This window comes from Neovison vison, chromosome 13 (genome assembly GCF_020171115.1).
Source record: "Neovison vison isolate M4711 chromosome 13, ASM_NN_V1, whole genome shotgun sequence".
Taxonomy (NCBI): Eukaryota; Metazoa; Chordata; class Mammalia; order Carnivora; family Mustelidae; genus Neogale; species Neogale vison.
In genome coordinates this window covers 2972696-3503897 of record NC_058103.1, presented here as the reverse complement: position 1 = coordinate 3503897, position 531202 = coordinate 2972696, and the positions used below count along the sequence as shown (strand labels likewise).

General features: G+C 51.4%; 6 protein-coding genes and 1 long non-coding RNA gene across 15 annotated transcripts; 6 read left to right on the top strand and 1 right to left on the bottom strand.

Annotated features, from left to right (window-relative positions):
* The first annotated feature begins 54903 nt into the window (after window positions 1-54903).
* RCOR1 (REST corepressor 1) lies at window positions 54904-177569 on the top strand. The gene is made up of 12 exons (XM_044230713.1): window positions 54904-55238; window positions 55312-55371; window positions 131217-131300; window positions 152989-153041; window positions 155151-155312; window positions 156226-156344; window positions 158693-158771; window positions 161620-161814; window positions 168598-168675; window positions 168909-168966; window positions 169680-169909; window positions 173428-177569. The coding sequence occupies exons 1-12, from the start codon at window positions 54932-54934 to the stop codon at window positions 173467-173469; spliced, it is 1467 nt and encodes a 488-aa protein (XP_044086648.1). The 5' UTR covers window positions 54904-54931; the 3' UTR covers window positions 173470-177569.
* Window positions 177570-202060: 24491 nt separating this feature from the next.
* Window positions 202061-203538, top strand: LOC122893324. The gene is made up of 3 exons (XR_006381611.1): window positions 202061-202432; window positions 202527-202675; window positions 203296-203538. It is a non-coding gene; the product is annotated as an uncharacterized LOC122893324 (long non-coding RNA).
* Window positions 203539-219012: 15474 nt separating this feature from the next.
* Window positions 219013-333156, top strand: TRAF3 (TNF receptor associated factor 3). Of its 4 annotated transcripts, none has more exons than XM_044231733.1 (12): window positions 219014-219158; window positions 278644-278769; window positions 300382-300646; window positions 302550-302601; window positions 305123-305227; window positions 306078-306245; window positions 312976-313056; window positions 315735-315809; window positions 317429-317521; window positions 321410-321550; window positions 326192-326366; window positions 327294-333156. In XM_044231733.1, the coding sequence occupies exons 3-12, from the start codon at window positions 300399-300401 to the stop codon at window positions 327863-327865; spliced, it is 1710 nt and encodes a 569-aa protein (XP_044087668.1). In that variant the 5' UTR covers window positions 219014-219158; window positions 278644-278769; window positions 300382-300398; the 3' UTR covers window positions 327866-333156. The 4 variants fall into 4 exon arrangements, with proteins under 4 accessions (XP_044087670.1, XP_044087671.1, XP_044087668.1 ...); XM_044231734.1 differs by lacking the exon at window positions 219014-219158 and adding an exon at window positions 236574-236707; XM_044231735.1 differs by lacking the exon at window positions 278644-278769 and having other exon boundaries at window positions 219013-219158.
* Window positions 333157-339600: 6444 nt separating this feature from the next.
* AMN (amnion associated transmembrane protein) lies at window positions 339601-349634 on the top strand. Its single transcript, XM_044230855.1, has 12 exons — window positions 339601-339675; window positions 340409-340527; window positions 340635-340679; window positions 346717-346804; window positions 346938-347155; window positions 347326-347463; window positions 347598-347706; window positions 347808-347884; window positions 348088-348265; window positions 348341-348527; window positions 348825-348918; window positions 349061-349634. The coding sequence occupies exons 1-12, from the start codon at window positions 339633-339635 to the stop codon at window positions 349148-349150; spliced, it is 1386 nt and encodes a 461-aa protein (XP_044086790.1). The 5' UTR covers window positions 339601-339632; the 3' UTR covers window positions 349151-349634.
* Window positions 349635-365169: 15535 nt separating this feature from the next.
* Window positions 365170-465868, bottom strand: CDC42BPB (CDC42 binding protein kinase beta). Its single transcript, XM_044230778.1, is given in 38 exon segments — window positions 365170-366507; window positions 366509-366535; window positions 371580-371650; window positions 371736-371841; window positions 373121-373238; window positions 373323-373440; window positions 373550-373634; window positions 373720-373817; window positions 376293-376889; window positions 378037-378099; window positions 378291-378507; window positions 379492-379573; window positions 380777-380916; window positions 381445-381581; window positions 382448-382553; window positions 383946-384023; window positions 384364-384453; window positions 388287-388366; window positions 389856-389950; window positions 391235-391383; window positions 392581-392686; window positions 393069-393193; window positions 393634-393739; window positions 393879-394123; window positions 395784-395894; window positions 397106-397348; window positions 397658-397791; window positions 398339-398458; window positions 398543-398709; window positions 400593-400672; window positions 402247-402495; window positions 404114-404314; window positions 405874-405967; window positions 410254-410402; window positions 414671-414766; window positions 417499-417582; window positions 425051-425142; window positions 465503-465868. Coding segments are annotated over 38 exon segments (5214 nt in total). The 5' UTR covers window positions 465678-465868; the 3' UTR covers window positions 365170-366327.
* A 24798-nt stretch (window positions 465869-490666) lies between these two features.
* Window positions 490667-501728, top strand: EXOC3L4 (exocyst complex component 3 like 4). Its single transcript, XM_044230351.1, has 12 exons — window positions 490667-490691; window positions 493893-494329; window positions 494824-495487; window positions 496227-496338; window positions 496607-496729; window positions 497096-497196; window positions 497430-497510; window positions 498402-498516; window positions 499020-499139; window positions 499227-499379; window positions 500017-500138; window positions 501316-501728. Exons 2-12 carry the CDS (start codon window positions 493909-493911, stop codon window positions 501506-501508), a joined length of 2205 nt encoding a protein of 734 aa, XP_044086286.1. The 5' UTR covers window positions 490667-490691; window positions 493893-493908; the 3' UTR covers window positions 501509-501728.
* Window positions 501729-510089: 8361 nt separating this feature from the next.
* On the top strand, window positions 510090-523832 carry TNFAIP2 (TNF alpha induced protein 2). Of its 6 annotated transcripts, none has more exons than XM_044231046.1 (12): window positions 510090-510107; window positions 513942-514302; window positions 514613-515279; window positions 517198-517312; window positions 517475-517597; window positions 517689-517789; window positions 518430-518528; window positions 519057-519180; window positions 520031-520153; window positions 520396-520551; window positions 520708-520829; window positions 522219-523832. In XM_044231046.1, the coding sequence occupies exons 2-12, from the start codon at window positions 513957-513959 to the stop codon at window positions 522358-522360; spliced, it is 2118 nt and encodes a 705-aa protein (XP_044086981.1). In that variant the 5' UTR covers window positions 510090-510107; window positions 513942-513956; the 3' UTR covers window positions 522361-523832. The 6 variants fall into 6 exon arrangements, with proteins under 6 accessions (XP_044086981.1, XP_044086978.1, XP_044086979.1 ...); XM_044231043.1 differs by lacking the exon at window positions 510090-510107 and adding an exon at window positions 510943-510956 and having other exon boundaries at window positions 513547-514302; XM_044231044.1 differs by lacking the exon at window positions 510090-510107 and adding an exon at window positions 510948-510956.
* The last annotated feature ends 7370 nt before the right edge of the window (window positions 523833-531202 follow it).

The following is a 531202-nucleotide window of genomic DNA, read 5'->3' as shown; positions in this document are numbered from 1 at the left end:
CCGGTACCGGGAGCCCCTGCTCTAGGCTGACGTTCCCGGGAGCCGTGAATGAGCGCGTCCCCTGTGCCACTCTCTGTGCTGAACAATTGATTTCATTCTCACAACCGGGAGCGGGGGGAGTTATGACCCCCAATTCACAGGCCAGGAGATGGAGGCTCGCGGGGAGGTGGCCTCCAAGTGAGGAGCAGCCCCAAGGGAAGCCAGGTGCTTCCCCTGCTTTTCTTCAGACGTTCTTGGGGGGGGATCGGACCCCCACCTCTCCACAAAGGGTCCAAGGTTGGGGGTGCCACACATGCAGGCGCCCAAGGTCATGCTGAGACCCCCACCTAGGCGGGGTGTGGTCTCCTAGGCCCGCCCTGAAGCTCTCAGGGGGTCCAGGGCCACCACCAGATTTAAAGGTCACATAGAGGTCATTGTCCCAGGAATCTGGCATCCACCTACCTCACCTCAGCTGTTCCCTGCTGACCTCTCTGGTCCCCCGTTTCCCTGCATTTTGTCCTAGCTTTCCCATTCTGGCATTTCTGAGTATGATGGGGTGGGGAGACACTGTATGGAGAGCCTGGGGTTGACAGGCCCTTTGGAGCACCGCCGCCCCCCACCAGGCCCTGGAGACAAACTAGGAAAGTGGTGCCCCAGGTCAACTATCTGGAGCTCAAGGAAGCTCCTGGCTTCCTCGTCCTCACTTCTAGGGCTGGAGTTTCATCGCCATGACTACTGATGGACTGAGGATGCCAGGGCATGGGCTGCGGTTGCCAGTGTGTGCAAAGGGCCTCACCGCCGGTCTCTCTCTACCTCTCCCTGCCGCCTCGCCTCACCCTTCACCTTGCCCTCCTCACGGGGACTCCTAAAGGCATCTTGCTAGAACTCAGGTTGGATCCCACTTCTCCACCACTTAGAAGCTTCCTGTCCCTGTGGATTAACCAGAAAGACCAGGTGGGGCAGAGGAAAGGCATTCCTGGCTGAGGCACAGCTGGAGCAAAGGTCTAGGAGAGGCAGAGGGAGGCTTCAGAGGTCAGCTGGGAGAGGCCAGGCCTTGGACACTGGGGCAAGGAGCTCGGGTTTGTCCTGAGGATCTGGAAGTGAAGTCGGAAGGGATTTGGAAGTCAGTTGGTTAGTGAAATATTTCAGGCATATAAAAATAATCACAATGAATGCCTGGGAGTCATGGTCCAGTTTCAGAAATAACAGGTGGGTAAAACTGAAGGCCCGTGTGACTGTCCTTCCCCCAGCCCAGCTCTGGGTCTTTCCCGTGGTGGTGGCTAACATTGCAACTCTGTCCATCATGGCACCAATCAGCCCTCCCTTTCAGTGGCTTGCTCTCTTCTCCCAAGGTTGTTTTCAGACTCATCTTCAGGGGTACGTGCCGCTCTGGGCTGGTCTGGGTTGCTGAGGCATCTTCTGCTGGTGGGAGCTGTTCCTCTGTGCCTGAGCACATGTGAGGCCCCCAGCACTGCTAGCCTGTGCCTACTTGGGGGCCACACTGGGGCCCAGACCCAGGGAGGAGGTGCCAGGGTAGGGTGTGACCTCCTGCAGCCCCTTCTTAATGCCAGACTGCTTCAGGAACAGCGTGATCAGGGTGCAAAGGGGCAGCTTCCCTCAGGAAGGGAGGATGGACTTGGGGGGTGAAGGGTGGCGGGGCAGAAGGGAGTGGGGGGGCTGCCTTCTTGGTATGGGCTTTGACTTTTGACCCTGTTATGTTCCCTCTGGAACCCAACCCAAGTCCATTCCCCTCTCTCCTGGGAGAGCTTGTCCCACAGGACACCTGGGTATGCCCAGGCAGGAAGTAGAATCAGGGGCCTGGAGCCCAGTTCAAGGTGTGTGTAACAGGTAGAGGGAGGAGCAGAGGGAGCTTCCTGGGGGAGGAGGCTGGTGCCAAACATGCTGGGATCTAATCAGCTACTCACCAGCTGTGGGGACTTAGGCTCAGTAACTCCACCTGTCTTCAGTCTCTTATCTGTGAAATGCATCAGGTGGATTTTCAGATCTCAAAAGGAAGAGTAGGATTGGCAAGGCCAGATGCAAAATGGCCAGGACCAGGAAAGAGGATGGGGTACCCCCTGCCCCCACCTCACCTCGGTCCTGGACTTCACCTGGCTGTGCTAGGCCAAAGCCCCCTCGGCCTCCAAGGGTCCGTTCCACAGGTGCTCTCTCCTCCCCCTCCAGCTTCTCCCCTTGGATGGCCAGGCTTGTCCCCCCATGCACTCAGGTTCAAGCTGTCCCACAGAACTTTTCACACCATCCAGTTGGTCTTTCAAGGCTCAGCTTGAGATACCAACACAGACTAAAGACAGGATAAAACCAAGGGGAGACAAGTGATATCCTGGGAATCAAAGAGTCCAGCATGCAAAGTGAAGGACTGACAGTCGGAAGGGGTAAGCATCTCCAGTAATCCAGTGAGAAGCACCAACCTAGGAGGAAAATGGGTGAAGGGCATGAACAGGCAACTCCCGCAGTGGACAATAAACACATGAAGGTCTTCAGCTTGGTAAGAAATCAGCAAACATTTAAGAGGGTGAAGAATTAGACCCTCACTCTCAGGCAGACAAGGGGAGGGCACCTCCAGGCACTGACCTCTGCGCTGAGCAGGGGAGATGTTATGCACTTGGGTCCAGCAATTCTGGTGGGGGAGGCATCTCATCCCACAGAAGCACTGGCCCACACACCAGCAGGTTCCATGTCCAACAGTCACTACTGGGGTTCTTGTCCTCTTGCTTACTCCTTTAGAATCTTAAGAAAGAAGTTAGACTTTATTTCATATCTCTGTCTACTTCAGAGTTCAACCTTTGAGGAGAACATAGGTGACTACAAGCAACAGGGAGGTCGTGTGCCTGCTGTGTTTTTAATAGTGACAACCTGGAAACCACGTAGGTGACCGGCCAAAGAGGAAGGTCTAACATAATCACAATTCACCCTTCCCAGCTCTGGTTTTTGCCAAACAGCAGCTGGTCCCTGCTCCTCTCCTGGGCTTGTAGAGCGGGCTGTGGGAGCCTGAAGCCTAGGGACCAGCTCCCTCGTATGGCCGAGACTCCACTCTTGACCCTCACCCCCAGCAAGTTCCCCTGGCATCCCTGGGTCCCTGTAGGGTCTCTGGATCGGGCCTTGCTGCATCTCGGGCTTTCTCATTGAATGAGCTGGTGGATTCTCATTTTGGCGTAGGCCCCCTGGAGGCAGGGCCCACCCCTGGAGAAGCCTGACTTGTGCAAGTATTTACCCGGGACAGTGCCAGTCATGCTGGAATAAATGTGACAGTGTCCCCTTCACTCTCAATGGGTCCTGGTTTAGAAGGTGAGTCATATGGCTGCCTTCTGCCCAACACACACACCAGTATCACGGGGCCACAGGCAAGAACAGAGCGCCTGAGCTGCCCCTTCGTCGTGGGGAAAGGAAGGACCTCTGCCACAGAGAGCCGTCCTGAGGAGACACCAAGCTCTCACAGGACACAGTTATGCCTGGCACAGAGCTAGCCTCGGCATTTTAAAATATTCTAACCTAAAAATGGGGAAAGAAAAGGCATACATGGGACACCTGGGTAGCTCAGTGGGTTTAAGCCTCTGCCTTCGGCTTGGGTCATGATCTCAGGGTCCTGGGATCAAGCCCCACATCGGGCTCTCTGCTCTGTGGGGAGCCTGCTTCCTCCTCTCTCTCTGCCTGCCTCTCTGTCTACCTGTGGTCTCTGTCTGTCAGATGAATAAATAAAGTCTTAAAAAAAAAAAGGCATACATGTAGTTTGAAAAATGCTGGGAGCCACACATGGATCTATCGCCAGCAGAGCCTCCTGGGGAGAGAATCGGCAAAAAGGAGAAAGGGACCCTTTCTGTTTTTCTCTGTACCTTCTTGGTGGTTTGAATCTTTCACAATCTTTCACAAGAGTATGTACAAGGGTACATACTTAGATTTTACTTTTGTAGTTAAGATAATTTTTTTTAAGTAAATTCTACCCCCAACATGGGACTTGAACTCATGACCCTGAGGTCAAGAGTTAGATGCTCGATTGACTGAGCCACAGGGCGCCCCAAGATCAGTGTTTTAAGAGGTAGTTCCCATTGGCAAAATGCGATCTTGCGGCCGTCACGTCACTGACTTGCCCGTAAAGTTGGACTGTCAGCCCGCTTTTCAGGTAGGGAAGCTGAGGCTCAGGGGACAGGGCTTTGCCCACAGAGGTGGAGCTAATAAGCTTCATCTGGACCCAAGAAGGGAAGGCTTTGGTTTCGTGAGTTCCAAGGCGCATTGGGGTTTCAGACTTCTTTGCGAGAGCTGATGAGAGCGGCGGGTCCCCCTAGAAGTCTCTCTCCCTCACAGAAGGGAGGCCTCAGACCCAGGTTGGGGTGTGGGTCAGGGCCCCTCCATCCCGGGCCTGGGGAGTCTGGCAGCCAGCGAGCATTTCTAAGCAGCTTCACTCAGTAACCTTTCCAACGAACAGGCCCTTCGAGCATGTTCTGAGGACTAGAGGTGAGTGGGCACGAGACACTTCCAGGAGGAGGTTACCTGAGATGAGGGGGGAGTCACACGCAGCCTTGTGTCATTCACCAGGTCCCTTGGGCTCTGTGTCCACACACTGACCCACGCGTCTGCACTGCTCCATCCCACCTCCCGGACCCAGTCTGCCCCCCAACTCCTGTGGAGCCATTTTCAGCCCCAGCCTCCTCCAGCCCGAGAGGGATCCTGTCAAAGCCACAACAGGTGGCTCAGAGCCTCTCTGCTTGACGGTGCTGCCCATCTCAGACTAAGACCCCTGCTCTGCCTCAAGGCCAGACCCTCTCACATTCTACCCGAAGCCTTGGCCAGTCATGCTCAGGTCGCCGGGCCCTTGCTCATGCCGTTCCCTCGGGACTGGACGGCCAGTCCCCAGAAGTCTGCATGGCCTCATTTCAGGTGTCACCTGACTAAAGGAGCTCCCCCAGCCTCTCTGGGTCCCTACAGTACTGTCCTGCACCTCTGGGGGGTTCTTCTCTGTCAGACCACAGAGAGGGGGGCCGGCCTGCCCCTGCGGGAGGATACTGGGTGCCACATAAATGCTGATGACTTAGTGGAGAAGGAGTTAGGGGGGGTGCATGGGGTCAGGGCACCGGGGTGGGGGGAGCAGGCAGGGGCGGGAGCCTAGCAGGCCTGGCTGGTTGTGGGGAGTGTGGGCAGGTCCTCATGCCTGAGGTGCCCCAGAGGGTGGGGAGCAGGAAGTACAGGATTCATCCAGGCCCCAGAGCCCTTGCACTAGGAAGCCCCAAGCACAAGGCCAAGACTTCAGCAGAGGCCCAGCACAAGAGCAGACCAGGGGACACAGAGCTGGCTGCTCAGGTGGAGGCCAAGTCCAACTGCCTTGGGGACAGAGGTGGCAGGAGGGGAGCTGGCCAGCAAGGACAGCAGTGGGCAAGGCCGAAGGCTGAGCTTGCTTCCTCCCCCAGCACCCCCACCCAGGGCACAGTACAGCCCCCTGGCTCCATGACCTTGAGAGTGTCGGTGCCCCCTAAGGGCCAAGAGGTACCTGACTAAGCCCTCCAGACTGGGGCAGCAGCTCCTCACTGGGCTGAACCAGGGCCATGGGGACAAGCACGTCCCCCGTTGTCTGAGCCTTCCGCCTTACTTTCCACTAACCGGTCATCGGTAGAGAGCTCTGGCCTGCAGTGAAGTGAGCCAGAGGGGGACGCTGAGGCCGTAGGGCCAGGCCTGGCACAGGTCGCACAGCTCACTCTTAGTAACAGCGACCCTTGTGTGCCTGCTGAGCGTGGGAACACTCCCAAGGCCCCCCAGCCGTGGGCGTTGGGATCCCCGCTTCTGAAGAAACCCTTTCTCTGTAGTGACTAGAGGCGAAACAAGTTTGGGGAGGCGGCGCCACTCAGCAAGGGGCCAAAGCAGGTGCCTGGAGGGGCCGGGACGTTGACTTGGCTTGTGGCACCCATCGGGTGCAGGGCTTGGGAAGTTGGGTCCCTGCCCCGCGACCCTGGGGAGGGGGCCGTCACTAGCCGGAGCCAGTGTGGGTTAGGCTTCAGTTGCCCTATGGGCACAAGGGACCAGAGCAGGCAGGGGTGCGGTCCCGCCCTACCAGTGCCCAGAGCGGGCCGACACCGTCCCCTGGCGGCCGCGCGCGTCTTCGCAGCCTGCAGCCGGTCCCGGGCCCTGCGAGCGTGTGGAGCCAGGTCGCCCGGGGGCAAGGACATCTGCCTGCCCTTACCCGGGCTTGGGTCTCCGCCCCCGACCGCCACTCGCTACGTGGCCCCCGCCAGCCTCTGGGTCTCAGGCTCCGCTGTCAAATAGCCACGATCCTGCCCACTTTATCCCTGCGGCCCTCTGCTGCCCGGCACCAGGTTCGCCCGTCCGCCGGGTCGGCCCCGCCCCGCCCCGGCCCGCCCCGCCCCGTCCGCTCCGCCCCGCCCCTCACCCCCAACCGGCAGCGGCCCCTCCCCGGGGGCGGGGCTCGGGCCCACCGCTGACCTGACCCGCCAATCGGAAGTCCCGGGGTGTAGGGGGCGGAGCGGATTGTTACGCGAGGAGGGGCGAGAAGCCGCGGGCGGGGGGGAACCGGGTTTCCTCTCCCCGCGCCTCCCCCGCTCGGGAGCCCTCGGACCCCGCTTGGGCGCCGCGTGGAGAGGGCGGCTCTCCCGGAGCGGAAGAGGCCGAGGGGCGCTTCGATTTCCGGACCTGGGAAGTGAGGCCGAGCGCTGCTCCCAGCCCCCACCGAGAGTCAGCCTCAAGGCCGCCAGCCCGGCTTCTGCACCCCCCTTGGCCTGCAGGCCGCAGTGACCCCGGGCACAGCCTCCGCTGCCCACCAGGGAACAAACCTTAGCATTAGCTGTTCCCTCCCCCAGGAATGTTGCCCACCCAGCCAGTGGCCTGAATAGCGCGCGCGCGCGCGCGCACACACACACACACACACACACACACACCCGCCCTCCCCTGGGGCTTCCCTGACCCACAACACCGGCCCCTTCCCTCACTCTCCCCAGGTGCATTTTTATGATCCTCTTGAGAGCCAGCCGGGTGGCCACAGGGTGCACAGCTGGGATGTGGCCGGCCAGGACGCCAGCCATCCCTGTAACCCACTGCTGGGCCACCTCTCGTCTTACTGTGTTCCAAGACTGTCCTTTGCTTCCACTGCAGGGACCCCCCTCCCCCAAGGACACGCCTTAGGGATCCTACTGAGGGTCTAGTGCTATCTGGATGGGGAGATGAGGGAACCCCAGGAAGCCTCCCCTTGCCCAGTGAGGAGCTGTGGTCCTTGAGGGTAAGGAAGGCCTTGCCAAGTGTCACTGAAGTCCTGGACTTTTCTTATGTCCACTGTGGAGGGAGAACAGGACAGGTCAGTAAGGCCTGGGAGAGCCTGGGAGGGTGAATTGAGTGAGTTGCCCACCTTCAAGAGGGATGGGCATGGAGTGAGGAGCGGGAACACTGAGTCGCAAAGGACCGCCACGGGTGTATCAGCTGTCTGCTGCTGTGTAACAAACAACCCCACAGCAGGGGCGTGCGACAGCAGTGAGTCCGTATTTCTCACAATTCTCTGCACGGACTAGTGGGTTCTTTTGCTTTCCGTGACATCGGCTGAGCTCATGTATACACCTGCGATGAGCCGGCTGCAGCGAAACACCCTTAGTGCTCTCATGGGGGGCTGGCGTGGGCTGTCGGGCGGCCAGCTCCGGCTGTCGTCCCAGATCCTTTGGCTTTCTTCTCCGGGGCCTCTGCAGGCCTAACTGGACCTTCCTCGCAGCACGTGCACGGGCTTCACTGAGAACAAGCCCGTGTACCAGAGCTTATCAGACCTCTACCTCCATCACAGTTGCTCGCATCTCACTGGCCCAAACAAGGGACATGGCCGAGCCCAGAGTCAGTGTGGAATGAGACTTTCCCAGCGCCAGGACTATCAGGAAGCGTGGTCCCTCGGGCGCCCCCAATGTCACAGCTTGCCGTAGCGGGAAAGAACAGAAGAAGGAGGAGACAATGAACTTCTGAGGGCTGTAAAAACCAAGGAGGGCTCCTGGAGGAGGAGGGCTTTGACCAAAGAGGGGCAGGTGCTCTGTTCTCCTCCCTGCTCCTGTCCTGTGGCCCACGGAGACGGAGGATAACCAACCGCTCTGTAAAGATATGAACTGGGAAATTTTCGGATTGAAGGTGGCGTTCTGTGGACAGTGAAAGTAGGGCGATGCCATGTGTCATGGGACATGGTGATGGGGCAGCTGCTTTAGATGGGGTGGCCGGGGACCACATCTGAGAAGGGGACACTGAGGCTGAGCTCTGATAGACAGGTGTCAGACCTGAGGAATGCAGAGGGAATTCGAGTCCAGGCAGAGGGAACCATTAGAGCCAAGGCCCTGATTTGGGAGTGAGCTTGGCACACCTGAGGACCGGAGAGAAGGCCTGACGGGGTGGGCAAGGGGGCAGGGTGTGCAGGGCCGGATCGTGTCGGGCCTGTAGGCCTTGATCACGCAGCTGGACTTTTCTCCCCAAAGCGATGGAACAATATGACTGAACCCAACAGATAGTTGCTGAGCCCCTACTCGATGCCAGACACTGTCCTGGGCCCTGGGGACTCATCACTGACCAAAACAGAGAAACATCCCTGCCCTCGTGGGTTATGATTTGATTTAAGAATTTAAAAAACAGGGGCGCCAGGGTGGCTCAGTCCGTTCAAGGTCAGACTCTTGCTCTCAGCTCAGGTCTCAATCTCAGGGTTGGGAATTCAAGCCCCGCAGTGGGCTCCACGCTCACAGTTAAACAGTTAAACAGAATAAAACAAAACAGAAACACTGCTAAAGGGGGGGACAAAAGTGGGGAAAGAGGGGGACAAAACTGGGGTGTCTGGTGGGAAAAGAAAAAGCTGAGGAAGTAGAACTGTCAGGCCTAGGAACTGGGAGGGGGTGAGGGAAAATAAAGTAAATTCAAGAAGGAGCTTGGGAGATAATCTTCATGACTTTGGCATTAGACAAAGAGGTCTTAGATTTTTTTTTTCTGTAGGAAAAAAATTGATAAAATGGACCTTATAAAAATTAAAAACATTTGCACTTCAAAAGATACCTTTGGGGCACCGGGGTGGCTCAGTGGGTTGAAGCCTCTGCCTTCGCTCAGGTCGGGATCCCAGAGTCCTGGGATCGAGCCCTGTATTGGGCTCCCCCTTGGCAGGAGGCCTGCTTCCCCCTCTTCCTCCACCTGTTCCACCAATTTGTGCTGTCTCTCCGAAATAAATCTTTAAAAAAAAAAAAAAAAAAAAAAAGGAAATGCAAGTTAAAGCAGAATGAAACACCAGTACACACCTACTGGAACGTCTAACCAGAGACTGAGCACGCCCACTGTTGACAAGGTTGTGGAGGACCGGAACGCTCGCCCCGTGCAGGTGGGAATGTAAACAGTACGGCTGCTTCAGAAAACGGGCAGCTCCTCACCTGTACTGGATGACACAGCAGCCTTACTGCTCTGCAGCTGCCGAGAGAAATGCAAATTGAGACCCACGCACAGATCTGCACGTGGACATCGCTCCTGAGAGCAACGAATGGAAGCCCGCGTTCACACAGAATGGATCAAGAAGGCGTAGTGTATCCACACCACGGAAAATCACCCAGCCGCAGAAAGGGATGAAAACACCTGATACATGCCACGGGGGTAAACCTCAAACACATGATAAGGGCAAAAAGCCGAACGCGCCGTAGAGCCCACGAATGTGCTGTATACTGCAAATTGTGTTAAGAGGGTGGTGGTGTCACAATAAAAGATTCTTAAAAAGTAAGAAACCAAACACAAATATTACACATTGTAGGGTTCTGACCTTGAAGTGTAGGGAAGGGGCGAAGCCAGTTAGAGGTTGCCTGGGGTTGGAGCGGGGAGCAGGGGCTCACTTGGATTGTGCTGAGGACCGTATACACTTCCTGGAAGGCTCTGACCTGCCCTTAAAGCCGGGGGATGTCATAGTGTATAAGTTATGCATCAATAGGGGCTTCATTGGTTAAGTGTCCAGCCCTAGATCTGAGCTCAGGTCTTGAGGTTAGCATGGTGAGTTCAAGCCCTAGGCTGGGCTCCACGCTGGGTGTGGAGCCTGCTAAAAATAATAATTATTATAATATACATACACATATTTTTTTAAAAGATTTTATTTATTTATTTGACAGAGAGAAATCACAAGTAGATGGAGAGGCAGGCAGAGAGAGAGAGGGAAGCAGGCTCCCTGCTGAGCAGAGAGCCCAATGCGGGACTCGATCCCAGGACCCTGAGATCATGACCTGAGCTGAAGGCAGCGGCTTAACCCACTGAGCCACCCAGGCACCCCAACATACACATATTTCTTAAAAAGAGAAAGGATGCAGGCCTAGGCCCAGGGAGTGGCCTGCGGCTCAGCTGAGAGCCGGCCCGCACCCACCCCTGGCTCTGGGGGCAGCCCCAGCCTTCCAAGTCTGCCCAAACCCTTGGGGCCTGGGGATTTTGCAGGGTGCCACCTGCTGTCCCTTAGGTCAGGAGCCCCTGCTGGGTGGGAGGGGTGCCCTCTGAGCTGTTTACAGCAAACCCTCCTTGAGGGAATGAGGCCTGTCTTGAATGATAGATGCTCCAAACCACAATCCCCCCAGTCTGCATTCTCCCAAACTGGGGAAATCTGTTTCCTTCCAATAACAAGCTCAGGGCCTAGGGGAGGCCCCGCCCAGGTGCGCAGGTGAAGCGTGCAATTAGTCCCGAACAATTAGAGACGCTCCTCTGTCGGGGCGGGGCCCAGCCCCTGCTAACACTTAAGGGAGGAAGGATCCCCAGGGAGAAGTCAACAGCGAGACAGCACAGCGTTCCAGGCTACCAGGTGGTGAGGCAGGAACAGCCTCCCCCACCCCAGCCCCGAAGGGGGACAGGGTATGGCTCTCTTGAGCCTGGAGCCCAAGAGCAGGGGTACCCACGGGTCCCTGCGCGCTGCCACTCACTGAAGAGTCAGTGCAGAGACCTAGACCCCAAAGAGGACACCCTAGGACTTGAGGTCGGGTCAAAAAAAGCACAGGAGCTGAAGTTCTCACGGTGGGGGCCCCCTGAGTGAGAAAAGGGGCGCGGGCAGGAGCACAGAGTGCGCTGCCCAGGAGAAGAGCAGCGTCTGGGGAGACCTGGAACACCCCTTCAAAACACACCCCCGCTCCTATCCCTACACCAACTCCCCAGGCGCCAAGACTCAGGTGTCTTGTTAGAAAGGGCACCTGGGAGGCTCAGCCCAGATACACGAATGCTCCCCCAACCACCCTTGGTCATGGTCAAGCTTGGTCAGTTCAGACCTTGACCTTCATCCTCCTGGGGCCCTCAAGGTCCCCCCGACTGGCAGCCCCCATCGCACCGCCAGGGGACGTCAGGTGCACAGGAACAGGCCCCGCGGCTGATCGGACCAGGCATGGACACCTGACCAGGGGCAGCCCATCGGGACTGACCACGACCTGTCAGGAACAGCCTGAGGAGAGCAGAGCCAATCTGATGCCTCCCCGGGACCTGAGTCAAAACAGGACCCGTGGGGTAGGGACAGCTTCTGGCTGTTGTGGGTCCCTTAGGCCAGGGAGGGCGGTCGGGGGGAGGGCCACCAGCAGGGTTGAGGCCAAGGACCCTTGCAGAGGGAGAGGCCAGGAGAGAGGCCTGGGGTAGGCGTTCCCTTGACCCACCTCAGACTTCTCTAACCCAAGCCGAACCCAGGCCCACGCAGCCTTCCCCCATCACCTTGAACTCAACCTTGAAGGTCTGTCCGTGAATCACCCGATTGGCTTCAGATGCCCATGGCCCCTCACGGCCACGCGCAGTGCACCTGTGTGCTCCAGTACGCGGTAGCGTGAAGTCGCCACCACCAAGATGATGCTTCTCGTCCGCGCACCCATGTCCGTGGTGGCGCCACACGCACTCGCCGGCAGGTGGGAGACCCAGGTGACCGTCAGCAGGTGACTGGAGTGGGGCGCCTGGTGGCTGGGTCGGTTAAGTGTCCTTCACCTCAGGTTGTGATCTCAGAGTCATGAGATCGCCCGACTGGGGCTTGTGCACCGGGTGTGGAGCTTAAAAATTAAGGTGCTTGGGGCACGCGTCTGCCTTCACTCAGCTCCTGACCCAGGGTCCAGGGATGGAGCTCCGCATGCGGCTCCCTGCTCAGCGGGGAGTCTGCGCCTCCCTCTCCCTCCACCTCCCTCCACTCGTGCTCTCTGTGTCTCAAATACCTAAAAAAACATTTTTTTTAAATTAAGATTCTCTCTCTCCCTCTGTCTCTCTCCCAGCTTCTCTCTCTCTCAAATAAATAAAAAAAAAAAAACTTAAAAATAAAAATAAAAAAAAACAAAAACAGTTGAGGGGCGCTTGGGTAGCTCAGTTGGTCACGTGTCCGCCTTCAGCTCAGGCCATTGATCCCAGAGGTCCTGGGGCTCCTTGATGGGGGGAAAGCCTGCTTCTCCCTCTCCCCCTGCTTGTGGTCTCTGCCTCTCTCTCTCTGTCAAGTAGATAAATAAAATCTTTAAAAATAATAACAAATTAATAAATTAAAATTTTAAAAACCCAGATGAATGATAAACAAAATGCAGTCCAGCTGTACAATGAAGTATCACTCAGTCGTAAACGGATGCAAATGCTGACCCGGGCTGCGGCGCAGCTGAATGTGGGGCCACAATGCTGAGGGACACAGACCAGTCGCAGAAGCACGAATCCCGCATGATTCCACTCAGATGAGATACACAGAGTCGTGAAATTCAGAGGCAAAAGTAGGTTTCGGGGAGCCAGGGACTGAGGGGAGGGGGGAGGGGAGTTCTTCCTGAACTCGGCCCTGGGTCCTGAGCAGCAGGCTGAGGAGCCTGGACGTTTGGGCACCAGGATGTGGGGAGGGAGGGGACCTGGCCCCGGGAGAAGTCTCCCAATGGCTTCCTGGAGGCTCAGAGAGGTAAGTGACCTGCCCAGGGTCACACAGCTGACAACATGGGGGCCACAAATGGAAACCAGTCACTCTGACCACAGAACTCACGCCCTCCTGCAACGAAAGTTGTTTCTCAACGAGGAGTGCGATGGGGGAGAATCGCCACAGGGCAGACATGGATCTGCTTCCAGAGCATCGGGCTGACTCAGACATTTCGGGTAGGAGGCGGGGAAGCAAGTGAAGGCATAAAGACTCCCTTCTTCATTACCTCAACATCATTGCTTCGTTCCCCTGGTAGAAGGGCAGGCTGCCACCCCCACAGGGATTCTTCAGTCAACCGAGGGATTTCGTGCTGGCAGCAGGTCCCATCTTCTGAGTTCATGGGCCTCCACAATGTAGGAAACATGGTGGGAAAGTTTGAGAAGGTTATGTTCCACCTGCTGCTTCCAGGAGAAAGGACCAGCCTGCCTTGTGACAAGCTTCATGAAGACTCACCAAATGAAAGGGTCAGTCCCCTGCAACAGGAACAGGTCAGCAAGCGGGCCCTTGGTGGCTGCCCTCCCAAACCCCACAGGTCGGCCATAGGAACGCCAGCCTCCTGCTCCAGGGTCCTACTTGTTATCTCTGAGCCACAGCAGTGTGGGAGGGAGGCAGACAAGGCCGAAAGGCAGAACTGAAGCCAGAGAGGCCAGGGGCCTGGAGAGCACAGAAAGGTAGAGGAAGGGGGAGGGAGAGGACACTGACAGGGACCCCCAGAAGACTGGTTTCCTCCTCCCTCTATGCTTACTAGGACCTACACCCCTACTTCACATACCCGCTACAAAACAGATCATGTATGTCTTCCTTAAAAAGGTCAAGGACTTAGCGACTTCTTTGGAATTTTCCAGCAGGACAGATAACATCTAAGGAGTGACCCGCTGGGTCATCCTTTCCAAGACCACTGACTCACCAAGTCCCCTGGCTCCAGGGCATAACCGACTTTGGGAGGACACCCAAACACTTGTCTTTCTGCCTGGATGCCTGAAAAGATGTGTGCATGGACCACGATCCTCATGAATACCCTGGACCCCAAGCAAAGACCAGACGTCCCTCTGCTTTCCACATCTCCCAGACACTCTGTCTCTACCCGCTCTATGTGCCTTCGACAAATTCTGCTCTTGCCTCTGCTGGCTCGCATTTGATTTCCCTCCTGTGAGAAGCCAAGAACCCTCTTGGCTGTAGTGTGTGACGCCCCCTCCACCCCCCAGGTCTTCAGACCCAGCCAGTCTGCATCAAGGAGGCGTGGTGAGGGGACTGTGGCCCTAGGCCCTCGTAGGTGTGGTCATGTGACTGAACTTTGGGTTCCTCTGGGTTTGACCGTGATTCCAGCTTTCCAGCCATCACCAGGCAGTGTCCTGGAGAGAGGACACCTGCTGCTTCTCTCACTTGCCCCAAGGGCCTGGAGAGGGGTGCAGCTACTCCTTAAGCCCTGGAGCCCAGGGGATGACAGGGACCCCTAAGACAGTGAGAAGAGCATTGGACTGAGTCAAACAGATGCAGAAGAAACCCCCAAATGATGGCTTAGACAGGATGAAAGTTTAGTTTTCTTTCTCACGCAAGATGTTTATAGGTGGGGGCGCCGGGGTGGTTCAGTCAGTGAAGTGTCTGCCTTCGGCTCAGGTCACAGTCCCAGGGTCCTGGGATCGAGTTCCGCCTCTGGACATCCTGCTCAGTCTTCCTCTGTGCTGTCTCTTGTATGTATATATATCTCTCTCAAATAAATAAATAGAAGTCTTGGAAAAAAAAAAAGAAAGAAAGATGTTTGTAGGTGGCCAGGGATTCTATGTCAAGCAGTATCATGGTGCCAGGAGCCTGGGCTCCGTCTGTGTGTGGCTGTGCCAGGCAGAGTTTTCATTTCCAAGATCATTTCTCAGTCCAAAATGGCTGCCGAGGCTCCTGCCATTAGATCTGTATTATAGGCAACAGCAGAAGGAAGGGGAGGAGGGTGTGTCCTGCCCTTTAAGAATGCTTCCTAATATCAAACACTGTATTTACATCCAGGCCAAAGTTCAGTCACATGACCACACCTACGCATAATGGAGACCGGGAACTACCTTAATTTTTTTTTTTTTTAAGCAAGGTCTTCTTTCTTTCTTTTTTCTTTTTTCTTTTTTCTTTTTTTTTCAAAGATATTGTTTATTTATTTGACAGACAGAGATCACAAGTGGGCAGAGAGGCAGGCAGAGAGAGAGGGGGAAGCAGGCTCCCCGCTGAGCAGAGAGCCTGATGCTGGGCTCCATCCCAGGACTCTGAGATCATGACCTGAGCCAAAGCCACCCGGGTACCCCTTAATTCGTTTTTAAATAAAGATTTATTTATTTCTTTATTTGAGAGAGAATGGGGGCAGGGCGTGCGGGGCAGTGGGAGAGGGACAAGCGGACGCTGGGCTGAGTGCTGAGCCTGACTGGGGCTCCAGCTCATGACCCTCAGATGATGACCTGAGCTGAAATCAAGAGTTGGAGACTTAACCAACTGAGCCACCCGGGTGCCCACAAGCTTCTTCTTCTTCTCCTCCTCCTCCTTCTTTTTAATTTAAATTCAATTTAGCTAGCATATACTATATTTATTAGTTTCCGGGGTAGAGGTCAATGATTCATCAGTTGCGTGTAACACCCAGGGCTCATGCCATCGTGGGTCCTCCTTCATGCCCGTCACCCAGTTACCCCGTTCCCCATCCCCGCCCCTCCAGGACTTCAGTTTGTCCCTAGAATTAAGAGTCTCTTAGGATTTGTCTCCCTCTCTGTCTTCAGCGTGGGGTGACCCCAGCTGTCAGGTAGCTGGGAAGGGTGTCCCTGTCACAGCCGATTTCTTAGTCGTTTTCCAGGCCTGAGGAAGCACCCAGGAGCACCCGGGTCCACTGAGGGACAGAGTCAGGCGCCCAGGGAGGCAGGAAGGACATTCTCCCGATTTCAAGATGGGTCTCAAGCTGTTTCATACAAAAGTCCTGTGACCTTAGTGATTAAGAACAGGGTTCTGGGCCGGATAACCTTTGTTCAGATCCTGAACATACACGCGTGAGCCGTGCAGCCGCCGCCATCACGGAGCCTCCTCTGCCTCCTCTTCCTCATCTGCAAACCAGGAGCCAGTGAGGTTAAGTGAGATCCTTTCTTTTTTTCACTTTTTCTCCCTTTTCTCCCCCCCCCCCACCCCGCCAGGAGAGGGGTGGGGCACTCAGAGGAGGACCCGGCTGGTGAAGGCTCTGGGGGTCCTCGGATCCCATACACCTCAGCTGCTGTGGAGTAAACAAGGGAACCCCTCAGGGCGCTGGCTGGGGCACGAGCCTCATGGAGGCCCAACACAGTCTGCCCCTCAGGGCGCAAGGCAGGGGACTGCCGTCAGTCAGGCCCCTAGACTAAGACCCTCGGGGGCCTCCATGGTCTCAGTGGGCCCAGGCCCAGGCCCAGCCTGCTCTTTTGGTATCTGAACCCCTCTCTCATGGGTTCCTGACATGAACAACTTCCTTCCTCAGGCAGGAGAGGAAGCAGGACCAGCTCGCCCTCCACCCATGGGGACCTGGCGCTTCTCTGTTCCTCTGTCAGCCTGGCTGTGAGGGCCACAGGGTCTCCCCCTGCATCTTGTCAGGGCCCCTGACAAGATGCAGGGGGAGGCCCAGTGCCCAACACCCACTGACCCCGCTTCAAATCAAGTCTGCCATTTCAGGGCTGTGTGGCTTTAGGCAAGTCACTTAACTCTCTGGGCTCACTTCATTGGTAAAATGAGGATAACGTGGGATTCTTGTGAGGCCGCAAATGGCATCTGTTGACTGGTGTGTTTCTGTACATTCACACTTTCTGGCTTTTCACAAGCACTTGCCGGGAGGCCCTTGGGGACACATCCTCCCAGACGGAGCGAGGGCAGTGAGGGGCGCAAAGGGGCTGCCCTCAGGGGAGTACCTAGCTTGGGGGGGTGGGTAGAGGAGAAGCAAAGGCAGGAGCTGTGAATATTTAGGAGTGGCGGACCGCAGAATGACTGAGCAGTGTGAAGGACCTGGCCTTGGGGGGACAGGGGGGGGTCTGTGTGGGGAGGGAGGTGCTTTCTGCAGAGATGGGCTGTGGGGGCGGGGGGCTGGCCCAGGAGGTCAGGCGGGGGGCAAGGGTGACCTTGGGCGCCCAGGATACCTATGGAGAAACAGGCCACAGGCAGAACCGGTACCTGAGGCCTGCTACAGCCTTCCAGCAGGCCCAGCCTCCCACCACAGTGGACCTGGATTTTGTAGAAGGTTCCAGATGTTTAGGGGCCTGACTCAGCTCCACCCCTTTGAAGTTCTTGGCTCCAGCCAAGTTCTCTGTTCCAGCGTCCCAAGGCCACCTGGTTCATGCAGGGAAGCAGGGCCCAGCAGGCCGTGTGCCAGGCTGGCTCTTCCCTGCCGGGAGTGGGTCCTTGAGATGGAGTTGTTCCCATTCCCCAGGCTGGAGACTGAGCCCCGGTGACCTGTGAAACGCTGGGGCTTTGCTCCGTCCCCCAGAATCTTACGTAGCGTAGACCAACAAGCCCCAGAGTGGGACTCTGCCAGGTGGCCAGCTGGCCGGGCCCACCCCTGAGGGTTCAGATCCCCTCCTCTGGGCCTGGAGCCAGCCCCAGGGTCCAGCTCCGGGGGATCCAGGATCCAATGAGAGTATCACTTCACACTCTAGTCAAGGAAGCTCCTCCCTGGCCTGGGATGGGCCCTGGGCATTGCCACACACTCATGACCATGGCTGTCCTGAGGCCTGGCATGTACCCGTTCCCCAGCGCCCCAAGCAGGGGTGGCCAGGGTGCCTGGCCTGGCTTTTCACATAGCCCCAGAGGGGTAGGAGTGGGGAGGTCTCCTTGCGTGGCCTCTCCTTCCACAGCCCAGCGGCCACCAAGCCTCAGAGGGTGGGAACTGCAGACACGGGGATCCCAGGGCCTGGGCTGTGAAGTCCAGGGTTTTGCAACCCCTCTGCGACCTGGAGAGAAGGTAAAGGTAGTAGCTTTGGGGACAGCCTCCTGAATGCAGTAGACCCCAGTGCCCAGGGGCTCGAGAGGCAGCCGGCAGGCAGGGAGCCAGAAGCCCCTCATTTTATGGCGGTGGAGACCGAGGCCCAGGCCTTGGAGATGGCCAGGGATCTGTCCCAGAGCTCCTCTGGGCCCTGGAGGCTGGCGAGGGGTACACTAGGAGCACCACACCAGAGCCAAGACGACCCCCTCCCCTCCTCCACCCGGGCTTCGCCGGCCTCCTAGGGAGAGGGCGTGGCCTCTCCCAGCTGGGAGGCTGGAGGCCCTTTCTGGGGAGCCTGAGGCGCTCGGCTGGCTCCCTCCCCGCGGCTGCCCCCCCCCCCCAGCCGGCGCTTCCCACCCCCATCCGGCTCCTCCTCCGCCGTCTGGCTCCTGCGAGAACGCCCACGGCCCGCCCGGCCTGGCAGGGAAGCGCCCACGCCCGACCCCACCCCCAGCCTCCACGGTGCCTCTTGGTTCCGGGCCTGTCTTTCTGGAAGAAACTGAGACCCGGAGGCGGTCGGAGCTCCCCCTGCCCCCCCCCGCCCCGCCCCCAGCCTCTGAGGGTCCACGGGAGTTTCCCCGACGCACTTTGGAGGACGCTGCACTTCAGCGAGGTCTCCTGGGCATCTTCTCTGCAGCGCGTACCCTGAAGGGAGGCAGCTGGGGTCGTTGGGGGGCAGGGGCACCCCCATCCACAGCGGGATTCAACCCGCAGGCTGGGAGGGAGCTGGGGCCCAGAGGCGAGCAGGGCTGCCCAGGAGGCCTCTCCACCGCGCGCTCCCAGGCTGCCCTGAGTGGAGGGTCTTGATGGCACTGGGGGCTGCGGGGGGCAGGCCAAGCCCATCTCTTACCAAGGACAGGCTCTGCCTCTCTGGCTTTGTCCCAGGCTGTACAGGCGGGCAGGGCAGCCTCTGTACGAGATCGGAGGAGGCCAGATGGGAGGGGGCTGGAGAATTTCGTCCCCTGCTCTGCGTCTCTGCACAGGTTGCCTGTGTGTCCCCGTGCAGTGTCTAAGCGAATGCCTGCGTGTCTCGTGGAGTGCGCTGGGTGACAGTCGCTGGGGGCGTATTGGTGTGTAAGTGGAACTGCCCCCCCCCCCCCGCAATAAATCTCAGTATTGGGAGACATCCCTAGGAAAGACTTCCTGCTCCCAACACTCCCCTGGCCCTTTCATCAGGCTGTCGAACTCCTCCGAGCATCTTCTGGGTAGAGCAATACATTCCCTGAGAGATACCAGCCGTGCAGAGCAGGTGCTTGGAGACAGCCCCTCGTCCAGCACCGAACCCCTCTAACAGCAGCTTCCTTGCCTGGAAGGCAGGTGAGCGACGTGTCCCCAGGTCACAGAGAAGCACTGAGGCAGGAAAGTGCCCAGCGGCCTGCCCCAGGTGACTGGGCTGTTGACAGGATTTGGGAAGGCCTTGTCCCTTGTCCTGCTCCGCTCCTAACCTGGGAGGCTCGACCTATCACAGAGAACTCCCCGGGTCTCTGTTTCACCAGCTGAGAGTGAGGAAAAAGGTTTCTTCAGCCAGATCTGTCTTTTTCAAAGGTTTCCTTGTATGACTGACTCATTTGGCTCGGTGCCCCCTACTTTCCTTCTACCCCCTTAAAAAAAAAAAAAGATTTATTTATTTATTGGACAGGCAGAGATCACAAGTAGGCAGAGAGAGGGGGAAGCAGGCTCCCTCCTGAGCAGAGAGCCTGATGTGGGGCTCGATCCCAGGACCCAAAGACCATGCCCGGAGCTGAAGGCAAAGGCTTAACCCACTGAGCCACCCAAGCACCCCTCCTTCTGTCCCTTTTAATCCTTTTAAGCTGCTCCTGAGGCCTGGACCTTGTCGGCCTCCCTTATGCTGTGGGTCAAGTGCAGAATGACAATCAGAGATCCCCACATGGACAGTGGATGGAGGAATCGGGAGCCCAGCACCCAGCCTGCATGGCTCCCTGATGCTCGCCGGGTGTATATGACCACACTCCCTGCAGAGGCCAGCAGACGGAGACTCGGGATGTGAAAACCTTGCTCAGGGCCCAGCCCCGGTCCCAGGCTGCATTTGACTTTCATACACCCATGACACTTTACCTGCTGAGGCTCCTGCCTCCATTAAAAATATGAAAGTTTTATTATTGTATTAATTTTTTTTAGAGCGGTAGAGCATTGGGAGGGGCAGAGAGAGAGGGAGAGAGAATCTCAAGGAATTTCCACGCCCAACACAGACTCTGACGTGGGGCTTGATCTCACAACCCTGGCGCCCCTCAAAGTTTTATCTTGTGAGTGCATTGGTGTAGAGATGAATAAAACATTTTCTTCACCCTAAAAGATTTTTTCTTCCTTCCTTCCTTCCTTTCTTTCTGATCTGAAACAAAATGGAAGCATTTCATGGGCCTCTAAAAGTAGGGTGGCCCCTTGGGGCGCCTGGGTGGCTCAGTCATTGCACGTCTGCCTTCGGTTCAGGTCATGGTCCCAGGGTCCTGGGATTGAGCCCTGCATCGCGCTCCCTGGTCAGCGGGAAGTCTGCTTCTCTTTCTTCCAGTCCCCCTGCTTGTGTTCCCTCTCTCTGGCAAAGAAATAAATAAAATCTTAAAAAAGAAAAAAGGTAGGGTGGCGCCAGGCAGTGTCTACTGTGTCTGAGGAGGGAGAGTTGGCCTGGCAGAGCCCTTTCATTGGAGATTCAGCTGATGGGCGGGACCTTGAACCCAGGCTTCCCCTTCTCTCCCTACACTGACTGCCCCTCTAGGGAAGGGTCCAGTGAATTTTTGCTGGTTTTTGACTTTTTTTTTTTAATTTAAAAATTTTTAAAGATTTATTTATTTGACAGAGAGAGGGACAGCAAGAGAGGGAACACAAGCAGGGTGAGGGGGAGAAGCAGACTCTCCCCCCCTCCCCCCGCCGCCCTGCAGAGCAGGGAGCCCAACTTGGGGTTCCATCCCAGGATTCTGGGATCAGAACCGGAGCAAGCAGAAGGCAGACACTTAACTGACTGAGCCACCCAGGTGCCCCTAATTTAAATTTTTTAAGTATTTTATTTATGTATTTGAGAGAGAGAGCAGGAGCAGGGGGCAGGGAGAGGGAGAAACAGGCTCCCCGCTGAACAGGGAGCCTGACTCTGGGGCCAATTCCAGGACCCGGAGATCATGACCTGAACCGAAGGCAGAGGCTTAACCTACTGAGCCACCCAGGTGCCCCAGTTTCTGGAATTTCTTAATAGCTATCCTATGGCTTTGAGCATCTTGTTTCAGAGTGTTTATAACAACAATGATAATAAATAATAATAAGGGCGATGGCAGTCTTTCAAAAGCCTTCCTCTCTCTGATCCCGCCAACAACCCAGGGAGGCACAAGGACAGCCATTGCTGCTGCCTTTTGGTCACTGAGACCAGTAGGACGGGGAGGACTAAGAAGCCCTCTGACGGGTAGAGGCGAGCCCCAGGGAGCCCCAGGCTCTGTGCTTCTCCTCTGTGTGCAGTCCGGGTGAGCAAGGGTCCTGAAAGGAAGCTGGAGGTGGGAGCACTAGGTGAGGTGGGCAGGCTGGAGTCCCGGGGGCAGGAGGGGCTCAGCTGAGGGGAGGAGCAAGGAGGCTTAAAGGGGAAGGGGCTGGAGGAGACCCCTTCTGGCTGCCCAGCAACAGCAGGAAGAGCTCACTTGGTTGCGGTTCTTCCGGAACGCCCTGAATTGGGAAAGGAGGGGGTGGTGGAGAGCTCCTAGGAAGGAGGCAAGGGACCCAGGAGAGTATCTAGGAGGCACAGCCACTGAGACTTGGTGACTGATGGGATCCAGAGGCAAAAGGGGGTGGGGGTGGGGGTTGACAGAGATGGGGTGCTCAGGGCATGGCTATGGGCTCCCCCCAGAACAAGACAGCAAGAGAGAGAGCCCCCCCAGACACAAGACTGTCTTTTTATAACCTAATCTCACAGGGGACAACCCCCTCACTAGACCCCGGCTTCACTTCCCACCCACACTCAGTGGGCCAGGGTTACAGCAGGACCGGAACAGGGGAGCTGGGCAGTGGGGGGCCTTCTTGGAGGCCGCCTGCCACAGTCTCCGGCGACAGCCGGTTGGGCCGGGGAAGGAAAGTGTCCTCTCCTTAGAATCAAGCGCACTCGGAGCTGAACGCTGACTCCGCGCCTGGCACTGTTCCAAGAACTTATACCGACTCCTCAGTACCACGCTAGGAGGTGGGCACTATTATTATCCGCATTTTATGGGGCACATGGAGGGAAGTAGTTTGTTCTCAAATCCCACAGCCGGTAAGAGCTGGAGCTGGCTGGGATTCAGATCCACGTGGTTTGAGCCCAAGGAGGAAGCTGGGTTGGGCATCTGGGTTGGGCATGGTGGGTCACAGGAGCCTTGCAAGAGGTGGGCAGGAAGCCTCCAGACCCCGCCGGCTGTGGGGGCCGAAGTTCGGGAAGCAGAGGGGTCCGAACTGGGCGCTCCGGGTCCCCTTAGCCGGGCCGTGCGGAGGGGACTGATGACTCCCGGGGAGCAGAGCTCACCTCCAGGAAGACCGGACAGAGGAGGGCTCTGTGGCCAAGGGTGGCCGGGGAAGGCTGAGGACGCGGCCACCGTGGCCTCTGCCTTGTTAGGGGCTGAGAAGGGCGGGGGGGGGGGACAGAGTGAAGACGACGCAGCGGGGGACACCGCCGGGGAGCAGCTGGCTGTGGAAAGGCAGAGGGACAGGACAGCCGGTGGCCGGGTCTGACAAAGGCTGGGGACCGGGTTGAGTTCCTGTTTCTGATGGCGGGGTAGGGGTGGCGGGGTAGGGTGGCGGGGTAGGGGTGGGGCCCCGGCCCTGGCCACGCCCCTTGCCCTCTCCGCCGGGCCGGCGCCTCCCCAGGCCCCGCCCAGGCTGACGCCCCGGATGTGGCCTCCCAGGTCACCAGCCCCGAGGCAGCGAGTCGGCAGCGTGGCGAGCTCGCCCCACCCAAAGGCTGTACCCCCTCCTCAGCCGGTCCAACCCGTTTGCCAGGCGCCCTGCGGACGGTCCCAAGTCCTCAGCCCCGCGGTCCGCCCCTCCGCGAGCAGCCCACCCCCTCAGCCCCGCCGGTCGCGCCGCCTCCGCCTCCGCCTCCGCGGGCGGCCCGCCTGGCCTTCCCGCCTGGCCTTCCCGCCATTCCCAGGCCTTGAGGGCGCAGACGAGGGTTTGTGTAGGTAGAGCAGCAAGAATCCAGCCCCTCCGCCCCCATCAAAGCGCAGATATTTACTTTCTTCCCAGCCCTCACTCGGTGCCACAGACCCTGCAAGGCCTGGCCGCCTCCCCGGGGGAGCCCTCCTAGCGCCTCCCAGCCGGCCTTGACAGCTCTCCAGCAGACGCTGGACAACCTCCTCACTGCTCCCCTGGGTTCCGTCTGACCGTCCAGCACCCCCGATGCTCCGCTAAGCCAACGCTGACCCTTGGGCAGATGGACGTGTTTGCCGGGGCCTCGCCCTCTGGCCGGACCCTGCTCACTGCCCGCCGGGCCCCACCCTGCATCCCGGCCCACCTCGCTGCCTTGCCCAAGTCTTTCCGCTGCCTACCAAGCAACCGCCCCTTCCAGACGTCCGGATCTCCCATCTTTCAAGGCTCGGCTCAAAGTCCGCTTGCTGAGCTTGACAAGGCAGCCAAACCTCTCTGGGCCTCAGCTTCCCTGGCTGTAACGGGAAGCATCTCTGTGCTCCTCGCGGGGGCTGGGAGGAGGGCAGAGGCGCGGCCTGTAGGGGGGCCCCCTGAGCCTCGAGGCCCTCCTGGCCCGTCTGCCTGGCCCGCTGCCCCCCTCATCCCGGCTTGGGGGTGCTCGCCTAGCCTTGCCAGGTGCTTACCGCGCCTCGGGCGGCTCATTCCGGCCTTTCCACCCCCCACCCCAGAACCAGCCAGGGACCCCTGAAAGTCGGCCCGGGAGGCCCCGCACGAGGACGCCTTTGCGGAGCTGCGGGAGCTGGGGGGGTGGAAGAAATCGGAAGCTGCCGGGGGCCCTCTGGGGGTCCCCATCCGGCAGCCCGCGCACTGACAGGTGGGCGCAGCGCGTGTCCCCGCGCGTGTCCCCTCGGGAGGTGCCGGCCCCCCCTCGCCGTGAGCCTCCCACGCGGCTGAGACGGGCGGACGGCAGCGCCTCCCCGCGTGTCCCGGTCGCCCGCCTGGCGAGGGCGTTCTGTGGTCCGATTCAACAGCTGCGCGGTCGCAAGGTAAAACTCAGACAACGCAACCAAATGAAACAAAACCCAAAAGATTGCTGTGCCCTGGACTGCACCCCCAGAGCCACTTGGGTGGGCGGGTCGGGGGCAGCAGGTGTCATCATTCCCGGGCTCCTGGAGGGCAGGGCGGCTCAGGGCGGCACAGCGGCCTCCAGGATCTCAGAGCCCAGACCCCGCGGTCCTCGTGGACCCCCCAGCAACGGGTTTTCCTGGGTAGGAACACGCCGCCATCACGCCACCTGCCTCAGCCTGGCCTCGGGGACACTATCACGTGCCCCGCACAACGAGGGACCGGGCAGCCTGTTTCGAACCTCTCCCCCCACCCCGTCTGCAGACTTGGGGCTCGTGCCTCCCGGGACCCCCGGGTGTGCAGGGGTGGGGAGCGGGGTGGGGGGGCGGCCCACCGAGCATGCGCCCCTCCTCCTCCCACCCCAGGAGATTAAGTGGGAACTTTGAACTCTGTCCCAGAACCCTGATGGGAAGGATTAATCCGATTGCTTTTCAAACCCTGGCCTTGCCTTGCAAACTCCTCCCGCAGCCAGGCTGCCTCCGTCCCCCCTCCCAGCCTGACCTCCATCTCTTCCTTACAACTGCCCCGGCCTCGTGGGGAGGAGGAGTGTTGACCCATTCCACAGGCGGCAAACGGGGTCTGGCGGGGCCATGACCAGGAACCTGATTCGTGGTGCTGTTTCATGTGCAAATGGTCCTACCTCATCCCGCCCCCCCCCCGCCCCCAACACGCACACCCTTGGGAGTCCCAGGTCCTGAGGCCCCCTTACCCCCGAAGCGTCCTCCCCACTCAGTGACTCACCATCTAGCCTGGAGTGGGTCCTTTGCTCAGTGCCCTGGGCGCATGGTGGGGAGGGCGTCCCCGTGACGGCTTCTTGCTCCAGCTCCCCACCGTGCTGCCTAGGCTGGTTTCTCCGGGCGTCTAGAGCAAGGCCAGGAGGCACCCTTGATTCCTTCACCTGCACACAGGCTCAGTGACATAGGGGCGCCCTGGCAGGGCTGGACCTCCTGGGCCTGAGGGCTGTTCCCATCCACTGGGTTCACCCTAGAGTGTCGCTCTGCCACCTGCACCCTTCTTCAGATAAGAGCCCCCTGGTTTTCCAGGGGACCCCCACCCCAGCCGCCCTGCAGGCATGATTTGGTGAGTGGCACATTAGTCTCCCAGCTCTGAGCCTGGCAATCAGCCCATTCCCTACTGGTTTGGGGGAAGCACCCAGCCCACCGGTGGGGGGAGGGGTGCTAGTGACTTGGCATTGCTAGGGCCACCTCTGTGGTGGATCTCATCCAAGAGGATGGGCAAGGGAGGGCAGGTGGCAGAGCACGGTCCTGGTGTCACAGGCCCCTAGACAGGTCTGAGGCTGGGTCCCTACCGGACTTTGGCTGTTCAGGGTCTTCAAGTCTTCAGCTGACTTGGTTTATCTATTTACCCTAAACCTGTTCCATTTTCCAGATTCCCTCATTCATTGAGCGCGGGCAGAGCCCTGCCCCCCCACCCCCCCACAGCCTGGGACACACTGAAGAGACAGTCTGGTTCCCAGAGCTAAGGGGCGGGGCACATCACCAGGACTGACCTGAGATTCCCTGATGGGGAGCCCCTGAGAAGCCGGCATGGTGACAGGATCTGTGAAGGGGCCGGGGGTGGAGGGAAGGAAGAGTGCTCCAAGCAGTTAGCCAGGAGACTGGGAGGGGACTCAGGTCCCTTGGAGGAAAAATGACGTGGGGGCAGGGAGCAGGGAGGGGGCAGGGAGCAGAGATCGGGTCCCTCAGAGCCTCAGGGGCAACAGAGGTGTTTGGATATTAGCCCAGCTGCCGTGAGTAGCCATGAATGGGTTTTAAGTGTGGCCATTAGGATGTTAGTGGATCTGTCTGGCCTCGGTGCCTTGGTGGTGGTGGTGGTGGGGTGGTCCAGCTTGGGAAGAAAAGCACTCCTTGCTTTATCATGCAACACGAAAGTGAGGATGCCTTCTCTCCCTGCTGTGGCTTTGGGGAGGTTAGGGGAAACTGGGGAGGGAGCCTGGTGCCACACCCATTTGCAGAAGTTTGTAGACTGCAGTGAGATCCTGGCTGTGATGGCCTGAATGGGCCAACTCTGTCTGTACCACTTACAGAGTGGGAGGGGGTTACAGACTGCAGGGGAGTAGGAATCACCAGGGACACATCCCAGGAGGCAGGGCTGGGGCTGGAGGGGTTTCAGAGAGACAGAGAGAGGGAACAGCATCTGCAAAGGCCCCACCAGGAGAGAGCACAGTGGACCTGGGATACCCCTGACTCAGAACTTGAGTATAAAGAATTTGAAGTCTGCCTGCCCATCTGTCACTGTCCCTTTCTGGGGCTGCTAAGGTGCAGGCGAGAAGCAGAGAGGGGCCCCTGGGTTTGGGCGTACAGGGTGTTTGCAGGAGGCGGGTGGTGGAGGAGGGGCAGGGAAGGCCACATCAAAGCTCAGGCTGTCGGGTGGGGGTGGGGGTTTAGTTGGGGGACCTAGCAGAGAGGTTGAAAATGGAGACTAAACATTGTGCTCATCTCTGCTTCCTCTGGAAACTTCATTACAATGATGGCAAAGAATTTTAAAAAGGCATACGCAAGAGAAGAGATGATCGCGGATGAGTGGTTGAAAACATTTTTGGAGACAGAAACTGGCAGGACTCAGCAGAGGAGAGGAAGGAGAGATGATGGACCCCCCCAGGTGCCTGAGAAAAGCACCCATGTGCTGGCAGAAACTGATGGGGCCTGGGCTGGACACTGTGGAGGCCAGGTAGGGTCAGAAGACAGCCCAGTGATTTCCTGCTCTCTGATGTTCACACACACACACACACACACACACACACACACACACACACACCTGTGAATCCCTTCCCCTGAGTGTAGGCAGGCCCTGTGACTTCCCTCTGACCAGTAGGATGCAGCACAGGTGTTGGGATGTCACACTTCCGTTTAAGACAGGAGTGAGAGATTCCAGGGCCCTCTGTCACAGGGCCACCAGGACATACATCTTGCCCCAGCAACGAAATGAGGTTGGAAGCAGGTTTTTTCCCCCAGCTGACCCTCTGGATGCATGTGTGATGACCCCCTGATTGCAGCCATGTGAAGCCCCGAGTAGAGGACCAGCTCAGTGGGACTTCAAACCTCCAGGAATGGGGAAATGATAAAAGTGTGCTATTTTTAGCTGTCTCATTTGGGGTGATTTGTTATACAGCCTAAAAAACCCATACACTCATGAGTCCCTCGGCTGCTCAGCTGGACAGGTTTATCCACTTCCTGTTTCTACGTATTCTCCTGCAGGAGATGGATGATCTCTAAAGAGAGATTGCAGAATCAGGGCATCAGGTCTGGCAGAGGCAGCGTGGGGCTGGAAAAGGTGCTTGAGTGACCCACCTCTTCCCTGCCTTCCTTCTGGAATGCCGAGAACCACGCATGCGTTCCCAAGCAGAGGACTGGAGGGGTCTTCTATGGAGACCCAATAGGACCATGCCTGGAAGATTCCCGATGAGTCATCGCCCCTGGGTGTAAAGGCCAGGTAACTTCCTTCGGTGAATGAAAATAGAGTGGAAGTGACATGTGGCCCTCCCTTTGCTCTTTCCCCTCTGCCTCAGAAAAGAACGTCCTGGATGGAGGCAGGTCCTCCAGCCCAGGTCCCAGAAGAACAATGACATGGGGCAGAGTTGGAGAGGCCTGCAGATGCCATAGAACATGAGGGAAAAGAAACCTTTGCTGTTGTATGCCCCTGAGATTTGGAGGTCCTTTGTTACTAAGTTATTGCAAAGTAATTTAACAAAGCTGACTGGTACACCACTCAGAAAACCTGCCAGGATGCCTGATAGTCCAACAAGGAATTCTTCTACACCCAGAAATTCCAACTGGCTTGTCCATGCCTCACTCTAGTGTTCCCGGCAGCCGAGGCGCACCAGGATTTAGAGAAAAACCTCCAATGGGAAGGGCAGAGACCAAAACAAAGAAAGAGAGAGGTGGAATGAAAAGAGATGATTCTAGAAGCAGAAGGAAATGTCACGTCAACTCCAGTTCCTCAGAGAAGACATTAAAAGAGAATGATGTTTGTTTTAATGGAGCAAAGAACTTATGGAGTTTAAAAGATGGCAGTTAAAAATAAAGAGTGGGAGGGGGAAAGGGAAATCCCCTGGAGAGTAGACTTCAGTGATAAAGAGATAGAAAATAAGAAAAGAAAAACCAAGCAGGGTAGAAGATGAGCTCAGGAGTGCCATAGCGCAAGCTCAGGGGTCCTGGAAGGACAGGCATGAAGGGCCTTGCACAACCTGAAATTCTATACCTGCCGAAGCCGTCGCCAAACAGGAGGTTGGAGGAGGACCTTTTCAGGCCTGCAAAGATTATACTAATCAATCTCCCATGCACCTTTCTCAGGAAGCTGCTGGAGGGTATTCCCCAGCAAAGTGAAGGAGGAAACCAAGAAAGAGAAAGACATGGGACCCAGGATCCAGGATCCAATGGAGCAGAGAGGCGAAGGAGAGACCCAGATCATCGGGAGCTGTACTGTGGGCCCAGGGAGGAGTCAGCATGGGTTGCTACAGGAGGGGCTCCTGGGAAGGAAGTTGGGGGATAGATTTCAGGATGAGTGGTGGATAGAACTAAGAGATTGCTGGAGTGCTGGAGATCTTAGAGACGGATACGAAGAAAGCTATTAGATATCGACCGCTTCATAAGAAATGGCCACAAATTTATTTTGTGGTTTGCATGGGTCTGGAGTCTGGGTGTGACTTATCTGGGTCCTCTGCTTAGGATCCCACCAGGCTGTGCTCAACGCACCTGCTGGGAGTGCAGTCTTATCTGAGGCTCGACTGGGGAAGGAGCTACATCCAAGCTCACTAAAGTTGTTGCCGGAATTCAGTTCCCTGCTGGTTGGGACTGAGGGCTTCAATTTCTTGCTGACTACTGACCAGTGGTTGCCCCAGGTCCTGGGGACCACGTGTCCTCCTTCAATGCAGGCCTCTCCAAGGAGGCCACCCACAACAGGGCTAAAGAGAGGGCGTGAGCACACAGCGGTGGGGATCCTTGGGAGCCATTTTTTGAAGCAACCAAACAAAGCTAATTATTCACTTGGTGAAAAACTTGACAAAAAACAGAAAGGAAACATAACCACAGTGTGTTATTTGGCTCAGCAGCAAGCAATGTTTATATAATCATTATATGACACAACAGAATATCAGTTCAGCCGAAAATCGTTACATATTGGTAATGAGAGGGGTCACAAGGCAAGCACGCTGCGTGGATGCCTTGAAGGGAGGGGTGTGAGAAAGCCAAGCCTTATCTTCTGCAAAAGGAATTCAGTAGATAATGGCTCAAACTGGGAAATCGAGTAACAGCCACACAAGCGTGTTATTTATAAACATGGAGATAAAATCCAGAAAAAGCCAGAAGAGTTGCATTTGCTTATTCCGAGAGGAGGACTGAAGGTGGGGGCCAGTTCGGGGTGAGGGGGGGCTGCTGATCCTCATTATGGGCCTGTTTATTTTTTCAAGGTCTGTGCATGTCATGTGCATTTACTTTAAACTACTGTATAACTTGAAAAAAAAAACCCACATTAATTAGTTAATAGAGAAAGAGATAAAGGTGGAAGGAAAAAGTCCCCCAAGACTGAACAGTCCCCAGGGATCCTGGGCGCTCAGGAGCCTCTCCCTGCCCTGGGGGAAGGGGCTTGAGGGATCCAGAGACGACCCCTCAGGATGGGCTCAGGATGGGCTCAGGAGGGAAAATGGTAACCTGATCTTCTGAGGGGAGATCACCTGGGGACTGGGCGGCCCAGAGCCAGAGGGGCTGGGAAGATTGGGGAAGACCATGGTGGTGGTGGTGTTGGAGGAGGGGTGGGGAAGGAACCACAGACCCGTGAGAGAAGTGCGCCACCCCAAGGAGTGCCCCTCTCCATAGACATCGCTTGGAGAAACTCTGGAGGCTTCAGTAAGGCTTGGCTTTGTTTTTAATTGGGGAGATTTTGTTTGTTGTGGTTTTTTTTGTTTTTTTTTTTTAAGATTTTGTTTATTTGTTTACTTATTTATTTTAGAGAGAGAGATTGAGAGAGTGTGCAGCTGTAAGCAAGGGGAAGGGGCCGAGGGAGAGGGAGAAGCAGGCTCCCCATGGACCCCGAGATCATGACCAGAGCTGAAACCAAGAGTCAGACACTTAACCGACTGAGCCACCCAGGTGCCCCGAATTCGGGAGATATTTTATAATTTGTTATAACATAAGTATATAAATGCTTTTGGTAAACACATCAGGAGGGGAGATGTCTTGGGAAAGCACCACCCAACACTGGCAAGCCTTGCCAGGCTGTCTGGTTTCTCCAGCGCCCTGTCTTGTCCTTCTAGGTCCTGCTGAGGTCAACCCCTGCCCCTGCCCCCAGGCTCTCTCACACACCGGGTCTCCCACTCCAGGTCCGTGGGCTGCCGCCTGCCGTATTCACCGAGGCATCCGTCTGGGTGCTCTTTCCACCAGCAAGACCCCAGAGAGAGCGGTCTTACTCCTTTCTGGACCCCAGTGCCCAGGCAGCCCCATCGGTGCACCCCGTCCCCAGTGGGACTGTGTGGAGACACATGTCTGTCTGCGCGCCCTGCCAGGCCTTTTCATGTCCCCGTTTAAGGGGAACCTGCCCTAAGGGGAACCTGCCCTGGGGGCCGGGGTCCAGCTCGGAACACCAGGCGCAGGCTGGAGTCCCAGGTCCGGCGGCAGTGTCGGGGCCCCGAGGTTTGAGGAGGGTCCAGTGGTCGGAGGTGAGCGGCAGGCGTGGCGCGGAGGGGTGGGGTTGGAAAGGATCTCTGGGGCTGCTGCAGCGCCCAGAGGCTGGAGGCTGACTCGTTTGATCATTTCCTCCCGCGCAGACTGGAGAGACCCCAGAGCTTGTGCAACCTCCTCATCTATAATGTGGGGCTGACAAGGGCAGGCACACCTGTCCCGGGGAGGGGTAGGAGACAGCCGGCCAGGAAGGGCAGACACAGCAGTTGGGGCCCCTCCTGGAGGAGGGGTAGCTACACCTGGCCAGGGAGGGGAGTCTGTAGCAATGGAACCGGAAGGGGCGTGTGGCCAAATTTGGGTCTGAGCGGCCTACCCCGTGGCTTCAGGCCCTCCCACGCCAGGGCCTGGCCTCCAAGCCTGATTCCTCAACCAGATCATAGGCACGGTGAGCCCCACTTTGGAGGGACCTGGTGCTTTCCTAGTGACTTGACTCCTTCCTGTCTTGCATGCCTGGGAGCTTCATCAGCCCTGGGAGGGGCCCAAGCCATGGGCTCCATTGCCTCTTCCTGGGGGTGGTTCAGCCAGTCTCATCTGCTGTTCTCTTGGAGAGCCAGGATTTGGCACGGGTATGTCTCTGGGGACGACAGAAAGTGAATCGGGGGTTGCCTGGGGCTGGAGACCGGCAGGGAGGAGCCGCAGAGGAACATTCTGGAGGGATGGAAACGTTGTGTATTATGATCCGTGAGCACGTTGGTCAAAATGCACAAACGTTGTATATTATGATCGGTGCGCATGTTGGTCAAAACGTACAGAGCTAGATACTTTATTTTTTTTTTTAAGATTTTATTTATTTATTTGACAGAGATCACAAGCAGGCAGAGAGGCAGGCAGAGGCAGAGGGAGAAGCAGGCTCCCCGCTGAGCAAGGAGCCCGATGTGGGACTCGATCCCAGGACGCTGGGATCATGACCTGAGCCGAAGGCAGCCGCCCAACCAACTGAGCCACCCAGGCGTCCCCAGAGCTAGATACTTTAAATGAGCGCATCGCACTGTGGGATAATTTTGCATAAAAGGAAGAAAATGCTGGTTGTTCCAAAAATTGATTGCATGACCTACTTGACAAATCGGTGGCTGGCCCTCTATTCAGACTGCGCTAACATCTGTGGAGGGGAGGGGCAGGAAAATACAGATGTGTGCAAAGGGGACCCCACCACCACAGCTTTGCCAAAGGAAGTTTGAGGGGGAGCATGGCAGGAGTTTCACAAAAGAGGTGCGAGGGAAGCAGGCAGGAGCATTGCAGGAGCTGAGGTAGCAGGGGGGAGGGTCAGGAGCGCTCAGGGGGACCCCGGGGGGGCGTGTGGCCCGAGGGTGTCTGGAGAAGGTCTCTTTGTCCATCCGTCCTGTTCTGTGATGTAGCTCTGTGTCTGATGCTGGTAGATTTCAGTGAGTGAATGAATGAATGAATGAATGGGAGAAGAATGAATGGAGGGCAGGGAGGGCAGTGTCAGGCGAGGCTGTGAAGGGGGCTCCACTGGCTTTATCCCCGAGTGCTGGGAAAGTGCCCCACAGCAAGCCTGGAAGGAACAGACCCTCCCGGGAGAGCACGGTACACCCCTGTCACTCCTGATCACACCACCATGCTCAGAAATGCTTCACGCGGATCGGCCAAGTCTCATCTGCTATTCTCTTGGAAAGACGATTTTGGTGCAGGTGTGTCTCCAGAGACAAGGAGTGTCTAGGGCCCATCCTGGAGCTGCGGTCACTCCCCCCGCCGTCTCTGCCGCTGTCTTCTCCTGTCCCATGCCCCCTTGAGTGGAGTGGACACCGTGAGATCTTTCACATGCAGAAAGCAGAGTGAAGAAAATAAAACTCGGGCGCCTGGCTTTGAAAAGCCAATGCAGGCTGTGTGACCCCAGCAGCCCCCAGGCCAGTTAGCCCTAAGCTCCCAGTTTTGCTTTCTGGTTCTGCAAGAGGGACCTCTGCTGTTGTGCCCACTGTTCTGCCGCTGACTTGGGCATCTCTGCCGCCGGCTTGGGCGTCAGCCGTTCCCCAGCAGCTTTGCCGGTTAGACCCTGGAGGAGGAGGGGTTAGGGGGATGTTTGCAGGTATCCCCAGTTTTGAAAACTGGGTGTCCATGTGGACCTGACAGTGAGCTTCCTGCGCAGGCACTGTTCTAGGTGAACGTGGAGGAGGAGGGGGGTTAGGAGAGGGGAGAGCCCAACCCCCTCCTGATGGAGGACCTGCCCCTGAGCCACTTCTTGCTTCTTTCCCGGTGTCCCAGCTGAACAAGGGCCACGGCTCCTCTTCCACAAAGGCCGCTCTCCAGAGCTAACAATGGTGACGATGGCACCGTGCAGACGCTTAGCCCCAGGGCTGGGCACAAGAACTCATCTAATCCCCCAAAGTAGCAAGTTCTGGCGGAGCCATCCCCCTTACATCTGAACACGTGCGGTACTGAGGGGTGGCTCCCCAGTCCTGAGCCAGCGCGCGGCAGGCCCAGACTCGCGGCCGGACTGTGTCCCCACTCCGGGCTCCAGCTCTGGGGCGGTCAGGCTTGCACCGTCCATTTGCCACCCAGCTGGTGAGGTCTCGACTGCCCCGTCCAACCCCAGCACTGTCGGCTGCAAACGCTTTGTTGGTTAGAAATGCCATATGATCCAGAAATTCCACTTCTAGATAGACGCTCCAAAGAATGGAAAGCAGGGACACAAAGAGGTATCTGCACACTCACGTTCATAGCAGCACTATACACAACAGCCAAAAGGTGGGCAGGACTCACATCTCCACAGACAGAGGAATGGATCACCATCCCTACAGTGGCATGTATCCAGTCTCAAAAGAGGAAATCCTGGCAGATGGTACCACGCGGATGGACCTTATGGACATTATGCCAAGTGAAACAAGCAGTCACGAAAGGACAAACTAGGTATGATCCCTTTTATGTGAGGTCCTTACTGTAGTCAGATGCTTTGAGACAGAGCGGTGGGTCCCAGGGGGCTGCACGGGAGCAGAAAGGGGGTGCTGGGAAGCTAGTGAAGAGAACAGAGCATCAGTTTCGCAGGATAAAAAGAGTCCGGGGAAGGACAGTGGCAATTGTCACTCAACAATGTGTATGTCTTAATGTCACTGAACTGCACCTTTTTAAAATGATAAATTTTATGTTTTATTTTTTTAAGATTTTATTTATTTATTTGACAGACAAAGATCACAAGTAGGCAGAGAGCAGAGAGCCTGATGTGGGGCTCGATCCCAGGACCCTGGGATCATGACCTGAGCCGAAGGCTGAGGCTTAAAATACTGAACCACCCAGGTACCCCAATTTTATGTGTATTTTTAACACAAAAGAAACAATGAAGAAATTTTATATGTATTTTTTTTAAAGGTTTTATTTATTTATTTGACAGAGAAAGACTACAAGTAGGCAGAGAGGCAGGCAGAGAGAGAGAGGAGGAAGCAGGCTCCCTGCCGAGCAGAGAGCCCGATGCGGGACTCGATCCCAGGACCCCGAGATCATGACCTGAGCCGAAGGCAGCGGCTTAACCCACTGAGCCACCCGGGCGCCCCTATATGTATTTTTTTTTAAGATTATTTTTATTTATTTATTTGACAGACAGAGATCACAAGTAGGCAGAGAGGCAGGCAGAGAGAGAGAGGCGGAAGCAGGCTGCCTGCTGAGCAGAAAGCCCGATGTGGGGTTTGATCCCAGGACCCTGGGACCATGACCTGAGCCAAAGGCAGAGGCTTAACCCACTGAGCCACCCAGGAGCCCCTTTTATGTGTATTTTTAACACAATCAAAAGAAACAATGAAGCAGCACACCGTCCCTTGGCTCTGCGTCACCTCCAGGACAGGACCAGCTACGGAATTTTCGGGGCCCAGCGTAACACGAATCGGCAGGGCCCCTTGTTCAAAAATTAGGAAGTTCTAGTCGGCAACAGCTGAGCATAAAGCAGGGCTCCTCAGGGCAGAGGAGCCATAGGAGGGGGCGGGCAGCCTCTCCCACCTTGGGGCCAGGCTGTGGGGAGCCAGGGAGGGAGTGGTTTGATCTCTCCTGGCTTGGCCCTGCTTCCAGCACCTGCCACAACCCACAGGCCCCGGGCAGGACCAGGAGATAATGTCACGGTGACAGAAGCCCAGCTCCCTCCACTCCCCGCCTGGCGAGACAGCAAGGCCTTGCCTGGCCACACAGTTCCTTCCCAAGAGCCCAGCTCATCTGCACTCACAGGCTGGGGGACGCCGTCATCCCCCTACCACAACAGCAGCCTCAGTTTCCCCATCTGCAAAAGAAGATGAACAGAGGTTTAGACTCCAGCCCTAGGATCTCCAAAACCTGGTTCCAGTCACTGTCGGCTGGGCTGAGGTGCCGGGTGCCCCGAGTCCCTCTGCGCTGTGCCTCGGGCCCTGAAGAAGGTGTGCGGGTAGTAAGTGCTCTCCTGCATGCCCGGCCCCACTGGGCTAGACTTGAAGCCAATGGCCAAGCCACAGTGAGGGGTGGGACCTCAGAAGCCACAGTCCCGGAACCAAGGAAAGGAAGCCAGCTACAGGGTCAACAGGCCCCTCAGTTCCTGGCCTTGACTTTCTCACCTGATGCTCTGGGTGACCCCAGTTCCTCCCAGTGTGCTTGTCAACAAGTTAAAGCACCAGCCGGCACGTGGGGTGCATGCGGAAGGGCAGGGCTGTCGGGGGACAGGAGGGCCCTACCCTATCCTCCAGCCAACCCCCTCCCCAGGTTCAGAGGGTCTTAGCCCCATCTTCTAGGGATGGGGGTTCCCTTGCCCTTGGGGGCAGCCCGGGGCACCCAGGCCCCAGGCACGAGCTGGCTGCCCAGGCCCAGGCTGATATCACCACATGCTCTGGTCCCAGTTGTGAAGACAAAGACCCCACTTTGGCAGCATTGTGGGGCTCAGAGAACACCCACCGCATGGCCTGTCCACCGGGCTCACACTGTGAGGGAGGGCCCAACCCGATCACTTGGGCCGTGGCGGTCAGCGTGGCTCTGTGGTGGGGAGTGGCCTCCACCTGAGCATAAAGCCTCAGCCAAGACAGAAGAAGGAGAGGGAAGGACCTTTAGGCAGGGCACAGCCCCAGCGAAGGCGCCTAGGCCTCTGGCCCGGGAGATGGGCTGCTGGGACTCAGCAGGACAACGGCAGGAGAGGCGGGGACTCTCCAGCAACCCCTTCCTGCTCAGCCATCCCGTCCCAGAATTTGTACATGAGGCCCAAATATGTGCTGGGTTTTCCTTACCCGTGACCTGTGATTTATACCACTCAGCAATTACCAGCAACCTACAGAAAGTCAGAAACGCTCAACTCATAACAATGAGAATAGATAATGTTGCAGAATCAGGATGTGAGGGAGACCTGCGTTTACCCAATTCCCAGGCGCCAAGGATCGGTAATTGTGCATCAAAAGTAGCTGTGAGTTTCCTGGTGGGCAAGGTGTAAAGGGAGAAGGAGATGTAGAAACTTCATCTGACCAAGAGGAGCATGTTAGGCAACCAGGAGACCCATACTTAATTCCCAGAAAGAAGTGCTCTAATGAGTTTATATTTTCAACCCCAGGCAGCAGAGGCTTTCCGCAGAAGGGCCGCTGGGAACAGATGAGAACCAGCTGCCCGGGCACCTGCGGGGTCCTGTGAGCTGTGTGGTCCCAGGCTGACCACTTGGGGCCTCTGGGCCCAGACTACCGCAGCTGTCTCGAGTCTCAGGAGCAACTGGGATCAGATTCCTCTTTCAGGAGCCCCAGGCACACCGGTGGTGGGAGAAGCTGCCAGGGACCAGACCGTGCAGGGTCTCCCGCAGGCTGAGGAAGTGGCTGAGAGTCGATGGAAATTGTGGGTGGAAGTGAACCATGGTCCCATAACTCGGGGGCTGGACTGGGGGGCCTGCTGGCAGGTGCACGCGGGGTTGTCGGGCTGATGCGGGACCGCGCAGAGTGGCCCCTTGGTGAATGAATGAGTGCGTGAATGACAGAAGGAGCCTGTGTTCTGCGGGCTGAAGCCGCTGAGGAGGTGAGGAGCCCCGTGTCCTGGGCGTGCTGCGGCCGCAGTGGGGGTGGGGTGGCTCTGGGTGCTTGGCCCCCTGGGAAATCGGCGGGTTCTGTGGTGGCTGCAAGCAGCTGCCAGGGGCCACAGCTGTCCTCTGGGGTGTGAGGCGCAGAGGGGGCTGCCCGCACACTTGCTCAGGAGCTCTCTCAGAGCACCAGGAACCCACCAAGGGGAGACTGAGGCCAGTGATGAGCTGCGGGGTCCCGGCCAGCACTTCCTCTTTCTGACTTGTATCACACAGCACCGGCTGGGATAGGAGATTGTAACAAACAGGCTCAGAATCTTTGTTTTTAATTGTCACCTACAGATTTTTTTTATTTAACAGTTTTATTGAGATATGCTTTACCTACCATAAAATTCACCTGCTGAAACTGTACGATCCAGGGGTTGTGCTACCATCATTATTCTAGAACATTCTGTCGTCAGAAACAAACCCTGGACTCATTAGAAATCAGTCTCTACCAGTTTCCCTACTCCCCCAGCTCCGGCAACCACTAGTCCTCCTGCGTCTATAGATTTGTCTATTCTGGACATTTCCTATAAATGGAGTTGATTATATGTGGGTTTTTGTGCCTAATTTCTTTCATCGAGTTGACTGTCTTCAAGGCTCATCCACGTGGTGGCCCGAGTCAGTGCTTCCTCTCTCTTCCAGTGGTCGAACGATGTGCTGTCATTCGGATAGACCACATTTTGTTCATCCATTTGTCCGGTGAGGGACGTTAAGTTATTTCTACTTTTTAGCCATTATGAATAATGCTGTTATGACTACTGGGGTGCAAGTTTTTATGTGAACATATATTATCATTTTTCTCTCTCTTTTTAAAATATTTTATTTATTTTCTTGACAGAGAGATCACAAGCAGGGGAGCAGCAGGCAGAGGGAGAAGCAGGCTCCCCGCTGAGCAGGGAATCCAAAGTGAGTCTCAATCCCAGGACCCTGAGATCATGACCTGAGCTGAGGGCAGAGGCTTCACCGACTGAGCCACCCAGGCGCCCTTGTTTTCATTTCTCTTGAGTGTATTCCTAGAAGGAGGATTTCTGGGTCTCATGGTAACTCTCTGTTTAACATCTTTTTAATTCTTTTTAAAAAGTTTTTCTTTATTTATTTGACAGAGAGAGACACAGCAAGAGAGGGAACACAAGCACGGGGAGTGGGAGAGGGAGAAGCAGACTCCCGCTGAGCAGGGAGCCCGATGCAGGGCTCCATCCCAGGACTCTGGGACCATGACCTGAGCTAAAAGGAGATGTTTAACCAACTGAGCCACCCAGGTGTCCCTAGATTTTTATTTTTATTTATTTATTTTTTAAAAAAGACTTTATTTTATTTATTTGAGAGAGAGTGTGTGTGTGAGAGAGAAGGAGAACATGAGAAGAGGAAGGGTCAGAGGGAGAAGCAGGCTCCCCGCCAAGCAGGGAGCCCAATGTGGGACTTGATCCTGGGACTCTAGGATCGAGACCTGAGCCGAAGGCAGTCGCTTAACATGCTGAGCCACCCAGGTGTCCCTAGATTTTTATTTTTAATCCATTTGGACACCCAACATGGTGATCTCACAACCCCAAGATCAAGGGTGGCGTGCTCTACCAGCTGAGCCAGCCACGTGGCCTCCTGCCAATCCTTTTTTAAAGCAGGTTCCGTGCTCAGGGTGGAGCCCGGAGCGGGGCTTTAACTCACAACCCTGAGACTGAGACCTGAACTGAGATCAAGAGTCAGAAACTTAACTGAGTCCCCCAGGTTCACCTCCCACACATTTTTAAAAAAGATTTTATTTATTTATTTTGAGAGGGAGCATGTGTGTAGGAGCGGGTGAGGGGCAGAGGCAGAGGGAGAGAGAGAATCTGAAGTAGACTCCACACTGAGTGTGGACCCTGACTTGGGCTCGATCCCACAGCTGTCTGATCTCCACCTAAGCCAAAACCGAGTCATTCGCTCATCCGACTGAGCCACCCAGGTGGCCTACCGCCACCTTTTTTTTTGGTATTAAGATATAATGTATTATTTGCTCCATCCATTTTTTTTTAAAGATTTTATTTATTTATTTGACAGAGAGAGATCACAAGTAGGCAGAGAGGCAGGCAGAGAGAGAGAGAAGGAAGCAGGCTCCCGGCTGAGCAGAGAGCCTGATGCAGGGCTCAATCCCAGGACCCTGCGATCGTGACCTGAGCCGAAGGCAGCGGCCCAACCCATTGAGCCACCCAGGCGCCCCTCCATCCATTTTTTTAAAAAATATTTTATTTATTTATTTGACAGAAATCACAAGTAGACGGAGAGGCAGGCAGAGAGAGAGAGAAGGAAGCAGGCTCCCTGCTGAGCAGAGAGCCCAATGCGGGACTCGATCCCAGGACCCTGAGATCATGACCTGAGCCGAAGGCAGCGGCTTAACCCACTGAGCCACCCAGGCGCCCTCCATCCATTTTTTTTTTTTTCCCTCCATCCATTTTTTAATGGTGAGACAACAAGGGTCATTTTGTTGCTCTTGCTTTGTGTCCATTACGGCTGGGTGTCTGCTCCTCTCACTCCAAGGTGCAGGCTGATGGAGCTTCCCTCCGTCGTTGTGCAGGGGGGAAGGGAAAGAGGAAGGGTTAAGGCACCCACTGGCTCTTAGAGCTTCTTCCCAGAGACAATACATGTGACTTCCATTCACATTTCAGTGGCAAAGGGAGTCTCCCAGCCATGTCTAACTCCGAGGAGATGTGCCAGCCTTGTATGCCAGGAAGGAGTGGACATGCTTAACAACTCACGGGAGTAAAATAAAGTTCTTTCCTACAGGACTTCTCGGGGCCTTTACTAGGCTATCATTCACTGGCTCCCCTCGGGAGGGAGCGGGATGCAGCAGACCAAGCAGCCCAGGCTTACTCAACTGTGAACTCTTTCCTCTTAGAGCATCTCACAGGCTGAGTGTTCCCTGGAATCTCCTTTGGGAACCGCTGGCTGGGTTGGTGGCCACTTCCCAGAGGAGGGCGGGCAAAGTTTTTGAAAAGCATCCCAGAATGGATACATCGGGGTTTGTGAGCCACATAGACAGGTTACTCAACGTTGCTGTTTTAATGCAAAGACGGTCACATGTAACATGTAAACACATGTCATAACAGGTTATGTGTAGATACTGAAACTTGAATTTCGTGGAATTTTCTTGTGTCACAAAATAGTCTTCTTTTATTGATTTTTTTAAAAAGATTTTATTTATTTATCTGACAGAGAGAGATCACAAGCAGGCAGAGAGGCAGGCAGAGGGAGAGGAGGAAGCAGGCTCCCTGCTGAGCAGAGAGCCCGATGCGGGCCTCGATCCCAGGACCCTGAGATCATGACCTGAGCCGAAGGCAGAGGTTTAACCCGCTGAGCCACCCAGGCGCCCCTTATTGATTTTTTTCAACCATTTAAAAATGGTTGAGGGGGGGGCGCCTGGGTGGCTCAGTGGGTTAAGCTGCTGCCTTTGGCTCAGGTCATGATCCCAGGGTCCTGGGATCGAGCCCCATTTGGGGGCTCCCTGCTCAGCGGGAAGCCTGCTTCTCCCTCTGCTCCTCTCCCTCCTCCTGCTTGTGTGCATGCTCTCTCTCAAATATACAAAATCTTTTAAAAAAAGGAAAAAATACGTAGAACTGTTTTCAGCTCACAGTTGTACAAAAACAGGTGGTGGGCTGGGTTGGCAGTGGTTTGCTCACCCCTGTCCATGAGGCTGAAGCCCGGCCCGACACCGTCACCTGGGATTCCAGCTCCTTCACATTCCTGGGCTCTGGCTGCTCCCACACGTCCACACAGAGCCCGGGAGTGGGCCATGGTGGACCTTTTCCCAGGAACATCTCATTCTTTCACTCTCAAGAGGCCTTTGCACGGGCTGTTCCTCTTACTGGGAATGTCCTTCCAGGGATCTAGATTTGGGAAACTGGAGGTGTCTTGACTGGGTAGTGCTGAGGCAGGACGGGTTTGGAATGTTGGAGGTTCCTGAAGACGAGTCTGTGCAGCTGGGTTGGAGGCTGACACATGTGGGGTTTTGGGGCGATACTAGGAGAGGTTGGTTTGATGCAGTCCAACAGTAGGGGGCCTTGGGGGGTTCTTGAGCAGGGGAGGGGCTTAATGATACTGCTCTTTGGGGTTAGGTCCAGCTTTCAAGGGCCCTTCCTGGCCCTCCTTGGAGGTATCCCCATGAGAGTCCTGAATGAGCTATTGGAAGGCCCAGGTTCAAGTTCTGGTGCTGCCATTCAACTGCCTGTGGGGTCCTGAACAAGTCACTTTTCCTCCTGGGACCTCCATTTCCACATCTGTGAAATGGGAGCAAGAATCCTGGCAGTGGAGTCCTCCTGGGATTGCTCTAAAGGTTCCAAGAGGCTGTGAGGAGCAGACCCACTGGCCTCCCTTTAGTGGGTATTAATGCATGCGGGCACGTGGGGGTGCTGATGGCCGGGAGGGGGAAGCACAGAGCTTGCAGAGAGGTGGCCTGTCCCTGTGTCCCTGGCCCGGGTTCCCTAGGTGTGCGGCCCTGGGTGAAGAGTGCAGGGTAAGGGCACGTGCCTGGCTCAGTCGGTTGGGCGTCTGCCTTTGGCTTGGGTCATGGTCCCAGGTTCTGGGATGGAGCCCCCCCTCATGCTGTCTGTCAGGCTCCCTGATCCGCAGGGAGTCTGTTTGTCCCTCTGCCCCTCCCCCACCTCGTGCTCTCTCTGTCTCCAGATAAATGAAAAGTAAAATCTTTCAAAAGAAGCGCAGGAGGCCTGAGCTGGGTCTGGATGAAAGGGGCTCCGGTCTCTGCGAGGTTGTCCTGAGAGACCCGCATGGAACCACAGCCTGTCTGCACACACCGTGCCCCCCCGCCGCCCCCGTTCTCTAGGAACTGGGCATCGGCTTCCTGTGGCAGAGAACATTTGGACCCGACCCTGAGCCGAAGGTCCCTTCATTTTACAAATGGGGAAACTGAGGCCAGCAAGTGTCAGGGACGGGCTCGGGGGCTCTCAGGCAGTCAGAGGTGAGCCAGTCCTGGCCTAGGCTCGGGGCCCCACTGGACTCTCCTGGAGGGTCCCGCCTGGACCTCCCCCGCTGCGCCCCAGAGGCTTGGCGGCCGTGCCCTGTCCCTGGGAGACACAGATGCCAGGATGTTCGGGGAGTCAGTGCCGCTAATTAGTCACATCATTTTTGGCATCTCACACAGCCTCGGGGAACTGGAGAACGTCATTGTCAAAGTATTTTTGAATATTTGTCTTCTCAGCAAGAAGATGCCGTGAGAACACTCTGTCTTCCGTCCGGGTGGGACCAACGAAATAACAAGCACCACCAGCAAGAAGGGTCTGGGAGCGGGGGAGGGAGGCCCAGGGAGACCTACTGCTGCCGGCCGCGGCTGGGACACTCTGCCCTCTGGGCCTCGTGTCTGCCATAAGACGGCTCATTCATTTCTCGGTATTTGTGGAAAGCCAGTGTGGGCCATGGACTCCTCTAGGCGCTGGAGAAATGACTGCGAGCAAGACAGACAGGAATCCCTGCCCTCGAGGGGCTGCCCTCCTGAAGGGGAGCCAGACGGCACAAATCAGTAAGCTCCAGTAGCTGGTGGCATGTACAAAGGAGAAACCGAACTGTGTTGGGGGGGGGTGGCCTTCTTTAAGAGAGTGCTCAGGGATGACTCCCGGGGAAGCTAAGGTCTGAGTCAGAGTCTGAAGGAGATGAGGAGGGAGCCCAGGAGAGCTCTGGAGAAAAGTATTCGTAGCACAGAGAACAGCACATGCAAAGGCCCTGAGGTCTGGGGATGCTTGGTTTGTCTGAGGATCAGCAGGAAGGCCGGTGGTGCTGGAGCCAGGAGCTGGAGCTGGGCGGTGACTCAGAGAAGGCGAGATGATGAGCCAGTGTTTGGTAGGTCCCGGGGCTGCTGTGGAAGGCCTTGGAAGCCACTGGACGGCCTTTGTTTTCTTTCTTTGTTTTGTTTTGTTTTGTTTTTGGGTTTTTTTGGTGCAAAAATGTGGTTTCATTAAAGCACAGGGACAGGACCCGTGGGCAGAAAGAGCTGCCGAAAGCCTTTGTTTTCATTCGGAGTAAGCTGGGAGCCACGGGGAGGTTTAGAGCACAGGCATGACATGCTTTGTTTTCTGCGTGAACACTCTTCCTCTGGTGCTCCTAGGTCAATGGCAGAGGCAGACAGTCCAGGTGAGAGGTGACGGGGCCGTACCAGGGTGCGAGCGGTGGGGGAAGGAGAAGGGCTGGATTCCACACGCGTCTGGAGGCAGAGTAGAGGCTGGATGTTTAGTCTGAGAGGGAGGAGACAAGATGCCTCCCAGGCTTTGACGTGAGCATGTGGGAGAAGAGGGGACACACCCCTGAGCTGGGGCCCAGGTGGGCTCAGAGTTGAGACGTGTGTGGTGCCCTTTGGTCAGCGCTGGCCTGACTGGAGCAGGTGGCTGGAGTCCAGGCCAGGTCCCGGCTGGAGACACAGATTTGGGAGTTACTGGAATAGAGGTGCTATTTAAAGCAAGGAGCCCGGGGCACCTGGTGGCTCAGTGGGTTAAAGGGAGGAACCCGCCTGAAGTCCCTGAGAGGTGACAAGACCAGAGCCCTGGGGCTTAGAAAATAAAAGCAGTGTCTCTGTCCCTGAATAGGGCAGCACCTGGGGGGTGCTCTGCCCAAATGGTTATTGCACCATCACCACACAAGCCGTGCTGGGGCTCAGGCCCCTCCGGCACAGACCACTGCCTCCTCCAGGACCTGGGGTCACAGCCCGAGAATCCAGGATTCATCCTTTAGACAGGAACGGCGCGTGGGAACACGGAGGGACCAAGTGCAGGGAGCGTGGCTGTGTCTAGACCCAGTGTTGCCCTGAGCCACCCATCACCGCCCAGCATCCCGGTGCAGTGGGTCTGTGCTGAGCAGGCGGGCCGGTCTCCAGCTCCGGTCCCTCAGTTCTCCGCGCGTGTTTGAAACGCACAGGACAAAACCCGTCTGTTTCCCCATTCTGAAATGTACAAGGCAGTGGCTTTAAGGACGCTCACGGCCTTGTGTAATCATATCTGTTATCTGGGTGTAGGACTTCTTCCTCACCGGGGATGAAAGCATATACCCATTAAACAGTCCCCCTATCCCCCCGCCCGTCCCTGAGAGCCTGACAACCACAAAGTTACCTTCTGTCTCTGCGGATTTGCCTGTTCTGGACATTTCCTATAAGTGCAGTCAAACACCCCGTGACCTTCTGGGGCTGGTTTCTTTCCCTTGGTGCAATGCTGTCAAGGTCACCCGTGTTGTAGCTTGTGTCTTTGTGTAGTTGGTTTCCTTCTTTTTTTTTTTTTTTTCCCCTTAAGGTTTTATTTATTTATTTATTTGAGAGAGAGAGAGGGAGAGAGAGCACAAGTGGGGGGTGAGGAGGGGCACAGGGGGAGGCAGCAGCAAACTTCCCACTAAGCAGGGAGCTGGACTCAGGTCTCCTTCCCAGGACCCTGCGATCACGACCTGAGCTGACAGCAGATGCTTAGGGACTGAGCCACCCAGGTGCCCTGTGCACAGTTGATTTCTTCCGAGGGCTGGGTCTCCCATTCTTGGCCAGGTCTGTGACCTCCAGGTACACAGTCCCCAGCCTACTTCAGCTGCCATGAGGACGGTTATGTGCACGGAGAAGAAGTGAGTCCCTGTGTCGGGCCACAGAGGGGCAGGGCTGGCACCCACGGGGCAGACAGGAGTGGTGAGAGGGACGTGTGATTGCGCTGGAGGCGGTCAGTGGTCACCCCTCCGCTTGCTCCCAGCTGTTCAAAGTCATCTGGGCTCTTGGGGTTTATTGTTGGTGTCTGTCCTTCCGTTGTCTTTGTCCCTTTGTTCTCGCTCTGGTTGGCTGGGACCAGCGGTAAATGAATGGGCCCCACTGCCATCTTTCCTTCCTTCTAAGAATTTCTGAGATTTCCGAAGCCTAGGACGGGCTTCACCCCCTCCTCAGAGGGGAAGCAAGGACGGGAAGTCCTCTCAGAGGAGAGGGCCATGGCGGGGGGACCAAGGGGTGCTGGCCCAGGTCTGTGTGTCCCCCACCCCGGCTCTGAAAATGCTGGGCATTTAGTGAAGGAGACCCAGTGTCATTCATGTAGTCCCCCGCTAAAAGGATGCCGCCCTCCTGGACCCCCTTCCAGCAGCCCCCTCTCCTGAGGCCCCTATGTGCCAGGCCAGCCGGGGCAGACACCAGCGAGCCACCCATGAGGGCAGGCAGGGAAGGGGGTGATGTGCTGGGAGGCCTCCTGGGCCGTGACAGAGCTCCCTGCACAGGTGGCCCCGGTGGCCTTCCCCAAGCCTCACCTCCACCTGCATCAGCCCCAACAGCCCCCCCGGCCCCCCAGGGCAGCACCATGAGGAGGCCTAGCTGTAGTCTCTTGCTAGGCCAGGCCTGGCGGGGGGATGAGCAGGACAGATCTGGACAGACAGACAGGCCCCTGCGCCTGAGGGAGTCTACGGAGAGAGTGATAACAGGAACAAAGTGTGCCCTAACTGCCAGGGAGATAAGGCTGAGACAGGCCTCAGCAAGGAGGCGGCAGGGGTGGTGGGGGCGCTGGAGGTGGGGCGCTGGGCCTGGTCTCTGAGGAGGTCCCTGCTGAATAAGGCAGAGGCAGCCTGTGAAAACCCAGGGAAAGGTGTACCAGGCTGAGCAACAGCCCCAGGCCTGTGCAGAGCCCTGGAGGCAGGAGGGGAGGGAGAGGCAGGGATTGGTGGTCACGGAGGGCGGGCGGGAGACTGGCCACATCCTGGGGGGAGGGCAGCAGGAAGCCCCTGGAAGGGCAGAGGGCTGAGACCCAGTCTGTGTTCCCAAGATCGTCTCTGGCTTTCTGGTGACGAGGGAGTGCAGCCCTGCGCGGGAGGGGAGCAGCCTGGCGCCGGCGGAAGGCTCTGCGTGGCTCTCCCTGGCCTGGCCCCCGTGACAGTGGCCTGTTCCCAGGACCATATGTTCACAGACCTCTCAGCACGCCCACCCACCCCTCCACCCGCCAGGGCCACCAGTCTCTGCTGGAAGTCTCCGGGGAATTTAGTGGGTCCGCCTTCTTTCATCCAGTGTCCTGTGGGGGAAGGGGGGGCTGTCACTCCCGCTGTCACTGGTGGATAAGGGGTGGGTCCTCAGAATGGAAACCGCATGCTGGAAGGCAGTTTTCTCTCTGAGAAAAGGAACACTCCTCCCTCTGAGGGTCTCAATGCCGGGAGAGGGGGTCGGCCAGAAGACAGCCCGAGAGCTGGCCTCTGCCAGCCACGGGGCTGCATGGGAAGCTGGAGCTCAGCGTTTCCGTCCCGGCCATATGCTTATGCTCTGACGCGGTTTTGTTCGGGTGTCCCAGGCTGACCCCACAACCAAGTCAGCAGCCACTGCGGCGTGCAAGGCTCCTTGCTGAGCTGGGATCCCAGACACACAGGTGCACAGATGAGACCTCGTGGGACTTATCTTTCAGGGGGAGAGAAAGATAGGTAACGCCACCCATAGGTCCTTATGGTCAGGATTGGTGCCAGGTGGGCTGGGACAGTGGCCTGAGGTGGTCACAGAGGTCAGAAGGGCTCCCAGAGGAGGTGACCTGTGAGGTGAGCATGAAGGACAAGCGGACAGTTTGGGCCACATAAGCTGGTCAAAGGAGCATCCCCAGGGAAGCTAGAGGTCCCCCAAATAGGGGACTCTTGAAGCAGACCAGAGCTGGGAGACTGCGGCCTCCAGTGTAGAGACTTGCCATGGCCACCTCTGAGGCCTGGGGTGGGGGTCTGTCTCTGCCGGTCCTCCCCGTCTGTGTCTGTGGCCCCTTGAGGGAGTTACCCTGGAAGGCCTCACCCTCACAGGCCAGCACCTGTGTCCCAAACCCTCTGGGGAGCTTCTCAGGCAAAGAGTACAGCATCCCGGATGGGATTTAAATGAAGAGTTCGGTGGCCTGAGCCGGAAAGGTCCTTGCTGTACTTCCCTTCCCACACCCTGCCCTATTTGGGTCTCCCCTCCGTAACCGCACAACGGGGACCTGGCCCAACAGGGGTCTGTGGGACCCGAAGCCTCGGGGTGGTCCTCCTGCGGTCACCTAACCAAGTCAGCAGTTCCTGACGATGCTGGTGTGGAGCCAGACGGGAAAATCTCCAGGCCCTGCAGGGAGGCTCTCCCATCCTCCCCCTGCAAATGAGGGAGGCACACCAAACCGAACGTACAGAAATGCCAGGCTCCGTGTCATGTAGCCTGGGTCTCCTTCCTCCTGATTCTTCTTAATCCTTTCCACTTAACCAGCTTTATTGGGATGGAATTTACGTACCCACTTAAACTGTACAATTCAATCGTGCTTGGAATAGTCACAGAGTTGCGCAACCGTCCCCACGATCATTTTTAGAACATTTCTTTTTTTTTTTTTTTAAAGATTTTATTTATTAATTTGACAGAGAGAAATCACAAGTAGACAGAGAGGCAGGCAGAGAGAGAGAGAGGGAAGCAGGCTCCCTGCCGAGCAGAGAGCCCGATGCGGGACTCGATCCCAGGACCCCGAGATCATGACCCGAGCCGAAGGCAGCGGCTCAACCCACTGAGCCACCCAGGCGCCCATTTTTAGAACATTTCATCACCTTAGAAAGAAACCCCGTACCCAGTAGCACTCACGGCCTCTCGTCCTACCCCTCCAGGCCCCTGGCAACCGGTAAGCGACTTTCTGTCTCTCGGCATTTGCCTCTTCTGGACATTTCCTGTCGATGCCGCCGTACGCCATGTGGTCTCGCGCGGCCGTCTTCTTTCACTGAGTGTAAAGTGTTCAGTTCATCCATGAACTGTGTTGCCCGTGTTAGCACTTCTTTCCCGTTATGAGTAATATCCCATCATACGGAGAGATCACATTGTGTCTATCCATTCGTCAGCTGATGGACTTTCTTTCAAAGATTTATTTGCGAGAGAGAGGAGGAGAGAGCGTGCACCCGGGTGGGAGCACACGCATGAGCAGGGGAGGCAGCAGAAGGAGAGGGAGAGAATCTCAAGCAGATTCCACGCCCGGCGCATGAGCCTGGTGTGGGGCTCAATCCCACGACCCTGGGCTCATGACCTGAGCCGAAACTAAGAGCTGGATGCTTAACTAACTGAGCCACCCAGGTGCCCCATCCTTTTTATTTTCTGAAAAGGTTTCATTGCATCAGGAACTTGCTCTGCTCATCTTTTGTCCTCTTGGCACAGACGTGTGTCCCCACACTTTTTGTTTACCTTGAGGGCCCGCTTGTCCTTGGAGACCTTGAGCAGTGTCACGGCGCTGCGCTCACATGCGGTGAAGCCACATGTCTCTTGGATCATGTCCTGCACATACCTGCTGTGTTTGGCTAGGCGTCCGCCGTGGTGGCTGTGTTTCTGCTGGCTTGTGTCCTTGGTCACCTTGTGGCCCTTGTTGAGGCCCACGGCTGCAGGGGAGCGCAGAGCCATGGCTGCTGCCCCTCCCTGGCTGCCAAGCCAGAGGGGCTGGACACTGCTTCTTTTCAGCTCCTGTAATAAGACTATGAACACTCACGTAGGGGTGCGTGCACCGACATACATCTTTGACTCTTTGGGTTAGAGAGTGGGATTGCTGGGTCATATAGTAACTCTCTATTCAACTTTTTTTCCTTCTATTTTTTTCTATATTTAACTTTTTTTTTTTAAGATTTTATTTATTTATTTGACAGAGATCATAAGCAGACAGAGAGGCAGACAGAGAGAGAGGAAGGGAAGCAGGCTCCCCGCTGAGCAGAGAGCCCGATGCGGGAATCGATCCCAGGACCCTGAGATCATGACCTGAGCTGAAGGCAGAGGCTTTAACCCACTGAGCCACCCAGGCACTCCTCTATATTTAACTTTTGAGGAACTGCCAGACTGTTTTCCAAAGTGGCTGCCCTGATTTACCTTCCCAGCAGCGGGGTATGAGGGTTCTGATTTTTCCACATCCTCCGGAACGCTGGCTACTATCTTTTTTTTTATTCTAGCTGTGCTCGTGGGTCTGAAGTGGTATCTCATTGTAGTTCTGACTTGCATTTCCCTGATGGCTGATGTTGACCAGGCACTTACTGGCCACTTGTAGATCTTCTCTGGAGACACGTCTATTCAAACCCTGCACCCGTTTTGAAATGGGATCATTCATCTTTTTATTATTGTGTTGTGAGTGTTCCTTCTAGATTCCAGATAAAGTCTCTTACCAGGCATTGTTCGCAGTGTGGTTTTCCATTGTGCGGAACTGTCTTTCCCCTTTCTTGGTGGGTATCGTTTGCAACACAGAATTTCTGGATTTTGATGAAATCCAATTTATCGGCTTCTTTGTTTTGTTGCTTGTGCTTTGGGAATGTGTTTGAGAAGCCTTCGTCTGACTTGAGGTTGCCAAGACTTACTCCTGGCTTTTCTCTGACGAGGCTTATAGTTTCAGCAGTTTTACAGTTAGGTCTGTGATAGATTTTGAGTTATTTGTTGAGTTATTAACACGCGGAGCGACAAGCCCTGGCAGTGGGTCGAACAGCTCTGTGATTCTGGAGATGAGTGTACGTGCTATTGTGAGATCTTTCCAACAATTGCAGTGTGATGAGACCGTATCATGAATTCTGTGACTGACAGAGTCGCAGCCATTGCTAATACCACCTACATTCATAATTGAAGAAAATCCTGGATTTCAGTGAAAGGTTCATAAAGCTGTAATTACTTCATGGTCCTCCTGAATTCAATCCACAGACTGCAGGTTAAGAACTCCTAGGATGGCTAAAAAGTCCTGCCTAAAGTCTCAGTTTCGGAATAGTCTTGGGGGTTTGAACCCTCCCAGGACCGGCTTCTGGGCTGCTTCCTGTCACTCCAGCCCCTGCTCCCTCCACCCTGTGCCTGGCTGCGGACTTGGGGAAGCTATTCCTTGCCCAGCAGAATTTTCTTTCTTTCTTTTCTTTTTTTTTTTTTTTTAATTTTATTTGACAGACAGAGATCACAAGTAGTCAGAGAGACAGGCATAGAGAGAGAGAGAGGAGGAAGCAGGCTCCCTGCTGAGCAGAGAGCCCGATGTGGGGCTCGATCCCAGGACTCTGGGATCATGTCCTGAGCCGAAGACAGAGGCTTTAACCCACTGAGCCACCCAGGTGCCCCCCAGCAGAATTTTCTAACAACTCGAGGCTGCAGAGCTGTGTGGCTGAGACAGGCAGGCCCCTCCACTGGCCGGATCATTTCATTCTCCAGGTGCCTCTGTTTGCTTACTTACCTGCGAGGCATGGGTGAGCCGTCAAACCTGTGTTCACCCCATGGGATTATTGGGCTGATTCCATCAGCTCAGGATTTCAAGGCTGAGAGCAGAATGGGGCCCACAGGTATACCCAGAAGTTACCAGCTCTTTTCTTTTCTTTTTAAAGAGTTTTATGTATTTATTTGGCAGAGAGAGAGAGCATAAGCAGAGGGAAGGAGTGGGGTGGGGGCAGGGAGAGAGAAGCAGATAACCTGGCTGAGCAGGGAGCCCGACATGGGGCTGGATCCCAGGACCCAGGGATCATGACCTCAGCTGAAGGCAGACGCTTCACCGACTGAGCCACCTAGGAACCCCAGCTATTTTCATGAAGCCTTTCACAGGAGAGGGGAGGGTGTTAGTTCCTCTGCCTACACATTCTTTCCCTTGTTCTGCCCCAGGTTAATGCCTAATTATTTGTAGCAGTCAGAAGCCTTAGCCTTTGAGTTCTTTTTAAGATTTCATTTATTTGAGGGGCGCCTGGGTGGCTCAGGGGGTTAAAGCCTCTGCCTTTGGCTCAGGTCATGATCCTAGGGTCCTGGGATCGAGCCGCGCATTGGGCTCTCTGCTCAGCGGGGAGCCTGCTTCCTCCTCTCTCTCTGCCTGCCTCTCTGCCTGCTTGTGATCTGTCTGTCAAATAAATAAATAAAATCTTAAAAAATTTTTAATTTATTTGAGAGAGAGAGAGAGCACTCGAGTGGTAGGCAGGAGCAAGAGGAGAGGGACAAGCATACTCCCCACTGAGCAGGGAGCCCACTTCAGGGGCTGAATCCTAGGACCCTGGGATCATAACCTGAGCCAAAGGCAGACACTTAACCGCTTAACCAACTGAGCCACCCAGGCTACCCGGGAGTATTTGCGTTCTAACAGAAACTCAAATTGATCCATTCAAAAGGCCAGGATTTCAGGCCTGTTTATAGGGTGTGGAGAGGAGGAAAGTTCCCACCATCCCATCAGGCCTCAGCCCTCCTCTTTCTGCAGGCTGATTGGGTGGGGGTGCTCCCTTGAACAGGGCCTGGACAAATGAGGACCCCTCTCTCAGGTGCTTGGGCCATGGACCAGACCACATGGAGCCTGAGCACAAGCCCCGAGTGCCTGGCCCTGACTTGGAGGCTCCAGGCGTTCCTGGTCCTCAGAGAGAGACTCTTTCCTAAGAGTTTCCCAAAAAGTTCCAGAAAGGGCCTTGATTGACCTGGCTAGGTCATGTGCCAATGCTTGAGCCAGTCACTGCAGCCAGGGGGCTGGGGGCTCTGATTAGCCAGGCAGGTCACTTGCTTGTCAGGCCCCAAGCCAAACTCCTGAAGGAGGATGGTGGGGCGCGGCTTCTTCTGGCGTGATGCTGGGCTGACGAAATTCAAAGATTTCCCCCTCTTGCAGGGCATGGATCGAGTCTTGGTCAGACCTTGCTTGTTTCGGGAATCCTCCTCTCCCTGGAGTTGGCTCCCAGCCTGTATCCCCTACCAGGCAGCTCTCAGGCAACAATTATTTAGTGAGCACCTACTATGCACTGGGTTGAAGAGAGCGGGATGACGGCTGTAAATGGGACAGGGAAGGAGTGGTCTGTGAGGTAGGAGAAGCTGGCATCCTGAGGTCTAGAAACCTCAGGGAGTTTCCAGAAGGCAAAGTGGTGGCCTCAGGTGCTGCGATGAGCTAAGTGAAGCTATTAACTGACCACTGGATTGGGATAGCTGGAGGTTGTGGATGACCTTAGCAAGAATTGAGAGTGGGGACACAGCCTTGCTAGGGTGGCATGAGAAAAGACTAGGAAGGAAGGAAGGGAGTGGAGAAGGCAGGTATAGACACATCTTTGCAGGTTTCTGTGGAGTAGAGAGAGGGAGGGAAGGTGGAGGGGGCTTGGGAGCAAGGGAGAGTTTTCTTCTTTCTTTGGAAAATGCTGACCCAGGGGAAAGAGAGAGGTTGATGGCACAGATCAGCCAAGGGAGGCAGTGGGAGGCAGGTGCCTGAGATCAAGATCAGAGTGGGAGAGCCTGAAGGGGAGGGGAGTGGGTACCAGCCTGGGGCATGTGTCCCTACAGGGCCTGGGAGTTCAGGGGGATCCCGTTTGATGGCTTCAGCTTTTCTCACCCAAGAATGAGAAGGTCACCCAAGGTCATTGGCTGGGAGTGAGGGCAGAAGGGACTGTGGGAGGTGTGAGGAAAGGAGAGAAGGTGGGATATCTTCGTCTCAGAGTGGGAGAGAGTGTCACTGGAAAACGTGGAAGGGCTGCTGACTCTGCGGAGAGCCTGTTTGAAGTCTGAGGTTACAGATTCCCAATCAGAAGTGTTGTGTGTGGACACCCCAGCAGCCCTCCGCTGTCCCAAGCAAAAGGAGGTGGAAGAGGGGGATTTTCCTAAGGTTGAAGGGCTCCCTATGGTGGGCGAAGATTCGGGCTGGGGAGATGGACTATAAAAATTCACTAGGCCAGGAAATGGTGGTTGTCTGTGTTTTACAGATGAGGAAGCCGGGAAGGTCAAGGCCAGAATGGTATCCATGTGGCTTTGGGGTCGGACTAGAAAGGGGCCTCACACATGCCAAAGTAACTTAGGTGTTAATATTTGCTGAAAAAAGTGAATGGTTGGATAGCCCAATGATGTCACCGCAGTCAGAACCCAGTCAGGAAGTAGCCCCAACCTAGGGGTTCGGTGGGTGTTCCTGACCCTGTGTCATGCCATCCCTGCTGCCCTAAAAATTACTCTGTAGCACCTTCCTGCTGTCCTAGGCTAATCATCCCAGGGTCTGGTGGTGGAATTTCACAGACACCCAGTGAGCATCTGGCTAAGCCCCAGAGTACCAACTGTTTCCTTACCCTGGCTTTGCTGTCTGCTCCCTACCCAGGCCAGCTGGTGGTGGTGGTGGTGGTGGGGGTTCCCAAGGGTACACACCTGCACGGCGTGGGGCTCTCCAACAAGAGGGGTGTCTTTTATTTATTTTTTTTAAAAGATTTTATTTATTTATTTGTCAGAGAGAGAGAGAGAGAGGAAGAGAGAGAGAGTGAGCACAGGCAGACAGAATGGCAGGCAGAGGCAGAGGGAGAAGCAGGCTTCCTGCTGAGCAAGGAGCCCGATGCGGGACTCGATTCCAGGACGCTGGGATCATGACCTGAGCTGAAGGCAGCTGCTTAACCAACTGAGCCACCCAGGCTCCCAAGAGGGGTGTCTTTTTAAGGGGAGGTCAGAAGATGCGACCCTGAACTTGGTGGGGGCAGGGGTCCTCCACCGGGAGGGCTCCTAGCCCTGTTACTTAAAGGCCATTTAGGCAGAAGTGAATGTGGTTACTTCACTGAAGTTCATAATGATGGTTCACGCTGCATAAAATGTGGAAGAGAACACTCTGCTTATTTATTCAGGTTTTAAAAACATAAAACTCCAGATTTCTCCCTGTAACTATTTATAGCTAGAGCCGGTGTAAACTGGCCCCCTATAAAGCTCAGGTCTGAAGTAACTTAAAAGAAAAATAGTCACCCGTTGATTAAAAAAAAAAAAAGTCATTTATAGATCTTCTCTTGCCTCCTAATTATGCAGGATCAGCGCGCCGTTTTTGGGGGAGGGCTGGTGGAGGTGGGGCTGATGCGGACCTCCAGGGGAGTCCTCAACCCTCCTAACCGCCCCCCCCCCGCCCCACTCCTCAGCCCCGCGGTCCAGCAGCCCCGAGCCGGCTGGTGACCACACTCCAGGCGGGGAGGTCTCGGGCTGGGTCGTGCTCTCCCTTGCCGGGTGCCCGGTGGGGACTGGGGGAGGCAGGGCAGGCAGCAGATCCGGAAAAGTGGCTCTTGCCTGGGAGGAAGTTGACCCTCCTCCCCTACCAAGGGCTTGGGATGAAAATAGCTTCTTCCTCTTTACCCTTCCTGGCCCCAGCCCATTTCTCTAAGTCCTCCTCCCCATTTCTGCAAGTGTCCCCTCCCGCAGGGACAATTCGGCCCCCTCACTGGCTCCTAAACGGCCATCGGGGATGGCAGGGGACCCCGGCGCCCGGATTCCGCGCCGGGCAGGGGCCGCTCGGGACCCTCCCTCCGGCCCCCGCGGACCCGGCGCGCCCGCAACTCCGGCAATTGCGGCCACGTCCAGCGCCCCCCACCCAAATAGCAGAAGCCTCCACAGACCCTCCGAGCCCGCACACTGCTTCCTTTCCCTCCAGGGGAGCCGGTCACCTGGGAACCCTGTCCCCTGCACCGGGGACCCCCGGCACCGAGGCATCCCCCCACCCCCTTGGGAAAGGTGGGGGCGCAATTAGTTTCTTGCAATTAGTTTCCCCTCTTTGTATCGAACCCATTCAAACTGTGGCTGTAATCCTCCGCGCGAGGGGAAAGTAGTCCCGACCTCGCATTCCATTTCTCTTCTCGCGTCGCGCGTATTTTACTTTCTGAAGCCAGCGGGACTCTCAGTGGGGCCTTTCGCGGAATGCTGGGGCAGAGGCTGCGGGGGGCGAGCGCAGGTGAGGTGGGGGGCCGCGGCGAGGGAGGGGGCGGGGAGGGCAGCTAACTCCTCGCTATTGCCTAGAGAGATGGATCATGGGGCGTAGAGAGATTGCAAACCTCAAACCACGTACAGCGGGCGATACGCGTCAACCGAACCTGACCAACGGAAGCCCGGAGCCTCCCCCTCCCCGCGCTCCCGCCCCCGTCCCTGGGACAGACAGGAGAGCCGAGCCAACCGCGCTGCCGCTCGCCCTCCGAATCCCGCAGAAGCCAATGGGAGCCCGCGGGGGGCGGAGCCAGCCCGCTTCGGGTTGGGCTGCGCGCGGCTCTCCCCCCCCCCCACCGGCTCGCCCCAGGCCCCGCCCCCCCCGCCCGCTCGCGGCTCCCGGAGTAGTTAGTGCCAGTGAAGTGCGGGCGGCGATGAGAGCGAAAGTTGCGCTCGGCTCGGCGCTGGGGGTCTGAAGCGGCACCGCGCTCCGCCCGCCAGGCCACCCCCGGCCTCGACTCGCGCCCGCGGGCTTCCAGCGCGCTCGCCCAGCCCCGCGCCCGCCCGCGCTCCCTCCCCCCACCGCCCCCCCCCCGGCCCGGCGCCCCCTCCTCAGGAGCCGCGGGGCCCCGCCGCTCTCGCCCGGCCCCGGCCCCCGCCGATGCCGGCCATGGTGGAGAAGGGCCCCGAGGTCTCAGGGAAGCGGAGAGGGAGGAACAACGCGGCCAGCGCGGCCGCCTCGGCCGCCGCCGCCTCGGCCGCCTCAGCCTCGGCCGCCTCCGCCGCCGCCGCCTCGGCCGCCGCCTCCGCCTCGACCGCCGCCGCCTCCGCCTCGGCCGCCGCCTCGGCCGCCGCCGCCCCCAGTAATGGGCAGAATAAAAGTTTGGCGGCGGCGGCGCCCAATGGCAACAGCAGCAGCAACTCCTGGGAGGAAGGCAGCTCGGGCTCGTCCAGCGACGAGGAGCACGGTAGGTGGCAGCCGCCCCGCGCCGCCCCCGCGCCGCCCGCCCGCGCTGACCGCCCTGCTCTGCTTCCCCGCAGGTGGCGGCGGCATGCGGGTCGGACCCCAGTACCAGGCGGTGGTGCCCGACTTCGACCCCGGTGAGTAGCGGCCCGGCGCCCCGCGACCCGAGGGGGCGGGGGCCGTCGGGCAACTTTTCTTTTTGTGTGTGTGTCGGCCCTGCCGTCGGCGGGGAGACCGGCGGGGCGAGCGCCGCGAGGGAAGCACGCCGAGCGCGGTCCGCCGGCGCGCCGGGGCGGGAGGCCCGAGCCGCCCCCGGCCGGGTCGCCGCCGCGGGCCCGCTGCGCCCCGGGGGGAACGCGGGCGGCGTCGGCGCGGCCGCCCCCGGCCTGGGGGCTCCGGCGGGCCGCGGGTCCCGGGCCGGGGGTCGGGGTGGCGGCGCCGGAGAGTTCGCGTGTGCGGGTGCCGCGGACCCGGGACGCCCTCGCCGCCGTCCCCGTCCCGCCGGACGTCGCAGCACCGGCCTTTCGCGGCCCCCGCGGCCCCCCGCGCTCCTGCCGCCCGGACTCCCCGCGCGGCCCGCGGGGGACTGGAAGAGCGACCCCCCACGCCAGCTAGGGAGCGTGCTTCCCCGAGGGCGCCTGCCTGGGAACTGCGGCTCGCTCGCGGCCGTCTGCTTTTGGGACCGATTTGTAAATGTCCGTGTTGCCTTTTCTGTTCTGTTTTCCTTGAGGGAGGGGGATTGAGAGGACACAGCCCTCAGGGCGGGCGGCCGGAGGGCCGAGCCGCCTCCGAGAAACCCTCCACCCCAGAGGGGAGCATTTACTTTCCTCGCCGCCCTTCTGCGTGGAAGCCAGTTTAAAGTGGCACCAGAAAAAAATCTAATCAGACAAAGGAATTCGTCAGGTTTTAATGCGTGAGGTTCTAGCCGGTCTCCGCGCGAGACTGCTCTTAGAGATTGTTGGCGCAGAAGACGTTTGGAAGGACGTGGGTTTTATTTCAGAAATAAAATTCGGAGAGAATCCTGCAGAACTGGAGTTGGCAGCTCTCTGGCTGGAGGGCTTGAGAGCCGGAGGGTATCTGTGCGGGGTCTGCCAGTAGTTTCTTTGAGAAAATAAATGCACACACGCTTTTCCTTGGAAACAGGACTGCAGAGAATTGTAAGGATCCAGTCCTTGGAAAAGGAGGTTGCTCTTAAGCTGTTATTAAGGTACTAAACTCTGGGTGTTCTTTGAAGTGAAAACACACAGGCAGCCCTGAGTGAGCTGTTGGGCACTCTGGAAATAAATGACCTTGCCCATATCTGCCTTCTAAATTTTAGTCTGTTGATTGAAATCTCTTAAATTTATTTAGTCTAACACCCAGGTTTGTATTCCCTTTAAATTCGTGTTAGTCTTTTTGATAGTTTCCCCTTCCCCCACATCTTCCTTTTTTGGTAGTGACTTCTCATTTACGAGAGTGACAGGATAGGACTGGGAGACCAGGCTTTTTCTCTTGTAGGCATGCCTTCTCCCTTCCTTGGTTGGCCACCAGGGGAAGCATACTGTTTTTTGGTTACAGTTGACCCTATCTTCATTTTGTAGGTCAAGTCCATCTGTGTTTTAATATACAGGACATAAAGCAAAGGTTGTCACCAAGTTTCCCACACATATTTAAAAAAATCAACTGGCATAGATCTTTTAGTAAGTTGGTGGATTTTTAGTATGTGTCAGTTACATTAGTTTTGAAAGCTTTACTTAAATACTTTGGATGTGACTAAGGAAAAGGGCATATCTGATGGCAGCAACAGGAATTGGTTTTCTGACATTCTTCTGGTTTTTTTTTTTTGTTTGTTTGTTTAAGATTTTTTTTTATTTGACAGAGATCACAAGTAGGCAGAGAGGCAGGCAGAGAGGGGGAGAGGAGGAAGCAGGATCCTCACTGACCAGAGAGAGCCCTATGCCAGGCTCAGGGCCCGATCCTAGGACCCTGGGATCATGACCTGAGCCAAAGGCAGAGGCTCTAATCCACTGAGCCACCCAGGCACCCCTCTGACAGTCTTCTAAATATGGATGTCTACTCTTGAATTGTTAGTACTGATCCTGACTTCTTTGGGTTTGTTCTCTTTGAAATGGCAGATGTAGTAGGATATTTTGAGCTGCCCTTGTATTTTTTTTTTTTTTAAGATTTTATTTATTTATTTGAGAGAGAGACAGTGAGAGAGAGCATGAGCGAGGAGAAGGTCAGAGAGAGAAGCAGACTCCCCATGGAGCTGGGAGCCGATGTGGGACTCGATCCCGGGACTCCGGGATCATGACCTGAGCCGAAGGCAGTCGTCCAACCAACTGAGCCACCCAGGCGTCCCTGCCCTTGTATTTTTGATGGAATAGGTACAACCATAAAAATGCTAGAGACCTGCCATTCTGAAAAGTAAAACATTGTAAATGTTCTGCATAGTCTTACTGCCGGTTGATTGGGGTTTGGTATCAATATTTATAAGTTTTAATCTGGAAAGGAATCTAACTGATAAAAAATTTTAAGCCCTGTTTTGCCAGTCTGAGCATTGGGACATATTCATAGTTATGTTTGGAAATTGTGGGGCCTTATTGTTTCCTAGTGATTTTTTTTTTTTAAGGTATGTTCTTATATAGAATTTAATATCTAAGGAAGGCGAGACTTCCATTTCTGATTAGAAATGGTACACCATGTTTGTTTCATGGCAAAAAAATTTTTTTAGGTCTTTAGGCTGAAAGGTTCTTTCTGTGAGTACAAGCTAGGAATAATGCAGAATTGAGATTGTGATCGATAGTGCTTGTTGTTTCTCCTTGGCTGGGTTTTGAATGCATTTTTTTTTTTTTTTTTTTAACCAGAATTTTGAAGGAGTGTGAAACTCCTCAGGAAGCCTTTTGTTCGTTCTTTCTTTCTTTCTTTCTTTCTTTATTTAAAAAAACCAACTTGGAAAAGATGTGTGAGTGGAAGAAGTTGATTTTAATTTTTTTTAAAGTCCGATTTTATTTATCTGTGGTGTCCCAGCTAGACCCTATTTAAGCTTTAAAAGCAAGTGGTTGAAACTAGGAACACCTGACATTCCCTGTATAGTCCAAGGAAGATCCCCTTCTGTCATTCCTTACGCATAGTAAATGAAATGCGCGGAGCACTGTAGTCCTAAAATGCTGATTCAGTTCTTTGCATCAGATAAGGATGCAGACTAGATTTGTGGACTGTGGTGTAACTTGGCAATTAAAATGATAGAAAAAGTTTCATCAATTAGTTTTAAAAACAAAGACCGTCATGTAGTTCTACATCTTAAACTTAGGCTTTGTTTCCATGTATGGCATCCAGACCGTCTTTCCATACCCCATGCTATAGGGTATGCTGAGTTGTCATTGGTTTCTTTTAGAATTTAGTAATCATATAATAGAGTAAGAGGGAGGAATGTTTATTGTCTTATTTCTGGTTTGTTATTTCCTGCACTTGCAAAGCATAAATTAATTTGAAATGAGTAGTGTTTATCTGTTAAAGATGTGAATGTTTCTATAATCTTACCAGTAAGCATGCAAAGGAAGGAATCTATAGCCCATATATATATGCCTACATAGCGACATACCTCTCTATTTTTATAGCCTGTGTATTTCTGTCATTGTTTGGTGCTTTTCCTCTTTGTTTTCTTCTAGCTGGAGAAACACAGTGACAGGATGTTAAGGTTGACTCAAGTTCTTTGTTTCCTGAAGCATGGGTTACTATATCAACTTTTATCCTGAGTTAGTTTTCAGTATCACAGTTTACTGATATTAAAACTGAGACTTACAGAAGAGGAAATTGTTAATGTAAATACTTTTGAGATAATGGTCCTTTAAAAAAGCAACTTATGTTTGGAACATTGAATCCAGTTTAATGGGATTTGAAAATTTGGGTTGTCATTGGCTTAACTGTCACTTCAGAATTGATTTCTACTAGTAAAATGTGTTCTGCTTTGATGAGGAATAATTTTACTGACCAGAGGGTCTTGATCGGCTTTTCATTTCTTTTTACTGGGGTTCTGTGTTCCTCTTTGAACACATTATTTTCTATACTTCAGTTTTGTTGTAAAGATCAGTTTTTTTTTTTTTTAAGATTTTATTTATTTATTTGACAGAGAGAGATCACAAGTAGGCAGAGAGGAAGGCAGAGAGAGAGGAGCAAGCAGGCTCCTCGCTGAGCAGAGAGCCCCATGCGGGGCTCGATCCCAGGACCCTGGGATCATGACCTGAGCCGAAGGCAGAGGCTTTAACCCGCTGAGCCACCCAGGCACCCCGTAAAAAGCAGTTTTTTAAGTATTCTGAAATTCACAAGTTAGGGTGAATGTTTTGATTTAAACATACTTTGAGGCAGTGTTCACCCAACCCTGAGAGGTTAGCATAAAGATAAATCCTGTGAGATCAGCTTTGTCAGGTCGTGTGGTAAGGACACACCTAGAACTGGTTGTGTGGAGATGGAATGCCCTAGGTCTGTGCCTAAGCAGGTGCCGAAGGTAGAGCTGGTCACATTATCCCCAGGAACCTGTTTCCTCAGTCATAAATCAGGGGTTGTTTGCATCACAGATAGTCCGTGATTATGTCAGTTACAGTCCTCTCTGTAATTTTTTTTTTGAGATTTATTTATTTGAGGGAGAACATGAGTGTGAGAGTGGGGGGAGGGGCAGAAGGAGAGGGAGAGAAGCACACTGCTGGGTGAGCGTGGAGCCCAAAGACCCTGAGATCACTACCTGAGCCAGAACCAAGAGTCAGAGCCTTGACTGACTGTGCCACCCAGGCATAGCCTTCTTTGTAATTTCTTGTTCCTTTCAGAAGCAGTGTAGAATAGATTGAGAGAGCCTGGGCTGTGAGAATCCTCAGACTTGGATTCGGGTCCTGATAGTGCCTCTTGCCACCTGTGTGTGTTGACTTGGGCAATTTACTTCACTTTTGTCTTCATCTGTAAAGCAGGTAATAGAACTTCTTAACTTATACATGTAAAATGCCTAGCACAGTGCCTGGCACACAGAGTGCTAAGTAAACATTTTTTGCTATCCTTATTCTAATTATCATTCATGTAACTTAAGTTGCCAAGTAGTGGTCCTTGCATCACCTGTGTTATTGATAGGGAAGCCTGGGTTATAATGAAGCCATTAATTTGAACATAAGTCATGCATTGAGATATTTGAAGATGATTGCTCTTAAGTCACATAAACTTGATACAGCTTAGTTATATACCCTTTCCTGGAAGACGGAGGAGTCCAAAACATTCATATACCAGAAAAGAATACTGAGGACTAGAGAACATAGGTAAATATCTTCAGATCAAGCTTCTAGATAGTAATAGACAGCTTGAATCCCTCCCTGGGCCAGGGGAAGTACACATTAACTAGGTTTTGAGTCAGGGAGTTTCTGCTCTAAACGTTGAGGTTCTTATCTTGGAGTTAATGCTTTCAAGGTGGAGTTCTACCACAGTACTCCCTTCCACAGATGGTGACTGTGATTCAGAGGTTAGCTGCTTGAGACCGACCAGAACATAGTTCTAAAATCAGTGTTAAGGGGCGCCTGGGTGGCTCATCGGTTAAGTTTCTGACTTTGGCTTGAGTCATGATCTCAGGGTCCTGGGATCAAGTCTCCACAACAGGCTCCCTACTTGTGCTCTTCCTCTCTCAAGTAAATAAAGAAAATCTTAAAACAAACAAACAAAACCAATGTTAACTTGTACTGAAGAAATTCAGGGTTACTTTTAGAAAGTCATTTTCCTTGTCATTATAAGTTTCTGTGGGGCAGTTTAATTGAAAAAATCTTAAGTCTTTGGAGATGAAACATTAAGATTCTATCCAAGTTACTGTATTTTCCCAGGTTGTCTTTTTATATTTTCTTTTTTGCTGCATAGATTTTTGTAATCAGTTTATGGTTTATCTCTCACTTTTCTTCTGAGTCTTTCCTCAGAGTTTCTCTGCATAATGTAAAAAGAAATAGGCTTTGGGGCACCTGGGTGGCTCAGGGAGTTAAGCCTCTGCCTTCGGCTCAGGTCATGGTCTTAGGGTCCTGGGATCGAGCCCCGCATCTGGCTCTCTGCTCAGCAGGGAGCCTGCTTCCTCCTCTCTCTCTGCCTGCCTCTCTGCCTACTTGTGATCTCTCTCTGTCAAATAAATAAATCTTTGAAAAAAAAACGAAATAGGCTTTTATATGTCCCCTACTCTAATGGAAAACAGTGATCTTTGCTAAGGTGTATGTAAGTTTGTATTTGTATTAAAAACAGGACTTGAAATCACTTTCTGGGGGAGGAAATCTCTGTAGTAATGTACTAGAAGTCTGAATAAGGTAGATTGGGGATTGAATGCTGATTCAGTGATTTGGACAGAATTAATTCCTCCCACAGCTTTAAATAGCAATCGTGGAAAGTGTTTGTGACCCTAGAAATGATAGGGTTATAGTTGTAATATAACAGTTTCTTCTGTTCTGTGTTTTGAATGTTTTATTAATACATCTTATCTAATGTCTATTTGAGTTTTATGGTTTCTCTGTTGATTTTTATTATGCATTTTCAAAAAGATTTTATTTTTAAGTAATCTCTATATCTGATGTAGGGCTTGAGTTTACAACACAGAGATCAAGAGTCATGTGCCCCACAGTTGAGCCATCCAGACCCCCCACCTTGATGATTTTTTTTGAATGGAGTATTTTAAAGTTGGTTAAAGGTAGCAAAAAGTGTTCTAAAATGTTTGAGAGAAATATTTTAGAATAACATTAAAATGTCATTTATTTTTAAGATTTTATTTGAGCGAGAAGGAGAGCGCCCACTGGCTGGGGCGTGTGGCAGAGGGAGAACAGACTCCCCGCTGAGCAGAGAACCCAATGTGAAGCTCAATCCTGGGACCCCGAAATCATGACCTGAGCCAAAAACAGATGCTTAATTGACTGAGCCACCCGGACGCCCTCCAGGCTCCCCTTAACATCTCATTTATTTTTTTATTTTTAAAATAAGTCCTTAACTTTATTATTATTATTTTTTAAAGATTTTATTTATTTGACAGATGGAGATCACAGAGAAGCTGGCAGAGAGAGAGGAAGCAGGCTCCCTGCTGAGCAGAGAGCCCAATGCGGGGCTCGATCCCAGGACCCTGGGATCATGACCTGAACCGAAGGCAGAGGCTTTAACCCACTGAGCCACCCAGGCACCCCTTAACATCTCATTTAAATGACATTTTAATGGAGTGCCTGGGTGGCCCCTCCCCCCTGCTTGTGCACACTCTCTCTCAAATAAATAAAATCTTAAAAAAAAAAAAAAATGAGGGATGCCTGAGTGGTTCAGTTGGTAAAGCGTCTGCTTCAGCTCAGGTCATGATCCTGGGGTCCTGGGATCAAGTCCAGCATAGAGCTCCTTGTCAGGAGAGAGCCTGCTTCTCCCTTTCCCTCTGCCTGCTGCTCCCCCTGCTTGTGCTCTTTGTCTCTCTCTCTCTGACAAATGATTAAAAAAGTAAATAAAAATAAATAAAATAAGGTGTTAACAAGATGTTAACAATATGCCCTAAAACTCTTATTTTTCAAATTAGTTACATTCTTTAAAGATGTGGATCTTAATGAAAATTGAACACTAGACATAATTTTTGAAGTTTCTAGATTTTTTTCTCCATCAGAGGAACAAGAGTGAAAATTGTAATGCCCATGTAATCCAACCTTCCTCTGTCCTAGATGAGGAACGTAAGAGCTAGAGAGATCAAATGCCTTATGTTTGCCTCTCTTTCAATATGTAATCATTGAAAGTGTCACAAGGTTGACTTGAGGCCATATGAGGCCAAACTTCAAACTTGGGTTATTTTAGATGATGTAGAGTCTTGTTACTGGGTACAGTAATTAGGAACAATAATATGAGTTCAGAATTTTAGAATGAGACGTAAGAATTTTAAAAGTTTAAAAATTGAAGTAGCTGGGGCGCCTGGGTGGCTCAGTGGGTTAGGCCGCTGCCTTCAGTTCGGGTCGTGATCTCAGGGTCCTGGGATCAAGTCCCACATCGGGCTCTCTGCTCAGCGGGAAGCCTGCTTCCCCCTCTCTGTCTCTGCCTGCCTCTCTGCCTACTTGTAATCTCTCTCTGTCAAATAAATAAATAAAATCTCAAAAAAAAAAAATTGAAGTAGCTGGATAGTTATTATGCATCATTTGAATATCTTTGAGTATTACCATTCGATAGGATAGAATTGTAATGATAGAGTTACTTAAAAAAGTAAACATTCAGATAGAACAGCAAGGAATGTATGTACCCACCACTGTGATTAATACTTAATATTAGGCTGTATTTGTGTCAGACGCAGCTGAAGGCTAATTCTTTCATTTCCTCCATAATCTGAAGTTGATCTATATTTTTCCTGTGATTGTTCATTTGCATCCTCTGAGAAGCAGATGCCAAGACGGGATTAGATGTGCAAGAGATTCATAGCGGTAAATGCCTGTGAAGGATAAAGAGGAGAGGAAGGTTAGGTGGCAAAAGCCTTCAAATGGGTATCAGTGTGACACCCTTGAAGGAAAACAGAAGGCAGGATGATTTGTGGTTGGATCCTAAGGTTGGAGTAAAGCTTGGAGAAAGTCTCAGCCAGAGAAGATTGTTGGTTAGAGGACTCCATAGGGCAGGAGTGGCCCGCTCTAGGATGCTTGCTGTGTTCAGTCACGGGCTTGGCGCTGGTGTGAATGCTGCAGTGGATCCCAAAGGTGCCAGGCGGATGGGGCTGCCAGTTAATTAAACATCTCCCAGCATTTTCTCCCTTGAAGAGAAATCTGAGTACCATGCTCAAGGCCTTCAGAATTCCCATGTATGTTTTTGTATTTTAATACATACTTATGTATGACTAACAATATGTTTTGTTATGTGAGAGTCTTTTCGTAAATGAAATTATTTTGTATATTCGTTTGCTTTGATGCTTCCCAAACAAGTCCATGTCCACTAATGAGGCACAGGAGTTCCGTTTTCACCCAACTAGCACTAGACTGTTAGATTTACTGACTTTTTTGCAGTGCTGTCCTTTTGTGGTTTTATGTTGGCATTTTCATTTCTTTTTTTTTTTTTAAAGATTTTATTTATTTGAGAGAGAGAGAGAGCATGTGAGCATGCAAGTGGGGGGTGGTGGGGCAGAGGGAGAGGGAGAAGCAGACTGCTCGCTGAGCAGGGAGCCCCCATGTGGGGCTTGATCCCAGGACCCTTAGATCATGACCTGAGTCTGAGGCGGACAGTTAATCAACTGAGCCACATGGGCATCTCTTTGTCATTTTTCTAATTACGGGTGAGATTAAACGTCTTTTTATATGTTTTTTGACTGCTTGGATTCCTCCTATGAATATGCCTTTTGCTGTTTTTCTGTAGGGTGTTGGTCTTACTGATTTGTATGAGTTCTTTATTTATTTGGATACTAAATCCTTTGTTAGGCTTGCATATATAGAGTTTTTGTTTTCTCTTTAGCATGTGGGGGTATTAATTGAGTTTTTGTGATTAGGAAGGAATAAAAATAATATCCCTGATGGGACATATTTCTGCTTAAAGCCTGGCCTTGGAATGTAGCCCCTGTAGTATTCATCACTAGGATTCTTGATTTGTGAGACGAATGTTACTGAGAACTGTCATCTTTCTTTTGTTTTGTTTCATTGTCATCTTGGTATACTGAACTATTAGCCCACATTACAGTGCCAGATGACTTGGAAAGCTCTGATTTAATTTCTGTCCAGCATGTAGTTAAAGCTGCAGCATGTTAGAGGTTAAAGTTAATGACTTTAGTTCCTGTAATGGTTGGTTAGTTTCTTACAAATGGTTAAGGTGCTAAAATTCATCTGTCTGATGGATTTGCCCCTACTTATGAGGGAATGGGTGAGTGTGTCGGTGGGGAGGTACAACTTGTCATCATTGAAAACCTTCAAAGGATGGTTCTTTCAGTGCCAGGCCAAGGTGTGCTTACTGTGGTCCAGTCTGGTTTGAATACTTTGTTAAGTAACTTAACACAGTCACAACAATCATATAAAGTTGTTCTCTCCATTTTCTAGATGAGGAAACAAAGGCTTATTGTTCTGGCTTAACCTAATAACTTGCCCAAGGTAGCGCATTCGAAGGTGCCATTAGTCGTAAGATGTGCCGTTATTTTATGTATCACCAAGAAAGGGAAAACTCTAAGACACCATTAACTGTGAAGTTGCAGTTAGATTTCAGCTTAATATACTTCAGGGAGAGTCAGCCAGAAATCCTTTTTAAGACAGACACTTGGGTAGGAGTGTGCTGTGTTGGGTCTGTTGATTAGTTGCTTCCATGTGCTCCAGGTGTTCTGGAGTTTTAGGTTTAGGATTGCCAGAATCCGTTTTATGTCCAGTTACATTCCTCTTTGGTCCGGCAGTGAAGACACAGATTGGTTTGGTCGATTGGCACAAATTGGATGAGTTGCTTTACTCCTGCATGTATGTTGAAATATAGTCATCTTTGGAGCTTAAAATAAAATTGTAGGGTTTTTTTGAGGGGAGTGGTTTCTTATGATTGTATGATTTAAGGTTATAATGGGTGGTGTTATGTTGGCTACCCCTTAGTTTAACAGATAAGAATATAATATTTACGGGCGCCTGGGTGGCTCAGTGGGTTAAAGCCTCTGCCTTCGATCCCAGGGTCCTGGAATCGAGCCCCGCATCTGGCTCTCTGCTTGGCAGGGAGCCTGCTTCCTCCTCTCTCTCTGCCTGCCTCTCTGCCTACTTGTGATCTCTGTCTGTCAAATAAATAAAATCTTTTTAAAAATGTGTAATATTTAAATATTGTTTATCCCATCCTCTTGTCCATTTTTCCACAGGTTCACATTGAACTTGAGCTGTGGAGTGAATTTAAGAACCATGTCTTGGATAGTATGTGAAATGATAAAATATCTGAGAGATTAATTTATTTTAATTAATTAATTAATTATTGAGAGAATATTTTTATTTATTTTAAAGTTTTTTTGTGAAGGTGCTACCATTTTTTAAAAAAAAGATTTTATTTATTTATTTGACAGAGATCACAAGTAGGCAGAGAGGCGGACAGAGAAAGAGAGAGAGAGAGAGAGAAGCAGGCCCCCTGCTGAGCAGAGAGCCTGATGCGGGACTCGATCCCAGGACTCCGGGATCATGACCTGAGCCGAAGGCAGAGGCTTAACCCACTGAGCCACCCAGGCGCCCCTTGAGAGAGTATTTTTAAAAACCTTCGATTTTACCCGTATCAGCTATCTGGTTAGTATTGTTCAGCAACTAATTTCCCTTTCTTGCCTATTATTCCCATCCTCCCTCCCCTACCCCCAACCACCCCCCAACTAAACTAACCCTGCCTCTCATTCCAAAGTATATATTTCTTGGTGTCATTAGTTAATTTGGTTTTATTGTTCAGAGACAGTATAAAGGAAATTGCAATCCTTTTTCTGATCGACTCAAATGCGAGCTGTGTCATGTTTGATTTTATCATAGTGTAATTTAACTCAGGACCAAATTGCCTAAGGACTAATTGTTGTCTGCCGAGAACCTCAAGGATTCCTTTGTATTAAAGTGAAGCTGTTTAAGTAGTCTTTGCTCCTAAAGTTTAGCTGTGATATCTTCTTTTCCAGTTTCATCTGTTGGCCAGGAAACACTACCTGATGGCCTATGTCTGAAAAGATTAATTAAAATTTCGAGGTTAGCTAAACATTAATATTTACCTGGATGTAGGGCATTTCTCTGTTGTTTTACACACACACATGCACTCTCTCACTTCAGGTTACGTTCCTTCTTTACCTCTAGTGGCATGGAAGCTCTTGGACTTGGGGCTTGTTCTGCTTTCAAATTTAGCAGGGACGTAGGGAGACCAGGATAGTAGGGAGTAGAATACGGAGAGTAGAATAAGGAATTAGTGTGGTCTTAATACTGTCCGAGTTTTCTGGGAGCTAGTGGTTCCGTGTACTTCAGCTTTTCTAGAGTGCAGTAGGATAGTTTTTAGAATCACCAGTTCTGGTTTAAATATTTTAAGGCTCATTTGCTAACTTGTCACAGCTGCATGTGGTTCCGAACCATGTGCTTGGTTTGGCTAACTTTCCTTGAATAGGCATTTTGTAATGGACATTTAATAACTAAGCATCAAGTTCAGTTACCGAAGAAGTGAAAACCCAAGGAAAAATGAACTTTTAAATTGATGGTAAAAGCTGACTTCCCTCATTTTCTGTGCTTTTCTTACAGTGAATCTGTATAAATTAGAGGTGTATATCTTGCTTAGAAACGTTAAATTTTTTTTCTCAAGGTGAGATTCATGTGACTAAAATTAGCCATTTTAAAGGGAACAATTTATTGGCATTTCGTACATTCATTAATACATTGTGCAACCACCACCCTGTTTAGTTCCAAAATATTTTTATCTCCCTAAAAGTTGATCTCATCCCCACTAGGTGGTTACTTCTCACTCCCCACAGCCCCCAGTACACTGCTGATAGTATACGGAGAGTATGTATACGGACAGTATTGTGAGACGTGGTGCAGTGGGGTCCCCTCATTCCTCCTGTGGTGGAGGGCAGGGGAATTGAAGGAACCAGGAAGTTTTAGGTGATATGATTCTTTGAGCCAGTCTTTAAAAAATAGTTTTCCAGGGACGCCTGGGTGGCTCAGTTGGTTGGACGACTGCCTTCGGCTCAGGGCGTGATCCTGGAGTCCCGGGATCGAGTCCCACATCAGGCTCCCAGCTCCATGGGGAGTCTGCTTTGCTCTCTGACCTTCTCCCCTCTCATGCTCTCTCTGTCTCTCTCTCTCAAATAAATAAATAAATAAATCTTTAAAAAAAAAAAAAATAGTTTTCCAGGGGCTCCTGACAGGCTCAGTCAGTGGAGCATGTGACTCTGGATCTTGGGGTTGTAAGTTTGAGCCCCACATTGGGCATGGGGCTTAAAAAAATAGCTTTTCACTGTTTATGGTCCTTATTAATTTTAAAGTTAATATTATTTATAAGCTATAAATATTAAAAATTATTTTGAAAGTTCTAATCTTAAAATTTTATCCATATTTTCTTTTTATCTTGAGCTGTGTTGTCCACTACTCTATAAAATAATATAACCACTATATAATATAATCACTACTCTGCAAATATATTTAAATTTAAATTTATTAAAATTAAATAACTTTAAATTTATTAAAATTAAAAATTAATTAAAATTAAATTAATTAAAATTAAATAATAAAATCAAATAAATTTAAATAAATTAAATTATTAAAGTTGCATACTGGCCAGTTCAGTCAGTAAAGCATGTGACTCTTGATCTCGGGGTCATGAGTTCCAACCCTCGGGCATATAGCTTTATTTAAAACAAAACTAAACTAAACTAAACAAAAAATTCAGTTCTGTCACGCTAGCCACATTTCAAGTGCTCTGTAGCCCTGTGTAGTTACTGGTTACCATATTGAACAGTACAGAATAGAATGTTTCTGTTGTCCCAGAAAGTTCTGTGAGATAGCAGTGACCTAGAGATTGTGATGACTTGAAAGTGTTCTTGTTTTCAATTTTTACAATTAGTTCAGAAGTTTTGCCTCTTTAATGAAAGTATGTGGTGAAATGGGATTTTGGTGCAACTGTTTAATATTATGATGGTTGTGTTCTGAAGTCTTATAGTGGGGTATTTGTTTAAACAGTGTTATTAAGTAATTCGTAATGAGGTTTCTTGAAAGCAAGTAAAAATGGAAAGCTTAGGAGAGCTTTGTTTTCCAAGGTGGTTATTTAGTACCTAATTAAACCAGAATGATGATTAAGATGTATGGCTATGTTGAAGATAATGTAGGACTTAAAAAATCGGCAGTATGAAGTCTTAGCCTGTCTTCAAAGATTAGGTTTCTAAAAAACAGCCTTATTGAGGTATCATTGACAAACTGTAGATATTTAAAATGTACAGTTAGACATATGATAGGCTTATTGAAGTCCCACTGCTTACTGATGCTATGATCAGTCTTTTTTTTTGTTTTGTTTTCATTTTGAATACTTTCCATTGCTCTATCTTTAAGTTTATTATTCATTTGCAGTGTCTAATCTGCCCTCAATCCCATTTTTCATCTCAGACCTTATGGGTTTCATACCTAGACTTTTGATTTGGGTCTTTTGAAAAAAATATACATTTCATTGGGGCGCCTGGGTGGCTCAGTTGGTTGAGTGTCCTACACTTGATTTTGGCTGAGGTTGGTCATTGTCTCAGGGTTGTAGGATTGAGCCCTGTGTCAGGCTCCTTATGCAGCATGGAGTCTGCTTGTCCCTTTTCTTTGCTCCTCCCCCTGCTTGCACTCTCTGGGGAGCCTGGGTGCCTCAGTGGGTTGGACCTCTGCCTTCGGCTCAGGTCATGATCTCAGGGTCCTGGAATTGAGCCCCGCATCGGGCTCTCTGCTCAGCAGGAAGCCTGCTTCCGCCCCGACCCCTGCCTGCTTCTCTGCCTACTTGTGATCTCTCTGTCAGATAAATAAATAAAATCTTTTTTAAAAAATGAGTAGGGGTGCCTGGGTGGCTCAGTGGGTTAAAGCCTCTGCCTTCAGCTCAGGTCATGATCCCAGGATCCTGGGATCGAGTCCAGCATCGGGCTCTCTGCTCAGCAGGGAGCCTGCTTCCCTTCCTCTCTCTCTGCCTACCTCTCTGCCTACTTGTGATCTCTGTCTCTCAAATAAATAAAAACCTTAAAAAAAATTAAAAAAAGTAAGTAAAATCTTAAAAAGTGTATAAAATTATATATTTCTTTTTTTTTTTTTTTAAAGATTTTGAGAGAGGGAGAGCTGGGGGGAGGGGCAGAGGGAGGAGGAGAGAGAGAATCTCAAGTAGACTCTGCACTGAGTGTGGGGCTGATGTGAGGCTTGATCTCAGAATCTTGAGATCATGACCTGAGTCAAAATCAAGAGGACACTTAACTGAGTCATCCAGGTGTTCCCGTGTGTGTGTGTGTGTGTGTGTGTGTGTGTGTACTTTTTTTTGGTTTCTGCTTAGCATAGTCAGTCTTTCCTTTAATACCTTAGACACATTGAAATACAGTTATAGTTGTTTTAATGCCTTTGTCTACTAATTCTATCATCTGTGTCATTTCTGGGTTGGTTTTGATTGATTTTTCTCCTCATTATGGGTTGCCTTTTCCTGCTTCTTTGCTTGTCTGGTAGTTTTTGTTTGGATGCCAGACATTATGAATTTTACTTTGATGGATGCTGGATATTTTTGTATTCCTATAAATATTCTTGAGCTTTTTTCTGGGACATGGTTAAGTTCCTTAGAAATAGCCTGTTCATTTCAGATCATTTGAATTTTAAGCTTTGGTAGGCAGCATCAGAGTAGCATTTCATCTAGGGCTGATGATTTCCCACAACTGAGTCAAGACTCTGCTGAGTACCCAGTAGTCCATGAATTCTGAGGTTTTCTACTTTGGCTTTTGGGAACAAGAAGTCTTCTTGGCCCTGTGTGAGCTTCATGGATTGTTCCTTTTTATTGTTTTGGGTGGTTCTCCGTTCAGAAACCTTAAGTGTTTTCCTTGTAGGGATGTGCTAATGTGCTCCCCAGTACCCTTCTGAATATCTGAGGGGACGCTTTGCAGGTCTCTGGCATCCCAGGTCTGTGCAGCCGTCTCTTTCTTTTGATACTCTTCCCTGCAGATTGCCTTGTTCCTTCAACCCAGAAAGATTGTTTCCCTGAGTCCCCATCCCCATGCTGTCAGTCGGAAACTCTCTTCAGGCAATAACCTGGGGCAGTTGTAGGATTTACTTCGTTTCTCATATGTCTCAGGGCTCACTGTACTTTGTTGCCTGCTGTCCAGTGTCTTGGTTGCTTCATACAGTTGTCCAGGTTTTAGTTGTTCATTATAACAGGGTAAATCTGGTTCATGCCACTCTATCTTGGCTAAAAGCAAAAGGCTAGACTTTAAAAATTTTCCTTTTTTTTTTTTTTTAGATTTATTTACTTATTTTCTTAAAGCTAGGCAGAGGGGCACCTGGCTGGCCCAGTCCAAGGAGCCTACAACTCTTGGTCTCCAGCTTGTGAGTTCAAACCCCACTTTGGGTGTAGAGATTGCTTAAGTAAATAAACTTAAAAAAGGTAAGCAGAGGAATTAAGTAAATAAAATTCAAAAGGTAAGCAGGGGAATTACACTCCCCCCTCCCTTTTTAAAAAAGTTTTATTTATTTAATCTCTATACTCAGTGTGGGGCTCAAACTTATGACTCAGAGCCAGGTGGGCACCCTGTTACATTTCCTTTTTGTTGGAAAATATTAATACTTGGTTTTTTTTTTTTTTTAAAGATTTTATTTATTTACTTGACAGAGATCACAAGTAGGCAGAGAGAGAGGAAGGGAAGCAGGCCCCCCGCTGAGCAGAGAGCCCAATGTGGGACTCAATCCCAGGACCCTGAGATCACGACCCGAGCCGAAGGCAGCAGCCCAACCCACTGAGCCACCCAGGTGTCCCAGTACTTGTTTTATATATTGTCTTCTGCCCCTAACCTATGGTTTCTTCTTAAAGTTGTTATGGCTTTTAAATTTTCAAATATGGATTTTATGTTCATGAAAACATTCTGTAAATAGCATAATAATGCTTTTAGAAACCATAATGCCAAATTTTGTGTTTTTATATGGCCACTCTTTGTTTCAGTATTTGTTTGTTTTTGTTTTTTTTTTTTTAAAGATTTTATTTATTTATTTGACAGAGAGAGATCACAAGTAGGCAGAGAGGCAGGCAGAGAGAGAGAGGAGGAAGCAGGCTCCCTGCTGAGCAGAGAGCCCGATGCAGGACTCGATCCCAGGATCCTGAGATCATGACCTGAGCCGAAGGCAGCGGCTTAACCCACTGAGCCACCCAGGCGCCCCTGTTTCAGTATTTGTAATAAAGGGCTTCTTCTGATATACCTGCTCATTGAAGCTTGATGATTCTAGCCCACAATTTCCCCAAAGAAGATAGTTTTTTAAAATTCACCATTCTTTAGGAAGTAAATTATTTAAAACTTACTACTTCTAATGTATTTTTAAGAAAAGTATTTAGGAAATATCTCATTCTTAGACTGTCTTGGACCTCCCTCTTGCTGGAATGTAGTAAAATGAGTATTTATGTGTATTCCTTTTGAAACACAGAATTTTTATTGTTTTCTAGTCATTTTCAGCCAGGTGTCTTCGAGTTTTTTGAACATCTGGCGCATTCAAATGCCATATATTAATGCTAAACTAAATTAGAGTTTTATGGATCAGCTCATGAACTATCATCTTGAGTGGCCACTTGGTGTTCTGCCTGCTTGGAAGCAGGTCAGTTGCCATGGCATGGCCGTTTTGGTACAGCATTGTTAATGGTGCCGAGAAGTTGGGGGGTGGGGATGCAGGCCCCTTACTCGGCTAAAGTAGCTTATAAACGGGGATAGCTGAACTTCTGTTTAGCTTTGCATAGTAAGTTTCTAAGGAATGTTTAAAGAGTTCTATTGCTATAAAATCTTTTAAAATCACACTTCCTGCTTTATTAAGAACAAGTAGCAATAGCAAAGCAGAAGTGTTGATACCAGTGATTTGAAGTGTAGGTTCTACAAACTTTCATGTAGTTGAGACAAAGCCAATAATCATTAGGCATTCTAAAAGCATTCAGCTTTTACCTCAGACTTACTCATTGGTTGGCTGTGTTTAATTGTGAAGGGAAAAAACCAAGAACATGTACAAAATTGGAATTACACTGTGGGAAAGTAAGATGAGATGTGTTCAGGTGGTTTGTTTGTTTTTATCTTTTTAGGAACATGGCTGTGACCCTTTGGACATGTCTGTTGCCTTGCTTTCACACATTCCACTTTTGTACAAGTTTTTAGGAATTCATCATGTGAGAATGTGATGGACTCCTTATACTTTTGCTGACCTAAAAACACTAAATTTTTTCTGTGAGAGGATATTATATGTAGAGTTTCCCTAAATATTAGTAACTTTGCTTTTTCTTTTGGCCGATGAAAATTTGAACATGGAGAAAAAATAGAATATTAATGAATCCTGTATGTTTAGCAACCATTTAATAAGTGATTTTGTCATATTTTGTTAATTAAAGAGAGTTTTTATGGCTTAAGTTTAGTAAATTTGCTTTTAAGTTGTATTTGCACATTACAGAAAATAAAGTTTTATATTAGACCTAATTATTTATTGAATGTTTACTATTTTCCATGGTCATAAAATGTCCAGTCTGGTATGATAAATGCCGTGTTATAGGGGCATACCTGTGCTCTGAGAGCCTGTGGGTCGGTGTGACTAGGTGACCTGGTTGAAATGGGGTGTGGAAGGGGAGGCTTTCCTGCAGTGACCCTTCAGGTGGGTCTGGAAGGGCAGCTGAAGAAGCCATGCGCCAGGCTGAGGGAGGCATGTATTTACATAGAGTCCGATGGGTAGGGAGAACTTGACTCTTTCTTTCTTCTTTTTTTTTTTTTCTTTCCTAAGATTTTATTTATTTATTTGACAGAGAAAGACATAGCAAGAGAGGGATCACAGGCTGGGGGAGTGGGAGAGGGGAGAAGCAGGCTTCCCGCAGAGCAGGAAGCCGGATGCGGGACTTGATCCCAGGACTCTGGGATCATGATCTGAGCCCAAGGCAGACCCTTGGCAACTGAGCCACCCCCGGCGCCCCAGGGCTTGACACGTTCAAGGAATCATGAGTAGTTTGATATAATTAAAACTCAGGTAGGTAACCCGTGTTGGAAGGTGAGACAGGAGAGGTAGGTACATACTAATCACAAGGGCCTTTGTGCCAAGCTGAGGAATTTATTTCATTTTTAAATAATAGCTTTATTAAGATGTAATTCACGTAACTTTTTTTTTTTAAGATTTTATTTATTTGACAGAGAGAGAGATCACAAGTAGGCAAAGAGGCAGGCAGAGAGAGAGAGAGAGAGAGGAGGAAGCAGGCTCCCCGATGAGCAGGGAGCCCGATATGGGGCTCGATCCCAGGACCCCGAGATCATGACCTGAGCCGAAGGCAGAGTCTTTAACCCACTGAGCCACCCAGCTGCCCCTAATTCATGTAACTTTTAAACTGTGCAATTTAGTGGGTTTTCATAGAGTTGTGCAACCATTACCCCTATCTTAATTTCATTTTCATTACTCCAAAAGAAATCCTGTGCTTAATAGCAGTCATTCCCTATTTGGAATTTAAGTGTTGTTTAAATGATTTTCAACAGTCATTAAAGAGTAAGTCTCTTTGATATGCATAAAAATTATACACTTCCCTTCATGTTTATATTATGGAAGCAGTGATATAATATTTTTGTGAAATAATGCATATTGTATTGACCATGTGTCTTATTTTTTATTTTATTTATTTTTAGAGTGGGAGGTGGGAAGGGGCAAAGCGAGGGGGAAAGAATATATATATATTTTTAAAGATTTTATTTATTTATTTGACGGACAGAGATCACAAGCAGGCAGAGAGGCAGGCAGAGAGAGAGGAGGAAGCAGGCTCCCTGCTTGAGCAGAGAGCCCGATGCGGGGCTCCATCCCAGGACCCTGGGATCATGACCTGAGCTGAAGGCATAGGCTTTAACCCACTTAGCCACCCAGGGGCCCTGGGGGGGAAAGAATCTTAAGCAGACTCTGTTCTCAGCACAGAGCCTGGTTTGGGTCTTGATCCCACAACTATGAGATCTTGACCTGAGCCGAAGTCAAGTGTCTGACTCTTAACTGACTGAGCCACCCAGGCACCCTGACCATACATTTTAAAACCACACTACTGTGTTTTGGAGGATCATTGTTCTTCAGTGAGTACCACTGGAGAATTTTAAGCCAGAGGGTGGTGTGAATGTGAGTGCAGTTTGGAAAGATCATTGGTTGTTGTGTTGAAGAGAGCTTGTATAAGAATGGAATTAGTGAAGATAGAGAATGCTAGTCATTCATTCAGAAACTTTTAAGTGAGCATCTACTATTTTTTTTCCAGACACTGTTCTAGGCTCTCTGAACAAACTAGATATTCTCAACTCTCATGGAATTAAGTTTTAGTGAGGGGAAAGAAATGAGGATGGATTTGAAGCTCTTAAGCTGTTAGAATAGACTTTGATGGTAGGTTAGATGTGGGGTGCAGGGAGGCCACAGTGACTTCTGGATTTCTGGCTTAGGTGACTGGTTAACTGTTGATGCTGTTCACTGAAATCAGAGCTGTAAGAGTTTTGAGATTGAGATGCCTGCACATAATAATTCAGGCAGTATTTATTGGACTGTCATGGACTCGTCTCCTGTCTAAGTTAGGTCTACCTTGTGTATCTTCTGTGTGTACACCTTGTTACTTAGCTTTATTATGGCACTTCTCCATCTTTAGTTGCTGGCTTTTACGTCTTTTCTGCTGCTTGTTGAATGTGGGAACTGTGCGTATCATTTTTGGATCCCTCCTGCAGACCATTTATACTAGCATGCTTTATGTAATTCTTATTGCCTCCACTGCTACTGTCCTCTTGTAAGCCATCATCATCTGAAACTCCAATCTCTGCAGTAGCCTTTGGTAAGTCTCCTGCTTCTGTGTATTAAAATGTAAGTCAGTATGTTTCTCTGCCATTTAAAACCTCACAGTGGCCCACATTTGACAGTGGCCTTATAAGACCTACTTAGTCTGGTCTTGCACTACTACTCTGACTCCACCTCCTTCCCTTGTTTCAGATCTTTGCTCAGATGTTGCAGTCTCAATGACACCATCTTGACCTACCTAGCAATCCATCTAGAAGCATATTATCTCTAAAATATGGCTTTCAGACAGTCTAGCTACCTATTGTATGATTCCACCTATAAGACAGTTCTGGAAAAGGCAAAACTATGGTGTGTTTTGTAAAAAGATCAGTGGTTTCTAAGGGGTTAGAGTAGAAACAGGGAAGATTAAGCAAAGCACAGAAGGTTTTTAGGGCAGTGAGACCACTCTGTATGATACAGTGGTGATGGGTGCATATCATTATATATCTAAACCCACAGAATGCACACCAAAAGTGAACCCTAAGGTACCCTGTAAAGTTGGTTTGATTATGATGTGTCAATGTAGGATCATCTGTCAGTGTCCCACTTGGTGTGTGAGGAGGATGTTGATAATGGGGGCAGCTCTGCATGTGTGGGAGCAGGCATATGTGGGAAGTCTCTGTACTTTTTCCTCAATTCTGGTTGTAAACCTAAACCTGCTCTATAAAAAAATAGTCTTTATAAAAACAGCAACAACATAAAATCTAACTGCGAATACCAGCATTAAATAAAATTAATATTTATTCTTTAGAGTTAAACCTCCAGTAAACTATTTTAATTTTTAAATTTTTATTTATTTTATTTTTTTTAAGATCTATTCATTTATTTGCGAGAGAACACACACATGCAAGTGGGGAAAGGGACAGAAGGAGAGAATCTCAAGCAGACTCCCTGCTGAGCGTGGAGCCCAATATGGAGCTTGAGTCCATGACCCATGAGATCAGGACAAGATCATGACGTGAGCTGACACCAGGAGTCAGATGCTTAACCAGCTGAGTCACCCAGGTGCCCCTCCAGTAAACTGTTTTTAAACAGTTGGGTTTTTTTGAATCAGGATTCAGGCATGAGCCACATGTTGCATGTTTTAAAAATGGCTTTGTATAATTGACATTCAATAAACCCATGTTTAAAGTATACGGTTTGATTAGTTTTGACATATATGTACACCTGTAAAGTCATCACCACAAAACATACTGATTATGTCTGTCATTTCCAAAACGCCACTTTGTAATCCTCTTACCTGCCACTCTTTCAAGCAACCATTGATCCTCTGTCATTATTGATCAGTTTGCGTTTTCTAGAGTTTTACAGAAATGCAATCTTTTTTTTTTTTTTTTTTTAAGATTTTTATTTATTTATTTGAGAGAGAGACAGTGAGAGAGAGCACGAGAGGCGAGAAGGTCAGAGGGAGAAGCAGACTCCCCATGGAGCTGGGAGCCCCATGCGGGACTCGATCCCGTACTCCGGGACCGTGACCTGAGCCGAAGGCGGCCGCTTAACCAACTGAGCCACCCAGGCGCCCCCAGAAATGCAATCTTAAATTATGCACTAGTTTGTCTGATATATTACGCTGTATAAATATTTAATCATTCACCTTTGATGCACATGTGGGTCATTTCCATTGTTTGGCTATGATAAAACTGCTATGAATATTCGTGTACAAGTCTTGTTTGAGTATATATTCCCTTTTCTCCTGGGTAAAGTACTCAGGAACAGAATCATATAGTAGTTGTGTGTTTATCAGTTTTTTAAGAAACTGCAAAATTTTTCCAAGTGGTTTTACCATTTTATATCCCACCAACAGTGTCTAAGAGTTCTAGTTGTTCTGCAATCTTGCTGACACTTGACGTGGTCAGTTCTTTTTAATTTTAGACATTCTGACGTGTGTGTAGTGGTATCTGGCTTTACTTCTATTTTTCTAGTGACAAATGATACTGAGTTTTGTTTTTTTATATGCTTATTTGCCATCCCCATATCTTCTTTGGTGAAATAACTTCACTTCCCTTTCTTAGCTCCATGGCCTGGAAATTAAAGCAGTTAGTTGGGACAGTTGGAAGGCTTATCTTGTTTCCCGTCTTCAGGGTTCGCTGTCCTTTGTCACTTGTGTGTGTTGTGTGGAAGACCGTTGTTTCATACATTTTGTTTGTTCTTTAGGATGTTTCAAGGGTGTGGGTTAGTCTGGTCTCTGTTACTCCATCTTGGTCACAACGTATACACACTGAATTTTAATATATAGATTTTCTCCTTCTTTTGTTTTTCTGTGTAAGTTAGTGGTGGAAAACCACCGGATTGGCTGGATGAGTCTCCCTCGTGCTGGATCTGCTGATTGTACCCCCTCGCCGTTTTCATCATGTTCTTTGTCCTCTGTATCTTCTGTAAACTTGTAGTTAGATTTAGAAGGGTGATTGATTTTTTGATTAAAATTTATTTTTGTCAGGAATAATTCACAGGAGCTATTTTGACCATCCTATTTAAAATGGGAACTTCCACTGTTCCCGTTGGAACGGTGGAGTACTTCCGCTGTACTCCAGGCTGCCTCATCTTGCCCTACTATTTCTAATTTTCATAGTTTCTTCCAACATGCCATAAGTGTACTTATTTGTTTAATGTCCATTCTAAAATATAAACTCCACAGGGCACCTGGGTGGCTCAGTCGGTTAAGCCTCTGCCTTCAGCTCAGGTCATGATCCTGGAGTCTTAGGATCAAGTCCCGCATCAGGCTCCCTGCTCAACAGGGAGTCTGCTTCTCCCTCTGACACTCCCCTATCTTGTGCTTTCTCTCTCTCAAATAAATGAATAAAATCTTAAAAAATATATCAACTCCATAAAGGCATGGGTCTTTGTTTTATAATACCCATGTTTTATATCTAGATTCCTGTATCTTCAGAGTTTAGAACATTGTTTAGCACATAGTTAGTACAAAATAAAATCTGTTGAGTAAGTCCATGAAATCAACTGCCTAGCCTTCACTACTATCACAGAAAAGTAACGTTTTCTTTTGTTAGATTAATTGTGCTTAGCAACATTATTGAAAGTCCTACAAAATCCTCGGGAACTGGGGAAGTTAGAAACTGCAGAGATGGATTCTGGAGGAGGGCTGTGTCACCAGCTCGGCTCTTCCTCTGAGAACAAGCCCCTTTCTGGTAGCCACGAGAGGCTGACTGGCCCTGCGCGATCCCCGGCCAGACCCGGCTGCCGAAGAGCCGTGCTTCGAGGGAGACTGCCTTGTGCCAGCAACACGTCTGGGTTCCCCGGACGTCCGGAGGCAGCCCAGGAACGTGGCTATTCCCGGGGAACCCTCACGCACCCCTTCCCTTCCCTCAGCACACCTGACTTCTCCGACACGTTCTTGCCTTGGGAACAGCAGTGTTAATCTCATGACGTGCTGCTTTGTTTTAAAAGCGATTTCGCCCAGCAGAGGCCAGAATTACTGGGTCATCCTCCCAGTACGTAGACTCGAATCCCCAAGATTCTAGCTACACTGTTTTTTTCTGATTCCGTCTCCTACCTCTGACCTTCTCTTGAAGTCTTTACACTGAGCCTTCGGAAGCTGAGTGCATCAGCGGAGTCCCCAGTCGTCCGTTGGGTGAATTTTCCTCACCTTCTTGTTCTGACGGAACGTTGATTGTCTTCCCTGTGGCACTCTCAAGTAGTACTTGCTTCCCTACATTTCTCGTGTCACTGGCCTGGAAGTGGGATGTCCTCCTTGTTCTTTACTGTTGGTTCCAGTCCATTCTTTTCCTGAAAACATCCCGCTATGAATATGATGTCATCAGAGGACACCATTTACTACTGCGTTTTGCTGTCATCTGCCTTTCCACAGCCTGCCGGAGGAGTGAACCTTTGTCGTATGGGGGGTCCTTTTTATCTCTAGCAACAGCTCCTTAATGCCTGCTTTGTGTAAAACCAGCACAGCTGGGTCGTCCCTTTCGTTAGTGTTTGACCCACTTGTTCTGTGTTTCTGTTTTGTTCCTTTGACCTTCTTTTGCTTTATTTTAATGTTTATTTTTATTATTCTGTCCCCTCTCCTTAGATTTTTAAAAATACTGTTCTCCTAATGTTATTCTAGGGGTTATAGGTGTTTCTAGTTTTGTTTTCCAGTTTAAAAAAAAAATTGTGATAGGGCGCCTGGGTGGCTCGGTGGGTTAAGCTGCTGCCTTCGGCTCAGGTCATGGTCTCAGGGTCCTGGGGTCGAGTCCCACGTCGGCTCTCTGCTCAGCAGGGAGCCTGCTTCCTTCTCTCTCTCTTTGCCTGCCTCTCTGCCTACTTGTGATCTCTCTCTGTCAAATAAATAAATAAAATCTTTTAAAAAATTGTGATAAAATAAACAATATAAAATTTGTCATATTTAACCATTTTAAGTGTACAGTTTGGAGGTATTAAATATGTTCATAATGGGCTATACAGTCATCCTTATCTTTCCTCTTCAGATCTCTTCATCTTACAAAACTGAAACTCTGTTCCTATTGAAGAGTAACTCTCCATGCACCCCTCCTCCCAACACCTGTCAACCACCATTTGACTTTCTATCTCTATGATTTTGACTACTCTAAATATCTTTTATAAGTGGAGTCACACAGAATTTGTTTTTGGTGACTGGTTTATTTTACTTGGCATAATGTCCTCCAGATTCATCCATGTTGTAGCCTGTGTCAGAATTCCCTTCCTTTTCAAGTCTGTTTGAAGGACAGTTTTGCATGATATAGGTTTCTTGATTGACAGTTTTTTCTTTTGGTACTTTGAATGTATTGGTCCCTTGTCTTCTGGCCTCAGAAATCTGCCAGCTAACTTACTGGGAATCCTTTGTATGTGTTGAGTCATCTCTCTTGCTGCTTTCAGGATTCTGTCTTTGTCCTTGACTTTGGAACGTTTGATTATAAGGTGCTTTGGTGTAGTTCTCTGATCTTACTTGGGGTTTGTTGAGTTTCTTAGATATTTACATTCATGTCTTTCATCAAATTTGAGAGACTTTTAGCCATTATTTCTTAAGATATTCTCTCTGCCCCTCTCCTTTTTTCTGGGATGCCCGTGATTCATTTGTCGGTCTGTTGGATGGTATTCCTTAGGTCCCCTATGCTCTCTGTTTGCTTTTCTTCAATCTTTTCTTTCTATTCCTCAGATGTGACAATTTCCATTTCCTATCTTCAAGTTCTCTGGCTGATTCTTTTGCTTGCTTATATCTCCCCTTGAGTATCTATAGTAAGTTACTCATTTCAGTTATTGTACTTTTCAGCTCCAGAATTTTTTTGATTTCTTTTCAGGTTTTTTCTCTCTCTTTCTCTCTCTTTTTAAAAGATTTAAGAACGTGTGCGCATGCAGGAGTGAGAGGTGGGGCAGAGGGAGTGAGAGAAAAGTAGACTCCCTGCCAGAGAGAGCCCAGCAAGGGGCTCGATCCCAAACTCTGGGATCACGACCTGACCTGAAGGCAGATGTTTAACCAGCTGAGCCACTGAGACATCCCCAATCTTTTTTTGTTGTTGTTAAAGATTTTATTTATTTATTTGAGAGAGAGAGAGAGAGAGAATGCATAAGCAGTGGGGAGGGGCAGAGGGAAAGGGAGAAGCAGACTCCTTGCCGAGCAGGGAGCCTGACACAGGGTTCAGTCCCAGGACCCTGAGATCACGACCCTAGCCAAAGGCAGGTAGTTAACCAACTGAGCCACCCAGGCACCCCAGGTTTTCTATCTCTTGTTTTTTCCATTGTATTTATACATTGTTTTCTTGACTTTCTCTACATCTTCCTTTAGTTCTTTGAGTATCTTTAATAACAGTGTTTTTTTTGTTTGTTTGTTTGTTTTTAAAGATTTTATTTATTTATTTGACAGACAGAGATCACAAGCAGGCAGAGAGGCAGGCAGAGAGAGAGGAGGAAGCAGGCTCCCTGCGGAGCAGAGAGCCCGATGCGGGGCTCGATCCCAGGACCCTGGGATCATGACCTGAGCCAAAGGCAGAGGCTTTAACCCACTGAGCCACCCAGGTGCCCCTGTTTTTTTTTTTTTTTTTAATTTAAAGATTTTATTTATTTATTTGACGGAGAGAGATCACAAGTAGACAGAGAGGCAGGCAGAGAGAGAGATAGAGGGAAGCAGGCTCCCTGCTGAGCAGAGAGCCCGATGCGGGACTCAATCCCAGGACCCTGAGATCACGACCTGAGCCGAAGGCAGTGGCTTAACCCACTGAGCCACCCAGGCACTCCTAATGACAGTGTTTTAAAGTCTTTGTCTAGTTGGTCTGCTATCAGGTCTTTTTTTTTTTTTTTAAGATTTTTTTAATTTATTTGATAGAGATCTCAAGTAGACAGAGAGACAGGCAGAGAGAGAGGAGGAAGCAGACTCCCCGCTGGGCAGAGAGCCCGATGCAGGGCTTGAGACCATGACCTGAGCCAAAGGCAGAGGCTTAACCCACTGAGCCACCCAGACGCCCCTGCCATCAGGTCTTTTAAAGGGATAGTTTCTATTGAAATTTTTTTTTCCCTCTGAACGAATATACTTTCCTGTTTCTTTGTATGCCTTGTGATTATTTTATTGTTGAAAAATGAACATGTGAAGCTGATAATGTGGTTGGTTAGCTCTGGAAATCAGATTCTCCCTCTTCCCCAGGTTTGCTGTTTTTGTTATTTATTCATTGATTCATCTACCCTCCCTCCCTCCCTCCCTTCCTTCCCTCTTCTGGTAGACAGTTTCTGTGCCAAGGATCATCCTGAGGTGTAAATTTAAGGCCTTTCTCAGATCTTTTCAGAGACTTTGCCTTTCTCTGTGCATGGGTGGTCACTTTTTATTTTTTTCTGTATAATACATGCATTTGATTAAAAAAAAATTTTTTTTTTTTAAACTAATGTCTAGGGATGCCTGTGTGGCTCAGGTGGCAAAGCATCTGCCTTGACCTCAGGTCATGATCCTGGGGTCCTAGAATTGAGCTCCGGGTTAGGCTCCTTGCTCAGCGGGGAGTCTTCTTTTCCCTCTCTCTCTGCCCTTCCTCCTGCTCGTGCGTGCATGTGCGAGCGTGCTCTTGCTCTCTCTCTCTCGTATAAATAAATAAATAAATAAAAGTTTTAACAACAAAAATCATAATCTCTATACCCAACATGTGGCTTGAATTCACAACCCTGAGATGAAGAGTTGCAGTGCTCTAGTGACTGAGCCAGCTCGGTGCCCCTCTCTGCATTTGCTTTTGTATGGGCTAATCATCAGTGTCTGCGTCCCAGAAGGGGAAAATGAGAAAAATGAAGGGTGTGTGTGTTTGAGCGCTCACATGTGTGAGCGCCTGTGAGGGTGCAAGCCTGTTAAATCCCCCGACTTCAGCTAGAGGTTGAGGAGCTTGCTATAGTGAGGGCAGGTGCAGCAACAGTGACTTCCTGCCTCTTGTCTGTACCTCTGTTTCCAGAAGCAGCATTTGGTGATCTGAGCACAAATTTCCATTATTTGAAAGACAGACTCCTTTCTGCACCTGGTGGCCCCTCCATGCTGTATACAGGCTGCTCCAGGAACACGTGAAAGGTTGCCCTTCTCATGTCGGGGGGCAGGGATGAGTGGCTGCGCTGTGCTCAGAGCTGAGACTGACCGCAGTCCACGGCAACGTACCATGCGAGCCTTTCTCTGAAGTTGCAAGCCTTCAGTGGACTCCAGAGTTCCAAAAGAGTTACATCAGACAGATTCTGCCACTGTAGTTGTCTAGGTGGAAAGACAGATTAGTGGTGCTTCTTACTCTGCCATTTTCCCAGAATCCTTTACCCTAGATATTACAATTTATATCCTTGATTTATCAATCTAATGTAAACTGGGCACTTTTACAGTTTTTTAAAAAAAGATTTTATTTAATTGACAAAGATCACAAGTAGGCAGAGAAGCAGGCAGAGAGAGAGGAGGAAGCAGGCTCCCTGCTGAGCAGAGATCTGGATGCGGGGCTCGATCCCAGGACCCTGAGATCATGACCTGAGCTGAAGGCAGCTTAACCCACTGAGCCACCCAGGTGCCCTCCCCAGGCTGTTCTTATTGGTTTTTCTTTTTGTTTCTTTCCTCTATTTTGTTGGTTACTGATGTTCCTAAGTATGAAGTTTTTCTTGGTTTCTTTTCTTTTTTTTTTTTTTAAGATTTTGTTTATTTATTTGACCCAGAGAAATCACAAGGACCCAGGACCCTGAGATCATGACCTGAGCTGAAGGCAGAGGCTTAACCCACTGAGCCACCCAGGCGCCCCAGTTTTTCTTCGTTTCTTAATGTTTAGTCTGTTTAGGATTCTTAGTGGTTCTTGAAGCTGTGACTTGCTGTATTTTGTTAATTTTGACAGTTCTCAGTCACTCTTTAAGTTACTGTGTCTGTTCCGATCTCTTTCTCCTTTCTTTCTGGAATTTCGCTTATCATGTATGTTCTGTGTCTCTGTCTCTTAGCGTTTAGTCTGTGTTTCCCAAATTGTTGTATCTAGTACTTACTTTAAAATATGTATTTATTTAATTAAAAAGATTATTTATTCATATGAGAGAGCATGTGTGTGCAGAGTGAGCGAGGACATGAGTGGGGGGGCGGGAGAAGCAGGCTCCACACTGAGCAGGGAGCCCAGCATGGGCCTTGATTCCAGGACCCTGGATCATTGTCTGAGCAGAAGGTAGACGCTTAACCAGCTGAGCCACCCAGCCGCCCCAACTTCAGGTTTTTTTTTTTTTTTTTAAGATGTTATTTATTTGAGAGAGAGAGAGAGAGAGAGAGTGCGTGAGCTTGAGCACAAGTGAGGGAGGAGCGGAGGGAGAGGGAGAAGCAGACTTTCCTTTGAGTGGGGAGCCCAGTCATGACTCAACTCAAGCCAAAGGCAGATGCTTAACTGACTGAGCCACCCAGGTGCTGCCCCCCAACTTCAGTTTTATTCTTAACTTCTAGGGTATGGCCTTTTGGAGTCCCAACTCAAAGAAATGGTAATTTACTGGCTGCTACTCTCTCTCCCTCTCCCCATTGGCAGTACTTGAAGTCAGAGCTTATTACCCAAAACCGTGAGCCTCTCAGATGCATTATTTAGTTTCTCAGCCTCTCAGTGCTTACCTCTGGAATTGGCCAATAACCTCTGGAAGGAAAGTGACCCCAAGAGCTATACTTCCCTTCCAAAGCTTCAGTCTTTGCCTGTTTTTGTTAGTTCTCTGGTTCCTTCAAGCAGATTGTTATTTTGTTCAGATTGTCCTCAGTGGGAGGGGTCTAAGTTACTTAGTTTATTACTAGAATAAAAGTAGCTTCTACTTTTCTCACTTGGCTACAGTACAGTGTCTTTAGTCTTTTATGATTTCAGTATCCCTGGAAATAATTCATCCCAGAGTAACTGTGAATGGCTGGACAGCTATTGAACAGCTGTGACCTTCATTTTCAAATACTTTAGCTTCTTAGTTCTTTGACCTCTCCAGCTAGCGTGTTCTCTGCCCTACCTTGGCTGCCCAGTCCCTTGAATTACTGATATGTGAAAAAACTCTGCCACCCCATTTGCAAACTTAGCACTCTGACTACCTTTTCCAGACCTTATAGCTCATGCCTTCTACCGTCCCATTTCCTGCAGTCTTCAACCCATGGTAAATTTCAGTTCATCATTCCTGCCACCTTTCCTGTCACTCTCATGTCTTTGTTGACCTAAATTCCATAGTCATTACAGTATCTCCTCTACTCATACTCTCTTGTTTTTCCTCTCATTTCATCTATAATGTTGGCTAAGACACAGTATGTGTCTTAGCTTGAATTCCCTGGAAGAGAGGGCATGAGCGTATGTGCTGATGCTTTATTTATAGTTAGAATGAGGAGGGGAAAACAGAGGAGGAGAGAGAACAAATACAAAGTGGTATGTTACCAAGCCATCACAGCTTCACGAGAACCTTAGTGGCTGACTGCTGGGCTATGCTGGGACTCTTTAGAGAGTGAGTCATGGCGCCTCTCAGAGCACTCCCAGGGGATGGGGAGCAGGCAGGTGTGTGGAGAGGACAGCTGAGAAATTTGTTGGCCCTTTCCCATTTCCTGTCTCTTAATGGTCGGAGTTGCCCCATAGTGTTTTAACTATTCTCTGCTTTCAGGCTTGTAACTTGGCCTCTCCAGGGAACTCCTGGAGAAGCAGCTGAATTTGGGTGTTAGAGCTGCTGGGGCTTGGGTCACCGTGCACATGGTGAAGGCTGTGGTGTTCACTTTACCCTGGGGGAGTTAGAGACAGCTGGTGGTGTTAGGAGAGAAGACATGGGCAGTGGGCTGAGGCTTTATGGTTGCCTGAAGCTTGCAGGTTTTGCCAGGCCTGGTGGGGCTGCTGCACCTGGGAAGTAGAGCAGCAGGAAGGCAGAGTGGATTTGGGGGAGGGTGCATGAACTGCATCTGTTCAGGCTTGTTTAATCCAGCCTTTTGCTTATTTTTTATTTTCTTGCTTGTATTCAGACAGGTGAACGTGACTGAAGAAACCATGCTCACTAATCTCACTTAACGTCGGGAGCACCACAATCACTTAGGCCCATTATAGGTTCTGTTCTGTTTTCCTACTCTAGTTACTCTTCTAGATAGTATTTGAATATCTCACTTTAAATCTTCCATTTTTCTTTCCTCTTTTTTCCTTTATTTAACTGGGAGCAAAAATGGAAGCAGTTGGAAGAGAACTCCCACAAGTTCCCATTGCTGTGTGTGCCACCTTTCTACATCAGTGCCTAGTCCTCCACCTTGTCTGTTCCCAGCCAGGACCACCTCTGTATGTGCGTTAGACCTCGTCACCTTCGATACCACGCCAGTGATTTACCTTTTATTTGCATCATAAACTTGTCCTCTCTGTTGTATATGTAGCAGGGCTGTTGTGGCTCCCTTGTTTAAACAAGGTTTTTTTGATAACTGTCTGTATTCTGTTTTCCATTCTTTTCTCATATTCTCCTCTTAAACACTTTTTTTTTTTCAGACTCTTTCTCCCACTGCTTCTCCAGAATTGCTCATGATGTCACTAGTGTCCTCGGTGTTGCAAACTCCAGTGTCAACTTTCAGTCCTCACCTTACTTATCCCAGGACCCAAGTAGATCATTCCTCTTTGAAACCTGATCGTTAGGGTTCTCCAGAGAAACAGAACTAATAGGATGTATATGTTAAAGAGATTTGTTACAAGGAGTTGGCTTATATGACTGCGGAGGCTGAGAAGTTCAAGATCTGCCAGTCAGCAAGCTAGAGGCACAGGAGAGGTTCTCATAGTAGGTGTGGTCTGAGTCCAAATGCTTGAGAGAGAACTTGTGTCCCATCTCAAGCCGTGAGGCTGCCGAGGGGCCTTCTTACTCCGCCTTTTTGTTTAAATTCAGGCCTTTACCTGATTGGTTGACAGCCACCCACATTACGGAGGCCAGTCTGCTTCACTCACTTTACCAGTTCAAATGTTAATCTCGTCCAAAGATACTCTCACAGATGCACCAGAATAATGTTTGACCAGTATCTGGGCACCCTATAGCCTGGTCAAGTTAAATTAACCATCACAAAACCCTTTCTCCCCCAAGACATCTAGAACAAGATGTCAGTTTATTCTGGGGGAGATCTAGTCCCTATCACTGCGGACCTCAGCTCCTGGCACTCCTTTCTTTCCCTGCTCTAGTCACAGGTGCCTACCTGTTCTTTTTTCACCATTGCCAGATGTGTTCCTGTCTTAGGGTCTCTGCACTCATTTTTCTTCTGCCTCCAGTGCTTTTTCCTCGCCTCTCTACCTCTCCCCTTACCCTTAATCCGGATAGCTCATGGTCTTACTTCTTTCCTCCTGCTTTGAAATGTCATACTCTCACCGAGGCTCTTCCTGGTCAGTGTCTCTAAAAATTTCAGCTGGGTCCCTGGTGTTTCCTGTTCTCCTTACTTGCTTTATTTTTTCTCATTCAGTCTTATTATTATCCACATACTTCCTTATTTACCTCATTTCTTGCCTGACTCCTCCAACCAGAAGGTAAGCTCTGTGAGGTAAGGGCCCGGCTTCTAGAATAGCGGCTGGTGCAAGTGTCTCCGAGTAACAACTTTCTGTTTGTTTAAAAACATGGACAGCAACTCTTTCCAGTAAGTTTACAAAACAGAGGTTTTTAGCCTGAGTTCTCAGCAGTGAGTACCTTTAGTGGCTCATAGATGCTTTTTTCATATGTCTTTTATAGATATGCCTTTTATAGCCTAACTGGATGAGTTGATGTAATTCTGAAGGCACCTTGCCATCCTTTTCAACTCCTGTCCTTCTAGCTGTGTAAGAACCAGCACTGTGCTGGAGAACTTTACAAATAAGATCTTATTTAATTCTGGGAACAGTCCTACCATACAAGTGGTAGCATCCCCATTGTGCAGACAATGAAACAGATTTAGAAAGCTTCAACAACTTGCCTGGGGTCTCCACTGGTAAGTGGGAGAACCCAACTTGATCTAGATCTATATTCTTGACTGTTCTTACATGAGATCCGACGTAGATGTTTTGTGTCCTGTGGGAACTTAGGAATGTTGGGCATGCTATTTAACCCCTTATGCCATAATAGGGTTAAATATCCAAAGTGTCTGCTCCATTTATACTTGGCACAAAGAACCATTCAAAGTTGAGAATTCTCTCTCAGAACAGTACAAAAATAACTCAACTTGCAGCCTTTCTCGCTTTAGCCTTCCCACATCTTCTAGGCTCAGTCTTCCTGTTAGGTTTCTGGATCAGAGGCACATACCTGGTCTAGAAGATTAGAAGGGCAGTGGTGACTGCCATTGTGAAGGGTCTTGCCTTGCCCTTCCTGGCCTAAGTTATTCGTCAGCCCCGTCCACCTCTGAGGTAGTCCTTGAGGAATTACAGGGGTCCCCTTTCCCCATCAGGAAAGTGTAATAAACCACTCACATTTCATTGTCTGAAATAACTATTATTTTATGATTCTTGCTTAGTTGGAAGGCAGCTATGCTCACCACTATACCACCAACGCCCGCTTGATTCTTGCTTAGTTGGACAGTTGTTTTGCTGGGTTTGCTTGGAGTGTCTCCTCCGGTTGCTTTGTGGGGTTGGTGTCATTGGGTGGCTTCGTTGAGATGTTGGGACAGCTGGACCTATTTTTGTGTCCCTCTTCCAGTGGGAGAGGTCTCTAGTGGGGTAGTCAGATTTCTTACCTAGTGACTCAGGGCTCCCCAAAGCAAGCATTTCAAGGAGGAGGAGGCAGAAATTGCTAGTCCTTTGGAAGTGGTAGGCCCAGAACTGGCACATTATCACTTCTGCCACACTTCCTTGGTTAACGTGAGTCATGGCCCAGCTTGCATTCGTTGTGAGAGTTGACTACACAGGGCGTGGGAGTAGGTTTACTGGGAGTAGACTAGCCCAATCTACTTTTACTTATTTATTTATTTACTTTTAAAGATTTTAAAAAATTTATTTGACAGAGAGCACAAGCAGGGGGAGCAGAGGGAGAGGAAGAAGCAGACTCCCTGCTGAGCAGGGGAAGTATCCCAGGACCCTGGGATCATGACCCAAGCCAAAGGCAGACATTTAACCTACTGAGCCTCCCAGGCGCCCCTAGCCCGGACTACTTTTGAGGGTGCACAAGGGCATGTTAATAATTATGCCCGGTTGACAGGTGTAATCTGGAGCCTGCCAGAGCTTAGGGACTCACGGTCTTCATAGTCCCACTCGTGCCCTGGAGGAAGCGAGAGAGAGCTGTTACCCTGAATCTTTCTGTATGATCTTCCTAGTGTGAAAATAGGACCAGGTTCAGTATGCTGCTTATGGGGTTTTTTGTTTTTTAAGATTTTATTTATTTATTTGTCAGAGAGTGCATGTGAGAGCATAAGCAGTGGGAGCTGCAGGGACAGGGAGAAGCAGACTCCCCGCCGAGCAGCTCGATCCCAGGTCCCCAGCTGGGATCATGACCTGAGCTGAGGGCAGACACTTTACTGACTGAGCCACACAGACATCCCAGGCTGCTCGTGTTTTAAATTGAACATGACTTCTAAACACAACCCAGCAACTTTGGTAAGGTGCTCAATGACTATAGAAGGAATCACTTCCTCTAATAGTGGAGGGGGAAACTGACTTTGAACTTACTGAGATGATTTTGTTGCTCTCTAGTGGATGGCTTTCCTGAGGTATTTTTCAAAACTAATTTTGACCATGTGCTATTTTCCCATTATATAATTTGGAATTCTCTCCTAAGGTCTAGCTGCGTTCTGCAGTTAATCAGTTCTCAGGTCTCAGAGGTCTCTTCCAGATCTAAAATTCTGTCCTATTATGTAGGAAGTTGGTACAAGTATCCAAACGACAATTGGAGAACAGTAATCAAGGCTTTCTTACTTTGGATGTGATCTGGAGCCAGGTGGGAATCCAGAAAACCATATGTGGTAAAGTTGCTTTACTCTACACTGTGAAAAAAGTTAGTTTGCTATCCAGTTGAGTCTTAAAGATGGGCTGTAAAGGATAATTCTAAAATTAAGAATCTCACTTTTCTATACAATAGATGCTAGATTTCCGAGGCGGCCCTTTAAGATCCCATTTTGAAGTGAGGTGCTTCCAGAAGGTCTCATGCTGGTGCACCCACACATGACTGCGCTTCAGGATGGTAGTGCATTGTCTTTCCTGACGTTGTGCACTGGGGGAGAGGGGGTCATTCCTATGGAGTGCTTACCTGATGCAATTCTGTGTCTTTCTCTGGTTGGGGAAGGGTTGGTGAAAATTCTTACATGAATGCAGTGTAATAGTCTCCTCATTAATCCCGATTCCAGTAGAAGAAACCAAACACCTCTCCAAACCAGGTTCTGCGGATTTGAATAGTTGTGACATCTTTTTGGCTGAACAAATCACTAGTATACCTATAGCCACGTGACTTTCTGCCATCATGTTTTTCTCCCACTGCATGTTTTATAGTACATCTTTTAATGACACAGCCGCTCTAAAACTGGTGACGTTTGTAATAAGGAAGCCTAACCTCATATATTGCTTTTGGTTTATCTCTAGGGTAGGGGAGGAAGGTGGGTTGGTAAATCAGGATGACAGGTAAACTTTTCTTTAGAGTTATTTAAGGGCATTTATACTAAGATTCAGGGAAAACATTTACTTTTTTATTTAATTTTTTTTTAACATATAATGTATGGGAAAAATTTACTTTTAGGATGACTTTGACACAGGTAAGGTTTATTTAAGAACTATTAGATAGGGAAAGGATTACCATTTATAGGGTATCTTTCATGTGTACTCATTTTCAGCTGTCTTGTGAAGAAGAACATGCTGTTTTATACATGAGGGAATGAAGATTGACTTACCCAGGGTTGTATGTGATCTAGCTAGTAATTGTCAGACCTTGGATTTGATCTCAAATTTGTTTGGCTTTAAAATGCTTGTGGTCTGTCCCTTCCTTTCCTTTCCCCCATTTTGATAGTTCCCAGCTACTCTGTCTTTACTATATCTTCCACCAGTTACACAGATCCAGCCTCCCTGGGAAAACTGTTACAACTGGCTCTATTGCCTTCATATTTTTCATATCCTATTTCTTACGTTGTTATAAACATTCAGAATACTGGGTTTTTTACCCTGGGACCTATGAACCCTTGGAAGTTGTTTGCAAACCATTATATGTGCATTTTTTGGGAAAACGAGATCCATAGCTTTCATAAAATTCTCAATGGTTTCTGACTCAAAAAAAACAAAAAACCCCACAAAAACCTAGCCTTAGGAGCCTCTGCTTTATGCCATTAGTATTTTCCAACACTATTATTAAGTGGATTAATATACTTAAAGTGCCTAGAATAGGGTCTGACATGACTTAGTTCACTAGTAGTATTGTTATTAACATTATCGTTTCCTATGTGCATGTTCTTCAGAACTTTTTAATAATTGGATAGTAGTCCCTGGAGTAGAATATTACCAGGCATACCGGCTCCTTATTGATGTCCGTGTTTGGGTTCAAAATTTATTTTTCTTAGGGGGTTGGTCAAAATGGAGGAAGGGGAGTGGGCGGTATAGGCTTTCGGCTACAGAATGAGGAGGTAGTGGGGAATGAAAGGTACAGCGTAGGGAGCACAGTCAGTGGTGCTGTAGGTGTGGTGACAGGTGGACGCTACACTTGCGGGCACCGCAGAACGAACAGCGCATAGTTGTTGTCCTCCTGAAACTAACGTAGTGTGTGGCAGTGGTGCTTCAATGCAAAAAACCTTCCTCTTTACCGGATCATTTTCAAAAGATTTTTGGGGGGCGGGCAGCAAAGCAAAGCTTCTTGAGCGATAGCAAAGTGACAGTACAAAGCTCCTGAGGAGGGAGGGGACCCTAGAGGGTTGCTCAAAAAGTGTTAGTTTGTTTTGTTTTTTTTTTCCATTTTATAAGCAACCTGAGATGAATCTTCACGTAGTTATAACAGTTCCCTATATTTTGGATTATTTCTGTGTATTCCCCGAAGTGAATTTTACCAGGTCAAAGTGTCTGAACATTTTGTAGATTTTAGACCTTGCCAGATTGCTTTCCAGAAGGTGTACCCCAATGTATGCCAGCAGTACACTGCAGTCTGTGGTGCTGTATAGCCTAGCTTGCAGTAAACAGACGGATAGTTTAACAAGCAGAAGATTGCCATGTTTAATAAGTATTCTCCAGTTTCCAGACAGGTGGAGCATTTCCTGTGTTCTTTTGTGAATTGTCCTTATGTCTTTTTCCCATTAAACAGGGTTTTTATGGTTTTATTAGTTTGAGATACTAGTCACTGGCTACAACTATGTTATTCTGAGAATGCTTGTTTTTTGTTGTTTGTTTATTTGTTTATTTGACAGAGTGTGAGAACACAAGCAAGGGAGTGGCAGGCAGAGGGAGAGGGAGAAGCAAGCAGACTTCCTGCTGAGCAGGGAAGCAGGGCTCAATCCCAGGACCCTGGGATCATGACCCGTACTGAAGCCAGATGTTTAACTGACTGAGCCACCCTGGTGCCCCTGCTTGCCTTTCTTTTCTTCTTTCTTTCTTTCTTTCTTTTTTTTTTTCCTTTGGTGAAGATTTTTCTTTATTTTACAGAGATCACAAGTAGGCAGAGAGGCAGGCAGAGAGAGATGGGGAAGCAGGCTCCCCGCTGAACAGAGAGCCTGATGCATGGCTCCATCCCAGGACCCTGAGATTATGACCTGAGCCAAAGGCAGAGACAACCTACTGAGCAACCCAGGCACCCCACTGCTTGCCTTTCTTAAAAAGTAATGTCTCAGTCCAACATGGGGCTCAAACTCAGGACCCCAAGATCGAAGAGTTGCATGTTCTGCTTAATAAGCCAGGTATCCCAGTGCTTGTCTTTTAAATACTTTCAGGTTTTTAAAGTCAAATCTGTGGTTTATTTTGCATGTGCTTCTAAGTCTTCCGTCCTTGTCCATTTCTCTTAGTTTTTCTCATGTGGGTTGTAGATTTTTATTTCATGCATGTTTCTAAAATCTCCTAACACAAAAAATAATGGAAATAATTTATGTTTATTAAAATGTATATATACATATACTAGAATGAGCTAAAGACAGCTATATTTCTTCATAATAAGTATGTAGAGTGTTTGTATGGATTTAATCATAATTTAACCCAAATGATGGACACTTTCTTGTTTCTTATATTTTCTATTATAACTAATTCTGCATGATTGTCTTTCTAGTGTAATCTCTGCTCACTGAGATTAACATTTCTGTGGAGTGGATTCCTAGAAATGGAATAGTTGGATCAAAATTTAAATATCAACTACCAAATTGCCTTCTACAGGGGCTGCTTTTCATTCAGTGCATATTTTAAAAAGTGTCCTTACTCAAAGAGTAGTTGTCAGTGCTTTTAACTAGTGAACTTAAGCATCTTATCTGTTCATATATTTGTGGACCGTTTTTTTTTTCTTACTGTGTACTGCTTATCTGTGACCTTTGCCCATTTCATGTTTTTACTGATTTATGGAAACTCTTTGTGTATATATATATATTCTTAATGTTTTTAAAGATTTTATTTATTTATTTGACAGACAGAGATCACAAGCAGGCAGAGAGAGGAGAAAGCAGGCTCCCCGTGGAGCAGAGAGCCCAATGCGGGGCTCGATCCCAGGACCCTGGGATCATGACCTGAGCCAAAGACAGAGGCTTTAACCTACTGAGCCACCCAGGCGCCCTGAAACTCTTTGTATATTAAAGGGATGAGTTCTTTGATAGAAGTTTTGTAAATGTTTTCTTTCTGGGATGTATGGATAATTTGTAGGATAGTTTTAAATTTTATGTAGTAAGATTTATCATTTTATTTATGAATTCGTGATTGTTAATCTCATTTTTGACAGACTGCTAGGAGAAAGATGGTTTAAAAACATATATGTCTTTTTTTGTGCTGTTAGAAGTTTTATAATTTAGGAAAAAGTATTTGAACAAAGGAAGAGTGTCTTTAAATTGCACTGTGGGAGCATTCCTTTATTTTCTCTAGTTGCAGTGTGTCTAAATTTAGTTTTTTATGGTTCTTAAAGTGTTTCAACCCTGGAAATAAATATCCATCCAAGTTGTCTTACAAAATAATACATATTAGTTAGAATATAAAGTAATTGTCTTCTTCACAATTTGGATCATATATTTCTTCTAGTTCAAATGTCAGTACTTAAAAAATGTTTTAGAAAACCAATAAATGCTTAATTTCCCCCAGATTACGGGTTTAAAATGTAGAATGGGCTCCTGCCTTGTGTTCAGGCGGATGTGATGAATGTGCTCCATCAGAAGGAGCGGTGTACAGTCCCGGGAGGAGCACACACACACACAGCCCGGAGTCGCTATGAACTGATGCGGAGGGGGTTGCTAAAGCCTTATTGACAGTTGTGTTCGGGAATCCTGGGTGCGAGCAGGTTTAAGGAGGGAATTTCTAAGTGGAAGGCTGCTTGGGACTTGTAGGGAAGGGAGAAATGGGGGTTTTTGTTTTTTGTAAGTACTGTCTCCACCCAGTGTGGTGCTTGAACTCATGACCTCAGGATCAAGAGTTGCATGCCAGGCACCCCTGGAGAGGTGGATTTGAATGGGAAGGGTGCTGGATGTTATTCCTGTCTTCATAGTGTTGTTTTCTGTCCATGTTTTAAATACAGTTCTCTTGGGATTCTTTTCTTGATTTGTACAGCTGCCACTGTACTGTTCATGACTGTATCCATGGGAACACAAGTAGGATGACATGAGTTTATAACTTGTTGCTAAGCACATCTAGCTTGGAACGTATTAAAATTTTCTCATTAGAAGGTGTTTGGATGTTTTATCTTCTGTGGGGGAAGGTAACCAAACAGGGTAGTTCGGAATTACAACTGTGAAATTGTGTGAACCCTTTTAGTAGAAAGGACTGGTTCTGTTTTTAATTAATTTAACGTTTGAAAGGGAAGAGAGTTAGTTGAAATAACTCATTGTGTTCTGTAAATTTGGCCTCTTAAGCTTAAAAGGTTAGTGTTCAGATGTGCATGAACTCCGTGTGAACAGCTGGTGGGCCCTCGAGTGTGTGTAACATTCCAGAGGGAGGACAGATATTTTAGGTGTCCTTCTGACTCCAAAAGACTCGGGGAGTCTGACCATGGAAGCCATCTGGAGATTGAGATACTGGACTCTTATTTTGGTTGACATTTAAATTTTTTTAATTAAAAAAAAAATTAGGAGCACCTGGGTGGCTCAGTGGGTTAAAGCCTCTGCTTTCAGCTCAGGTCATGATCATGGGGTTCTGGGATCGAGCCCTGCATCGGGCTCTCTGCTCCACGGGGAGCCTGCTTCCTCCTCTCTCTCTACCTGCCTCTCTGCCCACTTGTGATATCTGTTTGTCAAATAAATAAATAAAATCTAAAAAAAAAAAAAATAGGTAGTGTGTCATTTGTATAAAACAATGAAATCTCAAAAAGATACCGGTAACACAATTGGTCTCTTACCTGTGTTACCGGTTCCCCAGAGGCTATCATGCGTATTACCTCCTTACCTGATTATAACTTAAAGAATTATTTGAATAGTTATTTAATAATAATGGGTAATATTTATGCATTTCTATGTGCCAGCCACTGTGATAGCACCTTACGGGACAATTTTAGGAAGTAGTCAATTTTATTTTATTTTATTTTATTTTATTTATTTTTTTTTTTTAAAGATTTTATTTATTTATTTGAGAGAGAGAGACAGTGAGAGAGAGCATGAGCGAGGAGAAGGTCAGAGAGCGAAGCAGACTCCCCATGGAGCTGGGAGCCTGATGTGGGACTCGATCCCGGGACTCCAGGATCACGCCCTGAGCCGAAGGCAGTCGTCCAACCAACTGAGCCACCCAGGCGTCCCAGGAAGTAGTCAATTTTAACTCAGTTAAACTCCGTTAACTCAGTTTTCCTGATAAGGAAACCAAAGCTTAGAGAAGTTAAGTCATTTGCACAAGATTTAATATTTCCTGCTCACTAGATTGTATGCTCCAAGAAAGGAGGGTCCATACTTTATTTCTGCTTCATTCCCTGTATATAGCACAGTTCCAATGGGGCTTGCGTGGTCTGTCAAGTATAGTATGAAGGCTGGTTTTTTACAAAGATGGTTTTATCGTCATTAATTAGCTTTGTACTGGTATAGCAGTGACTCCGATTCCTCTTCATAGAGAAATCACATTCAGTTTGGAGTAGCATTGACTCTGCATGTTTATCAAGGTAACCTTCCATTTTTGGATTTCGTGTTGGGAACATTGGAGAGAAATCTTTCATCATTTGAGAAAGTCCAGTGTTTGGAGATGAGTGTGGTTAATGTAGGGTTTGAGATAGTTGTGAATTCAATCCTTTTGGGTGTGTTTAGTTTTTCTCCCTTTCCCTCTGCTCCCACCCCAGCTGTATCTGGATTGGCCCCATGTCTTTGCAGGCTCTTGATTCAGGGGAGGGAGTTAAGTAGGAATTGAAGGGCTCAAATAAAAGAAACAAACTCCAGTGCTAAATGTCAATACTAACAAGTGTCTGTGGTCTTGAAAATCTGTGTTTAGTATTAGTTGCTTTTAGTGCCTCTAGTTTCTTACTTCTAAATAATAGAAAATAAAAATTTACAGCTTGATAGGATTATGGAGATTATTTGGCAAGAGGACAATGAGGGACAGTTCAATTCCATAGACAATTGTTAAATTATTTTCTTCATTTGTTAAGTGGGCTTAATATCTATCTCACAGGGTTGATGTAGAGGATTAAGAGATCATCTTTATAGAACTCTTGGGGTGGGGCACCTGGGTGGCTCAGGCATTAAGGGTCCTGGGATCCAGCCCCACATCAGGCTTCCTGATCCTCTCCCGCTTCCCCTGCTTCTGTTCCCTCTCTCGCTGTGTCGTCTCTCTCTGTCAAATAAATGAATAAAATCTTTAAATTAAAAAAAAAACCTCTTGGGTTATATATATATAATATATATAAATATATGTAATATTTTCTATATAAATAATATATATAAAACATATAAATATATTTTTATATTTAAAAATATTTTTTTAAAAATATTTTATTTATTTGCCAGAGAGAGAGAGGATGCTTGCAAGTGCGCCACAAACAGAGGGCTCAGCAGGCAAGTGGGGAGAAGCAGGTTGCCTGCTGAGCAAGGATGGGCTGATGATTTAATAGTGATACTAATGGTTAAACTTGCTGGGCATTAAGTATGTGCTAGCATACTATGGGGAGAAAAGTATTCTGAGACATACTAGGTGGGCTTGGAGTAGGGGAGAACGGAGTCAGGAATGCCATTTTAAACACGTTATAGTATCCTGAACTAGAGGGTGAAGGCTCAGAGCCTTAGAAACGGAACAGAGTGAGAGGATGTAAACAAACCACACTGGGCTGGCAGGAAGGGAAGTAAAAAGTGCGAGTTTTGGTGCTTTGAGTAATGGAATTCTCCAAAGAGTGGAGCAGTCTGGAGATGTCACTCATGTTTTGGAAACTGAAAAAAAAAACCAAAAAAATACAATAAACAACAGGTTAATGTAGAGTAATTACTTTGGCAGAACTGAGAAAGCTGAAACCAGGAGAGGTAGCGACATGGGTAATAAGCAGATCGCTGCTGCAGAACCTCAGAAAGGCCTGGGAAGTGGAAGTGCCACGTGCCTCCCAAGGCCTCCTGTGCTGTGGACGAGGGACTCGGCAGGGCTGACACAGCCTCTGTGGAAAGTGAAGTCCCTAGATTCAGGCTTCACTCCTGCAGCCTGGCAACTGCCTGTTTCCTGTCCCAGCAGCGGGACAGATGGACTCTTGGTCGAGTTGTAACCAGAGAGATACCAGATTTAAAGAGGGCAGGATGGATGGGGCTGGCCATGGGAGTATGGGAAGGTGCAGAGATTCAGCGAAAGCTTGCGTGTTGAAGGGTGAGGACCCCAGAACATGCCCCAAATTCTTGCAGCCTGGCTTATGCCCTTTAAGCAGCAGATAGAAGATTCTTCTTTGGGAGAAAAGTGGCCCAGATGTAAATGTTAACAGCTTTAGAAAACAGTCTACCATGACTCTTAGAGAAACACATCCCGGGTTGGTCACCCCGCTGACAAGCCTTGCTACTTAATAAGCTCCATCTGTGCGTATGAACTTCAAGCCTGCTTTTTAAATATTTTTTTTAAAAAGATTTTTTTCTATGTGTTTGACAGAGAGAGAGAGAGAGATCACAAGTAGGCAGAGAGTCAGGCAGAGAGAGGGAAGCAAACTCCCCGCTGAGCAGAGAACCCGATGCGGGGCTCGATCCCAGGACCCTGAGATCATGACCTGAGCTGAAGGTAGAGGCTTAACCCACTGAGCCACCCAGGTGCCCCTCAAGCCTGCTTTTTATGTAGTACTTCCTTCTTAACTATGACTGAGCAAGGATCATCATACACATGAAGAAAGCTTCTAACAGTCTAACAAAAACAGATAAAAGACACTCAAGAAAGAGGAAATGCAGGTTGCAGAAGGAAAGTTCAAACTTCAAAAAAGAGGCTTAAAGAGCTAAAAGGAAGGCGTTACATTCATGACACAAAAATAGATTGGGGTAAAATAGGCAACCATTCAGAAAATAAGAAGAAACTCTTGGAAAATAGAACAGCAGAGAAAATTTTTAATAGAAAATGGAGGAAATCGGGCGCCTGGGTGGCTCAGTGGATTAAGCCGCTGCCTTCGGCTCAGGTCATGATCTCAGGGTCCTGGGATCGAGTCCCGCATCGGGCTCTGCTCAGCGGGGAGCCTGCTTCCTCCTCCCTCTCTCTCTCTGTGCCTGCCTCTCTGCCTACCTGTGATCTCTCTCTGTCAAATAAATAAATAAAATCTTAAAAAAAAAAAAAGAAAAAATGGAGGAAATCATCCAGAAAGTAGTAGGCAAAGACCAATGAAAAAGAGACTGGATAACACCTGGGCCTTGATTGGGTCCTTGATTGACAGATACCATTTAAGGTGGAGGAGGAAGTGTGGAAATGTGAATATGGACTGTGTATTAAGTGATAATGAATTAATGTTAATTTTTCCAAAGTGTGATAATGGTGCTGTGCTCATGTAGCAGAATGTCCTTATTCCTAGAAGATACATACTGAAGGAGCTGAGCGTTACGGTGCCTGCCTTCTTCAGATGGTTATGTGTATGTGTATGCGTGGGGGGAGAGAGGGTGGGCGCAAGAGAGATGATTAAAGCTATTATGGCATAACGTTAATAATTAATGATGAGTACAAAACAGAAGAGAGTTTATCAGTTAATGGATCAGTTTGGGAGGTCCAACTTCCGAATTACTAGTGGGGGGATTAAGATGGAACAGTGATTAAATTAATACTTAAACATTTTCTAGGACTAACGGTCATTTCTCCACATTGAACAGACCTACTGAATGCCCAGCACACTGAAAAAGAGAAAATATATCCTAGTATATCCTAGTGAGATTTCAGACCAGTGAGAAGGGAGAGGATCCCCAAAATCTTCCAAAGGCCACGGATCAAGTTATAACAGTGGCCTGAGGGTCTGCATGACACTGGAATGTGGGCGACAGTGAAACAGTGCCTTCAGACGCCGTGTTTCTCCCAGTGTAGGCTTTGTGTCAAACTGTGGATGTCCAGTGTAGAAACAAAGACATTTTTAAGACAAGGTCCCAAGGGTGGGGGTTTACCCTCCCCATCACTATATGAGCTGCCTTTTTGGGACTCTGAGTTTAAGGTGCAGATGTGATACTTTATTTTTGTTCTCTGAGGTTTGTTTGTTTTGTTTTAAAGTAGGCTCTCTGCCCAGTGTGGGGCTTGAACTCATGATCCTGAGATCGGGAGTTGCATCGTTACTGAGCCAGCCAGGTGCCCCAGAGGGATTTTTTTTTTTTTTTTAAAGTAACAGCTTTATTGAAATATAATTTACCCATTTGAAATATACAGTTAAGTGATTTTAGCCCATTTCCAGAGTTGTACATCCATCACTACAGCTGTTTTAGAACATTTTCATCATCCTAAAAGAAACCCCATACATACTAGCTGTCACTACCCATTTCCCCCAACAACTCAGGCCTAGGCAACCACCAGTCTACTTCCTGTCTCTGGATTTGCCTGTTCTGGACATTACATATAAGAGGTTCATATCATACGTGATCCTTTGCCACCGGCTGCTTTCATTTGGCACGGTACTTTTCAGGTTCATCCGTGTTATTGCATGTATCAGTCCTTTGCTCCTCTTTATTGGTGAATAGTACTCTATTATATGGATATACCACGTTTATCCACTCCTCCGTTGATGGGCATTTGTGTTGTTTCTACTTTAAAAAAATGTTTTTTTAATTTATTTTTTTAGCAAACTCTACCCCCAACAAGGTAGTTGAACTCATTACCCCTAGATCGGACGTCTCATGCTCTACTGACTGAGCCAGCCAGGCGCCCCTGTTGTTTCTGCTCTTTAATTCTTATGAATAAGGCTGCTGCGAACATTTGCGTACAAATTTTTGTGCAGAAGTAGTGTTCATTTCTCTTGGAAATACCCAGGAGTAGAATTGCTGCGTCATATGTTAACTCTGTATTTAACCTTTGAGGAGCTGCCAAGCTGTTCTCCAAAGTGCCTGCACCGTTTTTCCTTCCCACAAGCAGTGTAGGGGAGGACTCCAGTTTCTCCACATCTTTTTTTATTTTTTTTTTAAGATTTTAATTATTTATTTGACACAGAGACAGAGCATGAGCTCATAAGCAGGGGGAGCAGCAAAGGGAGAGGGAGAAGCAGGCTCCCTGCTGAGCAGAGAGCCCTGTGTGGGGCTTGATCCCAGAACCCTGAGATCATGACTTGAGCCAAAGGCAGAGGCTTAAACCACTGAGCCACCCAGGTGTCCCTCACTGTGTATTTCTTATTAATAAGGGTGTTCACCTTTATAACCACAGTGTAACTGTCAAAATGAACAAATTGGAATATTGATACAGCGATACTGCTAATACACAAACCCATTTAAATTCCATCATTTGTCCCAGTAATGATCTTTAAAGGCCCCAAATCCAATCCTGGATTATGTGTGGTATGTAGTTGTCATGTCTCTTTTCGTTTCCTTCCATCTGCAATTGTTCCTTTGCCTTTCCTTGTCTCTTACGACCTTGATATTTCTTTTTTTTTTTTTTAAGATTTTATTTATTTATTTGAGACAGAGAGAGTGTGAGAGAGAGCATGAGCGAGGAGAAGGTCAGAGAGCGAAGCAGACTCCCCATGGAGCTGGGAGCCTGATGTGGGACTCGATCCCGGGACTCCAGGATCACGCCCTGAGCCGAAGGCAGTCGTCCAACCAACTGCGCCACCCAGGCGTCCCACGACCTTGATATTTCTGAAGAATACAACTAGTTACTTTATAGAATGTACAGAGAATTGAGTTTGTCTGATGTTTTCTCATGATTACATTTAAATTTTGTGTTTTGGGGCGGAGATAGTGCTGAAGAGATACTATGCTCTTCTTAGTACATCATAGCAGGAGATAACATGATACAGGTTTGGCCTGTTATTGGCCATACTAAGCTTTATTTCTTGATTTTTAATTGGTGTCTTCCAGAATTCTTCACTGTAGAATTATTTAAGAAATATTTTTAGGGGCATCTGGGTGGCTCAGTGGGTTAAGCCTCTGCTTTCAGCTCAGGTCATGATCTCAGTGTTCTGAGATCGAGCCCCGCATCGTGGGGAGCCTGCTTTCCCCCGCCCCCTGCCTACTTGTAATCTCTCTCTCTGTCAAATAAATAAATAAAATCTTTAAAAAAAATTAAAAAAAAGAAAAAATATTTTAATACTAATTCATTTGTGTTATTTTGTGATGAAATAGTATGTAGCTTCTAATTCTCAGCCACATGTTTCTTTCTTTCTTTATATCTGTGTAGACTCATGATTTTCCATTTTACTCAGAGGATTACAATTCATAACTATTATTTATTTGATGCTCAAATTATTCCAGCTTTGTCCAGTGAAAGCCCCTTTAAGCTGGCTTCTTTGTCCTCTTGACAGATTTCGACCATTCTTTGAATACTTTTTGCTTGCTGATGTATCAAAATATTCCAAGTTCATCTTGTATTTTTCCTGCCTCATGCTGTAGTCAGCTGTTTCTTTAAAGAGGACTGATTGCTTTTAGTGGAGGGAGTAGTACTATAGAAACCAAGATTGGGACATTGAATGTGCTCATTGCTGCCAGAGTATTGTGGCTTCTAAGCTGCTCAGTGGGCAGAGCTAGGAAAGACATTTATGTATGTACATACATTCCTCTATTACCTATTTCGGTACCTGCCCATTTGTATGTATTAGATGCCTGGATTCATGCCAGTGCCACCATTTTTGATGTGGCCCCACAGAGTTCATTCTGGCCTTCCTCTTTCTTTTTCTTTACTCCCTTTGACACCGAGAGTCTTGCTTTTCATTATCACCAGTTTATTTAACATTTGCCTTTTCTTGCTGAAAGCTTGGCTCAGACATGGGATCCAGGAAATGGGGAACTCAAGAAAGGGGTAAGGTAAAGGAAATTCTTGGGGAGAAATCTTGGGATGGCAGCTCTACGGGCATTAACCAACCATCCAGACTGGCAAGTGAAGACAGGGCTCTTCCCCTGAAAAAAGGGGTATTTTCAGGAAATAAACAGCTGAATCTGCACTTCTAGTGGAAGTTTGCAGGGGGTGAATTAGTGTTGAGTACACAGAAAACCAGGCAGGCAAAAAAAGATAATTATTAATTCCAGATTAGACATAACTGTGTAAAAAATGGACCTATAATAATAATATGCAAGGTGACTCAGCTGTGGATAGCATTTACATAGTCACAAACAAGTAAAATATTAATTTAATCAAAACATGTTAAGCATATTGTGGGATGACTGGAGAAAGGGAGAGTTTGGTTGAATAAGAAAGCCAGATCCTGTTCTTCTTTATAAGGTAGTGAGTAGATGATGTTGAACCTGGGGAAGAAATCAAGAGCAGTATAAGCATGTTGTTTAGAAATGGCTAATAGAGGTGAAAATTATTCCACTCTGTAGAGCAAGGAGAGAGAGAGAGAGAGAGCCCTAACACAGAGCTTCAGAGAACACACTGAGAGAAAACTAGGCATGGGCCTTAGGACGGAGCAGGTGGTCTGGCGTCACTCGTGGGTACTGTGCAGTTTGGGCGCTAGTGCCTTTTGAACACTCTAATCTTTGGTGGGGTGTTTCCCACTTGATTAATCCTAAAGTGGGAGCTATTAATATGCTCTCCTTCCCATTCTTCTTCGTAGTTACTGACAGACATGTAACTTTTGTCCTGTGGACCCAGGGCAAGACCGAGGGTGGGAAGCAAGTGGTGTAAAGTAGGCCCAGCATCAGTAGGCCGAGGGCATCCTGATTCCAGGGGCAGCAGGTCCTAGTGGTCGTGCCCACTGGCCAGTGCCCTTGTGTGCAGCAAGCAGCTCAAGTGGTACGGGGGGATCATTCTGCTCTTGTCCTGACAGTGTGGCTGCTAAGCCTGATTCTCCTATCTTCCTAGACGTTTTGGGAGCCACTTAGTTACTTCTAGTAGCAGAATGGGTTCCGTTGATAGTAAAGAATCTGATTGATGAAGAAATCGGCGCTAAGAGTAGTGATCTCTGTGGAAACAGATTGGCTGTCTGGCCTGGTTGTGTGTGAGGGCAGTGAAGAGAGAAAGGAGAGAGAGCTTGAAGAATTCTAGTAATCAGCAGTGTTTAGTGACTGAGATTAGTCTATTTTTTGGTCATTGTATTAAGTTTCAGGGAGTAGTGAATGAAAAAAATACCCCAGAAGTTCTACAACCCACTCATAACACAAAAGAGGATTTCCTTGGTTAGTGGGAAATGGAGATCAGACCTCAAAGCATGGTGGACAGGATTATGTCTTTTCATTTGTTTATAAAGGGACTCTAGAGGTCAAGTCCAGTTCTCTAATTTTACTTATGGGGGAACTGAGTCCTGGGTACTTTTTAAAAATTTCTCTATTTCTGCAAGCGATTGGTTCTTCTGTTGCTGTTACATAGGAAGGAATAGTCCTGGGGTGACTGGGCTCCATTTGTTCTCATTGACATTGTGGGTTCCTTACAGCCAAGTGTGCAGTGGGTCTCCTGAGATGTTTAAGCAATATAGGCCTCATTTCAGAATTGTCAGTCCTAGTCACTAGATGTGGGGTGGTTTGCCCTTGTACTGAATAGTTCAGTTTTCTTCTCAGTAGCAGTTGCTGGATTAGACATTGAGACTCGGACTCATACTAGAATCCAGATATTTTAATGAGAATGTTCTGATTTTTAAAGCGAACTCGTAACTTACTAGCAGCCGATGGAGCTGTCATTGTTGCACAGTGAATTGCTGACTGCGGTTGGCTAGAATAATCTGACAGTAAATTTTGAATATTGACATGAACGAGGGGAGACTGGAGTAGGAGTGGGTGATAAGAGTAAGTGTACTTGTGGGATAGATGGGTTTCCTTATTATTGAGGTAGCTGCACATATCTGATTTCTTGTGGCTGAGTGTTGACTCAGTAGACCTTTTAAATGAAAGGAAACTGACACTGGAGAGCTTTATGCTGAGTTGGCTGGGATAAGTAGGAATTGCTAGATCTGCTTTAGATGAGAGCATTGTAACCGGGTCTCTTAAAAACATCCTTGTGATTGAATCTATTTTCATGTCTGGATCGATTATTTTAAGCTCCCAATATGTAGCAGAATCTTTGCTACTTGTTTTAAAATGCTATTTTATTTCATCTCTGTGGGGAAAGAATTCTGTCCTCCATCTTTATGGAAGAGAATACTGAGGGGTGGAGAGAGCGATTACGCTCCTTTGATCTCGGCAGAGCTGGGACCGCATTCAGTGACACTAGACTGACACACTGATCCCGATAAATGCTGGCTGCATTAAAGAATGGCCGACGTGAATACCTTGAGCCTCCAGTGTCCATTTACCTGGATGGAGGAAGGAGTGCGGAGAAGTGAGTTACAGGCTCCCTCTCCCCTCTTCTGCCTTCTTCGGCAGTGTCCACATTTCTCAGACCTTTGCCCGAGTGTTTTATGTGATTGCGTTATGTCTGTTTCTCTTACATATTAAGCGTGCCTATCTGTATGCTCCTCTGAACAGTTCCTTCAAGTGTTGTACCATTCCTCCACGTCTGTATTGAAATATTTTGTGTTTAAGTATGTTGTGTCCTTTCATTGAGACCCTAATTTGGGTGAAAATTCTCCAAACTGCTGGTGTATTCTGTTTGTATTACCTGGAACCAGCTTCCCAGTCAAGACTTTTTTCATGGATCTATAGCAACCACCTACTTTTAACATTTCCTGTCCTCCAGTTGGCAAAAATATATTATTAAGGGTTTATTTATTTGAGAGGCAGTGCGCCTGCATGCACAAGTGGGAGGAGTAGAGAAGAGGGAGAATCTCAAGCCGACTCCCCACTGACCATGAAGCCAGATGCAGGGCTCTGCCTCACGACCATGAGATCATGACCTGAGCTGAAACCAAGAGTCTGACGCTTAACCATTTGTGCCACCCAGGCACTCCAGACAAAAATATTATTATTGATAAGTAATGAAAGTACTTAGAATGTATAACTGTGCACATAAAATGGGAAGGCTGGGTGTCTGCATGATTTCATGGAAACATGGGAAAAAGCTCTTAGAAAATAACTAGAATTTTATAGTGTTATTCCTTAGTAATTCTTAGAAGACTCATTTTACATGTTTATAACCATCATGTACAATATGGCTTCCATTTTGAGTTGGGCACTTGGGTAAAGAGTAAGTAAAGATGAGATTTAGTTCTCATTTGAGCTAGTCGTTTAGTCTTTGAGTAATGCCTTCGGGTGGCTCTGGGTGCTGACAGCACACCTCCTTCTGTGATTTGGGAGGCCTAGAGAGAGGGTGTTTTGGAACCAGTGTTCCCTGGCAGAGGGAGGCAATCAAGACTGATCTGTGTGATTTATAATTGTTGGTCTTCGTCACACCTCTTTGCCTGTGGTTGACTTAAAGAAAATTTTTTTTTATTGAATATTTGAATAGGTAATACTGGCATGTGGTACAGAATTAAAAGATGCAGAAGGGTATGTCCAATAAAAAGGAGACTTCTGCATTCTTAGCCTTCCATTTTCCCTTCGCTGGAGACAACCGATTTTGCTAGTTTCTTCTGTATGGGTTGACACTGGCTTCCAAAGGAGTGTCTTAGCTGTTGCGCTTTAGAATGGCAGGAAGCTGAATGACTCACATTCAGACATTTTTTTCCTTTCGTGAAACTCATTGGTATTCCTTCTTCTCAGTATCTTTCCTGTGGCAAATTTTATCATGACATTTTCCTGTGTTTTTATGATATTCCGCTTTTTAAGAACTGGCTTTGGTATCTCTTTCAGAAAATTGCGATGATTATAAGCTAAGGTTTGTGAAAGTTCCTGGCACATAATAGTTGATTGATAGTTATTTTGTTTTTTTCCGTTTTTCCCTCCCACTGGTGGTATGTATAAAAGAAAAAGCAAGATGAGGGGCGCTTGGGTGGCTCAGTTGGTTAATTGTCTGCCTTTGTCTCAGGTGGTGATCCCAGAGTGTCGGGTTAGAGCCCCGCATCAGGCTTCCTGCTCAGCAGGAAGTCTGCTTCTCCCACTCCCTCTGTTCGTTTCCTGCTCATGTTCTCCTCTCTCTCTCTCTCTTGCTCACTCTTTCGAATAAGGAATTAAAAATCTTAAAAAAAAAAAAGAAAAAATATTTGTGAACCAGACAGTGCAGTAGATTCCAAAATTAAGGTTAAGCTCGTGTGAATTGTTCCTTGAACTCATTTGAGTGGAAACAAATTATTTTCATTTTTTGAATTCACTTTGCTCAGATTATTAAAAAAAAAAATTCGTCAAGTCTAGTTCATCCCTTATGTAATTTCTTTACATTGACTGTAACCCAAACACATAGGGGACAGAGACCCGTGAATAAGATTTTTGAAGATACCTTTGCACAGTGTGTCTCATCACAGTGATGAATGCTGACGTGTGCCGAGGGTCTGGATTTAGTTTCCCACTGGTATTGTTCTTATGGCGGGTCCTCTTAAGGTGACTTCATGTCCTCAGGTTTATTTATTTTTTTAAAAAGATTTCATTTTATTTCATTTTTGAGAGAGAGAGGGTGAGAGTGTGCATGAGCCAGCAGGGGTGGGGGCGAGAGGGAGAAGCCGACTCCCTGATGAGCAGGGAGCCGGACGTGGGACTCAGTTCCAGGACCCTGGGATCATGACTCGAGCTGAAGGCAGACGCTTAACCCACTGAGCCACCCAGGTGCCCTGTCCCCTCAGGTTTAAAACATACAGCCATACCGGCTTATGGGTAGGTGCGTTAAAACCGAAGTATTTTCAGGGCGCCTGGGTGGCTCAGTCAGTTGAGTGTCCGATTCTTGACTTCGGCTCGGGTCATGATCTCAGCAGGGAGTCTGCTTGGGATTCTTTCTCTCCTTCTCCCCCTACCTTGCACATGCGTGTGCATTCTCTCTCTTGCTCTCACGCTCTCTAAAATAAATAAATCTTTTTTAAAAAACCTACAAGTATTTTGGGGTGCATGGCTGGCTCAGTCAGAGGAACATGCAACTCCTGATCTTGGGGTTGTGGGTTCAAGCCCTATGCTGGGCGTAGAGATCACACACACACACACACACACACACAAACACAAAACCAACCTACCAACCCACCTGCCCACCCAAGTATTTTCATCCTAATACTAGACTCTTTCCACGGAAAGCTAATTTATATTAACCTTTCCAGTGAAGTTGTCTTCAAGTCCCAAGGAAGATAGATACAGCAGAGAGATGTTCCGAGGATTAATTAGTTAATGGCTTTTTTTTTTTTTAAAAGATTTTATTTATTTATTTGACAGAGAGAAATCACAAGTAGATGGAGAGGCAGGCAGAGAGAGAGAGGGAAGCAGGCTCCCTGCTGAGCAGAGAGCCGGATGTGGGACTCGATCCCAGGACCCTGAGATCATGACCTGAGCCGAAGGCAGTGGCTTAACCCACTGAGCCACCCAGGCGCCCCTAGTTAATGGCTTTTGAAGTTAAAGAGAACTTCTTAATTAGTGTGTAATTAGAATGTCATCACACTGGAAAACTACCTGGAGTATAAAATATAACTTTCTTTTCTTTTTTTTTTTTTAAAGATTTTATTATTTATTTGACAGAGAGAGATCACAAATAGGCAGAGAGGCAGGCAGAGAGAGAGAGAGGAGGAAGCAGGCTCCCTGCTGAGCAGAGAGCCTGATGCGGGACTCGATCCCAGGACCTGAGATATGACCTGAGCCGAAGGCAGCGGCTTAACCCACTGAGCCACCCAGGCGCCCTAAAATATAACTTTCAATCTTATCGATACATTCTTTCTGGAATTGGAAATTTTATTTATCTAATGCTATTTTATTTTTCTATTTTTTTTAAAGATTTATTTATTTGAGAGAGAGAGGACACATGAGTGATTGGGTTGGGGGGGTGGGAGGGCAGAGAGAAGATCCTCAAGCAGATTCCCCGTTGATTGAGGAGCCCCACGTGGGACTTGGTCTCATGGCCCTGAGATCATAACCTGAGCCAAAATCAAGACTTGGTTGCTTAACCCACTGAGCCACCCAGGTGCCCCTGAATGATCTTTTGTTTAAAAAATGAGCTACAGGGCACTTGGGTGGCTCAATGGGTTAAGATCTGACTTCGGCTCAGGTCATGAGCTCAGATCATCCCAGGGGATGGAACCCTGTGTCTAGCACTGGGCTCAGCAGGGAGTCTGCTCGTCTGTTTGTCCCTGTCCCTCTCCTTCTGGACCGCCCCCCCCCCCAAATTGTGCTCTTTTTCTCTTAAATAAATAAAATCTTAAAAAATTAGCTACAAGCTATATAGTGTTGGGTGTTTTTTTTGTTTTTTTGTTTTTTTTTTTTAAAGATTTATTTATTTGACAGAAATTGCAAGTAGGCAAAGAGGCAAGCTGGGGTGGGGGCAGTGGAAAGCAGGTTCCCTGGGCTCTATCCCAGGACCCTGGGATCATGACCTGAGCCGAAGGCAGAGGCTTAACCCACTGAGCCACCCAGGCGCCCCTCAGACTGTAGTGTTTTGATGTTTTTCATATGTTTATGGCTCTAATTCTGAGAGGTTTGGGAGTGTTACTCGGTCAGCAAGGGAGTGGCTACCAGTCCTCCCACATTTCCTGGATATGGTTGATTATCAGACCTTCACCCAGTTTCTCCAAGTGTTAACATCTTACGTCACTGTTACATTGCATTATGAAAACTAAGAAGCCAGCATTGGTACATTACTATTGCTTACCAAGCTCCAGACTTTATTCATATTTTGCAAGTTTTACCCTTAATATGTGTTTTCTTTTTTTTTTTTTAAAGATTTTATTTATTTATTTGACAGAGAGAAATCACAAGTAGATAGAGAGGCAGGCAGAGAGAGAGGGAAGCAGGCTCCCTGCTGAGCAGCGAGCCCGATGCGGGACTCGATCCCAGGACCCTGAGATCATGACCTGAGCTGAAGGCAGCGGCTTAACCCACTGAGCCACCCAGGCGCCCCTTAATATGTGTTTTCTGCTCCGGAATCCAGTCCAGGGTACCACAAGTTAATTGTTCTGCCTTCCCAGTCTCTGGTCTGTGACAGTTTCTGAGTCTTTACTTGTTATTCATGATCTTTTGAGATTTTTGAGGAGTTCTAGTGAGGTTTAGGTATTGTGCAGAATATCCCTCAGTTTATCTGACCTTTTTCTTGGGATTAGACATGGGTTTGGGGAGGAACCTGCAGAGGTCAAGTGCCCTTCACAGTTCATCGAATTGGGAGTTGGAGGGCAGTGTACGTGCTGTAATCATGACTTCTTACTGGCTGTGTTAACTTTGATTACCTGGGCCAGGTAATGTTTGCTAGGTTTCTCTGCTTTAAGTTTATCCTGACCCCCTTTCACATTCTGTTCTTTGAAATCAAGTTCCTGAGTACAGACCACACATGAGGGAATTAATCTCCACCTCCTGTAGGAAGGGAGTATTTATGTAGATTATTTGAAATTCTTCAGAGAAGCTGCTTTTTCTAGGAAATCTCTTCTTTGCCCATTTTTCTGTTGGCTTATTGGGTTTTTTATTTGGTTTTAAAAAGTGCCTTACTTAGGATCTCCATAAATTTTTGGATAAATTACTTAACTACCTACTTGCTTTTGAGTAGGTAAGTTATGAGATCTGTACTGTCAGACAGCTATCTCATCAGCATTTATAAATAGCTGAGTACCAGAATCATTAGGGCCCATAAGTCATCCATTTTTATATTGGCTATTCTGGTGCCAGATACCATAATATTATCAATAACAGAGAAACTCACCTTGTTTTACCAGAAATTCCTGTGAAGTGCCGCAGAGAACAGGACAAGGAATTATGCTTATTTCTTAAACAAGAAGTAGAGTAGTTCTTGAATTCTCTTGACTGAATTCTCAAGTGTGGCTGAGAGAACCCCAGACTGGAATTGGGATGGGAACCTGCATTGAAAACAACTTTGATGCCATATCACCTCCAGAGTGTGGTTTCCTCACAAATTAAGCAGACTCTGTCTGTGATATTCTTTATAGCTTTAGTATTCTGAGTCAGTTTCTGAGATTGCCTGAATTTTGGAGACATTCTTGCAAGGTAATGTGAGGTGGCATATGGAAAGTACAAGGGAGATACTTTGTGTATGGAATAAATTTGGATTTGGAAGCAAGGAGAAGCTAAAAATTTGGTAAGGATGTTAAGGGCCTAAGACCAGCTTTGGAGATGTAGGAGAAGATAGCCACAACCAAGATGGAGGAGGGAGGTTATGTTCAGTTATTTTTATGTTTGTTGTTTTATCCTTGCTTGTCTTACTCCCAACACTTTAATAATAAGAATAATCAATTATTTGGTACGTAGAGTATTCAAGGTGAGCCAGGGCATTTAGTCAAGTACCTTAACATGTATTGTTTCATTTAAATCTTTGGCTGTGAAGTAGAGATTCCTTTTTAACTGCCTTTTCCAGATAAGAAGGTAAAGGCCTCATTCTAAGAAACTGCCCGTGTCTTCAGCTGTGTAAGTACAACTGGAACTCGAACCTGGGGTTGTTTCTGACTCTCGGTGCTTTGAGCTCTGAGCTCCTCTGTTTAAACGGTTCCTTTTAGTAGGTTCTCTGTAGATGTGAGCCAAAGTTAGTGTGGTTTGTATGGTCTGCTAAATATGAACATTTTGCTGCTTTTTAATAAAATAGCTTTAAAATTTTGACGTACAAGGTTAAGTGATATTTGTTGTGATTTGTGATTTTTTAACAAATATGGAAATTTGAATAGATACTTTTGCATAGGTTACTTTTGGGGCATAAATTAAGTTTCTTTCATATCTTGTGTAATAAAATTAACTTTTCAACCTGTTCTAAATTAAGAGGAAAAGAGATGTACCTTTTCTGTGACTAGTAGTAAGAAATTGAGGGCATCTAGGTTTTTGCTGTTGTTAAAACGGGTTATTACCAGATTAGTATGCTAATGAAGAAATTGTATGGCAGTTTTCATCTTCAGGTATAATGTTAAGGATAGAAGTTTCAGGGTGTCTGGGTGGTTTAGTTGGTTAAGTGTCTGCCTTTAACTCAGGTCATAATTCCAGGGTCCTGGGATCTAGCCCCACACTGGGCTCCCTGCTTAGCGGGGAGCCTGCTTCTCCCTCTCCCTCTCTACCTGCTTGTGTGCCCATGCGTGTTCTCTCTCTCTCTCTCTCTCTCTCTGTGAAATAAGTAAAATCTTAAAAAAAAAAAAAGATAGAAATTTCCTTAATATGGTTTAACTTGCATAAATTGCAGTTTTATAAGTTGGCTCAGATTTGTTTTTAAAAGAGAACAACCAGTAAAATTGTATATTGTGATACTGCTGAGTTCTGGGGTATAATGTTTATTTTTGTATAGGTGTTACTATTTAAATTAGAAGAGTAATAGTTGTAGCTTCACACTATATATACAATATAAAAGCATTGCTTATAATAGGGAAATGGTATCCCCCCCAAAAAGTCCATTATGAAATTGTGTATGTCAAAAAGGGAGGAATTCCCTACTTCCTATTTAAAAACACAACAAAGGGGCACCTGGGTGGCTCAGTGAGTTAAAGCCTCTGCTCAGGTCATGGTCTCGGGGTGCTGGGATCAAGCCCCGCAGGGTTCTCTGCTTAACGGGGAGCCTGCTTCTCCTCTCTCTCTGCCTGCCTCTCTGCTTACTTGTGATCTCTCTCTGTCAAATAAATAAATAAAATCTTAAAAAAAAGAACACAACGAAAAGTCTTATTTTTAATTTGGTTCTGTGCTTTCTGGAGCCCAGCTTGTTTGAACACTGCTCTTGGGTCTGATTGGGTTGATGTCATTATATTCAGAAATTATGCCTACTTTACATTGTCTTGCTTCTAACAGGACATTTTAGACTGTGTGGGACCAGAAATGCTCAACAGTTTTTTAGAGGGATAAGGCACTGTAAGGAGAGACTGTGGAAGCTGGAATCTAATAAAATCCTCACAAATCTGGATTAATTGTAGAAAAGTCAGTAATAATTATGTAAGTTAAAAAAAACCCTGACCCGTAGTGCTATTTTTTATTGCACCAAAAGATTGGATATCCATTCCTTCTTTCATTAAACGGTATCAGCGGCTTTCTACTCTCCGTCTCTCCTAACCTTGTGAGACTGAAGAGGGAAGAAAACAGTTTGTTCTTAAAAATTCCATCATCAGTATAATTTATACCTGTTGAGTGTTGAGCTTTGGGACAAGCACTGGCAGAGAGCAGCTCCATGGGCAGTAGCTGCTCTCGTGAGGGGTGAGCACAGGGGTTGCTGGAGCCCCGGGAGGCCCCTCTAAGGGATGCAGTTCTGTTTATGGAAACATTTCAGTCAGATGTGAGTTGTTGTATCAGGTGATTCTGTGAGGCGGTTCTTCCTCGTCTGCTCTTCTCACTGTCACGCGGGTGTCTCTGTGACCTTACATAGCCGCACCAAACTGTAAGTCTCTGTTGTTGGACAGTTGAGCTATTTATTGCCAATTTATTTATTTTTTTTAAAGATTTTTTTAAAGATTTTTCTTATTTGTCAGAGGGAAGAGAGAGAATAGAAGCAGATGGCACGGCAGAGGGAGAGGGAGAAGCAGGCTCCTTGCTGGGTGAGGAGCCTGACGTGGGGCTGGATCCCGGGACTGTGGGATCATGAGCCGAAGGCAGACGCTTAACCGACTGAGCCAGCCAGGTGTCCCGAGCTGTTGCCAAAGTATTGCCATTTTCCACAGCACTTGATGAATAATGTTGTAGATGGATCTTTTGGTTTTAGTATAAATTACTAGAGCCTTTGGTAAACATTGACACACTGCCCTTCAGAGAGCCTAAACTAATTGACAGCACACATCTGGCAACATTTTGCGTGGCTACTTTTCTGTACCAGTTTCTAACATCCTGCTCTGCCAAACTTTGGGAAAGAATTCTGTGTTCTCTTTTTCCTAACTCAGCTCTTCATAAGGAAGCTCTTAGAACATGTGTATAATTCAAAAGATATGTCCTCAGCTGGCAGTTCAAGTAGTTGACGTTTTTGCTGGACTGTGGGGGAGTAGTGAGGATATTGGGAATGTTGTGTTATGGGGTGACCCTCCCAAGCCCCTGTATTTCTTAAGATGAGGGTACATCACCATTAATCAGACTGTGCCTTGAGGGTTGTTTCCCCTCCTGGAGCCTATTCTGATTAGTGTGTTTTTGTTACACTACTGGTGGCATAGTGTTAAAAGCACTGGGAGAAAGCATATGAAATTAACAGCGTGCCACCAGTAGTGTCTCTGAAGTATTTTGTCTGGTTTTGTTTTGGTTTATGGTTTATATGTGGTGGTGTAACATTGGTGTTAAATGTTGAGGCAGTTAAAATGATAGCATTGAAGAAACCATATTTGTATTTTCCCTAGAGAAGACTGAGTCTGAGGCCAAGGTCAGGGTAATGAGAAAAAAATAAACCGAGTCCAGAAATCCAGTTGCTAGTGTAGACAGAGTTTATGGCGTTTGTTTAAAATCCAGCTTCCTTCTTGGGAATCAGGAAAGGGACATGGATGAGGCATTGGCTGGACTCAGGTTACTGGACACTGATACAACTAGGTCTGATGAGTTCAGCTTGGAGTTTTGTGAATTTTGGGGTCTTTGAAATAGACTGTCTTTGGGATTAGAGTCGATGCCCGTAGAAGGTAGAGCACTATTACCCAGAGAGGAGCAGGAAGTGAGTGTGAGGGTTGCATTCTAGAGGTCCGGCTGCGGGAGCTGCTGCTCAGCCTCTTGGCTCCCACCCTTGTCAGTGAGGACTGCTGTGGTGATCCGGCTTGGGCATGTGCTGCTCCCTTTCTAACGCTTTCCATGAGGTGGCCACCTACCTTGTGACTTCATGCATTTTAACTTCCTCAGCTTTTGTGAAGCACCTTGAATGTGTCAGACAGTGAAGATACACAGGGGTCTCGAGGACCTCAGTCTAATAGGGGAGACGGAAGAGGACAATGGTAGGTACCAGGTACTTTCTAATATGTGCCCCTTTTAATGCTCATAGAAACCTGGACACAGGGAAGGCATTCTTCATTTTTTCAGCAGGGGTCCACTAAACTGTTCCTTACCACTCAGGGACAAGGTGGCTAAGATGAGATTCAGATCCAGCATGGGATTTAGTTTCAGATGGTGAGCTCAGATCTGGGCCAATGTTGTGCTCGAGTGTGTCGCTTAACCCCACTTTTCAAACATAGAGTAGAACAACAGTGTTCTCTCTCTCTCTCTCTCCAGGATTTTTATTTGTTTGTTTGACAGAGAGGCAGTGAGAAAGGGAACTCAAGCAGGGCCAGTAGGAGAGGGAGAAGCAGGCTTCCCCCTGAGCAGGGAGCCTGATGTGGGGCTCTATCCCAGGACTCTGGGATTATGAACTGCGCTGAAGGCAGACGCTTACAAGTGACTGAGCTACCCAGGTGCCCGTGCCCCAAGGAGAACAGTTCTTATCTCAGTTGTTTTGCACATCTTATGATGCAGATGTGTATAGTGCTTTAGCTCAGTTACTGGCACATAGTAAGAGTTAATGAGATCTTAATTATCCCAAAGTTCACTCATAATAATCACTAGCAATAATAATTGTCTTAACTTACTGAGACCCTTTTCTTTGCCCAGCAGCAGTGTGTCTTTGTTTTTCTTCTTCTTTTTCTTTGAAGATTTTTTTTTTTTTAACTTTAAAGGAATCTCTGTACCCAGCATGGGGTTCAGACTTACAACCCCAAGATCAAGACTCATATGCTCCACTGATTGAGCCATTAGGTGCCTGCGGTATGCAGACCGTGAATGATTAGACTCTGAGCTATGAGACTGTCATGGGAGTATACAGGGTCGGGGAAATGCTCACCTGGCTTGGAAGAGTTAGAGCAGACTTTCCAAAGATGCTAATCCTTGGGCTATCTTGAAAGATTAATGAGAGTCATCTGATGGGAAAAGATAGTGAGGGATATTGCTCAGTGAGAAGGAAATTTAAGAGGAAAGATGTGGGGAACTAAAAAGGCACAGCAATAGAATTACCATGTGTGGGCTGATGAGTTGTGAGAAAGGGACATAGGTTAGAAAGGCTGGCCAGATCGTGCAGGGCCTTAGAATGTTATGGTTTTATCCCCAAGACAATGGGGAAGCTGTGGGAGGACTTGTTTAAAAAGTAAACTTATTTTAGAATAGTTTCAGATTTACAGAAGAGAATTCTGGTATATGCCACTCTGTTTCCCCTATTGTTAATATTAATATCTTACATTAGTATGTTTGTTATAATTAATGAATTCATATAATTATTGATTCATATTATTATCCAAAATTATAATTTATTAACATTGCCTTGGTTTTTACCTAATGCCCTTTTCCTGGTCCAGGATCCTCTCCAGGACACGACATTCCATTTAGTTGCCATGGTTCCTTTGGCTTTCTTGGCTGTGACAGTGTCTTAAGGACTCCTTATGTTTGATGACTGGCAGTTTTGAGGAATACTACTAGTCAGGAATCTTTAAAAAATGTTCTTCGGTTGGGATTTGTCTGATGGTCTTCTAATGGTTAGACCAAAGGTATTGGGAGGAAGAAGTAATGTGCCATTCTTATCACATACCAGGGGCACATACTACTATAACATGACTTAGTCTCTGTCGATGTTGGCTTTCATCGCCTGGCTGAGGTTGTTATTTGTCAGGTTATCTCCACCATGAGGTTAATCATTCCCTTCCCCCTCCCCACCCTCCCTTCCATAACATTCTTTTGAAAAAGGTACTATGTGCAGTCTACACTTACGGAGAGGAGGGTTAGGATCTCTGTGGAAGGATTTTAAACATCAGAAGTGATTTGATCAGAACTGTGATTCAGAAAGATTGCTCTAGCTGGAGTGGAGAGACTCTGACTTTGAGGATAGGTCCATGTTTGTGGTCTTGGTTAGCCTGGAGAGTTCCAGACAAGGTGAAAAAAGATGAAGACCTCAAAGTAAGACAGTGGCAGTGGGGTTGGAGAGAGAGTGATTTAAAAAGAGTTGAGAAGTATGATTGAGGGGTTCAGTGGGTTGGGGTTAGGGACCTGGCAGGAAGTAGAGGAGGAGGGGTTCAAGATTTCGTGCAGGTGCATACTCTCAGCCCGACTTAACTAGCTGTTGACGTGGACTTTCATCACCTGGCAGAAATGGGGTTTGGCAGGGTTCTCATCAAATTCGGGAGCACTTGGATGAAGTTTGAGGTATTTTTTGTTTCGTTTTGTTTGTTTTTTGTTTTTTTAAAAGATTTTACATATTTATTTGGCAGAGGCAGAGAGAGCGCTCATGCTCACAAGAAGGGAGTTCTGGAGAGGGAGCAGCAGGCTCCCTGCCACGCAGGGGAGCCCTGTGCGGAGCTCGATGCCGGGCTCCATGTCGGGACCCTGGGATCATGACCGGAGCCAAAAGCAGATGCTTAACCTGCTTAACCAACTGAGCCACCTGGGTACTCCCAAGTTTGAGTTTTTAAGAGCTTTATAATACTTCTGTGTTTACTGTAGACTTTAATTTCAGAGAGCTCATGATAAAAAATTATGCATTATTTATTCCAACTCAAACTTTTAGCATTTAAAAAAGAAGAGCTTGGAAGAGAACCGGACAAAGACCTGTATAATTTTTTTTTTTTTTTTTTTTAAAGATTTCATTTATTGGGCGCCTGGGTGGCTCACTGGGTTAAAGCCGCTTCCTTCGGCTCAGGTCATGATCTCAGGGTCCTGGGATCGAGTCCCGCATCGGGCTCTCTGCTCAGCGGGGAGCCTGCTTCCTCCTCTCTCTCTCTGCCTGCCTCTCTGCCTGCTTGTGATCTCTCTCTGTCGAATAAATAAAATCTTAAAAAAAAAAAAAGATTTCATTTATTTATTGGTCAGAGAGAGAGCGAGCACACAAGCAGGGGAGTGGCAGGCAAAGAGAAACAGGCTCCTAACTGAGCAAGGAGCCTGATGTGGAACTAGATCCCAGGACTCTAGGATCCTGACCTGAGCCAAAGGCAGATGCTTAACTGTCTGAGCCACCCAGGCGTCCCAGACATGTATAATTTGATTGTAGGAAGATACAAGTATTTAGGTAACAAATTGATTCTTTTATTTGAGAATAAAATTTGAGAATTCTTAAATGTTAAGATAATTAATGAAATAATACTATGAGGCAGAAAAGTGTACTTTATATTCTAGCTTTTGATCTCTTTATACTTCTGATAACTTACTGTGTCTCTAAAATGTGGGCCTTGTATATAACAGTTAACGTAATAGGTTCTGGAATCTGCTGCACATGGGTGAGATCTTGGACATGTGACTCCATTCTCTCTGTGCCTCAATTTTTCAGTCTGTAGAATGGGGATAGTGATAATACCTGCTTCAGAGGGTTGTTAGGAAGATTAAGTGAGCTAACAGGTGAAAGTGCGTAGCACCTGCTACATAGTAAATACAAATGTTAATTATAACAGTAGTAATAATATTATACTACTAATGCTGTTTAGATTGATTTACATTTCCTTCTGAATGCCCAAAATAAGAAGGCAAAAATTTGGAGTTACAAAATGATTTTTTATTTGTAACCTAAATTTAACACAAAGGTTAAGTTTATGGATACATAGCTTCACAGGATATAGTGAAAGTATGGATGGCCAGTTGGTACATTTAAGAATAAGAATTTACGGCGGCACCTTGGCGGCTCAGTTGGTTAAGCCCTGCCTTCGGCTCAGTTCATGATCCCAGGGTCCTGGCATCAAGCATCATATTGGACTCCCTGCTCAGTGGGGAACCTGCTCTTTCTCTCTCTCTCAAATAAATAAATAAATAAAATCTTAAAGAATAATCTACCAATTTTATTTATTTGTCAAGAAGATTTTATTTGAGAGAGAGGGGGAGAGAGAAAGCACAAGCAGGGGGAGCAGCAAAGGGAGCCTGACATGGAGCTCGATCCCAGGATTTTGTGATCATGACCTGGGCTGAAGGGAGATGTTTAACCAACTGAGCCACGCAGGTCCTCCTGGATCTACTAATTTTTTAAAAGAAGATTTTATTTATTTTAGGCGATCGAGACAGAGCCCTTGAGTGGGGTTGGGGTGGGGAGCAGAGGGAGAGGGACAAAGAGACTCCACTGAATGCAGACCCTCAGCGCAAGGCTCAATTTCACGATCCTGAGGTCATGACCTGAGCAGAAATTAAGAGTCTATTCCTAACCAGCAGTGCCACAGGCGCCTCAAGAATTCCCTCCCTCCCTCCCTTCTTCCCTTCCTTCCCTCCTATTTGTCAGAGAGAGAGAAAGAGAGAGAGTGCAAGCGAACATAAGCAGGGGGAGCCTCCAGCAGGCAAAGGGAGAGGGGCACCCCTAGCGTAGTGCCTTTTTAACAGTTTCTCCTAGTCCTACAGCCCCTACCAGAAAAAAGAGGATAACGTGTATGTAACATCGCACGAAAACAGCCCTTTTGCCTTAGTTCTCAAGTTTGGGCAGTGTTGCTTGTAATTTTTTTCCTTAATTTCTGGTGTATTTGGATATATATGTCCACTTTTTTGATTACTCTTTTTGGTAAGTCACTTCTTCCATTGGTTCTCCTAAGTTTGTAGTGTTCTGTTGTTCAGTTTTAAGTGATTTTAATTTTTTTGGTCAAGATTTCTTTGATCCGGGATTGTGTAAGAGTATTTTGTCATTTCTGAATATATGAAGATTTTTGGATTATCTTGTAATTATTGGCTTTTAATTGTATTGTGGTTTCTACACAATAATGTAGAATGTAGAATATAATGTCTATGCAACCTATTCTTTGAAATGTGTTTAGAGATGCTTTTTGGTCTTGTAGATGGTCATTTTTGTAAATATTTTGTTAATTTGCTTGAGGTTAGGTGCAACTTCAAAGTATGTCCAGTAAGTGAAAATTGTTCAGTGTGTTTAGGTCTTATGTATCTTTTAATTTTTGTTTGGACTGTCAACAAATAATTTCTCAGTCTGGTGATGTATTTGTCAACTTCCTGTTTTTCCATCAGCTTTTGCCATGTTTATTTTGATGCTGCTTTATTAGGGGCATATAAAATTATAATTTTCATGTCATTTTTTTTGTCCCGCTCTTAAGTTTTATTTTGTTAAGGAGTCTTCCATTTTTCTGCCTTCTGATTGTTTAGAAGTTTATATATACTAACTTCTAATAACTCTTGAAGTTTTACTGTGCAGACTTAATTTAACATGTAGAGTTAATCTTTCTTTCTTTCTTTTTTTTTTTTTTTAAAGATTTATTTGTTTGAGGGACGCCTGGGTGTCTCAGTTAAATGTCTGACTTCAGCTCAGGTCATGATCCCAGGGTCTTGGGATAGAGCCCCACATAGGGCTCCCTACTCAGTGGGGAGCCTGCTTCTCCCTCTGTCTCTCCCCCGGCTTGTGTTTGCTCTCTTACTGTGTATCTCTCTGTCAAATAAATAAAATCTTTTTTTTTTTTTAAAGATTTTATTTATTTATTTGACAGACAGAGATCACAAGTAGGCAGAGAGGCAGGCAGAGAGAGAGGAGGAAGCAGGCTCCCTGCAGAGCAGAGAGCCCAGTGCGGGGCTCGATCCCAGGACCCTGGGATCATGACCTGAGCCGAAGGCAGAGGCTTTAACCCACTGAGCCACCCAGGCGCCCCCCCCCTTTTAAAACAAAGAGAGAATCAGGCAGACTCCCTGCTGAGCGTAGAGTCTGATGTGGGACCTGATCACATAACCCTGAGTTTGTGACCTGAGGTAGAATCAAGCTTTGGATGCCCAACGGACTGAGCCGCCCCTCACGCCCACAACCTGTAAAGTTAATCTTTGATCTTTAGAATGGGTCAGCTATGAGTCACTACCCCTGAGTTCAATGTTGTGAATCTCCAGAATTGTAGTTCTGGTCTTTTTCAAAACTCCTTAAATTGGACATGATTTTTATTTTTTATAGGCAGTATTTACAAAACCTTATTTACTTCCCATTTCTTTTTTGAATATCAGTCTTTCAAGATTTTTTTTCCTGCGCAAATTCTTTAGGCAAAAATCTCCCAAAGTTGTTCTTGTAATTTGCCCATTTTCTGAGAATTTTGCAGGATGCATTCTTAGTATTTCCCCTGAGCACTTTCAGGGTATTTTTCTATATCTGGCCGCTGGTGCTTTTGGGAATTTACTGTCCGTCATTGTATTTGTAGGTGATCTTATTCTCTCAGGATTTTGACATTTTTCCCAACCTTTGTGAAAGTCCTTTGTGGTTTAAGGTATAACTGACACACAGCACAGTGCATGGCTCTTTAGCGTTAGCGAGGTTGAACAATCATATGTTCTACGGGGTCTGACACCTCGCACATCCCCAGCACCCCGCATAGCTCCCTCGTACCCCTTTCCGGGTACCACCCCTCCTCTACCATGCACTCTCTTTTCCGCCATCACGTAGCGGGTCTTACTGTGCGTGGATTTCGTGTTAATACGTTCTGCGGCTTATGTTCTTCATGATGGGGGTTTTTTGCTCTTCGTGTTCTTTTGTTTCTGAGGCTGATCCACGTGGTCGCTTGCAGCCCCGGTTCGTTCCTTTGTGTCTGTGGCGTTGCTCTGCGTGCTGGCCCTGCTGTTCTGCTCTCAGTCTGTTGATGACGCTTGGCTTGTTTCTAGTTTTAGGCTGTTATTCATAAGGCTGCTCTTACTCTTTTTGTGGATGAGTATTTCTCTGGAGCATACGTCCAGGTATTGAATTGCTAGCTAATAAAGTGGTTTTAAGCCCAACTTTAAAGGAGTTGTCTCAGACAGTTTGTAAGATTTCTCCTTTGTCTGTGGAATATCTCCGTTTCACCATAATGGGGCCTCGGTATGATTTTCTTTTTAATTCATCCTGCTCACTGGACATACTGGATTCATGTCTTCATCACAATAGTCTGTAAAATTATCAAGTTTTTTGCCTCAAATACTGCCTCCTCAAATCTGTTTTCTTTTTTCTGGGACCTTTATTATATACAGGTTAATCTTTTTCTATCCTCCACTACTCTTAACCTGTCTTTCATATTTATCGTCTTATCTCTATTTTGTATTATGAATAATATTTTAGATTTTGTTGCTTTTCAGCTGCATCTACCCTGCTATATTTTATTGAGATTTTCTTTGGAAGATTTTTCTTTTTCTTTTTTTTAAGTACTAGCTGGTTCTTTTTCAAATCTTTCTGGTAATTTTTGGTAATGGTTTGTTGCTTATTCATTCCAACTCCTCTTTCTTTAAGCATTTTGTATGTATTTATAATTCTGTATTTGTTAATTATAATATCTCCAAACTCTTACACTAATAGTATTTTTTCCCCTCATATTTGTCATCTTTGAATTTGAGATCATCTTCGTTGATCCTGTCATGGAGATCTGAGTGCTTAATCCTCCCGCCACTCCTTCTGCTAGGCCAAGAAGAGGAAAAAGGGGATAGTCTTGGTTTATAGTTACAGGTTTTCAAAGTTCATTGCTGCCCACCTGTTTTTAGGCTTTAGGTCTGTGGTAATAATATGTCTCGCTATACACTGTAAAATAGTAAAAGCAAGATCAAATTCACTGAAACTAAAAAAACAAACAACAAAGAAAACAAAAGCAAAAAACCCCCAAAACAACTTAATTTTTTTTTTTTTTTTTACTAAAACTGAGTGATAATGCTTTCTTTTACTTTATTTCCATTATAGTGGATGTCGCTGTTGGAGTTTAGAGTTCTTTAATTCTGAAGGTGTGTTTAGTTTACTTTTGTAAGTAATCTGTACAGTTTTTCTCATTTTTACGACAAGAGGAACATAGGAATTAAAATTATTATGAAATGATTGTTCACAGATTTTAGATGAGTTTCCTTAATGCTTTTCTTTAAAAAAAAATGTAATTGCAGACATACTATTGGAATGCATTTATGTAATAAAAAATCCAAACAAAAAGGAACTATATGATACAGCAAAACACAAATTCCATGTTTCCTCCCAGTCTAGTGCACACTTCTTTCTTAGATTATCCACTATTTAAGTTCATAAGGTGATTTGTCCTATCTACAGTTCATATTTTTGCTTTTTAATTATTTTTTAAAGATTTATTTATATGAGGGGGAGAGAGTATGCAAGTAGGAGGAGGGTTGGGGAAGAGGGAGAGAGACTCCCAAGCAGACCCTGAGCTTAGCACAGGGCCTGATGCATGACTCAGTCCCAGGGACCCTGAGGTCATGACCTGAGCTGAAACCAAGAGTTGGATCCTTAACTGACTGAGCCACCTAGGTTCCCCCATTTTTAGTTCATTTATTCACAAAGAAATACATATGCTAAAAGCAATTAAAGCAAGTATTCTCACTTGCTTTTTATAACAGTTTTTTAAAAAAAAGATTTTATTTATTTATTTGACAGATCACAAGTAGGCAGAGAGGCAGGCAGAGAGAGAGAGGGAAGCAGACTCCCTGCTTGTTACAGGTACCCCTATAACAGCTTTTTTGAGATATAATTCACAAAATGTATAATTTATAATTCACTTGTTTAAAATGTATTATGCAGGGAACCTGGGTGGCTCAGTCCGTTAAGTGTCTGCCTTTGGCTCATATCAGGATCCCAGTGTCCTGGGACTAAGTCCCTCATTGGGCTCCAGGCTCAGCAGGGAGTCTGCTTCTCCCTCTTCCCTTGCTCCTCTGCCCTACTCATGTTCTCTCTCTGTCAAATAAATAAGTGAAATCTTTTAAAAAATAAATAAAATATACAATTTGGTAGTTTTCAATATATATTTACAGAGTTGTGCAACATTGCTAAAGTCCATTTTAGACCAGTCTCTACATCCCACAAAGAAACCCTGTACCCATTAGCAGTTACTGGTCTGTAGAGTTGCCTATTCTGGACATTTCGTATGAGTAGAATTATGCAGTATGTGTTTTTTTGGTGACTGGCTGTTCTCACTTAGCATAATGCTTTCAGGTTTCCCCCATACTGAGCATGGGTTAATACCAAATTCTTTTTTTTTATGGCAGCACAATAGTCCATCATATGCATACATTCCGTATGCCGAGCACTTGACTCTGTAACAGTACTGTTCGTGTTCACTTGTATGAGGGTTTTTTACAGTACTGTAAATATATTTCCCTTATGATTTTCTTTTTTTTCTTCTAAGATTTTTAATTTATTTATTAAAGAGAGGTAACATGAGTTGAGGGGGGTGGAGCAGAGGCAGAGGGAGAAGCAGATTCCCCACTGAGCAGGGAGCCCATCTCGGGGCTCAGTCCCAGGACCCTGGGATCATGACCTGAGCCGAAGGCAGACGCTTAACTGATTGGGCCACCCAGATGTCCCTCCCTTAATGATTTTTTTCGCGGTTTTTTTCTCTAGCTTACATTATTGTCAGAATATAGTATATAATACACACAACATACAGACTGTGTGGTAATTGACTGTTAATGTTATCAGTAAGGCTTCCAGACAACAGTGGACTATTAGTAGGTAAGTTGGGGGAGTCAGAAGTTATAGGCGAATTTTTTTTTTAATTTTTTTTTTTTAAGATTTTATTTATTTATTTGACAGAGAGATCACAAGTAGGCAGAGAGGCAGGCAGAGAGACAGGGGGAAGCAGGCTCCCCGTTGAGCAGAGAGCCCGATGCGGGGCTCAATCCCAGGACCCTGAGATCATGACCTGAGCCAAAGGCAGAGGCCCAACCCTCTGAGCCACCCAGGTGCCCCTATAGGCGAATTTTTGACTGTGCAGGAGATTGGCATCCCCAGCTTCAACATGTTTCAGGGGTCAGCTGTGTATTCATTCACTGGTTGATGGGCATCGTTACCACCTTTTGGCTGTTACAAACAATGGTGCTGTGAAGATTTGTATGCCAGTTCTCATGTGGATATATGTTTTCATTTCTCTGGGCTGTATCTCTAAGTATGGAGTGGCCAGGTTTCATGGTAACTATATTTAACCTTTTAAAGAACTGCTAGTCTGTTTCTCAAAGTGGCTGTAGTGTTTTACATTCACATTATTCTAGACAAATAATCCTGTTAACAAATGGGCAAAGGATCTGGGTGAACATTTCTCCAAGATCTACACACAAGTGATGAGTAAGCATGTTAAAAATGCTCAGTATCACTAGTCATAGAGAAATGGAGATCAAAACCACAGTGACACAGTTTCATACTCATGGGTAGAGCCAGAAAGTCCGATAAAAACAAGTATTGGAGAAGATGTGGAGAAATTGAAACCGTAGTATACTGCTGGTGGAGTGTAAAATGTAATTGTAAGCTGACACTCTGGTTCCAGGTAACAAATACAGTAAGCCTTGGAGAACGAGAACTAATTCAGGGTTTCCGAGCAGAACAGAAAATATGCTGAGTATTTCCCTTAACCTGGAACAAGATGATTCTCCGCTGGCACACAGGAGCGGTGTTGGGTAACATCAGATCACACAGTGAAGGCTTTAAAAAAAATAAAAAAACACCCTTCCAAAAAAGCAAAAAACAAAACAAAAAAGAAACCCTTCCAGGGGCGCATGGGTGGCTTAGAGGGTTAAGCCTCAGCCTTCGGCTCAGGTCATGATCCCAGGGTCCTGGGATCAAGCCCTGCATTGGGCTCTCTGCTCAGCGGGGAGCCTGTCCCCCCCCCACCCCCCCGCGCCTGCTGCTCTGCCTATTTGTGATCTCTCTCAAATAAATAAATAAGAATCTTAAAAAAAAACAAACCAAAACCCTTCCAAAAAATGTTTCAAAATTTTATAACATAGAATTTACCAGAAAATATTTACCTACCTACCACTCAGATTTGCAGAAAGCACTGAAGCATTACAGGTAACAGGCCAAGCAAGATCATCTGCTCTTCGAGTGGCCGTTTCTGGAGTTTTTAATGTTTTTGTCATGCACATTTTATACTATAAATGTGTGTACCATTGGGGTGCCTGGGTGGCTCAGTTTGTTAATCGACTGCCTTCAGCTCATGGAATGATCCCAGGGTCCTGGGATCGAGTTCTGCATTGGGTTCCCTGCTCCGAGGAGAACCTCTTCTCCCCCTGCCTCTGCCACTCGCCCTGCTTGCGTTCTCTCTCTCTCTCTCTGTCTCTCTATATATATGTGTGCGCGTGTGTGTCTGTCTGTCTCAAATAAATAAAATCTTTTATTTTATTTATTTTTTAATATTTTATTTATTTATTTGACAGATAGATCACAAGTAGGCAGAGGGGCAGGCAGAGAGAGGGGTGGAAGCTGAGTAGGGAGCGCCATGTGGGGCTCGATCCCACGACTCTGAGATCATGACCTGAGCTGAAGGAAAGGCTGTAACCCCCTGAGCCACCCAGGTGCTCCAAAATAAAATCTTAAAAAAAAAAAAAAAAAAATGTATGTAGCCCTAATAACATGTAGCATCAGTTTTATATATTTATGAATATATATATATATATTCATATATATATATTTTTTTACGACTCTATTTATTTGACAGAAAGAGAGAGATCACAAGTAGGCAGAGAGGCAGGCAAAGGGGGAGGGGGAAGAAGGCTCCCCGCTGAGCAGAGAGCCGGACACGGGACTCTATCCCAGGACCCCGAGCCAAAGGCAGAGGCCTAACCCACTGAGCCACCCAGACGCCCTATATTTTTAATATTTACATTATAGTATTATATATTTCCTTTGACTTTTTGGAATCAAAATTGTTGATACCTGCACATCTGATGAATTTTATATTCTGTATTTAATTCCTTTGACTGCATATGCTATGGTTTAGCCAATTCCCATTGATAAGACTTTTACATTTTTCCTGTATTTTAGAACCACAAACAAGCCTCTGGTAACAATCATGTCAGTCAGTCAGAGTTTTCCAGAGAACCAAACTAGTAGAGAGAGAGAGTGTGTGTGTGTGTGTGTGTGTGTGTAAGAAATCTTAACTAATAGCTTATATACATACTTAAGCAATGTGCTGATGCTTTGTATTCTTAATTTTAAAAAAATGCTGATTAGGGACCAGTGAATTAACTTCATAGGTCTGACCTATAATTCGACAAACATTGCTGTTTTATGTATTTTATATCTAGAGATGGATTGCTGGTTTGCTGGGTATCCATACTTCATCATACGACGCCAACTTTCTAAAGTAGTTGTGTGAAGGTGCATTCTCACTAGTGCGTTCTCTTTCTTCTCCCCGGTCACGGAAGCTGGTGATTTTAGTTTCCTTGAAATCCTTCTACTTCAGGTCTGGGCTTATTTTTTAAGGTTTTTAAAACGTGGCAGTTGACCTTAAACAAAGAGAGCAGCTTCACAGTTAGCACCCTCAGAAGGCATGAGTACCAATCCAGAAATTAATGACACTGCTTTGGGTTCTTTTGCCTTTTTTTTTTTTTTTTTTAAGATTTTATTTAGTCATCTGACAGAGATCACAAGTAGGCAGAGAGGCAGGCTCCCTGTCGAGCAGAGAGCCCGATGGGGGGCTCCATCCCAGGACCCTGAGATCATGACCTGAGCCGAAGGCAGAGGCTTAACCCACTGAGCCCCCAGGCGCCCTACACTGTTTTGTTTTCATCATATTTGTATTCTTCAGTTTACACACCGTCTAAATTGGTGTACTTATTGTGAATGTTGAAATAAGCATAGTTGATACAACCATCATCACAGTTGGGGTACAGAATAGTTAAATCTCTTCAAAACATTATCTTGTACAGTTCTTAGCCTTCCTCCTACTTCTAACCCTTGGCACATTGATCTTTTTCCTAACATTATAGTTTCACCTTTCCCAGAATGTCGTACAAATGGAATCGTAGAATATGTAACCTTTGGAGACTTGCTTCTTTCACTGGGTGTGACGTGTGGGAGATACGGCCGTGTATCAGGAGTGTGTTTGTTTTTATTGTTCTGTAGTATTCCAGTGTAGGAATGCCCATTTTGAATAAAATTTTTATAAGGTGTGAAGTGTAGGTCTAGCGTTCACTTTTCTTTTCTTTTCTTCTTCTTTTTTTGCATACAGAGATCCAGTTGTGAAAATCCCCTGTGTTGAACGGGTGTTGAACTGAATCGTCTCTGCATTGAATTGCTTTTGCACCTCTGTCACAAAGTGTTTGACCGTATTTATTTATATGAGTCTGTTTCTGAACTGCCTCCTGTGCCACTGATCTGTGTATCTGTTTTTTTTTTTGTTTTGTTTTGTTTGTTTTTTTGCCAACAGCACACTTTTCCTTTCTACAGTAAGACAGCGGTGTGCAGCTTCCAACTTTGACATCACTGTTCTGGTCTCCCCTTTTACTCAACCTGTCTGTCCTTTTGTTTTCTATCAGTGTGGACTCACAGATTGTTATTTTATTGCTGTCATTTAAGTTTTTGCTTAAGTTCTAGATTTGCCCTGGGGGAAACAGAGCCCATCATTCTTTGAACTTTTTCTTACCTTTTGGCATAACAGGATATTCTAGGGTCATCTTATCCATTTCCTGTCATAGTCCTGGAATCACCCATTTCTCCAAGGAGACCTGGTTTCTTTTATAAGTGAATGGTAATTAGAATCGAGATACGGGAGCTGGATGTGCTCATTATTGCTGGATTGCAGCAAGGCCCTCTCAGTGGACACCGAAAACTAGGAATTCATACTGTTAACCATCAAGTCCTGTCCAGCACTACAGAATTCTTTCTACCCCCCTCCACCTTTATTTGTAATCACTCAATACTTTGAGATTCATTTGTATGTTTAAATAGTTCCTTTTTTTTTTTTCTAAAGAGAAGTTGCCAAGAAAAATTATTCCATTGAGTAGTATGTGACAATTTTAGGAGATTGCCACACTTTCCCCCTACTAGATGTTCTGTTCCTCCACATTATTGCCAAACCTTGATACTGTTTGTCTGTCTCAGTTTTATACTCTTAATAGGTTTGTTTTGAAATTGTGAATGGTTTTAATTTGCCTTTCTTTAGTGACTAATTTGTATATTTTCTATTCCATGTGCTTATTTGCCGTCCTTACGCCTTCTTTGGAGGCATATTGGAGGTTTATTCAAAATTTTTTTGCCCATTTTTGTTCTTTAACAATATCATTTTTAATGTTGAATTTTGAGGGCTCTTTATAGATTCTGGATACAAGGCTTTATCGGATACATGATTTGTAATTTCTCAGTCTTTGGCTTGACTTTTCGTTTCCTTAAAAGGGTCACTTGAGGAGCAGAAGTTCTTACTTTAGATGAAGCCCCAATTTTTTTTTCTTTTATGGATTGTGCTCTTGGTGTTTTATCTAAGATCTTCTCCAACCTCAGCTCAGAAGGCTTTTTTTTTTTTTTTTAAAGATTTGTTTATTTATATTAGAGAGCACATGGGTGGGAGCAAGGGGAGGGGCAGAGGAGAGAGAATCTCAAGCAGGTGAGATTCTCACCTGAGTCCTGAGCCCCACACAGGGCTTGATTTCACAACCCTGAGATTGTGACCTGAATAGAAATCGAGAATTGGACGCTTAACCAACTGAACTACCCACGCACCCCAAGAAGGTTTTTTCATGTTTTCCTCTAGCAGTTTTATAACTTCCGGTTTACATGTAGTTGTATCATCAATTTTGAGTTAATTTTTGTGTATTTGTATATGTAAAGTATGGACCCATGTTAATTTTTTGAAATATGAGTATCCATTGTTCTAGCATCATTTGTTAAAAAGATTATTTTTCTCCATTGGATTTTGCCTTTGCGCTTCTGTGGATAATTGTTGACCCTGTATGTATGGTTCTGTTTCCGGACTCCATTACATTAGTTCACTTCCCTGTGCGCTGCGGCAGCACTGTCCACATTACTGAATCTTAACTAGCTTTGATCCATTGGGCCTTCCAGCTGGCTCTGCTCAAAGCTGCTCTGGCTCTTTTAGGTACCTTGTGCTCCTGTATGACTTTTAGGATGTTTTTCAGTTCCTACAAAAACATGTGCTGGGATTTTTGCCTGGGATTGCAGTACATTTGTAGAGCAATTTGGAGAGAATGTTAATATTGTGTCTTTTGATCCATTTACATGGTATGTCTTCCCATTTGCTTAGATCTTTTTTAGTTTCTCTCAGAAATGTTTTACAGTTTTCAGTGTTTAGTTGTATCAGTTCCCTAAGGAGGAGTAGGGATGAAAGGGATATTCTTCAGTTTTGATTTTTATTAACTTTTATTAACTCCTGAAAGAGGTATTCTTTAATTTTGATTTTTATTAACTATTTTGATTTTTATTTTCTAAAAAATTATTGATCTTGTTTCCTGCAACATTGCTAAACTCATTTGTTCTAGTAACTTTTTGTAGATTCTACACAGATGATCATGTTGTCTGTGAGTAAGACATTTTTAATTCTGCCTTTTCAATGTGGATTCCCTGTTCCCACCTTGCCTGATTCATAGTGTCCACACTTTGGGTCTTTCCCTTCCACCATCCCATTGTTTTTCCTTAATGTAACGGCCCCCTAGATTTTGCCAAAAATCTCTTTCTTTTTAAAACCTAGAACACACTAATAGATAAAATCAAAGGTTAGAGATCTGGCACTTTCATAGAAAACGGGAATTCTTAAATCAGGCTTTGTGAGCCTTTAATGGGCATGCCCTTTCTCTCTCTCTTTCTCTCTCTCTCAAATAAAATCTTTAAAAAAGGAAAAAGAAAAAAACAAAGGTAAGAATACTTTTGGAATGAATGAGTTTGGGCCTAACCAGTGTAAAATGCTTGTTAGTGAGCCTCTTAATGTCTCTACTCCTCTGTACCTTTTGAAGATCAGACTGTTGCTTGTGGTTAATCCAGTTATACATGTGAGCTCAACACCTGCCACTTTTAAACCTTTGGTCTACTATTTTGTATCATAGATATTCAAGAATTTGAGTACATTTAAGAAGTTTGCTTTCAGGGGCACCTGGGTGGCTCAGTTTGTTGAACATCTAACTCTTGGTTTTGTTTCAGGTCATGATCCCAGAGTCCTGAGATTGAGCCTTTTGTTGGGCTCTGTGCCAGTGGGGAGTCTGCTTCTCCCTCTACCTGCTCTCCTGCCTGTGCTCTCTCTCACTCTCATAAGTAAAATCTTTTAAAATATAAAGGAAGCTTGCTTTAAGATGAAGTATTTTTAATGGTTATTCTTTAATAAAGTTGTCAAAAGAAGCTTTGGATTCTTCTTGTCAAGGCCCTAAAAAGTTACTCTGGCAGAGAAGGATAAAGGTCCTGAAAGCACACATGAAGTATACACTTTTTATTTTTATTTTTTTAAAGATTTTATTTATGTGTATAGCAGAGAGATCACAAGTAGGCAGAGAGGCAGTGGTGGGGGCGGTGGAGTGGGGGTAGCAGGCTCCCTGCTAAGCAGAGGACCTGATGATGCTGGGCTCAATCCCAGGACCATGAGATCATGACCTGAGCCAAAGGCAGAGGCTTAACCCACTGAGCCACCTAGGCACCCCGAAGTATACATATTTTAAAAGGATCTTTGAGGCTTCCCTTTTGGATGTCCCATGTCTGCAAGCAGAGTGTCTTTGTATATAATGCCTTAAACGCCTGGCCAATGTAGCTGTTGTGCCTGAGTTCAGTCCTGACTACCACCTTCTACTAAATGACCTGTTTCATTTCTTCACCTTGCAAATGAGAATAATAAATCTGTTTGTTAATAGTAGAGGGCTTAGAAGTAAATACGTGTTGGCAGACTTGAGGGCCACGCTCACCCCGTGATGGTAAGGGCAGGTTCCATCGGGGCAGATTTCAGTAAAAGCTGGGTGGTGTCAACATGTTCCAAGGATTAAAAGACCAGAACGGTGCTGTTAATCATTGCTTATTATGTCTGTTAAATTATAATAAGAATTTTCTTTCTTTATTTCTCCCAAGCCAAACTAGCAAGACGCAGTCAAGAACGAGACAATCTTGGCATGCTGGTCTGGTCACCTAATCAGAATCTATCAGAAGCAAAACGTAAGTTTTAAAGGGCTTTTATTTTCCCTCTTCTTATTTAATGCAAAGTTTTAAAGTCAGTTTTATAGCTAAAAGTTCCTACACACATTATAGTTTTCTTACATCTAAGTTTGAAAGTGTGCATTTCTTTACTGTGTCTTGTCATAAGGACTTAAAGATTCTTAACCAGTGGTTTCATAATATTCTTTTTTTTCAAAATGCTGTATAGGCTAATTCTGGAGTAACTAGGAGGAAAAGCTTAGAGTGGAAAGAAAATTATAATGCAGTGTAAAGCTCCCTCAGCTGGGAATTTACAGTTTTATAAATTTCTAATTGAAGGGTTACAAAGGGCAAGATGCATGTTATTGGAAACAGGCTTTATTTATACTGTAAGACTTCAGCCTAGCTAGAAGGAGACCTGTTGAACTGATTCTGTTTTATGAGTTTAAAATTATATTAGGATGAATACCCTGAGTTAATTTGAATATTATTTTGGGGGGGGGATAAGGGTCCTATAGCTATTAGTAATATTAATTATATATTCAGAATTTAATTTTTCACCTTTTCTCTCCCCTCTGCTCAAATGATACCAGCAAAATTAATTTTGTATCAGATATATTACCATAAGTCTGGCATTTTCAAAGTTTTAATTTGCTTTGTAACTTAGAGAAGAAAAACTAAATTCCCTTTCAGAAAATTTTTCAGTGGAGGTTCATGGATGGAATTTATGGGGATTTGTGAACTTAGAAATCCCATGCAAGGTTTTTTGGGTGTATGTTTGTTTTTCTGGATTTTCAAAGGAGTCTTTGACAAAAATAGGTTAAGAATGAATGCTCTAAAATAAGGGTCAGGCTTGGAAAGCCACCAGTGGTAAATGTTATCAGGAAACTGTTCAATTGTGAGTAAAGGCTCAGATTTTTAGGCTTTGATCAGGATTTCCCAAAGTGTGTTTTCTAGTATTAAAATAGATGTTGACCGGTTTCCACTGTCAAATAAGTATGAGAGAGGATATGTATTAAATATTCTCCTCTTGTATATTCAGTATCCATGTTAGCACATTTAAGGTGCAAAGAGCTCATATGGTAAAGAAACAGTTTTAATTCTGACCAGAAACGATTATTTTTTGTACAGTCCCCTCCATGGAATACAAGAAATTCATCTACTCTTAATAATGCTGAATTTAGCAGTAATAAAATAATCTTAGTCTAATCTGATTTTAAGAATATCTTAATTTTGGGGCGCCTGGGTGGCTCAGTGGGTTAAGCCGCTGCCTTCGGCTCGGGTCCTGGGATCGAGTCCCGCCATCTCAGGGTCCTGGGATCGAGTCCCGCATCGGGCTCTCTGCTCAGCAGGGAGCCTGCTTCCCTCTCTCTCTCTGCCTGCCTCTCTGCCTGCTTGTGATCTCTCTGTCAAATAAATAAATAAAATCTTTAAAAAAAAAAAAGAATATCTTAATTTTGCCTCTATCAGGCTGCTGCTTAATGAGTTCATAATGAAGAACAAAATAGCGAAAGGAAGCGTGTTGGCACGGCTGGTGTCTTTCCTGTGCTGGGGAAGACCTTTGAAGGACTTCCTGTGTGTGTTTCCCCTTTGAGGACTCGCACTAACTTAGAGACGCAATCTGTTCCTTTTTTGAACATACTCTCTTTGACAGAAAGCTGAAAATGTGCCTCTCTGTAATTTTTAAGCCTTTACTTTTCTGAACTCTGCTAAATAGGCCTGCTTTCTGACGAGTCTTTCAGATGTCCCGTCGCCCCACCGCCTTGACCATTGCGGTCCAGGTGAAACCAGCCCGGTTGTTTCAGGTGTTTTTCAGATGGTTTGATTTTCGGGTCTCGCTTTTGCACTACTGGTTGGTTCCATCCAGTTGGTCATAGTCCCCATATGAAACGATGGTACCCAGAACCGAATATCCAGAATCATGAGCATTCAGTTAAGCTTTGTGGCAAGCACGGCACTGAAATGCAGTCACTCTTCACAGCAGCCCAAGAGGACATTTCTTTTTTCTTTTTTCTTTTTTTTTTTAGATTTTATTTATTTATTTATGTATCAGAGAGAGAGGGCGAGAGAGCGAGCACAGGCAGACAGAGTGGCAGGCAGAGGCAGAGGGAGAAGCAGGCTCCCTGCAGAGCAAGGAGCCCGATGCGGGACTCGATCCCAGGAGCTGGGATCATGACCTGAGCCGAAGGCAGCTGCTTAACCAACCGAGCCACCCAGGTGTCCCCCAAGAGGAAATTTCTGTCCCCATTTTGCAGATGGCATTCCACAGTCAAAGGGGTTATGAGTGGTGAAGCCGGCAGCAGTATCCAGGTGTGCTGATTTCACCCTGGTCCGCGCTCTGAGTGCCTCTCTGTGGGAGAGCTCGTAACCTCGCGGTGTTCTGGGTCTCTGCCACGCTCCTTCTGGTCCTGCAGTTCACAGTCCATCAGTGCCCTTTGTGGTTGTGTTACCTGTTGACATCTGTGGAGTCGGAATGTCATTTTGATATTCTCTTATTTTTCCTAGACCTGGAAGAAAAGAGCAGAATGTGAAAAGTTAGTTGATTTTTAAACAGTGGTATTGCCTAAAATAAGTTCGCAGTTTTAATGGAAGCCTTTAAAACTTGAAACTTTTAAAGCCAATATGCAAGTAACATTTCTATATTGTTGAGAGTTTAGAAGATACAGGAAATTATAAAGAAGGACACACATTATTCCATTACCCAGAGATAACTGTTGTAAACGTTTTGGGATTTTTCCCAGTCCTCTTTTTTCTCTCTTGTGTGCATACTTATATAATTGAGATGATGTGGGTGTGTATATGTCTGTGTATTGTTTTCCTGATACTGACCTAAGCATTTCCCACATGGGTTGTTAAATTACCATGTCCATCATATGGGTAGATGGATGTATTTATTAATCTCCTTCTCTTGAAAATTTACATTGTTTCTGAGTTGTTGGCTGTTATAAAAGAAAGCTGTAGTGAAATGAAACAAGATGAAACCAGAGAGAGACAAGCCATAAGAGACACTTAATCTCAGGAAACAAACTGAGGATTGCTGGAGGTAGAGAGGGGGTAGGAAGGATGGGGTAGCTGCGGGGTGGACACTGGGGAGGGCATGTGCTATGGTGAGTGCTGTGAATTGTGTTAGGACTGATGATTCACAGACCTGTACCCCTGGGGTAAATAATACATTATATCTTAACAACAACAAAAAATTAAAAAAAGAAAGCTATAGTGAAAAACTGACTCCTAGAACTTTTCCTCTTTCATTTTTTGTTTTTGTTGTGTTCTTAGTCTTTTCTTAGGATGCGCTCTAGGAATGGAGCGTGGGGTTATCGGGAACTTGCCCAGCCGCTTCAGGATGAGGATGTAAACACGATGTGGTATCCTGACGTGACTTAGGTTCCGCTTAGTAGGCTCCTGTTTGTGGAGCTTTGGGAATCCTCCAGTCCTTGTCTGGTAGTCTAATCCCCATTAGGCCTTACAGTGTGATTGTAGTGTGAATGTGGGCAGGGGTACAATTTTTTCCATTTGCACACCTATGATTTCCCCTCAGCTCCCTGCCCTACCATATATGGGCAAAAAAGAAGCCTTTTCTTTTTGACGTTCTTCATTTTCAAAGAATATGTAAGTCTTGATGTCCAGCATTGGTTCTCACTCTGCGTAGGAACAGGAGATTTGGAACATGTTTAGATTGCTGGCAGATACCCCTCATGTTAAGAGACCTGTAGATCTTTGGTTTTTCTTGCGTTGGTTTCTTTCTTCTCAAGTAGCTGTTTTAGAGCTATGCTTCTTAGTGTTACTGCAAGTTTGCAAAATTATTTTGTGGTTATTAAAATGAATGCTATTGTAGAAATTTCATACAACACAGAATATATAATGTAGACAATCATCCTCATAGTCACTGTGTAAAATATATGTACTTCCTTTTTTTTTTTTTTTTAAAGATTATTTATTTATTTATTTATTTATTTATTTGAGAATGGAGTAGAGAAAGAAAGAACTTGAGTTGGGGGGAAGAGGCAGAGGGAGAGGGAGAAGCAGACTATCCACTGAGCAGGGACCCTGATGTGATTGGGGGGTGGGGGACTCACTCCATCCCAGGACCCTAATCATGACCTAAGCCAAAGGCAGACGGTCAATTGACTGAGTCACCCAGGCGCCCTCCCCAATATTTTTATACATATTAATATGTAAATTTTTTAATCACGAAGTATGAGCTTTTCAGCAGTTTGTTCTTAACAATCTATCTGGAACTCTGTTCTGCCTCAGTACATTTACAGTTACCTAGTTTTTAAATAACAAGTAATGAGTGTCCCGTAATTTAATAATTTTTACAAAATTGAAGTATAGTTGACACACAATGTTATGTTACTCCCAGATGTACAATGTAGTGATTAAAGAAGTCTGTGTACATTACGCTGTGCTCACACACGTGTGGCTCCTATCTGTCACCGTGAAATACTGTTCTAGTGCCACCGGCTGCATGCCTTCGGCTGTGCCTTTTATTCCCGTTACTTATTCATTCTGTAACTGGATATTTGAAGTCTTTCAGTTCTTCTTTCTTGTTTAAACTTACTTGTTGGTTTTTTTTTTAAGATTTTTTTTTCCAATTTATTTATTTTCAGAAAAACAGTATTCATTATTTTTGCACCACACCCAGTGCTCCATGCAAGCCGTGCCCTCTCTAATACCCACCACCCGGTACCCCGACCTCCCATAAACTTACTTGTTTTAAGTTTTCATTTTGATCACCTGGTGCTCATCGTCCCAAGGTGTCCATCACCTGTTTTCTTGCATCATATGCTCCCGACCCCCACTCTGGTAGTCATCAGTGCTCTATAATTAAGAGTCTTTTTTTCCTTGGTTTTTAAACTAAAAAGCTGTAGGGATGATAAATCTGTAGAAATAGAGTTCCTAGGCCAAGGGACAAATACATTATTTCTTTTTTCTTTTTTCATTTTTAAGAATAGATTTAATTTCTAGAGTAGTTTTAGGTTCACAGCCAAATTGAGTAGAAAGTACAGAGATTCCCCAGATATTTTGCCCCACACATGCACAACCCCCTCCGCCCCACTGTGGACCTCTCCTACCAGAATGGTCAACGTGTTACCAGTGAACCTACATTGATACATCATTGTTACCCAAGTTTCCTAGGTTACATTAAGGTTCGTTCTTGTGTTGTACATTCTGGAGGTTTGGACAGAAGTATAAGGACGTGTATTCGCTGTTGTAATTTCGTACTGCATAGTTTTCCTGCCCTAGAAATTCTCTGTGGTCTATCTGCCTGTGCATTTCTCCCAGCCCTGTAACTCTTGGCAAACACTGATCGTTTTACTGCCTCCATAGTTTTATCTTTTCCAGAACTGACATTTACCTGGAAGGAAGTAGTATGTAGCCTTTTCAGATTGGCTCTTTTAATTAATAATAATATACATTTGAGCTTCCATGTCCTGATGGCTCGTTTTCTCTTTGGTGCTGAACAGCATTCCATTATCTGGATGGACCACAGTGTGTTCACCCGTTCACCTACTGAAGCACATCTGGTAGCTTCCAAGTTTTGGCAGTTATGAATGTAATATAATTTATTGCTGCTATAGACATGTATATGCAGCTTTTAGTTTGGACATAAGTTTTCAGCTCTTTTGGGTAAATACCAGGGAGCAGGATTGCTGGATTATATGTTAAGAATACTTTTTAATTTTGTAAGAAATTGCAAGACTGTCTCATTTGATTTGATTTGATTTGAGAGAGAGAGAGAGAGAGAACAAGCATTGGGGAGGGGCAGAGGGAGAGGGACCCTAGGATCAAGACAGAGGTGAAGGCAGATGCTCAACTGACTGAGCCAACCAGGTTTCTGCACCCCTTTTAAAATTTTATTTATTTATTTGAGAGAGACCAAGACTGTCTTCTGAAGTGGCTGTGTCATTTTACACTCCTGCCAGCAGTGAATGAGAGTTCCTGTTGCTCTGGGGCCTGTCAGTACTTGCTGTTATCGGTATTTTGGATTTTGGCCACTCTAAATAAGTATATATTTTGTTTTCTTTTAAATAAAAAAAATAATACATGCACAGAACTTAAAAATATTCTACATCTGTCAAGTTAATCAGTGTTATGTTAATATGCTGGGCATCTTTTAGTCCCTATACACTTTTTTTAAAAAAATATTTTATTTATTTATTTGACAGAGCGAGAGAGAGAGAGAGAGAGAGAGAGCGAGCGCACAAGTAGGCAGAGAGAGAGGGGGAAGCAGGCTCCCTGCTGAGCAGAGAGCCCAATGCAGGGCTTGATCCCAGGACCCTGGGATCATGACCTGAGCCGAAGGCAGAGGCTTTAACCCCCTGAGCCACCCGGGTGCCCCTACACTTACTTTTTTTTAAGGTCATATAATATGGGTGTTTCATAGTTAAGCATGTGTAAGCAGTGCTGCTGTGAATATCATTGAAATGGGGTTGCTGGGTCCAATGGTGTGTACATTTTACATTTATAGATATTTTCCATGTGTCATCTGAAGCATTAAAGGAGTGTGCTGCTTTTCCAGAATGTCCCTATTATTGGGTATATTAATTTTTTTTCTTAAAACTTTTTTAAAAATTATTTTTAATTATGGTAAAATACAGTGTAAAATTTACCGTATTAGCCATTTCATTAATTCCAAGTAAATTTTATTGTGAAATTATAACAGCAAATGAAATATGTTGATTTATATTTCGATCTTAACCATTTTTAAGTGTGTAAGGGTATTAAGTACATTCGTATTGTTGTGCACCCAACCCCTAGAGCTTCTTTCCCCCCAAATATTTTATTTATTTATCAGAGTGGGCGGGGAGTGAGCGCACAAGCAGGGAGAGCAGCAGGCGGAGGAGAAGCATGTGCTGAGCAGGGAGCCCGGTGCAGGTCTTGATCCCAGGAGCCCGGGATTGTGACCTGAGCCAAGGGCAGACTCTTAACTGAGTCACCCAGGCTTCCCTCCAGAACTCCTTTCATCTGAAAAACTGAAACCGCGTACTCATTAAAGAACCCCAGTCTGCATTTTCCCTCCCCCCAGCACGTGGCAACCACCGTTCTACTCTATGACTCAATGAATTTGACCACTCGGGGTATTTCGTAGAAGTGGAAGTGTACTGTTTTGGTGACTGGCTTATTTTACTCGGCATAGTGGCCTCACGTTTCATCCCCATTGTTGCCTGTGTCAGTTTCCTTCGTTTTTATGACTGGACAGTATTCCACTGCACTCCTGGATAGACCGCCTTTGTCTCCATGATCTGTTGATGGGCACCTGACCTGGGTCGTTTCTGGGTTCTGGTTCCCAGGAATGCTGCTGCTGGGACTATGGTGCGCAAAGGCCTCTTTGGGGACCTGCTTCCGTTTCTTTTGGTATATACTCAGAAGTGGAATTGCTGGATTTGATCTTTTTTTTTTTTTTTTTTTTTTAATTTTTGGGGGACACCACCATCCTATTTTCCGCAGAGGCTGTTACCGTTTTCCACTCCTACCAACAGTGCATGGGCTCCAGTATCTCCACAGACTCATCAGAACTGTGATTTTCTGTTTGTTTGTTTGTTTGTTTGTTTGTTTTTTAATAGCATCTATCTTAATGGGTATGAGGTGGTGTCTCACTGTATGGGAATATTAATTGTTTCTTAAATTTTGCTGAATGGGTAGAAGAGGATTCCATTGCTTATTACTGAGGATTGAGTGTCTTCATATTTTGACCTTTTAATTCTTCTCTAAATAGCAGTTAAATCTTACTTATTTTTTAATTTGTGTTTTAGAATTATATATACTTAAATTTATTAACCTTGTTTGTGGCTTGTAGTATACCGTCAAACTGAAAAAGCCCCCCCCGCTCCATGTTGCAGACATAGATACCGACGTGTCTTCCCCTCCTCCTCCCTTCTCATTATGCTGTTCTAATCTGGACCTATTTAATTCTTTCCCCTTTCACTTATATTAAACTTATATGTCTACTTTGTTCTATATCTGGACTCTTGATTTTGTTTCATTGATTTGTTTCCTGATTTGTACCATTTTTATTCTTTTTGGTGTTTCTGGCTCATGAATTTATTTTTCTAGGTGAGATTTAGACTCATAGTTTCACATTCTTTCCAAAAGTATCTCGATTGGGTTCATACTGAATGGAGCAGCTTTGTGTGCTTGGTACTGTAGCAGGAGTAGGGGGTTTAGGAAGCTTATACTCTAATGCAGAAAGAAGGAACATATAAACAAGTAATTATATGTATTTCCTTTAGTCCAGTTCTTTTTTGGATGCCAAAAGCTGAGGTCTAGAGAAGTTAAATCAAATGCTTAAGATCCCACAGCTAATTAGTAGCCAAGTTTGGGCTAAACCTCTGCTCTCCAGATGGCATTTATTACACACATCTGCCTTCATATGCTGCTTCATTTAATAAACTATAATTACATTCTTAAAGCATTAGTGATGTTACATGAATTGCTTTGGGCTGTGTCTAAGTAAAACTGTGGTGAGGGATCCAGTCTTTGGGGTATGCCTGGAAATGTGCCTTATAAAGATACTTTTCTTGTGGAAGAAATGTAAATAATTTCAAGTAGCATAGATGAGAACAATGTGATTAAATAGTTTATATTAAATAATTCTGGAAAATTACTTGCTGAAACAATGGCTTGAGATTTAGGGGACAAAGGAGTGAGTAAAGGTTGAAAAAGTGGTAGAATCTGGAGGTTGGGCAGATGGTGAGAGAAATTGAAAGATGTTCACTAATTGGAGATGAGGACAGTTAAGTTGTAATTTTAGCATCAGGCATCTCCTGTGTACTGTTAGTGCTCGGATGCCCCCCAGGGGGAGCTGGCAGAAGGCGCTCCCTTTTCCTGGGCAGAAACCGGGGGAGCACTGGAGCCAGCTGACTGTCGGGGCGAACGGGGAGGGGGTGAGAGTTGCTGGCGGGACAGGTGCCGCGGCGCTGCAGACTTGGGGGAAGACGCGTTTGCGTCCAGGCCGGCCTGAGGATGTGGGGACAGGATGCAGCGCTTTGTTGTGGAGACCTGCCGGCTGTGACACAGGTTGTCCTCGGGGAGGTGAGAAGCAGGGAAACTCCAGACGGCCTTGTGGCTTAGTGAGGAGCCGGGACCAGAGGCCGTGAGTTGGTGTTGACCCGGCTGAGAGAGCCGAGGCCCGCACCGGGCCACTGCTGTTCAGGAGAGGTCTGATCGGACTGGCGGCGACAGGGCTGTGGGAACTTGCTCAGAGGAGAGGGAGATCTTCGGAATGTGGGGTGGGGTGGGTGTCAGGTGGCCTTTAGCAGACCCTTATTGTTACTCTCTTTAATAGTCTACTTTCTTTTCCAGGTCGAAAAGTAGTAGTATCTATTATTTGATGGTTATTAAAACCCACCCGTGATAAAAAAGTTCTTGGTTCCAACTTCATTTTCTACCAAATTTTCATTGTTGCTTTTTAAAAATTTTTTTTTTCAATTCAGTCAATTAACATATAATGTATTACTGGTTTCAGAGGCAGAGGTCGGCGATTCATCGGTCTTCCATACCACTCAGTGCTCATCACTTCATGTGCCCTCCTTAATGTCCGTCCCCTGGTTACCCCAGCCTCCCAGCCCCCCAGCCCCTCCCCAGCAGGCCTTTAAGCAAGCAGAATACTGCCCTGTCTACGTGTGCCTACACGACTCCGCCAGTCCTTGCACACATTTTTATCGACACCTGCAAGGCACCTGTGATACACCATCATTTCGCTGGTCCCCGCGGGGACGGGGACGGGTGCCCCCTCGCCTCCCACCTGTCAGCACCCGCCCCGCTCCCACTTCAGGCTGCCCTTCCCTGGGGACTCCCTCCTCATCCCACTTGGTCTACACCCTAGATGCCTACCTTGCTTGTCCAAACCCAAGGGCTTTAGGACAGCCTTCTCTCTGAGGGGCTCCTGCTGCTTTGAGCGTAGTACGTGGAACTCTCTCCATTCCCCTGGTGACCCTGCCTTACATGTTGACCTACCGAAGGCCCAGACTGTAGAGAAGCATCAGAACATTTAGCAGAACAAAGTGGACACGTTAGTAGCAAGAAATCTCTGAAAGTGTTTTTTACTGGATAGTCTTGTCTTCTTTGAAATGTATATAGTTAGGCCAGATCTTATTCCCAGTCTGGTTCACTTTATTGCTCTAATGAAAAAAAAAAATGTTTACCAAAGCAAGTGCGGTCAAATGTAATACAAGACTGTGGCCTGACAGAGCTCTGAGAAGGCAGTTTCCGGAGAGAGGCTAGGTTTGGAAAGCGGATAATCCGAGGATGACTTCTGTGGTTGGACTCGCCTGTAAGAGGTGAGTCGGAGCAGCCGTGCCCATCATGGGTCGCTTCCTGAGGAAGCAGGTTTCCTAGACTCCGCTGTACTTCCCTTGGGTGTGGCCCTTTGCAAGGTGACTCTGGCTGCTGGGAATCCGTGAAACAGATGGTCCTGCTCATTTATGCATCATGTACGTTCTAAGTTATATATAATCAGTACTTCTGCAGTTAGTTAAGGTTTAATTCCATCTTATTTTCATTATATAAAAACGAGAAACTGGTACAGTGGTAAGCACGCATCTTAGTGTTAAAATGGACATGGAGGGAAATCATTAGCCATGGCACAGACCGTCAAGCTGGGTGATTTTTTTTTAAAGCTAATTATAAAAAAAAATTTAACATATATACAATATGTTAGACATGTAGAATTGAAAGAGGTTTCAAAAGGCAAACTCAAATTAGAGATTTTAAAACAAGTTGTAGCTTTCTTGGAACGAGACTCTTCTTAGACCTACCGCATACACAAATGTTTCTGTGTCAGGGTATTTGACTTCAGAACACATTTTCAAAATTATATTGTATGCAGAAGTTTCATAGATGATGTAGTGAATTTTTTAACATTCATATAAATGCATAGTACATGTCAAGAATCTCTGAGACATTCCAGTGCCTCTCCAGTTCAGTATAAAAATCAGAATACCCGGCAGCTGGCCATAAGGCCCTACATAGCCTGACCCCACTTCAGCCCTTCGGAATCCATGCGCAGCGTCTCCCCAGAGCGTTTCTGTCCCTTTGTGGGGAGCGCTCTTCTCCCAGACGTCTGCATGGCTCCCGCAGGTCCTCCTGGTCGTGGGTTTTGGTCAGTGAGAGCGTGGCTTTCCTTGACCACTCGCTGTGGTCAGTCGCTGTGAAACCGGTCACGGCCGCCCTGCTCTGCTCCATCGCCTGCGTTCCCTCTGTCGGCACCCGGCGGAGTATTGTGTACTTGTGTCCCGCTGCTAAAAACCGGTGGTAAGCTTGGTATGTCTGCTCCGCTCTTGTCAGCCCTCTCAGCACCTGGTGATACAGTGAATGCTTGTCCATTGAATGAGAAGGTGACGGGGCTGTGGACAGTCTCTGTGGGGAGATTTGCAAATACAGGCTTTCAGCTCTTCGTTCTGCACGTTGGGTCATCTGGAATCCTCCAGCATTTTCTTTTTTGCCACTCGCCTGACGACCATTTACTCCATAAATATGTGAGTGATACGTATGTGCCAGGCACTGGGGGAGTATAAGAACGGACGGTCTGACAAGTCCCTGTCCAAGTGTACCTTACAGTCTGATGGGAGCCTGCCCTGGTCATTGACAGGAGGGAGAAGTGGACTTAAATTCTTAACCTGCTAGTTCTTTGATTGGCATGTGTGCAGGGTAAGGATAGGATAAGCTAATGCTGGCTTTGATTTTCAGCTTTTTGTAAGTAAGTGGCTTTCAGAGACCTTGATACTTGTGACTGAAGTGATGGTTCTTAGGACGCCTGGGTGGCTCAGTTGGTTGAGCATCTGCCTTCGGCTCGGGTCATGATCCCAGGGTCCTGGGATTGAGTCCCTCATCGGGCTCCTTGCTGAGCCAGGGAGCCTGCTTCACCCTCTCCCTCTGCTGCCCCCGCCTTCCTCAAATAAATAAATAAAATCTTTTTTTAAAAAAAAGTGTATTTTGTTTTTTGGTTTTTGGGGTTTTTTTTAGTGCGTAAAAATTATTTTTATCATTTTTATTCATAAGTGTTTGGGAGTTGGGTCAGTGTTCAGATTCTACTAGAAAAGGCAGAGCTGGATTTACAGTCTGTGTTCGAAGCCTCCACTAAAATTCAAGGGTTACCTTCCCCTGTCATGCCAATGTGTCTGATCCTCATCCTTTTATACTTAAAGAATTTCATCTTGTTATTTTATAATTTATTTATCCTTTCTGTTTTGCTTCCAGTTTTTTATTTCTATAACTGTTACTACTGGCAACTTACTGTGACTTAGTTCTTGATATCCATCTGGAATGTAGATATTCAGTTGTGAGAGATCAATGCCAAATTATTTTCCAAAGTGGTCAGACTGGTTCATGCTGCTACCAGTAAAATGCGAAATTCATGTGCTCCGTGCTCTTGCCAGTAATTGCTGTTGTTGCACTCACACATTTTAGATAGCCCAGTGACTGTAACACTGTTTCTCATATCAAAGAATTTTGCTATTTTTGTTAGGTGTGATAATGCTATTGTGGTTCTATTAAAAAATATATGTCCACTTTTTTGGTCCACATTTTAAAAAATATGTGTATTGGTTATATATATGTAGGGATGAGATAACTGGTATTTACTTTGAAATTTTTGAGCACAATGTGCTCTACTTTGGGGTCTATTGGTCAGATTGGAATACAGACCCAGATTATTGCTTAAATGTTGAATTTACTGTTCTGTGGTTATGTAAGAGAACATACCTACTCTTAGAAACGTGCTGAGTATTTCAGAACAAGGCATAATTATGATAGTCTCAAATAGCTCAGGAAAGAAATTACATATATACATACAAGCTTGTTTATATTATTAAAAATAGCCTAAACCCTCACCTTCTCAGGTGGTATAGCCACTGTTGAAGTTTTGCTTTCATGTCTTTCTGTGCACTTCTGTGCACTCTGAATTTAAGCACGAATGGGTCATACTGTAAATAACAGTTTTTCAACTTTAATTTTCCTAGAATTAAACATTAAACTGAGTTTTGATCACTGACTCGCATCATATAGCTTAATTTATTTAACCATGTCCCCATTCTTGAATATTTCTATTTTTTTCAGTTTTTCCCTACTAAAAATAACAAATGAGTAAGCAGGAATTTATAATGTCCTTTTCCAGTAGAACAGAGCGCCTCCCTTGATTCTGCAGATCAGGTTTCCCAGCTCAGGACATTCATAGTTCTTTTGTGACACTTAGGACAACTGGAGTTAATTATTTGTGTAATTATTTCTCTCCAGCCAGATGGAATTCTGTGAAAGCGTCCTGTTTCAGATTTTACTTATTTATTTGACAGAGAGAGAGAGCGCGTGCACAAGCAGGGGGAATGGCAGACAGAGGGAGAGGGAGAAGCAGCCTCTCCATACAGCCCCATGTGGGAGTTGAACCCAGGACCCCAGGATCATGATCTGAGCCGAAGGCTCTAAGTTAGTTGCTTAACTAACTGAGCCACCCAGGCACCCAAGGCGGGCTGTTTTAATCATGGCTGTATAAGCAGCACTAGGCACACAGTGGGCCTCAAAGATCTGTGGAATCAGTGGAGAATGGTCAAATATAAAGTATAGTAATTATAAATGTCACCTTTCTGCCACTTGCTTCAAAAGGTTGGGTTTCTTTACTGGATGAAGAGACCCCCACCCTCACCCCCATGAGATTTAAGCATTGAAAGTGGGTAGGACTTAGAGTGGGAAAACCTGCCCCCTCCCAACAGGCGTGTCATTGTCTCTCTCCCCCATTTTCACAATGCCACTGTGCAGTTGACCTTCCATTTTCAGAGCTCGAGGAAGCAGGCCCCACAGAGGGGAAGTGACCTTGCATCAAGTCTCCTGTGGGCACAGCCTTGTGTTCCTGTGCCCTTGCTAGAACCCAGCCTCCCTTTGTGCTTCCCTTGGCTATTGTAGTTTCACTTAGGGATCCCTTTTTCTTGCATCCTTGTACATGATGGGTTGTACTAAGGGAAGAACCGTGGTCTATACAGGGTGGCAGAGGCAGGGTTAAAAGACAAATGTCCCTATACTTCAAGTTTGTAGACCAGTTTGTGAGGAGTCGCTAGGACTCGTAGCCTTGTAAATCCTTCTGACCACCTCCTCCGCTGCAGGATGGGAGCTTGAAGTTGGTGATTTATTTAACTTACTTATACTTAAAGATTTTATTTATTGAGAGAGAGCAAGAACAGGGGGGAGGGGCAGAGGAAGAGGAACAAGCAGACTTCCTGCGGAGTTGGAGCCTGATGCTGGTCTGGATCCCAGCACCCCGAGATCATGACCCAAGCTGAAGTCAGACACTTAACCGGCTGAGCCACCCAGGTGCCCCTGAAGTCCGTAATTTAAAAGAGCGCTTCTGTGCAGTCACTGAAAGGAAATTTTTTTTGCATGATTGAAATTCACAAACCTCCTTTTATATAGTTGTAACATAAAAGGCACATTTCTTTTGTGGTCCTCATAGTGTCTAATCTTTTTAATATAAACTTCAGAATTTTGTGCTTGTTGAGGTGCTTTTTATCACATTGAAATGGGGAATGTTATCAAACTCATATAATATTATGCTCTAATTCATGATTCTCAGAATCACCTGTGGGCATTGAAAGTAAACCAAAACGTCTTGAGTGTAGTCAGTTCTTTCCTTGATCCAGGTGTGTTCATTTTCTGAAAAGTCACCAAACCGGGCCTTTATGTGTGTGCTTTTCTCTGTGCCCATCCTGTGTGATAAAAATTGCACACACACGTCTCTGCACATAGACACACGTGAACTTACATGCGTGTATACGCACGGGTGTAGACGAAGGAGGGGGGCGCCCAAGAGTCAGGATTTCAGAGTTCACCAGCTGGTTTTCCCTGTTTAGGATTGGGAACTTCCGGACTGCGGCACAGCCCTCCTGGGATTCCAGGGCTGGGTTTCTCTGGATAAGCTAATTCTGTGGTAGGGAAGTGCACCCCACCCCATCTCTAACTGAGTCTCACACGTTTATGGAGGAACTGATTTATTTAAGACTTAACATTTGTATATCTTGACTGCTTTACTACTTTGTGTAAAGAATTTGAGCAGGATATATGATCTCATTCTTGTCAAATAGGTGAGGAAATGGATTTAGCTCCCAGGTTCCTGATAGAAGCCAAAGATGCAGGGCTATTTACAGTGCTGCCTGCTAGGGTCTGCGTCAGGGGTGTTGCCTTCCGTTCAGGGAGATACAGACCTGTTTGGAGTGTGTTTCCTTCAGCTCGTGCTGTAAACGAAAAACACGCATGAGAGCAAATGAAATTATTTTGAGGACACAGTTGCCTGCTCAGGGACTTAGTGTGAGAGGTGTAAGGGGATAGTGTGTCACTATGCTCATCCGTTCTTTGCCATAGGCTTTGCGCATTTTTAAGAGAAAGGTGGTTTTGATTACAACTAAATGTCATTCTAGTGATGATCAGTTTGTAAAATACGGGATATCCTACCTGTGCCTTTCTGAGCAGCTCACAGGTGTATGAGGACTGGAGTGAAGGTGGATTGTTTATCCATTTTTAGAGAGCGCATGCACCTGAGTTGGGGGACGGGCATGGGGAGGGAGTTGGTTTTTTTTTAAGATTTTATTTATTTGAGAGAGATGGAGATAGCAACAGAGAGCATGAGTGGAGGAGGACGAGAAGCAGGCTCCCCCAAAGTGCAGGGAGCCCGATGCGGGGCTGCACCCCAGGATTCTGGGATCATGACCTGAGCTGAAGACAGATGCTTAATGACTGAGCCACCCAGGCGCCCTGAAAAATTTTTTTAAGATTGATTTTATTAGTGCATGCACATGCATATATGTGGGGGGGGTAAGAGGAGGAGCACAGGGATAGGGAGAATCTCTAGCAGATTCTCTGCTGAGTGTGGAGCCTGATGCAAAGCTCAATCTCATGATCCTGAGAGCCCTACCAAGTTTTGTTTTTTTGTTTTTGTTTTTTGTTTTTAATAGAAAGTGCTGTGGTTGTTTTTGTTTTTGTTTTAAGATTATTTATTTATTTATTTGACACAGAGAGAGAGAGAGATCACAAGTAGGCAGAGAAGCAGGCAGAGAGAGAAGGGGAAGCAGGCTCCCCGCCGAGCAGAGAGCCTGATGTGGGACTCGATCCCAGGACCCTGAGATCATGACCTGAGCCGAAGGCAGAAGCTTTAACCCACTGAGCCACCCAGGTGCCCCCCTACCAAGTTTTTTAGTTACTCGTGAAATGTTAGCCCTGGAACCACTTTTAAGATCATAATGGTCAATTCAGTCTTCTGCTGATGAGGAAAGGAGGCACAGGGAGGCAGGGCTAGAACTTAGAGTCATACCAGTGGATACGGAAAGGAGGGGGAATACAAGAGTGCAGATTAGGTGAGAATGGATGCCAGAAGCTGAATTTAAGTACAGGTGGCGTGGGAAGGTGTTTGTATTTCTTATTTCCACATGATCAGACTGTCTATGAGACTGAGTTGGATTTTGTAGTATTTACTGGAGTGCCCAGGGGCGCTTTTTCTGTAAAGTGGGATTTTAACAAAACTATATTGAGACACAGGATTTTCATAAAGTGCATTTTATTACTGACTAGAATGGACTGGTTCATTATATTGTATTCTTGCAGAGTCTCTGTGGCTTATCTTGTTTCTTATGCCCCCACACCCCCCAAGATGCTCAGAGGGATCGTTGAAATGTCACCTGTAGTAATATCTGTGCCCACCAGATGGCAGAATTGCTTTACTTAAATGATTTAAGCTCAATTCCATTCTCAGTGAGTTACAATGATAACTCATTTCTTATTTTAATAATAAAAAAAGATGCCACGATATTTATCAAATTCCTGAAGAAAATTTTGGTATGCTCAGTTTGAGTTACGAGAGAGAAATTGGTACCACGTTTCCTTTGTAGTACTAATGCTGCTGCTGCAATTGTTAGGATAATAATTTTTTTTTTAACTGTATTGAGGTTATAGCTTTGTCCTCAACCTACCTTATGGTGTCAGCCTCTTGCTCTGAATAGAATATGCAAGATCACAAGGTGTCCTGAGTCCCTGCAGTGTCTAGAGGAGGGAGGAGTGGGTGAGCTCAGGTTACTGTGGCAACTTTCAGCTCGATTTTTCCCTTTTTCACAGTTGAGTTTGAGACTCTGACTAGTGATACTTGGGACATTTAGTCCATCGGATGGGAACAAGAATATAGAAGCAAATGATGCCTTTGGCAAGGCATCCATTCGCCTGTTACCCTTGCTTTCCATCACTTCCTTCATCAACCCCAGTTTTATTTTCTTTATTCAAGCGACATAGACGATGTTGGCCTGCCTTCCTTGCTTAGTTCTCTGTGCTGTGTGGACGGTTCTTTTTTTTTTTTTTTTTTTTTTAAGATTTTATTTATTTATTTGACAGAGAGAGATCACAAGTAGGCAGAGAGGCAGGCAGAGAGAGAGAGGAAAGCAGGCTTTCCGCTCAGCGGAGAGTCCGATGTGGGACTCGATCCCAGGACCCTGGGATCATGACCTGAGCTGAAGGCAGCGGCTTAACCCTTTGAGCCACCCAGGCGCCCCCTGTGCCGACGGTTCTTATCTGAGCCATTCTCCCTCTGTGTGTCCTTTGCTCAAGAGATCGGATAGCAGACAGCGGTTCAATATCACAGTCCTGGGGTGAGCTACTCTGCGCATCTGTAAGCCCTGTTGCTGCTGTTTACCGGCTGTGTCACTCAGCCAGATTTCTTCTCTGGGCCTCAGTTCGTTTATGAATGGGAGTGATAATAGAATTATTGGAGAGGATTAAAAAGATAATCCTTGCAAAGAGCTAGGAATGGTGGCTGGCACATAGTAAATTCTCAAATATTAGCTATTGTTATTACTCAGTCAATATAGCTGTTGAAACTTCAGGAAGCTTATCTTAACATCATTACCGTCATTATTTACTGGTTATTTTGGATTCATGCTGTACTGTCATATTATGTATTATTTTATGTATTTCTGTTTTCTGTTACTTGTGTGTTGCTTCAAGCTGATTGAGGAAATCAGTTTGTTTTTCCTCTGTATTTTGGCCTGCTATTAGTAGAGTGTTTTGTACACGGTAAGAGTAGTTCCATAAATGTCTAAGCTTTAGGAATTTTGTAAATTTCCTTGATGAGTCCCATGCACATTCTACCTTTTTAAGTGATGTTACCCGAAACATAACTCATTTACTTGTGCTTTCCGTAACGCTAAGTTCTTGCCAAAAAAGCCTGTGGTTTGTACAGTCTGTGTACTTCTTAAAGAATTGGAGTGATACGTAACTTTATCCATCATAATTTAAGATCAGATAATTCTCCTTGGTTGTTTCCATAGGACATTCGAGTTTTTAAAAATAATTGTGTTAGATAATGATGGAATTTTTACAATTTTTTGAAAAAAGATTTTATTCATATCAAAAAGCATGTGGAGTGGGTGAAGGGACAGAGGGAGAGGGGAAAACAGAATCTTTTTCTTTTCTTTCTTTTTATTTTTATTTTTATTTTTAAAGATTTTCTTTAGGGGTGCCTGGGTGGCTCAGTCCTTAAGTGTCTGCCTTTGGTGGCTCAGGTGATGATCCCAGTGTCCCGGGATCAAGCCCCACATCCATTTCCCTGCTCAGTGGGGAGCCTCTTTCTCCCTCTCCTGCTCCCCCAGCTAGTGCTCTTTCTCTGTCAAATAAAGAAATAAAATCTTTTTAAAAAATAAGTAAAGACTTTATTTCTTTGACAGGTAGAGAGCATAAGTAGGCAGAGCAGCAGGCAGTGGGAGTGGGAGAAGCAGGCTCCCCGAGGAGCAGGGAGCCCAACTTGGAACTCAACCCCAGGACTCTGGGACCACGACCTGAGCCTAAGGCAGCCGCTTATCTGACTGAGCCGCCCCGGCGCCCTGGGTGGGCTGCCCTGAGACAGAATCTTAAGCAGGCTCCCTGCTGAGCACAGAGCCCCATGCAGGGCTCCGTCTCGGGACCCTAAGATCCTGACCTGAGCTGAAATCAAGAGTTGGATACTTAACTGCCTGGCCACCCAGCTGCCCTAGACTTGTTTTTAAAGGAGAGCCTACTTAGTGACTGGCCTCTCTGCTTCTGACTAACAGATGAGAACGTCCGCTCAGCTGCTTCCTGCACCCACTGACTGCCTGGTTCTGTCCCCTGTGCCCAGTTTGGGAAAGGCTGGTGGATATAAATGACTGGGCCCGTGGAAATGTCCTGGCATTTCCTTAAGCCGTGTGGACTTTGTGCATCGTCCTAACGGCAGCGGCAGCGGACTTAGTGACTCTCGGCCTGCGGTGACTCCTCAGCCCCGAACTGCGACAGACTCCGGTTAACCTTTAATCTCTTGGAGAGGAAATCAAGATCCCTGTTGTCAGAGATGAGAAGGTTCTGGGAAACTCCCCAAGGAACCCGTGTTCTTTGTTCTAGAGCACTTGGTCTCAAGCAGCTTGTATCTCTCTGGCTTCCTTCCTGTTTCCTCTTTCATCCACCGCCTGACGTGTCTGGTCATCCTTTGCTTTTATGAAGGCACGTGGGAGTGGATTTTATTGTCTTAGGTTGGAAGCTTATTTTTGCTCAAGGAAGGCACGTGGGAGGTTTCGAAAGCGCAGACGTTCGCTCTTCACCCTGCCCTGCTGCAGCCGCTGGCTTGTGCGCCGCCGGGGAGGGCCGGGGGTGTCGGGAGACGGGTCTGCAGGCTGTGGCCGGCAGCTTTGGCCCTCTGATTGTGAGAGGGAGCGAGAGCCGAGGACCCTCTGCATGCAGTAGGGAGGCAGGCAGAGAGCAGGCTGTGAGCGGCATCCTTTGTGCCAGCGCCTGGCTCGGTTTCTGAACTCACTGGCGCCGAGAACGTGGCGGGCGGACTTCTGCGCTGTAGATGGCGGCCGGGTGAGGACGGAGCTTCACTGGGGAGAGGCCTTCCGGGGAAGGTCGGGAAAGTTGCTCAAGGTAACACAGTCCAGACGGTAGTGTTTTCTCTACGTGAGGCCCCACTGCCTGCGAACCCATCTTGTGTCGAGACGGAGCCAGGGTTGGATCTCCGTCTGTCTTCACTACATACCTGCGCTGTGCTGCCTTTTACCTTGCTAGAAAGGAGCCTTTCTTCTTTGTGACACTGTACACACCACAGCACCCACCGCATTCATTTAGCAAATTGTTTAACCCCTTTTGACATTGGGGTTGGTGAAAAGAATGAAAAATTGTATTTTTGCCGGAGGGCGTCAGATGGTAGTTCTTTGGCAAGTTGCAGGCCTTCCCGTGTATGAGCTTTCTGGGGTGGAGATACCAGGTGACTTCTGATGGAATTCTTTCTTCCTTTGCTTTAGATTTGATTCATCAGGCTACTCTCCAAAAAAATCTAAAAACGAGGTGTGATTTGTAAAGGTTATGAGTAAGAATGCCTTGATATTTACAACATGGAAAATGTTCTGTCCAAACTTAGCTGCAGTACTGGGGATCCACTGTTTAGTCCGTTTTACTGTTCCTACCACAGCTAATCTTTGTTAGAAAGCAAAGGAGATGAAAATACAGTAGCATCCAAAGAATGCTTTGGTTTAAAATGTGATTTTTTTTTTTTAAGATTTTATTTATTTATTTGACAGAGAGAGAGGATCACAAGCTGGCAGAGGCCCGCAGAGAGAGAGGAGGAAGTAGGCTCCCTGCTGAGCAGAGAGCCTGATGCGGGGCTCGATCCCAGGACCCTGAGATCATGACCTGAGCTGAAGGCAGAGACTTAACCCACTGAGCCACCCAAGGACCCGTGAATTCTTTTCAAAATTGATTTCTTCTTCCTAAATTGGTTGTCAGTTGTGCCCCAGTCGGGTGAGATGCTCATGGTGACTTGAACAGCAAGGACACTGAGCCTGAGGAACTTCGATGGGGCCACTTCTGTCAGCTGCCTGTGTAAGGGCAGCAGGTGACTGAACCTCGTCGAGCCTGTTGTCATGTCTTGAATTTGGTCATTGCACCTGGAGAGTGAGGAAATGCAGCTCTCTGTTTGAGACAGTTCTGTGCTCTTCGGGTTTTGGGGGGTTTTGTTGTCGTTGTTGTTGTTTTGGGTGGGGTTTTTTGGTTTTGTTTGCTTTTGGAGCCTGTGTTATTTTTGTAATTTATCAAAATAAAAAGTTATATAGGAATATAATGAAGTGTTGCTATTGATTAGTAGTCTCTTCGTTCCTGGGAGAAAGATTAGGAAACTTGGAGAGGAAATAACTTTGAGGGGTGCTGACTTCTCCAGGAGATTAAGTCCATCTTCCTTGGTGCTCCCTTAGTGCTTGAAAGTCGACCCTGGTCACCCTGCAGTGGAGTTTGAAAGCAAACACCAGACACTGGTTCGTGGAATTCATCTCTCTAAGATTTTTTTAATATAAAGATAAGTGACTTGTTTTTCAGCTTTGGCTAAGACTAAAATCAAACCCCCAATTATAATACTTGTTTTTATTTCTTTTAATTATCTTTCAAAGTATCAAAATAACATTTATCATAGGAAATTTATGTAGAACCAAGTTTTATAAAAAATAATCACAGTCTTCTCATCCAGAGCCAAGTCCTGTTAATCCTTGAGTGTATTTTGAGCCATTCCTCCGTGGGATTCATATATGTAAGATCCATAATGGAATCCTGTATGGTTCTGTTCTGTTACTGTCTGTTCTTCCTTTTTATTGCCGTGCATGGCAGAGCTGAAACATCCATCCGGCTCCGGCGCTCCTACACTGTTGTTTCGGGCCCCTCCGTTGGTTTACTGGTCTCTTATCTTGTTTTTCAGTAGATGAATACATTGCCATCGCTAAAGAGAAACACGGGTACAACATGGAACAGGTATGACGCGGTTTTCTTTGGTCGTTCAAGATGGGTTTTTTTTTTTTTTTTTAAAGGGGGGCGGTTTGTAGCTAACCTGTTAAATTGTTTGTGTTCTGTGTGTTGAGTAGCAGTGTGAATTTTTGGTGGTCACTGGCAAATGCAGGTTCCAGTCCCCTTTTTCTGCTGGTGAGGAGCATGAGAGGACACTTTGATTGGAAAAGCATCTGTGTGTTTCTGCAGGTCTGTAGTGTTTGTGGCACCTGTAGCTCCAGGGTCGCTCCGAGGTGCCAGATGCTTGGCATAATGCTTCCCTGTCTGAATGTGCGGTTTGTTTGCCAATCGTGAGTCTGTGTGCAGGTTTTTTCCTGACCCCATCACGCTCAGACCCACAGTGTTTCATATTAATTGTTTTGAATCACCTTCAGGTTGTAAAATTTGACCAATTTAATTTTTCTTAAAATTATTGGAACCTATTAATGAGAAATATATGAAATTAATTTTGCTCCACAAGTGTGATGATAATCTTAATTTAGTCTTATTTCTAATTATTGTTTTAAAAATAAGTATATTAAGTTAGGTTAGCACTTTGGCATTCATCTAGGTATTACAGCCTGTACGTTGCTAGCATTTATCCTCATGACTGAGGGTTACCACCAAGTTACTTTAGGTAGAATTGGACTCTTTTTTGGGATGCCTGGATGGCTCAGTTGTTAAGCGTCTGCCTTTGGTTCAGGTCATGATTCCCGGGTCCTGGGATAGATCCCACATCAGGCTCCCTGCTCAGTGGGGAGCCTGCTTCTCCCTCTCCCACTCCTCCTGCTTGTTTGTGTTCCCCTTCTTGCTGTCTCTCTCTCTCTGTCAAATAAATAAAATCTTAAAAAAGAAAAAATCAGACTCTTTCTTTTAGCCCTGGCCTTACTTTTAATTGTTCTACCCTGGTAGAATTTGTTGGAAAAGCCAATTACAATGAGATAGTTCCAGAAGCTTTCAAAGCAAAAGATGTATGCTTTCTCTTTTTCCACGCCCTACTCATGAACTTCACGAAGTTGCTCAGAAGATCACTTTTTTTTTTTTTAAGTATTTTATTTTTATGTAATCTCTATAGCCAGTGGGGGACTCAAACTCACAACCTCCTAGATCAAGAGCTGCATGCATGCTTCACTAACTGAGCCAGCCGGGCACCCTGAACATCACCAATTTTAAATTCTATTTAGAAAGTGTAAAAATTACTGGGCGATTGGGGCATCTGGGTGGCCCAGTCGAAAGGGCATGGGACTCTCAATCTCAGGGTTGTGAATTTGACCCCCCACATTGGGTGTAAAGATTACTTAAAAATAAAATCTTACAAATAAAATTGGTGATTGCTAAATACATACTTGTATGAATTTTTAAGGATTCTGGTCTTCAAAATTTTGATTCTCACTTTGGAGTTACAGGAAGTTTTCTCAGGAAAAAGTTGCTGAATTATCTCTCTTATTTTCAATTTGTCCCTCACCCATTTGAATATTTTCTCCCTTCTGAGCTACCAAATAAAACAAAACAAACAAACAAAAAAACAACCCAAAACTGTTTTTGAGTTTTTTCGGCAAAAGAATAAAGAATGATTACATTTTTAAAACTTTTTTAGATTTATTTGTTTTGGAGAGAGAGCGAGGTGGGGGGCTGCAGAGGGAGAGAGACTCTTAAGCAGACTCCATGCTGAGCACAGAGCCTGACAGGGAGCTTGATTCATGGCCTTGAGACGGCAACCTGAGCCCAACCCAAGAGTCAGAGCTTAACCAGCCCAGGCACCCCCAGTTAAGTGCTTTCGGAAGTTACTTTGTCCTGTTGTCTGTGGGGGCCTCTCAAGGGTACAGATTCTGGAGCCCCACTGCCGTGGTCATCTCCCACACCAGCCCGTTTGCAAGGACATAGTTTCTCAGGGTCACTGCACTGTGATCGGAGAAGTGAGCGCGGGGGAACGTGTCTCGCGGGAGTCCGCCCGCAGGGGGCGTCGGTCGCCGTCAGTCCCCTCGCGGTGCTGCCTGGTTGCCCAGCAGCATAGGCTCCTCTTCTGCTAATCTCATTTCCATTTTAGTGTTTCCCTCCTGTCTTTGGTCTAAAATTTCACTGATACTGTTTTTCTAGGCTCTTGGGATGCTCTTTTGGCATAAGCATAATATTGAAAAGTCATTGGCTGATTTGCCCAACTTTACCCCCTTCCCAGATGAATGGACTGTGGAAGATAAAGTCTTGTTTGAACAAGCCTTTAGTTTTCATGGGAAAACTTTTCATAGAATCCAACAAATGGTAAGTAAATGAGAGCACTGTATTTTCTCTTCTCCTCAGTCTCTCTTCACTGCAGCGTATCTGAAGGGAAGAGATAGCATCCGCAAGCATGAACGTTCTCTTGTTCAATAGAACTCTCTTTAGATCGTTGGTACTTGCTGCGGGGTGGATAAGAGGCTTTACATTACAAGAGCGAAGCGTTTTCTAGCACTTCCCAGCTGGGTAGCAGCTGTAACAGAAGGCCTCTGTCACCCCCCATCCCTGTCTCTCTTGTCGGGACTCCCCAGATGAGTCCGATAGCATCTCTGATGGTTGTTGCAGGAGGGGGAGCATCATGGAATCCTATCAGCCTGGGGGAGGTTTGCTTATCTCTTCTATTGTAGAAGGCTATTTGGTGGAGTCCTACCAGGAAAGCTTATTGGTAGTTACATGAGTGCTAAAGTGAAGTTTTTAAAAATAACCCGAATGTTAGGCTAGAAACTTTAGGTAAACATTTGGATTCATCTCAGACTGCTCTAGCAATCTTTTTCCTAGGCTGAGTGTCACTTCCAGTCACACTGCAGTAGTTTGGAATGTATTTTTTTTTTTTTAAAGATTTTATTTATTTATTTGACAAGGAGACACAGCGAGAGAGGAAACACGAGCAGGGGGAGTGGGAGAGGGAGAAGCAGGCTTCCCACTGAGCAGGGAGCCCAGTGCAGGGCTCGATCCCAGGGCCCTGGGATCATGACCTGAGCCAAAGGCAGACACTTAACGACTGAGCCACCCAGGTGCCCCAGTAGTTTGGAATGTATTGAATTTCCTTCTCAGAGAAAAGGGCCCTGACAGTACATTTCTGGGTATGTGAGACAACCCTTATTAACTGTACCTAATAAGCACACTTGATTTGGGAAGATTAGCTCTAAATCGAAACCAACTCAGTTTTTATGTTTAGCTTCCTGATAAATCTATAGCAAGTCTGGTGAAATTTTACTACTCTTGGAAGAAGACGAGGACTAAAACCAGCGTGATGGACCGCCACGCTCGGAAACAGAAGCGGGAGCGGGAAGAGAGGTCAGTGCCTGTCCGGAGGTGATGTCTCCCCACGTGGGGATCTCTTGGGTCAGTAGAATTTCTAAGAGCTGGTAGACACACAGAGGAAAGGTCCAGCGGTGGGTTCCCCTAGGGCCTTCCTGCTAGAGCCACACGTACACAGATACTCTCCTTTGATGCTCAGGAGCTGTGTTAAGACGTGTTCTTTTCTGCGGGTGTTTCCTCCTTACAGCTCTCTTCCTGCGTTCAGTAAGTTTCCATTCCGAAAGAGCAAACTTGCCCACATTGTCTTTCCTGCCCCTGAAGGTGTTTCCTTTTAATAAGAAGGAATCCATTATTTCCTAGGTTGAATTTCCTTTCTTATATGCAGGATTTGTGGGACGTGCTTTAATGTCTAATGTGTTAGGAGGTGACTGTGCAGTGTAGATCTCCTCCATCCCTTTCTTCACCACCTGTTTTGTGTATGGGGGCAGAGAGAGAGAGATTTCATGATTTCTCCTTAAGGATCTAGTTTTAAGGATAGCTTAGCGTGCTACATCTTACTCAGCACTTGTGTGGACTTCTGAGTGGCGCAGAGTAGCGGGAATAGCCCTGTGCTCACACACAGGGCCGGGTCCGAGTGCGCACTCCATGGGCTCTCGGCTTGCGCGCCCCCCGGCCACGCCTCCCCACTCGGGCCTGCCCCAGTCATCACTTCCTCGACTCTAAAATGGAGAAGCTTCAAGTCCAGAAGGCAGCACATACACGTACTGGTTTTTGTGTTAGGTCAGTGGGACTGTAAGTGGCTTTTTAAAATTATGTCTTCCGCATTTCCTGTAATGTTATTTTTAAAAACTCAAAGTACAAATAAAGTGAAGAAAGTGAGACTGTATGATCTCCATGGCCCCATTGCAGGAGAGTGTTTTATGATTTTAAATAGAATAACATGTGGGAACAAGTTAGAAGTTTGACTTTTGGAGAATTCGGATCTGTGGGCTCAGCTTTAAAATGGGGGCAGTGGTGGGAACATCTGCAAAGCTCTCACGTCCGGCTTCAAGAGCCTGTGACACTGTTGACCTTGATCCGTCTGCCGCTTAGATACTAGTGCGCCTGTTTTTGGATTGTTACTCTTGGTAATCAGAAGCGGCAAACACTACTGAATTTGTTTTTAGTTTTCCAATAACGTTTGATTAAACGTTTTTATATCCATTATATGTTTGGTCTCGTTTACTTTTTATAAATTGAACATCTTTTTATAAATTGAATTACTACAGATAGGTATGCTCAGCTGAAGTCAGAGTTAAAAAGTAAGTGGGATTCGTTGTCCTTGTGTGACATGGAAAGAGCATCGGCTGACACCTGCGTACTCCCTTCCCTGGTCATCAGCACCAAGGGGAGGGAGACCGGCTGTGCTCCCACCTGCTGTGCGGACGCAGACCAACAAGGGCACGCCACGAGGCAGTGGCACCGGAGAAACTGTTGGCAGTCATGGCAGGGCCTGGGGAAGAATTTTCCTCAGCCCCGGGCTCTTTCTCCTTTCAGACACTCTCTCCTCAGGCAGGGTGGGTGGGGAGAAGGGTAGCAGAGCCCCCCAGGATGGCTTCTTGGGACGGTGGGGACACTGACATTGGAGCAGCTGCTGGTTTGGCTGCCATGACTGCTGAGCTGGTGGAAGCCGCAGGCAAACTGAGGCCGGCGGCGTGGCTTGTGTCAGCCTTGTTTTCTTATTTTGTTAAAACAGAGGTCCTAACTACTACAGAGGGCTTTAAAAACGGATACATGGAAGGCTCTAAAGAAGAGCGTTGGAAGTACCCTGTCAAAATGAATGTGCTTTTTAAAATTAACCTAATCTGAAGTACCAGCCTCTGCGGGCCGCCAAGAAGCCTCTCCCTCCCTCACACTGTGTTGAGTTGTGAGCGTCTGTCTGCTCCTGGGGCTTGAAACGGAGTTTGACTTGTCGGGGAGTTTGTTCCCCGCGCAGTAGGACTCGATTCTTGAGTGACCTCCCATTACGGCCCAGGATCGTGTCCCAGCCCGCCACAAGCTAATTACGGGGCAATTGCATAAACGTCTCAAATTTGACATTTTCAGTGGAGAGTTGAGAAGAAGCATTTTGCAAATATAAAGCAATAGTGTTCTAGACCTGATTCGGAAGTTAGGACCCATTTTAATAGTTGCTGTTTTGTTTTTTTTTTTAATTATGTAGACCAAGGGAACTATGAAGTTGGATATGATTTTATTTGAATCAAAAAAACTTTTTTAATCTCAGCAATCTGAAAACACACTAATTTTGTATTAAATCTGTCATTAAATCAATTTATTGCTTATATTTGTATATTAAATAGAATTAGTACCAAATAATCTTTCAGTAACTTGTTCTTGTCTTCCAGTGAGGATGAACTGGAAGAAACAAATGGAAATAACCCGATTGACATTGAGATTGATCAAAACAAGGAAAGCAAAAAGGAGGTATTTTTTTTTCCTTAGTATTGTTTAGGCAAATAAATTTTATTACTCATTCCATAAGTAAAACATTCCTCTTAACCTATTTAATATATTAAATGCTATGTACAAGGCATCATGGTAAGACTTTTTAAACAATACTAACTTTGCTTTATACACCTTAGAATTTTGTTTGCCAAGAAACAGTAATAAAAAGGAAGCCCTAAAGGAAGTGAGAGCGTTATTGAGTAAGGATTTTCCCCCCACTGGGCACCCGTCCGCACTGCCTTCTTCCCTCCATCAGCTGCGGTGGGGTGATATTGGTGAGGAGCCGGTGAGGGCTTGGTTCCTCCTCTCCGCCCTTGGGGTCTCCTTCCTCGTTGACGGCCAGCCCCAGGGGTGGTGGTGGTGAGGTTGGCGGTGGTGAGGTTGGCGGTGAGCCTCACACATGGTGAATTTTTAATCTTTCACATCTTAAAATCGTTGTGTCAGAGGATTCAAGAGACCCAAGAATTCCTACAATTGTAAATGCCTTTTGTTTTGTATATTTATAACATAACATTTCTTTATTGTAAACTGTCCACTGAGAATGATGGAGTATCTAGATGATCTTAGTAACCTTTCGAAATGGGTTGTGGTCTAAGGTTATTTTGCGCATTCATAAAAGTGGAATAAAGCGTATGTGGGATGCCTGGGGGACCTCCGTCAAACCCAAGGCTCCTTGCACAGATCGGGAACCCCGAACAACACAGCATTATCTGTGGCAGGCCCCTGGTGGGCTCGTGATACAGTCCCTGGAGGAAAGGGCCTCATTGTCCATTGGTGCCCATCAGCCCTTTGGTTCAGGCTGGAGTGTTGCATCTCAGTGTGGGACATAACTTTCATATATTCATACAAGTGTTCTTCTGACGACAGAGTCTGTATCTGTAGTTTCCGTAAAACCTCATAGAGTTCTCTGTCAGAAGATTCTAAAGTGTGAGAACAGCTGTTTTAGTCTATACTAGGGAAAAGAAAAAGGTCTGGACATACCTGAAATTAAAAATCACACCAGTAACAATGTGTTTTCCCGAGGCAAAGTAGGAGATCCAGCTAAACAAAAAAGGGAAAATGAAGATGATTCACACCCTTAATGATTATCACCCTTGACCACCGTTACATTTGGGTGTCTTCTTCCAGATGACTTCCTGTGAACTGAATATGTCTACTTCTGTAATTCTGAATCTGTACTCAATTTTTTAAAAATACAAAATGGGATTTTAATATATAATTTTTAATAACCTCGTACATTTACACTTTCTTGAACATGTTTTCATATCAAATATATTTGTATACATAGTTGTTTGCTAGTTTATCATACACACATAATTCAGCCAAGTAATCTTAAGGGTTTTTATCAAGGCCCCCCCCCCCCCGCTTTCTGCTATTATAAACAATGCTGAAGTGATCTTACGATTAAATATTAGTACACTGAATTTTTTTCCATTGGAACAAATTTCTGGAAGTTGAATTGTTGGGTTGGTGTCTTCTAGTTACATTTTTAAGGCTTCTTTTGGTGTGCTGCTACATACTGCCAAACTGAAAATGGGTTAATTCTTTATTGTGAGCGCTCAAGCCAGGGATTTACATGAATGCCCAAATAATAAGACCATTTTAACAGTTGGCTAAATTAGATCGTTCAGGAAGTCAGATTGTACCTGCAGTTTTTAGTTTTTAGGAAGCTTTGTTTTGATGCATTGTTCTGTATTAGGCTCTTCAGTGGGACATTTTTAAATGAAAGAGGAAGGTCTTGATTTTACATTAATTTCTGTAATTCTTATTTATATAGCATAATTTCTGATTAAAAGAGAAAATGACTTATTTCTTACAATCTGTATGCACTAAAATGTTGTTAAAACAGGTACATGGTCCATCAGTGATCTTTATTGAACAGCATAGCTATTCCAGACATGGGCTATTGCCTACTGTAGGTTATTGTAGGTTATTGTAGGTTACAGTAGGTTATTGCCTACTAATGTTTTTATGTAGTGCTTATGACCACTTGTTCAAGACCTCACTGGCACCAGCATAATTTACAGAGTCTGCTTGTCTCAGTGTTTCAGATATGAAGCAAAAAACCTTGTGTATTCTCCACTTCATCAACAAATGTTAATATGCTAACAAGATAAAATTATGAACAATTACAGAAATTTCTTCTTAAAATTATTATAAGGAAGGCAGTATCCTTTCCTTGCCAAGATTTTATTACATTTCATTTCCAAAGATTTCAGTTTTAGAGAAAGCACTTAAAAAAATTAGTAGCAGTTGTACATTGTGAAATGACAGCATATATTTTTGAGGCAAATTACACAGTTGCCCTGAAAGTTAAGTGTCATCTAAAAAAAGGTACATAAAAAAGTCATACAGTTTTGTATAGAAATTTATATTTTAATAAACTTCTATATAGATTTAAAGAATTTAAATGGGTTTTTATATATGTGCTAAGTCTTTTTTTTCCTCTTTCCTTTCTGTGTTCCCAAATCCATCTCTTGCTAAGAACTGTTAGGATAAAATAGCTCCCCCTTCATATATACACAGCACACAGATGAGAAGGCAGATCTGTTCTCTTCCTGTGTTACTACAGGGAACTGAGCGTGCTTATTGCTGGAGGCTTAGAGTGATAGAGGAAGGTTGTGTATACAGGAGGCAGGGGCTTCTGCTTGATGTGTTAGCCAGTGTTTCTGTTAACTGCCTGTTAGGGTTTCTAGGTGGTACTTGGGCTATGGCATGGCATTTGTCTCTGATTGTTTAGAGCCATGTTAAGAAAATATGCTTATTACTGTCCCTTTGGCATTTTAATGTTTCAGAGTCTCATTTATCAAATATGTGTATCATGCAGGTGCCCCCTACGGAGACAGTTCCTCAGATCAAGAAAGAAAAACATAGTACACAAGCTAAAAATAGAGCAAAAAGGAAACCTCCCAAAGGAATGTTTCTGTCTCAAGAAGACGTGGAGGCTGTTTCTGCCAACGCCACGGCCGCCACCACGGTGCTCAGGCAGCTAGACATGGAACTGGTCTCAATCAAGCGGCAGGTACCGCGGGGCCGGTGCTGGGCACGAGGGCTGACGGTGCTCCAGAGGCCTTGGTGTGTTTCATGCGCGTAGCTGTGCTCTTCACAGATCTCTAAAGGGCGTTTTGTTTCTTAGGAATTGGACAGAAGATCTTAGGTACTGATCTGTTGATGTTTCTTAAATTAACTTTGAAATTGAAGATTTGTGTGTGTGTGTGTGTGTGTGTGTGTGTGTGTGTGTGTGTGTATGTGTGAGGTTTTCACAGTGTGAGCACAGCCACCCTCTTGATCGAGAGAAGAGCGCTGCCTCCTGAGCCCGTTCATTTCCCCTGTAATCCCTGCCCTTCGGGGACTCGGCGTGCCCTCCAGCACCTCACTAATGCCCCTCACTCGTTACCCACCTTCTTTCAGTAGCTGACTGCTGGTCGGACTTTTTAGTATGTGCTGCCGAAGCGAGCACTGGTCGGACTTTTTAAACCACACATTATCTATATCCGTTTTTAGATTTTACATAAACAAAATCATATGTGTGGTTTCTTTTATTTCCTGTGTTCATTCGGCACGTGAGGTCCATCCAGGTGGCCCAGAGCCATAGACGTTCTCTCTCATTACTGTGTAAATAGCCTATGACTTACCCTTTGTACTACTGGCCGATACTTTAGGCCATTAACAGATTGTACTGATGTGGTTTTATATGACTCTTGGTGTGTATTGTATGCATCTTTGTTGGATACATACCTAAGTAGAATTGCTGAGTTATAGAGTATAAATATGACCAACATTTTATTTTATTTCATTTTCCCCCTCCCCTCCCGTCCCCTCCTCTCCCCTTCCCTTCTTTCGAAGGCAGGGGGTTGTGCAGAGGGAGCAGGAAAGAGAATCTCAAGCAGGCTCCCAGTGCAGAGCCTGACACAGGGCTCGATCTCACCGCTCTGAGATCATGACCTGAGCTGAAACCAAGAGTCAGCCCCTGTCCAGCATTTTCAAAAACAGTGCCGAACAGTTTTCTTGGGTGCTCATGTCCGTGTCTGTGAGTTTGCTTCTACTGCACTAGGGCTTACTAAATGCAGCACTATTGACATTTGGGGCTGGATAATAACTTGTTCTGAGGAGCTGTCCTGTGCCTTGTAGGATGTTCAGCAGCATCTCTGGCCTTTACCCACTAGATGCCAGTAGCACCTTGCCCCCATCAGTTGTGCCAACAGAAATGTCCTCAGGCCTTGCCTAATTACCCCCCTCCCCCAGCCCTGGGTGTGGGGGCAGAATGACTTCCTCCTTCCCATTCTGAAGCTTGCTTGCCTTTTCACTGTTAATAGTTTATCTTTTGGGGCGCCTGGGTGGCTCAGTGGGTTAAGCCGCTGCCTTCGGCTCAGGTCATGATCTCAGGGTCCTGGGATCGAGCCCCGCATCAGGCTCTCTGCTCAGCGGGGAGCCTGCTTCCTCCGCTCTCTCTGCCTGCCTCTCTGCCTACTTGTGATCTCTGTCTGTGAAATAAATAATAAAAAATCTTTTAAAAAAATAGTTTATCTTTTGATGAAATTTTTAATTATAATGTAGTCCAGTTTCTCATTCTTACCTTTTATGGTTAGTGCTCTTACGTTTTGTTCAGAATCTTTCCTAAGGTTATCAAGATACTCTCCCATGCTATCTTCAGAGTGTTGTTCTGCCCTTCACATTGTGGTCTTCAGTCTGTCCAGAAATACTGTTCCGTGTGTGCTGTTACATGTAGGGTTGACGGACGGGAGGTAACAGTGATTGAAGACTATCCTTTTCTTACCTCAGTGCATTAGGACCTTTGTTTTATTTATTTATTTATTTATTTAAATTTTTTTTTTTTTTTAAAAGATTTTACTATTTATTTGACAGAGAGAGATCACAAATAGGCAGAGCGGCAGGCAGAGAGAGAGAGGAGGAGGAAGCAGGCTCCCCGCGGAGCAGAAAGCCCGATGCGGGACTCGATCCCAGGACCCTGAGATCATGACCTGAGCCGAAGGCAGCGGCTTAACCCACTGAGCCACCCAGGCGCCCCAGGACCTTTGTTTTAGATCCTATGTCCATATATGCATGATCTGCTTTAGGGTTTTCTGTTACTAACTCTGGTCTGTGTGTTCGTTCTTCACTGATCCTGTCTTGCCTTAATTATACCTCCCTTACAAAGCTGAACATCGGGTCTAGATCATAAGTTCTCCAAGATTGTCTATCCTGGCCCTTTGTGTTTCCATATAAAATTTAGATTCACCTTCTCAGTTTCCAGAAGAGCAATTCTTCTAGAATTTTTATTGGGATTGTATCGAAGGTATAGATCAAAATAGAGACTTAGCATTAAACTGGAGAACTAGCCTGGATTCACGAACATAACCTGCCCCCACCAGCGCAGATCTGGAAGTTCTTGGTGTTGGGCCATTTCTGTGTCCAGGGCTTTGTCAGAGTTACCCTAGATGTTTGGTACGTTATGATACGCCTGTAAAGGATACTGTTTTTAAGACTAATCTTTCCCTAATTATTTGTGTCTCATATGAGGAATGGCTCATCATTTGAATCTGATTTTACACGGTCCATTTAAACTGCAGATTGAACTGAATAGCCTCATGTTGTCCTTTTGCTAGTGTTCTGCCCCTCCCCCATCCTTCTCTCTGGAATTCAGGCAAATTGTGGTGGACTGATGGCTTACTTTTATTTTTTGCTGCTTTTGACTCGTTGATCTTGATAGTTCCGTGGAAGGTTAAATAGGAGGCCCGCCATCACGTCACAGGTGCGAGGAGGGGGTCTGTGGGCCAGGTCTGTCATCTCGTGTCCGATGGCAGCGCAGAGCAGGACCCAGTGTTCCCTGTGCAGTCAGAGGATTGGCTTCCAGCCGTGGCTGCTGGCACAGCTGTACCCTAATCTTAGGAGAATCACTTAATCTTTCTGGGCCTCTTTTCAAATGAGGAGATTAATCCTTCCTGCCTGATCTTCCAGGCTATCTGAGGGCTGCTGCAGGAGAGAGCGTTTTAAGCTCTCTCTCCTGTCGGCTGTGGAAGCTCTCCGACGGGGCTGTGAGCGCCCACATGCATTTTCATCTTCCTATGCACGGGGGCTCGTCTCCCCTCTGCCGAGTGCATCCCTAACGCCGTTGGGCGGTCCTACACGGAGGAAGGAAAGTGAGACCCCCTCTTCCATGGAGGCACGACTGACACTGCAGTCAGCTCTAACGGCCTTCGGTTCACGGCCAAGGTCAGGAGCGGGAGTTTGTGATTGAAGGAAGCTGCTTCGGGTTCACTCGGAATAGAGGGGGTCACGTGTGCGGAGAGGAGACGGCTTGTCCAGCCCCCACAGCCTGTCGGGGCTGCTGCCAGACGTGCGTGCCCACCCTCGGGGGCGGCCGGCCCACGCTGGACGTTCTCTGGATGCCTCCAGGGGTGGTGGGCATCAGCGAAGGGCTCGCGTGGACGTAGCGGAAAAACTAACCAACAGCAGCTCAAACAGTTCAGAATTTATGCTTCTCAAATAGCAAGAAGTCCCAGCACCAGCGGTTCCTGGCATCAGCCCGCCTGTTCACTGGTATTGTCGAGGACCCAGATTCTCCCACATTTTCTCCTCTGCCACTCTCAGTGTCCTGGCCTCTCGCCCTGCTGTCCTGTCACACTGGGAGCTCCGGAAGCCCATTTCGTAGGCCTCACGCCTGCGTTCAGGCAGAGAGGAGGGGTCGGGGGCGGAGCCAACCCGGCTGTCCTTTGAGCAGGAAGAGCTTTTACCTTCCCAGGAACTCCTGTCCTTTCTGCATGCCAGAGCTTTGTAGAAGGGCTGCTCCTAGCTCCGGGGAAGACCACCAGCCTCTGCGGAAGATGCCTGTGAGAAGGGGGCTGGGAAACACGCGTCTGTTAGATGAGCCAGCGGCCAGGGCCTGCCACATTCGGTCTTCCCGAGTGGAGAGTGAGGCAGTGACACAGTTAAGTAGACCAGTCGCGTTCAGCGGGGAGGGGTGGGTAAGGCGCCAGGCCAAGTCCACTGCTTTTTTGTCTCTTCTTTAAATGCTGCTGACTCTCATGTCCCATTTCTTACGCAGCTTGTTGCCACTCTGGCTTTCTTTCCTGCTGGTATGATATCGGCAGCTAAACCCTATTCTTCTTATTCTGGTAGTAAACACTGAGTGTTTCTAACAAGGAAAACACATTAGAAAAAAAAAAGAAACACATTAGAAAGAGAGATGAAGGTTAATGAGAATTTAGAGCTAACTTTTAGTTCAGAATTTGTGGATGTTTTGCCGTGTAGTCACTTACTGTGCTGCTTTATTGATTTTGAAGAGAAAATGCACGTGGTAAATAGATTGGTCTCCTTAGGAAAGGTACGTTACTTAATCACAACGCAGTATATCCCAGGGTTCATACGTATGTGAACAACACGCTGGAGCGAATAGAAGAATGTATTTACCCGGACCGCTCGGTGGCATGGAGTGTTCTAGATTGCTGACTTTTGAAAGTTCACTAGTTCCCTGTCACAGGTTTCTAGGTCTAGCGTTTAGCCCAAGGAGAGTTCAGTGAACATAATCTTGAATGTCCTGCAACGCTTTTTGGGTAGATGGTGCCTGAGCGCTCTGACCCGGAGCCTGAGATCCTGCTGTCTGAGCAGGTAGCCAGGAGACACACGTGGTCATTTAAATTCAGGTTTAGGTTAAAGCAGAAGACTTGAAAAATTTGATTCCTTAGTTGCATAAGCTGCATTTCAGGTGCTTAGCGGCGGCATGGGGCTGAGGGCTCCCGTGAGCTTTCTCTGAGGTGATGCCGCCCTGAGAGCTCCGCGTCACGGTCCCAGCAGCCCGCGGGCGTCAGTTTCTGGTCCTGGTTTATTTTATTTGACTTGTACCTTTTTAAAAGTGAACTAAAGCAAATTTCAGTAAATCAGGGTCCTCAGTTTTGGTTTTAGTGTTTATATTTCCTGTATTTTCCTTTTCAGTTGTTTCTGTGTTCTGATTTGACATTAATACAAAAAGGTTTGGCGTGGGCCTCCTTCTGCTTGGAGGCCCTTGCAAGGGGCAGACAGGCTCACTTTCTGGCCCCTGAACGCGCTGATATTACTTGCTGGGTCACTAGCCCCCTGTATATCTCCACCCCCCCTTTTTTTAATTAATTAATTTATTTATTTGACAAGACAGAGATCACAAGTAGGCAGAGAGAGGAGGGGAAGCAGGCTCCCCGCTGAGCAGAGAGCCTGATGTGGGGCTCAATCCCAGGAGCCTGGGATCATGACCTGAACTGAAGGCAGAGGGTTTAGCCCACTGAGCCACCCAGGTACCCCTCCACTCCCTTTTAAACCTTTTAGAAGAAGTAAAATATAGGAAAGGAAGTGCTAAACTAGAATTCTGTAAAGCATAAGTACTTGAAAATGAAATTTTCGTCTAAGTATAAAAAGCTATGTAGAGAAGAGAATTATTGAAGTGTCCCTGAGACCGTGTCCTTCACAACCGCCCCCTCTAGACTCCCATCCTGTGGACTACCTCTCGAAGTCCTGCTTTTGTCTTAAGGTTTCTGCTTTTTTTTTTTTTTAAAGATTTTATTTTATTTATTTGACAGACAGAGATCACAAGTAGGCAGAGAGACAGGCAGAGAGAGAGAGGGAAGCAGGCTCCCCGCTGAGCAGAGAGCCCGATGCGGGCTCGATCCCAGGACCTCAGGACCCGAGCTGAAGGCAGCGGCTTAACCCACTGAGCCACCCAGGCGCCCCAAGGTTTCTGCTTTTGAGGACACCGTCTGCTCATGAGTGTCTCTGAGGTTTTATTTGGGAAAATGAATTTGTTTTTCTCCTTGCTTGCTTTTTTTTGCCACTGGGATTATTCAGAAAGGAAAAACTCTAGGGTCAGAGTCCTCCTGGTGCTCAGCCCAGAAATGCCTCTGCACATAGGGCTGAGCGGGAAAGGCCCATTCCCAGGACCCAGCTCATTCAGGAGTCCATGTGGAAGTCAGGAGGAGCCATGGATTGATTCCGTGGTTGGTGTTATTTGTGTCTTTCCTTTGATGAGGGAGGGGCCATGAAAGATTAGGTGCATCGCATCCAAACAATAATGTGGAAAAGACAGTCTGATAAAGTGAGGACTGCCGTTGATCACAAGTAGGCTTGTGGGAAACTGACAGATTGCTTTCTTTTTTCTTCTCATTAAAGAAGGCTACAGCGTGGGCTTTTGCCTTGTGTGGTGTGGTGTGTGTGCCTGGACAGACAGTGCTCAGGGCTCTGGGAGGCTGCCCTTGCAGTCCTGCTCTTCTCTTTGGCCTTGACTCTGCGGGCTCTGCTACTTGAGCTCAGTTCTGTGTGGCAGGAAGCCCAGGCATTGCCTGTCTTTTGTATCAGACTCCAGAAATGCTACTCAGGGGATGAACTGTTGGGAAATGATGGGTTAACACTGTGCACGCAGGAGCCCCCCCTGTCCCTTGTCTGCTGCTCTGAGCAAGTCAAAGCATCTAGTTAAATGCTCTGAAGGGATACTGTAGGGACCCTTGGCTACCATACAGATTAAGTACTTCTTTGATCTTGGGTTTTTTTCTTTTACTTTTTTTTAGTTCCGTTTTCATTTCATATCTTGATAAAAGTTTTTCATTTTTTGGGGGCGCCTGGGTGGCTCAGTGGGTTGAGCCGCTGCCTTCGGCTCGGGTCATGATCTCAGGGTCCTGGGATCGAGCCCCGCGTCGGGCTCTCTGCTCTGCAGGGAGCCTGCTTCCTCCTCTCTCTCTGCCTGCCTCTCTGCCTACTTGTGACCTCTCTCTGTCAAATAAATAAAATCTTAAAAAAAAAGTTTTTCATTTTTAAAATTAAAATATTTTCTTCTTTCTCTTAGATTCAGAATATTAAACAGACAAACAGCGCTCTAAAGGAAAAACTCGACGGTGGGATAGAACCGTACCGGCTTCCAGAGGTAGGTTCTGTTGACCTCCTCTTAAAATTTATAACCTCGTTTTCTGGGCTTAAGGATTGAACGCCTGTGTAATACATCTCCAGTATACCTCCCATAGGAAGGTACAGACACGATTTTGAGAACTTAGTTGATGTTGAAATTCTCATAGGAGAAAAAATAAGATTCATTAATTCTCGTAAGGACGGACGCACCTATAAATGCATTTTGCTCACGTGACTCCTCTGAATGTGCAGGCCGTGCAGAAGTGCAATGCTCGGTGGACCACGGAAGAGCAGCTCCTCGCCGTGCAAGGTAGGGGGAGTCCTCTTGTGGGCTTGGGGCTGCGGCCGCCTTTAGGAAAAGTCATTCCTCGCCCCACTCCCATCCCACCCCTTGTGGAGTAGCATGTTGGGTTCTGAATGGTCAGAAAGTACAAAACCCCAAAGCAGCAGATTGTCAGAATTTTACCGTTGGAGGTGTTCTAGTCCTGGGGAGCCTGAAAAGAAGAATGCAGAGTGCCTGTAGCCACAGGACGGGGGCTGGCTGGCTTCAGGTATCTTGGGAGAGGTGGTAGAAGGTGCCGGTTTCTGGATGACAGGGTCCTGCTGGACTTCTTGGATCAGTCATCTACGAAATGGATCATTGCTGCTTTTTCCTCACCGGTGTAATACATTAAGATAGTGCCTGCTGATGGGATCTCGGGGGAGACAAACCATAAGAGACTCTTAATCTCAGGAAACAAACTGAGGGTTGCTGGGGTGGGAGGGGCGGCGGGGTGATAGACGCTGGGGAGGGCACGTGCTATGGTGAGCACTGTGGAATGTGTAGGACGGATGATTCACAGACCTGTACCCCCGGGGCAAATAATACATTATATGTTAATAATAATAAAAAAAGATAGTGCCTACTATTAGAAGCCCCCTGTGTTTTCTTATCTAGATAAAGGAAGGGGTAAGTCTCAGTTGTGTGGGTTTTTCAGTTGTTTTTCCCCTATATTAAAAAGCAATGCTCTCTTACATCCTTAGCCATCAGGAAGTACGGCCGGGATTTTCAGGCAATCTCAGATGTGATTGGGAACAAATCAGTGGTACAAGTGAAAAACTTTTTTGTAAATTATCGACGCCGCTTCAACATAGATGAAGTTTTACAAGAATGGGAGGCAGAGCATGGTAAAGAAGAGACCAACGGGCCCAGTAGCCAGAAACCTATCAAGTCCCCAGATAATTCTATCAAGATGCCTGAAGAGGAAGACGAGGTAAATCTGAAACAGTAGGATCGCTGCCAGCTTCATGCTCGGGATGCAGTTTCTTCTTTGATGGCCTTTCTCAGCTCTGGAAATATTTTTAGCTCTCCGCTCTGTCAGTGACTTGACTTTTACCTATAAATACCATAGTAGTTGGTGCCAGTCAGTTTTTGGTCACTAGGTATATTATTCACATTTTAATTCCTGTACAAATTCTTCCTTCCATCCTGGTTCCTCCAGCCACAGAACATTCCACATTACCAACTTCTCTTAGATCGCGTAAGAACTCAGTCATAAAGCAGTAAATTGTAAGTGCCTTGAGCGTGTTAGTCAAGCTCAGTCCTGTGAAATGGGTCGTCCTCCCAATGGAAGGTTCATGAACTTGCTGGTGACTCGGCCCGGCCGGTGACTCGGCCCCGCTAGCCAGCCAGGAGCTCCGAGGTCTGTCCGTTGTCCCAGACCACCCAGCCTTTGTTGGATGTTTGGGGCCAGTGGGTTTACATGCTGACGGGGACAATTCCAGGTTGTGTGGTTGGCTGGACCTTCCGGGCCGGTGGCTGACACTCTGGCAGTCTTCCTGGATAGCTGCACCGATGTCATCGCCGACTCCGCCCAGCTTGGGCTGCCGGATTACTGAGACTGCGCAGCCCCTCTGCTGTCACCCCGCGTCCTGGGAAGTGGGTGCTGGTCATTTCTCCGGCTTGTCTGGCGAGCCCTGCTGCATATGTTTACCCCTGCTCCCACAGAGGAGCAAAGTGGGGCTGGGCAGAGGGGAGAGTTTGCTGTCAGCCACTTGACACTTCAGTTTGTTTACGGACACAGATTAAGGGTTAATTGAGCTTTACAGGAAAAGTCACTTTCTCATCAAAGCCTCTCTCAGACCATGCAGGAATTATTTGAAATGATACATTCTCTATTGTCTGTGCTCCCCCTTTACTCTAAGAGGCTGGTTATAAAAGCAGCCAGAGTCCCCCCCACCCTGACCTGAACACACAGAGTGCCTCACCAGGGACATCCCCCACCCAGCACACCGTAGATGGCGCTCCCCGTGCCTCTGCGCCGACGCGAACAGCCACAGGCACGTAGGTCTGTCCAAAGGGCATCAGAACATCCCCACTCTGTTAGACTCTTTAAAGCTTCCTACCAGACAACCTTTGTAGTAAGTGTACAGAATTATTGTTGATAACAGTGTGAGTGTTCCCCCCCAGCCACGCACATGTGTGGCTCAGCCCGAGACCCTGGGACGGAGCAGCATGTGAGCAGGGAGAAGGGGTTTGCAGCTTTTAGCAGTAATTATTGTCTCAGTGCTGACTACCACTTTAGCAGCAAATTAACTTCACGTCCTGGACTCAAGAAGCATTGAAAGATGAGAACTACCAGGGAAGGATCATTAGAATTTGCGAGAATGACAGCCTCCATGTGTTTTTCAGCTTTAGTCCCAGGAAGCAGAAATAATAGGAAGCTTTGGCTCTCTTCCTTCTTAAAATTTAATCAGAGTGGGTGTTGGCAGGGTTAGCCTAAAAAATGTGGTCGTAAATTTGGGACCAAGGGCTGTCACCAATGGGATGGGATGTGAGTTCTTTCCCATATACTTTCCTCCCTTTTCTTAAGCCTGGTTCACTCACTGACAGTTAACATTTCTTTCTTTGTGGTCCAGAAGGGCCATTCTTCATGGTCCACTCACCATGTTGATTGCACATCAAAATACCCGCATAATTCTCTTCCCAGACTCTGGGAGCATTGGATCACCCGTGACCACATTTCCCACCAAGCGGCATGTCTTCATTTCTCTCTAGTGGTTGGTTTTCCATGTATCTGTTTGCCCAACCTTCTCTTCAAAACCAGCACTTCTCCTGTACGTATGATTTTCAGTTGTCTACAAACATCTCCACCCCTGCAGTCATTCAAGTCCCCGCCACCACACACATCGTTTCCTTTTATGTGGTCCGTCCGTCCCTCCCTCCCTCCCTCCCTTTCTAAAAAACATTTATTCGAGAGAGAGCGAGAGCAAGAGTGATCACAGTGGGAGAGGGAGTGGGCTCCCCGCTGAGCAGGGAGCCCAGTGCAGGACTGGATCCCAGGACCCCAGGACCATGACCTGAGCCAATGGCAGACGCTTAACCCTCGAGCCAGCCAGGTGCTGCCATCGCTTTCTCCTTGTGCTCCTCGCTGTGCCAGCCTTCCCGCTTCACCACCCTGCTTTTCTCTTCTCCGTATGGCAGTTTGCAAAAGGAAATCAGTCTGTAAGGACCAGCTACTTCTCTGTGTCCATGAGGGGCCTGAGGGAACTCTTTAGAATGCTGGTTAATGGTCTGTCTAGTCAGTGCCCAGAACTGGGTGCCCCTGTAATTTCTCATTCTTATGTAGCCTGTGGAATCTAGCAACTGAGAAAGAGGTCTGCTGCTGTCCTGCCCGCCCCTTCCCCCTGCAGATCTTATGTGTTAAATGTAGCACAGACAGGGAGGAGGACATCAGAATTGCCAGAAGTTCCAGTAACATAATGGCCTGTTAGCTGTAGGCTTTTTTCCTTCAGGGCTGAAAAGGGAAGGCAGCCTATGGGTTTTGAGCTTTTGAGGTTTAGAATTCTCTGAAGTGGACCGAGATGCAGTCCAGAGCAGGGTGTGTGATGTGGCCAGAGTGGGTGAGGGGCTGCTGGGCAGGCCTGGCTCAGAGCTGGTCTCCCTTCAAGTTGCAGAATGACGTATGTTCCTCATGAGGAGAAATCTGCTGCCGTAACAGCTGTTCTCATAAATTGTGATGTTGACCGAAGAAAATGCTGTTTTCAGATCCGGGGTTCATAGCCCAGTGGTTTCCCTAGGAATAAGAGAGACATCATGAGGGTAGCAATGAGCACGAAGACAACTTGTAACCTTCTGGTTTGGGTCTGGGAGTCCGTTTTAGTTAAGAAATGCTTTTGAGGGGTGCCTGGGTGGCTCAGTGGGTTAAAGCCTCTGCCTTCGGCTCAGGTCATGATCCCAGGGTCTTGGGATCAAGCCCCGCATCGGGCTCTCTGCCCAAAAAAAAAGAAAAGAAAAGAAATGCTTTTGAGCCTTTTCAAGAAGATCCTGTGATCTTAGCTCTTGTGTGTGCCCCCGTGTCCCAGCACAGGCCGGGGGCTGTTGGCTGAGTGGGTTAGGCCTCCCTCCAGCCAGTGCCGACAGGCCCGAGAGCTGCCTTGGCCGTGCGCTGTGCTGACATGCCCTCTCCAGCGATTTTATCTGCTCCTGTGAATAGACGTCAGGATTGTGTTTGTCCGGCAAATGAAGCAACAGCAACTGGAGAAGAAATCACTCATCCAAGGATCCACTCCTAGAACGTGGCAGAGCCAGGATTCGAGCCTGAGACAGCTGGCCGTGCAGGCCGCCCTGGTACCCTGCCTGCCGTGCCCAGGCCCTGCCCTTCGGGACACACGTGTGTGCAGGGTAGGCGGGCAGCCCGCAGCCTCTCGTCCTGGCTCACCACGCCGGAGGTAGCGGTTCGTGGTGTGGACCTGCTCTTTGATTCTTTTCTTCTCCCCCTTCTCTCCTCAGGCTGCTTCTGTTCTTGACGTCAGATACGCATCTGCTTCATGAGAAACTCTGGTAGCTTTGAGCACTTGGTATGGACGACTGCGCTACCCAGGATATCAGGTATTCCAAGACATCACCTAGCCATCGGCATCACATCTCTGTGGACAAGCAGCTATTACCAAAAAAGGCGTACACTTCAGTCCTGTGCTCCACCTGCCTTAATCCTGTGCTCGCTCCGTGTTGGCGCCACCCCCCGGAGAGCCCCTTGCATCTCTCACACTCTGCCTAAGTGCTGGGGAGTCTCGTGGCCTGCACGCCTCCTGTGACTCTGGGGACCCCTCCCCAGGCGAAGCTCCTGAGCCCCACCGATGGCAGCTCTGCCCGGTCAGCAGCAGCTTCAAGCAGGTAGTCTGCTTGGAAGGCACGACTCTGTTCCTGCATGGCCACTTCTGCTTTGTGCATCATGTAATTTTCAGAGTGACTGTGACCCTGTTGGCCTTTTAGAAAGTTTCTCTTGTTTTCTGAGGCAAACACCTAAGTGATACCGTGCTTCGTTGGAAATCACGGCGTACTGGCGGACTGCGTTAGAACCTCCGCTGTGCCAAACACCCGCAGTCAGCTCACCCTTCCCCCAGACGCTGGGTGTAATTATGGTTTGTAGATTTTGCTGGCTTGAATCTCACCCTTCTCCCTTCCTAAGTGGTAGAAAAGCTCATTCGCAGCAACTGTCCTCGGACACTCGCTTAAAGAGAACGTGGACCTCAACACTTTCTGCCTTCAGCTTTCAGCATTGTGATCGCAGGACGGGGGCCGCCCTGTCTTTTCTGGATCCCCCTCACCCCACCGTCCAGCTCCAAGAGCTGCGGTCCACAGCCCACACCACCGTACCTGGTGCTTGTGCATTGGAATTGGTGCCTTCTCCTTTTGGCAACCATGTTATCAACCCTTTTTCTGTTTTAGTGTCTTATTTCTTCTTTAAAGTTTATTGCTTGCCAAAGATAACATCACCGAGATTAGGAGACAGGGGAGAAACGGCTGCAGATCCTGACAGTGCAGATTGTAAATGTCAGGTTAGCTCACTAAAGGGTATAGAATGGCTGGGGAAGGTTTTAGAAAAGCTCCATGTTGTTTGTTGCCCGCTCTGTTGGTATGCCTGGCCTTCTACACGTCGTCCACGGAGCTTTCTTGGTCCTTCATATACCGGTGTGATGACAAAAACACCGTCCTTTCTCTCTGAATATGACCGTACAGGACAGAGAAGTGACCAGTTTATTGGCTCTAGTAAGACCAAGACGAAAAGAAACAATGTTCAAAGTGGTCTGTAATGCCTTTTGGTTGGACTGGGAACAAGTAAATGTTTCTAATAAATGTTCTGAGATTTCCAGAATCACTTATTCTCGTACCAGACTGTGGACCCACTGTGGGGCTGAGGCACAGACTGTGCGACCGCGTTCTCATGTAACCTTTGCCCCGGCCACGGTCAGTCCAGCCTGCACTAAATATGTTGAAGGAGCTTTTGTTGCTGTTGTTTTTGCATCATTTAAATATTTTTCCTGCTTTCAATACCAAAAAGAAAAAAAAATGCAGATGCTTTAAGGCACAAACAGAATTCTTAAGAATTTAAAATATGCAATTAAAATTTGATGTGTTTTGACTCCCAAGCACCTTGCTCCCCCCCCCCCCACACACACTTTTTCAAGTCCGCTGATTGTCTCTTTAGGAAGAGGGTCAGCTCGAAACCCAGACTGTTTGGAATCGTCTGTTTTTAGCTATCTGGAGAAAGGTCATTCACAAGGGGCTCTTTCCTGACTTTCCTGACTTTCGTCATCTTGTGCCCTCACGGGGTGTTTGTGGGTCAGGTAGGAGCGTGTGAAGAGCAGCATCCGAGGAGGCAGAGGGCGGCCACAGCTCGCTGCCCCCACCTGGACGGGGGAGCATCAGAACACTCGTCGTGCGGTCGGGTTTGTCTGGGCTCCTATCCTAAGCCTGTCGTGTCATTGGAAAAGGGCAGGCGAACCGTGGAGAGGAGGTGGTGGGAGTTTTGCACATCGCTTAAAGGGGACACTAGGCAAGGAGCGAGGCTGTGGGTTCTCCTCGCTTCTTCTCAAGGCCTCCTTCCTCTTCATGGAAGCAGCAGGTAGTTGGCTGCTGTGGGTCTCGTTCTGCCGGTAGATCTGTTCTCTCCGCGTGCCTGGGCTATTTTCCTTCTGGCAATGCGTGAAAGGCCCATGTTCTCAGCGAGTGGGGCGGGCAACGCGCCTGCACTGCCTCCCGCACCGTCCGCTCACGGGCTAGCCCGGCGCCAAGGAGTCCCCGCACCAGTGCGCTTGGCCGCCCCCAGCAGCCCGGTTCTGGCTTTCTGTCCGCGGGAAGTGGGCATCGTTGTTTTCTTTTGCCAGAAGGAAGAGAGATGGTTCTCTTTGCCTGACTCCTTCCTTGTAGTTTCAAGCATAACGTAGCACTGTGTTTTAAACTGTTCCATTACACTGTCTTTGCAATGATGTTGTAAATGCAAGAAATCACTTCGCTTGAAAAGCTAAGTGATGGATCTTATTTATGTGAAGCCCCTTTTTTAACATATCAAGATTTCGGTGCATCAGCAGGTCGTATTTGGATGTGGAAGGGTCCACGGTGACAACTGCTTCGGATGCAATGTTCACTTAAGCTTTGTCTTCTTAAAAATTGATCAATGTGAATGTCATAATTATATATATTTTTTTGTGGAAAATTTCTCCTAAGTATAAGTTATTGTGCAAACTATAGTACCATTGAAGCAAATGATAGTTTAACTTTTAGTTTAGAAATCCTAAAAGATAAAAATTGTATTGCATATGCATTAAAAGTTTTTTTTTATTTAATTTTATGTAGGTGTGTAAAGTGTTAGGTAAAAATTGTTTTCACTTATCCATTTAAACACCTTGTTACTTGAATACTGTGTTGACTGGTCTGAAACAGCGATCGATCCTGTAACATAGCTCTTCTAGCCGGGATGGCCGTGCCTCAGTTGTGCTGATCTTGCCGGGGCGCACAGTCCGGCGCCGCTGTCCGCAGGCACCCGCAGTTAGTGTGACACACCTGCTGCGTTCTCTTGGTGTGTTCGTGCCCACCAGGACACCAGTTCCTCAGAGTGGTTTTTGATCGTTTTCAACCTATAAAGACCCTTTGATGACCACCAACCTCTCTAATCAAAAAATGAAAATGAAAAAATTGTTGAGTTTTCCAAGCTTACGGTGGTGGACTAATTAAGCAGTTGTTTTCTGTGTGTAAAAGTTCCCGCAGATACCACACACCCCTCTAAGTGTGCTCGTTGTCACTTTAAATCTCAGCTATGCCCTATTTTTGTCTTTCTGAATATCAGATGTACTATTGGTAAAATTGTGCACCAAAAATAAGCCAAACAGTGCATTACACTAACTGGATCCCTGCTTAACAGAGCAAAGGAAAGACGGAGCCAGCTCAAACGAGAGCCTCGTTTCCTCTCGTCCGGCCTGTGTCTAAGCCCAGTGACCCAGGATCCAGGCTTTCAGTATCAAGTGAAACTTGGCTTCACGTTGACTCAAGGTAGTTAGCTAATCGGAACCTAGTGATCTTGTGCAATGCTCAAACCAGTCCTTCCCCGCCCCTCCCCGGGCCCTTGCCGCTCTTCCTCCTTACCCAGAAGCACAATTGCAGCAATGTTACGATTCAGAAGAAGGAAGGTCAGTAGAGTCTATGCATGTCGTGTGATCATGAGTGTTTACAGTCACCTTCTCCGAAAACTAAAATTTATACTGGAGTGGATAGTATTCCATTACGTAGACCTATCAACTTTGCTAAGTGCTTTTTAGATTGCTTAAAAATTTTTCAAGATTTTAAAAGATGTATAAGGTTAAGTTTGCAAATATAATGGAAATGCTGTATATCTTTTGAAGTGATAAAATCCACGTTGGAATTTTAAAGAAAATATGTTGTAATAATGCTGTTGTAAGTACTATTTTAATGTCTCTTTCTGCCTGTTTTCTATATCAGCACACTCGTGGTGAATGTTCATAGCATTATAATTGCTTAGCCATTGAATGATAACATTTGTTAGTGGAGATCGAAAAATTTATTTGTGAAATTCTGCAGAATTCATTTTTCTATTTCTAATACTTGCTGAAGTTAAATAAAAAATTTTCAAGCCATTGATGTAATAAAATATGAGGCAAAACGTTTTCTGCACCCTCCCCTTTGCATCAAAGCAGTGGCCGTGCCAGCGCGTGGTGGGGTTTTGCGATGGGCATTGCGGTTTCAGAGTGAAGGACCCCCCAGAATTATACCCTTGGAAGCAGCCACGGATGCCTTCTGTGTTTAGCCTATGGCGCTCCTTGAACTGCATTTTTTAAAAAATTCTTATGTACGATGATCTTACGGTTGGGACCAGGTCGAGACACACGAATTCCTAACAGTTGGCAGCTGTTGAGGGCTTACCTGTTAAGGCTCAGTGAGAGGACATTTTTTTTCCCCATTAGTAGTTTTTCTCTTTTCAGCGTGGCCAGGCTTGCCACCTGGATGCTGGCCTCTGCACGGCCCCGGACTGTGGCAGTGAAGAGGCCGACCGCCGCCTTGTCGCCCCTGGTCTGCTAAGCGTGGACGCAGCTCTGCCTTCAGCACCGCCAAGTGGTACGAAGAGCGTTCCAGCACCGCGGCCGCCTCTGCCGTCTCCTCTCGTGGCCGGAGTGGGGTCTGGCTGGGGGACCTCCGGAAGAACCTGACCTCCCCCCCAGCGCTGCTTTGGGCAGCATTGAAGATCCGCAGACGGGGCCCCTCTCTGTGTGTGACTCGGCAGAGGGTGCGACGGGGTTTGTGGGACACCGGTGAGAGTTCCCTGCCGTCCCCACACTGTCAGCGTCACAGGACAGGACGCCGGGTGCTGCCAGAGGGTCTTCCCGGGTGACAGCTGGGGCAGCACCCAGGAGGGACAGAGGCTCAGGCTGTCACGTGTGACTTGTGGAGGTGCCTCGTGGTACCAAAAGCGCCCTGCACTGTCCCGCCAGGAGGTGGAAGGGAAACGAAGGGGGAGTGCAGGCGCAGGGGGAGAGGAGAGGGGGTGGCCCACTGTCAGCAGTGCTGGACGCCTGCCAGGATGGGAGCCAAACGGGCTGCTTGGGCTTGGCCGCCATCACTTTAGAAGGGTGACCTGCACTAAGGGGAGGAGGTGGAGGGAGTTAGGGCAGTGCTGAGGGGGAGGTGGCTTCCAGAGGCTGGCCTCGACGGCCACCCCTGTGCGGGACCTCAGGCAACAGACCTGTCATGGGTTCTGACATCAAGGGTGCTTGAGGGAGCCCAGGCCCCCCTCGTCTCTCGGGCCCCATCGCCCTGGTCTCTGCCGGCGCTGCCGCAGGTGCAGCTGCTCGCTGTCCTGAGTGGGAGGTAGTGGGGGCTGGGCCGGAGAGCAGGAGGAAATTGGGGTGCCAGAGGGCAACCCCCGAGGGCCACGGAAGTGACTGCCTGGAAACGGTCCCTGTCACTCCCCGTTCCCTGGGCTCCCGTTCAGAACAGAGCCCTCGTGACCTGCGTTGCTCTCTGGTGCGCTCGGGGCCAAGGCCACTGGGAGGCGGCAAGTCTCCCTCTGACCGCAGGTGTGTCCTGGGCTGGATCACTTCTGTAGAAGGGAGAGGCCTCGAGAGCACTTGGCAGCCTGTATTTGGGGAACGGGCGCAGCAGCACCCCTCCAGGGCTCCCGGCTGCGTCCTGCTGCCCGCAGCGGCCTCGGCATCCTGGGCGGCCCGAGCGCCGCAGCCTCCTTCCTTCTCGGCAGTGGGGAGCGCACTTGCTCCCTGTGGCGGCTGGGTGGCCCCGAGGGGACCTGTCCGCCACGCAGCCTCCCAGGTATGTGGCCCTGGGGCCACCGCTGGCCTCCCCCACCCCCAGCTCTCCTTCCCTGGCTGCGCCCCCGCGGGATCCCCTTCGCCCCCCGGGGCCTGAGCGTGCTGGCGCCAAGCTCCGCTCCTGGGTCCGTCCGTCCGTCCGTCCCTTGGAGCAGCCCGTCCAGAACATGTTTCCCCTGCTTCTCCTTTTAAGTTCTTGGTGTATGCTCGGCTGCGTGTCTGTCACCTACCTCCGAGTCCCCCTGGGGACTCCCCGCCCCAGTCCTCCTGCCAGCGACAGCTCCAGCCCTTCCCGGGCCACCCGTCTCGCCCCTCCCCTCCTCCTTCCTTCTCTCGCCGGCCCCTCATCCCTCATCCCCCAGCCCTCATCAGGGCTCTTTCCTGCTTAGAATGGTTTGTCTGTCTTCTAGAGAAATCCAGCCCTGCGTCCATGGGCAGCGTGACCTTCCTGCCTTGGGGACGTTCTGTGCTGTCTCGGCCGTGCCAACCCCGCCGCCCGGCCCTGCCCCCACCATGTCCTCCGGTCCGCACGTACCTCTTTCCCGGACTAGAAAGAAATGGCTTAAATGTTGCTTATCCTTTGAAGCAGGTAAGCGGCCCCCAGGCTACGGAAATCCTGGCGAGGAACGTGGTCCCCGCCCTCCACCCCTCCGGCTGCGCGGTCCGTGGGCGCACAGCCCCCGAGCACGCGGGCGAAGAACCGACTTCTGTGCGAGGAGCAGCCGCCGCGTGCTGCCGCGTGTGCGCCCGTGTTCACCTGACACGCCGGCGGCGTCTTCTTTGGACACATACGTGTCCTGTTCCTCTGGGCTCTGCTGGCTCCGTGGCCGTCTGGTTCCGGTCCTCGGGGTAGGACTGCGATGCTTGCTTTGTACTGTCGTCGGGTGCTGGGCGGGGTGCTCCCGGGGAGGGGCCCGTGCGATTGCGCCCACCCGCCGGCGTCGCTGTAGGATAAACCGCGAGGACCGGAGCTTCGGGTCCAGAGACCTGGTGGTGCCCGCACCTGACCCAGACCTGCCCGTCGTCCAGGGACAAGCCGGCAGCTTCTCCTTGCACTTCTGTGGCCCTCGTGTCCTTCCCGCGGCCGGCTTGGGCTGAGGTGTTTGCTGACCTCTTCAGGGCACAGGGTGGTCCGAGATCCGGCCCCAGGTCTGGGCAGGCGCTGGTGTCCCCTGACCTCTCGCTCACTTTGGGCTCAAGGAGATGCTTCCCTGAGGGGTCTGCACGTTCTCCTGTGGGGAAGGCCCAGGAACGCGTTACTGGTGTGTGGTGGCTCACGGTGCTTAATCGATGGAAGGTAAGTGTGGCAACAGTTAAGTCTTACATAGTGGATAATTGTGTGTAGCGAATTATTTGTGGGTTTTAGTCATAGCTGCTTTATTTATTGAAGGTGGCCTTGCCACCCGAGGACAAAATAAGCTTTATTTGATGTAATGCTCATAGCAGCCTTCGGGTGGGGACCGTCCTCCCCGTTGTACGGAAGGAGAGCCTGAGTCTGACAAGAATGCCTTGCCCAACCCTTGGACAACCCCAAAATGGCAGAGTCGGGCCAGGGTATCTCTGTGTAGACTCCAGCATCCTGGTTCCTGTCCTCGCTCTGTGGTGGCATCTGTCACAATGTCAGTCACTCCCGCAGCTCCGCGGGCCGGGGCCTCACCTGTGAAGCCCGGGGACACCCTTTAAAGGGTGGCGAGGGGAGCCAAGGTCGTGTGCAAAAACACTTCCGTCTCGCCCGGTTGCTTGCGGGAAGAGACACCAGCTCCACGGCTCGTCCTCTGACTCTGTCAAGCCCTGTCTTCGTGGTTTGGCCGCGGCTGTTCCCTCCTGTGGTGCAGAGGGCAAGGTCGGGGCTGCTCGGGCCGGTGGCCACACCCAGAACTCCCTTCTGTCCACAGATTCCTGCTGCCAGTCCTTCCGCAGGCCCATGGTGACCACGTGGCTTTGGCGGCGAACCCGGACCACGCATCTGCGGTGCCGTTCGTGCACTGAGCACGTCCCACGCTAGTGCCACCAGCCCCCAGTGCCCCGCCCGCCATTCCAGACAGCCGACTTCGACGGACCGTCCCCAGCCAGCCTGTCCTGGGGTGTGGGCTAACTGCTGTCCCACAGGTGGGCCCCCACTCTGGCGAGGAGGGGACTGAGGCCAGAGGGGTGAAGTGACTTCTTCCGGTCACTCAGCTAGTGGGTGGTGGGTGGCCCGAGACCGAGCTCTTCACGGGTCCCCGCCACCCCGGCTGTTGCTGAATGGGCTGAGCTAGGGCCGAGAGGTCTGGGGGCAGCCTCTTCGCTTGGCGACAGCCCTCGCCAGGCCATCCTGAGCCTCCCTGCTGCCCCCAAGTTGGTCCCGGATTACAGGCCCAAGCCCCACCGCTGGAATGTCCTTCCCCCTGTCCTCCCGCAGAGGACAACCGGCACCATAGGGACGGCTCCTCTCCCCAGCTTGGGGCCACAGCACCTGCCCCCAGACGTGCGTGGTGTCCGTGCTGAGAGCCTGGCATCCAGCCCTCCTCCTGTAGCCCTGGGTGGTCCGAGAGGACTCGCTGCCACCGCGTCACCCCGTCCTCATCCAGGCCCTTGCCGAAATGCTGCCCCCAGTGCCTTCAGCGGAGTCACCCGTGCTGGCCTGCAGCCCTGGGGTACGAGCCCGGGCCCGAGTGGGTGCCCAGCCTGCCACCGGATGGCCTCCCAGCCGAGCCAGTGCACATTTCGGCCTCGGCGTGGCCCTGATGACGCCTGCTTAGGGAGCACTGCCAGAGCGACATCCTCGGAGTGTCCACGCCTCGTGAGGTCACTCAGCCTCACCCCGGGCTCTCTCCACCCCTCACCTTCTCCAGTGGACCCTTAGCAAGCGCACCAGGAGCGGAAGCGACGGCCTCTAGCTGCTGGCAGCTCTGCCACCCTGTGAGGAACTTTGGGGTGATCACAGGACAATCGTGTGGAGGCAGGTGGCCCAGTGGACCCGGGAATGAGGCCTGGAACCCTGGGGGAGTTGCCAGGGGACCCCATGAGTGAGCCAAGGCCAGGAGAGGAAGTCTCCAGATGAAGCCCACCCAACTTCTGTCCCCCAGGACAGTGGGCACAGACCGTGTCCCCCAGGACAGCGGGCCACTGATTTGGGAGTGGCTTGCGGCCAGCAGCAGCCACTCCTGAGCTGCTCCTGAGCTAGGGGCACGGGTGGGGCCAGGGCTGTCCAGAAGGCTCAGGCTGCAGAAAAGGGCCAGGCTTTTGGTGCCTGGGGCGCTGCTCAGATGCCCAGCTCTGCGAGGCAGGGTCACAGGTCCCTTCCGGGAGGAAGCCACAGGCTGCTGGATCCTGCCCCAGAGAGACACTTCGCCGTCGGGAGGTGTGGCGGCCCCTCGGTGCTGTTCCTCCGAGACCCTGGAGCCAGGCCCCGGCCCGCAGCGCACCGAGCGTATTTACTGTGGAGGTGGCTTTCTTGGCAGTTGCTGTCAGCAGCCTTCCAGGCTGGTAAGTCTGGGTCCTACTGGCTGATCGCCTTCTTGAAGGAGATTCAGGACTGAAATGCTTTCCGTACTGCCCTCTGCCCTCGTTCCCTCTACCCCATCCTCCTTGCCTTCCTGCTCTAGCCTGGGTTTGACTGGAGCCTCTTCCAGCTTTGAAGCCAAATCGTGCCCGGCTAGAAACTGGGGGCTCGGATCCTGTCCCCGAAATCACTGAGACCAGAAGAGGGGTGGATTTCCTCTTTCTTTGGGTGACATGGTGGGAAGGTGGCCACCCCGCTCCCGCCCCGACTCAATGGCAGGAATTTCCCTGTGAACCTGGGTAGGTCTGCAGGACGGAATGAGGCTGGGGAGTCTCCGTCTTTCTGGGAGCAGCCAGTAGGACTGATGTCCGTACGGGCCTGTTCAAGCAAAGTGCCAAGGTCAGCGTGCTCGACACAGCCTTGAGGCACCCTTGGGACCCAGCAGCAGGATGGGGAGCGGAGCTGGGCCTTGGACGCAACCAGCCTGGAGCCTGAGGTCCAGGCCCTGCTCTGCTGCATGGGGCCGGGGAGTCGTTCAGTTGCTGGGGATCATGGTAGAAGGAAACGGTGCCTTGGGTTCATTTGGTTGTCAGCAAGTAGTTCCTGGTCCCCGCTGGGCGGCCCTCGGAGAGTGACTGAGCAAGACAGGTGAGGTCTGTGTCCTCAAGAAGCACACTGTCGGGGAGACCAGGAGGTGGGAACTGCGACATAACCAAGATAACCACAGGCTTCCTGCGGGTAGACTGGTTGGCTAGAGGGTCACCACTGGTCTCGCCCCATCTCCGCCCAGAGCCTCCTTCCCTGTGGGGCATCTGGGAAGGCCTTGTCGGCGGCTTTGGTTTGACTTCAGGAGATGGAGCCCGTCCTGCCAGGAGCATAAGCTACCCACTGACCGGGGTTCAGTACGTAACAGAGGTAGCTCCTGAATGGGTCCAAGGCTCTGAGCTCTAGGGAGGCAGCCCCGGATGTGAGGCATAAGGCAGAGGCAGGCAGGTCCCTGGCCGGTGCAGACGGACCTAGGCTAGGATGTGGAGCCGCCCGTGCTTCCGTCCCCGCCTCCAAGCCTGGCTCGTGGGCTCTGAATGCCATTTCCCAGTGAAAGGAACCAGGCAGCTTTGGAGAAGTGGCTGGTTTCAGATATGGCAGGTAGGGTACAAGGAGAGCCTGGGAGTCTTGTGTCACGTCCCAAAGAAGCACCCAGAAAACAATGGGGTTATATCTACAGGGCAGGGAAGCCAACGTAAAATGGGCCTCCCACTGGCCTAACACGGACCAGTTTGCCAACAAAGGCAGAATGACTGATGGAAACGCAGTCAACAGGAGAATCCAAACTTCATAATGATGATACAACACCCAGTGATCACGCTTGGACCCCCAAGGATTTCACACGTATTCAACTTCCCTACCCAAACTTTTCAGGATGCTGCAATCACCAGGAGCAAACGTTCTTTACAGAATTCCGGCTAATACGTGCAGGACAGGAGAACGACAGTTGGCAGCCTGCTGTGAAATCGCAGTAGGCCCAGAGCGGCAGCGGCTGCTGAAGTAACAGGTTGCCGGAGAACCCGGTCCCAGATCAGGCTGAGCCGGAACCGACCAACACCCGCAGCAGTCCTCAGAGAGGACTCGGAGACGGCAGCCGAGTGGAAACAGCAGGGATCTGCGTCTCTACCTAGATAGCCGTTGTACCAGCAGCAACTGCCCGACGTCTTTATTCTGGAAATCTGGAGGCCGAAGCCTCGCAGCTTCCCGGGCAGGTCTTGGACAGTAAACGACAGCGGTCCGGCAGTCCCAGCTCTGGCTGTTTAGCAGATCCCCGGCCCCGTGGCAGGCAGCCATGTGCCCGTTCCCGGAGCCGCCCGTGAGAGCAGGAGTCCTGTCTGTCCTCCACGTATCCCGAGCTGTGTTCTGACCGCGGAGGAGCAGACGCAGGGGCCGGAGGGGGACTCACGGGGCCCCCACCTTTTTTACTCACCCTTCATCTGCGTTTTCCTCTCTTTCCCCTCTGGGATTCAGACACTGAAGACTAGGACGTTCAAAACCAACTGCAACTACGGAGGAGATTAGAAAGTCACTGCACCTGCCCAGGGAAAGATGCAGGCTCAGGAAACGTGCAAGGAAGCCTTAAGGTTGTGCCCCGGCCCCATCCCCGGCATGGGGTAGCCTCCCACAGTAACAGAACGACAGCAGTGGCGAAGGTTGCGGAAGGCGAGGCTGTCATCACCAGCGTGAGCACGGCACTAGACGCAGCTGTCCGCTTTTCCGCAACGACAGAAACACACGGCCCACAAAGAAGTGGTCCATACAAAACACAAGCCGCAGAAACCGCCCCTGAGGAGGACCGGACAGCAGGCCGATGAGACCGAGTTTAAAACAGCGGTCTTAAAGATGCCCAGGGAGCTAAAGGAACATGCGGGGGAGAGTGCAGAAAACAGTGTATTCATAAAATGGAATCACAATCCAGAGATCAAAAACTTAGAGGGAAATCAAAATTATTCCAAAGCTGAAAGTGCAGCCCTGGAAATGAGTGCTTTACTGGAGGGGTTCGACAGCAGATTCAACAGGCAGAAGAACCAGCAGTTTATAAAAATCAGATCATTGAAATGGTCCAGTCTGAGGTCGGAGAGAATCAAGACTGATGAAAAGTGAACAGAACCTAAGGGGCCACCGGATAAACTCCTGTACGGGCTGTGGGAGTCTCAGGAGGAAGAAGGCAGTGAGAGATTATTTGAGGAAATAACAGCCAGAGACTTCCCAGATTTTATGAGATGCAAATATAAACACCCAGGAGGCCAACAAACCCCAAGTAGGATGAACTCAGACTCCCACCGAGACACATTACAACCAAACTGTCCAAAGCCAAACCCAGAGAGTCTTGAAAGCAACAAGAAATAAGCAAGTCACCACATAGGAGGGGCCCTCTGTGAGATCATGAGTTTCTCCTCACAAACACTGAGGCCAGAGGGCACGGGGCCAATACATCAAATGGCTAAAAGCATCCTACATCTAGCAAAACCGTCCTTCAAAAGTGAGGGAGAAATTAAGACCAGATAACCGGAAGCTGAAGGAGTCTGTCACCACTAGACCTTCCCTGCAAGAAATCCTCAAGGGACCCCTGCAGGTCCGAACAGAGGGACACTGGACGGTAAGTGGAGGCTCTGGGAAGAGCTTATGGCCTCCGTAAAGGTAAGTACACAGGCAGTTATACAAGCCACTGTTGTAATGACGGTTTGTGACGCCACTTTCTGTCCTCTGCATGACTTAAGAACTAGCTTTTAAAAAATTAAAAGCTAGTATTATTGAAGTGTCACTTTGTAACTTCAGTTTTTTCTAAATAATTTATAACACAAATGCATTAAACAAAAAACAGTTACTAGCTTAAGCTGTTGGATACACGTAAAGTTGTAGATACGACACTGAGAACTGAAGGGGTAGGGACAGCTATAAAGGAGCAGAGTTCCTGTATGTTACTGAAGCTAAGTTGGTATAAATCCAAATTAGGGTTTTATAATCTCAGGATGTTAAATAGAATCCTCATGGTAGCCACAAAGAAAAAAGTGACGGAATATATATTAAGAAATGAGAGGCGAATATATTGCACCACAAAAAATCAAGTAAATGCAAAAGAAGACAGTAACACAGGAAATGAAGGACAAAAACCTGTAAGAAATAGAGAAAAAAAATTAGCAAGATGACAGAAGTAAGTCCTTCCTTAGCAGTATTTAAATGGAAATGGATTAAACTCTCCAGTCAAAAGGCAGAAATTGGCAGGATAGATTTTATTTATCTCTCTTTTTTTTTTAAAGATTTTATTTATTTATTTGACAGAGAGAGAGCTCACAAGTAGGCAGAGAGGCAGAGAGAGAGGAGGAAGCAGGCTCCCTGCTGAGCAGAGAGCCCGATGTGGGCCTCGACCCCAGGACCCTGGGACCATGACCTGAGCTGAAGGCAGAGGCCTTAACCCACTGAGCCACCCAGGCGCCCCTATTTATTTCTTTTTTTTAAGATTGATTTATTTATTTTGAGAGAGAGAGAGAGAGTGTGTGAGCCTGTATACTTGTGCATGCTGGGACAGAGGGAGAGAATCTTTAAGCAGACTCCCTGCTGAGCACAGCCCCACTCGGGCTTCGATCCCACCACCAATGACATCATGACCTAAGGGGAAACCAAGAGTCAGACACTTAACCGCTGAGGTACCCACATGCCCCTGGCAGAATAGATTTTTATAAAAAGATGCACTAAATGCTGTCTATAAGAGACTCAGCTGAGGTTCAAAGACACAAACGGGTTGAAAGTGAAGGGATAAAAAAGGTTAGTCCATGCAAATAGTAACCAAAACAGAGCAGAGTGGCTATACTCAGAAAAATACTTTCAAAAAATTTTGTTAAAGATCTTATTTTTAAGTGCAGGGTGCAGATTCACAGCCCCAAGATCGAGAGTCAACACTCCATCAACTGACCCAGCCAGGCACAACTGAACAGCCCACTTTTATTTTTATTTCATTTTATTTATTTATATTACCATATAATGTATTATTTGCTTCAGGGGTACAGGTCTGTGAATCATCCGTCTCACACAATTCACAGCACTCACCATAGCACATGCCCTCCCCGCCGTCCATCACCCAGCCACCCTCTCCCTCCCCGCCACCTCCCAGCAACCCTCAGTTTGTTTTCTGAGATTAAGATTCTCTTATGGTTTATCTCCCTCCCTGGTCCCATCTTGTTTCATTTTTTCCCTCCCTGCCCTCCAAACCCCCCAACCCTGCCTCTCAAATTCCTCATATCAGATATCCTATGATAATTGTCCTTCTCTGACTGACTTCTTTCTTTTTTTTTTTAATTTTTTTTTAAAGATTTTATTTATTTATTTATTTGACAGAGAAAGATCACAAGTAGGCAGAGAAGCAGGCAGAGAGAGACAGGTGCGGTGGGGGGGAAGCAGGCTCCCTGCTGAGCAGAGAGCCCGATGTGGGGCTCGATCCCAGGACCCTGAGATCATGACCTGAGCCGAAGGCAGCAGCTTAACCCACTGAGCCACCCAGGCGCCCCTGATTGACTTATTTCACTTAGCATAATACTCTCTAGTTCCATCCATGTCATAGCAAATGGCAGGATTTGGGAGGTTTTTGATAGCTGTGTAGTATTCCATTGTATATATATACACCACATCTTCTTTATCCATTCATCTGTTGATGGACATCTAGGTTCTTTCCATAGTTTGTGAACAGCCCACTTTTAAATAATCAACAATCAAAGAAGAAATCACAAGGGAAATTGGAACATACTCAGAAATAGATGAAAATGAAAACACAACACACCAAAACTACGGGACACAGTGAAAACTGTGCTAAGAAGAAAGTTTATAAATGCTTACTTTAAAAAAGATAAACAACAAAAAACATGCAGATTTCAAACAGACAAAACCAAAGATCTCAAATCAACAAGCTAACTTTACAACTTGAGGAACTAGAAAGAGAAACTCAAAGCCAGCAGAAGGAAGGAAATAATAGAGCAGAGGTAAATCAAATAAAAAAAAAAAAAACAGTGAGAAAATCAATGAACCCAAGAGTTGGTTCTTTGAAAAGTTCAACAAAATTGACAAACCTTTAGCTGGACTAAGAAAAAAAAGCCTTCAACTTCCTAAAATCAGAAATGAAATTATGGGCATTACTACTGATTCTTCAGAAATAAAAAACGATTATAAGCAGGGCGCCTGGGTGGTTCAGTTGGTTAAGCGACTGCCTTTGACTTGGCTCATGATCCCAGGGTCCTGGGATTGAGCCCCGCATTGAGCTCCCTACTCGGTGGGAAACCTGCTTATCCCTCTCCCACTCCCCCTGCTTGTGTTCCCTCTCTTACTGTGTCTCTCTCAAATAAATAAATAAAATCTTTTTTAAAAAAAAAGGATTATAAGAGAGTAGTATGAACAGCTGTATCCCAACAAACTGGATAACCTAAATAAAATGGAAAAATTCCTATCAACACAAAACCTACCAACACTAAATAATGAAGAAATAGAAAATCTGAATAGAGCTATAAAAAGTAAGGAGATTAAATCAGTAAAAAGAAAAATGTCCCAACAAAGAAAAAGCCTTGGCTCTAATGGCTTCACTAACAACTTCTACCAAACATTTAAAGACCTGCCACCAATACTTCTCAAACTGTTCCCAAAAAATTGAGAGAACACTCTCTGTCTCATTTTATGGGACCAGCATTACCCTAATACCAAAGCTAGAGAAAGACACTACAAGAGAAGATACCAACTGGGCAATATATCTTATAAACATTGATGCAAAATTCCTCAACAAAAGATCAGCAAACTGAATTCAGCAGCCTAGTAAAAGGATCATACACCATGACCAAGTGGGATTTATTCCTGGAATGTAAGGATGGTTCAACATATGAAAATCAGTCACTGTAATTCATCACATTAGAATGAAAGAAAGGAACACCTGGTTGGCTCAGTTGGTTGACCATCTGACTCTAGATCTTGGGGTTGTGAGATCAAGCCCTGCACTGGGCTCCACACTGTGCATGGATCCTACTTTTAAAAAAAAAAAAAAAAAAAAAAAGAAGAGGAGGAGGAAACATGACAGATGAAGATGTTGGAGTGGATGGGGCCCTGGATGTCTCAGTCAGTTAAGCATCTGACACTTTTTTTTTTTTTAAGATTTTATTTATTTGAGAGAGAGCAAGAGAGCACAAGTAGGGGGAGTAGCAGAGAGAGGGAGAAGCAGGCTCCCTGCTAAGCAGGAAGCCCAATGTAGGGCTCAGTCCCAGGACCCTGGAATCATGACTGCAGCCAAAGGAAGATGCTTAACTGACTGAACCACCCAAGCACCCTCACATCTGACTTTTGATTTCAGCTCAGATCATGATCTCATGGTTGTGAGATCAAGCCCCACATCAGGCTCCACACTGGGTATGGAACTTGCTTAAGATTCTCTCTCTCCCTCTCCCGGTGCCCCTCTCCCATCTAAAAAAAGAATGAAAGGACAAAAACACATGATCATCTTAGTTAACACAGAGAAACCATTTGACAAAATTCAACATCTTTCCATGACAAAAAACACCCAACAAACTAGGCATAGAAGGAATCTGAATCAACATTATGGAAGCCGTACGTGCAAATCCCACAGCGACACGCTCGCTGACGGCAGACTGAAAGCCTTTCTATAAAATCAGGGAGAAGGTAAGGACGCAAGCTTTCACCACTGCTGTTCAACATAGTACTGGATGTCCTAGCCAGAGCAATTTAGGCGAGAAAAGGATATTTCCTTTTCCAAATTCGAAAAGAAGTAAAATCATCTTTGGTCACGGATGATACGATCTTATATGTGGAAAGTCCTAAAGATTCCACAAAGAAACTGTTAGAACAAATAAGTCTGCAAAGTAGCAGGAAACAAAGTCAACACACAAAAATCAGTTGCACTTCCTACACAAACAACAAACAATCTGAAAAGGAAATTAAGAAAACAATTTGCAGGGGCGCCTGGGTGGCTCAGTGGGTTAAAGCCTCTGCCTTCAGCTCAGGTCATGATCCCAGGGTCTGGGGATCAAGCCCCCGCATCAGGCTTTCTGTTCAGCGGGGACCCTGCTTCCCCCTCTCTCTGCCTGCCTCTCTGCCTACTTGTGATTTCTCTTTGTCAAATAAATAAGCAAAATCTTAAAAAAAAAAAAAAAAAGGAGTAAAATACTTAGGAAAAAAATTAGCCAAGGAGGGAATAAATAGACTTGTATACTAAAAACAACAAAAATTACTGCAAGAAGTTAAAGAAGACAGATAAATGGAACATCCCATGTTCATGGATTGGAAGGGTTAGTATTATTAAGATTTTAGTACTAACCAAGACGCTATGCGCTGGAATGGAGAGGCTCTCTGTGTCCCGGTTTCAAGTGTGCAACATAGTATGGGTGACACAGTTGCCATGTTGTACGTTAGATCCCCAGAACATGTTAACCTTCTAACTGTAAGTTTGTAGACTTTGGCCAACAGCCTGCCATTATCCACCCACACGAGACTCACCCCCCCACACAGCCCCACCCACTCGCCCTGCTCTCTGGTCCTTGCAGCCTTGCATTGCCTTGTCCTGTTCCTGTGCTTGTACTCGAGGACACACTCCCGTGGTGCTTTGTACCACACCCACACTCTGTACCTTCTCTCTGGCCCAGGGGCTACCCTGTAGCTGCTGAAGCCCAGCACAGAGGAGGGGCTTCTCAGCACTCACCACTGTGCAACCTGCACCTGTGACAGGTGTCCCTGCCCTCCAGGAAGTCCAGCCGAGAGGGGAGGAAAGTCATCCTGTTCATTCTCTTCCTTCACCCTGGACTCTCGGGAGGGATGTAGCTGCTTCTCCCTCTACCCCTCTCCCCTGCTTGTGATCTCTCGCTCTCAAATAAATAAAGATTTGAAGTTTTTTTATTTATTCAAGAGAGCATGAGTAGGGGGAGGGGAAGAAGCAGAGGGAAAAGCAGACTCCCCACTGAGCAGGGAGACTCCATCCCAGACCCGATGCGAGACTCCATCCCAGGACCGTGAGATCATGACCTGAGCCGAAGGCAGACCCTTAACCAACTGAGCTGCCCAAGCACCCAATAAATAAAATCTTTTTAGGAAAAAAATAAAATAAAAACAAACACATTCCAACTATTTAAAAGCTCTGCAAACACCTAGAAGCAGAGAGAAACTAGTGGAGTATTCTTCCTAAAAACCTGCTACCCAGTGGGGTAGGAATTAAGAGTTTATGTTTCTCTTTCCCTGAGAACGCTGCCTCATGCCCATTGCCAGAGTGGAGGAGAAGAGCAGGGGCCACCACAACCCTTTCACCTTGAAGGAACCGCGAACCGAGATCAGAGCTGGAAGACCGTGAGGGCCTCTGGATGTGAGAACCACAGAGAGGATGAGCCCCCACATCCGAGTGTAAATTGCGCTCACCTCCCTGGCTGACCACGAGTCTGTGCACAAGCTGCGGACACCAGGGTAACAAGCAGAATGGAGAGGGATCTAGAAAGGCAGCTAGCTGAGATCTGTAAGTTCACTGCTTTTGAACTGCCTGCGTTCCCCAAATAAGTATCACTGGGTGGGGGTGGGGGGGCAGGTAGAAAGCTGAAGCTTTACTGCCTTGACGGACCAGTGGACATAACCTGGTGCTGGCGAAGAAGCTGTGAATATAGGAGGGAATCCTCAGAAACAAGGGAGCCACCAGGATAACGAGCTTCTAGGAACACACTATACTGAAATCCTTGACTGACTGCCGGACTGCGCAGGCACAGGGGACTTCCCCCAGGGAGCAGGGTAACAAAGCCGGAGCTAGAAGCAGAAGAGAATGAGCAGAGATATTGGCTACTTGTATAGGGACGTAGGCATATTACTCGCCCTCTTAAGCAGTAACAATGACAACATGATCAGCATAAGAGCATATCAGAATCCGGAGTCACTACAATGTATGACCCCAAATGTCCAATTTTCAACCGAAGATTCATAGACATAACAAAGAATCAGGAAGATATGATTCACAATCAGGAAAAACACAGTCGATAGAAATTGACTCCCAAGTGGACTTAGATGTTGGATTTAGCAGACAAAAATTTCAAAACATCTATTGTAGGTATCTATCAGTCATTAGGAGTGATTTTTAATGAGTGAACAGATAGGGAAACTCAGAAGAGTTTTTTAAAAATATTAAAAATGGAATTTCCAAGGGTGCCTAGGGGGCTCAGTCGGTTAAACATCTGCCTGCAGCTCAGGTCATGATCCCAGGGTCCTGGGATTGAGCCCCGCATCAGGCCCCCTGCTCAGCGCAGAGGGAGTCTGCGTCTCCCTCTACCTGCAGCTCCCCTTGCTTGTGCTCTCTCTCCCTGTGTCAAATAAATAAAATCTTTAAAAAATATATGTAAAACAAAAAAAGTGGAATTTTTAGAGCTGTACAGTATGAGAACTGAAAGGAAAATTTTGTGGGTCTTTTAAATGATCTGATTAGCAGATTAGAAATGACAGAAGAGGTCACCTGGGTGGTTCAGTCAGTTAAGCGTCTGCCTTTGGCTCAGGTCATGATCCCGGGGTCCTGGGATCGAGGCCCGCATGGGGCTCCCTGCTCAGCGGCGGGCCTGCTTCTCCCTCTACCCCCTGTTCATGCTGTCTCTTAGGTACGTGCTCTCTCTCTCTCTCTCAAATATATATTTTTTTAAATCAGAAAAGAAAAAAAGAAATTAAACAATCCAAAAAATGGAGAATAAAAGATTGAAAGAAAAGTGAACAGATCATCAGATATATGTGGCACCATATGAAGCAGCTAACTTGTGTCTGAGTCCGAAAGTGAGGACATGGAGAAGGGACAGGGAACGTATTTGAAGAAATAATAGAAAAACGGCCCCAATTCTGTGGAAAGCATTAAAATTATAGATTCAAGAGTCTGCATGAGCCTAAAGGTGGATGAGAACAATGGAATCTACCCCTTGGAATACCACAGTCCACCAGCTAAAAGCCAAAGAGTGAGACCATCTCGAAAGCCGCCGGAGAAGAAGGGTTGTATAGCCGGGGAACGGTTCTGGAATCAGCAGCCGGTTTCTCAGCAGAGGACTGGAATGTCGCGCTCAGAGCGCTCGGGTGAGAAACCGGCAGACAGCTCTACCTCCGCAACACCTTCACAAGGAAGACAAAAGAAGGAAATTTTCTAGAAACAAAGATTGAATTTGTTCCAAGCAGGTCTTCCCTGTAAGAAATGCTGAAGGAAGATGTTGAGGGTGGACGGAGCTCACGTCGAAGACGCTCAGGACGGTAGGAGCGGCCGCCCGTGGGACGGGGCGGGATGGATGGTTCCAGTTCCAGCCAGAAGACAGAAGCCGCTCGAATTCAGAGACGTTTTAGCAAAGAATTATAATTTGGGAAGAGATGGTTAACTCCCCAAAAGGACAAAGAAGAGAACTTTAGGGACTACAGCAATAGCAAAAGCAGGAAAGAGCTGCTCCGGCCGGTGCGCAGGGAGAGTAAGAGCCTAGAAGAGGGACGTCTGTCCCACGAGGCTGAGACTCGGAGCTCCAGGGGACGTGCACCCCAGCAGCGGCAGAAACAGGACAGAAGGAGCTGGCCGGGGCTGGTTCACGGGACGTGACCCACTGGTTGGCCAAGAAGCTCAGTGGCGAGAGCCCGGTGGGCCTCCCGCGGGCTGCTGACCACAGGCGGACAAACAGCCCGGGAACAGGAAGAGAGGCTGCGGGTTGGCCGTGGCCTTGCAGCAGCCCTCTGGTGCCCTCTGTTGGCAAAGCCCAGCATTGCTCTGCAGCCGAAGGACTGTCCACAGGGTCCGGCTCCCGGTTCAGAGCGCAGGGCAAGGAAGGGCCCATTTGGAGAGGAGAGGCCACGAGCTGATCTCACCGGCGAGCGATGTATCTACTTCTACTGTTAAAAACCCTCTTTAAAAGACATTACTGCGGGACGCCTGGGTGGTTCAGCTGGTTGAGCAGCTGCCTTCAGCTCGGGTCATGTTCCCCGCGTCCTGGGACCAAGTCCCACGTCGGGCTCCTTGCTTGGTGGGGAGCCTGCTTCTCCCTCTGCCTCTGCCTGCCTCTCTGTCTGCCTGTGCTCGCTCGCTCTTCCTCTCTCTCTGACAAATAAGTAAATAAAGTCTTAAAAAAAAGAAGACATTACTGCTTAAAGCAGAAGTAATAGTTTTCAATTTCTTTAAAGGCATTATTGAAAGCCAAAGTAGTAACACTGTACTTGCTGTGTTTACAACACATGTGCTACAGGCGAAGATACAGGGGCATGTCCTTCCAGCCCTGTTTTAGCTGAAGTCATCCAGAACGAATTCGGCCATGTGTTAAGATGCGTATTTGGATCTCTGGAGCCCCCTCTGCAAACACAATATATGCAAAGACATAGTGCTGGAAATCCAATAGGAAAATTATAAAACACTAAACAATACTGTAGTAACGTCAAAGGAGGCAGGAAAAGAGGAACAGCAAAGCCAACAGAGAGGAGACAGCAAAACGGTAGCTCTAAAGGTACCTGAGCTGTAATCACAAGTCATGCAGGTGGAAAAAACAGCCCAGAGCAAAGGCAAACATTGTCAGACTGGACAAAAAGCAAGGTCTGACTCCAAGCTGTGTCCTTGCATGCAAAGGTCAGATAGGTTGCAAGTAAAAGTTTGGAAAAAGCTCTCCCCGGCAAAGACTAAGCCTAGGGAAAGTTGGGGGTTACACTAATACCAGGGTCCACAGAGCCCCTCCCTGCACTGACTTTAAGGGGAAGCATATTATGAGAGACAAAGAGGGGCGTTCATCATGCTGAAAGGGCCAGCTGAGCAGGAAGACCCAGCAGTTGTAGACAGGTATGCACCTCCTAACAGGGCCTCACAACTCAGGAGGAAGATCTGACACAATAAGGGAGGAGACAAGTCTGAAACTGTGCCTGGGGATTTCAGCTCTCACAGTACTGAGCAGACAGCACGGTGAGCCTCTGACCCCGGGGAGTGGGAAGCCCGCAGAATTCTGGAGCCACAGGAACCAGGCTGAGGCCCTGCTGCCAGGAACTGGCCCCAGATCGCAACATCGAAGCACTTCCACGAGGACCCCGAAGGCGGCACACCCCTGGCACGGAGGCCAGACACCGGACCTTCCCCAGCACGCTCGCCCAGTCTCCGGCTCTGCCCCTCGCCTGCTCCGTTTCCCGAGCTCTCCCGAGTCTGCACGGGCCTCGCACCAGCCACCCCGTGGACTGTCATCTTCCCACAGTGGCTGTTTTTCCATTTGCTGATGAGACGGATTTGGAGAATTTAAGGGCTCGCCCCCAATTCCGCAGCAAGGAAGGGATGCAGGCCAGATTTCAGCCTTGTGATCCAGAGGCCTCCCTCCCCACTACCGAGCATGTCAGGACGGGCCTGTCTCTGGACCTCTGAGCCCATCTCTGGAACCGTCAGAAGGAGTCCCCAGCCGGCCGGCGGGCTGCAGCCTGGATGCGGCAGAGCCCGCTGGCTCTCCGAGGCTGGTCAGGGTCGGAGGGGGAAGCCCCTGGGGGAAGGAAGGGCAGTAGCCGGGGCACCTGGGCCACCTTCCAGCCATCACGGGAAGAGCCCAGCCGGGACGCCAGGTGGGCAGGATGAGGTGCTGCTGCCCTTTGCCTCACACGCCCGCATCCAGGTCGGCGAAGCTGCTGGCTCTGGAAGAACCACACCCCCCCCCACCGGTGCTTGGGCGACAGTGACCCGCCCAGGAATCCTGCAGTTTGTAGCACGAGATGCCCGTCCCCACCCCATTCTTCGGGCTGTCTTTTGAGGGGCTCCTGGGGGAAGTGGAGGGCACACAGGTAACACGGGCCCCTCAGGAGCCGCCTGGGGGTGGTGAGCCCAAGGAGACCTGGGCTCCAGGAACTACTGGAAGCAACTTGTGGGGGTATCAAGGGCCTGTGTGCATGTGGGGGTGTGGAAGGGGAGCCCAGTGACTTCAGGGTCCTTAAAGCAGAAGTAATAGTTTTAAATTTACTGTTCCCAGGACTTCCTGACAGGTTTGGGATAGAGTTTGGGGATCCCCGAGCCCTCCAGCTTTACCCAGGTGAAGCCCAGAGGCACATCCCAGTCCTGGGCTTCAGTCCACTCCCAGGGAACATCAGCTGGGGGTGACAGTCCCTGGACGCTGAGGAGAAGCCCCACTGGTGAGACTCAGGCTGCCCCCGAACCCCGAGCTCTGGGGTCCCCCTTCCAGTGACCGCTGTGCTCAGCATGCCCCCAGAGTCCTTCTGTCTGCATTTGCAGTCTGCGTCCGGGGCGTGCGGAGAATGACTCATGCTGGGGTCTGGGTCCCCCAGGTGAGGCTTCTGTGGAAGCCGGGGGCGGGACACAGGGGACCACTTCAGAGGCTCACCTCCCTCCCAGACATCTGGGAAGCAGGTGAACTCGGGAAGCCAGTGGGCATGAGATGCCCCCACCCCTATGGAGGGAGGATGTCCTGAGGCTGGAGAGGGGCCGGGTGTGGCTCCTCAGAACATTCTGAGGGGGCAGAAACCCTGGAGGCCGCCCAGGGCCTGTCCATACCTTCCTACCTGTGTCCTTGGGCCACTGGGACAGCCAGGGTCAACTCTGCGGGGGGGAGAGAGGGAGAGAGGGAGAGAGCAGGGTCCCATGAGGCTGGCCCGACCCCTGCAGGGTGAGGCTCTCCGCTGCAACCAGCACAGCCCGTTTGCGCTTCGTGTGCACTTCGTGAGCCATCAGGGGACGGTAACAGCGATCCGGAGCCCGGGGTCCCCGAACAGAAGGGGTGCCTGCCTGTTTCGTAGCCCTCTGCCCCAAACAGACACTACGACAGCAACAAAGGCCCCTGCTTCCCCAGGGTCTGCTCCGTGGCAGGGCAGGCGAGCTGGGGAAGGGCTGCTGGCTTGGCCCACGCCGCCCGGCCTGGGCGGAGAGAGGCCCGTGGGGCTGTGGGGGCCACGGTCTCGGGGGCCCAGCCCTGCCCCCCATCAGGATGCCCTGCGAGGGGAGCCCGCATGCGACGGTGGGCAGGCAGGTGCTGGCTCTGCACCCCCACACACCCGGGTCTCCTGTCCAGCCAGGCCCTGGAGCAGAGGGAGTGCCGGGGCCGTGCTCCCACCACAGGCAGCTTTGTGGGTGCGGGTGCGGCTGCAGGGAGCTGCTCCTCCGCCGGGCCTGGGGTGTGTGATGTGCACCGGGGCTACGCCCTGGAGGAGGAAGGCGGCCTCGAGGACGGAGCTGGGCTGTGATCACTGTCTCCAGACCCCAAGTGAGCCTTGCGAGTCCTCCTCTCAGGTCTCCGAGGGGCTCTCCTGCCCCCAAGTCTGCACCTGTGGGGCTGCGTGCGACTCCGGTTCAGGCCCCCCCGTGCCCGATCCCCGGGTGCCGGTGGCCGCGGTGCTCTGCCCCCAGGCCCAGGGACCGGCTGCCGGCACATAAATGACAACAGAAGCCCAGCACTAAACCCCCATGGCCTTCAGGCCACGCTGGGAACAGTCACGAGGTGGGATATTTTGAAAACATGAGGTCGATGGCAAAGAGTGTCGCTCGGCCCTCCACCCAGACCTCTGGCGCCCTGGCAGCCGTACTGTGGTGACCGAACCTTTTCAGCCTGCGGAGCACGTCGCTTCCCGGAAGGTTTGGACTGAAAAGCCATCAGGCAGCAGCCTATTCTTATCAGCTGTGCAGGGGCCCTCGGCCTGCTGGGGGGCTGGAAGCAGGGACCCGGTAGCTGCTCCCTCTGGGCCTCGGGACTGAAATGCGTATACCCAGACTCACCCCTTCGTGTGGTGCAGCTCACATCCTCCGCCTCCGATCTTCTGGAAATATCGACTGCCACGTATGGGTCCTCCATTGACCCCAAGCTGGGCACCGGTCCCAGCTGCCCATGCTCTGGGGGCCCCCATGCCTGTCACCCTGGGAGGTCAGACTCACAGTGCCTGGAGTGCAGGCGAGGAGGATGTTCCCCGAGAGTTAACAGGGTTACAGAGCTGATGTGCAGCCCAGGAGCCCCTGCTCTGGTTCTCAAGTCCAGGGTACTGCTTTCGGGCTTCAGGAACTGTGGTTGGCCCTCAAAATGGTGGGGCCTGTCTCTTCATCGTCCTGGGCCTGCTTCCCAGCCCTGAGCAGGGTAGGGGTCCCCCAGGGTGGTCAGATCCGACCTGTCCTCATTCCCCTGCAGCTCAGCCCAAGGATCCAGGGTCCCACAGCCTGGCTCATCCCCCAGCGGGGTCGAGGCTCCCCATGCCTGCAGGCTGGGGTCTGGTTGCCTATTCCTGTCCCACCACCTGCCGGGTGACCAGGCGGAGGGGGTACAGGGGGCAAGGCCCCAGCTATTTTTAGTGCCTTCGGCTCCAAAGCTGCTGTAAACACCATGTCCCAGCCTCTCTCCGTCTAGAGACATCCCCTCCCCGTTGCATGGCCAGGACTGTGCCTGTCACATGTCCCTGTGAGACCTGGAGGAGATTCTGTGACATTTCCTGTAGACGGTCCTCCTGCCGCAGAAATCCACGCTGTGTCCCCAGCTCCCTGACTAAATGAGATCGCCCCAGAGCTGGGTGTCTGGACCAGGCCACACTCAGGGGTGGCAGTGCAACACGGCCCAACCCCAGGCCCTGTGCATAAGCCATGTACATCCCCAAGCTGCCACCCCTGCCACCAACAGCTGCTCCACGCAGTGCCCAGTGGCGAGCCCGGGGACAGCGCTTGATGGCACCTATTTTGCATGTGTACCTTATTGCACTAGCATTTCAGGATTTAGCTAAACAGCCCAGGCAACATCCTGCAGCGCGCGTCCCAGGGGCTGGGGGCGGGGGGCACTCTGGTGTGTGGCTGGCTGTCAGCTCCTCTCCTTAAAGCCTCAGTGGCGCCTGCGTGGGGAGGCACCCCCGCATCGTGCTCTGGCTTCCTGCGTGGTCAGGGCTGGCCGGGGCTGATCTCTGTGCCATGCTCACCGCCCACCCATCGAAGTCTTTCTGGCTAATCATTCTGTTTTCCCAGAGCAGGTGGGGGCAGGGCCTCTCGCTATCCATTATCTGGCAACGGCAAGACACAGAGCATCCAGGCAGAACATTCCGGGTTTTGCTTGAATTAGCCAGGAAGCAGCAGGGAATGTTTGAGATATGTGAATATTTGTGGCTGTGCAAACCCAGAATCAACAAACAATCACCAGCAAATCAACAAAAATTATACCAACAATCAACAAGTAATAATACACCGGGAATCCGTCGGTAACAGGAGCAGGCCTGAGCGTTCTGGTGCCTCCCGGCTCCTTCACGGCTCTCCCTCAGCCTGCTGGGCACCACCACGAGCCCAGCCCGGGCCCCTCAAACCTCCTGCCCTATTCCTGGTGCTCTTTCCAGGGGAGGAAGTCAGAGCTCGGACCGGTCACAGGGCCCACACAAGGGCCTGGAAAAGAGAGGGACAGCGAGGACCTGGGCACTGGCAGCTCAACTGGGCAAAGGTCCAGAGAAGCAGGAAGGAGACCCAGACAGGGCTGAGCCGGTCACTGCTGCAGACTCTCCGGGCTCCGCCGTGAGGACTCCGAGGAATCATCTAGCATGCACCTCAGGGCAGCTGAGCAGAAGGCAGGAGGCTGAGTATTTACCCAGAGACTCTGAGCCAGCTGGCTGAGGATTGCTCCGGCCCCGTCTGCAGGCGGCTGGCCTGGTGGCTTTCCCGGCGCCAGAGAGGCCATGGCCCCAGAGGCTGGGATGACTCTTTCAGCTGGCACGGCCTGACACAGGACTTCTGCCCATCCGGTACCGCCCCCATGGCTATGCAGAAATCGGGCCAGGGACACCCCCACAGCCTGGCCCAGGTGACTTCTTCAGACCACATGACCTTGGAAGAGGTGACACAATGTCAGGGTCTGTTTCTACAAAACGCCCCAGAGGGTTCGAGGTCAACACAAGCCTCTGCTTTTCAACCACAGCAGTGTACCCCAGGACCTCCCAGAAGGGCCCTGTAGGGAGCCTCCTGCCTAGAGCTCAGTGACCCTGACACCGGGTCTCCTGTGGTCAGGAATGAAGATGTGGTCACAAAGTAAGGCGCCCCGACTTGGGCAAAGCCGGATGGATGGATGGATGGATGGGAACAGACATCCTAGGGCAGGTCCATCAGGGCCCAGATCGGGGAGAAGAATCCAGGGTTTAGGGGGTCAGGGCTCAAAGCGGGTTCTTGAGAGCAGTCACTGGGGTCACAGGTCAGAGGTCGAGAATGCAGTCACGTCCACCTGCGTTTCATGCTGTGTGTGCTTGCTGAGCTGTGGGCCTGTCTTACAACTGGCCCGCGGTGGCGGAACGCGGGGGCGGGAGCTGCAGGTGCTGGGGTCGGCGCAGCTGCACTTCGCGCCCACCTGCACTGCTCTGGAGTTGTGAGCCCTGCGAGTTACTTCCCTCCTCTGGGCTTCACAGAGGATGGACGCTCCTCACCGGGGCAGTGGTCAGTGAGACAATGGGGGGTCCACCCAGGGCACAGGGGAGAGGAAGCAGCAGGGTGCGGGGGCTTCTATCACTGTCATAACTGCCACTAGAAGCAGTAGCAGCGTGGCTGGACACACGGCCCTTTCTTCTCAAGATGCTGTGTGTGGCTTCTCTCCCGACCTGTGTTCGGGGCCACAGCTGATCAGCTCCTGTGTCCCCTCCTGGCCTCTAGCCACCCTCCCCGCTTCCTTCTCCGTCATGGTTTGAATCCTGGGAAGGGCCAGCTAAGCACAACCAAGTGCCAGGCCCTCCTTGCGGAGGCTGGGGACAGGTCTGGAGAGGAACATCTGACCTTGTATAATGCACGACTTGTGCAACTTCACAGGGCTGCCCGCGAACAGCTCTTCCTTGGAGCTAGCTAACGTCGCTGCTCTTTTAACTGCGCTTGGAACCACGTCAGGCCCTGATGGGGTTTCTTCGGGTACCTCTAGATTCCTGTCCCCGTCCTTTAGGCGCCCCCCTCCCCCCGCCCCACCTGCTTTCTCCCGGATTTCCTCCATGAGGCTGTGGGCATTTGCTGTGGGCAGTGGGGCGAGGCTCTCCCGCCTGCTGGTGCCACTGAGTCGTGTGTGCTGAGCGCCAGCGTGGCCCCACCTGCTCAAGGCCTGTCCGCAGGAGGACCAGGAGGACCGGGGCGGGAATGTCTGAATGAGTAACCACGGTCTCCTCGAAAATCGCCTCTCCGCCATTTCCACACCTGCTCCTGCCTGGCCCATCTCCCAACCCTCCGTGGTGGCACGGTCATCCACCCTGCCACCCAGTCTCAGTCCTGAGCCTCACCTGGTGGGCCACCCCTCTGCCTGGTGCCCAGGCCACCAGAGCTGTTTCTGCCGCCTCTAGCCGTGTCCCATAGCCAAGCCTCCTGCTTGGTGTCTCACACGGCTCGCCCAGCTCGGGCCCTCGGCTCCTGGCCTGGGAGCCTGCCTCCCCACTCCACTCCTGCTCACGAGACTGTCCTCCACATGGGCCAGCAGGGGGTCCATCCAAAACGCACATCTGACCAGGTACCCCTCTTCCATGGCTCCCCTGGGCCCTAAGGAAGTGTCCCCTTCCGCGGCTTCCCAGGCCTTCAGCACCCCGGCCCCTGCCAGCCGGGGGCAGGTCCCTTCCTGGGCGGTGTGTGAACGAGGCCCTCGGGAAGAACGTTCAGGACTCAAGAGAACCAGGAGGGTGCATGGGTGGGGCGGGGGGACAAGCACCTGGGCCCCAGACATGCAGAGAATGAACGTCCGATCAGTACAGCTGGCTCGGCTGTCTTGCCTTCCCTCTGCTGTCTGTCACCATCACAACGGCCTCAGTCCAAGGCCTCCACTCCTGTCATGAGGGACCCATGGCCCAGAGAGGCTGGTGGGAGAACCGACAGATGCCGGCCAAGTCCCGGGAGGTGATGAGCTCACCGTCCAGCAAGGCTGATTTTCATCTCCTAAGTATAGACAAAATTGCATTCTTGGAATATACATAAATCCTTATTTTGGGGTTGGCCGATTTGTGCCGACATCTGATGTTGACATGGGTTTTTTTTTTGTTTTGTTTTTTTGCCTGTCTGTGTAGCTTCGGGATGGCGGTAGATCGGGAAGGCCGGTCACTTGGCCAATGTCAACATGAACAACGCTGGCCTGAGAGAAGGAGAGGGTGGGCTTGGAAAGTCCAGGATCTGGGAGTCGACGCCTCCAGCCAGAGCTCACGGAAAAGAGCGGGTAGCCCTGAGGAGTCACTGGAGGACACCCGCCTTTTCATGTACTTTGTAGGTGGGATTTAGTTTTAATTATTTAAGAGAATACTTCATGAGATATTTTCAAAAAGAAATGAGATCTTAATAATCTCCGCTCTCATTACAGCCCTCAGCTATTAAATCTTCATAAATTTCTGCTGGAAGCTCAAGAGGAGGCTGGTGTGCAGGACTATGGACTCGGCACAAGCAAGTGGAAAGCGGCGGGCTCCAACAAGGCTGAGGCTTCATTTCCCCATCTGGGCCTTAAGTGCAAGGGTGAGGGCTGCTCCCCAGGGTGAAACTATGGGAGGGAGCAACTCTGACAACCACTGAGAGCGGGGAAACTGAGGCAGGGCTGGAACCAGCTGCTGGAATCCATGAAGCCAGTGATTTCCAAGGAGCCCTGCAAACAGCCTTGCACGGAGCTGGCTTACTCTCACTCTTGCTAAAGTTAACCTCACTCTAAACCTGGGGAGTTTTAGAACCTCAGGGGCGAGGCGGGGTGAGTTTACTACCCCAAGCTAAACCACGCGTGTCCACCGCTTTCACTCCCCTGATTCTCACCTCCCTCCTCCGGGGCGCTCTGGCTCGCAGGTCATGGGCCCTGACCCAGCAGGCCTTCGACCACGGTGCTGCTGCCTGCTAAGAAATGCCCGAGGAGGGCCCACAGGTGGACCCCTTTTCTCTCCAGATCCCCTGTCCTCACCTCAGAGGCTCCCATTCCCGACCTCCACCACCGCCCCAGCTCCCTTGGCTCTCCCCAAGACGTGCCACGGGAGCCTCACCTGCGCACGTCCGAGCTCATCACAGCCAGACCCACTGTCCTCACGCCTCCTGCCCAGTGCCCAAGTGAAGCCTCAGGCTTCCCTGCAGCTTCTCTCTCCTCTAATATGCAGCTGGTCATCAGACCTGATGGTCATCAACTCCCGACCAGAGCCTCAGCGCACCTCAGATCCACGCCAGCCTCCCCGATGCCGGATGGAAGCTGGGCCTCTGCTTGCACCTGGGCATCACTGCCCTTGGACCCATGACCGCCTGGGTCCACACTCCACGTGGCGTTCCTTTCCTGAGCGTGTCCGAGCGTCCTGTCACCCCTCCGTCACCCACGTCTGCCTGGAGTCCAAAGACAGGATTCAGACCTCCCGACCTCCCGGCTGCCCCCCCTGTGGCCGAGGGCACGACATCCCGGGGTAGCCCTGCCTCCGCCCATCTCGGGTTCATGCCCAAAGACAGCGGCTCCCCTGAGCCGGGAAGCCCGGCTGGTCTCGGGAGGCAGGTCAACGCCGGCGTCCTTGCAGACTTTCGGAGCGCCGTGGGAGGAGTGAAGGGACGAATGCATGAATTCTCCCGAAGGGGGACAAGTGGCCCCCGCTCTGGTACCTGCCAGCGTCAGGGTGCGGTCACCGCGCGGGGGGGAGGAGGCACGTGGACACCATCCGGGCCTCGCCACTGACAAGGGGAAACGGAGGCAGCGGTGGGCACTGCGGCGCACAGCCCTCCTGCGCGCTCAGGGAGAAGGACGTGGCGGGCGTCCGGCCCCGGGAGTCCGCGTGAGAAGAGCCCGAGCGCCCCGACGTCGCGTCCCGCTCGCCGTCAAGGGTAGAGCACACGAGAGGCTGACCCAAGCTCCCGCGCCAGCTCCCGCTCCCGCTTCCCGGCGGCCACCCCGGAGCCCAGCGCGCGTGCGGCTCCCGGACGCCACGGACCGAGGCCGGAGGCTGCGGCGGAGAGGCCGCGAGCTCGGCCTGGAAGCCGCCGTGTGGAAGCCGCCTGCGCCGTCCTCGGGCACCCCGCACCCGCGACCGCCCTCCCGCGCAGCCCGGGCTCCCCCTCCCCCCAGGAGCGCGCGCACGCGGCCTGTCCCAGGGCCCTCGGCTCCCCACCGGGGGCCGCTCTCCCACCCCTCTGCCCTGCCACGCGCTCGGCGTCCCCACACTGCGGCGAGGTGACTGCGCAGGCGCTGGCGGCCACCCGCAGAACCGGCCGTCAGCGTGCCCCCGGCGCCTCAAGCGAGGGCTTGCCCAGCATGCCTCGGTAGCCAGCTGCGCACATCTGATTGGCTCGGACTGGGGCACATGGCCTTGCGAAGCCAATCATTGGCTAGAAGGGCCATCGACTCAGCCAATCAGAGTTTGTCCCCAAGTCACATGGTGGAGCCTGGCCGGCCTCTTCCGCGCGAAGGCTCAGACGCGGGAGCACCACGCGTGTACTGGCTCCGGTTTGGGGACCCAGGGAGCGGCTCCTGGGGTCCTGGCGGCAGTTCCGCGGCGGCCGCCGGGCCGGAGTCGGGGAACCCGGAAGACAGGGCCGAGGGAGGTCCCCCAGAGGCTCACAGCTCGCAAGTGGGGGAGCTGAGATTCGAACCCGGAGCTTCGCTGGCCCCACGCCTGCCCAGGAGTCATTGGCACCGTACGCGGTAGCGCTTGTGTGAAGTGTGCCGGGCGCTGGTTGTTGGTACGTTCACGAGGTGGTGCCGCCGTCGCCGCAGTCCGTTTCAGAACCAGTTCGTTGCCCCAAAAAGAAACCGCTGGTCCGGCAGTGGTCACCTTCCCCCCGTGTCTCTCCCTCCAGCCCGAGGTCACCACTAACCTGGCTTCTGGCTCTGGCTTTGCCTGTTTGGGACATTTGACCTAACAGGTTCCCACCGAGTGTGGCCTTTGTGTCTGGCTTCTTCCAGGGATCGTGGCCGTTCCAGGGTCCACCGTGCTGCGTCTGTTAGGACATGATAGGAGGCTTCCCGCTGGGTGCGGTCACTCCTCGGCCGAGGGGCGGGGCTGTTCCCCCCTTGGGGCCTCAGGACTCGGGCTGCTGCGAACATTCCTAGCAGGTTTTAGGGACAGATGTCTCCGTTCCTCTAGAGTAGGTACCTGGGAATGAAGTTGTGGGGAGAAGGCTTTCCTAGGAGGTGAAAGCACAGACACGTTTAAGGGGTAAGTGGGTCGGGTTAGTGTTCTGAGCGCCGCAGAGGGACTTAGGAGGCTGGGGTCCCGGCTCTTCTGTCTGGCGACTGCAGGGCCTTGGCCAGAGGTCTTCTCTGGTGCATCTCCGGGTCTCGGGTGCGGGAGTAGCGGAGCCCAGCCCGGAGAGGGCACCTGCATACCCACTTCCTTCCTGGGGAAGGAGCCATGGCTTCCTGTACTGGCAAGGGGTGGTGGTGTCCCTCCACAGAGGACAGAGAGGCCACGGACGTGGGCATCTGCCCTGGCCTTGGCTCTCTGACCAGCCCCTTTGATCCTCAGAGACAGAGAGGCCCAGCCCTGCTGCTGGAACCAGCCCCTATTTGTCATTTGCGCTGTAACGTCTGCCCGGCTTTACTCCACCGTATCCACTTGGACTTGAAAGTGAATCTTAGTTAATTCGGATAAAATAGCCATGTAAAGCTCAGCCAGAAATTTAATTGTATTTACTAAACAGCTAATAAATATTTACTACAAATCTCATTGCTCCATAAAATTGAAGACAGTACCTTCTTCTTGGCTTGGTTTCTTGGCTTCGAGGCAGGGCTGAGGGAGAGAGGGAGGCAGCGGGGAAGGGGAGAGGGAGGGTCCAGCCTGTTTCCCTGTGACCATGTAAACGTGGTCCCTGGATTGTGTTTTTTGTAATGAGACTGGATCACTCACCAGTTGCTTTGTTTTCGGCTCGATCATTTTACTCAGAAAGTGAGCTCTTACCACGGTTCATTTCCGTTGCGATTCCAAACCCGATCTCTGTGATTATGTGTGGGAAGCTTACAGAATTTTCCACTGAGATGATTTTTGAATTAACTGAAAATTTAACAGTTTCATAATTTCTGAATTGTAGATTTTCACCTCCCCTTTTGGTCTCCTAAGTCCATCGCTGTGTCTTTTTAAATCTGAAATTTGCCATAGGCTGAGTCCTCGAAGAAAGATATATGCCCTTGACATTTAAAAAAAAATTAATGGAAAAGCACTAAATCCCTTCAAATGCTACACTGAAATGTAGTTACAGCTCTTTCTTCATGCCCGGTGAGAATTTAATCATAGCAAAATCTTAACGTTTAATATTGAAATCTTTATCCAAGAGACCCAAAAAGTGTTTTGCAAGGAGCAGCTTGGTATTTCCTAAACCTGCTGACACAGTTCCCTGACTCTAATGTGATAACTGGAAAGATGACTCTGTGACCCTGACTTTTGCCCAAACCCAAAGTTTGGGGTCCCAGAGTCAGAGCCCTAAGGGCAAAAATCATGGACTGAGGCAAGGGGCACTGCTCTGGGAAGTCCTCAAGGGCTGGTTCTCATTTGCCTCCAGGAACCTCAGGAGGCCCAGAGCTTCTGATTGGGTCAAAGATCTCATTTATGGGGTGAGGGCCTCTGGCTATTTACTCTTGGTTGATGGCCCTGCAGGTCAGTGTGAGCGGCATACCAGAGGGTCAGGGCCAAGGCCAGACCCAGGAGGAAGTCCCCCTTCTTCTCCATCCATACAAGTACAGAGGGTTAGCAGGCCTTTGGGACTGTTAGCTTTCCGTAGCGGGAACTATCAGTGCTTGTATTAGGTAGACTTGCTGTATAACAAACAACCCTGAAACTGAGTGACTTAAAATAATCATCGTTTGTTGGTCTTTGATTCTGTGAGTTGGCAGTTTGGGCTGGGCTCAGCCCCGTGGGTCTCGCTGGGGCTCGCTTCCGCGGCTGTTCTGGGGCTGATGTTTTTGGGTGGTCAGGTAAACATTGCGGGCAGATGCCGGCTATGGACCGGGTGCCTCGGCTGTCTTCCACGCGGCCCCTTTGGAAGTTGGCTTGAGCTCGTTTCCATGGTCTCAGTGCTGTACGAGAGCATAAACTCCAAAGAAAAGCAGTTTTCAAGCCTTTGCATGGGTCGTGTTTGCTGATGTCCCTTCGGCCAAGGCCAGGGCTGTAGCCAAGCCGAGGCTTAAGGAGTGAGGAACAGACGCCTCCTGATGGAGGGCGTAACAGGGCCACACGAACAAATGCAGCTTGCACTCTTTGTCTCTGCCGGGGGTCCTCACAGCCGACGGCTGACGGCTGACGTGTTCAAAGCTCCAGAGAGGCCGCCCACTTTCTTCAGGGCAGGGCCAGCTGTGCCGTGGCTTGTGGTCCTGAGCCACTGAGCTCCAGAGAGGGCTTGGCTTTATTGGGCACTGCTGCCCCCTGCTTGGCCCTTTCCCCTCCCTGCCCCACTGCCTCCCCCTCTCCCTGACAGGCTGTCAAGAGCGGGCCCTCGGCAGACTGCCTGTCCCCAAACCCCTCACGGGCCTTTGTCCGGGAACTCAGCTGTGGAGATCGTGTTCTCTCAGGACGGTGCAGTGATATTTTCTATTCCACTCGTGTCTCTGGAGGGTCCCCTGGACACTCCCTGCTTGTAACCAAGAGGGCTGGTGGGCTGGTGAAAGCAACACTGCGGGACTTCCCGTGGAAGGTCATACAGCTCCTACCTTGTCGACGGGAAGCTCTAGAAGCCTCGAGCCTGACGGACTGCCTGAGGCTGCCGTGTGGTGAGAAAGCTCAAACAGCTCCGCAGCCCCACACCGAGCAGACACCGAGCAGACGTCTCGCGCGCTGATGGCCCCCGCTGGAGAGACCCTCCCCAGCCACAGCTTTCCCGAATTCCTGACCCCAGAAGCCTTGAGAGATACTAAATGCTTGTTGTTGTCTAAGCCACTAAGTGTCGGTCTCATTGGTGGGGCAGTAATTGGGACCGTGCACGGATCTTAGACAATGTCCATCTTCCCGTTACCATGGAGAATGGAAGAAGGAGCTTCCTGAGGACTCGAAACCCTCTGCAAACCGCTGGCCTCTGTTCTGTGTGCACGTGTTAAATGTGTGTGTGTGTGTGTGTGCGCACACACAAACCCACACCTGCCTCCTTAGTCCCATCTCTCTTTCCACTCCCAGAGCCTCTCCAAGTGCCTGGCTCACAGCGGTATCATGTTAGCGGAAGTTCTGATACACTGGGACCCTCGTGTTTGCAGCCAGACAGATCTTCCTTGTTCTCCAGCAAGCCATCCTGCCCCTCTAACCTCCCTCCCAGTAGAGAGTCCAGGAGAGAAGCTTCCAGAACAGTGAGTCTCTTTGTGGTTGCCTAGTCGGAGGGCCAGTGGCAGGCCGGTTAAAGGTCTTTCTTCTTTGCTGGGAACTCTGGAAGTGTGCGCCTTTTCAAAGGAACCAAACTCTGTCTGGGCTTCCTCTCAGACTTCGCTCTGCATCTCCAGCCTTTTGGAACAAGTCCCCAGTCTCAGGAATGCGGTTCTGCAAGAAGAGCTGGCGTTTTCGAGGACCGGAGAGCGGGAGAAGGCCAGGAAGGAGGGGATTCCTGGAGGCAGAGCTCTGGGATTTAAGACACAGTTTAGAGGTGTTGGCGTTGATCTCCAGCTCATGAAGGTTGCCCACTTACCAGACTTTGCTTAGCAGCTGGGGCGCTAGAGGACGAGCAGAGGGAGTGCGACACGCTCCCTCCCCAGGAGGCTGAGGGTGGTAGGCAGGGGAGTGATGGGGGGATGGGGAGTGGCAGGCATGGGGGGGGACACATGAGTGGGTACAGGGGCACGTAAGGGAACTGGGGAGGGCACGGTGGGAAGAGAGTCGTGGCAGGGGAAGGCAGAGAGGATGGTGACAGGAACGGTGGGAGGGAACGGTGGGTGGCAAGGAACGGCTTGGGGGGAATGACAGCATTTGTTAAAGGATCCTGACTTTGACGCACAGAACTGGATGATGCAATGGGATTTTGCCTGATGATAAAAGGTATTAGGAGCTGTATGTTAGGCTATCTCAGCGCTCTTTCTGCGTTGTTAGTTCACTATTGCATTCTTAGGTCTTTCCGTATATTGCCTAGGAATGCGATAATCATTGCACTATTAGGTCTTTCGACAACCCAGTGGTAGCTGGGCCCTTGTCCAGGGCCAAAAGTCCTGAAGAGCGATTTTAGCAAGTTCATATTTACCCCTCCTTGCGGTCAGCCATCCAGGGGAGCCCTGAAGCTTGGGCAGAGGGGAGTGAAGAGGAGGACGTGGGGAAGAGGGGGGAAGATGCGGTCTCTGCCTACCCACCACCACCCTGGGCAGAGCGGCTTTTTGGGATTTACAAGCAGAACAGACTCAGAGTGGGTCCCATACCTCCCATGTCCAGTGGGCACTGTGAGTGTGGGAATGAATGAATGTTTCAAAGATACATAGGTGGGTTTTATTTTTGGCCAATCCTGGGCGCAAAATCAACCTTATTTATCCCTAAAAATGATGGGAAAAAATGGAATCAAAGTTCTAGACAAGCTGGGGGACTTCTCCTGATCCTTTCCTTTTTCTTTCTTTTTTTCTTTTTTAGATTTTATTTATTTGACAGAGAGAGACAGCAAGAGAGGGAACACAAGCAGTGGGAGAGGGAGAAGCAGGCTTCCCGCCGAGCAGAGATCCTAATGTGGGGCTCGATCCCAGGACGCTATGGTCATGACCTGAGACTTAACCACTGACCCACCCTGGTGCCCTCCTTGATCCTTTTCTAACATTTTTTTTTTTTCTTTTCAGAATCAAGAGACCTCACATCCACCTAAATCAAAGCATGGAAGGAACATCCAAGTCCTACTTTTTTTTTTTTTTTTTTAAGATTTTACTTATTTATTTGACAGACTGAGACCACAAGTAGGCAGAGAGGCAGGCAGAGACAAAGGAAGGGAAGCAGACTTCCTGCGGAGCAGAGAGCCTGATGAGGGACTCAATCCCAGGACCCTGGGATCCTGACCTGAGCTGAAGGCAGAGGCTTAACCCGCTGAGCCACCCAGGTGCCCACCCCCTACTTTTTTAAAAAATTAATTTCATTTATTCATTTGAGAGACAGCACATGCAGGGAGAGGGGCAGAGGGCAGGGGATAAGCAGACTCCCCACGGAGCAGGGAACCCGACACGGGGCTCTATCCTAGGACCCTGGGAGCATGACCTGAACCAAAGGCCAACTCCCAATGGACGGAGCCACCCAGGTGCCCCCCAAGTCCCCCTTCTTGACCTCCCAGGCAGCTTCAGACAGGCCTGTGTTTATTCAAATTGTTTCCTTGCAGAGGACCAAGTCCACGGGGTCCCAGGCCAGTGGTGTTCTTTCCAGGGATGGCCTGGAAGCGGCTGCTCAGTAGAGCCTCGTGCCGGGCCCAGCCGCTCAGTTTCCGCATTCGGACTCGCAGAATGAAGCAGCCCATCAGAGGAGCAAAACCCCCAAACTGAAGTTGGAGTGTCCGACCTTGGTTCCTTCACCATCTGTGGGGGAATTTTCTAGCCTGCCTCATACTCAAAAAGAAACAGCAAGGGAGGAAAGGCCATTTCCTGTGACAGCCATCAGGGGTAGCCAGCCCAGGCTGCATCCTGAGTGCCTGAGTGCCTGAGTGCCCACCCCACAAGGCCTCCCCCTGCCCCCCGGCTGGGGCCTCGTGGGCAGCATCACAGGACAGCGTCAGGGACCCCTGCCCCAGTGACTCTTAAATCCCCCGCAAGAGGGGAAGTATGCCGCTGGAGAGGCGCAGAGCCTGCTCAGGACCCGTGGGCTGGGGGCCGCAGTGTCCACAGAGACCCCTGGTGGATGCGCACTCCAGTCCTTGGTCCCTCCAATTGTGTCCTCGAGGCCTGTTGGCCAGCTCCGGGCCCCCTGGCTGTAGGAAGTACAATACAGCTGGTGTTTAGCGAACTCTTGTTAGGCTGATGAAGCAGAGCTATTTAGGTGCCTTGCTAATTACAGAGCAGTCATCAGTGACTTAAGCCCTATGACCGTCATTTCAGGTTTCAGCACGTAGCAAGGTTAGCTCTTCCTGTGAAATGAGCTTATTTGGGTCCATGTTAAAAAATAGTAGAGGGAAATTCAAATGTGGTCGTTCTGAAATCTCATCTACATTGCAAATCGCTCATGGAAATGAGCGTCTCAGAGCCATTGATTAGCTCGAGGTGTAATGAGAGCCTGAGTTTGTGCATCTGCTGTGTTCGTGCTCCACTACCTGGGACAGACGACAGAGGTGATCTGGCAACTACAGGGCTCTGGAGATCCTTTTTGGCCCCCAGACTGGAAACCACACCTCAGCTGCCTTCCCCAAGAACCGCTCGTAGCCACCCCTTCACGAACGACGGCCAGACTGGATTCCTTTGTACCAGCTCACCCAGCACTGGCTTCAGCTTACTCTGGAGGCCTCGAAATGCCCCAGAGTTTGGGCATCCTTGTTGTAATTGATTCGATTAATCCTGGTTCGCAAGGTTTGGGTGAATAGCAAGACACCAGCCCACTTCGGCTGCCCCAAATGCAACCGGCCAGAAAGAACGACGTCAGAGGCAGCTACGGTAGCGAGATGTTTGGTGTTCTGGAGTATGTCCTTGATCGGCCTGGGGTCTGGGGGGCGGAGAGCAGGCCTAGGGTTTCTTCTGTGTCTGTGCAGAAGTGGACACAGTGGTGAGGCCGAGGGGCGGGCAGAGACCCCCAGTCCCCCACAGCTCCCCAAATCCACCTCAAATCCACCATGCAATAAAGGAATCCCACTGTTAACGGTCCTTCGGACACCCTTCCGGACGGACGATCCCATCAGGAACCTCACAGAGACTCTGGAGCTGACCGGTGCTTTGAGCCCCGTCCTGGATCAGAGTCCTCTGTGGGGAGCTGCTTGTTGATGACGTTCGCCAGCGTGAGACTGGATGAGGGAGTTTGGCTCAGGGCAGGTGGTTCACTCCTACGTTCATTGACTCGCTCGCTCACTCACACATTCCTTTGCTGAGCCAGATACTTGAACGGCTGCCTGGGGCCTTCCACCAGGGAGAATGGCAGTGACTTCTGTGGCAGCGCTGGAGAGAGGGGCCGCTGACCCCGCAGACCGAAGCCTTCAGCCAGCCGGGGGCCGGGAGAGCCCAGGCCCCAGCGTTGTCCTCGTGGAACCGCTCAGGGAGGGTAGGAGGCCTGCGAGCCGAGCCCCATCTTCATGGTTTTCTATTTTAATATAACAAGCCTCATGAATTCAGACTCTGCTAATCTTGAGTGTTTCATCCCAGAGTGGGTGGGACTTGCATTTCCGCGGCACACAAAGAGGTGCCAGCAGAAGTGAGGACAAGAGCTTCCGCGCGACCCTACAAATGACCCGGAACTGCATCTCCTCGAGGCTGGTGGCTCTGGGGACTTCTTCACCGGGACCCACGGTGAGAAAGACCTTTTACCTGAAGACCCACAGGCAGAACTGGCCAGGCAGAACCAGAGCAAGAGTCTCACACAGTAATACCCCCACCCCCTCGGTGTGATGCCTTCTGCTATTTTCTGTTTTGTTCTATTTCATTTTTTGAAAACAGGCTGCTCACTCCCGCTCCACGAGATTTGTGATGGGGATCGCTGGCTGTGGGTTGAAGGACCCTGCAGCCCCGGTGCTGGGGCGGCCACGACTCTTCCTGTCGAGGCTGTGGGGGCCCAAGGACCAGCTCCTCAGAAAGTGCTTCTCAGTGAATGGATAATGAGGTCTGTCAACTTCCCGTTGCACAGGGCTGGCACCCCTGGAGGTCCTAGGTTAGGTGACATCCCCTCCCCCCCAAAATACTGGGGCAGATGTGATTTTGACCCATGGCAATCGATGACGAATACCTGAAATTCCAACACTCCCTCGTACTCTGGGAAAGGTGGGCAGGTCCTTTATACACAGTGATGACAAGGGCTGAAATACAGCCCAATGCCTTCTGGGCCTCGGGACACCTCTGGGGGACAGGGTGGCCGCATGGCCCCCACTGGCACCATCCTCCTTCACAGCCCCTTGGGGGAGAGCAGGCAGTCTATTTCTGCTCTACAAAAGGGGAAACCCAGGGCCAGGGAGGTAAGGTGCCTTCCCAAAATGATACAGTTAGTCATGAGTTGAGTTCTGCTTTTTCGATTCCTGGTCTAGCATTCTCCTATTCTAGTGAATTCCTCATTGGTTCACCTTCCCTAGGGAACTCATCACCACAATATTTTGGGGGACACTTTGGCAAGAAGAGCTGGGTGCCTGACCTGTGACATCCTTCCTGCTGGGGTGTGAAGGCCCTATGTCGGGCCAAGGACCCATGTGGAGGTGGATAGGTTAAATCCTGGAAATGCATGTTTTATTTGGAACTGCTCCAAATATGGCCCACGGGAAGAGAGAGTGAAGCATTCAGAGACGGGGAGGAAGAGTGTTCTGCAGAGGGAACGGCATGTGCAAAGGCTCTGAGGACTGAGTTTGCCTGAGTCACAGAGGCTCCCTGGAGGCCAGTGTGAAGCAAGTGAGTGCGGGGAACCTTAGTGTGTTGAGTTTCCTGGGGACTAGGCCAGCGAGAGCAGCGTGGTGGAGGCTGCTGTTTGGGGACTGAACTGCTGAGGTCAGAACTGCTCGGCCTACAGGCCACGTCTGTGGGTTCTCACTCCCGTGGGGCTCCAAGCATCCACGAGGTTTAGAAAATCTCCATGACGACCACCAGCTAAGGGTTATGCTCATTCCGTTTCTTCAGTTTCGAATGGGGGGCTACCTAGTGGTTTTCCGGTATTTGATGTTATTTCTTTGGAAGAGTCCCAGACGTGGGGTCACTGGGCCAAGAAAGAGGCACGTTTTTCCTTGGTTTGGTTTGGTTTAAACTTAGGAGGTTTATGTTTCTAGCTGCTGGCCCACACCGAGCTTCATCGCCAGTGACCTCATTCACCCCGTAACAAGAAAACGTCCCGCTGAGTTCAGACTTGCCTGGTTCTCGGGATATGATTATTGGCTGAAGGACAATGAAGGAAGATCAAATGTAGGGTTAGTTTGGATAGAATATAAGCTGCCAATCAGACTTCACAGGGGACCCCATCTCAGAGTTAAAAGCAAAGCGCTCTTGATGACCTGAAAGGCCCGGTGTCTCTTGCTCCCCTGAGCCCGAGTCCCCCCCCTCACCTTCCTCCTCTCTGAGTTTCTCTGGTTCCTTGGCTCCAGCCACAATGGCCTCCTGAATGTTCACTGACCTCAGGGCCTTTGCCCATGCTCTTCCCTCTTCCTGGGTGCTTTTCCTACTGATAAGCACATGGTACCCTCCTCTTTTCTTTTAGGTCTACTGGAAGTGGTGTCTTATCCAGCACTTTACCTGCCTCCTTCCCTGACCATTCACTCCAGGCCTTCCTCTTCCTCTTCTCTGCTCTGGCTTGCTCCAGAGCTCTTGTTATAAACTCACTTGCAATTTATTTTGTTTTCACCTGCTAGAAGGTAAGCTCCAAAAGGGCAAGCATTTAATTGGTTCTGTGCTGGGAGAGAGCTGGTGGGTCTGGACTACAAGCAGGTCTTGACCGAAGGCTCTAATGAACAAGGGGACAGTGGAATAAGTGGCTTTGATCTGGGATCATACGACATTTCAGGCGTGTTGCCACCAGCTTTGAGAGCTGGGGAAGGGCACCCCATTTGCCTTTCTTCACAGTGAGATGTCTCACTGCAGTTTTGATGAATTAGAACAATTCTTGTACTTTTCAAACATTTTATCTCATTAATCTGAGACTTAATTTGGACCCAATAACCTTCTCCCTCCTCATTTCTAACAAGCAGGGAGGAGGAGAGCCCATTTCCTGGGAGTCTGCTGGGCTAGCATGACTGGCCGTAGGTTTCCAGCAGCCACTGGGTGGTTCAAGGAGTGGAGGGTGCCGGCTGAGGCAGGAGCTGGATTCCGGGGAAGGGGGTGAAGGAAAAGGGCTGCGATGACCCCGCAGATTGAGGGAGAAGGTCAGTGATCACACAGAGGAGCATTTGTGAGTTTGCTGTGTGGTTCTTTTTTTTTTTTTTTTTTTTTAAAGATTTTGTTTATTTATTTGATAGAGATCACAAGTAGTCAGAGAGGCAGGCAGGGAGAGAGGAGGAAGCCAGCTCCCCGCTGAGCAGAGAGCCCAACACGGGGCTCGATCCCAGGACCCTGAGACCATGACCTGAGCCGAAGGCAGAGGCCCTAACCCACTGAGCCACCCATGCGCCCCTGCTGTGTGGTTCTTGAGGCAAACGCTCTTCCCTGTCTCCAGTGAGGTCTGCAGAAAAATACCCCTTTTTCTTGGTGAGACAATCTATTTTTCAGAAGGTGTTCAAGGTCAGGGTGGGTGTGGGGCTCCAGTCAAGGCACCTGTGGGAGGCTGGCCACGCCCCGTGCTCAGGTTCTCCTGAAGGATTGGGGGGAAAGTACCAAAGACGGTGTGTGCACTCACACATGTGTGCAAATCCCAGATTGGGTGTTCCCTAAACGAGGATAACTTCATCTCCCTGAGTGGCCCACAGAAATGAGAGAAAAATAAAACTTCATGTGGCCAGTTCCCCAAATCTTCTACCTTCCCTGCCCTTGTCTGTCACTTGCCCAAGACGCCCAGCAAAGTTTGAACAACTTAGCCATCCTATGCCTCTCCGTGCCCCAGTTCTTTTGCACTTGCTTTCTGCTGCCCCGTCCAGACAAGGACGCAGGCACCCTGCATCTTTGCTGGTGCACCTCTGCCCTTAGCCAGGCGGCGGGGCTGCCAGTGTTGGTTTCCCAGCTCAGTTAGCCCTACATGGACAGGAGTGGGGAGGAGTGATTTCACACGCGAACCACCCCACACACTTGGGGTGAGGGCCTAGTCCACCATCTTCAGCCCTTCCTCCAGTCCAAGATAGTGTTTTCAAGGGTTTTTTTTTTTTAAGATTTTATTAATTTATTTGACAGAGAGAGACACAGCAAGAGAGGGAACACAGCAGGGGGAGTGGGAGAGGGAGAAGCAGGCTTCCTGTTGAGGGGGGGAGCCTGATATGGGGCTCAATCCCAGGACCCCAGGATCATGACCTGAGGCAAAGGCAGACGCTTAATGACTGAGCCACTCAGTCCCAAGGTAGTGTTTCCAAACCAGGTTACGAACAAACGGAGTGGAGAGGGTCACAACAACAGTATTTACAAATAGATAGAGCATATCACAGGTTTGAGGCGGAGTGCTGTCATATGCTGTGTGTGTACGTGCACACATGATACACGGCTGGGTTGTGCTGTAAAATTCACAAAGCTTGGAGGCCGCTTGTCCGGACAGTTGGTTTAACAGGTTTTATTCTGCTGAGAGTCCCGGTCCCTCCTAAGGTTGATGTTTCAGTGGGAGAAATTGCCAGGGCCCTGCAGGCAAGTTAGATCTCCCAAGGGGGCCCATGGTCTTTGTGTGGGTGTCACTTGAAGGCCTGATGAGACCCCATTCACTGGCCTGAAGTCCCCCCACTACTATTGCGACCACTTTTCCCCCTTCTCTGGAAAACAACAGGACTGGCTTCTGAGCTGGGGCTCTGATATCTGCGTGCGCGTCTCCCAGGAACGCAGCAAACAGAACCTATAATGCTACAAGTCCCTGGGAGAAATTTCTTTGTCCAGAAAGGGTGTCCGCTTGTTGTTCCACGTTGCCATAGGGAACCGAAGGGGCTGCCCCCGAAAGGCAGAGGAGAGCTGTGATTGGCTCTCCTTGCTGCCCATCACTGCTGCCCCGCCGACTGACACTGCAGAGGCCAGAGGCCCCGCCCCCCAGAGCGGTGGCCCTGTTTGGGGCAAAATTATTCGTGCCGTCCCCTCGAGCTGGGGTTCTAGAAGTGCGCGGACAGCTGGAGACGAGAAAGGAGGGGGGCAGGGAAGAGGAGCAGGAGCAGGTCTCACCAGCAGGGGGCCCTCCCGGGGGGTCCTGAAGCCCGTCCGTCTCCCCATTCCCAGGGTTGCTTCCCAGCGCCCTGGGAGCACGTGGAGTCCCAGAAAACCCCTCGGAGGGATCTCGAAAACGGCTACCTTGTTGCTTATTTCTAAAAACCCCAAATAGCCCAGCCTGGAGCTTTTGGGTCAATCTTATTTTGGCAAAGCCTTAAGAAGATCCCTTGCCCTATAGCGTGAGGCAGTAAGGGGGGTGAGCTCCTGGCCCAGAGGGTCCGGGACGGTGGTCTGAGGTGCTCTGGGGGCCCGGGAGGAGTCGGGCCAGGAGAAGCAGCCAGGACCCGACCCTTCCGGGTGGGCGGGAAAGGACTCCCAGGGCTCCGGAGGGGAGCCCTCCATGAGGGGACCTCGGCGGCTGGCTGTCTCCGGCCTGTCACCCCGATGTGGTTGCGGGGGTCCTCTGCTCTGAACTCGGGGCGCTGTGCCCTTCGGGGGCCCAAGCGGGGCGCCACCGCAACCTGGGTCTGGGGCGGAGGTCCCCTACCCCTACCCCGCTGCCGTGGCTGGGGACAGACACCTGCTGGGCCGATGGAGCCGGTCCCCGTGGCTGCCCCGGCCTGTGCAGACTGTCCAGGGTTCCGGAACCTTCCAAGGGGAAGCTGCAGGAGGAGATGCTGGACTTCCTGCCTCTCACATGAGTCATTGGAGAAATACAGAAGGCTAACCCTGGTCTCAGCTCTGGTCAGGGACCTTCAGAAGCCTTGGTGGCAAGACAAAAACGAAGAGCCCTTTCGGTCGCCCCGGGGTTGACTTGTAAACGTGGGGAGAGTTGGCCTGGAGGCTCCCCGAGAGCGGCTCAGCCAGGTGGGGCTCGGAGGACCAGGGGACCCACGGAGGACTTGGGGGGTCGCGGCCTGGAGAGGCGGGCGTCCCTGGCCCTGGAGGCCGCCTCCACCGCACAGGCCGGAGCTGGACGGAGGAGAGCAGCGCGCGGCCACTGGGGTCCCCGTCCACTCGGGACGCCGGGCCCTCGGGCCCACCGGCCACCGCGTCCCCACTTGAGTGAGCGCGGCTTCCTGGGTGTGGGAGGAGCCCAGGGAGGAAGGAGAGGAAACGCCCGCCGACGGGCGCTCAGACGGCCCCTCTCAGGAGGAGCAGGCAGAGGCCCAGATGGCCCGAGTCACCTTCAGCCCCACCCACCTGCGCGCGCGCGGTGTGTGTGTGTGTGTGTGTGTGTGTGTGTGAGAGGCACGCGAGTGTGAGCGCCCGTGTGCGGCGTGCGCGGGGCTGCTGGCCGCTGTGTGAATGAGTGTGTGGTGCGAGGGCGCGCGAGCGTGTCTGTGCCCAGGTGAGCGGGAGCGTGCTTGTGTGAGGGCCCCGTGTTCAGGAATGCGTGTGTGGGAGCCCGCGTCGGCCAGGGTGCGGATGCGTGTGCTGATGGGGAGCGTGTGTCTAGGGGCGCAGCCTGTGGGAGTGCGCGTGGCTGCGCGGGTGAAGACGGTGACGCCATCGCTCCCGGCCGCCACCGAACCTGCACCTCTGGGGCCCACACGCGGCTGCGTGGCAGCTTTTTGTTTTTTGTTTTTTGTTTTTTTTTTTTAACCCGGAAAGGGGGGGTACCGCGGGGCCGCGCGGCAGCCGGGGGCCGCGGGCCGCGCAGAGCGAGGGGGCGGGCGGCGCTGGGGGCGTCGGGGGCCGCCCCGGCTCGCTCCGCCGCCGCGCCGTTGCTAAGGCCGGCGGGCGGGCGCCGGGCGGGCGGGCCTTAGCAACGGGCGGCGGGCGCGTGCGCGCGCGAGGCGGGGGTTGGGGGGGGAGCGGGGCCGCGCGGGCCGCGGGCGCGTGGGGCCCGGCCGGCTCGCCGGCTCCTGCGCTCCCACGCGCGCGCGGGCGGCGGGGGCGGGGCGGGCGCGCGCCAGGGCGCGCGCCGGCGGCCGGCGGGGATTTCCAGCGCGCGAGAGGAAGTGCTGTGAGAGGGTGCGTGAGGGCGCGAGGGAGCGCGGCGCGGCGCGGCCGCCGCGTGCGCGAGCTGGGGTTGCAGCCCAGCAGGGACTTTCCAGCCGGCGGCGGCGGCGGCGGCCGCCGGCCCTTCCCCGCCCCCCGACATGGGGCTGCCCGGGGAGCAGGACGCTGCGGACCGCGGCGGAGGACGCGCCCGGCGCCCCTGAGCCGGCCGAGCGGGGCGGACCGCGGGTAAGGGGCCGTGGCGGCGGCGGGCGTGCGGCGTGCGGGCGGGCGGGCGGCTCCATCCCCGGCGGCTCCTTCCCGCGCCAGCGGCGGTGGCGGCGGCGGCGGTGACGGTGGCGCCGGCGGGCCCGGGGCCGGAGCGGGGCCGGGGCGGAGCAGGCCCGGAGCCCGGCGGCGAGTGCCCGGTGCGGCGCCGCCTCGCCCCCGCCCCCGCCCAGGCCCGCCTGCCCCCCGAGCGCCTCAACTTCGGAAAACTTTGTCCTCGAGGCTGGGCCCGGGGCCCGCGGGCCGGGACGCCCGCAGCTTTTCAGGAAACGGGGCGCCGAGGCCTCTTGGAAGCGTGAGTCCCGCGGGGTGTGGGGAGAGCCGGCATCGCCCGCGGGGCGGGGTGTGCGCGCCGAGGGAGGGCGCGGGCCCGGGGGTCCGCAGGCGCGGACGTGCGCCCGGGGGCGGGCGGCGGGTGGGTTTCTTCCAGCCGTTATTTAAAAGTTTATACTGAGTCATTGCTCTGCAGACGGACCTCTGACGGATTCCCGAGCGGGCAGCTGCAGTGGCCTCGAAGGCAGGGCGCCCTGGGCTCCCGTTCGGGGCAACAGGCTCCCATCCCACCCCTGATTAGTAGGAAAGGTCGGGCTGGGCTCCGGTGGGGGGCGGAAGATGGGCATGGCCCGTGCCACGGTCTTTTAAAATTTCCTATCGAGGCGCCGGGCTCTCGCTCACGTACGCTTTGCCACGTTTTCACAGTCACCCCGTCTGGGGACGTGTGTTTAATACCTGGATCTTTAGGGAGGGTTGCGTGTGGCACCTTCTCTGCCCTCGGTCTGAAACGCAGCCTCAACATGGAAGTGGACGGCCGGCCGTGGACGTGCCTGGAAATTCAAGAGCCCTCCGGATCGTGGGCCGTTGAGGGAAACGGTTGTGTTTCACGTTTTTCCTATTAAGCGCTGAATCAGATTTCGGACGGAGATGCGGGTGTGTGTGTGTGCGCGCGCGCGTGTGCGTGTGCGGTCATTTATTTTTGTGGAGTCATAAAGGCAGTGCTGAGTAGCGTTACCTTACTGCTTCTTCATTTACATTCACAGCATACAACCGAGGAGGAGCCCTAATTTTTTTTCTTTCCCCCCCCCCCCTGGCATTTGTCGTGAATACACACACTGCTGAAGCTTTGGGAAACGTATTCCGTAATCTTCTCGGTTTCTGTAAAACCTTTATTTAGACAGATGACGTGGTGGACCGTCTGTCGGTGCTAAAATCTTCGCGTGTCTTTCCCATCCTTGAAAATGGCCTGTTAAAAAGACTGCATCATATGTAGGGTGTCTGGCGGAATAGTGCACCGCCGTTCGATTTTCACGTGAAAGGGGGATATGTGCCTTTTCACCCTGTTGGGACTGCAGCGATGCATATTTAGGATTAGTCTAAAGATGAAAAAATTCTTCAACCAAGCAAAATAAGCGTTATTGGTGTGGAAGCTGGGAAATATATAAGATCGGTAATTCTTGGGAGTAGATGCTCATGACGGCGGACATCCGGACAGACCTGGGATTCCAGCATCCCTACTTAAATCAGCCCCTGTCATGCATGAGGTTTAAGACGTTAAGGTGTCTCACCCAGACGCCATCTGTTCCAGCTGTCACAATGCAGAAGCCAGGAGAGCAGAGAGAACTGACAGGGAGAAGTCCAGCAATTTTTTTTTTTTTAAAGACCTGTGAATTTGTCTGTGAGGGGAAAGAAGACCGATTATTTTCCTTGGATTCTATTCATGCATTTTGGACTCTCTAAGATGGCCTCACTTAGTAGGACAGTGTAAAGATATTTTACAGTGATCTGTTGTTTCTGTTAATACCATCAAAATATTCCTGCTCTGGTTCATGTCTGGAAGAAAGTCCTTCATTTAACTAAAACATCTGGGCTGCCTGTTGCTCTTTCCCCCTGTGTTTGGGATTTTGATTCTGTAAACACTCTGGCTAGAATCCCTTTATTATTTATTTATTTATTACCGTGTAAAGCTGAGAGAGGCCTTTCTGGGGTATTGTCAGGATATGCTAATGAACTGAGGATGAGCATGATGTTAAAGCTGTACTTCAAGAAAGATAAAACCGGCACTGTGGTGTTGCAAGTCTGGGCTGGCTTGAGCAAACAAAGGAAATTGCATTAATTTTGCCCATCTCTATTTTCTCATCTTCATATAGCAGGACTCTCCAAACAGCAAGTGACCTGAACTATCAAGTATTATGCAACAGCTGAGTTTCGTGCCATGGTCAGTTTAAGATCTGTTTATTTGGTAGAGGAGACATCTGGGGACCAAGGTCCCTGTGCTGATTCCAGAGTCAGGACCCCTTGTGTGCTTTTTTCCAGGTGTTTGTAGAGGAAGAAATAATATTTTTTTGGGTGAGGGGGGAGAGTCATAATATTGACTTCACATATGGACAGAAACTGGAAAGAGTTACTGAGTGAGAAAGAAGGAAGTGAGGCCAGTGGGTCTGGAAGGTGACCCGAGAGAGGGAGTTGAGGCCTAACTGGAGGTGATGCTTAGGTTTGTTTTGAGTGGGAGGAGTAGAGCCTGAGGGAGCAGCCGGATGCCCAAGGGCAGGGGGGCAGTAGAGAGGTGAACGGGGTGAGGTCGCTTGCATCATAGCTGGAGGCTTTGGGTCCAAAGGAGTCAATGGACCTAAAAGAAAATGTAATTTTGAAAAGAAAGGAAAAATGTAAGAAAATTATGTGTGCTTGAGTAGAATCTATGATTCATAATTAACTAAAAAAATACAAACGGCTTTCCCATTTTAAAGAGCCTTTATTGATTGGCTGGGTTTTGAACAACAATAATCTAGAAGAGTAGGGGGTGGGGGACTGACCAACCTAGGAAGAAGAGGTGAGGTTTTTATCATTAAGCAGTAAAATTTCTTTTGGCTAAAATTTGTTGTCTCGCTGTGCAGACACCTTGGGCTGAGGCTGGCAGGTAGTAAGATGTCATAAATGTAGGTGACTGTGGGTTTCTCACAGCTCCAAAAGTCAGGTGGGAATCTCTTGCTGAATTCTATATTCCTCGAGATAAGTGGATCATTAACTGGGAGTTGGGAATCTTTTTCTCATCTAACTTAATGTTCACTTAATGTGCCTCAGGTTCCTATAATATTCTTGTTAACAGAGCTAGGATGAGTGAGATACAGCACCTGCCTTTAACGGCATGGTCTGCAGAAGTCTGCCCCTGTGCGCCAGGAAGGGCGATGCCCAAAACCACGGGTATTGGACCGAGACAGCACCAGGACTGAAGCTTGTGGGCAGAAGAGTGGGGAAAGTGGAAATTTACCACCTTGCCCTGGAGGGAACTGACCCTCAGCTGGAGAGGGAGGACCCACAGGAAGAAACTGAGTAGTCGTCGGCTAAAGTGAATTAGTGGATTGCATGGAAGACTGGAAGTATGGTGGGAATTCAGCAAAGGGGAACAAGCTTCTGGCTGGCTGGGGGTAGTTGGGGAAGGCACTGGGCGGCTGTTGGGCCTCTTGCAGGACCCTTAGAGATGTAGAGAGAGAATGTCTCCCTACCCACCCTGTGTTTTGGTAAGATGAGATCTGACAGTTTGCTGCCGTTTTTCATTTCTCGCCAGTTAGACACAGTGCTGGTGATGCCGCTGGGCAGTGGATTTCCAGTTGCGATGTTTTGTGTGCTGTTCTCTAGAGCTTAACCAGGAGCTCAAGTGGGCTAAGCGTATGCCGCTGCCAGGAGGCCAGCCTGCACCGGGGAGCAGAGCAGCGGGCTGACGGCACACCGCTGTGTCTACTGTTCCATCGTAGGCAGGGAGTCTCCAGGAGTGGTGGTCAGGGAGGGGTGTAAATGTGAATAAAAAGCATCGTTCCTCCGGACCCTCCCCCCAACGTCCGCCAACCTACTCCCCCATCATCTGTGCTGAAAGACCTAAATCTCTTTAATTCTCAAGAAATAAAAAAAACGGGTCCTACAATTTCATTTCATGATTTACGTTTTTCTAGGGCTTGTTCTGTGCTGATTTAAACTTTGTTTTTTTTTTTAATGGAGGTAATTGGATAACTTTTTATGAGGCTGTTCTCCCAAGGTTATCAGACGTGCTGTTCTGATACTGTGATTTCCAATGTAAACGCTGACTCTATAGCAAAACCCAAAAGCATGTTTATTGAAAGCTTGGTTCCTTAAGTGGAGAGAAAAGCTAAATTGATTAACCAAGTAGGATAATAAAATCTGAGGACAATAGTACTATTAGAGTGGTAAAACATGAATCTTCAGGACTCATGATGGTTATAGTGAAGGTTTTCAGAGACTGGCTTTGTACTCTGGAAGGTTAATGCCCAGTAGGAGGCCTGCATACACCGGAGGTAATGAGGTACCCATTAGGCCTCTCCTGTCAGTGTTTGTCCAGAGCTGCAAGTGTGGGAGAGTCAAGAGACACACCAGATGCCCACACAGTAATTCCATGTGGTTTGGCTGCTAACATCTGCATTCGGGTGTGCCTTGTAGCTGCCTTCCTTGACTGTGCCCACCGGTGCGCACCCCACCCCCCTTCCGGCAGGCTTAGCTCCCTGGTTTGTTGCATTAAGAGGCCGTATGATGGGAGACTTCATTTGACATTGTACCGTCCCTAGGTGCTTTTAATGACTTAGAAAGGAAGAATGGGGATACTAGTTCTTGGCTTTCTCTGCTCAGTAATGCCCTTAAGTCACAACTTTATTGTAGAAATTAAATTCTATCCTTTTTGGATTAATACAGCCTGATGTTTGAGGCATTATTATAGGGCAAATTAAGTGTTCAGATTTCAGATGGCGTTTCTCTGTGAGAAAGGGCATGGCATGGCTTTAGCGTAGTATGTCTCAGGCCCTTAATGGGAGTCTAGGCCTGTTAAGTTTAGCTTTAATTTTTTAAAAAGGTTTATCTTTTATTTTTTAAGTCATCTCTACACCCACCGTGGGGCTTCAACTCATGGCCCTGAGCTTAAGAGTCACATATTTGGTAACTGACCCAGCAGGGCACCCCTTTATCGTAAGTTTTAATACAGATTTTATGCTGTACCCAATAATATGTCTCGTTTTTAAAAAATATAAACACACTTTGTCTCCCAAATTTTTGAGTACTATTGATTCTCCAAAAACTGCATTTTGTTTGTCCTTAGCTTCCCTAAGATCCCTGAGGGCTCCCCTGTCACCCTACCATATGTCCCTGGAGCTGTCCATTCCCCAGCTTGAGAAGGGGAGGATCTGAATGCCAGTCCCACCCTCTGTACTTGGGCAGGCTGTTGGTTCTCTCTGCATAGGTTTCTCCATCTGTAAAAGGGAGTAGAAAGCATCATGCACATCATATGCTTGCTATTAGTGAAAAGGACAATAAAGCATTCTACTGATGTTAATTTTTTTTTTTTTTTTTTAGAGAGGGAGGGGGAGAGAGAGAAGAGAGAGATTCTTCAGCAGGCTTCCCCCCCGCCCCCACCGCCACCCCTGTGCAGAGCCTGATGCAGGGCTTGATCTCCTGACCCTGAGATCACGACCTGAGGTGAAATCAAGAGTTGTACTTAACTGAGCCACCCAGGTGCCCCTGATGTTAATTTTCATAACAATAACTACTAATTCATAGGTAATTAAGATGTAGTAAAATAAAAATGTTAAGATCTTAAAATATGAACATAATATGTCCTTGCCTATGGTAGGGACCATAGAGACTTTCTAATTGAATTCCGTCTTTTTATATGGGAGGCTTGGAGTTTTGGGGTTAGTAACTGTTCCAAGTCAGGCAAAACATGGCAAAGCATGGACTGTTCACTCAGACTGAGTTTTTTCTTTACATTCTTCATTTGTCAAGATTTGCCCCAGGGAAGCTGCTTGGCCTCTACCCCAATTTAGGAGAGTTGGCAATTATTTGATCAATACACATTTTTTGAGAGCTTAGTCAGGAGCTGTGCTAGATGTCAAAGGCGAACAGTCGGGTTGCTGTGTGATGGCCATCCTCAAGGAGCTTCTGGAAGGTGACGAGCCAGAAAGCCTGTGGGTTATGGCACGGTGTGGTAGGTGCTGTGAGGGTAGACCAGAGGTTCTGAGGAAGCATGGGGTGCCGTGTAACTTGGACTGGGGGATTCAGAGGTATTTTCTGGGGAGGACAAGCATGAGCTAAAGCTTGCAGAAGAGGAGAAGCATTGGCTGGAAGAGTTGCATGTCAGAAGGGCCCATCAGTCTGAAGCTGTGCCCCATGGCTGTGCTTCAGGGATGCTCGGGAACAGGGAAGTGGCTGCCGTGGGGGCCGCCTCTGTGCCAGCCTGACTTTTGAAGTAAGAACCATTCCCATTTTATAGATGAGAAAAATGAAGGGCAGTAGGCCCACTGGATTCGAGAGTTTGTGTTTTCATTACTGTGCTATGTGGTTAGTTTAAACTGAATTATAATCCAGTTTTGGATTTTGTTCGCATTCTAGACTTTTTGATTTTTTTTGATTCTGGTGTTTTAGTCTTGCTGCTATGTAGTGCTTTTTAAAGAAATTGTGTATTTCTTCAGCATATGTTTTTCACGTGCAGCCTTTACTTTCCTTTAACATCTGTTCTCCTTGTATCGACTTATTTTTCTAGCCGGTATTCCCTCCATTCCTTCTTTCTGTTCTGAGTTTTTTCCTTACAGCATTTCCTTTCCAACATTGCATTCAACATCGTTTAACAAATTCAGTTAAGACGTTCTTTACCCTTGTGGTTCAGATGTTGTTTACATCTTGCTGAGTAGCAATCCCAAACCTGATTTACTAATGTGTTTTCTTTCCCCTTTCCCTCTCTTAATTTACATTTAAACTGGTAGTCTAGTAATAATGATAGTATTTAGTCGTTATCTCTTTATACAGTTTCACAAACATTAGCTTGTTAGCAGTGAACAAGTCCCCGAGGCCTGGTCACTCTGTAGAGAGCTTAATGGTCGCAGCCCAGCACCGTCGCATTTCTGCATCTGGAATGTAATTATAGCTACAAATGACTTATGGGAATATAAGTTAAAGGCAAGGACGCCTTCTCCAGATTTAGCAAGGAAATGATGTTGTTGAGCATTTTGGAGAAGGTTTTATGTGGCTTTTCTGCTAGAACTGCTGTGCAGTTTTGAATACAGAACTGTGGGTGGGGAGCGGCAGATGGTGATGGCCGGATTGAGGGGAGGAGGCTTGTTGCATAGCCATCGGTAGCTCCAGGAAGGGTTGTGAATCCTGGCACGTGGCTGGACTCCGAGGCTGCAAGTCAGGTTTGGAGTGGTAGAGGGTAGGTTCCTTACTTCTTCTTCTTCTTCTTCTTTTTTTTTTTTTAAAGATTTTATTTATTTATTTGACAGAGAGAGATCACAAGTAGGCAGAGAGGCAGGTGGAGAGAAAGGAGGAAGCAGGCTCCCCGCCGAGCAGAGAGCCCGATGTGGGGCTTGATCCCAAGACCCCGAGATCATGACCTGAGCCGAAGGCAGAGGCTTTAACTCACTGAGCCACCCAGGTGCCCCGGATTCCTTACTTCTTAACCCGAGTTGGACTTTGTGGGTACATGCCATGGCATTGGAGAGCAAAGACCTCATGATTCTGGAGCCTGCTCTGCCTTCTTTAGACCAAGGAATGTTCTGGTACATCTTGGATGGGTCTCTAGTGTTGAGATTACAAGCTTCTCAAAGACACGGCACGTCATCATATTTTCAGTTTGGCCTAAGATGTGCTCAGTAAAAACGAGACAAAAAAAAATTTTTTTTAAAGATTTCATTTATTTATTTGACAGAGATCACAAGTAGACAGAGGCAAGCAGCAAGAGAGAGGGGAGCAGGCTCCCTGCCGAGCAGAAAGCCCGATGCAAGCCAGGCGCAGGGCTCGATCCCAGGACCCTGAGACCATGACCCGAGCCGAAGGCAGAGGTTTAACCCTCTGAGCCACCCAGGTGCCCCAAAATGAGACAAATTTATGTATGAAATGAGTATGGGTTTGAAATCAGACCCTATTTAAATTCTGGTCCTTCCTTTAGCTAACTATGATGGTATGTTACTTACCCTTTCTGAACCTCAATTTTTCTCATTGATGAAAAGGTAGTTGTGAGGAATAAAAGTGAAAATATGAGTGAATGTGAGAACCTAGCATATTATAAGTGGTAATTCCTCTCCCTGTTTTCTTCCTGAGTGATTTCCTAAAAGGAAAACATGCCTTGTTAGCAAGGTGAATGACAGGCTCTCTTGGGAGTATGGCTTGGTCCTGAGAGCTGTCCTGCAAGGAAACTGTAGAAGCAGCATATATATATATATATATATTCCAATGACTATAAAAAATTATTTGTAATAAAGAGTAAAATTATTTTTAAAGATTTTTAAAAATTTATTTATTTCACAGATCACAAGTAGGCAGAGAAGCAGGCAGAGAGCCCGATGGGGGGCTCGATCCCAGGACCCTGACGAAGGCAGAGGCTTTAACCCACCAAGCCACCCAGGCGCCCCAAGAGTAAAATTATTTTTAGAAAAAGAATTTTTGCATGTGATGATTTTGATAATATTTGTATTTTAGTATATTATTATTTAGCAGAATAACATTGTTCAGTTCATTCTAGTCTCTGTTCAAATGAACACTTCTTCCAGGAGGTCTTCTCTTAACAGAGTTAAAATAGTCCAAGCTGTCACTCTCTAGTCTCTTACCTTACTTTTTAAATTCATAGAAAAGGGCCCCTGGGTGACTTAGTCGTTGGGTGTTTGCCTTTGGCTATGGTCATGGTGCCAGGGTCCTGGACTGAGGCCCACATCAGGCTCCCTGGTTGGCGGGGAGCCTGCTTCTGTCTCTCCCACTCCCTCTGCTTGTGCTCCCTCTCTAACTTGTCTCTCCCTATCAAATAAATACATAAAGGCTTTAAAAAATAAATTTTTAGCACAAAATTTTTGTTTACCATCTTAACCCACGTACTCGGAAAGTGCCTGGTGTGTGGTAGGTGTTCAAGTATTTGTATGGATGAATCAATATACTATAGTCTAACTACATTTTCTTTCATTGAGTTTTTCACATTATTCACATAACATGCAATTAACCAGTTAAGCGTGCAGTTCAGTAGTAGTTAGTGTATTCACGGTGATGTGCAACCACCAGCTTGCTTTAGTTTCAGCACTTTCCATCACCCCGTAAACAGTCCTTATGCTCACTAAGTAATCATTCCCCATGCTCTTTTCCTCCCAACCCCTGGTAACCTCTAATCTGCTTTCCGTCTGTCTCTATGGATTTGCCTTTTCTGGACATTTCGTATAAAAGGGATCATACAACATGTGATCTTTTATGTCTAGTTTCTTTCAGTTAGTGTCATGTTTTTGAGGTACAGCTAAATTGTAGCATGTATAAGTATTTTGTTCCTTTTTATGGCTGAATAATATTCTATTGTGCATGTGCATACCACAAATAATTTATCCATTCATCCACTGATGGCCGTTTGGGTTGCTTTCCCCACTTAGCTATTAGGAATAATGTGTTCAGGTTTCTGTGTAGACATGTAGTTTCATTTCTCTTGCATAAAAAACCTAGGAAATGGGATTCCTGGGTCATACGGTAACTCTGTGTTTATCTTATTCCTGCAAGCAATGTACTAGGTTCCAATTTCTGTATATCTTTGCCAACATTTATGTATGAATATATGCATGTATGTATGTGCATATATATGTACATAAGCTATTCTAGTGGTTGCAAAGTGGTATTTTCATTATAATTTTGTGTTTCCTTAATGGCCAGTGATAATTGAACATCTTGTGATTGTGTGTCTCTTTTGGAATCATGTCCATTCAAACCCTCTTCCCATGTTTTAGTTGGGTTGTTTATCTTTTTGTTGTTGGATGAATTCTTTATATATTTTAGATACTAAATCCTTATTAAGTATGTGGTCAACAAATATTTTCTTCCATTCTGTAGGTTTTTTTTTCACATGCTTAATAAATGCCCTTTGATGCACAAAAGTTCTTAATTCTGATAAAGTCCAATTTATTATTATTTTTTCTTTTTGTTGCTTGTGCTTTTGGTATCAAATCTGAGAATCTGTTCCAAATCTGAAGTGATGAAGATTTATCCCTGTATTTTATAGGTTTAGCTCTTACATTTAGGTCTTTGATCCATTTTGAGTTAATTTTTTTTAAGGTTTTATTTATTTCTTTGTCAGCGCAAGTAGGCAGAGAGGCAGGCAGAGAGAGAGAGGGAAAGCACACTTACTGCCGAGCAGAGAGCCCAATGCAGGGCTCAATTCCAGGACCCTGGGATCACGACCCAAGGCAAAGGCGGAGGCTTTAACCCACTGAGTCACACAGGAGCCCCTTGAGTTAATTTTTATATATGGGGTGAGCTAGGAGGCCCACTTCATTCTTTTGGATGTGGTTATACACTTGTCCCAGCACCATTTGTTGAAGGGACTGTTCTTTTCTCCATTGGATGGTCATGGCACCCTTGTTGGAAATCAGTTGGCCATAGATCTTTGAATTTATTTTTTGTGCTCTCAATTCTGCTGTCTTGATCTGTATGACTGTTCCTGTGCCAATGGCACACTTTTTGAATTACTGTAGCTTTGTAGAAACTTTTGAGGTAGTATGAGAAGTATGAGTCTTTCCACTTTATTTTTCTTTTTCAATATTGTTTTGACTTCTTGGGACCTCTTGTAGCTTCATATTAATTTGAGGATCAGTTTTTCTCTTTCTGCAAAAAAAGATCACTAGAATTTTGATCAGGATTGAATTGAATCTGCTTTGTAACAATAACTAAGCCTCCAGATCCATGACCGTGGAGTATCTTTCCATTTATTTACATTTTTTTAAAGATTTTACTTATTTATTTGACAGACAGAGATCACAAGTAGGCAGAGAGGCGGGGGGCGGGGAGCAGGCTCCCCACTGAGCAGAGAGCCCGATGCGGCTCGATCCTAAGACCCCAGGACCATGACCTGAGCCAAAGGCAGAGGCTTTAACCCACTGAGCAACCCAGGTGCCCCAGCCACTTATTTACATTCTTAATTTCTTTTAGCAAGATTTTGTAATGTCAATGTACGAATCTTTGACCTCCTTGGTTAAAGTTATTCCTAAATATTTTGTTCTTTTGGATATTTTTTACATGGAGTTGTTCCTTAGTCTTCTTTCAGATTATTCATTGCTAATGTATAAAAACACAAGTGATTTTTGTGTGGTGATCATACACCCAGACTTTGCTGAATTTGGTTATTACCTCTGGCAGTTTTCTGGGATTTTCTATATATAGAATCATGTCATGTGCAAATAGGGATAGTTTATCTTTCTTTCCAATTTGAATTTTTTTTTTCTTTTTCTTGACTAATTGCTCTGGCTACTCCTTCTATAGTGTTGAATAGTAGAAGTGAAAGCAGATACCTCTGTCTTGTTCCTGGTCTTAGGGGAAAGTTGGCAGTCTTTCATCATTGATTTTGAAGTTAGGTGTGGGTTTTTTCTTTCTTTCTTTTTTTAATAAATGCCCTTTATCATGTTAAGGAAGTTCCCTTCAATTCCTGCTTGTCTGAGTGTTTTACCATGAAAGAATGTTGAGTTTTGTCAGATGCTTTCTGTGATTATGTGGTTCCCCTCCTTATTCTAGGAGTGTGGTGTATTTACATTAATTTATTTTGGTATGTTGAACCGCCTTTGCTTTCCTGGGATAAATCTCGTTTTTCCAGGGTGTATCATCCTTTTAATGTCTTGTTGGATTTGATTTGCTAATATATATTTTTTAAAGATTTTATTTATTTATTTGACAGAGATCACAGGTAGGCAGAGAGGGGAGGAAGCAGGCTCCCCGCCGAGCAGAGAGCCAGACGCAGGGCTTTATCCCAGGACCCTGAGATCATGGCCTGAGCCGAAGGCAGAGGCTTTAACCCACTGAGCCACCCAGGCGCCCCGATTTGCTAATATTTTGTTGAGATTTTTACATCCAAGTCATAAGGGATATGGGTTTTTAGTTTTCTTGTATCTTTGTCTGGCTTTTGTATCAGGGTACCAACTGCATTTTAATTGGACATCTGTTTCTTCCTCAGAAGTGTGTGGAAAATTCTAGAAGGGTTTTGAAGCAGACAGGATGATGATCATGCCATATACCTCCCTGCTTCCCAATGCACGGCTGCCCTTCATGGCCTATCCTTGGGAAAATCCTGGCTGACAAACTACCGTAACTCTCTGTCTACCAGAGGATAATGGAGGAGGGACACTATTCTCAATACCAGGACAGGAGAGAGACGTGCTTGCCATTTTCTGAAAAAGCTACAGATTGGGGCGCCTGGGTGGCTCAGTGCGTTAAAGCCTCTGCCTTCGGCTCAGGTCATGATCCTGGGGTCCTGGGATCAAACCCTGCATCGGGCTCTCTGCTCAGCGGAGAGCCTGCTTCCTCCTCTCTCTCTGCCCACCTTTCTGCCTACTTGTGATCTCTGTCAAATAAATAAATAAAATCTTAAAAAAAAAAAGCTACAGATTGTCCCAGGTAATGATTGCTGAGTAACACTGTCCTAAGCATCAGTGACCTAACACAGCAGTAATCTATTTTTAGATCTCATGGTCCTGTGAGTTGATCAGGCAGGGTTCAGCGGGGTGATTTTTCTGCTCTGTGTGGCAGTGACCGAGGTCACTCACTGGTATTTATCTGGCATCCAACATGGCTGGATGGTTGGAAGGCCTGGCTTAGTGGTTCTTCCCTTTCCAGGTACCCTCAGGGCCTCGTTGGCCCCTGTGCTGGGGTGGGTGGACTTCCTACCGGGCAGCCCGGGACTCCTACACTGGGGATTTTCGGAGAGGAAGCAGAAGCGGCTGACGGATGGGTCCAGTGTGATTCCGGCTGTGTTCTATGGTCCAAGAATCCGCAAGGCGCTAGTTGTGGGGAGAGGGGACACATTGTCTAGCTCTTGTTGCAAGGAGTGTCAAAGAACTTGTGGCTCTCTTTAACCCGCTGTGTTGTGTATGGTGGTTCGATTCCCGTGCTGTCGGCAGCGTGTTGTATACACTTCGGAAGACAGGCTCTTGTGGGTTAAAATGGAAACTCCGGCTGTTGTGTGTTTTCTGTCTTCTGTGAGAAAATGCATTCTGTGTTCTCAGCCAGGAATTCATGAATAAAATTTTGGAATGCACCCATTCATAAAATGGTAATTCATAAAATGGTAATAAAATGTATGTTTTATTTACTTAATCAGCAGGCATCCTTGATCATCTGTTTGTCAGGAGTTTTTCAAGTACAACTTTGGTTGGGTCTATAAATTCTCCCTTCCTGTTAGTTCATTTTTTATTTAATATATATATTTTTATTTTAAATAGGCTTCATGCCCAGCGTGGAGCCCAACATGGAGCTTGATCTCATGACCCTGAGATTAAGACTTGAGCCGAGATCAAGAGTCTGATGCTTAACTGACTGAGCCACCGAGGGGCCCCTCCTATTAGTTCATTTTAAAAATTACTTGAAAATTCACTTTCATTTTGCAGAGTGTTGTGAAATTGAAGCTTGTATTTCTCTGTTCTTTTTTTTTCCTCTCTCTCTCTGTTCTTAAAAAGAGCTTCATCGAGAAAAAATTAGCCTACATATCCTAAATTTCCTGTGTTCACCCTAGATCATTCTAGTAAATCCCCTAGAGACTTATTAGAATTAAGTTATGGCTGTTTATGTAGAAAAGTGTGGGATAATTTGACAGCATGTGAAGAGGTGTGTATGCATTAGTTGTAACACGGAAATCACATTTTCTGTAAACCCTGCTTTCTCAGCCTTTCTCCGCTGATTGTTGCAACACTATTTGAGCAAGCGAATGTGATGAGGTCATAGAGGAGTGAGAAAGTGGATTTAAATAACGAAACAAGAAATCTGCATCTGTATGGGGAGTGATGGGTGTGGAGAGGCTATGCGTGGTGTCTGTGTTCCCTGTGTGCCCTTCGTCTGCACCTGCTAGGAGAGCCGGAGAATGGGGGAGGGGGGGGACATGACACACAGCGGATACAGTGCTGCTGTGCCGCCAGCATCCCTGGCCAGGAGGCTGGCCGCCATATGAGCTGTCCGGTCCTCTGTTTCCCAAGCAGACTATGCCTTTGTTCCCTAATACCCACCACTCCTGGGCATCTAACCTCCTCTTCAAAGTAAGCATGATTGAAGAGAATCAGCCTCTTTAGTTTGGTGATACACCAGAGTGCCTGACTCGTGCATGCAATTTCAGGGAGTCGTGGGAGTTCCTGAATCCTCTCCTGTCATGCCCGAGGTCAAGAGCCTGTGGTCTAGACGGTCTGAGGATTTTTACAGCAGTGAAGTTTCATGCACACACATGCCCATTTCTCGTTCAGCCCTTTTACTGATTCCGTAAGCCTGCTGACCTTTGGCATATCATCAAGGAGAAAATAATTGCTCTGTGCAGGTCTTTGGGGCACTGCTTTTGATACTACTTGCCTTTTTCACTCACCATCACCTTCAAGATTCTCTACACCATAATGTGGTGGCTGTGGCCTAGAGGTGACCCGCATCGGGGCTGAGGAAGGGTAATGAAACTGCAGGACTGGGAAGGGCGGTAACCCAGGCAGGAGGATGGGGGCAGGAGGGCGGCGGCATTTCCCAGAGCCAGTCATGTGCCCTGGCTCCTCTGCTCTGGTTCATATGAACAAGGAGTTTCCTTATGTTAAGATGCTTGCTTTTCGTTTTGTTTTAGGGTTGTTGGGAACTGCATCGGATTTTAGTCACTTTTGCTTGGAGTGGAATATATAAGGTATAGTTTAACCTGAAACAGCTGTCTGTGAGGCCTGCCCACTGAGGTCCCAATTCTGCATGTGATAAAAGGCTCTTAAAGCATTAATAGTCTTTTTTTTTTTTCTTTAAGATTTTTATTTATTAGAGAGAGAAAGCACAGAGGGAGAAATAGGCTCCCCACAGAGCAGGGAGCCTGATAACAGGGCTCCATCCCAGGACCGGGAGATCAGGACTTGAGCTGGAGGCAGATGCTTCACGGGCTGAGCACCCAGGGACCCAGAGCTTTGACATTCTATTCTTCTAAGTCTAACACTATGCATGTAAAAGTTTCTAGAATATATAGAATGGTGGAAAGTGTGGAAGAGTGTTTGGTGCCGGAGAGGTTGTGTGAAGGAGCTGGGAGTCTTGCCGTGGTGGAGGGACGAGATCTGAGTGGGATTCAGGATCCCACAGGCTAGGCCCCACCATCTTCGTGCTCCTGGCAAGCTGTTCAGCCTTTGAAACATCTACCGTATGCTTTCACGGTAGATGGGGACAGTGGTGCCGTGGTCGTTGTGAAAATAAAATAACAAGCTTTTAAAAATTCACCAGAAAAAAAAAGGTATTTAAACTTTAAGGAACTTGCATTTTTTCAGCCTGGAAAAGAGAAGATAGAGACTGTGTCCACCAAACATTCAGTGTTTTAGCATGTATTTATCTACTGTGTGCCTGGCTAGGTTTGGGTGGTCAGTGTACTTCAGCGTGCTTCTGTTAAGTATATAAGGAAAAACAACATTTAAATGAAAACTGATCAAATTCGGTTTAATGGCATAAACTTTTATAGAGACTTCACAGGTGCTGGTCATGTTATGTATATATGCATGTGGAATACTAAGTGAGACACTGTGTGTTTTCAAGAAATTAAGGCTGCCCACTTCAATCTAGAACATTATGCTTTATGAAAGAGGCTTGTGTTGACCAGCACAGGCTGTCCTCTGACAAAATACCAGGGGCCGGGGGCTTGCACAACAGGAGTTTATTCCTCACTGTTCTGGAGGCTCAAGGCCTAAGAGTGAGGTGCCGGCCCAGTCAGTTACTGGTTGCCGGCTCTGCTCCTGGCTGGCAGATGGCCCCCGTCTGACTGTGTCCTCACGTGGTGGGGAGAGACGGGAAGCAAGCTCTCCTCTATCTCTTCTCATCAGAGCCCTTAATTACCTGTCCGATGCCATCACAGCAGGAGTTAGAGCGCCACTGTGTAAATTCTGAGGGGCCGCACACAGTACGTACATAGTAGTCTGCCTGCAATCCCCCCAAATTCATGTCCTCCTCACATGCAAAATACATTCATTCTATCCCAGCAGCCCCCGAAACCTTAACATAACCTCTGAAATCCAAAGTCTCATAAATCTCATCTAAATCAGTTGTGCGTGAGCTTCGAGGTATGTCTGGTCTTGAGGCAGAATTCCTCTCCAGCTGTGAACCTGTGAAACCAGTGAGTTAGGAGCGTCTACAGTGTAATGGGGCAGGCACAGGAGAGCCGTTCCCTTGCTGAACAGGAGCAATAGGAGAGACAAGAGGGTGGCTGGTCCCAAGCATGTCCACACTTAGCCAGGCCAGTTCTGTTAGATCTTCAGGCTTGAGAAAAACTTCTTCGGTTTGATTCTCTGCTTCCTTGACCCTTTGGGGTGGAGGTCTCACCTCTTCTGGGTTGGGGGTTGTAGCCTTAAGGCTCTAGGAGGCTACTGGCTGGCCTGTTGAAATCTACGCGATGACCATCCACCTTGGAAACTGAGTTAGCAAGCTAGCATACAGGTCCGAATGGGACTCTTGGATTTCCATGAGGACTGTTACCAAATGAGCCTCTGCAGAGAATTGACAGTAGGGATTTGCTGGGCTGGAGCACATACGTGTCATTCCAGAAGTGACCCGAGACTGGGTGTGGAAGAGGTTGGCTAATTCAGAATTTTGGAAGCAAAATTTGAGTTCAGGTGGCGTTAGGGGCAGATTTGCATTGTGGACGGCCTGTTCCCAGTCTTCTTTGCATGCGTGTGTTCAGTAGAAGTGCAGACCCCTGTGGGGGAGCAAGCTGCTGACCACTAATGCCCCTTTCAGTCTTAGGACTCAGTGAGCGTAATTTAAAATCCACAACTTGATTTGTGTGTGCAGATCCCACTCTCTTCACGGGTTGATACCACAGTGTACCTCCGCATAAGAACGAGAAGTTCCTTTGCATAGTCTTCTGCTGAATACTTGTCTCTGTGAGCTGGCAGGCAGCAGTCCCTCCGAGTTTTGCACTTTTGTGGTTGTCCTGTAAGACTTTGCCTTTAGTGTGCTTTGTCTAAGATTTCAGTGGTTTCAAGGGAGGAGAAAAATGCTTATGACCGCGGAGCCTGGGATAGCTGGGGTATTCCGTCCGTGAGGGATTTAGTAACAGTTCCTGGTCAGGACTGAAAGCCTCCCGGACTCCTCTGGGGAACACAGGGCCTCTGGTGGAAGTCCTGACCGGGCTCGCAGGCTACCTTCGCAAGAGTCTTAGTTTATCAGTGATTTCTTTTTCCTAAAGGTTTCATGTCAGTGATTCTGAATCCTGGCTGGACATTAGAATTATTAGAAAGAACCACAAAAGCTGGGGGCCCCACTTCAGATGATTTCAATCAGTTAAGACCTCAGAAATCAGATTTAATGGCTATCTTTGAGAAGTCCGGAGGGGATGCAGACACTGAGCCGGGCCTGAGAGCCTGTGGTTGAGTCGAAGGAACACATTTCTTTCTCCCACAGGGGGTGAGCCATCAGCAGCACCTTTCCAGGTGCCTCGGAAATGCAGGACACCCCGTCCCGCCCCTCCAGAACTGCTGGTTCCCAGTCTGTGCCCTGATGGAGTTTCCAGGGTTTCCTGATGGCCATGCTCACAGGTATGAAGTCCTGAACAGGCTTTGGTCCAGAGAAGCAGGGTCCCAACCCTGCCTCTCCTCCTCAGTTTGTGTCAACTTGAGCAAGTTACTAGACCTTCCTGAGCCTCAGGTCCCTGTGTATGAGATGAGGACAGTAAGGCAGGCCTCAGTTCCCTGGCCATAGCCTCTGGAATGGAATGACACTGTCATGTATTTGGTGCCAAGCCTGAGCTGAGCTGAAGTGAGGTTACATATAATCTCCGTTCCACTTACTCTGAATATTCCTGTATCTTACTGCAGACTGTTGGAATTAATGGGTTTTCTGTGGGCACTGTCCCGGATGTCACTGGCGGCGTCATGTAAGTTATAATATACACACATAGGGTTTCCTTTCTAAAACCCAAAAAATATCTATACTCTGAAGCACCTCTGGCTTTGGTTTTGGGTGAGAAACTGTGGAGCTGAGGAGGTTCAGCTGATAGGTGGTCGCAGGGGGTGAGTGTGAATCGTATTAGCATGTCTGTCCCTACACCGAACTCTGGCAGTAACAGGTGTCCGACGAACGCAGCTATTAATGCTCCTTTACTTCCTCCGTTCGTGTGTTTATGCTTTCCCCATCTGGTTTCTTTATTTTCCAGTACCTTTATATTTGGCATGCCAGACTTTATTCTTCAGATAATTCAATATTTTCCATAAATCGTAAGTAAATTGAATCTGCAGGTGGGTGTCCGTCATCCACTCCGCATGTGTCTGGGCTGGACGTCGTGGCAGTGTGTGTATGACATGGTCCCTGCTGACCAAGAGCTTAGAAATTAGTCCTAGAAAGGGAAAATGTGGAAGGCTTTTTTTTTTTTTTTAATGATTTTATTTATTTATTTGACAGAGACACAGCGAGAGAGGGATCACAAGCAGGGGCAGTGGGAGTGGGAGAGAGAGAAGCAAGCTTCCTGCTGAGCAGGGAGCCCGACTCTGGGCTCGATTCCAGGACCCTGGGATCATGACCTGAGCTGAAGGCAGACGCTTAATGACTGAGCCCCCCAGGCATCCTGAAAGGTTCTTAAAAAATAATATTCAGTAACATTGCAGGCCAAGAGGCCTGGCCTCCTGGCAAGCTTCCACAAAGGAGGTGGGATTCGTGAGGGCTTAAAGGACCCTTATGCCTTAGAGTGAAAGGCGCTCGGAAGGGTAGCGCTTCTCCTTTCAGCCCGTCGGCACAGCCTCGGGGCAGTGCGGTGTGGTGGCTGAGGGTGTGGGCCCCACAGGCTAGCTCTGGCCCTCTCACAGCCTTGTGGCTCAGGGCAGTCTCTGACCTCTGTCAGCCTCTCTTCTGACACTTCTAAGTGTGTGATGACCACTATGTGTATGGAAGAAACGTGCACAGATGGCATTCTTTTTTTTTTTTAATTTTTAAAATTTTTTAATAAACATATAATGTATTTTTATCCTCAGGGGTACAGGTCTGTGAATCGCCAGGTTTACACACTTCACAGCACTCACCATAGCACATACCCTCCCCAATGTCCATAACCCCACCCCCCTCTTGACCCCCCTCCCCGCAGCAACCCCCCAGTTTTGTGAGATTAAGAGTCTCTTATGGTTTGTCTCCCTCCCGATCCCAACTTGTTTCATTTATTCTTTTCCTACCCCCCAAATCCCCCACATTGCATCTCCACTTCCTTGTATCAAGGAGATCATATAATTGTCTTTCTCCGATTGACTTATTTCGCTAAGCTTAATACCCTCTAGTTCCATCCACATCATCACACATAGCAAGATTTCATTTCTTTTGATGGCTGCATAGTATTCCGTTGTGTATATATACCACACCTTCTTTATCCATTCATCTGTTGATGGACATCTAGGTTCTCTCCATAGTTGGCTATTGTGGACATTGCTGCTATAAACATTCGGGTGCACGTGCCCCTTTGGAGCACGAGGTTTGTAACACAGATAGCATTCTTGACTTGGAGGAGTGACCCTATGAAGTCGGCTAAACATTTGGACATTTTTACTTACGTACCTTTATAAACAGCTCCCACTCCCCCTTCTCTTGTACTTACTTTACTCTGTGGAGACCTAGAATCTTGGGTTCTCTGCTCTTCTTTGGTGCACAGTAGTGGACAGTCCTCAGCAGTCCCCAGCTTCCCGCTGGGAGGCCCCCTAGTGACGGAAGAGTGGTCGTGTGACTTGTACCCTCTGCAGGGCCGGGGTGTAGCATTCTGAAGCAGCCTGTTCGTAACACATGGTTTCTGTAGTCCGTTTTATCTGAAATTGGTAAAAATTTTACATTCTGTTATATAATACATGTTCTAATGTTACAAACCTCTGAACGTCCTTGTTTATCAAAAGTGACCTTCGGGCTGAGATAATGTGCCACTTGTTCACTTGCTGTCCTGGCGCCCGTGCATGCTCCGACACTCTGAGAAGCCCGAGAAGGGATCCGGAGCAGAGTCCACATGGAAACCCATGTCTTGAACACCTCCATGGCTTGTCTGCGGAGCTAGTTCTGGCCCGCAGAGTTCATTTGCTCCCCATGTACGTTTGGTGCCTTTTGGTTTAGATCATTTTGGTAATTGGCACTAGTTTTGATCTTACTTTCAAACATTTTGATCTGGAGCCCGTCGCTGCTGGTCCCATCGAGGGGCCCTGGAGGGCTGGGACTCGTGGGATGCTTGCTCCGGGTGTGAGTGCTCTGCCCCGGGAGGAAACAGTGACGACCTCCAAAGCTCTGTGGTGCAGGGATGAGGGAATCTGACACTACACATGTCTCACGCCAGACTCGCTAGCTTGCTTGCAGACAGCGGTGTGACAGAAGCAGCGACAGGAGAGAATGCCGGGATGAGGCCAGACCGCTCCCAGTCCCTGTGTTCTAGGGTGCTGGAAGCCTGCACCTTTGAACAGGGGTTTGGCCCTGGACAGCAGACAGGCCCTCCTCAGGGACATTTTGGGGCCTGCAGCTATGACTGCCAGAGGTTTCTGTCGGCCCCTCCCCCAGCTAGCGTGCAGGGGTGCTGAGGACGCACCAGGGTGCACGCGACCACCCCCGTGATGACACCCAGTCTCACACGTGTTAGAGCAGCTCTGCCAGGCCGTGTTTCCCGTGTGTCTTGAGGGGCTCTGGTCAGTACAAGCATTTTACTTGGCGGATCTTCATCCTGTGGAGGTGGGTAGGCTTGGTAATGAGTTCCCCCACGCAGTCAGGCATCACAAGTAGACAGGCCTCGGAGTGGGGGGGAGGTGGGAAGCAGACTCCCTGCCGAGCAGAGAGCCCGATGTGGGGCTCCATCCCAGGACCCTGAGACCATGACTCAAGCTGAAGGTAGAGGCTTAACCCACTGAGCCACCCAGGCACCCCAAGATTCTCACATTTAAACTTAGACTCTTGCTAAAGGAAATGTTAGCATTTCTTGATATCATGGTTCAAAACCCTGCCAGGATGGGGTGTGTGTGTGTGTAAGTACCTGTTTTGCTTTCGGTTTCACTAGGGGATGTTATTTGGGCCAGTTGTTTTTAAGTGAGCATTTCAAACTTAGAATTTGATCCCTGTTTCCTTGGCTGTATTAATAATAGGAAAAGAACACTTGGTCATAGATAATTGTTCTCCCAAGGGACATGTCTAGAAACTTGTTTGTGGGAGTGGAAATGGGGGGGGCTACTGGTATCTGGGGAGAGCAGGCCAGGGATGCTGTAACGTCCTGCAGTTTCCCCCGTGACAAAGAATTACTGGCCCAACAGGGCAGTACTGCTGAGGTTGAGAAACCTGGTGTAGACGGTCAGAGACGTTCTTTCCTTGATTTCCAGGAGATATATGATGATTAAGATTCAATATTTTTGCAAGGTAAGGTGCTTTCTACAAAAATTCAATCTTTAGTCATTACATGAAATCTTAAGGAGTCAAAAAAAATCTTTTAACGTAGTGAGCATGTACTCGAAGTATGTATTACAGTCAGCCGAGGGAACTGGGAGGTCAGAGTGCCCTCAGTGGAAGCCCAGATGTCCGTTAGTCTGTTTGGATAAACTCCCCCTGAGATACCGTAATTTACATTGAAACTTTAGTTAGCAGGATGGGAATTTTTGAGAAGGTACCATTAGAAAAATAAAAGAATTTTCCAGCTGTGGTTCCCAAGTTCCCCAGACTTGTCTTTAACCCATAGCTCTCTTTGAGCTTTAGCCCATGTATTTACTTAAAAGCTGTTGACGAGTCCTCAGTGTGTGCCAGACACCATGCTAAGTGCCAGGGACACAGCAAGAAATGACGTAGGCAGCTTCTCGTCCTCATGAAGCTCATGGAGCCTGTGTGGTTCGGCAGGGCTCGAGGACAGATCGGGATATCCAGGCGCTGCTTCCAGAATAGAGCAGGGTTGGTGGGTAGGGGGTGAATTGAGAGCGGGGCACTTGCGGTGGCTGGTCTTGGAGCTTGCTGGTGAGAGCCTTGCAGGAGGGCGTTTTGTCTACGAACCCCAAGCAGGAGTGACCAGATGCGACTTAGGCTACTTGTTGTTTTCACTTAGATGGCGCCTAACCTGTCCCCAGTGAACTCTGAACCCTGATCCTTTCTACCCATACCCAGTCACTTCAGTGAGAACACTGGGGAGTGCTCCTGGATCCCTGTCCTTGTTTCCCATTCTGTCTGTGGCACTCAGGCCCGTGTCCTGCTTTTCCCCACCTCCCTGGTTCCCAGCCAGGTCCAGGCCTCTTGCCCGTGTCCGTGGCCCCTGACTGGTCTCTCCACTTGTCCCGGGTTACTTCAGGCCTTTCCCCACATAGCTGCCACTGAGATCTTTTAGGAACGTAGGTTCCCCCTGTCCTTCACTGAAAACCCTTTAGTGGCTTCCCACGGCGCTCAGAAAATACAGCATCCCTCCTCTCTAGGCCCTGGACAGCCTTTCCTGACCGAGCTCCAGATGATCTAGCCTCTCTGTGGGCTGCTTCCCAAAAGAACCTGCCTGCTCAAAGGTTGTGTCCACCCTCCTCTGGACTACCCTGGCCTGCCCTGCCTGGGTGTTCATCCCTCTTCCTCTGTGGTGGGGGCGGGGCCGGGGGGAGCTGGAACCTGTCTTCCTGCCCCTGCATGCTGGATTCCCATTGCCCTGTTTCCTGCAGGTGCCCTCAGATGTCCACGCAGTGCCGAACCCTCTTCTGTTGGCCATCTTTAGTTGAGAGATCACTCACCTGGCCGCATGTCACATGGAGGAGGAGTGGGTGATTCACAGGGACCCACCCTCCTTCCCGCAGAGTTGGGGTTTTTGCATAGGGGATTTTTCTGTCAGTTATTTTTTCCTCACCTTTTGGAGTATTAAAAAAGCAGAGGCTGTCGGGTGTGTGTGCGGAGGGGGCAGTGACCACACGTCCCGGGAGTTCTCTGATCCCTGCGGCTGGCTCATACTCCTCCCTGTTTTCAGTACAGAAAGATCGCTAAGTCCTGATTCTGTCAGTAAGCTTTTAAAGTAAAGCACGATGAGCTACTCGGTCTTTCTTACTACAAAACAGGAAATGGACAACCAGTTCCCCAGTCTGGCACAATCACTCCAGCAGGCATGCTGGTGTGCAAGGAAGTCAGGGTGGTACACCTCTGTGCCGGGCTGGGTCTTTAGACAGGCCCTGGGTAAAGTTCAGGTGGACACGGAAGAACACGCACCCCAGGGACTGCCGTGGAATGATAATGTGTTCGTTCAGCTCTATCTTTTGGATGAGCAGGATGTAGGAAGTAGACACAAAGAATCTGTTTGGCCTTGTTCCGTCTTTGCCACAGGCTGACACTGGAGAATTCTTAAGTTTCCACATAGAAAATGAATATGAAAGAAGGCCCATACCAGTCAGGAGTTAGAGGGGTTCCCAGGAGGCTTCTGAGAGAAGGAAGTGCCTACGAAGTTATTTAAGATGATTGGTGGCAGAGAAACTTCTGAATTTGTCTGGCAGGTGGATCCCAGACATAGAGCCATTTTACAAGAAGTAATAAGCTGGAAGCACTGAAAATACATTTTCCTAACAAGGGAAAACACATCCTCATAACAGCTGATTGAAGTTTCTAGAAAAATTTGAGTCCTGGTCTCAATTTTGATTGTTTAGAGCTTGCTGATAAGGTTGTGTGGGTTTTTGTTTTTTTTTGTTTTTGTTTTTGTTTTTTTAAGCTTACATTTCTCCTGGAAATTGAATCTAAACCATGTAAGGATTACTTTTAGGTTCCGTAATAAAATTTTTCACATCATAGAATTTTAAAGACCTGGCCAGGAACAGGTCTTTGAATGAAAACCTCAGTTTGGGGGCACATGGGTGGCTCAGTGGGTTAAAGCCTCTGCCTTCGGCTCAGGTCGTGATCTCAGGGTCCTGGGATCGAGCCCCGCATCGGGTTCTCTGCTAGGCAGGGAGCCTGCTTCCCCCTCTCTCGCTGCCTGCCTCTCTGCCTACTTGTGATCTCTCTCTGTCAAATAAATAAATAAAATCCTAAAAAAGAAAAAGAAAAACAAAATTCAGTTTGGCTTGAAAAGTTCATCTAATAGAAAATAAACCAAGGAGGTTCACCCATTTAACTCCAGTCTTCACGTGTTCAGGAAGCTCCTCAGAAATCTGCTTTACCAAAAACAAATTCTTAGCAACTTGTGATAGAAAATGCTTAAATAAGCAATTTTAAATTTAACATACTGTACTTAAATCAGTTTAAAAGATTCATGGACAAAGCACTTTATATGTATTAGTGTTATATAGTAGGTGACATAGGGCTGAAAGAGATTTTTCTTGCCTGCAGAGAACATGCAGTCTGAGGACGGGCCGGCGTGACGGTGTGAGCCGTCAGGCAAGGAAGAATAGTGCAGAAGGTATCACAGAGGAATGGTATTAGTAGCCACAGTGGAAATAGTGGCAGAAACGTCAGAGAACGGGCTATCAGAAAACAGTGTGGGAGTAATGGTCTCTAAAGCAGAGGTTGGCAAACTACAGGTCTAAAAATGTTTTTTATGTTTTTAATGGATTGTAAAAATAAGCAAAGAAGAAAGTGGAACAGAGACCATCTGGCCCTTTATAGAAGAAAGTTGGCTGACTCTTGGGTTAAGGGGTCAAGAAGTGCTTTACAAAAACTAAAATTTGAAGGGCACCTGGGTGGCTCAGTGGGTTAAAGCCTCTGCCTTCCGCTCAGGTCATGATCCCATGGTCCTGGGATTGAGCCCCACATCGGGCTCCCTGCTCAGCGGGGAGCCTCTCTACTTACTTGTGATCTCTGTCTGTCAAATAAATAAAAATAAAATCCTGGGAAAAAAACCCTAAAATTTGAGGTGGTATATATATATATATTTAAGATATCACCTATTTATTTGACACAGCAAGAGATAGATCACAAGTAGGCAGAGCAGCAGGTAGAGGGAGAGGGAGAAGCACTTAGGTAGCCGAAGGCAGAGGCTTTAACCCACTGAGCTCCCCAGGTGCCCCTTGAGCTGGTATTTTATGGGATAAAAATAACATTTTGATTTTCAGGGCAGCGGGTTGAGGGTGGAGGTATTGCTGCGGGAGGGCCAAAGTGAGGAAGGGCCTGGTGGGGGTGCAAGAGTACTGCCGCGGGGGAGGCTGCGGTGCTCGAGTTTCCTGCAGATGGGATGACAGTCACAGCTCCTCTCTCTCTTTTTGAAAGAATTTATCCGAGAGCACAAGCAGGAGGAGTGGCAGAGAGAGAGGGAGAGGCAGCCCCCCCTTGAGCAGGGAGCCCGGTGCGCAGGGCTCTATCCCAGGACCCTGGGATCATGACCTGAGCTGAAGGCAGGTGCTTAACAACTGAGCCAGTCAGGCGCCCCCATTACAGTCCTCTTAAGTGATCATTCTCAAGTGAGGTGTGAACCATCAAAAACTTCTGAGTTGGAGAATGTCAGTGCCGTAATTAGAGTTGGTGGTGAGACAAGGAGGTAAGTATTCCATTTTTTCTGGGATACGCTCTCCTGAACGATTCTCTACAAGTGGTTGGGTCACTTAACCGGCCACTGCCTCTATGGTACTTGTGTACATGGGTCCAGAATTCCCAGTTTAAGGCTGAAGATTGGTTGATGTGCTTCTCATGCTTATTTACATTTTCTGGGCAGCAGAGAACAGTTGTGAAGTCTCTGTGATCCCGTGAATTGAGGACCTTGAGGGAATCTCTAAAAAGGTAGAAAAATTCTTGCTGAAGTCAGTAATTGTATTTAAGCTGTGAATTTTTGCAGAGAGAGTTTAAAATTCATATACTTTTTCAAAATCAGCCTACCTAGGTGTGGTTATATTCTTTGAGAGGCGAAATGTGGGAAGGGTGCCCTGAAGCCAGTAGACATTCTGGATTCCCAAGAATCGGCACTGACAGAATGTCTCTGAAGACAGAACCTTTACAGTAACCTGTTTCCGAGAAGCGGGTCTCCCAGGAGAACGCTGAGTAACAGTATCCTAAGGATACAGGAGAATGGGTGAAGACAAAGAAAATAAACTCTATTAGCCCCTCACTGTTAACATTGAGTAGTTTTTTAGTCTTTTTTCAGTATATATGTGCTTAGGTCATTTTGTGAGAATCAAGTCCTGTACGATACACACTTTGTCCCTTGTGGTAGGATGAGTTGTGGCCGGTAGTTGAGGAGGACACTGAGAAACTGCGTTCTCAGTGAGAAACTGTGGCCTCCTCGCTCTCATACTGGTTCTTTTCTGAGCAAATGAGGGACACTGTAGTGACCCAGAGTCTCACCAACAGAAAACAAAAACTACTTTTTGCAGAAGTCAGACCCTAGTCTCAGAGTGTGAGGGTGCTGAAGGCCTTCATTCAAACTTCTTGATTCGATTATTGGCATCATCCAAAGTTGTTCAGATGGACTAAGATTGTGAAGAGGGCACTGTTCCGGCCAATAGCAGTTGCCTTTATGAACCGAGTCCTTCCGGAAGGCCCTCTTTGCAGCAGGGTCATCCCTGAGGATTCCTGACCAGTCCCGGGAGGTCAGAGTCTACCCCCCGCCCCAAACCCCTGCCTGGGCCTGTCCATCCAGTCTCCGTCCCCACCTTCCCTGTGAGGGTTGCCATGGTCTCTGGGCACAAGCACACTCTCAGAGGGGCCCTAGTGACTTCCCTTTCCCTGGAGTAGCAGATTGGCCCCCTTGGTATTAGCAAAAACCATGTGGGTCCCTGGGGACTTCACTTCAGAGGACAGTCACCCGCATGACCAGCCCTTGCTTACATTTACCCTCTGGTGATGAGCTTCCCAAGAGCCAGACTGTCGCCGTGCCAGAATTTTAGTGTCCTGGAAGGAGGGGAGAGAGAGTATGTATGTCTTTCATTTGTTTTAAGGGAAAAGCCAATGTGTTTGAATATAGAAATATAGAATATAAAAATATGGAATATAGAGAATGCAAATATTTCCCATTGCTTCACCACTGTTGATATTTTGGTATATATAGTTCTTTAAAATACAAAGACAAAAAAAATAAAAAAAAATAAAATACAAAGACACACCCCTCCTTATTAAAAAAGGAATGCCCATTTGTAACAGGAAAATTGTATTAATAGGCAGAGCCAAAGAGGAGAAATACATAGGAACAAGACAAGGATGCTCATTTTTGCCACTTTTACTGAGCATAGTATTTGAAATCCAAGCCAAATAATAGGCAAGAAAAAGAAAGAAAATGTATCTAGACTGGAAAGGAAGAAGTAAAGCACAGTATCTGCTGACATAAAAATAGAGAAACATAGAAAACCCTATAGAATCCCGTCGAAAGAGTATCAGGACTAATAAACGAATTCAGTAAAGTTGCCTGATAGAAAATCAATGCACAAATTCTGTTGTGTTTCTAGACACTAATAACAAACTCAGAGGAATAAAGAAAATGATGCCATTTGCAGTTGCAACAAAAAGAATGAAATACCTGCAAATGTGTGTTTTTTTAAAGATTTGTTTACTTCTTTTAGAGTGAGAACACGTGAGCATGCGTGCTTGAGAGTGGTGGGGAGGGGCAGTGGGAGACGAAAGAGAATCTTCAGCAGGTTCCACAGCCAGTGCAGAGCCTGACATGGGGCTCCATCTCCAGACCCTGAGATCATGACCTGAGCCAGAATCAAGAGCTGGTGCTTAACTGACAGTGCCCCCAAGGTGGTCCAATACCTAGGAATGTTTAACCAAGAAGGTGGAAAACCTGCATGCTGAAAACTACAAGAGATTTATGAAAGAACTGAAGATGACACAAGTAGAAAGATTAGCATAAATATTGCTAAAATGTCCATAGTATTCAAAGCAATCTGCAGATTTAGTGCATTTCCTATCAAAATTCCAATGACATTTTTCTTCCCTTTTTTTTTTTTAAAGATTTTATTTATTTAACACAGACACAGCGAGAAAGAGAACATAAGCAGGGAGAGTGGGAGAGGGGGAAGCACGCTCCCCACTGAGCATGGAGCCTCACATGGGGCTCTGTCCCAGAACCCTGGGATCACAACCTGAGCCAAAGGCAGTTGCTCAACCAACTGACCCACCAAGCTGCCCCCAATGACATTTTTCAAAGAAATAGCTCAAGTAATTATAAAATTTGCATGGAATTAAAAAAAAAAAAAACCACTGAATAGCCAAAGCAATCTTGAGAAAGAACAAAGCTAGAGGCACTGTGCTCCTTGACGTCAAACTATACTACAAAGCTGTGTTAATTAAAACAATGTGATAACAGTATCAGAAAAGGACACACAGATCATTGGAACAGAAGAGGGAGCCCAGAAGTAAACCCATGCATATATGGTTGGTTAATTTACCACAGGGGAGCCAAGAGCATACTATGGGCCAAGGACAGTCTTCTCAGTAAATGTACCAGGAAAACTGGACCTCTATCTCACACCATACACAAAACTAAAAATGGATTAAAGATTTGAACATAAGACCTGAAACCATAAAACTAGAAGAAAACACAGGCAGTGATAAACTCCTTGACATTGGTCTTGGTGATGAGTTTTTAATCTGACACCAAAGTCAAAGCAACAAAAGCAGAAGTGAATAAGTGGGTCTACATCACATTAAAAAGCTCCTGCACAGGGGCCTCCTGTGTGGCTCAGTCGGTTGAGTGTCTGCCTTCAGCTTAGGTCATGATCCCTGGGTCCTGGGATGGAGCCCCATGTCCAGCTCCCTACTGGGCAGGGAATCAATCTCCCTCTTCCTGTGTCCCTAACCCCTGCTGTACTCTCTCTCTCTCTCAAATAAATAAATAAAATCTTTTTTTTTTTTTTAATCTTCTGACAGCAAAGGAGAAACCATCAACAAAATGAAAAGGCAACCTACTGAATGGGAGAAATATTTGCAAGTCATGTATCTGAAAAGGGACTAGTAACCAAAATATGTAACTAACTCCTACAACTCAGTAGCAAATAAAAAAAAATTAAACTCAAATAATCAAAAAAACTGGGCAGAGGATCTGAATAAATATTTTTTTCCAAAGAAGACATATGGATGGCCAATAGGTACATGAAAAGATGTTCGGTCTCATTAATCATCAGGGAAATGCAAATCAAAACTACAATGAGATATAACCTCACACTTGATAGAGTGGTTATTGTCCAAAAGACAAGAAATCCCAAGTATTGACAAGGATGTGGAGAAAAGAGAACCCTCATCCACTGTCCAGTGGGCATGGAAATTGTTACAGCTGCTATGGAAGACAGCACAGATGCTCCTCAACTAGAACAACCATATGACCCAGCAGTTCCACATACACTGGAGTATTATTTCTCAGCCATAAAAAAGAATGAAATCTTGCCATTTGCAAAAACGTGGATGGTCCTTGAGGGCATTATGCTATGAGAATCAACCAGACAGAGAAGGGCAAATACTGTATGATCTCTCTTATATGTGGAATATTTAAAAAAACCAGTTTATTAGATACTGAGAACAGATGGGTGGAAGTATAGTGCATTATTGAATGACACCTGAAAATACCTTACTGTTTAGTAGTTTGTGACCACCTCCTATAAAAAAAAAATCAAGAAAGATGAAAAATAGAAATAAGACCCTGCTCTGTATGCTCTTCTAAGCCATTTTGGGGGCATATGCATATTTTCTTTTTATAAAAGTAGGCTTATTTTAAATAATACCATTTTATAATTTGCTTTTTAAAATAATAGCTTATTGAGATGTAATTCAGATAAAATATTCGCCATTTTAAAACATACAATCCAGTCATTTTTATTTATTTTTTTAAAGATTTTATTTATTTATTTGACAGAGAGAGATCACAAGTAGGCAGAGAGGCAGGCAGAGAGAAGGGGAAGCAGGCTCCCCGTTGTGGAGAGAGCCCGATGTGGGGCTCGATCCCAGGACCCCAAGATCATGACCTGAGCCAAAGGCAGAGGCTTAACCCACTGAGCCACCCAGGCGCCCCCAATCCAGTCATTTTTAGTGTATTATAGAATTTTGAAGTTTCTGCCACTTTGTAATTTTAGAACATTTTCATCATCCCAGAAAGAAACCTTATACCCATTAGCTGTCACTTCCCATTCTTCCCTACTTCCAACCCTACAGTCATTAATTTATTCTCTGTTTCTGTTGATTGCCGTTTCTGGAAATTCATAAAATGGACTCATACAATGTATAGTTTTTTGCAAGTGATTTCATTCACATAGTATAATGTTTTCAAGGTTCATTCACATAGCCTGTATCAGTAATTTCTTTTTATAGGGAAATAATATTCTGTTGAATGGATAGACTACATTTTGTTTATATGTTCATCACGTGATGGACATTGGGTTGTTTAGTGTTGTGAAAAGTCCTGTACAAGTTTTTGTGAGAACCTTTTTTTTAATCTGTTGTGCAGAGAGCTGGTCATATGGTAATGCTGTGTTTAATATTCTGAGATACTCCACACTATCAAAGCAGCTGGGACAATTTTGCATTCCTGTCAGCAGTGTGTGAGAGTTCCAGTTTCTCCACATCGTCACCAACACTTGTTACGTCCATCGTTTTTATTCCAGCTGTCCTAGTGGGTGTAAAGTGGTTTCTAATGTGGTTTTGATTTGTATTTCCATGGTGACTAGCGATGTGGAGCATCGTTTTATGTGCTTATTGACCATTTTGGTATCTTCCTTGGAAAAATGTCTGTTCATAGCCTTTGCCCGTTTTTAAAGTTGGGTCATCTTTTTGTTACTGAGTTATAAGAGTTCTTTACATACATACAGTTTCTTTATCACTATATGACTTGTAAATATTTTCTTATATTCTTTGGGTTATCTTTTCACTTTCCTGATGGTCACCCTTGATGCAGAGAATTTTCTAACGTTGGTGAAGTCCACTCTGTCCATTTTTTTCTTTGGTTCCTTTTGCTTTCCATGTCATCTGAGAAACCACTGCCTAATTGAGGATCATGAAGATACGCACCTGCTCACATCTAAGAGTTTTATAGTTTTAGCTCTTCCCTTTAGCCTGTGATTCATTTTTGGTTAAACTTCGTGTATGGTTTGGGATCGTGGTCTAGTTTCACTGTTTTGCCTGTGGATACCCCATTGCCCATTAGCTAAAAAGACTGCTCTTTCCCCCATTGAATGGTCCTGATATTCTTGTCACAAATAATTCACCACAAATGGAAGGGTTTATTTCTGGACCCTAAATTCTATTCTGTTGATCTGTATGTCTATCCTTATTATATCGGTACTGTCTTGATTACTTAGCCTGGTAATAAATTTTGAAATTGGGAATTGTGAATCCTCCAAATTTATTCTTCTTCTGCAAGATTGTTTTGTCTATTCTGAGTCTCTTGCATCCCCTTGTGCATTTAAGGATCAATTTGTCAGTTTTTGCAAACTACGACTTTTATTATATCATCAACATTTTCTTTTTCTTAGTCTGTAATTGTGCTCTTCAGTCTCAAGCCATGAGCTCCGTGACTAGTGAGCGTGTGAAATGGGGCCACATGGAAAAAAAGAACACAAACTATCTCATGGACAATTTTTTATGTTGATTACATATTAAAATGATATAATTTTATATTGGGTTAAATAATGTACATAAGTACACCTCGTTATCTTATTAACATGGCTACCAGAAGATTTCAAATTACGGAATTCTCGTATTTGTGTTAAACAGAAGTATTTTTTAATAGCATGGCATAAAGTTTCTTGATTCACTTCTTGAGATTGTTTCCAGTGTTCTCTATCTTATATCGTGCTCTAATGAGTGACCTAGTAGCCAGGTCCTTGTGCACTCCTGTGACGCTGCTGGCACCAAGTTCGAGTTCGGGAGGGCTTAGGAAATAATGTGTGTGCTGCTTCCAAGTCTAGGGCATACATGCAAACTCTCCTGTTAGAGAGTTGAGTAAGGGAATAAATGTTTCCATATTTTAAAAAATAATCGTGTTTAAAGTAAGGCTGTAAACAGACTCAGCCAATACTGACGGAACCTCTCTCCCACTGTGTCAGGTTCTGCTCTAAAGTCGGGGAGCACAACTTGAGTCCAAATTTTAGCCCCTCAGCCGGCCTTTATTTAATAGGGGGAGAGGGATAGGCCATAAACCAATAACCGTGTCCGTTAATACTGAAGAGCCGTGTCGGGAAGGACAAGGAGACAGGCTTGTGGGCTATAGTGTGGTGGGAAAGCTGTCCTGACAGGCAGCAGGGAGGCGTTCTGAGTGCATCGCATTTGAGCAGCCCCTGTAAGAAGTGTCTGCGAGAAGAATGTATTTAGGTAGAGGGTCGGGAAGTACAGAGACCTTGGTATGGGAATATGTTTGGTGTGTTTTATTGGAAACAGCAAGGAGGCCAGTGTAGTTAGAGTGTGGTGAGAAGTAGTTGGATTTGGAATACATTTTTTAAAGATTTTAGTTATTTATTCGACAGAAAGCGTGAGCAGGCAGAGGGGCAGGCAGAAGAAGAGGGAGAAGCAGACTCCCCGATAAGCAGAGAGCCCAATGTGGGCCTCGATCCCAGGACCCTGGGATCATGACCTGAGCCGAAGGCAGACGCTTAATGACTAAGCCACCCAGGTGCCTCTGGAATACATTTTGAAGATGGAACTGATGGTCTCTTCTGGTGGATTGGGTGTGGGGCTCGTGAGGAAGGAGAGAACTTCATGACTTGAACAAGTGTGGTACCATTTACTGAGCCAGGGACTGCCAAGCTGGATTAGAGAGGGAGGGGGACCCAGAGTTCAATGTTAGATCTGTTTAGTTTGAAATGCCTTTTAAGTGCTCAAGGGGAGATGTTGAGTTGATAACTATGATACACCCCTCTGGAAGTCAGGTGGGGCTAGCGATGAATATTTGGAGTTAAAGAAAAGCTACCTGAACAGCAAGCAGATGGAGTGAGAATTCATGATTGCATTTGGGAACGTGGAGGTCTTTGGAGACTTTGGTAAGAGGTGTCAGTAGGCTGTGCTGGCGTGGTGGGTGGAATTGCCAGGGGAGAATGGGGTGTGTGCATTGACAGCTTCTTGAGTTTGCTCTCACTTGGACAGAATGAAGAGGGATGGCTGAGCTGGGGACAGATTGCCCTTTCCCTATACACTGGTGGGAGTGTCCTGGAGAGAGGCTGAGGGGGGAGAGGCTGGGACCCTGCCCCAGAGTGGAGGTGGGCGTCTCTGCTAGGATCAGGAGAGAAGGCACCGTGGACTGGCAGGATCTCCATTCAGCAGTGAGAGGCTGAGAAAATTTCGGATCATGGTTTCCAGAGAAACAGAGAGTGACAAGATGGGAAGGGCTGTTGTAGGATTTGTTACAGAGTTAAATGTAAAATTTGCATGGATTTTTAATATCAAACCTAAGACTTCATATAAATTGAGTTACTTCAAACTGCTTACCCTTGGGGTTCTCTCTCCCGTGCCTTTGGGGGTATTTTGGTGGAAAAGTTTGAGAAGCCACTTCATTATTGTATTCTATTATTATGTTGTTAAATCTCACCCAAGTGAGTATTTAACCTTAAAGAGTTTGAGATTCACTTACCCATTTTGTTATCCTTAATAGGGCCTTCGCAGCTGCTCCAAATATCCCTCCGTTTGTGCGTCTTAATTGTTGCTTGGCAAGCCCGTTCGCTCTGCACCAGGGAGGGCCTGGCGCCGTGGGCCGCGCGGCGCGGTCGGTGGAAGGGCCTCGTTCCCACCCTTCCCCGGCCGGAGAAGCGGGTGCGGCAGAACGCAGGGCCGCCGAGGGGCAGCGCCCTCCAAGAAGAGTTTAGCAAACCTTTCCTGTCGTCTCCGAACACTTAACAAACGCACCATCCGTCTTCTGATTCTGATAGGCTGGTTGAGCGAGCTGGGTGTGGTGGTATTGGCCCGGCTTTTAGGACCCTTAACAATCAGGAGCGATTAAAAGTTACTTGGCAGGGGGCGACTGGGTGGCTCAGTGGGTTCAGCCTCTGCCTTGGGCTCAGGTCTGCCTCACCTCAGCAGGGAGCCTGCTTCTCCGTCTCCCTCTCCCACCCTTGTGCTCTCTCTCTTCGTTAAATAAATAAAATCTTAAAAGAAAAAAAGTTATTCGGCTTCTTTCCTGTTTGTTGCATTTGCCTGCTTTCTTCGCATACAATTTTAGTACGATTAATACCCACTGCCCCCCACTTAGGTTCTTCAGTCTTTTTTTTTTTTTTTAATAAAAGATGATCTTTTTATCTTATTTTTTAGGTGGGGAGAGAGAGAAAGGGGGAGGGGTAGAGGGAGAGGGGGAGAGAGAATCTTAAGCAGACTCCCCGCTGAGCTCAGAGCCTGGGGGGGGGGGCGCTCAGTCTCAGGACTCCGAGATCATGACCTGAGCCCAAGTCAAGAGTCGGATGCTTAACTGACTGAGCCACCCAGGCGCCCCAGTTCTTCAGCCTTCTTAGTGAGAGCTCTATGAACGGTTTGAATTACCCCACAGTCAGTTTGTGGGATGGGAGTGTGTGAAAAATCAGAGGTCGGTCCTTTCTGATGTTGACACTTGAAATGGCTAGGGCCTGGGGCAGCTTGGTCTGTAATGGGTGGTTTGTTTGCGTGACTGCATACCCCTGGCTTTCCAGTTCTCCCACCACCTTATGGGCCCACCTGCATGGTATGGCTCTGCTCCTTCCCTCATCCTGTCCTGACTCCCGAGAGCAGAGTAAACCTGCTTTTGCCTGTGGCACTCTCCATTCCTAAAGGCTGGCTTCCTCAGGCCACTGGGCAGGCTGCCTTCCCGGACCACGCTCCGCATGGCCCCTCTTTGGGTCCCTGCCCAGGCACCTTCCTTGCCTTCATCCCTCCACCAGGTGTGGCGGGAGCACTCCTTTATTACTTCCTGGCCTTCCCGCCAGTCTTTGGGCTCCACGAGGGCAAGAACCATGGTCGTGTTTTGAGCCTCCTGTGTCTGGCACCCGGAGAGGGTATGGACACTCGTGCTCAGAAAGTAGAGTGAACATACACATGAATGTAGACTTGCGGTCCAGATTGTCATTAAAGGGGCTCATGGGTCACTGTTTCAGCTGGGCTTGACCTGTTGTCATTGGGCAATCCTCCACCATTCTTGGTGCCGGGGCTGTTGTGGAGCTCGGCATTTGTGAGACTTTATAATGGAATTAGTGAATATACCATGTATTGTGGAACATCCTGAGCAACATCCTGTAACCAAACAGGTTTTTGCAGCCAAGTGCGTGACTGTTTGCACTAAGTGGCACGCGCAGAGACTGGACAGCCTCACTGGCATCAGGGCGTGCTGCCCAATGACTGACAGTCATGTTTCCAGAGCTTTTGGGGTTTCAGAACCACAGATAAGGGAATGTGGGCCTGTTTTAGTGAACGTCTGTAGTGCGTTATGCCGTGTGCTATAAATGCAGAGGCAGAAAACAGTTGCCTTCCTGTGGGGTGGGGGGCGACCACCATAATGTGGCGTGTCGAGTGCGCGCACGCGTGCGCGCGCGCACACACACACACACACACACACGGAAGGCACTGCTCCGGGCCGGGCATTTCTGTCACCCCCACTGGCTTTGGGGAAGTGTGCTCTGTGGGTGCTGAATGCTTGAGGTGTGCCGCATGGGGCGCTGAAGAGGGGGCAGTTGTAGGAAGGGGCTGTTCGGGGTCATCCTGGATCAGGTTCCCTTGGATCTGGCCACAGGGATTCAAGGAGTAGAGGGCGAGCTGCAGCCAAGGCCTTGAGGAGGACGCCCTGCATTCCTTGTCTCCTTCGCTGGCGGGGGAGTGGAGCGTAGAGCAGAGGCTGAGCCAGGGCAGGTCAGACTTCTCTGTGGTCCGACACTTAGCCCTCTCAACTGAATCAGGAGTTTTCAACATTAGATGGATTTAATGTAATGGCTCCTGACTTTTAAAATATGAGTATAACTTTAATGTTTATTTTAAGATGCATTTTTAAAAAGATTTTATTTATTTATTTGACAGACAAGAGATCACAAGTAGGCAGAAAGACAGGCAGAGAGAGGAGGAAGAAGGCTCCCTGCTGAGCAGAGAGCCTGATGGGAGGCTTGATCCCAGGACACTGGGATCATGACCTGAGCTGAAGGCATAAGCTTTAACCCACTGAGCCACCCAGGCGCCCCTTAAGATGCATTTTTGATGTAGAGAGAAATCTTCAAAAAGATCTACCTGCCTTCTGAAATGGTACTTGAATTTTGAAATAAATGTTCAATTGCCAGGCTGCAGGATGCCAGCTCTGTTTTATTCAAAAATGAGGAGCCAATACGCAAATATTTCAAGCATTTAAAAGGATGGAGGGTGAAGTAGTTGGTTCCTGGAGCAGGTGCCACACTTAGTATTATTTCTAGTTTTCCTACAGTATTTGATAAATTATGTAGAATGTGTTAGCTCTCATCTGAGCATGTACATTGATGTTGATACATCAGTGCATTACATTGATAGTTCTTTCAGTTTAGAATTATTTTTGTCCAAGGTACTTGACTTAGGATTTAATGAGCCATGGCACTGAATTAGAGACACACTTTCAGTCTTTTCTGTGTTTATAAGAGATTACTACTTTTCGAAAAGGACTTGTGAGAATGTCATTTGCAGTGTATTTTGAGGTCATCAAGCATAGAGTTTGTATTGTGAAAACTTGCTGCAAGACACAGCCCGGGGTTTTATGCGTGAGTAAGGGTGACAGGCCAGGCTGGTGTCATTCACGTGGTTGTGGTTATTCTTTGCAAACAGTTTACTTAACAGGGTTTGAAAGAGACTCACTCTTGTATTTTATAATTACCCTTTCCTGGGGACCAACTGATAATGTAAAAAATATCTGGTGGTTTTATTTCTTAGAGCAAGTGTGTTGGTTTAAAATGTTCGCGTCTGTATGGCCTGCCTGAATGTGCCGGTTTCCAAGTGTAGCCTCTACAGTACTGTGGAAGAGTGGGGTTGTTTTTGGAAGGTCATAAGAGAAGAATTTAATGTGTCTTAATTGCTTAAATATTTTCTTTCACCAGGATTATTAAGAAAAACACAGAATGTAACATGGGAAAATGAGAAATGGATGCAAACACTATAAAATTTTCCATAGACGCTTTTTATTCACAGTGAGGCGCATGGGAAGGCTCCATGAACACTCTAGATGGTATCATAGTTTTGGAAAAACCATTTCACCATAGGGGTGTTTACAAAACCTGAAGCCATCCCTATCAGCCAGGCTCTGACGTCTGTCTAGCTCTGTAGGTAGCAAGGGATGCAGTGTCAAAACCAATTTAAAGTTACCTGTGTTGTCAACATGCAGATTTTCTTTATTCAGTACTTAAACTACAAATTTGTCAGTCTGAGTAATTTGAAATACAGTAGCATAAAGAGAATTAGAGATGCCAAACCGAAAATGTGTGCATATCTAAAGTAGTTTCTTTTCTTGATTTTGGTTAACAGAAGTATCTTCACATCTGTAATTTCTGGTAACCTAATGAGAACACACTGAACTTTGGGGGCACGATAAATTTTCCCATTATGTAAAATATTTTACACACTGGTTGACTCACTGTAAGTTGTGAGTAGACATGATTCTCTTCCTGCGGAAAATAGAAACACATTATTTTAATGACAGTGTTAGCCAGTGACAAAGTCATGCTGAGGTACCGCCTTGCTTTCCTGTGGTTGGGTTGTCAAGAACCAAGGGAGAACCGAGGTGAACACACAGCAAGCAGAACGAGCTGGGTGCTCTTTTGTTAGGTCTGAGGATGTAGTTTTCTTTAAATCAGTGAGTTGTTTATTTTATACAAAGGCTTATTTTCATTTTTGTGAGTTTTATGTTGTTAATGTGTTTTCTTTGTATTACTTCAAGTCTTGTAAATATTTCCTGGTCTTAAAAACCCAAGTGCTCTTACTTATTTCATGGTAGAAGGAACTCAGAAATTGAGTACTTTTTGGTGGTGATGGTGAGGCTGATAATTTCCCTAGTGATACTCCCTGTTCATGTTTAAAAGTGCCATGTATTTATATATGTGTAATTTATATTTTGCATTAAAGTTAAAATCGAATTTTTTTTCTTGAATAATTGTTGAACGCTGAGATTTGGGGGAGAAAAGTTACTCAAAATAGTTAGCTGTTTTGAACAGCAAGAAGCTTATTTGAAATTATTTGGAAGGACCATCCCCAAAACAATGCGTTTTTAGGAGCATAATGAAGACTTGTAGTAACATTTTCCTTTTGTTTGTTTCTTTAATTGAGATGGTGAGCTATGTCTCATTAAGGGATGTTAACTATCTGATGTCTGGCCTTTGGTACGGTTACATCAGCTTTTAAAAAAAGTATGTGTGTGAGTTGTCGTATAACATATGATTCACCTATTGTGAGCATCTAATTCGGTGTTTTTTAGTATAGTCACAGTTTTGTGCAGTCAGTGCCTGTTTTGGACATTTCGTGTAAATGGAGTCATATAGTATGTGGTGTTTGGGTCGGGTTCTTTCACTGAGCACCATGTTCTTTTTTTTTTTTTTTTTAAAGATTTTATTTATTTATTTGACAGAGAGAGATCACAAGTAGGCAGAGAGGCAGGCAGAGAGAGAGAGGAGGAAGCAGGCTCCCTGCTGAGCAGAGAGACTGATGTGGGACTCGATCCCAGGACCCTGAGATCATGACGTGAGCCGAAGGCAGCGGCTTAACCCACTGAGCCACCCAGGCGCCCTGAGCACCATGTTCTTAAGATGTGTCCGTGTGTGAGCACAGATCACTAACGCCTTCCCTTTTGTTGCTAAATAAGTTCATCATATGGATGTACTTTTTAAAAACGATTTATTTTTATTTATTTATGTGACAGAAATAACAAGAGAGAGGCAGGCAGAGGGAGAGGGAGGAGCAGACCCCCCTGGGGAGCAGGGGTCCCGCCGAGGGGCTCCACCCCCGAGGCTGAGTGGAAGGCAGACACTGACCCTACCGAGCCACCCAGGCGCCCCTGGGTGTGCCACTTCCTGTCTACCCACCAACCCCCGGGAGACGTCTGGGCTGTGTCCTCTTTTGGGCTCTTAGGAATGGTGCTGCTTGGAGCCTGCAGTGCTGGTTCTTGTGAGCGCCTGCGTTTCCGTTTCTCTTGGGTGCTTTGCATCTTTGATCTGCTGTTGGGGTTCTCATTTGTGTTTGTAAAGAGGCTTGGCTACTTGGGGCTGGGCTTCTTAAGACCTTTGTTGGTGACCTGGTGACTCCTGTTTCAGGCGGGGCGTCCCATGGCCCCATGTTGCCGGGAGAAACAGCCAGAGGTACAGTACCCTGCTTTCCTAAGACGAGATCATAGCTGATGGTCGCCACAGGGTCTTAGCAGATGACCGTCCTTTTAGCCGGACAGATAGGTTAGTCTTCTTTATCCAAGCCAACGAAATCTGTCTGCATTTTATATTTTCCTTGTGTTCTCTCTGCTTCTGCTCGGGGACACCCTTTGTTCTTTTACTCCACCAGCACAGGGAGGGACAATGAATGATTTGTGTGTGTTCCCTTCAGGCTGTGTGCCACTCATTCCTTTCTTTTTCTTTTCTTCTTTTTTTTTCCATGGTAATTCTGGTTAGTGGGTTGCCTGCTTTTGAAGTAATAGGCAACTTAAGGTAGTAGCTGTACTCTAGAGCCTGTTGTTTGGTGTGCAAGTGAGACCTGTAGGAATGTTTCCATAATTTGTATCAAATTCAGGCAAATGTACATTACCAATAATAGTTGATGGCCTGGGTTAGGTTATGAATTTCATTACTGCTCTTTAAAATAGGAGCAGGTTCTGCCATGGTCATTCCATTAGTGGTGACGACCCTTTCGGCATCTTGTCATGTATTTAAACTGAGTTAAGCTTGGAAAATTATTGAGTGCATTGAAGATACTGGCTATATTTTGTAACAGTTGTGCCTTACATTTTGAGAAGCTTGAACTTTAGGAAGCTTTCACACGTATCCTATCAATTTGAAATTAAATCCACCCCACAAAGTCCTGTGGACCAGGACTCCTAGATCGAGCAGGAGTGAGCGGGGAGCGGTTGGCGTGGGAGACAGAGTGCCCTTTTCACTCGGCTCCACGCCGTGAGCGGAGAGGAGGCAGGGTGTGGGGAGGCCGGGTCATGCCTGGGCCAGGAGGGCTATGCCAGGTCCAAAGCAACCAGACAGCTAACAGCCAAGCAGCACTATTTTAACACCTAATGGTGCACTTACAGAGATTTCTCCCGTCTGTGTCTCGCCGCCTCCTCATCCCTAAAGTGGAGCTAAGAGGAGGCCACGCTATGGGCAGGTGGGGTCTGTGGTCTTTTAGTCCCTGCACCTGCTTTCCACGCCCTGAGCAACTTGCTGCCCTTCGTTTCCAGACGGTCGGCCTGGACGGTAGTGTGAATGGTCCTGTCCGCACTCCTTTCATCACCCCTTCCTCTGCCGCAGCTGCTGGCCCTAGAGTGGGCCTCGCTGCCCAGCGCACACTGCCCCAAAAGTAGTTACCATTGCTGGCGCGTGGGCCAGGGTCTCAGCCCTGGGCCAGCGTTGGCTCCCTCCCTCCCCCCAGGCATCGTCGGTTCCAAGAGACGCCAGAGTCCTGATGTAAGAACCCTGCTGGTTCCTCCACACCTTCCTGGGACAGCCCACTTGGGCCGGAACACACGATGCCTGCTTGCCAGGCACGGGGTCCCTGGACTGGCAGGTCGGTAGGGGACCAGCCCTGTCACAGCACAGCAGCTGTCAGGCTGCTGGGGGTGCGCCTGCCACTGAGGACCAGCCTCGACCCCCGATTTGAAAGGCACAGTTCTCCAGATCGTCTTCTGTGGGGGCGTGCCCAGACTGGCACCAAGTTCCCAAGGGCTGTTAAATCACTCTACAAAGCTCAGTAAGGGCGAAAAGAAGCTTCCTCACACACGGCCTCCTGCCTTCCCCTCTGATGCTCTCCCTCATGCTGTGAGATTACCCCGCCAGGCAGGAGCTGACGCAGGAGGCGCGCCTGCTTTGGCTGGAAATAGTCATTCATTCATATCACACCTTTTTGGGGAGAGATCAGGGAAGGAAGGGGGCAGCATTTCCATAAATCTGATCTCCCACTCCCGTGAGTAAAGGCCGCGCTAGTGAGCTTTGGCTGGGTGCCTGGAAAAGCGGCCTCCCGGGCAGGTAGGCGTGGGCTGGGAGCCGGGGTCCTGGGTTTGGATCCTGCCTCTCCCCGTGCCCCAGGCTCCACAGTGGCTGGATGGACAGGGCGCTGGTGGTGGCCTCACAGAGGGACTGAGTCCTTCCCATGGGGCGGTGGCGGCGGACTTTGGCGGGGCCTCTTGAGACTGCGGCAGCCACACGGGTGATGGCTTCACCCTCTGTGCCGTGTGCTGACCGAGACGGAGGACAGGAGCCCAGACGAGGGGTCCTTGCTGCCGGGGGCGGGAAGGGGGTCGGGAAGACTACTTGGGGGAGAAGAAGTGTGAAGCCGAGGTCAAGTGAACAGGGGGAAGGCGAAGCGGAGGACTGTCACCACCAGAGGAAGCCGCGTGTTGGCCGGGGTGCGGCGGCTCATGTCTGTTACCAGGGCGACGGGTGACCAGCAGGTCCCTTGCTCCGTGTGTTCCTCCACGCCCACGCGGTCCTTCAGCGAGCGCTGTTTGGTGTCCGGCTGGGCCCTCTACTCCGGGCCGAGCGGAACACAGCCGGCGAGGTTCCTCGTGGCTCCCGGCAGGAGGCGGCTCCGCTGCCTGGCGCTGTGTGGAGATGCCGCGCCTGCCGGCAGGCTGCACACCAGGACCTCCACTCGGCCGCCATGTGCCTGGGGCATGCTTTCGCCTCAGGTTCGAGACACTCAGCTGTCTGTCAGTCGTGCCGGTGGCCGGGGCTGCTGGGGGGGTCTGACGGGCTCCAGAGCCCGGCCTCGCTGCGGACGCGCTGGCACATGGTGACGCCGTGTGTACCCTTGGAGGGTGCTTTCCCCTCTTTTCTCCCTTTTTCCAGCAAAGTGCCCGTCCTCCGGCTCCTGGGAAATACTCCTTCCGCGTGGAGCTTGCCCCGGATCCCCAGACCAGCTCCAGGTCGACCCCCTTGCGCGCTGGGCCCCTCCGTCACGCCAGTCCTCGTGCTCAGAGCGACTGGCTCGCTGGTGGCCGTGCCCGCTGGAACGCGTGTAAGCCCCGGGGCGGGGCGCTCCGCCTTGCCCGTGGCTTCTGCTCCCGGCGAGTGGTGGCGGTGCACGCTCCGCCCGCGGGCTGGATGAATGAGAAGGAAAGGTCACTTAGTAATCATGCTGCTATTTTAAGTCTTTTTCTGAATTTGGTTGTTTGGTTAATGGTTCAGTATTTCAAGGGCTTGGATCACATAATGGTTCTACTGGGCAGCGAAGGTGGTACGAGGCGTTCGAGGTGATCGCTGCCCACAGAGGAACTCGGACTTCTTCCCGCACTCGCGTTTTCCGGAATGGACGTCCAGGTTCATTCCCGGCGGCTTCTCTGCAGAGCTCTGAAGCTGGTGTGAAGCGTCCGATGTGCGGGCTTCTCGCGGGCCGCGCCGGCGCGGAGGGCAGTGTGTCGCCTCCACGTCCCTGCTTTCCGTGGGCCCCCCGGCGCGGCAGACGGTCAGAGCCGCAGGCCAGTCAGCCTTTAGGACACAGGCTGGAAATGTACAAATGCCGCCCCCACCGAGGCATTCGCCACAGTTTTTAAAAGATCCGTATAAAGTCTCTGATTCAAAAGGCAGCTTCCTGTGCCAGGGGCGTCTCTCTCCAGCCTCCTGCTTCGGAGGCTGGTCGCTTGGGAAAGACTGCAATGCAGCCCTCACGGAGTCGCCGTTAACGTGGAAACCTCTGGCGGGGAGGTCTTTCCCTCCCTTTCACAGGCGCTCGCTGTGGCCTGCAGTCTGGAGGCGGGCGGAGCGCAGGCTCCACTCCCCGGGACTTAGCTGTTTCGGGCAAGAGCGGGAGTGATTTCTGCAGGCGCCGTGGCTCGTGCAGGCGTGTCCTGCTGCAGCTCCGGGGAGTTGCTGGCGCACTGGGCTTCCCGGGCCGTCTGGGCGCCGTAGCTCTCTGTTCTTCTCTGGGTTCAGATGGTGGAGGATGAGAAGGTAAGACTTTAGAAATCACGCATTAACATGTATTCTGAATGTTGATGAGTATCCCTGGTGAAGGTGAAGACTTAAGATTGATCGCTTTCTTCTGAACCAAAGAAACAAAACTCGGATTCCTTATTACAGGACAGTTTGAACATTTGACCAGTCTTCTTGTTTAGAGCTGACGAATGCCATCTACATAAATTATCGAAGATGTTCTTTAAAGAGATCTGCTTGTTCTTGGACTCACTGAATGGGCTTGAGTTCCAGAGGTGTAGACGTGCATAGAATGCACTTGCTTCTTTGACTTGAGCAATGACGGTGTCATTAATCTGGCACAGAACATTCTGTTTCACAAAATCAACCATATGGCCATGGATGAGGAAATGTAGTTTCCTTCGTTCTTATTTGCCTTCAGATGAGCGTTTTCAGATGTGCAGAGCCCTGTGCTTGTCCCAGGGTGAGTCGGATGCTACCTCCTGCTGCTCCTCTTTGTTTATCTAAGAGGGAGGCTGAGAGTCAGAACTCAGGTTTATTTATTGGTCCATGAATTGGTCGCCCCAAAACTGTATTAAATGCATTATGGGTGGTAATTTATGCGTTTGGTGCCAAGAAATATGCTTTCAGGGTTACCATGGCAACCGCGTGCATTCTGGAAAGCTTGTGAATGAGTACTGAACCTTCTGGCGTTTTAAGTGAGATGTTCCAGCTCAGAGCCTGCATTCTTGATTAGTGTAAATAAATTCAGCTTTCTGTGTGTATCACATCCTTTTCCTTCATTTACCACTTGTCCGTTCAGCTCCGTTCTTCCTCTGCTAGCATCTGCCATGGTCTCTTGGCTCCTGGCAACAGACTACAGTTAAGACGTGGTTCTCAACTTCAGGCAGGGTGTGCGTGTCCCGACACCTCAGCCTGTGGGGGGTGTAGAATGGGCCGGCACACCCGCGCCTCTGGAGGCTGGAAATCCTCGAGAGCCCTGGAGCAGAGCGGGTAGCCTGTGTGCTGGTGTGGTTCTGGCAGAGCTCTCCTTCGGTCTGGAGAGCGTCTTTCCAGTAACAGCCCACGGCTCTGAGCGAGCCTGACTTCTAGGGAAGCAGCCTCACCTGATTTATATTTCCAGGATACCTTGAAGGTTGGTTTTGGAGAGGGAGGCCCAGGTTGGAAAGACCTGCGTTCAAAATGCCAAACTTGTGAAACTAATACACAAAGGCCTGTTCTCTTCGTTACCAGAGGATTGTTTGCTGTTGCTCAGAAATGTCTGTAGCATAGCTTCTTTGAAGATGAGCTCCCCTTGTGCATGTAAACCACACTGATGCCTTGACGGCTGGCACTAGAGCATCTGTCTGCAAAGCGCACTGCACAGCTTCCCTGGGACATCCAAGGCAGCCCTGGGGACAGTGGTGGCAGCTGAGGCCTGGGGAGGACACTCACGCTCCTGTGGGGCCCAGGCTCTGGGTTAAGGATGATTCCGATCATATGGCTCAGATTTTTTTTTAAATTTTTATAAAGATTTTATTTATTTGACAGAGATCACAAGTAGGCAGAGAGGCAGGCAGAGAGGGTGGGGAAGCAGGCTCCCTGCTGAGCAGAGAGCCCGATGCGGGCCTCGATCCCAGGACCCTGGGATCATGACCTGAGCTGAAGGCAGAGGCTTAACCCACTGAGCCACCCAGGTGCCCCACGGCTCAGATTTTAAACCTGAAGGTAAAGTCGGCTTTGCAGACTCCCATCTTTGGGCATGTGTGGCGCTCACCTGCGGGCCTTCCTTAAGGATCTTCGGTTCATTCAGTCCCTGTGTTTCCCAGGTGAGGAAACTGAGACCCAAAGAAGATGTTTTCGCTTGGTTACGGTCCCACAGCAGGTCAGAACCAGACCTAGGGTTAGAGACCTGGCTCCTGGCTCTCTGTTTTCCTAAGGATTGCTTTCCTGACACACGAGTTTTGCTCCCAGTAACTGTTTTTTGCTTTTCTTTTTAGGAAAAAAAAAAGGGGGGGGGCGGGGGCTATGTAATAACAGGACTAGAACTCTCTAATTATAGAAGTTCCTCCTTTCCCTTTCTTCTTTACTCCATCCTTCTTGGAGCTTCTACTCAGTGTGCAGGAGACTCGAGGGGTGCATCCTCTGCCCTCCAGGCCACGCACCCCCCCACCCCCGCCCTGAGCTCCGCCTGCTCACGGGGTTGGGTCCTGCCGTCTGTGGTGTTCCTCGGGGAGGCTGGTGCCCGGCGGTCTCAGGGCAGGCGGGGAACAGAGTCACTAGCTCTTAAATCAAGGGCACCGTGCTGGGCTCGCTGAGGCAAACGACGTCGTGGTATTAGGTGCGGCTTACGCATTACACCTGACTTACTACGAATTATAAGAGGTTTGGCTTCTAAGGCTGCTTGTACTCGGGTTCCAAGCAGCTAGGGTGTCCCAGGACTCCGTTCCTGTAAGTGCCCCACCCCGCCCCCTGCCCTCCATGTGTGACACTGAGCGCTGTAGGTCGGAGGCTCCCAGGCTCTGTTCGCAACAGAAGCCCGTCAGCTGTCTGGATAGCTTGGGAGCCCCTGAAAACCGCAGAGCGGCTGCAGATTAGGGGGCAGTGGGCAGAGGGGGCAGAGAAGGCATAAGGCCCGCTGCGGGCTCGGCAGCATCCGGGGCCTGTTGCTCAGGAGGCACACGGTCAAGCAGGGGACGGCCCGCGGACACGCTGAACGTGCCGTCTGCAGAGGCTTCCCTGTGGTGATGCATGAGGAGCCCAGGACCCGTGTGTTGCTGCCCTCGGGTGAGGAGAAATCGGTGACCTCGCTCATGAGAGAGCTGCACCAAGAGCCCAAGATGTAACCTTTCAGGGGGAGACAGGTTCCCGCTCTCAGTTGGTGGGACACCGATTTTCCTTGCTGTGAGGAATCCCGCAACCACACACCCCGCCCACGAGTGTGCCTTCCTCGGGTCTCTAGGGAAGGTGCCCCCCAGACAGCCTGGCTGCGGCCCGGGCAGTGGAGATGCGGTAGGGCCCAGGGAGGCCGGCGCGCTCCTCCACCAAACGCCGCGAGCCGCCCCAGGCGGAGCGCGCTACCCGCGCCGAGGGAGCCGGCGCCGCTGCTGGAAGCCTGAGGTGCTCCAGAAATGAGGCCAGCGGTAAAGTCAAAATCGTTCCTCAGTAGAAGAAAAGAAGTTTATTTTAATTGAAGGAGAACTGTATCTTGACTTGTCAAAAAAAAGGACATTCAATTAAAAATGACAGATTTTCACACTTAGAGAAGCTATGCATATGTTACAAAGTGGCTTTTTTAGGTTGCCTGGGTGGCTCAGTCGGTGAAGCTTCTGCCTTCGGCTCAGGTCACGATCCCAGGGTCCTGGGATCGAGCCCCGCATCAGGGCTCCCTGCTCAGCGGGAAGCCTGCCTCCTCCTCTCTCTCTGCCGCTGCCCTCGCTGTGTTCTTTGTCTTTCTCTCATATAAGTAAAATCTTTTTTTAAAAATGGCATCTCTCAGGCACGTTCATGAGTGAGGTTTATTTTGCAGGGGTCTTCAGACCCTCAGGTTGGAGGTTGTGCTCAGCGGAAAGACGTCCGTGTCGTCTGGGTCCCTCCGTGTTGCACTGAAACTGTCTCTGTAGTAGCCAGTGGGGCTGCGAGGGAGGGTCTGGACAGGGCTCAGGCCTGCCGTCTGTCTGTCCATGTCTGAGACTGTCCAAGTCCAGACTGCGAAGTTTCCCGCCTCCAGACGGAATCTCATTCAGTCCCTCCTCACCGCCCAGCCCGTCCTTGGAAACGCAGCCCCAGGGCTCAGAGGACAGGGTCAGAGCCCAGGTGGACGGGTTCCTGCCCGGCTCCGCCTTCCTCCAGCCCCGGCCTGGGTCTGGTTGCCCAGACTTCTCGGCCTACAGCCTCACCGCCCAGCCTGCGGCTCTTAGCACGTCGCTTCCCTTTTCATTCTGCCTGGGATTTTGACAATGTCTAGTAGTGCCAGATGGTTTTATCATTCACCATTAAGGGTGGTTTTGTTTATTGCAACCTGCAGCTACAAATCTGGTAAATTCATTTCCTACGTTCAGGTTGTGCTCATCTAAAAATTGTGTTTATAACATTAATTCAGAAGAAGGCTTCAGTTAGGAGTTGTTGAGAAACAGCTCTGTACCCCTTTTAATAAAGGTATTTTTGAAATATAATTTAATGCCTGTAAGTAAATTGCTTGGACGTTTAGCTCCTTACTTGCAAAGAAGTGTGACCAGAAAAGTATTATGTTAACCCGGTTTCTGAGCTCTGACCAGAAACCCTTCATTCAGTTCATACTTGCCAGTCACTCATATTTATCAATATACTGTGATTATATTTATGTTATATATACTTACATCTTTGTGTTTGACTTATAGTAGTGTGTGTGTGTGTGTGTACATATGCATTTATATGTACTAGTTAATACTAATTAATATCAAGCAGAAGTACAGCAAAAAGGTTGGTACCGTCGAATTATAAGGTGATTTTTTTCCTGTGTAACCTGTAGAATGAGGTATTGAATTGATACTCAGTACTGAGCCGCTTCTTACACACTTGATTTTTCTTACTGTGTTTATCTATGTTTATATTTTTTAAATTGGAGAATTATGGAGATAGTTAATTTCTACGGATCCTTCAGATTATGGCTTAGATGTCCCCTCCCCAGGGAGGGCTTCCCTTTACCCACTTAAATGAGTGTCGCTGGTGTGCTCACCATGTGCTCCCTGGGTTGTTTTCCTGTCACACCCATGCACACACAGTTACGTGTACCGGGTCTCCTTCCTTGTAGACAGCCTTCAGGGCCCCGTCTTCCGTGTCCCGTCCTGCACGGATTGTGCTGACCTGGGCACGGGAGTGTGTATCGAAGGAACACAGGACACTGGAGGCCCCTCTGAGGTGGCTGTGGTGCTCTGTGTCCTTTCCAGGGCTGTCTTGGAAGTTTTCAACTATTGTCTTGATTCAACCAAGGAATCTTTTTTCCATGACTAATTTAGTATCTTTCCAAATTGTTGAATACTTGTGTTTTCCCCTCCACCACGGAGCTGGAGACAGCCAAGAGTAGAGGACTCTTTCTGTCCTGAATGGCCCCTTCCTCTTTCGCTCTCCATGTTTTTCTTGTAAGGGAGCAGTACACTGGGAGGCTAGCAGACTTTAACACATCCTTTGAATTAAGTGTAGAGATTTTTGAGGAAAATGAGGTAGTTTTGAGAAACTAGTAAAGCCAGCCCCAGTGCTTTTGATGTTCTAATTTATAGGAAGAGCTCTTTCATTTTCCTCATGACAGTGCCAGACTGGGGAAGGGTGCTGTTACTAAGAATTATTTATGGACACTTGTGAGAGTGCAGATGGGGACCTGGCAAGACAGGCTTTGGTTCCAACCACTGGACCATTTGGGACGGCCCCAGGGGCTTGTGTGAGATGTGGTGCTTGGGGCCTCAGTGTGGCCAGGAGCTCCCTGCCCTCCGGGACTTTTGGCTACTGAGTCAGTCTTGGAGTTTTTCAGCAGCACTGATCTAGCCTACAAATTTAGATTTATTTTCTTATTATTCCAGTAGAAAATTTTATTAATGTGGCTTTTTCTTTTTTGCATAAAAATTGTTGACAGAATATTTTATTTTCAAAATACTGATTAATTTTGGGGGAAACTCAAAGAGATTTGACGTTGCATAACAAATCTGTTAAATTCATCAAATAAAGTGCAGTGAATCATAACCATATTAATTAAGCAAAAGTGAACATTGCAGAATAGGGTTTATTTGAAAGACTGATCAGGACTTGAAAGGTGTCCCACTTTCATACAACCTTATGTTAAACAGTGCGATCAGTTGGATGTCACGTAGGAAACTTTGTACTGGCGGGTCCAGCAATTTTAGCAAATGGGATCACCTTTGAGTAGGAAGTCAATTTATTTTAGAGGGTTTATGTGGCATGAGAATATTAGATTCAAAAAGATCCTAGAAATATTATACTAGACATCTCAAATTTTCTTTTTTTTTTTTAAGATTTTATTTATTTATGATAGAGATAGCAAGAGAGAGAGAGAACAGAAGCATGGGGGAGCTGGAGAAGTAGGCTTCCCACTGAGCAGGAAGCCCAATATGGGGCTGGATATGGGGCTTGATCCCAGGACACTGGGACATGACCTGAGCCAAAGGCAGACGCTCAACAACTGAGCCACCCAGGTGCCTGGCATCTCAAGTTTTCAACATGACTCTATCTGTACAAATATATGTGACATTTCGTATTTTAGCACTAAAGTAAGTATGCAAGTGGTAATGAATATTCAACCATGATTTCAGGTGGACAAGACTTCAGAGAAACCTATCATATTGCCAAAAACAAAACCAAACTCACCACTGCATTATAGCTCCAAAAGAGTCGGTGAGCGTGCCTTTGTTGATGCAGTTAACAGATGTTACAGATGTGACTCAAGAGGCAGACCACTCTGTTGCTTGCTAATGTGTCATGTTGGGAAACTGCTGAATCTTTCTATTCCAGTTTCCTCATCTCTGTAATGTAGGGGTGGGGTGGGGAAGGAGAGTATTTACAGAGTTGTGAAGAGTAAATGAGTAATTACAGGAACAATGTAATAACTACTAATATATATTGAATGTGTACTGTGTGGTAGATAATTTCTGAGTGCTGAGGATACAAACCTAAGAAAAGCACTTTCCTGTCTTCAGAAAGCTCACCGTCAGGTGGGAGAGAGAGAAGGAAGCAGAGCCAGTGTAGACTTGTGTTATGATGAGTTCTTACAGTATAGATCAGGGCTTGAGGAAGGTCACTTCCACCAGGAAGGGAAGGTTCTCGAAAGATAGTTAGAGACGTTTAGCCCCATAGAAAGCAGGTGCCTGCCGAGTGTGCCTGGCATCTTGCTAGGTGCTGGGGCTGGAGGGAGGCAACAGATACAAAGTTAGCATCCCTCTGCCCTAAAGTTTCATGACAAACTGTGAGTTGAGTGTATAGGGTAGGTGTCAAGACACTCAAATGGAGTCTTGAGGATCAAGTGTCTGGCAGGACATGAAGAGAGTGAGAGGGAAGCAGCCAAGGCACAGGAGAAATGGGACAGGAGAGCACATGTGTGAGTCCACCCCGTGACGCAGAGGCAGGGTTCTTGGCTGGGGAGGGCAGGCATTTGGTGCCGGGCTGCGTGGGGCTGACTCGCACCCAAAGCCAAGTCAGAAGGAGCAGATGCAAGAGGGAATTGAGGGTGGGGAGATGCTTCGTGAACTCGAACAGTGTCTGATTGTTAAATTAATTAGTTTCGTGAGTTTTGACTATCCATAAAAATTATGATTTTTAATTTTCTTCCTCCACTAAATACCATAAAATTTTTAATTAAGGGAAAAGCTTTCTTTGGTCATTATATTTGAAAACATTTTCCTGCACTTGTGCTTTTAGAAAATGAAGTAAACGCAGAATACATAGAAGTTGGCTCATGGTGGAACTTTAATTCTCGCAGCCACGAGAGGCCTTCTGCTTGCCCCGGCCTAGGGCTTTCCTGCTGCGCGTACTAGAGAGGAGCACCAGCGGGGCAGCAATCCTGTGGAACCTCAGTGGTCATCTGTGGCTTGATTTCTTTTAATTGAATTGATGTGGTGAGAACGTTGGCTCCTACTTCACCACTTAGTAAACTGACTTGGTAGCAGGTGCTGCTCTTGGCTGTTTTTGTATACTCCATAATATAAATGTATCACCCCGACATTGTATAATTATTGTATTGTTTTCCAGTTACAAGGTCTTTGTGTACATGTGTTTATTTAGTAATTATAGGAAAGATTTTATTTTTTAAATTAATTTATTTTGGGGGTGCCTGGGTGGCTTAGTCATTGAGCATCTGCCTTCAGTTCAGGTCATGGTTCCCAGGGTCCTGGATTGGGCCCCTGCATCGGACTCCCTGCTCAGTGGGGAGTCTGCTTCTTTCTCTCCCACTTCCCCTGCTTATGTTATGTCCCTTGTTGTCTCTCTCTGTCAAATAAATAAATAAAATCATTTTAAAAATTAATTTATTTTTTCAATTTCTTGGAAGTAGGCTCCACACCCAACATGTGGCTTGAACTCACAACCCTGAGATTAAGAGCCTCGTGCCCTACCAGCTGAGCCAGCCAGGCGCCCCAACTATAGGAAAACTTTTATATTCTTGTAGAATTTCTCTGCCTACAAGATGGATATGTGTGGGAATATGCACACATAAGACTTTAGTTGCAAATTGGGGCATCTGGGTGGCTCAGTTGTTAAGCATCTACCTTGGGCTCAGGTCGTGAACCCAGGGTCCTGGGATGGAGCCCCCCATGGGGCTCTTTGCTCAGTGGGGAGCCTGCTTCACCCTCTCTCCTCTCCCCCGCTTATGTTCCCTCTCTTGCTATGTCTCTCTCTGTCAAATAAATAAATAAAATCTCAAAATAAATGAATAATAAAGACTTTAGTTGCAAATAGAAGGAAATTGAGCATCACATTTCATACTGAAGCATTTTCTGTTTTAAGGTATCTCTCAGGAAGAAAACATTCAATTTTTCAGTTCTGATAAAGTCTGTAGTTATATTAGTGTAGTGTGCTCAGTAAGAAATTTAGTCCTGAGTCTTGCATTTCTGCCATGACTGAATTACAAGGACCAGACTTACTCTCCACCAGGACCAGGTGAGGCAAGTGAGGCACTTGACTCGGGTGTAGAACTGAAGGGGGCACCAAAAAGCTTAATAATTGAGATTAATATTTTAGGGGCACCTCACTGGCACAGTCAGTAGAGCATAGAACTCTTGATCTTGGGGATTTTAAGTTTGAGCACCATGTTGAGCACCAAGAGATTACTTAAAAATAAAATTAAAAAATTTAAAAAAATAAAAAATTTTTTTAAAACTTATTTGACGTTTTAGTGGGGGGAGAGGTAGAGAGAATCCTCAAACAGACTCCCTGCTGAGTGCGAGCTTAAAATGGGACTCTATCTCATAACCCTGAGATCATGACCTGAGCCAAAATCAAGAGTCAGAAGCCCAACTGAGCCACCCAGGTGCCCCTAAAATAAACATTTTAATACAGTGCTTTGAGAAAGTCCAATGTGATACAAACAGATCCATAATGAAAAAAAATCAAAATTTAAATATAGACAGGATCAGAATTAATGATTTTTCCTTTTGCCTCACCTCCGACATGGCTCAGTTCAGCCGTGTTACCAGTACTATCTTAGTTTAAAATTTTAATGTTTTTGTTTCTCATGGATTTTTTTCATTAGTTTTGGCTTTTTATCTCTGTTACTGAGTTTTTTGTTCCTCCCTAAAATTTGTACCTGAGCCAGGGGCCTCACTCACCTGACCCCAGTCCCAAACCTGACTGCCATCTTAAACAACTTGAAAACCAGACAAAATAGATGAAGCAACAGCTTTAGACATTGGTCAGCAGACAGATTAGGACTGTGTTCCTGGAAATAAAAGAAATGAACTCTACAGTTATTCCAGCCTTTTCTCTAGAGCAGGATCCATGAAATTTTGCTGTAAATGGACAAACAGTAAATATCTCCGACTTTCCGGATCTCAGTCACAGCTCCATACTTACTCAGCTCTGTGTCTGCTTTCATACTCAGTATGTGAATGAATGGGTATGGACGTAGTCCCATAAAACTTTACTTAAAAAAACTGGTAGTAGATTAGATTTGGCCCCAGGTCATAGTTTGTAAATTCTAGCGTAGAGACAGTTTCCACACTGCAGGGCAGGGAGAGAGAAGCCAGAGCCCACTGGCCTTACTGAAGTGACAAACCCTCAGTGTTTGGGAAGACAAAGCAGCTAGAATTTAGGTGGGGGGTAAAGCCCAGGAGAGGAAGGGGGCTCCTTACAACTCCAGAGATCTGTCAGAGGACCCCCTGGAGATTCTGACTGAGTACTGATCCACATATACATGAGGAGAAACATCTCAAAGCCAGGAAAAGAACCACCAGAAAGGAGCAGACTGGATAATTTCTGGTATCACACAGGGTTGAGATAGTTGGGTCCTTTCAAGGCTGTTTTTAAGTCTTTGTTCGGGTGGGTTCAGAGCAGCTTTTCCAGTTAGGGCATCAGGTAGACTCCCCTCACCTCAGCAGTGGGGCTGGATTAGCTCTAGACTAGAAGGGCTGCTGCGGACCTGCCCAGCCAGTTCCACGTAATAGTTCTCAGAACTAAGTCCCACCTATATTTATTTATTTATTTGACGAAGTGAGAGAGAGAGAGAGCATTGGCATGGGAGGAGTGGCAGAGGATGAAGGAGAGAGAATTTTTTTTTTTTTTTAAGATTTTATTGTTTATTTGACAGAGACACACAGTGAGAGAGGGAATACAGCAGGGGGAGTGGGAGAGGATAGAAGCAGGCTTCCCTCCAAGCAGGGAGCCCAGTGTAGGGCTCGATCCCAGGACCCTGATATCAGGACCTGAGCTGAAGGCAACGCTTAAGGACTGAGCCACCCAGGTGCCGCAGGAGAGAGAGAAGCTTAAGCAGACTCCTTACCAAGTGCGGAGCCCGATGCCAGGCTTGATCCCAAGACCCTGAAATCATCACCTGGTTCAAAATCAAGTCAGCCACTTAACTGACTGAGCCACCCAGGTGCCCCAATTCCTAATTACATTTAAAAGGATATGATAACATCCAGTTCCCAACGGCATAAAAAAAGTGTCCAGCATCTTATGAAAATTACCAGACATACAAAGAAGCAAGAAAATATATTAACCAGGAGAAAAATTAACCACTAGAAACAGATGCAAAATAATAAAGTACATTAAAATAACTGCTATAAAATAAGTTGCACATGTTTAAGAATATAGAGAAAAATGGGGCGCCTGGGTGGCTCAGTGGGTTGAGCCGCTGCCTTCGGCTCAGGTCATGATCTCAGGGTCCTGGGATCGAGTCCTGCATCGGGCTCTCTGCTCAGCAGGGAGCCTGCTTCCCTCTCTCTCTCTCTGCCTGCCTCCGTCTACTTGTGATTTCTCTCTGTCAAATAAATAAATAAAATATTAAAAAAAAAAGAATATAGAGAAAAATGAACATAATTAGCAAAATGAAAAATACAGAAAACTGAAGTAAAACTTCTAGATGAAAAATAAAATTTCTGAAATGAAAAGTGTAACAGAGATTAGTAACAGGTTGGTACTACAGAAGAATATGTCCGTGAACTTCAAGACATGGCAAAGAAATGGTCCAGGACACAACAAACAGAATAGAGAAGACTGGAGAGACTAACAGAGCATTTAGGAACCTGTGAGACAAAATCAGCTGTTTTCAGATACATGTAACTAGAGTTCCAAAAGAGGAGGGAATGCAAATAGCATTTGGAGAAATAATGGCTGAAAAAAATATCCAAATTTGATGAAAATTACAAACCACAGAGCTCAAAAATCCCAAACGGAATAAACAAAACCATACCAATGTGTACCGCATAACAATATTGCTGAAAAACCAGTGCCAAAGAGGGGGAAAAAAGTAAGAAGAAAAGACATTACAGAAAAACAAAACCAGAAATGACAGCTGACATCTGGTCTGAGCTTGTGCTAGCCAGAAGACAACACAGTGACATGTTTAAAGCACCGAAAGAAAAATCTGTTAGTTTAGAATTTTGTACCCAGAGAAAATATCTTTCAGAAATAAAAGTGAAATCACAATTTCTAGGCCAAGAAAAGCTGACAGAATTTATTGCCAGCAGACCTGCACTACGTGAAATTTTTAAAGGAAGTTTAGTTAGAAGGAAATTATATCAGATGGGAATTTTTTTTTAAGATTTTATTTATTTATTTGACAGACAGTGATCACAAGTAGGCAGAGAGGCAGGCGGAGAGAGAGAGAAGGAAGCAGGCTCCCTGCCGATCATGACCTGAGCCGGAGTCAGAGGCTTAACCCACTGAGCCACCTAGGCCCCACCAGATGGAAATTTTTACACAGAGGAGTAAAAATAATAACCTGAAATGGTCAATAGATTGATAAATATCCTCACTTTTAATTGCCTTTTTTTTAAAATTTGCTATTTAGGGGCGCCTGGGTGGCTCAGTTGTTAAGTATCCACCTTCCTCTCAGGGAATGATCCCAGTGTCTTTGGATAGAGCCCTGCATCAGGTAGGGAGCCTGCTTCTTCCTCTCCCACTCCCGGTTCTTGTGTTCCCTCTCTCAGTGTCTCTCTGTCAAATGAATAAATAAATATCTTTTTTTTTTTTTTTTTTTTTTTTTTAAAAGGCTGTTGGGGCCCCTGGGTGGCTCTGTGGGTTAAGCCTCTGCCTTTAGCTCAGGTCATGATCTCAGGGTCCTGGGATCGAGCCCTGCATCGGGCTCCCTGCTCAGCGGGAGGCCTGCTTCTCCCTCTATGCCTGCTGCTCTGCCTACTTGTGATCTCTCTCTCTGTCAAATAAATAGGTGAAATCTTAAAAAAAAAAAAAAAAAATAAGGCAGGGGCGCCTGGGTGGCTCAGTGGGGTAAAGCCTCTGCCTTCGGCTCGGGTCATGATCCCAGGGTCCTGGGATCGAGCCCCGCATCTGGCTCTCTGCAGCGGGGAGCCTGCTTCCCCCTCTCTCTGCCTGCCTCTCTGCCTACTTGTGATCTCTGTCTGTCAAATAAATATTAAAATAAAATCTTTAAAAAAAAAAGGCAAAAGTAACAATATATGATGGGTCTTATAATACTTGTAGAGGTAAATAAATGAAAACAGTAGCACAAAGGATGGAGGAGAGAAATGGAAATATGTTATCCCTGTACTTAAAGTAGCATAATAGAATTTGCAGGTAAACTATGATAAGTTAAAGATCGCTGTCATATCCACAAATATCTATCATGGGTAGGAGAAGAAGGAAACATTAATGCCAATATGAGGGATGTAAAAAAGGGTACCACTACAGACCCTAAAGACATTGAAAGGGTAGTAAGAGTAAAATTGTGAATAATTTTATACCAATAAATGACTTTTTTTTTTTTTTAATTTGTTTGACAGAGACACAGTGAGAGAGGGAACACGAGCAGGGAGAGCAGGAGAGGGAAAAGCAGGCTTCCCGCCAAGCAAGGAGCCCAATGTGGGACTTGATCCCAACACCCTGGGATCACTGAGCTGAAAGCAGACACTTAAAAGACTGAGTCACCCAGGTGCCCCTAAATTTGACAACTTAAAAACATTTTTTGAAAAACACAAACCATCAAAGCTAACTCAAGAAGAAATTTGTAACTTTCATTATTCTGTATTTACTAAAGAAATTGAATTGGTAACGAAAATCCTTTGGGGCGCCTGAGTGGCTCAGTCAGTTAAATGTCTGCCTTTGGCTCCATTCATGATCTCAGGGTTCTGAAAATGAGGAGGGAATGTTTCCTGTCTCATTCTGTGAGCCAGCGCTGGACTGAAAGGAAGACAAGACAAAAACATTACAGTAAAGCAAAGCCACCAAGTGCATTAGTCTTACACACATCTTCCATACATGGTAGCAGATAGAATCCATATAGAAACATATAAAAAGGATATTACATAATGATCAAGTGAGGTTTATCTCAGGAGTGAAAAATTGGCTTAACACTGGAAAATCAATCCCTGTAATCCACCAGCGTAACATATCAAACACAGAAAAACGAGAAGCACAGAGATGGAAATGTGGGAAGCACAAAGGGAAGGCAGGAGACACAGGAAGTAGGGACCGAGGCTCATATAATTGGCTCTAGAAGGAGAGGTGAGGGCCAGGGCAGCAGCAGTGCTTAAAAAGATAATGGCTGAAATCGCTCCAGAAAGTTGAAATGCGGCAAACCACAATGGTAAGACGTTCAACAAATGACTGACAAGATATCCTAAGTAAAAAGAAATCCACACGCAAACACAGGGCCGCGAAGCACATGATTACACAGAGGAACAGCAGCTGGTTTCCTGACACCGGCCCTGAGAGCCACACGGCACTTGGAGTGAGAAGTCAGTAGGAGAAAGGAAGGGATTCTCTCTCTAACCACAACGATTGAAGGTTATGTAAAATGTTAACGGGGACAAAGTAGTGAACCTGTGTAAACACGCAGTGGTGGGACATAGGCTGGACGTGCGTTGGGTGGAGTTAACACTTTCAAGTCCTTGCTGCCTGGGCGAAGGGTCAGGATAGGGCCGTGAGAAGAAGCCGCACATTGTAATTTCTAAAGTAATCATTAAAAGAGCGAAAACAGAACCCGTAGCTTCTAGATTACAGAGAAGAGGAGTTAGGATAACATTCCTAAAGCAGGCGGATAGCCCCTGGTAAAATAGCAGAAGCAAATCTACATCTGCGGGTTGGCTTCCAGGGTAAATAGAGTAAATTTCCATTTAAAGGCAAAGATACCAAGATTTTTAAAAATATTTTTTAAAAATCCAACTATATACTGTTTACAAGAGATTCATTTAAAGGAATTCAGAAATGTTGAAAGTAAAATGATGACAAAAATAAACCATGCAAACACTGAGAACAAGAATGTGTAGTATTAGACAAAATATATTTTAAGGCAAAAAGCAGGACCAGAGTATCGTTTCACAGTGGGCCACTGTAGGTCCTGTGACAAAATAAATAGCTTATCATAAACAGGTTCTTTTCTTGCTCACACAAAGTCCAGGATAGGTAGTCCTAGTTGGCAGATGGCTTTCCACATGATTGAGTTCTTTGGGAAAGAGAATCTTGTAGTCCCAGAGGAGGAAGAAAAGACTTCATTAATTTGACTCCGTGTGTTCACAGAAACCAGCTCTGGCCAGGGTGTAAGGAAGGAGGCTCGCAATGGCCAGGCCTGACCGGCACACGTCTGCCTGTGCCTGGGGGTCGGAGTCCGTGTCTCTGGAAGCTGGTGGACTGAGATGAGGGAGTTCATTAAGCCTGATGAGAAGTGGTAGCCCAGTAGCTGCTGGAGAGATGAACAGGAAGGAGCTTGTTGCAAAATTAAAAGTGCATTGTGGCAGGGGTGTCTGACTCTTGACCTCAGCGCTGGTGTTGATTCAGGGCCCTGAGTCCCAGCCCTATGCTGGGCTCCACGCCGGCCTTGGAGCCTACTTTAAAAAAAAAAAAAATTGCATTGGAGCAATTGTCAGATGTAAAATTTTTACAAATGTAAGAAATGTAAATGTTAAAAAAAAAAATTTTAAGAGCTAAAGAAAGAGAGAGTAGGGGAGGGGCAGGGGGAGGGAGAGCGAGAATCTTGAGCAGGCCACACACCCTGCACACAGCCCAAAGCAGAGCTCGACTGTACGATTATAACTTGAACCAAAATCAAGAATCAGACGCTTAATGGACTGAGCCACCCAGGCGCCCCTATTCAAAATAATTTTAAAATTCGACGTAGTGAAGAATTCTTAGGGTACCACTATACAGCCATTCAGTTAGCAAGAATTAAAAAACTGGACAAGTCTTGTTGAAGTAGTTGAGCACCAGAAACACTCTCATACACTTCTGATGGGGGTATAAATTGTTACAACTGCTTTGGGAAATAGTTTGGCTTTATGTAGCAAAGGTGTATCCCATTTCTAGGTCTGTACACCAGAGAAATACATGCTCACTGTGCTTAAAATGGCTGTGCCACGGAGATCTCTTCAAAGTGTCTTTGCTCCAAGGCAGAAACTACCCAAGGGACAGGGGAATGGATAAGTAAATTAGTGTATTTTTACACAATGGTGTGCTACACGGCAATGAAAATAAATACCAGGTACAGCCCCAGAGGTGGAGTGGAAAAAAAAAAAAAAAAGAAAGAGTATATACAATATAATTCTGTGTATATAAATTACAAATTTTGGCAAAAATATTCTGTATCAGTGTGGCGTGCCTAGATGCTGCATCTAAAGGAAGGTAAGAAAGCGATAACCATAAAGGTTATACTTGCTGCTCACGGCAGAAGGTGGGGGTGGGGGTGAGGGGGTCAGAGAGAGGTACCCTGCCGTTTCGGGGTTTCAGCAGTGTTTGTTCCATCCTTGGCCTGGATGGTTGTTGGACTAGTGTTTGTGTACCGAACATAGGTGTTGACCGTGCTTTGTGTGTGTGTGTGCAGTACTTCATGATAAAAGTTATTTTAAAATTAAAATAGTCTGAAGATATCCAGACTTTGTAATTTGTGTCCACATAAACCGTAATGTGGAAAATCCAAAACACATGTTTCTATAGAGTGGTTAAAATGGTTTCTTTTCTTTCCTTTTTTTTTTTTTTTTTTAAAGATTTTATTTATTTATTTGACAGACAGAGATCACAAGCAGGCAGAGAGGCAGGCAGAGAGAGGGGGAAGCAGGCTCCCTGCTGAGCAGAGAGCCCGATGCGGGACTCGATCCCAGGACCCTGAGATCATGACCCGAGCTGAAGGCAGAGGCTTTAACCCACTGAGCCACCCAGGCGCCCCAAAAAGTTTTCTTTAAACTTCTTTTCTTTTTTTTTTTTTTTTTTAAAGATTTTTAAAAATTTTTATTTGAGAAAGAGAGTGAGAGAGCACGAGAGGAGAAGGTCAGAGGGAGAAGCAGACTCCCCATAGAGCCGGGAGCCCGATGCAGGACTCGATCCCGGAGTTCCGGGATCATGACCCAAACTGAAGGCAGTCGTCCAACCAACTGAGCCACCACCTAAACTTCTTTCTTGATCATTTTTTTTAATTTACATTTTTGAAATTCTATTTTTAAAACATTTAAAAATGTTCCCAATGGAGTTGACCCAGTATTATTATTACTCCCCAGGTAAGAGACCCCACCACGCTCCTCGAAGAAGGGTAAGATCGGCACTGCTTTGCTTCTTTCTTTACCGAAGTCTCTTCCTCCCAGACCGCACTTTGCTGTATCTTCCTCACAGCATATGACACACAGGTACGTCTCTGGAAAATTTTAATTTATATAGATTTCTTTTTGCAGCTGGAACTTGTTTGCTTTTTCTTAAAAATAAAGTGATTGAAACATCCTGAACTTACTCATTTTTGGCTTTAGCAGTTTCCTCTGTGACAGGCCTATTTGAGTAACTGCCGCACACATGGCACCGTATTTCGGTGTGTCTCTAACCTTATTTTTATTTCTCATTTTTTTAAACAGGCATTACACTTTGAGAATAATCCTCATTACACCTGATGGCCCAGTAATGATGAATGTGTTTGAAACCCGGGGCAGGGCTAGGGGTTTCTGCCTTATAGGCCTGCCCTCCGCAGCAGGACGTTTACCGAGGGCAGGGAGGCCTTCCCAGCTCAGATTGCAGCTTTTTAAAAAAATTTTTTTCGGGGCGCCTGGGTGGCTCAGTGCCGCTGCCTTCAGCTCGGGTCATGATCTCAGGGGCCTGGGATCGAGTCCCACATCGGGCTCTCTGCTCCGCAGGGAGACTGCTTCCTCCTCTCTCTCTCTGCCTGCCTCTCTGCCTACTTGTAATCTCTCTCTGTCAAATAAATAAATAAAATCTTTAAAAAAAAATTTTTTTTTTTCTAATTTTATTTGACAGAGAGAGAAATCACAAGTAGGCAGAGAGAAAGCCGGAGAGAGAGGGTAGCAGGCTCCCTGCTGAGCAGAGAGCCTGATGCAGGCTTGATCCCAGGACCCTGAGACCGTGACCTTGAGCCGAAAGCAGAGGCTTAACCCACTGAGCCACCCTGGCGCCCCAGATTGCAGCTTTTGATGCTTGAACTGTTTGCTCCCTAACCATTGTTCTCTAGGAGTTTGAAAGGAAACAAAGTACTCTGTTTTGGTCTCTAATTTGTGATTGAGTAGCACTTTATACTTGAAATTAAGAACTCTTTACTATGTTAGAACAGTAAAATGAATATAAAATGGGTTTGAAATAGTTGCATCCAAAGTGAGTTTTAATATATAGCTATTTCTTTCTTTCTTTCTTTTTTTTTTTTTTTTAAATTTGACAGACAGAGATCACAAGTAGGCAGAGAGGCAGGCGGGGGTGGGGGGAGGCAGGCTCCCTGCTGAGCAGAAAGCCTGACACGGGGCTTGACCCCAGGATCCTGGGATCATGACCTGAGCCAAAGTCTGAGGCTTTAACCCACTGAGCCACCCAGGCGCCCCTATATATAACTATTTCTGATAAATTCTAAGTATAAAGAAAACTATTTTAAAAATCACTCATAACCGCAGGCCCACTCAGTTTTGCTCTGCTGTCTGAGTTTTTTAGTTTGTGTGGAGCGGGGTTCGAGCAGTGATGGCAGCAAGCCGTGTGCCCCTTGGGCCTCTTCTATCCCCCGACGGCCCCTCCCCGTCCCTTTTCTTCCGTGCGTTTTCTCAGTTGCGTGTTCGTAGGCCGAGGTTTCCCCGTGTTGACTTTTGCGCTCTCTACTGAGCGTGGTCTTCTGTCCTCTGCATCTCCTGTGACGTGGCAGGTGGATCCGTGGCTGTGGCCCGCCCCAGCCTGGGACCGCACGTCCTTCAGTGGAGCCCTCAGCGTGTCGTCGTGGCTCGGGGCCAGCGCTGCTCAGTGCCTGGCTGCAGTCCCCGGAGGTCATGAAATGACGCTGTTCACGCTTGGTCATTCGCTTGGCCTTGAGTAGCTGAAATATTTGGATAGATAGAAACTTACCGTCGGTGAGTATTTGGTTACCCTAAGGGACAGTTCAAATAGGAAGGGAGGGTCGATGCCGTTCTTTCGCTTTATCAGGTCTCCAGACAATGAGATGGTTCTGCGGCCACTCCCAGAGTGACCCTTGACTGTTTGCAGTAGCGTGCCAAAGTCAGGAACGTAGATCTCTGGGCTCCGTTTAAATCCTTTGCAGTTAGGATTCTCACGGATGCTCACGTCGAGCCGCCGTGGCCAGTTGCGCCTCGCTGAGTACGCTCCTCTGTCCTTTCGTGGGCCCCGCACTCTTCCTTCCCTTGCTTTCGCTGCTGCGCTAACGCGTTCCAGATTCCTGCTAAACACATTTTTGCCTCACACCTGGCATTGCCTCTTTCTCCGAACAGCTCTGGTTCCCTTTTGTAGGGCTGGTTATTGTTTCCAGGTCTTTTGGAAGGACAGCCTGGCAAATGTGCTTTTTAAGTGCAAATAACATGAGTTCATACTGATGTTTATTTCAAATTTAGTATTATTTGGTTTTTACTTCTTTGTGTTTATATTGATGTATCTTTTCTCTAATACTGAAAACCTTGGTTCCTAATAGCATCAGCATCATTACTTGTTTTATCCTATAAAATCTACGTGATAGTTTTAGAATAACAGTACCAATGTATTACCAATAGTATGATTCCTGAAAACAGTTTGGAGTTTTCTGTAGTTTTTTTTTTTTTTTTATCCTTAGAGCCTATATCCCTAGAGATGTATACCTAATTTGCCAAATTAAGTTTTAAGGCCACCAAGCCAGCCCCTTAGTGTGCCAGCAATTTGTTTAGACAGTCATATTTGTATTTTTTTTTTGAAGTTGAAGGAATAGCTTCTTTTAAAATTTTGTTGTAAGTTATAAAACATTTTCATTTTTCCAAATCAAAATTAAATATTTTAATTTAATAATTAATTTAAATATTTACAGAAGTCAGGCTTCCATTCCTAATCCTTATACCTTGTTTGTTCTTTACTCTGTAGGTCACATACTGATTTTTCGTGTAAGTATGTGTGTGCACACAGTCCTCTTTCTTAGAGATTGGTAGCATATGGTACAGCTTTCCTCCATGTTGTTTCCTGAGCAGAAACAGCAGGTGGTGAGGCCCACACGGGAGTGTACAGGGCTCTTCCTCACTCCTTTCTGCGCAGCTGTATAGTACTCCATCGCGTTGGATGTAGGACGGAGAAAAGCTCATTCTTCAAAATATGTTGGCTTTAGTCTATATGTTTCTCCTGTGTATGAATGTCATCAATTTTGCTCTTTAATCAGCTGCCGATTTCTTAGTATTTGGGGACCTTGCAAGCACACTGCGTGTCTGTGCCTGGTTTTCCTGATGTGTGCAATTTGAGGTTTGGACTAGAAGCTTGAGGTGGGTTATTTTAGCTGAAAGACTACAGATAAGTAAACTGAATCTGAGAGCATCTCCCTAGCAACAGAGCGCGCACCCAGGGCGCCTGGCTGGCTCGCGCGGGAGCATGCGACACTTGATCGTGAGCCCCGTGTTGGTGTGGAGATTACTTAAAAAAAAAAATAGAATCTTAAAAAACAAGTGTGCACCCTGTATCCACAGAAGTGGTGCTGACGGGGCGTGAGCTCAGGAGTGCTGGAGCCCGCAGGTCTCAGTCAGAATGAGGAGGCAGATACGGTTCTGCTGGGGCGACCCCTGAGGTGGGAGCAGGTTGTTGGGGCGGACGCATGGATGTGTTGGATAGGAACGGGAAGCACCGAGAAGGGCAGAGTCCATGTTGGCTGCATTAAATACAAGGGCCCGTGTAGCAGGGCAGACAGAGCCAGGTGGTCTGGCAGCTCAGAGAGGAGGCTTGTGGACGGGTCTGCTGGGTGAGGCCTTTGCGATCGGTCAGCATGAGTGTGCGGGGGGCGTGGTGGGGAGGGGTCCACGTCAGCACCCGAACAGCGCCTGCCTTTAAACCCTAGGCAGAACTGGGGGCTCTGCCCGAGAGATTAGTTGGGGGGCAGCATTGCCGTAAGAGCCAGTGCTTGTAAAATCTCATGCTTTATTCTCAAGGTTGACTTAAATATTGTAACCCAGTCCTTCATATGGCCATGTTTTATGTTCTTCACTCATATTTTCAAGTAAAGTTGATGCTCCAAGGAAATGAACCTTATCACACGTGTGCAGCTGCCTCGGCCTCCTGTCCGGGCCCAGCCGCAGGGCCGTGTCCGCCTGGACTTGGCTCTTTCTGGCTTGTCGGATGCCCTGGCCCTCAGCCCGTCTCCCTCCCAGATGGCAGGACTCTGGCCCTGGGCCCGGAGAGGCGCGGCTTAGGCGCTGCTTCTTCGCACAGTCGGGGTTGAATCAGTGCTTTAAAAAGGATCCCTAAATCAAGGGATACTGGCTGTGCTGGGCCTCACATAGCTCTGTTTTCCCAAGGGATTTAAGAGCAAGTTTTATGCTGTGGTTTAATCTGGTTCTTTCCCAGCTGTGAGCCCGTGGCTGGCTGGCTGGCCTCATCGCCACCCCCCCCACCCCCTGTCTGTCTCTCTGAAGTGGGGCTTTTCATACATGGTCATGATCTGCCTGTTTGTTTGGAGAAGAATCAAGTCTTCTCGATTCTCCTGTCTTCTTTACTTGGCCCGTGTGTCAGCTCCAGGCCCTCTCCCCCAGCAGAGCATTTGGCATCAGGTATGGTGAAAAGAGCCTGTGCTGAAATGTTGGCATAAACACGGTTCCCAGAAAACTTTTTTTTTTTTAAATCAGCAGGGCACACCTGTCTGTTTTTGGTTTTCTCTCTTCTCTTTTTATTGGCATTACTTAGATGATACTTTTCATTGCCCTGCTGGGCTTGATGTCGAGCTCATTGTCCTGCATGCACGTTGTGAGAAGTACTGGCGTGCTGGCAGGAACCATTTTCTCTGTTTATCTGATGCTTCCCTTTTTTGGTTTTCCCCGGGCTTTCCAGTACTTGGAACACCCTTTTGTCAGCAGATGTGCTTTGGTTTCCAATTTCCAATCTCCGAGTAGGAAGTAGCTCAACTGAAGTCGCAAGTAGGGAAGAGAAGTCGTTAGGAGCAATGAAGGCGTAGAGGAAAGGCAGAGGAATCCAGTCCGGCTCTTTGCTGTGCCCCCAAGTCTGGGGATGGCTCAGCTGTGCGAGGGGCTTCCTGCCGAGCTGACTGCAGACCCACATTCTGTGAAAAGGACGGTTTTTCTGAGTAGAGATTGTTGCGTTTGAATAAACATATGGCCTCAAAATACAATAAATTCATGCCTAAACATGCAGCAAAAGTAAATAATGTAATAGTAGAGTAATGGTTCCGCTCAGAGGACATGGCGGAGTGGGAGTTCTGGGGTAAGAAGGCCAGGCGCCCGGCCAGGCCCCGCTGCTTGGAGCCGGCCCTGGCCAACACCTCCAGAGTGGCTGCTTCCCGGTGGCTTCTACTCTTGGCTTCTCTTCTGCTCCCAGAGAATCCGGACTCCCCTGGCACCATTTCTTAGTCACATCCCTTCCCTACCTTATAGTCTCTGTTGTGCTCTCTTTTCTTCGTGTATCTGTTGTTTCTGTTCAGCAGAACATTTTTCCTGACGTGTTTGGAAGCAGACCTCCTCTTCCCACACTTGATGATGAAGAGATGAGGTGCTGGCGGTAGCATCAGGTTCTCATCACTGGCGTGGCCCGGCGTGCTGACCAGAGGCACGTGTGTCCGCTCCAGAGGTGGGAAGCCCCAGGCTGCTTCCCCAGACTGGCCTGTCAGACGTTAGTCCGCTTGTGCCCAAGTCAGCCTTCCTCCACCACCTCTAATGTATCGGACTGAGTTTGCATTATTTTTCAACACAATTATTGTAAATATTACAGGATTTAATTAACCTGTAATTGTCACATCTAAATTTTAGAATTAAGGTAGAATTTAACTATTTTTATACCCATATATAAGCAAATGAAATAAAGATATATTTAAATCAAGAAACCTAATCAGAGGCTTTCACCATCACATATTTTGGAAAGTTCCAAAGATGTGACTTTCCTAACATTGTTGCTTCTGGTGCTCAGCTACATGTGGAGCCCGCAGTGGGAGGCTTGGCCTGTCTGTAGCCTGGTGTGGATGTCCCGATGCAGCTGCAGGTTAGAAAGTGCCATCGTGGAAAAAAATTAGCATTTTTAGTAAATGTGTTTGTAGGAACTTTCTTTTTACAGTGGTTTTTCATTTGGGGCCTTTGAACATGGTATCAGCTTTTGTAACTGTACTCACACCAGATACTGCTGTTCCTGTCTGGCCGGCCCCAGTGGATGCCCACGTGCCATGTGCACGGGCGCTCTGCAGGGTGTGGCATGTTGACGTTGGCACTCATCCTTTGGCCAGTTGTTTCCCCTTATTTCTCTATTTGATTTAAAACATTATTAGCTCAAGTTAGTTTTTTGGTGTCTTTTAGTATCTTTACCACTCTCAACTTTTAATTTTTTTTTTAAAGATTTTATTTATTTATTTGACAGAGCGAGATCACAATAGGCAGAGAGGCAGGCAGAGAGAGAGAGAGGGAAGCAGGCTCCCTGCTGAGCAGAGAGCCCGATGTGGGACTTGATCCCAGGACCCTGAGATCATGACCTGAGCCGAAGGCAGTGGCTTAACCCACTGAGCCACCCAGGCTCCCTCAACTTTTAATTTTTTTTTAAGTTTTATTTGGAAGAGAGAGAGGGAGCACACATGAGCCGGGGAGGGGCAGAGGGAGAGAGTCTCAAGCAGGCTCTGCGCCAAATGCAGGGTCTAACATAGGGCTTGATCCCAGGATCCTGAGGTCATGACCCGAACTGAAAATCAGGAGTCAGACGCTTAAGTGACTGAGCCACCCAGGGGCCCCTCAACTTAAAACTTTTTAAAAATACAGGCAGAGATGAGAGGCAGGCAGAGAGAGAGAGAGAGAGAGGAGGAAGCAAGCTCCCCGCTGAGCAGAGAGCCCAATGTGGGGCTCTATCCCAGGACCCCGGGATCATGACCTAAGTCAAAGGCAGTGGCTTTAACCCACTGAACCACCCAGGCGCCCCTAACTTTTTTTTTTTTTTTTTAGTAAAGATTTTATTTATTTTATTTATTTGACACATAGAGACAGTAAGAGAGGGAATACAAGCAGGGGGAGTGAGAGAGGGAGAAGCAGGCTTCCCGCTGATCAGGGTGCCCGATGCCAGGATGGATCCCAGGACCCTGGGATTACAACCTGAGCTGAAGGCAGATGCTTAATGACTGAGCCACCCAGAGGCCCCACAACTTCTAATTTTTTTATTAAGATACATACAATGATATGAAATTCTTTGGCTCTAAGTATGGATAGAATTCTATTATATCAGGTTCAAATGTGCTAGCCTTTTTTTTTTACATTGTTACTGCTGTTATTATTTTTAAACTTGAAGTTGTTGAGTGGGTTATTACATTATACTATATTGTGTTTTTTAGCAAGAAAAAATTACTTAAACCATTTGAAGTATAGTTCATTGGTTTTTAGTATATTCACAATGTTTTAAAATATCAGCACTATCTAATTCCACAATATTTTCATTCATCCCCAAAAGAAACTCTGTAACCCCTAATCTCCCCTCTGTCTCTGGATTTGCCTATTCTGGATATTTCATGTAAATGGAATTATGTGGCATGTGGCCTTCTGTTTCTGCCTTCTTATTTAGCACAATGTTTTTAAGGTTCATTCATGTGGTAGCATGTCTCAGTATTTCATTCGTTTTTATAGTGAAATAATAGTATATTGTGTGAATAGACCACATTTATTTATCTGGTTATCTCTTTCTGTGCCCCCCCCGGGGCTATTAATACTTTTTGTTTATTATAAATATTGCTGCTTTGAGCATCCACATTCAAGTCTTTGTGCAAACATGTGTTTTTGATTCTCTTGGATATAGACATAGGAATAAAATTTCTGGGTCAACTGGTAACTGTTTAACTGTTTGAGGAACTGACAAACTGTTTGCTACTGTGCCAGCACCATTTTGCATTCTCTCCAGTCATGTAGGAAGGTTCCAGTTTCTTTTCTGTCCTCACCAACACTTTGGAATTTTCCATTTTCTTTTATTATAGTCATCCTAGTGGCTGTGAAGTAATATCTCATGATGGTCAGGTTTTTTTTTTAAACATTATTTTTTTAAATTGACATAAAATTCACACAACATAAAACTAACCATTTTAAAATGAACAATTCATGCCATTTAGTACATTCACAGTGTTATATAACCACAACCTATGTGTGGTTCCAAAACATTGTCATTCCCCCAAAAGGAAACCCCATACCCATGAAGCAGTTAGTCCTCATTGCTTTTTCCATCAACCCCTGGCAGCGACCAGTCTGCTTTGTGTCTCTCTCTGTTTACCTATATGTTTCTCACACATGGGTCACACAGTATGTGTTCTTTTGCTTCTGTTCTTTTTCGTTGAACATAATGCTTTCCTGGTTCATCCACGGTTTCGCCTGTATCATCGCTTCATTTCTTTTTATGGCTGAATAATGTCCTGGTGTGCGGAGATCGCACGTTATGTTTACCCATTCCTCTGTCGACAGACACTTTGGTTGTTTCCACCTTACGGGTATTGTGAAAAGTGCTGCTATGAGCATCTCTGTACGTGTGTTTGAGTTTTCGGTTCTTTTGGGTGTGTGTGCCCAGGACCCAGAGATCATGACCTGAGCCAAAGGCAGGTGTTTGGCCGACTAAGCCCCCCAGGCGCCCATCACTTCATATTCTTGATGGCAGCCTTCTGTGCACGGAGGAGTTTTAATTTCGTAGAGTCCAGTTTATCTATTTTTTCTTTTGTTGCTTGTGCTTTTGGTGTCATATCTAAGAATTCTTTGCCAAACCCAAGGTTATGAATATTTGCCCCAGTGTTTTCTTTTTTTCTCTTACATTTCAGTTGGTAATCCCATTTGATCCTAGTTTGTACGTAGAGAGTGATATTAAGGCTCCCGGTTCATCTTCTGCCTGTGCTTCCCAGTGTCCCAGAGACCGTTTTGGTTTTTTCCCCCCGCCATTAAATGGTTTGGTATCCTTATGAAAAATCATTTAACCATAGATGTGTGGGTTTATTTCTGGACTCTCAGTTGTATTTCGTTGGTCTGTATGTCTGTCCTTATGCCCAGTATTACACTGTTATGATTACTGTAGTTTCGAAGTAGTAAGTTTGAGAAGTGTGAGTCTTCCAACTTCATTGTTTTTCAATGTTGTCTTGGCTCTTTGCGGTCCCTTGCAATTCCGTATGAATTCAAGGATCAGATTTTTCATTTCTGTCAAAGAAAGGTCATTAGAGCTTTGATAGGGATTGCATTGCATCGGTGGATCACTTTGGGTAGAGTATTAGGGTTCTCCAGAGGAACAAAACCTGTGTGTGCGCGTGTGCACATGCGTGTGTAAAAAGCTATGTTTATTATAAGGAATTAGCTCTTACTGGTATGGAGGCAAGCAAGGCCCAAGATCTGCGGGTCATTTGGCTGGCTGGAGAACCAGGAGAGCCAATGGCTTCGTTCCAGCCTGAATCTGAAGGCCTGAAACCTTAAGAGCCAATGGTGTAGTTCCTGTCCAGAGGCGGGCAGGCTCAAAATCCAGAAGAGCCGATATTTCAGTTCAAATCCAGAGGGAGGAGAAAGGCCAATGTCTCAGTTTGAAGTCAGTCAGATAGAATCCTCCTTGCTTGGAGGTGAGTCCACCTTTTTGTTCCGTTCTGGCCTCTGGCTGATTGGCTGATGCCCACCATACTGGGGGGGGACAGCGTGCTTTACTCAGCCTGCCAATTTGTATGTCAGTGTCGTCCAGCACCCTTACAGAAGCGCCTAGAAATAATGTTTGACCAAATATCTAGGCACCCCATGGTCCAGTCACGTTAACACATAAATTAACCAACAGGTAATTTTGCCATTATAACAATATCAAGTCGCTAATCCATGTACACAGACTTGTTTGGAGCTAACAAATGTCTTGCTGTTTAATTGTGTCTTCTTTAATCTCACCAACTGTTTTGTAGTTTTCAGTGGACAAATCTTTTACCTCCTTGGTTAAATTTACTCCTGGGTATTTTATTCTTTTGAGTGCTGTTGTAAATGGAATTGCTTTTTTAATTTCCTTTTTAGATTGTTTATTACTATTGTGTAGATACACAACTGATGTTTCTGTGTTAATCCCGTGCCCTGAAACTTTGATAAATTCCTTTATTAGCTCTAGTTTTTCTTGTGAATTCTTTGGGATTTTCTCTATGTAGGACTGTGTCATCTGTAAATGGAAATAATTTTACTTCTTTCTTATTTGGATGCTTTGTACTTCTTTCTCTTGCGCTGGCTAAAGCTTCCAGTATAACGGTGACTAGCAGTGGTGAAAGCGTACATCCTTCCCTTTCTTGCTGATTTTAGGGCGAAAGCTTTCAGTCTTTTGCCATTAAGTGTGAGTTTTTCATAGATATCCTTTATCTTGTTGAGGTAGTTCCCTTTTATTCCTCGTTCTCTGAGGATATTTATAATGAACGGGTGTTAGATTTTGTCAACTATTTTTTTTCTACATCAGTTGAGATAATTGTATCTTTTTCTCCCTGTTCTATTATTGTGGTATGTTACATTGATTGATTTTCTTAAACTGAACCACTCTCGCCTTCCTGGGATAAATCCCACTAGGTCATGGTATGTAATACCTTTAATATACTGTTGGATTCAGTTTTCTATTTTTTTTTTAAAGATTTTATTTGTTTATTTGACAGAGATCACAAGTAGGCAGAGAGGCAGGCAGGCAGGAGGTGGGGTGGGGGCGGAGCAGGCTCCCTGCAGACCCTGGGATCATGACCTGAGCTGAAGGCAGAGCCACCCAGGTGCCCCAGTTTTCTATTTTTTTTTTTTTGTTGAGAGTCTTGTTCATTTTTGAAGATCAGTTTTGCTAGATGTAGGAGTCTTTTGAACATGTCACGTCATTGTCTTCTGTCCTTCATGACTTCTTTTTGTTGTTGTTGTTGAATTTAATTTTTTTCAGTGTTCCGAGATTCATTGTGTATGCACCATACCCAGTTCCTCCATGACTTCTGATGAGATGCCAACTTTACACTTATTAAGGAAATCCTTGTATATGTGGAGTAGCTTCTCTCTTGCTGCTTTCAGAATTTTCTCTTTGTTTTTCCACAGTTTGATTATAATGTACATTACTGTGGATTTCTTTGAGTTCAGCCTATATACTGTTGAGCTTCCTGGATGTGCAGATTAATTAATCAACCAATTAATTATTTTTCAGCAACTGTGGGAAGTTTTTTGTCCTGTTTCTTCAATTATTCTTTCCAATCCTTTCTCTCCCTCCTCTCCTTTCTGGAACTCCCCTAACGTATATGTTGGTGTGATCGATCCCCATTGGTCTTTGAGGCTCTGTTCATTTTTCTTTGTTGTATTTTCCCTTCTGTAACTTAGACTAGATGAACTTAGTTCAGTCACCTTCAGGTTCTCCAGTTCTTTCTTCAGCCTGCTAAGTTCTGCTATTTAGCCCCTGTTGTGAGTTTTTCCATTTCAGTTTTGTGCTTTCCAGCTCCAAAGTTTCTATTTTTTTCCTTTAAAAAATTTATCTTTATTGATATTCTGTTTTTTGGGCCATTGTTCTGATGGTTTCTTTTATTCTTTAGTTATGGCTTCCTTATACATGTAAAATAGCTGATTTAAAGTGTTTATAAGTCCAGTGTCTAGGTTTCCTCCTGGACAGTTTCTATTTCTTGCTTTTTTCCCTGTGTATGGGCCATACTTCTTTGTTTCTTTGCATGCTTTGTAATTTTTTTAAAAATTTGACATTTTTAATATTATAATGTGGCAAGTCTGTAAATGAGATTCTCTCTCATCCCCAGGATTTGTTGTTATAATTGTTGTTTGTATAATGAATTATTGAACTAAGATTGTCAAGTTTATATTCTTTATCATGTGTAGTCATTGAAGTTCCTCTTCCATTAGCGTACTATTCAGCTCATGATTGGACACAGATTTCCTTAAGTGCCTACAATCAAAATTGTCTCTGTGTCTTTTCAGATGGAGTCTTTGTGAGTGTTTTCAACACACAGCCAGGCAGTCGACAACTCTTCCTTACCATTCTCTTTCTCTGTGCAGAACCTGAAGGTCAGCCAGAGGCTTAAGGTCTTCTCAGGGCTTTCCTGAGCATGCACGCAACCCTGGGCATTTGTGTGGCCTCGTAGATTCCCAGAAACACATTGGAGCTAGTCAGAGTCCTTTATCCCAGCTTTTCTTCTTGATGTGTTGGTTAATCTGTTGTTTCCCTCAGTTGTTGCTGATTACTCCAGGCAGTGGTGATTAATAAATTTTCCCCTTAATGTTTTCAGTAACCACCCCCCACCCTTACCACCACCACCAGTAGCCACCTAAGCATTGGGAGAATTCTGAGTTAATTGAGGTAAAGCCAAGTACTTTGAGTTGGTCTTCTAGATAAGTCAAAGCAAACCACTGAAATTCTTTGCAAATGAGGTCTGTTCTTCTCCCACTACCCCTCCATCTCCTGCCAGACGCCTGTCCTGGGATCACAGATTGTTATCCTCCAGGCCACCATCCTGGCTCCTGGGTTCAGGATTGGGTAAAATGCCATTGAGCTTACTCTTCTTAGCAAGATTCAGCTAGTTTCTCGTGATTAAGTGTTCCTCTGATTGCTGCAAGCTTTTAGTTAGTTTCCAAGGTCCCAGGGAAGTTGTGTTTGATGGGTTTTGCCAGGTTTTTTCCCCGTGCTTTTATTGAAAGATAGACTTTTGGAGTTTCTTACTCAGCCATTTTCACTGATCCCACTCATTAGTCTGGTTTTAATGCTGTTACCAACTTTGAGTTTGCCTAATTTATGTATACCTGATTTCAGAAAGGATTTAAGGTGGCTTAGGGAGGTAAAAAAGATCAAAGGTAAATTATTTTTCATATTTGTTTTGTACCTGTTGGTTAGAGGGCATTCTGGTAAAATTGTGCTCTCCCATGTTGTTACTGAGAACTTGGTCCTGCAGATGGCAGTTTGGGTTCCTTTGGTGATCTTGAGGTTTCTACCCGCCCCTTACATAGATGGAAGAGAACCTGAAGCAGATTCACTCCATGGTTTCTCCATCTGCATGACTTTATAGATAGCCTCAAAGTGATCACCACATTACTATCCAGCTTTAGGAAAGCCCCTGATTATCAGCCTCTGAACTGATTATGAAGATTTTGCCTCCAATGGTGGTTTTTCCAAATCCAACTCCCTTTTCCTTAGGACACAATAGGTGAATAGTTGTCTTATTTTAAGACTTAAAGACGTCATTCCTATTGTCCTAGTTTTAAGAAGTGGTTAGATGATTCTCACTTTAAATCAGAACTAACTTTTCATAGTGACAATGGATGGCTGGTAGAATCTGGGATCATCAGTAAACCTGAGAGTATTCATCTGTCCACCAATCCTGGCACCCGCTGAGGTGTCTAGTTCCTGCTTTCCCTGCGAAAGCTGCGGCCCATTTCGGCCATCTCACTGATGCAGAAGGTCATGGGCTGACCCATAGGCCCCACTCAGGGTTCATGTCACGTCTGGGTTCTGACTCGAAGAGCTCTTACTTAGGAAGAATGTTTCCCTTGAGCACTGTGAGTCTGTTTGACATAGTGACTTATTTGTTAGTTTTGTTTCAACATAATTCTCTTTTTTTGAAAACAATTTTGTAATAGAGTTAGAGCTGCTTTCTAGTTTGGTTTCATATATGCTGTTGTCCCTTTTTCATCAGCACCACCTGTAAGATAATATGAATCTTTATAAAATGCCAAGATATGGATGAATTTGACTACATTAAAATTAAGAACTTTTCTTCTTTAAAGGACATAAATAAAGTTAAAGCCATCCACAGACTGGAGGAAGACATAGACAGGTGTAGGTTGAACAGTCAATATGTAGGTAACCCCCACGAATCAGTATTGTAAGAGATCATAGCCCAATTAAAACATGGCAGAGAGACACAATCAGGCATTTCACGGAAGGAAAAGCATAAGTGGCCCGTGAGCCTATGAATGTATGAAAAGATGCAAAAGCTTTTTAATTATCAGAGTAAGAAAACAGACCATTGTACCTGCTAGGTTGGCAGAACCTAAGTGTTGGTGAAGATGTGGATTAACAGAAACATTCATGCTGCTTTGCTTTTGAGAGCAGTTTGGCCCTCGCTTGTAAGTTGGCTATGCGTACAACCTCTGCAGTCCCTCTGGCGGTAGGTGCAGGGTGCCCGGCGGGGACTGGCAGGCACTTTCTGTAAAAGGCAAGATGGTAAATATTCTAGGCTTTATGACCTTGTCATACAGTTGCCTTTGTTTCATTTGTTTGTTCAACCCTTTAAAAATCTAAAATGCATTCTTGGCTCAATGAAGTAGACAATAGGTAGCCATAACCCAGTAGAAGTCGGCTGCTGGCTAGATCTGACCACAGACTTCACAGTTTTCTGTGATCTAGAGCACAGACCCTAGAGAGACTTAAACGAGGGCCCCAGAACAGATGTGCCGGAATGTTCAGAGCATGCTTTCTGTAACAGCAAGGGTGGGCAACTGTGATCAGAAAATGGCTAGGTCACCTGTGGACTATCACACAGCAGTGAGAATGAATGAAGCGTAACTACCACACACAGCAGCCACGGGTGAGAGCATACAGTGCTGACGGCAGAGGGTACATTGGGTATGATAGCATTCTGGGAGACCGAAAACAGGCAAAAGCATATTGTTTAAGAAGAAAAATATATATGATAGCAAAAGAGCCATAGGTGCGAACTTCAGGCTGACTTCCAGAGAGCGGCAGGACAATGGCTAAGGAAGCACATGGGGAGATTGTGGCTGTTAGGTATGTTGTGGATTCTGGGACCTTTTTGGTTGTTGTATTCTCTCCTGGGTCTTGTACATAGTATTTATTTTATTTTTTTAGGGAGGCTCCACACCCAACTTGGGGTTTGAACTCACAAAGTTGAGATTAAGAGTCATGTGTACTACTGACTGAGCCAGCCCGGTGCCCCATGCACACAGTCATTTTGTTTATGTGTCACCTAATACATTTTTTTGAAGGAAGGAGGGATACCAGCCAGGGAGGTCTTAGAGCCCACCCAGCTGTCCTCCCTGAAACAATACTTTGTGTGCCAGAGCTATGCTGCGTGGCTCCCCTGGGAGGGAAGGACGTGGTTATCTAAGCAGTGGTAGCCACCAGTGCAGCCCTTGAGCTGCAAAGAGAGCGTCCAGGAAGAGGCCTTCTTTGTTCCGTGATGACAGTGAGTTTGCTGGCACTGAGCGCACGCTGTTCCTTCCCCATTGAGAAGACTGTGGCATTCGTGTTGGAAATCACTTGACCATAAACAAGAGGGATCGTTTCTGGACTGTCAGTTCTCATTCATTGATCTGTATGTCTAACACCAGTACCATAGTGTCCTGACTAATTTGTAGTGAGTTGTTGAACAATGAGGTGTGAGTCTTCCAGCTCTGTTCTTTGTTGAAATTGTTTTCTCTATTCTGGGTCCCCTGAATTGCCATCTGACTTTTAGGTTCTGCTTCTTAATTTCTGCAGAAAGAACCAGCCAGGACTGTAATAGGGGTTGAGATGCATCTGATCGGTTTGAGTAGCGTGGCTGTCTCATCAGGTGTTGTGTCTTCCAGCCTGTGAGCATGGGCTGGCCTCCCATTTATGGATATCTTTGATGTCTTTCAACAATGTTTTGTAATGTTCAATACACATATATTGCCCCCCTTTGGTTACCTGTAACTCCTGGATATTTTATTCTTTTTGATGCTATTATAAATGGATCATTTGGGGCACCTGGGTGGCTCAGTGGGTAAAGCCTCTACCTTTGGCTCAGGTCATGATCTCCGGGTCCTGGGATCGAGCCCAGCATCAGGCTCTCTGCTCGGCGGGGAGCCTGCTTCCGCCTCTCTCTCTGTCTGCCTATCTGCCTATTTGTGATCTCTCTCTCTTTCAAATAAATAAGTAAAATCTTTTTTAAAAAAATAAATAAATGGATCATTTTCTTTTATTTTTTAAAATTTTATTTATTTATTTGACAGACAGAGATCACAAGTAGGCAGAGAGGCAGGCAAAGAGAGAGAGGAGGAAGCAGGCTCCCCGCCGAGCAGAGAGCCCGATGCGGGGCTCGATCCCAGGACCCTGGGATCATGACCCAAGCCGAAAGCAGCGGCTTAACCACTGAGCCACCCAGGCGCCCCCATGGATCATTTTCTTAATTTCATTTTTGGGTTGCTCATTGCTAATATATAAAAACACAATTGACTTTTATATATCAATCTCTTATTCTGCAACTTTGCTGAATAAGTTTATTAGTTCAACTCGTTTTTAGTTGATTCCTGAGTTGTATATGCAGGATGATGTCATCTGAAAATAGAAATAGTTTTATTTCTTCCTTTCTGATCTTGATGCCTTTTATTTCTTTTTCTTATCATATTGCTGAGAAGGGGCTTTTAAAACAAGGCTTAGGGGGCACCTGGGTGGCTTAGTGGGTTAAGCCTCTGCCTTCGGCTCGGGTCATGGTCCTGGTGTCCTGGGATGGAGCCCCGCATTGGGCTCTCTGCTTGGTGGGGAGCCTGCTTATCCTCCCCCCGCGCCTGCCTCTCTGCCTACTTGTGATCTCTGTCTGTCAAGTAAATAAAATCTTTTAAAAAAATAAAAATAAATAAAACAAGGCTTGGGGGTGTCTAAGTAAGATGGGGAAACAACCCAGTCCTTGTCAGGCTGCCTGGCCGCCATTGGCGGGAGGATGTATCTTCTCTGTACACAGTGCAGCAGAGTCTACAGACTCAACATAAAATATTACAGTGATGCCTGATAGTGCTAGGACCCTTAGGGCTAGTACTGCTTTTCAGGTAAAGAGAAGTGAGACCCTGAGGATCAGTGCTGTCCCCAAGGATCCACCTGAGGGAAGACCCTGAAGCAGTCTTACCACCCAGGCCGCTCAGTGCCAGATGTCTTGCCTGGCTGGTTCCTCCCCCAGAACCCCTAACACCAGGTTCCCCTCCATGACTGCCTAACAGGGCTGTGTCTGCTGCTGCTCCTTCTGGTCCTCCTCTGTTGGAACTGAACTGATACCTCCAGTCCGACTCCCGAAGCCCCGACCTCCCCAAAACCTATGTGACATCTTTCTCTTTGGAAGATCTGCACCTGGGCCCTTTGTACCTGCCGCGCTCACGTCCTGTGCTTATTCAGCCGGAGTGCTCCCCTCCTCGCGACTCCCTCAGAGCTCTCTAAGGATGGGCACAGTCTCCTTCATCCCGGTGTCCCCGATGTGTGAGGCACAGCGTTGTGTATGTTGTATGTGCCCCGTTGTATTTGTTGAAGTAAAATGTGGTTGGTTTGGCAGACGTTTGCCGAGTTGCTCTCCTAGAAAAAGGTTCTCCCACCCATGTAGGAAGGTAGTGGGCCTGCCGCCCACCCCCGCGACACTGCCGTTCCCAGGCTGAGGGGCCTGATGTTCGTACAGCCGTGTAGCCGGCAGCAGTCATCAGGAAAGTCGAGGCTGAAGTAAAGTGGGAACTGTCAGTATTTGAGTGAAATGGGCTGTTCTCTAAAATATTTGTTTAACAGTTTAGTAAATGTTGGGAGGAAATATGTAATGTACAACCTTTTGGAAGTGTTTGGCAGTGATTACAGTACCACAAATTGCACATCGCCTTTGACCCAGTAGTTCTGTTGCTGTATGGTTGCCTGTGTTCAGGAATGTTCACTGCAGGTTGTTCATAATAGCAAAACATCAGGAGCGCCTGGGCGGCTCAGTCAGTTGAGCATCTGACTCGATTTCCGTTCAGGTCATGATTTGTGCTCCGCAGGGAGTCTACTTGGGATTCTCCCTCTCCCTCTGCCCCTCCCCCATTCATGCTCACACGCTCTCACTTGCTATCTCTTAAAAAAAAAAATCTTTTTTAAAAATAGCAATATATCAAACAAGCCTAAGTCTGTCCATTAGTGGAACTGGTTATATAAAGTAAGGTAAACCAACCATTGGAGTGCCATATGCAGCCTTCAGAATAATAAAGTGGATCTGTATATGACCGTGTTTATCTGACGGAGACAGAGCGAGAGAGAGGGAACGTAAGCAGGGGGGGCCGGAGTGGGAGAAGCAGGCTTCCCGCTGAGCAGGGAGCCCGATGCAGGGCTCGATCCCAGGACCCTGGGACCATGACCTGAGCTGAAGGCAGACCCTTAACTGAGCCACCCAGACGCCCCCAAGATGAAGCTGTTGATTCATTTCCATGTGTGACACGGTTTGTGTGGAGGGAGAAGACATGTTTCTTTACATGCATTTGCCATTTCTGGATGTCTCTACGCTCTCACAGAGCTCCAGAAGAGAGCGTCTGCCTCTGGGTATTTGCAGTCAGAGGATCTGGTCCTTATTCTTTGCACTTTAAAGCCCCGTGTTTTAGTTGTTTGTTGTCTTCTCTGAGGGCACCTGCTGTTATAATATGGAAAGGGGCACCTGGGTGGCTCAGTCACTTGGGTGCCTGCCTTCGGCTCGGGTCACGATCCCAGAGTCCTGGGATCGAGCCCCATGTCAAGCTCCCAGCTTCACAGGAAGCCTGTTTCTCCCTCTCCCACTCTCCCTGCTGTGTTCCCTCTCGCTCACTCTCTCTCCCTCTCTCTCTGTGTCAAATAAATAAATAAAGTCTGCTATAATATGGATGAAAGTCTTTCTCTGCTCCCCCACATGTCTGCCACTGACCACAGCATTGGGCAGGTATAGTTTAGTGTTAGAGTCTTATACTTTAGAGCATGTGCCACTATATATAAATGTCACAAATTAACCAAATCCAAATGGAACCATTTTGAACAGTTTTTTAAAAATTAAATTTATTTTTTTATAAGCATATAATGTATTTTTAGCCCCAGGGGTACAGGTCTGTGAATCGCCAGGTTTATACACTTCACAGCACTGACCATAGCACATACCCTCCCCAATGTCCATAACCCCACCACCCTCTCCCTAAACCCCTACCCCCAGTTGAACAGTTATTTTATATTACTTTTTGTTTAGATTTTAAATTGAGATATGATTCTCGTCCTATAAAATTCATCTCCTTCAAGTGTCTGGTTCAGCAGTGGGTTGTAGGTTATGCACCCGCCCCCTTTATCCAGTCCCCAAACACCTCCATGCCCTCAGCAGGAGACCCCATGCACATTAGTACACGTTCCCCTTCCCCCGGCCTGGCAGCCATGAATCTGCTTTCTGTTGCTATAGATTTGCCCCTTCTGGACATTTCATGTTCAGACCATCTGCTTCTGCTGCTTTGTCCTCCGCTGTGAATATAAGGTAGAGGAGGTCTGGCGTATGGTTCCTGCAGCCCAAGCACTGCAGGCCGTCTTTCCCTCCTTCCCTGAAGGCTCATTCTTCAGCCTGCAGCCTAGATGGGGAATGGGCCATGCGTGCGACGAGATGCAGGGATGCTGGGTAGGATTGTCAGAGGCCCTCAGTGGCCCACCGCAGAGGCGGCCACGTCGGCACCTGCCTCACGGGGAAGTCCGGACAGACCTGCTGGCCATGGGCTGCCCTCTGCCCGTCAGCACAGGGCTGCTCTGATGTTTTCTCTGAGGTACCTGGATAGAAGTTGCATCTGTTCACTTGTCTTAAGTAACGTATAAGAACAAAAGATCCCAAGCTGTATTCTTTACTTTTATATAGAGTATGGCATGTTATAGGTAAATAAATATTTATTATTTATCATTAGTTTGATCCAAAGTTGATTGTCTGTCAGGTTTATAATAGGAATTTACCTTTAAAGAATCAAATATTTCTCTTTTGGGGGGAAGGTTTTATTTATTTGAGAGAGACTGAGAGCGAGGGAGCACAAGTGGTAGGGAGAGGCAGAGGGAGAAGCAGACTCCCCACTGACCAGGGAGCCTGACGTGGGGCTTGATCCTGAGACTGTGCGATCATGATCTGAGCTGAAGGCAGATGCTTAACTGAGCCACCCAGGCGCCCCAGGAATCAGATATTTCTCATTAAAAACTGTTTATTGAACACATAGCTTCCTTCACACTATTGGCTAAGATACTAAACCAAAGTCATAAGTAGCTTATAATCTAAGAAGAGATTTTCAAGGCTGGAGGCTCCAAGACCAGATCTACAAGCTAAAGAGTGTTCCTGTCATAGAGACGCAGCTTGGTACTAGTGGCTCGGACGTCACCCTTCCCTCCATTAGCTCAGCAAATGTGCACTGGGGACCTTCTGCACACTGGGCGCTATTCTGGGTACCTGGGGCTTGTCTGTCAACAAAACCCATGTCTCCAAGGAGCTTATGTTCTGCCTGAGGAGAGAGACAATTAACAAGAAGCTGTAGAGTTAGAGGGTGCGAAGTGCCATAGAGAAAACACAGCAGGGCAAAGCAGGCCTGGTGAGTGGGGTTGGCCAGGGTGAGCCTCCTTGACAAGGGGGCGGTGAACCCAGAGCATCTGCAGAAGGTAAGACAGGCAGATAGACAAGGTAGGCAGCAGGCACCTCGCCGCTTGGCGTCTTAATGAATAAGATTCTGGTCGGCAAATTGGTGCGCAAAGGGCTGTAGCCTTCTGAGGCCATTTTGGAAGCTTTGTTTGTTTTCATAAATGGATTTTGCAGGAAGCTCCCACTCTTTGCCACACTGATGTTCTATTTTATTAAAACCAGCCCGAGAGTGGCTAGAACACCAGTTCATTTATTTTTCAGATGTTGAGCTGCTGGCATTCTGTGCAGCCCTAGTCAGGAGACATTCATTCCTGCAGTCTCATAAAGAGGCAGAACAAGGCCCTAGAGGGTGGGCTCTGCACCCAGCACACCGTGGCCTGGGGTGAGGGTCTGCCTCGCCCCCGCTGGTCAGTCCGAAGGCACCGGCCAGGCCCCAGACCAGCCCACGGCAGCCTTGCACTGGGAAGAGAAGGGAACAGAATGAGGCACAGACACTCGCGGCCTTGTGAGAAGAAGGAATTTGGTCCTTATTTTTGTAATTAGCAGAAATAAATGGATTGAGCAAAAAACACTGTAGTTTTGAGAGACCTGGTGAGCTCTGAGAGAAATTCCTCTGCAGGTTCGCCAGATGTGCTGCTGTGCACGTCAGCTGGAGGCCCGCGCAGGCTGCGGTCGCTCTGGCTCCTGTCTAGGAGCTGCTCATTGGGCCTGTTGCTGGGAACTTGCAGGTGGGACCCAGCCGTCTGCGCACTTGTCACCATGTGCAGGAGGATGGCTGCCTGTGTGGGCACAGGGGACCTGTTCAGTCCCGGCGTGTCCCCTCCCAACTCCATCCGGGGCACAGGAGGGGCCTGCCTGCTGTAGACACCAGCGGGTGCACCCTGAGGCCCTGTGGTGCGCAGCGTGGGGTCCTGCGGTGGCGGTGGGGGGGTGGGGGGCAAGGTGGGGTCAGGCTGGCCGCAGGCGCCAAGAGCAGGTGCCAATCACAGCGCACCCAGACTGGAGTGTCGTGGGCACTCTTGGGGTCTTGGTGGGGGCAGGAATCACATGAGTCCGCAGACACCATCCAAACGTGCCTGCTGTGGTTGGAGTGAGTGACACCGTGGGGCAGGCCACCCGTGAGTCACATCATGGGGCTGTTATTGGCAGTGAGGAGAACCAAGAAATAAAACTGGCTGAGAACGACTGTTGCTTTGCCCAAAATATCAGAATGATGCGCAGAACTTTTAAGTTACAGCCAGGTATTACCTGTACTGCAAGGAACCTTAATGACACAACCAGTACCTTTTAGAGGTTTTTCGCCCAGTAACGTCAACAGTAGCGTTCGGCCGATGTCGAAAGGGGAGAAGCACATTTGCTCATGTCTTGTTGCCATCAGGCAGTGAGGTCAGGAGGGATCTCGCGCATTACTTAAACTGGAAAACCCCACGGTGCTCCGGCACTTTCCCATCCCGAAAGCTGTGTTTCTTCTCCTTGCACAGGATGACGGGTTAGCGTTTCACTCAGGACCGTTGTTTTCCCTCCACAGAATTTCTCTTTCCTAAAATGGAGCCGAGTAAGAAGCTGGACCCCCCCGGCACCCTGCCGCCCAACCCCCCGCTGAAGCTGCACCCCGACCGCGGCGCCGCCAGCACGTCCGTCTTCGTCCCCGAGCAAGGAGGCTACAAAGAGAGGTTTGTGAAGACCGTGGAGGACAAGTACAAGTGTGAGAAGTGCCGCCTGGTGCTGTGTAACCCGAAGCAGACCGAGTGCGGACACCGGTTCTGCGAGACCTGCATGGCTGCCTTGCTGAGGTAGGCCCGCGGCCCGCGGCTTCCCCGCCTCCCGCCCGCCGCCGCGTCTCTAAGCAGTGCCCTCTAAAGCTTAAACGTCTCCAGACGCTCAGATCAAATTCTCGGAGCCTCGCCTGTGAATCGTTTAGGGAAACTCAGTCGAACCTCATCCCTGAGTTGTCCAGGGTTCTGGGACTCGCAGACTGGCCTACCCAGCCCCATCCCACAGATTTCTGTCTCCTCCCCGCCAAGCGTCTCCCGATGTGCTCGCCGAGCACCCGGTCCTGTGCCACAGTGTCCCCTCTCCGTGCAGGTGGTGGGGAGCCCTGAAAGTGCAGGTGCTCCTGGGGGGCAGAGGCTGAGTAGGGCAGGTCAGCAGGAGGACAGGACAGGTCCCCACCTGGGTAGGAATCTGGTGTGTGCGCGCTTACTCAGCAGTCAGGAGAGCAGACGCCGGTGCCTTGGAAGCCCTTGTTGGCTAAGCATCGGTGCCACCTTAGAGTCACAGAGGGTGTTGAGGAGGCAGGCCGGAGTTTGGTGGCACAAACAGCATCGTCCAAGAAAGCGTCTTAGTTCCTCCCCAGGTGTTTTCTGGGCATGGTGCTGGGCACTGGGAGTCATGGCAGGATGCTGTCAGACTTGGTCCCCAGGGTCAGGCACAGGGGCCTGGGAAGGCTGCCCACTTCTCCTGACTCACCGCTGAGGGCATGGCCCTTGATAATGGCACTGCAGGCGTCCTCCCCCAGGTCCTTCCGGCTGTAGTCTTATCCACTTATCCAAACAGTGAGCTCAGCTTTCCCTGCCTTGTGGCTAAAATGACTTTTGAGTCAAGCTTAGTGATGGCCGAGCCGACTCAGAGCACCTGCGGTTTCCTACGGGCAAACCCGGACTGTGTGCTGGGCTGGGGGAGGCCTGCTGGCCACGGGGCTGGGCTGGGGCTGGTACCCAGAGCTCCTCTGATTTCCCTCCTTGTTCTGCACTTGGCTCTCCTCCTGCTCCGTGTTTTTGCAGGCATCCGGGGATCCCATCCAAATGCCACTCACCCCTAGGGTCTAAGGATGTAAAGAGAGTTAAGGCAGTTTAGCACAAGCTTCATATTATAGTCTAAGTGAAAGCTTTTATTTAGAAACACATTAATTTTGTCTCCCATCAGCCCTTAGTTCTTCTGCCCAGCTTCCCAGGCCTGTGAAGCCTCCCCAGTCTGCCCAGGGCTCCGGTGGACACGTGTCCAACCCCGTGTTCACCTCCCCAAAGCCTCCACCAGCCTTCCTGTCCTGGACTCCTGGAGCCCTTGGCTGTCTAGGGCAGGGGCCGTGGAAGTAGAGAGGACTCAAACTTCGTTTTATTTTTAATCTCTAGGAGGTGATTTCCAGCACAAGATGGGGTTAGAATCAAGTCCAAAAAAGGACAGCTTGGGAGCAGGGGCTCTTGTCCTGTGTTTGGGGGCAAGAATGATGTGGTGGACAGTGGCTTCCTTAGATGGGGCCAGTGAGCCGTGGAATTGCATTGGCTTTTCAGGATATTGTGACAGAAAATAACTTCTGGAGAAAGTACTAGCTGTTTTTAGAAAACAAGACCGCCTCTAGGCCCTCCTAATCAGCCGGGGACGCTCACACCACAGAGCCACTCACGGAGGGCTAGGCTAGTTTTGGTTTCTGAAATAAAATCTCACTTTTAATGGAAAGGGACTTTCCAAGTGGGACTGATGTCAGCTGTGCTGCTTAAAAACTTCCTTGGGAAAAATTACCATTTAAAAAATTGAGCTCTTTTCTCCTGTGGCTTCATATTTGAAACCCAGTTCGCCGTGGCATCCCGGACCTCTGGTTGCGGCTGTGAACTTCGCACACCAGGTTGACCATAAAGGTTCAAGTGAGAACAGAACTTCTGCTCTATCTAATGTCTTCATGGTGTGTTTTCCCCTCAGCTCCTCAAGCCCAAAATGTACTGCGTGTCAAGAAGGCATCATTAAAGATAAGGTATTTTTGGGATTTTAATAAATGACCTTTTCAAACGCTTCAGTCCTGCTTGGCCCATGGTTTGCACCTGGTGCTCTCGGCACGCTCTGGTTTTGTCTCGGGGCTTGACCGCGGGTGCTGCAGGGTTGAGGCAGGACAGCTGCCCAGCTGGGTGACCCTGGCCAGGACCTTCAGCCTCTGAACCTGTGTCCTTGCCTGTGACAATAGCAGTCCCACCTCGGGAGGGCTGTGGGGGTGAAATGTGGAGGTACAGGCCCTCCTCTCAGGCTTCTCCCCCAGACAGCTGGCATCCGGCCAGTCTCAGGAGTTCAGCAGGATTGGCTTTCTGTCTGCCCCCGTGCAGCACCTCCCACTCATTAGACAGATGTGGGGTTTCCACCCTCCCCCCTGCCACGTGATTATGTGTACCCGTGAGAGCTCTCTGGCAGGGCAGAGTCTCAGAGGGGGCCTCAGGGGGCCATCCACCAGCTTCCGTCCTGGGGCTCTGATCCGCACACCCCACCTCCCCTCCCCGCACTGTAACAGCACCTCTGGTCATCTACGCGTTGGCAGACCCCCTAGGCATGCTTTGAGTCTGAAATGAGTCATTCTTAAAGTATCAGTAAAAATGTGTGGTACCAATATTTTGGTTGATGAACAGAACAATTTTTTAAATGTAGGTCATTAACTTGTACAATAAAATTCCTGCTCTGTGTTTTTGTGTCCAGAGCACTTTTCAGGTTGGGTTTGCGGTCAGGGCAGTGCAGGCAAGTGCAGGGATTTGGGGGTCCCGGCAGAGGAGGGCCCCTCTGCTGCCGGAACAAGGGCGCCTCGTGTAACTCCTCTGGGCAGCGTAGAGCTAGAGCTGGCACCACGCACGTCCCTTGTCTTCCCGGGGTTTATTGCTGCTGCAGGCGGCACTCTGTCAAAGGGAGGGGCTTGTTTCTAAGAAAACAGTCACCCAGCTACCCCTGATCTTAGCATGGCCACTAACTTATTAATGTGTTTCTGACCCCTGTGATCGAGGTAGAGGTTCAAACAACGGACCTGGTCTGTCTCACTGTTCAGAATTATAATCCCTATTTTTCAATGGCATTAGTAAGTGGAGAAGAATTACTAGTTTTGTTGGAGCACCGTGAATGACAGCGACTAATGCCTTGGATCCTCATGGGAAAGGGGGCTTGAGACTGAGATCGTCTGCTGGTCGCTGTCAGGCCTCAGGCTCCTCATCTATGTAATGGGACAGATGTAGTAAATCATCTCAGCTCTAGATTCTGTACTTTAACTGTTTTGACATTGCCAATCTTTGTTTTGTATCCATAAAGTTAAACTCAAATGACTTAAGAAACTTAATGCCACAAAAAAGAAATTTATTTCCCACTGGCTAAAAATACCTGTTTGGTGACTTTAGTGTGTTTTTAAAAAGGTCATGTTTATGAAGGATTAGATTTGACTCCAAATTACTTTATTTTTAACTCTTAGCAGCTGTTGATTCTATTTCTTTGCCTCTGGAGTTGAGAAAGGCATATTAAGATCCTGTCTATTTTTTCACTATTACAGAGTGTTAACATAGGAGTTTCTTAGAAATGCCTGAAGACGAAGACGGTCTAGATTGTGTTGCTGGAAAGGATGAACCTCCTTGTTTTCTAAGGGGAAAATATAAAGAAAGGAAGAAAGGTTTTCATTTTCAAAGGGAAACTTTTTTTTTTTTTAACTTTTAAAGATTTTATTTGAGTAGTGGGAGGGACAGAGGGACAAGCAGGCTCCCCACCAAGCAGGGAGCCCAACGCAGGGCATAATCATAGGACCATAGGATCATGACCTGAGCCAAAGGCAGACACTTAACAGACTGAGCCACCCAGTCACCCCCAAAGGGAAAGATTTTCATTATTGGATTAACTTCAGTCACTACACTATTTATTTAAAAGAGGGCAGTTTTTTTTAGTAGCAGGCTAATACTGCCTCCTTTTTGGTGAAAATGATTTATGAGGGATATAACCTCAGAATAAAGGACTAAAATGTTTTACAAAACGTCTGCAAGATACGATCTTCTACAGTAGTTTTGTATTTCTTTACCAAGTGACCTACACAGGCATTGAGTGATAGTGGGCTCTGCCCTTGTCCCTTGGTCGGTGTGGTCCATGCATGGCTGCCCCCGCAGAGCTGGCTCCTGGAAGTCCCCAGAGTCCAAATACGAACCTGGTCCTGGTGCATCCTCACCTTGAGATCACGTCAGAGTTGACCCAGAGTATTTGGATGCTCCAAAGTGATCTTTAATTATTTCGTGTAACTTGTTTTCATTTGGCTTATCTAATAAAAGATGGTAGTTAAGGTTGTATTATTTAAATTGTGACTCTTAGTGGGAACATCTCCTTCATTCTACTTTAGAAATTAGAAATTAAGATGGTCCTTAATGCCTTCTGAGGTCCACTTAAGGGATGCTCTCCTGATTTTTTTAAAGTGGTTTTGCCTTCTCTGAAGTAGCAGCATGTGGAGATAAAGCAATATTAATCCTCTGAAATAACCGTCTTCCCCGTTTCAGGTGTTTAAGGATAATTGCTGCAAGAGAGAGATTCTCGCTCTTCAGATCTACTGCAGGAATGAAGGTGAAGGCTGCACAGAGCAGTTGACGCTGGGACACCTGCTGGTAAGTCCTGGAGGTTGTGCTTGGTGCTTCCATTAAGAAATAGAACTCCTTGGGGCGCCTGGGTGTCTCAGTCGGGTTCGCATCAGACTCCTGATTGCAGCTCAGGTCACGGCCTCAGGGTGGTGAGATGGAGCAACCGCCCCCCACTTGGCTTCGTGCTTAGCGGGGAATCTGCTTGAGATTCTCTTTCTCCCTCAGCTCCTCCCCCGATGTGCACACACTCATGCTTTCTCTCTCTGAAATAAATAAATCTTTAAAAAAAAAAAAAAGGAGATATAACAGCCTGATCAGCATGATGTGGTACCCTAAGACCATGGTTACGCTGATTTTCAAAACACAACCAAACATGAAAGCATTCCAAGCCACTGAGGTATGAAATATTATTTTTATGACATCATTGGCAGAATTGCCAACTGGTTTTTAAACACCCCCACCCTATTTAGGATGGAAAGAAATCTGAACCGGTTTTTAATTTTGGAAGGCCCAGTAAAACCTTCTGGTTTTTTTTTTTTTTTTAAACCATGAAATTCCACATAACTTTTATGGCTTTTTTTTTTTTTTTTAATTAGCATCTTATTTTATCCTGGAAGGGCACTCAAACTGGAGTAAAACAAATTCCTTAGCCGATAACCTGATACCCAGGAAGGAGAGTTGGCTTACTCCTTCAAAAGCAGTATAGTTTGGGTCATCACTAAATAGAACACAAAACTCATTGTCTCTCAATACATTTGTCACTCTTCTCTGTGAAAAACTGGTCTAGCGGCAAGCGGAAATGTTTCTGGAGGCTAGAATCCGTATTTCAGATTGAATTTCTTTGCCAGTTAAGAACCTTGAAATGTTTGTTTTACAGGTGCATTTAAAGAACGATTGCCAGTTTGAAGAGCTTTCGTGCATTCGTGCTGACTGCAAAGAAAAAGTGTTGAGAAGAGATCTGCGTGACCACGTGGAAAAGGCCTGCAAGTACCGGGAGGCCACGTGCGGCCACTGCAAGAGTCAGGTTCCGCTGATCACCCTACAGGTGCGCCGCCCCTCCGCCTGCAGCTCCGGCCAAGTGTAATTGTGTCACAGAATAGCATTTTAAAGCACTATTCTAACAGGAATAAAGAGAAAACAGGAGGAAATGGCAGTTTTCATCTGGCTTTAATTCAGAGTTAAGCTTTATTTGTTTTGCCCATTTTGATTTGTATAATTAACATTTTCCCATTCCCTTGATTGACTATCATTTGGAATGCCAAAAAAAAAAAAAAATGAAGACTAATTATCAAAAAAGGTAGAATTTTTCTCTTGTCCCAGGGAATGTCCTCAAAATCTTGTTGGATTGCTTGATCGTTTAAGCAGCTCTGGGACATAATCATCACTTCAACAGGGTAATTCATCCTGCAGCATCGAAGTGCAGCTGTCTGTCTTGGAGAGAGATAAGAATTTCACATTTTTCATGCCTTGATTATTTTGGCACGGTTCTATATTGTGTGTGTGTGTTAGAGATCAGATCCCTTATCTGTAAGTTAGAGATGTTGGGGGTGGAGGACAGACTTTAAAAACCAATCAATATCACAGTAACCCCCAAATATTTGTCCATTTCTTGCACAAATATTCACTGAGTACCTACTGTGTGCTGGGCACTGTTCTGGGAGCTGTGGGTTCAGTGGTGATGCTCAGCTTCTAGTGGGAAGAAGTAATTAACAGGCAAATGTAATGTGGGGTAGTGATTTGTACTATGAAGAAAAATGCACTAGCATCATGGAAAAAGAGGTGGTCGGGGCTGGCCTCTCCAAGGCAGTCAGGGCCCAGTGTGGGACGAGTGCCCAGAGCGGAGAGAACAGCTAGGAGTGCACAGGCTCTGAGATGGGACTGACTTGGCAGGTGGATTTCAGGAACTGTGAGAGGCGGTGCAGAGGTGATGGGTAGCAGGGGAGAGGGTGGGGCTAGGCACTGGGCAGCTTGAGCAAGGGGTTGATGTCACAGTTCCCCATCAGGTGCAGCACTCTGGCAGGTGCGACACGTAGGCATGGGGTAAGAGGAGAATATAGAGGCAAGGCAGTGTTGGTCTGTGCAGGAAGGGGGCAGGAGGACCAGGTACACTGGGACACATTGGGAAGGTAGAGGCAGTGGGATTAGCCCACGGCTTAAATACGGAGTATGTGTTAAGGACGACGCCCGGGGTCTGTAGCTCGATCAGCTGGATGAACTCTGGAGCTGGGGCTTACTGGAGCATAGCAGCTTGAGGGGAGAATAGGGCAGTGGTCTGGGCTACTGGTGCATCTTAGGTGGTCCCTGTAGCCTTGGGGACAGAGGCTTGGGGCACACTAATGCTTACAGACTGCAGAGTGAGGTCGTCTAGCAGTGGCCAGTGTGGAAGGGTCAGCAGAGTGGAGCTCCAGCGCCAGCAGGAGCTGGAGAGGGTTTATGTGTGGGCAGGAGAGGCAGACGTTGCTGAGAGGCTGGGGGGCCGCTGGGGATGACATCTGCACTTGGCAGGACCGTCATTAATGGGACCAAGACGGGAGAGGACCAGAGACATGCGGCCAGGCTGTCTGGCCAGGCAGTTCCTGGTGGATGTTCTACCGCATTTATTGACCAAAATTTAGGACAGTTTTTGTTTTTTTTTTTTTATGAAATGAAAAGTCCTCTGCTTCATTTTTTAATTTTTAAATTTTTATTCTTTTTTGAGATTTTATTTATTTATTTGACAGACAGATCACAAGTAGGCAGAGAGGCAGGCAGAGAGAGAGGAGGAAGCAGGCTCCCCAAGGAGCAGAGAGCCTGATGTGGGGCTCGATCCCAGGACCCTGGGATCATGACCTGAGCCGAAGGTAGAGGCTTTAACCCAGGCACCCCAAGTCCTCTGCTTCATAATCTACATGTTTATTACCCTTGTGCAACTTCCCTGTGCCTGCGATTTTCTTCTCTTGTAAAGTCTTCTTCCTGTATGATTTCTGTAGACGTTCCCAGCTATTAAGGACTTTCAGGAACCATGGAAAATAGAAACAGGGTTTGGCCTAATAATAATTATATGAATATATGAATTATATGAATTATGTGAATAATTCCTTCAGTGAGTCAGTTCAGATGAATGAGACGTGTACTTAATGAGTAACGCGGTAACACTTACACACGTTGGTATGTTGCTGTCAAAGTTATACTTCGCTTCTTGCAAAAACCAGTTATTTTTATTTGCAGAATAGAATCCAGAAATTAATTTCATTCAAGAAAGACTTGTGAGTGTGTCAGTTAGACACTGTGTAAGTAACTGACTCTGAACACCAGACTAGGCTGTAAAGAGACTGGTTTTATTATTATATTTTTATTTTTTAAAAGATTTTAGTTATTTATTTGACAGAGACACTGTGAGAGAGGGAATACAAGCAGGGGGAGTGGGAGAGGGGGAAGCAGGCTTCCCGCTGAGCATGGAGCACGATGCAGGGCTCAATCCCAGGACCCTGGCATCAAGACCTGAGCCGAAGGCAAAGGCTTAACAACTGAGCCACCCAGGTGCCCCTAGAGACTGGTTTTAAAGTAACAAGTATGAACTCTGAAAAACAGTCTGAGGGTTTTGAAGGAGCAGGGGGTGGGAGGTTGTGGGAGCCAGGTGGTGGGTATGAAGGAGGGCACAGATTGCATGGAGCACTGGGTGTGGTGCAAAAACAATGAGTTCTGTTATGCTGAAAAGAAATTTAAAAAAAAAGTAACAAGTAGGGGTTCACCTGCCCCAGGTCACCGTGGTGACCCCTTCCTGACAGCAGGACAGCAGGCCTGGGATGGGGCTCCTGAGTCTCTTCCTGTTGGCTAGGAACGCACTCAGTCTCACCCCTGTCCTGCCGTGGGCTTCTTTTTAGGAAGAGCGAGCAACTCAGAGGCATGTCTACAGCCCAGTCCCCCTGACATCCCCACGTTTCCGTGTCTTATGAAGGGCGTCAATACTCTGGGTGTTGATGAGATCCAGGATGATGAAGCATCAAGCACTTGGCCCGTTACAGCTCGTAGGAGAATTTCTTTCCTACGTTTAAACCAGGCTATTGATGTGACATCAGCTGTTTTCAAGTTGTTTTATCTTAATCTGTAAATCGTTAGCATAATTTAAAGTGCCAGGAAAGAATCCCCACTATCACTATCACACCTAGTCTGGAAACGATCGAATGTGGTGGTCTCTTTTTTTTTTTTTTTTTTTTTTGAAGATTTTATTTATTTATTTGACAGAGATCACATGTAGGCAGAGGGGCGAGGTGGAGGGTAGGCTCCCTGCTGAGCAGAGAGCCCGACGTGGGGCTCAATCCCAAGACCCTGGAATCATGACCTAAGCTGAAGGCAGAGGCTTTAACCCACCGAGCCACCCAGGCGCCCCATGAATGTGGTCTCTTTAAACAGTTCTGTTAATTTGTGGAGAGTCAGAATTCTAGCAATCTCCTTTTCTGGGAAAATGTGTGGCCTTGTAATGGGAATTTATCGTGTAGGCGCAGCCACGGCGGAGGACAGTTCGGCGATGTGTTACTAGGTTGAACATTCCTGTACTCAGCTCGTTAGCAGTCCCTCCGGTGGCTGTGTGAGAGAGACTGTCGCCCGTACGCAGCAGCAGACAGGGCCCAGCGAACCCGAGCCGCGGAGCTCTGGGGGCAGCCCCACATGTCCGTCAGTGGGGCGGGGCCTAGTCGGTGGTGGCGGACTCAGCACACTTCAGGCGACGAGGCAGGGAAATTCCAGGACAACGTTCCTGTCGGGCAGTGCAGACTGAGCACCCCCCGCTACACCACCGCACAAGCGTTAGCCTGAGAAGCGCGACTCTCCGCCCGCTCTCGGGAGATTCACAAGGTAGAGTTCCGTTTTAGTAAAATTCGAAACAGTATTTTGTCTGGCTCACACTGATGTGTAACGTAACTTTTTTAAGCAAAGGAAGTAGAAACACAAAATTCGGATATTCGGGCGAGGGGTTCCTCCCTGGGGGAAGGTGAGGGGGCACGAGAGAAGGACACACAGGCAAACGGAATATCGGTTACATTCTAATCTTGGCGGGTGTCCCCCGTGTGGTTCTGCTTTATGACTCCCACACGGGTCACATCTATTCTGTGCCTGTCAGAGTAACGATTAATTTGGTAGACAGGACAACTTATTAGTATGGAGTTAATTCTTATGTATGAGTAGGTTATCTGGTTTTTTAAATAGGCGTGTTGTTTTCCTGGGGCTGCCATAACAACGCGCCACGGAGCTGGTGGCTTAGAACACAGCAGTGTGCTCCGTCGCAGTGCTGGAGGCCAGAAAGCCAGACCCAAGGTCCTGCCGGGGCCATGCTCCTTCTGAGGGCTCCAGGAAAGGCCCCTTCCCGCCTCTGCCAGCTTCTGGAGGCTGTGGTCCTCGGCGTTCCTTGGCTGGCAGCCGTCTGCCTCCCTGCTCAGATGCCACCTTCTGGGGCATGTCCTCTCCTCTCATGAGGGCACCCATGGTTGGAGTCAGGGTCCACCCTAATCCTAACCACCCCCTGCCCTGGGGCCTCATCTTCACTGATTACATCTGCAAAGACCTGATTTCCGATTTGCCCACTACCGTGGGCAAAAGCCATGAAGCAGCGATTCACAGAAGCTATATATGATTAATAAATATCAAAATATACTTACTGGGACATTATTAAGTAATTGCAGATCGCAGTCACCGCCTTTTCCACCTGTCATGTCAAAGACTGAAACGTCCGATGGAGCCGACAAGGGTGTAGGAGCGCGTGTTCCTGTGACGGCGGGCGCGTGTTTGTGTGTGGAGAGCGGTTTGGCAATATCGACCAAAATCCATTTAAAATACCTGTACCCTTTGACAGCCAACCAAGCCTACTTCTAGAAATGTATTCTTCTGGTATGCTTGCGTGTCCGCAGAGACCCTGGCGTGAGGGTACTGAAGGATCTGGCCCCAGCCTCTCCTCCCAGCATCCCCTGCCCCACTGTCCTGGAACACGGCCCCCACCTGCTGCCACGTCCTCCTCAGAGCCCCCCTCCGGGAGCTCCCCCACCGTGTTCCTGCCCGGTCTCCGTCCCCCACTGGTGCCCACCTGTGTGCCGGCTGTCCTCCTTGGGCGTCTGCAGCAGCGGGCCAGCACCTGGCACGTGCCTGGCCTGGGGAATGGAGGTGGCCTCAAGGGGAGGGAGGCCCCAGGGGAGGTGTGGCCTCTGCGGAACGTTGAGCCTGTTACCTCTCCAGGCCTGTGACTGATCAGGGAGGGAGGTTCAGCCACTCTGCCGACTTACAGATGAGGCAGGGAGGTGAGGCCATTTGCCCAGGGTTTTCCACGGAAAGACAAAGCCCTGGGATGCCTGGGTGGCTCAGTCCTTAAAGCGTCTGTCCCGCTCCCTGCTTGGCAGGAAGCCTGTTTCTTCCTCTGCCACGCCCTTGCCTGTGTTCCCTCTCTCGTGGTGTCTCTCTTTTTTGTTTATTTAAATAAATAAAATCTTTAAAAAAAAAAAAGGGAAGAAAGACAGACAAAGCCTAGACTTGGTGGCACCTGGGAACTTGGGGTTTCTGAGCCAGGCAGAATAGAAAGCCAGTGCCGCTGCCCCTGTCCCCCCTGCGCCAAACATGGTGTCTCTTTTGGGTGGCCTGCTGGTAGGCTCAGTCCAGTCAGGTACTTTCTACTGAGCTCCGAGCAGTTGTGGACTTGCCCTCTGAGGGCTCTGCGGGCCTCTGAGGCCCAAGACCAGGAACAGAGCCATCTCTGGACTACATACCCCACCCGAACTTCAGAACACACCAAAGAAAGCTGAGTACGTGCCTGGTGTCTCACTGGGCCCCCGTTGCCCTTGGCCCACACTGTGCCTGCCTAGTCGGACTGAGACTCTCGGCTGTGTCCCCCACTTTCTCACACCCCCATCATTCAACGTCACAGCAGCATGACTGTGGAGGCCCTAATCTGAAAAACCCAGATGAGAATCAGAAGTATCCCAGGGTCATAAGGAAAACAGCACCAAGCTCATTCTTGCTCGGTGATGTGGCCTCCAGGAGCCTGTCCCACAAGTTGTGTTGCGTGGCCTGCAGTTACAGGCCTGTCTTGTGGCCCTTTGTCATGTGTCTGGTGATGCTCTCCAGGGCTCTTGGATTGGATGTCCTGGTGACCAGCTCTCCCTGTAACTGCTACTGAACAGATATCCGTCCAGCAGGTACCTGCGGCATGGGCTGGACGGTTGTCATCGTCCAGGCTCTGCAGAGTTGAAATGTATACCATCCAAAGAAGGGCTATACCAGAATTTGTCCCTAGTTTCCATGCATTATAGACAACCTAGTAAAATTCCAGGGCAGTAATGTAAATACCCAGTGGCTCGTGCTGTTTGCAGGTGTTGGAAAAGCATCATTTCCAGATCCAAACCTGAGAAGCCAAAGGAAAACCACCCGTTTCTCCAGCAAACAGAGTCTGGACCCTGGGCTGCTGTGCGAGCGGCCACAGGGCCAAGTCTGCCGGTGCCCATGGCCCAGGGTGGCGTCCACACAGACGGGCGCTTCCTGGTGGACGCCGCTCCGGGCTCCCTTCCCCCACACCACTGTGCCCCCTCCCGTGGCCCTCACCTGTCAGACTGGGGTGGATCTCCCGAGATGCCTTGTGTTTTGGCTCTCAGACTTCAAGCGTGAGGACTCCCCGAATGCGTCAGGAACCAGGGAAACCGGGCCAGGGAGCGGAGTGCCCTGTGGTTCTTCGTGGTGACGTTGCAGATACCAGTGGCATCTGAGGGAAGGCAGGTGGTGTGTCTCAAAGTTAACGACGCTTTCTTTTTTTCCTCCAGAAACATGAAGACACGGAGTGTCCCTGTGTGGTGGTGTCCTGCCCCCATAAGTGCAGTGTCCAGACCCTGCTGAGGAGTGAGGTAAGGGGCGTGGCCAGGCCTGCGCAGGAGCCGGCGACAGCCTCAGGACTAGCAGCCCGACGCTCTGTCCTTCCCCGTAGCTGAAGTCGAAGGTTTCATGGAGCACGAGAGTGATATGTAGAAAGACAACAGAGAACCTCATGCTCTTTGGGGGCATTAAAAATTTCAGAAGCAAGCAAATAAATGCTACAGAGTGGTTAAATTCAGAGCAAAATATGGTTAAGAACTGAGAAAATGCAAGTACAATGCAAGCAAAGGTCCTAACCTTGTAGGTTCTAAAAAAATCCATTTTATAATCTGTAAAATAGGAATTCCTATAAGATTATCTCAAAATAAATGATGTTACAGACACTGCTGACCCGCTTGGCTGTGTATGCTGTGCAGGGTTGGTGCTGGGGAGCAGGTGGGCCTGGAGGCAGCCCCCACATTTCAGGGACCAGCGAGCAGGGCCTAGTGTAGCCTCCCCAGAGGTCATGTGTCTCACGCTGCCCTTGGGCATGCTTTCTTTAAGGCAGGTAGATGTACATGAATTTAATTTGATCCGGATATATCCGGATGGAGAAGTTCCAAGGTTTCTTAAATGGTTTGCCACCTGGTCCTGATCTGGAGCCCCTTCGATTGCTGTTTGGGGAGCACCTGGGGCTCCTGTGCCCCTTGGTCCCCCCACAGGTCCCTCAGGCCCAGGTGCTCATATCTAAGGAGGCTGCTCCCCTCAGCCTTTGCAACAGCCTGGAGTTTTACCCCTGAACATTGGCGAGGTGAGGGTTGGTGTCTTATATCCCCACTGAGCAAGAGGACCTCTCTGGGCCTGGAGCCAGGGACACAGGGTACAGAGAGGACCCCCAGAACCCCTCTCGGCCAGAGCACGTCCTCCCGGGAAGGTACTCTGCTAGGCCAGGGCAGGGTCTTCCTGGGCGGTCATGGCCCCAGACCTGTAGTGTGCCTCTGGGAGTGGCAGGGAGACATGTATGGATTTCCACAACTAGGAAATCCCTCTGCTGAAGCAAATGGGTGACATGTCTACAGTATTGAAGGGATCACCAGGGTTTTATACGCTTTCCAGAATTTTCAGTCAGGGCTACCTGAATTAGGGACAGAAGCTAACTCCATTTGCCTCTAAGTTATTTTTCTTTTAAAAATCTTTAAACCTGCATTTATCTTGGGTTTCTGGTAAATGATGCTACTGGTCTATAAATTATCCTTGCCTCTTTTCCTAAGCTCCTGTGAGGGAGCATGATAAAGGCTCTGAGAGGAATGATAATGAGCCAGTTTAGGAGAAAGCGTGACCCTGAATTAACAGTGGCCCAATGAAAATGACATCAGACCCCTGTGTCCCTGATTTTAATACCAGAGGCGCTGGCTGGATAGATTCATGATCATAGCACTGGCCTGAAAAAGTAGATCTTAAAACTTCGAAGGTGACATTACTACGCATGGTCTCATGCTGTGTCTCTCTGCCAGTCACCTGGGCTCTCCCTTTTGGGCGCATTCCTCCAGGTGCCGGCCAGAGCTTCGTGGCCAGTGTGCTGGTCTGCTAGAATTGTGACCACCATGGTCTGCTGCGGCTCAGAGACCTTCCACAGAGCTTGACCCATAGGCCCCCCGGGACTGTGGCCCTTCTCTGCAGCCCTCGCCACAGGCCTACTCTCCTCCCTGTCCTAAGTACTGACCTAAAGGGGAAAGACTCAAGAGCCTTTTGTGCTGGTGTATAGTGGCCAGGCCCAGGAGCCTCTGGGAATGTGTGTGTACTCAGAAAAACGCGCGCCCAGCTCTGCAGTGCGCTTAGACACCCCCTCTCCTAATTCAGGGTCTTGTTCTCTATAAAGAAGATCTATCCTTAGAGTTTCCTGATGAGAATTTCTTCAATAAAAGAAGAAGCTGTCCTTAAATCGTATCAGCCTAATGAGTAGTACTATGTCTTTAAAATGTAGATGTTTCAATTCCCTTTTCTCTGGAGGGGGTATCATAAGTGGTTTTTATTTGACAGTTTGCCAATATTTAAGCTGAACAAAGGGGTTTTTCCTTGTACAAGGAGTTATCCTCTCCCGATCTCTCTTAATTTGCTTCTACCAATTAGAGGTGACAATGCTAAGATTGTTAGAATGACCTTAGCAATCTGTGAAAGGCTACATGGGTTTATGGGCACTCAGAGGGAAAAAAAGTCTTTCTAGAAGAAGGAAAAACTCATCTTGTTATCTTGAGTATTGAGAGTAATGGTACATCGTGTAAGCTTGCTTCCCAAATATATTTATTTTTGTGTACCGTATATTAGGTGTGTGACCCAGTTACATCCTGAATGCTTTCTCTTTTTTGTGTTTCATGCAACTTTTGTTTATAGTCTTTAAATGTTCATTTCAGTTTACGTTTCTCCCTTTCTTTTTAAAATGCTGGCGCTGCAGACGGCATGTCACATTTTGAATAATTTGTTCTAAAGAAACTGTAGGTTTAAGAAATGTTACAGTAACCGTATTTCTGTATATTGGCGTATATATGTGTATACCCGTGACAGTAGTGTGAATTTACTGCCTTGAGCCCAGGAAGCAGGTGGCGTACACACACCTGTAGCTGATAAGCCCCCTTCGGGACAGTACAAACCAGATGCTCTCTGTGCCCTTAATGTGTTTGAACATTTTCATGCAGACGCTTGTGCCACAACTCACGTCTCTTTCCCGTTGCAGTTGAGTGCACACTTGTCAGAGTGTGTCAATGCCCCCAGCACCTGTAGTTTTAAGCGCTATGGCTGCGTTTTTCAGGTCAGTATCCACCATTTGTCCTTCCCGGTCACTGACATTCTGCCATGAGAGAAAGTTACTATCTTAACATCTTAACATGCAAGTTCTGGACCTGTAGGCTTTGTCATGGAGCCGGGTCACCGTGCTGCATGGGTGGCGAAAGCCACATGCAGCCACCGTGGGTGCTCGTGCTCCATGCCCGTGGTGTTCTGAGACCTGAGGAGGACCCCGGTGCCGAGAAGGAAGTCAGGGCATTAGCAGAACGACTCCATCTGAAACCGGCTAGGCAGTGGGACAAACAGGACTGACAGTCACGGGGGGGGGGGGGGGGTTCTGGAGAGATGGCTGTGGAATTGGAGCGAGTACTTGAATGTAAGTGCATGTCAAGCCAGACACGGTTGGGCGGCGTGTGCATCAGTACACAGCTGTGAGGACCGCGCTCGTGTGTCCTGTGGCATCTCCGCCACCCCTCGCAGAGCAGCCGTGTGGAGAGGGCGTCTCTGTCACCACCACACTCAGGCTGCAAGAAACCTGTGTCTGGGGTTTTTTTGTTTTTTAACACGTCTGAGATTGCTAGTGAATTTGAACTGAGTTTCGTTGAAACGTGTGTCTCAATTTTAAAACTGATCAGAGGGCAGTATCTATTACAATTAAAGTATTTTATATTTAATTTTGTGTATTACCAATACATTGTTATGAAATCAGTACAGAGATACTGGCAACTCAGTATTTTCTTAGACAGTAAAGAGCCCTAAGAGAAAGAGTGACTGTAGCCCTCCCCTTGTCTCCGTCTCTTAACGAGTCGGAGCGCTCGCCACTGTTATGTCGTATGTAGTTCCATTCATTCTGTGTATGTGTATATATATGTTTATATAGAGCGGTACTTATATCAACATATATATATGAATATTCTATGTACAGAGTATGTGTTTTGGAGATCATTAAAATGCTGTTTGTGGCTTCTTAATTTTCTTATCCCAAAACAAATTATATTTCCATATGGATTATTTCCTTGCATATACAAAGTACTATTTCATGTGCTTATTACTGACTCTGATGTGGTCTCCATCTTATGTACTCTGTAGATTGTTTATGTTTTGTATGTAACTTTCCAAGTATACTTAGAACAGTGAGGAGCAATACATTTTCTAATACAGTATTTTTCCCTGATAAGTTAATATTCTAGAAGATTATTTAGAATGCCACTTTGACTACATGTTCGCTCACTAGATTATTGTAGCACTGCCGAGCTGTAACTGCAGGTGTCTGCACATTTCCCATTTGTAGCTTTAAGGAAACATTTATAAAAGAACAAAAGTGAGAGGTCTAAGATTTAATTTCTGGGCATTACAAATATGAAATGCAGATGAGAAGGCGCTTGGTGAGAGGTTGGAGGAGTAAAGAGCATGAGCTTGAGCTCGCTGTAGACTGGCAGGCTGTCTGTGTCTCCAGCCTCCCCACCTGCACTCGGCAGAGCGGGCGCCGCCAAGCGCGGCCCCTCGGAGGCGTGGAGACCGCCCGCTAGCCGTGCAAGAGCAGGGCTCCCCTCCGTGTGTAGCGCTGGGGTTAGGTCATGTGTTAGGCTTGCTGCGCTCCGTGACGGAGTGATGGCTTAATGCACTGCGTCTCTGTTCTCGCAGGGGACAAACCAGCAGATTAAGGCCCACGAGGCCAGCTCCGCGGTGCAGCACGTCAACTTACTGAAAGAGTGGAGTAACTCTCTAGAGAAAAAGGTAACGCCAGACTGCTTCTCGCTTTGGTTGGCTTTAATCATTTCTTCACGTTATTTAAAGAAGAAAATCTTTTTTATAGTTACTAATGGTTTTGGATAAAAGAAACAGTATCAAGAGAACGTCCAAAAAGTAAATTTCTTTTCACATGACCTTGAGCTCATAAATGAAGGCATTTGTGTGTGTGTGTTCTTTGTTTGTTGATTGCCAAGCAAGCATGCAGTGCCCACCCTCCGCCTTTTTTTTCCTAAATCACATTGTGGTTAACTTAGCACTGACCTAGAATGGGGATTCTCAGACTGCCAAACCCCCCCACCCCCGTCTCTCCCCATCAGCCTCGTCTTTCTGTGAGTGCGGCTGTACTCATTCACTTCCCTGTCGTCCACGGCTGCTTTTGCAGAGTTTAGGAGTGAGGCAGAAACTGTACGGACCTCACGGCCCAAAATGGTTGCCCTCTGGCCCTTTGCAGAAAAAGTCTGCCGACTCCCAGTCTGGAAGGTGACCCGGGTTACACGCTTCACCGTTCTTTGTCTTTTCTGAGCGATGCTGCCCCCCACGGGTGTTACTGTGGACCTCCTCACCGGATGCTTTGTGGATGCCGGGTGCAGGGGCACTTGTCCTCCAGCTGGGCTGCTTCTCGGGGCCTGTGTGGTGGGGGCTGCCGCCTCCTTAGCGGGCGCCTCCCCCATGTAGTACTTCTTCCCCGGGAGTTCCCTCCGCGGTGCTCCCCTAGGCCAGGCCTCTGTTCGTGAGGAAAACGTGAAAACCTCGGAGAACTGATAGAGAAGAAGTTGTGACAGGATCTCTCACTGTGGCTTCTGTACAAAACCAGAAACACTTGAGTATTCAGGAAGCATTGGTGGAGAGTTTGCAGCGGGAGGGCACGAGGTGAATTAGAGCGGCCCGTAGGACTGATGTTTATCTTCTAAAGATTTGCAGAGATTTGAATACCTTGTTTCTGGCATGAAATCCAACCAATTTAGAAAGAGAATGTCTTTGAACAAGTCCAAAATTGTTAATCAGAAGACTTGTGTGAACGCTGACATAAAGTAGCTCTTTCAGTACGAATGTTGATGCTGAAGGTGAGAAGCGACGGAAGGGCTGGTCACACGTGCGAGTGCAGGTGCGGCAGCGGGAGGGTCCCCTTCACTGGGGACACAAACTGTGTGTGTGAGGAGTCGTTGGTGACTTCCGCAGGGACACACAGTCCTCGCTCTGAGCTAACGATGGTTTACGAAAGTCTTCCCCTCTGTTTGAAGAATGTGTCGTTTCTGCTTTTTAAAAATGGTAGGCATCGACGGCAGGGTTCTCTGCCTCTCGCGGACTCGGCTTCTCTCTCGTTGAAGATGCGCTGATTGCGCCCCAGTGCGCGTGCGCGGTTGTGAGGCGGGGCCGCCCGCGGGCCGGTCGGGGAAGGTGCCCGCGAGTCTGTCCCCGGAGCCCAGGCTGCCTCCCGAGCCGAGCCCCGGGGTGCGGGTGCAGGGTGACCCCGGCAGTAGCGATGCGCCCCCACCCCCCGCGGCGGTGGCCTCGCTCCCCGGCACGGCGGCGTGTGCGCCCCTGGAGGTGCCCGGCCCCGCGGCTTCCCGGCCCGCGAACACCCCGTGCGGACGCGGCCTGTCACCTGCGAGGGCGGGATGCGCTGCCACGCGCTGCAGCTGGCGCACTCGACGTCTCTGCCCGTCTCTGCCCGGCAGAGTGACCCCGCGCGCCGTTAGGTCCGCGAGCCGGGCCGTGCCTGGTGTTTGCGCTCAGCGGAGGGGCCTGTGTCTTCACTGGGCCCAGAGGCGAAGACCAGACAAAGACCGGAGATACTCATCTCTTCCGAACATGGGGATCTATTTTTCGTTACAGAATTACTCAGTTGGAATCTCTTAGGTTATTTGTTCATGTGTAGTGGAAAACAGCATGTTTGAGTTGGTTCAGAACCCCGACCCATCACATTCATGTCAAATTAAGGAAAAGCTGTTTTGTAAAATGTGGACTTGAGAACACCCATCTTCCGTGTTAGGGAAGCCTACAGGGAAATACCGAGTGCCCCACCAAAATAGGCTGCGGTAAATGTTGTTCTCAGTGAGGAGAGCCTTGGGGAAGGACGGGGGACTCCTGCGTTCATCTGCCTTGGGAACGTTCTGCTGTCTTCTTGGAAACACACCTGCCAGGTAGACTTGCCCATACACGTCGTGTCTACGTGGTGGCCGGGTGGGAGCTGGGTTCCGCAGGGCCCAGGAGTTGGATTCTTTGACTAAGAGAAATAAGTAAATAAGTAAATTTTTACATTAGGGAGGTCCCTAAATTAAGAAGTTAGGCGTTTAATATGACGTGACATGTGCTCACTCATGTGAGGTGCTTCTGTGCATCCTCAGGTCGCTTGTTTTGTTGTAGGGGAAAAATGGCCATTGTTTCTGGAAATATTACCGAGATTTTTAATCAAAATCACTGGCATGCATGCAGGCTATTTCTTTTTTCTGGATATGAGACTAAAGAGTCTGGGAATCGTGTCCAGCTTGAGAGATGGGAATGAGTGAGCCATAGCTTTGGGAAAGGCAGACCCGCCTGCAGGAATGACCTGTGGCATGTCTGTATTGCCTGTAGGAGTCCAGGGGCGGAAGCGTGTATTTCAGAGGAAAGTCCACGGGTGCTGAGTGACATGCTAGGCAAGTGACAAGTTCTTTTGCCTGTGAGACATCGCAGATTTCGTGTTCCTCAGTAAATACGCATTTGTTCTAAAGTGAAGCAGACTGTGTCCTGGGCGCTTCCTGGTTGCCTGTGTTTAGGCAGGTTCTTCGCAGGGACGTCAGGAATCGGTGCTTTACCACACCCAGGTCTGTCCGGGGATGGCTTTGGGCCATCGCGTCAGGTGTTGGCTGGTATTCGGGGGGCACATCTGAGTGGAGGTGTCACAGCATTCCCCAGGGAGCCTGCCGTCTTCGGGGGCCACAGCCCAGTCCGCGCATAGGCGCATCTGTTGGGAGAGAGACCTTTCCGAGGGCCAGAGAGCCCCATGCAGAAGTCTGGTGAGAAGGTGGCCTTGTCAGACTTGCGCGCCAACTCCTCACCCGGGGGCTTTTAAAACCAGGTTAAGTGGGTTCTTGGGAGCTAGTTATTTCCTGGAAAGAGATTTTGAAAAGGTCCGTGGTGGGTTTAGAACTGCTCCCCCAGCAGGCCCTTCCTGGGCTGACATGGTGTTGCCTGTCTTTATATACTGGGTTTCCTGGAAGGTCTTCTTGGGCCACAGGCCGGGCACACGGGCTCCGCAGCTCCGGGTCTCTGCTGCAGGGCTCGTTGTCAGCCTGAAGGAGTAAGTGAGGCACAAACGTAGCTTTGTTATTCTCTCTGTGCTTTCCCCTTGTGTTGGGAGAGCTTTCCAAAGTTCAGGAGAAGGCCCACTGGTGGAAGTGAGATAATTCACTGGGCTGCAACTGGTACTTTTTAAAGTAAAATAGAATAAAAGAGAAAGTACCAGGACACATGGAAAGGACTAGGGCGAGGATGGTTTTGGGATACCCGTTTCTTGGGTACACACAAACACACACACATCTGTGTACGCGGGGTGAGAGGTGAGAACATGTCTCCTGGTCAGTTTGAAAGCCACTCTGGTAGAAGGTTTATTTTTCAGCAAAAACTTTGGAAAGCGTGTCCCATTCGTTCCGAAAGGCGGCTACTGCTGTGCTTTGCCTCACCATAGTTCATTACCGGGGGGCAGAGTGTAGGGTTTCCTGTTAGTTACCAGGACTTCCGTTTCCTGTGGGAAGGGATTTTTGTCCCCTGGAGCTTCCTCCAGGGAGCTAGTAGAGGGCCTATATTGTGAAAATGCAAGTACTGTCATTGTAATTGTCATTAATCAATAAAACCACTTTTTGTTCCTTAATTCAAGAATTTCTTTTTCAGGTTTCCTTGCTACAGAATGAAAGTGTAGAGAAAAACAAGAGCATACAAAGTTTGCACAATCAGATATGTAGCTTTGAAATTGAAATTGAGAGACAAAAGGAAATGCTCCGAAATAATGAATCCAAAATACTTCATTTACAGGTAAGAAGTTTAAGATGGTGGCTGGATCAAAGGGTGAGGAACATGTCTGTGTTCTCCTTCCAGACTTTCTCAGTGAGCCGTTTGAGCTGTTAAACAGACGGCCTGTTTCTCTGGAGTGTAGACTGAGGACCTGGGCCGCTGTTTCTTCCCCACTTTTCCCTGAAGAGCAAGCCCATTGGCTCTCTTCTGTGCCTTTGATTCGCTCTTGGTGAAGACTTAAAGCCTGCGTTTTAAAAAACTAGCTGTTTCTATTATTGTTTAAGATTACATATTGTTCAAGAGTAGTTATGTGTCAAGTTTCACTTCCTAAAGTGAAGCGGAGCCGATCTGTTTTGTTCTGAGTGTTCTGGAGACACGCAGCCCACTTTATCTCAGCACAGTGATTCAGATGTCCCTCAGAGCAGACGCGCAGACCTTTGCTGCTCTGAGAAAAGGTGATCGGGTAAAGAGGCTTCGTTAGAATGTTGCTTCTCCTTTGTTATCAGCACCGGTGCTTGTCAGTACCTTGTTCCTGTAGACCTTACCCGCACACTAGTGTCCTCGCGCCGTACGTCTGTTACACTGATTCCCACGTGTATCACACACCCCCACAGAAAAGTCACTACTGTGTTTCCAAGATGGCTTTTTAGTGCTTTTACTTAGGTGTGTTTCCTTAAATTATCTGGAAGATAAATTATTTCCAAGAGCTCAGAGTCACGGAGTCTTTGAGAATATCTTTCCTTGCATTTTACCATCAGAGATTACTCATAGTGGCTCGAATGGCATAGCGATTTATTAAATTAATTTCATCTGTGTTAAAACCTTGTGGTTGTCCAGAGACGAGGAAAAACACAATGAAATAATAGATTGTGTTAGGAAAGGTAAAGTCACTGGTATTGAATCAAGCCAGAACAAGTATGTCATGTGAAACAGCAGCAGGCCTCCTACCGGCGAGTGCCCGTGGGAGTGTGGTTCGGGAGGCCCCACTCAGCTCCGAGCTACTGGCAGCCTAACTGCGGGCCCGGGGCTCTGGGACGTGCGTGGAAAGGACACTGAAGTTGAAGCTATACTGGAAAACCACCTTAACAATAGCAACAGAAGGAAGAGTAAGTAGTAGGTTCATTTGTACAGCATCATTTATAACCAGAAAGGTGAGGGTCTCCGTAATGAGGTCATCGGGGCATTTGTTGGAACCTCTGATAGCGCTACCTGCATCCTCCATTTACCCCTCTCCCGGGGTCAAAAATTTGAACTTACTTTAATTTACTTTTTAGTAGAGCTTAATCATTCTACCGTGTGTGATGTATATTTGAACACTTTGGTGATGGAATAAACTGCTGAGATCTAGGAAAGGAAGGGGGAAAGCAGGTCGCTGGTGCCCAGAGCGTGGGGGCTGAGCAGCCGGCCAGTCTGTGCCCCTGATGGGTCCTAAGTAGGAGGACGGCCACTCGCCACTGCTCTTCTCCACAGAGAGGAAGGCATGGAGGGAAACAGACTGGGTGGGGAGAAGGGCACGCAGATCAGCCTGCACCTGCCACGCCTGATCTTACGAAGTGCGTTGGGACAGCGCTCCCCCCTCCGCCAGCGGCTTCTGAAGATTGAACCCCTCTGGGTGACGGTGCGATGGCAGACGTGGCAGCCTGTGCTTCGCTCTGGGGCTGGCCCTGCGCGCAGAGTCGGGGCTCTTTGTCTTTAGGCAATGTGGGTGGATGACCTCCGTGGCTGGCCCCCCGAGGCACTGGCTGTCTGTGAAGCACGCTCAGCCTGGGGGCACTTCGCCGCCGTCCCTCCAGAGCCTTCACCGCTCCACCCTGAGCCTGGCTCTTGGTGCCCCGCGGTCTTCCTTCCTCATCCCAAAGCCTTCCTGTCGCCTTCTCCTCCCTTGCCCTCCTCCCTGCTCCCTCAGCCCTGCGCATTGGACCACCACAGTGACCCCAGACTTGTTACCTCCCTTGTTGGACTCTCCAGGACACCCCAAGACCCTGGGGACGGTGGCAGCACATACGGATTGCAGAATTCCTGAGGGCCCGGGGTACACACAGGGACAGGGATGTGATCAGAGCTGGCCAGCGGGAGTGGAGTTCAAGAGTGTGTTTGCTTTTGCTGGCCCAAGAAGGGCAGTTTCTTAATATTTTTCTTTTTAAAGAACGTGTTTAAGACCACCTAGATGTCCGCTTACTTTGTGTGTCCCTGTTGTTGGCAGAGGTTAGAGGAGCTGGTCGTTCTGTAGTCCCGGTTGTGGGACTGAAGGCACGAGGTGCACTGTCCCTCCCCAGCCTCCCCCCGCCCCCCCCGCATGGTCCCCTTGGCGCAGTATTTGGTACAGAGGACCCAGTGACTGAGCGGTGCAAGGGGCAGGGAGAGGGACGGTGGCGGAGCCCCCGGGTGCACCCTGCGCGGGCTGACGCGCTGATGCTCTGGCAGCGAGCCTTTTGATTAGGATTTATTTACTTTGCCTGCAGTTGGTTCCATCTCTCAGCGCCTGGCTTCTTTTTCTCACGCAGCCTACACCTGCATTTAAGGTCTATTTTTATAGAAAGATGACAGCAGCTGCGTGTAGACCACTCGGGAGGAATGAGATCGTGTTTGCTGCATTCTGCAGAGAAAGTGATCGGTGGCGTGTTCTGCTTGACTCGCCAGCACGTACACAAAGGAGAGGAGTTTAGAACCACCACATCGTCTCTTGCTGGGCGAGGGGGGCCGGTGCTCCTTTAAAGTGAGCACCCTTGGTAGAGCCTTGTCTGTGTGCACACCATGTGCAAGTGTGCATGCGCGTCCCCCTGCCCCCAGCCCCATGTGCCGACTCTGTGTCACTGAGCTGGCGCCCGGGGCCCCTGCGGCAGCCCTGCCCTCTTTTCACACCCACGGTTCTGGCCCTGAGGTCACCACGTGCCTTTGCAGCCACTGCCCCGTGCACAGCAGTCAGGTGCTGGGGAGGAGGCCCCTCTGTGTCACCCCCATTTTATCCCACGGGCATGAAGCTGAGGGGCGATGCTGGCTTGTCCCAGGCCGGCGTGCAGTTCACTCAACGAGGACCAGGCCACAGAATGGCATCCCTGAGAGCCACCACTGATGACAAGGGTTTCCGTTGACCTCCCTTGTAAACACACCAGTATCCCCAGTACCTCGACTGGTGGCGATGACGGGTAGGGTTGGGGGAGCCCTGCAGGGGCTTGTCAGAAGTACATCATGGCTCAGGGGGCGGGGGGCGGGGGTGTTGGTAGTGCTGCCCCCAGAGCCCAGACTTCATGAACTAATTAAAGATGCCTCCAGACACATGGATTTAAACAAAATGATGTCAGTGCGGGAAGAGGTGTTCTTTACAGAAAGCATTTTTCTTTTTCAGTGTTAGCTAATATCAGGTTTTCTTGGAAAGAAGAGGAAGAAGGACCCTGTACTTCTACCCCAGAAAAGTAACCCAAGCCTATCGTGTTTGTTCCTTGGTGGTTATTAACAGCCAGCAAAGCTGCTGAAACTAAATATTTAAAAATAGACTTCCGAAAGGAGAAGTGAGCTCAGCAGCCCCCAGGGCGCTCCCCCGTCCGGCCCTGCAGTTTTAGAGGTGGCCCAGTTACTCACTGGCCCTCACTGGGGGCCAGACCACCCAGCCTTCATGGGCTACACTTCAAAAAATGCGAATCCTTTTTAGAAGTGAAACCCTGGGGGCACCTGGGAAGCTCAGTCAGTTAAGCGTCTGCCTTCAGTTCCCATCATGATCCTGGGGTCCTGGGCTCGAACCCCTGGTCAGGCTTCCCTGCTCGGCCGGAAGCCAGCTTATCCCTCTGCCTCTGCCCTTCCCCCACCTCAAGTAAATGAATAAAATCCTTAAAAAGAGTCAAAACCCTTTAGGTCCCAGCTTTACCCACCATGTGGGTACGCTAGTCCTTCAAAACTGCCGGAATGTGAGTCTTATGCCTCCGCTTGTTGCTGTACATGTTCTGTGTGTTTCTGCTGAAAAAGGGTTGCTGAATTATTTAAATTAAGATAGGGTGAAATGCAGCCTCGCCATCTGCAGCCGTGTGCTCGTCCGTCATACTTCTGGGCCCAGCGGGCACCGGACCTGAGCGCCGTGCCGGTGGGGGAAGCCAGCTCTGCTCCTCGGCATCGGCTCTCCATTTCAGCCAGGTTCTGCAGAGCCCCCATCAAGCTCTGCCTGTGGCCAGCCATGTGCGGGTGCCAGGGTGGTGGCTGCTCTCTCTCGGGACCCAGCAGGACTCCAGGGCACTCCTGCAGCCACAGAGACAAGGCGACCCCTCCAGCCCTGGGTCAGGCAGCCTCATGGGAGACGCACGTTGTTCGGCCCCTGTAGATGGCTCGGCCCCTGTAGATGGCTGGGCCCTTGAGGAAACAGACCTCCAGAAGGCCCCTGGGTGTGGCTCCAGGGTCCTGCACCCGAGACTCTAGGACAGAGTGGTGTAGGGCCCCGTGCCAGGCAGCTGGCGGGTGAGACTTCTCTGTGCCTTGGTCCCCTCCTCTGGGATAGGGACCTGTGGCCCCTGCGTCCCCTGAGATGCGTTTGGGCCACCAGGGAGATATGGGCGTGGGGCGGGCTCTTGGCAGGGGCTGGCTGCCGGCGCTTGCTGGCTGCTGTGTGACGGGAGAAGCTCGGCGTCTGCAGGCTTCTAACTGTGTTTTACCTTTCCGGTGCCTTCTATCTGGAAGCGAGTGATAGACAGCCAGGCGGAGAAACTGAAGGAGCTGGACAAGGAGATCCGCCCCTTCCGGCAGAGCTGGGAGGAAGCAGACAGCGTGAAGAGCAGCGTGGAGTCCCTGCAGAACCGGGTGACGGAGCTGGAGAGCGTGGACAAGAGCGCGGGGCAGGCGGCTCGGAACACAGGTGGGGGCCGCAGGGGAGGGTGGGGAGGGGTCTGGGGCGGGCAGCGTGCATCCTGGTCTGTTCTTGGGAGCCTGGGCAGCCCGGCCAGGTGGGGGGCTTGAGATGGTGGGTGGGTGCCACACGGGGCACACACCCCCTAGAGCAGTGGTTTCCAGAGAGACGTCAGCGTGCAGAGGTGTGAGGACTTTCCAGCCAGAGAGGCCTTTGTGAGGGACAGAAACGTCTCCCACCGAGACACCCCCTCCATGGGACGCCGGCCTGCTGGAGAGGAGGTGCGGGGTGGACGCCGGGCCGAGGACAGGGCTTGCTGGTTGGAGGCGGTGGGCTGCAGGGTGGGGAGGTGAGGGAGAGGTTCCCGGCCATGCTCGTGAAAGCCTCCGAGGGACGAGGGACGGAAGGGAGCCGCAGTGAGACAAGACCCCGCAGTGTGCTCAGCCGGCGCGTCTGATTCCTCGACTCTGCTTCGGGGACTAAGTGAATAGTCTGAATTTTTTGCGTGACAAGGATTAATGGTGCAGAGGGACTGGGGTTACGGCAACCCCCCCAACACTGGGTTAAGCCGAGGACGGGAATGACATGGTGAGAGGCCACACCGGGCGCAGGTGACTCTGAGCGTCAGGCTGGAAGGCAGGGGGAGGTGAGCAAGAGGGTGGCCTTTCCCTGCCCCCAGTGGGAGGGAGGGCCCTGCTGTGATGTGCTCTGGGACACACAGGCCTGTGTCCCCCCAGGTGTTGCCTCCCAGCAGGCCGCGGCCGTGGGTGTGGGGGCCCAATGAGGCAGGGATCTGAGCCCTGTGCTTCAGGACACGTAGAGGTGTTTGTCTTCCACCCAGAAGCCTGCTCGTGCGGGTGTTGGCGGGAGCAGGCTCCTCCCGCCTTCCTGGCACTCATGGGCCTCCTTCGCCCCATCTCTCCTCACCCACGGCAGGCTTGCTGGAATCCCAGCTGAGCCGGCACGACCAGATGCTGAGCGTCCACGACATCCGCCTGGCCGACATGGACCTGCGCTTCCAGGTCCTGGAGACCGCCAGCTACAATGGTGTGCTGATTTGGAAGATCCGAGATTATAAGCGGCGGAAGCAGGAAGCCGTCATGGGGAAGACCCTGTCTCTTTACAGCCAGCCCTTCTACACGGGCTATTTTGGCTATAAGATGTGTGCCAGGGTCTACTTGAACGGGGATGGCATGGGGAAGGGGACGCATTTGTCGCTGTTTTTTGTCATCATGCGCGGAGAGTACGATGCCCTGCTCCCTTGGCCGTTCAAGCAGAAAGTGACGCTCATGCTGATGGATCAGGGGTCCTCTCGGCGTCACCTGGGGGATGCCTTCAAGCCGGACCCCAACAGCAGCAGCTTCAAGAAGCCCACCGGGGAGATGAATATTGCCTCTGGCTGCCCAGTGTTTGTGGCCCAAACTGTGCTAGAAAATGGGACTTATATTAAAGATGATACCATTTTTATTAAAGTCATAGTGGATACTTCGGATCTGCCCGACCCCTGACAGGTCACTGGGGGGGTGGATTGAGCAGAAGGCAACTCCTCGGGGGTTTGAACCGGCTGTCTCCACCGAGGTCCTCGCGCTCAGAAAAGGACCTTGTGGAACGGAGGAAGCAGCAGAAGGTGGCCGCGGGCCGGCGGGAGGAGCCGCGCGTGAGGACACACCCAACATGTTTTCTAATAGACTAGCAACACTCCGCTCTGAAGAATTATTTATCCTTCGACGTGATAAATACTGCTGTCAGAGAAGGTTTTCATTTTCATTTTTAAAGATCTAGTTAATTAAGGTGGAAAACATATATGCTGAACAAAAGAACCATGATCTTTCTTCCTTAAACTTGAACACCAAAAACCACACAGACACATGCACACACATGCACACCTGGGGACAGCTGGACATGTCAGCATGTTAAGTAAAAGAAGAATTTATGAAATAATAATGCAATTCTGATATATTCTAAAATTCAAGAGTGCAATCTTGTTTCAAATATAGTATATTGTCTATTTTTAAGGCCTCACCTGGTCTCTGTTTTAATAATTTGTTTGTCAGAAGACCCTGAAGTACACCTAGGTCTTTTCTGAAAGTCTCAATTCAGAATCATTTTTTAATTTAAAGTTCTAAGATAATTGTTATTGCAAACATTTTATTTGAAAACGTTGATAGACTGATATTTCTTGGAAGAAAATGTAAACTATCCAACACTGGTTATCACTTGTGATAGGACAGAAACTACTCACTCTGCCGTTATTTCTCGTTAGAAATGTGAGCCTCACTACCTGTCGTAGTCCATGACACTACTTCACAGTCGCTATGAAGGGGACCTGCTCATCGATGCTGTGCATCATTCTCAGACTTATAATCGTTTTCACCCTAAAATAGGGCGTTCGTTGAACTTTGGAGTTCTAAACAAAATCCTGTAGGCTTCTAAGATTCTGCCCCGTGTTCAGACACGCGCTCCCTTGCTGACCGCTCTGACCGTCGGCGTCCGGCGCCCGGGCTGGGCAGGTGGCGGGGGCCGGAGGAGGTCGCAGCGGGTGTGTTTCTGCGTTCTGTCACGTCACTGCGTCGCGTTGCCGATCTCCGGAGGCGGCGTCTTTGCGTGGAGGTGGTGGCATACAGTCCATGTGCCTTAGACGTGCCCTGCTGCTTCTCGCCCCGGCTCTGTGTTCGCTGTAACTCTGAAAGGTGTTCGCTTCCCCCGACTCTCCTCCCGACCGCGAGGTCTCTGCCTCTTGGGAGGCCCTCAGACAGCCCCGTCCCTGCGGAGGAAGCCGGGCTCCTCTTCAGCTTCCGGAGCCTCCGCTGCTCCGTGGTCACAGGTTCCCAATCTCTGGGCCCCGAAAGTGAGCCGCCCAGTCCCTGCGCCGGCGTGCTGGTCCCGCCCCCGGGCCAGGAGGGGAGCAGCCACAGCGCCCCTCCGGGTCCCCACCTGGGTCAGGGGAGTCCGCCCACCCCCCCCACCCCCGTGCAGCAGAACCCTCTGAGCATTCCAGAGACCGCCGCTCTGGGGGGCCCGCCCAGGCTCGGTGACAGGGCCCCGGGACCACTGTTCTCTTGGGAAGGGTGGGCTGGGACCGGCCGGCCTGCGCCCGCCCAGAGGGCGTCTTCTCCACTCACTGTTTACCTTCTCTCAATGGTCCAACTGTGATTAGAAGCCGGAGCCCTGCCTCCCCGTGCCCCTCTGCTATGCACCGCGCTCCATGGGTGCTCTTACCACTGATGGGTGCTACACGTGACGGGTGCTTCTTAGGCAAAACCAGTGTGTGTGAACCACCGCATCTGTGCCGCTCATGCAAAAGACGCGCCCGCGACTGGCCAGCTGGGCCGCGCGCCTCAGACTGCCTGCCTCTGGGCTCCCCCGTGGTCGTGCGGGGACGGTTGGGCTGGTGCCGGTGGCCCGCCGTGTCTCTGGTGCTGCCATCCGCCCTGGGCGTGCCTCCGCCCCAGTGCCTGCTGGAAGTGCCCTCCTGGCGCACCGTCCCCTGCCCTGGATGACCTCGGCTCCCGGCACCTGCCATGCCTTCGCAGTCCAGCGCCCGTCGTAGCCATCTGCTTTATTTTCTCCACCCTGCCCCCCCCCACCCCCTCCATGGCTTTGAGGGCCGGTCTGTGTTCTCAGTCCTGGCCGTGAGGAGTTGTGTGTCCCCGTTCATAGAGGAAGGACGTCCTGCAGGTGCTGCGGGAGCCCTGTTCCCTTGAAGGCATCCCCGACCTCCCTCAGACCCTGCCCTGATTCTACCCTGGACACCCAGCGGAGAGAGGATGCCAGGCGGTCCCTGCCCAGCCTCAGGTGGCTTTCCTGAGGACGGGAGTTACCAGCAGGGACATACCTGAAACCTCCTCCCCCTTCCCTAAACATATGGACAATGTTAACAAATCTGAGATAAGCAACATCTCAGTCTAGTAAACAAACAAACAGTACTTTGCCTCTCCTGGTTGGAATTCTTCTGGGGGTGGGTCACCTGGGGGCACTTCTGGAAGCCTCTGTCCCTTGGTGGGGGCACTTTCCCAGCAGCCCCTCCTAGACACGCTCCTGGTGGGAGATGATGGGCCCTTTTGGCCTCCTCCCGGGAGCCCATAGGACATGGCATCGGACCGGCACCTCCCTGGGATGAGCTTGGGCCACAGCGGAAGCTTCATGCTGTGGCTTGACAATATTTGATGATGGGGGGGGTGGTCTTTTGGTCTTTCGGCCACAGTGTACCTCTTCCCTCTTGTGTGCTTGGGACTTTCTAGAACGTGGCCTCCTGAAGGACCTGAGCGTGGGGTGCTGCCCTGATGGGTGCCTCTGGCGTGGCTTCCGCCCAGACTCCTCCAGGCCCTGGTCCGGTGCTTGTCGCCTGGGGCCGGCCTCGGGCTGTGGCCCCAGGAGGCCGGCCCTCCTGGCTTCACGGGGTCCCGGCCACCCACGGAACATGTCGCATGCAGTGCGTATCCGCACACTTTTCCTATTTCCCAAAAGTGACAAAACTCCCCGACAGGACAAAACCGTTCCAATGCTTTAGAGAAACCCACACCAAGTCTCGCGTGTGAATTGAGCTCGCCGGCTTCCCTGTCCGCCGCGTACACGACACAAAGACCGCCCCAGCCGTGCTTGCCCCGTGGGGTGCTCCGGGCCGTGCCCTGGCTCAGCTTCCGCAGAGGCTGTGGGGCTGGGGGGCGCCCGGGGCTCGTCCGTGGTGAGTGGGCACCAGCTCGAGTCCCCGGTGGGGTCGGCGCGAGCGAGGGTCTGTTCCCGAGACGCGGGGAGTCTTGGTGAAACCCGCTGGCCCGGGCCTCTGAGAAGTCGGGGTTTCTGGTGTCCCGGCCCCGCGGGTGGCACAGAGGAGACCGTGAGAATTCCCGCTGCCGTTCTAAGGCCTGTCCGGCAGGAGGAAGGCGCTGCCCCTCTGGGGATGACCGGCCGCGCAGGTGGACGGGGAGGCGCCGTGAGGGCCGCGGCCCCGGCCCCGGTTCGCAGCCTGTTGCCGGAGCAGCGTCTGCGAGGCCGCAGGTTGAGCGCGGGAGCTCTTGGCCAAGATATGCTTTTCCTTTCCTGCCGCTGTGGTTTTTCCTTGCCTTGTGACCCCACAGGGCCGTGGAGCCCAGGAAAGCCTGTCCCCGTGGCGGCTGCCACCTCCGGGCCCTTTGCATGCCCACCGGACTCCAGGGGGCTCTCTGGCACCGCGAGTGCCCCTGCGGCTTCCCTGTACCACTGTGGCCCGCTAGGCGAGGCAGGGGCCTCGTGTCCCTCACCACGTGTCCCAGGCGGGGCCTGCCGCTGTCAGCAGCGGGCGGTGTCGTGGCAAACAGGAGGCTGAGGAAAGGGTATCCGGACAGACCCTTCGGCCCGGCAGGGTCCCGCCGTGGGTCCTTTCCTTGTCAGCCCAAGGGAGGTGGGCAGAGTGGCAGGACCCCTCTGCAGCTCGCACCCTGGGGGTGGCGTGCACACCTCCTCCTCACCCTACGCGACGGAGGGCCACCACCACTGTCACCGGCCCCCTGGCGTCTCCGCTGGTCTTCGCGGGCAGGCCGGGCGGGAGGTCACAGTCCTCCCCGTGCCCTGGGCCAAACCTCAGCCCTCTGACGCGAGTCCCTCTGCTGTAGGGAGTCGGCAGAGCTGTGAAATACTGTTCTCTTCCTTCCGGTCCAGATCTTTCTCAGACTGCGGCGGAGAGCTCGGAGGCGCTCCAGGAGCTCCTCTGCACTTGTGAGCGTTTGAGGGGTGAACGAGGGGTCTGTCACCCAAATCTGCTTCTCAGCCCAACACCACGCTTCCATCTTCAGTTTTGCAGATCTCGACAGTTTGATTTTCTGCAAAGTAGAACGTGTCCACGGGGGTCTAAGTAAGATGAGGTCCATGTGTGGTTCCCGCGCGGGCAGGTGACCTGTCATCTTGGCCGTCAGCCGCGGGTGGGGCTGGCTGTCCCTGGGGAGCCAGGGCCCGCGGGGGAAGGGAGCGCCCCGGGGTGTGTCCCCAGTGGAGACTCTCAGTCTGGTCAGAGGAGGCGCCAGTGGCAGGAGCAGTGCTTGCCTTTCCCTTCTCCTGCCGCTGCTGCGTCTCGAGTCTGTCCTGAACTCGCGCGTTGAGAAGAGGTTCAAGTCCAGGAAGGCTGTACCACTCCTGCCGTTAGTGGCAATTGGTTTTTATAACTCCGTCCCCTGGTAGGCAAGTCACATAACCTCCAACAGCAAACTGAATGAGTTAATTGGTAAACACAAAAGCCGCCATTATGTCCAAGGGTTTCTGCAGTTACCCCTCTAGAATAACACCTGTGGTCCAGGAAGTGTGTGAGCCCGTGTAGACAGTTGTGTCAGGTTTTTAGAACTGCATTCTTTCTCTGATGGCACACCTCTCCGTTCGGTTCTGTTACCCAAAAACAAAGACCAAAGAAGGCCAGTCTCTCGTTTGAGTCTGTCTTCTCAATCTGCCCGCTTTACAAGTTGCCGTCCGTAGTAGCCGCTCGCTGTGAGGACCCATCCTGACCCTCCAAGTGATTGTGACCAGTGATTCACGTCGTGTGCGTCTCCAGTCTTCTAAGAAAAAACAACAAAACGAGAGTATAAGTTATTGCTCAGCAATAACCATGTTGTGAACGTGAGTCAACAACATGGCTGATTTTCTGATAGCATTATTATGTTTTATATTTTTGTTTACTGTAGATTGTGTGTGGTTTTATTTGGTATTTATTTGTTTGAGGTCTTGCGATGTTTTTGTGTTTCTGATGCTAATAACTAAAGTTTGTAAGAGTGTAGAATGCAAAACTTTGAAATGCTAAACTGTCTGATTAGAGGAAAATAAATCTGACTAAGGAGTCTGCGTTTCTTTTGCCGCCGTCTCGCACGGGAACCTGGCCGTGTGCCCTGGCCTTTCCCTCCCGCGGGTCCTCCCCGCCTCTCCTCTCAGAAGTGGCCTCCTTGGCAGCCTCCGTGGCCACACGGCCCCATGCTCATAAGGGCCCACGCTTGGCTTCATGCTCTGCTGTCCCAGTCTTAGAACTCTGGATGTTTGAGAAAGGGGTCCTATGTGCTGGGTTTGCACGAGACCCAGCAGGCCACACGGCCTCCCCTGCAGGTGGAGCTCTGACCTCGGCGGGTCCAGGAGGCCGGGGCGCCCAGCAGCAGTGCTCCCAAGTCTGCGGCTTGGTCCAGAGCAGACAAGTTGGCCCTCGCCCTCCTGCCAGGTCCATGCCCGGGCATCCGGCCTGGTGGAAGGACCCCCGACCCGGCACCCGCCCGATTCCCCTCCTGCACCCGCCATGGGGGCTGTGGGCTCTTGGAGCCTCAGTTACTTATCTGTCATATGGAAGAACCGCATCTCTCTCCGTTCTGAAATGCGGTTATTAAAAAGCCGTACCAGGGCATGTGGCTGGCTGAGTTGGTCGAGCGGCTGACTCTTGATGTTGGCCCAGTTTGTGATCTTAGGGTCCTGGGAACAGCGGGAAGTCTGCCTGCGATTCAGCCTCTCCTCCCTCTACCCCCGCCTCCCACAGAATCTCAGGCAAACTGTGCGCTCAGCGCGGAGCCCAATGCAGGGCCCGATCTCACGACCCTGTGAGCATGACCTGAACCGAAACCAAGAGTTGAACCCTTAACCAACTGTGCCACCAGGCGCCTCTAAATAAATAAATCTTTAAAAAAAAAGGCCACCCCAGTATTGACCATGCAGGTGCTTGTGAAGGCTCCAGGCAACCAGGTTTTTAAAAAACATTTATTTCAGTAATCTCCACACCTAGCACGGGCTCGAAGGCAGGACCCTGAGATCAAGAGTTGCATACTCTTCTGACTGAGCCAGCCAGGGCCCCCCACGCAAACCAGTTTGGTGTGTCGGTGGTGAGAGAGCCCGCAGGACCCCTCCCAGCTCAGCACTTCTCTGGGTGGTTATAAGGACCAGGCCCAGGGGCAGGAAGCCCTCGAGGGCACCCCAAATTATCCAGTGAGGAGCCTTCTTTCCAGCGCGGGTGCAAAGACCATGCGAACTGCCCAGCCTCCCCCACAGCCCTGCCCCTGCCAGGGTCCGCACCGCAGCCCCGCTGGGCCGCCGGAGCAACAGGAAGGGGCCTTAGGGCCCTGCCCCCAGGTGCACACTCGTTCTCAGGTCACACTGGTCCTGCCTTCCGGTGCTGGGGGGCCTGCCAGAGAGTCCTGCCCCACCCCATGGCCTCAGCCCTGCAGTGGCGCACACAGTGGGGAGCCCAGGGCCCCCCAGCTCTTCCGAATGCAGGCTCCCACACCCAGAACCCAGAGAAGGGCACCATCTCCCTCGGCCTAGAGGCTCCCAAGTCTGCCCGCCCTTGTAGCGAGAGGCTTGCGTGCCACCGTCTCTCTGACACTCAGGTCTGGGCTCCCACTGTGGCCTCAACCACACCAGGGACCCTGAGCGACGCTGCCGGTGCCCACCCCCCCATGGAAGCTAGACCCCCTGAGGACAGCCCAGACCAACAGCATGGATGGCTCTGTGGGCAGGGCAGGCACGGAGCCACATGGACTCGGGGTTTTCCTGCTCCTTCGGAGGAGCTGCACTCAGCCAGAATTCCAGAAACTGGACACTTTTCTTTCAGCCTTTCGGAGTTTTTTTCTGAGTTGTGCAGAAAGGGAAGTGAGCCGTACACCTGGGAAGAAGAGCGCCCCCTGCTGGTTGCACTGAGCCAGAGGCGCCCGTGGGGACCCCAGGTGGAGGCTGCGGTGGATCCGGCGCCATCCAGCAGCAGAGAGCACAGCAGTGACAGCTGGGGGGCTCGGAGCAGCTCCCCCACCGGAGCCCGGACTGCTCCCAGGACTGAGTGTGGCAGCACAGCCTTGGCCTGGGTCCCCGGAGTCAGCACTGGGGGCAGCCCGGCTCTCCTGGTGAGTTGGGAGCAGAGAGGGCGCCTGGCAGAGCACTGGGAGCCCTGAGACCCTGGGGGACGGCGTGGGGCCCCTGTGTCCCAAACCCTTCCAACCAGGACTTCCGAGGACGAGCTGGAACTCACTGGGCACGGAGGTGTGGGAGCGCACGGAGGCCCACCATGCTGCTGGCCTGTGGTCACTCCACACGGCCGCAGGACCGTCCCACACAGGCCGAGGACCAAACCCGGAAAAATGCCCGAGGCCGCTGCATGACTGCGCTTGGTCAGAGATGCCTGGTCTCCGGGGTTGCTTTCAAGTGAGAACATGGAGTTCGGGGGAGGGGGGTGGCGCCCCCAGGAGAACCTCCTTGCGCTCTGCTGGTCTCCCAGGACTGCAGTTCACCCTGTAGGACGCTCCCGGCACCCCAGATGGGTGAAGACCTAGAGATGGGGTCGCTCGGTGTAAAGTGCGGGTTTCCTGCAAGTGGACACGAACGTAATCTAAGTCCTGACCCGGAGGGATCTGTGACCAATGCCACCGTGGCGACGAGGCCAACGGAAGGTCCGCAGAGGAGGTCTGCGCCTTGACCCCCAGGGCTGGCCTTGGAGGAAGGCAGAACTCAGAGGCCCACACCAGGACTCCCCTCCCCCGGGCTGCAGGGCAGGGGTGGGCAGGGCAGGCGGCTGGCGGTGGGGCTAGGCATGTTTGGCCTTCGGGTGGCACGGGTGGCGCGAGGCCCGGGGAAAAGCGCTCTTGGGGCTCGGAGGACGTGGTCTCAGCCACTGTGGCCACTGGCCTGGCGGTGGACACTGTGCTGCCTTGGCCTGCTGGGTCCTCCCAGGCAGTGGAAGTGCAGGGGGGCGGGTATCACACGCTGTCTGCAGTGGCACCTCCTCCCAGAGGCCCGCCCCAGCCACCTGGCCCTAGTGGCTCCCTCCTGGTCACCACGCGCTCTGGCTCCCCCGATCCGTGCTCCTTCCGAGCCCTCCCTCAGCACGGTGTGGCGCGTACATCTCCCAACCCCCAGCCCACAGCAGGTCCAGGGTGCCGCCTCCCGGCCCTCCACGCCCAGCCCCAAGACTGCGCACAGAGGAGAGGCCAGGTCAGGGGCGGGGACTATTCTGAGACCCCCAGGCCCTGCAGGTGACAGCCCGGCCTCTGGGGAATGCCAGCCATCCCTTCCTCGCATACATATTTGTGGGGCAGCCCCTGTGCTCCAGGAAGTACCTAGTCGGCCCCAGGACAGAGGATGATGACAGTGGGGGGGGGGGGGTCCAGGATGGCCTTTCTGGAGAGGTGACTTCATGCAGAGACCGGAGTCTTGAAGGGGAAATCCTGCCAAGAGGGGCTCCACCCCCATCGTCCCATGGCCCCCACCTCACCCCTCTTTTCCCTGTGCAGGAAGAGAATCGTGCTCACTGGAGAGAGACATGAAGGCCCAGAGATGTGCAGGAGACTTCGCAAGGTCACACAGCAGATCAGGGACAAAGCTAGGGGTGAAAGAGCCGCTGACTGTTCTTGGGGCGGGATCCATTTCCACAGCTGTAGAGAAGGGAGGGGGAGGAGGAGTAGGAAGGCGGTGATTCCCATGGCTCTGCAAGTCTGGGTGGGGACCCCCGGGGCGGCACACCCTCACACTAGAGGAGGGCTGAGGTGGCCCGCCAGAGCTCCGCAACCCTGCGCCATGGTGTTGGTGCTGCCTTGGAAACAGGAACCGATTAGAGGCCTCGCTGAGACCATGCACAGCGGCCTAGTCAGGGAGGTGTGGGGTCCAGTTTTCCCAGGCCATCTTTCCTGCCACCTGGAGGGGGTTGTGCACAGAGCGGAACCAATCCAGCGAGGGCAGTCAAGCCAAGTCAGAGTGAGACTGAGACACAGACCCAGAGACCAAGAGCTTGGCTGGTCCCTGGATCCAGCCTTGCCTGAAGCAGATGCTTCATGGTATTTCCTGGTTACTGGAACAAACTCACCTTGGGACTTTGCATTTCTGCTACTTCCAGTTGAGGTCTCGACCAATTCCAAAGTGTGTGCCCATGTGCATACCTGGGTACCCAGGGCACGTGTGCGTGCAGTTTGGGGCCTTCTGTGTGCACAGGGCACCTGCAGCACAGTCCAGCCATGCCCTGCATCGTGTCTTTACTCCTGAGGTGTCCCAGAGGCTCTTGGGCAGGTCTGGACCAGGACTGCTGCCTGTCTCCTACCTCAGCATGGGCTCCATTCTGGGCCACCCTCTGATAGCTGGACACATCTGGGCCCATGTCCAGCTGCTGCTCAAGGACGCCCCCTTCAGGCTGGGGAGATGGATGCCACTATCTCATGGCCCGCGGGCCCCAACTCCTCCTGTTCTGCCACCTTCCTTCCGTCCACCACCCACACTGGGGGCTACAGCTGTGACCGCCTCTGTGTCCTGGCTTCACCACCACCGCTTCCAGGGCAGTCTTGCTGCCCTGTTCAGACAGCACCGTCTCTCCGGGAATGGCCTGTACAGCTGGAGCGGGAGGGGTCCGAAAATTCCATTTCCCCACGGTCCAGCCACCTCACCCTCTAGAGCCTCTTTTGGACCTTGGCCTCAGTGCCATCCACTTTCTGAGTTGGGAGAAAGGAGCCTTGGAAAGACCTGCCTGGCCTTCCAGGCTCGGCTACGGTGCTCTGGGCCCTGGGAGTGAAGCTTGCTGAGCCTCCTGGCTCTCCGGCTTGAACAAAGTCACAAGTAGGGTAGTGGGAGGAGGTGAGGGGAGCAGAGCCAGACACCCTAGTGGAGTCCCAAGAAGGCCCAGTCCACAGACCTGCCTACTTCCCAGAGAAAAGCAAGACAAGGGGGCAAAACAGACGTGACCCCAAAGAGCCCCTCTATTCCTGATCGAGGCTTCCTCGGAGGAGGGAGCTTCCCATCAGCCCGAAAGGCAGACAAGGCCAAACTCCAGGGCCAGGAAGACCCCCGAGAGCAGGTGCCCACACCCTCCTGGGCTGAGGGGTGGTACAAGCTTGTGTCCTCCCTCCTCAGTCCCAGTCAGAGAAGTCCTGCCCCTTCCCAGGGGCAGGTCCCACCCTCCTTGGAAGAAATATCAGCTGCGGGGGAGATGCAAAGACCAGCCCCAGCGATGGGTCTAATTCCAGGGGTCTGCAGGGGAGGGGCAGGGACATAGGAGAGGGCAGGGTAACCAGGAGAAAGGAAGCTGCCAGGGAGCCCGAAGGCTAAGTCGTGGCCCTCCCATGGGTAGTACCCATAGTCGTCCACGTCCACACGCGTGCCCATCCCCCGTCCCGCAGTCGCTCTCCCCTGACCAGCTCGTCCTGGACGCAGGGGCCCACTCCGCCCCTTGCCATCAGCCAGGACCAGGAAGACGCCATCTGCCCACCCCGTCACCCACAGGTCACCCTCTCCCCGCGCATCCATTCACTACGCCCCACCCGTATCCCCGTCCATCCCCGGGTTTGCTGTGCGAGTCTGGGCACCCACCCGCCTGCCCTCCGCCGGCCGGTCCCTCACCAAGCCGTCCTCCCTGCCTCACCACCACCCACCCAGCCCCATGCCCCCGGCACCCCCTGCACCGGCGGGCCACCTGTCCATCTGTCCATCCATCGATCCAGCCAGGCTCCCGTCCACGCACCAGCCATCCCGCCACTAACCTGCTACCCAGTTCATCGAAATCCTGTTCACCCACGGGTCCACCCTGCAGCCTCCTCTAGGGGCCACTCATCAGCCAGAATCCACCCCCTTTTCTCCCCGCCACCCGCTCAACAAAACCCACCGGACACCTACCAGCAACCGCCCATTTATCCGAGCACCATGGTTTTTCCGCCTTCCACGCTTTCCGACACGCTTCCCCCCCACCCGCTCTCCCCCCTCCCCCGTCCGTCCCCATCCGTCCCCACCGTCCCCACCGTCCCCACCACCCTCGCAGCACCTGCCCCGCCCCGCCCTCCTCCTCCCTCCATCCCTCAGCTCGCGGGCGTTCCTGTGTTCGGTCTCCAGCCCCCAAACTCCTGCTCCTCCCGCGCTGACAGGTGCGCGCCCCCCGCCACTCACCCCGCGCCGCTGGCAGCCGCTGGGCCTGTGTCCATCCACGGGGCTCGCGCCGCGCAACCCGTCCGCCACCGTCCGCGGCGCAGGCAGGAGGGCGGGCACCGGGCCCCGGCCGCACGGGGTCAGGACGGCAGCGAAGCCGGAGGATGGTCACCACCCCGCCCCCACCACACCCTCGTCCCGGAGCCGGGGGTCGCGACAAGCTCCTCTTCCGGGGCGCCCAAGGTCCTCAGGTCCCGGAGGGCTGAGCGTGCTGGGCGGGAGCGAGTCCGGCGGGCGCCTGGGGGGCGCGGGGGGGGGAGGGGGCGTAAATGTGTAACCGCCCGGCCGCCCCGCCCCGCCCCGCCCCGCCCCGCCCCGCCCCGCCCCGCCCCGCCGGGTCAGGTGGGCCCCGCGGGGCAAAGTCTCCGGGAGGCGACGCGGGAGCGCGGCGGGATGGGCGCGCTGGGCCGGGCCCTCCTGGGGCTGCAGCTGCTGGGTAAGCGGGGGGCGCCCCGGCGGGGCCCCGAGGCGGCGGGAGGGCCTCGGCTCGCCCCGGGCGGGCGGCGGGAGCTGGAGAGGCTCCCGGGCCTGGGGGAGGCGAAGACCCCCGGCCAGACCCCACCCCCATCCGGGCTCGGCCCTGCCCTCGGGCGCCGGGGTCGGTTCGAGGTGCGCAGCGTCCCCCGTTCCTGGCTACCGCAGCGACTGCGCGCGGGAGGGCGCGGGCTCCAAAGCTGACTCGGTTTCCCCGTCCCCGACGGCGCGCGGATCCTCGCCCTCGGCACCGCGGCCGACGCGCGTCCTCGGTGCTCGCCCCCGAGGCCCGGGAGCTTGAAAACTGCAACCCCGCCCTTGCCCCTCTCTTAGCCCCTCGCGGTTCCCTCGGGACACAGCTCCCAACCAGAGACCCCCTCCGGCCCCTTCTGCCGGGCCGAGGCCTCCGCTACCCCCTTCACCTCCGTCCCTCTGTCGTCCCTGCCCTTGCCCCCTGCTCCAGCGACGGGCAAACTGGGGGCGGGGCGAGGAGGCGATGGGGCGGGCGTCCTGGAGGGGGCACGCGGGGGCGGGCGCCGCAGGTCGGGTAGGAGTTCGTCAGCACCGAGGCGGGGCTCCTGCAGGGTCTGGGCCGCCCTGGCGACCCCACGGGCGCGGGCTCCGGGCCCAATCTTCCCTCTGCCCGGGGGGTGGGCGCGTCGGAGGCGAGAGCACTCAGTCCTGCCCGTCCCCAGCGCTGACCCAGGCCGCCTACAAACTCTGGATTCCCAGTACGGACTTTGAAGCCGCCGCCAACTGGAGCCAGAACAGAACCCCGTGCGCGGGCGCCGCCGTCGAGTTCCCCGCAAACAAGGTTCCTTCCCCACACGCCTCCCTGGGGGGCTCGGGATGGGGACTCACGTGGCCGGGGTTTCGGGACAGGCAAAGGGGGGCCGCTAGCCAACCCACTTCTTCCTGCAGCTGGTGTCAGTCCTGGTGCGAGAAGGTCACAGCATCTCGGACATGGTGAGGGGGGCTGTGGCTGAGACCCGGGTGGGAGGGGGCTGGTGGTCCCTCCTGGTCGTCTGGAAGCCCCTTTCTTGCCTTGAGATCGGCCCCAACCTGCCTGGGAAACCGTGAAGACCTTGAGCCTTTGTCCTCTGGAGGGGCTTCTGGGAGGTTCGGGCAAATTCGGAGGCAGACACCTTGGTCCCAGCTCAGGCTGTGCCCCAGCCTTGGAAAGAGGTTCAGAGGCTTCTCCTCTCCCCGATTCCCTCTGTTTCTGGCCTCCAGCCCCCAGAAGTCAGTCTTCTCTAAGTTTCGCTCCAGGAAAAACCCTTCCCCCACTCTACTTCCCAAACCCTTTCTGTGTCCTGGTACCTAAAACCCCCCATCAGAAATCTCAAGGGTCTTTCTCTCAAACTGCTTCAGGGGACACTGGTGTTTCAGAGAATGGTGGGAATTAGAAGGTAAAAGAGGCTCCAAGACCAACAAATCTGGGCAAATCTGGGAGAAGCCACCTACTTGCCTGGAGCTTTCAGGCTGTGTTAAAGGCTCTGAAAAGGACTGGGTCTTTTTTCCCATGATCTGTGAAAGGGGGGGTCAGCAGGCTACTTACTGGCCTAATGCAGCTGCATGGCCAGAGCTAGGAATAGCTGCTTTTTTCTTTTTTTAAAGATTTTATTTATTTATTTGACAGAGAGAGAGAGATCACAGGTAGGCAGAGATGCAGGCAGAGAGAGGGGGAAGCAGTCTCCCTGCTGAGCAGAGAGCCCGATGCAGGACTCGATCCCAGAACCCTGGGATCATGACCTGAGCCAAAGGCAGAGGCTTAACCCACTGAGCCACCCAGGTGCCCCCAGGAATGGTTTTGAAACTTTTAAATGGTTGGAGGAAAAAAGCCAAAAGATGAATACTTTCATGGCCTAGGAAATATAGAATTCAAACTTCAATGTCCATAAATAAAGTTTTATTAGCACACAGCTCCCCTCCCCATTCAGTCACTAGCATCTATGGCCGCTGTCATGCTACAAAGCACAGTTCAGTGGCCATGAGGGAGTCTGTGTGGCCCTCAGAGCCTAATGGATTTACTGCCTAGGCCTTTGCAGAAAGGCTCACCACTCCCTGATTTAAAGTGTCATTTTCCGGGACCCCAGGGTCTCCGAGTCCTCTCCTAGTTAAGTGCCAACATAGCGCCCACTGTCCTCTGGGTTGACCATTGTCCTGTCAACAGCGGACCTGACAGCACGGTGTGACTGATGTGAGGGTTGCTGGTCCGAGCAGGGTGGAGCTGGGGGCAGGGGCTCTGGGTGTGGGTGCCAGGGTTGAGGTCCTCAACTAGCGGCCACTGGACCTTGTGTGGGTGGGCATGATGTGGGGAGGCATCCAGTGGCCCCAGTACCATCCAAGGTCTTCCCAGATGCGGGATCTGGGGACCCCAGGTCTTATTTCCACTCCCCAAGGTATCTTGGTTAGTGGATGGTTTCCAAAAGCGCCAATAATGGTGGGACCTGGACACTCATGGGGCAGGACAAGTCAGTGCAAGGGACCCCTGCCCCTCCCTGAGAGCCAGAGCAGTCTGCCTTGGCAGGGGGCATTAGGCAGATCCTGGGGGTCCCGATCCTGGCAGATCCGGGGTATAGATGCCCTTTCTGTCCAACACAGAGACTAAGGTACGGAAGGGAGCAGCAGCTAGGTGAAGGAGCCCAGGGAGGCATAGGGGGGCAGCTGGGTCCAGGGCCCACTCCCCCTGCCCCTGCCTAACTGTGGCAACCAGGCAGGCAGCAGCCCAGAACAGGAAGGGGGGCATCCAGAGCAGGTGTGGACCCTTGAGCGGGGAGTCAGTTGGGGTGGGGGCCTGGGGCCCTTCTCTGCTGACTGTTACTTTCATGGTCTCCTTCCGAAGAGCTTGAGGCTATTAAAGGAGTCATTCATTCATTCATTCATTTCCTGACAGGTCCCTCTATCTGGCCCTTCTTTCCATCCCCCGCTGTCCAAATGCGAGTCTCATTATAATCTGTGATGCAAAGTCAGCTGCCTTATAGGGGTGTTTGTGGTGTTTTGAGAATCCCTTCGCTGCTGCTGAGTCACAGTCATAGCCGAGCATATGTCTAATAAGTGATTATGTCACAGTTCTGCCATCGGGGCACATGCTTGTGTGGGACACTAGCTAGAGAACCGGCTTTATTCTTCTCCTTAGAATAAGCCCAGTTTCTGATGTCTTCCTCCAAGCCACCAGCCTCGCCCCTTGGCTGCGGCTCAGCCGTCCCGGGTGTCCCTTTGCCTGTTCCTGCAGTCACCAAGCGGTCCTCACCCCCTGGGGCAACTCTCCCGTCTGCTCTTCACTCCAAGGCCAACTAGTTCTTTGCAGATCGGACTGTCGTGGAGAAACTGGAGGGTACTTTTGTCAGGAAATAGCCGCAATGAAACCCTGGAGTTTTGTTTGGGAATGAACACTCGCTTTATACCATCAGGCTGTGAATTTCTCGGCAAATGTTTCATACTATCCATCATAAAAGTCGAAACTAGAGTTTTCTTTCTTTTTTTTTTTTTAAGAGTATTTATTTATTTATTTATTTGACAGACAGAGATCACAAGGAGGCAGAGAGGCAGGCAGAGAGAGAGGAGGAAGCAGGCTTCCCGCTGAGCAGAGAGCCTGATGCACGGCTTGATCCCAGGACCCTGGGATCAGGACCTGAGCCGAAGGCAGAGGCTTCACCCCACTGAGCCACCCAGGCGCCCAAAACTAGAGCTTTCGAGTGGTCACCGTACAGGTCTTACACAGCTCGGGCCACTCATTAACACTTTGTAATGTGGTTTCTATTGTGAACGGTACAATGTTTTTACAAAATCATGTGTTTGTTCTAGTTATTTATTTTTATGAATGATGAGAGTTGTTCCTCCTTCCTTCCAGTCCTAACTCCTTTAATTTCTTTTTCTTTCCAAAGAGCATTGTCCAGGGGGTGCCTGGGCGGTGTAGTTGGTTAAGCGTCAGACTCTTGGTTTTGGCTCAGGTCATGATCTCAGGGTCATGGGATCGAGCCCTGTGTCAGGCTCCACGCCCAGCGGGGAGTCTGCTTGGGATTCTCTCTCCCCTCTTCCACTACCCCTCCCTTCCCACTCTCTTTATAAAATAAAGAAATCTTTAAAAATATATAACATTGTCCAGGATCCCTCCCCCTAGGTTGAACAAAAGTGATAAAAGGGGCATCTGTATCTTGTTCCAACGTGGAAGAGAACGCGGGTTATGTTTCTCCATTGAGTGTAATGATTGCTGCAGGGTTTTGGTACAAAAACTTTATTAAATTTTGGAAATTCTATTACTAGCCTGCTAGCAGCTTCTTTATTTTTATTATTTTTTTAAAGATTTTTTTAAAAGATTTTATTTATTTATTTGACAGACAGATCACAAGTAGGCAGAGAGAGAGAGAGAGTGAAGCAGGCTCCCCGCTGAGCAGAGAGCCCGACGCGGGGCTTGATCCCAGGACCCCAGGATCGTGACCTGAGCCGAAGGCAGCGGCTTTAACTCACTGAGCCACCCAGGCACCCCTGCTAGCAGCTTCTTTAAAAAAATTATAAATAGGTTTGTTGGACTTCTCTGGTGTTTTTTGTTTGTTTTACATCAAGTGAGATACGATTGTCCCCCTCCCTCCTTTTAGCCTTTTAGTGAGGTTTTCTGAGGTTGAATTGTCCTTGTGACCACTGTCCTGGGACCTTCCTGTAGGTGCAGGTCCGAGCAGGGCCCCCTCTGCAAGACACCTGACTTCCCTCTGCCCTAGGACGCTGATCATGTGGGCACGGGACTCCTCGCTGCCATCTGCTGGGACATCATCATACGTACCACTAGGAAGTAGGGTGGGGAGCAGTCCTTGGACGGGAACCCCATGATCACCTGCATTTGTAAAATACACTAGTGGATCTAGTCAGTTTATATATATTTTTAAAGATTTATTTTTTTAAATTTAGATTTATTTCTTTATTTTAGAGAGAGAATGCGTGAGTGCGTGGGGCAGAAGGGGAGGGAGAATCCCAAGCAGACTCCCTGCTGATCGTGCGGGACTCGATCCCACGACCCTGAGATCACGGCCTGAGTGAAAGCCAAGATTGGGACCCTCAACTGACTGCGCCACCCAGGTGCCCCTGATCAGCAAATATTTTATTGGGGATTTTTTTTTTTTTTTGCATCTCCATTTATAAGTAGAACGAACACACAGTTTTTCTTCATCTGCTTTTGGAATCAAGATCACCGCAGGCCTCATGAAATGGCCTGGGCAATCTTCACTCTCTTTCTGTTTCCCAGAACAACTTCTGTGAGAAGAAATCAGTTGTTCCCTGAGAGCGCAGTGTGCTTCGCGTGTACCAGCATTGCTGCCGGAAGCCCACGGACGCTGTGACTTCGTTAGTGCTTGCTGGTCTATTTAAATTCTCTGCTTCTTGTGTCGATTTTGACATTTTGAATTTTTCTAGAAATTGGTATATTTCAAGTCTGGCAGTCCTTTTCATTTTTTTTAAAAAGATTTTATTTATTTATTTGACAGATAGAGATCACAAGTAGGCAGAGAGGCAGACAGAGAGAGAGAGAGGGAAGCAGGCTCCCCGCTGAGCAGAGAGCCCGATGCGGGACTCGATCCCAGGACCCTGAGATCATGACCTGAGCCGAAGGGAGCGGCTTAATCCACTGAGCCACTCAGGCGCCCCATCCTTTTAATTTCTTAAGCTTCTCAGTGTCCGTGTCTTCCCACAAACAAGTAGGTCCTTCAGGTGTGTCTCTTTCCCATTTCTTTCCTTCTTCCTCCAAGCATGTTTGCAGGGCAGGTCTCTGCCGCCGTCTGCGGTCTTTCCTTGTGCTCCCGCATTTGAATGGACTTTTGGCCAGATATAAAATTCCTGATAGGCCCTTCTTCTCCTTTAATACATGAAATAATCATCACACCGTCTTGTGCATCCGTTGTTCTTGCTGAGAAACCTGTCCTCTGAGGTTTTTTTCTTTCCTGGGTGATCTGTGCGTTCTCTCTGAAGCTTGTACAATGTTCTTCGTGTCGCTGGTGTTCCTAAGCACACTGCCCGCCTTCTGGGTGTGATTCTTCTTGCTGCCCACGCTGCGGGGCGCCTTTCCATTTGGGGTTTCTCAGCTTTCTTCACACCTGTAAAATGCATCCTCCTTGATGCTTCAAATACCCCCCCCACATTTGTATCTGCATTTTGGAACCCTGGGGTCTGCACTCTCTCCTGCTCTGCCCTGCAGAGTCCCTCCCTCCGCGGGGACCCGTGAGTCAGTGGGTGTTCTCCAGCTGGACCAGTCCACATGTTTATCTCACCTAGTGTGCTCTTCCTTTCAATTATTCCCCGTTCTGTAATTTATTTATATTTTCCCCCTTTGGTTCTTTTTATTATTAAATTTTCATTTTTTAAAAAAGATTTTTATTTGCTTGTCAGAAAGAGCAGGAGCAGGGGAAGCGACAGGCAGAGGGAGAAACAGACTCCCCCACGGAGCAGGGACCCCCATGCAGGACTTGATCCCAGGACCCCGGGATCAGAACCCCAGCCGGGGGCAGACACCTAACCGGCTGAGCCACCCAGGCATCCCTAAGTTTTCATTTTAATTCCAGTATAGTTAACATACAGTGCTACATCACTTGAGGGTGCAGTATAGTGATTCACCCCCTTTGGTTCTTTTCCAAAAACGAGTTCTTGTTCAGGCTTTGCCCTGTGCGTCCAGGCCCCAGTTCCTGCGGTGCCTCTGTCTGTCTCCAGGGCTCCCTTGCGCCTGTGGGTGGGGCTGTCTTGCTGTCACAGCCCTGCTCCCTGCCCCTGCCCCCTCTCCCTCACACAGTTCAGGGCCACCTTCACACTCCTCCGAGGCTGGGGTTCCTGGTTTGTAGTTTCTCGGGGGTGATGGAGAGGGCAGTGGCCCTAGTGTCACCCTGCGCCAAACTCTTCAGGCCCCCAGGGCCAGGCGCCCCCAGACCCTGAGCTCCCCTCCCCGGGAACACGGGGGCCGGCGCGGGACCCTGTGGCACCTTGGGTCACCGCGAGGCGCAGCCTCCGCCTGTGCTTCCCGCAGCTCCTGCCCCGGGACGGGGAATTCGTCCTGGCCTCGGGGGCTGGCTTCAGCGCCCAGGACGCCAGCAGGGACCAGGGCTGTGGCACAGGTGAGGCGCCCCGGGGCGGGGTCTTGGGGGGGCGGGGAAGGTGACCGGGGCGGGGCCTGCCCGGGGGCGTGTCTGGGCGGGGCCCGGTTGGGGGCGGCCCTTCCGCGGAGCTCAGGGACGCGCGCCCACCCAGGCGCCCCCGCGCGCTTCCTCGACCCCGACCGCTTCTCCTGGCACGACCCCCGCCTGTGGCGCTCCGGGGACGCGGCGCGCGGCCTGTTCTCCGTGGACGCCGAGCGCGTGCCCTGCCGCCACGACGACGTCGTCTTTCCGTCCGACGCCTCCTTCCGAGTGGGCCTCGGCGCGATCCCCGGCCCCGCGCGCGTCCGCAGCGTCCGGGCTCTGGGCCAGGTGAGCTGGCGCGCGCGGGGCCGGGGCTTGGGTCTCCCCTCCGCGCCTCGGCCCGGGCACTGCCCCTCCCGGCGCGCCGCCGCCCCTGCCGGGCCCCGCACGTGAGTTCCGAGCGCTCAAAGGCTGCCCTCCCCCCACGCCGGCGCCGCTCGTGACCCGGCCACCCGCAGACGTTCACGCGCGACGAGGACCTGGGGCCGTTCCTGGCGTCCCGCGCCGGCCGCCTGCGCTTCCACGGGCCGGGCGCTCTGAGCGTGGGCTCCGAGGCCTGCGCCGAGCGGTCGGGCTGCGTCTGCGGCAACGCGGAGGTGAGTGGGGCCCGCAGCGCCTGGCGGGGGCCCGATCGGGGCGGGGGTCCGCTCGGGGCGGGGGCCCGGCGTCCGGCCTCTGCCGCTGCGGTCTGGCCCTTCCCGCCTCCGTGCTGACCGACGCCCTCCTCCAGCTGCAGCCCTGGATCTGCGCCGCCCTGCTCCAGCCCCTGGGCGGTCGCTGCCCCCCGACCGCCTGCCGTGACGCCCTCCGGCCCGAGGGCCAGTGCTGCGACCTCTGCGGTGAGCGCCCCCTCCCGGCACGTGTTTGCTGAGACGGCCTAGCTACCGTGGCTCGCCCCCAGCCTCAGTTTCCCTGATGGTGCTGTGCCCTCCCGTCGCAGGAGCCATCGTGTCGCTGACCCACGGGCCCACCTTTGACCTGGAGCAGTACCGGGAGCGGCTGCTGCAAACCTTCCTGGTAATGGGGCCGCGCCCCCCACCTTCGCCCTGCCACCCGCCGCCGCCCCCGCCCGGGACCTCTCCCCGCAGGGACCCCGGGGCCCCACTTTGCCTCACTGACGCGATCACTCTCTGCGCACCCGGCCACCATTCGTCCCTGTCGCCGCGGCCCCCGCAGGTCCGAGGGCGAAGTCCCTGGGACAACCCTGTCTCCGTCCCCAGCCGCAGTACCAGGGGGTGCAAGTGGCCGTGTCCAAGGTGCCGCGCCCGGCCCGACCGCGCGACACCGCAGGCGCCGAGGAGGACGCGGAGATCCAGGTGGTGCTGGCGGAGACCCGGCCGGAGATGGGCACGGCGCGACGGCTGGCCCGCGCCCTCCTGGCGGACGTCGCCGAGCACGGTAACCGCGGTGCGTTTTCCCGGTCCCTGGCCCGCCCCGGCGTGGCGGAGACTGAGCCGGCGCCGTCCGTTGCAGGCGAAGCCCTTGGGATCCTGTCGGCGACAGCTCGGGAGTCGGGCGCGCCTGTCGGGGACAGCTCGGCGGAGGGGCTGGACGGTGCGGGTTTGCGCGCGGAGCTGGCCGGCGGAGTGACGGCCGCGCTGCTCCTGCTGCTGGCGCTGGCGGCGGGCGCGCTGCTGCTGCGCCGCGCTCGGAGGCTCAGGTGCGCCGGCGGGGCTGCGGGCGCGGGGGCCGGCGGCGGCGGTGGGCTCTCGGGCTGCCGCGCGGACCGGCAGGGGGGCGGTGGCTCAGGGGCCGCGGGGCGGGGCGGATCCGCCGCGGGCGGAGGCTCAGGTCGCGGGGGCGGGGCCTCGGAAATGGGGGCCGCGGGGCGGGGTCTCAGGGCGGGTGCGCTGGGGTCCTGAGGCCCAGGGGGCCCGCGAGGCGGAGGGGGCGGAGGGTCAGGTAGCGGGAGTGGGGGCCGAGCCGCCGAGGGCTCACGTGCGTCCCTCTTCCCCAGGTGGAGTGGGCGCGACCGAGCGGCCCCCGGGCCGGGGCTGGCGCCCCTGGGCTTCTCCAACCCGGCGTTCGGCGCTGCGGGCTCCGCGGAGCCGGTAAGGGGGCGGGAGGGGGAGCCGGTGAGGGGGCGGGAGGGGGAGCCGGTGAGGGGGCGGGAGGGGGACCGGTTCTCCCCGCGGCCGCGCTGGGCGCCCACGCCCCTGACTGCGCCCGCCCCTTGATTCTCCGCACCCGCAGCACCCGCAGCCTCCCGCGCCGAAGCTGGAAAACAGCAGCACCAGCCGCAGCTACTTCGTTAACCCGCTTTTCGCAGAGGCAGAGGCCTGAGCGGCCGCGAGCCGAGTCCACCCTCGCTTCTGCCCTGCGCCACCCCCGTGAAATGTCCGGGACCCTGACCTTGCGGGATCCCCGCCCCCTTCTCCACGCTCCTTGTCCCCGGCAGGCCAGGGTAGGGTGGCCTAGGACCCTGAGACCAGGACCTGAGCCAGAACCAAGAATCAGACGCTCCGCCCAGCTGAGCCGCCCAGGCGCCCCGGGGTCAGTCTTTCCTAATAGGACTTGCTACAACGGAAAGCCTCGGTCCAGCGAGAAAACATACAAGCCCCGACTAAATCAGATTCTAGTCATGAGATGGGGGGAGCTGGATAAAATACCAAACCGCAGATGGTCCATTGTGCACTTCAAATGCCTGAGGGCGAAAGCGAGAGGGAAGTAAACCATCAGAAACTCCTAGCAATTGGGCGCCTGGGTGGCTCAGTGGGTTAAGCCTCTGCCTTCGGCTCAGGTAATGATCTCAGGGTCCTGGGATCGAGTCCCACATCGGGCTCTCTGCTCAGCGGGGGGCCTGCCTCCCTCTCTCTCTCTTTTTCTCTGCCTACTTGTGATCTCTCTCTGTCAAATAAATAAATAAAAATATTTAAAAGAAAAAAAGAAACTCCTAGCGATGGAGAACAGACAGGGATGATGGGGAGAGCTGGGTGGGGGCTGGGCCAGTGGGGGATGGGTATCGAGGGCACCGGTTGGGATGAGCACCAGGTGTTGTGTGTAAGTGGTGAATCACTAAATTCTACTCCTGAAACCAATTTTACCAAATATGGTAACTAGAATTTAAATAAAAACTTGAGGGAAAAGATGCCCCAAATGCCCAAAAAATGCATCGACGGGTTTCCCAGGCTTCTGTCTGGGGCAGGTGGGACAAGAAAGGTGGCCTTACTGGTATTTCCCTTCAGTACTGGTTCACAGAGCTACCGACCTCTCAGCAGACGGGTGACTGAATGCGTGCCCAGCCGTGGGCGATCGGCGTTTTAGGGTCAGGCAGGGCCGGATTATTTGGTCCCAGGCAGAATTGTTTTCACTGAACCGAGAATTCCATTTCCAATATTGTTTTCCCCTCTCTGGGGCTCGTTGATCGATTTTTCTAGATCATTCTTTGGGGGAGCATCTCTTTGGACCACGACTGAGGTTTGGTTGTTGGTTTCTTTGAGGGCAGGGTTCCTGGTAGGAACATCGAGGCTGTTCCCCTTGCATCCAGGGGGTCGAGACGCGCGACCTTAATCAGCAGCTGGCGAAGCATGGCATCGAATACATTTGGGGCACAAGGGCCATTTAAAATTTTATTCCCATTAGAGGTAAGGCGACGTTGCTGTTGCCCCGACATCCCAAAGTCCTGGGCTACCCCGAGGCGTCCTGGCGGTAGGTATCAGTGTCTGTGGTCTGGCCCTTGGCCCGAGAGAGCGCCTCGCTCAGCCTCGTGGGCTGAAGCAGGCCCCGATGTGGCGGCCGCGGACAGTCTGGTCGCCCTCAGTCACCATCCACAGTGTGGCCGTGCCGTGGACTCTCCTCCCTGTGCGCTCGCTACAGCCCCGTCTTAGTTTACTTTACAGCTGGAAGATGGTACCTCCCTCCCCTCCCCTGCGGCACCCCTCGCCGCCTCCCTCCCGGCGGCCGCGCGCTCTGCACCTGGAGCCACTTCGGTTCTGTTTGCTTTTTAGATCCCACGTGCGAGTCGGGCACGCGGCGTTTGTTTCTTCTCTGACTTCGTTCACGTTGCGTGATGCCCTCTAGGTCCGTCCACGTAGTTGGAGTTCTAGTATTCCTGTGTGTGTGTGTGTGTGTGTGAGAGAGAGAGAGAGAGAGAGAGAGAGAGAAGGAAGGAAGGGGGTCAGCCTGCTGCTGCCTCTGTGACTAGAAAGCGTCTAGTCAGGTTTTCTGCCCATTTTTTTTTAAAAGATTCTATTTATTTGACAGAGAGAGATCACAAGTAGGCAGAGAGGCAGGCAGAGACAGAGAGGAAAGCAGGCTCTCCGCTCAGCGGAGAGTCCGATGTGGGACTCGATCCCAGGACCCTGAGATCATGACCTGAGCCGAAGGCAGAGGCTTAACCCACTGAGCCACCCAGGCGCCTTCCTCTTTCCTTTTGCTATGGGGACAATTCAGTATCATTCTGGCCTGGGGGCTACTCTTCTGTCTCTCTCTTTTTTTTTAATATTTTATTTATTTATTTGACAGATCGAGATCACAGGCAGGCAGAGGGAGAGGAGGAAGCAGACTCCCCGCTGAGCAGAGAGCCTGATGCGGGACTTGATCCCAGGACCCTGAGATCATGACCCGAGCCGAAGGCAGAGGCTTAACCCACTGAGCCACGCAGGCGCCCCCCATTAAAAAAAAATATTTTATTTATTTGACAGAGAGACAGCGAGAGACGGAACACAAGCAGGAGGAGAGGGAGAGGGAGAAGCAGGCTTCCCTCGGAGCAGGGAGCCTGATGCGGGGCTCGATCCCAGATCCCTGGATCATGACCTGAGCCAAAGGCAGACACCCAACGACTGAGCCACCCAGGCGCCCTGCTTTCTGCCCATTTTTAAAAATGGGATAGTTTTTTAAATACCGCGTTACAGGAGTTCTTTATATATTTTGTATGCTTGTGTCTTACCAGATATATTCTTTGCGAAGAGCTTCTCCCCAGTGCGTTGCCGTTTTCGTGTCGTGGATGGTTTACTTTGCGGCGCAGGAGCTGTCTGGCTGGACGCGGCTCCCTTGGACCATTTTGGCTTCCCTTGCCCTTGCCCGAGGAAGTGTTGCTCAAGCCAGTATCAGAGCGCTTGCCGCCTGGGTTTTCTTCTAGGATTTTTCTGGTTTGGGGTGTTACCGTTGAGTGTTTAATCCCCCTCGAGCTCGCTCCGGAGTGCGGCGCTCTTCGCCAGCAGCTGATTCCCCTGGCACCGGGTCCTGCAGAGACTGTCCTTTCCCTGCCGTAGGCTCCTGCCTCCTTTGTGCAGTGAGACGACTGTGCAAGTGTGGGGTTTCTTTCCGGGCTCACTGCTCTGTCCCACTGGTCTCGGTGTCTTCCTGTGCCACCAAACGGCACGGACTACTCCAGCTGTGTCGTGTAAATGTGCAAGCGGGATTTGCTTCCTTCTTTTCAAGATTGCTTTGGCTATTCGTGGTCTTCTGTGGTTTCTTATAAATACGGGATTATATATTCTAACTCTGTGACATGCCATTAATATTTTGACAGATTGCTTGGACATTGTTTTTAAAAAATTATTTAGGTTTTATTTATTTATTTGAGATCACAAGCAGGCAGAGAGGCAGGCAGAGACAAGAGAGGGGAAAGCAGGCTCTCAGCTGAGCAGAGAGCTGGATGCGGGGCTTGATCCCAGGACCCTGAGATCATGACCTTTGCTAAAGGCGGAGGCTTAACCCACTGAGCCACCCAGGTGCCCCTATAATTGGAATTTTTTTAAGATTTTATTTTTTAAGTAATCTCTATACCCAACATGGGGCTCGAACTCACAACCCAGAGATCAAGAATCAGATGTTCTACCGACTGAGCCAGGTGGGCGCCCCTAGTATTTGGAAGTTGTCCCTTTAGTCCCCTTCACCCATTTCATCCACCCCACTTCTCCCCTCCCCTCTGGCAAACCCCCAGTTTGTCCTTTGTATCTGGGACTCTGTTTTTGTTTGTATGTTTGTTCTTTTTTTTTTTTTTTGACTTTTAGATTCTAGATATACGTGAAATCCTATAGTATTTGTCTTCCTCTGACTTATTTCTCATGGCATAATACCCTCTAGTTCCATCCATGTTGCAAGTGGCAAGATTTCATTCTTTTTTCTGCCTGAGTAATCTCCCATTATTTATACACAGCACATTGTCTTCATCCATCCATCTGTGGACGCAGATACCCTGGCTATTGTAAATAATGCTGCAACAAACAGAGGAGCATAGATTTTTATTTTAAAGAGTTTATTTATTCAACACAGAGACACAGTGAGAGAGGGAACACAGCACGGGGAGTGGCAGAGGGAGAACCAGGCCTGGTTCTCTCTGGACTCTGGGACCACGACCACCACCACCACCTGAGCTGAAGGCAGCTCACTTAACAACTGAGCCACCCAGGTGCCCCGAGGAGCGTAGATCTTTTCAAATTAATATTTTCATTTTCTCTGAGTAAATACCCAGAAGTGGGATCAGTAGGTTATATGGTAGTTCTATATATTTTTTATTTTTTTGGAAAAGCCTGCCTGCTGTTTTCCACAGTGGCTGTACCAGCTTGCATTTCTACCAACAGTGCCCAAGGGTTCTCTTTTTTCCACATCTACACCAACACTTGTTGTTTCTTGTCTTTTTCATACTAGCCATTCTGATAGGTAGGGAGTGATGATCTCACTGTGGTTCGGATCGGCATTTCCCGGATGCTTAGTGGTGTTGAGCATCTCTTCATATATCTCTTGGCCATCTGTATGTCTTTATGGAAAAATTTTTACTTAGGTCCTCTGCCCATTTTTTAATTGGATTGTATGTATGTATACATACATATTGTATATGAGTATTGTATATGTGTATATTGTGTGTGATATACATGCAAATGTATACAGACACATACGTGCACACACACTGAGTTGTAGGAGGGCTTTATGTATTTTGGATGCTAGTCCTTTATCAGATCTATTTGCAAATAGCCTCTCCCATATAGTAGTTGCCTTTGCGTTTTGTTGCTGGTTTACTTGGCTGTGCAAAAACTTTTTAGTGTGATGTAGTGTCAAATGTCCATTTTTGCTCTTGTTTCCGTTGCTTGGGAAGAGATCCAGAAAAATATTGCCAAGAGTGATGTCCAAGAGTTTACGGCCCATTTTCTTCTTGGATTCCTATGGTTTTAGGTCTCACATTTAGGTCTCTAATCCATTTTGAGTTCAATTTTGTGAATGGTGTAAAGTGTTCTAGTTTCGTTCTTTTTTGCATGTTGCTTTCCAGATGTCCCAGCACAGGATTTCCCTATCGTATATTCCTGCCTCCTTGGTCATAGATTAACTGACCACAGGCACACGGGCTGAGTTTTGGTCCCGTGATCACGTTCCATCAATCTGTCGGGGTGTGTTTTGTTTCTGTTTTTGTTTTTGTTTTTTTGCCAGGACCATTCTGTTTTGGTTACTGCAGCTCTGTGATAATAGTCTGAAATCTGGAATTGTGATACATCCAGCTTATTCTTTCTCAAGATTATTCTGGCTAGTTGGGGTCTTGTGGTTCCGTACAAATTTTGGGATTATCTGTTCTAGTTCCCTGAAAATACTTTTGGTGTTTTCATAGGGATGATTGCACTGATTCTGTAGACTGCTTTGGGTAATAGGGACATTCTAACAATAGAATTTTTTCCAATCCACAGGTATGGTGTATCTTTCCATTTATTTGTGTTGTCTTCAGTTTGTTTTTTCAATGTTGTATTGTTTTCAGAGTACAGTTATTTCACCTCTTTGGTTAAATGTCTTCCTGGCTATTTTATTCTTCAGTTTTGAATGGGATTGTTTTCTTTTTTTCTTAAAGATTTCATTTATTTATTTGACAGAGAGAAATCACAAGTAGATGGAGAGGCAGGCAGAGAGAGAGAGGGAAGCAGGCTCCCCGCCGAGCAGAGAGCCCGATGCGGGACTCGATCCCAGGACTCTGAGATCATGACCCGAGCGGCTTAACCCACTGAGCCACCCAGGCGCCCCGGGATTGTTTTCTTAATTTCTCTTTCTACTAGTTTGTTATTAGCATATAAAAACAGATTTCTTTTCTTTTTTTTTTTTTAATTTGTCAGAGAGAGAGAGGGAGAGAGCAGGCACAGGCAGACAGAGTGGCAGGCAGAGGCAGAGGGAGAAGCAGGCTCCTGGCTGAGCAAGGAGCCCAATGTGGGACTCGATCCCAGGGCGCTGGGATCATGACCTGAGCCGAAGGCAGCCGCTTAACCAACTGAGCCACCCTGGCGTCCCTAAAAACAGATTTCTTTATATTAATTGTGTATCCTGCAACTTGACTGACTTCATCCTGCAACTTGACTGAATTTATTCGAATAATATTTTGGTGGAGTCTTTACAGTTTCTGTATATATTACATGTTTTCTCTCTATACTCTTATGTCCTCTAATAACAATAGTGATCTTTCATTTCTTTATCATTTTGGATGCACTTTATTCCCTTTTCTTGTTTGATTGCTGTGTCTAGGACTTCCAGTACTATGTTGAGTAGAAATGGTGAGTTGATATTTTTGTTTTGCTCCTGATCTTAGAGGAAAAACTTTGAGCTTTTCATCAGTTTTATGTTAGATGTGGGTTTTTCAGATAAAGCCTTTATTAGGTTAAGGTACGTTCCTTCTATTACCTACTTTGTTGAGAGTTTTATCCTGAATAGATGTTGAATTTTGTCAAATGCTTTCACGGCATCTATTGAGATGATCGTATGACTTTTATCCTTAATTCTGTTACTATGGTATAGCGTATCGATTGTGTAGATTTTGAATCCTCTTAGCATCCCTGGTATAAATCCTACTTGATTGTGGTGAATGATACTTTTGATGTATCATTGAATTCAGTTTGCTGATATTTTGTCAAGGATTTTTGTATCTATGTTCATGAGAGTTGTCGACCTGTAATTTTGCTTTATTTGTAATATCTTTGCCTGGTTTGGTACCAGGGCAATGGTGGCTATTTTTTGGGAACAGTTTGAGAAAAATAGGAATTAGCTCTTTCACTTGTTTGGTGGCATTCATCTCTGAAGCCATCTGGTCCTAGACTTTGTTTTGGGGATTTTTACTGTTATTATGAATTCAATTTCATTACTTAGTAATCAGTCTGTTCAGATTTTCTCTTTCTTCCTGATTCAGTCTTAGAAGACTGTATGTTTCTAGGAATTTATCCATTTCTTCTAGGTTGTTCAGTTTGTTGGTGTGTAACTTTTCATGGTAGTCTCCTGTAATTCTTTATAGTTCTGTGGTGATGGTTGTAACTTCTTTCATTTGCAATTATATTTATTTGTTATCTTTTTTTTTCCTTGATGAGTTGTGCTAATAGCTGATCAATTCTGTTTTTTTCAAAGAACCAGCTCTTAGTTTCATTAATCTTTTCCGTTGTTAAAACCTCTATGTCACTAATTTTTCCTCTGATGTTTATTATTTCCTTCCTTCTACGACCTTTGGGCTTAGTCTGTTCTTTTTCCAGTTCCTGTAAGTGTACAGGTATAGTGTCCCCATCTCTGGAGGTAGGCCAGCAGTGCTAGAAACTTAACCTGTTAGAGCTGCTTTTGTTCTTTCCTGTAGATTTGGAGCTTTGTGTCTTCATTTTCATTTTTCTTCAAAGCATTTTAAAATTTCCTCTGATTTCTTCATTGACCCATTGGTTGTTCAATAGCACATTGTTTATTCTCTACATATTTTTAAGTTTTCTTGTTACTGATTTCTAGTTTCCCACCATTGTGGTTAGAAAAGATGGTTGGTATGATTTTAACCTTAAATGTATTGAGACTTGTTTTGTGGGCTACCATGTGGTCTATTCTGGGGGACAGGCCATGTGCACTTGAAAAATGTGTATCCTGCTGTTTTTGGATGGAATGTTCTGTATATATCTGTTAAGTCCATCTGGTCTAATGTGTGACTGCAGGTTAATGTCTCCTTGTTGATTTTCTGTCTGGATGATCTATCCATTGATGTAAGTCCGGTGTTAAAGTGCCCTACTCTTATACTGCTGTCAGTTTCAGCCTTTGTGTGTGTTAATATTAACTTCATGCTTTTAGGTGCTCCTGTGTTGGGTGCACAAATATTTACAAGCACTTTTCCCTTCTGCTGGGTGGATCCCTTTATCCTCCATCTACTTTGTCTGATGGAATATTGTCACCCCAGCTGTTTGTTCCTGTTTGGATGCAGCGTCTTTTTCTATCCCTTCCCTTTCAGTCTGTGTGTGTCTTAAGTCTGAAGTGAGTTTCCTGTAGACAGCATTTGGGTGGGTCCTTTTTTTTTTATTTTAATCCTTTCTGCTTCCCCATGTATTTTGATTGGAGCATTTACATTTAAAGTAATTATTGATAGGTATGTACTTCCTGCCATTTTGTTAATTGTTTCCTGGTTGTTTTTGTAGTTCTTCTCTGGCTCTCTTCCCTTGTGATTTGATGATTTTCTTTAGTGTTTAGATTAATTTCTATGTTTCGTATATCTATTATTTATTTATTTTTATTGATTACTTATTTACATCTACTTTTGTATATATATTATAGGTTCTTTGGTCTGGGATTACATGAGGCTCATATTTAACAATCTGTGTCTATGGCATTGTGTTTTTTTTTTTTTAATTTAAAGATTTTCTTTATTTATTTGTCAGAGAGAGAGGGAGAGCGAGCGAGCACAGGCAGACAGAGAGGCAGGCAGAGGCAGAGGGAGAAGCAGGCTCCCTGCCGAGCAAGGAGCCCGATGTGGGACTCGATCCCAGGACGCTGGGATCATGACCTGAGCCGCAGGCAGCCGCTTAACCAACTGAGCCACCCAGGCATCCCTGGCATTGTGTTTTAAGTAGGTGGTTGTTTAGGTTCAAATCCATTCTCAAAGCACTACATTTCATCTACCGTTTTATGTTTTTGACATCCTATTATGTCTTTTTATTTAGTGCATACCTTAAGTGATTATTGCAGAATTTAGTTGACTTTACTACCTTTTTTCTTAACCCTCATACTGACTTTTTAAAAGTTTTATTTATTTGAATAATCTCTTCACCCAACATGGGGCTTGAACTCATAACTAAGACTCACATGCTCTATGGAATGAGCCAACCAGCTGCTCCTGAATGCCTTTCATTTTGCTTTTTTGGGAAACTCTTTATCTCTCCTTCAATCCTGAATGTTAACTTTGTCAAAGAGTATCCTTGGTTATGTTTTTTTCTTTCAGCACTTTGAGTATATCATGGCACTGACTCTGGCCAGCAAAGTTTCTGCTGAAAATCAACGGATAGTCTTTTTTTTTTTTTTTTAAGATTTTATTTATTTATTTATTTGACAGAGAGAGACCACAGTAGACAGAGAGGCAGGCAGAGAGAAAGAGAGGGAAGCAGACTCCCCGCTGAGCAGAGAGCCCGATGCGGGACTCGATCCCAGGACCCTGAGATCATGACCTGAGCCGAAGGCAGCGGCTTAACCCACTGAGCCACCCAGGCGCCCCTCAACGGATAGTCTTAAAAGAGTTCCCTTATACATAACTAGTTGCCTTTTTTTTAATGCTTCGTATTCTCTATATCTTTAATTTTTGACATTTTAATTATAATATGCCTTGGTGTGGATCTCTTTGGATTCATCTTCTTTGGAGCTCTATGTGCTTCTTAGATCTTGGTCTGTTTCCTTCCCCAGGTTAAGTTATTATTTCTTGAAATAAGTTTTCTGCCCCTTTCTCTCACTTCTTCTGCGATCTCTGTAATATGAATGTTAGTATACAGTATACTGGATGTTGTCCCAGAGGTTCCTTAAACTCTTATTTCTTTTCATTCTTTTTTCTTTTTGTTCTTCATTTTGGGTGATTTCCATTACCTTGTCTTTCTCATCTCTGATTCATTCTTCTGTATCCTCAAATCTGTTGCTAATTCCCTCTAGTGTATCTTCCATTTCTGTTTTCATATTCTTAAATTCTGACTGGCACTTTCTCATATTTTCTATCTCTCTTTTTAAAAGATCTTCTTTATTTCAGATACAGAAAGGGAGAGAGGGTGTGTGAGCACAAGCATGAGAGAGGGGAAGGGCAGAGGGAGAAGCAGACACCTCACTGAGCAGGGGGCCTGACGTGGGGCTTGATCCCAAGAACTGGGATCATGATCTGAGCCGAGGCAGACACTTAATCAGCTGAGCCACCCAGGCGCCCCATATTTTCTGTCTCTTGGTTGAAGTCTGCACTCTTGTTTCATTTAGTTATTTTTCTCAGGTTTTGTCTTGTTATTTTGTCTGAAACATTCTCCTATGTCTGTTCATTTTGCCTGACTCTGTTTCTGTGTATTAGGTAGTTCAGTTACTTCTCCCAGTGTTCAAGGTTTATGTAGCAAATGTCCTGTGTGGCCGAGAAGTGCAGTCCCTCCTGGCCACCAGTGCCAACGGCTCCAGGGGTGTCCCTTACATGGACGGCATGTACCCTTGTGTTGTTGTGGAGCTGTGACTGCTGTGGGTGTGCCCGTGGGCAGGGGTGACACCTGGTCTGGCAGGCCGGGCCTCCCTGCTGTGACTGCCGTGGTGCACTGGCAGCCTGGGTTATAATGCTCTCAGCTGTGGCCTCAACAAAACACAGGGTTGTGTGGGATCTTCGGGGGTGTACACCCTGTTGTTAACCATCTAGAGGGAGAATTTCATTTTTTAAAAGATTTTATTTGACAGAGAGGCACAGTGAGAGAGGGAACACAAACAGGGGAAGTGGGAGAGGGAGAAGCAGGCTTCCCACTGAGCAGGGAGCCCGAAGTGGGGCTCAATTCCAGGACTCTGGGATCATGACCTGAGCCGAAGGCAGACGCTTAACTGACTGAGCCACCCAGGTGCCCCTAGAGGGAGGATTTCAAAATGGCACTTGCCATCACTGGAGTCTACACAGAATGGGCTAGGAAAAATGGCTGCTCCCAGTGTCTCCATCCTGGGGAGATGCCCAGTTATTTCTGCCCTCTCTGGCAGGCACTCCAAGATTTTATTTTTTTCTAATTTTTTTAATTCTAGTAATGAAACCATTATTATGCCTATGGTATGTACATGTTTTATATGGTATTTTCTTACTGATTTTTGAGTCAAAGCTAGTCTGTGCATTAACCCTTTAAGGGCAGGCTTTCCTTTTCCTATAGTTCCACTGTTTTCTTGGACAGGACTCCCTGGTAGTTTGGGAATCCAGGTGTTTTGTGAGCTCCTCTGGATCTGGGCTGCCTGATGTGGAGCTCAAACCTCTCTCTCCTCAGGGAGAACGTCTGTACCTGTGAGATCTCTCCACTGTGGAGTACTGCCTCTGTGGGAGTGTGTGTTTTCCTTAGGCTGTGTTTCTGCCTTTTCTACCGCTCTCCTTGCTGTGCCTTGTTGTGTAGGCTCTGTTCACCCAGGGTCTGGGTCCCCATTACTGGCGATTATTCCACATACAGTTGTAGATTGTTGTGTTCATGGGATGAGGTGAGCTCAGGACAGTACTATGCTGCCATCTTGAACTTTCTTCTTTTGATATTTGTCATTTGGACCCTTCAAACGACCTTCATTTAACCATGAGAAACCTGCATTGGTTAGAGGAGTTTCCTGTAAATTATCAGAGTCAGAGGTGTCCTATCTGCAGTGATGAGGGGTGTTGTCCAAGAGGGAGGGAGCAGGGTGTCCGGGAGTAGGTGACTGCAGTGAGGAGTTCTGGGAGGAGTGGTTAGGAAGAAGACTTCACAGGACTGGGATGATGGGCCGGAAGGTGGTGGGTGTTCAGGAGAGCCTCTACACAGGGCATGGGGATGGCTATGGGGGTCCCGGGACTGTCTCCTTGCTGCCCTTAGCCAAAGGCATGGTGGCGGGAATGGCTCATTTTGGGGTGGTACTTGAAGGCCCTTCCTCCTTACATATTAAAAAGAAAAATGGGAGCTAATAATTAGGATGTCCAAGGGCAGGAGGCATCATTAAGCTTTTCTTTAAGGTCTCAAAGGTTACGTCATCTTGATTTTTCCTAAATAATAGGGTCAGATTTGTTGATTTCTTTAGAAAACATACAAAGTTGGGTCCTAAGAGAGAAAGTTCAAAATCCAATTCCACAGCAAGCCAGTCTGAGAAAAACTTGTAATTGGTGCTCGGTTTTAGGTTTGGGATGTGCAGGATACTACAAAAGCACATGAGCTTCTACATGAGCCCTTGTTCCAAGACCAGTGCCCTAAATACTGAATCTGAGTTTGAGCAAACTGCCATTTTTTCTGGAAGACTTTCTGTTCTTTTAAGGCTAACAGTTTCAACAGGAGGCTGCTGTCCTCTTCCTGTGGGGAGACTTGGGAAAGGGGCAGAGAAGCAAGTGCTGGACGCATGGTACCAGTGGGAAGCCTCCAGAAAACCTTGTGTCACTAAGTCCTTTTGTAAGGTGCGTGAGCCCCCGGGGTTGTGACTGCCTGAGGGTCCTGCCGAGGGAAGCAGGGATCCCTGCTGGCCACAGCCACGGAAATGCTGACACAGGCACTGGGTACGCTCATTATGGCCAGACCCCGGCTGTCGGTTGAGATGAAGGCAGACAAGGACAGGGTGGCGAGGGTCACAATGTTATTTTGTGGCTTGGAGCTCCCAGACAAACCTCCCTGCTCAGCGGCTGGGTTTTCTCACAGGTAGGATCAGGGTGTTGCAGGAGCTAGTGCAGGGGCAGTGAGGCCAGGGGCCTCTAGCCTTCTGTTATCCTGGTGCCCTGCAGGGTCTATTTATAGGGTATTGGTTTGTTCTGGGGAGAGGCTTTGCAGGGTCTGCGTGGATCTCAGTGGGAGGTGTGCTGTGGATTCTGTGGGGGTCCATTGAGGGTTTTGCCCATAATGGGCTGGTAGTTGATCCAAGTGGTCTTGGACTTGGCGGCAGGGATGGAGGAGACACAGCAAGGACATGAAAGGGTCATGTGACCCACCTAGTTGGCTATCTAGATTGCTGCTGTCAAATTCCAGAATTACTTCCTCTTTCGGGAGAAATTCCAGCAATTTCTTGAAGAAATTTGGGCCCGGTAAGGGAATGGGGCCAAGGAACTAAGAAGAAAGTGTGAATATCTCCTAGGGGGCCCAAGCAAGAGAGAAGAGGTTCACGACAGGACCTTGTTGAGGTTTGCTAGGGACCCCCATTATCTGAACGGATTTGGCTCTCCGAGGCGGAGCTCTTGGCGGTAGTGGGGCTGAGCACTGAGTGTCGCTCTCATGTCAGATGGGACAGAGACTCATTCCCAGTGTGCAGGGTGGTAGAGAGGGACAGGAAGAGCCTCTGTAGTTCCTGGGAGTCCCGGCACAAGGGGTGGGAGGGACTAGAAAAGCCCGGTCAGAGAGCCGAAGGGGGCTGGGGCTCTTCTTCCATGTCCAACAGTCTTTTTTGCAGTGGCCTGGCCTCTTACAGTAATGGTGAAGGTCAGGAGGGTTTCGGTTCTGTTTAGGGGCCTCCGTTTGTCAGAGTTGGAAATTATGGGTCTTAGAAGTCCTGGTTTTATTTGAGGCGTCCAGGGTACAGGTGAGCGGGCTTGCTACATCAACTAGATCCACAGTGGACAAGTTTCCCATTTCGTCCTGGTCCTTTTAACTGAAACATCCGCCCAGTAATGAACACGGAGCTCAAGGCCACCTGGCTGGGGCGCGCGCGTCCAGAGCAGACGAAGCAACCTGCAGGCGTCAGAACGGCTGGGGCAGGCTCACAGGTGTTGAGCGTCAAGCCTGAACGTGGAGCCACCAGCAGGCTTGGGAACAGCTTCAGTAATTGTTCTGCAAGTTTTTTAGGGATTTTCCAGGCTTTCTGGTCTGTCCCTCTGAATCCCTTCCAGGGTCTTCCTGTGGGCCCGACCCTCCCCAACAAGCGTGTGAGCACCTGAGTGACCCGCGTCCGAGAGACTGGGTTCAGAAGACTGAGTGACCGTGTTCCGAGCGTGCTCGAGTCTGCGAGGATCCCGAGTCCTTCCTCAGCTTTGGCTCCGGGGACGCGAGAGATTCGGGGCTTAGCTTTCAAGGGGCAGGTTCTGACGGGGGTGGGAGCGCTGGGGCAGAAGAGTTCATTCAGAGAGCCCTGGAACGAGGGGCCGGGGATGGCCCTGGAGGCAGGCAAGGCGGCTGGGAGGGGACACGGAGGCCTCAGAAGCCCTCGGAGGTCACGCCGCTGTCTTCCACCGCGGTTGACTGAGGACCGGGTTTCGTCCGCTGCTGGGCGCGCTGGTGCTCCGGGGGGCTCTTCCCCTCGCGCTGTGTAAATCTGGAGCCACCGTCTCCTCCGATTCCGAGGTTTCCCGAGTGACCACTGCGGCTCTCAACGGTCTCTGCTCGTCTGCCTCTGAAACACCCGCCTGAGGCGGAGTCGCGGGTCTGAAGCAGGACGCTGGGGGCTCGGGGAGGCGCGCAGCTGGAGGCCTGCACCCACCGCCCCGAGCGCGGCTGGCCCGCGGGGCCGCCCGCCCGCCCACTCCGGGGCCGGGGCACCCCTGCTCCCCAGCCTCACAGGCTGTTGCGGGGCGGGGGGCGGTGGGTCTTCTCTGGAGCCTGCATTTGACACCACGTGCCAGGGACCTGGCAGAAGGACGGGTTTCTTCTGGGACGGCAGGGGAAGGGCATGGCGGGCAGTTCAGACTCGGCAAACCCACGGGGAGGCGAGTCTGGAGCCCAAAGGAGAGGAGCAGGGTGACCGCGGAAGGAGGGACATGGGAGAGGCGGCCTGGATTCAAAGTCCGGGGTGGGGACGGGGGGGAATTCAGGGTGTGCGGGTCGCTGGCCGGCTGTTCCAGAACCACCTCCAATGCCTCGGGCTTCTTCAGGAGGGACGAGACCAGGCGCGCGGGGGCTGCCGGGGCCGCGCGGGGGCTGCCGGGGGCTCTGGGACCGCAGCCTCTGCGCTGGTTCCCACTGCCAAGGCTGGAGCTGAGCACCTGCGCTGCCGCAAAGACCCGGATGCCGCGTCTCTAGCCAGACACACACAGACACGCGCACACACACACACACCCGGGGCCCACGGGGTGTCCTTCTGGGCGGGGGCAGGTAGAGCCTCTGGCGTCCATCGCTGTCAGGCCCGGTGCTTGGGGGGGAGCGGCGGCGTGGGTGTCCCGGTGGCAGCAGCGAGAAGGCGAGTCACACGGCGTGTGTGACAGCGGCCCCCACACCCAGGGCTGGGACCCCGAGGGCGTCTGGGCAGTGGGGGGGCTGGGGCGTGCCGGCTGTCCGCCTCCGTGGGCAGCAACTGAACACGGTGGGGACCCATCACTCCGGGGCCCGTGTGGCACTCGGCGGTGTGAACCCCACCTGCTTCTGCGCCACCCGCTCTGCCGCTGCTGTAGGACACGCCGGCGCCCGCCACTGGGATCTGCTGCCTGCACGGTGTGGCCGCGGCGGGGACCCTCGGCGATCGCATGCTGGTCCCACGTGGCGCCGGTCTCTGCGGAACCCTGCTTCTCTTCCACGCCTCTGTCGTTTCCAGCTGGTGGCTTTCACCTGGGTTTCTGAAAGGCTCCACCTGTGCCTGGCGTCGTCCCTGCTGCCCGGACACTCTGGTCCTTTCAAGGACAGCAGAGAGGGCTGCCACCTGTGCCCGGTGTCGGGGTGGTGGGACGTGCAAAGCAAGGGGAACAGATGGGAAGGCAGAGCCAGCGGCCCAGGGGCTGGTCCCTGAACATCCCTGTCACAGGGTGGGCGAGCTGCTCTCTGGACTTTGTTGTGGCCTCACAGCCCCCCGGAAGGCAAGGCTGTCACTGGCCGCGCCTTACCAAGAACACCGGAGCTCTCAGAACGACTACAACCCAACCCACTGCACTGGGTCATTGGGGGGGGGGGGGGCGGCTGCCCACTGCTGCCAGAGTTCCGCAGCGTTGGGGTGACTCCAACCTGCCCCAGCCCATCCTCTAGGGCTGCTGAGGGGGCCAGCGTGCTTGTGTGTGGCCGGGGTCCCCCTGCTGCTCCAGGTGGCCCCACAGACTGGAGCCTCTCCCGCATGACTGCGCTTGCCGGACTCTTGCTCTGCCTTGCAGTGTCTCACAGATGCCCCCCACCCCCTGCCCTGCCCCTGGCCCCTGGCCCCTGGCCCCTGGCGGCTTCTACTTCTCTCAGGCTGAAACCCTAACCCAATTCTGGTGTCTGGGTACCGCGAGACCCGGCAGGAGCACCTAACCAGGGGACCCCTTTCTGCCCGCAGTGGCCAAGCCTGTCCCTGCCTCCCATGTCCAGGTGCCCCCCACCAGGAGCCCCATCACAGCCCTGGAGGGCCAGAGTCCCACTGGAAACCAGCTCCTGCCACATGTAGACAGGTGCTTTTTGCAGGACCCCGCAGAGCAAATGAGCAAGAATGGCATCTGCAGGCAGGGGTTTCCAGCACCGGGTCCCCACTGGGACACAAGCAGGGAGACAAGTCATCACACTCAGACAAGCCACTGAGAACTTTAAAACTGCTGTCTTCTGCTTTATTGGCAGCTAAATTGTTCAAAAATGTTCTCACGATTCAATAATTACAAAGACTCAGACTTACATTAAAAAAGTAAAAACCAGAACCCCCAGCAGGTGCCAGACCCAGCAGAAGCCCCGGGGGCGGTGGACAGCAGGTGCCGGGTGTACGACACGCACAGGCAGGCCGTGGTGCCCACATCACTCAGTGCCGACTCAAGGGAAGTGCGCGTCTTCCACAGCGTCGTCAGAACGCGGACCAGCGGGAGAGCAGGGCAGAGCCCGTCCTGGGCCAGAGACCAGCGCTGCCGTCCGGCCAGTTAATCTAAGCCTTTCACAGGACAGGGCACAAACCTGATTACTCAACACAGCAGCAAGGAAGGGGGAGAGTAAATCCACGGGCAGAGCCAATGTGCAGGAGTGTCGGGCGAGTCTATGTGATGCATACGGGCACTAACCACAGGGCTCCATGCAGGGGCAGGGCGGTGGGGGGGGGTGTCTGGTGCCCGCAGCGGGGCTCCGGGGGCGCTGGCCTCCTCTTGCCCAGTGGCAGCTCGCCACGCCCACCTTCACGGTGAGGCAGCAGCCGTGCAAGCGCAGGGACTTCACAGTAGTGACACAGGTGACACTTGACAGCTGTGACCAGGAGTGGACACACACACACACACACACACACACACACACACACGGGGCCCAGGGCAGGCGTGGCTCCGGGGGCCTCTGGCCATGGCTACACCGTCGGCAGAAGGTCTGCGGCTGACTGTAATGGCTAAGTGAAGACGAAGGCCACCGACTAACCTCCGCTTTCCTGTCTTCAAGATTCTAGGGACACGGGGACCGAAACACAATTTCCTACGATTCTCTAAGGTCCTAGGGGGCAGGGAACAGGCTCGTCACAGAGGCTGCGCAGGGCCTGCCGGCTCACCATGCGGGAGGCCGGCATCCGCAGCTGGTTCCAGGCGGGGGAGGCGAGGTGCTGGTCCTTCCTGTGCAAACGGAATGGTGCTGTCCCACCGTGGTGTGGGTCAGTGGGTCGGGCCCACCACCACCAACCATGTGGCAGAAAACTGATCATTATTATAATAAAGATTTTTCTTTATCTCCGTATCTACATATTGAGTCTACGTTTCCTTGGACAACACTGGAGGGTCAGCTCAGTCTTGGCACGGGCACCGGAGGCCGGGCACCCCCGCTCTCTGGCCCCGTGGCGGCGAGGCCAGCGGCTTCAGGCGTCGTAGGCCGGCTGCTCCAGGCCTTCGAGGGGGAGCTGGCTCCTGTGCGGGGAGTTGGGGCTTGGGGGGCCGCTGGGGTTGGAGCTGTTCGACGGAGTCGAGTGTTTGGTCGAGTCGGAGTCAGGCTGTTAACACAAGGAGGGGGAGAGCGTAAGGACAACCGCCCCGGGCCTGTGGAGGCTGGGCGCAGCCCTCCAGACACGGGCACTGGTCGGGGAAAGTCGGTCCCGCTGCTGCCTCCAGTCTGGTTACGAGAACACCCGACGAGCACTTCACAGCGTCCTTCAGTGTGCCGGTGAAGCGATCGCAAACCAAAGCCCAACCGGAAACCCACAAATAACTCAGCAATTACAGTTCCAAAGAGGAATGAGCAACTCTATGGCGAAGAAACCAGACAGACCGAAGTGAGAGAAGGCGCTCGTTCATGGTAAACTTTCTCAGCGAGATCAAAGGCCCACAGCTCGCTTCACACTGAGTGGCGAAGTCACAACTTTCCCACTAGCACGAGGCAAAACGAGATGGCCGCTCTCACCAGCGCTGTTCAACTCCAGCATAAACTTAACCAAAGAGGTGAGACATCTGACCACTGAAAGTAGAGAACGCTGCGGCAGAAACCGGCCCGAGCCATCTCACGTCCGTCCGGAAGACCGAGCACTGTGAGGACGGCGGTGCGCCCCCGGAGCAGTCCACGGCCTCAGCGCCGTCCCTACTGAAGTTCCGACAGCTCTTTTTCCAGAAATGGGAAATGGCTGTCCTGTCCTCAAATTCATACGGAATTGCAAGGGGCCCAGAGCAGCCAAAACAATCCTCTGAAAAAACTGGGAGGAACCACACTTCCCAAACTTACTCCTCCAAATGCATTAAGAAGCAACAGTACCCCAAACGGTGTGGTGTCGCATCGGCACAGAGAGCAGCAGAACAGAACCGAGTCCAGAAATAAATCTGTGTTACCACGGTCCACTGGCTTTTGGCAAGGGCGCCAAGGCACTTCGACGAGGGAAGGTGGCGCTGGATCTCCACCTTACGACGTAAGGGAAAAGAACTCCCAGTAGAGCAATGACCTGAATATGAAGGCTAAAACCGTAACACCCAGAAGAAAATAAGAATAAATCTCCATGACTTTGGATTCAGCAATGAATTCTTAGTTATAACCTCAAGAGCACAATCAACAGAAGAAAAACGGTTGGGTATCCCCCGAATTAGAAGCATCAGAGAACAGGATCAAGGGGAGAAGACGACCCACAGGAAGGGAGAAAACACCTGCACCGCACGTCAGGGCCAAGTGTCCCGATAACACAACGGGCTGTTCAACCCCATAACAAAAGACAACTCAATTTACAAGAACGGGTAAACAACCAGATGTTTCTCCGAAGGTACAGAAGCTGCCAGCAAGCGCAGGAAAACAAGGCTGGACATCAGCAGTCATTAGGGAGATGCGAATCAAACCACAATGAGGTTGGTAACTTCACACCCACCAGGATGGCTATTAAAAAAAGAAGAAAAAAAGGAAAGGAAGGGTAAGCACTGACAAGGACGCGGAGAAATCGTCCCCTTCACACTTTGCTGGCAGGAGTGTGCAATGGCACAGCTGTCGTGGGAAACACTGACGGCTCTTCGGAAAGTGAACCGTCCCCCGCGGCCGGATGCGCAGGCGTGAGGACGCGCCCCCACGACGGTGGGTCTGCACGTGGTCTCCTCCGTGCTACTCACAGCAGCCAGAGCTGGGTCCAGCCCACGTGTCCACCCGGGGACAAGGAGGATGTAAAATGGGGGACATCGGACGCCTGCTGCAAGGTCAGTGAACCTTGAGGCCTTTACGCTAAGTGAAGGAGGCCAGACTCAGAAGGCGGCGCAGATGTCCGTGACGGGCACACCGCAGAGACAGAACAAAGATGTGTCACTGCCATGGGCAGCAGAAGGGAGGAATGGGAGAAAACGCTGGGTTGGGGTGGGGTGGGTTTTGGGGCAGTGGAAATCCTGTGGTCTTTAGCTGGTGGTTGTACAACTGTGAATTTACTGAACAGCCACGGAATTGTTCACTTTAGAGCGGCACGAACGCCACCACATTCCTCCCAGAGTGTGAACACACGAGAGCAGCGCGGGACCAACGGGTGCTCTGTGCCTGGGGGTGCACTAGCCCCCTCGGGGGGTCCCCTGTCCACTGTGTGGCAGGCTGGCCTGGGACTTCTAACCTGAACCCTGAGAGGAGGCAACGTTGGAAAGATGGAGGACCAGCTCCAGGGTCAAGGGGACCGAAGCAACGTGGTGAGACCGGGGGCTGGGGAAGCGGAAAGAAAGGGCCCAGTGCACCCCCGACCGACGGTTCAGCAGAAGCGTGCGAGTGCACGCACAGGCACATGCTTACACACTCTCCTCTGCCAGCCCCTGCGGAGAACGCTATGGGACCTGCTCACTGTTCTCCAAGATCTCATTCTGCACGAGAGCCGTACTTTCCATAAATTCAACGGCATGAGAGAGAAAGGCTGCACTCAGACGAGAGGCAGGACGACAGAACCCACAGGTGCTCCTTAACTGGACTCTGGGTTTCAGCGTGGCCAGGCCCTGGGCGTGAACAGTCCCCGGGAGACACCGAGGTGCGAGGCGAGCCCCGCCGGGGAGGAGGGGGGCTGCACCCTCAGGAGACGGCGCAGAACCAGGCTGGGGCTCCGGTGAGACCGCACCTTCCTTTCTGCTGGGTGTTCCCCCACAGACCCAACCGGGGGACGCAGGTCACGTAAAGCTCACGTGGGATGCTTACTCTGGTGTTCGTGCAACTCTTCTGAAGGTTCAAAACTTTCAAAATACACAGCTGAGGGGAAAAAAAGTAAAATAAGAGGAAAAAACCAAGACCTACCTCTAGAGGCAGCAGTGTTCGGCAGTTCTGAGGGTGTTCTACGAAACCTTCCCGGAAAGAAAACGGGTACGTTATGGCTACTAAGCGCTGAGTCAGAGCTGAGCTCAGTACAGCTCTGAGGACAAAGGCGGCCGAGGTCAGCCCAGGGCACGAGGCTGATGAACACTGTCAACCGAAGGACCCCAGACCGTCTCTACTCCAAGAAACTACACATCGCGACCAGGGAGGACTGACTCTCCGGACGCAAGGCTGCCCCTGTCCGACACAAACAGGCTGGAAGGTGGGGTTTCAGAGGGAAACCTTTGATGAAAGCGCCTGACCGACACCCACCACCCCTGCCTCAGCCTGGTGAGACGCTGGCCAGAAAGGACGGGAGGCGTGTGTCTTCCTGGAGCCTGGTGGGGGCACGGAGCCCGCGGCGTCAGCGGGCCGAACCTCTGCTCTCAGGAGGCCCCCCAGTGTGTGAGTGAGGACACACCACCTCTGCCCACCCCCCCCCAGGCTCCAAGAGACACAACTCCAAGGCCATCAACCAAACACAAGTGCCAATCAGAACTCATAAAGGTAGGGGGACACTGAAGGGCCCAAAGTCGCCAGCTTGTACGGACCCCAGCCAGAACCACCAGGTCCGCGGCGGAAGACGGCAGTCCGTTCGCGATGGCAACAAAACCCTCCAACTTCGTAAGAATCACTACCACAAACCTGCGCTACCTGCAGGAGGGAAACCAGCAACCGGAGAGACACTCTGTTCCCACACAGAAAGGTCAAGATAGCGGGCATCCCCCAAATTAATCTATGAATCAATATACTCAACACAATTTTTACTTTTTTTTTTTTACCGTGAAGCCAACAAACTGCTTTTAAAATGTGGAGTGTGGGTGCCGGGCTGGCTCGGCCGACGGGCACGGGACTCCTGATCCCAAGGTCATGCTCTCGAGCCCCACGCTGGGTGTAGATGTTACTTACTAAATACACTTAAAAGCAATAAAATTTATTTGCATAAAATAAAAACAGCTAAGAAACTGTTATAAAGGAGGAAGAGAGATTTCTTTGCCTGATCTCCCACAGGCGGCGCGGACAGAGGAAAAGAATCCGTCCACTGGTGGGCAGACTATCCAGAAACACATCAACAAAGGGGTTTAACATACTAAAAAGACAACATTTCAAGCTGGAGGGAAAGAAATGGCATAGGACCAGGGCACCATCTGCTTTTGAAGTAAGTCAGCTTAGGTCTTTGCCTGCAAACATACTCTCAGAGTCGGGAGGCTCTCTCACAAACGTACATCACGACGGTACGACGCACCCAAGGAAACCTCGCGGACTCAAGAGATGCGAGAACGTCTGTTCACCTCAGCCGATGAGACAGACGGGCCCGCGTGGGAACTAGCGGCCGCAACAGACCACGTTCACAGTGAGAAAAGAGCTTCCAGGAATGAGGGAGGGGGCGAAGAGGGGACGTTGGGCCTGGAGGAAGAACGGCCGGCCCACGCCCGCACTGACCGTGGACCTCAGAGAGTCAGCAGCCCGGCAGGAGGACCAGCATCGGCCTCACCTGTTCTGCCCCGGTGGGGCTCCCGGGGAGCCACCGGGCAGGGTGTGGGGCTGCCTAGTGCGCGGAGGCTGGTGAGCACGGGCTCCCGCACCGTCCCTCCCCCCAGCAAGCGTGAGGCCACAGCCACCGTGGCACAGTCCGCGGTGCCCAAGGAGCAGCAGAGCCCCGCAGGCCCCACAGGCCCCAATCCTGAACAGCCGCCAGAGACCGGGCGGACAGGCCGGCACGGGAGCCTCTCGCAGACGCGCCAGGCCACCCGCACACCGACCGAACGCAGCTACCAGCAGTTACACAGGAGCGCGCAGGAGGACAGAGACGGTCTAGAAGGGAGAAGCTGGCTGGGCTTTTCTCGGAAAGGCATTTGTTTCTGTCATTCGGCAGGGAGGCCCCTACTTGTCAGTGCCCGGGAGGCTTCTGGGGCTCCCCTAAGCCCCCAACTGGGGCAGAGCCCGGAACGGGGCCTGGTTCCAGAGGCCTTGGTCTGACTGAGGAACGTGCTGGTCAGGTCATTACCTTCTCCCACCAGGCTCCCGGTCACGGAGCCCGTGCCGTCCCGCCCTCCAGCGGCGCTGGGGAGTAGCGCCAGGGCGGCCTGTCACCAGGCTGCTCTTCCTCCTGCGGCAGCGACCAGGCTGCACCCCGGCCCCGCCGGGCCCCACAAGGCTGGTCCAGGCGGGGTGAAGCTGCTGTCACCACTCGGATTCTCCCCCACGCGAGGAGCTGCAGACGCTCAGTGGCGCCCCTGGAACAAGGTAAGTCTTACCTCTTTGTCGAAGTCCTGGTCAGGATCGGACATACTCCTAAGAGGCACAGCCACTCCGGGCTCTGACCCCCCTGTGGAACAAGGACAGCTGCCATCTTAGGGAAAAGATTCCAGAGCCCCAGCAGTCCAGGCCCCCACTCTCGGACACCCTGGTACCTGATGAGGGCCATGAGATGTACGGCTTGTTCCTGGATGGAGGCTGCCGAGACAGGCTGGGGGGAGCAGGGCCAGGCCTTTCCTCTTGGGAGGGGGGTACAGCACTCTGGGTGGAGAGGAAGGTAGTGAGCAGGCTTGGGGCGCCCAGGCAGACGGCAGGGCAGACGCACGTCTGGGCCCTGGCCCAACTGCAAGCCAGGCCCCACAGACCACAGCCGGGGTCCCGAGACCTCGCTCCATGGACAGTGGCACCAGACTAATTTTGAGCTAAGAATTGAGAAGAATGATTTTTGGCAAAATTGAATCTTAGCTCATGTCTGATTTTTAAAAATTAACATACAATGTATTATTTGCCCCAGGGGTGCAGCTCTGTGAATCACCAGGCTTAGAGCATTCACAGTGCTCACTGGAGCACACACCGTCCCTAGTGTCCGTCCCCCAGCCACCCCATACCTCCTACCCTGCCCCTCCAGCAACCCTCAGTTTGTTCTCTGAGATTAAGAGTCTCTTAAGGTTTGCCTCCCTCTCTGGTTTCACTTTTTTCCCTCCCTTCCCTTATGATCCTGTCTTATTTCTCAAATTCCTCGCATCAGTGAAATCATATGGTAACTGTCTCAGACTGACTGACTTGGCTCAGCCTAATACCCTTTGTTCCACTCACGTCAGTGCAAATGGCAAGATTTTGCGGTCTTTTTATGGCTGCATAGCAGTCCGTGGTGTGTGTGTGTCTGTGTGTGTCCCACAGCATTTTTATCCATTCATCTGCCGATGGACATCTGGGCTCCTTCCACCGTTTAGCTATTGTGGATGTTGCTGGTATGAACACGGGGGTGCATGTGCCCCTTCGGGTCACTACATCTGTATCTCTGGGGTAGATATCCACTAGTGCAACTGCAGGGTCACAAGGTCTAGCTCACGTTTTTAAGTGAAAAGCTCTGCTACCTGCTTGTAGGAAAATGTTCCTGAGAAGTCTTTTTTTTTTTAAATTTTTTTTTCCTTAAGATTTGTTTGACAGATCGCAAGTAGGCAGAGAGGCAGGCGGGGGGGGGGGGGAAGCAGCTCCCCGCTGAGCAGAGAGCCCGATATGGGACTCGATCCCAGGACCCTAAGCTCATGACCCGAGCTGAAGGCAGAGGCTTAACCCACTGAGCCGCCCAGGCGCCCCCGAGAAGTCATTTTTGACAGCTAGTTTCCCCACAAAACACTAACAGCCTGAAAAGGTGACGGGCACCAGCCGAGGTTAGAGACCCGCAGATGAACCAGCCAGCTCCGCAGTGAGGCGCCGCGGGATTCTGCCCGATGCGGTGGGGCAGCCGGTAGCCTAGGCCGGTGGACCGCAGGGCCTGCAGCCCCGCCCCCGCCCCTCCCCTCCCCGCCCCGCTCACCAGAGGCAAGTCCATGAGCACCTGCATGCCGTCCCCAGGGCCCATGTGGGCCACGTGGTTGAAGTTGGTGGGGTTGGATATCATTTTGGATCTCAACTCCGGGTCTCTGAGCATCTCTCTGCGGAGAAGTGGAGCGTGTTGCCCGCGTTGCCGACCCGAAAACGCTGCGGGCCCCGCCCGCCCCGCCCCGCCCGGCGCTCACCGCCGCTGCTGCAGCCGCTCCTCCTCCGGCACCTTGAACACGAAGCGCCTCTTGCTCCTGGTCCGCAGCATCTGCTTCTTGCTGTTATCAGACGTGTCGGGCACGTTGAGGGCCGTTCCTGCGGGAGGGGGACGAGCCCTGCGGTTCCGTGCGGCCCTCGGGCGGTGACCCGCAGGCCCCACGGCCGCCCCCGCCCCGCGCCCCCCGCCCCGCGGGCAGAGCCTCACCCGCGAACTTGCTCTTGAAGTAGATCAGGCGGGGAGGCTCGCAGCTGAGGAGGTTGAGGGCGCCGTCGGAGCTCAGCGGCCGTATCTGCGCGCAAAAGCAGAGGGAGGGGAGCGGCGTGCAGGGCTGCGGCGCGCGGGAGGGGGCCGACCCGAGCCGCCCGGGGCCTTACCCTCCGCAGGCCGATGGTCTGGACCCACTCCATGGTGCGCACGTCGAACACGTCCACGCCGTACTCGCTGTACACCGTGACGTGGGAGGGGCTGCAACCTGGCGCGGAGGGGGCAGGCGCGTGAGTGAGCCGCGGCCCCCGGCCCCGCGCCCCCGGCGCCCCCTCCCCTCGGGCCGCGCCGCCCTCAGCTCGGGGGCGCAACCCGCTGGAAGGCAGGAACTCCACGCTCCGGCCCTAGAAGGACCCTTCGCTCCCAAGGTCCCCGAACACAGGGCCCGCCTGTGCCCGCGCAGCGCCTTCCACACAGGGCGCAGGGGTGAGCAGCCGTGCGGGGAGCCGGCTGCCCCTTCGCTTCCTCCCGCAACCACTGCGGAAACCGGCGCTTTAGGCTCAACATGCCTGGAACTGAGGTGGGGGCGAGCGCTGTTTGGAGGCAAATTCCTTTAAGAGATGCAGAAAGTCCGATTTCTCAGGAAACCCTTAAAATCTCCAAACAAGACTGCTGCTCGGCTCTGGGGCAACCACCCGCCCTGCCTCGGCCCCAGCTAACCCACGGGCTCGCTCTCTCGGGGACTGGTCCTTCCAGGTGTGTGGTGGCCTCTGGTGCTCTGGTCTCAACACATCCAGGACCAGCTTCCTGTGAGAAGCCCCGGGGGGTGGGGTGGGGGAATGACATTCCTCCCTCGTCCGGAGTGATGGGACACTGCCGGGTAGGGGACAGGAACACACCAAGGACCATGGGCCCATCTGGCATTTGAGGCTTGAGGGGACAGTCCCCACCTTTAGAATCGCACTAAGACTGAACCTCTGGGGAAGGAGAGCAGGGAGAGGGCCCGCCCAGGAGGGCGAGGCAAGGGCGAGGCCGGCCGTGGGGTCCCCAGTGCCCTCCGGCCCTTCTGCCTTCCAGGCTGAAGCTACTCCCTTGTGTCACGCGTCACTGACTGAAGATGAACCTTTGAAAGGCTTCTCCTGCTGCGCTGCCGTCACAGTCCCCGTGTGCGGTCAGCCCCTCTCTCCAACACAAACGGGGAGATGAAGGAGCCTTTAGGAAGCAGCCGAGAGGCTGGAACTAGCCAGCGCCCGCCACAGAGGGGACATGCAGCAAAACTCCCTGTGGGAACTCTCAGAGGACCGTCCTCCACACGGAGGCCCAGGAGAGGCCGTGTAGCTTGCTGATAAACTGAGGCATCGTTGTTTAAAGGAAACTGTAAATGAAAACAACACCGGTGGCGAGAGGACGGGCCGGGGAGCCTGACGGATGTGCGTCCGAGCCCGGCTCCACCGTGTGGCCCACGTGGGACCGCCCATGCCTCCCTACGTTACTGGGATGGGCGAGGACACACGCGAATGCGCAGCGCGGGCACGGAACAAGGAGGCAACAGAGTTTCCGTTCTCCAGCCCGAACTTAGCGAGTTGTTTCTCGCCCGCTCACAAACGGATGTGGGGTGTGTGGTGTGCACGCAGGGGGAGTGGGAACCCGGAGCGGCAACACAGGAGCATGAGGTGCGCGGGCCAGCCACACAGCCAGGATGCCAAAACATCACACGCAGTGACCTTTCCACAGTAAACTTCTCCAAACTTAGGGTTCAGGAGAAGACCCTGACAGGCAGGGCTGCCGCGTGGCTGAGGCCGCTCCTGTCCAGGCTGCCCATGAGGACGATAGGGTGCGGCAAGGAAGGGACCCGGCCAGCCATCACCTGCCTGCCTGTCTGCCGCCCTGGCCGGGGACTGACTGAGCTGGGGAATGTGCAGAGGCCCGGAGAGCCGAAGGCTGGTGGATCATCTCAGTGGCCCGGTGTCCCATGTCCAACACCTCTGGGGACTCTGCCAGCTTGGCGAGGCCGGCCATGAGGCACACAGGTTATCCTTTTAGGTAATTAAGGAAAAACAGGACCCCCATCCCCCACCCTGTCCCCATCCGCTCAACATCAGCATGTGCCCTGTGACCCGTCTCCTCACTCCCTGCTCTCCGCCCGACCTGCTGCTTCTCGGACTTCGGCTACACGGAGCACGTGATCTGAGGCGCAGTCTGCTGAGAGAGCCCAGACAGCAGGCCGCGTGGGACGTGTCCCCACAGAGCCAACTCGGGGCCCCGACTCAATGGGCTCGGGCCTTAGAGACTCCTGTCTGGGGACCCCATCCCGCAGGCCACTGAAAGTGGCAAACAAGGGGCCACGGCTCCCAGCAGTTCCGCGGGCACCTCTGTCCCAGCAGGAGCTAACCTGCACTCTGGAGCTGCGGTGTCTCCTGGTACCCAAACCCTCGAGCTTGAGTTTATAAATCCTGCCCATCCGCGTTCTTCAGCGGAGGGGCCCCTGCGAAGCCCTGGTGCTCCGGGGGAGACAGGCGCCGCCGGCAGGAGGTTGGCGCGAGAGGGACCCCCCCACCTCCCACTGCAGTCAGGAGCACCCCTTCTCCTGAAGATACGCAGGGGCCCGCCACCCCCACCCCGGGGCCCCTCTAACTGCTCAGCTGAGGGACCAAGACACAAACCAAAGCGAACTAGAACGCATGCTGACTGTCGAGGTGACGAGCGGCAACAGGGATATGGCAACAGAAAAACATATACATACTACAGGCAACAGGCGCCGCAGGCCACATGAGCTCCTGCATGCGTGACCTCCGACCTTGTGGGTCCACGTACAGTCCCATGTGGCTGAAGCAAAGCAGGTACTCCTCGCTTTTGAGCTCCACAGCACAAAGGGCATCAAAAGACTGCTGTGAGAGGAACGTAAGCGAGGGGTCATTGGGATTTACCAGGGTTAGAGCCTGCCCGTCCCCCTGGGGGCTCAGCAGAGAGAACCCAGACGGGTAGCCAACACACAGCTTGTCCTTGAGCGCGGCCATCCACTGCACAGTGCCGGGGGCCACGATTTCATTGACCTTCCTGTGGAAAGGCCTAGTTCTCTGGACCTCATAGCAAAGGACCAGGCGCTTCACAGCCGCGAACAGGCAGGTGGAGGAGCTCCTCCTCAGCGTCGCGGCTGCGATGAGCTGGCAGCCTTTTGTTTCTGGAAGCTTGACGTCGGCGCTGCTTTCTGCCCCATCGAAAGCAGACCACGGACAGAGATGGACGTGGTGGTTCCGGCCGCAGAGGAGGACGGCAACTTTCTCTTTGGGAGCAAGCTCGATCTGGTAGACTTTCTTGTAGTCAGCAACGCGGACGATCACTGCGGGAATGGAAGAACGGAATCACAGCGGCTCAGGAGCGCCAGGAACCTCGCCGTCGGCTCCCTGCCCTGCCAACCAGCTCTAGAACACGCTCGAGAACGTGCCTCCAACCCTGCCAACCTCAGGGTCGTGCAGATGCCAGGGCAGCACCCTCCTTCAGGAGCCCCCAGGGGCCACCCCAATCTCACACTCGCCTGTCTCCATGGTACCAGCACCCCAACCCCCCGCCGCCCGGGCTGGGAGATGCCAAGCACGCCGCAGCCTCGGGGGGTGGATGTGGATCTCCCGGTTCATCCCCGAAGGTAAGAACCCTCGGTCGCACATGGGGAGCAAAGGTCTGTCTCCAACCTCACTGGACCCTCAGATAAACTGTCTGAAAGCAGCCACCCCCAAATTAACCCACTATCCCCAACACCCTAACTGGTATAGGACCTGCATTAAGGGCTCTCTGAGCAGAGCCTTTGGTCTGGAACCTGAGGGACCAACAGCCCTGGGCGCGGGCCGGCAGGAGCCACCGCTGGTGACACGTGTTCCCACCAGGCTCAGCAGGAAGGGAACGCTGGCCACCACGGAGCAGCTCCTCATTTCTGGGGGATGTGCCCTGAGCCCGGCCCAGGGGCCAGGCCAGTTCTAATCCGCCTGCGTTTCTCTCCTGAGACACGGGGTAGTGAAGAGCGGAGAGGGGGCTACTTTGCATTTTCTTGCCGGAGAGAAGGAAATAGCCCGCTTTGAAGCAGAGGAAGGAAAGTTTCAGGAAGTCATCAGCACACTGAGGAGTTCAGTGAATCATCTTCCTTTTAGGAGGCTCTCCCCGTCCCCATCTCCCCCCTCAGTCCTGTCCTCCACGAGCTCAGTGGGCGCAGGAAGCACTTGCCACCCCACCCGTGATGCCGGTGGGTCTCCGTGCTCTGCTGAACCTGCAGGTAGAGCCTAGCCCCGACTCCGAGGCACCAGGGCATGTGCCACACACATCTGCTGAACATCTGTCTTATCTGCCGCAGGTGACGTTTCTCAGCTGTTCACCCTTCCCTTTGTTTACGGAATCCTCACGTCACAAAGACGTCTTTGCTCCCGGGGTTCCTGCTCCTCCTCCCGCACCCGTGCGTGCGAACCAGGGAGGGCAGACAGCGGCTCCTGGGCACTCACCATCGCGGGTCACCTCTATGACGTACAGTCCTTCTTCTAGGCCGACCACGATCCTGTCCCCATCTGTCACGGCAGGAGGAGTAAGAACACCACACAGACGTCAGTACCACTGACACACACCGTTCGCTTCTCAGAGCAGACACGGGCACTCAGTTCCCGCAGACACCACGCAGATCGGGCCCCACAGGCACCGCAGACACGCTCCACTGTCCCCCGCATCACGGGCATAACCCCGTGCGGCACCAGGCACGCACCAATGACGGCGGCGCTCAGGACAGCCTTGATGAGAGGCAGCGTGCTGTCGTAGGCCTCCTGCGGGACGTGCACGACCTGGTTCTTCAAGCGGTTCTTGTGAAGGATGGACTGCAGTCCTTCCAGAATCCCAACCCACTTCCTCTTCTCGTTCTCATTTTCTGTCAGAATGAGCAGTGAGCTGGTCTTAGAAGGTGTCCCTAAAAGAGAAGCTGTCACCTTCGTGACAAAGAAAAGAGCCGTAAGACAACCAAAGCACGGCACACAGATGCCCACAGCCTGGCCCTGACGCCCTGCGCTCGAGGCCTCGCTGCCCTGTACTGACAAGGGTGTCGGCGGAGTCCCGGTTCCAGGTGCCCATGGACACTGTGAGGGGCTCTGCTGCCACGAACAGGTGCCCCGCACCCCTTCCTTTCAGACTGTGCTTTTGCCAACACTGATGGGGAGTAAGTCCACTTCAAAACGATTTCCTGAATGATTTTCCCATACTTAACAGAACGGGAAAGACAGACTTGCCCACACATGCTGGGACTGTCCCCCGAGCCTGTCCAGGAGCCTGGGCGTCATGGGCTGCTGCTGCAGGTCAGCTTTAAGCACACGGGGATGGCAGTTCTCTATACTGCACGGGGGGCAGTTTCTAGGTAGGTAGGTGAGTTCCGTTAAGAGGATTCTTGGACTTCATTTTGCGGGCAGTGAAAATTCTCCTGTGTTTATGAAAAGTCCCAGTGGAGGGGTGGGGGTGATTCTTTCCTTAACCCACAATGGCTCAGAGGCTTCCTAATGCCACACCACCTAACAGGAACTCTGTGGGGGGAACGCTCCACCTCGGCCAACAAACGTGCTGCCGGGAGACACCCACGGATTCCTGCTGTTTGCTCCCGCTGAGGACCAGTAAGTCCCAGGGAGGGGAGCTGTGCGGGCACATCCCGCTCATACAGGACCACGAGGTGGCTCCCAGCATCAGGCACGCCGTGACTGCACAGACAGACCAGGCGGGGTGCGGGCGGGAAGGCAGAGCGGGTGCCATGGGGGAGACGGGGCCCTGGGCAGGAGGGACCCCAACACAAGGGACGGCATCTGCAGCTAGATATCTGCCGGGCTCTTGCTGCGGCGTACGGAAATGCTCCGAGGAATGGTTCCACCTTAAGCAGGGGATTCCTTTGTTAGGGTTAACGAGACTTCTCTAAGGAACGGAAAACATACCCTGAATATACACGGGATATCTCGGCGGGAAGCGTGTATGACGTCTGAGGCCAGGACCGAGCTCACCGAGAACTCCTCATCTCTGGTGAGAAACAGAACACTCGGAACATCAGAGAGAAACACACAGCCAGGCCTGACCCCACCCCGCTGTGCTACAAATCTCCCGAGGGAGGACACTTCCACGGCTCGACATCTACCGTCGGCCCCTCGCTTCCAGCGTGGTGAGGAAGCACTTCTGCTGACAAAGCCACAGACCGGAGGACCCCGTAGGTGTTCTAGTAACAAGGGGCCTGTGAGAGTAAAAACCCTTTCGTTCCCTGAGCCACATGGTTCTAGTCTGTGCCGGATGCTTCCAGCCACAGACACATCGCTGATTTAGCCCAGACCTGGCTACAATCAAGTGGCCGCTTGGTGCCGGCTTCTAAGGGAAGGGATGCAACCCGTGGCAAGAGCCGTGCGAGCCCCATGCTGACTGAATCCCGGGCTCCGCCTGCCACCACACCCGCGGCCGCCAGCCCGTGGGCTCTTGTCCACCAGGCCAGGGCCTACCTGTGCCCAGTGACGGACAGGCAGGATCGCCTGGGGATGTGGAGGTGACCCAGCCACATAGCTGTCCCTGGAGCCGTTGTTGGGGGGCACCTGCCCCAGCTAGGGCCACCCAAGCCCCGGGGCGGAGACTGAGGCGCCGGGCTCTTGCTCAGGGCAGCTGCCGACAGGCAGACGAGAACCCTAACCCCATGCTGAGCGTGTGCCTTCTAGAACTACTCTGTCCTCACAACCTCTCCGACCTGATCATGCAGTCATGCCCGCTTTACAAGTGGGGAAACGCAGAGCTGGACGCTACCCCTAAGAGAAGCCAGGAGGGAGCGAGGGAGGGCACTCTGCTGCCCGGTCTGTTGGACGCCAGAAGGCAGGTGGGGAGAAATGCCATGGTTGAGGGAGGGGGTCACGCGGCAGAGCCCTGGGCTCCAGATTTCTGTCACTGAGAGAACGTGCAGGTGCCGATGCCTTGGGCTGGGCAACGTGTTTCTGGGGAATCTCCTAGTTGTTCTTGGGGGCAGATGCTCTTCTTACGTTAAATACCTATGTGCCAAATTGTTGAGTGCAAAAATACCCACAGGGAAGTTTCTAGCATGCGGGTCAAGCACCTGTTTACAGAAGTGTATGATGACCAAGGCTGTGAAAGTGTAAGTGAGGTCAGAGACTACCCGGCAACAAACGCCCATCCTGGGCAACATGAAGTCAGCCGGAGCTCGCGGGACAAGACAGAACGCACAGAACAGACCTGAGGTCCAGGACCTGGCTGGCGACAACACCAGGCTGGGTGGACTTTCCCTCGGGCAGGTCGTAGAGAAAGAGCTTGCAGTCACAGACCACTGCGTAAGCCCGCTGCCATCCCTTCTTCACCCCGGTGGGCTTCGGGACCTATGGGCAACAGTGAGAACATTCCACCGGGTCGGAAAGGCCAGGCCCGGGCCCCAGGAGCCTCCTTGCCAAGGCTTCCCGTCCAGCTGCTGCGTGGTTGGCCTACTTCTCCAGGAACAGCTGCCCCCATGACTCAGGGCATGACTAGGGAGGGGTCCACGCAGGATAAAAGGTGATGCAGGGGACCAAGTGGGGAACTCGGCAAACAGGTGTGTCCACACCACACACAGAGATCATCTTGGAATGCTGTAGCTCTGAGGCCGTCTGGACCCAGCACTCAGCTCTGGAACCCTGTCTTTAAGTGACTGAACGATGGGGACAAGGGTCTCTCCTGACTGAGGATGTTCTGGGGTCCTCAGAACCCAGGCCTGAATGCCAGAGGGGAGGCCTCCCAGGACCAGCACTGAGACTTCACAAAGCAACGAAGGTCGTCCGGAGAGCGCTGTGGCGGACGGTGGGCCATCACGCCCAAGACAGGGACAGCGGAACTGACGCACGCACCCTCTCCCCGCTCTCCCCCTGTCCTACCTTGACGTAGCCCTTGTAGGCTGTTCCTATGCCCCTCTGCACATCCACGCCCAGAGGCCGCTTGGACTGCTCAGGAGGGATGGGGCACACCTGGGGCGCGCTCTCTCTGCAGGATACGTGGCACGCGAATGAGCACACTGGGAAAACGAAGGTGCATTGCCGTCAGAACCTGCTTCCTCCACGCAGAAGCCACAGGAGGGCGTGTGCCGCACATGGGGCCATGCGGTAATCCCATGTGTCATGGGAACGGCCTGGACCCCCCCAGCAGAGCGACCGGTTTCTGGAACAGAAGCCCTGGGACTCCGGCACCAAGCGGCCCCGCGCATGCACGTGGGAGTCCTGACAGGGCGTGAGGGCCAGCGCGGACGGGCGGCCGCAGAGCTGTGACGCTGCTCCCTCAGGCAGCTGGGCCTCAGTCCCCACAGCTCCGTCCCCAGATCACCTGCAGAGGAAGCCACCTGCGGGTGTGTGACAGAACAGTGGCTTCAAGGATAGACAGGGGGTCCTGGCAGCCGATCTGAAGGCCTGCCATGAACAAAGGAGGTGGCTTCTGCGGCCAGGTAGAAGCATAAAAAGCTGCTTTTGCAGAGCAGCGGCTAGGACTTCAGCGGGCTGCTTGTCGGTGACACGGGCCGTCCCACTGCCCCGAGGCGGCCACGCTGAGTGAGGTACGCGGCACCCAGGCACCAAGGCCAACCACGATGCCAGGAGAGACAGAACACACCCGCCTACCCTCAGTGACAGGACGGGAGGAGAGTGAGGTTGTTTGGTCTCTGCTCTTCCTGACGTTCCGGAAGGCCCGCAGACATTTCATTTCACAGCAGACAACAGCCCACAGGCAACCTGGGTCCCTGTGGCCCTGTGGTCTCCCGAAGTTCAACTAAGCATTTATATAACTAGAGAGAGCATCTGCCCTGGCCGGCTCACCACTGGCCCGTGTACACTGCTCCCCGACCCAACAGTGCGCCCAGGCCCGCTCAGGCACCCCGCGGCCGCCACTCACCCTCGCAGGCGTAGCCCTGCCGGATCAGGCCCACCATCAGGGACGTGCAGTGGCTGCACTGTGTGGGGCTGGAGAAGGATTTGATGCTGAACTGGTGAGCTTTTGGCTGGAGGAAGAACATCAAGAAGGTGAGACCCAGGCTGTGAGCAGGGACCAGTCTGCTGCGATCACAATGATAGCCTTGGGCATGACCCTGAGAAGCTGAGAATGCGCAGTTTCACTCCGACGTGTACATGTGCCTTCCTGGTGTTAAACGAAGAGCAGAGCCGACCACCCGCCTCCCAAGCTCGAGCCAGAACAGAAGTCAGCACACGCCTCCCCTGGGGCGCGGCCCTGCTCCCAGAAACAGCAGAGGGGCTCGGCAGGGGTGCGCTGACACCGCGCCCGGCCTCCTGGGGGCCGCCACCCAGGGCTGCACATGCGTGCGAGACCCAGTCGTGCAAGAAACCCACAGCAGCCCTGTTCCCGAGAGCAGGGGCGTGGACAGACAGCCGGCCCTTGTCAGGGGGGCAGGTGCACCACAGGATCCGCCACGGGGGACGGAGCGTGAGGCCGAACAGAGGAGCAAGCTGGAAGCCCGCAGAACTGAGAGTGTGTAAAGCTCCAGAAGAAAGGATTATTACTTGGGGACACAAATGCCACAGGACCACGGGTAAGAAGCAAGGGAGTGGGCAACACAAAATCCAGAGGCCAGTGCCCCCGACTCTACAGGCATCTAAACCCAAAGCCTAACAAAACCAAGTCTCTAGCTGGCCCACTGTCTTCGGCTGAGGCCGTGCCTTGCTCGAGGAGAATGAAGCGTCTGAGGGCATCGGGCCACGTGCTTGCTAAGCCGGACACTTCGGGCCTCCTCACGAGAGCCCGGAGCCGCGCGGGCCTCCACACACACTCCGGGGAAGGACGAGGTACCGAACTGCGCGCTGGGCGCTCTTCTGCTTACTCTGGGGAAAACACCCTTCCACGAACCACACGGTTCTCTCCCGTTCCGAGTGCAGACAGACGGATGGATGTCAGCCGGAAGGAGCGTGGCGGACACGTGACCAGAGCGGTCACTGCTGGAGAAGGAACTGTGCTCTGGGCGATGAGGAGACGGATTCTGAAATTGCCCAGTTAACACGCAACCCTGTGTCACTCACTGGTTGAATTAAGGAGACATAGTGTCGGGCGCCTGGCTGGCTCAGTTGGTTAAGTGTCTGCCTTTGCCTCAGGACATGATCTCAGGTCCTGGGATTGAGTCCTGCTTCAGGCTCCCGGCTCGGTGGGGAGCCTGCTTCCCCCTCTACCCCTCCATTGCTTGTGCTCTCTCATATACTCTCTCAAGATAATAAATTCTTAAAAACTGAGAGGTAAGGTCCCGATACTTCGTGGACCACACACTGCTCACGGCAAGCCATTACTAGACACCAGGGTCTCACTGCGCACACAGAAACAGTCTTATTTATACAAAGTTATCTCCTAAAACTGAGAAGGAGGCACAGGTGCAAAGCCAGGCCCCTACCTTTGGTCCGGCCAGAGCGAGGGGCTGCGTGGTGGGCAGCGGCACGGCGGGTGGCCTCTGTGTGGCCCGAGCCATGTCCTGGGGACAAGCAGGGACAGGTGAGCATCCTCTGAGCTCGCTACTGCTCTTACATGTCACACCCTGCTTGGGATTCGTTTCTCTCTAGAACTGATTAATAATGAACAGCATTTCTCATCCCCTACATTGTTGAGACATCTGTCAGAGCAGGCCTCATCCGGCGGGTAATCTGACGATGACGGAGACCCGAGCTGGGCTCGACAGCTGGCAGAGGGTCCTGCTACAGGCTGAGGGGCAGGCCTGGGGGCCACCCTGGCGTGAGCACGGCCCTGCCTATCAAGGACACAGGTGAGGAGGGGACCCCAGGGCTCGCAGGGGGTAACAGGGTAACACTGCTTACTTCCTGCTGTTCTGTGCTTGCGGCCACGGAAACTGATGGGGACACCTCTGGCTTTGGAGCCTGTGTCTCTTGCTCCCCAGCTGAGCCGCCCTGCAAAGACAAAGGCAGAGACACAGTGGGAAAGAAAGAACTTCCGCAGACGTCAGACTCTGACTGCTGGGTCTGTCCCCCTGGAGACCCAAAGTCCCACCTAGGCCCAGACGCCGGTCATGTCCCATCAGAGCCCACTTCACTCACAGCTGTGCTGCCTTCCCCGAGGACCGCTGCCCTTGGCACTCTGTGACCAGAGCGGCGACCGGGGGGCGGCGTGGTCTGACAAGTCAAGGTCATCCCCAAAGCCAGAGGCCACATTCCTCACTCCACCCGCAGCCCCGACCACCTGTTCTCCCTGCCACCCTCCATTTAAGGGGCAGGAGCTGGACACCGCCGACCCCCTCTTCTCGTTCAGAAGTGACTTTATCTATACCTGGTATCGTTAAGCTAAAGGAGTCCAGTGCTTTTTAACCTAATTTCGGGGGCCAAGAAGAAATTACGATGTCAATAAGGGTCTGGGGCCTACGACCCAGAAGTAAGAATTTCCTTGAAAGTTTTACAACACGGGAAGGCAAGGTTTTGTTCTAAGAACTCAAGACTCCCAAGTTAATTTCCCAAGAAGCTAAAGCTTTGAATCTAATTTGAAGCTCTTTTTAAATCCACCAAAAAAGGACCTCATTTTGAGTGTTCCTGAAATTGCTTCCTCACGAAGGGCTGTGACTATCTGCATAGACATGCGTAAAGCACGTACATGCGCTCCATAAGCATGAGCACTGTGGCGTGGAGGTGGCTGCTGGGTCCTTATGGGAGCAGGTTATAGCTTTATCTAGCGTTCCACACTGAAATCCCAGTGACGCAAACCAGGAAACACTTCCTAAAAGTTGGAATGAGCAAGGTTCCTGTATAAGGAGCTGAATTCAGACAGGAAGGTATGTGAGCTCATGAACACACACGACCATGCACCGCACTATTTAAACCTGTTAGGAAATTCAGGAGGGAAATGTTCTGTGAATTAGCTAAACATCAAAGTACAAACTCAGTGGGGTGCCTGGGTGCCTCAGTGGGTTAAAGCATCTGCCTTCGGCTCAGGTCATGATCCCAGGGTCCTGGGATCGAGTCCCGCATCGGGCTCTCTGCTCAGTGGGGAGCCTATTTCCCCCTCTCTCGCCTGCCTCTCTGCTTACTTGTGATCTCTCTGTCAAATAAATAAATAAAATCTTTAAAAAAAAAAATACAAACTAAGCAAATTTCTCCCATAAATGAGGTGTGGTACACGCATTAGAGTTCCGTATCTAGACAAACAAAGTAAAAGGGCACAAGGTAACTGAATTTCAGCCACATGATGGCCTGGCTAGTCTCCCTTGGTTGGGGAGTCCAAAAATGGGAATGAGGGATGAGGAGCCGTCCACATCTGAGGGCAGATGGGGACACAGGGAGGGCAGTGGGGGGCCAGCACGGGCAGTGGCTTACTTCTTCCTGAGAGGCTGGCAGAAGATGTGGGGAGGAGGCAGAGTCATTGGTTGCGACAGATGGCAGGGTGGGGGGGAACGGGAAACATCAAAATACACTGACTCTGTCACTGCTGTAACCAACACTATAGTATTTAACGATGTATTTGTACAGAGAAAGCAAGGTAGGAACTTCTAGAAGATGGTTCTCAGGTCTGGAAACACCTGACAAACCCAGACTCTGACCAAAGATTTTTTCTTTCCATCAATGAGTGTCCTTCGTCCTCAAATCACAGAGGGAAGGAGGGGCTAAGGCCAAACATGGAGATGGCAGGAGTTCCGGCTGCTGGATACAAAGGCCTCTGTCCAGGTCCGCGATGGGACCACCTCCCCAAGGACCACTCCTCTTGCCCCAATCCTGCAGAAAAGCCTCGGTTCTCCAGGCCACCTCCACCCGGTGGGGACGGCAGGCCTTGGTCTCTGGGGATGTGCCTGGCATTCCCGCGATGGGAGACACATGGGCCTCACGAGGCTGCAGGTTTCTGAAGGAACAAGCTTGTAGCGACCAGATAAAGCTATCTGCTTCTTAACACTGAGGACTTCAGGGAAAAGACAAACATCAACAGTTTGGTAAGAAATCATTCTCTCTTTTTTTTTTAAAGATTTATTTATTTCACAGTGATCACAAGCAGGCGCGGGGGGTGGGGGGGAGGTAGTCTCCCTGAGCAGAGACCCTGATGCAGGACTCGATCCCAGGACCCTGGGATCATGACCTGGGCTGAAGGCAGAGGTTTAACCCACTGAGCCCCCCAGGCGCCCCTCTAAGAAACCATTCTGACAGGTGAACAGAAGCAGGTATGAGCCAGGGTGGCAGGAGTAATACAAACCTGTAGGATTTGGTCATAACCAACCCCAGGTAAGGACTGCCACCAGACACCAGTCTGCTGGCGCACAGCCGGCCAGCGGCCATCCCGAAGGCCCGGTGCAGACGAAGGTGGGGTGGGCTCTGGCAGATACCACCTCACCCTGATGACGAGGCCTGGCATCACCAACCCTACACGGGAAGTACCCCAGCATCACCAGTACACACAGGGGAAGTACCCAACGTCTCCTGGGCAGAATCCGTGTCCAAATGTGCAACCCCCCTCCAATCGTGAGGGCATTCTGCAGGGCAGCTGGTATGGTTACTACAGAAATGCCAATGTTATAAAGCTGGGGTGGGGGAGGAGTGGGGGCTGCTGTTCCAGATCCAAGACCCATGTGTCCTATGGGCTTTGGCTGGATCCTGACCAGGGGAGGCCAGGCAGCGGTAAAGGACTCTGCTGGGGCAACAAGGGAAATGTATGTGCGTGCTCTGCTCTGGCATCAGCGTGAAACGTCCTCTGCCTGCTAGCAACGGGGTGCTTATGTGACAACACCCCTGATCTCCAGCCGCCGCCGTGTCCGGGGATGTGTCTGTACACACAGATGGGGTCATCCAGCTGAGAGACATCCGTATGCTTACTGTACTCCTCTTTCAAATTTCCTGAAGGCTTATAATTTTCCAAATATAAAGGTGGAAATCAGCAAAAACAATGACACTTTGTCAGAAGTCCCATTAAGGTGACCTGCTTTCATTATCTTAATTTCTGGCTTGTTTTAAGGGTTGCTTGACCCTAGTAAGGGTCCACCTCTAGCATTCTGGAAAAAGAAGGGAAAGGCTGTGCTAGGCCCACTAACAGCACACCCAGGGACGAAGGCGGGCTCACACACCCCGACAGCGGTTTCCTTGGGCGGCCCCGACCTGCTCCCGCGGGGGTCACTCCCAGAGCAGAGGCAGCAGGTCGGTGACAGGGCCCCTGGGGCTGGACTCCTCTCATAAACCACCTTTCCTCTACCTGTCCCCAGCCAGTACAGGAGTCACTGAAAGGATAATGACACTGGCTTATTCTTCATCAGCTGCAATATGAGAATCTGTATTTTGAAAACTGCCCTGGGCGTCTGGGGGGGCTCAGTGGATTAAGAGTCTGCCTTCAGCTCAGGTCATGATCCCAGTGTCCTGGGATCGAGCCCCACGTCAGGGGGGGTCAGCGGGGAGCCTGCTTCTCCCTCTGTCTGCCACTCTCCCTGCTTGTGTGCTCTCTAACAAATAAATAAAAAACAAAACACAAAACTGCCTGAAATACTCAGCACACAGCCAGAGGCCAATGTAGATTTTCTTCCCCAAAGACGCAGAACACTTTCTTAATCAACTTCCATTTAGCCTGAGGACACTTCTCTGGAAACCCTGCGAACACCTCAGATGCCTCTAACTGCACACACTGAACACCTGTGTCAGTGACGGGTCCGTGCGAGGCAGAAAACTGATCTATGCTGTGGGTGGCCCTGGGTGGGGTCACAGCATGTCATACTAGTTCCAACTTAACATCAATTCATTGATCACTTTGAAAAATAACCACTTACTCTAAATGTCAAATCGTGTGCAAGAGGCGCAGTGTTGAAATACTCAAAAATGGAATCCTGAAAATCTGGAAGTTTGAGTCCTGTAAAAAAGAAACAAAGACCAGTCAAAGCAGGTTTAAAAGACAGTCTGTTATGTTTAGATGGGAAGATGTGACGGCATCGAGACGTCAATCCCCCATATGCCAACTGGTAAATCTGATGCGAGTCTAGTCACGTTCTAGTCGTGGTCCGGAGACTCACTGAGGAAGACGGTCTCAGGAATCCTTACAAAAGGGGGTTGGAAGAGAAGAACTACAGATACTAAAACAGGTCCCCCAAAGCCTCTTTAATCAAGATCAAGTCAACAAGGAACAAGGAGGAAAATCGCGAGGTAGACTCCGGTGCTCCAGGGACTCATGTGGGAAGAGTCACATACGAAATCAGTACAGAGAGGAACTTTCTAGTCACCGCTTTGAGACAACCGACTAGCCCCAGAAAAAAACAAAACTAGATCCGTTCCTCAAGCTGTACATCACAGTCCGTCCAACTGAATGAGCACTCCCGAGGTAACCGATGAAACCAGCACTGGACAGTACGAGCCACTCACGTGGAACACCTGGGGACTGGGGAGTACTTCCCTATGACTCGAGGAAAGGGAGGAGACTGATGAATTTACTGCACAAAAACTAAAAACAAAGAGCACTGAAAAACATTATGCTCGGTAAAAAACAGAACAGACTCCCCAAAACCCAGAAAACCAAACATAAACAAAGTAAAGAAGACAAAACAGAAATGAGGCAAAACATCTGCAACTTCCATCACAAACAGAAGGCTCTAATCCTCAATATACGAACCGCTTCTAGAAGAAAACCTGAGGTTTTAGAAGTGGGCAAAAGATATAAACACATAAAAATTATAGAGTAAGAAATATGAGTAACCCTTAAACATACAAAAGGTGCTCGGTCCTGCTCGTGATAAAGGACGTGCAAGTGACTAAGCTGATGCTCCTCTTGCCTCTGAGCGCCCAGAGCGGCCCGTGGCGCAGGCAGGGACGCCCATGCTTGAGCCCCTGGGGCGGCGGAGTGGACCCAGCAGGAGGGGATGGAAGCTCACTCTCTAACTGGCAACCCCAAAGAAACGGGAAGAGTCCTACTCATACGGCTGTCCTCTGACAGCGAGAGCAGAGCCCAGCACCGTCTGAGCCCCCAGCACAGCGTGGGGCGGTGTGGCCGTGAGCTGGGACCACCTCGCATGCTGTGGCCCCATCCACGCACAGAACAGAGCCCCGAGCAGGTGCCTTGCGTCACCAGGGGGATACGGATGCGCATGCGCGCCTTTACACACGCGTATTTGCTGTGTATTCCGAAGTCCAACCGCAAGACTAAACCAAAACCCGTGCTTACCTATGGGGAAGGTTATCTTTGAACATACCCTATTTTGGCTTTGAAATTAGTGGTTTGAACATACCCTATTTCAGCTTTGAAGTAAGTGGTTTCTTTACGTAACCAAAAAAAACCAAACCAAAACAAAACCATGTTCTTTAAAAAAACCCGTATGTAAGTCCTTCAGAAGCTTATGATTTCAATTTACCGGTATCTGCTCTAAATTTTTCTTCCATCTTTTTCTTCAGAATTTCCATTTCTTCTAATAATTCTCTATTTTTGGCTTCGGAATCCTTTAGTTTACTAAAACAAAAAATAACAAATAAACGGCTTTAAGCACACTGAGAACAGGTCATCCACACGCTGACTCAGCAAGTGTCAGGATGCGAGGGCAGGGGCTCATCTCCAGTGGCTCGGAAAGTGCCGGAACACCGCAGGCTCCCCGCTGAACGAACGTGCAGACCCACTCTCGGCCTGGGCGAGCCTATTGGACATGTTATGGAGAGTATGGCACTTCTGAATCATAAACTGACACAGATTTTAAAAATCATGGTTAATGCAGGTGTGTCGCGAGGCTGCCATGCAGTTTCCCACACTCCTACTCTCTTTCCAGAGTCCTCTGCCCTCTGAGCGTCCTTCCCACAGCTGGCAAGATGGTGGGCTGCCCCTGAGACCATGACCACTGCCCGAGCACCGGGGCTCCTGGGGCTCCCACGCGGTCACACGGCCAGAGTCAGGCCGTGGCAGCTCACATCTGGCCCGCAGCCGAGCAGGGGCTGCTGTGCTGAACTCGCCGGGGCGCTGGCTGGCCCACCGCGCCTCTGCCTGTCTGTCTCACCATCTGCGAAATACGGCTGCAGGACCCGCTGGGAGGGTCACGTCATTAACAGAACAAAACTCTTACGGGAGCATATTCAAGTGGTAGCCATTATTCCTCTTTTAGCCCAAACCAAGGAAATGTGTGACTCTGTAATCCCGTCAGTGACGTCCTTGCTGGCACCCAGGGCCCTGCCCCCTCAGGGAGGGGCTCCTGCCACCTGCCACACCCGCAGCTGCCACTCCGAGCAGGGAGGCCCAGTGTCTATGAAGCAGCGAGTTGGTCATTACTGAGTCCTGAGCGTGTCAGGCCGTGTCTGCAGACGGCGGCCTCTCGTCCCGCCCTGGCTGGATTTACTGGTGGCCATGAAGGCTCTCCTAAGGCTGCATGAAGCTGGGAAAGTGTTTTCAAATGGGCACCGTCTCCAACCTGTATTTTCAAGTTTCAGGTTAAAGGAAAAACTTGAAGCTGATGAACTGAACGGCACCGCGGTGGACATTCGAAGCCCAGAGTGGCCGCGTCCTGTCGCCCAGCGGGAAAACAAGCCCGGCCCTTGACACGCACACACAGAACTACAGACTCACCCCTCTCACTACTCCCCGGAAACCCGAGCGGAACCCTCCAGCAGGTGAAGGGCATACTCATACCCAGTCCATTCTTCCTGAGCACCTACCAGGTGCCCGAGACGACCCCCTGCTCAAAGCTCCTCCCGTTAGCTGCTGCCCAAGGTCACATGGCCCCCTGCATGGACGGACCACAGGACCAGGTACCTTTCAAAAGACAGATTCGTGTCTTTGACTTTCCTCAACTCCTCCTGAACCAGCTGCTTGGCCCGGATCTCTGCCTCGAGGGCGGACTGCAGCTCCAGCCGCGCGGACATGTCCAGCTTCTGACTCCGGCGGACTTTCCAAAGGGGATCCTGCAGATGCAATGGTGCAGGCGCGTCGTTAAGCTGTTTATCTGTTAAACAAAATGCTGGCAAACATGTTCTTTTCTCTAAAACTTGTATTATCACATTTAATAAGGAGTTAATTTAAACATTAACTTGATACTACCAGATATTATCAAAGTCCACACGATCCGATTTCAGTTCGGGCATTTTGTGATGTTTATTTTCACTTAGAGATTGTCTAAAGAATGAGCTGTACCTTTTCTTATTTTTTAAAAGAATAAAACTGAAACCCTAGTGTAACTTCTACTTGAGCTCACCAGACTCTCTCATGCGCCAAGATCTATCGTGAGATCTCAGCGGCCTTACTGTTCCTTCATCCTGAGACGTTCTGCTGTCTCGCTCAGAGACTGTGTCCATACGCATCAGTCAGTCCTGCCCAGGATGAAGGACCACAGTAACCGGGAAGGAGGAAGGACAGAGGAACTGTGAGCGGAGCCAGCCTGATGCCAGGGTCCTGCTCCTGCCGAGCCCGATGTGGTCCGTCCACTTTCAAGAGGGCTCGAAGTCTGGGGACGCCACTCTGATACACCTTTTTCAAGTATTCCCTAAACACTGGGTTTTCGTTTTCTGCGCACAGAGTAAGGAGAAGATAACGTGCTGTGGGGGCACAGGGATGGGGAGGGGCGCTTCAGCGGGACGCTAATGCTAACGACTGCGCTGAAATCTGGCAAACGAGAGAAAAGTCAGCGAGTCTTCCGATGCCTGAGTCCCACACGGATTTCCTCAATCAACAGGTGAAAACACACTTCTCGGGACAGAAAGGAAAGACACTTTCATCCGGCGAGCCTCCGATACTAGTCTTCTGCAGCAAGAACCTCGTCAACCGCTTTTGCTAAAAGCACCTACGACCGCATTCTCTCATCTTCTAGATGGTTTGTGCACTCGGTGTTATCTCCGCGAGGGCAGCGGCCCGTCCTGCCGAGGCTTCCCCCACCCCCGAGCCTGGAGCTCAGTGACTACTTGCTGTGAGGGTGCGCGCTCGGGAGAGCCCGTGATCTCAGGTAACTCACAGACCCTGAGCTCCTCGTGCCAGGGCTCTCACTGGCCACGCGAAGTCCCACGTGACCGGTGTGACCCGCCCGGCACGAGCTGCACTCACGCTCAGCAGAAAGCCATTAACGAAGTCCGTTGCCATAGAAATGCAGAGTTCAGAACGAGGCCTACCAGTGCTCTGGACCCCAGACTGGAGCTCCTCAGGGCCTCGAGCTCTTCGGTCATCTTGGAGGCCAGAGCCTGAAGATAACCTCGGGCATCTTTCTCGTCGCTGACCCTAGAGGAGGACCACACCCTGTGAGCAAGAGGAGCCGAAAACGAGACCAGGTTCCTGCCTCCCACACACAGGACAGAGTGACACTGTGTCCTATCAGGCAGAACAGTCGCCCACAACGGACGAATGCCCGCGGGCAAGGGCTGGCCCAGGCCCTTTCTGCTGTGCTATGTGGAGGCCCGGCCTCCTGCTCCCCAAACCCGGGGGGCGTGCAAAGCCTGACCCACACCGTCAGTGACTTGGGGAGGTTTCTCCACCTTTGGTCCAACGTGATGACCGCCACACAGAACCGTGGCCCCAGACGTTAGCGACTCAAGGAAGAGCCGCGAGGTCTGCGCTGAGGAAGCGCGTCGGTGAGGAGAGCCCGCCGGGCCCAGGCACGTACCACTGAATGATCTCTGCGATCTGGGCTTCCCAGTGGGCCACCGACTCCTTCTTGGCTGCCAGACCCTGCAGCTCGTCCTCCAGCTGTCTATTTTGGGCTGTGAGTTTATCCACAAAGGAACAAAGCTGAAATTAAACAATCATACCGCATGACTTGTTATTGGTGCCTTTTAACTTTTAAACTTTTTTTTTTTTTTTAAAGATTTTAAACTTTTGTTTGCTCTGGGAATCTCTGTGGGAAGCTAGAAGCTAACACAGCGCCCTTCAAAGGTGACGTTGGTGCTGTTCTAGCCCAAGTTCTCCTGAAGAGCCCGAAAGCGCTCCTCGTTACAAAATACTGTCCCAACTTGGTCTTCAATGTAGGCTTTTTGAGTGCATCTAACTTTGTACATCTCAATACAAATCTTAACACACAAGAGGTAAGAGCTGGTGGTTTGGGGTCATCAGCAGCTTTTAACCCAGTGAAACACCCAATTCAGAAGACCGAGCCTAGGACGCCCATAAGCACGAAGCTCCCAGGACCCACGACCGGGAACATGGCGGCCACGCGCAGGGACGCAGATTACCCTCTCGTTCTCGGCCGTGAGCTTCTTGTTCTCCTCCAGCAGCAAGGCTCTCTCGCGCTCGTACTTCTCTCTTACTGTGCCTACTGCCTCCTCCATTTCTGTGTGCCTGGAAAGGAACGAGAGAGCGAGAGAGAGAGAGAGAGAGAGAGAGAGAGAGAGAGAGGAGTTAAGATGCCGTGAGGCAGCGCCCCGGGGCAGGCACACCAGCCCGCACCCACGACACTGCAGAGTGCATGGACACGTACCGCTCTCGCTTGGACTTCTCCAATTTGTCTTTTAACATGAGAACTTCCTTCTGCAGGGCCAGCTGGTGGCTCTCCGAATCGTGCACCTCCTTCTTCACGTTTTTGACCTCCAGCACATGGGAGGCCTCACGCCTGACCAACTCCTCTTCATAAAACAGGACTTTCTTCTCGAGCTCAGATTTGATCTTGGAAATCTCCTGCTGGTGTTCTAAGGTGGCACCTGGTCCCCGGCCTCCTTGCTTCATCTGAAGAGAAAGGTGACATAAAGCAAATTACAGAGCTCTGTGTCCTCCTGAGGGCCATGCGGCCTATCGCCCGCCCACCCAGCGACAGGCGCTGCCCCGGATGCATCTGGCTCCAGGGGCTGACAGGACCTGCCCTGCTGAAGGGACGTGCTCAGACCTTCCCCGGGACCCCAGAGGCTCTGTCTACACGCGGACGTGAACGGTCTTCAAAGCCTCCTCCCACTGCTTGTTCATCACGCAACACTAGTCCTTTGAGGGTCGACTACGTGTCAGATGCCTCCGTGGTAACCGGGCTGTACCGAGCTCTCTGCTCTTGCGGGGCAGAGGGGAGAGCCCAACCAACCAGTAACTAAGCAACGAGAAGCTAACATCAGGAGGCTAACACAGGGCAGCGGGATGAAGACTGGGGGTGGCTCAAAGCAGACAACTAGGGAAGGCAGCACGGACACACGAAGCCCCAGGTCAGGTGATGAGCAGCAAGTCAGGCGCTGAGCTGGGAGTGAGCCATGTGCGCAACAGGAGGGCGTCGGGGTGGCTGCGGTCAGCAGGAAGGGAAGTGGCGGGAGGGGCGCCCTCAGGGTAGAGTCACTCTGAAAGTGACTGCTGGGCACCGAAGACAGGATGCGCTCTGGCTGCCACGTGGAGCACACACAGACTGCCACTCTGGACAGCGACAAGCGCTCGGGCACAAGGGAGCAGAAGTCAAGGCCCACAGAGCAGTAAGGACGATGGAGAGAAACAGGCACCTCTGAGATGTGTACGGGGAGAGGGGAGGCCCACCGTCTCTACTTCACAGACAAGGAAACCAAGGCTCAGAATGGGGACTTGCACACTCGACATCACACTAGGCTAACAATGAAACCTGCCAGGTCCTCACTCCTGTTCCCTCCGCTAGTGCCTTTTTTTTTTCTTTAATATTTTATTAATTTATTGGACAGAGATCACAAGCAGGCAGAGAGAGAGGAGGAAGCAGGCTTCCTGCTGAGCAGAGAGCCCGATGAGGGACTCGATCCCAGGACCCTGAGATCCTGACCTGAGCCGAAGGCAGCGGCTTAATCCACTGAGCCACCCCGGCATCCCACGAGTGCCTTTCAACTCGCTCCCTCCTTCCCTCCCTCCCTAGGTGCCTGGCTTCCCCACCCGGCCACCAGCCTGCCTCTTCAACTTCAGCAGCAGGATGCGGGCTTTTCCAGAAAAGGACTCCACTAAATTTAGAAGCACGAGATAAGGAAGCCTGGTTAAGTGTCTGCCTTTGGCTCAGGTCATGATCCCAGGGTCCTGGGATTGAGACCTGTGTGGGGCTCAGTGCCCGGTGGGGAGCCTCCTCCTCCCTCCTCCTCTGTCCCACCCCCTCCCTCCGTGTGCCCAAGCCTCAGCACATTCTCTCTCCCTCCCAAATATATAAAATCTTAATTAAAAAGAATTTCGAGACAAATGGCAGTAATCAGGTGTTAGTTTACCAGGGCTTCCTATAAATCGCCTGAGACTTTTTTTAGAAAGGAAAGAAATGGAGGAACTTGGGTTTTAAAAGTGAAAAGCTGCCATAACGGCATATTCTCCACGGCCCGCGTCTTGTCCACGACCGCCTGCCCCCCCCCGCCCCGGCAAGCCCGCCACGACCCTTGGTGAGGGGCACAGTCTGGCCTCCAGCAGGCACTACCTTGAGGGCCTCGAGCTCACTCTCCACTTGCTTGGAGAAGTTCTCGCTGTGCTCACGGAGCTTGCGCTCCCTGGAGGCCTCGGCGACCGCGTCCTCCAGCCGCGCTTCCAGCTGCAAGAGGAGCGCCCGCGGCTTACTGGCACAGAGTCCGCCCCCCGACGGGGGCCCTCGGCCAGCGCAGTCCCGAGGGCCTCAGAAGCCTCCCCTCCTCGTCAGACTTCATCCCCAGGGCTGAGAAACACACTCGAGACTTAACTGGAGCGGCTGGTCGGTAACAAACAAGCTTAGGTTCTAATGTAAGTCAGAACTCGGCATTCGGTTTCAAGCAAGGATGCTGAGTTGTGACACAAGTACTTGGCTGTCTGGAGAACAGGAAGGCACCCACCGCCAGGCGTCACGCGTGCGCGGGCTGGGGGGCAGTGGAAGGACTGGGCCTCGGAGTCGCTACCCCCCCCCCCCGCAGCACCTCCTGCAGGGCGGGGCTGGTAACGCTCCGCTGGGGGAACCCGCTGTCCACAGCTCCTGCTGCAACTACTGGGTTGTGAACTAAACCCAGAGGAAAACAAAGATGCTCTCTGAGACCCAGCGACTAAGCGCAAAAGGCCCTTCTTTGCCTAATTACCTGGGTTTTCTTCAAGTACTTTATCCAAAACAGTGTAACACGGTGGACCCAATGCAAAAACAGGTATGACAACCTACATGTTTACTAAGGCAGTTATTAAAGAAAAGCAAGAAAATGTAAGAATGCCACACGGGGGAGGCAGTTAGTTTTCATAAAAGAATGTTACCTACGTTAACACGCAATGGGTTTAGTGTTACACTGAAGACAGTGTCTTAATTTCTAACATGGTAGATACGAAAGGCTATATCCGACACAAACAAGAGCTCTCTGGGGGTCTCGACAATGTCGAAGAGCAAACAGCCATCCGGAAAGCAGTTTCCGAGCCTCTGGGCTGACGTGCGCTGTGCCCGGTGGCGCCCGGTCCTCCCGCGCCTCCCCACCCCCCACGGACGTGTGGCTCACGCACACGTACATACCCTGTGCTGTACTGATCGCTCATGATATGTTTTGATTACATCTGTTAGTTCGCTTTCAAACAGAATTTTTAAAAATCAGCACCCTAAGACATCTCTTAGTGATTTCACAGACACACAGGAAGACCTGAGAAACACAAACTAAAAACCGGACAGACCAACTTGATTTCGCCTAAAATTTAAGATTTTTAAGTAATTTGTGTAATCCAGCCCAAGATCTCAAGATGGTTTATGAAGATTGTAGAAAGGTCCAAACAGTACAATCCCTGAAACAGCCGAAAAGCTACCTCTTTCCTGAGCTTCTCGGACTTGCGCATCTCCTGCCGCATGGAGTCCATCTTCTGCATGGCCGCCTCCACCTCCTCCTCTTTGTCGCGGAGCTGCCGGGACACCTTCTGCTTCTGGGAGCGGAGCTCGGCCATGCGCTCGTTGAGCTCCGAGAACTCCTGCAAGGCCAGCTTTCGCTGCTGGTGGGCGTCTTTGAGTTCTCTGGCCTGGGATTTCAATCGCTCCGAAGCCTCCACCAATTGCTGAACAGAAAAAACAAGAGACGTTTCACGTTTGCTTGACCAAGACGTGGATGGCCGGAAGCTCAGTGATCCCCGGCGATGCCAGCTGCAGACCACGGACAAGATCCAAGAGCTCACCTTCTTGGAAAAAGCCCTTTGCTCAGCCCCAGTACAGCCAAGAGCTGCCAGGAAGCAGCCCACCCGAGCCGAGGCGCTACGCACCATCCTCCCTCCGGAGAAGACCCCCCACGACATGGCGACCCGCAGCCCAAGCCCACAACTTGCAAAACCATTCACGCCTCTCCCACGTCAGATCACTCCCTTGACTACCTTGTGAAAATCCTCCTTCTCCTGCCGCACCACACGGTACTGCTTTTCCAGGCCTTTCAGCCGATGTGTGGAGTCCTCATGCTCTTGGCGAAGGGTCACCGTGTCCTCCAGCTGCCGCTCGAGCCTGTTTGAATCTGAGCCAAAGAGAAAACCAACCATCCAGAGAGCGCATGACTTAGTAACTCCTCACGCTCTCGATCATCCAGGAGCTTTCTGACTTTCTCACACACAGCAGTTTGGAGACAGGTCACCTGCCAGGCTGACCCTGTGTCAGGTGGAGGGCTGAGACTCAGAAGGGACATGAGTCTTTAGGAAGCTCTGATAATCGAGGAACCACAGAAGACTGGGGCAGGAGGCTGGCCCAGCACCTAAACGACCGAGGAAAGCCTCAGGAAGAAATCAGCTGTGGCAATGCTGTCTCCGGGCTACAAAGAGGGGAATTAAGACAGAGAACCGTAAAACGTTCCGAGAGTTTGTGGATGAAAGACTGAGACACATTCTGGCTTCAACTACAAAATCCTATTATTTGAGCTGTGCCGAGGTGGAAAATCCTCTCCAGTGAGCTGACGAAACAGACGTTTAAACAGGTTCACCGAAGCCGAGTTTTTCCCTCCTTCTCGGCCTCACGAAAGGACCGAATGTTCTCTGAAGGGAGGACCGCCTGAGACACAGACCACCCACCTGCTATTTTACTCTTCAGACGCTCGATCTCTTCGTTGAGCTTTTTGATTTCCTTCTCCCGCGCCGAGCCGCCCAGCGCCCGCGTGGAGCCGTGCAGGGACTGCACTGTCTGCGTGGACTCTGGGGGAGGGACATGGGCCGTGAGGGCCGGCTGGCGCCCAGGGTGGCGGGCCGAGGCCGCGGAGGGCCAGGCTCTGCCCTCACCTTGCAGCTTCCTGCTCAGCTCCAGCTTCTCCTGCTCCAGCCTCCGGATGCGCCGCTCGTAGGCCTCCGCCTGCAGGCTGTTCTCCAGGTCCCGCTGCACGCCCTCGTCTCTGGTCAGGGTGCTGGACTGCATGATGCTCTTCAGAGAGCCGCGGTCAGAGAAACAGCTGCAAGGAAAGCCATGGGGTTTTCTCGTCTGAGAAGTCACGGTGAGCTCGTCGGCGTTCTACAGCTTCCTGGGGCCAAACACGCGTCTTCCAGGCAGGCCACCAAAACCGCCTGCGAGAAGACTCGTGTTTACAGAGCCAGAGTTTAGCCCAGGGCCCTCGTTAGGGCTAACGGTTGGACGACAGGGCGTGACCAACAAGGATGTGCCCTCCACGGGGGTCAGAGAACGAAACCCCTACGGCCCCGCTTCCGCTCAGCCAGAATGCTACAGGAGCCGGTGTCCTGCGGGCACCTGGGCGTGGGGACCTGGTGCAGGCCACGGGGATGGCCCCGGACACCCAGGCCACCAAGGGCTTTCTCTTCCTCCTGCCACTGACTGGCCGGGGAGTTCTGGGGATGGGCCGCTCCACCTCCAAGGCCCATCCTCCCCCACAGACTGAACCCGCAAGGCTCTCTTCTGCACGGCGGACAGCCCAGCTACCCACCGGCGACGGGCCCGCAGCGCACGCCACATGCACAGATTAAAGCCCGTGGCGCTGCTGTCACTCAGAGCTTAATTCTCGAGTTGGTTCACAATTGAGTTCTTTTGCTTTTAACGTGACAATGAGGCCAGGGGGACTCCTGAGTCCCGCTATACGGAGGGCGGCGAAGTCACCAGCACACACACGCTTACGGGAAGGGCCGGGCCAGGGTCTCTCAAAGGTGGCCTGGGAATGCCGCGCTCGCCAGCACCACGGGCTCGGTTCTGGGAGGAGGGCCCTGGGCCCGACCTGCCAAACGCTGGTGGGCCCAGAACCCCCGGGTTTAACAAGCGCCCGCGGAGCGAGAACAGATCAGGAAGTGGGGAAGCCCTACATGAGGGATTAAGAGGTCACTAGGTCTACGGCACCTCAGGCCACTTCGTGGGGACTACAGGGCGTCCGCGGTGACTCTGGCTCCTCACCCCAAGGGGGTGTCTAAGAGCTCAAGCAGAAACAACCCACTCCTGAAGGAATTCTCATCAATCTGGCTACGAGCTGCTAGCGAGTGCCAGGAGTCAGGCTGTGCTGGCCTCCGTCAGGCGCCGTGGGGCTCCGTCTGCTCCATGTGGCCTGCCTGTCCTCTGGCCCGGTTTCCTCTGAAAGCCGGTCAGAGCCTGGCGAAGAGGCCCATGTGGGAGAGGCTGATAGGAACAGTCACCTCATGCGCGGGGCCTGCAGCGGCACACGGGGCTTCTGCTCCCGCCCTCCAGTTTCTCCCGCATCTGCGACCGCGCTCCGGCCCGCGGTGGAAGCTACAAAGCTGCAGCTAAAATCCGCACAAAAGCTGGCACGACTGGGACGGGGTCACCGGCCATGGCCAGGAACAAATCTCGCCAAAGCTGACAGGCTGTGAGTCAGAAGTCAGCCAACTACCTCCCATGAGCCAAGGATAGGTTTCCCATTTTTGGAGGTTCTGTTAACGAATAAGACTATATAAACGAGACCACCCCTTGTGGAAGAAGTCTGCTGAGCCTGCGACAGGTCACCATGTGTCGTCACCAGGGGACCCTTCTTTTTTTTTTTTTTTTAAAGATTTTATTTATTTATTTGACAGAGAGAGATCACAAGTAGGCAGAGAGAGAGAGAGAGGAGGAAGCAGGCTCCCTGCTGAGCAGAGAGCCCGATGTGGGACTCGATCCCAGGACCCTGGGATCATAACCTGAGCCGAAGGCAGCGGCTTAACCCACTGAGCCACCCAGGCGCCCACCAGGGGACCCTTCTGAAGGACAGGCCTGTCCATGCTCCCTGAGCACGGTCCCCCCAACGCTGACGCAGGCACGCACCCGTCCAGGAGCAGCCCCCAGACTGCACACCGAGCCCGAGGGGAGGCTCTGCCGGGGGAACAACACAGCAAGACCCACCTTTCCGTTGTGAACGTAAAACCGATGAAGGGCAAGTGGAGCCCAGAGAAGCCCGTGTGAGAACCTGGAGGCAGGATCTCCTGCAGAAGAACACACGACAGAGTGAAATCCGCGTTCCAACAAAGGAAAAGGAGGAGGAAAGAATGCTACCCATGGGTGAGATCAGGGGCGTGTGAGAGAGAGTGGCCTTCTGGGACATGGAGGACACCGTTCCCTGCCAGGGAGCACAGCCCGGGCCGACTTGCAGCTCTCAGGCCCGGCTGCGCCTGCTGCACGCACAATGCAGCGAGAGGACAGACGTGCCGCTGCAGGTGAGGATGGCATCACAGGACACCTGCACCACACCCGCCCCTGCTCCACGTGGCCCCCAGCAGAGGCAAGCAGAAGGGCACAGACACAGCCCCCGGAGGGCGCAGGGCAGAGGCTGGGGTGTCCAGGTTCTCGGTAGCAACAGAGGCCAGAGGCAGAAGGGAGGCCTGGAAGCCAAGCTAGGATATTTTAGGTAAATAGATGACCTATTCTATTTTTCAGTTTCAGGGTCCTTCTTTATCAAACGTGAAACCGAAGTTACAGTTCACGTGGGAAATGTCAGTGTGGAAGTAGTTTCTTTGGAGTCTGGGAAGACCCTTCCCACAGTGACACTACTGTTCTCTGTGTGGTCTACAGTGAAGGGCTTATTTGAGTAAGAGGAATTCTCTAGGGAGCCGTCAAGAAGATCCTTCCTCTACCTGGCTGAACCCCAGTAACTCTATCCCCAAACCAGGTCACACGTACAGACTGAAGAAGGCTGGGTTCAGCCTCAGAGCCAATGTCTCTGGATCTAAAGGTGACGACTCGTGTACCAGAGGCCCTGTCGGACCAGCCAAACACGGCGCGGGCCCAGAGCCAGGACCCAATCTGGAGGACCCACGACATTGGTGGGAGGACTCAGAACACACACATGGTCACTGCTGCTCCCCAAACCCCTGCCAGAAAAACACCAGTGAGCTCAGGCACACCTCGGGAGAAATTTTGGGTTCGGTTCCGGATCACCAGAGAGGGAGTATCCCAAGAAAGTGAGTCAACTGTATTGTTCAGTTTCCCGCGCATGTGAAAGCTGCGATCACACCACCGGGAGGTCTGTTAAATGTGTGACAGTGTATCCCATCAGGATAAAGCAAACCCCTTAATTTAAAACTACTCTAGTGCTACGAAACAGGGACCGTCACCTGAGCTCTTGGCAAGTCGCAAGCCTTGATCACACATCACCTAACAATACAGAATTGTTACTATACAGTAAGAACGAAAAGGTCTGAGACATGGCAAGAGCCAGCAGAATGTGACCCAGAGACACGAAGTGAGCAAATGTGGTCGGAATAATGGTGCCATAGCCATGCTGGAGGCAGGGGTGCCATGAACCTTTTGTCTGTAAAAACCCAGTATCTGCAAAGCACAGAAAAATGAGATTTGCCTGTGACCCTTACTTTCTCAAAGGGACATTAAGGACCAAGCTGAAGGTTGAAATAAAGGTGCGTTTCTTAAAACAGCTACCAGATTTTTGAAAAACCAACACAGTCCGAAGATGTATCATATTGGAGAGCAACCCCGGACACACACTGCCAAGACTCGGACCCATAGGGCCGTCACGTTGGGACCAGACTGCATCGATACTTACGATGTTTCTCAGCACGTCGTCATCCACGTCGAAGTTGGAAGTGTCGGAAGGACTGCTCACATCGGGAATATAAGGGGCCTCCAGGTTCCGAATGTTCTCCCAATTCAGACCTTCAAAGAACGCGTGCTTCTTGAAGTCCTCTATCCCATTCTGGCCCAGCCGGCGCTCCCTGCTGCAGATGAGTCTCTGAATGAGGTCTTTGGCTTCTTCGGACACGTCGGTGACGTGGGATGGAAACTGAAATCGCTCCTGGGGGTGGGGGACATGGGATGAAAACACACTTGGAAAAATCGAAGGTACACAGATGCTACAGGAAACAAGAGAGGCTACCGCTCCAAAGCAACAGTCCTAATTCCACGGTGACTGTAAGTTCCACGGTAAAACGTGAGCCACAGCTAACAAAACTGAATTCCAGAAAAAGGCAAACGAGAGAATCACCAGTCCTGCTTTTGCGTGCAGCGGACTTGGTAGCACGTGCCACGTAAATGACGAGGGACTGGTTCGTCACCCATCAAAGCGGCCAAGGACGCAGACCGCGCGCTGCGGTGGGACAGGCCCACATGGCTCTGCAGAGGGCGTTTTGCCAGGAGCTATGGCAGACCCCCTCCGGAAACCGTGCTCTACGGAAACAGTCACGAAGAGAACGCCCACCGTGTTCACAGGGCACGACATTCTGACCTGGTAAACTGCAGATTACCTACATGCCCAAAAGGAAACTTGTTAAAAAAAAAAAAAAACAGGGCGCACACACGCCAACAGAATGGTCTACTTCTATGCACTGGACAGACAGATGACAAACACACAGACAAAACCACCTGGTTCTATGTGATACGATGCCGTTCATTCCAACACCCCCCCACTCCCCGGCGCAGGCCCACCTCTGTGATCCAGAACCAGGGACGGCAGCACCACGTCCCAGGGTGGCGGTGAAGCTCAGGGGAGAGCGCACGGTGAGCCCGGCTGGGCCCCACCGGGAGCGCGGGAGCAGCAGGCTCCGTAGCAGTCCCGGAGCCCAGCCCGCACCTTCAGAGTGCTTATCGCCGAGAAGGGGTGGGGTGATTCCCACCATCTACACTCTGCCTCTCTGTGTTGTCTGATGTTTTTATGTTTTTACGGTAACTATGTATTAATTTACACATGAAGACATTTATTTCTACTTTGGGAAAAGTGTTTTTTACAAGTACGGCCTGCTCTGGTCTGCAGTTAAACGGAAGACCAGCCACCACTTCCGTGTGCACCTGCTCCCCGCGCGAGCCGTTAGTGAGGGACGGGGCCGAGGACAGGTCAGCGCTGAGGTCGCCCTTAGGGAGGCGAGAGGACGCCAAGAGCACCCTGGCGGCGGGGGAGCGGCCTAGGGAAGGCCTCCGTGACTGCGGGGGGCAGGCGCCAGGAGCATGAGGAGGAGGATCAAGTGGTAAAGCAAAGGAGAAACGGAGGCGAGGCAGAGGGGAGGCGAGGCCGGGGTGGAAAATGCACCGCCGGGAAGGGAAAAGGAACAGGATCCGGGAGGCAGGAGGACGCCGCTGTGGAGAGGCGCATGGCGCAGTCACGACCGCCGGCGAGGCCCGCCCCTCCAGCGACGTGCGCGGTGGCTCCTCGGCCCCTACTGTCCCGAGGCCGTGCCCGCTCCGCAGCTCCTCCTGGGCCCGGAGCCAGCGGCTCTCCTCCGCTCATGCCCACACCTCCCTTGCCGGCCGCGGGTGTGAACTCTACCACCCACTCTCTCCGTTCCCGCCTGGCGGCCAGCAGCTGCTCCGGCCCTATGGCCTCTTCCCCAAAGACGCTCACAGCTTCCGAGCAGCCCTCCCGCCTCCGGGCCTGCACCTCAGGACTCGAACCAATGGGACATGGGAATGCTGTGCCTTACCTCGTGGTTCATGATCTTTCCATAGGTCTCCACGAGCGACTCTGCGTAGAAGGGCGTTTCTCCGTACAGCATCTCGTACATGCAGACGCCCAGCGACCACCAGTCACACTCGGGGCCGTACTTGCCCATGCCGTCCTCCATCGCCTGCAGGATCTCGGGCGAGATGTAGTCAGGGGTGCCCACGGCCACGGAGGACTGGACCTTAGGGAAGAGGGTGGTGTTGGAAGGGAAACCCCAGGGCAGCTCTCATGCCACGTTCCTAACTACCGCCTCTGAAAGAGGGACGACAAATAAGGAAACCATCAGGAGATAAAAGTGGCCTATGATCAGGATTAAAAACTGTAATTCAAAATTCAACGCGTAACTGCTCTCCTGTGGCACCACGCCCTGGGCAGTTTCCAGAACGCACAACGCTCTCTCTCACACCTGCTCTCTCTGGGCCCAAAGGCCCACCTCAGCCCCCAATGGCCCTGCAGTCCCTCAAGGGTGGCATGTCCCACTCCCACAGGCTCCGTCACGGCCCAAGCTGGGGTCCTGTGGCCACGTGTGTTCAGGCCAACCCTTTGCCACACCCATGTGCACACAGGCCACCTAGGTTCTTGTGGAACGAATTCTAGGGTGGGGCCCAGACACCGGACTCCCAGGATGCCCCCAGGGATGCTACGGTAGCTCACCGAGAGGCTACCCCAGCCTCCCAGAGGGAACATCAGGAAGGGGGTGCAGGCACTAGGTGGGCGCTCAGGAACTCCCCGGTGGGGAAACAGGAGACTAAGGGCCCTAAAGGGGAAAGAATATTCCCTCGGCTACCGACATCAGCAGAACAGGCCTGTGACCTCTCTCCTCAAATCTGTGGCCCGAGAGGGCAGCAGTCATCACAGAGAGTGAGAGGAGGCCAGTCAGCTGAGAATCAAACCGGTCTCGGAGGACGCAGAGAACAGAGACTGCAAGACTGAGAGAAACCATCACAGAAGGCCTGACTGACTCTGCCCTGGTTACGTCTGAAGAGAGGGCCATGGGGTGAAGCCGCACCCCGGGTCAGACCGAATCAGCAGGGAGCGCTGCCTCCGTCACGTGACCAGATCACGGCTGGGCGGCGCGGCTGCAGCTCCGAGGCGGGCCGGGGAAGACCGGGGCATGAGGTGGCGGCACGGGATACGCCACGCGTGCAGGGGGGAAAGCTGAGCCGCGCACTAGCTCAGTCGTAGGCCGCCGTTCATTCCGTCAGAAGACTGGATTTGAGGACAGCACCCACCTATCAACTCATCAAGACGCGGAGAAACGAGAGACCGGCTCGTTGGAAAGAGAAAAGTCTAGCATCAAGGACCCCTGCTTCTAGATCTGCAACACCCACAGAGCGAAAAGCCCTCACTGACGGGAAGTTAGCTGCCCAGACAGAACGAGGAGGGTAGTTATAGCGAACGTCTGTGCGCCTGAGCGTCCCGCACAGGGCGTTTCCAGAAGGGACACAAGCGCCGTCTGCCGTCCACTGCAGCCCTGACGTGACTTTAGCCACCTAGCCACGTCTGGAAACCCAACCCCCGGCTGAGAAGACACATGCGTGACTTTCGTAAACACAGAAAGCAAAAAAGAGCTTTCAAACTTAAGTAGAACGTTTCAACTGTCTCCTTAACAGATTTATCTTTTTAATTTACATTCATAAACTTGCTTTCTTAACTGGATCTCAAATCACAATTTTAAGCCCCTTCTAATTACAAGCAAAACCCCAAATCAAATGGAAAATCTCCCAACAAAATACCTACAGTTCCATCGTCATTCATCTTCAAGCATGATCCAAAGTCAGCCAGGCGGATATGACCATTCACGTCCAAAAGGACATTGTCAGGTTTGATGTCTCTGTTAGTGAAATAAATAAATGAGTTCACCATTTCCATGCTGTGCATTTGGGAGGTCAAGCCCTTACCTTGCAGCATATCAGTGACAAGCCTGGGAGAATGTCTCCCATGCACTTTACGTGGGTATGTGGCGGTGCTCACTGGTGCAGTGTCCCCGGTCCGCTGGGGGACATGCCACTCCTGTTCCCACCACACAGCCGACAAGGTCTCCTGAGCGTCTCCTTTGTGCCAGGCGCTGTGCTCGACCCCAGGTCTACAACAGTGACAGACCCCACAGCCCCGCCTTCACGAAGCCTCCCCGCGCTGAGGTGGCAGGAAACGAGCAAGGGAGCACAACACGTGTGGTAAGCGCTGTGAGGAAATGTGAGAAGTAAAAAGTGCAGCCGAGGCTGGCCGGGCAGAGCCTGGATGAGAGCAGGAGGCAGGTGAAGCTGGGCAGGAGCCCAGCAGACCAAGGGCGCGCAGCACACCGCACACTGCATGTGACGGACGGTGACCTGGGGCCGGAGACCCGTGAGCAGCACGTGCGCGGCAGCAAGGGGAGCCCGTGGCCGCGCGTGCTGTTCTAGGTCCCGGCAAACGTGGGTCCCGTAGGGGGTGGCGCTCTAAAACACAAACCCTCCTTCCTGGCAAAAGAAGCGGACAACAGGCGGGCGGGCGCGCACTTAGAGCGCAGCTGTGCCGACTCGGTGTGAAGCCTCCGGGAAAGCAGACGCGCGCCCCCGCTACTCCCAACGTCTGGGACGAGTCCCACGAAGTAAGCAGAACAAGACATTTCTTACCCACAGGAAGACCCACGAAGCAAAAGAAAGCTAGCACAGCACTCCGAACTGGGCAGCACACAGGGAAGAGGAGAAAACAAACCCTCAACGAGTCAGGAAAATACAAACAAGGAGCAGAACCAGACAAAACAAGGAGAAATGAAGAGAGTTGATTTAACTCAGGAAGAACCAGAAGAAAAAGACAAAAATCATCTCAGAAATAGGGACTCGATTATATGGTACCCAAAGGAGAACAAATTAAAATAAAGATCTGATGAAAGGCAGTGAAGCAAGGGAGGAAAAGTCCTAGAAGAATAGAAAGTGAGACAAAGCAGAGAGAAGGGTCAGAGAGAGAACAGGTGGAGTGAAGCAGAAGACAGGCTAAGACGACCCAGAACACGCATCATGGGAGTCCCCAAAGAAACCCAAACAGTGAAACGTAACTAATACTTGAAAACACAGAAGTAAAAAAAGGACCTGAACTGACAAACTGCGGGGCCCATCAGTGAACACTTTCCAATGTCCTGTTTTTTGGAGTCAGAGAAGTCGATGCGGAAGGTCACAGGCATTGGTGACGGTGAAGACAGCCGGAAGAGCCGTGAAGACAAAGCAAGGGGCCTTATGCGGCGACCAGGCCGCCATGGGCTCAGCCCCCACGATTCAAGCAGCAGCCCTGGCGCGGAGAGACAGAGACGGCAGCACGGGACGGAATTTCCAAAACCAGACCAGCCGCACGAGGAGCGCGGACGTGCGGAGGGTGTCCTCGCAGTCCGCTGGCGCAGGGGAACCCGCGAGTGAGTAAGCGGCTCATGGCACGACAGGAGGGCCTCTTCGGGATGACGCAGGAGCCCCTACCTCAACGGCGCACCCCCAGCTCTCGGTCTGGGCCGCGCCCCCCCGCGCGATCCCGCATCTCTTCCACACACGCAGCTCCTTGCTCGAGCTCTTCCTTTGCCGAGACCGGGTTTGTTCTCTGCAATTCCGTCTCCCAACACCGCCCCGTCTTTCATCCCTCAGCCGCACTCCCTGTTCTTTCTGGGAAGGTGACGTCCTCCGCCGGCAAGCCCGCGTCAACCTGAGAGTCTTCGTTCCCACCTCTGCTGGGATCTGGGGCCGACCTCTCAGCAGCACGGCGCTGCGCTCCCCGCCCCCCGGCCACCCCCTGCCGCGGAAGCCCCGCCGTGGGGCGGCGGGCACTACCAGTAGTCACCGCAGGCCCACAGCCAGCCACAGGAGCCGGGTGCAGGCCGGGGCACAGCGTCCAGGCCGTGCGTGCTGAAGCGGGCAGTGCCGCTGCCCGTGCGGGCAGAACACGCTTCTCTCCCGCCGCACCAGATGTGGTTTGGGGCTACTCACACCGTGTCCTCCTCCACCGGAGGCTCGGGAGCACTGACCGACTTCCCACAAAACCCGACTTTGCGAACTTTCTACCAAAAATGCGAAGCTTGCTGTTTTTAGACGGGGTCGTTCAAGTGCTAAGTGTGAATCCTGAGTTGATGGCGCTGCTAATTACATATTTAATTCTCGTACTATGCCTGCAGGTCAGACAACAGAGTGAAGCTTCTATAGAGCCAATTAAGAAAATACGAAGAAAGCTTTCTAATTAGGGAAAATAGGGAAAGAATAAACTGTTAATAAGGGGGTCAGGTTAATTTCCCTGGAGATCAGTGACAAAGGCAAAGACATTCACGTCTGGTATGAATCAGGCACAGTCTGTCAGAAAGGTAAAACATAAAACTGAAGGTTGAAAACAACTACAACGAACCGTTACAAAAGCAGACACAATGACGTTAAGGAACCCATGAAAAAGGGAAAATGCACTGCTCCAAACCCCATTGCCCTAAACGAAGTGACAGTTGTTTGGGGCAGCTCCCCCTGCTTACTCTGTGACACGCGGACCTGTACCACTGTGCCCTGGGCAGGACATGCGGCCAGAGGCGAGCTGTCCCAAGGCCTGGTGCCTCGGTTTCCCTGCTAAGCACTGACGTGACACTCATGGCCAGACCTGAAGGGCATTTCTCTTCGCACTGGGTACCGTGGCTACACTTGGGACAGGAGCTGCGTCTGCTGAGTCGGGCCCCAAGCGGGGCAGGAGCCAAGCAGCAGCAATGCCAGGGGATGGCGGCAGCCCCCAGCCCCCAAACACGGCACAGTGACGCCTTCACAGTCCTAAGAGAAAGGTGACTTCCAATCGAGAACCCTGCACTGGTTCATCCCTCAGTCATACACCTGGATGGAATTAAGATGCTGATCTCAAATCAATCAATGAATCAATAAATCTCAGGAGCCTCCTTTTCCAGAATTTACAGAGTGTGTGCTACCAAATCGAAAGCATGAACTGAGAAAGAAGAAGATGTGTGACTCAGAAAACAAGGGCTCCAGTCCCAGGGCGGTGGGGAGGGAGCCTGTCTGGGGAAGAGCTCCCGGGAGGAGGCCGAAGCAGGAGGCTCAGAGAGCACCGGGGCGGAGGGGAATGGGGAGGAAGGGGCAGCGCCAAGAAAAGTCAGACCAAGGCACACACAGGCTTTGTAACTCGGTGGCAGTGTTAGGGGATAATCAGCGATGGCCACCAAGGAAAAGCAGACTCACGAACAAACGGGACCGCTACCAACCCCGGAGGAGACAGGTTATACGACAAGTGTAAATACTGTGCGTGCAAGGCTCACCTGTCGTATCTACACGGGCGCCGTGTTATGAACACCAAACACAGATTTAACCAAACGTTATCATTCACGGATTGCAATGGTGCGGGAGTGGGGATGGAAAGCGTGTGCGGGGGGAGGGCCGCAAGAGAGACCTCTGTAGAGGGTAAATCTCCATTTTAACAGATGTAGTCTAATTCTCCCTTCTCCACACACCAAAAAAGAGAAGAGCAAGAGAAGCCTGTTATTTAGAAATATGAGGTAAATACCAGAAGAAACATTAAGAAAGCGACAAGCCACCTGCGGCCAGTGGAATCAGGCAGGAAACTCACAGACAGTTATGTGACTTTGACAAAGAAACAAACCCACTCCTGGACCAATTTGCTGTCTTAAACGGCAGGAAGAGATGGATGCAGTCCCTCGCACCAGAGAGCGCGAGCCCGGCAAAGGGCCCCCGGCACAGCGGGAGGACACCAGCCACACGGACACCAGCGCCCCCCCGCCGAGAGCCAGTCATACTGCGGGCAGCTGGGGTGTGAGCCCCTCTCCGCAGCCTCTCCTTCCTGCATTTTGCTGCAGGCCGTGGAACAGGGAAAGCCGCGCTGACAAGCTAGGGGGTGGGTGTCCTGGGGAGGAGGGTCAGCAGGGGAGAGGGAAGCTGCTGTTAGGTGGCCTCGGGTGACCGGGTGACTGGAGCTCCAGCATCAAGGCTGTCACAGTGACGCTGGGACCCCCCCGTGCCAGGCGGTGGGGCGGCTCAGTGAGAGGCTGCTAAGTGCATGAGCTCCCGGGGGGGCCTGGAGCCTGAGGCCTGTGACACAGAGAGCTCTGAGGGCCCTTTAACACATTCCACGCAGCCTCTGTAAAACCCAAGAGGTGGTTACCTGTGCACATAGTGCAGCTGATGGATGGAGTCGATGGCCAATACCATTTCACCAATGTAGAATCTTGCCATATCTTCCGGAAGCTTGTCTTCAAATTTACTGAGCAGGGTCAGCAAATCACCACCCACATAGTAGTCCATGACCAAGTACTACAAATTGGGGTGAGATGGGGGAGAAGAGAGTACAGTCAGCATCAAGCCTGACAACTGAAGGCCAAACCCCCACCGGGAAGTTCTCCAGCTCTTCAAGTTGGCACCGACGGCTTGCCCCCACGTCATCCAGGATGCCCCCCGTTTGTTGGACCCTGCCACTCCCAGTCAGGCATCTGGCAGAGAACAACTTGAACAGGTAATACATTTAACCTCCGGAGAAAGTTACTGAAGAGTCTGATGCAGGAGAAGGCACAACAGAAGCTGGAGACCCAAAGCGGAAACACGATTCGCGATCTATCAGGTTCTCCTGGGTCTGTAGAATTCTCCCGGCCCTTCCATCACAGGAAGAGGACACTGGACCAGAGGAAGAAGGTGAGTTACCTAAAATCACATGAAACTGGCAGCTCTTACTAGAAAGGCGATCCCACAAACAAGCTAGAAGGCAGGAACCTCTGCGTAAAGCTCCAGGTAATATCAGACCCTTTACTGCTTATGCAGAAATTAAAGCCACGACAGAAGAGCGTCCAAGTGCCGGGTGTCCTGAGAACGGGACTGAGGGGGCCTCCCCTCGAGCAGGGCAGCCTTCTCTCTGACAACAGCCTCTCGGTGCAGCACCCTGAACGCTCTGACGTCTGATGGGGCATCGCACAGGTCAGGGAGGCTCAGGACAGGTAAGACTGTCACAGCCAGAGTCAGGGTGGCTACTGCTTGGGGACTGCTGGGGAAGCAGTGGGCCCCGCCCCAGAGCAATCACCTCCCTGGAAGCCAGTTTCCGTTGACGAGATGGACGTGCTGGTCCAGGAGTTGCCAACAGTTGCCAACAGAGGGAAACGCCAGCACCCGGTTACTGAGCCAGAGAAACGACCACAGCAGACTGACTGGGATCCGAACAGCGGTCAGAGCGCAGCTGCCGGGCTCTGTGCGCTCCGGCCCCGGCTCGTGCCCGTCCCCTGTGGCAACGCCCGCAGCAGCCCCCGCCGCAGGCACGGGCACAATCCCATTCTGCGGCCGAGGAAGTGCAGCCGGAGGCCCAAAGTGCCCCAGCCAACAAGTGACGGAGCAAGGATCCGAACACAGGCAATCGGACCCAGGCCCAGAACGGCAAACACGGCCCTCGGTGCCTCATGCAGGAGGAGAGCAGCCACCATGCTATGGGGCTCGTGTGAGGAGGGGGACGGTCACTCAGGCCCCTGCTCTCCAGAGCACCCGTACCGACAACCCTCCCACCCGGCCTCACGAACCGCTCCCCTCGGCCTGATCTCCTGGCGCTGAGGCACGGCAGCCCACCCATCCAAGGGGGGGTCCTGGGTGATCGGTTCCCCCCTCTCCCGCACCCACAACAACTCCTGTTTCATGGAAGGCCCTCAACGGCGCCCGCTCAGCTCACGCCCTCCCTTGTTCACTCACTCGTTCTCGGCCAGGAGCCCCTGGCACCCCCGAGACAACGGGCGCTGTCCACAGAGCTGCCGCTGAGGGGAGGGCCAGAGACCGCACGTAAGTGTGCAGACGGCCCAGCACTTTCAGAGCGCGCTAGGCACGGAAGAAAACGAAAGCACGCGGCCTGCAGAGCACCAGGCCGCGGGGACCGCCAGGCGGACGTCTGGGGCCTGCATGGCAGGCAGAAGCCGGCCTTGGCATGGGTTGGGGGTCACGTTCCAGACAAAGGGATGTGTGCAAAGGGAAGGATATGGCCAGCTGGGGGAATGGACAACGGTGACTACGGCTGGAGTGTGAGCAGGGGTGGGAGCAAAGCCGGGCCCCACGGGCCACAGCCGGGACCGCATGCCCCACTCTGAGCGCCGGGGAAGCTGCTGGGAGGTCCTGGGCTAGACCGCTGCGATCGGCCGCACTTTATGAGCCTTCTCTGCCTGCCCAGGAAGAAGAGACTAGAGGACGAGGGCCAGGAGCAGGGCAGGAGAGGAACTGGGAGGCTGTGACGCAGCTGGTCCAGGCAGGAGGTGAGGGTGACAGGCGCTGGGGGCAGGGGGGACAGAGAGGCTGGATCAGGAATCGTGGGTATCTGGAGGCGAAGCCCAGAGCACCCGTGGACAGACGCACCCGGGGAGAGGGGGCAGGGGAACAAACACCCAGGCTGTGCAGACCCTAAAGAAAACGTGAAGCAGCATATCTGGCCAAATGTCAGGGCTTTCCAGGTCTGCCGGAAAACATAAAAAGAAAACAAGGATGCAGTACAGCAGGGCTAAACAGGACGGACAGGCTCTCGCAAAACTACACTGTAAGAAAAGTCAACTGTAAGAGCTTCTAAGGTGGACACGCAGAACCTGATTTTTGGAGTAAGAACCAGACTGATTACTTTCTCTGTCATGTAACACAGGATTCTAAGTCAGTAAAGGGCAACGCCCTTTTGGTTACTGATGTAACAGGTTTAATTTTTATGATAGGCCGAGTTTAGACGCCTACAGCAGAAATTATAACATGAACCGGCTCGGTAGGGCAGCCAAGGAACCCACAGTTTGAGGGAGGCCTGACCCAGCCCGGCCCACCCCATGAGGGTGCGGACTGCCACTGTCCCAGCGAGCAGGAACCTGCTGGAAAGTACCACTCGGGGGCAGCAGAGACAGCGGCCAGACCCTGGTCCACCGCCCCAACAAGAGGACCCAGGAAAGGCCCAGAGTCCTGCTCTCCTTCTCCCTGTCTCTGGACTTCTGTTTGTGCAACTCCACACACTCCAAAAGATGGCTTCTTGGCTGGGATTCCTAGCAGACTGCCCGCGGTCAAAATAAGCCCAGACTGCGACACCCCGCACTGACCTCGGGGAGAGGTGCTGCCCAGACCGCTCAGAGGCTTCACCACGTCGGAAACGGGCTGGAGCCGGTCCCCTCCCAGCGGCGGCCTATGTGCAGAGGACTCCAGGGCATCAGAACTCTGCGGTCTGTGGGGAAGGGCCCTGAACACCACTTCCTGCCACAGGCCCGGGCTGCGGTCCCTGCTCAGCCCCCTCATCTGAGCAACAACTCTGGGCACATGACTTCATCCCTTCCTGCTCCCGACACCCGATTTAAAAAGTGATGACAACCCTGAATGCCTAAGCCATGGGGTCCTTGGAAGGACATACGGAGGTGACCCACACGCCTCTGCTCAGTAAACACAATGGACCCCTCTGTAGAAGCAAGTGTATACATTTTAAATTCTTTTAGAGACAGAGCACAAGCATGTGAGTGAGCAGAGGGGACGGGCGGGGGAGGGGCAGAGGGAGAGGGAGAAAATCCCAAGCGGGGCCAGACATGGGGCTCCATCTCCCGACCCCGAGATCATGACCCGAGCTGAAACCTAGAGGCGGATGCTCAACTGACTGACCCACCCAGGTGCCCCTATTTTAAATTCTGAATGAAGAGCATAATAAACCCTTTTACCTAATTCGGACTGTTCAAATCTAAGGGAGTTCTCTGATGTCTGAAAGAGGCGGTTCTCTGATGAACCAGCTTGCTCTAGGGAACGGAGCACGCTAGCAGGGACGCGCTCAGGGAGACAGAGGTCTCTGCCCTGGGGCTGTGCTGACCCCTGAAGGCCCCTAGGCCATCGCCGGAGCTGCGCGGGCCAGAGGAGCGAGGCAGAGATCAGCTTCTCCGAGGTCTGTCCTCACCCAACACCCGGAGCTCCATATACAGACTTTGGCTTTCGGCGAACCTGAGTCCCTCTTGGAGTTCACAGCGCCTGAGACCCTGGGTTTGGTTTCCCTCCACTCTGAGCCGCTGTGTCTGCGTCCCCACGTGTTCACGACCAGGCACATGTGTGAACCACGCGGCAGACTGGTCACCACTGAAAGTAAGCCCAGCTCAGGGCAGAGGAAACGGATGCCACAAGCCCCCCAAGCCCATGTCAGAAAGCCTCGGAGCGCCCAGCTCAGAGTCCTGGACCTGCCACCAAGCAGCAGAGGCAGCAGCAGCCGCTCGGCACCCAGGGCTGAGCCCTGCAACTCGCTCCCGTCCTCACACGTAACTCCAGACACTCAAGATGGAAAACGCTGGACACCCCCAGCTTATTTAAATGGAACAGCGCCAGTGACCAAACTAATCAGGTTAGCTAATGATCAGGAAAACAAAATATACAAGCTCACTAGCCTATTTTAAAAAATGCCCCGATTACTACATTACAACAAACCCCTAAGTCTTCTCTGGTCCAATATGCGGTGAAACAGCGTCCATTCCACGCCGTGGGACCCCTTTTTCAGTCCCAGCACGAAGGACTCCACAAGCCGCAGCCACGCGCCATGTGAGCGCCTCGGCCCCGGGACCCACACGTACCAGGTAATTCTCGTCCTGGAAGGCGTAGTGCAGCGTCGTGATCCACTGGCAGTCCCCGTTCACCAGCACGTCCCGTTCTTCTCGGAAACAGGCCGTCTGTAAGCAATCGGGGACAGTCGGTCTCTGTGCATCTGAGCGGCACAGTCCCCAGCAGAGGGGACCCTGCCGGGGCCCGGCTCTGGAGACGGTGCAGGACGCCGGGCCCCCCCCTCACCCGGAAACTCCCCGAGGCAGCTCCCACCGACTCCTCCGCCCCACGGCCGAGAGCCCGATCGGCTCCAGGCTCTTCCCTGCTCCTGCCCACACGGGCACCGAGGACCGGTGAGAACTCCTTCCTCACGATGGGCCTGTGCCCTCCCTTCCCCCCATGGGCTCAATGCTCCAGCCAGCACGGGACAGTCCACTGGGCTCGAGGGTGGACGCTGGCCCGTCCCACGCAGCAAGGCCTGACCTCTCCTGACCAGGCCAGCTTCGCCCTGATGGCCTACGGTGCGGCCACCCCGGGTGTGACTCTGTCACAGACCGCACGGATGGCAGGAAAGGGCACACACTTGCTTCCTGACCGGAGCCGTGCAAGGGGATTCACTTCTTGCACGCTGGTGCACACGACCGTCACAGGACGCTCTGAGCACGGAACATTTCGACTCCTTCTATTTGAACTTGCAAAGCTTCACAAAAATGAGAGTGGCACCAACAGGGGCCCTGCTCTGGCAGGCACTGGGGAATTCTACCCGTTCTCTCCGGAGACTCACAGTGGCCTGGAAAACTTTCCTCCTACAAGATTTCTGCTCTAAAGTTGTTTTCTAAAGTTTTTCTTTCAAGAAGAAATGACTGAAGTAGATGTGCCTCAATTCTACTAATTAAAAGCAGTGAAAGTAACTTCAGTGGGGCAGTGGTCAGCTTACAGTGTCCAGATGTGCAGAGACCAGAGGTCCCAGAGCCCCTGTGGCTGTTTGGCCGGCGGCCACCGAGACTACCGGGCCCGGTATGGGCACCACAAGACGCTCCGTGGTCCCGAGCACCTGCCCACCCACATTTAGAAAGAAAGCCGTCCTGACGCCGCAGACCAGCACCGGCACCCGCAGTCAGGAAAGACACGCATTGTTCAGCAGTTTTGTTTTTCTTGAGCGAAAACGTTCAGAACTTCTGTTTTATGAGCTGAAGGCCCAGCACGATTCACAAGTCATGAATTAACGCAGTTTTGCAGCTTCTCCACTGCCTCCTCTTGCCGACTCCCCACTTTTAAAGATTTTTACAAGTTAATATAAAATTTAATGTTCAAAATAAGATTACGAAGAATGAAAAGATAAATTACGTCAACCCGCATTTTGTATCAATATTATGTTTTTATACGTATCTCACACACCCCCCATGACATATATGCTGAGATAATCGTCAAAATTATCATCATAAATCATATATAATCATAATTCTGGGACTTTTCAGAGTATGCCAATTAGATAGTATCTCTGTAACCAGATTTAAATTTCAAAATGCCATAATTTTAAAATGTACTCACCGTGACATTTGGGTAAATACTAACTCTTATGATAAGGTGAGAATCCCCTCTCCCTAATCTTGAGACCTCTCACTCTTATCAAAATATAAACTCGAATGAACTTGCTACTAGCATTTATTCCCCCAAACACTCATTCTTTCCCCAGACTTCTACATAACACAAGCCGCTCGCGCCTCCCAAAGAGTCATGTCAGCAACAGCCCTGGGACGACCAGAGGACAAGCGGCACCGCGGAGAGAGCTGCTGGGGCCCAGGACGAGGAAGACGCCTGGAGCTCAGGGATCCGCGCCAACGGTGATGCGTCCAGCAACCAACGTGCGTTCACCGAGCAGCCCAGGGTGTGAAGCCTCGTGCCGGGCGCGTGGCAGGAAGCAGGGCAAGCCGTAAAGGACAGACACGATGAACTTGGACGCCATGTGAGAAGGCCCACCCACCGAGTTCATGACAGCTGGAGCTCAGGAGAGCGATCCCACCAGAACAAACATTGGTGCTGCCATCTGCCCAAAGGGGCAGCATCACCCCAGGTAGGAACTGCAGAACAGAGGAGGAAGGGCCATCTAGAATTACGAGGGTTCAGAGTGACAGGATGAGGGAGGCCAGAAACTAGGAAAGGAGTTTCCGGAGGCGGCGGCGGCCAATCCTAGGGGTGTGCAGTCCTGGAGTGACCTTGCTTCACAGCTGGGGCACAGCAGGGGTGGCGCAGATGGTGGGTGGGGGGCAGGCGAGGCAGACCCCAGCCCCAGGCACGCCGAGGGCACTGGGCCTGGACAGTCCAGCGACAGGACACAGGGTAAGGATGCTCAGGTCCCAAAGCGCAGCGGAGGAGCAGAGGAGGGCCGGGGAAGGCAGCCCGGGGGCACGTCTGGACGGCACCAGAGGAATCTGTCGGGGCCGGGAGCGTGAAACAGGCACCCCAGACAGGACGCCGAACTCAGGAAAAATACATCGGAAACTGCCAAGCGCTCACCATCCACTTCTACTTGTGATCTCGTCCTCCTTCTAGGAGAAAGTATTAAAGACATCTCTGTCCTGATGTAGGCTCCGAATTCAATAATGCCTTTTGTGCAGGAAGCACACCTGGGATAAATGCCTACAGTTCCCTCGAAGGCTTTAATCCGCCCTCTCCGAGACCAGACCTGCGGGGGAGGAGCCCTGCAGGGCAGCGGACAGCAGGGCAGGACAGAGCACGCGCCAGGACGTGGCTGGCCTTGCGGCGACAAAAAGCAGTTCGCTGGGACTGAGGGGGGAAGCCCGGACCCGGGAGGGCACAGAAACCCGTCCGCCTGCGCACGGGTCACCACCGCACTCACCTCCGCCCTTTTTAGCATCTCCCACTTGTTGAGGATTTTCATGGCGTAGATCCGCTCAGTGTTCTTCATCCTGACAACGGCGACCTGGAACATGAGCAGGCGTGTGACAAAAATGTAGTTAAGGGAACAAAAGCCAGCACATTTTCACGTAACTACAGTGTAATCTTCATTGCCTAGGGGAAATGAAACACTGGAGAATGAGCTGCTGAGGAAGAGGAGTTTTTTACGTAAACAAAGATTTGCCCTTTTAACCATCAAGACCTGATCTCAGCACCTGGCACCCCACGCGCTCGGCTCACAACCCTCCCACAGCAAGCAATGGGCACACGGAGTGGGGGGCGGCGGGTGGAGGGCTCACTGTCCTCTTTGGCGCATGCCTGGGATTTTCATCAGAAAAACCTTTTTTTTTTTTTTTTTTAAGATTTTATTTATTTATTTGCCAGAGAGAGAGAGCGAGCGAGCGAGCGAGAGCAGGCACAGGCAGGCCGAGTGGCAGCAGAGGCAGAGGGAGAAGCAGGCTCCCCGCTGAGCAGGGAGCCCGATGTGGGACTCAATCCCAGGATGCTGGGATCATGACCTGAGCTGAAGGCAGACGCCTAACCAACTGAGCCACCCAGGCGCCCCTCATCAGAAAATTTTAAAAATCTACTCGCCGCTCCCCAGCCTTGTTCCCTGTATCTGAGGGCTCCGTCCCCACAGCCTCCCCACCTGCCCCGCGGGGGGCTACCCTCTACCTCTCACTCCTGCCACAGCCTCTGCCACATGCCAGCTCTTGCCCCCGAGACCCTAAGATGGGAGGTGCGCCTGCTTGAACTCTGGACTGTGACCTGGACAAATTCTTCCCTTCGGGTTTCTACAGCAAGCAAAGTGGTCACAGCAGTGCTGGCCTGAGACCGCGGTGGGGATCAAAGAAGCCAGCGTGCCCGCACGTACTCAGATGGTGTTACACACACAGCATGTCGGCTGTCAGCCACCTTCTTCAAGGTACAACTCAAATGCCACCTCTTCCAAGAAGTCCTACTGGATTTCCTGACCCCACCAAATTTCAGACGAGCTCTCGCATCAGTCCCAATACCAGATTGACGTCTGTGCGCACATTCTACCCTGTAAAAGCATTCACTGGCCTAAGCGCCCCCTACAGACCATGTGCTACATGCCTACCAGCTTGAGGGCAGGTAGCCTACTCCTTGGTTTTCTAAACAAAAACGTTAAACTAATCCCACAAGCTCCATGCCCTGTGCCTTTCCCCTAAACCATCTCAGCTGACCCTAACCACGACCCTCACCACGACCTTCCTCAGCAGCGGCTGTGTTTACAGCCCCACTTACAGATTCGGAATCTGAGGCCGGGAGGTTCAAGCAACATGCTGGCAAGGGGCAGAGGCTCTTCCTCAAATGCTTGCATGTGAGCAGCTACCACACAGTCACAGCTGAATGTTGTCTTCCACGGGACTGATGACGGGGCGGGGGACGGGGGGTCCACAAGGAGCACAGCCTGACAGAACCCCACAGCACACCGAGGGCCAAAAGCACCTCCCAAACCATGTGACTTGCCGACACACTCCCGCTGCCCACCATGTGGACCATGTGGAATGACATGGTCCTCTGTCACCTCCCTAGGTCACCCTGTCACTGCCAGCCTGGCGCTCACGGTGGTGGCCCCACTCAACACACCACACCTGTTCTGTGTCTGCTGTGTCTCAGCCATGGCCTTAGAACGACAGACCAAGCTCACAGCTCTGCACAGTTCTGAACAGAAAGAGTCTGTGAGTTCCCCGACACGTCTAAGAACAGCGACTTTGGGCACACAGTCTGTCATTACGTCAGGAGTGTCAATTTCTTCCTTGGAACCAGCTACAATCCATAGGGAAAATATCAGTGTGAAAAAAAATACTACTACCATGTAAACCCTATCAAAATATCAATGGCATTTTCACATGATCAGAATAAACAGTCCTAAAATTTGTATGGAATCCCAAAGACCCCTGAGAGCCAAAGCCACCTTGAGAAAGAACAGAGCTAGAGGCATCACGTGCCGCCCTCTCACACTATTCCTGCGGAGCTGTAGCGGCCAAGACACCGCGTCCTGGCCCAGAGACAGACACACAGACAAAGGAGCAAAGCAGAGTCCAGAGATGAGCTGGTGGTGTGCGGTCAGGCTTCGACAAAGAAGGCGATAACAAGCAACCTGGACAAGACTGTCTCGCCAACAAACCCACTGGGAAAACTGGACGGCCACACGCAAGAGCATAAAACCAGACCATTTCCTTACACTGCACACAAACACAAAAATAAACTCAAAATGGATTAAAAATTTAAAATATAGCACCTGAAACCATAAAAATCCTAAAAGAAAACATAGCCAATAATCTCTCAGACATCAGTCTTCACAATATTTTTCTGGATCTCTCCCCCGACGCAAGGGAAAAGCAAAAATCAACTATTAAGACTACATCAAACCATAAAGCTTCTGCCCAGTGAAGGAAGCCATCAACAAAGCAAAGAGACAGCCTACTGAATGGGAGAAGGGATCTGCAAATGATACATCCCGTAAGGGGTCAATACCTAAAATACGTAAGAAACATACACAACTTGATAGAAAAAAATGAAACAATCCAATTTAAAGAATAGGCAGAAAACTTGGGGAATTCTCCAAGGAAGACATCCAGACGGCCAAGAGACACACCACAAGACACCCTGTGTCATGCATCATCAGGGAAGTGCCAATCGGAACCACACTGAGATACCACCTCCCACCTGTCAGAACACTACTACCAAAAAGACAAGAAAAAATAAGTGCCAGCGAAGATGCGGAGAAACGGAAGCCTCGAGCACTGTTCGTGGGAACACAAACTGCCGTATCCACTCTGGAAAACAGTCTGGAGGTTCCTCAAAACAAAAAAATTAAAAAAGAACTACCATTCGATCCAGGGGTTCCACTTCCAGGTATTTATCCAGAGGAAACAAAAACACGGATTCTGAGAGACAGAAGCACTCCCACGTCTACGGTAGCATTGGTTTCAACAGCCAAGATCTGGAAACAACTGAAGCGTCCGACGACAGATGGACAGATGGATGGAGAAGGGACGGCACACACACACCGGAATATCACTCAGGCAGAAAAAATACAAAATCCTGCATTTGCAACAACACGGATGGGGCCGGGAGTACTATGGTAAGTGCGGTCAGTCAGTCAGACAAGTACCGCGTGACTCCCCTTATGTGTAGAGCCTCAAAAACAGAAACAGACTCACAGATGCAGAGAACGATCTGGTGGCGGCCAGATGGGTGAACCGGGGAAAAAACACGCCACAGTATTTACTACAGAAGTGGTCTAACTCGGAAAAACGGTGGAGTTGATAACGTCTGAGGGAAGTAATGAAATTCTCAAGATTACAAGCCTCAGGAACAATCCAGATCCTGCTGAAGAGGAGATGCAGGACACTCTGAACTCTCACTAGACGCTTTTTCTGTAAAAGAGGTCATCGGGGCACAGGCTCTGGCCAGGAAACACACCGATGCCTCTGATAAATACCCAAATAAACAGTTTGTAAAAATCCCGTTTAGGGGCGCCTGGGTGGCTCAGTGGGTTAAGCCGCTGCCTTCGGCTCGGGTCAGGATCTCGGGGTCCTGAGATCGAGTCCCGCATCGGGCTCTCTGCTCAGCGGGGAGCCTGCTTCCTCCTCTCTCTCTCTGCTTGCCTCTCTGCCTACTTGTGATCTCTGTCAAATAAATAAATAAAATCTTTAAAAAAAAAAAAAAGAAAATCCCGTTTAGTTTACCCGAAGCTGCTTCGTGGCCCAAAACTCAGTGTTAATTGCGTCAACGAGGTGATGATGATGCTACACGCAGCTCCAAAGTCAGACACTTCCGGGAGGAAATACTAACAGAAGTGACTTACCGAAACCCTGAAAAATGATCCGGGGACATGACAGGCAAGTGAGGCCTGCGGCCAGCCCAGGCCCAATCTGGAGGGACCAGAAAGAATGCCAGGAAGGTCCTGGTGTGAGACAGCAGGTCAGACAAAAAGTACTCTGACTGAAAATCCACATTTATGAACCGTGACTTTCTGAAAGACTGTCTCCAATGAGAAAATGGTCTCTGAAGCATCAGGGGAAAGCACCTTGCTTGACACAGGCAACCCCTTCTCAGTCCTTCAGGAAAAATCACACACAAACAGACGCATGGGAGGGCGGGGAGGGGATGAGCTATAACTGACAAAAGACACCTGGGGAAAGGGGCCGGGTGACTGAGCTCGGACCCATTTTATTCATGCACCTGTTCTGTTAGTTTGAAACTGTTTCTAAACAAAGCTAAAGCTTTCTTTCTTTCTTTTTTAAAGATTATTTATTTATTTATTTGACAGACAGAGATCACAAGTAGGCAGAGAGGCAGGCAGAGAGAGAGGAGGAAGCAGGCTCCCTGCAGAGCAGAGAGCCCGATGCAGGGCTTGATCCCAGGACCCCGGGACCATGACCTGAGGCAAAGGCAGAGGCTTTAACTCACTGAGCCACCCAGGCGCCCCTAAAGCTTTGTTTCCTTTTTAAAAAGTCATTCCGGGAGTAAGAGACAGCAGGGCCGAGTGGTTGGGCCTGGGGCTTTGAGTCAGGCAGGCAGGACTCAAGTCCGGCTCCAGCACAAGCCATCCTGGGCCCATGGGCCTCGATCTGTCATCTTCCTGAGGGGGTGGTGGGCAGGCGGGGTCTAGAAGGGGTCAGTGTTCCCACACTGATGAAAGCACTTCCCAGACCAGCCATCTCCATGATCCCGAAAGTGTTTCCAAAGGTACTGTGCTTAAGAAAAAGGGCAATGCCCCAAATATTCCCAATCTTATTTACAGAATCATCCAGAAGTGTTCCCCTCAACTCAGTGTGTGTGGGGGGGGAGTCGTGTGTGCATGCAATTCTGAGCTGTGATTTTCATACACTCCTGCGAAGGGGTGTAGAGTTCTGGACTTTCCATGTTCTCTCTGGGAGGGGGCTCCGGGGTGGCACGTCCCAAGGCCTCAGTGCTACAGGTCTTTATACCTGGGCTCCAATGCAGACCCCCACAGACACTTCACCCTCCCCTGGCATGTCATGAGGAAAAAATAATTCATTTAGAACCATGTTTCTCTGTGTGTGTTCTTCATACAGACAATCCCAACACTGACAGAGACCTCATTTCTGGGATCTGCTCAGTGCCATCACTGAAATCGGGCACACACTTCAGGTACGTGATGACACGATTATCTCAGGCAGGCAACGGCAATGATGCCTCGCTACCACAGAGGGCCATGTAATGGCAGGACTGTTAAGAATCCAAACTTCTGGGGGCGCCTGGGTGGCTCAGAGGGTTAAAGCCTCTGCCTTCGGCTTAGGTCATGGTCCTAGGGTCCTGGGATCGAGCCCCGCCATCGGGCTCACTCCTTGGCGGGGAGCCTGCTTCCCTTCCTGTCTCTCTGCCTGCCCCTCTGCCTACTTGTGATCTCTCTCTGCCAAATAAATACATAAAATCTTAAAAAAAAAAAAAAAAAAAAAAAGAATCCAAACTTCTAGTCATGGCAGGGGAGGGAGGACCGGCAAACGTGTGCAGGGAGCCTGGACGGGACGCAGAATGGCTAGGTGGCTGGCGAAGTCGGACGAGGGAGCCAGTGTGGACAGCCCAGGCCACAGGGCCTGGGGAGGGATGGTGGGGCACAGGGGTTGGGGAGGGCCTCACAGGCTGCTAAAGCCTGGACACGGAGCCAAAGGAAGGCAGAGAACCCGAGGACTTCTGCCAAGGCCCAGACAAGGATGGGTTTCTCTTAATTTAGGAGGAACTTAAAAAGTGATCCAGGCCACATTCTCTGAAACTCCGAAAGCTGAGTTTTGCATTAAGTTCTCTGGCAGCGGAGAGCACTTGCGCTAAATGTAACCTGCTCGGGCACAAGGCTGCTGTCTCCCATCCTTTCATCCTGCCTCTCGGCCCTGAGGCATCTTCTTGACCGTCCAGATCCCTCCGCTAGGCCCGTAACCACAGATCTCTGGGAGGGCCTGGGCCTTGCTCATATCTGCGCCCAGAGCCTGGCGCAGGTCCTGGTACAAGCAAGTCCATCAGCAAAAGTATGCGCTGCCCCAAGCCAGGTCCAGAAGGTCCTCTCCCTGTCCCCACAGATCAGCCGCCCGACCAGACCTCACAGCATCTCATAACCCACACAGCTCAGAGATGTATTATTTCTTCCAAAATTTTTTTTTTAAAGATTTTATGTTTTTATTTGACAGAGACCATGAGAAAGGGAACACAAGCAGGGGTAGTGGGAGAGGGAGAAGCAGGTTCCCCACTGAGCAGGGACCCAAAGTGTGACCTGATCCCAAGACCCTGGGATCGTGACCTGAGCCAAAGTCAGACCCCTGACAAGTGAGCCACCCAGGCACCCCTGTGTTATTTCTGAGAAGAACTCTCTCTTTTCCCTGTGGCACTGCTGCCTCTCTGCCCACCCCCAGCTCCGTGAGACACCCTCCGAGGGACGGGCCCAGGCGGGGCGACACAGAGAAAGGTGTGAGGACTTGGGGCTGGGGTCCGAACTGAGGCCAGAGCAGGGTCCAAGGGAGAAGCCAGGGCACGGCACCCAGTTGTCCACACTCGCTGGGGCAGGCCAGGCTTTCTCCTGGACTCTCTGTGAAGCATTTCTGGAGGAGTACCGCCTTTCTCTATGTTCTACCGAAGCAGACACGGGAGGGGTACCATCGCCCACTTGCAGGAGAATCGTCAGAAACACCGACATGTGTTCTAAGACAGAGGACTGGCCTTGTCTCAACTCAGCAGGCAGAGGAGAAACATCCGAGCCCAGGGGCCACCTAGTGAATGCACAGCTTTGCTCTCGTCCTCGGTGCCCAGCGGAAAACGCAGGCCGGGCACAACCAAGCCCACGTCGCGCTGACGGCACCGAGGAGTCACGGCAGGGCTCGTGGTCAGGCCGAGCACGTCTGCTGCAGTGGGACAGCGTGTCACCGCTGGCTTTCTCCTCAGAACTGCGCACCCCCCCAGCCCCGGCTTCCCCAGCCCCGGAGGGCTAAAGGCAGAGTCTGAGCGGGGGGGGGGGGTCCGTTCATTTCCGTGTTTAAGAGGTGCACGGGCTGTAAAACCAACTGACCCTGGTCTACAGCAGAGACCTGAGCCTCAGGCCCAGCGGGGGCCCGACGCCAAGGAGGGTGCCCGGGGCAGAGGCCAGCACTCCTGAGGGGAGCGGAGACTGGCAGGGCCCTGTGGCAGACCCCCTCCCCAGCACAGGGGGCCCCAGCACCCACGGCAGGCGAGCCACCGGCGAGAACGGCTGTGGTTCTGCCCTCCCTGCACTCTGCGGAAAAATTTTCAATTAACAAATGGATTTTTAATAGACTTGTCTCAAAGCAGCAAGATTCGGGGCAACTCACCTCACGGGGTTCCGCTGCTCTTCCTCGTTGCATTAAGTGCTCTCCCAAATCCCAGCAGTGACCCCCCCCAAGCCCCAGTCAGCGCGCTGGATCCCAAAACTGCTGGATGGGGCCTGCTTTGACAATGAGGCAAAGCCAGCACAGTAAAGCTTATCTTACCTCTCCAAAAGCCCCTCTTCCGATCACTTTAATGATTTCGAAGTCTTCTCGATGAAGCTGCATCTCCTTCACCAGTTGCGTAAATGGTTTAGCTACAAATTTAAAAAAGCGAAATCAACAATTTACTCTCAGGAGTTGAGACTACATAAAAATTCAGCTGACTGAGGCGTTCTACTAAATTATACAGCTTTCTTAGGAAAAACGTTTATTTTTTAGATGTTTAATAGCTGGCAAGTTTCGGGAAGCCCGTGTTTATGCTCAATGTGGGTGCACTTTCCGCTCTGTTGTAACGAAAAGCACCGCTAAAGCTGGGACCAACCTCGCTGGGCAAGCAACTGGTGGGCACGCTCCCAGCCGGCCGGCAGCGAGAGCACGCCACGCCACACGGAACCAGCCAACCTCCAGGTAAGCGAGCGCCACGCTCCACCTGTCAGCTCCGTGGGGCCACGGGGCCGCTGTGGGGGCAAGAGACATTCTCCAAGAATGGCAGCGACCCTTCCAGTGCAGGCAGTGCTCCTGGACATCATGACCATCCTCATTAATCACAAGGAGCCTTAAACAGTGACCTTGGTAAGAAATGGGGAGAAGCAGCTTCCCCGGCACCCAAGTGCTCCGCATTCCAGGGAGGAGAAAGCTGAGCAAGGTTTCTGCAGACGCTGCACTGGGCTGAACAGTGTCGTGTCTCCCCCAGCCCTGCTCCGCCCAATCCAGAGTGTCCACCCAGAACCTAGGAATGTGGCCTTATTTGGAAATGGGGTGTTTGCACATTAAGGTGTGGTCACAAACAGGAAATGAGATGGGCCCTAAATCCAACAGGACTGAGTCCTCACTAAAGAGAGGCAACGCGGACGCAGAGGGAAAAAGCCACAAGAAGACAGAGGCATGGACTGGCGCAATCAGTTGCGAGCCACGGAACGCAGCCTCCACCAGAAGCTGGAAGGGAAGGGGCGTCTTCCCTGCGGCCTCCAGTAGGAACAGAGACCTGCTCACACCCTGACTTTGGACTTCTGGCCTCCGAAACTGTGAGAAGAGATGTCTCCGTAGTGTCAGGCTGTCCCAGCTCGTGGGGACCACTGCACGCCGCATGGGTCGTCATCTTCAGGAACAGCACAAGCCGCAGCGCCCAGGACAGAGGTCGCACCGTTCACTCCAGAGGCAGTGCCCTCCCCACCGCCACCGGGCCTGCCCCTGGTCGGACACCCATTCAGTCGGTCGCATCTCTCACACCTGTTCTGATCCTCACCTCCAGGCCCAAGTCCCTGTTTCAGGCTAACCTGTATTCTACACATTTCTTTTCTCAAATTCCCACTACTGGTTTTGTGAAACATTTCCACTGGGGGGGACCAGGCGCCGTGCACAAGGGCTCTTTCTGTATTATTTCTGGCAAATACACCTGCGTCTACCGTTATCTCCAAAACCAGCCAAAACGAAACCTGCAATCTGACTTTTTCTGGGCTTCTAACTGAGCTCCATATTATTAATCTAATTCTACCGTTTTTCTCTTTAACTAGATGTTTAATAAACAGCACTAAGGTTTGATCACCCTGGGTCACTGACCACAGTAAGAACAGCCAGAGTGCCAGAAGGTTCTCGGGGCCCATGGAGCGCAAACTGTGACCACTATTGGTGCAGATCCCCATTGGCACAGACATTAGGGAAGAGAACATAGAGGGCCTGATTTAAATTAACAAAATGAGAAAAAAAAAAGCCCAGGCTAAAAAAAACCTTGAGCTACAACTTGAAAGGTTGTCTATGGCTCGCTCTTATATTTCTTTCAAATTTTTATTTTTTACATTTATTTTATATATATTTCTTATATTTCTTTCAAATATCTCCCAAAATAATCATCCCCACAACTCCTAATGGAAATCTGTACCACAAACAGCCACCGAAAACCTGGACCTCTGTTGGTATCGTCTCGGGAACCGCACGGCACTGCTCTTTCTACAGCGACGAAGGACGATCCCAGCACGTCGGACCTGTTCTGTTTTACACCACAAGAGAGCACGCAGGAAGGACCGCTCGCTCACCAGCACGGCCGAGCGCGCCGCGCAAACATCCACTCTGGCAGGGCGCAGCGCAATGTTCTGGACCCTTCCACAGATACCCCAATGACTCCCCAAAGGTGGTAGCCGCTGCTGTAATGCACAGACCAGTCAGCAAAGGCAAAGAAAATTCCGCCAGAATCGTGCCACAAGTCAACTGAACTTGTCCATGTGCCCATGCCGTCTTGGTCGCAGGCAGAGTCCGTGTTTCCTATCTTCTCTACTCCTTTGTCTTCTTGGACATTCCATGCCTCTGCACTCAGTTATCACTTTAACAGGTGCATACTCGTTCACTAAGCTGACACACCAACAACTATAAACGCTGCGTCTGCTGAACAGACAGGTCAGACCTTTTTTCTTTTCTTTTTTTTTTAAAGATTTATGTATTTGGGTGGGGAGGAGCGGCAGAAGGAGAGAGAATGTAAAGCCCACTCCCTGTGGAGCACGGAGCTTGAGGCGGGGCTCAATCCCATGACCCTGAGGTCCTGACCTGAGTTGAAACCAAGAACTGGACACTTAACCAACTGTGCCTCATTATTTTAAAAAAAGATCTGGGCACCTGGGTGGCTCAGTGGGTTAAGTCTCTCTGCCTTCAGCTCAGGTCATGATCTCAGGGTCCTGGGATCGAGCCCCACATCGGGCTCCCTGCTCAGCAGGGAGCCTGCTTCCTCCTCTCTCTCTCTCTGCCTGCCTCTCTGCCTACTTGTGATCGCTGTCTGTCAAATAAATAAATAATAAAATAAAATAAAAAATAAAAGACTTATTTATTGATTTGGGAGAGAGCATGTGTGTACAAGCATGAGAGGGGGAGGGGCAGAGGGAGATGCAGACTCAGTGCTGAGCACGGGGCCCAAGGACGTGGGGCTCGATCCCAGGACCCTGAGATCACAACCCAAGCCACAGTCGGACGCTCTACTAACCGAGGTGCCACACAGGTGCCTAAACATTTCATTTTAAACCATTCTCTTCTCAGGGCGCCCGGCTGGCTCAGCGTCTGCCTTCCGCTCAGGTCATGGTCCCAGGGTCCTGGAAATGAGTCCTGCACCCAGGTCCCTGCTCGGTGGGGGTCTGCTTCTCTTTCTGCCCTCCACTCCCCCGCTTGTGCGCACGCACGCTCTCTCTCTCTCAGGCAAATAAACATAAAAAATATTTTTTAAAATTTTCTGAAAAAAGTAGCTTCTGTAAAAAAATAACACAATGAAGATGAAAACTGGGAGCATAACGGAGGTGTGGGGTTTACAGGTACGATGTGTGACAGAGTAAAGCACTTGCGCAGTTGGTTACACAGGATTGGGGAGCAAATGGGGGGGGTGAGTGGGTAATCCGCATTACAGGGCATACAGCCGGCGTCACTGGGCCTCAGGAAACTGCCAGTTTCAAAGGCAGGTGAGACATCCATGTCCGGTGTTGGGATGAGGAGTGGGGACCCAGGAGGTAGGAGCTGCAGAATTAGGAGCTGCAGAAAATGGCAGTGTCCTTTGGAGAGTCCTGGAATTTCATCCTAGAATTATTTTAAAATAGTAAAAAATCTGGTGTGCATGAAAATGTTCAGTTCTTATAGTAACAGTAAGAATATAGTAGGGTCTTTTTTTTTTTTTTTTAAAGATTTTATTAATTTATTTGTCATAGAGAGAGACAGAGAGAGACAAGCAGGGGGAGCAGCAGAGAGAGAGAAGCAGGCTTCCCACCGAGCAAGGAGCCCAGATGCGAGCCTCAGGGGTCATGACCCAGTGAGCCCCCGGGCGCCCCTCTCCCACTCTTTGATCGAAGCACTTGTGTTGTTTTGCCGGTACACAGATCTGCACAAACTTCCCTGAAACGGACGGACAGGGGTTCATCAGGGCCCGTCAGCCCAACAGGGAAAAGCCACAGAAACGGAGATGAACACTTGAAACGATATCCAACGGTTCTGAGGAGAGAGTAAAAGTACGTACAGGCGTGTAGAAATGATCAAGACTGCATTAGAAAACCAGACCGGGGTGCCTGGGTGGCTCAGTGGGTTAAAGCCTCTGCCTTCAGCTCAGGTCATGATCCCAGGGTCCTGGGATCGAGTCCCGCATCGGGCTCTCTGCTCAGCGGGGAGCCTGCTTCCCTCTCTCTCTCTGCCTGCCTCTCTGCCTACTTGTGATCTCTGTCTGTCAAATAAATGAATTAAAAGAAAAGAAAACCAGACCAGAGAATTACACCTCAGCAGTGGGCCACCCTGCTAACCACACAGGTCTAAGGGGCCATGAAATCACACTGATGGGACAGGACTTAACAGACGAAAAGCAGAAAGAGTGACGTTTCAAATGGGCTCTCAATCAGTATCAATACAAAAAACGAGGTGACCCCACCATGCAGACTGGGTCAAGTTAAGAGACAGAAAAACACCAGTTACATGAGGAAGAAAATCTCACCTAAAATCTAACATAAAACTGTTAACGAGGTAACTAAAGAGTCGGAAGGAACTTCCCACAGGGACAGCAGACACAGGAAGCAGCTCTACTACCCACAGGATCAGGGGAAGCAAAGGAAGACGCTAGAATTTTTGAAACCTAGAAAAAGGGCTCCGGTGAGCGGAGGGTGGGCCGCTGCTGCTGGGGTCTCTGAGCTGGGATTCCGTGGGCTGGGAGCCAGGGAGCTGGGAGGGAGCAGAGGCCGGCTGATGCTGAGCGGCTCTGCCAGTGGGGAGAACGGCCGACTGGGACCAGGGGGCTACTGCTAGCAGGTGCTTTGGCCGGGAGGAGGAAGAAGGGTTACTAAGGGCATCACTCGGGGAAGAGGAGCCGGCAGGAAGTCCCTGTCCCTCTGCCTCCTCTGTCCCTCTGCCTCCTCCTCCTGCTAGTCTCTGACTAGCGCCCTTGAGGCAGAGCCCAACAGAGAGCAGGGGTCAGAGGCCAAGAGGGGAGATGCTGGGGTCAGGAGGAGGTCCCTGCAGGGAAACGGAACAGGGCGAACAGGGAGGGGAGACCTGCTACATCCAGGAGCACTGATCAGGCAAGGAAACAGAATCAGGAGAAGGGGAGTCCGGCTCCTCACAGTCAGAGAAGGGAGTTAACGAGTAAGTCACAAATCCCACAGTACTGGATTAGAATCGGAGGCGCCGGCGGGACCTCACGGTTTTCAACGGACAGAGACACCAAGACACAGACATAAACGGCTGCGTCCGTCCCCACAGTACTTGCTCACCCACGGACAGGGCCTGGGGGCAGCAACAAGACACCAAAGGGCTGGTCTTGGGTTCTCCGGACCATCCTCCCACAGGGGAACTGGGGCTCCCTGGGCCCGCCAGAGCCCACGCTCAAACAGTCTGTGCCAGAAAGGAGAGACATGCTCGAAGAATAATGGTCAAAGTAAATACTGATAATCAGAGATTACATAAGTAAGAAATCAGAAGCCCATACGGATACTCCTAAATTTTAATAAAAATCTGATGAGAAATGAGATACTTATATACTTTCAAAGCACATCCCCAAGAAACAGTTCTCAATGACAAAGGGAAGTAGCCACTTCATGGGGACATCTGGCAGACACTGCTACCTAAATCAGAGGGAACACTATCACCAGTTACGTGACGAAATGAAACTGCTGTCCCCCAAGAAGATACAGTGAGGAAAGGCACTGTGGCTTCTGTATTTTTCTGCCCAAGTTACAGAACCGGAATTGAATCAGGAGGAAACAGAAGGAAACCCTAAACTGAAGGAACATTCTACAAAGTAACTGGCGAGCAATGTCCAAAACTTTTAAGGTCAGTAAAGTGAAGACAAGACCGAGGAACTGTTCACACGGCAGGGAACGGACCGTCCGGGCCAAGGAGGAGCCATGTGTGGCCCTGCGTGCGCCCGGGTGCCACGGAGCGGAATGTCAGTGGGCTGGTGGCCCTTCCGGGGCTTTGAAGAGCGTCTCACTCTCAAACAGTTGAGGGCAAATAATTGCTTGTTATTTGCAACTTCTCTCTGAGTTGGAACATGTTTCAAAAAAATTTTTAACCATCTTTTTAAAGATTCTATCTGGAAACAGGCTGTTGGGGGCAGGAGTGGAAGCAGAGAGAGCAGAGGGTGCCGCCTCCCCACGAGAGAGAGCAATGGAGACCCACGAGGACAGCGGCAATGCTGCCGGCCGGGCCGGGCCGGGAGGAGGAAGAGGCTAGGCTCTGGCAGGGCGGTGGTCTGCGCTGTGGACCCGCGCCAGCGACTCACGGCGACACCCAGGACGAGCAGGTTTGGGTGGGGGAGGAGCCACGGCGGAGACACGGAGTCCAAGCATTCTGGTCTCCCCGCGGAGCCCAAGATAGCGAAGAGACCAATCTTGTCCCGTCCCACGGCTGCTCCATCCTTTCGGAAAAGCCTCACTTCAGAAGCACCAGCTGCCACGGGGGCGGAGGAGCGCGGCGGCCGGGAGGGGAGAGCGGCAGGAACCGGGAGACCGGCTCGCGGAGAGGAAGGAGCCTCCGCTCCGTCCCCCGGGGCTGCCCGCGGACCTGACGAGCGCCTGCGGCGCTCTCGGAGCTCGGACGTGACAGGTGAATTGTATGAGCCCACCGGGTGGGAGCCGGCTTGTCACACGCCCTCAGCATATCCAGGTGCAAAGCAAAGCCATTCGGGAGTCCGGAGTCTCATTTGTACTCGGGGTCTCCCAGCAGACAGACACCTCACGTAACGCGAACAGATGAGCCGCGCTCCTCGGAATGTTTGAATGTCACGGAGAGCGTGAACTTGGAGCTTCTGAAGACGAGAAAACTGGTATGAATTCTGGGAAGGTGACGTAGCTCGCCTTCACATTCCATGAACAAACACCGAAAGGCACCAACTCAGCAGGTCCTCCCCAGGCACCTCCGACGTGCCAGCACGAGGACGCCCTGCCAACGGACAGGCTCCAGCGCCCGCCGCGCGGGACAGTGTGGGGGTCCAGGACCCGCCCCACATCATGGACCCCACACACTGTCCCCTGCTGCTGCACCTGTGCACCGTCTCAACAAGTCCCCCCCATCCCCAAGCCCCTGGTCAGTCACACGGCCTCCCTCTCCCGTCCCTCTGATGCAGACTCTCTTGCTCACTGGCCGGTGCCCCGTGTGCGTCCTCCCCAGCCCCTCCCGCTCCAGTCCCACAGGCCATGGCACCATCGCCACAGGGGCCAGGGGACCACATCACTGCCCCGCTCCAGACTCCTCCACGGCTTCCCGCGGCTCCTGGCAAGACCGCGCGTGCTCCCAGAGCTGGCTGCGTGCGCAGGGGCCCCTGCCTCCCCCGATGCCCACTCCATGCCTCGCCCAACTTCACCCCCGTGCTCCCCGCGATCCTGCCACACCCGGGCTGTTACTCAGGCCCTCAGTCAACCCTGGGTCTTCCCAAGCAGACCCTTCAGCCCAGGACAGCCTCTCAACCCTGCCAGCTCCCGTGCACCCTGGGGATCCCTGCGGCAGGAGGGGACCCGCAGCTCTGACCAAGTGACCAGGTCAGGAGCCTGGCAGTCCGCACAAGGTAGGCCTCAGAGCTGTGCCTGCTCACTGCCATCTTCCCCAGTGGACCGGAAGGCAGGGCTACCTCCACGCCCCTGGCGCAACAACGCAGCTGACTGAGTGACGTCACCATGCGCCATCAGGAAAGGTTACTTCCTTTACAGGATGGGCGGCAGAGTTCCTAAGGGAAAAGTATTTAATGACCTGATATTAAAAGACTGAATAAAGCTTGAGCCCTTGGAAAGCCGAATGTTTATTAGATTTTCTTCCCCTACTCTCTTCATTCTTCCACAACCCAAGACTGTCCCCAGGAGAACTTCTCTTGATGCCCTGAATTAAGCCATGAATTAATCGTGGGCAGCCACTGGCCAACAGGAGGTCCCAACTGCAAGGAAAAACTGGGGTCCAGTGTTCCCTTTCAACAGGAAAACACTTGCCAGGAAGAGCTGGGGGCGGAGGGAGGCCCCTTTGCTGAAACGGACAGAAAATCACTGTGAAATGAGAAGCTGAGGCCCCCCTCGCTCCTCGTTGGTGTGTTTGTCCAGGGAGGAAATAAGATCAGAGTGGCTGGAAGGAGTGCCCAGGGAGGGACAGCTGGAGGAAAGAAGACTATGTCACAGGGCAGCAGGCCACGGGAAGGCAGACGGGAAGTCCCACTCTGTCCCTTCCAGCACGCACCCTGGCCTCCCGCTGGACTTGACTGGCCCTGTGCCCTCGTCACCCGCTCTCTCTGCTGTTCCAGCCACAGCCACTCACTGGCCATGTACTTAGAAGTGGAAATGGCCTTATAAATCATTCAGCCCAAATAACACATTAACTACTTAAGAAACAGGAGCCCCAAAGGCCAAGGGACTGACTGTCAGCTCCGCTCTGTGGTGCGGTGCTCCACTCCTAGGAAGTCCTCCCTGGCAGCTACCAGCTGCTGCTCTGGTCCCATCCAGAGACCACAGGACAGAGCAGCAGCCCCACAGCTGGCTGGGTGCAGGGGAAGAACCCAGAGGGCAGCCCCGAGGCGACAGGCCAAGACATACCGGTGCCCCGGGGCCGGGCTTCTCCTAGGGGAGAAGCAGCCAGGGCAGCAGCCCAGGACGACCACCAGGGGCAGGGCCTGACTCTGACTGTGATGAACACACTCTGAGAACTAGAGAGCAGGGCAGGACTGAGAAAAGGCCGGTGGTCAGCTAGCGGGTGGCAGAAAAAGCAGACACTTCCCTACAAGGACCAGCTTCAAGTTCCAGTTCCCAAACTGCTTCAATTTATTCTCACCGTCAGACCATGGTTCAACCTACAGAAGACACATCCCTATCATGAAGTCTTCGAAAAACGTGCTTAACTTATAGCAAATGGGATTTGCTTTAATACTAACTTCGTGAGAGGACCACGGGGAGTGGGGTCACAAAGCTGTCTTGTTACAAACCACCGGTTCGGACTCTTCAGAGAAGCCCTGTTCGGTCCCAGATAAAGCTCTCTAAATGTGGGCCCTCCCACCCAGGCTGGTAATCAGGAACTCTACTGGGATAAAGTGAACAGACATTACTTTGTAACGCAATTTCGGGTTTTAGAGAACCGAAAGGGAAGCCCTTTCACACCGCTCTGACCCAGAAGGCAAGGCAGGCACAGACGGAGGCAGAGAAAACCCGAGGGGCGAGGCTGAGGGTAGGGGAGGCTGCACTGAGTCAACGTGAACCCGGAAAGGTCTCCCTCCCACCGCCTGCCGCCACCCGGGGACGGCGCGCCCACCTCGGCTAACCTTGCTCAGACCTGGGTTCAGGACACACCCGGGGCTCAGCCATGCCTTCCTTCCTCTTTGTGGCCACTCGGTCGCTGCCTGATTGCTTTTCTCAATTGGCTGTTTGCCTCACTGGGTCTGTGTCGCTCTGTGAGTGACTAGAGTGAAGCCACACCGTGTCATTGCCGCACATCACTTAGGGGTGTCTGTCTCTTTCACGGCCCGCTGGGGGCCTGCGAAGGAGGCCACGCCTCCAAGACAGGGAGCCTCACCGCCAAGTGCAGGGCACCGTCCTCTAGGATTCCTCTGTCATAGCAAAGAGCCCACGTCGTGGGAGAAGAGATCTTCACCACGTACGTCTGTCTTGTAAAGCCAACCTCCCGCTGAGGTGAACACAGATAAATGTTTAACTTCAAAAAATCCGAGTGTGCAACGCAACGCAACGAAACACGGCCAACCGAGGCACATACACAAGTCACGTGAACGCACCAAAGGCGCCAAGAGAAGGCAGCACGACGCCCCGGGGCTTTCCCGGTGAGAAAGCCGGCTGCAGGCCACTTCTCCCGCGGCAGGCCGTGCGTGCTCCTTCTCCATTGAAGACACAGGAGCATCTACAGGACAGAGCACGTGCTGGCTGTCAGATGGCGGGGGGCAGGGGCGGGGAGAACCTCCCCCGAGAGCACCACTTCCTCACCAAGGGGCAGGCACAGGACCCCGGGGCCGGGCGTCACACCCCAACGGCGCTGGGCCCCGCGCCAACCCCGCAGGCTGCCTGGGCTCTCCCGGGGCTGCCTCCTCCCCGGCTGAGAAGGGCGCTCACCCAGATGAGGGCCGGGAGAGCTGCACGCCACCCGCACGCCGGCCCCAGCACGGAGCACACGGTTCCCCGAAGAGCAGCACCGGCTACTGGTGGCGGGCTCTCTCCTCGACGGCAACAGTGTTACTCAGATGTCACATCAGACAGTATGTAAACCAGCTCCGCCACCAGAATCACCCGGGAACCCAGCTGAACTACCCACCAGCAAGATGCACCTGTCACCAACACGTTTTACCGGGCAGAGTCACCACGGACAACACCCAGCTGGCACTCAGCAGTTGCCACCAAGAGGGAAGCCCACGTGCACACCTTCCACGTCAGGGTGCCGCGGGCGGTGGCTCCCGGACCTGTCTACTGGGGAGACAAGGAGAATTTCACCTGCTGAGACCAACCCACCCAACAGCCTCCCTCTTCTCCGATCCCTGATATCTGCCGCATGTCTGCAGTGGGCCCGCCCACCTTGGGGACTTGCAGGACTACTGGGGTGACTCTGATCACTCAGTGACCCTCCCACTTCGATCTGACCTGCATGGCTACTTTTCTTCAGTGACACCCCATTTGAGAATTTCTTTCCTTTTTAAAAGATTTTATTTATTTGACAGAGATCACAAGTAGGCAGAGAGGCAGGCAAAGAGAGAGAAGGGAGCAGGCTCCCTGCTCAGGAGAGAGCCCGAAGTGGGGCTCGATCCCAGGACCCTGAGATCATGATTTGAGCCGAAGGCAGAGGCTTAACCCACTAAGCCACCCAGGCACCGCAATAACTTCTTTATAAACGTAAGATACGAAGGGACAACCAAAGGGACCATCAGGCCTCAGGCACTCAACAGACTGCTGCCTGGTAGGACGGAGCGGCTCACACCCTCGTTCAAAGGCTCCGCAGACCTCCCGCACTGCAGTCGGCGGTGCACAGGACTGACTTCCGATGGCGGGTCAGGGGTGCTGCTACCCCGCTGCCGTGGGGGAGACCCACACGACTTCCTGCAGTAACCGGAGGTTTCACACAAGAGTCCTGGTTTTCTCGCTGTTTTGTCTGTCTGGGCTCGAGGTACCGGCCATGGTCTCTGCAGGTGGAACGGTCACCCAGGAATGGAGGGCATGTCTGCCGCACCTGCTACTGATACCACCTGCGGCATCAGCGCGGCCACGAGTCTGCCAGGAGCGCCTGCCCGCGGCCCACACGCTGGCTACCCTCTGCGGCTGGCCCCGAGGACCCCGGGATTCTGTACCCAAGGACATGATGTCAGTGACGTCTATGTTGACTGAGTAAATGATTACAAGAGACAATACATGACAGCACCTTGAGGAGCCTGGGGGGGCTCTCAGTGGGTTAAGCCTCTGCCTTCGAGACTCAGGTCATGATCCCGGGGACCTGGGATCAAGCCCCACATCAGGCTCCCTGCTCGGTGGAGAGCCTGCTTCCCCCTCTCCCCTTGCTCATGCTCTCACTGTCTCTGTCATTATCTCCATCTCTCTCTCTCAAATATACAAATAAAATCTTAAAAGCATTTTGTAAACTACAATATTGCACAAAAATGCTTATAGTCCCTGATGAGTGACAACTACCTCACCCATAAATACTCAAAAGGTTTTATTTACAGTCCTAAAATCTGTCAGAATCATTCAACAGCTGCTGTTTGCCAGGCAGTGTGGGCAGCTCTGAGCCAACCCCACCTTCGCATCCACGGGAGGAGCAAGTCCGCTCTACAGAAGAAACTCAATCTTCAGATAAAAGCAAAAAGGCAGGGAAGCCGGGAAGCCGGGAATGCTGCGGAGTAAGGGAGGCGAGCCGCTTCCCTAGGGCCGGCGGTCTGGACGGAAGCCGGCCAAGCGGTGGGGTCGGGGTCTGAGTGTATCTGAAGGGAGAGCGCACAGCGTTTCCTGCAGGACCGGCTCGCGGTGCGGGAATCACCCAGGTGCGAGCCGACCTGCCCGGGAGGACGGAGCCGTGGGGGAGGCAGCGGATCCTGGAGCCTGCGCTCCCGTGAATGTGGGTCCTCGGTATCCAGCTGGCGTCAGAGTCCCCGGCGCGGGTGAGATCCCCAGGGGTTAGCAGAGATAGAAGAGGGCCCGGGGCTGGCCCTCTGGCTATCGGAAGGCTGAGGGAAGAGAAGGAACCAGCCAGAGCCTGGAGGAGCAGCCGGCTCGATGCATGGGAACCGGGCCCTCTGCACGAAGGCAGCGGGGCTGACGATCAGCCACCGGTGTTCGCCACGGAGAGACCACAGCGGCCCTGACGCAGAAGTGGCTTTCGGGGAGCAGTGAGGGACACAAGTCGAGGGAGTCTGAGGATGGGAGAAGGGGTCGTGAACACAGGGAGAGCAGATCCCTCTGAAGAGCTCTGCTGCTGAACAAAGAGCTCATTAGAGGCCTGAAGTCCTTTCCACCAAACGTTTTTGTGAACACGAGAACGAAACCCATGCATCCTGGAACGGAGGTTAAAGGCGATCCGTTCCAAAACCAAGCTCACGTCCCTCTGATCAACTGACCTAAGCAAGCGGGGGCCGGGATGGGAAGGCTCTGTGACAGACCCAAGTCTGATAAGCAAAAAGGTCATCTCCTCCAGCACAGATGCCACCAGTGAGCCCCAACTCCAGGCTTCCCAACCCACATCTGAGCTTCAGGAAGCAACCCACGGAACACAGCCCCTTCCGTGCAGTGTTTCTGTGGCGCTGCCCGGACCTCGGTGGTGTCTGCTGGGCTGGGCCTGCACTAGGCTCCAAACACAAAGGCCACACCAGCTCTTGGTATTTTGTTTTGGGTTTTTTGGGTAGAAAGTAATGATTTTACTCACTGGCTTTTCTTTAGCTTTTCCTGATCTTTCTCCACTGAATTGTGAGTAAAAAGGTTTTATTTTGATAAAATTATTTATGAACACATATTGCTTTATGGACTCAACTGCTGGGATCACACACACACACACACACACACTTTTTTCTTTCTTTGGATCGCACACAGATTCCACAACACAGATTCGCACCACACGGAGGGATGTCAGAGACTAGCAGAGTGCGGCCTCCTCGTCCAGCAACACGGTATCACGCCCCCCTCGAGTGGTTTGGTAATTCCAAGTCTTACTGTGTTAACTAGATAACCAGGAATCCCAGTAAGGGACACAGCTTACCTTTAATAAACATTCTATGTAGTTAAAGACAAAACGCAGGCCACCAGCACACAGTGCCCGGCGTCCTCTGGCTACAAAGGGTGCCCCCAGGTCAGCTGGGGAAGAGCCCGCATACCCAGCACGAAGACCAGGCCACACTGGGAGTGCTTAGCCCACCCTCGGGCGGACCGTGGGAAACCGTCTCTGGCGGCAGGACGGCAAGTCAAGGGTGGCCTCCTCGCCCTGCCCAGCACGAAGCCAGAGCTGTCCCGAACAGACACGACATGGCTTCTGCACACCGGGCAGTGTGACCAGTGGGGCAGGAAGCACGGCAGGATGATAGCAAGGCCGGGGACTGTCTGCCTCTCTTCCTCCCAGGATGCTGCGTGACACAATGCCTCTGTGCCCAAGGCTGGAGCCCTGGGGCAGAGTGAGTCCGAACCCGCTCCCCCGGCTCCGACTGTCCGGTCGGCCCGCACGGGAGAAGGGAGCAGGAGAAAGTAAAATCAGAAGGTAGGAAGTCTGCAAAGCCTCCATCGGCAAATCAACACATGAAAAAAAAGGTGACTGAATTTCAGTAATCAGTAATTTGGGGGAACTTTCAGCAACCAAATAATATCCACCAACCTTCAGTTACAATCGATCAGTTTACACCGCGGTCCTGTTTAAGAGGCGTGAGAAGGCAGGACCTGGCCGAATACCTGACATCTGTATCTGTCTTCTCGCTTCCACCCCCAATGTCTGATAAAATAGTAAATCCACCCCATTGCTAACGGCAGCTACCACCTTCCAAAGGTCTTTATACGGGTCAGGAATGTCACAAAACAATCTCTAAACCCTGCAGGACAGAGATTACCACCTGCTTTTGACAGATAAGTAAACTAAGAGAACACAAAGTTCATGTTCATGTAAGTGGCTGGTATTTTAATTCTTTTTTCTTTATTTCTCACAATATATAAATTATTTATAATTCCTTAACATTAAAAACTTCCAATTTTAAAATGAGAGGAAAAACTAACTGCCCTTGTTTTTCTTGTTGCTCATTCCGTCGGCCGAGAGCAATGGCAGTTTCTGCGGGTGCCCCTGCTGCACATGTGGCGCGGCGCGGGCTGCGCTCTGCGCAGGCGATCACAGCTGCTTCTGCTTTCGTGATCAGTCACCTTCTGCGGAACCACGAGTCAGTGGAAGCCAGGACTGTTTAGGTTACAGGAAGTGTATCGCCCAAATTCTTTAAAATCTGGAACAAAAGCAATTCTTTCATGCTCCTCTAAACAGATTCTTCAACACCCTACTCGTGTTTATATCTCCTAAGACATAAGCGCACCCTGACGCCCCAGCCACGTCTACCAAAGACACGAGAGTGTTCGGCAGCTTTTGTGAAGCCGTCACAAACCGGTAACCACGCAAACGCACACCAACAGGAGAGCGCACGCACGACGTGCAGCGTGTGTGCAGCGGCACACCACACATCAGAAGAACGAACAACCGCCACGTCCAACGCTGATTAATCCCAAGGGCACAGTATGACGCGTGATTCCACTGTCTTAAGTTCAGAAACAGACAGCTCCAGGAGAGCGCAATGAGGAAGGAAGGTCTGTCAGTGTTAAGACAACCGAACACCCATACCCAAAAGAATAAATAGGAGCCCCTACCTCACACCAAATACAAAAAGTAACTCAGAAATGATCAAAGACCTGGGGCGCCTGGGTGGCTCAGTCAGTTGAGCATCTGCCTTCAGCTCAGGTCATGATCCCAGGGTCCTGGGATCGAGTCCCGAATCCAGCTCTCTGCTCAGTGGGGAGCCTGCTTCTCCCTCTGCCTGCTGGTCCCCCTGCTTGTGCTCTCAGTGAAATAAATAAAATACTTAAAAAAAAAAATCAAAGACCTAAAAGTAAGAGGTAAAACTATAAAACTCTAAGAAGAAAGAGTGGGTAAAAATCTTTGTGACCCTGGATTAGGCAACAGTTTTTTAAATACGAAACCAAAAACATAAGCAAGAATAATTTTTAAAAATAAACTGGACTTCATCAAAACTAAAAATATTTGGACTTCCAATGACACCAATGAAAATAAAATGACAAACTACAGAATGGAGAAAATACGTGCAAATCTGCAATTAGGCACAAATTCATATACCTGATAAGGAACTTGTATCCAAAATATACCAAAATACTGATATACCCAAAATATACCAAAACATAAATCACTAATACCTGCTTTTTATTTGTTAAGATTTATTTGTTAAGCGTGCACACACATGTGTAACCACAAGCAGACGGAGGGGCAACGCGAGAAGAGGGACAAACAGACGTCCCACCAAGTGGGGAGCCCAGTGATCCCAGGACCCTGAGATCATGACTTGAGCTGAAGGCAGACGCTTAACTGAGCCATCCAGCCCCTCCATGTACAACTCACTAATAAGGCAAATCAGGGCTCAGTTGGTTAACCGTTCGATGGACTTCAGCTCAGGTCATGACAAATCATCCGTTTATTTTATTATTGTTTTTAATCATCTAATTTAAAGATGGCCAAAGGATGTGAGCAGACATTTCTCTGAAGAAGACACACGGGTGGCCGACGGACAGGAGAGAGGGTGCTCAGCATCCGGGAACTGCACATCGAAACCTCAGTGCGCTGCCACTTCACACGCGCCAGGATGGTTAGAATGAAAAAAGACCCATCGTAGGAAGCGCTGGCGATGGGGACCGGACCTCACACACGGCGAGCGGCGCTGGACAACGAGGAGGCACTTTGGAAAACAGTCCAGTCACTCCTCAAAATGCTAGACATGGAGTCACCCCAAAACTCAGCAATTCCACTATGTCCATGAAGACCCTGTACACAAATATTCACGGCATCACCAGAGTAGCCAAAGACAAGCCACGACCCACGGTCCATCACCTGATGCACGGATGCACGGATGCACAAAATGTTGTCTATCCACACGACGGCGCATTCTTCAGTCATAAAAGGAAAATGTGCTCCCACCGCACGGATGAGGCTTACGAACACTGTAAGGGAAGGAGCCAGTCATATCGGATCCGTCCTTTATAGGAAATGTCCAGAACAGGCAAATCCACAGAGACAGAGCAGGAGGCCAGAGGTGGGGGGAGGGGAGAGGGTAACCACTAATGGGCACAGGGTTTCTTTTAGGGGTGGCGAAAATGTCCTAGAACTAGACAGAGGTAACTGTACAATTCTGTGACATTAAGATCACTCCATCATACACTTAAAAAATAATAAACGTGAAAAGGAGGCATAACTAATCTATGCTATGGGTCGCAAAGGTGCTTACTCCTGGAAGAAGGGGCTCCACACTGTGGGGGAGGGGCCGCACGGAGCCCGCAAGGGTCCGTGATTCATTCGGTTATTCAGAAGGTACTAGAATATTGGAAGAAATGACGGAGAGAAGCAGCGGACACACCGGCTGAGAGCAGACCCGAGCTGGACGCGGCCGCGCCGCTGGTACACGAGCTACCGCACCTGAGCTCCAGACTCCTCTGCGGTCAAGCCGGGGCAAGCGGGGCTCAGGGTTACTGGGAGGTTACGTGAGACCGTGCACACAAACACCGAGGAAGCACAGGGCTCGCTCCTCCGATGCACAGGGCCCCCTGACCGCATCCTGATCACCTGCTCAGCACAGAAGACTCCCGCTCCCCCCTCCCCACCCCCCTGCTCCTCACTGGGGCACACAGCACCTGCCCCCTCATCCCACACCTCTGGCGCTCCCCTGGGACGCAAGCCTTCCCTCCCTGGTCGCCCTGAGCCGGAGACCACCGCTCCCTCCCGCACGGCGGCGGCGGCTCCAGTCCCCTCCACCATCTTCATCCTCCCTTTCCACTGGCCTGGCGCAGGGCTCCTCCCTGCCAGGCCCTCAGGACAGAGGAGGGGCCCCTGACATCGCCGACCGCCCTCTTTGGTGTCGGCTCAGCCCTTCACGGTCCTGCTTACTCAGGACCTTCACACACGGAGCACCTTTGATCTGAACACAAGTGCACGGATTCTCGAATAAAAGGACTGTTATTTAACTCACTCAACTGTAAAATACTAGAAAAACAAATTTATGCCAGAGATATAAAAAACTACTCTAGCACACATCCTGAGACCAGCAGAATCCTATTTAAACCTTCCATACAGAGCTCCTGGGTGGCTCAGTCAGTGAAGCGTCTGCCTTCGGCTCTGGTCGTGATCTCAGGGTCCTGGGATCCAGCCCCATGTCAGGCTCCTTGCTCACTGAAAGCCTGCTCCTCCCTCTCCCTCTGCCTGAAGCTCCCCCAGCTTGTGTTCTCTGTCAAATAAATAAAATCTTTAAAAAAGTAAAAAACAAAAAAACAAAAAAAAACACTTCCATACAAAACCCAGCTTTATCAATGTTCATAATAACTGCCCAGAGCTAAGTATTTAGGGACCTGAGTCCAGTCTCACACTCTCTCTGCACTGGATGGTCAGTCCCCTAGGAACACTGTGGTGGGAAAGGGGAAGAAGAAGGGTCTTATGGGTGATGCCCCCTTTACCTAAAATCCATTCCGGCTTTCATTTTATTTTGTGATGAGCTCTACACTTCTGCATGAGGAATACACATCTCCGTGAGGCATAAAACCGTTTCTACAAAAATTACAAGAATCTTCTAGAACCCAGTCCTCTGCCAGACACCTGAGGCTACAAAGGGATGCTAGCCTGCAGCCCCCAGCAGCCAGACGGGAAAGCAAGCAGGAAAGGAAGATTCAAAAGGGCAGCCCTTGCAGCCTCCACCACCAGCAGGTGTCTGATGTTTGAGCCCCAGGAAGCAGCCGAGCAGGCTGCCCTCCCGCGATCCACTCCCCCTCCTCCCTGGGCCGGCCTCTGCCCCCTAACAGCTTCAGGGCCAGGCCCCTTCCACCAGCCTCAACCACCTCTGGGGGCTGCCAGGGCTAAGGTGGAGACAGTGCCTTATTAGGACGCTTCTAAACATGGAAAAGGATCTAGTTTTCTTTCTCCTAAGAAGAGGCTTTTAAAAATTGTTTGAGCAGCAGTAATATTTTAGATGTGATAAAAACAGTTTCACTCATTTGAAATATGCATCGATTCAAGGTCAACGATTAAATCTGTCCACTGTCCACATTAAATGGTACGTCCTATTATCCAATTGAACCTACATACTTGTAAGGTATGTTTTTAAGAAAATAAACCCTCTGTGATTGATAGTTTTTCAGTAATATAAAAACAACAGCATAAAAAAAAAAACCCACAAAGGAAAATAACCGAGACACTTAGGAGAGAAAAAAGGTACATGTCCTCCTGAATCTTTTCTCCTTAACCCCCTGTCGTGATAATAGGTTGATTAACAGGGAGGAAGGAAGCTAAATTTTTCTTTTTTTTTTTTTTTTAAAGATTTTATTTATTTATTTGACAGAGAGAGATCACAAGTAGGCAGAGAGGCAGGCAGAGAGAGAGAGAGAGAGAGGAGGAAGCAGGCTCCCCGCTGAGCAGAGAGCCCGATGCGGGACTCGATCCCAGGACCCTGAGATCATGACCCGAGCCGAAGGCAGAGGCCTTAACCCACTGAGCCACCCAGGCGCCCCGGAAGCTAAATTTATCTAAGACTTTTTAAACCATTACTCTGGCTTCATCTAGCCAAGGGCAAGCTGGTCCTCTTCCCAGTGGGTGGCTAGAGACGGGACACACTAAGGAGATGGCAAACGACAGGCGCTTTCCGTAAATCAACAGGATTTTATTGGAAGGCTGGCAAATGTTTAACTTCAGAAAAAGACCTGGAGCTTTGCGCAGGCTGCATCTGCAGGAGAGAAGGTCTGTCAAAACTGCTTTCTCCTTAGACCAGTCCTTCGGTAAAAATGAATTCTATTACAATATGATCACCAAAACCCCACACTTTTCCAGAATCTCTGGCACTTCTGAGTGAACTGAGGATTTACACACACCCGCACTCAGCTCGGCTTGGCCTTCTTGCTCGCAGTGACCGCTGCCTCCCCGCCAACCCTTCAAAAGCACAGCCTTGCCCCTGGCCTCCCTGGCAGGACGGCCCCCCCACCCCGACCTTTCCGAGCTGGGTTACAGGAACCAAGTGGGAACCTGCAGGCACCGGAGAGCACAGCCTCAGGCACAGACGCGCACGAGGACACCTAACTTTTGGTCAGCTCGACAACCGGCCCAAAAGGCTTCCAGGGCCGGTTCAGGCCCCTCACTCCCTCCGACCCCCACTGGCAGACCCCCCCCCCCCCCCCCGGGCATCCGCCGAGGCCTCCTCCACACACCCTGTCCTGCAGGGTCCCTGCGTGCCCTGAGTCACCGGGGCTGGGCCTCTGGCCTCTCCCTGCCCCTGGGGCCTGCGTGGACCTCTGCCCTACAGGGCACCTGGCAACCCCAGCGAGGGAGGGAGGGAGGGAGGGAGCCTCGTGCTCCCGTGACTGCTCACACATCCGGACACAACGAACACCAAAGGTCCCGCTTCACAACCTCGGGCCACGGGCCACGCAGTATCTTCCCTGTCTCTCCGGCTCCTGGAAGCTGGCGACAGAGACTCCCTATCCACCATCCAGGCCAGAAAGGGGGGGGGGGCGGACATGCAGAACAGGAAGGGGGGGACCACCAGGCACAGAACGGGGGAGGGAGAGACAGCCAGCACAGGAAGGGGGGACATCCGCCAGAAAGGAGGACCGCACCTGAGAGCTCAGACCCGGCACCTTGGATTTCAACTACGGTCTTAAACTCAGAACAAAATACCACCAATGCTGACAAGAGACAAAGAAAAACACATATAAAAAGGGGGTTAATTTCCCTAATACAGAGTGCTAAGAAACTGATAGGAAAAAGCTGAACAAGCCAACGGAAAGTAATGAGGAGGAGGGAAAGGTTTTAGCTAAACATTAATCAACTCTTTAAAAGTTCTCCGAGTTCATGATGATGCCCTGGGGGAAACCATGGGGGAGGTGAATCAGACTTGTGGGCTAGGGGAGGAAAGGCGGGTCCCCAGGCCCACGCTGGGGAGACAGCCGGTCACAAGACCATGGAGAAGGGAGGCAGTAAACGCCGCCCCCCCATCCCCACCTGGAACGTTAACCACCGACCTCCGGCACGGCTGACCCCACACCCGGCCCACACTCAGGATCTCAAGCCAAGTCAGCCACTGAGGAAAAACACACCTCCTAACAGTAAAAACGTGTGCACACACCCACAACAGCAAAAACATTTCAAATAAAGGAAATATCTCAATTTTTACAACAATTGGTAACCCCCAAATAACTCTATTTCCCACAAAATATACTAGATCAACAGTGAGGAATGACTTGCCACCAGCCTTGTCTCGCTAGGAAAACACTAAAAAGAAGTTAAAATGGCACAAGCAGGATGGGGCAAAGGGCCTGGTTTCTTCAACAGAAGAACTGAAAATGGGGGGCCAGGCGGGGTGGGGGGTGCGAGGGTGTGGGGGAGGGAGCCTGTAGGTCAAGAGATTCAGGAGGTGCGCGTACAAATGCCGTGTGCAGACTTCGTGCTCCTAAGGACCAAACCGACTGAAAACAGCAACCACAAGGAAATCCACACCATGACGGAGTTTCTGATTATGCTATAAAAGCTGCTTTCATTTTTTAAAAAGATTTTATTTATTTATTGCTTTTGGGTTTTCAGTATCATAATGTCACTATAGCTATGTTTTTAAAAAATATATTATTATTATTATTAAGATTTTATTTATTTATTTGTCAGGGAGCCAGAGAGAGCACATGCAGGCAGAGTGGTAGGCAGAGGCAGAGAGAGAAGCAGGCTCCCTGCTAAGCAAGGAGCCCGATGGGGGCCTCGATCCCAGGACTCTGGGATCATGACCTGAGCGGAAGGCAGCAGCTTAACCGACTAAGCCACCCAGGCGTCCCTTATTATTATTTTTAGAGATTGTACTTATTTATCTGAGAGTAAGAAAGCACAAAGCAAGGGGATCGGCAGAGGGAGAGGGAGAAGAAGGATTTCCGCTGAGCGGGGAGCCCGATATGGTGCTGGATCCCAGGACCCTGAGATCATGACCTGAGCCAAAGGCAGAGGCTTAGCCCACTGAGCCACCCAGATGCCCCCTACCACTGTGTTATTTTGTTTTTATTTTTTTTTAGATTTTATTTGGTTATTTGACAGACAGAGATCACAAGTAGACAGAGAGGCAGGCAGAGAGAGAGAGGGAAACAGGCTCCCTGCTGAGCAGAGAGCCCGATGCGGGACTCGATCCCAGGACCCTGAGATCATGACCTGAGCCGAAGGCAGCGGCTTAACCCACTGAGCCACCCAGGCGCCCACCACTGTGTTTTTAAAGAAAGCCCTTACCTTCTTAAACTGTATACTGAGATATTTACAAATGAGACCACAAATGTCTTGGATTTGCCTCAAAATAATCCTTTTTGGAGAACAGGCGGGATAAAAAGAAGGAGACTGACCACGATCTGACAAGAGTCGAATATGGGCATCATTCCACTCTCTGCTTCTTAATATCTGAAATGTCCTACAATAAAAGAGATCTAAATTTGCAATGGGAAATATTTCCAATTGCTACCATTTTTATTAATACTACTTATGAAAATAAAGAATATCAACACATGAAAAATTCAAGCCACTCCAAAACAGAAGTGACTTTTTCATACCGGGGGTCATCGCTATTTCTGACCTAAACAGAGGACAGCTGAAGGCGGGACGTGGGAAGCCCGGCGAGACAGCTTTGAAAACGGGTCTCCTTGTACACACTGGGCACTGTACACACTGTACACACTGTACACACTCCAAACCAGAAAGACTGACTGCAAACCAGGACCAGCGGTCGCTGCAGCGACACGGGAGTCTTCCTCACTGGCAGCACCTCCGGATGCAAACATCAGCTACCCGCCCAGTTTGGTAGGACGTCGTTTGGTTTATTGCCAGCGTTCCTTCTGGTCATAAAACAGTTTTACGAGCGGGTAAAAAACCTGTACACACTCTGCTGAGCTGATGTGACTAATGGTTTCAGTCCTCAGCGTCACAGACGTACACACGCTGGCACAGCCGCACCTCGGCCTGCTGAGATCCTTCTACTGCTAAGGGCTCACCCACAGGCGCCCCTTCAACTTAGGAGCCAGGGAACGCTTCGTGAAAAGTGAACAAGTTACACTTCTCCACGCCAATCTTTATTTTACCAGTAAGGTTCATTACTGGAAAATATTTTTCTTAGATGATAAATGTAGTATTTTAAGCATCGCTAGATGTACAGTACAATCAACAAGAATTACTAGAGCAGGAAAAATAAACCATAAGAAACCAGACATGGGTGGTATAAAAATGACAGTAACTGAGAATGACACAGATTTTTAAAGTTTCTAGTCTTAGTAGTAAATGAAGTTTTATTGATATTACAAACCAATTGTGATGAAAATGCTACTGAAGAAGAAAAAATAAAAAATCTGATCAATGAAAGCATCTGGCAATACTCGAAAATATCACCATTCATTAGGAACTAGTAATTGTATATTATTTTAGCAACTTCCCAAGTAATCCGTGACAAATGGAAATCCAAGGAGTACCTGTATTTGAAGGAAAAATCACTGGAAGGAAAAGTTCCAAGGTGAACAAAGAACTGATCCCAAAAGAAGCAGGTAAATCGAAGAAAATGTTAAAACACTCTCATGAGTATCCACCACACATCACCTCACCATGATCACGAAGCAGAAACTTCAGGAGGGAGACACCGTGAACCTGGAAATCACACTCCGTCAAGCAAACTACCAAGACAGAGAGGGACAGTACAGCATTTTTAGACATTCAGTGGCTTGGAAAGATTACTACCCTTGATCTCTACAAGGGGAAAAATGTTACATACACACACATATCTGTGTTTATGTAACATATATATCCTCTCCTCACTGTGAAAATTTTGACTCTAGCAAATCACCAGCCTCCCCCCCCCCCCCGGAATCCACGGACTAGTGATGTGAAGGTAAGAAACCATGGCGGCTGGACAGGACCCAGGAGCAGCACAGAAAGTGAGAAAGAAATTACAGGGGACTCTTCGGTGCTGACATCTGGAGGATTCTCCTACTCAAGGCACAAGACAGGCCCATTCTCTCCGGGCCAGTCACACAACTGGGTTTCACAGTGAAGACAAGTTACAGAATCCCAGGCGGGCCTCGGAGACACCGCAGGTTCGCTTCCAGACTCACAGTAACCCGAGGGTCACAGCAAAGCCAGTCTCACGAGCTTCTCGGTCTCCCAGCACACGCCAGCCATACGCTCAGGCCATACTGAGTCTATTACGTGTGCGACAGCATTAGGTCTAAAAAGGCAATATTCCTGCCTTAATTAAAAATACTTCAGTGAGGGGCACCTGGATGGCTCAGTCAGTTAAGTGTCTGCCTTCGACTCAGGTCATGATCCCGGAGCCTGGGAGGGAGCACCGGCTCAGGCTCCCTGCTCAGCGGGGAGCCTGCTTCTCCCTCTCCTTCTGCTGCTCCCCTCCCCCATATGCTCTTTCTCTCTCAATAAATAAATAAATAAAATCTTAAAAAAACAAAAACAAAAACAAAACCTCCTCCTTGCTAACCACGCGCACGGCCGTCTGGGCTCCCAGCCCGGCCCCGTCTTCGCCGGAGGAGGGTCCGGCCCCCGCGGCGCCGGCAGCTGACCGGTGGCGGGAGCTGGAGGCGGGGGCGCCCCCGGCAATTTCTTAAAACGAGACAGGAAGGACGTTTGTGGCACCGACGGGCTCTTCCTTGCACGAACGATTTCTCTGTAGCAGGGGACGCTGCTGGACAGCATCCGACCCACGGGAGAACTTCTTCCAAAACGGGAGTCGGTCCTCCCCAAGCCTGCCGCTGCTTTGTGACTCGGTGTGCGGGACAGTCTAGGTCCCCTGCTGTCCTCTCAGCCACCCGCACAGCCTCCCCCCGGGAGCAGCCTCCGTGTCAGGAACGCACCTTCTCTGCTCCCCCACAAGAAGCCTCGCTGCCTTTCAAGATTGATCGTGGACTGCAGAACTCAAATATAATAATAATGAAAAAGCTTGAAATAGTGCAAGAATTAGCAAAATGGGACACAGACACAAAGTGAGCAAATGCTGTAGGAAAAATGGTACTGACAGGGGCGCCTGGGTGGCTCAGTGGGTTAAGCCTCTGCCTTCGGCTCAGGTCATGATCTCAGGGTCCTGGGATCGAGCCCCACATCGGGCTCTCTGCTCAGCAGGGAGCCCGCTTCCCCCTCTCTCTCTGCCTGCCTCTCCACCTACTTGTGATCTCTCTCTCTATTAAATAAATGAATAAAATCTTTAAAAAAAAAAAAAAGGTGCTGACAGAGCTGTGTGACGGAGGATCACAACAAACCCTCAGTCTGTGAAGGACGCCGTGCTGCGACGCGGGACAGCGCGAGGCCCGCCGGTTCTGCACGCTGCGTGCCAGCGGCCGATCCTCACAGCGACTCGGACAAAACAAGGAAGACTTCATTACAGTCACAGAACATAAGTGCTATAAGCTTTGACAACACAAAGCTAGTAACTCTCTGAATTAACTTTTTAAAAACCATTTAAAAATTTTTATTTCTTAAAAAAAAAAAATTTATTTCTTTAGAGAGAGTGTGTGCACACGAGGGCGTGGGGGAGGAAGAGAAAGGGAGAAGGAATCTCAAGCAGACTCCGTGCTGACCGTGGAGCCCGACCTGGGGCTTGATCTCACCACCCTGAGACCGTACCTGGGCTGAAACCAAGAGTCAGACGCCCAACTGACTGAGCACCGGGCGCCCCCTAATTAACTCTTCAGTGAAGGTTAATTTGACAATTATGTCACAGAGGAAAGGAAATTAAAGTAATTAAATGATTTTATATATAAGTCCACTAACTACAGCACCCCCCCACTGGGAATATAAATTAAAAATTAATAAACAAAACAGAATACAAGAGGCTCAACTGTGCAGTTTGAGACAAACAATGCCATGGCTAAGTGTGCCCACCTGGGAATGCATGAATGATTCACTAGCATTATGTATGTCGATATACATATGCATAACAAAAAATTAAAAGTTTATCAAAGGCAAAAATTACAGCCCTCTTGATACATGCAATAACCATATTTCAACATAAACTTCTCATGAAAATTTTAAAACTATGAATAAGAATATATTTTTATATTTAGAAGCCTTTCAAATTAATATTCAATTTTAATGAGAAGTCTACAGTGTGTTCTAAAATTAAAAAAGAAATAAAAAGTTACATACAATTACTGGGAAAAAGACTTTCACTTTCTAAGGCATAACTTTCTGCATTGTTCAAGTTATTAGACCACACTGTTATTTTTATAATTTTAAAACTATTTAAAATAAAAATAGCACTGGCCTACTACAAGTTTTGTGATTTATGTTCTGATATTATTTAATACTCAGTACCTGGGGCAATCCCAAATCACAGAGAACTGTAACTTGGACCATCCACGACCATCCCCACAACTACTACAGGACTCAGAGTTATGGGAGAGTAACTCAAGAAACATCTAGAAAGGAATTCTTAAAGAAAAACCAACGATGATATGGTAGACACACTGCAGTCAAAGAAAGTCTCTCTGGAGAATTATTTTAAAAAAATTTAAAACCAAACCAATTCATGTTAGAACTCTTCATTAATAGCCCCAAAACCAGCCGCCGTAGACATCTGTGCAGAGTGAACGCACAGACACACAAACACCGTACAGTGAGCAGAAAAAACAAACAGCAGTTGTTGACAGCATAGATGGAGATCAGGGACTTTCACTTCCAGTTACTTTTTACTGTGGTAAAACCTAGAACGTGCCGTTTTACGGCAACCCATTTTTAAGGTTGGCCAAGGGAGCAAAAAAAAAAAAGAGGCGACTAAAATTGTTAAAACTGAAATGAAAGAAGAGACATTCCCACAGAGCTTACAGAAATAAAAGGATTAAGAAAAACTATGAACAGACTCTATGCCAAAAAATTAATCTAGATGAAATGGACAAATTCTTTTTTTTTTTAATGGACAAATTCTTAAAAAAGATAAAAATTACCAAACTGACTCAAGAAGAAAGAGAAAATGTGAATAAATGTCCAATAAGTACAGGGGTTGAATTAGTAATCCAAAAACTAACCAAAGAAAAGCCCAGATAGCTTCCCAGGTGAACTGAGAATCTGGAAGTTCTTCAAAATCAAACATTTAAAGAATACAAAATTTTCACAAACTCTCAAAAGGAAAAAAAAGGGGAGAGAAAACACCTTCTAACTCATTTTGTAAGACCAGTATTAACCCTGATATCAAAACCAAAGACAGACATTTAAGGAAAGAAAAAAACACATACCAGTATCTCTTACAAATATTGATATAAAAATCCACCACAAAGTACTAGCAAACCAAATCCAGCCAACACAGAAGAATTGTACACCATGACCAAGTGGGATTTATCCCAGGAATTCAAGGTTGGTTCAATATACAACAATTAATGCCATATAACAGAATCAACAGACTGAAAAACAAAAGCAACATGATTGGGGCGCTTGGGTGGCTCATTGGGTCAAGCCTCTGCCTTTGGCTCAGGTCATGATCTCAGGGTCCTGGATCAAGACCCGCATCAGGCTCTCTGCTCAGCGGGGAGTCTGCTTCACCCTCTCTCTGCCTGCCTCTCTGCCTACTTGTGATCTCTCTCTCTGTCAAATAAATAAATTAAATCTTTAAAAAAAAAAAACAACACATGATTATCTCAAGGGACCCAGACAAAGTAGTTGACAAAACTCAATACCGTTTTAGGAAAAAACTCAACAAACTAGGAAAAGAAGGAAACTTCCGCTATCTGATAAAGGACAGCTACGAAAACTCACAGCTGTGAGCATACTTACTGGTGAAAGACTTCCATGCTCTGTCCCTAGGATCTGGAATAAGACCAGAACGAGCACTCCTCCACTTCCATCGTGCACTGTGCTGGAGGATCTAGCCAGGGCAGTTAGACGACAGAAAGAACGAACACCCAGCCCGGAAAGGAAGAACCAAACTATCTCTATTCACAAGTGACATGATCTTACATACAAAAATCCTAAGGAATCCACTAAAAACTAACAGAACTAATAAATGAGTTCAGCAATTCTGCAGGACATAGGATCACTATTAAAAAAAATCAATTTTTATTTGTATACATTTGCAATGAATAATCTGAAAGTGTGATTCAGAAAACAATTTCATTTACAATAGCATTTAAAAAAACCTTAGGAATAATTTAGTAATTGCAAATCTTATACTGTTTTGTGAATGTAATTAATGTAACCAAATAAACACACTTTTAATGGTAATGACAAATTTTATACCACATGTTTTGCAATTAAAAAAAAACATATTAAACTCTGAAAACTACCAAATATTTTTGAAAAACAATTTAGACCTAAATAAGTGGAAAGACATTATGTTCATAGACAGAAGACCTAATATTGTTAAAATGGCAATACTCCCCAAATTCATCTACAGATTCAATGCAACCTCTATCCGAATCTCAGATGGCTTCTTTTTGGAAACTGACAAGCTGATCCTAAAACTCATATGGAAATTCAAGAAACTCAAAACAGCCAAAACAATTTTGAAAAAGAACAAAGTCGGAGAATTCACACTACCTTAATTCAAAACTTACTAAAAAGCAAGAGTAATCAAGACAACGTTGGTACTGGCATTTAAGATTGGCAAAACTCTCAACAGAACACAACTGAGAGCCCAGAATGAAACCTATACACAGGACCGCTCAGTGGGGGAAAGAAGAGTGTCTTCGACAGTTGCTGCTGGGGTAAGAGGATACCTATACGCAAAAGAGATAAAAGAATGAGGTTCCCTGTCTCACAGCATACACAAAAATTGACTCAAAATGGATCAAAGACCTACATGTAAGATCTGAAACTATAAAACCTTTAGAAGAAAACAAAGATATAAATCTTTGGATTTGGCAATGGATTCTTTTTTTTTTTTAATTAACTTATTTATTTGAGAGAGAGAGAGAGAGAGAAAGCATGAGCAGGGGGAGGGGAAGAGACAAGCAGACTCCTCACTAAGCAGGGAGCCCTCCCTGGGGTTCAATCCCAGCTCTCTGAGATCATGACCTGAACTTAAGCAACTGAGCCACCCTGGTGCCCTTGGCAACAGATTCTTAGATATGACACCAGAAATCAACAAAAAAAATTTTTTTAAAGATTTTTATTTATTTATTTGACAGAGAAAGATCACAAGTAGGCTGAGAGGTAGGCGGGGGGTGGGGTGGGGAGCAGACTCCCTGCTGAGGAGAGAGCCCGATGTGGGGCTTGATCCCAGGACCCTGAGATCATGACCTGAGCCAAAAGCAGGGGCTTAACCCACTTAGCCATCCAGGCACCCCAACGAAATTTAATTAAATTTCATCAAAACTTCAAACTTTTGTGCTTCGAAGGAAACCATCAAGAATGTGAAATGACAACCCACAGTACAGAGGAAAATATTTGCAAATCACACATTTGCTAAAGGTTTAATACCCAGAATATGTAAGGAACCCTTACAATTCAACAACAGAAAGACAACACAATTTAAAAATGGGAAAAGAACAGACATTTCTCCAGAGAAGATATACAAATGGCCAATAAACACAAGAAAGGATGTTCAACACTGGTAGACCTTAGAGAAAAGTAAATCAAAACTAAAATGAGACACCATTCACTGGGATGGCAAGAATAAAAGACAATAGCAAGTCTTGGTGAGGATAAGGAGAAATAGGAAGTCTTATATGCTGCTAGTGGGAATGTGTACCGGGACAGCTGCTATGGAAAACCATCTGGCAGTTCCCCAAAATGCTAAGCATAAAGTCACTGAGTGACCCAGCAATTCCAGCCGCGGGGATATGCCCAAGAGCAATGAAAACGTATGTCCACACCAAAACTGGTACATTAATGACCACAGCGGCATTCTTCCTAACAGCCAGAAGGAAGAAACAACCCAAGTGTCCACCAGCTGATGGACAGATACAGTGGGGACTGTCTGTGCGATACACATGATCTGGAACCGAAAGGATGAAATACAGAGACGTCCTTGAAGTCATGATGCTAAGTGGAAGGAGCCAGTCCCCAAAGACCAGAGGAAACATCCAGAAGAGGCAAATACATGATGAGATGAGATCAGTGGCTGCTTAGGGCTGACAGCGAAAGGGTACAAGGTTTCTTTCAAAGGTGACCAAAAAGTCTGTGATTCAGTAGTGGAGACGGCTGGACAACTCCAGGAAAGATGCAAAGCTACTGGGCCGTGTCATCTGAACAGGTAAACTGTGTGCGAGTTACAACTCAGTAACGCTGCTACCAAGGAGAGAAAGAGAGAAAAAAAAGAGAGAGAAAGAAAGAGTAAATAAACCATCTGGTAACTGTAAATGCCAGAGAAATCTTTCTTTTCCACTAAAACAAACTTAATCATTCGTGCAATCTAAGTTTCTCTCATCTTGCTGATCAACATCGCTTTTTGTCCCAGTAACCCTCTCCACGTGTTATTTCACAAGGATTATCAAAAGTCCATAAAGGCAAACCTTGCTTTTTAAAAAAATAATCAAATATTTGTAAAAGGAAATATACCCAGGCTTATCACTTTGGTTACATAAAGCCATGATGACGTTTTCGGAAACATTTCTTGTCCTGAGACAGTCTAATATAAATGCCGTTCTTGACACATAATTAACTGGTGAAACTGGGAACAGAGCGCTCCCAGTAACTTCCCAACTTGCTGCGAGACAATACAGTCCACATATTTGAAAGCAGTGCTTTACTGACATTTTCCCAGATCAGTTTTAAAGGTACATCAGAAGGGTGGCTTGTTAACACACTTAAAACATTTTTCAACACTCTGAACTCAAATACTTGCAGTTAAAAAAGAAGTCCACTTGCGACAGAGCTGCAAAAAAAAAATTTTTTTTAAGATTTTATTTATTTATTTGACAGAGAGATCACAGGTAGGCAGAGAAGCAGGCAGAGAGAGAGAGAGAAGCAGGCTCCCTGCTGAGCAGAGAGTCCGATGGGGGACCCAATCCCAGGGCCCTGGGATCATGACCTGAGCTGAAGGCAGAGGCTTAACCCACTGAGCCACTCAGGCGCCCTGCAAAATTATTTTTAAAAGATTACTGTATTCCCAAGAATTATGAAATCAAATCTTTCTCAATAGTGAAGAAAAAAAATGCTACTTCTAGGGGCCCCTGGCTGTCTCAGTGCAAAAGCCTGTTAACTCTTGATCTCAGGGTCATGAGCTCAAGCCCAACACTGGGTGTGGAGCCTACTTTAAAGAAAAAATTAAACTAAAAAATAAATTTTAAAAAGTAGCATTTCCAGTTAAAAATAACATATAAGTTAAAAAAAATAAATTCAGGGGCACCTGGGTGGCTCAGTGGGTTAAGCCTCTCCCTTTGGCTCAGGTCATGATCTCAGGGTCCTGGAATCGAGCCCCACATCGGGCTCTCTGCTCAGCGGGGAGCCTGCTTCCTCCTCTCTCTCTCTGCCTGCCTCTCTGCCTACTTGTGATCTCTGTCTGTCAAATGAATAAATAAAATCTTTAAAAAAATAAAATAAATTCAGTTCCTGTTTTTAATTTTTTAAACAAAATGAGAAAAATGCAACAATTTCTGTTCAATTCTTTCACATGAAAGGAGAAAAGTAAAAAAGCAACAGCTTTAAAATTTAATTTGGGTGTCATGGTAAAGGAGGTCTATTTACCTTTGGATTTCATTTCTGTTACTTGTTTTTAGAAAATATGAGTGGCAAGAACATTTCTTCTGCTGCTCTTGATTTTAAACTGGTGATACCTGGGGCACCTGGGCAGCTCAGTTAGTTAAGTGTCTGCCTCTGGCTTAGATCATGCTCTGCAGGTCCTGGGATGGAGCCCTGGGATGGAACCCCGGGTCAGAGCCCCTGCTCAGTGGGGCGTCTGCTTCTCCCTCAGCCCCTCCCTCCACTTCGTGCCCTCATGCACTTGCTAGGGCGCAGGCACACATGAGCTCAGTCTCGAATAAATTAATAATATCTAAATAAATAAATAAATAGACCTTAAACAGAATCAGCTCCATGTCAGTTTAAGAAAGATCAAAGCTTATACACATGGTCCCTGGGTCACATACCCCCCAACTGCAAACATCCCCACACTGCGAACCCTACTGTGCCCCCAGCCCATCCTAGAGTGGCTACTCCCCAGCCATCCGAAGAAGCACTTCCCACTTTTCCTCTCAGTGTACCCACCCTGTAACTCTCCCTTCTTCACATCCCTTTCCTATCCCTTCCTTCTACTTACAGGAGAAGCTTTCTAATAAGGGAATAAGCACAGGAGCAGAAATGCCAATACATCCAAGTCACAGAAAATAGAAACGATCCCTCTGACTTGACACAGCGATGAAAACTAGACTGCCTGTCAGCACACCCACTTTGGCCTTACACTATCTGAAAAAGCTCCTAAAACAATAGCTTGTGATTACCAAGGGAAGCAGCCTCATGGATCACACGCGCCCCGGGAGGGGAGGGGTTCTGTTCATCACCGCAGGGCCTGGTACTTTTAAGTCCTTAAAAAATACTTGGTGGGTGAGTGATAGGAGAGGACAGCAGCCTAGAAGCGTTAGCACACTTTGGCACAGTGGGAAAAGCCAACGGACAAGTGATGACTAATTCAGCCAAGCTAGAAAACCCCAAGTTACTGCATGTGAGGTAGGAGTAAGGCGGCTTAGGAATGATCCACAGCCCCAGGAGCTCTGCGGGTCTAAATGCTAACAGAGAGGAAATGAGACCAGCTTCAAATCTCTGGGAGAAGCAGTGACACCCCAGAACTCCTTCTGCTTCCTCCCCCTTCCTTCAACTCTCCACCTTACCCCACCTTCCCAAAAAGCCAGCATATCCCACACTACTCCCCACTACCCAGGCAGGACACCAGAAACCCCTCTCTGGGGAAACTGACAGGCCCGAAGAAACAACTGCTTTAGCAACTTCTGGTAGTGTTCATCCATCAGCAGGCCCGTCCCATTTCCTAACAGTAGGGACGCCTGGGTGGCTCAGTTGGTTAAGCAGCTGCCTTCGGCTCAGGTCATGATCCCAGCGTCCTGGGATGGAGTCCCACATTGGGCTCCTTGCTCGGCAGGGAGCCTGCTTCTCCCTCTGCCTCTGCCTGCCTCTCTGTCTGCCTGTGCTCGCTCTCTCTCCCTCTCTCTCTGACAAATAAATAAAATCTTTAAAAAAAAAAAACTCAACACTCTAAAAAAGGTTTGTCCATGCACACGGAGAGTTTCCAATCAGCCCACTCACAATTATAAAAAGAGAGCCAATAATCGGCAGAAATTTGGAGAAAAGCTTCTGACATCAAAGACAAAGACCAAAGAAGGAAAGAGGAGAACAGGACTCAGAAGGGTGAGACAGCACAGGAAACAAAAGAAAATGTCTACATCACATAAATGCATACGTGTAAATCAATTTTTAAAAAACCTTTTAAAAAATACACTGTGAGGGGCGCCTGGGTGGCTCAGTGGGTTAAGCCTCTGCCTTCAGCTCAGGTCATGATCTGAGGGTCCTGGGATCGAGTCCCGCATCGGGCTCTCTGCTCAGCAGGGGGCCTGCTTCCTCCTCTCTCTCTGCCTGCTTCTCTGCCTACTTATGATTTCTCTCTCTGTCAAATAAATAAATAAAATCTTAAAAAAACAAAAAATACACTGCAAGGGGGCCTGGGTGGCTCAGTCAGTTGAACATCTGCCTTGGGCTCAGGCTGTGATCCTGGGGTCCTGGGACAGAGCCTCATGTCAGGCTCCAGCAGGCTCCCAGCTCAGTGGGGAGTCTGCTTCTCCCTCTGCCCCTTCTCCAGCTTGTGTGCAGGTACGTGCTCTTGCTCTCAAATAAATAAATGAAATCTTTTTTTTAAAAAGTGCATTGCCGGGTGCCTGGGTGGCTCAGTGGGTTAAGCCGCTGCCTTCATCTCAGGTCATGATCTCAGGGTCCTGGGATCGAGTCCCGCATCGGGCTCTCTGCTCAGCAGGGGGCCTGCTTCCCTCTCTGTCTCTCTCTCTGCCTGCCTCTCCGTCTACTTGTGAGCTCTCTCTGTCAAATAAATAAATAAAATCTTTTTTTTAAAAAAAGTGCATTGCCTTCGTGAAATGAAAATAGGATTTTATAAAAAGGAATGCTGAGAGCAAAAACACTTAGTAATGAAAGATGATGGCAGAAATAAAAATCCAATATAAGGACTAGAAGATACAATTGAGGAACTCTTCCAGAAAAACCAGAAGAAGCAGATAAGTGAACAGGAAAAAGTAGGAAAAGGGAATTAGCAGAACACTCCAGAAGGTCCAACAACCGAATAATAGATCAAGAAGGCTACAGCAGCAAACTCAGGGATGAGATCATCAAGAGACAACACGGAAAAGTTTCCAGAGGCGATGGACTCAGTGTCCCCACCAGAAAGACCCACCAAGAATGCTGGGGGTGGAGAGAAGACCCCGAGAGTCCCCTGGTAAGTCCCACAAAGTCCTGGGGTCACTCTGGGGTGAGGCTGCTGACCACGGAAGGTGGGCAGTAATGGACTGACACTTTCAAACTTCTGAGGAACAATTCCTTCCAACCTAGAACTCAGTGCCCACGCAGTCTGCCACTTAAGAGTGCGGGAAGAACAGGCATTTTCAGACAGGGCAGGTCTCAAAAACGGATCTCTGATGAACCCTTTATCCTAGAAGACACACTGTACCTAAATGAAAAAGACAGGAAATCCAGAAAAGGGAATTCAAAAGACAGACACCAAAAAAATTCCCATAAGGAATAAAGAGAAATGCTAGGAGTCCTGCTAAGCCCTGGGCCTAGAACACAAACGTCTCAATAAGAACAGGAAAAGGAAAGGCTTTGAGGGGTGGAAGGTGATGGGCTGGGTGGGGCAGTGTGAGATGTCCCAGCTACAAAACCCAGACTCTACTTAGCTGTATGCTGGCTTCTAAGCTAAAGGGAAGCAGCCTACCTCATTCTAGTAAACACAGAAAGAATTCCGACTCAGTAAAGACAGGGAACTAACTGCATGCTATGTGCCTTATTAAGTTGTTTACCTAGTGAGAACACACAAACACTACCAATTTAAACAAAACATATTTAGAAAAAGGGAGAGACAGGACAGGTGGGCAGAGAAGGTACATGAAAGTTCTGTAACCTTCCCTTCTGCGGGTAAGAAGTCAACAGATAACATCTGAAACAGAAACACCGGAAGTCAGCGGCACAAGACTCACAGAGACCTGGAATCTGAGGCAGGAACTGCTGAACAGCCACAAGCCCCCAGACCCGTGCCCTCGTCCTTTACCTGCCTCCTTCACCTGCCGCCTGGAATGCAGACGGTAAGACGGCCACCATCGGATGCTGCACTGAGAGCGGGAAAGGGCCCTGGTCCCTAAAGAGCTGCTGGAATGAGCTGTTTGCCAGGCCTGCCCTCCGCACACCCCAATTCCACATGAGACAGAAGTCGCCTGGATTCGGGGGGAGTGGCTGTTAGCCGGCTGTGTTACCGGCAGCTGAACGCAACCCTGAGACAGATGATTATCAAACAGCAACAGCGGGGTTAGAAGTGGCCGCTTATGAAAGTTAAAACCCAGTGTTACTAACTAAATGCGTTACTTTAATAAAGGTAAAATTATATTTGAAGAAAATCATGGGGTATGGTCAGAACTGCTGTTAATCTCAACTTCTAAAACTAAGATTATATGGTCTTTTTAGGTCCGTTTTACCTGATTGATTAAAGGCAACAGAATATGAAGTATTTAAAAGGGGAGGGATGAAAGGAACAGCAGTCTCTGAGGCCAACTGGGCGGAGGCATTTAAGTCCGAAAGTGAGACAGGCATTCGTTGAGGTGCGTGAGCTGGAGAGCTTCAGCAAGGCCAGTGATGACGGGAATGGAAGGAAACGGCTACAACAAAACAGGTATTTCAAAGCAGGTGCCTGCACGGCAGACCAATGTTGATCACGGTCCGGTGAACAGGAGAACCCCCCACTAGAAGGCTGCTGGGTCCGAAATGATCAGGGAAAATGTCCTGAGCCTGGTTCACCGAAGGGAGAGCGGGGTCGGGGTGGAGGCCAGACCACACGGTCACTCCAATTCCTAAGCGAGTTCACACTTAGGACTCTGGAGGCTGGAGAAGTCGCTGCAGGCCCCCTAACATCTGGAGTCACCTTCGGCCAGTTCCACAGGTCGCCACAGCAGCTCCAATAGAAGGACAGAAATGGACCGAAACGTGATCCAACTCAAATTCTCTCTGAATTTCTAATTCTCACCTAAAGATAACAAAACCCAAAGTTCTCCCATCATCTAACTGATCCTCTTTACAAAGTTTTCATCTAAAACCAATTTTGTTGTCAGTAACCTACCAGTCAATGAAACTGACCAAAAACCTACCATGCGACACCGATCTTTCAGATCCTGCCGCACGACCTTCATTGTCAGTATCTGTCTTTAAAAAACAGTGGTCTCTGGAAGATTTTTAAGTCTGTACGTAGTTCAGATTCTCAAAACACGTCTGGTTTCAAATCTAAGATCTAAATCCTTATTAAGAGAGCATTTGTGTGAGCTTTTCACACAAATTTAAGATAAGCCCAACACACTGTCATTCTGGACCATTCCAAGAAGCTAAGAACCAAACTTAAACTTGGGACAGGGACTAAAAGGTGTTATCTTATGGGGACTAGCTAGGGTGATGTGATTACAGGGTTTTCATGAGTTCAAAAAAAAAAAAAAAAAAAAAACAAAAAACCTACAAACTCTTTCAAAAGAGTTTCAAACTCTTTCTTTCTTCCTTCAATTTTATCTTCTTTGGGATTTTAAAAAAAAAAAAAAAAGGTAAAAAATCTCTATTTGGTTTCTTCCAGCAAGATCCTTTTACTTTATCAGTCTCAAAAAATATTTTTTGTCTCTTTACCAAGAAAAGCACTTGATAGTTTCACCATACTTAATACAGTTTGGAATTAACAGTCCCATTTGCTCCCGTGTTTACCCAGCATCACAGACGTCAGACAGACAGACTTCTAAGGGCCCTGCACCAGAGGCAGGGCAAGGGCAGCAGAGGCCGCCTCTGTCCACCCAGGCAGTCTGCTACACAGCATCAACCTTCTCTAGGGCCTCCCACAGTGGCATCCTGTTTGAAACCCGTTCACTCCAATGCCAACCTTAGTTACTTGAAGTCTAGATTTAACACACACACTGTGTCACACACAGAGATACTGCTGTTCACTCCGACATCCGAATGTCAACGGACCAGGTTCTAGGAGAGAAGAAGTAAAGGCTGGCGTGTTAGGTTTAATGGTTTCAACTGTCCCATCCCATGCATGTAGTCAATGTCACCAGGCATTTCAAATAGCTACTTACAAGTCTAAATTATGTTAACTTAATTTTTATTAAGCAATCCCAATATCTCCCCCAAATTTAGATCTTATTCAAAACATCTGTTTAATAAGTCATTCCCATGTTACACAAACATTCCATGTGGAAGAGCCATTATGTAGCAAACCAAAATGGATGTTGAGATGTTCGGCCCCACTAGTTCGGCCTGAGCATATTAAATTCGTTCGGTAGAGTCCTCCTCACTCACACCTCGGGCCGAGGATCCCTGTGCCAACTGCTATGGGAATTCATGTGGATGAAGGTAATGCTGCCTTCCTAATGAGAAAAATCACGAATGAGGAGAGTCAAGAGGGCTAGAAAGGATGAATCCTCTTCCTTATATAGGAAGTACAGTGGCAGGGTAAAGGAAGGTGCCCTGGACTGCAAACTGGGAAACCCACACCGAGGTCCGTGTCCCGGAGGCGTGCCTACACCAGCTGCAAGATCCAGGCTTCCCACCTGGTTGCCAGGCCATGTGGGGTCAGAGCACAGAGCCACCATGGTCCACCCACTGCCAACAGGCTGGGACTTCCAACATCAGCTCCATCCAACTGAAACACTAGCCATTATATTTAAGCCATTAAAAAAATATTTTATGCATGTAAAAGTATTTTTATGTAACAAAGATAAGAGATAGCAAATTCATCTCATTTACTTGTATTTGTAGAAATTTCAAAGTGCTTCATGTGTTCTATTTAATTTGCATTAAAATACAGCTTAAAGAGATACAGATGCAAAGCGGGGTATTTCCAACTTTAAATTGAAGTCCAGGATTTCATAGAGGAAACTAATCAAACTATAAACATAATCAAGGGAAAATTAAAGACCTACAGTGAAGGTCTTTACTCTTGTCCCACGCAACTACTACGGCAAAAAGGAAATAAGAGCCAGAAGCTCTTCTTCTAAAGCTTAAAAAGAGGGCACCTGGGCAACCCAGTCAGTTAAGTGCCTGACTCTTGATTTTAGTTCCGGTCATGATCTCAGAGTCGAGAGGTCAGGCTCTGCACTGGGCGTGGAGCCTGCTTGAGCTTCTCTTTCCCACTCCCTCTCCCTCTGCACCCATGCACTACCTCTCTAAAAAACTGAAATTAACTTAAAATAAAACTTCAGAGAAAGACAAATGCCATGATTTCACTTGTATGTGGAATACTTTTTCACTCATATGTGGCAGATTTTATTTATTCGACAGAGAGAGATCACAAGTAGGCAGAGGCAGAGCTCTTCCCCGCTGAGCAGAGAGCCTGATGAGGGGCTCAATTCCAGGACCCTGGGATCATGACCTGGGCCGAAGGCAGAGGCTTAACCCACTGAGCCACCCAGGCACCCCTCATATGTGGAATTTAAGAAACAAAGTAGAAGGAACATAAGGGAAGGGAAGGACAAATAAAATAAGATGAAAGCAGAGAGGGAAGCAAACCGTAAGAGACTCTTAATCATAAGGAACAAACTGAGGGTTGTGGGAGGGGAGGGGGTAACTGGATGACGGCATTAAGGAGGGCAAGTGATGGAATGAGCACTGGGTGTTATATGCAACTGACGAATCACTGGATTCTACCCCTGAAACTAATAAAAAATCCATTATCACCTGTTATAATAAAACAATTTTTTAAAATAAAAAAACCTTAAAAAACCTTTATTACTTATACATTCCAAATTTCCTCAAAGATTCCTCAGTAACTCTCAAAATCTGAACTGAATAGCTGTATTTCTTCATTAAGTTTCAAGATTTCTACGTACTTGTCATTAGACACCTACCAAGACTTGGAAGATGGGGAGAGGCTGGCCCTCTGCGTGTCAGGATCCACACATTGGAGGTTTCAAACACCACACAAAGTGTGAATCCAAAGACAGCAACCCCAGGTTGCCGGCTTACGTCTCTGTTTCCAGAGCAGAAGTAATTCTACTCGGAAGTCAGGACACCTGATAACACTCCACAATTCCACTCGACGGCCCAATTCTTCACCTTCCAGTTGTAATACACACGCATGCGAAGGAACACTACCTAATGACCGTACACACATCTTCATTAGTAACGCACCCCTGCGAGTTACAAGTGTACATGCTAACATGCAGGAGATTAAATACTGTTTCCTATTTTACTAGTATTTAGAAGTAGTATTAAAATTTAATTAAAATGCCCCCTTAAACCTCAGTCCATTTTTCTTCCCTGCAAGTCAAGGTTTACAGTTCCCTGCAAACGGAGTGGTTAGGACAGTGTAACTCCTTTGTAATCATAAGTTCCAAAACGCCAGAATACAGTTTCAAAAATATTTCAAAAATATTATAGCACACATCTTCTGTTTCCATTTGGAAAGGTCAAATCTCACAAAATAAGACCTCCACCCACACTGAGAAGAGCCTGCTCGGGTGACGCCCACCAGGTCACAGAGCGTCCGGCACAGTCTGGCAGGGAGGGGGCTACACAGGAACCAGGCGGGCACAGAGTGTCCGGTTGTCAGACTTCAGCCTACAGAGGCCACACCTCACCACTACAGCAACCCTCCCTCCGCTTCTCCTTTCGGTCACACTCCTACCCAGACACTGTGCACAGAGGTGAACCTGACTGTGGAGCCGTCTGGATTTCAACATCAATGCTCAGCAAGGAAAGGCAAATACAATATCCAGAAGGCTCAGATGTAACAAGCACCGAAGACCTCGCTTTCTGCAACTGCAAAACTGAGTTAATTATTTGGTTGAGAATCACATCCGGTAAAGGATCCCAGAAAGAGAAGGCCCTCATTTCATAGATACCACATACGACCAAGCACAGTGGTCCCTACCGAAATAAAGCATAAAGGGCTGTCTGGGCTCTGAGTTGCCTTTCTCCTGCTGCTCGTACAAAACACCTCACTAGAGAGCAAAAAGCAAACCCTCTCAACTTAAGTTTTAATTAGTAAACAGAATCTCAAATTCCAGTTACCATTTTGGCCGAGTAGGAGGCCTCACCTCAGGATACATTTGCTTCTCCACGTAAATATCAGCTTTATCAGTCCCAAAGGTTAGAAATCACTGGTTCAAACTGCACAGCCCTAGCCCAATGACGCAACCACCCCAGGATAAGATTTTCTTAGGTCTGCCTGACCATAAGCATTGCATTTTCCTACTAAGTCGTTCAGTGAGTCTGAGGGTCTGGACAGGACGCCCGTGTTAGTTAGAGAGGAATGGAAAGGGTCTCCCTTTACACCTGTAGCTGTCTCCGGGATTCTAATGATCATCGAATGGCTTAATCAGACTTTAGTCCTCATAAAGCAAAACAGGTCAGCGGATCAATGCTTGGAGAGCTACAGAATAAACCAGAGCAAGGATCAGATGAACGAAGTTTCTAAACGACTCCCACATACTGACAGTCCAGCCGCCCCCACCTATTACAAGAGAGCAGCGCAATTACGAAGAAACCCAATTTGTTCTTGCAAAACAAGGCTTTTCGCCGGAAAACTCCCTTGGAGGTGCGACAGTAAAGGGCGCTGAAGCCCTGGACGTCCAGGGAATGCCGAAGGCCGTCACCTAGGAGGGTCCGAAAGAACCGGGCTCCCCAGAAATGCGCACGCAGATAGGGGGCGGGGGGGGGGCGCCGATGTAAAAACCACACGCGGCAGCCCTCACAGGCCAGCAGGGCGTGTGGGGGGGCCTCGACTCTGGACCCCGGAGCGAGGGGCGGGGGCGGATTTCCCGGGGAGTGCTGCAGGAAATGATATCCAGACTCGGGAGGGTGGATCTAGGAAGCGGCCCGGGCTCGGCCGGCGGCGGGGAGCGAGTGGGGGTGGGAACGGAGGATGTGGCTCCCAGGGGCAGGATGAGGGGGCGGGACGGCCGAACGCGGACGCGCCAGGGCCGAGGCGGAGGGCAGGGAGGGCCGAGAGCCGCGAAGGGACGGGCGCGAGGACCGGCCCGAAGGGAAGCGGGCGGCGGGCCGGGGGCTCGGGGAGGCCGGGGAGCGGGCGAGGCCCGGGGGCGGAGGCCAGGCCGGCGCCGCGCGCGCACTTACCCCACTCGAGGAACTCGGCCACATACTTGTCGCGCCGCAGGGCCGAGTGGCTGCACTCGGTGTACAGGCAGACGAGCACGTCGAGCAGCGTCTCCACGCTCAGGGCGCTCTCGTTGCGCCACGGCCCGTCCAGGAGCAGCTGCTCCAGCTTCTTGAGCCGCACCTTGGCCGACATGGTGCCGCGCGGCCCGCTCCCAACGCGCCGGACTCTCGCCGCCCGCTCAGCCAGTCCGTCAGGGCGAGCCCTCGGGGGCCCGGCGGCCGCGAGCCCCGGCAGCTGCGGCGCCTCGTCGCCGCCCCGTCCGCGTCGTCGCGCCCCGGCCTAGGCCGACATCTTGGGCTCGGTCCCGGCGGCGCAGCGTCTGGGGCGCCGGGCCCCGCGGGTCCATGGGCCGGTCTCCTCCCCTCGGCGCCGCCGCCCGCCCCGCCCGGCGCGGCCCGCCCTCGCCTCGCCTCGCCTCGCCCCGCCGCGCGCCCTTCAGCCCCGCCCGCGGCCGCGCCCTCCCCGCCTTCGCCGCCAGCAGCCGACCCGGAGCGGCGCGGACCGAGCGCAGCGAAAGCCCGGCCGGCGCCCGAGCCCCGACCCCAGCCCCGACCCGGCGGCCCAGCCCCGCGGCCCGCAGCCAACCAGGGCGCGGCCAGCGCGGGCGCAGCCAACCACCGCGGGGCCGGCCGCCGCCGCGCTGACCTCAGCGCGCCGCCCCGCCCCTGCGCTCCCGGCTCCCGGCTCCCGGAGGGATGGGACCTCGCCGCTTGCCGTAGGGAGTCCGGGATGCTGGGAAGGCCGGGAGGAGGGGGCGGGGCGAGCGCGCGGCCAGTGCGCCGCCGAGATTGCGCGCCCGCGCGTGCGCAAAGGGCGCCCGGGCGGCGTGCGCAACGCTTCGCAGACCGGGCCCGGGGGTGCGGGGCCCGAAGGGAACCCGGTGCTTGCGGGGAGGCGGGGGGGGGATGCTTCGGCGGCGTGACCTGCTGGTTTAAAACCGTGGCGCGTCGGAGCTGGGAGCAGCCTTGGAAAGCGGGACCCTGCCGGGCTTGCACGGGAGCCCGAGGCCCGGACTGGCCGCAGCAGCTGCAGAGCGGCGACCCCAGGGGCCACCCAGCCCCTCGTGAATTCGGGGTGCCCCGCAGTGGCTACTTCAGACTCGCTGTGCAGCTCTCTTCCACTGCAAGCAAATGTTTTCGGGTGGGAGTTTGGTGGACAGCGGCCGGCTGTCTCCAGGCCGGGTTTGCCGAGCGAGTCGCTGCGTCAGTGAGATTGTTGGTTTATTTGGGTGGCGGGGTGAGGAGGGTGAGGGAGGACACCCCCACCCGAACAGACCCTTGGCGGCAGGACAGCGGGGCCGCCTGGAGCTCACGGGATGTCACTGAGGCCACGGGGTGGCTGAGAGCCGGGCGGAAGGGTGCAAGGCCTTGGGAAGCCTAACCCTAGGAAGGGGGTAGGGTGAGGGGCTTCAGCAGATCCGGGGCAAGGAGGTAGAACGGATAGAGATGTGTAGACGGAAAACCGAAGGAGCCTGTGGCAAAACTAACGTATGGAGATAGGAATCAGAATAGGAGCTACCTCTTGGAGGAAGGAGTGGCTGGAAACGGGTAGGAGGGAGTTTCCTGGCGGCTGGAAGTATTGTATAATTTTATGTAGGTGGTGGTTATGCAGGAGTAGGTATAGGTAACGTTCTTCAAACTGTACTCTGTATATGTTACACCTTAATCTTTATAGAAGGCAGGCAGAAACGATCTTGGTGTTAGAGATCAGAGTAGATGTTACTAGGGGTGGATTATGAACTGGGGGCTAGAAGCATCTTGATCAGACCGCCTGGGGCCGGATCTGTGCATACTTATTTTTTTAAATCTGAACTGTACTCTAAATATTTATTCATTTTGTATGTATGATACCTCAACTTTAATTGGGAGGAGGTAGGGGTGACCAGACCACGTGGCTGCAAACCAGAGACTTCCCACTGGTTTTAGGATAAACACCAAAAATTTGTAAAAAGGTTTTATTTATTTACTTGACAGAGAGAGATCACAAGCAGGCAGAGAGGCAGGCAGAGAGAGAGGGGGAAGCAGGCTCCCCGCTGAGCAGAGAGCCGGATTCGGGGCTCGATCCCAGGACCCTGGGATCATGACCTGAGCCGAAGACAGGCTTTAACCCACTGAGCCACCCAGGCGCCCCTAAACACCAAACTCTTTACCTTTGCTTTTAAGTAGGGTGATGGGATGCCAGAGTTTTTCCAGGACGGTCCCCATTCTTTGTCCCAGCGGAAGTGTAACAGTGTCTGTCCCCCCACTGCCCCCCTTTGGACGACATACTCTCTCATCTTCAGACCCAGCAGGCTTAGCCTGTCTTGCTCCACTCTCCCGCCCTGACCTTCCTCTCTTCCGTCTCTGACCTCAGTGTCACTCATCTCCTTGCCACTCCCACTGTTTCTGCTCCCTCCTGCCGCTGCCTTTGCACTTGCCAAGACCTCCCGCTTCGAGTCCCCTCCCTGACCACCGTCATTTTGTCTGCTTAACCCGAAGCTGTTAGAGCACTGCCTTTCAGCCCAGCCTTGCCTCACTCGCTGGCTTGAGTCAGATCGCAGTTCACCCTATACTCTCTGTCAGCTTTTGGCACTGTGGGTACCAATAGGTCTTTCCCACTACGCTGAAGACCAGAAATCTCTGCCTCAGTCTCAGGAAGAGAACAACTGTTAAGACCTACCCTGTATGTCAGTGAGTTTCTGAAAGTACTAAATGAGTGAACAGTCACTGAGCACTTTGAACGGTTCTAGGCTCTTAGTAAATGCTCACACTGGTAACTGGAATGCATTACAATTACTATCTCAGAGACTAGGGACTCTGTGACCAGCTGATGGATAGAGCGGTCTTGGGTCCTCCAGACCAGAGAATCCCAGTGTCTTCAGACACCCACGAAGTTCCCCTGTATATGTCTTAATAACTTCAGGCCACGATAACAAAATTCCATAGACTGAGTGGCTTATAGACAGAAATCTATTTCTCACAGGTCTGGGGGAGAGAAGTCCAACATCAGGGTGCCATCATGGTCACGTTGGAGTGAGGGCCCCATTCCTATTTATAGAAGGCTGTCTTGCCATATTCTCTTGTGGTGGAAAGAGAGATTCATCCTTTGATGGGGAAGTAATCCCATTAATGACCTCCCTAAGTCCTCACCTCCTAATATACCACATTGGGGGTTAGGATTTCAGCATATGAGTTCTGGGGACATCCTCAGTCCATAGCAGTATCCTTACAATAAGCTCCTACTTGGGCTCCCCTGGGTTTCTGGTCTGTGCAGCATGGCAAGTTCGGCTAAACCCAGCATTGTCCCCAACACCCTGCAAAGTACACAACTTAACGGTAAGTTCAAGCTGCAGCATCTCAGTTCAGGAATCAGAATGCCCAGGCTTGCAGAGTGACACCTCAGAACTTGATTTAACTCAACATCTTCCCCTTGCATACTGCTTGGGGGGCAGGAGATATGCACTGGGGACAGGGGCTGTGCTTGGCGCCTGCCTTGCTCCTTCCTGAGCCTCTGCTAGCCTGGCCCTGCTTCCACCCACCCGCAGCTACTACCAGGGCAGAGGGAGGCTACAGTCCCACCTCTGGTCTGGCAGGGTGTAAGCCCACCCCTTTGTGCCTGGGGATATTCACAGGCTCCTGCTTCTCCCTCTCTTGAGCAATATGTCATCACTTTTCTGGGTGGGTGTTACTTCATGGCTGCAGGGGACCCTCTGTCCCTCAATGGGGACCACTAGACAGAACCTAAGATGACCCATCCCCGTGACTCCTATCTGTCCCCAGGAAACACTCTTGCATCCTTTGCTGTACAAATGCTCAGAGCAGGCAGATCCTAGCACGAAAGCATACTCTACCTCCAAAGCAGCTCATGAGCCCTCCCTCCCTGCCTGGGAGTCCATTCCCAGACCATGATGTCCCCAAGGGAGGGCCACATCTTAAGTTCTCTGAGCAATCCCTAGGAAGCCATAGGTTTCAGGTAAAGGAAGGCGTGCCCCTTGCTCCACACCCCAGCAGGACCATGTCATCAGACACACCTTTTATTCCAGAGTGTGGGACAGGTTTTCATGCATTTCTTTTGACAGCCTACATATGGTAATCCTACACCTCCTTTGAGAATTCTACATTTGTTGTTTCTTGATGCCCCCACCCCAATTTCAGTTCTGATAAATTTATTACATGTACACTGGACAAAGGTCACTGTCCTTGCCGGGAAATTCTTGTGTTTCTCTGCCTGCCATCTGCTCTAAACCTGAACCTTGCACAGAGAAAGAACCCTGAAGATCTGCAGGGGATCCCCCTGGAGTGAGTATCCAGCAATTTTTCAGCTAGCACTAGTGTGGGGGAGGGGAGAACTTCCAAAGGCTACAGAAAGAACCATTCAAGAAGATTAGAGAAAACAGCACCTGGTACTCACACAGATTGGAAATAGTGTTGTTTTCCACCAGCCAGACTGGAAAAATTCATAATTCAACAGCACTGGGTAGAATCCTTAAGAGGGTTGTGCCTTGGAGATGGGAATTATCTCTAGACTGAGCACTGCTCCAGACCCACCTAACATCCTATTAAAAAAAAAAAAAAAGTGTTTTGAAGCAATTTAACCACATCCCAGAACAAAGTGCAACAAATTTTTATAGGAACACAAAAATAGCCAGCACTCAAAAAGAGATAATCACACTATCTGGCATCTAATCAAAGATGACCGGACATTCAAAGAAGCAAGAAAACACAACTCATAGCAAGGAGAGTAGTCAGTTTAATAAACCAACCCAGAACTTACACAATGTTAGAATTAGCACAGAAGTTACTATAACCATACTCTGTATGTTAAAAAATAAATAGAATCACAAAAGGCATTTTTTTAAAACCCTAATAGAACTTTTAGGGATGAAAACTACAATTCCTTGAAAACCTATGGTATGGGATTAATGGCAAATTAGACATTACATAGGAAAAGTTTAGTGAATGTAAACACATAGCAATAGAACCTACTTAAAACTGTGAGAAGAAAGAACCCAGAAAAACGAACAGCATGTGTGAATTGTGGGACAATATCAAGTGGCCCAACGTATGGATAATTGGGGTCCTGAAGGAGAAGAACAAGAAAGGGAAGGGACCCAAAAAAATATTTGGAAAAAATAATGGCTTAAAATTTTCCAAGTTCGATGAAAACTGTAAACTCATAAATCCAAGAATTTCAATAAACCCCAACCACAAGAAACATGGGGGAAAAACTAAGGTCACATCATAATTGAATTCCTCAAACCCAGTTAAAAAAAAAAAAAGGAAAAAACAAGCAGAAGAACAAAATAAAGATGACATCAAGTTTCTCGTTTTTTAAATATGTATGTATTTATTTACTTGAGAGACATACAGAGGAAGAGGGAGAGGCAGAGGGAGCGGGAGGGAGAAACTCAAGCAGACTCAGTGCTTAGCAGAACCTGATATGGGGCTTGACCTCCCAACCCTGAGATCAGAGCCCAGGCTGAAACCCAGACTCAGACGCCCAAGAGCTGTGCCACCCAGGCTCTCCAGATGTCATCAAGTTTCCCATTGGAAATTATGTAAATGATAAGATATTGGAACAGCATCTTTAAAAAAGTATTGAAAGGAAAAAAAGAAACCCAGCCTAGAATTCTATACCCAGCAAAAATAACTTTCAAGAAAGGAAGGTGAAAATAGACTTTTCAGACATAGGAATGCCCACCATGAAGAGCCCAGCACAGCACCTAATTGTCCCTGTTGGGTTGTGTAGACACATTTATGGCTTCGGCGAGTTTCTCCAACTCATTGCTGGGTACCCTCCAAAACTGCCATTTTTTAATGGAACCCAGAGCACAAATGAGCTTTCCAGCAGCTCCAGGCTTTGGTGCAAGCTACCCTGCCACCTGACCCCTAAGGCCCAGCAGACCCTCTGTGGTGAGAGTGAGTGGCAGAGACTCTTGGTAGGGCAAGTCCTAAGAAGAAAATCCCTGTGTATACACACACGGTTTTAGAGCAAGGCCATGCCAGCTTCCACCGAAAGCTCTTCTCTGGTTCAAAGACAGCTCCTGGCTTGCTGCTGGACCTTAGCAGGAACTTAACACCAAAAAACTATGCAACCCAAGCTGTCCATTACAAAACAGTGTCTTATCCCCTAAATCATAAAGCTGTATGTGCATGAGGCAGGGCATTATAAGCTGAGACTGAGCCCAGGTAGACCTGGGAGGAACAAGTAAACTTCATGAGAAAGTGGGTGGCTTAGCCTCCACAGTATCTGCTCCTACGGTTTTGCCAACTCTTCTGAACCCACAGCTACCCCTTCATGGGAAGGGACATGACCAATCAAAAAAGGATTGAAACAGTGTGGACCTGGGGCACCTGGGTGGCTCAGTGGGTTAAAGCCTCTGCCTTCGGCTCGGGTCATGATCCTGGGGTCCTGGGGTAGAGCCCCGCATCGGGCTCTCTGCTCAGCAGGGAGCCTGCTTCCCCCTCTCTCTGCCTGCCTCTCTGCCTACTTGTGACACATCTCTCTCTCTCTCTCTTTCTCTCTCTCTCTCTCTCTGTCAAATAAATAAAAAATATCTAAAAAACAACAAAAAATGTGTGGACCTGATTTAAAGGTTGGTCTGCCCAGGTCTAGCCAGAGGATAGATGGTTGCTGCTTTACAAACACACTCAGGAGAAACCCTGAAAGCCAGTGGCGAAGACAGATTCTCCCAGGAGACAAAACTTCTGTGTTTGTCCACGGGCAGCAGCTAATGGGTTGGCCTGCCAATCAGAGACTTGAAAAAATGAACTTTTTCTGCTTGGAGGGGAAACGCAAGTGGATGTGTTGCTCGGGATGGGCACAAAGGTCATGGAACAGATTCCACTTGGAGGAGGCTCTTGTGGGTCAGGTGGACAAGGTGACCCATTCTGAGGACATCGGCCTCTTTCCTCCCCCGTCCCAGGGCTTTCTCATTGGACCTGTGTACAAGTGACTGACTGGGAGGCTGGGAAGGCGACTACACGGGGGCTCAGCCACACCGGGGCTGCCCTCACCAAGGCTGACGTGGCTTCCATGACAGCTGAGTGCCCACCTTGGCAACGTCAGGGCCCTACAGTGAGTTCCTAATAGGGTGCCATTCCCCTGGGGGACGGGTGGTTGCCTAGTGGACTGCTGCCATCATAAAAAGGGCAGCGGCTGGCTCTTGCATACTCCGGCTCAGTACTTGCCTTTCCAGCCACATCGCTTCTGCCCGCACCACCATTTGTAGACTTGGAGAATGTCGTATTTATCCATCACCATGGCAATGCAAGCAACACCACCTTAGACTGAAGGCCTCATTTTCTGGTGGAGGAAGCCCAGCAGACAGACAGCCCATGGCCGTGAAATTCCCCGGGCTTACCCTATGCCCTGACACCCCAAAGGAACCGGCTTCAGAGAGTGGCAGAGTGGTCTGCAGAAGGCTAGTTCTGGCGCTGGAGGAGAGTCAACACCCCGGACCCCGCGGTCTGGATTGTGGTGTGTGCCCCGACCTAGAAAGCACCATCCAGCACCATCCCTCCACAGCCCGACTGCGCGGGTCCAGGAGCCATGCAGGGGAGGCGGGAGCGTCCCCTCTCACCGTAACGCCAAACAACACGCTGGAAGAATTTCTGCTTTCCTTCCTGTGACCTTGGGCTGGTGTCCAAGAGAGGAATGCTTTCATCAGGAAACAGCCATGCTTCCAGTGAATGGAGCTGAGCTGCCCCCTGGCCCCCACCGGCTATTTCTAGTCCCTCATGCCATGGAACCAGCAGGCAGAGGAGCGGCAGAGGAGTGGGTCTGGGACATCGAACCCAAGTGTCAGAGAGAATCTGAATGGGTTCTACGCATTGGGCCAGGGCGTGGGATGTCCTTGATTTCCCCGTGTGCTGGGACTCTGACGGAGGCAGTCATATGTACAGTAATATTCGTTATCAGTTACCTGCAGTTAAGTCAGAAAAACCTGAACTTCCAACCCGAGACACACAGATCAATAATGGTCCCTGCACTCATTGAAAAATTCGAGATCCATTCACTCAACCAAGCCAAAGCTGCCGACGGCCCGCCACGCGCCAGCACAGCCCTAGATATGGAGGGTGCAGCAGTGGCCCAGACGGGTGCCCGGGCGTCCACTCTTGTCCGGGGGCAGACCACAGACTGGGGTGCAGCGGGGTAGGAAGAGAGAATTTCGGAGAGTGGCCAGGGCTTTGAGGAAAGCAGACACGGCAACATGATGGAGAAGGAGAGGGTGCCTGCCTTACAGAAATGGGGGACCCAGGGAGGCCTCTGCCCCTCGGGGCTACAGTAGCTAAGATGTGAGCAGGAAGGAGGCAGCCAGGTGAGGCTTTATAGGCACAGAATGGGAACCGGAGGTGACCAGTGTGAGACAGCAGGGAGGGGTCAGGCCCGGACTTGCACGGGCAGGCCCTGACCACAACCTTCGGGAGCAGCTCCACTGTCCCTACCTGTTGCCACCTGGGTCCTGAAGTCACAGTGATCCCGGTGGTGGCTCCTGAGGTTTCCTGCCACCCATGTCTCTGGGCCAGGGCTCTTCCGGAAGCGTTTGTCTTCTTCCTGCTCAGCCTCCCAGCTGACAACGTGGAGGACTTTGAAGGTCAGGGGCATAAGCCGGTACCTGCCAGGATCAGACACAAAGAAAGTAGCCACGGAGACGTGTGTGCATGAAGGAAGCAGGCTGGGAGCCCAGAGAGGGTGGCAGGGAAGGAGTGGGGGAAGGCTGGACAGTCATCTCTCGAGTGGACTGCTTCTTATCTCCTTGGCATCTTGACATAGACCGGACTGTGAGATTGCAAGCCTTGCCCTCCTAATCCCCCCATGCATGGCCTTGCCTGAGATGCCCCATTGCCCCCAGGAATGTTCCCAGCATCCCAGAGCACTGAAACCAGCAGTGCCCAGCAACTCTCTATGCAGGCTGGGTGAGAGGACCCGACCAGAAGCAGCAGGCTGACTCTGTGACCCCGAGCTCCTCATCTGAAAGGGACGTGGAGTCCCTGCATTGCAGAGGCTGTAAAGCATCAGGGGTCATGACCAAAGCCTGCAGTCCCACTGGGCACCTTCTACGCAGAAGTCCCGCTGTGTTTACTTACAGAGAGTAGCTGCTGCCGGTGACGATGCTGGAAGGTGAGACGAGGTGGTGATCGAAACAGCCCATGCCGCCTCCTCCCGCCCTGCCGGCCCCCTGCCTGGCGGTCTTCCCCAAGCACCTTCCCAAAGGCTGGCTCTGACCACATCTCTCCTGCTCAGAAGCCTTCCGTGACTCCTCACTCCCGAAGTGGGGTAATTGCAAGAATTAGGGCTAGAATTACGTTAAGTCAAGTCGCTCCAGAGCACCCCTGCACTAGGCAAACGTCTGTGTGCATTAAAGGGGCACCTACTCCAAACTTCATACGGGTTACACAAAGGTGGCTCATGGCGAGCACTGCTCATTTACCAAGGCTTCCTGGAGAAGGATCTGTCACCACCTTTGTGAACAGGAGCTGCGGCTTGGTGGGTCCTGGGATCTCCCAGGATGGCCAGCTGGGTCCTACCCCTTTCCCCTGGCAGTGGGTAGACCTCTGAAGGCCCTAATATATGAGAACCCCACCCCCACCCCACCCCCAGGTATCCTGCCCAGCCTCGGCTTCTGGGAATGGGTTGGGGTGAAGAAGCTGGAGGGCTGGTGACAGCGCTGTCCCCAGGGGTGGGTGGGCCCAGAGTGGGATGGGGCCAGCGCTCTGCTGGCAGGACACAGGTTGCAGGCGGGGTGACATCCGCCCTAGCGGCCTTTGTGAGCGGCACAACCTTGGACAGCTCTCTTCCTTCCCTGTGGTCTGGGTCGACTCTGCCCTGGGACCAGCCTCAAGTTCGCGGGCAGCCCCACCTTCGCCTGCCCTAGCACTAGTCCCCACACTTGGGCTGCCTCTCTCCAGGGTCACCTGTCCTTCAGGCCGGAAACCAGGCCTCCTCTCAGGCCACCCCTACAGACCTTGATGGGTCCGTGGAGTCCCCCAGACCTGGTGGGGCTGAACCTGAGCCCCCCTGCTCCTTTTGCCTGTGAGTGGCGTTCCCTGTGTGGGGGACCAGCGGGGGCCCTAGCCTGTGGAATGGGGAACAAACCCCTCCCTCCACCAGTGCGCAGGGTGCCTGCTTTGGGGGACAGCTTCGCCTCCCATTCTCCCGCCGACCCACTCTTTGGAGCCCCAGTTTGTCCCCCATGTGCCGGGATAGCCACTGCGGGTCGAGGTGCTGAGTGGGGAAGGAACATCAACCTGATCTCCTCAGGCTCCCGAGACCTAGAATCTGTACCCACCCCCGCAGGGAGGAAGGGAGGGCGTGAGGCTTGGAGAAACTGAGACCAGGAGACAGACTCTGAGCCACCTGGTCTGAGCGGAGAGCAGGGCATCCGGCAGCGCCCGTCCGAGGGGAGCGAGGCCCCCAAGGGGACCATCCGTACGCTGTCTTTCCCTCATTCGTGAGGAGTGGGACGTGGGGAATGGGGCATAGGGATGGGCGCCCCCAGGCTCTCAGTCCGTGCATGGCTGCCCCCTTACCCACCACTCCGGGGGTCCCTGAACACTCAGTGGTCTGTCTCCCAGGCTGGGAAGGGTGCTGGAATGAAGCCTCGTGGCCTGCCAGGAATGCCCAGCCCAGACCCCTGGAGCCCCGCAGCGATGAGCCTGGCGTCCCTTGGGACATCCTGCCTCATTCACCCCGACCCCCTCATATGCCCCCTGTCAGTCCTGCACAGTACTGGTTAAGGGAGGGCAGTTCAGATCCAGAGGACAGGCCCGGGTCCTCCTCCGGTCCCTACTCCAGCCTCCCAGAGAGGACAGATTTTTCCCACCCCCGGGGATCGCCACCCCACCCTTGTCCAAGGGCACACCACAGGCCTGTGGTGGTGGCTGATGGCAATGCTGGGGCCTCTTGGGTCCCACAGACCCTGGGAAGGGTGCTTTGGACTGTGCCCACACACCTGCTCACCCTCGCTCCCTGGGACTGTCTCTGTTGGTGTGATTCTCTTATCATAGCATTTTAAAAACCCTGACATCTGGGGTACCTGGGTGGCTCAGTCGTTAAGCATCTGCCTTCGGCTCAGGTCGAGACCCCAGGGTCTTGGTATCAAGCCCCGCCTTGGGCTCCCTGCTCAGTGGGAAGCCTGCTTTTCCCTCTCCCACTCCCCCTGCTTGTTTTTCCTGCTCCATCAAATAAATAAATAAAATCTTAAAAAAGTAAAACTCTGAAGTCTGAGTATTTGCATTAGAGAGAAACATCCTGAAGGAAGACTGAAGATTTAGTGTTGGTGCCGGATGGGGGGAAGTTTTATTGAGAAGAGACAGTCAGTAGAGACAGCTGGAGGTTTTCTCCAGCCAGACCTTTCCTCAACCATCTGTGCATTCATCCCTTAGCCGGTGCTCTCCTCGCCTGGGGTAATTTAGTTAGGACCCTTAGGACCAAGGGCACAGAGGCTCAGTCCCGGACCTGCTCTCACAGAGGGTCCGCCGCCCGGCGTCTGGGGCGTTTTACCCGAGAATGGCCGCAAGAGGGCGCCCAGAGCAACCCTTCCTGGACCAGAACCAGGATTCCGCCCACCCTGAGGACCTCCGGCCGGCAGCGGCCCTCACCCCCGCTCAGGCTCGGGAGGGTGTGTGTGGTAAGCGGGTGGCTAAAGGGATAATTCCAGTCTCGCCGCGGCCATCAGCGCTGGCACATGAGAGACGGTTGGTCCTTACCTCTTCACCTAGTCCGCTCTCTCCTCCGGGGACGTGGGGAGGGACTACAGGTCCGGGAAGGGGCAGAGGCTGGGGTGGCCAGATGCAAAGCTTCCTGTGCCTCCAGATCTGTCCCTCTCCTGTGGGGCCGGTCCGTGGTGGAGGCCAGGCAGGAGCGGGGAGAAGGACCAGGCTGGAGGAGAAGATGGGCCCCAAGACTGACACTGCGGGTCCGACATGGGCCTCCCGCCCTGTCTTTAAAGATACTCCCTGTCCCCAGCCTGCTGCCACCCCCCCCAAGGCCTTTGCCTCAAGGGCCTCGAGCCCTCCCAGAGAAGCCTGTTAGCAGCGATCCCCAGGAGCCGCGAGGCCCTTGTCAGCTGACACCTTGGCTGATAACCAACGCCCTAGGTGACATCTAGCACCCTCATTAACACGTAGGAAGAGCAATTCCTGCCCCACGTGGAAAGTGGCCTTTGGGGGGTTGGGTGGTGTTCTCGACTCAAGGGTGTCTGGGCAGAGGGGCGGCCCGCTTGCAGCCACAGCATCGCGCTGGTGTTGCCGGGTGACTCTACGGCAGGCCTCCGCGCTTCTGGTCCCTGGTTCAGGTGCTCTTCCGCGGAGAAGTACTTGTGTAACTTGCTTAGAACTTAGCTGACAGGGTACTTACCCACCTCAAACCCTCCCAGAGCCCCCTGTCGCCATCAGGGACCCAACCCTTAGCCGGGGGTTCCTAGCCTTACATGACCTCTGCTGACCTCATTTTCCGGCCTTATTCCTCTTTACACCCACATCATCGGGCCCCCCAAACCGCAGTCTCCGTGGCCGGATCAGGTCTCTGCCAATTCTGCTGCGATGTCCTCTCCTGGTCCTTCTCTCGGGAAACACGTGCACAGAGGTCTGATGGTCCTATGGCCAGAAGATGGAGGCACCAAGGTTTAAACACAACATACATTTTCACAGTGACACTTCTCTGACCTGTCTCTTCTTTTTGGATCATCAGAGTATGAATTCATCAGACCATGAATTTGGATGGAATCTTATTCATCTCCATGGTCCTAGAACCCAGTACTACGTTGAGTATTACATGTTTAATATTTATGGTTTTTCAAAAGATTTTATTTATTCATTTAACAGAGAGGGAGAGTACAATCAGGGAGAGCTGTATACAGATTGGAAGGGGAAAGCAGGCTCCCTGCTGAGCCAGGAGCCGGATGTGGGGCTTGATCCCAGGACCCTAAGTCAAAGGCAGCCTCTTAACTAACTGAGCCATCCAGGCGTCCCTAATATTTATGTTTTTTTAAAGATTTTATTTAGGGGTGCCTGGATGGCTCAGTGGGTTAAAGCCTCGGCCTTCGGCTCGGGTCATGATCCCAGAGTCCTGGGATGGAGCCCCACATCGGGCTCTCTGCTCAGCAGGGAGCCTGCTTCCTCCTCTCTCTCTGCCTGCCTCTCTGCCTACTTGTGATCTCTGTCTGCCAAATAAATAAAATCTTTTAAAAAAAAGATTTTATTTATTTGAAAGAGAGAGAGATTACAAGTAGGCAGAGCAGCAGGAGGGGTGGGGGGGGAGCAGGCTCCCTGCTGAGCAGAGAGCCCGATGCGGGGCTTGATCCCAGGACGCTGAGAACATGACCTGAGCTGAAGGCAGAGGCTTAACCCACTGAGCCACTCAGGTGCCCCTAATATTAATACTTATTGGGACACCTGGGCGGCTCTGTCGGTTAAGCCTCTGCCTCAGGTCATGATGGCTCAGGTCATGATCCCAGGGTCCTGGGATCGGGCCCCACATCGGGCTCCCAGCTCAGTGGGGAGTCTGCTTCTCTCTCGGCCTCTCCCTCCCCTTCTGCTTCTGCTCTCTCTCAAATAAATAAGTAAACTCTTACAAATATTAGTATTTATTATTGAATGTTTAGTTTATGGGTGAATGGGTGAGAGAATGGCGAGAAGACGGGTGGGTGAGTGACTGAATGACGGAGGTGGGCGGTAGAGAAGTGAGACAGGTCCACTGTTGTTTATGCACACGGATACAGGAGCAGTGGATGAATGCAGGGAGCGTGATGGCCAGGTGAGATACCAGGTAAACGCACAGTTGGTAGGGGATGAAGGCTGGATGGAGAGGTGAATTAACGGGAAAGTGGATGCGGTGGTAGGCGGTGTGTGTGTGATGCGGACGGGTGTAGAAATGATGGCTGGGAGGCCTGGAAGCATGGTCGTGGGAGATGCTGGTAGACGGAAGACGGTGAATGGCGGATACATTGATGTGAGCAGTAATTGGTTAAGTGATAGGCAGATAACCAGACTAGACTGGTAGATGGAGAGTGGACGATGTGGACACTCAATTGACAGACAAACGGACCGGACAGAATCTGCAGATAGAGGAGGAATTGCAAGTAATAGGTGGTGGATAGTGGATGCTTGGTGGGTGGATGAACCACGGAGCATGGGTGGGTGGCGGGTAAATAGTAAGTGGGTGATTGTGATGGATCTTTTCATAGAGAATGATGGGTAAATGGCAGATAAATGGGAGTGGAGGTGTGACTGAGGGATGGATCGTGAATGCTGGGGCTGAATGGGGCATGAGTGGAGGAACAAACGGCAAATGAGTGGTTGCCAGGTCAGCGGATAGTGGTTTGTGTGCTGTGGGAGCGTAGATGGAAAGTTGGTGATGAACAGACAATGAGTGTGTGATTCTGAATGGATGATTAGGTGAAGAATGGGTGATCATTAAATGACAGACGGCTCCATCACGGAAAATGGAAGCAAGGTGGAATGGTGAAGGAGAAGGTGGTGGAGAGGTGGTGGATGGATGCTGGCTGGTGAGTGGTGTAGGCAAATGCATGGTTCAGTGCACAGGTGAAGATCGCCCATGGCAAGCGGATAGTGAATGGACGACGAATGACGTTGCGTATTGAACGGACAGTGAACAATGGGTGGGAGTTGGTGCACGGATGGTAAGTGGAGGGATCACGGATGGATTGTAATGGCGGATGGATTATGGTGGATGAATGATCACTGTTCTCTCCACTCTTTCTCCAGCACCTGGAACAATAGTTGGCACACAGAAGGCACTCAGTAAGGCATTCCAGAATGGATGATAGTAGATGGATAGTAGATGATACCTTAATGGGTTCTGAATGAATAGTGAATTATGGCTGGTTGATAGATAGAGGATATTGTGAGGTGGACAATGAGCGGCTACATATGTGGTGAATAGGGATAAGGGTTGGGTGGATGGTAGATGGTTAGTGAGTGGATGGGTGACGGGTTGTAGTTCGTAGAAATATCAATGGAGGAGAGATGGGGATTGATTGGTAACTGAATTGTAGATGGGAAGAATTGCGTCTGATTGGACCAATGGAGTCGAGCGGAGGGGTAGTGGATAAATCCAGATAAATGGGTAGTAGAGAGATGAGGTTGATTAATGACAACCGGGCATATGGTGGATGGGTAAATGGAGGGCAGACGAATAGTTGTTCAATACTGACTGGAAGCTGTTGGGCGGGGAATGATGGCTGGGTAGGTGGTGGTTGGACACACAGTGAATGAATGTTGGGCTGATGGTATTTTCACGGTGTGTCCGCGCTCGGCAGGTAGTGGGGGTGGTTGACGAATGGATGATGCACGGCTGAGCTGAATACTGGTTGAATCCTGGGTGATGATTGGGGTTGGATGGTTAGAATGGGGGATGGTGGCTGGCTGGTGGTTGGTTGGTAGAAGATTCGTGAGGTGGTGCTTAGTGGATGATGGCTGGCTGAGTGGATGCTGAATGGTGGACTATGGATGTTGGCCAGAAGCTGATGTTAGATAAGGATGCTGGGTGCTGGAGGCTGGGTGGCCGAAGGACGCGAATTAATGTGGATCAGAGGCTATGCACCGCGCCCTCCGCTGTCAGGTCTGTCCACCAGGCTGTCTCAGGACTTCAGTGTTCCTTTTTGGGAATGGGATTGGGGGCGAAGAGGAGCGGGAAGCAGGGCAGTCACACACACACACACCCCCCACCACAGTGGCCATCCCACTTGTTTCCCTTCTCTTCACTCCTTCAAACTGGACGGTGTCTTCTTTCCCTGTCTCTGGCCCCACTGACTTCTGACCACCCCTCACCCCGCATCCCAGACCCCCGCCGCCCGCAATTCCTGAACCTCAAACCTGAGGCTTGCGGTCTCAAGTGACAGGGGTCCGGTTCTGGCGGCTGCGGTTTTGTCAAGGGGAGGATGCGCCCGGGGCGCGCTACCGGGGAGCTGGGGCTGGGAGCGCGGAAGGGCCCCGCGGCCAGAGTGTCAGGGGGCCGGCGCGCGAGTGTGGGCGGAGAGCACCGGGGAGGGCGGGCGGCAGCCGGGCAGGGCGAACCCAGGCTGCCAGCTCCGAGCCGAGCCTGGCCACTCGGCGCGAGCATCCAGCGCGGGAGGGTGAGTGTGAGCGAGGCTCAGGGGGCGCCCCCTCCCCACCCTCGTCCCAGCCCTCGCCCCCGGTGCGGCCCGGCTCCGCGGGGCTGGGCGGGGAGGAAGGCGGAGGGAGTTTGGGGGTTCCGAGTCGGAGCTCCCTCGGGAGAGAGGAGGCAGTGGGGCCGCGCTCAGCTCCTGGCTGCTGGACGCCGGGCTCTGGGCGAGCGCGGTGCGCCTGGGGACGGTGCGCCTGGGGAGCGCACCTGGCCTGCCGCACCTGGGCGCCGGCGGAGGTGCGGGCGCGGGGGTGGCGGGTGGCGGGAGTCCCTGACGGGCGAATGCTGCGGCGGCCGCTGGCCCTGGCGGCGCGGGACAGCGGGGAGGCAGCCCTTAGAGACTGGCTGGCTGCCTAGCCCCTGGCTGGGCCCAAGGTGACAGCTGTGTCATTAGTCTTTCTCAAGCCCTCTGTCTCTCCGTCTCTCTTCCTCTATCCGTATGGTCCCTCTGGCTCTGTTTCCCTCTTCTCTCCCCAGCCCTATCACCTCTGCCTTATCTCTGTGGCTAGCTGGTTTGTCTGCCTTCCCTCTGGAGTTTTTCTCCAATCTAAGTCCAGTCTCTTGGTCTCTGTCCTGGCTGCCCTGGGCTCTAGCTGAGATTCTGAGTTCTGGGATGGGATTCCAGAAGGGGCACATATAGAAGGACTGATGTGGGAGCATCAGCTCAGAGAGAGAGGGTAGGGCCTGGCTCTCTCGGGCTCTGGGATTGGGTGGAGGCACAGGGCTCCTTCCCAGCCTTCCCTGGGTCTCAGTGGGACCCGAACCAAACTGAGCTGGGCGTTTGTGAAAGAAAGCTCGTATCCCAGAATAGCAACCCTCCCCCTTTGCTGGGTGCCCGCAGGACCACCTCCCCCACAACCAGCAAGGCTTCACAGGCACTCCATCCCCCAGCTTGCTGCTGTCCCTCTGCCCAGCCCCCTCCCAGCACTCCTGCCCCTTGCCTGAGGCCCCCTGCGACCTCCCAGCCAGGCCCCACCCCCACTTCTGCCTCTGGCCAAGTACAGGTGGAGAGTCGGAGGCTGGTGCCTAGGAGGCCACCAGGGCTTCTCTTCCCAGAGCCCTTGCTGGGCTGTCCCTGGCTGGGCTCCCTTGCCCTTGTGCTGGCCCGAGTGGGCTTGGCCAAGTGCAGACAGGATGCTGGTTTCCCTTTGGCTGTGGGTATCGAGGGCGCGGCCCCAACTGGGGCCACTCTTGTCCACTCTTGGAGAGGACCTGGCCACCTTTGCCTCTGGCTGACTTGAACCTGACTCCAGGGGCTCCCAGTCTCCTGGCTCAGAAACCTGTTTGGGTCCCCTGATCTCTGTGTCCTCGCCTAGCTGTTCCCTGTCTCAGAACATCCTCTCTCCTCCCCACTGGCCTGGCAGCCTCCTGCTCAGCCATCAGGCCTCAGATCAGCGGGCCCTCTTCAAAGAAACCTTCATGGCTCTCAAGGCTTAGTCAGCTTCTGCTCCACTCCTGCCCCCTGCAACACCGGGCACGCTGCGTGGTGCCCGTCCAGGGTCCCCTCTGATGGTGGGCTTGGGCAGGGGGCAGTGGCGCAGGAAGGTCAGCTGAAGCAGGGGCAGTGGGTCAGGGTGGGGTGGGTGCAGGCTAGAGTGGTCGGATGCTCGCAGGAGGAGAGTGGACTCCAGTATCCGTCGCCTGGCAGACACCTTGTTTCTCCCCTGCCCACAACCCCCGTCTTCACGCACCTTGACAGCGGCAACAACATGACTGCCCCCCAGCCAGCCATGCCCGAGCTAAGCCCAGCGGAGGAGGCCGGAGGCCCAGCGGGAAAGGTATGCAATTGGGGCCCTGGGGTCTGCCAGCCACGGGGGACAGGAGAAAGTCAGCCTCAAGCCCTGGCCTGTGATTTGAGGCATGCCTCAGTTTACCCATCCGTGTGAGTGAGGCAGATGCTCCTCCCTAGAAGTCTGCTGTATAAAGCAACTGGCGGCCGAGCCTCCCTGACTTCCTCGGCACCACTCCTGGACCTCGAGGACCCTCGGGATTGTTCCCCAAAGTGGTCTACTCCCTGGTGGGTGAGGCAATGCCACAGTCCCCCACCCTGGTCCCCTAGTTTTCAGGGGCTGTGTTGATGCATCCAGAAAGTGAAGTCCCTACATGAGGGGTTCAGTCTTGGTGTCCTGCATTCTAGAGTCGGGACAGTGTCACTGCTGGCACTGCTGGCAGCTGGTGGGGCTAGAGAAGGGGACCAGCCCAGAGTCACACGAGGGCCAGCCTCCCAGGCGGGACAGATGGACACCAAACCTCAGGCCTCCAAGCACCGCTGATGGGACCTCCCTCGTTCCAGTGGCACACTCTGGACCGAGGAGCGCCCAGGCTGGGAGTCAGCGCCTTCGCAGAGGAGGGCAGGGAGGAGAACGGCAGGTGGGGAAGGATGCCAGAGGCCATGCCGGCAGGAGGAGCCGGGTGGTCCTGTCGCTGGGGCGTGGTAGGCGGGGCCCTGTGCTGCCGATTGCAAGGCAGTCCCAGCCTCATGAGAGAACCCTGCGGTTCTTGGCGAAAATGCCAATTCCTGCCCCCCACCCAGAGAGCCCAGGAAGGTGCATTTCAACACATTTTCAGATGGTTCTGCTGTGGTGGTTCTGAGCCACTTAGCCAAGTCCTGCAGCGGTGGGCCCGCCTTTCCTCAAGGCACTCCTTGAGCGGAGGGACGCAGGACATCAGCTGCTGTGGCCTCAGCCAGAGGGCCGTGCGGGAGCGCTGGCCACGCGGGCCTCTCCCTCCGGAGGCCTTGAATGGGAGGCGGGGATGCAGAGGGGACCAGGAGGGCTTGGGGAGGCAGCCCCCGCACACTCTTGTGGGCACCGAACAATGAGCCCAGAGGGAGCCCAGAGAGCCTCTGGTTGCCATGGTAACAGCTTCCCAGCTCCTCGGAGCTGGGGAGGAGACCAAAGGCCCCGCTAAGAAGACCCCAGGAAGGGGCCACAGGGGATGCAGGAGGCCGCTCCAGCGCACAGAAGCCCTGGGCTCGCTCACCAGGTGGCCTTGGCCTCTCTGGCCTCAGGCTCCTGTCTGTGAAATGGGCCTAAGGCCTGAGTGCAGATGGATCCTTTGGTGCCCCAGGTGCTGAGTGCTCGGTCCCCCCACGTGGTGGGATGGGGAGGGGTTGGCACACCCACGCCACGCGCGCGCACACACGTGAAGCTCCCAGTGAACAGAGTGCAGGGCAGGTGTGGGGTGTGGGAGCGAGCAGGGAGCCCCTGACTGCTGCCCGCCCTCCCTGCAGGCTTTGGCAGGTGCCCGGGAGAAGGGCCCCCAGCTGGGCCCGAGGCTGCCCTCAATTGTGGTGGAGTCCCCCGAGGCGGGTTCTGTGGAGAGCGGGGAGCTGCGCTGGCCGCCAGAGGGCGCCCTGAGGGGGTCAGCCCAGACCCAGGGCGTGGCTGGTGAGTGAGGGGCTGCCTGCGGCAGGGGTGTGGGGTGTGGGGGGGTACTACCTCTCCAGTCTGTGCACATCATGGCCCCCCTTGCCTGAGCTTCTGCGGGGGCACCTGGGAGCCTCATGGCCTTGACCCTCTCTTTGTCCAATGCCCCCTCCCACGTGCACACGAGGACCCCACCTGCTGTGGTGGACCCCAGGCCCAGCAGAGGAAGGCACGCATTTGGGGTCTGCTGGACACAAGACCCTGTGCTCCTCCCAGTCCCAGCTCCTCTCCTCTCCCACCTGATTCATGCCTGGGGGACAGGTGTGCGTTCAGAGGGCCTGGGAAAGGTGAGGGGGTGGGTGCTGGGCAGGCCCGGCCTGGGTGCCCAGGAGGCGGGGAGACGAGCCGTCCCAGTGACAGGCACCCGTGCTAGCCACCAGTGCCTGATTAAAGGCTAAGAGGCTGCCAGAGCCAAGGAAGCTTCCAGAAGGAGTAGGATGTGTGGGGAGGAGAGGGGTCTTCCAGGGCCCAGGTGTGAGGCATAGGAGAGACGGCAGGCTGGCCAGTGGGGGCCTCTGTGGAGGGCACTGGGGGGCAAGTTGTGCCCTGAGAAGTCTGTCCCCTGAAGAGGAAATGAATTTGGCCTCCGCTGGGGCCGCCTAGCCCCTACCTGCCCTCCCCCACTTCTCAGACAGCAGCTGAGGCCCAGAAGGGGCCTGTCTAGGCCATAACCCCCGCCTTTCCCCAAAGCCCCCTCAATCTCTGTCAGCTTCCATCTAGGGCCCAGAGCGGCACCAGGGATCACCCCTTGGGTAACCACTGGAACTTGGGCTCTGGGTGGGGGGAGGGTAGTGTCTCCAGATTGGCCCCGGACTTGCCTTCAGTCTGCCACCTTATCGCTCTGGCCCCAGGGGAGGAAGGGCTCCTGCTCCCAGAGCCGGGCCTTGCCTGCCCCCTCCCTTTCCTTGCCAGCCTGTCGGAAATGCAGCCCCAGCAACATGGAGGCCTTTATGTTTCTGCAGCCTCCTCACTGAGGGAAGCACCCGGGAAGGCCCCGGAAGACGCCAGCAGCAAGCATGCCAGCTGCAAGGACCAGGCCCCCCAGGACCCCCAGTAAGGGGGCAGGACATGGCCTGATTTTGCTGTGCAGGGCTGGGGTGGGGGGCACCCAGCAAACCCTGCAGGCTGACACCTGGGAGGGCCTCGGTCCCTGGGTGGCTGGGCTGATTCTTGGAGAGGGGACAGCACAGCCACCACCTCCTGCCTCCTGGGGTCTGGCCAGGACCACCGCCTGCCCTCTCCCGTCTGCAGCCCGGGATCTGGATCACACCCTCCTTGTCCTGAAGTTTGAAGCAGAAATAAAGGCCCTTCCTGGTGGCTGGCGGGCACATTTGCTAGGGCCCTGAGGGGCTGGGAACAGTTTGGGTTTTACTATGGCATTCCAGACAAGGGCCTTGACTCGGAGCCCAGGGTGACCAGGCCAAAGTGCCAAGTGAGTGACTCAGGTGTTTCTACACTGGGGGTGGGGTGGCTGGTGGGGCCAGTTTGCTCCTGTGGACTTTGCTCCTCTGGCTCCCCCAGCCTTGGGCCTTCTGCTCTGCTCAGCCTCAGCCAGGACCACCTAAGGCAGGACAAGCTTCCTCCAGGTGGCCCTCCCCCTCTCCTTGGGGCCTCCAGCTCTGGCTGGACCCTGAGGGCACGATTCCTTCCTCTTATAACCCTCCTCACTAGGAGTCTAGGGCACAGGAGTGGCCCATAGGATGGGGTCCTATTCCAGGCTGGGTCTCCTCAAGTCCTTGCAAAAGTCCCACTTCACAGATGAACACACTGACATGTGAAGAGGCACCCACGGCTCGTCCCGGCCCCAGCTATGATGGGGTCCCTGGGACGGGGCGGGGAGGCACCTCTTCCTGCCCATGTGAGTGTCCTCTCCCTCCAAGGGGTCCAGCGATATTGCCTCTTGGCCGTGTCTCTCTGTGCAAGGGGAACCCTCCTGGCTAGTTGGGGTTAGCATGGGTGGGGGGCAGAAACCCAATCACTGCTGGAGCCCAGGTGTGCTGGCCTCCCCCCCAGTTTCCCTTTATGGTCCTCTGCCCTTGGCTAGCCTGACCCAGGGCAGAGAAAGCCTGGCAGGAGGCAGCCCCGCATAAATGTTAACCTCAAAGAAGTCCTCGGGCTCAGGCCAGGTGGGACAGGACCCTGGTGAGCTCGAAGGGGCAGTTGGGAGACGCAAGCCCCTCTCTTCTTTCCTGGAGGCCTTGCTCACCTCAAGGATGAATAAGGCACTTCCTCCAGCACCGCCTTCCTTCTAAAAATAACCCAGCCCCCAGTGCAGGAGAGGTGAAGGTGGAGGTGAGGAAGTTTGCCTGGCAGCCTGTTTTAATTTTAATCCCGCAGCCCCATGAGCCACTCCGCAGTCCCAGATGTCTCCGTGGTCCCCCCCCCCAGGTCTCCAGCTTAGAAGAGGTGTTGGACAGTCCTTCCAAGTCCTTCTTGCCCTCCGCCTCCAGCCCTCCCATGGTTCCGAGGGGACATGGCGGGGGGGGGGGGGGGGGCGGGGGCAGACATTTCACAGGACGCATGCCGGGGCTTGCTGATGGACAAACGGGTCGTGGGGTGAGGGACTTGAGCAAACAGGGGTGATTTGCGTATTCCTGGTGCAGAAGGTGGAGTGGGCCAGGGTCTCATTTACTGAGATTTCTTTGGAGCCCCTCCCAGGTATAGTGTTAAACTTATTTGTATACGACTGTCCCAAGGTCCCACCGCTGACAAATCGCTGAGCTGGGACAGAATCCAGGTCCCCCTGAGAGTCCGGTCTGAGTGGTACCCACAATACCACACTGAAGCCCACCATCTACCAGGGCAGGCCTTGAGAGAAGGTGACCCATTATTGGAGGCCCCTGGAACCTGCAGTACCCAGTGAGTCCAGGGTTGGGGAGTCAGGCCCACTGAGGCAGTCCAGTGGGGGCAGGGCTCGGCATGTCCGCCCCTCCAAGCACAGGCCCCCAGCCTGCAGGACACAGTCCCCTAAAGACTGGTCCCCAGCCCACCGACCTTCACTCAGAAGAGCTGGTTCCGGCAGAGCGGGAGGGGGCGGTATCAGAAGTGGATGCCCCGCCCACCGGGTAGCCCCGCCCATATGCATGAGGCCCCGCCCCCAAGGCAGTGGTGGAAGGGTGCGGGGGTGGGGGTGGGGGAAGGGCCTTGGGAATCATCCAGAGGCCCCATTCCGGCGTGGGTTGGGGTCATTGCCTAGTGCAGGTCGGAGATGGGTCACCTCAACTTTGCAATATCGGTCTCAGAGAGACGCCTTCCCCTGCCCCGACCCAAAGCCCCGACCCAAAGCCGGTTCGGAGAAGAGGACCCAACCCAGGCTTCCTGCTCTCTGCCCCGTCTGTTTGGTCCTGGCTGCGGTGTGGGTGACATCTGCCGCCTTTGGCATCAGCATTCGGGGTGTGACAGCCTGGCTTCCCCGGAACCACGGGCACAAGCAAGCGTCTGGGGGTGAGAGTCCTTCTCCCTGCCCTCTCCCACCTGGGAGCAGGTTCTCTGCTGCCGTGGACACATGTCCCCAACAGCTGCATTTTTTTTTTTTTTTTTTTAATGGAGACAAGGCTGGGACTTTTCTACAGGGATTTTACTGAGGCAATTGGGGAACCACAGCGTGGAGATGGGTTGAAAGAACCAGCACAGCCTCCTGCTGAAAAGTGGGCCCAGGCTGGGAACGGGTGCGGGGTGGAGCTGGGAGCTGGGGAGAGGCCCAGGCGCAACTGCCCAGGCCCTGGGTGCTGCCAGCTTTCCGGGGACCCCTCTCTTGACCCTAATGTGCCCTGTGAAGCAGAGACCAGGAAGGCCTCGCCCTATGGGAAGACCCCAGTCCTCAGAGGCAGGACCCAGGGCTGGCATCCTGGCCTCTGTCTCAGCAGCTTTGTGGGCCGCGGGCAGGTTCCTGCGCCTCTGAGCCGGTGTTCCAGTGCAACGAGGGTGGAGGTATTCACTCCATGAGGCCCTGGGACCGCCAAAGAAGAGCCCCGGGCTGTCACTGTGGGGTGTCCCTCTGTCTCTGAAGCTGTGCGTTCCCCTCCCATCTCTCGGTTTCTGACTGCTGGAGACACATGGCGCAGGAGGCCGGCGAGCAGACCAGCCTGAGCTGGGGCGGGGGTCCCTCCAGCCCGCGGGGCTCGAGCTGAGACTTGTGACCCTGCTTCACAGAGGGGTACCCAGGGCTCGGGGGCTCGTGACTCAAGTGGGAAGCCAGAGGGCTTCCTGGAGGAGGTGCTGGTATCTCTGGGTCCGATCTGACCTGGCTACAGGTGGCAGTGGGGCACTGCAGCATCTCAGGTGCCTTCCAATCTGTTGTGGGCTGGAGTTTGTCCACCGAAAATTCCTACGTTGAAGTCCTAACTCCCAACAATTCCTCAGAAGGTGACTAGATTTGGAGATAGTGCCTTGAAGAAGGTGACTTGTTAAAACGAGGCCATTAGGGTGAGTCCTGATCCTATAGGACTGGTGTCCTCATAACAACAGAAACACAGAGACACGCACGGAGGAACAACCGTGTGAGGACGCGGGGAGAGCATGGCGTCCCCCTGCCCAGGAGAGAGGCCTCAGGAGAAATCAGCTTTGCTGACACCTGGATCTCGGATTTCCACCTCCAGGACTTGGAAAAATAAATATCTGCTGCTTAAGCCCTCCAGCCCGTGGCGCTGTGTCCTGGCAGCCCTTGGACACAAGCCTGTCTCCACCTGCCCTGCTCTGCTCCCCGCCCAGAGGCTCCTGCTCAGCCTGCTCAGGCCTGGATCAGTCCTCCTTGGATTTTCCCTAAGTTTTTTCCAAGGATGCCAGCACCAGAATCCCCCATGAAGATGTGGGGCCTGCCTCTTCTGGGAAGCCTCAGGGTCCCTCCCCACAAACCCTCCCCAGCTGGAGCCTCGGTGGGGGAGGAGGGCCTGTGCTCGCCATTCCGCAGGCCCAGGCCGCATCCACACCTTTGCTGACCGCTGCCCAGAGCGCCATCTCTCCTCACTTCTGAGCGGAATCCTTCTCCCCCGAGCCCCCTCCCACGCCAGCTCCTGAAGCCCTCTGGAATGGCCTGTGGCTTATGACATTCCCTTTGCTGTCACTGTGACATCCTCCTGAACTATCCCCCCCAACCTCCACCCCTGTGCCCCATGGGCTCTTGGCTCTCCATGCCAGGCAGGGGCTCTCCGAATGAGCTTGGCACACGGGCCCAGAAGAGGGAGGGCTTCTTCTGGGCTGGGATGCCACCCACCAAGGCAGGCAGCGCCTCTGGCTCCTGGCCTCAGAGGGACCACAGAAGGGTCCTCCTCACACTGCCTTGAGCCCTGAAGGGCCGCCCCTCCCCTGCCGTGCTCCCTGACAGCCTGCGCATGGACTGCTAGGAATCAAAGGTTGGAGTAATAGTGTCTGTGACAGGAGGGGCACTTCTGAAAGTGAAACTACGGGTTTGGGGTGGAGGATGGGGCAGGGGGTGGGGCCGGTGGGCCCAGGGCGTGCGCAGACCAGGCTGGGAAGTCCCAGCTGTTGGTCGCTCACTCGGGCTGCTCCAGAGGCCTCACCACCGAGGCCCAGTTCCCGGGCCCTGGCTCAGCAGGCTTCTCCTGGCAGCTCCGTCCTGCCTGGGGCCTGGGCCCTCTTCACCCAGCAGGTACGTTCCGTGCAGGTGGCCCGGGAGGGCTGTGGGGATGCCCTGGGCAGTGGGCGGGGACTCAGGGGGCTGAGGACGGCTCGGCTCGGGGTCTGCCAGTGGCCTTCTGGGCCAAGGATCTCAGCTCGGAGCCCAGGACCGAGCGCAGCTCAAATCACCGGGTGCAGACACAGACACGCAGAACGCGGCTATGCGGATGGAAAGACCCACACATGGGCACTGACAGACACACGGACTCACAGACAGAGCCACTCGCAGGCCTCTGAGACACATGTACAGGGGGACACACTCAGGTTAACACACAAGGCCCGTCCACACAAAAGGGGGAACCCCCTCAGGCCCCCCCCCCCACGTTAGATAGCTTATCTGTTTTCCTTGGGTACCTGCCAGGTACTGGGCGGGCCTGGCTGGGGGCTGAGTTAGGCCCACTCCCCGCCCTGGGGGGCTCGTGGCCCAGGGCCAGATGCCCCACACCACGCCACCGTCCCATGGGACACCCAGCGTGAAACCAGGCCCTGAGCGGGAGGTGCGGACTGTTGTCCAGAAAGGCTGCTGAGGCAGGTCTGGGGCGGGGTCAAGGTGGAGTCCACAGGGCATGGAGGCCAGCAGATACCGGTGTGGGGCCCGGCCAGGATCGCAACGGGGACCCTGAGCCTGACGGTCCCCTCCTCCACCAGGCTGGCTCTGGGCGGATGGGCACGGGGCCGATGGACGGAGACTCCCGGGCCAGTAAGGAAAGCCCATTGCCACAGGAACATTGGGCAGCACAGCCCAAAGATACCTTGGAGATGGGGGCACCCATATCCCCTGGGCCGTGAAATCCAGGTCAGATTTGGAGAGCTAAGATGGGGAGGCTGGGAGAGGAGCAGCCAAAGAGGTGCCCGGGGGGCTGCATGGGTACAGGTCAAGGAGGCCCAGAGGTGAGGCTGGAGGGGGTCCAGGGGTGGGGGAGCTCTGGCTGCCAGGATCTGGGGAGCCACGGAAGGGCTCAAAGCAAGGGAGTGACCTGGTTGACTTGTGCTGTAGGAGGGTCTGTAATGGCTTGGGGAAGTGTGGGAGCAAGGTCAAAGAGGGCAGAGACACCAGCTGGGGGCCTCGAGGGGCCTTCAGGACAGTTCTGGTTCTGGAGGAGGGTGGTCGAGCAGGCTGGGGGGACCCGTCTGCTTGTGTGGCCTCACAGAAGACCCAAACTGCCAGCCGCCCCTCCTTCCCCCCGAATCTGCCTCTCGGCTTCACTCCTGGCATCCGGGAGCAGCTGCCACTGTGGGCGCCTCGGCCAGAAGAGAGGGTTCCTTGGGCAGCAGCGTGTTTCACTGTAGCTGGGAGACGTGGGGACCCGGGCTGTGCTCCCGAGGCCCCCTGACCCTGAGCTGTGTGGCTGGAGGCAAGACCCTGCCTCTTTTCGGAGCCTGTTTGCTCATCTATGAGATGAGGTGACACCCTGCAGCTTTGTCGTTAGGGAAACCTGATGTGCGCCAGGCCTTGGGCTGGGCGCACAGTAGGTGTTTACCAAGTGTAAGCTCAGCCAAGACAGGGCCCACTTGACCCTCCCCCATGCCCCTCGTGACGATACTCAAAGCACATCTGGGCACAGCACAGGTCGTCTGGACACTGCTGGTGGCTGAGGGGCCCCGGGTACAAGGGAGCTGGGGGTGGGGAGGGAAGAAAGCTCTCGGGACAATGCTCCCTGCGTGTGTGGGTCAGTCCAAGTCGGGGCAGGGTCCCTGAGTCCCAGTGACCAGGAGAGGACGATGACCTGTGACCTGGGCAGGGCTGATAAGAACCCATCAATCACCTGCTCCTGCCTCTCCCTCAGCAAGGCCTCTCTCCAGGTGTTAGGTGGCCTCTGGGAACAGGAAAGGAGGCCTTCGCTGACGACCTGTGTGTCTGACCCCTGGAGGGCATTCGGGGGGTGGGTGAGGGTCTGGGCCTTGACCATCCCAGTGTCATCCCCACCAAGGCAAATGGGGGCCTGGGAAGAGGTATTCCCGCCTGATGTCACCCAAGGGTCAGGTGACAGCCTGACCTTTGTCCTGGGAGTGGGGGGAACCTGGGGATGGGCTGGGGGGCTCTGGCCTCTGGTGGGTCATTGACTTCAGTAGGTCCAGCCCTCCTTTGGGCACACTTCTCCAAGGCTAAAGTAAGACCTGGCTGGTCTAAGAGAGCCCCCAGCCCAGCCACACCCTCACAAAGGGGTAGGTGGGAGCCCCCAACACTGAGGAGTCTCCTGTCTCCCACACCAGCCTTACCTAAAGGCAGAAGGTCAAACACAGGCCAGGCTGTGCCCCAAGGGAGTGTGAGAGCAGCCTGGGGCAGGCCTGGAGCCCGGGGAGGGCAAGGGCGGCCCCTGCTCTGCACCTCCATGCTCTAGAGACCCCCTCGGGGCCCCGTCACTGGGGGAGCACAGCAGGGCTGGGTGGAAAGGAGAAGCAACGAGGGAGTACTGCCTTGGGGACCTCCAGGTCCCTCCCACCATGCCCCCTACAGTGCTGCAAGGCTGGATAGGGAGATAAGCCTTGGGGACAGCGGGGGGGGGGGGGGGGTAGGTGGCCACAGACCTCAGGCCTGACCCCGCTTCCCTCCAATTCTGAGTTACCCAGAGAAGGGGTAGACTCTTACAGGGGTCCCTGACCTCCCCTTTGAGCAGAAGCAGTTGGGCCGGATGGGCTGAATAAGGGTGCACTGAGGGCTTTGGTGGGGGGGAGGGCAGTGAAAGCTGGGGGTGGGGGGAGTGGGCATTTTAGGCCTCAAGACCTCACGTCCAGGAAATCCTGGATGTGGTTGCTGGGCCCAGCCCCGGGGGCTGTGGGCTGTGGCTTGGGCTGGGCCACAGGACAACAGTGCAAGTTCAACTCTCCTCTCCCACTCTGACGGGAGGGTCTGGCCGGGCCAAGTCAGGGAGGGTCGGCACGGGGCCAGGGGGTGCTGCCCTGGGGAAGGTGGTGTTGGGGAAGTTTTCCAGAAGGAAGTAGCTGTCTGCATCTCAGAGCCAGCCGCAGCCTGGCACAGAGACAGCCCCGGCCAGGAGAGCTGCCTGGTGCCGGCCTAGGTTCATCTCCTGGGAGAAGCTTCCCCGACCAAGCCCAGCTGCTGGGCTCCACGAGGTCTCACAGGTTTCTCACAGGGTTTCCGTGCCCATCCCCAGGGCGGACGCCATCCCTCTCCCACCCCAGAGCTCCTGAGCCTCCTTTTCATCTCCAGCTTTCCTGCTACCAAGATGTCGTTGCCACAGACGGTGACCTCTGGGCCGGAGCTGCACAGCCCCAAGGAGCCTGCGAAGAAGCTGCAGACCCCACCAGTGCGGGGTCCCTGGCGGGCAAGCGGTGAGGGAGCTCCCGGCACCCGCTGTGAGGACACTTGGTCCGGCCTGGGCACATTCCGGCGGGCCTTCTCCCGGTCAAGCCAGCGGGCCTCAGGCCAGGCCCCCAAGGAGGACCTGGGCCTGTTCCAGCGCAGCTCCCGCTTCCTGTCCCGGTCCCTTCGGCGAGCCCGGGAGGACGGCTCCAAGGCTGACCAGTCCCAGGCCACGGCTGTGCCAGGGGTGACCCACAACCCACAGGTGCCCTCTAGGGTCATGGATGGTGGCGGCCGGCGGTCCTCCGCTGGGGTGGGACGTGAGGAACTGGAACCGGAGGCAGGTGAGCGCTTCACAAACAATACTGAGCATGGGGGGAAACTGAGGCCAGACGGTGAGCAGCAGGGCCCGGGCTTCCTGACAGGCTGTCCTCCCCAGCTCCTCCAAACACTGCCCTGCCCAACCGCATTTTACATTCTCCCAGCATTTCAACCACGGGAGCCTCCACGGGGCCGCTCAGAGAGGTGAGAGTGAGCCAAGCGAGACTCAGAGAGGTTAAGTGACCTGCCTCAAGTCTCACAGCCAGGAAGTGGGGAAATGGGATTTGAACCCGGACCTGCAGGACTCGGGAACCCTCACCTCCCCACCGCGGTCCACAGCCTGGCTCCTGGCCAAACTAGAGGCATGGGCAAGGCCCTGGTCCTCTGAGGTCCCGGAGGGCTCCTGGCAGCCATGCGCCCGGAGGGAAGGTCCTGGGGGCCTGTCAGGGCGGGACACACTGGAGCTGGGCCGCAAGGCTGCCGAGCACCCTCACTGCCGGTGTCCTCCGCGTCCTAGCACAAGGCAAATCCGTGGCCGACCTCATCACCGAGCGCCAGCTGTTGGCGGCCTTCGAGCAGCTGCGGCAGCTGGAGGGGCGGCTCGTGGCCGAGAAAGCCTCGCACAGCTTCCAGGAGGACCCCACGGGCTTCGCGCGGCGCGCCATGGACGTGTGTCTGCACTACGACGGGCTGGCGGCCGAGATCGGCGCCATCGTGCGCGAGACGCTGGGCCCGGGCGGCGTGGACGCGGCCGCGCTCGGCGAGCTGGCCCGCACGGTGCGCGCGGAGGAGGAGGCGCACCCCGCGTCCCCCGCCGACGGCGACTTCCTGCTCACCCCGCGCCGCTGGCGCCAGCACTGGGAGGACGCGGTGAGGCAGAGCGCGCAGGAGCGCGTGCAGCAGGCGGGCGCCGGGGCGGCTCCTGGGGCGGCCGAGGCCGAGGGGGCGTCGGGCCTGGCCCAGCGGCTGGCCGAGCTGGGCGGCGTGGTTCGCAGCGACCTGCAGAAGGTGTGGCGGGAGGTGCTGCCGGCTTACTCGGCCGCCGGCTTCCCGGCCGGGGAGGCCTACCTGCGGGCCTTCCACGGCGCGGTGGCCCAACGCCTCCAGGAGCTCGCGCAGGACGCCCGGGGCTGCGAGCAACTCTACGTCCTGCTGGACTGGGCGGTCAATGTCTACGGCAGGTGAGGCCCCAGCCAGCGGCCGCGGGAGGCCCCGGAGGCTGGCGTTGCCCGCCTGGCCGCTGCCCAGCGGGAGGCCTGTGGGTGCCCGCTCACCCTGAGCGGCTCGGGGCTCCTTTCTTCTCTCTTCCCTCGGGGAGGGCTGGTGGTTGGGCAGCAGAGATCCGGGGCTTTGACCTTCTTTTCTTCTTGGGCCCTGGCGCTCTCCCACCAGAATCTTCTTCAGGGGCCACCTACGCACCCGTTCCTGCAAGCGGGCAGACATCCGAGAGGAGTCCAGAGAGAGGGCATGTGCTTGTCCACAGGGTGCCTTTGCGCATTTACAAAAGGGCAGCCCTCGGGGCCAGACACAGGGCGGCTCACAGAAGCTGGATCTCCCCCCCACTCTTCCCTTTGGACGGGCCCCTAGGTACAGGGCCCGGCCTGTCACCAGCTCCCGCCGCCAGCTCTGCACAGTGTGATGGGGTGGATTACCTTCGCCTCTGAGCACTTCTCAGCTCTGAAGGCCAGAGCGCAGGTGGGAGGAGGGTGACTAAAGGCTTCTGGGCTCATTGATTTGCTGTGTGGCCTCAGGCAGGTGCCCGTCACTCTCTGGATCTCCCTGGTGGGGGCTGGGGAGTGGCAGATCCCTGAGCTGCCTGGTGCTTGGTGATGGTGTTAGGCTTGGCCAGGGGGAAATTCGGGACAGCAACTCGTGCATCGGAGCCCAGCCCAGGCCCTCAGCCCCTGCCCTGCCTTCCAGTCCTGACTTCCTGGGCGTCCCAGACCTGACCCTGTCCACGGAGCCACTACCCCCACTCCTGGCTCCTGCCTTGTGGGCCCGCCTGGAGAGTGACTACACCAGCTTCCTCGAGGTGAGGCCAGGGGCCAGGCCTGAGGGGCATGGTCCAGGCTTAATGTGGCTGCCTCACCCTGGGGAGGTGTGGTGCCCAGAGTCACCCAGGGTGTGTGGCCCTGGATCAGGCCAGAGTCCCTTCTTCTCACCGTGTGGCCTTTGGCATAGGCCTATGCCCCGGCAGGGTGGTCCTTTCCTCTGAGGGTGCATGACAGCTCAGGAGGTAGGGGAACTGGGACTTTCTTCTTGGGAGGGTCTCACTGTGCCCCTCTCGCCACCTCACACAGACCAAGGTCACGAGCTGCTTCGATAGCATCCTGCAGCTAGAGCAGAGTAGGTGGGCAGACACGGAGGCCCCCGATATGCTACAGGGTCTCTACCACACGCCGCTGTCCATCGATGTCCACATGGTGAGCCTGGTGGGGGAGAGAAGCATACTTGGGCCTCTGGTGCTGTTTGGTTCCCTTTGAGGTGGGGACACCCAGAACTATACGATCCAGTCCCAACCTCTTTTCCCCATTAGCCGAGAGCCTGAGGCCCCACCTGGAGTGGAATCAGGGACCTTGGGTCACATGCCAGGCTGGGATCCCCGGGGCTCAGCGCCCAGCTTGGCAAGTGGCCCGTGGCTGTGGGGACAGGGAGGAGCTTCTGGAAGCTGTAGCCGAGATGGGGAGACAGAGCAGGGCAAGCTGGGGACACCTCTGGGCCACAGGTGGGGGACAGGGGCATCAGGATCTGGGCTCTGACGTGGGTTCAGCGGGTGGCATCTCTTGTAGCTTGTGGCAGAGCATGTGAAGGTGGCCGGTGCCATCTCTGCGGAACTGGAGGCCACCACCCTGAGCATCTGTGCACGTGCACTTGGCCTCTTCCTGCCCAGGTGCGGCCACCTCCTCCGCCTGGGGATGGAGTGGGTGGAGCGGCCAGGGTGTGGACAGCCCTCGTCCCTGGGTGAGGGGAGGGAGAGCCCAACCTGTTTGCTCAGTCTGAGATCTCAGGACAGGTGAGAGGGAGGGGCCTTGTTATAACGCCCTGGGGGTCTGGGTGACGACCTGAGCAGAGGGCTGAGGCGCTAGGAAGGGTCCCTAAGGCCTCTGCGTACTTCGCCCCCAGGTTTGCAAAGGCTTTTCTAGAGTCGAAGGCGGTGAGCGAGCCTCATCTGGGCGCCAGTATCAACGCCTGCGAGGAGCTCCGGTGGGTCCCTCCCGCTCCTCCGCAGAGGAGGCGCCCGGCGCCGCCAGCAGGGGGCGCGCGAGCTCGGGGAACCGGGCACCGTAAGCGGAATCTGGACCCCGCGGAGGCGCTGGGGGACTTCCCAGAAGGCCTCCATGGATGGCCCCGTCTCCACTCCCGCCCCCGCTGGAAGGTCCTCCCTCCGCCCTTCAGAGCTGAGGGCCTGGAAGGGATGCAGGGAGTTTCAACGCAGAGCAGGGGGGAGAAGTTCCAGCCAGCCCAGTCATGGCCTGGTGCCGGCCCCGTGTGTCCCCTGTCACCAGGGGTTCCTTTCTTTCCTCCCTTCATCCACGTTAGCCATCTTCCTTTTCAGGGACACTCCCTTCTCCGGGAAGCCCTCCCTGGCACTCCGTCCTCCCCACTACCCTGGGGGTGCCACCTGGGTCCCTCTGCCCCCAGAAGGCAGAGGCCCCCCCCTTTCTGCTGGCAGCAGCTGCCCCCCTTCTATGCCTTCAACACCAGGACCAGCCTCGGTGTCCTCCACATTGTGGACCACCAGCAGCTGTGGGGGTGGACTTTGAGCCACCCCTGCTGGGGTCCCATCCTACCTCTGCAGCCTGCTTGCTGTGTGCCTCAAGATAAGTCACTTCCCTTTTCTGTGCTTCCTTCTGTCACCTGTGAAATGGAGTTTGGAGCGCCTGCTCCTGAGGGCTGCTTGGGGACCTAATGTCTTAGAGGGATCATCTCACCTTCAGGGTTACTACCCTGTGCAGCCCTAGAGGCTGCCCTTCACATTCTAGTCTAAGTTCGCGGAGTTGGTGTGGCACCTAGGCTCCATGGCTGTATTCTGGAACTCCTTCCACAGCCTGCTCCCCCTTGCCCACTTCCTCCCCTGTCCTGGTCCCACCCCAGGACCAGTCTTCTGGCCAGGTTCCCAGGAACCTTTGAAGAGCTGGAGAAACCTCTAGTGGCTGCCACCTGTACCTTTCAGAAACGGCTGCTCCAGGGCCTGCAGGGTGATGTGCAAGTGAGTAGGGCTTCCCTCCCCACTTTCCACACCCAGTAGGTGCTCCCTGTGCCCGGGGTTCGTAGCAGCTTCAGGGGTGGTACGCTGGGGGGTGGGCAAGGGACCTGAACCGACCAATGAGGTCAGGAGACGCCTACCTTCAGTCTCCACCTCTCCCAGAAGGTGGGTTCAAGGAACCAGACCCCTCACCCAGCCCCTGGGGCCTCCCCAGGCTCCCCTAAGCAAGGCCTGCCTAGAGGTTCACACACAACCCTGTCCACTGGAGCTCAGGGCCCAGATGAGGCGTTCCTGCCAAGGGCCTGGTGACATTCCTGGCTGAGAGGGGAGATGTTACCAGGGGGACTTTAGAAGGGAGCCAGATACCCCCTCCAGAGTTTCTTCCTGGGGACAGGCTGTCCCTTGACCCGAAACGCCCCTGTGAGGAGCCAGGCCCTGGACTCTGAGGGGAGGTTCTGGGGCGGAGCAGTATATGGTTGGAAGACTCCTGTCCCCCTCTCTCCCAGCCGCTTTTCAGGAACCTGTGCACCAAGGCGTGGTTGACACAAGACGTGCTGCAACCCCTCATGGACAAGGTGGTGGCCTTCGCCCGCCATCTGGAGCACATGGCCCCACTGCCGGCGCAGGTATCTCAGGGGCGCAGGGCTCAGGCGGGGACGCGCGCTGGGCGGGGCCCTTGGCTCTGACCCTGACGCGGCTGCCGGCCCGCCCAGGAGACCCTGCAGGAGCTGCACCGCTACGTGGTCCGAGAGTACCTGGCGCAGGTGTTGAGGCCGCGCGAGCGGTTCCGGGGTGAGGAGCGCGTGAGGAGCGCCCAGAAGATGGGCGTCGACGCCCAGGCCATCGGCGACACCTTCCAGGGCTTGGTAGGAGCATCCACGGCCAGCCCCGAGGGCCCGCCTCCCCTGGGGCCTCTGGCCTGGGGCCCTTCCGCGGGCACCCCGGTTCTCACTGTAGTGGCCTCCGCAAGAGCCCCCGCGGGGTGGGCTTTGGCAGAAGGGGTTCTCCCCGGGCGCGGCTGGGGCGGGGCTAGGTGGCGGTCATCTCCGTACATTTGCATACGGCTGGTGGGTTGGTGGGGCGAGTCGGGAAGGGGCGGGGCCTGTGGGTGGATCTTCCAGCCCCCCCCCCCGACCCCGCCTTTGGAGCTGGGGCACTTGGTACACGCACACCCCTTATCTGGGCTGTTGGTGTCCCGCACTCTGTAGGAGTCTGGGCTGTACCTCCGGGCCGGGGCCTCAGTTTACCCATCTGAGCAGAGATGGCAAGACATCTCTGCACTGTATTATGGGAAGGGAAGGTGGCGGAGTCCACCGCCGAGGCCCGAGGCCCCTTCCGCCACAAGCGCAGGAGGCAGTCATAGCAGGGACGCGGTGGCGGCTGCAGGGCGGCTGCAGGGGCCGGTGGGCTCCTGGGGCACTAGTGGAGGGGTCGCTGGCACAGGCGGCAAGGAGGCTCCGGGGGCAGGTGGCCCGGCCAGCACTTGTCTCCGTGTCTCCGTAGGGCTCTGAGGCCACGTGGCTGGACCAGGCTATCCCGTGTGTGGCTGACATCCTGGGTGAGACTTACAAAGACGACATCCTGAGGCACCTGGAGACACTCATCGGGAGCTACCCTGACATCAGGTCTGTTACCCACCTGCTCCCTCATGGGGCTCCAAGGGCAGAAGGCCACCAGGCCCCGGGGCAGGGGGATTGGTGCCTTCAGAGGGTCCCTGTGTCTTTAGGTGGGCAGGGGAGGAACCCCAGGGAGGCACAGCTTGTTCTGGTGGGCAGGGGAGCCACTATGCAGGCCAGGTGGGCCCTTCCTCGGGCCACTATGTGCCAGTGCCTGGGGACCATGGCCCCTGACCTTCAGGCAGGATGAGGGGGATGAGGGGGGAAAGGGGGGTCAGCCTTCCTTCAGAAGCTATTCTGGGCCACTTCCTTCAGTGCTCTCGGATGGGAAGGCCCCTACAGCCTGGGGGAGTGGGTTGTGGTCGGGGCCCCTCTTTGGGCATCAGACCCCAGAGATAAGTACCCATCCCTGAGTTTGAAGGGGAGGCATGGCCCCCTCTGCAAGAAAGCCCTATTGGGAGCCTGGAGACTCCTGACACCCCGACAGGAGGAAGGAGACTTTGATCCCCGGGGGTGTGTTGGGGAGAATGGTGAGTCATCGATCCTGTGGAAATTCCAACCCAACCTCTCCATAACCTTGGAGAGTCCAGGATGGGGAGGCAACAGAGAGCCCAGGGCAAAGCCCTCTCCCCAGCCTGGACTCTCTCTGTCTTTGGCTGGAAATGACTACCCCCTACGCAAGGGGGGTTCCCCCTGGTCCCTGGGGTTCCTCTACACTCAGCCAGCTCCTCCCCTGCCCCCACCTTCTGGAGGGGGGATGAGGGGGGACTCCGGGTGCTGCTGAGCCAGGGCTGCCCGCTGCCTCTCTCCCTGCTGCCTGCGTGTGTGGCTCCCGGCACAGGGCTCCCAGGAAGAGGCCCAGGACACCTCCTGGCCAGGACCTCCTCTCCTGGAGGCCATCCCACTCTCTCGCTCACTTCTCCACTGTTTCTTGACCTCCAGCTTGGACTGTTGTCCCTGTTGGGCACACTCCCTCCTCTCCCCACCCAGCTCAGCACCCTTGGAGCCCCAGACACCCTGTGCAGGGGCACTGCCCCCTCCCTCAGCCTCGATCATTCTTGACCTTTCTCAAGCTAGGCCCCAGGATTGCTGGGTGGCCCTGCACTTGAGCCCAGGGCTTCCCCTCCCTCAAAGTCGGGATTGCCCCTGGAGATGGGCTGGCAGGGACAGGGCCGTGTCTTTGCAGGCGGGACCACGTGCTGGCCATCCTGGCCCTGCGCAGACTGGGCCGCCGGCGGAACCAGCGGCTCTTGCAGCATGCCCAGGGCCTGATGAGGGCTGCGGCCAAGGCAGGGGGCTCCGGGGCAGCAGGGGGCCACGTGCTCTTCGAAGAGATCGAGGTGCCTGCCTCCATGGACCTGCTGATCGCCTGCATCTAACGGCCTGGGTCTGGGAGGGGGCGGGCTCAGGTGGGGGGCTGCGTTAGCTCAAGGGCACCTCGCCCCAGGCTTGGGAGCCCAGGGAGACGCGTGCAGCCTTGCTGCCAGCCTTGAAGTGCATGATGAGGAATCTTCACCCTCAGACACGGTGGCTGCGCCCCAGGAGGAAGGGCGAGAAGAGAGGCATTTCGGGCATTTGCAGGGGAGTGTTTGGGGGAGGCAGAAGCTCCTTCCAGGACTGCCCTCCAGGGGAGGCCTCCCTGCCCAACGGTCCAGCTCCACCCCCAGTCCAAATGTGAAGGACAGAGTATTTATTTTGAAAATAAAAGTGAATTAAAATGGTGCCTCCCGAAAGAGGGGGCGGGGCTGAGTTGGCTGGGAGCAGAAGGTGTGGGTCCCCACGCAGCGAGGGGTTGGGACGGAAAATTCTGTGGCTGTGGGTTCTGCCCATGGTACCAATGGGGAGGCTCATTGTACAAATGGGTCCAGAGCTGGGAAGGCCTGTGCCTGTGGCTGCAGAGAAAACAGTCTTTAACCCTGGGATCCTGGGTCCACTGGCCTCATGTGCCAAGTGAACCTCACCCAGCAGGGGTGGGCACTGCTCTGGCGGTTCTCAACAGGCCCGGGCTCCTGGGAGACAAGAAAAGGCCAAGGCATGTTCTGCAGGCTAAAGTATTTGGGTTAGACGTGAAAGGGACTTCCAGCAGGGCAAGTATCAGCCGGGGAGTATATGGGGGGGGGCGGAGCCTGCTGGTCTCAGCTCTGAGAGGCGGGGCTGCAAGGAGATCCCTCCAGTGTGCACCTGTTACCCCTCCCCGCCCCCCTTCTTTCCCAGAAGCTTGGCCCTGGAATTTGACTCCTACCTCTTGGCAAGGCTACAGGGAAACTCATTTGCATGGGCAGCCTCTAGATTGCCAGAGAGCCTGAGCACGGAGATGGTGCGGGGAGACACAGAGACGGGCAGCCGGCCGTGGGTGCCTTCCCACCGCCCTCCTGCAGCAGACCACCGGCTCTCTGAGCCTGACCTTGACCACCAGTGGTAGGGGGCAAGTGACTGCAGGTGGGCCAAGGTCCTGAGAACCCAGTGAGGATGAGTCTCCTGAGCACAAGGCGAGGGTTCTGACAGGCGGCAGGCCCTGGCAGGTGGGGGATGGGACTCCCCTGCTTCCGTCGGGGCCCACCTCCCCACACCGCGGAAGGCCAGGGGCAGTGCCAGGGAGGTCTGCCACAGCCCCTAGGCCAAGGCCAGAGAACACAGCCAAGTCTGAGTGTTGTCAGGGTCCTGAGGGGAGTGGAAGCGGGTACCAGGGGCAGCCCCCTCCATGGATATAGGAAGGCTGGGGGTCAGGGGTGGGGCAGGCAGGGGGCTGAGGGGATGTCCTAAGCAGGGAACCTGGAGGGGGGTGGGGCAGGAATGAGGGCAAGGAGAGGCTGTGGTTCAGTGCGCAGAGTCCAGGCGGGGGAGAGGGGCGGGGAGGTGTAGGGGGGCCAGGGGCCGGGGCAGGGCGGGGGAGGGCATGTTCCGGCGCTGCCGCTGACAAGCAATCGTTGCATCTTTCCGCTGTGGGGAAACTGAGGCCCACAGAGGGTAGAGGTTGCTGCACAGCAGGCCCCAGCATAGGTAGCTTGAGGAGAAAGGGGATAGCCAGGGAGAAGGGGGGTGTCGGAGGGGCACCGCCTGGGTGGGGTAGGAGGGCTGGATCAGACCCCAGCCTGGTTCTCCCTCGGTAGCCCGTACCCCATGTTAGAGCCCCAGTCTCCTCATGGGAGCCTCCTCCCACAGCCCCTGCCCCTGACCCCGTCCCTAACAGGCCTGGCCTTGCCTGAGCCCCTTGGCCGGAGGCTGAGGGTCCCGGGGTTGGGGTTCCAAGACAGGCTCCAGAGCTGGGGGGGAAAGGGGTTCAGTCCCAGCCATGGGACACCTCTCTGTGGCACCCAGAGGCACCTTCCTGTGCCTCTGTTTCCCGCACCATGAGAGGAGGCCGTCTGTGCCCCCAGGCTGGGGAGGCTGAAGTAGAAGCCAGCCCCGGGCTGCAAAAAGAGGCTGAGCAGGCCGCCTTGCGGCAGTGGCAGTGCGGGGCTCTGAGGGGTAGCGAAGCCTGAGGTGGTGGGGTGGGTGAGCGGGGAAGGCGCCCGGAGGAGGCTGGGAACAGAAGCGGAGGAGCCATTCCCTGACAGGAGCTTCCTGCCGCGGGGGAAAGGCTTTGGGCCGAGACCCAGGCCGCCTTCCTGAGCGTGTCTGGGCCTGGAGATAGGAAGTCAGGCTTTCCTGGCCGGAACCCTCTTGCCCAGGCGGGTGTGTGGGCCTCGTGCGTGTTCCTGTGGGCCTAGCAGGGTCTGGACACTGGGGCTGGCTTCCCGGGCCTAAGCGGAGATGAGCAGGACGCCGGACAGCGGCCCTGAGGCGGGTGGTCGGGAAGGCTGGGGCCCAGAGGTGGGCCAGACCCAGGGAGCCAGGCTCTGGCCATTGACCATTCTGCCCCAGACCCTCCCGTTCTCCCTGCCCACCACGTCCCAGGAGGCCTTGCCGAGAGTGTAGCGTATTTCCTTGGCCATCCTGTCGTCCAGGCCAAGCATGGGGGGGGGGGGCGGCCGTCAGAGGGCAGCTTCCGGACTCGTGGGCCAGGCTGTCTGGCTGCTACGGAAGCCTGTGTGCGTGTGTGTACCTGCGGTGTGCCTGGGGGCGGAGGGGCCGTGCCCAGTGTCTGTGATCCCCCATGGAGCAGGACATCATCTTTGCCCCCGGAGCAGGGGTCCTGGGCCCTGCCTTCTGACCCCTGGTCTGGTCTCTGCCCTCATTCTCCTGCGCGCTCCCTGGTCTCTCCTCACCGGCCCAGCTTGGCTTCTCTCAATGCCCACCCTTCCTCGGGCTTCTTCAAGGACTGGGGGGCTGCTTCTGGCCCCGGGCCTGTGGGGAAAACAAGGCCGCCTCGGAGCAGGTTCTGGGACTCCAGCCCAGCCTGGGGAGGGCAGTGAGAGAGCACCGAGGGCCATCCTGCCCAGGGCCGAGAGCTCCGTGAGCCACGGCCTGCTGGTCCTTCTGCCAGCCCAAAGACAATCCCGGGGTATCGGGAGGGGACCTGGGTGTCACCCGGGAACCCCAACTCAGCCAGGACTGGCGCCTTCTGTGGGTACCTCTCCCTGCTGGTCCCCGGTGCTTGGGCCCAGCTCCCCTTGAGAATGCTGTGCCGTACCAGCCCACAGGGCCACACGAGGCAGCGGTTTGCTCAGGGCTTGGCCTTGCCCTCCTGAGGAGGGGGGTTAGATGCGAGTGTCCGTGGGTCCTGGCACCCAGGCACGCTGCCAGCGTCACCAGCATGTCATCTCCGCGCCTGCGCCGTCTCTCCCTCTTCCCCGCGTGCCTGGCCACTCCAGCCCCTTCCTTCCTGGCCCCACACCTCATGGGGTCAGCATCCGCATGGCCAGGATGCGGTCCTGCAGGCCCCCACCACTGCTGGGGAGGGGAGGGCAGGAGGCTGCGGCCTTCCCAGGGTCACCCCCCACCCCCATCATCACTTCCTTCCTCTGCTGCCACCAGGTCCCTTTGGGAACTCAGCAGGCCAGAGAGCCCCTGTCTGCACTTCTCCAGCCAGTCCTCGGGGAGGGCTGGGCAGCGGGCCTGTGCGGGGGCTGGGGAGACAAGGTCTGACAAGGGGAGGCTGACGAGGTCCAGCCCCACAGCATCCCAGGTCTGGGGGGATCAGTCCCGGCCCCCCTCATCCCCCACGCCCAGTGGTGGTGCAGGCCCTCCCTGTAGGGGATTGTGCCAGGGGCCAGGAGCGCCCATGGGTGAGCGCTGCCAGCGTCTCGGCCCGGCCTCCCTGGGCCCCTCCTCTGGTGAAATGGTTGGAGGGGATGACCCTGGACGAGGCTAACCCAGTCCCGCGTCCGCTCCTCTCCTGGGACCCGTGCGGCCTGGACTAGTCAGTGCAGGGATTCCCTTCCCGTGCCACACACATACCTCCCCACCTCTTAGGGGCCTTCAAAACATACTTGTTAGATGTTTTCAGTGTTTAACGCGTATTTTGGAGAGCGACACCATCACACAGCTCAGAATTCAAGAAGGACAAAAAGGTTCTAAGAGGAGATGTCTCCTTGTTTCCGTCCCCCGGCGTCCTTCCCCAGAAGCAAACGGGGCTCCTTACGGGATAAGCAGCTGCTCATCCGTGAATAACGAAGAGGCAAGCACTGGTGGAAAGGAGGCAGGCCCTGGTGAAGCGAGCACCTGCTTTTGCCGGAGGCGGGGGTCGGGGGAGTGGGGCCTCCTCCTTGAGCCCCGCAAAAACAAATGAAGAACCCAATGCTTTCACACTGATGGAATCCTCAAAGGAGGAGATCTCAGGGCGCCTGGGTGGCTCAGTGGGTTAAGCCGCTGCCTTCGGCTCAGGTCGTGATATCAGGGTCCTGGGATCGAGTCCTGCATTGGACTCTCTGCTCAGCAGGGAGCCTGCTTCCCCCCCTCTCTCTGCCTGACTCTCTGCCTATTTGTGATCTCTCTCTGTCAAATAAATAAATAAAATCTTTAAAAAAAAAAAAAAGGAGATCTCGAGGTCTTGTAAAAGAGGAATGTCATGAAATGTCCTGCCGTTTCTGGGGTACCCGCGGTATGTGCCTGGCTGAGCTCACTGATTTACATTTTCCTCCCTCTCTGTGGACTCGGTGCCAGGGTAAAGAATCTGCTTCTAGATCCAGACCCCTCTGGGCTGGGACCCCAGCTCGGCACCTTCTTGGCTGTGTGACTTTGGACAAGTGACTCAGCCTCTCTGGGCTGTCTCTGCAGGTGTAAGATGGGGAACATCTATGAGAAAATGTAAATGTGGTGCTGGCTGAGGGCCAAGCCCCTCAGAGGAGCATTATTGTTATTTACGTGTCCCCCGTCTCCCATAACCCATTCCTGGCAACCTCCCAAGCCTGCGTCACAGCGTCTCCAGGAAGGAAGGCTGAGGCCCGCGGGACGGACCCCAAGTCTAAATGAACGCAGGTGTGGGTGATGGAGCTCCCCAGGGCCAGGGGGTCTTCACACCTCAGCCCCCACCATTATGCCTTCCCTCTCCAAAGTCCAGAAGCCCAGAGCAGCGAGGGGTCCCCTCTGTCTTATCGAAGGAGGGGTGCCCAACACCCAGGCCCTGAGGGGTTTGGGGACAGCCTGGCTTCCCTCCTGGCCCTGCAATGCTGGGGTTCCCAGGAAGTTGCTGCCTCGTGAGGTGCCTCTGTCACTGGGTGGGGCCTGATGGGGAGCAAGGCACCTTTTGGTTGTTTTCCTGGAAGTCAAGGGCCTGAGAGAAAGGCCCCAGTGCAGTCCCAGGCCTGAAGAGGTAAAAACTGAACTTGGCCTTGGGAGGGTGCCTGGCTGGTGGTGAGCCAGGGTCCTGGGACTCTTGGCAAAGCCACTTACCCTCGCCTCAGTTTCTCCACAAACCCCTTCCTCCTGGGGGTGGGAAGGGGAGGAGCTTTACGGGGAGGGAGGGGCACGATCTGTTGGTAAACACTTGGTGTGCGAGCGCCCTCCTGGGCAGGGCTGCCCTGTGAGACGGTTCCTGGTCAGCTGTCCTAGCCATCCCGTGGTCCCTGGGAAGGTCAGCAGACCCCAGCGGAGGTCCGGTGTGGTTTCAAATACCCTGGAGCTGTTGGCTTCCCCTTTTGGGGAAGGCCGGGTGGCAGCAAGGACCACAGCCCCAAGGCCTCGAACTTTGCGTCCACTTCCCACTCTGAGACTCAGTTTCCTCATCTGTCACCAGGGGGTACAATGGCTCTGCCCAGTGCAGCAGGCGAGTGGGGGCATCCCTGGAAACAAGAGGGCCTAGGAGGGATCCCCGGTCAGAGGATGGCCGGCCTGGGAAATAAAGGAAGAAGCAGGCCTCGGCTGGGGCCGTGGGAAGTGCAAGTCATCTCTCAGAGGGAAGTGGGCCTAGCCCTGGGGGAGGGCTTTGATATATCCTGGAATGCCCTCATTTCCCAGACCTGGGGAGCCCTCCCGAGGGTCAACATTGCCTTGGGACCAAGGCACACCGGCCCAGGGACCCCAGCCCCTTCATTCCCATGCAATGTGCTCCCGGGCCTTTGCACCTGCTGATGTCTGCACCAAACTTCCCCCTCCTGCCGGCAGCGTCCCCCTCTTCCAGGGAGCTTCTCTCCAGCAGGCCTCTCAGGCAGGCCTGAGACGGAGGAGAGGGAGGATCACTAGTGACACACACGCACGGCCCTCTATTGGTCTCTGGCCCAACCTGGCTGGGCTGCCAGGACAGAGTTAACCCCACCTGCTGCCCCACAGGTTGAAGGTGAAGACTCAAGTCATTGACTGAACAAGTCATTGACCAGAGAGATGAGGTGTTTTTTTTTTTTTTTTCCAAAGACAAAAAAGAAGTAGAGGGCAAAAAGCCCCCCGTGTTTGCATCTAAGCTCTCTGCTCTGGCAGTCTTTACTTTTGTCCAACTTAAGTCAAGCTGCATTTCAGACGTTGATCAACACTGGGGGAGAAGCAGTAGAGCACAGGGTTCCTGGTGGCATCCTGAGCTCCACGCCGACCGGCACACGATGGAACCTATCTGTGCCTCAATTTTTCTCATCTGTGAAAAGGGGATAATTAAGAAGTACCCATTTCCTAGGATGGTCTGATGAAATCAGTTAATGCACGCCAAGCATTTAGAACAGAGGGTGGCACCAAGTTCAAGGAGAGTCACTTGTCTACCCACAGAATTGAAAGCAGGCGGTTCCGTACTCGCACACCCGGGTTCAAGGCAGTATTATTCGCAACAGCCAAGAGGGGGCAGCAACCCCAGCGACCACGGACCGATAACAGGGAAATATTACTCAACTGTAGAAAGGAAGGAAAATCTGACACCTGCTATGATGCGGCTGGACCCTGGGGGCATCACGCTGAGTGAAATAAGCCCGTTACAAACGGACTAACACTCTTAGGGTGCCGCTTCTAACAGCTGCTTAGAATAGTCACGTTTATAACAAGAAAGTAGGACAATGATCTCCAGGGGCAGGGGGAAGAAGGCTCGGGGGAATAGGGTTAGTAATTTCAGAGCCTCATTCTTGTACAGTGAGGAGTGTTCTGCAGATAGGTGTTGGGTAATAATGTACATGTCCCTGAACTGTACGCTTAAAAAGGTCAATATGGTAAATTTGGTTCTGTGTGTTTTATCACAGTTGAAGAAAACGGTCCGCTGTCATGTCTGAGCAGAGGGCAGGGAGGTCTGCCCACGGGTCCTGGGCTTCTGAGGTCCCGAGTTCACAGTGAGGAGCTGGCTGTTGCCCCCAGTGCGCACACTTGACTTCTGGGCTGGACTGGGGGGGGGGTCTGCTGCCAATCCGCTTCTGGCTTCCACCGCTGTCCTCTCTCCCAGGTGGAGCTGGCCTGGTCTCCCCTGCCCATCCCCTGGGGAGATGGCAAATGGGACAGCAACCGGCCAGGAACACTCCCGAGCCAGCCAAGCGCATCTGATGTTCATTTCCTGCTGGGGATGGAATTTTTGGCTGGCTTGGCTCCCTCTGGAAGTGTCTGGCCCCTTGAAGATGGCTTCCTCATCTATCACGAGGGGGTAAGGGTAGTGCCTGCCCTGCTGGCTATCATCCCTTGGCCCTATGCAGCCCTGTTTTCAGAGGATTTCCCTTGTGTTGGGGAGTCCATATAGGGGACCCCCAACCCTCCTATCTTAACTCAGGTAAAGGGAAAGGGACCGGTGCAAGCACAAAGGAGAAGGCAACTTTTCCCGACTCCCGGCTGCTGCTCAGGGTGAGGCCATGGAGAGGGAGCTCAGGCAGCCTGGGCATCCGGGGATGCGGTCGGCTGCCCAGGCCCCACCCTGGGAAGTGTCCTTCCTGCCTCCCCTGATCAGGATCCTGGGCTCTGAGGGGATGGTGGGATCTTGGGGCCTGACAACCCCACCCCCTACCCCCACCCTATGACTCAGAAAGCTTCAGATTCCCCAGCAATTTCCCAATCTGTTTGGGGTGAGGAGAGGAGGCCTGGCCGGAAAGTGCATGGATTGCACAAGGAGGCCACAGGAGGCAGCCACAGAGGCAATGAGCCAGGAGCTCTGCTTTCCATCCTCATCGGCCCTATGTCGCTGGATGAATTTGGGGACCTGGCCTTTTGTCACCCCATCTGTTCACTGGGGAGCAAATGGACTGCCCCTCCCAGCCCTGAGGCTCTGTGGCTCTGAGGGATCCTCTGAACTCTGTCAGCCCGTGACCCCCTCCCCCAGGGACTCAAGGGAAGAGCTGGAATCTGTCTTAAGGGCCACTTCCTGGCATTCCCCCTCCCCACAAGGACCCCCAGGGACAGGATTACAGGCAAGCCCAAACCTAGCATTTGACTTCCATCCCCAAGGAGGAAAAGGAAGTTCTCAGTCCCAAGGGGCACCTCCAGCTCCCCCTCCCCACCGCCCACTCCCAGGGCCCAGAGATCTGTGCCCAGCTGCTGGGGGAGCAGGGAGTCCACGGGAGGGGACACCAAGGGTGGGGCAAACAAAACATGGGAGGGGCAGGGGTTCTAGCAATGAAGGAAAAGGGAAGCTGGTGCCCAGCGGGGAAATTCCTGAACGACATGGTTCTTTCCAGAGGGCAGGAATTCCTAAAATGAGAAAGAGAGGTGAGTCCCTAATGGTTGCTCTTCACCAGCAACAGCGCCCCCCATGCCCCACCGACCGCTGACCCCGAGAAACGGCCTCGCGGAGGAAGGACAAGGCCGCCCAGCCTGAGCTGTCGGGGTCCGGACCCGGTGCGTCCCGAAGCCTGTCCTGGCGCAACCGCAGGCCCAGAAAGGGAAAGTGGTCCCGTGGGAGTCCGGCGGGTGTGTGACCCCGCGGGAGCTGCAGGTCGCTTGCCTTTCTGAGCCCTGTTCCCGTCAAACGAGATAGCGAATGCCGGCACCCCGCAGACGTGCCCTTTGTCAAGAGCTGTCGCGGACCCCCCTCCCCTTAGGCGCCTGCTCCAGCGGGGTCCCTTCCCCGCCGCCTGGGTGGGAAGGCTCTGCCCCGACGCGGCAGTCCTCGCGCGGCCCAGGGCGCCAGGGCGGGGGCGGGGGGGCCCGGGGACCCCGCAGGGCGACCGTCGTCGCGCGGGGCTGGGCGCCGCTCTGTGACGCGAGGAGGGGGTCCCGAGCGCGCGACCCCGGCCGGCCAATCGGCGGCCGCCGTCGGACAATGGACCCGCGCCAGGCCGAGCCCGGGCCCCGCGGCGTGCGGTTCCCCGCGCCCACAGACCGCCCCGGCCGCTGGGAAGGCGTGACAGCCCCGCTCCCTCGAGGGGCGCGCGCGACTCCGGGCTCGGGCGCGCAGGGTCGCGCTCGGCCTTGGCCTCCGCCCGCGGGTTTTCCGCGGCCGCCGCGGGCGGGGCGGGCGGGGCGAGCGGGGGAGGGCGGGGGGCGGGGGGCGGAGTCTGCGACTATTTCAGGCGGCGCCAGGCTCCGCGGGGACAGCGGCGGCCAGGCCCGGACACAGTAAGTGACCTCCGTCCGCACCGCGTCCGTCCCCCGCCGCCCCGCGCGGCTGCCCGCCCGCCTCCTCCCCGGGCTCCGGGCCGGCTGCCCCGACGGAGCGGCGGGCACGGCCCGACGGGGGCTGGGAGGGAAAGAGGGGGCGCAGAGCGCCCCAGGGCCGCAGGCCTCCGGCAGCCCCACTTCTAGAGAAACTGAGGCCGCCGCGGCAAGCCAGGGTGCAAGGGCCCCGGGTTTGGGACCGCAAAGGGCTAGGAGGGGGGTGTGGAGGAAGGCACAGGGGTCCCTACCCTTATGCAGAGGACAGGCCCAGGGGGGTGGGGCCGGCAGGCCGAGCTGCTTTGCTGCCTGTGTCTGGGTGTCCTCACTGTGGGATCTCTGACCCCGGGAGGGAGCAAAGCCGGGTGTGCTGTGCCTGAGGAGAAGCTGGGAGGTCAGGAGAGGGTGTCACCATGAGGCCACAGGCCGTGGTCACATGCTATGACCAGGCAGGCCCCTTGTGTCAGTGTGCCCAGCCTAGAGCCCGGGCTGGAAGGAACGCCTTTCCTGCCCTCTTCTCCACCGCAGCGCTGAGGCTGGCTTGATGGACACAGGGAACGGGACAGGCACCCTGACGAAGGCTGGCTTCGTAAGGGTGTGGGGTTTTGCCACTTCCTGTCAGCAGCACTGTGGGGTGGGGGTCTTCGTGCCCATTTCACAGACGGTGGTAGGGTGGTGGTGTCCACGCGCTAGGGAGTGGTCGAGATGACCCCCCTGCCACTTCTCTTTCCACTGCACCAGCTGCCTCTGAAAATCAAGGCCTGGGATGGAGCCGAGGGGGCCGTTGTAGGACCCAGAAGTGTGAGGAGGATTTTGTACCAGAGAGGCAAGGAGGCAGCCATGTTATGTGGGGACCTGCAGGAGCCAGGTGTGAGGTCAAACAGAGCCCAGCGCGTGCGCGCTCGTGGCTGGGTGTGTGTGTGTGTGTGTGTGTGTGGGCAGAGGTGTAGCCCTTTCCCTCACCCTAGCTGGACAGCAAAGTGGGGGTCTGGGCAGTCAGCTGGCTGGACCAGCTCCTGTGGGTGTGTGGCATAGGGGAAGGAGCAGACCAGCGGATGGGCAGGGAGAAGAACCTAGTGGCCTTGCTTGCACCTTGGCTCTGGGGCTCTCTGGAGCACCCCTCGCTTGGCCCTGGAGTGGAACTCTCATCCCCAATGGCATAGGAGAGGCGCCCACAGTCCAGTGGTGTTGGACTTGGCTGAGGGCACTTGGTGAAGCCCTTTGTGAGAAACTTGGGCTTCCTGCCCCCCCTCCAAGGTAGCTCTGGCCAACGTCCGCGGGGTTGTGATGAGACCTGGAATAGCTAGGCTGGTAGGGAGGTAGTAGGGGCTGTGGGAAGAGTCTGACAAGCCTAATCCATACCTGCTATGTGCTTGGGGCAAGCATCCCCCAGCACCCTTCCCTGCCTCAGTTTCTCCTGGATGAGGGATCACCCCACCTGCCTTGCAGGGCTGTGGCAGGTGTGAATCAAAGTCATCGTGTTGCATAGGTCACAACTCATTGTATTTACTCTTGGGAGGGCAGGGGACAGGCACTGTGGTCCTGGATCTCCCCAGTCATCAGGGAAGCCCAACCCTATCTGCTCCCCACTCCCAGCCCTGCCTTGCTCCCCTCTCCTGGGCTCAGCCATGTTTCCCTCCACTGGTGCTGGCCTTGCTTTGGTAATGGTCATGGTCCTGGGGAGGGTGCTGCTGGACACAAGGGGGTCCTACATCTCCGAAAGTGGCCTGCAAGGTGGGGGGGGGCATGGAGGTGGGGGACCCAGCACTGGATGATCCGAGTTACAAGCCTGACCTGTCAAGCTGTAGGGACATTTCCCCGGATCAGTTTTGTGCAATGAGGATAGCAATGCCCTCCCTGAAGGGAATGCGGAAGAGATGGGATGGGCACTAGGGACGGCACGGAAAGTGGAAGCCTTTGTGATGACGATATCACCCCATTTGGGAGCAGCCAGGGTGAAATGGGAGCCCGGAAGCCTGGTTCCTGGCCCGAGTTACTGGGGATCCTCAGGCAGCTGGGTGCCTCATTGGACCCCTTGTCCCTGCTGACATGTGAAAGTCTTCAGGGTCCTTTCCTAGCCCTTGAAGTTTGGGAGGGCACTATGAGTTCTAGACCTGAGCCCCAAGGCCAGGGGAGGGGGTCGGGCTCTGCTCCCCTTGTGGTCACCCCCAGGAGCAGCCCTGTTTCTGCTCAAAGCATCCCTCTGCGGCTCCACATAGAGAAGAGAAGAAGCAGGCAAGATGGAGGCTGGGCGGGGAGGATGAAGCAGCCCCTGGTGTCGCGACCTTTCTGGACCGCAATTCTGTTTTTTTTTTTTTTTTAAGATTTTATTTATTTATTTGACAGACAGAAATCACAAGCAGGCAGAGAGAGAGAGGAGGAAGCAGGCTCCCTGCTGAGCAGAGAGCCCGATGTGGGGCTCCGTCCCAGGACTCTGGGATCATGACCTGAGCTGAAGGCAGAGGCTATAACCCACTGAGCCACCCAGGTGCCTGGACCTCGATTCTTGCTCTGGGCAGTGGGACGGCAGCCTGTGCTCTGCCACCTCTCCCAGGGCCTCCTGAGATGCAGGATGGAACTCGTGCCGTCCAGTCCTTTCTCCTTCCCCGGGGCTGGGCTGCTGAGGAAGTTTGTGCCAAAATGAAGTGACGGCCCCCTCCGTCTGGGAGTCTTGGCATCTCCAGATTCTTCCCTGCTTCTGGTGATTTGGGGAGGTGCTGGGGGGTATTGGATTTGTGGGTGCTGAGACACTGGTGTCCAGGGAGGAAGCTGAACTGTAGGTGCCCCTGTGGTCCAGGAGGTAGCCTGACCCTGATGGTCGCATGGCAAGATGAGATGGTGCCTGCTTGTGGCGGCCGCCGCGACCGTGTCCTCGGCCTGGGAGCTGCTGTGTGTGCACCTGCTTGCTGCGGGGGCTCTCTCATTCCCCCTCCCCTTGCCAATCTGCAGGCCCCAGCCGGGGGGATGCTGAAGATGATGACTTTCTTCCAAGGCCTTCCAGGCCAGCAGACGGTGCCAGGGGTTCTTGACTTTCCCAGAAGCTCCCAGAAGTTGCCCTCCACATCCGAGGGGGAGTCGGAGACCTCCATGTCTGAGGCCTCTTCTGAAGACCTGGTCCCGCCGCTGGAGGCCAAGGCAGCCCCGGAGAGCGACAAGGACCAGTTGACAAAGCAGAAGAAGAAGAGGTCCAAAGGCCTGGCCAATATGTTCAGCGTCTTCACTAAAGGGCGGAAGAAGGGTCAACCCAGCTCAGCGCAGCCGGCGGGTGAGCCCGAATCCCGGCCTGAGTCCAGCCGCCCGCTGCCCACAGGTAGGCTGGGACCCCGAGCAGGGTAGGAATCGGGGATCAGAGCTGGCGGGGGCCAGGGGGTGCTGGGCAGGGCTGGGGCTCATCCGAGTGAAGGGCCCCCTCACCCTGGGCGCAGGGAGGCCGGCAGCGATGGGCTGAGCCGCGTCTCCCCTGCCGGCTTTCCCCTGCGCCGCCCAGTCCTGGGGCCGGCCGGGTCCGGGTCCGGGGCCCCGGCGGGGCTCTCGGGGCGCACCCCTTCCCCTGTCCCGGGGCGGGGGAGGCGGGGGGCGCCGTCGGGCGGGCGGCGCTGAGCTTGCTGTCCCGGCCGCAGTGGAGGAGCTCAAGGAGGCGCTGGAGCGCGGGCGGCTGGAGGCGGCGGGGCCGCTGCTGGCGCTGGAGCGGGAGCTGCAGGCGGCGGCGGCGCGGGGCGGCGAGAGCGCGGAGGAGCTGGTGCGGCGCCAGAGCAAGGTGGAGGCGCTGTACGCGCTGCTGCGGGACCAGGTGCTCGGGCTGCTGCGGCGGCCGCTGGACGTGGCGCCCGAGCGGCTGCGCCAGGCCCTGGCCGTGCTGGCCGAGCAGGAGCGCGAGGACCGCCGGGCGGCGGAGGCGGCGGCGGCGGCGGCGGCGGGGCCGGGGGCGGCGGGGCCCGGGGCGTCGGCGCTGGTGAGCGCGCGGCCGCGGCGCTGGCTGCAGCTGTGGCGGCGCGGGGTGGCGCAGGCGGCCGAGGAGCGCCTGTGCGCCAGGCCGGCCGCGGGCGCCGAGGGCCGCTCGGAGGCCGAGCGCGTCTTCCTGCACATGGGCCGCACCATGAAGGAGGACCTGGAGGCCGTGGTGGAGCGGCTGAAGCCGCTGTTCCCCGCCGACGTGGACGTGGTGGCCGCCTACGCCGAGAGCTACCACGAGCACTTCGCGGCGCAGCTGGCGGCCATGGCGCAGTTCGAGCTGTGCGATCGCGACACCTACATGCTGCTCGTCTGGGTGCAGAACCTCTACCCCAAGTGAGCGCGGGGAGGCCCGGGCGGGGGCTCTGCCTCGGGCCCCGGAGACGGGGAGGGGGGGGAGCGGGGCCGGCGCTCCGTGCGCTTTGCGCCGGGGACCCTCAGCCGCCTTCCACAGTGAGGGAAACTGAGGCACGGGACGCGGCAGGGACTTCGTCCTTCGTTCCTGAGCTCCCAGTCTGAGGAGGGGGCGAGGCGGGGCACCATCCGGAGCAGGAAGGGCGGTGGCGGTGGCTGGGAGCCTCCCCCAGGGGCCCTGACCAGCGCGCTGGTGCGATGTGGAGGGAGCCGTCCCCGAGGCGGTGCAGGAGGAAGAGGAACCAAATTCTGCTGCCAGAAGGAAGAGAGGCGGGCCGGGGAGGGGAGAAGGCAGTCCTGGAAGTCGGGGGAGGGAGGATGCTGTTCCCAACCGGGGGAGCCGTCCTGCAGCGCGCGGGGCTGAGCGCAGACACGGGAGTTGTGCAGAGTGCGCGGGCGTCTCGCGGCAGGCTGTCCCGGCGCTCCCAGGCCGCACAGAAGAGGGGCAGAGCAGGGCCCTGTGGCCCTTGTGCGGGGTCACCTGGTGAACCCACGGCAGAACTGGGTTCAAGGCCCAGGGCTCCTTAGGTGGGAGGCTGGCTCTGCCAACAGAGTGCCTCAGGCACCCTCTGATTCCCCCCGACCCCCTGGGGTCCTGAGCACATCTGTCACTTATCCATGTCCGTGAGGAGTGCGGTGCTGGGTGGAAATGCCCAGGGAGGCTGGGGGTTCCTGTGCGGGCCAACTCCAGCCCCCAGGATAAAGTCTGCAGGAAGCCTGGAGGTACAGACTGTGAGAAGTGTCTAAGGGCCTCGAAGAGACATCTGGGTGGTCAGTGGTCTCACAGGATGCTGCTGGTGGCTCAGTCTCCAGCAAGGGGCCAGAGGGAGGGTGCCGCGGGGCTGGTGGGTGACTCAGCCAGGCACAGGGAAACTGGCGGAGGGCAGGGGCTGCGGGCTAGACAGGCCAGTTGGGAGCCAGTTTTTCTTTGCTTATCCTGACTCACCAGGAAATACTGGGCATTTGCACCTCAGTCTTCCTGTCCCAGTGACCTCAGGCCTTTGGGCCTGGGGCCCACTGGGGTCGGCACAGCAGGAAACTGAGGCCAGCAGGGCAGAGCCCTGGAGAGAGGGAGTCCCATGGGTTGCCGTCGAGCCCCGTGTGGCCAGAGTGGCCAGAATACAGGGAGGAAAGGGTCCCCACCACAGCCAGGCTGGGAGAAGGGCGAGAGGCCCCTTCTTGAGTGTCCAGGCAGACAAAGGCCCCTGAGGAAGTGCCAGGGAGGGCTGGGCCGTCCCTGGGGCTCCCGGATCCCACACAGGCGCCACAAGAACTAGTAGCTGGGGTGGGGCAGCCCTTCCTGCCTGCGCTGACCCGCCCTCGGGGGGCAGCAGGGCCGGCCAGGGGGTGCTGGTGCAGGGTAGGCAGGACACGCGAGGCCAGGGGGCCTGGAGTGCAGTGAGGGAATGGGGTAGAGACAGGGTGGAGATCCAGCGGCCAGTCTTGTCTGTGGGAGCTGGAGGCCTTGTGGCAGGGAGGGGGCCGGACTCCCAAGGCGGTCAGGTCTGCTGGGCGAAGGGAGTGCTGCTGGGGCCGGAGAGCGGGTCCCCACTGCCGCCAGGCCAGAGATGGCAGTGCTTGGGCACTGGGCAGCGTGGCTAGAGGCTGATCTGCTTCAGTCGGAGGGGATGGCCAGGAACCAGAGGGTCCCGGCAGGCATGGAGATTCCAAGGCTTCTGACTGGAGCCAGCTGAGCAGATCATGACCCCATCAGCCTAGACAGAGAAGCAGGGAGGGGCGGAGGGCCATCAAGTTCTGGGGCGGAGAAGGTGGGCTCCTGGATGAGCCGCGGTGCTGGGCAGGGGCAGTCTTCCTCACACCAGCCCCCCTGTGCCCTCAGTGACATCATCAACAGCCCCAAGCTGGCAGGAGAGCTGCAGAGAGTCCGGCTGGGGAGCCTTCTGCCCCCCCGGCAGATCCGGCTGCTGGAGGCCACGTTCTTGTCCAACGAGGTGGTGAGTCCATGCTGCGCTAGGGCCGGGGCCAGGGTGGGTTAGGAAGGACGCTCGGGGAGGCTCAGAGTTGGGCGGGACGCCAGCCAGGGGCTTGACAGGGACTCCGGTGTGGGCCGGGCCGCTGGGCTCTGCGCTGCCCTGACCCTCCTCTCCCGCCCCCAGGCCAGTGTGAGGGAGCTGATGGCCCGCGCCCTGCAGCTGGAGTCACAGCGCTGGGCCCAGGACGTGGCTCCCCAGAGGCTGGACGGCCACTGCCACAGCGAGCTGGCCATCGACATCATCCAGGTGTGTGTGTCTGCGGGTGTCTGCTCTGAGCGCTCCCGCCTGTGCCAGCGCCTCCCCTCCCCTGGTCTCAGCTCACCCCTCCCCCCTGCAGATCATCTCCCAGGGCCAGGCCAAGGCCGAGAGCATCTCCCTGGACCTGGGCCTGCAGATAAAGCACGTGCTGCTGCTGGAGCTGGCTGCGTTCCTGAGGAGGTGGGTGTCGCCTGCGGGTGCCTGCAGGGGTGGGGGGCTGGGGGTGGTCCCTGTGGCCACTTCTCTCAGACCCACCTGTGCTCCTTCGCGTCCCGCGTGGGTATCCAAGCTACATCAGCGTCCCCTTCCTGCCTCTGGAGTGTGTGTCACTAGGAGCAGGAGTCCTTCCGTCCTCCCCAAACCTTCCACCCGAGCCCTGAAGCCTCAGGTGATCCTGCCTCGAGCAGGAAGCCCCCAGCTGCAAAGACGATGCCCCCCGGGGGGACTGAGGCCTGGCCTCCCTGGCCCTGGTGCTCTGGGGCTCCAGCCCTCCGTTTCCCCGCCTCCGGGGTCTCCTGCATCTACCCATTGACTCCCCTACACCCTATCTGGCTTCCAGCTGTAGAAGGATCTGAGGAGAGGAGTAGGGGCAGCAGGAGCTCTGCGGGGTCCTTGGCTCCTCTGACCTTGGCCTGTTAAGCCAGTTACAGGATGCTTAGGGGCTGGCAACCCCTCCCTGGGCTGCTGGGAGCCTGCCAACCGGAAACGCACTCTCTAGGCCTTTGGGGGGGGGCGGGGCAGGGCTAGGAGGCAGGCCCAAGGCTGCTATTGTCCCAGTGTTTGTGCTGGGCCTTGCATGTGCCCCTTCCGGTTTCACCAGCTACCAGCGAGCCTTTGATGACTTTCTGGAGAGATGCAGACAGCTGAGAAATTACAGGGGCAATGTTATCGCCAACATCAACAACTGCCTGTCCCTCCGGTAAGGGGGTAAGGGTGCTAGGAGGGGTTTGTGGGAGGGGGACTCACTGGGCCTGCCAGTCGGCTGGAGGAAGAGGATGGCTGGGAGGGGGAGGGGAGGCACAGCCTAAGCAAAGCCGTGGGATCACGAAGCACCTGGCTGTGAGGAATTGGGTCTGTAAGGTCTGCAGGGGCGGCAGCAAACATCTTTCAGGTGCTGCTGGGTCAAGCATTCACGCAAAGGCTCTATGCCTTATTTGTTTCTTGTAGGGCCCCTAGGGAAGGGATGCGGAGGCCGTGTCCGTTAGGCAAATGGAATTAAGAGCAGGTGGTGGCAGGTGTTCCTGGGGGTGGGAAGCCTGAGTGCTGCCCCCGGAGCAGGGATGGGATGGTCCGGACTTGCTTCTATAGGGAATGGGGAGTCACGGAGGGTTCTACAGTGGGGAGACGGTTTAGGAAGATTTGCTTAGGGCCAGTGGGCTCTCTGGGTGGGAGACTCTGGTCTGGACAGGGCTGGTGTGATCTCTCTGCTCCATCTGTGTCCTTTTAGGACATCCATGGAGCAGAAGTGGCAGAACCCACAGGATCTCCCAGGCCACCTGCTGGACCCCCTGAATGAGCTCAAGAGTCACGGCTTTGACACCCTGCTCCAGCGCCTGTTTGGGGACCTGAAGGTACTGGAGCCTCCCCAGGGAGCCTGCTGAGCTTAGCGTGGGCGGGGAGACGCAGGGAGAGACCGGGAAGGGGGAGATGGCAGACGCAGGCCCAGGTGATGGGGGCCACTGAGCAGTTTTGACCTTGTCCCCACTCCTTCAGCCTGGGCTTGGCCTCACAGGGACCCCTTGGGCTGGGAACCCACAGAGGAGGCTTCGTGCCCCTCCCTGCACAGAGACTCAGCCCAGGCCTGTGCACTCCTTCTCCAGCTGTCCCTAGACCTGTCTGCACCCCATCCCCTCCCCATGACTCCCTTCTGGCGGGGATGCACAGAGCCTTTGGCAGCCGCTGCCCCATCTGCCATGGACCAAAGTAGTCCACAGAAACCCCTTGGCTCCCTTAGCAGAGAGGGAGGCAGGGGTCCCCGGAGGGAAGGAGTAGGAGCTCCCTGCCTGCTTTCCACGGGAGCCTGCCCTGTCCCTACTGCCCAAGGCAGAAGGCTATGAGTAACCGACCGGGCGTGAAGGCCGGGCGGTGACCCCTGATGACTTGGCACAGGTCCTCACAGGCCCAGCCAAGCACAAGTCCTTATTTATGCAGGAATTTATTTATTTCAGAGCGGGGCGATGGAAAAGGCCTCAAGGCCGGCAGATGGCCTCCCGGCCCCAGAGCGGCAGCTGGTTGACCTTAGAGATGGGTGCAGGGGCCCTGTCTCCGCTTCTGGTCTGGGAACAGGGCCCGAGTTCCGCCCTGGTGCCTCGGGGTCCCGAGGCCTCGGGTCCTCCCTTGCCCCTGCACCAGGCTGTATGTGTGTCGCCGTGCGTGTGTCTGTGGGGTGTGACCAGACATCCTGCCTCTCTCCCGTCATAGCCGCTGTTCAAGAAGTTCACGCAGACCCGCTGGGCGGCCCCGGAGCAGACCCTGGAGGAAATCCTCTCCACCGTGGCCGACAGGCTGCCCGAGTTCTCGGAGCTGCTCGACTCTTTCCGGGAGGTGAGGCGCTGCCGGGCCGGGGGTTGGGCCTGGCAGGGGAGGGGGATAGAGGAATGGGGGAGAGTCTGGACACGCACCCTAACGCAGGTGCCAGGCACACCTGCAAACACACACGCACGCTCACACGCGAGCGCACATATGCCTGTGCCCCTCCCTGGACTCCCAGCTTCGGGGCTCAGAGGGAAGGGGGTGAGCTCCCCGCCAGCGGCGGCTCACACGGCCCCGCCCGCTCTCCCTTCCAGGAGCTCGTGGAGGTTGTGCACCTGCACCTGGTGAAGGAGTACATCACCCGCCTCAGCAAGCGGAGCCTGGTCCTCAAGACGGTGGAGCAGCAGCAGCAGCTGGCCGGGCACATCCTGGCCAACGACGCCGCCATCCAGCGCTTCTGCGCCCAGAACGTGCGTAGGCTCCTGCCTGCCCCTCCCCCAAGTCCTGCAAGGGCTCCCCCCCCTTACCCCCGCCCACTGGAGCAGTTCTGACCTGGACACCTCTGGGCCCTCGGGGGGCCCCTCCGGGAAGGGGCGGCCTGCCTCCAACCAGACCTATGCCTGCAGGGCTCCTCGGCGACCTGGCTGCATCATGCCCTCCCCAAGCTCGCCGAGATCATCCGCCTGCAGGACCCCAGTGCCATCAAGATTGAGGTGGCCACTTATGCTACCTGGTACCCCGACTTCAGGTGAGAGCCAGGGCACCGCAAGACGGCGCTGTCCGCAAGGCCCTGCTGGCGCTGGCCAGAGCCTGGGGGATCTGGTCTCGGGGCCGCGGGGCTGCTAGGGCTGATTCCAGTCCCAGCCGTTAACCCTGGCGGAGGGCTGGCCGAGCGCCGGACACTGCGCTCAGACGTTTACAGTGTCGCATTCACTGGAAGCACACTCCAGCCCTACGAAGGGGATGCTTTTCATTCCCACCCTGCAGACGAGGCCTGGAAAGCTTCAGGAAGGTGTCTGAGGCGACACAGCTAGCCAGGGGTAAAGCCAAGATGCCAAAGCCGGGTCCACTGGCCCCACAGTCCATGCCTTTAGCCTGATCCGATACTGCCCCTTAGAGGGGAAATCGAGAGCAGAAACGCGAGGGACCTGCTGGAAGCCTTGCTAAGTGGGGTCAGCCTGGGGTCAGCCTGGGGTCAGCCTGGGGTCATCAGAGTGGAGGCTTACCCCCCAACCTACGATCCGGTGAGCTAGGGTGACCCTGTCTAGGCGCAGTCCTCTGACGTGGTAGGGAAAGTTCGAGCAGTCTTGAGCTGGAGTGCCTACCCAGTCCGGCCTAGTCTGGCCTCTTTTTGATCCCCTCTGTCCATCCACCCGCCCACCGGCTTATCTTGTTCATCCGTCCACCCGTAAGACACCCGTCCACTCATCTCCCCATCCATGGATCTGTCCATCCACCTGCTCCCGCCTTCTGCCCAAACATCCGTCTGTCCATCCCCCTACTCATCCCTCCGTCCGCTCATGCGCCTACAGCCCATCCCCCACCCACCCGCCCATCCTACCCGTTACTAAGTAGTTTCCCGCTAAGTGCTGGGCTCTGTTGTAAGTCCTGGGATACAATGAAGCATAAGACAGACCAGGTCTCAGTCCTCTCTTGTGTAGCTTACGGCCTAATGAGGGTTAATAATAATGAGTAACCAGGGAAAGAAACAGTTATGAGCTGTAAAGATTATTTAAGCAAGGTTGTGAGGGCAGGAGGTGCTGACTTCAGAGGTGGGAAATCTCGGGGGCAGTGACACTTTCACTGAGGCCCAAAGTGTGAGCAGGAGCATGGGGAAGAACATTTCAGGGGGAACAGCCAGTGCAAAGACCTGAGGCAGCAGGTGTTTGGTGCACTCTAGGGAAGGACAGGTGTCCAGGGCTGCTGGAGCACGGTGGGGAAAGGAGACTACGACCCCCTTGTGGGCAGGGGCTCGGCTGCAGGGCCCTTGTGGCTTGGGTGAGGGGTCTGGGGAGCTGGGAGCAGCTCCTTCTCACACTTTGGGCCTCAGTGAAAGTGTCACTGCCCCCGAGAAGGGAAGCGGTATGAGTAGGGGTGTTGGGGATGAGGCTGGACTGACGGATGCTCTCCTCACCAGCAAAGGCCACCTGAGTGCCATCTTGGCCATCAAGGGCAACTTGTCAAGCAGCGAGGTCAGGAGCATCCGAAGCATCCTGGACGTCAGCGTGGGGGTGCACCAGGCCTCCAAGCCCCTATTTTCACTTATAAAGGTCGGTTAGCTTTCCCTGCAGCCTGGCCTACTTGGGAGCCCCCAGTGAGCATCGGACACCACCCCCTTGGTGGGCAGCCACCCCACTTCACAGCCCCTCTACAGGCTTCGTGCCTCCTGCTGCTGCTTCTGCCCAGCCTTGGCTAAGGCGTGAGCCCCTGGGCAGCTGGACTGGATAGGCCCATGCGGGCAGTCCAGGGGCGCGATCGTGGGGAGGCCATGAGTTCATCCCCGAGAAACTCCTTGTAAATGATGATTAATTGTGTGTGTACTAAAGGGGGGAGCCAGGAGGGAGAGTGGCCCAGAGATCCTGGGTTACTTCCCATCCAGGGGGCCCCTCCACAGTCTGTCGTAACTGTCCTCCTCGTGGCTGGCCTGCGCACCTTCCCAGGTGCCAAGCGCTGAGCCTTGCCCATCCCGCCTCCTCTGGCCCAGGATAGTGAGTGGGGCTCAGTGTGTCCTCAAAAGCGAAGGCAGAGCTAGAAAGAAGAAAACAATGAACTCTTATCTGGACCCTGGACATCCTGGGTCTTCCACGTAGGGATAGGCGGGGGCCCTCGGTGGGGCCTCTACCTGGAAGTCAGCCTGAGGTCTGGGCAGAGCTGACTTGACCTCTGACCCCCGGGCCTCTGGGTCAGTGTCCTCTTGCTGCTGGGCACATTTCCACAAACGTGGTGGTTGAATCCAAAACTTAGCTTTCAGCCCTGGAGGTCAGAAGTCCAACGCAGGTCTCATGGGCTAAAGCCAAGGTGTCAGTAGGGCTAGTTCCTTCTGGAAGGTTCCGGGGGGGAATTTCCTTGCTTCTCCCGATCTTCAGAGGCTGTCTGTATTCCCTGGCCCGTGGCTCGCTCCATCTTCAAAGCCAGCAGGAGCCAGTCAAATCTTTTCACACTGCGGACCTCAGACCTCCACTCCTGGCCCCCCCCCCCCACTTTTAAGGACCCTTTTGTTGACCTTTGCCCCACCCAGATGATACGGGATCAGCCCCTGTTTAGGGTTAGCTGATTAGCAACCTTACCCCACCTGTAACCTCAGGCACTTTGCCACAGACCCTGATGTAATCACAGGTGGCAGGTGTAGGGCGTGGGCTTGTGGGGGGCGGGGCATGATTTGCCCCTGGCCGCCTCCAACCCCCAATGGTGCCTTAGCCCACCCTGGGAAAACGTGGCTCCAGGAACTTGCCTAGACCTCTGTTGACCCACGAGGCCCCCTGAGCCTTATGGTGGGTCTCAGCCGTGTGCCCCTGAGCTTGCTGAGATGGGGTCTGGAGCCAGTGCCCTTGGGCTTGTCCCCACCCCCCCGCTTTCCAGGTACTGTGGCCAGGAACTGGCCCATGTAAATGGTGCACAAGGGCCTTCGTACATTTGTAGAAATTTGTGTGGTTTATGTTGTTAATATTATTTTTGATAGTACTGCTTTTATACATATGTACTCAGGACAGGGTCTGAGTTTTTATAGCTTAATATAAAACTGATTTCCGAAGTGGCTTGGATTGATTTATTTGGGGAACAGGAAGGGACAGCCGTGACTTTCTCAGCCCCCTGGGCCTGGGAAATCCTGTCTCCCAGGCTCTGTGTCAGACCCCCTGTGAGTCCAGCCTATGGTGCCTCTTCCCCCTTGAGCTTTGGGGGCCGGCTCTGCCTATGGGGCACGGCCGGTCATTTCCCTCTTCTGTGCCTCAGTTTCCTTACCTGTAAACAGGGGACCATAAGCCCCTTTGGTCTCCCCTACACACCTTCTGAGGAGGGGGGAGGAGGGGGTGGACCTCAGACAGTCACTTCAAGCCCACTCACAGGACCCAGTGGGAACCCACCCTTCTATTTCTGGAACTGACCTCACAAAGCTGCAGCTGTGGTCGGAGGAGCCGCAGTCTGTCCAGAGACGGTCCAGCTCACCTGCACTCTAGTTCACCTGGTCCAGGATTTGGAGAAGAGCCGAGTCCCTAAGGACCAGATCCCCTCCATTCCACACAGCTGAGGGAGGGGCCCCACGGGAGCCACAGGTGGCATCTGGGGTTCTGGGGGCCCTGTCAGCCAGTTCCAGTGGAGGAGGAGGGGTGGAGCAGCCTGGCAGTGGGGAGCAAGGATGGAGGGGACTGGGACCCTGGGATCCTCCTTCCCCTCCGTTCAGCTGGGCCCACAGGTCTACACAGGGGCAGCAGGAGTGGGGGTTGGGGAGTGAGGGGCTGGGGCAGGGGCGGGGGGAGCTAGGGCTGCCAGGGCCAGTGCACCCTTCCCCCTCGGTACTGCCCACAGGGAGCAAAGGCGCCCAGAACCAGCTTTAGACTCCTCTGCCCAGGCTGGCCTGATAGACCTAAAGACAGAAAAGGCTGGGGAGCCAGGACCCCAGACTGGCTGTAGCCGCAGCGGGTGGGGGTCTTCAGAGCATGGGGCGGGGGGAGAGGACCCCAGACCTCCACCTCTGCCCCACCCCCACCCCACCCCCTTGGACAGGCAGAGCTCCAGGAGGAATGAGGAACAGGACTCAAAGGGGACTAGAAGGGGTACAAGGGACAGGAGGTCACAGGCTGTGCTACCATCAAGGGTTCCACTCAGGAACTTCCCTGTTCTTCCCCCTCCTCCCGCCCCCCCGCGGGAAAATCCCCTTAGGGGAAGGATCCAACCCCAGTGGAGGAGTGAGTCACCAGGCTCAGGGCACTGAGGGGACAGCCTGGACAGGAGGTGGCCACCTGCTCTAAGTTCATACGTGGACACGGGGCCCCTGTGAATGGGAAGGGAATCTGTAGTCAGTCGGTCACCAGCCCTGAGGGGGCCCTCCGACCCTCCCCCATTCCCGCTGGGGGTGGGACAGTGGGGAGAGTTGGCCAAGGCCGCCCAGAAGGGCTGACATTCCCAGCAGCGCGCAAGACCCAGAGCAAGCAAACAGACCGTTCAGGTCCAAGCGCAGTGGGGTGATGGGGTGGGAGTGACTCACAGAGACTGAGGCCGGTTACAGTCGGCAGCTCCTGCTCCGGCCATGAGGCTGCTCACCCGGGAGGAGACGGTGTGTTTGGGACCCCAGACTTGACAAGACCCCGCACACAGACCTGGACAGAGCCCTGCAGGGGAGGGAACAGCAGGGGGCAAAGGGCAGGGCAGGGGGTGCTGGAAGGGTTCCGGTTGGAGGGAAAGAGCCAGTTGGAGGGAAAGAGCACCGGGGTTGGGGGTGGGACATGAAGGTGGGAGGCAGGGGTCTGAGAACCCTGGTTGGGGCTGGGAGTTGGGGTTCACTCCAGCCGTGAAAGCGCTGAGGGTTTTGAAGAGGCAGCTGGCACTGATGGCACATTCGACTCAGAAAGAGCCTTCCGGGGGCGCCTGGAGGACAGAGGGCAGTGGGGAGGCCGGGAGACCCTTTAAGGGGCGCTGGCGTTGCCTGGGGAGATGATGTGGTCAAGGAGGGCTGCGATGGGGGAGGGACAGGGTTGGCTTCTGAAGTGAGGGAAGAGCACGCACCCCTAAGCAAGCCAGGGGGACAGTGGTGTCCTCTCCCAGAGGAGGAGGGCCTGAGGGGAGCAGGAGGAGGCCCGGGGAGAAACTTGGGCAGTGACGTTTGAGTACGTCTCATTAGAGTGTCCAAGACCCCAGTGGGTGACGAGAGTCTGCGTGGCGAGGCTGACAGCCATCGGCCTCTGTCGCTTGCCAGGCTGGGAGGGCCGTCTTACCCAGCGCCCACGGAGGGCTGTCCGGCAGCCTGGGCCGCTCAACAAAACCTCTGGGAACCAGCCATTCCAAAAATGAAATTTTTTAAAAGATTTTATTTGTCAGAGAGAGAGCGTGCGCACAAAGAGAGGGAGAGTCAGCGGCAGGGGGAGAAGCAGGCTCCCCGCTGAGCAGGGAGCTCAGTGCAGGCCCCTGGGATCATGACCTGAGCCGAAGGAAGACACTTAACTGACTGGGCCACCCAGGCGCCCCTCCAGGGACAAATCTCATCCACACTCTAATATCCACGCCTAGCGATGCAGGTACCAGGCCGGTCACCGTGTAGTAGCAAAGTGCTGGAAACGCCCCACCTGTCCATCAGTAGCCCCCGGGCACCAGACAGCAGGTATGGAGCTGTATGGAAGCCTGAGGAAGCTCCCTCTGTCCTGGTATGGAAATCGTTCCAATACAGAATGTCCTAGAGAGACAAGCACAATGCAGAGCAGTTTGCGGTGTGTTCCATCCAAATAAATAAAAGTGGGGAAAGATACAGAGAGAATCTGGTACCTTACACATCACATATATAATATATTCTTGTATTTGCCTGTGTGTGCATTAAAGCAGCCTGGAAGAATACACCAGAAACTAATAAGAGCGACTACTTGTGAGTGTGTGGGCACACAGGGCCGTGCATGCGTATGCGTGTGTGTGTGTGTGTGTGTGTGTGTGCGCGCGTGTGCGCACCAGGAATGGAGAAGGAGAGAGCAGGAGGTAGGAGGGCAATGGGGAGGGGGACAGATTGGGAAGGAGCTAGTTCACCATATATCCTATTTTAAATTTTTATTACTGAGCCACATGAATGTGTTACACATCCACATTCTATAATCTGACATTTATTTGAGGATGGAAGCCAGTGTGGTGGGGGGCTCGAGGGGAGAGGAGATGAGGTCCGGGGTCTCGGGTGTGGGACTGTCCATCAAGGTCAAGTACCCTTTCAGGTGGGTTCATCTGCAGCCTGAGATTTTCTGCAGCCAAGTTCAGTGCTCGGGAGTCCACCCGGGGTTCCAGAGCTGGGTTTAACTGAGAACAGGGCTTTGGTCAGGCGGTCGACCAGGGGTGAGCAGAGCTACAGCATGGAGAGGAGATCACCAGGAGAGGTCACAGCCATGTCCTGGGGGCTGGGCAGGCAGGGGGGGCTGTGGAATCAGACTGGGTCAGAGGAGGGTCAGGTGGGGGACTGCTGGGGTAGAGTCACAGCAGGGAGGGAGTGCCAGGCCAGCCCGCAGCAGGCAATGTCGCCGAAGTGATGCGGTCACTGAGGACCCGGGCTGGAGGAGGAGGGTAGGACCTTGGGACGGTGTGCTGACACGGGGAGTGCTGGGGGCTCCAGGAAGCAGGAGGCAGCCTGTGGATGCAGAAGGCCCCAAGAACACTGACGGAATCATGGGGCAGGGGACTTCTGAGGATGCCAGGGGGAGACCCGGCAGTGAGGGCAGCAAGGTGAAGAGAAGTGAGACGGATGCCTGCCAACCTGGGCGGCACCGATGGCTTTAGCTCCTGGCGTCTGGCCCTCGCCTTAGAGCAGTGGACGGTCCTGGGACTCAGTGGATGGATCAGGCTTGTGATGGGTCGTGCCAGAGCTCAGGTGGGAAGGAAAGGGATTCCTTCCTTCCAGGAAGGAAGGATACCCTGATTCTCTGAGCCTTCGGTGGGTGGTCCGTTAAGGACGGCAGTGAGTCAGGTGGTCAAGGCTTCCATATGGGCAGTGACTGTCCCTGCAGAGACACCCTGAGGGTCTGGGGGTTGTCAGGGAGAAGGGGGATGGCTAGAACACCCAGGGCCTCTCCTTTCTCAGGACACTAGCCCGGGCTTGTTCACACACAGGTCGGAAGGTTCTGGAAACAAGCAAAGGTGACCCTAGTACACGGGTGCTTTTCCAGCTTCTGCTTGTGCACATTTGCTAACGACCCCGTGGTCAAAGCCAGTCACGCTCACACGACCATTCAAGAGAAACAGGATTCCCTTTGCTGGGGAAACTGGAGTGTTCGTGGCATTTTCCCCAATTTGTCTTGTGACTAGAAGTGCTTCCCTTGTGAATCACAGGGTCGCCCCCATCCCCGGATCACCCGGCCTTATCCAGTCATGGACCAGGCGGGCCAGGCATGATCTCTGACCTTTAGTGGGACCAAATGCAGAGGATTTTCTCCGTGTAGCTCCTTGGGCCAGCAACTCCAGACCCACACCCCAAGAACTAAAAGCACAAGTCAGTTGTCTGACACGCTCAACACAGTGGAGGTGCAGGGACAGGATGGTGACGGTTGGTGACACCATTTAATGGGGGGGTGGAGTGGAGCACCTGGGTGGCTCAGTGGGTTGAGCGTCAGACTCTTGATTTCGGCTCTGGTCATGATCTCCAGCTTGTGGGACTGAGCCCAGCTTGTGGGACTGAGCTTGTGGGACAGAGCCCAGCACTGGGCTCTGCGCTGAGCTGGGAGTCTGCTGGGGATTCCCTTTCCCTCTGCCCCTCCCCCAGCTTGCACGCTCTCGCTTTCAAAAATAAATAAATAAATCTTTAAAAAATAAGGGAAGGGGCCCCGCACGTAAGGAGCTGCCTGCACTCTCCTGGACAGCCATGGACTCCACTGCCCCGAATCTGCGCGGAGCTCTGCCCACCCGGGGGCCGCCTTTGCTGTAACCAACGGCCCATGTTGGTAGCCGAGCAACTTCCTAGTCTTTCCATCATTCAGGGCCCAATCAAGAGGGGGGACGCCCCAGAAATTGGAACAGGGGACTTCTAAAGAAGCCTGTAGCAGGGGCTTGGGGGTCACAAGGGGTCAGCTAGCGAGAGGATGAGAACCCTAAAAACACAGGCAGAGCAGGTATGTGGGACCACTGAGGCAGAGCGCCAAGGAAGGGGTAAATCCAGAAGGGTCTCCTCACCCCACCAGTCCCCCGCACTGGGCCTCAGTCAGGCCTCCCTGGAGAGGATGCAGCCTTGGTGCGGTTCGCAGGCCTGCTCTGACAGCAGAACCTGCTGGAAGGTCGCGCCCCCGGATGCAGGTCGGCCGGCACCGGAGCCTGCGGTGCTCACACGTGCAGCAAAGCGGCCGGGTGGCGGCGCAGGAAGCGTCCTGGGGAGAGCGCCAGGTGCGCGGCACAACCCGTCCTCCTGGCTGTCTCTCCAGCGCCCTCTACTGACGGAGAAAGTTCCAGAAGGCCCACACAGGCCGATGAAAGAGGAGTTTGGGACCGGGTGGCAGGAGAGCGACCAGAGGCACTCCGCTCCCGGCGGGCCCTTCTGCACACACGGAGCCGTCGTGAAAGCGGCCCCGGCTCGGCCCACCTGTCCCCGCCCCCACGGAAGACGCTTGTCGGCGGTGGGGAGACGCGCCGAGCGGCTGTATCCACCCCTGGGGGTCCTAGTAACGCGAACAACCCAAGGGCAGCCCCGTGACACAGAGCCCGTCGCTGCCCTGCCGTCTCCCCGCTGGCCCGTAACTGACCCTTCGGGGGGTCGCGCGGCCTTTCGCTCCGGCGGCCCTTTCTGGGTGAGGGGGGCTGTGGGGACACCAGTGAGGTCCACGGCCACGAGCCCACACCGCAGCCCATCCTGCCGCACCGTCCGCGGCGGAGACCTGACCCCTTGGCCAGAAGCAGGGCGCGCGGACACGTGATGGCGGCGGAGGCCCCTGCCAGCCCGTGAAGCGCGGGGCCCACGGCGGCACGAGGAGGGCGAGGAAGCCAAGGCCATTCCAGAACGCGTCCCTTCCAGAGGGTGACCCAGTGCCCCTCCCAGACAGAAGCGGTCCGGGCAGGTGGCCGCTCCGTCCAGGGACCGGGCGTCCAGGGCTCAGCGCGGGTCTGCACGCTTGTCCGGCGAGGCCCTGGGCAGGGGCCAGAGCGCCTGGTAAGAGCAAGCCCGTGTCGCTGAGCCCACGAGCGGCCTCCGTCCCTGTCGCCATAGCTTCTTTGTTCGTGGGTCTGTTGACAAAGTACCGGAGTGGCCGGGAAAGAGGCTGTTTGGGGCTGAATTGTGACCCCCAGCTCATCCCGAAGTCCCAGTGCCCAGTACCTGAGCCGACGACCTGAGCTGGACACCGGATCCTCGCAGAGGAGGACGAAGGAAAGCGAAGTCTCTGGGGAGGGCCCGCCCGGTGTGCCCGCGCCCTTAGAGAAGGGGGGACCGTGGAGGCGGTCGTGCGCGGGGAGCTCCGTGTGGGAGAAGGCGGGGACTGGGGTCGCGCCTCTCCCAGCCGGGGAGCCTCAGCCCTCCCGAGAGCCACGGCACGGAAGGGACAAGGGACGGCTTCTCCCAGCCTGGCAAGGAAGCCGCCTGCCACCAGCTTGTCTCCAGCTTCCGGAGCTGTGACTCGTCCGTCTCTGTTGTTTGAATGCCCCGGGCTCTGGCGCTCGTCCGTGGCGCCCCAGCAAGCAAAGACGGAGGCTGACAGACAACTCTGCAGAGCTTCATTCTCTCGCCTGATGAGGAAGGGTCTCTTCTGGGGAGGCTGCCCTGGCGTGGGCGTCCGTACAGTGTGCACGTGTCTGCATAATCTCGGCCCACTTGGAGATGTCCGTCTACACACCTCTTCCCCAGTTTTTCTTGTCACCAAACTCCCAGTTCTGTTTCGTTTTTTTTGTTTGTTTGTTTTTCCCTGAGTCCTTCACCGTCCAGCCAAACTGTGAGCAACTGTCCAGGTTAGCATGGGTCTGCACCTCTGGCCGTCTCTCGGTCGGGATCTGGCGGACAAGCGAATGTACTGCTCTAAGTTCTGCACCCTAGGGGCACGTTCCTTCCGCACGTCCTCCAGGGCGCCCACGGATTGTGGCCGCGGCTGCAGCTGTCCACGTTCTCATGAACTAGCACATCGCGCAGACCCATCGGTCAAGTAGACTTGAGTTTTCAACTCAGCATCTCAGGATGTTGTTCACCAGCCCAGGAGGCCACAGGCACAGACGCGGGGAGGGGAAGCCATGCAGCGGGAGCCGCTATTGAAGACGTCTTAGCCACCTTCCGTGCCCATGACTTGTGCCTCGTGGACGTGCCTGAGCTCAGACTCTTACATGCTACTTCCATATGATGATGAAATGTGGTCACCCCCACCAAACCTTATGGCGAGGTACGTCTAACAACAACTTTTAGCTCATGATGGGAAACTCAGGCAAAATGGTCGCCAGTGTCCCATGGTTGGGCATTCAGTCTCCATCGGATCA

What these genes read in the sequence shown, in the direction of transcription:
- RCOR1 (XM_044230713.1), top strand. Translation starts at nt 54,932, where the DNA reads ATGCCGGCCATGGTGGAGAAGGGCCCCGAGGTCTCAGGGAAGCGGAGA. An exon ending in GAATCTATCAGAAGCAAAAC is followed by an intron (nt 131,301 to 152,988) that starts GTAAGTTTTAAA and finishes CTTGTTTTTCAG; the next exon opens with TAGATGAATACATTGCCATC. An exon ending in TTCATAGAATCCAACAAATG is followed by an intron (nt 155,313 to 156,225) that starts GTAAGTAAATGA and finishes TTTTATGTTTAG; the next exon opens with CTTCCTGATAAATCTATAGC.
- TRAF3 (XM_044231735.1), top strand. Translation starts at nt 300,399, where the DNA reads ATGGAGCCGAGTAAGAAGCTGGACCCCCCCGGCACCCTGCCGCCCAAC. An exon ending in AGACCCTGCTGAGGAGTGAG is followed by an intron (nt 313,057 to 315,734) that starts GTAAGGGGCGTG and finishes TTCCCGTTGCAG; the next exon opens with TTGAGTGCACACTTGTCAGA. An exon ending in GTAACTCTCTAGAGAAAAAG is followed by an intron (nt 317,522 to 321,409) that starts GTAACGCCAGAC and finishes TTTCTTTTTCAG; the next exon opens with GTTTCCTTGCTACAGAATGA.
- AMN (XM_044230855.1), top strand. Translation starts at nt 339,633, where the DNA reads ATGGGCGCGCTGGGCCGGGCCCTCCTGGGGCTGCAGCTGCTGG. An exon ending in GGACCAGGGCTGTGGCACAG is followed by an intron (nt 346,805 to 346,937) that starts GTGAGGCGCCCC and finishes GCGCCCACCCAG; the next exon opens with GCGCCCCCGCGCGCTTCCTC. An exon ending in CGCCGCGCTCGGAGGCTCAG is followed by an intron (nt 348,528 to 348,824) that starts GTGCGCCGGCGG and finishes CCTCTTCCCCAG; the next exon opens with GTGGAGTGGGCGCGACCGAG.
- EXOC3L4 (XM_044230351.1), top strand. Translation starts at nt 493,909, where the DNA reads ATGTCGTTGCCACAGACGGTGACCTCTGGGCCGGAGCTGCACAGCCCC. An exon ending in TGGCCCCACTGCCGGCGCAG is followed by an intron (nt 499,140 to 499,226) that starts GTATCTCAGGGG and finishes CGGCCCGCCCAG; the next exon opens with GAGACCCTGCAGGAGCTGCA. An exon ending in GCGACACCTTCCAGGGCTTG is followed by an intron (nt 499,380 to 500,016) that starts GTAGGAGCATCC and finishes GTGTCTCCGTAG; the next exon opens with GGCTCTGAGGCCACGTGGCT.
- TNFAIP2 (XM_044231043.1), top strand. Translation starts at nt 513,807, where the DNA reads ATGGTCGCATGGCAAGATGAGATGGTGCCTGCTTGTGGCGGCCGCCGC. An exon ending in GTGCAGAACCTCTACCCCAA is followed by an intron (nt 515,280 to 517,197) that starts GTGAGCGCGGGG and finishes CTGTGCCCTCAG; the next exon opens with TGACATCATCAACAGCCCCA. An exon ending in TGCTCGACTCTTTCCGGGAG is followed by an intron (nt 520,154 to 520,395) that starts GTGAGGCGCTGC and finishes TCTCCCTTCCAG; the next exon opens with GAGCTCGTGGAGGTTGTGCA.